Source organism: Eschrichtius robustus, chromosome 1 (genome assembly GCF_028021215.1).
Source record: "Eschrichtius robustus isolate mEscRob2 chromosome 1, mEscRob2.pri, whole genome shotgun sequence".
Classification (NCBI taxonomy): Eukaryota; Metazoa; Chordata; class Mammalia; order Artiodactyla; family Eschrichtiidae; genus Eschrichtius; species Eschrichtius robustus.
This window is the reverse complement of record NC_090824.1, coordinates 39,309,238-39,885,953: the sequence shown is the minus strand read 5'-3', so window position 1 is coordinate 39,885,953 and position 576,716 is coordinate 39,309,238. Positions and strand designations below refer to the sequence as shown.

Genomic DNA, 576,716 nt, shown 5'->3' with positions numbered 1-576,716 from the left:
TATATTAACGCATATTTGTGGAATCTAGAAAAAATGGTACAGATGAACCGGTTTGCAAGGCAGAAATAGAGACCCAGATGTAGAGAACAAACGTATGGATACCAAGGGGGTAAAGGGGAGGTGGGATGAATTGGGAGATTGGGATTAACATATATACGCTAATATGTATAAAACAGATAACTAATGAGAACCTGCTGTATAGTACAGGGAACTCTACTTCATTTCACTGTACGGTAGAAACTAACACAACATTGTAAAACAACTATACCCCAATTAAAAAAAAAAAAAGGTTGCCTTTGAGCACTTGTCCCATCTTCTCGCGCTCTGCTGGAGCTGGCTCGTACTGGCTCACGGGAACCAATCAAACACATCTCTTCCCAAGTCAGTGTCGAGTGAGCTCACAATGTCAGCTTAAAATTGGGCCTGGTGGGAATATTTACACCACGAAAACTGGTAAATGGTACAAATCAAGGTTCTGTTTTGTTTTGCAGCACTATTTTGACCACTTACCAGCACACCCCCCTGGTAAGAAATAACAAGAAAATCATGGTCTTCAGAACCAGGATGATTGGGTTCATTCTGGCTCTGCTCTACTTGTTGTCATTAGGGAGAAAGTACTAAAATTTCTGTGAACCTTAGTTTCCTTGTCTAAAATGGGTATAATAATGAAAATCAAGCTATTAAGTACCTCATAGGGTAGTATAAGGATCAAATGTGATAATGTCCACATATCCCTTACTAAACTAAACAACGCTCCTTCACCTCGGGGCACATACAGACAACAACCTCCAGAGACAGAAAAAGAACACCTCTGAATCATGACTCCTTCTTTTTTTAAAGTGTAAAACAGTCCCAGAAGTGTCCCAGCCTTACATCCTCATATCCCATCAGCCAGTTTACCATCACACATGACTATACCTAAAACCAATACTTGACAAGGGTAATAGAAGCCGAACTACAGCTCCTGAGTGTGCCCAGGAGTCCCAGGTGGGATTGGTGGGATTTTTAAAGCTCCCCACATGGTTTCAATGTGCAGTTAGAATACAAAACCAGTGGCTTAGAGGCTAAGTCTTGGACAAATTATGACTTAGCCACTGGGCCTAGAGAGGGATTCATTTCCTCCTGGAGGGCAAGAATGGAGGACACAATCGGGGTTCTAGGAGTGTGAAAGGGATAAAGGAGGCTGTGTATCAGGTAACCAGCAGTATTGGCCCCAGTCTGCATTCCCAGCTACTGGACCTTTCAGGGGCAAAGAGTTCAGTGGGGAAAACCAGAGGCATTAAGAAATGGTTGTTCTTAGAGTCAAGACACTCAACTGTTTGAAAAACAGAAATGAAGTCTTAGATTAAGATTTGAGAAAATAAGGTGTGGGAGGGAGAAGGTTAAGAAAGTGTCTGCAGTTTTGGTTCAAAATGGCATCAGAAGAGGCTCCTGAACTCCCCTCCTCCTATGGACACACCAAATTTATGGAACAAGTTCCTCTGAAAGAAATCCAAACCCTAGCCGAGTGACTTGTACACAATGGGCAAATGAGAAAAAAACCCACATCAAAACATATAGGAGAGGCTGAGGCAATCTCACCATAAACCCCACCCCCAGCTCAGTAACACACAACCAGGAGGGAACTCACAACTCTCAACTTCTCTCTGAGGAGTGAAGGGTTTAGTCTTCATATCTGGTGTAACAACTTTTAAGACTTCCACCTGAGAGATGAGGCCCCAAAATATCTAGCTCTGAAAGGCAATTGGGCTTGCGTCCATGAGACCCACAAGGCTATAACAAACTAAGAAACAGTTCTTAACTTATTCCCATGGATTCATCATGACTATGACCCCAGGCAGCAGAACTAAATGCCCAGGTTTTCTGGGAAAGAGGCCTATTTGCTTATCTTAAAAGCTATGGCCTGAGGGGTAGGCTTCTAAGGCATCTAAGGGTCAACTACAGTCATCTCCAGAGACTGGGGTGGCTGGCAGATGCCATTTTCACACTCTGCTTGTGTCTCACTCCAGGTCACAGGTATCTCACAGAAAGGAGCTTGTGCATACATCTGGCACCCCAGCATTACCAGCTGCCACCAAGGGGATGAAACCCTTGATAGCCTGACTCCGGTGACCAGCAGAGCTTATATTTGTGGGTTCAACAGCACTGTAACAGACGGAAAAACAGTTCTTAACTAGCTATCCACCCAAGGCACAGCACAGAGGCAACAGACTGAAATGCCCAGTCTTCCCATGAAAGAGGTCTATCTACATATCTTAAAAGCTGCAGCCTGAAGGTCGGGCTTCTAACTTAACACATCTCTAGGGGCTAACTGCTATCCTCTCCAGTGACCAGGGAGGCCAGTGGGTGCCATCTTTGCAGTCTCCCTCTGTCCCACGCCAGGTAACAAGTGTCTCTGATAACGAAGCTTGTGCATACATCTGGTACCCTGGGTTTTGTGGCTGCCACCCAAACGGTACATCCCTGAGAGTTTGGTGGCCAGTGGGGCTTGTGTTAAGAGGTTCAATGGGATGGTAGCCAAAAATAAACAGTTCTTAACTGGCTATCCCCCAGGGCTCAGTACAGAGGGAACAGTCAGAAATGTCCATATCCAGTATTCCCCCTGAAAGTGGCATATTTGCATATTTAAATGCTGCTTCCTGTGGGTTTGGTTTCCTATCAGCTTACATCTGGGGTTGACTGAGATCCCCCATTTGTGACACTGACAGGTCTTGGCACACCCCTCACCAATTGGGAGTCACCAAGATTAAAGATGGCTGCTTGGACAATCACAAATGTTTGAGAGACAACCAAGAGCTAGGGCAGGGTTGAACAGTAAGTTTCACCTCCTACACAAGGCCACTTCCAGACTGAGAGCTAGCTCTTTTATCTAATGCACAGAAACCAACACAGAGAGTCAAGAGAAATGAAAAACACAGGAATATGTTCAAAACAAAAGAACAAGATAAAAACCCAGAAAAAGACCTTAATGAAATGGAGATAAGTGATTTACCTGATAAGGAGTTAAAAATAATGGTAATAAAGATGCACACTAAGGTCAGGAGAACAATGTATGAACAAAGTGAGAATTTCAACAAAGAGAAAGTATAAGAAAATATAAGAAAGTACCAAACAGAATTTACAGAACTGAAGAATACAATAACTGAACTAAAAATTTCATGGTGGGAATCACAGCATTGGAACAGAATAAAGAAAAAAGAATGAAAAGAAATAAGGACAGCCTAAGAGACCTCTGGGACAACATTAAATGCAACAACATTTGCATTACAGGCATCCCAGAAGGAGAAGAGAGAGAGAAAGGACCTGAGAAAATATTTGAAGAGATAATAGCTGAAAACTTCCTTAATATGAGAAAGGAAGCAGTGACCCAAGTCCAGGAAGTGCAGAGAGTCCCAGGCAGGATAAACCGAAGGAGGAACATGCTGAGACACATAGTAATCAAATTGAAAAAATTAAAGACAAAGAGAAAATATTAAAAGCAACATGGGAAAAGCAAGAAATGACATACAAGGGAATTCCCAAAAGGTTATCAGCTGATTTTTCAGCAGAAATTCTACAGGCCGGAAGAAGTGGCATGACATATTTAAAGTGATGAAAGGGAAAAACCTACAACCAAGAATACTCTACCCAGCAAGGATGTCATTCAGATTTGACAAAGAAATCAAAAGCTTTACAGATAAGCAAAAGCTAAGAGAATTCAGCACCACCAGACCAACTTTGCAACAGATGCTAAAGGAACTTCTCTAGGCAGAAAAGGCCACAACTAGAAACAATAAAATTACAAATGGAAGAAATCACCAGTAAAGGCAAATACACAGTAAAGGTAGTAAATCATCCACACACAAATATGATATCAAAACTAGCAGTCGTGAGAAGAGGAGAGCACAAATGAAGGATATTGGAAATGTATTTGAAATGAAAAGACCAGCAACTTAAAACAATCTTGTTTATATATAGACTGCTATATCAAAACCTCATGGTGGGCTTCCCTGGTGGCGCAGTGGTTGAGAATCTGCCTGCCAATGTAGGGGACACGGGTTCGAGCCCTGGTCTGGGAGGATCCCACATGCCGCGGAGCAACTAGGCCCGTGAGCCACAACTACTGAGCCTGTGTGTCTGGAGCCTGTGCTCCGCAACAAGAGAGGCTGCGACAGTGAGAGGCCCGCGCACCGCGATGAAGAGTGGCCCCCACTTGCCACTACTAGAGAAAGCCCTCGCACAGAAATGAAGACCCAACACAGCCATAAATAAATAAATAATTTAAAAAAAAAAAAAAAAAAACCTCATGGTAACTGCAAAACAAAAATCTTCAACAGATACACACACAAAAAAAGAATAAAGAATCCAAACACAAGAGTAAAGTTAGTCATCAAATCACAAGAGAAGAGAACAAAAGAGGAAGGGACTAGACTTACAAGAAAAAATCCAAAACAATTAACAAAATGGCAATAAAACATACATATCAATAATTACCTTAAAAGTAAATGGATTAAATGCTCCAACCAAAAGACATAGACTGGCTGAATAGATATGAAAACAAGACCCATATATATGCTGTCTCTACAAGAGATGAACTTCAGGTCTAGGGACACATACAGACTGAAAGTGAGGGAATGGAAAAAGATATTCCATGCAAATGGAAATCAAAAGAAAGCTGGAGTAGCAATACTTGTATCAGACAAAACTGACTTTAAAATAAAGACTGTTAAGAGACAAAGAAAGACAATACATAATGATCAAGGGACAACTCCAAGAAGATATAACAATTTTAAATACATATGCACTCAACATAGGAACACCTCAATAAATAAGGCAAATGCTAAAATCCATGAAAGGAGAGATTGACAGTAACACAATAATAGTGGGGGACTTTAACACCCCACTTGCATCAATGGACAGATCATCCAGACAAAAAATCAATAGGGAAACACAGGCTTTAAATGACACATTAGATCAGGTGGATGTAATTTGTATTTATAGAGCATTCCATCCAAAAGCAGCAGAATACACTTGCTTCTTAAGTGCACATGGAACATTCCCCAGGATTGATCACATGCTGGGCCACAAAGCGAGCCTTGGTAAATTTAAGAAAGTCGAAATCGTATCAGGCATCTTTTCTGACCACAATGCTATGAGATTAGAAATCAACTACAAGAAAAAAACTATAAAAAACACAAACACGTGGAGGCTAAACAATATGCTACTGAACAACCAATGGGTCACTGAAGAAATCAAAGAGGAAATTAAAAAATACCTAGAGACAAATGAAAACAAAAGCACAACAATCCAAAACCTATGGGACACAGCAAAGGCAGTTCTAACAGGGAAGTTTATAGCAATAGAATCTTACCTCAGGAAACAAGAAAAATCTCAAATAAACAACCTAACCTTACATGTAAAGCAACTAGAGAAAGAAGAACAAACAAAACCCAAAGTTAGTAGAAGGAAAGAAATCATAAAGATTTCAGAGCAGAAATAAATGAAATAGAGATGAAGAAAACAATAAAAAAGGTCAATGAAACAAAAAGGTGATACTTTGAAAAGATAAACAAAATTGATAAACCTTTAGCCAGACTCATCAACAAAAAAAAGGAGAGGGCTCAAATCAATAAAATTAAAAATGAAAGAGGAGAAGTTACAACAGACACCACAGAAATACAAAGAATCATAAGAGACTGTTACAAGAAACTATATTCCAATAAAATGGGCACCCTAGAAGAAACAGACAAGTTCTTAGATACAATCTCCCAAAACTGAACCAGGAAGAAATAGAAAATATGAACAGACGAATCACAAGTACTGAAATTGAAACTGATTAAAAAACTCCCAAACAAAAGTTCAGGACGAGATGGCTTCACAGGTGAATTCTATCAAACATTTAGAGATGAGTTACCACCTATCCTTCTGAAACTCTTCCAAAAACTTGCAGAGAAAGAAACACTGCTAACCTCACTCTGTGAGGCCACCAACACCCTGATACCAAAACCAGACAAAGATACTACAAAAAAAGAAAATTACAGGCCAATATCACTGATGAACACAGATGCAAAAATTCTCAACAAAATACTAGCAAACTGAATCCAACAATGCATTAAAAGAGTCATACACAATGATCAAGTGGGATGTATTCCAGGGATGCAAAGATTTTTCAGTATATGCAAATCAGTCAGTGTGATACACCACATTAACAAACTGAAGAATAAAAACCATATGATCATCTCAGTAGATGCAGAAAAAGCTTTTGACAAAATTCAACACCTATTTATGATGAAAATGCTCCAGAAAGTGGGCACAGAGGGAACATACTTCAACATAATAAAGGCCATATATGACAAATCTATAGCCAACATCATACTCAATGGTGAAAAGCTGAAAACATTTCCTCTAAGATCAGGAAGAAGACAAGGATGTCCACTCTCGACACTTTCATGCAACATAGTTTTGGAAGTCCTAGCCACAGCAATCAGAGAAGAAAAAGAAATAAAACTGTCACTGCTTGCAGATGACATGATACTATACATAAAAAATCCTAGAGATGCTACTAGAGAGCTAATAGAGCTCATCAATGAATTTGGCAAAGTTGCAGGATACATAATTAATACACAGAAATCTCTTGCATTTCTATACACTAACAACAAAAGATCAGAAAGAGAAATTAAGGAAACAATCCCATTCACCACTGAAACAAAAAGAATAAAATACCTAGAGATAAACCTACCTAAGGAGGCAAAAGACCTGTACTCCAAAAACTATAAAACACTGGTGAAAGAAATTGAAGATGACACAGATGGAAAGATATACCATGTTCTTGGATTGCAATAATTAACACTGTCAAAATGACTATCCTACCCAAGACAATCTACAGATTCAATGCAATCCCTATCAAATTGCCAACTGCATTTTTCACAGAACTAGAACAAAAAATTTTTTTTAATTTGTATGGAGATACAAAAGACCCTGAATAGCCAAAGCAGTCCTGAGAAAGAAAAGCAGAGCTGGTGGAATCCGGTTCCCTGACTTCAGACTATACTACAAAGCTACAGTAATCAAAACAATATTGTACTGGCACAGAACCAGAAATATAGATCAATGGAACAGGCTAGAAATCCCAGAGATAAACCCACACACCTGTGGTCAGTTAATCTATGACAAAGGAGGCAAGACTATACAATGGAAAAAAGACAGTCTCTTCGATGACTGGTGCTGGGAAAACTGGACAGCTATTGTAAAAGAGTGAAATTAGAACATTCTCTCACACCATACACAAAAATAAACTCAAAATGGATTAAAGACCTAAATATAAGACTGGATACTATAAAACTCTTAGAGGAAAACATAGGCAGAACACTCTAACATAAATTGCAGCAATATCTTTTTCAAGCCATCTCCTACAGTAATGGAAATAAAAACAAAAAGAAACAAATGGGAACTAATTAAACTCAAAAGCTTTTGCACAGCAAAGGAAACCATAAACAAAATGAAAAGACAACCCACAGAATGGAAGAAAGTATTTGCAAACAATGTGATCGACAAGGGATTAATATCCAAAATTTACAAACAGCACATGAGCTCAATACTTAAAAAAACAAACAACCCAATCAAAAGATGGGTAGAAGACCTAAATAAACATTTCTCCAAAGAAGACATACAGATGGCCAAGACACACATGAAAATATGCTCAACACTGCTAATTATTAGAGAAATGCAAATCAAAACTATAATGAGGGGACTTCCCTGGTGGCGCAGTGGTTGGGGGTCTGCCTGCCAATGCAGGGGACGCGGGTTCGAGCCCTGGTCTGGGAGGATCCCACATGCCGCGGAGCGGCTGGGCCCGTGAGCCACAATTGCTGAGCCTGCGCGTCTGGAGCCTGTGCTCCGCAACAAGAGAGGCCGCGATAGTGAGAGGCCCGCGCACCGCGATGAAGAGTGGCCCCCGCTTGCCGCAACTGGAGAGAGCCCTCGCACAGAAACGAAGACCCAACACGGTCATGAATAGATAAATAAATAATAAATAAATAAATAACTTAAAAAAAAAAACAAAACTATAATGAGGTATCAGTTCACACCAGTCAGAATGGCCAGCATCAGAAAGTCTACAAACAAACAATAAATGCTGGAGAGGGTGTGGAGAAAAGGGAACCCTCCTACGCTGTTGGTGGGAATGTAAACTCCACAGCCACTGTGGAGAACAGTATGGAAGTTCCTTAAAAAATTAAAAATAGAGCTACCATATGATCCAGAAATCCCAGTCCTGGGCATATATCCAGAGAAAACCATGGTTCAAAAGGATACATGTACCCCAATGTTCATTGCAGCACTGTTTACAATTGCCAGGACATGTAAGCAACCTTAATGTCCATCAACAGAGGGATAAAGAAGATGTGGTACACATATACAATGGAATATTATTCAATAAAAAAGAATGAAATAATGCCATTTGCAGCATCATGAATGGACCTGGAGATTATCATACTAAGTGAAGTAAGTCAGACAGAGAAAGACAAATATCATATGATATTGCTTATATGTGGAATCTAAAAAAAAAGGATACAAATGAACTTATTTACAAAACAGAAACAGACTCACAGACTTAGAAAACAAACTTATGGTTACCAAACAGGAAAGGTGGGGGGAAGGGGTAAATTGGGAGTTTGGGACTGATATATACACATTACTATATTTAAAATAGGTAACCAACAAGGACCTACTGTATAGCACAGGGAACTCTGCTCAATATTCTGTAATAACCTAAATGTGAAAAGAATTTGAAAAGAATAGATATATGTAAATGTATAACTGAATCACTTTGCTGTACACCTGAAACTAACACAACATTGTAAATCAACTATAGTCCAATATAAAATTAAAAAATTTTAAAAAGAATTCCAAATAATGGTCATAAATATGCACACCAAGGTCAGGAGAACAATGCATGAACAAAGTGAGAACATCAACAAAGAGACAGAAAATATAAGAAAGTACCAAACAAAAATTACAGAGCTGAAGAATAAAATAACTGAACTAAAAAATTCAGTAGAACTGTTCAATAGCAGACTGTATGACAGGAAAAAAAGCATCAGCGTATCCAAAGACATGGCAGTGGAAATCACCCAATCAGAGGAGTTAAAAAAAAAAAGAAAGAAAGAAAGAGTGAAGAGAGTGAAGATAGCTTAAGGGACTTATTGCATATATCAAGTGAACCAGTAGGCATGTTATAGAGATCCCAGAAGGAAAAGAGAGAGAGAAAGGGTCAGAAAACTTATTTGAAGCAATAATGGCTAAAACAGAAGGAAACCTGGGGAAGGAAACAGACATCTGTATCCAGAAAGCCCAGAGAGTTCCAAATAAGATGAACCCAAAGAGATCTGCACCAAGATACACAATAAATTGCCAAAAGTTAGAGACAAGGAGAGAACAACTTATGTACAAGGGAACCCCCATAAGACTATGAGGAGATTTTTCAGCAGAAACTTCGAATACATGATGCCACTCTCTTCTGGCCTGCAAAGTGCTGGAAAAAAAAGAAAAAAAAAAAAGCTACTAACTAAGAATACTCTACCCAGCAAAACTGTCTATCAGAATTGAAGGAGAGATAAAGAATTCCCCAGACGAGCAAAAGCTGAAAGGTTTCATCACCAATACACCAGCCTTACAGAGATGTTAAACAGACTTCTTTAAGCTAACCAAAATTGTGTTAATTAGTAGCAGGAAAACATATGAAAGTATAAATCTCGTTGGTAAATGTAAACATATAGTTAAATTCAGAATACCCTAATGTTGTAATGTTGGTGGGTTAATCACTTGTAAATCTAGTATGAAAGTTAAAAGACAAAACAAGCAAAAATAACTATACAATAATGTGTTAAGGAATACACAAGATAAAAAGATGTAGGGGCTTCCCTGGTGGCGCAGTGGTTGAGAATCTGCCTGCCAATCCAGGGGACACGGGTTCGAGCCCTGGTCTGGGAGGATCCCACATGCCACGGAGCAACTAGGCCCGTGAGCCACAATTACTGAGCCTGCGCGTCTGGAGCCTGTGCTCCGCGACAAGAGAGGCCGCGATGGTGAGAGGCCCGCGCACCGCGATGAAGAGTGGCCCCCACTTGCCACAACTAGAGAAAGCCCTCGCACAGAAACGAAGACCCAACACAGCCAAAAATAAATAAATAAATAAATAAAATAAAAAATAAAAATAAAAGAATTCCTTTAAAAAAAAAAAAAAGATGTAAATTGTGATGTCAAAAACATGAAATGGATAGAGGGGGAGAGTAAAAATGTAGAGATTAAGAATGCACTTGAACTTATCAATATAAAATAGACAGTTACAAATATAAGATATTTTATATGAGCTCCATGGTTACCACAAGCAAAAACCTATAGTAGATACACAGAAGATAAAAGAATATAAGCATATCACTACAGAAAATCATGAAGTCACAAAGGAAGAGAGCAAGAGAAAAAAAGGAACAAAGGAAATACAAAATAGCCAGAAAACAATCAACAAAATGGCAATAAGTCCAGGCCCATTAATAATTACTTTAAATGTAAATGTATTACATTCACCAATCAAAACAGAGTGGCTTAATGGATTAATAATGTTAAAAAAAAAAGTCCCAACTATATGCTGTCTATAAGAGACTCACTTTGAAGGACACACACAGACAGAAAGTGATGGGGTGGAAAAAGATATTCCATGCAAATGGAAACCAAAAGAAAGCTGGGGTAACTACACTTACATAAACAAAATAGACTTTAAGACAAAAACTGTAATAAGAGGTAAATAAGATCATTATATAATGATAAAGGAGTTAATCCAACAAGAGGTTATAACATTTGTAAAGATTTATGCACCCAAATAGGAGCATCTAAATATATAAAGCAAATATTAACAGACCTAAAGGAAGAAATAGACGGCAATACAATAGTAGTAGGGAACTTCTATATCTCACTTTCATCAACGGATAATTCATCCAGACAGAGAATCAATATGGAAACATTGGCCTTAAATAACATGTTAGATCAGATGGAATTAACAGACATATATAGAACATTCCATTCAAAAGCAACAGAATAGAGGGGGGACCTTCAAGATGGCAGAGAAGTAAGAAGTGGAGATCACCTTCCTCCCCACAAATACATCAGAAATACATCTACATGTGGAACAACTCCTACAGAACACCTACTGAACGCTGGCAGAAGACTTCAGACTTCCCAAAAGGCAAGTAACTCCCCATGTATCTGGGTAGGGCAAAAGAAAAAAGAAAAAACAGAGACAAAAGAATAAGGAGGGGACCTGCACCTCTGGGAGGGAGCTGTGAAGGAGGAAAAGTTTCCACACACTAGGAAGCCCCTTCACTGGCAGAGACGGGAGAGGGCGGGCAGGAAGCTTCGGAGCCATGGAGGAGAGCGCAGCAACAGGGGTGCAGAGGGCAAAGCAGAGAGATTCCCGCACAGAGGATTGGTGTTGACCAGCACTCACCAGCCGAGAGGCTAGTCTGCTCACCCGCCGGGGTGAGTGAGGGCTGAGATCTGATGCTTGGGCTTTGGAGGTCAGATCCCAGGGAGAGGACTGGGGTTGGCTCCATGAACACAGCCCGAAGCGGGCTATTGCGCCACAGCTAGCCAGGAGGGAGTCCGGGAAAAAGCCTGGAACTGCCTAAGAGTCAAGAGACCATTGTTTCGGGGTGCACGAAGAGAGGGGATTGCTTCCCTGTCTGCTCACAGAAGGCAGAGCACTGCCTAAACGAGCTCCAGAGACAGGCGCAAGCCACGGCTACAGACCCCAGAGATGGGCATGAAACACTAATGCTGCTGCTGCAGCCACCAAGAATCCTGTGTGCAAGCACAGGTCACGATCCACACTGCCCCCCTGACCCAGGAGCTGTGCAGTCCGCCACTGCCAGGGTCCCGTGATTCAGGGACAACTTCCCAGGGGTAACACATGGCATGCCTCAGGCTGTTGCAACGTCATGCCGGCCTCTGCCCCTGCAGGCTTGACCTGCATTCCAATTATAACTACCTTACCCCTCCCTCCCCCCCGGCATGAGTGAGCCAGAGCCCCATAATCAGCCACTGCTTTAACCTCATCCTGTCTGGGCTGGAACAAAAGCCTGAGGGCAACCTACACACAGAGGTGGGCCGAAGCCAAAGCTGAACCCCAGGAGCTGTGTGAACAAAGAAGAGGAAGGGAAATTTCTCCAGGCAGCCTCAGGAACAGTGGATTAAATCCCCACAATCAACTTGAGGTACCCTGCATCTGTGGAATACCTGAATAGACAACAAATCAACCCAAAACTGAGGCAGCCCACTGCCTCAATTTTGGCAATAACTATAGCCTTGGGGTTTACTTTCTGTGACTGACTTGTTTCTGATTTTTATGTTTATCTTATAACAGTTTTTAGCGTGTGTTATCATTGGTGGATTTGTTTGTTGGTTTGGTTGCTCTCTTCTTTTTAAAAAATTTTTTTTATTTTAATAATTTAAAGAAAAATTTTAAATTTTGACAATTAAAAACATTTTTTATTTTAATATTTTTATTTTATTATTTTTTTCTTCTTATTATTTTTTTTCTTCCTTTTTTCCTCCCTCTTCTTCTGAGCCGTGTGGCTGAGAGGGTCTTGGTGCTCCGGCCTGATGTCAGGCCTGAGCCTCTGAGGTGGGAGAGCCAAGTTCAGGACATTGGACCACCAGAGACCTCCCAGCACCATGTAATATCAGTTGGCGAGAGCTCTCCAAGAGATCTCCATCTAAACACTAAGACCCAGCTCCACCCAACGGCCAGCAAGCTCCAGTGCTGGACGCCCCATGCCAAACAACTAGCAAGACAGGAACACAACCCCACCCATTAGCAGAGAGGCTGCCTAAAATCATACTAAGTTCACAGACACCCCAAAACACATGGCCGGATGTGGCCCTGCCCATCAGAAAGACAAGATCCAGCCCCACCCACCAGAATACAGGCACGAGTCCCTGCCACCAGGAAGCCTACACAAGGCACTGAACCAACCTTAGCCACTGGGGGCAGACACCAAAAACAACAGGAACTACGAACTTGCAGCCTGTGAAATGGAGACCCCAAACACAGTAAGTTAAGCAAAATGAGAAGACAGAGAAATACAGAGCAGATGAAGGAGCAAGGTAAAAACCCACCAGACCAAACAAATGAAGAGGAAATAGGCAGTCTACCTGAAAAAGAATTCAGAGTAATGATAGTAAAGATGATCCAAAATCTTGGAAATAGAATGGAGAAAATACAAGAAAAGTTTAATAAGGACCTAAAAGAACTAAAGAGCAAACAAATGATGATGAACAACACAATAAGTGAAAGTAAAAATTCTCTAGAAGGAATCAATAGCAGAGTAACTGAGGCAAAAGAACGCATAAGTGACCTGGAAGATAAAATAGTGGAAATAACTACCACAGAGAAGAATAAAGAAAAAAGAATGAAAAGAATTGAGGACAGTCTCAGAGACATCTGGGACAACATTAAACGCACCAACATTCAAATTATAGGGGTCCCAGAAGAAGAAGAGGAAAAGAAAGGGTCTGAGAAAATATTTGAAGAGATTATACTTGAAAACTTCCCTAGCATGGGAAGGGAAACAGTCAAGTCCAGGAAGCGCAGAGAGTCCCATGCAGGATAGATCCAAGGAGAAACATGCCAAGACACATATTAATCAAACTATCAAAAATTAAAAAGAAAGAAAAAATACTAAGAGCATCAAAGAAAAAGCACCAAATAACATACAAGGGAATCCCCATAAGGACAAGAGTTGATCTTTCAGCAGAAACTCTGCAAGCCAGAAGGGAATGGCAGGACATATTTAAAGTGAGGAAAGGGAAAAACCTACAACCAAGATTACTCTACCCAGCAAGGATGTCATTCAGATTCGATGGAGAAATTAAAACCTTTACAGACAAACAAAAGTTAAGAGAATTCAGCACCACCAAACCAGCTTGACAACAAATGCCAAAGTAACTTCTCTAGGCAGGAAACACAAGAGAAGGAAAAGACCTACAAAAACAAACCCAAAACAATTAAGAAAATGGTGATAGGAACATACATATCAATAATTACCTTAAGTATAAATGGATTAAATGTTCCAACCAAAAGACATAGACTGGCTGAATGGATACAAAAACAAGACCCATATATATGCTGTCTACAAGAGACCCACTTCAGACCTAGGGACACATACAGAGTGAAAGTGAGGGGATGGAAAAAGATATTCCATGCAAATGGAAAGCAAAAGAAAGCTGGAGTAGCAATTCTCATATCAGAAAAAATAGACTTTAAAATAAAGACTATTACAAGAGACAAAGAAGGACACTACACAATGGTCAAGGGATCAATCCAAGAAGATATAACAATTGTAAATATTTATGCACCCAACATAGGAGCACCTCAATATATAAGGCAAATGCTAACAGCCATAAAAGGGGAAATCGACAGTAAGACAATCATAGTAGGGGACTTTAACACCCCACTTTCACCAATGGACAGATCAACCAAAATGAAAATAAATAAGGAAACACAAGCTTTAAATGACACATTAAACAAGGTGGACTTAATTGATATTTATAGGACATTCCATCCAAAAACAACAGAATACACTTTCTTCTCAAGTGCCCATGGAACATTCTACAGGACAGATCATATCTTAGGTCACAAATCAAACTTCGGTAAATTTAAGAAAATTGAAATGGTATCAAGCATCTTTTCCAACCACAGTGCTATGAGACTAGATATCAATTACAGGGAAAAAACTGTAAAAATACAAATACATGGAGGCTAAACAATATGCTACTAAACAACAAAGAGATCACTGAAGAAATCAAAGAGGAAATCAAAAAACACCTAGAAACAAATAACAATGAAAACACGATGACCCAAAACCTATGGGTTGCAGCAAAAGCAGTTCTAAGAGGGAAGTTTACAGCAATAAGATCCTACCTCAAGAAACAAGAAAAATCTCAAATAAACAACCTAACCTTACACCTAAAGCAATTAGAGAAAGAAGAACAAAAAAACCCCAAAGTTAGCAGAAGGAAAGAAATCATAAAGATCAGGTCAGAAATAAATGAAAAAGAAATGAACGAAACAATAGCGAAGATCAATAAAACTAAAATCTGGTTCTTTGAGAAGATGAACAAAATTGATAAACCACTAGCCAGACTCATCAAGAAAAAAAGGGAGAAAACTCAAATCAATAGAATTAGAAATGAAAAAGGAGAAGTAACAACTGACACTGCAGAAATACAAAGAATCATGAGAGATTACTACAAGCAACTCTATGCCAATAAAATGGACAACCTGAAAGAAATGGACAAATTCTTAGAAAAGCACAATCTTCCTAGACTGAAACAGGAATAAATAGAAAATATAAACAGACCAATCACATGCACTGAAATTGAAACCGTGATTTAAAATCTTTCAACAAACAAAAGCCCAGGGCCAGAAGGCTTCACAGGCGAATTCTATTAAACATTTAAACAAGAGCTAACACCCATCCTTCTCAAACTCTTCCAAAAAATTGCAGGGGAAGGACCACTCCCAAACTCATTCTATGAGGCCACCATCACCCTGATACCAAAACCAGACAAAGGTGTCACAAAAAAAGAAAATTACAGGCCAATATCACTGATGAATGTAGATGCAAAAATCCTCAACAAAATACTAGCAAACAGAATCCAACAGCACATTAGAAGGATCATACACATGATCAACTGAGGTTTATCCCAGGAATGCAAGGATTCTTCAATATATGCAAATCAATCAATGTGATACACCATATTAACAAACTGAAGGATAAAACTATATGATCATGTCAATAGATGCAGAAAGAACTTTTGACAAAATTCAACACCCATTTATGATAAAAACTCTCCAGAAACTGGGCATAGAGGGAATCTACCTCAACATAATAAAAGCCATATATGACAAACCCATAGCCAACATTGTTCTCAATGGTGAAAAACTGAAACCATTTCCTCTAAGATCAGGAACAAGACAAGGGTGCCCACTCTTACCACTATTATTCAACATAGTTTTAGCCACAGCAATCAGAGAAGAAAAAGAAATAAAAGGAATCCAAATTGGAAAAGAAGAAGTAAAACTGTCACTGTTTGCAGATGACATACTATACATAGAAAATCCTAAAGATGCCATCAGAATACTACTAGAGCTAATCAATGAATTTGGTAAAGTAGCAGGATACAAAATTAATGCACAGAAATCTCTTGCATTCCTATACACTAATGATGAAAAATCTGAAAGAGAAATTAAGGAAACACTCCCATTTACCACTGCAACAAAAAGAATAAAATACCTAGGAATAAATCTACCTAAGGAACCAAAAGACCTGTGCTCCACAAACTATAAGACACTGATGAAAGAAATCAAAGATGACACAAACAGATGGAAAGATATAAGATGTTCTTGGATTGGAAGAATCAACATTGTGAAAATGACTATACTACCCAAAGCAATCCACAGATTCAATGCAATCTCTATCAAATTACCAATGGCATTTTTCACAGAACTAGAACAAAATTTTTTACAATTTGTATGGAAACACAAAAGACCCTGAATAGCTAAAGCAATCATGAGAAAGAAAAATGGAGCTGGAGGAATCAGGCTCCCTGACTTCAGACTATACTACAAAGCTACAGTAGTGAAGATAGTCTGGTACTGGCAGAAAAACAGAAACATAGATCAGTGGAACAGGATAGAAAGTCCAGAGATAAACCCATGCACCTATGGTCACCTTATCTTTGACAAAGGAGGCAAGAATATACAATGGAGAAAAGACAGCCTCTTCAATAAGTGGTGCTGGGAAAACTGGACAGCTATGTGTAAAAGAATGAAATTAGAACACTTCCTAACACCATACACAAAAATAAACTCAAAATGGACCAAAGACCTAAATGTAAGGCCAGACACTATAACACTCTTAGAGGAAAACATAGGCAGAACACTCTATGACATAAATCACAGCAAGAACTTTTCTGACCCACCTCCTAGAGTAATGGAAATAAAATAAAATTAAACAAATGGAACGTAACGAAACTTAAAAGCTTTTGCTCAGCAAAGGAAACCATAAACAAGATGAAAAGACAACCCTCAGAATGGGAGAAAATATTTGCAAATGAAGCAACTGACACAGGACTAATCTCCAAAAAATACAAGCAGCTCATACAGCTCAATGTTAAAAAAACAAACAACCCAATCCAAAAATGGGCAGAAGACCTAAATAGACATTTCTCCAAAGAAGACATACAGATTGCCAACAAACACATGAAAAGATGCTCAACATCACTAATCATTAGAGAAATGCAAATCAAAACTACAATGAGGTATCACCTCACACTAGTCAGAATGTTCATCATCAAAAAATCTACAAACAATAAATGTTGGAGAGGGTGTGGAGAAAAGGGAACCCTCTTGCACTGTTGGTGGGAATGTAAATTGATACAGCCACTGTGGAGAACAGTAAGGAGGTTCCTTAAACAACTAAAAACAGAACTACCATATGACCCAGCAATCCCACTACTGGGCATATACCCTGAGAAAAACCATAATTCAAAAATATACATGTACCGCAACGTTCACTGCAGCACTATTTACAATCGCCAGGACATGAAAACAACCTAAATGTCCATTGACAGATGAATGGATAAAGAAGATGTGGCACATATATACAATGGAATTGTTACTCAGCCATAAAAAGGAATGAAATTGAGTTATTTGTAATGAGGTGGATGGACCTAGAGTCTGTGATACAGAGTGAAGTAAGTCAGAAAAACAAATACTGTATGCTAACTCACATATATGGAATTTTTAAAAATGGTACTTGATGAACCTAGTGGCAGGGCAGGAATAAAGACACAGATGTACAGAACGGACTTGAGGACATGGGGTAGGGGATGGGAAAGCTGGGACAAAATGAGAGTGTAGCATTGACATATACACACTACAAATGTAAAAATGGATGGCTAGTGGGAAGCTGCTGAATAACACAGGGAGATCAGCTTGATACTTTGTGATGACCTAGAGGGGTGGGATAGGGAGGGTGGGAGGGAGGCTCAAGAGGGAGGGCATATGGAGATATATGTGTACATATAGCTGATTCACTTTGTTTGTTGTACAGCAGAAACTAACACAGCATTGTAAAGCAATTATACTGCAATAAATATATATTTTTTAAAAAGTGTAGTATTGGCACAAAAACAGACACATAGGTCAATGGACCATAACAGAGAGTGCATATATGGTCAGTTAATTTACTATAAAGGAGTCAAGAACATACAATAGAAAAAGGTCAGTCTCTTCAATAAATGGTGTTGGGAACCTGGACAGCCACATGCAAAAGAATGAAACTGGATCCCTATCTTCACCATACACAAAAATCAACTCAAAATGGATTAAAGACTTGAACATAAAACCTGAAACCACAGAACTCCTAGAAGGAGACAAAGGGGGCAAGCTCTTTTACATAAGTATTGGCAATAATTTGTTTTTATTTGACAACCAAAAACAAAGGCAATACAAGTGAAAACAAACAAGCGGGACTACATCAAACTAAAAGTTCTGTATAGCAAAGGAAATCATCAACAAAATGAAAAGGCAACCTGCAGAATGGGAGAACATATTTGCAAATCATATATCTGATAAGCAGTTAATATCCAAAATATAAAAGCTCATACAACTCCATAGCACACAAAAAAAGTCTGACTGAAAAATGGGCAGAGGATCTGAATAGACTTTTTCCCAAAGAATACATACAAATGGCCAACAAGTATATTAAAAAGTTGCTCAATATCCTTAATCAGGGAAATGCAAATCAAAACCACAGTGAGATACACCTCACACCCCTTACAATGGCTATTATCAAAAAGACAAGAGAATGTTGGCAAGGATGTGGAGAAAACACAGTCTCTTCAATAAGTGGTGCAGCTACATGTAAAAGAATGAAATTAGAACATTCTCTAATACCATGTACAAATATAAACCCAAAATGTACTAAAGACCTAAATATAAGACTGGATACTATAAAACTCCTAGAGCAAAACATAGGCAGAACATTCTTTTGACATGAATCGCAGCAATATCTTTTTGGATCTGTCTCCTAGAGTAATGGAAATAAAAACAAAAATTAAATTAAACTTAGAAGCTTTTGCACAGCAAAGGAAACCATAAACCAAATAAAAAGACAACCTACAGACTGGCAGAAAATATTTGCAAGTGATGCTACTGACAAGGGATTAATTTCCAAAATATACAGCTCATACTGTTTAATATCAAAAAAACCCAAACAACCCAATCAAAAAATGGGCAGAAGACCTAAATAGTCATTTCTCCAAAGAAGACATATAGATGGCCAATAGACACATGAAAAGATGCTCAATATGGCTAATTATTTGAGAAATGCAAATCAAAACTACAATGAGGTATCACCTCACACTACTCAGAACGGCCATCATTAAAAAGTCTACAAATAACAAATGCTGGAGAGGGTGTGGAGAAAAGGGAACACTCCTACACTATTGGTAGGAATGTAAATTGGTGCAGCCACTATGGAGAAATGTATGGAGGTTCCTTAAAACATCCAGCAATCCCACTCCTGGGTATATATATCCGGACAAAACTATAATTCAAAAAGCTATATGCACTCCTATGTTCATAGCAGCACTATTTACAACAGCCAAGACGTAGAAGCAACCTAAATGTCCATTGACAAATGAATAAAGAAGATGTGGTATATATATATATATATATATATATATATATATATATATATATATATATATATATACACACACACACACATATACACACAATGGAATATTACTCAGCCATAAAAAAGAATGAAATAATGCCATTCAGCAACATTGATGGGCCTAGAGATTACCACATTGAGTGAAGTAAGGCAGAGAAAGACAAATATCATATGATATCACTGATATGTGGAATCTAAAAAAATTATAGAAATGAACTTTACAAAACAGAAATACTCACAGACATAGAAAACAAACTTATGGTTACCAAAGGGGATAGCCCGGGGCAGGGCAGGAGATAAATTAGGTGTTTGGGATTAACATATACACACTACTATGTATAAAATAGGTAAACAACAAGGACCTACTATATAGCACAGGGAACTATACTCAATATCTTATAATAGCCTATAGTGGGAAAGAATCTCAAAAAGAATATGTATATATATTCACTTATATATACATTATGTAAGTGAATCACTTTGCTGCACAGCCGAAACTAACACATTGTATATTAACTATACTTCAATTAAAATAAGTGGTAAAAAAAACAACACAGTAAGATATCACCTCACACCCATTAGAGTGGCTATTATAAAAACAAGAGGAAACAAGTGTTGGCAAGGATGTGAAGAAAAGAGAACCTTTGTGCACTGTTGGTGGGAATGTAAATTGGTGCAGCCACTATGGAAACATTATGGAGATTCCTTAAAAAAATTTAAAAACAGAACTACCATATGTGATCCTGCAATTCCACTTCTGGGTATTTATCCAAAAGAAACAAAGTTACTATCTTGAAAAATATATACATCCCATGTTAATTCATTGCAGCATTATTACAATAGCCAAGACATGAATTTAACCTAATAGTCCACTGGTGGATGAATGGAGAAAGAAGATGTGGTATACACATATGAGGAGGCAATATTATTCAGTCATAAAAAGAAGGAAATTCTGCAATATGAAATAACATGGATGGACCTAGAGGATGTTATACAAAGTGAAATAAGTCAGACAGAGAAAGACAAATACTGTATGATCTCAAATATATGTGTAATCTTAAAAAAAAAAAACAACTCACAGATACAGGGAACAGATGGGGGAGTGGCAGTGGAATGGGTGAAGAGAGTGAAAACGTACAAACTTCCAGTTATAAGGTAAATAAATTCTGAGGATGTAATATACAGCATGGTGACTATAATAAACCATAGTGTATTGTATATTTAAAAGTTGCTAGGAGTAAATTATAAAAGTTCTCATCATAAGAAAAAAATTTTAACTATGTGAGGTGACAGATCTTAACTTATTGTGGTGATCACTTTACAATACACACGTGTGTCAAATCATTATGTTGTACACCTGAAACTAATACAATGTCATATGTCAATTATATCTCAATAATATATAGGAAAATGATCAATAGACAATAACCTTTTAAATTACCAAATACTTCTCAAATTAAAAATATTCTTTAAAAGAAAAAAAAGAAAAGAAAGCTTAGGCAACTTATCCTGAGAGGGTAAGACATGCTGCTCTGTTCATTCTGTTCGTCCTGTGTTACAGCACCAATTCAGTGAGGCGGGGTGGGAGGGGTAAGTTCCCCACAACCAGCAAGTCCCTGACTCCAGCTGTGTCTTATAATTCAACTCAATTCTGACACCTACCTGGAGATACTGGCAGACCCCTCAGGTTAAGTCCTACAATTCAGATGATCACCTGTGCTTCTGACCAACCAGTTATAGGTTATAGGAGGTTCCCGTAACCTCCTCCTGGGGTTCACTTAATTTGCTAACGCAGCTTACAGAACTCAGAGAAACATCTACTTACTAGATTACCGGTTTATTATAAAAGAATGTGACTCAGGAACAGCCAGCTGGAAGAGGTACATAGGGCAAGGTGTGGAGAAAGGGCACGGAGCTTCCATGCTTCTCAGAGCACACTACTCTGCCCAAATCTCTGGGTGTTCACCAACCTGGAAGCTCTCTGAACCCAGTCCTTTTGGGTTTTTATGGAGGCATTATTACATAAGCATGGTCGATTACATCACTGCCTTCGGTTACTGAACTTAATCTCCAGCCCCTCTCCTCTCAGTGCAGAGGGAGGGGTGCAGGGGGAGGGGTGGGACTGGAGTTCCAGCCCTCTAATCACATGATGGCTCCACTGGCAACCAACCCCATCCTTAGGTGCTTTCCAAATTTGCTTCATTAATATAACAAGGCATCTTTATCACTCTCATCATAGGAAATCCCAAGGGTCTTAGGAGCTCTGTGCCAGGAATAGGGTCCAAGACCAAATATATATTTCTTATTATAAATCACAATATCACAACCACATGTGCTTCTTGCAGACCAACATTGAGACAGAGCCACAGGCACAGCAGAATTTTCCGCTTGGTCTGTATCTTCTCAGAATGTTGGGGCCCTAATAAAGTTAATTCATGTATCAGGACCCCCCACATGGAGGCTGCCCCCGGGAGCCAGCCCACATCACAAATCTAAACCTAAGTGAGCCGGCACTTATGGGAAACACCTGTCAAGGAAACCGAACTACACCAATCATAATCCCCCAACTCAGCTGCAGCTAGCTCACCTGAGCCTAGAAAAATAGGATCCATTAGCCTTATAAGGAAGTCCCTGACCTCCTAGCCAACCATGCCTTGCTTCAGCGTTGCCTCTTCTAACGCGCTAAAGAACTCCCTCTTGCCCAAAATCCCTCAAGAGGAGCGCTTGAGGCACTGTCCTCCTTCAATCTATGGATGGTTTCCCCTTGAACAAAGCACAGCAAACATGTTACTAGATTGTTTTAGTTTTATCATTTGACAGGCCCCAAGTGTGATTCTAGGGACTGACTTTCTGAGGCTCAGCGCTGTCTCCTGGAATCCAAGGGGCTGCCAACAGTAACTGCTGAGTCTATACTATGGATCTTGAAGAATATGGACTTTGAGTCAGGAGACATGGATGAGAAACTTGACCCTGCGTTCTCCCTGGGCCAGTTGTTAAACTCTCCCAAACCTCGCTCCCTTCATTGATTAAGCAGCAACAATACCCACTTTATACGACTGTGAAGAGGATTTTAAAAAAGGACGACTTAAACTCTTACCTCTCCATACAAATTATAGTTACCTTTAGCATAACTGAGGAATTAGGTTTAAAAGCAGAGACCTTTAGGGGCTTCCCTGGTGGTGCAGTGGTTGAGAATCCGCCTGCCAACGCAGGGGACACGGGTTTGATCCCTGGTCTGGGAAGATCCCACATGCCGCGGAGCAACTAAGCCTGTGCGCGCCACAACTACTGACCCTGCGCTCTAGAGCCCGCAAGCCGCAACTACTGAGGCCCGCGCGGCTAGAGCCCGTGCTCCGCAACGAGAAGCCACCGCAATGAGAAGCCCTCGTGCCGCAACAAAGAGTAGCCCCCGCTCGCCACAACTAGAGAAAAGCCCGTGGGAAGCAATGAAGACCCAATGCAGCCAAAAATCAATCAATCAATTTATTAAAAAAAAAAAAAAAAGCAGAGACCTTTAGCTCAGTCAGCATTTCCCCATCTAAAGGCTCCATAAGCATCAGTTGAGGAGGAGGGAGAGGAGGGGGGAGGGGGGAGGGGGGAGGGAAGGAGGAAGAATCATGTTCCAGCTCATCCTAGAGGACGTATGGAGTTCAGTCACTGCTGCTAAGAGCAGGGCCTAGTTCTCAGCTCCATCTGTCTTATTCCCCAGACACCTCCACTCTCGTTAGCTCTCCACTTGCCGAGGAAGGGATAAGTGAAGTGGAACCAAGGAGCTTTATTCTTTGTTTCCCACTGCAATCTGTCTCAGAGGCAGAATGTGAGAAGCCCAGAATTTCTCCTCGCCCCTCTCTGCACCTCCCCAGCTGCACCCATAGGGATTTCATCCCAAGTGGAAGCCAGGACCCTCCAAAAGCAGGAGAGAGACTTGGATTCTCTTTTGTATCTCTTTTATGTGAGAAACAGACACCAGGGTCAAGCAGGGGCACTTCCCAACCAGTTCTTATTTCTGAGGAAAGGCCAAGACTGATCCAGCATGAGACACGGTAGCTTTCTATTCAGACAAGCTGGAGAGCTGGGCAGGACCAGACAGAGAATGGATCTTTGTGAAAGGCTAGGCAAAGCCAGCTCAAGGCCCTGCTCTTTTCTCAGCTGACAGTCCCATTTTGGGAATCAGGCCAGTCCTGCACTTCCTGGATGACCTGGAACCACACATGGACTTGCCACATGACTCCAGGGCCAGCCAGACAACGGCATGGCCCCGCTAAGAAAGTCCAGAGGCATGGGGATGATTGGACCAGGTCTCAAGAGGGATATTAAGGCATGTTGGAAACAGTGTGTCTGGAATCTTGTGTCCTTGACTGCTCATGAATGCGTGGTTTGGGTAGCTTTCTGGTCTGACTTACAGGAAGGTCTGATGGGGATAGAGCAGGAATGTTGTAACAGCTCTGGATCACCTTTGGAAAATATCGCTCATTTGCCAACCTGACACTGCAATTCCAGGAAGCAGCTGTTGGTGAATCAGCAGCCTCTTCTTTTCCTGTGGTTTCAGGAAGCTCATCCAGGGCCTCACCCACCTCCTGTCCAGGAAGAGAAATGCCCACCAGGCACACACGGGCTTTTCTGGAAGGGACTGAAAGGGGGGCTCCATGGCAGCCCCCCTAAAGCTGGAGGAACAGGGATGACATGAGGGACCTCACAGCCCCAGACCCTACCTGAGTCTTTTGAAAACATTCTCAGGCTTTTGCTATAGAAAATCTATTCCAGATTTCTGATTCTCTCTTCTGGAGTTCATCACAACACAGAAACTACGTAGAAGTCTCTGCATTCTGAGTGGCATGGTGTGCTTTGGCCTCAATGTGTTATCAGTCTCTTAACTACAGAGCCAGCCAGGGTCTGCGAAGCTCCCAGAAGCTTGTTGGTTGGTCCTCTGTGGGTCACTAAACAGCTGGACAGGGCTTAGGAAAAGAAGGGGGTGGCGCACAGCTCCCACCGTCATCACCCTGGGCCCTCTCGTGCCTCTACCCCAAGTGGAGGGTTCCTGCTGTCTTTGCATTGGCCAATCTCTGGCCTCCTCCTGAGGTTACTGCTAACCCTGGAACAGCTTTGGGCCACTGGACATAACATTTGTGCCTTATTTTTCCCACAGCCCAGTGGAGCTCGGCAAACAGTGAACAGATTTGGAGAGGAGGGGCGCTCCTGGGTTTTCACACCCACATGAGAACTAATTTTTTTTTTTCCTGTGTGTATATCTGGCTCTTCTCCATGCTATTACATTCAAACACAGGTTGAGACCTCAGTGACCCACATTCAGATCCAATGATTAAGAAAGCAAGTCCATGTTCACTGATGATTCAGAAGAACTTGAAAGATGAGCTGAGTCAATGTGGCTGTGGAGTTTACTTAATCCCTCCACCCATTTCCTTGCCAAGTGCGCACCTCCTTACCTTTCTCAGAGTCAGCAGCCTTGATCTTCCAGGGCTCATGTGAGCGCACCACGGAAGCCAGAGAGCGGTGGCTGAGTTGTCCGCAACCACCTTCCAGGACTCTTCATTCTCATGGCCTTTGGGACATGAGCCCTCGGGCTTCAGGGGAGGCAGGTAGCTGTGCAGCCTGTAGCTACCTGAACAGGGAAGCAGCCGTGAGGCATGTTGGGAGAGCAGCCAGCTCAGGGCTTTTTAGCTCCAGCTCTAGGGGATCTAATAATCTAAGTGGAGGCTTAGATTACCTCACCTGTGGGCCAGGTTCCCTCAGCAGTCAGGGGAGGGATTTAAAGGATACTGTGAAGACTTCTAGATAAGCCTGAAGTCAGGATGGGCGAGGAAGAGAAAAACAAACCTCCCAAAGACCATCCCCTGGAGCTCATTTCTTGCCCTAATAAACCATGCCACTCCTACTCCTTTCCTTCTTCCTACTTTCCTTTACTCAGCTTCCATTCTTTCTTTCTCTGCTGCTTTTTGGTCATATATAGGCTGGTCCAGTGGTTCTCATCAGCTACACCCGGACACTTGTTAGAAATGCAAATTCTCAGACCCCACCACAGGCCTACTGAATTAGAAACCCTGGGGGAGGGGCTGGCAATCTGTGTTTTAACCAGCCCTCCAGGGGATTCTAAGCTCTCTGATTTGAGAACCCTGCTCTAGTCTCTTCTTCCCCGGTTAGGCTGCAGTCTCCTGGAGGGTTCTGACCACACAGGGCTTAGCGTGGTCCTGGGAACCGGGGGCACAGCCCTGCACAGAACCTGTAGTAGGAAGTAGAAAGAAGATCAAGAAGGAAACCTGGAAATAATCAGAACCTGGGTTCTGATTGGGTGGCCCTGGCCAGGTCACTCACCTCTTGGACTCTTAGGTTCCTCTTCAGAAGTGTAGACAGGAAGAAGTTAGTCTCTGAGGTTGGGTTGTTCTCACGTCTGTAAGTCCTGGTCTGGCCAGCGCCTGCTTCATTATTCTTCTCTTTTCTGCTGACTCCCTGCCCAGCCCTCATGGCAATCCTGAGTTTTGTCTTGTCCTTGGTCAATTACTGTTTGTGAGAGAGACAGAGAAATCCAATCTAGAAATGAAATAGAAACACATGTAGGAGAGGCCATAGCCTCCAACAGAAATGGGGCCATGCTTTGACTGTGGGCTCCCAGAAGGGAGGGAGCTGGAGGGGTCCCCCCTGTTGGGAGCTCAGCTAAGAAAAAGCGAGCGGGCTATGCTGTCAGGGGTCCATGTAGCCAATTAAAGCAACAAGCTTTTAATCACTCACTGTGATGGCATAAATGAAAGTCTACAACTGGAGAAAGTACACATCCCCCTGTTCCATTTTCCCTCGTGGAACTACACACCGGCCCAAGGTCGGGTGGACCAGCGTAGACGTGGGGGTCATCTCTCTGTTGAGGGAGCCCCTGAGAAAAAGGCAGTTTTATGGATCCTGAAGTTGGGTGGGGGGAGGGGAAGGGCTAGGAGTGGAAAAGTAGTGAGTTAGAGGAGGGGAAGAGTCTTCACAGTTTCCTCCTCCTCCCCCCATAAGGGGGCCTCAGTAGAGACAGCACCCGAAGAGGACCTCTGCCCAAGGCCTCAGTCATAGAAACCTAGGAATGTAGGTGCTTCTGAGCTAGGAATGTAAATATGCGAAGGGCATGACCAGCGAGTGGGGCCTGAGTCCTTAACTGAACCTCTCGGGCTATGCACCAAAGCACAAGAAGCTGCCTGCAGGCCTGCCAGGCAAAGCCTTTGTAATTGCTGATGGTCAGGCCTGAAAAATCACACAAATTACCCACAGGTTTTTAACCAGGAGCCAGACTCCTCACCTCCTCCCAGGGAGACATTAAGCGGCCTCTGCTCCCACCTGCCTCTTCTGAGTCAACTCCTCCAGCTTTCAAGCAAGGATCAGGGCACATGGCTCTGCATAGAGATGCCATGACTTTCTCCAGGTGAAAATCACTTTTCACCCACTTTTCTAGGCTTGAACCTCTTGGTTTCTGTCATTTTAAATCACAGGTATCTCTGTGAAATAATTGAGAGAACTAAGTGCAAACTCTAATGAAAAGTTCACATTATTGACACAAATAAGACTCTAAGATGAATCCCAAAGCCACCAGAACTGTCTTCCTGAAAGATGTCTAGGGTGTGGGAAAAAGATGTTTCAAAGGAAAGAAATCATAAAGATCAGAGCAGAAATAAATGAAATAGAAACAAAGAAAACAATAGCAAACCTGGTTCTTTGAGAAGATAAACAAAATTGATAAACCCTTAGCAGACTCATCAAGAAAAGAAGGGAGAGGACACAAATCAATAAAATTAGAAATGAAAAAGGAGAAATCACAACTGACACCGCAGAAATACAAAGGATTATAAGAGACTACTACAAACAACTCTATGCCAATAAAATGGACAACCATGAAGAAACGGACAAATTCTTGGAAAGGTACAATTTTCCAAGACTGAACCAGGAAGAATTAGAAAATATAAACAGACCTATCACAAGTAATGAAATTGAAACTGTAATTAAAAATCTTCCAACAAACAAAAGTCCAGGACCAGATGGCTTCACAGGCGAATTCTATCAAACATTTAGAGAAGAGCTAAGACCAGTCCTCAAACTCCTCCAAAAAATTGCAGAGGGAGGAACACTCCCAAATTCATTCTATGAACCCACCATCACCCTGATTCCAAAGCCAGAAAAAGATACCACAAAAAAAGAAAATTATAGACCAATATCACTGATGAACACAGATGCAAAAATCCTGAACAAAATACTAGCAAACAGAATCCAACAACATATTAAAAGGAACATACACCATGATCAAGTGGGATTTATCCCAGGACGCAAGGATTCTTCAATATATGCAAATCAATCAATGTGATACACCATATTAACAAATGAAGGAATAAAAACCATATGATCATCTCAATAGATGCAGAAAAAGCTTTTGACAAAATTCAACACCCATTTCTGATAAAAACTCTCCAGAAAATGGGCATAGAGGGAACCTACCTCAACCTAATAAAGGCCATATACGACAAACCCACAGCCAACATCGTTCTCAATGGTGAAAAACTGAAAGCATTTCCACTAAGATCAGGAACAAGAAAAGGATGTCCACTCTCGCCACTCTTATTCAACAAAGTTTTGGAAGTCCTAGCCACAGCAATCAGAGAAGAAAAAGAAATAAAAGGAATACAAATTGGAAAAGAAGTAAAACTGTCACTGTTTGCCAATGACATGATACTATACATAGAAAATTCTAAAAATGCCACCAGAAAACTAGTAGAACTAATCAATGAATTCGGTAAGGTTGCAGGACACAAAATTAATGCACAGAAATCTCTGGCATTCCTATACACCACCAACAAAAAATCAGAAAGAGAAATTAAGGAAACACTCCCATTTACCACTGCAACAAAAAGAATAAAATACCTGGGAATAAACCTGCCTAAGGAGGTGAAAGACGTGTACTCAGAAAACTATAAAACAAGCACTGATGAAAGAAAGCAAAGATGACATAAACAGATGGAGAAATATACCATGTTCTTGGATTGGAAGAATCAATATTGTGAAAATGACTATACTACTCAAAGCAATCTACAGATTCAATGCAATCCCTATTAAACTACCAATGGCATTCTTCACAGAATTAGAAAAAAAAATTTTACAATTTGTATGGAAGCACAAAAGACCCCGAATAGCCAAAGCAATCTTGAGAAAGAGAAACAAAGTTGGAGGAATCAGGCTCCCCAACTTCAAACTATACTACAAAGCTACAGTAATCAAGACGGTATGGTACTGGCACAGAAACAGAAATATAGATCAATCGTACAGGATTGAATGCCCAGAGATAAACCCATGCACATATGGTCACCTTATCTTTGACAAAGGAGGCAAGAATATACAGTGGAGAAAAGACAGCCTCTTCAATAAGTGGTGCTGGGAAAACCGGACAGCTATATGTAAAAGAATGAAATTAGAACACTACCTAACACCATACACAAAAGTAAACCCCAATTGAATTAAAGACTGAAATGTAAGACCAGACACTATAAAACTTTTAGAGGAAAACATAGGAAAAACACTCTTTGACATAAACTGCAGCAAGATCTTTTTTGACCCACCTCCTAGAGAAATGGAAATAAAAACAAAAATAAATAAATGGGACTTAATTAAGCTTAAAAGCTTTTGCACAGCAAAGGAAACCATAAACAAGACAGAAAGACAACCCTCAGAATGGGAGAAAATATTTGCAAATGAAACAACAGACAAAGGATTAATCTCCAAAATATAAAAACAGCTCATGGAGCTCAATATCAAAAACACGAACAACCCAATTAAAAAATGGGTAGAAGACCTAAATAGACATTTCACCGAGGAAGACATACAGATGGCCAAGAGGCACGTGAAAAGATGCTCAACATCACTAATTACTAGAGAAATGCAAATCAAAACTACAATGAGGTATCACTTCTTGCCAGTCAGAATGGCCATTATCAAAAAAGCTAGAAACAATAAATGCTGGAAAGGGTGTGGAGAAAAGGGAACCCTCCTACACTGTTGGTGGGAATGTAAATTGATACAACTACTATGGAGAACAGTATGGAGGTTCCTTAAACAACTAAAAATAGAACTACCATATTACCCAGCAATCCCACTACTGGGCATATACCCCGAGAAAACCATAATTCAAAAAGAGACGTGTACCACAATGTTCACTGCAGCACTATTTACAATAGCCAGGACATGGAACCCACCTAAATGTCCATCGACAGGTGAATGGATAAAGAAGATGTGGCACATATATACAATGGAATGTTACTCAGCCATAAAAAAGAAACGAAATTGAGTTATTTGTAGTGAGGTGGATGGACCTAGAGTCTGTCATATAGAGTGAAGTAAGTCAGAAAGAGAAAAACAAATACCATATGCTAACACATACATATGGAATCTAAAAAAAAAAAAAAAAAAATGGTACTGATGAACCTAGTGGCAGGACAGGAATAAAGATATAGACATAGAGAATGGACTTGAGGACACGGGGGTGGGGAGGAAGCTGGGGCAAAGTGAGAGTAGCATGGACATATATACACTACCAAATGTAAAATAGTTAGCTAGTGGGAAGCAGCAGCATAGCACAGGGAGATCAGCTCGGTGCTCTTCGATGACCTAGAGGGGTGGGATCGTGAGGGTGGGAGGGAGGCTCAAGAGGGAGGGGATATGGGGATATATGTATGCATATGGCTGATTCACTTTGTTGTACAACACAAACTAATACAGTATTGTGAAGCAGTTATACTCCAATAAAGAGGTATTAAAAAAAAAAAAGTTTCAGAACAGACCCTACTAATGCTAAAGCTGACACGGAATCACTCACTTGTCCCAGCCTATACTATTTTCTATTATAGTTTATACTGATATGTCCTATCTTCCCTATTGGACTATGAGCTTCTTGAGGGCAAAGACTATGCCTTACATGCCTGTATATCACCCAAAATACCTTGCTCTCAAATACATGCTGTGTGGATAAATGGTTGGGATACAGAACTTCAAACAACAACAAAATGAGTTCTTCTCCTGTGGTCTGAAAATATCTAAGCCTTATATTTACTTTTATACACAATTATGTCCTATCTTCCCAAGTGGGTTGTACATATTTTCATGTTTGAGGCTTCTCAGTGCCTGGTCCATAATTAGCTCTCAACAAATAAATACTTAACTATTAGATGTCTCAGAACAGTCTTCACCAAGAGGCAAAAAGTAGAACTGGAAACTTAATCCTCTCAAACCCCATGAAGATCCATCCCCCAGGGTGTGAGATTCCAGGCATGATCAGACAGGATCACCCCTTCCTGGAATCCCTCCGAGGGCAGCCATAAGCATATGGGGGATATTTCTGGGAACAGTGAGTTAACAGCCTCCCTTTGCTTCAGCTTGCCCCAGTACTCAGACTTAATTGGTGGAGATTTATGGGTTTGTGTACAATGTACTTGATGTTTCTTTTTTATTAGTTATTAATCACAGACACCATTGGAAACTACCTGGTGCAATCATCCCTAGCTCTTGACCATGATAATCAAGGTGGTCCTGAAAAGGAGTCAACAAGCCAGAGAGCTAGTCTCCTGCTTTCTAATGGATGATTTATACAATTTAGGTCAAGAAGGAGGCACCATCCACTCTACGCAGGCATAGCCCAGCCCACCATCCCAATACATTCTACTCTACCTTTCCATTCATCCATCCCCGCTGTCCCTCCTGCTTCATTGAAGTCATGTGAGCAGGTTCCAGACTTACAGCCCAGTTAGACTGAGCTTTCCCTGTCTTCCTCTGATGATTTCTGACTGTCTTGTGGCCAACAGCCAGACTCTGGGTTTGTTCTCCCCATCAGCCATGCAGAGGAACGGCCACGGGAGAAATTCCAGTTCCGCATTCCTCTAAGGATCAGTGGTTCTGACTGCTTAGCAGTATTACCTGGGGGAGAGTTTCCAGAATATGGTTCCCTGGCACTTACCCCCAAAGATTCCAATTTAGTCAGTCCAGGTGATGTTCAATCAGCTGTATTTAAATGATTCTGATGCATGAGCAAATTTGGGAACCACTGGACAAATTCTAAGCTCTTTGAGATCAAGAAAGATGTAAATCTACCCTTCTGTATGCCCGCAATGACTAGCACAGCATCTGGCACAGAGCGACCACTTACATTCATTGAATCAATGAATGCTGAAAACATGGTGGTGGCTTGGAAGTAGAGTCAGCCTAGCATCTTACCTAAAGGCTAGGCAAAAGCCGGTGGGATGCAGGAGGCCAAACCAGTCAGAGTGGGGCTAGGGATAGGAAGAAAGCAGCAGGGCAGTGGTGGGCGTAAGCAGAAGAAAATGGGTAATTTGAGCCCCATGTGGGAGAACATGGCCCCTGCTCTGGAATATGCTACAATCTTTAAAGATGCTGCCGCCTCTATTCTGGAACTTACAGGAGTTCTGCCTCCCCTCCCACTTAAGAAAGCAAATCTGACGGATGACTTCCCTGGTTAAAACTCTCCAAAGCAAAATGAAACCACCGAAAAACCCTCCAAAGGCCTGTATTGTCAGGATAAATTCTACACTCTTTTCTCTGACTCAGAGTCCTTTCCTAGTTCCTGCCTCGCTCATCACACGGTACTGGCTCCCACCTCTTTACATATACAGCCACCCTTACAAGTCTCAAGTCGTACTCTCTGCCTGTTCTCTCTGCCTGCGATGCTCATTCCTGGTCCCGAGACCATCGGGACCGGGTTTTTTGTTTGTTTTTTTAATTTATTTTTTTAACTCTGTATTGGAGTATAATTGCTCTACAATGGTGTGTTAGTTTCTGCTTTATAACAAAGTGAATCAGATATACATATACATATATCCCCATATCTCCTCCCTCTTGCGTCTCCCTCCCACCCTCCCTATCCCACCCCTCTAGGTGGTCCCAAAGCGCCGAGCTGATCTCCCTGTGCTATGCGGCTGCTTCCCACTAGCTATCTATTTTGCATGGCATGGACTTATATACACTCTCAAATCACAGTTTTAAACATCACCTTCTCTTCCCCCAGGAGACTGCCAGCTCCCTGAGGGTCGAGGTTAGCCTCCTGTGTCCAAAGCCTAGCCAGCAGTTGTGCTAATATTTCAATGAAAGGAAACTGGGAAGGGAAACCGACAGCAGACACTCAGGATTGGCGTTTGCTTGTGTTGCTGTAAAACTGGATTCTGCAGACACAAACCAGCTCATTGATTTGGATCTAGAGAGGAACTGGGAGATGGGAGTTGTGTTGAGAAGGAGAAAAGCAAGGGCAGGTGGGAGGATCAAAAAATTAAAAATACAACCAGAGAGAAGGGAGCGTGCGCAATCCGACGCTGAGGTCAAAGGCCGTGGGAGACCATCTCCCGTGGACACACTTGGCCAACGCAGACTGCCAAGAAGCTCCACACTGAGAAAACCCCAGCGGCTGCACAGGCGTGACGCGGGGCTGCGGGTGGGCGGGGCGCGGGGCGGGGCTGCGCGCGGACAGGGTCTGGGCAGCGCGCGGGCGGTGCGGGCGCCGCTAGGCCGGCGCTGGAGGCAGCGGATTCGCCTGCTTGGCGCTCTGATGCCTTGATTTGGTCTGACAAGTGGAGGCTGCTGTGAGAAGCGGCCTGGATTTTTGACATTCAGCGAGCTAGAAATAACCAGCTGGGCTCCTGGCGCTGTGGTCACAAATGTCTTGCCCTTCCGAAACGACGGGCTGATTGAAGGGGCTTTTCCGCAGTGCAGATCTGTTCTCTGAGTCCGGATTCAGCTCCCAGCTCGGTTTAGGGGAGTCACTTGAATTGGCTGCCGCTCAGCCTTCCCTCTGTTGTTGATAGCTGACCCCCTTCCGCCTCTGCTGAAAATGATTCTGAGTGGCTGCCTTGTCCCTCCTAATCCCGTGGCCTGAACTTGATGTTCGCCGCTTCTAGAAGCCCAGCGCTCCACATATCCACTCTGGGAGGGACGAGAAGATGATCCTGATCGAAAAGGTGCTGATGAACGTTTTGTGAACCCTGAGAGAGTGTTGAAATCTAGGAGCTCTCGTCCTAGAAAAATTTACACACCGATCAAACATTGCTTATACCTGCAGGGAGTTAGTGGCGTAAATCACAGACCCCTGGTTTAACAGGCTAGTCCAACTCCTCCTCTTGCCGGTGAGGAGACTGGCCTGAAACAAGCCCTCAGGGTTTTCCCCCAACTCCCGATCCTCCTGCACCACGAGCACCGCTTTTTTCCTCCTTTCCTCCTTCAGCCGTCCTCCTCACCGACCCTCCACACTTGGGCACTCTCAAGAGGGAAACTGTCCCATAAATATTTATAAAATGCGTGGGATGTCCTGAAGTAGAGAAAGTGAAAAGTAACACCCCCAGGTCTGCAGAACTTCGCCTGATGCTTCTCTCGCAGCTTCCACTCATCCTTCCCGTGAGCCTGGGGAGGGGGTGCAGCTAGAGGGAGCTGAAGCTGCCGCAGCAAAGAAGTCCCCACCCCCTTCAGAATCAGCACCATCAACACTATCACATAAAACTTCCCGCTCCAGCACCAACCAGCAGCTGCCTGGTAGCAAGCAACAAGAGCCAAAGCAGCTTTGCACGGTGGCTTTCTTGCCCAGAAGTATCCGGTACAAATGGGCTTCTTGTACAACGGGGAACTCCTGGGAGTGCCCTTCTGAATGTACTGCAAGAAGCAGCTCTACCAATGGATGATTCAGGAGGCTATAATTGGCCTTCACTCCTACCGCATAGTTTCTATAAAATAACGTAGCCCAGCAGGGGGTAGGAAGGCAGTAAATAAAAACCTAAGCTCTTGCCACTCAAAGTGTGCATGGCACCAGTGGCATCGACGTCACCAGGAGCTTGGTAGAAATGCAGGCTCTGTCCCAGACCCACTAGGAGATCTGCGTTTTAAAGAGATTTTGAGGTGATCTGCATATGGGTTAAAGTTTGAGAGACCCCACCCAAAGTCGGCTGATAGTGGTCATTATTAGTCCCAGTCATCCCCTGCTCCCACGTGGGAAAACCACAAGAGGTAGATGAAATTCCTCCAAGCTCTGCTTGCAGATGATGGCCATGCTTACAAGGAGACCCAGTACCCACCTCTACCCCCTCCCTCAACCAGAGACCTCACCCACCTGTTGGCAGAGTCACCCACCTTGTTACTGCTATTCTATGATTTTATATTCTGGGTAAACAGAGAAGTCTTCTATCTGGAGATGAAAATGACAAGCGACTACCTCCTAAATAAAATCCAATTTAGCTTTAGCTTTGGCAGTAGCTCTAACCCCATTGCTGCTGGAACCAGTTCCAAGGTCTAACTACCAAATACTTCAGGGGAAATGGGAGGAAGGTAACTCTCTGCAATTGCCCATTTGTACCATCTAGCACTATTTTCACTTGCCTTTGAAAAGGAAGGTGCAGAAACCATGGGCAGTGAGGAAGACACAGACCGGTGACTTCCAGAGTGGGCCCGACAGGGGAAAATGGAAGAGAAATGCAGAAAATTGCTCAGGGGAAGACAGGCTTCAGTGACACCTGCTGAAACAGAAACCTGATCTCACAGGACATCCCTCTCTGTCTGTTCTCTACAAATATTAGGGGGCTTATGCGGTAAAAAAAAAAAAAAAAAAAAAAAAAAGAGATGTTTGGCCAGCTTATAGAAAATGTAATGTGGACACTTTGCTGTCCTGGCTTTTAAAGCGGTCAAAAGCAAACCAACTTCAAGGTGTCAGCCGCTCTGTTTGCAGCCTTAGAAAGACATCCTTGATCTTTTATTGTCCTGCCTTTGCTCAGAGCAGCAAACTCTCCCTGGGGAAATGGCTTACCTTAAAAGAGATGCTATTATAGCTGAAGATGTTTTAGCTTCACTTCCAATCTCTGATTCCTTGTGGAAAGTAATGGCTGCTGTGGTATGCCCTGTGCCTTTTATTCTTACATTTTTGCTTAGGTGAACAGTAGCTAAGTGGACACAGCTGCTTAAAATTCGGGACTTAAATGTTTCCATGGAGAATGATTCAGACAACAGGAGAGATAACCAACAGTAAGCAAAAGTGCACAGTCCAAGTTATAAAATTTAGAGGAGGTGGGGAGGCTGATTCAGCTGGTGGAACAAAGTGATTATTACTTGGGATCCTGGGTTAGTGAGAGAATCAGAGAGGAACTGCTTTACATGCCAACATCCAATTGAAAAGAAAAACAAAACTTCACCCCATCACATCGATGTTGGTCAGTTTATTATAGATGATACAAAGGGATTTATTTTTCCCAAAACAGTTGATTGGAGGCATCTCAAATCACAACTCGAACAGACTCTTAGCTCCAGGCAGCCTCGTAACTGTGGACCCAGCTTTTCACAGCTCAGTTCTCCCTGCCAATCCATTTTTTTTTCTTGAAAGCTCAAACTTACCTTCTCCAGGAAGACTTCCTGAATGATCTCAGCTCACAGGGATCTCATCCCTAATGTAGAGGACATTCACTGCCCAGGAGCAGAGTCTACCCCTTGTTTTTGTGTAACCTTGGAATTACGCTCTGTTCTTGTCTATGTAACTGATCTGTCAGTAGTAGCCTTCCATGTTCTTCATCTCCTATTGTCTCCCAAGCTCTTACTATACCCAGTCTGTGCTTGACCAATATCAGTTGCGTGTACGGAGATGGTAACCTCTAAGTGGCAGGTCCTTGGCCCATCCATCTGATAAGCCTCACCCAGGGCCTCATCGGCAGACTGAGAAAGGGTTAGGACTATTGACTCAGGGACATTCTTGGCTCTGTATGAATGCTTTGTTTTTAAAACAAGGGGTTTTGCCTCCAGTGCATTGAAGAGACATAACCCCCACTGTCAGCATATTTTTAAGTATCTGCTTGTGTTGGATCCCACTGTCAGGCCAGAGGCCCTACACACAGATCCCCTCACTCTGCCCTGTTGCCCCCATCCCCAGAGATGGGGCAGCAGGTGGAATATGTGTTCAAACCAGGTCTACCATCCAGGAAAGTGAGCAGGGTAGTTTGAGATTTCCTGTCTTCTCGAATTCCCCGTGTTCTGAACAGCCAAAACTAATGAAAAGAATGGATTTGTTTTATTCACAGGTGTTAACACTCCTCCAAAAGTATTTGTTTGGCTAGCTGGGGTGTTGGTGGCCATTGACCAAAAAGGTCTGCAGGTGTGGATCAGAGCAGAGCTCTGGATTTCTATAGGAATGTCACTGTCTTCTACTTCACATCACCTTCATCCTAATGAGATCACTGTATTGTGTGTCTGCTATGTTCAAGGCACTATGTAGGCATTAGAGATACAGTGGTGAATAGACACTGCTTAGAATCTAGTGGGAGAGACTGGAATCGATCCAATAAGTAAACAAGTAAGTATATAATTATCAACTGTGTATATAACTGTGTATATACTGTGTATACAACTGTGTATATAACTATCAACTATCAAAGGCCCTAAAGGGAAAGAATAGGATGCTCTGCAAGAACATACAAGCACTTTTATCTGATCTAATGGGGGTGGGAAGGGGAAGATTCAGGGAGGGCTTCTCAGAGGAAGTGACATTTGAGCGGAACATCGAAAGAGAAATAGTAGTTCAAAAGTAAAGAGGGGTAAGGGAGTGCTTGAGATTAGAGCCTGAGCATTGGAGGAACTGAAATAAAGTCCTTGTGTCTGGATTAAAGGGAATGAAGAAAGCAGGGATCAGGAGAGGGAGACAGGGACTGGGACAGGTGGGGATGTGTAAACAGTGTGGAGGAGACTGGCTTTTATTTTAGAACAATGGAAAGCCATTTCAAGCAGGCGATGAGAACATTAAATTTGTGCTTCCAGAAGATTGGTCTGGTGAGACAATGGTGAGCAAGAACGTCGTCACTCACATCTCTTCCAACCCTCCCATGAAGAGTCTAATGAACTGCCCAAGTCCTGCTTCTTAACCTCTAAGCCCAAGTGTGTGATGCCTCCCCAGGCCCACTGAGAAGCCTAGAGGGCTTGTTGAAAGGTGTGGGTGACCTGCTAAAACTCACTGCTAAGGCATTCCAATATGGGCTGCTTTATTTCCATGAGCCTTTGGCCTCCACTCCCAAGGAATGAATCCTTAACATTAGAACCCTTGGGTTCCCATGCCCAGGCAGGCTCACTTCTGTTGGATCACAGTAATCATGGCTTTGACTGTGAATTCCCAATCCCAAATTAAATGATTAGCCCAAGGTCAGTGGACTAGTCAGCTGCCACACCAAGGACAGCTTTCCAGTTCCCTACTCCCCAGGCAGATGTGCTCCTCGGGAGTATTGTTGGGGGCTTATAATATGGGTCACTTAGAAAGAGAAAGAAAGAGAAATGTGTGTTCCCCAGACATTTGTTCTTTGATGTTCATGTTTAGTCTTAGATTCTGAAGTTCCCAGGATCACCTTCTAGGGTGGTCAGAAATTCTCTTTGAGGGGAAAGTGATTCCTTATTTGAAAACCATGCCCATCCTTCGTGGATGATGCTAGCTTTCTTGCTGGCTGTCCCACCTTACCATTTCCTGAAGCTCCTGGTAAAGTTGAAACAGACATATGAACACCCCCTGGGTTGCCAGAAAGACATCTTAATCCTCAACAGGTTTTGAGGATCTGAAAAGTAGTTGCTTATTCACTAGATTTGCTTTACAAATTTTGCACTGTTGGCACGGTTGTGTCTGGGCCTTTCCCCAGCCTTCCGTGCAGATATGAACCCAGGGTGACTCATCCTTCTGCATTTTAAAGGAATTCCAGGAGAGCTCAGACAAGCCTCTGAAAATCCTGTGTTATTTCAGGACTTGTGAGCCTGGATGTTTCAAGCCCCTGAAATTAGAGATGACTCTTTTGGCCAGAGGTAGCATTCTACCTCCATCAGAAGAGGTGACAAGGCATGTGGGTTTTTTGGGGGGTTCCCCCCAGAAGAGAAGCAGCTTGAAACATTGGACCTACATGTCCAGCTTTGTCCTTGCAGCCAGAGCTCCCTCCCATCAACCCACTTCTCACTCCATGAGCTGATCTGTCCTGACAGCTGCCAAATTAGTCCCTCACTCCTGGGGCTTGCTTTGGCACCGCTACAGATCTTTCCTTTCAAAGTCCACCCTTCATTTCCTCACAGTTTCTTCAGCCTTACTTCAGGGGTGAATTAAATTGATCTAAAACTCTTCATAGGAAAAGGTAGTTTCAACCAGCTAATAGAGGTTCTGAAAGATATATAAATCTCCGGTGCCAGACCTTATCCACCAAATGCAAATCTACATCTGAATATAAATCATCTACAAACAATTCTGAAGAACACACAGGTCAGAGGGAATTCTATGATGTCTGCTATCATCTTTCTATTTTTTTTTCTTTCTGATTCATGCACCATTGGAATGTCTTCTCTGTTCTGTTCCTCCAAATTAGAACAGTCCCTCTGTTTGTGTCTGTGACATGTTTACTGAAGGGCAGAGTCTGAACCCAGTCTAGAAAGGCGTGTTCCTCCCTCAGTCACCGATCATCCCATCTGTCGCCAACCGATGGAGTGGCCTTGGGCGAACCACATGACCTCTTTCTCCTCTTTCCTTCATTGTAGAATAAGGAGAATGCTGCTCTTATGCTCTCATAGAGTTATTATGAAACATTTAATTTGTAGTATGTGGGTGAACCGTGACAAGTTTTAAAATAGTATATTAATATAACCATGCTATTATGTGAAGTAGTGTTTCCTTATCCTTTCTCCCTATTCCCCCTGGAAAAAAAAAAACCAAAAACAAAGAAACAAATTCCTTGCCAAACTATGTGATGGCATGCCTAATTTAAGTCCTGGCCAGAGTGGAAAAGGCTGGCACTGCTGTGGGATTCATCCATGGGTTCCCAAGAATGCACATACCCTGCATCTCTGCTTTGTTTGCTTTCTTGCTTTACTGTCTTTATGGCCTGGGCCTCATGCTGGGGTGGAGGAGAAGTCATACGAGTTCCTGGAGGCATAGTCTGTTGCATATTAATATAAATGCCTCAAAGACTTTTAGCCTGCCTGCCCATATTTGGAGGGCTTGAAGAAAATATTTTTGTGTGTGTGCTAACTCTGACAATGCCTTTCTCACACTGAAAATTACTGGGGGCAGAGACTGGTCTCTGCCATCCATTTTTCATGGTGCACTGACTTCTAGGCAATGAGTAAATGCTTCTGTGGGTGAAAGGGCTCTGGTCCCAGCGCTGTCACCTATTAGCTGTCGTGCCTGGGGTATGGCTTTCAATTTCTCTGGGGCTCATTTTCTTTTCTTTTTATTAATTAATTTATTTATTTTTGGCTGCGTTGGGTCTTCGTTGCTGTGCGCAGGCTTTCTCTAGTTGTGGCGATCAGGGGCTACTCTTTGTTGTGGTGCGCGGTCTCCTCACTGTGGTGGCTTCTCGTGTTGCGGAGCACGGGCTCTAGGCGCGAGGGTTTCGGTAGTTGTGGCGCACGGGCTTAGGTGCTCCGTGGCATGTGGGATCTTCCCGGACCAGGGCTCAAATCCGTGTCCCCTGCATTGGCAGGCGGATTCTTAACTATTGCGCCTCCAGGGAAGCCCTGGGCCTCATTTTCTTAAGCTGGAGGTTTTCAACTGGTGTTCAGTGAAACCCGTAGGTGGGGGAGGGGTAGAGACAGGCTCTATTATTATTATTCTTATTTTTTAGCATTTGGAGCATCTTTATAAACTTTTGGCTAATAGGAAAATGTGGAACACTGCCATCTTCTAGCACTAACTTTCTATGGCCTGAAAAATTCCACCAGAAAGCTCACTGATTGTTCCTATGAGATATTTATTTTCATCCAGTCATAATTTTCTTCTTTTTTTCTTCAAAGATAATAATTGTCAGGGAGCAGTGGTTAGACAAGGTCCTCACACTTATGTCTGGGAGATTAGGAATTCTCAGCTTAGCCCATCCAGTCTGGAAAGGTTTTCTGTAGTGAACGGCTGTTATAGGGGTGTGGTCAGGTGAAATAGGAACCAGGGCTGAAACCCCCATAGCATGGTCATCTTCCAAGACACGATGATACTTAGGCACAGCTTAGAAATCTGCAAGTTGTTCCTGACCCTCGACACTCGCCAGTAATGAAATGTGCACTTCTGGGACTGGTCCCATGTTCTGCCTTCTGAAGTAATTTTAATTAAAACAGACAGACTCTGACATAAAAGGAAAAGATAGAGAATTCGTAGAAAACCTAAACTGTGCTGTCTGTTAGAGGTGGCAGCATTTGCTAGTCTCCTTCCAGCTGTCGAGATGCGTGAGTGCCGTTGACCCAAAGGTTGCTATGACTTTGTCAGATAAAGCAGAGCCAAGACCATGAGTCCGATGGGCCAGAGAGAGTGGTGTCCCAAACAATGCCCCCAAAGTGAATCTGCTGCAAAATGAGTAATGTGCCCAAACCATCCAGATGGCCTACCCCATCAGATCCACCATAATCTATCGACTGAGAAAACAGTGACACCACGCATCTAGAACCTGCATTCTCCTCTTTCATCTCTGCCAAGTACTCTCCACCATGGGAGTACCCAAGGCCCTCAGTCTAGAACTTTCTCCTTGTTCACCAGAAAGTTTTATCTGGCGACAGAGAGACCTTGTGAACATGTAGGGGCTGGGAGACTTTCCCAAACCATCCTTAAAGCTCCTCTCAAAACCACGCGTTGACCCTCTCTTCCCTCTTCTCCTTCCTCCTCTGTCCACCCTCACGCTTACTCCTCGGGAGCCCCACCGTGTTTCACATATTCCTGCTCTCACCCTCCATCAGAAGACCTTTCTAAGAATGCTGAGCATCTGGAAACAATCTCTCAGCAATGTGTTGACACTTCAGCGCTCTTCTGAAGTTAAGAGGCAGATTTCTCAGGAAACATTTAAAAGGAGATTGGGTTCCACCGTTTTGAATTATGTGGAAAGAGGAACACAAAGTATTATAAAAGGCTGAGAGAAATCCTAGGGTCAAAACTTCTTAAATAGATCTGATGACCTAGTTGGAACATGGCACAAGTTGCCTTTCTGGCTCATTTATTTAAAACAATTGTGTGACATCACTGTTTAGTCACTAGTCTATGTTTACCCCCAAGGCAATTCCTGACGAATGGTGCCGCCAACCATGAGATGCTCTTTCATATACAACAGGCATCATGGTCTACTTTGCTCATGTGCAGAACACGCAGTTTTCTCACACAACAGGTTTTTTGTTTTATCCAATCAGTGAAACAGAGAACCCTCAGAAGGGAAATCATGTCTGGCAAATCACTATCCCTCTTAAAAGACACAGCTATTTAGATTTAAAGATAAAGTCTCCTTTAGCGTTAACTGCATCTTACAGGTTTTTTTCTTTTTTTAACTTTTTATTTTGAAATAATTTTCAAGCTTAAAAAAATTACAAAAATAGTGTTAAAAAAAAAAAAAAAAACTCCTGTATGCGCTTCACCCAGATTCACCATTTGTGGGATAACATTTTGTTATTTCTCTCTGGATATCACCACCACCATCATCATCATCATCATCATCTGATGCATTTGAGAATGTTTCATATGCCTGAATCCCTAAATATTTTAGTGCATATTTCTTAAGAACAAAGACGTTCATTCACAACGCAGTATAATTATCAAAATCAAGAAATTTAATACAGTAGTATTATCTAATCTATACACCTTATTCACATTTTTCCAGTTATTCCCAAAATATCCAAAACAGCACTTTTTTTTTTTTTGGACGAGCTCTCATGAGGTACTTTTGTTGTCATTGTGATGTGAGGTACTTTTGTTGTCATTTACTTCTAAAATATTTTATCATTTCAATTGTGAATTCCTCTTTAACCCGTGAGTTATTTATAAGATTGCTTTACTAGTTTCCGAACATATGTTATAGTTATTATTGTTTTAAACTTCTTTTCATTGTTGATTTCAAATTTAATTGCATTATTGTCAGAGAACATGGCCTCTATCATATCCCTTTACATTTGTTGAGACGTCCTTTGTGATTTTCATAGGAGGTAAGATTATGTAAATATGTGCTGTTGGGAATAAAGACATTTTCCTGCATATCTAGTAGATTTGTTGTTTAAACTTTTAAAATTCTTTCGAAGTTTTCATCTTACTTGATCTCAGTAATCTATACTATGATTGTTGACTTGTTGATTTCTGCTTATAATTCTTTCACTTAGGCTTTGTAGTTTTCAGAGATATGCTGTTAGGTACCTGCAGGTTCATGAATGCTACATTTTGGTGGATTGTCCCTTCTATGATCATGTAGTGTTTTTGTCTTAAATTCTATTTAGTCTGATATAATGTTGATGTACCAGGTTTCTTTTTATTATTATTATTACATGGTACAACTTTTTAATTCCTTTATAGTCACACTTTCTCTTTTAGTGTTGTTTTAATTATGTCTCCTATAGGAGGCATATAGCTGGATTTTTTTAAAAATCCACTGTGATAACCATGTTAGTAGATACATATTTTATTGCAATATATTTGAACTTCTGCCCTGTTATTTTGGGTTTTCTCCTTACCATAATTTTTTTAGCTTTGTGAATTTCTCCTTTTCTGTCTTCTACTCTACTAATAAGGTTTCCATATACTTAGAGTATTTTAATAAATACAAATTTATTTGTTGATTTTGGTGATTCCCTTTAATTTTTTAAACATACATATTTAACCCTAAACTTTTCTAACAAAGGCTAAAGTTATTCAGAATTTCTATCCTTCTCTTTACTACTGCAAAGCCCTCATAGATTGAGCATGGTATTCTTTTCCTTCTGTCTTAGTTTTGCAGTATAGAACTTGAATTTTACCCCTTTTAAATACCCCCCCCCCAAAAAAAGCTTAATATGCGTGCCCTTATGGTCAATAATTAATTGAACTTACTGATAAATGTAGTCAATTTCTATTTTACCCTGATTTCTTATATTTCATGACTTGGGCTGACTTTTCTTCGTGAATACCACCCTTTAATATTTCTTTTAGTGGGGTTTTTGACTCTGTTCTTGTTGATAAGAAATCTGTCAATGCAGTTGTCACTTCTTTCTAGATAAGATAATATATATTTCCTCTCTGGAAATTTCTGAGCTCTTCTCTTTAATGTTAGTGCTGTACAGTTTTATTTCAATCTGTCTGGTAGGCATGGGTTTTTTAGCTGTCCATCTTAAAGCACTCCTTTGATGTGAGGACTCTTCTCTATTTTCAATCTTGGAAAAGTCTCTACTATCTATCTCTTCAAATATTGCTTCCCTTATTGCCTTCTTCAGAACTTCTATTTACCATGTGTTGGAGCTATTCAAACTATGTTCCTTGTCCTTTTTTGTATTTTTTTTATCTTTATCTTTGGATATGTAGGGGTAGATTCCTCAGGGCTGTTTTCCAGTTCCATTAATTATCTATGTAATTGTGTTCAGTCTAGTGTTTATCCTATCTTTGAATTTTTAATTCAAATTATTATAATTTTTAGTTCCAAGATTTCAAATTGTTTATTTTCATATTCACATAATCTTATTTCATTTCTGCCTACTTGTGTTTCTCATCTTGCTCTTCAAAAAAAGAAGCCAGTCCATTTTATTGCTTTGAATACTCAAAAACATGCTTATTTTAAAAATATTTTTCAGACTATTCTATAAAATAATTTTATTTGGAGTAAGTAATTTGTTGACTGACTATTAACATTAGATTTTTGAGGTGGGATTTAGAATTTTGGTTTGCAAGCTTTCCAAATTTTATTTAAAGCAAGTTTTACTTTTTTTCTCTTTCCCACCTCCTTCCAATAGTAGTTTTGCAGTTGCCTCACCTGGGCCCGGAAGCAGATGGGGCCCCCGTCTTTTGGAGAGATTTGGACACATTAGATCTGGGCACTGAGCCAGCAGGTAGCTTTACTCCTTTTCCATTCATGAGACTGTGTCCAAGTCCTCTCATTCCCCCAGGCTCAGTCTTTGCCAAAAGCTATGATCCCGAATGATCAGATTCTAGTTAAATGATGAAGGTAAATCCAAAATTATTTCCTGGTACATTTGTTGAGAGAGATGAGAAAATGGTTGTATCAAGGTTTTGGGGCCTCAGGAACCAAAGGATGGAGTTACTATCACCTGAGATGGGGAAGATTGAGGGTTGGGCAGATATTGGGGCAGGGAAAATCAGGAGTTCATCTGAGTTTGAGATTTCTGTTAGACATCCAAATGGAGATATTAAGTAGGCTGTTAGATATCTGCGCCTGGAGTTTGGAGAGAGATCTGAGCTAGAGAGTTAAACTGGAAGGGGTCAGAATTTGGATGACATTTAAAGCCATGAGCCCTGATAAGATCACAAAGGAGTGAATATGGACAGAGAACAGGACCAAGGACTGAATCTAAACATCCTCCAATATTAAGAGTTTGGGAAGAAGAGAGAAACCTTTAGAAAGGAAACAGAAAAGTGGCCAGTGAAGTAGGAGGGAAACCAGTCTAAGGGGATCACCCCTACCAAAGTCTGCTTAGTAAAATAAGGACTGAGAACTGACCATTGGTTTTAGCAAAGTCAGTAGGGGAGGCGGGGTGGGGGGAGATGCCTGAGTGATAATACTTAGCAAGTATGTATAAGCCTCCTTTCATGAGCTGGCAAAAGTGAGGGCATTATCTACCCCCACCAACTCCTGGCTTCAAGCAGTAAACTGGCTTTTATTCCCTGCTTCAGGTGGAACTCTTTAATTCCCTTTACTCCGCAGACACAAAGCTCCCAGTGACCTCTCCCTGCTTTCATTCTGAGAGCAATGTAGATTTCTGGTTGCGAAGATGTTTATCCATGAACCAGCTTTACAGTTTTTATTTTCTGTTTCATCTCTTATTACTATGAGTTTAAAGCACCAAAATTGTATCAAAGCCTAAATTTGTAGAGCCATATTGATTGACTGGAAGCTCCTTACACTCTTCAAACATCTGAACATTTTGGATGGTGTGTTAGTTATTTCTATGGGACCAACCATCCCAAAACTTAATGGATTAAAACAGCAACTGTTTACTTAACTCATGATTCTGCAAATCAGCAATTTAGGGTGGATCAGCTGTACATTCTTCCAGTCTTTGTTTGGTTCTTTCATGCATCCGTGGTCAGCTACAGGTCAGCTAAGGAGCTCTGCACCTGAGGAAGTAACTGGTTGTCAGCTAACGCCAACAGGGCTGACAGGGTTGACTTGGCCATGTGGTCATTCACTATCTAGCAGGCTTGCTCAAGCTTGTTCGCTGGTAGCTGAGCAGAGTTCTAAGAGAGAGAATAGAAACTAACAAACCTCTTAAGGGCTAGGCTTAGGAAGGGCACAACATCACTTCTGCTGTGATTTATTGGTCAAAGCTGGTCACATGGTCAGCCCACACTTAAAGGGAGGGAAAACGGATTCCATCTCTTAATGGGAGGAGATGTTAAGCCACATTGCAAAGGAGCATGGATACAAGGAAGAGAAAGATTTTGGCCATTTTTGCAAACAATGTACTACCAATGGAGTATGAAAAGACTTAAATTATTGTGGGATTAATTTTGGTTAGATATAAGGAGAAAATACATCAACAGTAGAGCATACGAGTGATTTCTGAGGGTAGAGAAGGTAGTGGTAGAGGCTCTGCATCGGATTCAGGACAACCAGTTGAGTATTTGCCATAATCAAGGTTTGAGCTGGGAGCTATGGGAGAGTCACAGAGGAAGTGCTTCCTGCTTTTCAAGTAGTGATTACTTGAATAAGGAGTGCAGGGCAAACCTCCAGCTCTATAACAAGGCAGAATAGTAATAGATGACTGGACAAGGGAAATCTTTGGAATGAGGTAGACTTCAAGTGTAGGCTGAGAGCAGGAAGCTATGGAAAGATTAAAGACTCAAAAGAGACAAAGATTATAGGCAGTGGTTGCACTTTGGCCAGCACCCTTATTTAACTGGTAGAGGCCAAAAAGCTAAGAAATGCATCAATCCTCAGGAAACAAAGGAAAAAAGAAAAAGAATCCAAGTTCTCCCAACTAATTCTTTTTTTAAAGTTAAACCAGAAGGAATTTATTGCTTTTAATTTAAAGAATACTTGTATCAACAAGAATTCTGTACACCTCAGCAAAGATGGGTCCTAGCTTGTGGTAGCTCTGGCAGATTTTCAGGGTGTTAGCAAGACACCCCCTTCATACCATAGCCATCCGATTGTTCGTGTTCTCAGTGCCCAGGCCAAATGAGGCCAGGAAGAAAGCCCAATGGCTGGTGCTCAGAGGGCATTGACCTGTGGGTCCTTAGTCCCTGACTCCAGAAATCCCAAGAGTTTCTTTTTTGTGGAATTAGCTTGTTCTATAGAACTTAAGGCCACCACTGAAAATGTCCTTTGGCCACTTTTTCATCTGTCTACACCACCTAGTGATTTTTTTCAGGCTTTCAAAATTCAACTCAAATTTTGATTCCCAAAAGTTATTGGCTTTTCTGACTAATTCTTAGGTTGAAGGCAGGATGTGGGCTGGTCTTCAATGTGTCTTAAAGGGCCTGAGGACCACGGCCCACCAAGGGAGCCAGTTCTATCCAACCTGTTGCTCCTCACCAAGCTTTTGTTCTCTTTGGAAACCACTAGAACTCCACCCACTGGAGCAAAATGAATCTGGCACAGGTAAGCCAGGCATTCCCATAATGCTCAATGTTTTTACCAAGGGTGGAGACAGATGATGCAGAGATTAGTCAATCATCCAAATACTAGTGAACATTTTTGGAAATAAACGGGAAATATTTAACAACTGTGTTATTCATACTTTTATCCCTGAAATGAATTCAATCCAATGCTGCATTATGCGTATGGATTTTTGTTACATGATGGATTCTATTCTGAACTCAGGGAACAGTGAAGAGATGGAAACAAATATATTTGAGTGCTACCCTGCTCTAGACACTATGCTTTATTTTTGCTCATTCACCACATCTAATCAATTCCCCTGTCCTTTCAGTTCTGACTCTTTGCTATTTCTAGGATCCAATCCCTTCTCTGCATTCCCACTGCCACTACCTTAATTTATAACCTCATCATCTTCCAATTGGTTATTGTAAAAGCCCCTGTTATGGGCTGAATAGTGTCCTCCCCCCAGATTTATACATTGAAGTCTTAACACCCAGTACTGCAGAATGTGACTGTATTTGGAGATAGGGCCCTCAAAGGGGCAACTGAGGTAAAATGAGGTCATATCAGTGATCCCTAATCCAATATGACTGGTGTCCTTATAAGAAGAGGAGATGAGACTATGACATGCACAGAGAGAAGACCCCGTGAAGACAGAGGGAGATGACAGCTACCTACAAGCCAAGGAAAGAGGCTTCGGAAGAAACCAACCCTGCTGACACCTTGATCTCTAACTTCTAGCCTCCAGAACTGTGAGAAAATTAATTTCTGTTGTTTAAGCCACTCAGTCTGTGTTATTTTGTTATGGCAGCCCTAGCAAACCAATATAGCTTTCTGTCTGGGTTCCCTCTCAAGTCGACACTTCTAAAAGTGGAATTATCTATCTCAATCCCTAGCCTGTCACTTGCCTGCTAAAATCCTTCAGTAGCACCTCACCTCTCACTTAGTGTTTTCCACATTAAGTTTTCTGGAACAATAGTTCTATATTGTGTAAGTTGTGTAAGTTTGGGAACTCTGCAAGTCCCCAGCTTGAGGAGTCAGTGTACATTTGTATTGGGTTGGCCAAAAAGTTCATTCAGGTTTTTCCTTATGCGAACAAAACCCCGAACGAACTTTTTGGCCAACCCAATATGTTAAAGGCTCTGAGAAGTTTTATAGTCAAAAAACCTGGTTAACTTGGTTTAACCCAGTGTTTGCCAGATTTATTTGACTATGGAAATTTTTTTCTTGATATAATACCCATTATATCCACTGCAACTTGTGTTCTATAATACAAACTAGGAAATGCTGCCCTATACAATCAATACTTTGGCATGTCATGCAGAGTGAGAGCCACCAGATTTATTTATTATTATTTTTTAACATCTTTATTGGAGTATAATTGCTTTACAATGGTGTGTTAGTTTCTGCTGTATAACAAAGTGAATCAGCTATATATATACATATATCCCCATATCTCCTCCCCCTTGCATCTCCCTCCCACCCTCCCTATCCCACCCCTCTAGGTGGTCACAAAGCACGGAGCTGATGGGCCACCAGATTTACCAAACAAAAATACAGGATGCCTCGCTGAATTTGAATTTCAGATAAGTCTAAAAAATTATTTGTTGTTTACCTGAAATTCAAATTAACTGGGTGTCTTGTATTTTGTCTGGCAATCCTATACAGAACCCTTTGTGACCTATTATACAGTGCACAGACTGAACCAAAATGAATTTGATAAGAATTTTTTTCTCCAGTTAACATACTTGGAAAGGATGAAGCCAAGGTCGATTCTTGGCTTTCACTTGGACTCCTTCAATTTGCCACCAACCCTTGTTCCCTTAAACCAGTGTCTTTCCATCCTGGCTGCATATTAGAATCAGTTGAGGAGATTTTAAAAAATATCTACACCCCATCCCAAACCAAGTGGCTGAGAATTGGGGGGTTGCTGAGTGGGGAGTTTGAAAGGCAGGGCCAGGGGGAAAGTGAGGCAAATGGGGCCTCCAGGGAGCAAGATTTAAGGTGGCCCTCACTCTCAGGGCTGACCCTGTACCTGCACAACCCCTGCTGGCCTCACCCCAGTCAGACCCTGTTAAAAGAAGTGGGTGCAGGATTGTGGAGAAGAACTTGCAGGGGGGTTCTGAGCTGCCCTGAGGCCCATCTCCACATCGTGTTGCTTTACAAGGAAATGTCAACATTTTTGAGCAACTGGACATGAGCTCCAGCCCATAAGCATGAGTCAGGAGAGGCTTCACCAGGCCAGGTTTTCCTGAAATGTAAACTTGCAGCTGACTACAGTTTCCTCTAGAAGGCCACTCCTAAAAGTTACAAAATGCTTGGGTTCCTCATTCTTTTTCAGTCCAGGCTGGTGATGTTTGAGTAGCGGCTAGTCCCTGGCAACTGTTTCGTATTCAAGAATTGTTTTAACTTTCTGAAAATGTAATGAAAGTATACGCTTCACTTTTCTCTCCAAGGTTTTACAGATGCTCATCCCCACTCACTCTCCCTCCTCCTCCTCACTTTCTGCTTTTCTGTCAGTGATTTCACACCCCATCCCTGGCAGTCTGGTCACAAAGGCGCATCGTTAATCCTCACAGGAGGCAGCACTAGGACAGCTCTGGACCTGTCTCTTCCTCCACTGGCCTCTGAGTTCTGTGATGTCATGAGTGCTCTGCCCCTGCCTCATTGTTACTGGCTGATGGGCACATCCTTAACTGCTGATTCCCAGAGGCTCTGAAAGTTTTAAAACACCAGGGAAAGAATCTTTGTAATTTTCCAGTGCTGGGAAAAGATGGGAGTGGTTGATGAGAGCTCCCCACATAGCCAAAATTAACTTCTTTCTATTGTGATAAGTGAATGATTTTCAGGGATGTTCTTCTTATAATTGGATTCAAAACCTACCTCCTCAGAAGCAAATTTGGAAGAGAAAAATACAAGGGAAAGGGTCAGATAAGGCAAAGTTTGCGACAATTTTCTGGTAATATCAAGATCACGGAATCCTGTGGGTGTATCTCACTTGGCGTAATAGCCCTGTCCCTGTAAAGTTTCACATAAATGGAATTTTTTAAAAATTAAATCATTGTAAGTGCATAGGAAAGATTGCTAAATAAAGGAAGCCCGAAGGGCCATACTATATAAAGTGAATGATCTTTACATAATGCATATAATCCCTCCCACACATATACACTGATTTTTTTATAAGCTTGCAATTTCTCGCAAGCTGGATTTTCATGAGGTAGGGGTGCCTGTTACTTATAATGATGACTGGTCTGAGGTCACAGCTGTTCTCTGAAACAACTTTTCTTTTTTTTTTAAACTTTGGGTTTTTATTTATTTATGGCTGTGTTGGGTCTTCGTTTCTGTGAGAGGGCTTTCTCTAGTTGCGGCAAGTGGGGGCCACTCTTCATCGCGGTGCGCGGGCCTCTCATTATCGCGGCCTCCCTTGTTGCGGAGCACAGGCTCCAGACGCGCAGGCTCAGTAGTTGTGGCTCACGGGCCTAGTTGCTCCGCGGCATGTGGGATCTTCCCAGACCAGGGCTCGAACAGGTGTCCCCTGCATTGGCAGGCAGATTCTCAACCACTGCGCCACCAGGGAAGCCCGAAACAACTCTTCATTATGCTCTCTGAGGAGTATGAGCAGCTACCAGGGTTCTATGGGAAATTTTAGCTGAGAAAATCATTCCTGTGGGTAATCTAACTCAGAATCCTCCTGGCCTACCTCCAGACTGATGTGGACTCTGGGGTACCCAGAAAAATTGTCAATGATTGGACATTGGAAGAGTCGATGGGGGACATGCTGAGGCTAAATGTTGCCAAATGCAACAAGAACAGCAGTGTGGTGTAATGGATAGAATCATAAGCTCTGTGGCCAGACTGCTCTGCCTCTGCCCCTATCCTCTAGCTGGGTGACTGCCTGAACCTCAGTATCCTCCTCTGTAGAATGGGGCGATATCATAGTACCTACCTCAAGGTAGCACCTAGCAGACAGTAAGTGCTCATAAAGTATTAGCTATTTTTAAAGTGCCTGGTTTAGCTCTAGTCAGATAGGAGAGAAAAAAATCAAAAGACCAAAGATGCTTATGTCTACTGGGTGCTGGTCTATGCCAGGTAAGTGCTTTTATTTAATCTATATGTCTCTCACACATGAAGGCACTGTTATCCCTACTTCTCAATGGAAACTAAAGTTCAGAGAGGTTAAGCAATTTTCCTAATGTCACACAGCAGATAAGGGGCAAAGCAGATATCTGAGGCCAGTGTTATGTCTCTTTCCACTCTGTCTCAGGCCTGAGGAGACCAAAGCCTGAAAGTGACTTCAAAGATGATGGCTTAGGGCCTGGAGGGTTTTGAGATTTGAAAGTAAAACTGGTTCAGGAAGTTACATCAAGGAAAGAAGGAAGGGAAATTCTTTTATTTATTTCACAAAGATTTATGAGAATCTACAGTGTGCTGGCACTCCAGTTACAGAGGTGACTAAGGCCTCACCCCTGACCTTAATGCCCAGTGGGGGAGACAGTCAAAGTAAAACTACAATAAACACCAGCCAGTGTTAGGATTTAGGTGTGAAGAATGTGCTATTGGATCCCTAAGTGAAAAATGACCAACTTTATCTGAGGAAGGTTTCAAAGGGAGGTGACATTTGACGGCTTTACAATTATTATCTTATTCACTCCCCCTCGTACTTGGGCAGGTGGGCAATATTATTACCCTGGGGCAGGGACAGCTAGTTACCAGGATCTAAAGCCCCTTCGTACTTATGAAGAGAACCCTGACTGCCTTGGGTAGGCAATATGGCCAGCTCCAAGTCTACTTTTTCCAGACTCCTTTGCAGGCAGCTCTGGCCCATTAAATGGAAGCAGAGGTCATTGGGTTAGACCTCCAAAAAGGCTTCTTAAAAAGGGTAAAGGCTGCTTACATCGGCTTTTTCTTGCTCTTTTCCCCTGCTTCCTGCCTAGAGTACAGATTTGATGGCTAAGGCTCCAACACTAACTTGTGATCTTGAGAAAGGAAGCCTCAAGCTAAAGATGGCAGGGCAGGAGGACAGAAGGAGCCCAAGTCCCTGATGACCATGACTTGCTGTCCCAGCCTCAGACTGTCTCCATCCAGACTTGTTTGTTTAAAGGAAGGCAAAACAAACTTTTATCTTATTTAAGCCTGTGTTGTTTTTGGTCATTGTTACTAGCATCTGACCCAGTCCCGAACTGGCATGTGGCCCTGGGGCTATTAGGTGGTGGTGCTGGGATCTAAACTCAAGGCAGCCTGACTCTCCAACCCACATTCTTATCCACTGTTGGGGCAAGCCTGTGGGCCTGGGGCAACCCAATAGCCTAGAGAGTTTCCTTGAAATTTTAATCCCTTTTGTCAACTATTCGGCCCTGGCATCAAGCGCACAGCCTGGTACTGAGCAGCACTCAATAATGTATGTTGAATGAATACAGCAGATAACTGCCCCTCAACCATTTCCCCAAGAAAATGTTTTTCTGAGGGGTTGTAGAATGGTCCCTGCTTCTCCCAGGCCAGTGTCAGTATGAAGCTTGTGAGAAATCTGAAGTGCTTTGACATGTTAAAAGAAGGGAAATGATAAACTAGAAATGACAGATAATAAAAGCTTAAAGATATAGATAAGCCTAATTTAATTAAGTAGAATTCTTTTAATGGTGAAGCAAAATTGTATATTTTTTTGTAGGAAACACTAAAAATATAATTAAATGGGCTGAAAGCAAGAGTTGCTATCCCAAGTCCTTTTTTTAATTTATTTTTTACTGATTACAAAAATATCAAATATGACTTTATATAACTCCTTCTATGCATAAAAACACACTAAATATATATTTTATATATGAGCTTATGGTGTATATACTATTTTGCAACCTTCACTTTTTTCACTTAACATCATATTTTGGCCATTTCCCCATGTCTTGCCTTTAAATTAACTTGGCTCTGTTTAAAGCAGCAGAGTATCCTTTACCCCAATGCTCTCTTTTAAAAAAAAATGTGTTTGGATGTATCTCTGACCTTGCACTGTAAAGTGTCATCAGGTGTTTATAAGAGGTGGTTGATCAGAAGGGCATCAGAGAGTAACTCACCCCCAACTGGAGTCAGCTGGGCTCTGGAGTAGTCAGGCTGAAAAATGTCCGGTCCTAGAAAGAAAAATATTCTGGATCAATGTTTTGTGGGTAGAAACTGGTGAAGCTCAGAGTCACAGCAAACAACTTAGGCCTGTCTGGATGGTCGATAAGCTTCTAGGATCCCTGAGGAAAGCTCCCTCTGACCCCTTCCTGGCATCTGCAGGTCTGGGGATGGGATGGGGGAGACTGTCTAAGAAGCAGGTATCGTCTGCAACCCCACAGAGAATCGGTTCCTTGACTGGCCTTCTCCTGGAGCATTGAGAGACTGTGGGGCGCTGGTCACTTACCGTTTTGGACTCAGGTATTAGAGAGAAAATTGTCCAAAAAGGAAGCCAGCAGGTGTGGCCTCTACCCTGGGCGAGTTTAAGCTCTAGATGGGGAGATGAATGCTATGAATCTCACTCCCACCACCCCACCTAAATCAAACATATCCACTGTCCACATGACTATCCCAAACCCATCAATCAGCCCACCCAGCTACTGTAACCTGAGCTCGCTTGGTAATGTTGAGAGCAGCTGCTGTAAGCTTGGGTATCCAGCCGGGCTCAACCGAGAAGACTGGGGAAGAAGCGAGTTAATCATCAAGCAGGGCTTTAAAAGAGGAAAGGAGGCCCAGAAGTCAGAGCCCCTGGCGGCTCAGATGCACATACCCGTGGCAGAGGTGCAGGCTGATCAATAGAGAGGTGAAGGAGATCAATATGGAGATTAATTCAGGCAGGAAGGAGAGCTCAAGGTGGAAGCCTGGGGAATGGGCAGGGAAAAGAGTGGCGGTGTGAGAGACTTCTGAACCTCCGTTGAGGAGATTGACTTGGATAGATCAACAGGGAGCAGCTGTGCCTTGGGCAGAGGCATCCCTGAAGAAGGCCAGGCAGGCCACAGCTGCACCTGCTGGGCCCATTCACTCCCTACACCGGGAAGGGAGCAGCTCCATCAGGGACCTCACCAGCCCCTCTCTTGTGCAGGCTGGGTAAGAGGCGCCCACGCTGCAGCCAGTGTAATTATTTCACTGGCAGACTGGTTCAGGATGTTCTAGCTGTCCAGCTGGCCCGACTAGTACGTCTCGCTCCAAGATGGCAAGACAGCTGGGCCTGCCTTCCAGTCCTCAGTGTCAGTGCCCTCCAGGCAGAGGCCACCAGGATCACTGGGGTCGAACAATGCTCGGTCCACAGACTCGTTGCAGTGGGGGAGGGCACATGCCAGGGGAGCCATGGGGCATCTCAGTAAGAGGATATGACACAGACCTTACAGGAGCAACATGGATGCAACTAGAGATTATCACACTAAGTGAAGTAAGTCAGACAGAGAAAGACAGAGACCATATATCACTTATATGTGGAATCTAAAATATGACGCAAATGAACCCGTCTATGAAACAGACACAGAATCACGGACATAGAGAACAGACTGCTGGTTGCCAAGGGGGAAGGGGTTGGGGGAAAGATGGAGTGGGAGTTTGGGATTAGCAGATGTAAACTTTTATATAGAGAATGGATAAACAACAAGGTCCTACTGTATAGCACAGGGAACTATATTCAATATCCTCTGATAAACCATAATGGAAAAGAATATTTAAAAAAAGAATGTGTATGTATATGTATAACTGAATCACTTTGCTGTATAGCAGTAATTAACACAACATTGTAAATCAACTATACTTCAATAAAAAATATTGATTGGAAAAAAGGATTTAGGCTCGGGTTTGGTGATTTGGGGGAGGGTGCAAAGAAGGGAGACTTGCTCTGGAATGGGTGTTATCAAGAAGCAGGGGTAATTTTATGATGGGGTATCTTAATCATTCTTACCTAGAAGGCAAGGAGAAATGAGACAAGCCTCAGGCTATAAATAGTAAAGAAATAGCAGTCACTCATACTAGCCAGGAAAGGGGCATCTTTGGTCATTTTTGTGGTTTAGACAATGTTCTTATTTTTGTCTGGGTTCAGGCGTGATTATGAAGTAGTCCTATTTTTGTTTTGCTCCCTCGTGGTCACAGAGTGGCCTTGTCTGATGTCCTGTGGAAACATTTATGTTTAGTAGAACACCATGACCCCGCTGTGAGTGCCAGGCTGGGTCCTGGCTCTTGGGAGTTGCTTTCTCTTTCTCAATAAGAAACAAGGCCCGTGTCTAAAGGCAGCCAGGAACCCTGGCGAGAAAAGAATCTGAGGGCTCGCAATGCTCATGTCTAAGCAGAAGCTCCTCCTGCAGGGCTGGAGGAGAGGCCTGGGAAGCCAGATGCTCATGTTGTAGGGCTGCCCCTAGCCCATTCATTCAGCAGTCAACAAACATTTACTGAACAGCTAATATACTTGGGCACTTGAGACAGAGCTGTGAGCCAGAGAGTCCTCCTGGAGTGTCCACATTAGTGAGAGGCCCACACAATGTGAGTGAACAATAAAGAAGATAGTCTCAGGTAGTGACGGGTGTTATAAAGAAAGTAAAGGTAGTTGATGGAGTAGAGAATGACTGGGGGAGGGGGTACCATTTTGGAGAGGTGGTCAGTTACACCCTCTCCGAGGAGGTGATGAGAAGGTGCCATGTGAAATTCTGGGGTGAGAGTATTTTGAGCAGATCAAACAGGAAGTGCCAAGGCTTCTAGAAACAGGAAGAAGGTGCATGTCTCTGCAGTGTGGTGAGTGAGGGTGAGATGGGCCAAGACGACGTCAGAGAGGTAGGCTGGGTCAGGGAGTCTGGGTTTTGTTCCCCGTGTCCTGGAGGCGATTAGATGATCTCCTCTGAGACAGCAGAGGTGTGCAGCTTATTGACGTCTCTCTGCATACCAAGGTCTGTCTTACCTGCCGCAGCCCTTCCCTCTAGGCCTGGGGTTTAGGATACACCAGAAATAGCCTGATCTCTTCCTTACCTGCTAAGGCCAATCACTGTTTAGAAGCGTGTGTTAGTTTCCTATTGCTGCTGTACAAAAGCCACAACTTAGTAGCTTAAAACAGCACCTTTTTATTACAGTGGTGGAGGTCAGAAATCACAAATCAAGATGTCAGCAGGGCTGTGTTCCTTTTGAGGCAGAATCTGTTTCTTCTGGATGTATCTGTTTCTTTTAGAGGCCACCTGCATTCCTTGGCTTGTGGCCCCTTCCTCTATCTTCAAAGCTGACAGCATAGCACCTTCAAATCTCTCTCTCTGTGACCCCTACTTCTACCATCGCAGCTCATTCTCTGACTCTGTTTCTCCTCCTCTTATAAGGACCCTTGTGATTATATTGGGCCCAGCCAGATCATTCAGGATAATCTCCCTATCTCAAGGTGCTTTAGTTAATCACATCTGCAATTGAAAAATTATGTTTTGCTATGTAAGGTAACATACTCACAGGTGTGAGGGATTAGGATTTACACATCTTTGGGGAGCCATTCTGTCTATCACAGGTAGTCACCTAGAGAGCAGAGAATGAAATCTGGCCCAAGCCATTCTACTAGTTGGATGTGTCATTTAACTACCGTGGGTCTGTTTATTTGCTCTAAAAATAGGATGGGGCTTCCCTGGTGGCGCAGTGGTTGAGAATCTGCCTGCCAATGCAGGGGACACGGGTTCGAGCCCTGGTCTGGGAAGACCCCACATGCCGCGGAGCAACTAGGCCCGTGAGCCACAACTACTGAGCCTGCGCGTCTGGAGCCTGTGCTCCGCAACAAGAGAGGCCACGATAGTGAGAGGCCCGCGCACCGCGATGAAGAGTGGCCCCCGCTTGCTGCAACTAGAGAAAGCCCTCGCACAGAAACGAAGGCCCAACACAGCCAGAAATAAATAAAAAATAAATAAATAAATTAAAAAAAAAAAAATAGGATGAATACTTGCCGCATCTACCTCAAGAAGTTGTTGTGAGTATCACGTGAATTAAGGTAGCATATTCGGAAAAACAAGAAATGCCATAAAATATAAAGGGTAATTATGAAGCATTACCAAGCCTATGAAACATGGGTACAAAAGCAGTGTTATATATTAATATAAAACACCGGAATTAAAAGAGCTGGGTTTGAGTTCTGCTCTCCAAAATACTTGCTGTTACCTTGAACAAGTCACTTAATATCTTTGGGTTTTATTGTGTATAAAATTTGGAAAATGCTATCTTCTCATTAACATTATTGTAGAATTTACATTAAGTAACATTGGCAGTGGCTCTTCGTGAAATGCTACACAAATGTTGTTTGTTAAATATTGCACAGGCAGCCGCCCAAATACTTCCTCCTTGATGCACGATGAATCCAGGTAACAGGGATGTACCTGTCAGACCAATGCCAACAGGTTTTGAATCTCCACTGTATGAAGTGAAAGAGAAATGAATAGGAGGTCGTAAATAAGGGCCTCTCTCTTCCCTCTCCCCTCAGCTACTGAGGGGCCCAAAGGCAGCAGGAAGAAACTATGGCATCTAAAATGGTTATTCAGGAAAATGCAAAGTATGCCTATTGAGAATATAGAATCTTCCTGCAATGAACAGGTTTAGGTTGAGGCTGACTTTTTCTGGAAGAATCATCTCTGGTCATGTTTCAGACATTAAAATAAGTTACTCAAGAGCTGCCTTATTCATTCAGCACCTATTACCTAACCATGAGCATAGCACTTGGTTAGAAATGGGCATGAAATACATGCTTCCTGAGTGTGGGCTATAGACCCACAAATATTTATTCAGCACACCATTTCTGAGCACTGAACTATGCACAAAACACTTTTCCTTGGTGCTGGGGACAGAGTGGGAGGTAAAGACAGAAAACCTCCCTGCCCTCATGGAGCTTGTAAGTTGAGGAAATGAACATTAATCAAACACTTCCACAAACGAATGTAAAAGTACAACCAAAACTCTTCCAAGGCAAGGTTCATGGTGCCAGGGGAGCTTACCATGAGGGTCCTAACTTGGCCTCCAAAAGGTAACAGTTGAGCTGAGATCGGAAGGCTGAGCAAGTGTGTTTAGAGGAAAATGAAGGGAAGAGTTTCCCAGGCTGAGGGAACAGTGTGTACTAAGGCAAAGAGGACGCATGGGATGAGGAAGCATGAAGACCTAAGAGAAGGCCAGCGTGGCTGGACTCTGTGAGTGAAAGGTACAGTGGTCAGCATATAGACTAGAGAGCTGGGCAGGGTAGTTCCAGCCACAAGGGTCATTATGTGGGCACACACGGTGACTGACAAAGTCAGGACATAGTGTTTTACCAAGTTCCAGGTTTTGTTTTTATTTTAATGTTTCCAGGAGTATCCTATCATTGCATTTCCATAACCTGAAAAATCCTTTAAATATGTAATAATAAATTACATAATTCTCACTAGGATAAGAGAGGCATATTAAGTCACCTTGTGTAGGTACATGAAGGGTACCCTGCAAACTGGCTCCAAGACCGGATGCAAAGACCAGACCAGATACTATGGAAGCTCACTATTCACAACTCTTGTCTCACTCTTGTGCTTTCCCACGCATCTCACACAATGATCACTCTTGACTCCCACAAAAGCATTTTAACAGTGGAGAAGATGTCCAATGACTTGACTCACATCCCATAGGCACAGAGGGGACACTTGAACCCACATTCACTGCTTCTAGATTGACATGGTTTTTCCCACAGACCACCGCTAAGTCACCTACAAACTCTCTCTGACCTCCTTAATGTCATAGAACTCTAGAATTTTCCAAGTTGAAGTGAAACTTGACCATCAACCAACCTGTTGAATTCTCTCATTTGGAAATTGCAGGAAGTTTGAAAACTATGAGAAGGCATAATATTTCAGAAAAAGACTAAAAGTGGTATATTCCACTAAAGGAAGAGGGAAGTCATTACCTGGTTCTGTCTAGTGACTCACTGTTGGCTCCCTAGCACACACCATGCAACAGAAAGACTCTGCTCCCATCACTAGGTAGCTGTGACCTTAGAAGGCCCATCACTTTCCTCGAGTACCTTCTGTTTTCTCACTATAAACTAAAAACATAAAGTGACTACAGCTGATGATAACAAATCATCTTACATCATAACCCAGCACACACACACACACACACACACACACACACACACACAACTGAAACAAAAGTTCCAAGAATCTGTACTTAGCCTTACTATTGGGTTGGCCAAAAAAGTTCATTTGGGTTTTTCTGTAACATTGAAAGACCCGAACAAACTTTTTGGCCAACCCAATAGAACAATGTAAGCTTTTCTATTCTACTTTTTCAAGAAAAAGGTCTTTGCAATACCCTAAATTGATGTTACTACCCACTAGAGTTTGAAATCCTCAGGTTGACAAACTCTGGACTGGATACCCTCTGAGGCACCTTCCGGCCCTAGTTCCCTGACATTCCTCAGGGCTGCCCAGAGCCTCTGTGAGGTTTCTTCCTAGTAAGGTAAGTGGCTAGCTCTCCCCGGACCTGGCAGCTCCACTGGTGACTTGGAGTTCTTCGGCCTCACAAAGGAGCATTGGCCTTGTGGAATTTTATCCCTGCATGGATAAACAAAACACGGAACATGGCCTTCTGGTCCCAGACAGCTGCAATCTGGTGGAGAAAGATCTATATTCAAACTGCTGAGCTACAGAACTTGGCCAGTCTCTGCCATCTCCCAGCCCAGATGCCCACACACCACACACACCGCATACATACCACGCACCTTACTCATGCACATACACCCCACATGGTTGTCCACACACACTCACCATATACACCACACATGCACACAGACCCCACGCACACTTTACACATGTATGCATACCTTGTGTACACACACACACACACACACACTCACCATATACTGCATACATCCCACACAACACGCACGCGCACACACAGACCCCACACACACTGACATTTCAACAATGACACCACTGAAGCACTTTGTTTTTCCAAATGGTACTCTTTTTAAAAAATCAAATAATATTATATGGTATTTCAATTATAATTTCTTTCAACTTTAATTACATTTTCATTTTATGAGTGCTCATTTTTAATGTTCTATTGTTAATTTTTCTACTAGTTTGTAATCGCTTAACACTATATTAATGTTTATATCTTTAATAACTTACACATTTCCTTAATGTTTTGAAAGAGACTTATAAATGTGTGCTTTTGAAAAGTACTGAACAGGTTGTTTCACTGATGTTTTAAATTTTATGAATTCTGAATATTTTAAACTATAATAACAGTATCAATCCCAGTATTTCACCACGAAGTGAAGTAAATCGCGAAATCCTGGTATCACCATTTTGCCTTGGAATTGCCATCACCCACAAGGAGCTGGAGAGAGTACTGGTTCTCATGCCCCCACGACGATTCTGAAGCTGCTTTCAGTGCCTCGCCCAGTGCTTGGCATCTGGGAAGCTCTTAGGAAATGTCTGGTGAGAGAGTGGCTGAAAAGGAAAAAGCGGGAGAGGCAGGGGGAAGAGGAAAAGAGAAAAAGAAAAAAGAAGAGAGAGAAAGGTAAAGGAAGAAGGGGAGGGAATGAGCCATGAGTGGGGCAGATAAAGAGAGTGAATGAGACAGACAGAAAGGACAACTGTATATTGTGTCTGCCTTAGATGTCTTTCCTTAAGGAAAATGGAAATCAAAGACCATTTCCATGACGTATCTTGTTCAAAATATTATTGCTGGAACCCACCTGGTGAAGTGGCAATTTTGTAGGATATTCATGGAAAATTCAGCTTTCCATCTGCTAGAGGAAGCAAATCTTGCTGAGACATTTGACAGACACACAATTGTTTAGTCTTGGACATGCACTTTGCCATGGTAACAAAAGCCATGTCACGGAAATACATGCATCACCCATCTAAATTGTTTTCTTTTCATCTCTAAGGATCATAAGTGAATTTTGGAAGGAAGGATAGGGTTTTATTGTTTCTCCTAATGATAAAATTTTTTAAATGCTCATTATTTTTGAGTCATCAGATAAGTATAAACAAGAAAATAAAGATTACCTATTAGTCAAAATATCCAGAGATGACAGTTATTAACATTTGGTGTTCCAGATTTTATTTTTAATACAATATATATATATATATATATATATATATATATATATATATATATATATATATATATATATATATATGATCATATATATACTCCGTTACATAATCTTTTGTCTCACTTAACATGTTGAGGACATCTCTGTCCATTTTTTTTACATTATTACACAGCTTTCTGTTCCCCTATGGACAAATATTTAGGTTTGCCAATCTTTGGTTATTCTAAATGACACACTAAAAAACATTCTTATACAGGCATTTTTGTGCATTTATCCAGTTATTTCCTTAGGATATATTCTTAGATGTGAGCATTTAAATGTCAATATGCACATTTTAAAATGCTATATCAATTTGCCAAATTGCCCTCCAGAAAACTTTGAACCAATTTATATTCCCTTTAAAGTGTATGAAAGCACCGGTTATCTCACGCCCTCATCAACGCTAGTTATTATCGTTCTTTTCAAACTTTTCCAGTTTTATAGGTTAAAAGGTATTTTCATTTTTATTTTAATTGGCATTTCATTTATTACTAGTGAGGTAAAATAATTTTCACAGTTTTTTGGCTATTTGCATTTCTCCTTTTTTGTGTAACTTGCCTGACCATGTTTCAGCTGTATTTTCCTAATGCATTTTTTGTCTTTTCCTTAATTTCTGAGTTCTTCATAACTCAAAAATATTAACCCTTTCCTGCCATATATGTTGTGAATTCTTTTTACAGTTTTTCATAACTTTGAATATGTAATTAAGACATACAGAGGTTTTGTTTTGGTTTAAGGAACCAATATACCTATAATTCTCTTGTTGTTTCTTACTTTTGATTCATGGTTAGAAGAGTATCCCTCATTCCAAGATTATATATATATTTTTTAACCTGTGTTTTTTCTGTCCTCTTTTGTTTTTTACACTTATATTTTTAAGTCACCTGGAATTGATTTGATTTGTAGCATGAGGCAGGGATCTAAATTTTTTTCCTAACTTGCTAATGAGTTGTTTCATTAACACTCGGACTAAAGAGTCCATATTTTTCCTATTGATTTGAAATATCTTGTTTACCATACTCTAAATTCTTACAGACACCTGAGGTCTTCTGTTACTTGCTTTTTGTAGTCTTCTTAAGCCCTAAATCCATGTATGTTAAGTCTTTCAGAACTATCTATCATTTTAACTATCTAGATGGAAAGTTCTTATTCCATAGACTCCGTAAGGTGGTTGAATAATGGATGCTACTTTTAATAGAAAGAACAAGGTCTATTTCCGTCCTTAGGAGCTATGGGAAAGGAGAGAGTTTTCCTCCTGGGTCATAGAGTTTCAAAATGGAAAGACATAGACTGTCTGTTCCAAAGCCCTAATTTTACAGGTGAGTGCTAGAAATATTAATTGACTTGTTTATGGTTAACATAGCTAGCAGTGCCAAGCTGAGACTAGAACCAAGGCGTATTCCCCTAAAACCATGCTGGAGGAAGATGGATGGAGTGAGGGTCTATCAAGGACAGGAAAAGCAGAATCAATAAAAGGATGAGCCTTTCTTTTCTACATCTCCAGGAACTTGGAGGGAAATGGGAGGTTTCTGGAGCACCACCTTGAGAAGGGAGTTAAATGTATAGGAGCCCCTGCCGTTACCTGACTGAGTCCTTAGAAAATTCAGCATAAAAAGAGGACATCACAGACGCACCAGAGTGAGCACACAGGCACACATGCGCAGCCAATAGGAGCAGCTTACCCAGCTTTGAGCTTTCAAACAGAAGTTTCAGGCATTTCTCAAGAGTGCCACTCTCACCATGGTTGACTCTGTGAAGGTCATTTAGGTCAGACGCCAGCAAAAGCCAGCAGCGGAGAGGCAGGAAATGTATGGGGCTCTGTGAGCACAGCAAAGGAGAAAAGCTTTTTGTAGCCAAAGCATGGGAGGAAACACTGATAATGTGAGGAGGGCTGTGTGTATGTTGTGTTTTCTTTTCTCTGGCGAGAAAACTCTCAAACTGTGTTCTTTCTTTTATTTTATTATTGGAGCATAATTGAGTTACAATATTAGTTTCAGATGTACAACACAGTGATTTGATATTTTTACAGATTATATTCCATGTAAAGTTGTTATAAAATATTGGCTATATTCCCTGTGCTGTACATTACATCCTTGTAACTTATTTTATACTTAGCAGTTTAATCCCCTTCTGCTATCCTGCCCTTCCCCCACCTCTCTCCCCTCTGTAACCACTTAGTTTGTTGAACTGTGTTCTATAAAAGCCATCCAGGTCCCCTCCTACCTCCCATCTGGTGAAAATCCGTTCTCTAGCAAACCACCTTCTATCTGACATCAATGAAGTTTTAAAAATATGTTTAGTTAAAAAAAAAAAAAGTTTAGTTTTTTAAAGATGTTCTCTACTTTAATTTTTATTAGGAAAATATAGCCATATGATTTAAAATGCAAGAGGCACAAAAGGATATATAGTGAGAAATCTCCCTCCCACCCGTGGTCTTCAGCTACCCAGCTCCCTGTCTAGGGAAAACTAAGTTCTAGTTTCTTATAGACACTTCTGGAGTTGTTTTCAACATATTCAAATACATAAGTACACACATATATTATTCTGTGAGAATTTTTACACAGAGGGTAGCATCCTACACGTACTGTTTTGCACCTTGACAATTTTACTTAATACATCCTGGGGATGTTTGGTTCTGTACATAAAAAGCTACCTCATTCCTTGTCATAGCTGCATTTCATTACACTCTATTGCATAAATAGAAAGATATTTATTTTCCAGATTTTGCCATCACACACAATGCTGCAGTTAATATATTATTATTACTTTGTGTGTGTGTGTGTGTGTGTGTGTGTGTGTGTGTGGCTCTCTGGCTCTAGAGCACAGGCTCTACAGCTGTGGCCCGTGGGCCTAGCTGCTCTGAGGCATGTGGGACCCTCCCGGACCAGGGATCACACCCATGTCCCCTGCATTGAGGCAGACTCTCAACCACTGTGCCACCAGGGAAGTCCCTATTATTTTACACGTCAACAATTTATATCAAGAATAATGTCCTAGAAGGGGAAATATGAGATACAAGGAGATAAGCATTTGTAATTTTGACAAAAATTGCTAAATTTCCCCCTTTAGAGACTGTACCAATTTAAAGCCCTCTCAGTAGTGTTGAAAGTGCCTGTTTTCTCACATCTTTGCTATATATAGTGTGTTACCAACTTTAACCTTTGTTACTATGATAACTGAACACTGGTGTCTCAGTATAGCTTTAATTTGTATTTCTCTTATTATGAATGAGATTGAGACTCTTTTTATATATTGGAGGGCAATTTGTATTTCTGTCCTATAAACTGTTTATACCATTAGTCTTTTTTGTCTAGTATGTTACTGATCTTCTTATTTTTATTTATTTTTTTATTGATTTGTAAGAGCTTTTTATACAGTAGAGCAACTAGCAATTCACCTGTGATTTTATTTGCACGTATTTCCCCCAGTTTGTTGCTTGTCCTTTAACTAAACTATTGGCATTTAGAAATCCTTTTATTTTATGGGTTCTGTGTTTTCTGTCAGGCTTTCCCAGTCTAAGATTGTTAAAAAATACCTTATGGCTTCTTTTTACAAATTTATGGTTTATTTTTTACTTTTAAATACTTGATCTATCTGAAATTTATCCTGGTCTGACATTTTAGGTTTGGATACATTTTTTTCCCAGATGTCTAACCAGTTATTCCAACACTATTTATTAAATAATTTTTATTTTTTCTACTAATTTGAAATACTATCTTTATAATATCTGTATTTTCAAGGTATTCACATGTTATAATTCATCATAAAACTTTTCCCTTGTAACAACTCTCCTCAAAATCTTTATAAATCTTATAATGATTCCATATCAGTCTCTTACAATCACTGGAAAAATCACATTTTCATAAATTTCTTCCCTTTATTTTCTCTCTCTTTTTGCTTTAAAATATTACACTTTGTTATGATAAAAGTCCCCAGTGGACCAGGAATAGAGGAGAACTTCCCCAACTTGATAAAGAATATCTACAAAAACCTACAATTAACATCACACTTACGATGAAAAACTAAAAACTTTCCAACCAAGATCAGGAAAAAGTCAAGGATGTCCCCTCTCACCACTCCTTTTCAGCACCGTACTGGAAGTCCTAACTAATGCAGTAAGATGAGGAAAGGGAACAAAAGGTATCCAGACTGGGAAGGAAGAAATAAAATTGTCTTTGTTCACAGATGACATGAATATCTATGTAGAAAATCTGAAAGAATCAACAACCACAACAACAACGACAAAAAACCTCCTGGAACTAGTAAGTGATTATATAGCAAGGTTGCAGAATATAAGGTTAATATACAAAAGTCAATTGCCTTCCTTTATACCAACAATGAACAAGGGGAATTTGATATTTAAAACAGAATGCCACTTACATTAACACCTCCCAAAATTAAATATATAGGTATAAATCTAATATGTGCAAGAACTTTATGAGGAAAGCTACAAAACGCTGATGAATGAAATCAAAGAACTAAATAAATGGAGAGATATTCACAAATAGGAAGACTCAAATATTGTCAAGATGTCAGGTCTTCTCACTTGATCTGTAGATTCAACACAATTGCAATAAAAATCCCAGCAAGTTATTTTGTAGATATTGACAAACTGGAAAAGTTTATATGGAAAGGCAAAAGACTCAGAATAGCCAACACAATATTAAAGGAGAAGAACAAAATTAGAGGACTGGCACTACCTGACTTCAAGACTTACTGTAAAGCTATAGTAGTCAAAACAGTGTGGCACTGAGGAAAGAATAGACAGCCTAGAAATAGACCCACATAAATCTAGTCAACTGCTCTTTGACAAAGGCAATACAATGGAGCAAAAATATTCTTTTCAGTGATAGTGCTGGAACAACTGGACACCCACATACAAAAAAAAAAAAAAGATTCTGAACACAGATCTTATGCCCTTCACAAAAATTAATTCAAAACGTATCATAGACCTCAATGTAAAATGCAAAACTAGAAGATAACATAGGGGAAAACCTAGATGACCTTGAGTATGACAATGACTTTTTAGGTATAACGCCAAAGCCATAATCCATGAAAGGAATAATTGATAATTTAGACTTCACTAAAATTAAAAACTTCTGCAAAAGATGATGTCAAGAGAATGAGAAAACAAGCCACAGAGAGGAGAAAATATTTGCAAAAGACACATCTAATGAAGGACTGTTATTCAAAATATACAAAGAATAAAGAAACAATCTGATTTTTTTAAATGGGCTAAAGACCTTAACAGATTCCTCACCAAGGAAGATACACAGATAGCAAATAAGTATATGAAAAGGTACTCCACATCATATGTCATCAAAGAGATGCAAATTAAAACAATAATGAGATATCACTTCACTCCTATTAGAATAGCCAAAATTCAGAACACTGACAATACCAAATGCTGGCAAGGATGTGGAGCAACGGGAACTCTCATACATCGCTGGTGGGAATGCAAAATGGTACAGCCACTTTGGCAATCAGTTTGGTAGTTTCTTACAAAACTAAACATACTTTTACCATATGATCCAGCAATTTCTCACACTGGCATTTACCCAAAGGTGTTGAAAACTTACATCCACACAAACACCTGCACACAGATGTTTATAGCAGCTTTATTCATAATTGCCAAAACTTGGAAGCCACAAAGATGTCCTTTAGTAGGTGAATGGGTAAATAAACAATGGTACATCTAGACAATGAAATGTTATTCAATGCTAAGAAGAAATGAGCTGTCAAGCTGTGAAAAGACATGGAAGAATCTCAAGTAGTTATTACTAAGTGAAAGAAGCCAATTTGAAAAGGCTACATATTGTATGATCCCAGCTGTATGGCATTCTGGAAAAGCAAAACTATAGACATAGTAAAAATATCACTGTTTGCTGGGTGCTGTGGGGAGGGATGAATAGGAGAAGCACAGAGTACTTCCAGAGCAGTGTATGATACTATAATGGCAGATACATGTCATTATACATTTGTCCAAACCCATAGAATGTACACCAAGAATGAATTCTGATGTAAACTTTGGGTGATTATGATGTGTCAGTATAGGTTCATCAATTATAACAATGTACCACTCTGGTGGGGATGTTGATAATGGAAGAGGCTATGCATAGACAGCGACAGGAAGTGTATGGGAGATCTCTGTACCTTCTTCTCAACTTTGCTGTGAATCTGAAACTGCTCTAAAAAAAAACTGTCTTTATACCAAAAAAAAAAGTTATACTCTGCAGGCCAATTTCTCCTCTAAACTTCTCTCACATTTTTAGCATCAGCGTTTCTGCTTTCCCAGACAGATATTACCCCTACTTTTAGGATTATTTGTGCCTCTTCTTCCCTTTTAAGAAGAGATTGCAAATTGCTCCCCTTCTTCCCCACCCCCACCATAAATCCTTACTCTCATCCAGGTGGTTATAGGTGAGTGGCTATTAAGGTAAGACTGGAGTTTCAGAGACAAGGCAGGGCTCTTAGCATAGAATCAGGGGTTATCAACACAGAGGTGGCTGCTGAAGTCCAGAGAATGCTGATTTACAGGGAAGAGTATGTAGGTGAAGAAGAGTGATGGGTTGCAAACGTTTTATTACACAAAGAAAAGTGTGAAGGAGGAGCTAGAAGAGGAACTACAGGGGAAGCAATGGAAGAATAAAAGATGAAGAGTGCAGAGTCTGAGGAGGAGACAAATAATACAGAAAGATCAATGAGGTTAAGGATAAGGAAAAAACAAAAACAGTGGATTTGGTGACGGGAAGATCATTGCTGCTCTTTAGAGCAGGTCACTTCCCATATTCAAATCCATCCACCTTTTCCATCTCAATTACTTCCGCTTCTGGGTGGATAGAATTGTTGTCAGCAGAACAGCACTCCCAATAGAAGAATTAGAAAAGGCAAATAAATGAAATATAGAAATTATCTCTTTGAAGGAAGCTAAGAGCTGCTGAAGCAAGGAATACTGGAAAAGCTAAGGCACTGGAAAGGGAAAAATGAGAGGAAAGAGCTGCTTCTGCAACCATTTTTATACTCAGGGCTTTTGCAGGAGGCTGAGAATCCCAGGGCAGGATGTGGTGCAAAGTCTGGCAGAGGGCTGCAAAGGAGCGAGAGAAACCAGCAGAGTTTTGGTGAAAGACTTGGGAAGCCTTCAAGCATACAGCCTGTTTTCCTCTGAGAACTTTTGCCAAATACTGGGGCTGTTCAGAGAAGGGGTTTTAAAATGCAAGTGGAAAACCTGCCCCTGAAAAGCTGAGTGAAGTTTTTCAGCAGTCCTGTAAGACTAAGATCAGAGTTTAGTACCCACAGTGGGTGTGGGGACTTGCAGAACACAATAGGCTTTTTGTTGAAAGTCCAGGAAGTCAGAGATGAACCAGTGGAAGACGGAGACTTACCAGAGCTATAATTCAACCTTGACTCAACAAATCCCTAATTGGAATAATATGATCAGCTATCATTCCATCTGGACAGCATGGAGATGGTAAACCCTCTCTGAAAGAAGAGATCGTCTGAAGTCTCTATGACTTATTATACATAATGTCCTGCACTCAGTTCAAATGTACTAGGGCTACCAAAAGACAGGACCACATGACTGAAAACCCAAGGAAAAAGAGACAGTAGAAACAGACAGGTGATTCAGATGTTGAAGTTAGCCAACAAGCACTGACAACTCACTACTACTGGATTTTAAAAAGGGAAAGATGGACAACAGTGATGGAAACTTCCATAAGTTTTCTTTTGTCCTCCATTTCTAGAAGTCATCTTTTCCTCCTCCACATAATCCTGAAAGTTTACCTGTACTTCTTTTTGCACATACCACCTTATAAAATAGTATCTTATAAGTGGTTAAAGGCAAGAAGGTTTGAAGTCACATTGGGTTCAAATTTGGGATCAGCCACTTGTTAACAACATGCCCTTGGATAAGTTACTTATCTTAGTTAAGCCTCAATTTCCTTGTCTATAAAATGGAGTCAACAATAGTACTTTCCTTACAAGGTTGTCTTGAGGAATTCAAATATACTCACACTAACTCAGTTGCAGTGAAAATGTGTTTAATGTTCTAATTATGTGCTCTAGTTTTCCTCACAAACAGCTTCTGCTGAGCAGCGTAGAAACATCTTTAATTTTTGTCCAATCCATTCATTTTATATTGACCTAATACCTGGAATATTTCTTTAGAGATCTCAGTTCTTTTGGAATAAATGTTCGGCCTTTGTTTCTTTCCTCCAAGATGGTATCTGGGTACATGGGGAGAGGTCTATGGGTCAGGGACCTTGTAGCAGCAGAGGAGAGGCAAGGTCCTTAAACCCATCCAGTGTCTCCTGGATTCCTTTGATCTCTGCTGTGGAGTAGCTGGGCAAGTCTGCTAGCAGGCTGGTAAGCATTAATGTGCCCTTGGTCCTGTCTGGCTATTTGGGCTCAATGGGCTGGTGCCCACCATTGAACTTCAGAGCCCCAGCCACTTGCCTCAAGACTCCTCTCCTTTCACAGCAACCTTAGGCTTCTCCTAGGCCCCTAACCTTCTTAGCATCTATGTCTCCTCAATGGGATGTGAAAGAATGATTGCTGCTTCAGAATAGGTGCCCTCGTTATCTACGCCCTTAGCTCCTGTTCCTGTCCTTCATAGCACTTTACTAAATTGATAACTTTATATTTTGGTGGGAACATTCATTTCACATTTCCTCCCACACAACATTGCAACATTACAATTCCTGTCCAGTGTTGCTCATCATTGTATTTCCAGTGCCTACCATAATAGGTACTTGATCAAAACTGCTAAACCCATAAATGAGAAACTCCAACTTCAGGGCCCTAAGATGGAAGAACATGGATGATCTTGCCTCAAATCTTTTCCCATCCACACCACAAAGCTTTGTTAGTTTTCTACCCAATAGCCATTCCCCATGTGTTCTTTGCTATGAGAATATTAATTTTGTTTGGTTGGAAAATGCCCAGCCTGGGGATGAAATCATAAATTGATCTAAACTAAACATGGCAATCCCATTCCATTTTGTCAGCATGGATTGCCAAGTTGTTCTGGCTAATGAGCTAGAAAGAGATGTCTGGAGGCTTCTGGGAAAGATTTTTGTCCCTGATGGAAGGAAAGAAAAGTATGAGGAGAGAGCTCTCTTTAGCCTCCTCTACGCCCAACCCCTCACTTCTTAGATGTGGTAGGGTGAGGCTGTTATGTTTGGAACCACGGCAACTATCTTGCAACCATGAAGGAAAGGCCTGAAGAAATGCCAGAATGACCTCATTGAATTTCTGTACCAAGCCTGGAACTACCTCCAGATTTCTTGTTATACGAGATCATAAACACTTTCATTATTTAGGCGACTATTATTTGAATTTTGTATTGTAGGAGCCAAATTTTTTTTTTCTGAGACACTGTGGAACAAATCCAATTTCATGTCCATTTCATGACCTAGAGCTGGGTAAGCAGATCAGGGATCCTGTTTTTACCCCCATATAAGTTACAGTCTACCTCAGACATAAGCCTCATTGACGTCCTGGGCTACATGTCACATTTGGCTTTAGGTAATACCTCTAAATCCCTCTGAACAAAGAATTTCTAAATTGTCACACCTGGTGACCAGGTAGCTACACGTGAATGGAATGGGATAAGGAAGTAGAATTGAAGAGGCAGAGCACTGAAGGCTGAAGCCAGGAATGCAGAGAGAAACCAAGAAGCCGTAAAAACCAAAGAAGTTAAAAGATTGAGGTGAAGGAAAAGTACAATCAAATAGTCAGAAATAAGAATAACAGAGGAATTGGGAATGGAAAATTTTAATTTCTTAATTGACTAGGAAATCATCTAACAAAATTGCACAAGACCTTTTTTGTAGAAAATTTAAGTTCCAAGAATGGGCATAAACAAAGACCTGAAAAAATGGAGTGATACTTCAATTATATGGGATGATTTAATATTTTAGGAATACCACTTCTTCACAAATTAAACTACAAATCCAGTGTAATTTTAGTAAAATGTCCTCCCTACAACTGGGGGGACTTTGAAAAAACAGTTTTAAAATGTATGTAGAATAATAAACATTCACAAACAGCTAATTTTTAAAAATGAGCAAAAAGATGCCTTACTAGATATGAAGGCATATCACAAAGGCATGATTTTAAAAAGGAAAAAAGGCAAGTTAATTAGTGGAACAGAATAGAGAACCCAGAAATAGACCTAGCTATTGATGGGAACTTGGTGCATGATAAGAGGGGGCATCACGAATCACTGGGAAAGCAACAGATTATTTAATGTTGGGAAAGTTGAGTCCATTCAACACTACCTCAGACGATCTAAAAAGAAACCCCAAATGTATTATAGGTCTCAATGTTAAACGGAAAACTGTAGATATAGAAGAAAAATATGGGTGAATATCTCTGTGACTTTTAAGTAGAGACTTCTAACGTAAAGAAAACCTTAAAAGTACAAACCATAAGCAGAGAAAAATGGATAGATTTGTCTACAGAACAAAATTAAAGATTTATTCCAACAAAAATCACCCCAAAGTCAACAGGTATATAGTGGACTTGTTATTAACATCCTAACCCAAAGGATCCATATCTAGGAAATCCTACAGAACAGTAAGAAAAAGACAGGGAAAACACCAGAAGAAACTGGCAAAATAGATGAATAGGCAGTTCATAGGAGGGGAAACCTCTGAATGGCCAATAAGTTTAGAAAGAGATTCCCACCATCACTAGCCATCAGAAAAATGCAAATTAAAACCTCAATGAGAGGTCACTTCCCGGAAAGTTAGACACTATCAAGTACAGCCAAGGTGCACTGCTAGTGGAGTGTGAACTGGTGGAGCCATTCTGCAAAGCAGTCAGTCCCTAAAGGATTCAAAGATGCAGTCTCAGCCCTGAATATGTGCCCAGTACAACTTCAATGTGCAGGTCATAAGGACACACATTAAGGGTGTTCATCATGGCGCATGCACCTGTGTGTGTGTTAGCAAGGACTTGGAGGCAACCTGGTGTTTATTAATAAAGCAGTGACTTAGTTAAGCATAAACATAAACAGGATGGGCCACCAGGCTAGTGAGAGGTAGTAAAGGATATTTACACAGAGTAATAAGAATGGGTCACCAAAGCCTAACGATGAAGAAAATAGGTAGGAAGCAGAATGAGTTCCATAGCACAGAACCACATTTGTGAAGTAAGAACACACACACGCACACACAAAATGGGAACACATAGTATATTTTTAAGAATATATGTCTAACATGTGGAGGTGGATTGGAAGTATATATAGAAGTTCAGGTCAGTACCTATGTTGGTGAAGGGAATGAGGATGAGAAATGTTTATCTTGATTGTGGTGATAGTTTCACAAGTGTGTGTATATATATATATGTCAAAAATTATCAAATATATACTTTAAACATAAACAGTTTTTTGTATGTCAATTACACTTCAGTACAGAGTGTAAATAGATGATGACAGTGGTGTGTAAACTGATGAATGATTATTCTATTCTCCTGGAGTCCAAATAGACATGTATATAATGGAATATTACTCAGCCATAAAAAATGAAATAATGCCATTTGCAGCAACATGGATAGACCTAGAGATTATCATACTAAGTGAAGTTAATCAGAAAGAGAAAGACAAATACCATATGACATCACTTACATAGGGAGTCTAAAATATGACAAGAACTTATCCACGAAACAGAAACAGACTCACAGACATAGAGAACAGACTTGTAGTTGTCAAGGGGGAGGGGTGGGGGAAGGATGGAGTGGGAGTTTGAGGTTAGCAGATGCAAACTATTATACATAGAATGGATAAACAACAAGATCCTCCTGTATAGCACCAGGAATTATATTCAATATCCTATGATAAACCATAATGGAAAAGAATATGAAAAAGAATGTATATATATGTATAACTGAATCACTTTGCTGTTCAGCAGAAATTAACACAACATTGTAAGTCAACTACACTTCAATAAAATAAATTAAAAATTAATTAATATGGAATCTAAAAAAAAAAATGGTTCTGAAGAACCTAGGGGCAGGACGGGAATAAAGATGCAGATGTAGAGAATGGACTTGAGGACACGGGGAGAGGGAAGGGTAAGCTGGGATGAAGTGAGAGAGTGGCATGGACATATATACACTACCAAATGTAAAAGAGATAGCTGGTGGGAAGCAGCCGCATAGCACAGGGAGATCAGCTCGGTGCTTTGTGTCCACCTAGAGGGGTGGGATAGGGAGGGTGGGAGGGAGACGCAAGAGGGAGGGGATATGGGGATATATGTATACGTATAGCTGATTCACTTTGTTATACAGCAGAAACTAACACACCATTGTAAAGCAATTATACTCCAATAAAGATGTTAAAAATAATTAATTTTAAAAAACCAAAATAGAAATACATAGGGCCAGTGGCCAAAGAACTCCAGTGGTTCTCAAATTTTAAAGTGCATGAGAATCATCTGAAGTACCTGCTAAAAGGACAAATGTGTGGGCCCCGCACGCAGAGATTCTGAACCTGCATTTTAAATACACACCCTAGATGACCTTCCTGTCAGTGGACCATGGGTCATACTTGGAGACACCTTGAACTAGATAAAAATCAAGCTTCTGGGAGAGAGAAAGGAAATGAATGAGTGGGGACAACAGCAGTAGAACATCCGTCCAGCACCAGCAGCAAGGAAATGACACTCAAGCAGCTGGCCTCGTCACCATGGGCTGCTTTTCTTCCCCTGCCTCTTGTGCGAGCCAATCCCTGGGGGCTTAACCCCAAGGGACTGGTGATGGAGATTGACAACAGCCATCTGGGGAGTGCATCTGTGGATAGGAAGCCCCCAGAGACATCTTCTTTACAAGGGTTCTGGGAGTGTGGTGCCTCCCATGGTCCTGAGCTTGATGTGATCGCCCTAACTCCCAGTCGGCTTCCTGGGGTTGGGCTGCGTGTTGGGGGGAAGTGGGCTATGAAGAGAGTGAACATGACATATGTGGGACATTATCAGAAGCACATGCTGGAGTCTGACCCGATGAGAGAAGAATGGATGGAATCATCTCTCAGCAAATCTCCTGGTAGCCCCCCTCAGAGTGCAGATGGTCCAGGATTATAGCCATAAAATGCTGTCATCCCTCTAGTGCCTGCTTTGCCCTTGTCTCCTTTGGTCCCTGCTTCTCGTCTGTACATCAACAGCTGGACCGTTTTCTGGCGTCACGTGCACCACTTGGAGGAACTTTTTAACAACGATGGCTGTGATTGTAGGCAGACATGACTTAGTCTTAAGCTTGTCCTTAGGCATGTCTAATGGCATTCTCAACCCTGCCTCTCCAGGCAGAGAAGTCTACCTCTTTGTGAATGGAATAACAGCCACCCCAGTCAAGAATGGACTGGGCTCCCTTCTACGGTTATTTATCCAGGCACCGTTCCCCTAACGGCCCAGAACACCAACAGGAGCTTGGATTCACTGGCCCCTTCCTAATATGTAGAATGGCCTGGTTTCCTAAGGACAAGGAAGGTTTTTGAGATTTAGACAAACAGACCAAGCATATTTGTGGGTATCCAGGTAACAAACCCAGTTTGAAACTCCTTCTGACAGCATAATTCATAGCCCCAGACAGAAATGCTAATGTGAACACAGATGCTCCAAGGAACCAACTACAGTGGAAAAGATTAAGAGATGGTCCCAAATAGAATTCTCTCTAGAAATCATTTGATTCTCCAACAGGGCCTTTTTTCACAAATGTGAATATTTTCATGTAAAGAAAAAAAGAAAAGAGAAAGAAAAAGAATGGCAGAGAATTCAGAGACACAAATATGCCAGGCTTATTAATAATCAGTCAAGTTGTCTCTCTGTCCTTAGGAACTGCTTGAAGTCAGCTGTTTGATGCCGATTGTGTGTGATGTGTAAGCCAGGGTGTGCAAACCTGAGGGTCTCCACGTGTGTTTCTGGGACTGGGTCTCCGAGCTTGTTTGAATGAGATTCAGCGCAGCTGCAGCTCCCATGGTGCAGAGCAGCCCAGGCAGGCTGACAGAGCCATTCTTCTCTCTAAGTAATGTGTTTGCTTAAGCATGAACATTAGTGTCAGAAGCGCTTAGTGCAAAGCAACCTTTCAGGGGTGAAGCAGTCATTGCCAAGTCTAATTCGTTATGTCTGTTCGTCTGGGGTTAGGGGTAAGGTTAGGCAACTCTTGTATTTTCTAATGAAGTTGAAAAGATAAAAAAAGGAAAAGAACACTATAAAATCACCTTTGGGGGTGAGTCCAGCTGTGCAAATCCCACCATCTGGCACTGGGAATGCCTTCCTGAAGAACTGAACAATAGCTCTTGCTTTGTGGGCCAGCTCCTCTTGCCCTCATCAGCCCCGTCTTCTGAAATGAGCGAAATGAAAGTTATTTTACACCCGACCTTGCACAAAGCTAATGTGCCTAATTAGCGGAAGATCTGCTTCTAGGATAGGAATCTGATTTTAATCAGTAGAGTCCCATCTTTCAGAGATGAGGGCACATCTTGGGCAGACTGGGTGTTTTTTCTTGTCTTTCTCACAGTAGCAATGCATGTGAACTGAACTGTGGATCCCCTTGCCCTGTTGCCAGCAGGGCCAGAGTCATTCACTTCGGACGGAGGCAGCTGGCTAGCGCCGAGCTGGGGGCAGCTAACTGTGCCACACTGCCCGGGGCTCACAACCTGCTGGCTGGTTCATGCACACTGGGCTTCGGCTTAAGAAGGGCCTAGAGAGCTAAGACAGCCCTACGAAGCCATCTTGTTTTATCTTTGTCTTTGGGGTAGTTAATATATGGACCTGGTACAAACCAGGTCTCCTTCCTTCCGCTGTACCCACTGTTCCTCCCCAGAATCAGCATCTATTATCAGCTTCCTGTGTGGTGGTCCACTCAGTGGCGTACAATGGCAGGGTGATGGGAGAGAGAGGGTACAGGCAATTAGGGGGTACGCTGCTTCAGAGAATATAAAAACAATAATAAAACTGACAAGCCAGTCTGTTGCTTATTATCACCCATGCTGACAATCTAAACAGTGTCGGTAATAAAATACTCCTCCCTACAAGCTCTGAACAATTGTTTCTATTGTTGTGGCCCCTGACACAGGTGGACACAGCCACAGGTGTTCCTTTTGAAAGAATGTTTGTGACAGCTTAAAATCATCCAAGTTCCCTTCCGCACGTTTTGTGTCTCCGACTCCTGTGATACAACACATTCCTGAATTTAAACAGATTTGAAATAAGCAAAGATAGCACAGCGATTGTCTAGACAAAGAAACAGAAAATGTGTGATTTCAATTCTATTTGATCACGAGGAGTTTTCATTTGTGTTTGAAATTTAAGACAATGGAACAGATTGCAAACTACATGGTGTAATATTTTTGTTTATGTGCAAATTTCAGTTCATACCTGAAATATTTTACTGAATTCAAAGATCTCCAAGATTAAAGTTTATTCTTGATGAAAATTGTTAATTGTTTGAAAACTAAAGACCCTGAGAGAGAGTGTCTCCTTCAGTTGTGTGCCTCACCCTACTTCCGGCTGTGCCTAGTAAGCTATGGGGAAATCCAAAAACACACCTGCTTACACCCTGAGCTGCAGCATCTGGGGCCCTGACACCTAACCTAAGCTTGGCCTACCAGGTACAGCAGCATTCCACCTGGAATGTTGAATCTGGAGCAAGTAACTCAAAGATGGAAGGATAGTTTGGAATCCATCCTTGTAGAAGTGGTGATGGTGCCAGGAGTGGTATCCGGTGCCCAGCAGCAGAGATGTCTAACCAGACAGTGATTTTGTCTGTAAGTCTGGTCTTCTTATATACTTTGGTTTCTGCTTGTTTGTCAGCTGGGCTTGCAGTTGACTCTCTGAGCTCCCTGATATCCTTCTAGTGAATTCCTTCTCTGCTTAAGTTAACCAGAGTCAGTGTGTTATTTGCAGTCAAAAACTCTTACTGGTATTCCTAATTCAGAAGAATAAGTTGAGGATGAACTTTGAAGCCCAGGATAATTGTGTACAGCAGACAAAAAAGAGCCCTAAAAATGTAGAGCAGTGGCCTTACTAGAAATGTCAATGCATCAACTTGTCAAAGACCATAAATCACACCAACTGTCCCTAACTACCCTGGCCAGATCTTAGTAGATCCAGCAAGACAAAAACCAGAGGCTCTCTTTGATTAGAGAGATTTTCATAGAGCTTACTCCATTTAAAATAAATTAAGGCAAAAACCATTTAAAAGATAAGAGTTATGGTTAAGGCAAAAAATAAAGTAGAAATAATAGAGGAACAGAAGGTACCTTGTCAACAAAAGTCTGAAAGCAAAGTTAAAAATGTCTCATCCAACCATTTATTTTTGTTAATTGCTTGTTCTGCTCTGAATGCTCTTGGATCAAAGCAATGGAAATCTCCTCAGTAAGCTGCAGATAAATGTTAATTCCAAAACATACTACAGGAATGGGTGACATTCAGTATAAGAATCCATTTCAACATCTACTCATTTCCAATATTATTGATTCTCTTCTTATATCCATTGTAGTTGCAGCAAACACCTAGCTTCTGTATTAGATTCTATGACTTTGAGTAAGTTCTTAAAGATCTCTAGACTGAGGTTCCCTCCTTTTTCTATTGGGATGGCTATATCCTCTTGGGAAGATTGAGGAAGTTTAGGTAAAGCACCTAATACAGTGCCTGTCACATAGTACATTCCCTCAGCCTTCAGTAAGCACCTGCTAAGGACCAAGAACTATTTGAGGTATCAGAAAACTCCTCACGCTCCTATTGTATTTGCTGTCTTCCTTCTGCTACTTGCTAAGATGTGATGGTCTTTCTAAATACCAGGATGAATAGCCACAAGTACCGGGTTCCTCAGCCTATCTCTTATCTGCTCTTCCCTTGTGCAGGCATGCGCACGCGAGCACACGCACACACACACACACACACACACACTCACTCGCTCACCTCTAATTCAGGAACTCCGGTACAGCTTAGGAAAAGTCAGTTCCATCTGTCAGTCCCAGCAAACACCTCCTGCTTCTGCAAAGCGGCCTCCACCATTCTGACTCATCTAGATCTGTTCATTCATTGTATGTCCTCATGGCATCATGTGTGTTTCCTTCACTATGCTTACTACTAAATAATTATGTCTGTAATCACTATGCAATTCCTCCCTGATTTACTCCCAGACTCCATTGGGAAGAGGGTCCATCACTGTCTCTCTGACTTCTGTACCCATAGCTCTCAGTATAATGCCTGGTACCTGAAATACATTGCTTGAATAAATGGAAAACAGCTCTTGAAACCCCACATCTTTACAGAATCTTCTGGGATTCAGGCTCTCCATAGTCCCTCCTCTATGCAACTCTCTCTAAACCCTAAAAATGTCAACATTTGCCCCTATCGTTCCAGGGCAGTAAACATGTAGTTTACTGCATGTAGTTAATCAACTTAATTCAGGTTCCAACTTGAAGTCCATAAGGGATGGCCTAGATAAGTGGACTCAGACGAATATTTTGGCACTTCATTCAACAGACATTTGTTTAAATATTTGTTCAAATATCCTAGAGGGGATGCCAAGGACTTCATGGGGGCCCACTGACCACTGGAAAGAGCTCTGCCTCACCTTGCAGTTCAACTCTGGTCCCAAACTAACATACTGCAGCCCACAAAAAAATTCTTACAATTAAACAGAACCACCACTTTTAGAAGCCAGCTTAGAGACCATCAGCTTTTCTTTGATTATTCTCTTTGGAAGCCTCATTGCCGCAGCCCAAACAATTTACCAAATTGTTCCTTCTCATCACACACGGTAATCTCCCTGAGAGGGCTTCTGGTGAACACAATTTTTTCCATCTTATTACATTTCTAGAGATGCTTCAGGACCCATTTTAGACTGACACCTCATTACATGCCCATCTGGCTCACTCTTTAATTTGGCTCCTGGGTTCATTATACCAATTATTTGGGATTCATAATAAAGAATGTGTGTGTTAGTTAAATATGTTCATGCCACAGCCAGAAATCTCAATCCTGGGAAGACAAAAAGTACAAATAAGGGGGAAAAATCTGTATGCCTTAAGATGTTCTTTGCAGTGTCTTTTTTTGGGGGGAGGGGGCAGTGAGAGATTATTTGATCATTAAGGGTTCCCCCTGAGGGTGAGGGAATACATTTATAGCAAGGAATCGGCTATAACTGTGGGAGCTGGCTAGGCAAGTCTAAAATACATAGGGCAGGCTGTGAGTAAGGGCAGTCTATCAGGAAGGGCAGGCTGGAAACTCAGGCAGGAACCGAGGCTGCAGTTCAAGACAGAATTCCTTCTTCTTCACAGAAACCTCAGTTTTGATCTTAAGGCCTTTCAAATTATCTGATTGCATAAAATATACCCAGATTATTGAGGATAATCTCCTTTATATAAAGTTAACTGATGGTTAGGTGTTAAGCATGTCTACAAAATACTTTCACAGCAACACCTAGAATAACATTTGATTTAATAACTAGGTTTAACCTAACCAAGTTAATACATAAAACTGTTATTTTTCCTGTTATAAAAATAATTATAGAAAAATAGGCAGAACAAAAAAAAAATTGCCTAGAATTCTACATACAGACAACTACTGTTAACAATTTGCTGTGTTTTAATGAATGCCTTCTAGTCTTGTCTTTCTAGCAATCTATTCATTTATAACAGCAGGAAAAAATGGAAATAAATGAAATGCTTAACAATAAGGGAATAGTCATGGGAATTATAGTATATGCATATGAAGCAAAATTATGCAGTCTTTAAAAGTTATAGTTATGAAAACTGTATCAACCTGAAAAAATACTTCAGGTGAAAAAATCACAGTACAAAATTATATCCCCACCCTGATTGTGATTACAACTATGTAAAAATTGTGAAACATGGTAACTTGAACTAGAAGGAAACAAAAAATGATGCAGCAGGGAGGGAGGGATGAATTGGCAGAGCATAGAGGATTTTTAGGGAAGTGAAACTATTCTGTATGATACTATAATGGTAGATCTATATCATTATATATTTGTCAAAACCCATAGAATGTATAACACCAAGAGCAAACTATGTAAGGTAACATATGTAACTATATAATGTAAACTATGGACTTTGGGCAGTAATGATGTGTTAGTGTAGGTTTATTGATTGTAACAAATGAACCACTCTGGTGGTGGATGTTGATAACAGAGGAGGTTATGCATGTGTGGGGGGCAGGGAGCATATGAGAACTCTCTGTCCTTTCTGCTCAGTTTTACTGTGAACCTAAAACTGCTCTAAAAAATAAAGTCTATTACAAGAATAATAACACAGCAAACATCAGTGCCCACCCCAGATCCCTCCAGTACTTAACGATTTTATGTGCCCTGAATGAGCACCTCAGACTGCTGCCAGCACCCACGACTCCGCCTGGGGACTTTCTCTGTCCTCTACAGCCATTCTGCCCGAGCAAGGGGCAAAATTAAATTGCTGGAGAATTAATATCCTCCTGGGAGCAATCCTCAACCAACAACAAATGAAAGTGGCTGGGTATATACCTGGCCCCTCAGGAAGATATCCTGGAGGTGGGAGTTGCACCCTGGTTCGCAGAGCACCCCTGTCAGATGACAGGCCAGTGGCACCTGCTCTAATTCATGCTCTTTTGGCTTCCTTCCTTCCTGTCTCACTGTTCCACTTCACTGAGGTTTCTTCATCTCCTAAATTAACTACTTGCCTTGTCTTGGTTTGGTTCTGGGGCATACGTGTTCAACAGGGGTGATAGAGTTCCAAAGGGGTGAGACTTGGTTATCTGGGTGAAGATGTTAGTGTGCTGTGTGTGTATCTATCCTTTATACATAAAGTGTACATTATACCAAAAATGTACAGATATACACACGGTACACTAACAAATTTACAATATACCTCAGGTATTAAAAATTCTTGGGGGAGCCCAGAAATAAACCATGTACTTAAGGTCAATTAATCTACAACAAAGGGGCTTCCCTGGTGGCACAGTGGTTGAGAATCTGCCTGCCAATGCAGGGGACACGGGTTTGAGCCCTGGTCTGGGAGGATCCCACATGCCGCGGAGCAACTAGGCCCTTGAGCCACAATTACTGAGCCTGCACGTCTGGAGCCTGTGCTCCGCAACAAGAGAGGCCGGCGATAGTGAGAGGCCCGCGCACCACAATGAAGAGTGGCCCCCGCTTGCCACAACTAGAGAAAGCCCTCGCACAAAAACGAAGACCCAACACAGCCAAAAATAAATAAATAAAAATTTTTTTAAAAAATCTACAACAAAGGAGGCAAGAATATACAATGGAGAAAAGACAGTCTCTTCAATAAGTGGTGCTGGGAAACTGGACAGCTAAACGTAAAAGAATGGAATTAGAACATTCTCTAACACCATATACAAAAATAAACTCAAAATGGATTAAAGACCTACCTATAAGATCAAATACCATAAAACTCCTAGAGGAAAACATAGCAGAACACTCTGACATAAATTGTAGCAATATGTTTTGGGATCTATCTCCTAAAACAAAGGAAATAAAAGCAAAAATAAACAAATGAGACCTAATTAAACTTAAAAGGTTTTGCAAAGTAAAGGAAACCATTGACAAAACAAAAAGACAACATACTGAATGGGAGAAAGTATATGCAAGTGATATGACCGATAAGGGGTTAATAGCCAACATATATAAACAGCTCATAAAACTCAACATCAAAGAACAAACATTTAAAAATGCACCAAAGAACCGAATAGACATTTTTCCAAAGAGGAACTGCAGATGGGCAACAGGCACATGAAAAGATGCTCAACATCACTAATCATCAGGGAAATGCAAGTCAAAACCACAGTGAGATATCACCTCACACCTGTCAGAAAGGCTATTGTCCAAACACAAAAACCAAATGTTGGTGAGGATGTGGAAAAAAGGGAACCCTCGTACACTGTTGGTGGGAAGGTAATTTGGTGCAGCCACTGTGAAAAAAAGTATGGACATTTCTCTAAAAAACTAAAAATAGAACTACCATATGACCCAGTAATTCCACTCCTGGGTATATATCTGAAAAAAACAAAAACACTAATTCAAAAAGATACATGTACCCCAATGGTCATAGCAGCCTTATTTACAATTGACAAGATATGGGGGCAACCTAAGTATCCATCAACCGATGAATAGATAAAGATGTGGTATATATATGTACAATGGAATACTACTCAGCTATAAAAAAGAATGAAATGTTGCCATTTGCAGCATCATGGATGGACTTGGGGGGCATTATGGTAATTAGAATAAGTCAGACAGAGAAAGACAAATACCGTATGATATCACTTATTTGTGGAATCTAAAAAATACAACACACTAGTAAATATAACAAAAGAGAAACAGACTCACAGATGTAGAGAGCAAACTAGTGGTTACCAGTGGGGAGAGGGAAGGGGGGAGGGGCAATATAGAGGTAGAGGATTAAGTGGTACAAACTATTAGGTTTAAAATAAGCTTCAAGCAGCTGCATAGCACAGGGAGATCAGCTCGGTGCTTTGTGACCACCTAGAGGGGTGGGATAGGGAGGGTGGGAGGCAGACACAAGAGGGAGGGGATATGGGGATATATGTATACATATAGCTGATTCACTTTGTTATGCAGCAGAAACTAACACGACATTGTAAAGCAATTATACTCCAATAAAGATGTTATAAAAAAAAAAGAGGGCTTATACTATTTTCCCCCTAAAAAAATAAAATAAGCTTCAAGGATATATCATACAACACAGGGAATATAGTAAATATTTTATAGTAACTATAAATGGAGTATAACCTTTAAAAATTTTGAATCACTATATTGTACAAGTGTAATTTATATAATAGTATACATCAACTATACTTCAATAAAAATATATGTATTAAAAAATACAAAAAAATTCATGGGGAAGTGGGTGATTAGGAAAAAATGTCTCAAGAATTCCTCTGGGGGTTAATAAAAAAAATTTTTTTAAAAGCCTGAGGAACACTGTGAATGGGGGGAACCCAAGCTAAGACAAATGAAAACATTTCTTAGAATGATGGATCAAATATAAATTTTGACCTCTAATTCTTTTTTACTTCAAATAGTTATGTGATATGTACAATAATAATAATAAAATAATAGTTTAAAAAAACAGAAGAACACATGGGCCTGGCCTACAAGGGTCTGGCCTTCTGACCTGGAGATAAGCACCTACTGTCACATGACTGGTGAGCCCTGTTGACCTCAACCTTTTTGCTGCTACTTATAATTAGCTAACCACCTACTTCCTGTCCCCATCCCCACCCCCCATCATTTCATCTCCCTCTCCTGACATTCTGGGCAGAATCATTTTGGATTAAGAGCTAGAATCAGAGTTTCTTCCTTTTGTTTTTTTCCAGCAAGAAGAAAAAAAGGCTAAGCGTACATAGAAGCTCTGTCTTTCTGAGAGTTAACAGGGGTATGAAGAGTGTGAGAATGGAAAAAAGGGTCAGGAAACCCTACCTAGCAGGTGAGGAAGAAAGAGGCCCTGGTCATGCCCAGGCTGGAGGGAAACCATGGAGGATCTGCCTGAGTCCCCTGTACTTTCACGGCAAGGGCAGGAGATGAAGCAGGCACTGGGGAAGCTTGGAGGGCAGGCTGTGTCTAGTCTGGACTCCGGAGGGTAATGGCAGGCTCTGGGAGTGCTCAGTGTCATGTGTAGGAAGACTCTAGCTGCAGAAACCTGAATATTGTGAAGGGCTTGGGGAAGGCTGAGGAACCAATAACGTGGTTATAACCAGCCATGGGTATTTGGCAGCCAAAGCAAAGAGATCAAGTCAGTTCCACATCATTAATTACCAGCACAAGGCCCTACATTCTTGAAACTGGCCCAAGGAAGATTTTCTTTCATAGTATTTATAAAAATGCTAGTCAAAGTGCTCTATTGTCATATCTCATTTTAAAATAAGGCCAAAGATTGGTGAACATCATTGTGCCAACTTTGCTCCTGGGTAAGAAGGAGGCCCGGGGCTCTCACCCAGGCCAGACTGGGCTCCAGGAGCTCAGCTGGATCCAGGGAAGGCAGGGCTGGCTGCTGGAGGAGGGAGCTATTGCACAAAGGCATATTCTCACACGTCTGGAGCTGAAGTGGTAGCAAACTAGACAGACTCTCAAAGTCCCTTTCTTACCCCTCTGATTCAGTAGGCTTTATTATCTAATATAAGTGCCCAAGATACTTTCTCCTTGTAAACTAGCCCTTGGAGAAGCTTGTAAAGCTTTTGTGGCACACGAGGTAAAATTCCACTCTGTTCAAAGTGCAGCGTTTGTGGAGAGTAAGTCAGAGTGATTTCCAGCTTTTCCAGCAAATGCCCTTGGCTGTTAAATGATCTAAACTTCTGTTTCCCACCCAAAGATGAAACTGAGGAGCTCATCTGAAGACATAGTTTTAATAATAAAAATACCTCTCCTTTGCTGAGAGCTTACTAAGTGCCTCTTAACGTGGATTATTTTATTCCCACAACAACACTTTGAGGTTATTGTGAGGTTATTGGTACCTATTGTACAGATGGGAAAACTGATGATCAGGGAGGTCAAGCAATTTGCCCCAAGATCACATTGCTAGTAAATGGAGTAGTTATCTTAACTCTGTAACTACACTTCCTCTCAAAGAGAAAGAACACTAGCTTTATTAGAAGCATTACTTCCTGTGTGGTCAAAGGAAGACCTTTCACCACAGAGGTTACCTCAGCATGCACTTAAGATGGGAGTGTTCAGAAGATCAAAGAATGGCAGTAGACCGTTTAGTGTATTTACTCTGTGACTCTCCATAGTACCCTTTGGCTTAACAAAGGGCTCCCTAAGTACCTGAACTTCCTCTCAGGGAGGCCCAGCTGCTTGAAAAAAGTAGGTTGAACTCTGAGACTTTGCAACACACTGAAAAACATCCTTATGTTACCTTCCAGAGTGTGCCTTATAAAGGATTATAGTGTCATGAAAGGAGCTCCCTCCTCTTGACAAACACTTTTCAATGTACGCATCTTCGGGTATCCAATCTCAAAAGTCTCATCCACTTCTGCAACCTCAGGTCCCTGGATAACTTCAAACCCTCTTTCTCTACTTGTTTCCAAGATGGCCACCATCATGTCCTTCCCTCTCTTTGGGTTCATCCCATCCCCTCAGAGAGGTAGAGTCTATTCCTTCACTCTTAAATATAAGTGGGCCTTAATGACTTGCATGACCAATAGAAAGCAGTGGAAATGATGTTCTCTGACTTTCAAGTCTAGGTCAAAAGAAACCTTGCTGCTTCCATCTGCGTCTCTTGGAATAATCGCTCTTGAAAGGGAGTTATCATGTAATGAGTGTGATTATTCTGTGAGAAGCCCAACCCACACTGAGAGGCCCTGGAGGAGAGAAAGTTTCCAAGGAGCACCAGGCACCACACGTGTGGGTGAAACGGCCATCTTGGAAGTGGACCCTCCAGTCTCAGACACCGCCTAACTCAAAGCCAAACCATCCAGCCAAACCCTTCTTGAATTCTTGACCCACAAAATTATGGGGCCAAATAAAAAGTTATTTTAAACTGTTCAGTTCGGGGATAGTTTTTCATGTAACAACAGTTATACTGAAACCAGCATGTAAACATTCTCAAGTCTCTTGTAGCTTAAGAAACAACAATAACAAAACAAACAAACAAAAAACGCTACATCTTCTTTAACTACTCTAAATCTCTTCCCCTTTGTTCATGCCTAAATGTTGAGTGGTCTTCAACAGATTTCTCTACCTTCTCCTTTCCCACTCACTCCCCTGCCCACTTTTGTCAAGCTTCTCACCTCTTCTGAAATTGCAAACAATCCTCACAGCTTTCTTATTACCGACCCCCTTTTGTCATTATCGTACTTGGCTTCCCTGCAATCTCTGACATTTGTCTGCTTCCCCTTGGAAATGCCCCCATCCCCTGGGCTTCTTCTTTCTCAATGATCTGTCCTTCTCAGAATCATTCTTCTTCATCTGCTGGCATCTTAAAGGGGTTGGGTTCCCTAGGGTTCTGCGTTCAGCTCTCTTCTCATGATACACACTCTCTCTGATTGTCAGATGTGCCTTGCAGATGGTATTGTGTTTATTAAATCCGCCAGAGTGAATCAGAAAGTGAAATTTAAATTAAGTTTCAATATTTCGGAAACAACAATATTACAATAGCCAAGAGGTGGAAGCAACCCAAATGTCCATCAGCTGATGAATAGGTAAACAAAATGTGATATATAAATGTAATGGAATATTATTCAGCCTTTAAAAGGAAGGAAATCTCATCACATATTACAGCTTGAATGAGCCTTGAGGACATCATGCTAATTGAAATAAGCCAGTCACAAAAAAGACAAGTACAGTGTGATTTCCTTTCTATGAGGTATCTAAATTAGTGAAATTCATAGAAATAGAAAGTAGAATGATGGCTACCAGGGGCTGAGGTGAGGGGGGAGAAGGGGAATTATCATTTAATGAATATAGAATTTCAGTTTTGCAAGGTGGAAAAGTTCTGGAGACGTTTCACAACAACGTGGATATACTTCACACCACAGAACTGTACACTTAAAAATGGTTAAGATGGTAAATTTTTCACTGTGTGTTTTTTTCCACAATAAAAAAAAAATGCAAAACACAAGAGGGAGGGGAGGTGGGGGATGGATGGAGTGGGAGTTTGTGGTTAGCAGATGTAAACTAGTATATATAAAATGAATAAACAAGGTCCTACTGTATCACACAGGGAACTATATTCAATTTTAAAAAGTACATGAAGGGGTGAAAATCACAAAAAAAATGCAAAACAAAAAGATAACTCTTTAAGACAGTAACAAGTTGTATATCAATATTTTGAATAGTCTTTATTTTTCAAATGTCCATTAATACCCAGTTCTTCAAAAACAGGGATACAATTATGTCCCACTAAGGGATAGCCTTGGATAATCTTGTATGAGGCAGCATATTATGTAACCCTGGCATTTCCTCATTTGAAGAAGGTAACATCCTTGTTTAAATACTTCTTGGAGTTCATGGAATTACAGAGCTGGAAAAACTTAGAGATGAGGTAGTTCTATTTCATTGTGTCTCACAAAAGTCCATTGGAGTTGCAGGGTCCAAATGTTAGACCATGTGACTGAGGAGGATTGAGTCCTACTGATTTCCTTCCCGATCTATCCACCAGCTCTTCCTTTTTCCTGTACCACATTATCTTTACTGAAAGAATGGGTAGTGGAGGAAAGGAAGGAACAGAGGAAGGAAGACCCCTGAAAACAATAAGAGCAAACGATGTGTTGTTGCTTCTAGAGGGAGTTTTCTCTCAAAAACATAATCAGTTACCTTCTAAAAGATGATAGAATGGTGTATAGTTGTGAAATATTTACGCCCCCCCCGCCCCCCCCCCCCGCTGACATTATCTTGCACTTAGTTCATGGCACAATTTTTTGTGTTTCTACTTTTAAGAACAGGAAAACATGAAACAGAGGAGTGTTTCTGAAAAATCCTCATCAGTATTTAGAAGGTGACCAGACATTTAAAAGATCCAAAGTAGTTCTCACCAGAACCTTGATATCAATATCCTGGCACCTAGGTAATCAATAGAACAAAGCAAAATGTGATGAGTAAAGAAAGAGCTAAGAGCATTACACAAAGGCGGAAATATTTATCGGCTGTTCTATCCAAAAACTTTCTTAGGAACAGGAGCAGAGTACTGTAGGAAGGTATGGAATTTTACACAAAAAGTTTTAAGATTGCTGTTTTGGATCCCCTGTCTTTTAAGCAGCATGGGATTAAACCAGTATAACAAGGACATTGTGATGATCACAAACTGATGATCTCAGAATGTTAGTAGCTGCCCATAAGATGTGCTGCAAATAATGAAGATGATGAGGCAAAGTCAAGATTATGATCCAGGGGACCACATGGCTAGCTCTGGTTACCTCTACCTATCAAAACTACAAGATTGCTGCTAATCTCTTCCCTGGCTCTTGTTTGTGTTGAACTGAATGTATCCCTGGTTCAAGAGCATCGGTTTTTCTCTGCCTTGCAGACGAGGGGAAGCTGAGGCTGGATTTATACAATACACCACAGTCTTGATTGCTGAAAGGCAGAAAACAATGTACATAGACTCTTCCTGCCAACGCTGGGCTCACATTTCCTTTCTCATTTTTCTCATTAAGGTTAGGAATGAATCATTTGTACTTAGTTAAAGGAGAGAAGGATTCTTTGCCAATACATTCATGTAACTATCCCAAATCTGTTTGTGAAGGCTAAGACATCTGAGCTGTTCTCCCACCCACCTAGCCAAGCCCCTTTTTCTGCCTCACTTCCAGGAGCCCTATCATGGTGTGTGCACATCAAAGTCTGGAAATGATGAGTTACATTACCACCGTTTCTCAATTTTTCAAAGAAAAAATTTCTGAATGACTTCACAGTGGTTTGTCTCTTTTCACATGACTATGAACTATAATGCAATTTTGCACTCAATCTTTTTTAAAGCTATATATTTAATAATACCCATATTGGGCATCAACTATGTTTCAGGTACTGTACTAAATGCTTTATATACATTTTCCAATTTAATCTTCACGTTAAAGAAAATATTTTATAGATGAGAAAAACCAAAGCCAAAAGAGTTCAAGGAGCTGGTCCAAATCCACACAGCAAACAAAGAGTGGAATCAAGGGCTCAAAACTAAGTCTGTCTGATGCCAAACAGACAGATCTAGCTACACAGTTAGAATTGCTCTGTATAGATTTAAGGGAAATTATATACACATAGTGAATGTAGAATTTCTACTTAGACTTTAGCCAGTGTCTAATCTGACTGACACTGACAGATACAGATACCGACATGTATCCAATTTTTTTTACCATTTCTGCCAATGGAATCAGGTTACCAGTCCCTTCTATTATTTGCATTTAATCCTATGCATGTGTCACATGACTCCCTGTGATGGTTAATTTTAGGTGTCAACTTGGCTGGGCCACAATGCCCAGATATCCAACATTATTCTGGATGTTTCCATGAGGGTGTTTTTAGACGAGATTAACATTCAAATCAATGGACTTTGAGTAAAGCAGATTTCCCTCCATAATGTGAGTGGTCCTCAACCAATCAGCTGAAGGCTTGAATAAAACAATAGACTGACCTCTGAACAAGAGGAAATTCCACCAGCAGGCAGCTTTCAGACTTGGACTTCAGATTTTGGACCAGCAGCCTCCATAATTGCATGAGCCAATTTCTTGAAATAAATCTCTCTATATATATAGATGTACATTTTTATTGATTCTGTTTCTCTGGAGAACCCTGACTAATATACCCCCATATGCCATAAGTCATAATGTATATCTAAACAACCATAGGCCAATGTGAGAAATATTCTTAATATTGGAAATCCTCAAAACCAGTGGTTTAGAGCTGATTAAAAATACAAAGCCTGGGCCCCACCTAAGACTTACTGAATTAGACTCCCTAGGAATAGAACCCGAGCACGTCTATTTTTATTAAGCTCCACAGTGATTGTGACATCAATTTCTGGTTAAAATATAACTGCATTATATGAAACTAGAAACATGGGGTATTAGTCAGGGTAGACAAGGTTGTGCTGTGGTAACAAACAAACAACTCAGAAATCTCAGTGTTCATGCTACATGACCAGCGCTGGTTGGTGGAAGGGTCTTCTGTTCATGATAGCTGTCCTTCACTCTGTGTATCAGTCAGAGTTCTGTAGGAAACAGATGACATACTCAAATAATTAATTAAGGACAGCTTAATAAACAGACTATTTACAAAAGGTGAGGGATAAGGTTGAGGGAAATCAACAAAAGAAGGTACCAACCCTAGGGCCAATGACAGCAGCTCCCAAAACCTCAGGAGAGTAGGTGCTACCCAAGAGAAGCTGGAGATATTTAGTAGAGGAATGCAACCAGCCCGTGCAGACCTGGAAGGGAGGGAGTGAGAGAATAAATATCGCATCACCACTCTCCTTCTGCCCTCTGATGTCTGGCCAGTACCTCTCATTAGTCAAACCCAACCAGAAGACAGAGGACAGGGCGTCTGCTGCTATAGTCCCTAAAAGGCAGCCTCCCAGGGCACAGACTATCATGGATAGGGTGGAATCTGTAGAGGCAAGTATAAAATATCTAGCACACTCTGGAACCCAGGCTGGCGCCACCTTGAATATTGACAGTCAACATGGTAGAAGGGAAGAAAATGAGGAAAAAACCTAAACTGGCTTTTAAGCTTCAGCCCAGAAGTGCTCTGGCCACTTAGGCTTACATTTCATTGACCTATGCAAATCACATTGCCAAGCCTGACTTCAAAGGATGGGGCAGCAGTGGGGAGATATAATTCTCCAGGGAGGGGAAGTGAATTTTGGTGACAGTAAAACATGCAAGGCAGGTGAAGTGGATGTCTGAGAGTCAGGTGAGAGGAAGACTTGTTTTTTACTATATTTCTTTTCTTCTCTTTTGAATTTTGCAACCTATTAAATATATTGCCTACTCAAAACAATAAATAAGAGTTAAAATGATACACTTGAAACTGATATGTTGTATGTCAACATTATGTTTAAATTTTTAATTTTTAAAAATATTTTTTAATTTTTAAATTAAATTTTTAAAAAACTTTAATGAAACTACTGTGATAGGTCCCTATAGTCAACATTTGTCCATCTTTTTGGCTGCCCAGCATCTGAACCACTCACCTTACGAGGAAGAGTTAACCTCTCACTGTAGAAACTGAATACGCCAGACACTAGCTTTTCCTGCCTCCTTTGCTGCTAGGACATTGGCACATGATCAAGTTTCTGCCAATCAGATGCAGGTGCCCCAGACTTTAAATTGGAGACTAGAGATACGAGAAGGGACTGAACCAAATACCTCATGGTGACGGGTGGTAGCTGGAACGGCAGCTACATCCAATTTCCGGAGTCATCAGGGAAAGCAGTAACACCCAAGCTTTCAATTCTGGTGATTCAGGGAAAGCCATCAACAATGTCTCCCACCCAGCAGCAGCAGCAGGGTGTGCTCATAGAACTAGTTCCATGGCATGATTTTCAGCTTTTCTTTTGATGTGTATCCTCTAAACTTGATTCCTACTCCTTCTGGAGAGTTTAGGAGCTTTCCAATATCTTTTTACTATATTCTACTTTCCACTCAAATTAGCCAGAGTTTGATATCTGTTACTTGCAGCCAAAACCCTGACTGCTACAGTGCCTAGCTTCTGGCCTGTTATTGCAAGAAAGAATAATTATAAGAACTAGGTGAAGTCCTCTTTAACTTTCAGTTTAAAAAAAGAAATTCAAGGGACTGGATAAGTAAGTAAGTAAATAGTAACTTAACCTTCCTTTAGCAATTCTACGTGAATAAAGCTTTTCTGAGCTGGCTGCTTGTCATTGCCTAGAACAAGAGCTGCAGAGCAACGTGGGTTTTAAGCTACTTGAATCACCTGAGAATTAAAGTGAGCTTGACAACAATTTAGATTCTAAGATTTTCTTAGGATTTTGTCTTAATTAGATAAGATATTGGGAAAGAGAGGAGACACCAGGTAAAATAGAGTAAAAGCTGAACTGAAGTCAGGAGACCCAGATTCTAGTTTGGGGCTGTATCTGACAAAGATTACTAGATATCTGTTTTCTCATATTAATCAGATGATTGCTTAGATTCCTTCATCTCTGATACTTTATGCTTCTAAATTGTTAAAGCCCAGAGTGAATTCTGTTCCAAATTGGTTAATGCAGCTCAAAAAAGCGCCAGCCAGATAGAATCAGACTGAATTAGTCTGTATTTAACATCTCTGTACTTAAGATTCTTTCACTAAAACACATGTTTAGACATAGTGCCATGCAACCGGGAAAAGAGGTCATCTGTTATCTTTTGTGTACTTTGACCAGTAAATTTATCTACAAGACACAACTTTTCTCCTACTGCTTTATATTTTCTTAAGCTGAAAAGCTAAGACTCTAGTGACCAGAGCTGCATGAGACAACTCATCAACCGAGAAGATTGGCTCCTTATGTTTGTTTTATGTCTGCTGCTTTATTCATAATTGCAAAACATGGAAGCAACCAAGATGTCCTTCAGTAGGTGAATGGATAGATAAACTGTGGTATATCCAGATACTGGGATATTACTCAGCACTAGAAAGAATTGAGCTATCAAGCCATGAAGAGATATGGAGGAACCTATAATGCATATTACTAAGTGAAAGAAGCCAATCTAAAAAGGCTGCATATGATTGTATGATTTCAACTACATGGCATTCTAGGAAAGGCAAAAGTCTGGAGACAGTAAAAAAAATCAGTGGAGCCAGAAGGGCAGGATGAATACGGGGAGCACAGAGGATTTTCAGGGCAGAAATATTCTGTATGATACTATAACGATGGATACATGTCTTTATACGCTTGTCCAAATCCAAGGAACGCACAACACCAAGAATGAACCCTAGTGTAAAATATGGACTCTGAGTGATAATCTGTCAATGTAGGCTCATCAATTATAACAAATGTGCCACTCTTGTAGGGGATGTTGATAATAGGGAAGACTGTGTGTGTACAGGGGCAGGGAGTATATGTATGGGAAATCTCCGCATCTTCTGCTCAATATTGCTGTGAACCTAAAACTGCTATAAAAATAAAGCCATAAAAAACAAACAAAAGAGACCAAAAAAAGGGATTCACCAACCAAAAAAAATTAGCTGATTATGTATATGTTCTCAGGTTGATTGATATGAAGAAGAGACTACCTACTACTCTACTCAGTGATGGGCAGACAGAGGAAAAGATTCATTTTGAGGCTGATACAGACACACACAAACTATTCTTAAGTGCCAGAGGGAAAAAAAATGCAGTGCCTTGCATTAGTAGACAATCTATGCTTTTATTCAATAAGATGTATCACTCCACCCTCTGCCTTATCCTTATATTTTTAATGAAATATATAACCTCTCTATTAAAAATCCTGGAAAGAGTTCAAAATTGAATCTCCTCCTAGCTAATTTAAGTGCTTTGTAGCAACATTTTAATCACATTTTCCCCCCAATAGTACACAGCTGGGGAATAGTGTGGCTCTATTCAGAGCTAAGAACAACCTCTCTTTCTCGTTGCTGACTCAGATTTCCAAAAATTACAGTCTGTGGCTGAGCTTAGCAATGAGGAGAAATTTAAATTTGGAGAAATTTGGAGAAAACCATGTTCCTTGCCAAAGAGAGGTCCTTGTTCAAATGATGAATTGGGCAAAACTTATCTTCCATGTTCCAACTTCTTCTTTCTTGGTTTCTCCTTCCTTGAACCCTTAGATACTTTGTGCCATCTCTCCATTCATAAAGATATGTTTTCAGAAAGGATTGATAAACTTATTTACATTTAGTTGAAGAGTAGTCCACAGCCTACTTCCATATGCTGCTCAACCCATTGTAATCTGGCTCTGGTGCCAATCCCTAACCCAGCCCCCCACAGAAACTTCTCTTTCTGAGCCCACCAATAAGCTCCTAATTGCTGAATCCAGTGGATTCTCCTCAGTACTTTTCTTCCTAAACTCCTGTAGGAGAGAGACGATGAAAACTGTCATTTGCCCACCCTTCTCGCTAACAGAACGATTTTATTGGCCCAGCCCTCGGGGATGAGTCATGATTGATCTAACCAGTCACAGCAATTCCTTCCACTTTGTCAATGATTAATCTAGGAGTGGGAATGAGCCTTGGTCAATGAGACATAAGAAGTCTGATGTGTCCCCTGGGAAAGACTTTCCTCCTGGAAGAGAATGAGGTGCACAAAGAGAATGCTTTACTGTCCCCACTCCCCTTGCTTTCTGCTTGGGATGCTCTCAGTTGCTTGGAGTGTCCAGCCTATGACCCTTAGGGAGATATTTTTGACACACTGACAGTGGCAGAGCAGAAGGATGGAAAGTGGTCACAAAACCAGAGACCGCCCACCTCAGACTTCTGGATAAATCATTTGTAATAACATAACTCACTTTTATGCCGTTACTTGCAGCCAAATGGATCCTAATTAATACACCCTCTCTCTGTAGCATTTGATATTGTAGACCACTTTTCCCTTAAAAACTCTTCTCTCCATGACCCCAGTCAACTCTGGTTCTCATCTATGTACTCCTCTTTCTTCACACGTTCCTCAAATAGAGGTGCTTCCTCAACGATTAATCTTTAAACTTCTTCTGTGCTTACCCCACGTAGTCTTTTGAGGAGAGTCCTTCTGGACCCACTTCTTTTATTAACACCCATACTCTGACAAGTCCCTCAGACCCCAGTCCCAGGCTCGATCTCAAGACGTTTAAAACCAAATTCAACCAATTTCCTTTGCAGACAATCTCTTCCTCCTGTATTTCTCATCTCAGCTGATGCTACAGCCTCTTCCCAGTCACCCAAGACAATAACATGGGTATGATTCTAATCATGATTCTTTCTTCCTCAATTATTCATACTCTCTCTTAGTCTTCACCACAGCAAATGAGTTACAAAGTCATGTCCAATAACCTCCTAAATGCTTTTAGAATCCCTCCGTCCTCTCCACTCTCACTGCCACCTCATTAGCTCACATGTTCTCATCTCTCTCTAAAACCATTGCAAGGCCCTCTTAACTGACTCTTTCTCTAGTCTTGCCTCCTCCACTCAACCCTCTGCACTGTCTCAAGGATGATTTTTCTGTGGTTCAAATATTAAAGAGACACTCCTCCACTTAATCCCTCCTTGACTCCTTAGAATGGCATTAGAGGTCCTTCATCATTTGACCTCAGAGTACTCTCTAGTTTCATATCCTCCGGGTATGATCTGATGAAGGGCCCATTTTTTTCCTGCAAAATCTAATTTCTACCCTCACCTCTACTTTATCCACCTGATGCACTCTCATTTATCTTCAGTTCATGTCTTACTTCAGCTGTGAAGAGTCTTTCTTTATCTTCACCACCCTTCTTCCCTCTTCCATCCTCCACGAAAGTTAGATATTCCCCCATAGTATCTTGTGATACTTCTACCATCGCATCTGTCAACCAGTTCTGGAGTCATTGATGACTTTGCCTAATCTCCACTAGATTCTGAGCACCTTGAGAATAAGGACTGTCTTGTTCATGCTTTTACTCTAATGTCTAACTACTAACAGCAACAATAAGTAAGTGTTTAATGACAGAAGAATTCAATGAAAGAATGATGTTCTAATTCTCAGGGCATTTGCATTTTACAAAAAAAAAAGCAACAATAAACCACTAAGCCATAAAAAGGAATTTCTAATTATTTGATATACCGTCTGAGAGTCCAATGGTGAGGAATTTGCTTACACTGGTGAATCACATGGACAGCTATTAACCCACAGTAACATCCCTGTCTTGCCTGTCAGGTAAATTTCCTTCCAGAAAACATCAGAAATTTTGGCCTCTCAACAAGGCATTTCAAAGTCTATAGGTTGTACAAAATTAATTATAGCCTTTAGTGAACATACTATAATGTTTTTGATATGGTAGTGATTCCTTTAAGAACCTTGTGTAAAAAGTACAGCTCTTCTTCAAAGATGAATTCAGAAATTTTATGGACTGCATCTGCAATATGTATAGACAAGAGGGATAACTTTAATCATGCTGTACCCTTAAGATCCGGTTATAAGTAACTCCCCACAATTGTTAGACGCCGTGTACTCACTGTGTTTAACATAACGTGAGCAAATTGAGTCATTTCAAAGATATGGTTATCATAGATTGCAGTACAATTGTACTGGATCGTCTCCATTTCCCTGATTTAGATATATTCTCTACCCTCCTCTACCCTGCTTTGTGCCTCCAAGAGGCTGACCTCTGTGGACTGCATCTATTTGGCTCCTTGGCTGTCTGATTTCTGCTTGGTTGGGCTGATGACCATCCCCAGCAAAAGCTCAGAAGGAAGGAGAAAGAGACAGAGATTATTTCTACCCTGCCAGGTCATGGTTTGACAGTGACCGCATTCCTCAATCAAATGCCACAGGCCCTGTTGGGTGGACCTCTCCAGGCTCCTGTAACGTCCCCCTCCTCTTAGAGGACATAGAGATTGTAGCAGCACCCTGGTGTTTCTAGCACAGGAGGGTTTCACTATCCCCTGTTGGTTTCCCTCAACCCTGCCCTCACCCTTGTATATATTCCCTTCACTGAACTCTGTTCATCTGGTTTGAATGCCACCTGTCTGCCACTTGAACCCTGCCAAATCATATGATCAGGGTATTCAGGGGAGCAAGGAGGATTACTCTGTTTATACCATCATCCGTCTTTGTTGGCTCAAACCACACCCACCCGTGGGTACAAAAGAGTCCCAATAATAGCAATAAAACCATATTTTGGGGTGGTCAGCTGCAAAATTTTGGTTTGCTGTCTCTCTGTGTAGTTTCCACCATAGGAGGAACTACAATAATCCAGGAGGGAGGCACTCATCTGCGTTAGAGCTAGGACACTTGCTCCCATTAAGCTGGATAAAAGAACCACCCTTGGGAAGCTGCTAACCAATGAGGCACATTAAAACATCACAAGAAATATAACAGGACAAAGAAAACAATATTACTCAGAAATCCTTTCAAGAAGAATACTGTATGTGGTTGGTAGACATATTTCCATGAGTCGTTGGGGGGAGGAGGGAAAGTGGATGAGACACCCTTTCCTCCATGAGCCCTACTGCAGTAGTGACAGGTGGTCCAGCTTCTAAGGAGAGTGGGTCGGGTCGCTGTGTGACTGTAGGCCCGTTACTTAACTTTTCTATTCCATTTTCTCACGTGCAAAGTGAGGGTAATACCGGTACCTCTCTCAAAAGGTGGTTGTAAATTGCTTATTAGTTGCTAGAGTAATATTCTTGGAAAGATTTGTAGATGGCTCATTTTTATTTTTGCAGACAGTTTATAAATGTGCACATATTTGCTCATGATTCTGATTTTAATATTGTGTACATATAATATAGTCTTGTGAATTAAGTAGATGTTACCCAAAGAATATCATAACGTTTAGAGGCTCTGTCACTTGAATAAATATGAGCTCTCCTAATGTAGAAATTGCAGGAAATCTCGAGTCACAAAATGTATGTTCAGTCTCTATGCTACCTTGGCCAAGTCACTTAATGTTTCAGTCTCAAATTTTCTATCTGTAAAATGGGACTATTTATATTTGCATAACTTCTAGGATTCTGCAATGTGCAAATAAAATACCACCGATTATGGAGTTGTATGATAGAAGAGATTATCATTTTCTCCAGTATTCTCTCCAATTGAAATCTAACTTTCCAGGGTTTCTCCTAATCCTTCGGTGTTCTGTGAGAAAGACATTACTTGTGTTAGCCACAGGATGACAACTAAGCCATTCTAACCTGGTAGTAGGTAGTAGATGGGAGGAACCCTTCTGGGTTACTTTATTTACATTTCAATTAAAATCTCTGCAGACAAAACATCATAGAAATTACTATTCGAATGGTAGAAATTTCAGTTCCTATGTTGCAAACTCACTAAGATTTTTTAAGTAGAAAAGGTCTGTTACCCTCTTCAATCACATGTATCTGGTTACTTTTATGTGGAGCCAGTTCTGGGTGCTTAGTTAGGATCCGGAATGATCACGTGAGCTAACATTAGGGTTGACTGTCAGATAAACAACAAACAGCTTTTTAAATATAAGTATGTCCTATGTAATATTTGGGACATATTTGCAGCAAAAAGTTATTCATTGTTTACCTGAAAGCCAAATTTAACTAGATGCCCATGAAATATTGGAAACAAACATACACATTGTTTGTCTGAAGTTCAAATTTAACTGGGCATCTTCTATTTTACCTGGCAACCCCACCTACATGGTGCCTTAGTCAACAGTGCATTTACTGCTATTTATATTTAACTGCTATTAAACCTGTAAGGATAAGCACAAACTAAACAGTTACTCCAAGCAATATCCTGTTTGACCTAGCTGCAAGCTAAGAGCTATAAAAGATTTATTAAGGGAGTATCAGTTGTCAGATTTGTTGAACTCTTCTAATGAACTCCCCATATCCTTTTGACCTCACCTGTCTCCACAGTCTGTGGACACTGGTTCTGCTTCAGCCAATTCTGTGGTACCAACTCTGGGTGGGTTTCAATCAGTTTTGCACGGGAACAACCCCATGATGTCTTGCCTCATACCCGTAATACATGCATCTGACCTTCTGCCCTGGGGCCTTCATATTGCGCTGAAACGTGATACCGTGAGACCCACTTGCTACCTACATGTGGAGGAATATTTTCAGAAATGGGAGACAGGAGCTGGTGAATAGTTTTTTCTCTTCCTCCTCCAGCACTGGCTGTTCTGAGATGGAGCAGTTCATTTGAACTTTCATATGACAGTCCTTGGGGATTAAGGAATCAGTTGCATTTGATACCAAGTGGTGCCCAGATTTTGCCTTGGGACTTGCTTTCTGGAAAACCCAGGCTACGATATCATATTTCCAACATCTGGGAATGAAGCAGTCTGCGTTATAGAAAGAGTAAAGATTTGAAGTCAAGGGACTTGGGCTCTGGTCTAGTTTCTGCCATTTGCTAACTGAATGCCATGTAGAGACTATTGAACCTTTACAGCTTTCGGATTCTTCATCTGTAAAATGAGGATAAGAATTTGTACTTCAGAGTTCTGAAGATTCAATGAGATAATATACATAAAAAGCACATTAATAGCTATCACTGATCATTTTCTTTCTGTTAGGCACTGTGTTAAGTGATTTATATTCTTTTCACTAACCCTATGGGTTAGGTTCCATTGTCAACTCCACTTGACAAACCAAGGCACTGAAAGGTGAAGTTACTTGCTTAAGGTTATAAAACTAGTATGGGTGGAGCCAGAATCTGAAACCAGGCAGCCTGACTCCTAACCTATGCCCTTAACCATTGCATGATACACTTCATCCAGTGAACAAAGCAGTGCCTGGTACAATATCCATTCTCTCCCTCCTCCTTAGTAGCAGGCCCCTGCATTTATTTGGGGTAGCAATGTGTCCAATTAACTTACCAAAGATAAAGGCTTCCTTGCAATGAGATGTGATCATATGACTAAATTCTGACCAAGGTGTATAAGTGAAACTGTTATGTGGTACTTCTGAGGAGTTTCCTTAAAATGGAGGGAGGCAGGCCTTTCTCTTGTTCCTCCTTTCTTCTGACTGGAATGTAGACACAAAGGCTGGAGTGCAGGCAGCTATTATGGGCCATAAAATGACATCATAAGGATGAGAGAACAGCAAGATGTTGTGGAGCCACTACGTGAACCATAGGTAGCCTACCTCAGATCTTCTTTCAGGCTAAGAGAGAATTATCCTTCTACTTATTTTTATATTTGTGTGTGTCTGTGTTTTCTTTTATTATTGTTGTCTAGGTGGCCAAATTTGATCCTAAATGATACAGAAGTTGACAAAATTTTTGGCTGCCTGCCTATTTATTAATATTGTAAGCCATAAAATCAAACATATATTTAGTTATAGTTATTACATCTAATATTGATGAAGTGAATATCCTTAGGAACTGTAGTCCCTACCTAAGCATGACTTTTGTTGAAAGTAAGGAGGAAATGTGAGATACTTATTCCAAGAATCAAAATTAGTCAATATTGCTACACATATTGCAGAACAGCTGCTGTCATGTAAAAGTAAAATTCCATCTTTTCAGTCAAGGCTCATCTCTCCCCAGAATAATATGCTACTTACTTCGTGTAAATATACTCCTTTTTTCCATCAAGACATGGTTAAAGAAAGAATGTATTTATTTACCAAGGTGAACTCGGAAGTGTTGAGCAAAATCTATTCCATAATTATTTTTAAGGCCAATAACCAGGAAGACCATATTGGTAAAATATGAAATAAACACATTAGCAAAATGTGAAAATAAACACATTAACAAAGCAACCAGTATTTATTCCCAGCCATTGGCCAATTTGGCAAAACACTGGAAGTTAATTTTATTATCACCTCTAATAACTGTTGTGTCAGAGAAAACATGTGTGTATATTTTTTAACAAACTTGCTATTTATAATGATTCCCACTTATAATATCAGTTAGATTATTATATTTCAGCCTTATAAATGTTCTCAAAAACAAAACAAAAACCGTGTGACTCTTGGATAATGAGAATTTTTAAAAAGCCATCAAATAGAATTTATGAATGTAAATGCCTAATCTATTTCATATTTGTACCTTTTTCATTTTAATATGGTAAATACAAATTATCATACCTAAATGTATATGCCCAACTTTTAAAATAAGATAAATGAAAGTCACCAGGCACTTGAACTAAATGAATTGCTACAGCTGGGCAATAAATCTAATTTGGAGATTTTTAGCAGCTTTGACAAAAAGAGAAACATATTTGGCTATATTGTAACTTTGTCTAATAAAAGGAGGTAAACGAAAATTTTGTAAAATAAAACAATGTTTTTATGACATTTTATGAAATTATGAAAGTGTTCGAGAGAACTTTCGTGTATTGATTCTATATAAAGCCTTGAAGGTATAAAATTAAATTGTAACTCAGTGAAAACATTTTATGGAAAGATCGTGCGAAATTGTATAAGAAATTATTTTTTGATGATCTAATTCTGTAGTGCTACCCAAAACAGAAGTTTATACATGCTTACAAATGTAACATATTGTGAAACTTCCACAGTTCTGGATAATTAATTCCTTAAGCATCCCTTTCGTCTCTTTCTCTTCCATTCAAGAAAGAACATCTGGATGCAAATTCTGGGGACATTGCCATGGGTATAAACTTAATACTGTTTTAACTTAGAAAAGAAGATAAATAATTTGCAAAATTCAACTGTCTAACCGGTATTAATATCAACTTACTTACATGAGCTCTTTTCCAAAATGGTCCTTTTCCTTTCTTCCATTCCCATGATCCCTCTCAACTTAAGTATTGGATTGTTTAGATTCTATGTTTAGTTTTTAAGTGATGAACATGTACCAAATAGAATTATTTACTATCTATTAATTAGGTTCAAAATAAACTGACAATTTAATTTCTTAGTACAACATTTTCTCCTAAAAAGAAATAGAAAGCATGACCTTCAAGAAACTCCATACCTTGATTGTGTTCTTGTCTTTGAACTTTAACTGATCCACTAGTTACAGTAGAGTTGATAGCAGAAGCTTTGTAGAATCCTCTACTTGGATTTTGTGGGAGTTAAGACACAAAGAGTAGTCCAGCAACACCCCCCTTTTCCCCAAATTAGGAGGAGTGGAGAGAATAACTCAGGAAACACTACAATTTTGTAGTATCACAAACAAACAAACAAAAAAATCCTAAATCCATGGCTTTGCCACAATTTCTTCCTTTTGATATTTTCCCAGTGGTGTCAAATATGAAACAGCCTGAACTCATATTAAATTTGGGAGGATTAGCAGGGAGTAATGCCTTTTTCCTAAGTTGAAAGGTAAATGACAGAAATAAGATTCCTTTTATTACATATAAAGGGGTATAAAATTATATATAAATATAATTTTGTGTTTAAACATTAAATTTCATCTGTGTACAGCATGTTTTATTAAATAAGGTCCTTAAAAATAAGGTCCTGGGTTGTCTTCCAATGTATATAATTCTGAGAGTTTCCCAAAGGGCATGCAATGATGTGTAGATCCTTTGGCTGTGAAGCTGCTTTAGCGCAACAGAACTTAGGCAAGCTGGAAGAAGAACCAGGTAGCATCTCTGGACTATCTCTTTCAAATATCAGATGTCTGAAGGGAAACCTTGGAAAATGTCAAAGGGCATTTTCTGACATTGGAAAGCATGAGACACTATTTTTGACTGCAGGGAGATTTAGCCAGGCACTTGAGAAAGCTGGAATGAGGGAAGAAAAGTTGTCATTCAGAGATGGCCAGAGAGAAAGTCATTCCTCTTCAATGTTGGCCAAAGCTATGATGGTTCCCGGCAGTTAGGCTAATATTTTTCCAAAAGAAAACCTTTGAATCTATCCATGCATATAGACAGATATTTGGCTGACACTGCAGAGTTCTGTGCCAACATGGAAAATATGATTTTGAAGAGAAAAAAATATTAAAAATAGGTGTTAACAGTTGACTGCCTTGATCATGAAAAAACTTTATTAAGTCTGCTAAAAAATATGTAATTTTCCATAATATTTTTCATTGATAGGTTAGGCAGGATAGATTAGAAGAAAAATATACCAAAAATTAACATGATGAAATAAACTACCACCTAGTATTCAGCTTAGGGCCAGACCAAAGGAACTCAAGGGTTATTGATGGAAAGAAAGAACAAATGAATGAATAAATAATCTATCTGATGGGGTTGTTTCAATTAATTGAGGAAGGTTGTCTATCCATTGAGAAATTATACTTTTGGTATTCTTCAGCCATCTTGCTCTTTCTGGAAATTATTAGTTAATAGGTTCATTTGCTTGTATTTTGAAAAAAATAAAACCAAGTCCTGAGCAGAAACTTGTCTTCCTTTTTGCTCTGTCTGGAAGGCATAGGATCCTATTCTTTTGCATAACAGTAACACGTTATTTGAATATACATTGGAAAGGAGAGACAAACGACTTGGTATACAGCCCTATTTTCTACAGTTTAGGGCTGGAGTTCAATTAACACTAGACTTTAACAGTGGTGCCATGATACAGACATGGAAGAAGCGTTAATGGCCAGTGACCTGGAAACATTATGTAGCTTGGTCCACTGTTTACGGAGTGAGATAAATGAGAGAATTGATCTGCACTATAAAAGGACTTACATTACTCCTACTTATTTTTTATTTTTATTTTTTTAAACGAAGTAAAAGGGAACAGAGCAAAATCAGTGGTGGAATTGATACCATAAAATCTTTGTTCAAACTAGTGGCCTATAATTTGACAGATAAATGGTTCTCCTTTCCCTTCAAAGGAAACAGTAAACCCCCAATTATATAAAGAACCTCAACCCAAAGCTCTGTGTTTAAGATGAGTCCATCTTCTTGATTTCAGGAAGTGGAGGCTTAGAACCTTGACAAACTTCACTGACAAGGACCTAATTACATTGGCACCTATTCTTCAGGCTTCACTGGTTTCATGGATTAGCATAAAGTTTCCTCTTTACCACTTCTCTGGAATGGCCTCTTACATAGAGAGACAGTCTCAGATTTTGCCTGATGTTCTGGCCCAATTATTAACAGCACTTGTTTTCACTCTAAAAATGGCCCCAATTAGAACAATAAATTATATGGTAACCTCATGTCTTATCAACCTACTGTAGAAGTCAGTCTCTCAAGGGTTTTCCATGAACACTGAAGTCTGCCTCTATCCTGGCCATCCTAGATTTGAAGACATCCTGGGTACTACAGGTAATTAACTAAAGAGTAGCTGGGACAGGATACATCAACTCTCTGTGTGACTAGGTCAATTACATTTCCTGGCCTTAATTTCCTCATGTAAAATAATGGTGTTAAAGTAAATGATCTTTTTAGCAATAAATGTCACCTTGGCTGAAACCAACCGAGTTTTAGTCCTCTACTCTTTTCTCCAATTCACTCCTAGGACCTGGGCACACCAGATGGAAAAGTAAAGCATCCTGTCAACTCGAAGTCTCTGTTGAAGTCTAATAAACTCAACCGTTATGAAGTTGCTGTGGGTTATTTACCACCATTCTAAGATTCAAACAAACATATTCTGAGCTCCCAGAAACATTCAGACCAACTTGAGGGAGGCAGCGTTCCTAGACCACTGTGTACAGAAAACTCTGGCCTCCCATTTCATGTTGTCCTTAAAATATCATGCCTGAGAACAACGATGTTCTCTTTAACTGCCTGGAGGACTTGACTCTCGTTTCTGAGAAATACGGGTACATAGTAGACAAACGTCACCATTTATGATTCTATAGAAATAGGTAGGTGCGTACCTCAACCAACCCAACTTTCCATCATTTGCAAAGATTCGTTTTGCACTCTACCTCTTCCAAAAGGTATTTGAGTTTGCTTTCCTCTCCTCACTGATAACTACAATATTATTTGTTGTTTATTAATTTTCTTTATGATCCAATAATTTCTACTTAATTACTAAGGGCAACTGCCAGGTCGGAGGTGAAAAATAAAGTCAGTATCTTGGCAAGACAAAATCACACACAAGATGAAGTTTTGGGATGGGATATGAAGGAAGAATCAGGAAAAAACAGAAAAGGTTGCTCTATAGAGAAAATGGGACAGATGACAGAGACAAGAAACTACAAAAGTCAAGAAACAGAGTCTTTGTAGTTCTCAAAGGGGATGATTTGACCTTGTCATACATCCTTTGTTTTTCAGTTCTCCTGTATCCTTTCAATCAGGCCTCTTTTCATTTAAAGTCTGAGTGAGTCTCTGTTCCTCGAAACCAAATAATCCCTCGAGACCACAAAAATCCCCATTCATTAGACCTTTTAGTATAAGTCCAGTCTAGGTGAGTGTATCAGTAAGAGTCCCAGTAGCAAACAGATGGCACACTCAACTTGAAGATTTACAAAGGTACAGGGGATTAGTAGAGCCACAGGGGATAGTGCAGAAACCCAAGGTTAGTAACTGCACAGCATTTACCGTGCCTGTGCCTGAAAGCACAAAGGAAAGCAACAGTTACTGGAACTCAGAAGGAGAGAGTCATGCAGAGAAACACCTTGAGAGGAACAGTGACTTGGTCAAGGAACATAGCTAGCCTGAGGCAACCTCTCAGAAAGGGAATCAGGGCAAATGGATGCTGACCTCACTTTTCTGCCTCCAGATCCTGCTGGGGCTCCCTGTTGGCCAAGCTCCAGCTGAAGCCAGAGTGCAAGGAAACCTATCCCTGTTGTCCGCATAGCTCACCGTCCCAGGGTAGAGATGTCTGCTTCAGCTACATTTATCTGGATGAACTTCTGATTGCAACTTCCTAAGAAAGTAGTTAAACTTCCTGCTCTCACAGCTTTGCGGGAGAAAGCACAGTCTATCTGGAAGGTGAGATGCAGGTCCTACCTAGCCAAAATGCAAATACACCAGACCTCCCAGAGCAACCTTCTTGTCCCAGCAAGACAGGGGCAGCGCCCCACCCATCTGCAGTCTGCCTCCCGTGTGCGTGTGTCTGCCTGGGAGGAGAAGCCTTCCCAAGAAAGGGAGCTGTGGGCAGTAATGAGAAGTGGCAGCCGAGTGTGAAATCCTGCCACTGACCAGCGGCAACTGGAAACAAGGCTGAAAATAGCTCAGGCAGAATCCTAGCTTCAGGACAGGGATAGAAACAGGGCTTTTACCAAGCGATGTCCTTTTAAGCCATTTAGAGAACTCATGAAAATGGTATTGTTGTGTTATTTTTATTCCAAACATCCATTCCCAAAGGAACCCTGAGCCACAATGCCCTTCTGTGTCTCTGGGGAAAACAGGACTGTACTGGTAGGGTGGAGAAAGCTACGTGGGGGGACACAGCAGATGACAGTTTACAAGGACCAGGGTCCAGGGCAAATCTGCATGTGAAACATGAGACACGTAAGAGAAAATGCTGTCCCGCTCTCAAAACTCCTTCTGTTTCTTTTTGTGGAGTATAAAACTATCTCAATTTTATCACCAGGTCTTCGTAAAGTAGATCACCATGTTTTCAGTTCTCAAATTCATTCTATGATATCCAGTGTGGCTGCCTAAGGAATAAATGCATTTTGTTCACTATCTTTACCAACCTCTCACAACTGCCCCCTGAAAATAATGAAAAATTCCATTAAATATTGATATTTGTTCTATTTTCATCACAAAAGAAATATCACAAGCCTCAAACATGATCACCAATTCCAGAGTGTAAATTCTGAACCAAAATAATTCAATAGACTGGTTTTGAGTTTCTTCTGTGCGTTAGACACTCAGAATACTAAGATGAGTTTTAAATGGCTTGACCTTCAAGGAAATGGACACATAAACAATTATAGTATAGTATAATAAGTAAACTAAGACTTCGTATTTTATAAAAAGTGAGATCATTGCATAAGAGAGGGAATGATCAAAACTTACAAGGGCAAAGAGCCTTCGTGGATTAAATGTATGAATCTGGCTTTAAAAGATGAATAGAAAAAAAAAAAAGATGAATAGGAGTTAGGAGGTAGCTAAGTATGGAAGGGCATTCCAAGCAAAGGGAAGAGGTTGTGCAAAGGCTAAGAGGCCTGAACGAGCAAGGTGTGTCTCCAGCACTAGAAGCACGTTGGCACTGCTGAACCTAACCTGCTCAGGGGAGAAGCTGAGGACGACGGCAGAGAGACACCAGGCAGTCGGCAAAGTATGATCAGCAGGGGTGCATGTCAAGTAATCTAACGGCATGAGGCAGTTTGCAAATTGTTTCTTTTCTGTTTTTATTATGTTTAATAAATAAATCAGAGTGTCTATCCCTATAAAAGTTTCATCTCACTCAGTTCCATTCTGATCTGAATCCTTGAGGGGATGGAAAGTGGCACTAATTTCATCATGTTGTGAGTTGACCATCACCTATGTGCCCCCAGGGGACTGTGTCACTCAGGAGAACACTGTCTTTCCTAGAGTCATGACAAGGGAAGGAAGTGCTGCTTCCAGGCTGCACAGAGACAGCAAAGGGTTATTTAAAGCAGGGGTGTGAGATGGTCACATTTGCATTTAGCAAGATCCCCCTGACAGCATTGTGGAGAATTGGTTGTTTTGGATGGTGGGAGGCACAAAGTATTAGATTCCTAAGGCTGCTGTAACAAATACCACAAATAGTAAATTATTTTCTCAAAGTTCTGGAGGCTGGAAGTCCGAAATCAAGGTGTCAGCAGGGCTGCACTCCCTCTGGAGGCTGTCTGGGAGAATCCTTCTTGGCCTCTTGCAGCCTTCTGTGGCTGTTGGTAACCCTTGGCTTCCTTGGCTTGTGGCTATATGACTTCAATCTCTGCTTCCATCTTCACATCACCTTCTCCCCTCTCTGTCTTTTCCTCTTCTGTCTCTTCTAAGGATGCCTGTCATTGCATTTAGGCCCCACCTGGGGAATTCAGGCTGATCTCACCTTAAGATCCTTAAGTCAGTTATGTCTGCAAAAACTCTTTTTTCCAAATAAGATAACATTCACAGGTTCCAGGGATTTGGACATAGACATATCTTTGGGGGAGCCACCATTCAACCCACTACACAGAAGAATTCTATTTCTCAACCTATGATCAGCAGACAAGCTGCGTTAGGATCTCTGGGAATGCTGCCCTCTGTCTTTTGCACACTGCTGGACTGGAGAAGTGGGCCCAGTTAGGAGATGTCAGCAACCATAAGGATGACCTTGTGATATGGGTGTGGGAACTAGAATGAGCATGGTCAAGAGTGGACGGGAGGAGGATGAAGGTGAACATGAAGACTCCCAGGTGTCATCACGGGGTCCCTAAAAGATGGGAATACAGACAGAAAATGTAGAATCCCAGCAATCTCCAGGCTTCTAAGGACTAGTAAGATCATTTGTCCAGCCCTTACATGTGATTCAGAATTTCCCTTTTTGTTTCCTTTAACAAACAATCATGCAGCTTCTGTTTGAGCAATTTACTTTGCAATGTCTGATTTCATTGTTGACTGTTTCCTTCACTAGCTCATAAACTGAATGCGCGAAGAGGCCATGATTGTTGGGCTCACTGTTGTTTCCCCAGCACCTAATCGAGTGTCTGGCATATTGAAGATGCTCAATACATGTTTTTGAAGGGACAGATGAATGAATGAATAACTCCAGTGATGGGAAGATGTGGGGACTAACTAAGAATTAGCATGGGCAAGACTAATGAAGAGCTATGACAGTGGCTACTCTTCAATTTGGGGCAGCTGTACTTGTAAATTCCTCTGTATATAGTCACTTATTTTGTTCCCCAAATTGAGCCTAAGACTTCTTCTACATGAAGATTTCTTTCAAACACTTCGAAGAGAACTTTTGTGTCCCCTGAAACTCTCCTCGGCTAAATGTGTTCATCTTCTTTGGCCACACAGCCTGTTTTAGAACTCTACCACATTCTGGTTGTTCTCCTTTCATTTACTTGACTATTTATGAGTGTCCACCGAGCGCTCTGTACCAGGAATGTATAGTCAGTACGGAACACAGCAGTCGTGCACTCACATTCCAGTTCATAAGGGTCTCTCTGAAGTTATTAAAGATAGCCATCCCCAGAGCTAAGAGGAATAGATGCTGCTTCCTTTGCACTGGATATGTGCTTTTTACTACTGTATCTAAATAAGAGATTGTTATTTTCTTTCATTTACTTTTTTGCAGCACTAGACATGATGTTCCTTATTGTTCGTACAACCGTGGGCCATGAACTAAGTGATTTTTCTTTTTGGTATGAAGATGTCTTAGTCTGCAGGGATTCCTATAACAAAATACCATAGACTGAGTCACTTAAACAACAGCAATGTAGTTCTGTTAGTTTTGGATGCTGTGAAGTTTGTGATCAGCATGCCAGCACGGTTGGTTTCTGGTGAGGTTCCACTTCCTGATCTACCTTCTTGCCCCTTCCTTGCATGGCAGAGACAGAGATCATCCTTCTCACGTCTATTCTTATAATGGCACTAATCCCACTCACAAGGGCTCTAACCTCATGACTTAACTACCTCCTCAAGGCCCCACCACCAAATATCATCATATTGGAGATTAGGAGTTCAACATATGAATTTTGGGAAGATCCGAACATTCATTCATACATAGAATTTGAAGTACACTCAACATTCAACACTAGAGCCTTCACCTCTTACATACGGAATATATGATTACACTCTGTGTTATGGTAGTGCAATGAATGGGAATGAACTCCAGCAATCCAGAGGGGCTGGGTATTTTTTCAGTCATTTGTGAGAAACAGATGCTGTGTCAAGCCAGGGAGAAGAACCAGCTTCTTGGGGGCTCAGGTTACATCTTGTGTTCAGTGAAGCACATCAGAGTCATTTACACAGTGGAGCCAAAGTTGATTATTTTTTTTTCTTATTCTTCTATAGTTTTATGTGTTTTTTCTATTTTTATAATAATGAAATAAACCTGCAATAAAACAAAAAGAGTTCAACCAAACTAATGGAACATTTGTAATGAAAGAAAATTCCCATTACTTTGGTTGAATTCTTTTTATTTTATTGCAGGTTTATTTCTAATTTGTTCACTAATGAAGCTCCCAAGCTTCAGAAAGGATATTCTTCTTTAAGGGAACACAGATGTTTGACTTAAAACTCCCTATTTGTGACATTTCAATATTGGTATCCTCATTTTTTACTAATGAAATTGTAAGAAAACAAAATCTGCTTGTCCTACAGCAATTTGGCTGCAGTTCAAAAACTTTTTCATTAAAATGAAATAATATGTTCTGCAAATCTAATTGCAGGGAAATTAAACACACTTACCAAATAGTCATCCGTGATCCAAAATGAAGGAATAAACTATAGGAAAACACTGCCAGCAAATGGACAGTAGAAAGAGGTTCTAAGGAATGATCACCCACCTCTGCTGTGGTCATTTCTGGGTCCATTTTGATGTTTTTAAGTAAAAATTTTAAACCTTGTACCTCATTTTTTTGGTATGAAATGACACCTATATTTGATTCTCATTGTACTTTGAGTAGTTGAAGTGAATAAATGAAGATTATTGACATTTATAAGCCATTAAATTTGCCAGTTATAGCCAATATATCTGTTGGAGTTATAGCCAATAGACCATGGTTAGAAAGCAGGCAAGGATACCAAGAAAGATTTAGTGAAAGATTGGTATGGGCACATTAGGTGTGCACGGTAAAACTAGTCAAAACTTTTTGGTTGTTTTAATTTGCCTGAGTCTTCAACTGTGAATTAAAACATTTAGTCAGTCAAAGCACTTGGCTCTATAACGGTTTCAATTCCCCAAACACCATTGGATTGTCTGTTCCCCAGTGTCAAGTCCAATGCGAGGTACATAGTGAGTGCTGAAGATTTGTAGAATGAATAAACTAAGTGAACTAATGAACAAAAAATTCTACACTTCCTGCTTTTCCCGATAGGAGTATACAGGTCAGTAAACACTTCTAAGTTCGGACACCAATATTCCAGGGACAAACGTTTGGCCCACCCAACAGAAAGCTATCCTTCACATTATAATTATAAACAGAACACTGGATGATTTGATCATTATTCTCCCTTGTTAATGACACTATGATGTAATTAACATTTAGTTGAAATATTTATATCATTATAAAAATACCTGCATATTTAAATTTTTCTGTTGTGTGTAGAATGTGATTTTATTTATAAATGGTTTCCAAACTAAAGTGTGACACTGGTCAACTGGATAATTAAAGCATTTTTAACTGATATCAATCATTGCAAGTAATTTGGAAATTTGATGATACTCTTTGATAGTTCTAGTCACGTCCCACACATACATCTAGTCCAAGCCAAACAGATTGCAGCAAAGGTATGTTTGTGCGTGTGTGTGTGTGTGTGAAAGCACTTGTGGATTTTTTTGTGTTTGCTTATTTTGCTAACACAATATTAATCTCTGCCTGTCAGTCCTAGAGGAATTTGGTACATTCATTGTTTACATAAGCAAACAGATAATCATAGAAAGTCAACCTGGCCATATAGAAGAGACCCTGGTGTATCTTGAAATAACATTCTTCTTCAAATTTTCTCAGTAACTCCCATCACGCTCAGGGATTGCCAGGGTATGAGTAACCTTCTTAGCTCAGTTCTCACCATTGTGCAATGCATTTTAAAATACAGGAGCAAATAAATGATGTCACAGAGACAAAAACTCTGCAGGTAAAAACTAGCATAAAGCAGATAAGCATTCTCTGGCTGGGATACAGAGCTCTAAAACCTCTTGAAATAATTAAACCTTACTCTTAAAACACTATGTATCAGATGTGAACTGCCCAAACTTGTTTCTGAACAGATCTGTTTTATGTCCATAGAGGGTTTTTTTTTAAGACTTTTTTTTTTTGGTTTGTTCATAACGTTTTAATGCACTAATTCATGTTCATACAGTTTAATTCATGGATCATTAAACTACTTCAGTGCTTAGTACATTCATTGATCTGAGAGCTTATACCTTAAAATGTTCTTTTTCTTTCATTTAAAGATGAGAAATGACTATTTCTGCTGATGGCTATTGGATCATCCCATTTAACTAAAAACAGATCCCTTGCCTACCATGCATATACACAAAATTTACCAAGGGCTTTCCTAAATTGACTAGGTTAGATCAATGGCTTTGGTGTCAATGAGGTCCACATATTGGCTAGGTAGCAGGAAAATAAAGTTGGGGTGTTAACTCATCTCTAGTGGAAGAAGCATGGAAATAGGAATCAACAGATTTGCATCTAATCTTGGCTGAGCCTTCAAACAGCAGCATAACTTGGTCAAAGAAGGACACTGCTCTAAGCACTCATTAAATTCTCACAGCATGTTGAGGTAGGTTTAGATAAGCACTACTAGTATCCACTATTACAGGTGAAAGGATTTAGATACTTTCTCAGAGTCAGGTTGTAGGTTAGGGGCAGAGTCAGCATTCTCCCTTGAACAGGTTGGCTGCTATACTGATACTGTAATCATGTACATAAAGGGACTGTGAAAAATATAAAAAATTTTGACATAGGAGGGACGCGCAGTAACCATATTCATGTGCTGAAAATTGGAACGGGTATGGAAGGAATAGATAGCTGATGGTGATGGCTATGGATGATTTTAGGGGTAGTCACCACTTGATTTTGAGGAGTGGCACATGTTAGTTAAATAGGGCAGCTAAGCTAAACATAAACTTACCATATAACTCAACAATTGCACTCCTAGGTATTCACTCAACTGATCTGAGAATTTATGTCCAAGGAAAAACATGCGCAAGAATATTTATACTGACTTTATTTATAATTACCAAAAACTGGAAGCAAAAAAATGCCTTCCAATAGGTGAATGGATAAACAAACTGTGGTATGTCCATGAAATGCAATATTATTCAGAGATAGCATGAAATGAGCTATCAAGTCACGAATGCACGGATAAATTTTAAATGTATAGTGCTAAGTGAAAAGAGCCAGTCTGAAAAGGCTATACCCTATGTGATTCCAATTTTCTGACATTTTGGAAAAGGCAAAACTATAGAGATAGAAAAAAAGATCAGTGATTTCCAAGGGCTCAGGGAGAAGAGAGGAAGAGTTAAGTAGATTAAGCACAGGAGATTTCTTGAGGTGGTGAAACTATTCTGTATGATACTGTAATTATATATACGTGACACTATGCATATGTCAAAATCCAAAGATCTTCACAGCACAAAGCCTGAACCTTAATGTATGCAAACTTAAAAACTGATTTAGGAAGTTGAGGGATCCTGGGAAGGCATTCAGGAAGTGACAGAACAATCTAACTAGATTAAAAATATATGAAACACAAATGAAGCAACTGACAAAGGATTAATCTCCAAAATTTACAAGCAGCTCATGCAGCTCAATATCAAAAAAACAAACAACCCAATTAAAAAATGGGCAGAAGACCTATATAGACATTTCTCCAAAAAAGATATACAGATAGCCAACAAACACATGAAAGAATGCTCAACATCACTAATCATTAGAGAAATGCAAATCAAAACTACAATGAGGTATCACCTCACACCAGTCAGAATGGCCATCATCAAAAAATCTACAAACAGTAAATGCTGGAGAGGATGTGGAGAGAAGGGAACCCTCCTGCACTGTTGCTGGGAATGTAAATTGATACAGCCACTATGGAGAACAGTATGTTTTAAGGAACAGGTGTTCCTTAAAAAACTAAAAATAGAACTACCATATGACCCAGCAATCCCACTACTGGGCATATACCCTGAGAAAACCATAATTCAAAAAGAGTCATGTACCACAATGTTCATTGCAGCTCTATTTACAATAGCCAGGACATGGAAACAACCTAAGTGTCTATTGACAGATGAATGGATAAAGACGATGTGGCACATATATACAATGGAATATTACTCAGCAATAAAAAGAAATGAAATTGAGTTATTTGTAGTGAGGTGGGTGGACTTAGAGTCTGTCATACAGAGCGAAGTAAGTCAGAAAGAGAAAAACAAATACCATATGCTAACACATATCTATGGAATCTAAAAAAAAAAATGGTTATGAAGAACCTAGGGGCAGGAAAGGAATAAAGATGCAGATGTAGAGAATGGACTTGAGGACATGGGGTGGGGGAAGGGTAAGTTGGGACGAAGTGAGAGAGTGGCATGGACTTATATATACTACCAAATGTCAAACAGATAGCTAGTGGGAAGCAGCCGCATAGCACAGGGAGATCAGCTCGGTGCTTTGTGACCACCTAGAGGGGTGGGATAGGGAGGGTGGGAGCGAGGGAGACACAAGAGAGAGGAGATATGGGGATATATGTATATGTATAACTGATTCACTTTGTTAAAAAACAGAAACTAACACACCATTGTAAAGCAATTATACTCCAATAAAGGTGTTTTTAAAAAAAAATATGAAACAACTTCACTGAAGGAGATAGGGAGATAAGTGCTCACTTAAGTATTTTTGGAAATGGGTGGAGTCTGGAGACTAAAGGCAAAAGAAAATGTATATCAAACTGTACTCTAGTTGGATAAAGTTGTTTCCCATGGGGTTTCAGGTTAATAATCCTGATACTGTTATACATGTACACTGGAAATGGACAGTTAAGTAAATGGATGGTGGATAGCGGGAAAGCCAGATTTCTCACTGTTAGAGTGGGAATTCACAGATAAGCAATGAGTAGGCTAGAATGGCCAATGTGGTAATGGATTAGATTTGGCACTGTCAGTATGAACTCATGTTTACTTTAACATAGATCCATATGATTACACACAGAAATATTTATAAGTACGTGTATATACAGGGGTTAGTATACACAAGTATATGTCCTTGTTTTCAGCTGAGAGAGCCTAGAAGTAATGACATCCCAGTAGCAAGGAGCACTCCTAGTGCCCAGATCTTGGTTTCTAATACCATGCACCAAGAAAAGGAACCAGAGCTCTTTGGAGAAATGGCTGACTCTAGGACTAGGAAATACACAAGATGGTCCTGGAGCAACTTGTAGTTCCAGAAAGTTAGGAAGTATTAACACACACACCAACACACACACACACACACACATACACACACACAATGATAGGGAGATGTCAAAGGGATACAAGAGCCAACTGAAAGAGCTCCCAATGGCCAAACCTGGAATGATTTGAGCAATAAAATAAAAACATAGTCTTGGACTACAACCTAAAGTAAAAACACCTATGAGTCCACACTAATATAAATAAATAATTGAATAAATAAATAAATGAGGGCAAAGCGACAAATCTTCCATGCAGATGAATTGCAAATAATTTACGTAGATACCACACCCTCAAGGAGGTGGAACCTATCTCCCCACCCCTTTAGCGTTGGCTGTACATAATGACTTCCTTACAAAGAGTACAGTATGGAAGGGGCTTACAAACTAATCAAACAAACAAAGTGATCAAGGTCAAGATCAACAGTAATAGGTCATGTCGATAGAATGGACCCTTGCTACAATGTGATGAAAATGATTCATTATCTTTGCGGTCTTCCTCAAAAATCAATAACCCAGTCTAATCATTAGAAAAACATCAGATGAATCCAAATTAAGGCACATTCTACAAAATACAGGACCAGTACTCTTCAAGAACAAGTTAACTCTGAGAAATTGTCACAACCGAAAGAAACCTGACAAGACCCAACAAGTAAATGTAATGTGGTACCCTGGATGAGAATAGAATAAAGACATTATTCTATAGAAAATAGAATAGAAAAAAGACATTAGGTAAATACCAAGGAAATCTGAGTAAATTAAGGACTTTAGTTAATAATAATATATCTATATTGATCCATTAATTATAACAAATGTACCATAGTAAATAAGATGATAATAGTATGAGAAACTGGGTATGGAGTATATGAGAAATCTCTGTACTATCTTTGTGTTTTTTATGTAAATATAAAACTGCTCTAAAATATGCAGCATTTTTTTTAGAAGGGCAGACTTTGGTTTTACCTAGAAGACCACATTACTGAAAAATATTGCTTCTCACCAACTCCATAAATAATATTTCAATGTTGAGGATAAAAGGTGTAATCAGACACAATCCAGTAAAAAAAAAAAATCAATTTATCTCCTTGGATGTAATGATATTAGTCACAACTACTTCTTACAGATGGATGTAGATAATGGAAAGGGATTTTTTAAATGCAGAAGTATATTTAATTTATTAGCTAAATAAACAATAATTATTTTCAGGTAGCTGCAAAGGGCAAGGTACTACATCTAGTTGTGTAACTGGCTGTCCTCAGAATTGCTACCATTAGAAGTTCAGTGCCTGACTGGAGTATCCTTTTCCTAGAGATGGTTTATTAGATGATTTATTTTACAATAAAACCTAACACAGCCAGGGCATTACTGTTCCTCAGCCCCTCCAACAACCTGGTGAAATGCCTAGTCTGATGGAAGGATGCAGCAGAAGTTATGGAATGGAGTGTTTGAGCCTCTGTATTGTTCTTGGCCCTACAATACGGTCAGTGAAGAATCCTGAGTCTTCACCCTTTCCCAGCCCAGTAAAGCAAGATCAGATGGATAAGTGTGAGTTGGCGAGAAGGCATGTGCAGTTATCACTGTTTTACCCTACCTTTGCCTGGAGTAGGTCTGAGAGGAGGACAAGATAAGAGCAACAACTAACACATATTGGATATACATCCTGTGCGAGGCACGGTGCCAGGCACTTCACCGTTGATCAGTTCTCCCAACAACACTGTGGGCAGTAGAGTCTTATCCTTAAGGTTCTGAGGGGGCCCAGTAAATACCACCCCTCTTTACTACCTTAATTCTCAACAAATTGAGATATAAGACAAAGGAGTGAGATGGAGATAAAATCACTCCTATGACCAATAAAGTTTCTCTTACAGTGCTGGTGAGAGTGTAAATTGGTCCAACCATTATGGAAAATTAAAGCTGAACATATGTATACTTTATACCCTAGCAATTCCACTCGTAGAAATATAACCAATAAAATATGTACACACGTATTCACCAAACGACATATGCTAGAATGTACATAACGGCACCATTTGTAAAATTGGAAAATACCCAATTGCCCAGCAGTAGTAGAATAGATCACACAATGGATAATTATACGGCAATAAGAATGATTAAGCCATAATTACAGCCAAATACAAAAGAGTGTGAATGGTGTGGTTCAATTTATGGGAAGTAAAAAAGCAGGCAAAACAAGTCTGTGGTTTTAGAAGTCAGGATAGTTGTGACTCTTGAATGGGGTGGGGGCAGTGACTGGGAGGGAAGGCATGAGGCTTCCAGGGGACCGGCAAATGGTAATGGGCTGCTCAGTGTGGTTGGCTGTGATAATGATAGAGCTATACACTTAGGCAATATGTATTTTATCATGTACAATATGCTTTAATAAAACAGTTTTTCTAATCCTCTCTTGATCCCACCTCCCTATCCAGCTACCACTTCATTCCTCTCCTCTTTAAAGCAAAGCAAATGTTTTTGAAAGACTTGCCTTTCTTCAATGTCTCCATCCTCTCTTGGACCCGCTGCAACAAGGCTTTTGCCCTAGACTCTCTAGAGCTCCTCTTACGAAGATTAATGATGACTTGTAAATGGCTAAATCCATTGCCGACTTGCCTCATGTTACTAATCAGCAGCGTTCCGTACAAAAGATTACTCTCCATATTCACCTGGTTCTATACTCACTCTCACTCTCAAGGTAAACTCATCAAACCACATAGCTTTAAATACTATGTACATCTTTATGACTCCCAAATTTATATACCTTTCGCCCAAATCTCTCCTTGGCACACCCCACTTGTATATCTCACTGCTTACTCAACATCTCCATTTGGACGTCTAATAGGTGTCTTGAACTGAACTCCTGATATCCCCCAAATCTGCTCTGCCCACATTCTTCTCCTTTTCACTAAGCTTCTCGGCTCTACTCCATCCTTCTGATTACACAGCCCCCCAAATCTTGGAATGATCCTAGACTCTTCTCTTTTTCTTACACAATACACCTAATCCTTAAATCAGAACTGTTAGTTTTACCTTAAAAATACAGCCAGAATTTGCCCACTTCTTATCACTTCCGCTGCTGCCATCCTGGTTCATATCATCATTATTTCTTACTTCATTCTCTCTCAATAACCTCCTAAATTCTTCCCTTTTGCCCCCATCCCTTGCCTCTGCACTTACTGCCCTACAGTTGATTTCCTACACAAAGGATCCTGATAAATAATAATTCAAATCACGTCCTTTCTCAGCTCCAAACCCTCCTAATGATTTCCACCTCACTCAGAATAAAAGACAAATTCCAAAGTATGATCTACACAACTCTGTATAATCTGACCTCACATTCTCTCTCAAACCTCATCTCACACACCCCTCCCCTGGTGTACTCTGCTTCAGCCACCCTGGATTTTTTGTAGTTCTTTAGTCAGTCAGCTATTCCCCTGACTCTGGGCATTTGCACTAGCTGTTTCCTCTCTCTAGAATGCTCTTGCCCCAATGTACACATGATATGCATTTTTATTTTCTTCAGTTCTTTACTCCAATGTCATCTTTTTTAAAAGAGGACTTCTGTGCCATCCTGTCTAAAGCTCCATACACATCTCTTCTTATCCCTCTTCTCTGCATGATTTTTCTTCCTCCCTGGCCCTTATCACCCTCATATGTGTATGTTTGTTTGTCCATTTGTTTATGGATTGACTGATTGTCCTTCTCCCCCACTAGATTACAAGCTCTGTGAAGTCAGGCATTTTTATCTGTTTTGTCCCTTTGTGCTCCAAGGCCCAAGGCACAATTAGAATGCATCCATTCAATGACCAACTGCCTATGACACTGCAACTCTTACCATAAACTAAATCACTCTTCTGGTATAGCATTCCCTGAGAGACTGTTTTCTCCCACAGGAAAGATTTGTATATTTTTATGATTCAACCAAATTTACCACTAGTTTCTCTAGGACTATTGGTACCTCTTTCAGGATCTTGAGGAATTTGCTTCTGAGTCATGAACATGGGAAGCTGAGCCAGAGCGCAGTTCTTAACCTGATCCCACGGTCACGCGTGTCTGTTTGCTCACGGGATCTTCCTGCTTGTCCACGGGAAGGCTCCAGAGCTGGTTCTTCAGTGCGTCCTAGGATTGCAGCCTGACATGTCAAAGCCATGCGACTGCCATCTGTTCAGGTTACGTAACTTGAGATCTGGAACAATTTTCAACATAGGATTTGCTGCATTTCAGCAAATAGAATCATTTTCAGAAAGAAGATTAAGGTTTCTTTGCTGGGAAAAGGAGAAATTACCAGAAAAGCAATCATTTCACTGAGTATAAATAAACCTTGCTCCAAAATACAATAAATGAGGAAGACAAATTTGCTTCACTAATATTTTCTTGCTTTAAAAATAAACACAAGGCTATAGTTCAATTTAGTAAGTGCAAAATAAATTCTTAATGGGAAAATGGAATTATTAATTTAACAGATCTTAATTTTGTTTGGAGCGTTAGCCTGCCCGATAACGCTCTAAGCAGAATTGGGAGGTGGGGAAAGCATTAATTCCTGAGGGCTTGATAAGTTTATTGGCATAATAGAATATGGTCTTTCTTCCTGGGAGAGAAAGGTATCTCATCCACCATTAGTGGGACAGAAGCCCTGATTTGTTTTTCTAACATCACCCATGTGACCCACAGTCACTTTATATGACCAAAGGAGACCATTTATGAAAAGACTTCCTGGAGTTAAGGATTAAAACTGTAACTCTGTAGACTAGAATTTCTCTCACTAAATTTATTCACCTAAACAAGGCTTGATTGGGCACCCTCATTGTTACTGGCTCCCTACTTTAACGTGCTGAGGGTTTATGTTAAACAGCACTCATTTTTCCACATGGAACTAGCACTATTGTTTTGTGTGATTACAAAAACAGAGTTTTGTAATCACTGACTGGATTTACTGGAAATAAAATCAGTCAGCAAATTAAAGTATAACAAAGGAAGTGAAAATCACCATGACTTCCATAACCTGCATGTTAAGTGGTTAATATGTTCTGCAGATTCTGTATTTTTTACATATGCACATCTCTTTTTTTACAAAAATCAATCCTACCATGCATGCCAAACAATATTATTTAGCTAATAACATGAGGATAAATTACATTTTCGGGGTTGGTTATATATGAAAGAGAACCCAGCCATTCAGAGAGGAATAGAGTCAGAAAAGGAAGGATCAAGATAGACTGCAGTGAACGTTAACACAGAGCAACTGAATGACTGATTGACGGAATGAATGGATGGATGGAAGGGGAGCTACAAGCATGCCTCGGAGATATTGCAGGTTCAGTTCCAGCCCACTGCAATAAAGTGAATATCTTAATTAAGCAAGTCACAAGAATTTTTTGGTTTCCCAGTGTATATAAAAGTTATGTTTATACTGTATTGTAGTCTATTAAGTTTGCAATAACATTATATCTTTAAAAAATGTATATGCCTTAACTAAAAAATACTTTGTTGCTAAAAAAATACTAACCATCATCTGAGCCTTCTGCAAGTCCTAATCTTTTTGCTGGTGGAGGATCTTGCCTCCATGTTGACGGCTACCGACTGATCAGGGTGGTGGTTGCTGAAGGGTGGAGTGGCCGTGACAACTTCTTAAAATAAGACAGCAATGAGTTTGCCCCATCAATTGACTCTTCCTTTCACAAATGATTGCTCTGTAGCGTGCAGTGCTATTTGAGAGCATTTGAGAGTAGAACTTCTATTAAAACTGGAGTCAATCCTCTCAAACCCTGCCTCTGCTTTATCAACTAAGTTTATGTAATATTCTAAATCCTTTGTTGTCATTTCAACAATTAAGTTCACCATCTTGTATGGGCACAGTTTATGGTGCCCCAAAACAATTACAATAGTGACATCAAAGATTATTGGTCACAGATCACCATAACAAATATAATAATAATGAAAAAGTTTGGAATATTTTGAGAATTAACAAAATGTGACACAGAGACACTGAGCAAATGCTGTTAGAAAAATGGTGCCGAGAGACTTCTTGATGCAGGGCTGCCACAAACCTTCAGTTCGTAAGAAAATAAAAAAGGCAAGGGACTTCCCTCGTGACGCAGTGGTTAAGAACCCACCTGCCAGTGCGGGGGACATGGGTTTGAGCCCTGGTCCGGGAAAATCCCACAGGCCGTGGAGCAACTAAGCCCATGCATCACACCTACTGAGCCTGCACTCTAGAGCCCACGAGCCACAACTACTGAGCTCACGTGCTGCAACTACTGAAGCCCGCACACCTAGAGTCCATGCTCCGCAGCAAGAGAAGCCACCACAATGGGAAGCCCGCACACCACAATGAAGAGTAGCCCCCGCTCACTGCAACCAGAGAAAGCCCACACGCAGCAACGAAGACCCAATGTAGCAAAAACTAAAATTAATTAATTAACTTTTAGAAAAGAAAATAAAAAACGCAATATCTGTGATGCCCAATAAAGCAAAGTGCAATAAAATGAGATATGCCTGTATTTTACTGACTGGAGTCAGTCAAGGGAGACCTCTCTGATAAAGCGGATTTGAGTAGAAGCCAGTGAGAGAGAGAGAGAGAGAGAGAGCTCTGTAAGGTTCTGGGGGGAAATCCACCCAGCGGAAGGGACTAGCAAGTGTGAAGGTGCTGAGGCAGATGTGAACTCTGTGCATTGGCAGAACAGCTCAGAGGCCCCCAGAATCACGACGTGGGTTAATCCTGGGGGAGATGATGTTGCAGAAGCAGGTTTTTCCCTTTCCCAAGTTTCCTTCAATCTTTCTGATTACTGCAAGGAAAAGGTCTCAGTTTGATGCAAGTTCGTACTTAACACTCCTCTCATGCAAAATTTGTTGCTCTAACTTTTAACAAAAAGATGACAGATTAAGGGATCACAGCCTTCTGCTGTGACAATATTTAACTAAAATATAATAATAGTGTTGGTTTGTATTTTATTTACTTTTACATTTATTATCTATTATGGCAAGTGCCCTGGTTTCCCGTTTATAAGAGTGATAAAATTGTCTTTTTAAATAAACATATTTAAGTTTGCAATTAACTCAACTTCAAGAAAATATATGACATAAGATATGGACAAGGGGTATGTAGTCAGAAATGACAAAAATCGTAAACGTGACTGGCAAAGGACTGAAGTTTGGGAAACACGGTTCTAGTCTATCCCACCTGCACCTGAACTCCCTAAAGATGGATCCAAATCCGCTGAACTCTGCTTCTGCTAAGACGATTACGATGTAGTGAATCTAGGTATAAATTAATCCAGATGCTCCAGTCAGTGATACTCCCACCCCCGAGTTAAAATTGCGCTTTTTGAGAATTTTAATTCAAATATTCTCTTTGGAAGAAATATCAAGGTATCATGGCTAGTGCAAAAATTGGGCAGAGAGTTCTGAAAGTGATTTCCCATTTACATTACCTAGATGATTTTATTGACTGTTCTCCCTAGTTGTTTCTGGATTTATGTGCTAGTTTATTTTTAGATTGATACTAATTTTTTAAATTTTATTTATTTATTTTTTATTTATTTATTTTTGGCTGTGTTGAGTCTTTGTCACTGCACACGGGCTTTCTCTAGTTGCGGCGAGCGGGGGCTACTGTTCGTTGTGGTGGGCGGGCTCTAGGCGTGCAGGCTTCAGTAGTTGTGGCATGCAGGCTCAGTAGTTGTGGCATGCAGGCTCAGTAGTTGTGGCTCGTGGGCTCCAGAGTGCAGGCTCGGTAATTGTGGCACAAGGGCTTAGTTGTTCTGCAACATGTAGGATCTTCCCAGACCAGGGCTCGAACCCCTGTCCCCTGCATCGGCAGGCGGATTCTTAACCACTGTGTCACCAGGGAAGTCCTGATACTAATTTAGATGGAAGTTTTTCTAAAATGAAGTACTTTCACAAACAAAAAGATACTTTGGGGGAACTATGGTTTAGAAGGCTGTGTTCTACCTACTTAATGATGCAGTTTGAATGCCTCAGTACTGTATATTTGAATGTTTTTTTCTGAAATTCTTTCTAGTGAGATTTAAGCAAGGAGATGGGTGGGGGTTGCTTTGTACTCTTGGCACTCTCTGGAAGGAGAAAATAAAACGTGAACTGAACTGTTCCACGTAGAGGTCCAGGCTGATCACCAGTGAGTTAAATGGTACAACAGCATATCCATCTAAGTGTAAATATTTTGCTCCATTTTTTAGTGACTCTGGAAGACAAGAGTTGGGAAATGATGTACCCACTTTCACAGAGAAGAAAGCCCCACCTGCACCACATTTTAAATCATTAAAGAACTATTGATATAATCTAAATAATCAGAGGAGAAACTAGTCACTCATTTAAATTATCTGTAGGATTTTTGAAATCCATATGACAAAACACATATAGTAATAAAAAAGATTCCTCCCCCCAACCCTGAAAAAAGCCCTGGGCTAGAAACCAGAAGACTCTAGGTGCTAGTCTCAGCTCAGTCAACTATCCCAGTGTCTATGGACCTTGAAGAGCTCACTTGGTTTCTCTGGGCTCAGTTTTTTAACCCTGAAATGAGAGAAACAGATTAGATATATTCCCCTTAGGGTAAAAATGCAGTGCTTTTTACGATAACAACAACAAATAGTACCAGAGTGAATAAATTGTATGTCCTAAATAAGATATCTGGCTAAAAGAGTTTCTGAACGACCAAGCAATGAAATTACAGAAAATAACAAGTACAAAAAATATGCTTTTTTAAAAAGTATAATTGTTGGGAAGTACTAAATTACATTTGAACACGGAAAAGCCATGAAAGAACTCAAGCAGACAAAAAAAAAAAAACTATACAAGATAAGAAGCACACACAGTTGTGTTGTAGCCATAATACTGCCCAACTCATTGGACCAGAGAAGGAACAAATTTTTGCTATATATTTCCATTTCTAAAACACACACACCAGCTGGGTCATTGTGACATGGATATAAGGTCCGTTTACTCCTCAAGTGGAATCAATGCATAGCTGTCAGAAGGGAGTTGTAAAAGCTCCATTCTGCGCAGGTGGAAAGGGAGCAACAGCCAGGCTGGAACCATTAGAAAGTATTTTTAGGGCCACACATATCATTTCATAATAATGTGCATGTCATTGTCTGCTTGTATACTGTGTGGTCTGAGAACAACTTCCAAATTAAAATATAGTGATTGCTCCCATTAAGTTTTTCCTGGCAAATTTTTCTCTTTTCTACTCCTTTAGATGGGACCAGACATTGACTCAATACTCTGAAGCAGGTATATTCAACTGAGAGAGGAAAAAAAAACAAGCCACATATAAAACAAAACTGTTAAGGGCTACAAGGAGCCTTGGCCACGTTTGTGGAAGACTAAGATAATGCTAGCTAGTCTGTCCAGACGTCTGGGAATGGATTAGATTACTTTCTGGGGCTCCTTTTAGGATCAAGATGCCATAGAAAATTTCAGTAATTGACACATTTAGAGAGTGAAAAGACTGTGTTTACTTATTTTTAAATACTATATACCTTTGTACTTAGGTAAATATTTGTGAGTATATTTTACATTGGATTCCTTATAACTATTTTCAGAGACACAATTTACTTAGAAGTCAACTGGATAATATAGCAAACTGCCGTGGGTGGAGATAAAATGTCATAACTTACAGGAAGTAATTTATCTGCCTGGTGGGTTATCAGGATGATTAGACTTGTTACTCAAATTATTTCCTAACAACTTCAAAGGAAATGATGTTGAATTTGAAACCATCTAGCATTTGAAAGCCTGTGTGAGTTTCAACTCAGCTTCTCAAGGACTACATTTTCCAAGGGGTCAGAAATGGAGTTTCAGATATTATCTACCATAGTGGCTATACTCTGAGGCCTAAACATGTCACAGGATGAGCTGCTAGGAGAAAGAAGCAAATCTCTCTGCTACATGGTAGTGTGAATTTTTGCAGAGGACATTCCAAAACATCCATCAAGGTAACTGAAAAAAAAAGGACAGAAATATAAATGTAGAGTCTGATGGATACCTGAAGCTCAAGGGAGCAGATATTTGTCATTTGTGAGCAGAATTAAAAAATTCCAAGAAGCAAAAGCAAAAAAAAATTTACCAAGTGGCATCCTTCCTAAATCCAAAACTAGATGCTGCGTGAGTTGATATCATGCTGATTTTGAAGCTCTTGCACAAAACCAGCAAACAAAATTATACACCAGAATTGCTGGATCAGTTGCAGATATGTTTGTTTGTTTTTAATTGGAGTCCCTAACATCTCTGAGACACACAGCTGAGCCACAAAAAGTACAGTTGACCACATATGTTAGTTTTCTTCACTTTTAGAACTGGCCAATTTTAAAACTCTAGAGTGAAGAAACTGCATCATTGACATTAAAAATGTCTTTCTGACTTGTACTGTAGCAGTTAAACAATACACCATATTTTTAAAAAACATATAAAAATAAAACCAAAAAGTAAACAGAATTGTGGAATTCCCTGACATTGTGTTAAAGTATTTCAGCAGCAGCCTCTGTGTTAGACTGGAACACCAGAACTCCTTAAATGTGTATTGTATTTAACTTTTTCTCCAGGAGAATAAAGAAGTAGATTTTTTGCAGTAACTAAGTTGGCATTGCATTAATCAAACAAAAAAGCAAACAGGATGTCTGAACCACATGCATTAAAGATTTCAGAATGACACGGCAAGCAAATTATACATGCAGTGCTTATGCTTCCAGAAAACGCGGATGCTCAGAAAGAACTAAATTACATGTGGGTACTATGAAAAAATGATGAGGTGGGATGTAGCTGGTTGAGGGTGAGATTTGGAGCTTTTTTTCACTTAAAATACTTTGGGCTCATTCATGTGTGCAATGCCTCAACCCCTAATGGAACAAAGAAAAGCCACAAATATGAACAGAACAAAAGTTCTCTCCAAATGGAAGCTACAAATCAGAATCTTTGAGGAGGTTTGCCTCCACCCCCTCTGTAGAGATGGTTGGCACACACTTAGCTAGACACAAAGTAACGTGATAGAGAAATGTTGTGCTGAGTATCCACAGTGGTCTGTGCTGCCCTTGCTCTGCCCTACTCCGTGGTCGCTCAGTAACAGGACTGACTTGAGTGAACAGTTCTGCTAAATCAGTCTGGTTTGGTGCCCCCTGTGCTCCAAGGTCATGTGACTAGACATGTTCCGATACTCCAGAGGTGGGATGGTGTGACTAACCTTGCTGAGTCATGCTATACTTGTGGGGCAAGTAGCATCAGTGTTTTAATTAAAGTGCCCTTATGAGCATTGGGAAATAATGACCACCCTTTCCCTTTGCTTGGGGTGTGTCAGTGACACAGGACAGAGTTCCACACACGATGTAATTAATATGAGCCAGTCATGAGTAGATTTTTTTTTCCAGTTAAAAGAATGTAAACCTGACCACTTCTTACAGATGTGACAAAGGAAAAGGCATTTTCTCAATTTTTCTGTCCATGCAGATGCTCATACTGGGGGAGAATGAAGAGAAAGGCTATTTGTGGATCTATTCCCTCATTCCAACCCCTGGGTGTGGGAAAGGAGCAGAAATTTCTGTCTTTGAGAAGATTCTGCAGATGGCAGAATATAAAAAACTCCAATGATTTAGAATATCTTGTACAGACTTTTAGAGTTTGCCAAACACTTTCACGTAAATAATTTCATTTGTGTCTCACAGCTTCCCATGAGATGTCAGCATTGTTCTCTTTATATAAGTTGATTTTTTAAAACGTTGAATGCACTGTAATAAGTATACAAGTGATGTTCATACAGGTGCTTTTTCAATTTTCCCTACAAGCCTATGTAGAAAGTTTCACAATAGAGGCCATCCTCCAGCATCCACAGATACACACCCCACTCTACCCTAAAACATACTGTAGAATGATTTTCAGAGAAAGTGTTCACATCTTATTTTATTTTTTCTAAAACAGGAAGTATGCACCACAGTAGGAGAAAAGGGAAGCTAACCTTCCTCTTTCATTCTTTCTGGGGCTGTGAGGCAAAGCAGTGATGCAAAATATTTTAACACCAGTTAATCACCATAAGAGAAAACATAATTAAAAGTATCAGAGTTGAAACAAACAAGAGTCAAAGAAAGCTTTTTTTTTTTTAATGACAATCTTCAACTTGTTATGTGCATGTGGGTTAGTGAATTAAGTCAAATAGAATGAGAATTTTTAATTATTATTTATCTTTGTTTCAGAGTTTTTAAAATTTTTTATTGAAGTATAGTTGATTTACAATGTTGTGTTAATTTCTGTTGCACAGCAAAGTGATTGTTATACATATATATACATTCTTTTTTGCATTCTTTTCCATTATGGTTTATCATAGGATATTGAAAATAGTTTCTTGTGCTATACAGTAGAAACTTGTTGGTTATCCATTCTATATATAATAGTTTGCATCTCCTACTATGTTTAGTTTTTAAAAGGTTACTGCATATCTACTCTGATAACCAAATAAAGTTCCCCACAATTTTTTAGCAAATTGGCCCCCTTTTCATTCATTCAATAATACATGATTTTAGAGAAATGCAAATCAAAACTACAATGAGGTGTCACCTCACACCTATCAGAATGGCCATCATCAAAAAATCTACAAACAATAAATGCTGGAGAGGGTGTGGAGAAAAGGGAACCCTGTTGCACTGTTGGTGGGAATGTAAATTGATACAGCCACTATGGAGAACAGTATGGAGGTTCCTTAAAAAACTAAAATTAGAACTACCATACGACCCAGCAATCCCACTATTGGGCATATACCCTGAGAAAACCATAATTCAAAAAGAGTCATGCACCACAATGTTCATTGCAGCTCTATTTACAATAGCCAGGACATGGAAGCAACCTAAGTGTCCATCAACAGATGAATGGATAAAGAAGATGTGGCACATATATACAATGGAATATTACTCAGCCATAAAAAGAAAGGAAATTGAGTTATTTGTAGTGAGGTGGATGGACCTAGAGTCTGTCATACAGAGTGAAGTAAGTCAGAAAGAGAAAAACAAATACTGTATGCTAACACATATATATGGAATGTAAAAAAAAAAAAAATTGTTCTGAAGAACCTAGGGGCAGGACAGAAATAAAGACGCAGACGTAGAGAATGGACTTGAGGACACGGGATGGGAGGGAAGGGTAAGCTGGGACGAAGTGAGAGAGTGGCATGGACATATATACACTACCAAACGTAAAATAGATAGCTAGTGGGAAGCAGCTGCATAGCACAGGGAGATCAGCTCAGTGCTTTGTGACCACCTAGAGGGGTGGGATAGGGAGGGTGGGAGGGAGGGAGACGCAAGAGGGAGGAGATATGAGGATATATGTATATGTATAGCTGATTCACTTTGTTATAAAGCAGAAACTAACACACCATTGTAGAGCAATTATACTCCAATAAAGATGTTAAAAAAATAATAATAATATATGATTACTTGAATGGTGTAAATGCCACTGTCCTTTTTGCAATCATCACAAAACTTTTTTTAGCAGCCTTGATAATTATTTGATCCTTTCTACTTGTTCTAGTGGCATTCTTTCTTTCCCTTTGTCCATCTATCTCTCAATCTGTTTTCTGACTCTGTGTTTCTCTCTCTCTCTCTCCATACCTGTCATTTCACTCTCTTTTACTTTCTCCCCCCCCCCACACTATCCTCCTCTACCCCACTCCTGTTAACTGATGTCTTTTACATATCAAGAACAATATCAATTCATAAACACCTCCCTGCCCCCTCCCATGAGCCCCTTTTTCTTCCTACTCCATCTTTCTCACAATCAACCCCAAAATATCTTATTACAGGTGCTTGAAGATTCACCTTAAAAATCTGTTGCTGAGGGCTTCCCTGGTGGCGCAGTGGTTGAGAGTCTGCCTGCCAATGCAGGGGACACGGGTTCGAGCCCTGGTCTGGGAAGATCCCACATGCCGCAGAGCAACTGGGCCCGTGAGCCACAATTACTGAGCCTGTGCGTCTGGAGCCTGTGCTCTGCAACAGGAGAGGCCGCGACAGTGAGAGGCCCACGCACTGCGATGAAGAGTGGCCCCCGCTCGCCGCAACTGGAGAAAGCCCTCACACAGAAACGAAGAACCAACACAGCCAAAAATAAATAAATATATAAATAAATAAATTTATAAAAAAAAAAATCTGTTGCTGATGGCTCATCTTAGGTATGCAATAGTGAAAAATTGGAGGTTAGCCAACTATCTCTCGGGGGGCTATTGGTTAAGTAAATTATGGTGAATTTATGAAATGGAATACCATACAACCATCAAAAGTGCAACCAGATACTGGCATGGAAGATTGTTCACATATATTTGCAAGGAAAAAGTGGACTGCAGAGCAGTATGTATAATATGAAGACACTTTTAAATATACATAATCATGTCTTACTCTGTTCAGGCTGCTTTAACAGAATACCACAGACTGGGTGGCTTATAAACAACATTTATTTCTCACAAATCTGAAAGCTGGGAAATCCAAGATCAAGGTGCCGGCAGATTCGGTGTCTGGTGAGAGATGGCCTCCTGGTTCATAGATGGCTGTCTTCCTGCTGTGCCTTTACAAGGGAGAAAGAGCAAAGGAGCAATCTGGAGTCTCTTTTATAACAGCATAACTATCCTTAAGGACTCCACCTTCATGACCCAAAGGCCCCACTTCCAAATACCATCACATTGGGGATTAGGTTTCAACAAATGAATTCTGAAGGAAACAGTCTGTAGCAATTTGCATGGCAATAGTTTTAGAAGAATTTATTCCGAATTGTAAGGAGAGATAGCCCCTACGTAGTGAATTAGGCATGACTTAATTTCTTATTTTTTTCTTATTTTTATTTTTTATTTTTGTGATAAACCCATGTTGTTGTTTTTCTGCAAAATTAAAATGATTCTAAAATACAAGTTTCATACTCAAAGTACGAGATCAAGGACTCACTTTCTCTAGCTTCTCACTGCTGCTTCTGTTTTTGATGTAGAAAGCAGGAGGAAATATTTCTGATGGGTTCTCCGCCACCAGAAGACAGGGGACAAACTGAAGCTGTCACTGGCCTCATTCCTTTCCTCCCAACTACAGATCTCGCAGCATGCAAAGCCCCTGGAGCCCAGCGTGGTCCCTCCCCCTGGTGACAGAAGCAAAGCCCACGAACCATAGCTCTCAAAGACAGACTTGACTCTCCTCTGAATAAGAGAATCCTTGCTCTTAAAAGAAATTATCATATATAGGCATCAATAACTTTAAATGGGAACCTTCCTACTATGAAAACAATCTGTCTTTTTGAATTATGTACTGCTGCCAAAATTCCCTTTCTTTACTTGAAAATTTTACTAAACTCTGAGCGTTAGTGTTCCTTGATTTGACTAGTCTTGCCATTCAAGTGGCTGCTCTGATACCCTTATTCTCATGTTCTAAAATAATGAAACAAAAACTCTCAAAGGCCTCAAACAACTGATTTCCCCTTTGTGTGTGTGTGTGCTTGTGTGTGTAAGAAGATATAGTCGTAGAACCGGTAAATTGAACAATATGTGATTTAAATCAATGTAACTGGCTCTTATTTTACTGAATGATGACATGTCCTATCTTAATAGCATTTCTTTGCTCTTACTGTCAAAACCACTAATGCCATATCAACATTTACACTTTGTAATGCCCTGTTTGTAACTTCCGATATATTCAGCCACGGCTCAGAGTTGGTAATATGAACCCTGGCTGAGGTTACCTCTGCAGATCATTTTCTGGGAAACCAATTGTGTATCCAAGGTTTGAGGATTCAGAGAAATGTTTAATGCATTTAAACAAACCTGCTATCTTCAGTTTATTTAGCAATATGCTTTATACACACAGTTGTATGCACAACTGCAATGATTTCTAACTATTCTTATCTACTCAATAAATAACTTTAACAACTGGGGCAACTTATTGCTGTACATTCATTTGTATCATGACAATCCTGAGGGCAATAAAACTGCCTATGCTAACAATATTCAATGATTCAGATTTCTTATTAATTCAGATTGGGGCACTCCTCAGGTTGATTGGTTCAGTTTTACTGTAAAAATGGATCCACCAGTTAATATCACTCAACAATAGTGTGTAGGCATTATGCATTCATTTCTTCATTCAATAAACCTACATTACTGAGTGCCTATTCTTTACCAGGTATTGAGTTGGCCCTGGGAATATGGAGAAAAAAAGCTGGGCTTTCTACACTTAAGGGTCTCTCAGGCTGATGGAAGACACAGGCAGTTAAGGAGACAATTGCCCTCCAGGGAAGTAAGCGCTATGATAAAAACTCCAGTTTTCTGGGTTTTGGTGACTCTGGGCCCATATCTTTCTTCTACGGACTCAGCTGTTTTTTGCATATCTCCACTTGGATCTTCCTCAGATAAACAGAACCCATTCTGAGTACTTAAAATGGAGAGTTTAATGCTACATGGAAGTGAAAAGCTGAGAGGTCAAACAGGAGACTCTGAGGGAACCCTGAGTCTGGCAACAACAGGAAGCCACCGCCACCCTAGATTGGAGGGACAAAGGAGGCAATGTGTCACTAGAGCACAAGGTGTGGGGTTATTGGAGGAAAGTGGAACAAGACTGTCTGGAGGGATCTGGGGCCGCAGAGCAGACGCAGCCATGGCTAGAGAGACACGCCAGTGGTTGGAAAGGAAGAGAAACAATATCTATCCTGGCTTTTCCCCTCCTCTTGTTCTCTAATCCCTTGCCAGTGCCTCCCATGACCAAACCAAACCAGAAACCAGCTAACATGAGAGCCCAGGGATTGTTGCCAGCAAGTCAGCTCCTGGTGACACACCACAGAGCAGGGAAAGAAAGAGCAAGGAAAATGATCTGTGGGCAAACAGGCCCAGGACCAACGCATGCCTCCAACTCACTCCAACCTTCAAAATGAAAGTTTTCATTTCCCTCTCAGCCCAACCCTATCCCCAGAACCTCTTCATCCTCCTCTGTTTTCCTGCCTTCATGGCTGCCAATTATTGCCCAAGCCAACAATTTGGATATCATCCTCGATTGCTTTCTCATCCTCATTCTGACAATCAATCGCCAAGTCCGTTGATCTCTGTCCGCTTCATCTCTCAAAAGAGTCATTCTTCTCCATCCCAACTGCACATCCTTCTTTCAGGTCACCACCATCTAACATCAGTGACCACACCAGCCTCCTAACTGACCTCCTGCTGCTAGACTTGCCTTTTGCTCTCCTTCCATTTCATTTCACCCAGACTAATCTTTACAATATAAATCTGATTATGTCAACCTCTTGCTTAAACCCTTTCTTCTGTGGAGTCCCAAAGGGGTGTCCTCAGAATAAAATCTAAATTCCTTTTCATATGAGGTCCTTCTAATCTGGCCCCTTCTGTTTTCAGCCCCATGTGTTCATTCATTCATTCATTCACGCCTGCATGCATTCACTCAAGCAATAAATGTTCATTGAGTTGCCTGCTCTCTGTCAGGCACTGGGCCAAGCCCTGGGGACATTCCCTACAGTGAATGATCCAGGCTGTCACTAACCAGCACCCTGAAATCATGTTCCCTCTCTCCTTCCTCTTCCTCAGCCACTCCCTCCTTCACCCATTCTCTTTCCCTCATTCGTATTCTTCCTTCATATCTGAGATGAATCTTCCTCTAAGCAGCCAGCCCTCATTCTCCAAGTCCAACTTGTGTCCCTTCTAAGTATCCGCAGAGTGCCTTGTGCATACTTCTTTCATTAGCTAATCACACTTTATCATGATTGTCCCTTTACTGATCTAATTTCTCAAACTGCGCTAAATTCTTTGAGCACACGAGCTCTATTTTATTCACTGTTTTACTCCTATTGCCTAACACAGTGAACACTACATTGTAGGCCTTCGAATCTTTATTGAAAGAATCATCGAATTAACTAATAAGCACGAGGTGCTCTGGGAAGGTGCCCTGTAAGGGGGTGCCCCATAAGGGGATGATAGAATGGTAGGAAGGGAAGGCTGGGGAAGTTTTTCCAAAGAAGGTATTATCTAAACTGAATTTTGAAGGACAACTTGGAAAATTGTTGGAAGTTGGAAGGAAAACAAGTAGGTGAAAAAGTAAGGGAAAGTGTGAGAAAAGTTAACATGATATGAACACAGAGGCACACTCCAGAACTTCAGGTAGCTTTATATAGCCCAGTTCGTAAAGTTTGAGAGGAAAGATAGTGAAAGATGAGGCTAACAAGGATAATGAAAGACTTGCTAAAGCGTTAAGAGCTTAAACTGAAATTTCTGCAAGATGTTAAACAAGAAATGAGATGATCACACTTGCATTTAGAATGCACTGACAGCTATGTGGGGAGTGAATTGGAGAGAGCAAGGCTGGCTGCAGAAAGAGCAGTTGAGAAAAGAAATGGTTAGAGCTGGAACTTGGACAGAGTGAAGAGATATTAAAGCAATAGAATTAACAGGACTTGGCTTGATTGATAAGGAAAAAGGAAAAATAAAGGGTGAATCTAGAATGACGAGTTGAATTTCACCATGTTGGGGTTGAGATGCCTCTGGGCCATCGAGGTAGAAATGTCTATTTGGACCAGACAGGTCTGAACTCAGAAATGGTCTAAAGTGGACATATGAGATAGGAATGGCTGTGAGTGTGAGAAGGTAAGTGAGAAAAGGATTCGTATATGGGTGTTCACTGAACAATTCTTCCAACTTTTTCCAATTTGAAATTTTTCATTAAAAAGCATTGAGAAAAAATGAGAAGAGGCTGAAGGAAACAAAGAAAAATAGAATAGACCAGAATAAAAATGAAATAAATTAATTAAATAAAGAAGCTGCAACACAAGAGGCAGATGGCAAACCAGCAAAGGGTGGTATTCTAGAAATCAAGGGAAGTGTTTCAAGGAGGAAGTAACTAACAGTCAAATTCTGCAGATCAGTAAAGTGAGATAAGAATTCTAAATCATTTATTGAACTAAGCAATTTGAAACCTAGGGAAAGGCAGTTTCTTAGAGTGATGAGAGTAGAAGACAATGGGAATAAGCAGTGATCAGGAAGTAAAAAGGGGAGACAATGACTGTAAACTACTTTCTTTAGAAAATTTGGCTGTGAAGGGAAAGCAGTGTCAGGTGCCAGGTAGAGGGGACAATGGCAAGAGTCTTTTTTTTTTTTTTCAATTTTATTTATTTATTTATTTATATTTGGCTGTGTTGGGTCCTCGTTTCTGTGCGAGGGCTTTCTCTAGTTGCAGCGAGTGGGGGCCACTCCTCATCGCGGTGCGCGGGCCTCTCACTATCGCGGCTTCTCTTGTTGCGGAGCACAGGCTCCAGACGCGCAGGCTCAGTAGTTGTGGTTCACGGGCCCAGTTGCTCCGTGGCATGTGGGATCTTCCCAGACCAGGGCTGTAACCCGTGTCCCCTGCACTGGCAGGCAGACTCTCAACCACTGTGCCACCCGGGAAGCCCAAGAGTCTTTTTTTGAGATGGGAGGCATTTGACCTTGTTTGTACCATGAGGGGAAAGAGTCAGTACTCTGAGGAGAAAGAATCAGGGTGGAGGGTGAAGATACTGGGTCGGCCAAGAAGTTCATTCGGGTTTTTCTGTAACATCCTATGGAAAAACCTGAACGAAGTTTTTGACCAACCCAATACAAGTGAGAGAGGAGATAAAGGGTGTTCCAGATCCCTGAAGAAAGGACAGGTGATGAAATCCAAAAACAAGAGCAGAAATTAGCTGTTCACAGCAGGAGAGATAGCTCTTCCCAAAGACAAAGAGATAAGGATGGGAATAGATGCAGGTAATTGTGTCAAGGGGATGCAGGAATTTGAGTGAGTTCTTGTTCAACCACCTCTAGTTTCTCTGGACCCAACAATTTTGACCACCTGGTTGCAGCTGGGTATAACTGCTAGGGTTAATATGTTGGGCAACTTTTGGTTGCATGCCCAGATAGTTGTATGAGATTGGGTTTCCTGGAAACATACTTTGAAACCAAAAGTTGCATGCAGGAGGCTTACTGGGGAGACCTCTTAAGGAACTACACCTACAAAGAAGAGAGGAAAATAGAACTGGGGAGAGGAAGAAGCCAGTCCACAATGCATGTGCAACTGAGACTTTAGTTAATCCAGTAGTGAGCCCTGGAGCTGAGATGGCCTTTCAGAGTTGTCTCAAATTAAGGCAGTTGGGATGTGCCTTTGTGCCCATACATCAACCAAGCTTTGGCTACAGACCACTCCATAGGAAAGGATACAGCACGTGGCAAGGCTGTTCTCTGTGGCTGAGGGCAATGCCCTGGGAGAGACACAGCTGCAAGCTGTCAGTTGATATTCGCAGCAGTGTGGGTTGGATGAGCCAGCCCTGAAGAGGGGATCTGGGTGGAGCCCATGGAATCCATTAGAGCCCACCATCACACAGGGCAGTCCATTTGTTTCTTACAAGTTTGTTCCATCTCGGAGTAGCTTCTTCAGGAGTTTGGTTGGAAAACCTCATGTTTTCTGAGCAACTTAGAGAGGTTAGTGGGATGAAGTACAGCTCGCGAAGCTGCATTTGATCTTAGGGCCATAACTGATACTCATTATCCTCCTCCACTCTCCACCCTCATTTAGCACCTCTGTGATCCAGGCAGCCTGAGAAATCTGAGCCTGTACTCACCATTGCTCTCCTCAGGTGGTGGCTGCTGATGGTATCCATTTACTCTTAACAAGAGGGCACGAGAAAACCAAGAGAGGCTCCAGTGGATCACCTGCGTGCCAAACATCATCTTTCCTGCCCCTACTGTGGAGCAGTAACCCTGCCTCCTCCTGATGATTAGGGGCAATTACTCTTGCCAGGATGGTGATTCCTTTACTTGCCTGGATGGTGATTCCTTTTCTTGCCTGCTAGTCTTTTGGCACATGGAGCCCAAAGTGACCAAGTGAATGCTGAAGCTTAAAATGCAGTGGGACTCATTATGTCCTCTAATAACAGGGCCTCCAGGCCCACGGTGCCCAAAGCAGGGATGAGACATACAGATTTCTCAAATGGGTCTCTGAGATGATGATATAAAGGGACAGTTCCATTCCATTCCTTGGTTTCCAAACTTGCAGCTTACCTATTAGGAATACAGGAGTACCATATAATCTTTGTTATTTAGGATGTACACAACATCCTGGGAGATGGTGGCAACCTCACAGGGTAACATTTCCAAGATGGAGCCTCAGATGCATCTTTAAGAGGCTGTTTTACCGCTCTATCTGGCTGATGGCCTCTGCGGGATACAGCAAGAAAGGACCAATGGACCCCATGGCCATGTTCCACTGCTACACTCCTTTGCTGTAAAGTGGGTCCCTAGGTAAGTCATAATGGGCAGCACTAGCTGAATGGCTACTTGATGTCTCATGGTCATAAGCTCTGTCTCTTTTGTGACCCAATAGCCCACCAAGTAGTTTTTGAATGGTTTATAGTTCTTTGCAGCAGAAGGCATGGCCTTGTGCCAGAACACCAGAGGTATACATTATGATTTTCCTTTTGAGACTTCCCATGAACTACAAATGATCTCATTTCCCACCACAAATACCTCTAGTACATGCAGTTTGAACAAGGGCAAAAATTGATTATTGGATGGAAAAAACCTCTTAGACAATTGCAATGGTTGGTAGTTCTCCAAAGCTCAACTCTACCCGACCAAAATCATTATTCTTTAATGTTTCATTTCTCTATTGAATTTTCGTGAGCATCACAGGAACAGCATTGACATTGACTTCATGGAAATACACAAAAGGTATATGAGGTGAGTGCTACAAAACTATGGTGAACAATGGCTGTGATTGGCAGGTTTTCTCTTGATGGATTCTCTATCTTAAAGTCATATAGCGAGACTGGACTGCATGTTCCTATGGGTTGCATTGACTACCTTGTGGATGTTGTCTATGTTTGATCCTCAGTGTTTATGTGTGTGCCTTGGACTTTGAGAGTTAAGTAAAAATAGTTTACATTTTATTATTTAATTCTACAAAAGTCCTTCAACCCATCATTAATTATGTCAAGTGCTAAAAAGAAAAGATGGTCAGCAATATCTTACTGAATATCGGCCTATGGTTCTATTGAAAGCCAATTCAACTCAAGACAGTCTTTATGTCATATATTGTGATAGTTCTTTTGCAACTGAGGCTATGAAACCAATAAGACTTTTGGATCACTTGAAACGAAAACATCTTAATAAAGCAGGTAAGAATTTAGAATATTTCAAAATTTTGAAAGAGAATTTTGAGTTATGTAACATAATTTCTAGCTAAGAAGAACACACATTTGGTAATGATCATTTTGTAATGAGCACAGATGTGGCATCATAATGTTGTATAACTGAAACTTATATAATGCTATATACCAATTCCACCTCAATAAAAAAAATTAATATGTGAACTTTTGGTTGAACATGATACCTCGAAATTATAAATTTTTCTGTGCTACCTCTCAAAACTCAATTTTAAAATATAAAGAAAAAAAAAGAACACACAAATAACAGTGGAATCATTGGGTCTTATAAAGTTGCAGAAATCACTGAAAAATCTGGTAGTTCTCATACACTTATTGAGAGTATATGAATGTAGAGTCTGCAATTTCAATTGTGATGCAGCAAAATACAGTATTTAAAAAGAACTGCCATTGAGTAATGATTCAATTCAAAGATGTATCTATGAATTGTCTGTTAACATTGAAAAGCAATTAATTGGTACATTAAAAACAATAAAAATTTTGATTTAGGTTGATGAAACACAGTTACTGAAAATAAGACCCTTCTATTTGTTGTATCTATGATTATTTTAAATTGTAAGAAGTGATGTTTGTAAATTTTTTAGAAACTGACTATACTAGGGTATGTATTTTTGCTGCTCTAAAATTTTGATTTGATGAAACACCAATACCATAGGAGAATTCGGTGCCCAGTGTTTCTGATGGAGCAAATTGCAGGGTTGGAAGACACAAAGGTTTAGAGCCCACCTAAAGGAAGTACGTCCTGAAGTTCTCGCAATAAACTGCATTGTGCATTGACATCAACTAGTTGGAACAAATGTTAGTGAAGTTCTTTTTCTCACTATTATAATTCGAACCACCCATAATATCATAGCAAATATGATTACCTTTTCAGAAAATGTAATGTTGATAAGGAACAGTATGTGAGCCTTCTAGATGGCTTTCTGAAATAAACTAACAAGATTTGTACACCTTTTCTTATATAATTCATTTTTCAGAAAGCAAAGGAGACAAATTTAGCAAAGAAGATCAGCAAACACAAAAAACAGCGTATGTACTATGGTTTGAATTTTTCAGTAACTTTATGAAGTCTCATTTCAACTTCAAGTGAAATTGTGATAAATATGCAAATTTAGCAACCTTTACTGAAAAACTGGAAATATTTTATTTTTTAAAATTTTTTGCTGCACCATGTGGCTTGCGTGATCTTAGTTCTCCGACCAGGGATGGAACCTGTGTCCCACTGCAGTGGAAGTACAGAGCCCTAACCACTGGACCTCCAGGGAATTCCCAAAACCGGAAGTACTCTTAGTTGGTTGAATGAGGAAATGATTCCAAGGTATGCAGGAGTTGATTGAAATAGATGGATTACTCAGTGAGAATAAGCTTAGTGTTTTTCAGATAGTTTAAGAAGTCAAACTTCTTACCAGAAAGCAAGCTAGAGCAGCACAACTCAAGGGCCAAAATCCAGGGGGAAAAAAATCCATTGTTTTATAATCCCACATGACATTTTGTTAGTAAAATTCTCCACTTGTTTAGGTAGGAACTCCAATTCTCCAAAGTATTTCTGAGAATCCCAGAGGAATATCTCACATGCATTAACTAATTAGTTCAGGTCGTTCACTTTCCATACTATGGCTGTCCTCTGCCATGCTGGAGCTCTGCTGTGGTTAAATACCAGCTGGAGATCTGCTTAAATGCTGTTGCTTAAATCTGCCACATTGATGTTCTATACCAGATCCTTGCCAACACTCCAGCTACCAGTGCCCTCAACCCTTGCTGAGTGTGATAGTACAGCAACAGTGAGCTGCAAAGTGAGAGGGAAAACAATTTTCTCTCCTCTGTATTATGCTATTTGAGGGTCTCAAAGCAACATTCTTAAACTCTAATGTGTTTTCTAAAAATCTAGAAAAGCTCTCTTCAATCCCTTAGCTTATATTGCTAAATCCAACCCACACCAGACCTTTCTCCCTATAGGGTAAATTGTATTTGAGATTCAGGTGTCCCTTTATTGTAATTTGCTCCCATTGCTTCATAATCTATAGGTGCGTATATATGCCTGAAATCCAATATTAACACTCATCCAAATTATTTTTCCAAAAGGTTTATCAGCATCTGTTTAAATCAAATCAAAAAAAATAGACACAAATAGATGCAGGTAGAAAGGAAGTTGCCTATCTCTGCCCATAGCTATATTCGAATTTCAGTTTTGGCCCAGCTAGGATGCCCTATTACCTTCTCAAAGGAAATGTAAAAGATTTTTCTGGACAACGTTTTACATATATATGTGGAAAAAACTAAAACTAGGATTCAGGATATCTGGATTACAATCTTATCTCTGTCACTAATTTTCTTTGTGATCTCATGCCGTGAACCTATTTCTTAGTGAATTAAATTAGTTTCGTAAGGTGGCTTTGGCTATCAAATAGGATGATGGATGTGAAAGTGCTTTGAAAATATTAAATGTACTAGTGAAAGATGAAGTATTCTTATTATTATTAATTAAAATTTTGGTCTCTGACTTTAACTGTCCACCTACTAAGTTATGACATTCACTCTGTGTTTCTCAGTTTTATTCCTTTGAAGCTGTGAGATAAATTATTTTAGATGAGCTTTGTCATAAAATGTTAGAGCTGGAAGGAGGGACTTTGGAGATTCTATAGCTCAAATCCCTCATTTTTCAGATGAGGAAATTGAGTCCAAAGAAGGGCAGATTATCTAGATAGCAGATGAGGTAAAATGTCAGGCACCCAAGATACTGATGCATGTAGTACTGATTTCATCACATCAAAGAAGAGTGCTCTCCAGACATTATGTCTTCCTTTTCAGAAATTATTCAATGAACAGTTGTCCACCATGCTTATTGCCCAGACCTCCAAGTAAGATATATGATATTTATTCACACCACTCCTTATTCCCAGAGCTTTTACAGACTAGTGCTCATGGAGCCCAGTTTTTAGGAGGCCAACAAATTGGTATTTATTGACTTCCTTTTCTGTTCTGGGCACTAGTCAAGGCACTGAAGATTTAGCATTTAACAAGACAGTAAACCACTTCCAGAGATTATATTCCACTGAAATACTAGGCATAAAAACGATACATGTGTTAAAAGTAACCTGTTCTCTCAAGCTTGTAGGAGACACAGCTAATACTCTTTTTGGCAGTGTATTCCTTTAGCTGGAAGACTCCGTTGAAGCACTGCTTCTCCATATTGGATTAATACTCAAGTTTCAATCTTCCTAGAGGTAGTTTCCAAGTCCTTAAGACTGTTAAGAATATGTCTATGCCCATTTATGTTAAAAACCCTCCAGAAAGTAGGCATAGAGGGAACTTACCTCAACATAATAAAGGCCATATATGACAAACCCACAGCAAACATTGTTCTCAATGGTGAAAAACTGAAACCATTTCCTCTAAGATCAGGAAAAAGACAAGGTTGTCCACTCTTACCACTATTATTTGGCATAGTTTTGGAAGTTTTAGTCACAGCAATCAGAGAAGAAAAAGAAATAAAAGGAATCCAAATTGGAAAAGAAGAAGTAAAGCTGTCACTGTTTGCAGATGACATGATACTATACATAGAGAATCCTAAAAATGCTACCAGAAAACTACTAGAGCTAATCAATGATTTTGGTAAAGTAGCAGGATACAAAATTAATGCACAGAAATCTCTTGCATTCCTATAAACTAATGATGAAAAATCTGAAAGAGAAATTAAGGAAACACTCCCATTTGCCATTGCAACAAAAAGAATAAAATACCTAGGAATAAACCTACCTAAGGAGACAAAAGACCTGTATGCAGAAAACTATAAGACACTGATGAAAGAAATTAAAGATGATACAAACAGATGGAGAGATATACCATGTTCTTGGATGGGAAGAATCAACATTGTGAAAATGACTATACTACCCAAACCAATCTACAGTTTCAATGAAATCCCTATCAAACTACCAATGGCATTTTTCACAGAACTAGAACAAAAAATTTCACAATTTCTATGGAAACACAAAAGACCCCAAATAGACAAAGCAATCTTGAGAAAGGAAAATGGAGCTGGAGGAATCAGGCTCCTGGACTTCAGACTATACTACAAAGCTACAGTAATCAAGACAGTATGATACTGACACAAAAACAGAAATACAGATCAATGGAACAGGATAGAAAGCCCAGAGATAAACCCACACACATATGGTCACCTTATTTTTGATAAAGGAGGCAAGAATATACAATGGAGAAAAGACAACCTCTTCAATAAGTGGTGCTGGGAACACTGGACAGCTACATGTAAAAGAATGAAATTAGAACACTCCCTAACACCATACACAAAAATAAACTCAAAATGGATTAAAGACCTAAATGTAAGGCCAGACAGTATAAAACTCTTAGAGCAAAACATAGGCAGAACACTCTATGACATAAATCACAGCAAGATCCTTTTTGACCCACCTCCTAGAGAAATGGAAATAAAAACAAAAATAAACAAATGGGACCTAATGAAACTTAAAAGCTTTTGCACAGCAAAGGAAACCATAAACAAGACGAAAAGACAACGCTCAGAATGGGAGAAAATATTTGCAAATGAAGCAACTGACAAAGAATTAATCTCCAAAATATACAAAGAGCTCATGGAGCTCAATATCAAAAACACAAACAGCCCAATTAAAACATGGGCAGAAGACCTAAATAGACATTTCACCAAGGAAGACATACAGATAGCCAAGAGGCACATTAAAAGATGCTCAACATCACTAATTACTAGAGAAATGCAAATCAAAACTACAATGAGGTATCACCTCTTGCCAGTCAGAATGGCCATTATGAAAAAAGCTAGAAATAATAAATGCTGGAAAGGGTGTGGAGAAAAGGGAACCCTCCTACACTGTTGGTGGGAATGTAAATTGATACAGCCACTATGGAGAACAGTATGGAGGTTCCTTAAAAAACTAAAAATAGAACTACCATATTACCCAGCAATCCCACTACTGAGCATATACCCCAAGAAAACCGTAGTTCAAAAAGAGACATGTACCACAATGCTCATTGCAGCACTATTTACAATAGCCAGGACTTGGAACCCACCTAAATGTCCATCAACAGGTGAATGGATAAAGAAGATGTGGCACATATATACAATGGAATGTTACTCAGCCATAAAAAAGAAGCGAAATTGAGTTATTTGTTGTAGTGAGGTGGATGGACCTAGAGTCTGTCATACAGAGTGAAGTAAGTCAGAAAGAGAAAAACAAATACCATATGCTAACACATACATATGGAATCTAAAAAGAAAGAAAAATGGTACTGATGAACCTAGTGGCAGGACAGGAATAAAGACGTAGACATAGAGAATGGACTTGAGGACACGGCGGGGGGGGGAAGCTGGGGCAAAGTGAGAGTAGCATGGACTTATATACACTACCAAATGTAAAGTAGATAGCTAGTGGGAAGCAGCAGCATAGCACAGGGAGATCAGCTCGGTGCTTTTCGATGACCTAGAGGGGTGGGATAGTGAGGGTGGGAGGGAGGCTCAAGAGGGAGGGGATATGGGGATATACGTATGTATATAGCTGATTTACTTTGTCATACAGCAGAAACTAACACAACACTGTAAAGCAATTATACTCCAATAAAGATGTTAAAAAAAAAAAGAATATGTCTATGGAAGCCCACATGCAATATGAGAACCACCTTTATGTTTCACATCTACCTTGTATTGAATGAAACACATATTTTGCTTATACCCTTGGCATTCATCTCCTAAACATGCAGCAGCACTTGGTTGAGCAGAAGGAGAAAAGAGCCAGCTTTTAACATCTGTGTCTGGCCATTTTATTTTCCCTCCACATTTTGGAGCAGACAGAATTCATTCAGCTATTTTATCCTCTGGATTCTTCTCCTTTGTGCCAGCTGACCATTAGCTGCTATATATATTCTTCTGGTTGGAATAGTGAAAGCAGGGTGTGTAAAGCTCTGAGAAATGGAGCTGGGACCCAGAAGCCAATGGGCCATAGACAGAGCTGAGATGAACAACCAAAGGCTAGGGTGTAGACAACATTCTGGTGATCAACAATTTGATGGGTGAAATATAGCCTGGTGAGAATGCTACCAAGTAAAGGGTCAGAAGTTAGAAGAGTGGATCAGTGGACAGGTGGTGAGCCTCGTTATGACAGTATAAACTTTAATCAACTTTACTGAGATATAATTTACAAACAGTAATATAAATCCATTTTATGTGAGTTTGATGTGTTTTGAAATATGGATCTACTTGTGTATCCACCACGACACCAATATAATAGTTTTCAGTATGGACTCCTGTTTTCCCACCACATAATCTTCTCAGCTATGTCCTCCTGCAGGTCCTAGGATAGCCAAGCTCTGGGATTGTCTTTGCTCCAACAGAAAGTATCAAGGAAGTACCAGGTCAACAAGACCTTGAGATAAACTCTTGTCCCTGAAGCTAGTTGCCACAGATGTTACTAACAGGATTGGGAAAGGGTTTGGAGAACATCCATGAAGCAAGTATCATAGATGTTCTGCTGCTTGGTCACATGGGGAGTGTGGAGGGAACAATCAGGTCATGGATCCAGATGCTTATCTGTCCAAATACAAAAACTTTTAACAACTAATTGGATTGTTTTCCTGTTGTCCCTCACAATCCTAGAAGAGTGGACAGGAAACGAGAATGGAAGTGAGGGTCGGGGCTAGAAGGTGTTGGTTGAAATAATGAGAGACAATGTCTGTAATTCTCAAGACCACCCCAAACCTTGGCACATAGTACATGTTCAGTATCCTGAGCCCTGATAATAAGACAATGCTGTGAAGCTTTGTCTTCCTTGGTATTGCCTTGTAATTCACACTCACACAGGAGAGTAGCTAACCTGTCTTTGCAAGTCCATGCATTATATAAAAACCAATTTCTTGCAACTGCCTCTGCTTCTTCATAGGCAAGTTCTGACACACTTAACCAAAGAACCTTTATAAGTTTTCCAATATGAGAGCCAAACAGCTAATGTTTCTGCATTACCCACAAAAAATCAAAGGGAAAGCATCATCCACCCAAAGTTTGGAAAATATGAGTTGCCAGTGTCTTAGTACACATGGAAAGAAAACCAAGCTAGAATAAATATTAGTCAATGTAAGATCCTTCTTTTCTTTCTGCTTTAATTTTTCTGTCACAGTTTTTCAATTAAAAATGCCTATTCTATCTAAAAAAAAAGGTTCTGAAGAACCTAGGGGCAGGACAGGAATAAAGACGCAGACGTAGAGAATGGACTTGAGGACACGGGGAGGGGGAAGGGTAAGCTGGGACGAAATGAGAGAGTGGCGTGGACAAACATACGTTACCAAATGTAAAATAGGTAGCTAGTGGGAAGCAGCCGCATAGCTCAGGGAGATCAGCTAGGTGCTTTGTGACCACCTAGAGGGGTGGGATAGGGAGGGTGGGAGGGAGATGCAAGAGGGAGGAGATATGGGGATATATGTATATGTATAGCTGATTCACTTTGTTATACAGCAGAAACTAACCCACCATTGTAGAGCAATTATACTCCAATAAAGATGTTAAAAAAAAATGCCTATTCCAAAATAAATAAATAAATACGCCTATTTTTTAAAATCCCTGTATAAAAAAAGATACAACTTGTAGTGGAAATTATTATCTAGAAGAAAAATACCTTTTAAATGGCGTGTTCACTGGCATCTTTAATGTTCTGGTAGTGTTTTCCTCCTGATAGAAACCACAGTTGTTTTGGAGAAGATGACTATATTGCATAGTTTATAAAAGTAAGCACTTCTGTCATAAGACTTATTTTGGGATTCTCTCACCTACCTTCAGTCATCTGACTGCCTGAATTACTATATATAAAAAAAAAAAGTTTTCCTTGTAGCATTGAAACAGAGTTGGATGGAGTTGCACAGAAATTCTGGAACGTTACAGTCTAGCAGGAGCTATCGTTTAGCAGGGTTTTGGCAGAACTTCAGCAGACTGTATATAGAACTTGAAGATTTTCTCCTCTAGACATGTGTGAGCAAATCTGAATTTTGGCCCCAAATAAGGAATAATTATATAATATTAATTCATATCACAACTATAAATGCTCAAAATCTAGTAAGCGAATTCTTAAAACTCCTACTTTAGAATGCTTAGATTCATAGTGTACTTTTCACCCTTCATTTTCATAAAAATCAGATGGAGCTAAGCTGGTTTGAACCAGATTTTGAAATTGTTAGTTATTTACAACGAAGAGGTTTCATATCCTTGAAGCTGAAAAATAGAATGTATGATATGCAAAATCAGAGTAGTTGCTGTAGAGATAGTAAGGACAAAGGAAAGAAAGAATAATTTTTTAACTGGTTAGAATAGTGAGTATAGGTAGAAAGCAATTTTCTCTATTTGTAATTCATTTAAGGTTGATAGCTTTCACAAACAGAAATTGACATGGTAGGGTTTTCCCAAAGCAAACTATAATATAAAAGTTTGTCTTTCTAGCTGTTGAATGTTTCTGCTAACCTAGAGAAACCCAATTTTATTTGTAATCAAATGTAAAAGATCTTTTTCATAGATATTAACGTTACATTAGCTTTACTTTAAAATTCTTGTGATTTTGCATTCTGCTTCATTGTACATCTGTTTATTATAAATATTGAAATTATTAGATCTATACAAACGGATAAAAAATAACCTACAAACAATTTTGTCACATGAAGTAAATTGGACGGGTGGACAAAGTCTATACTAGTCTATCATTTGTACAAAAAGGAAAGGACACAAAACAGAATTTTTGGTATATGAATTGAATATCTCTGGGTAGAAAAAAATAATTGGTAACAGCAGTTCCCTCTACAGAGAAAGAAGAGGGAAGAGAAGTCAGAAGAACTTTTTTTATATTTGCTCATTTGCTGTATTTGATTTTTTTTCTAGCCAAATGCATAACATATCCACAAACACACACATAGTCATATTACTCAACTTTTCCTCATTCTAAAATTGACACTATGGTTTTGTCCTCCCCACCCCTGACTTCCACAGCTTTGAGCATTCTTTGCCACACGGGTATCACAGTTTGAATAGCATAAAGGAGTGGCATGGTTCCACTGATTCCTAGCTTTGTGACTTTGTATTTTTAGCTCTTTGACCATAAGCTTACTGAGCCATAATAGGACCACCACAATTTCTATCTCATAGGGCTGTCCTAGTGCTTAAATGAAAGAGCACACCTAAAAATCCTTAGCACAGTGCTTAGAATATGGCTGCTGTTCAAGAGATGATTGTTCTTGTCTACTGGTTAACACCCTACATTCTGGGGCTGCCAAGATGAAAGTTCCTGTCCATCAAAACCTCTCTACACTCTATAATGGCACACAAACCTGCATATTAAGCAAAAAGTATATGTCTGGCCCATAATAGAATGGCTACAATATATATTGAATCAATGAATGAAACAATGATATATTTTAACTATGCTAACATATTGGTGTGGTCTGGGATGGGGGCTAGGAAGTGGGCAAGACAGATTCTTAATAAACATCTTTCTTCGGTTTATTAAGGTACCAACTTATATACAGATGGAAAAAAAGTTGAAATCCTTTAAGTAGTTATTTGGATCAGGAGGTAGTAGTACCATTAATTTTCAAAGACAAGACTGTTCTTTTTTCTCTTATGTCTTTCCTTTCTAGAAATGAAAAACCTTATGAAGCTGTGGCTTTTCAGAATCTTTCAACTAACTTTGATGTTGGAAAAATATCCAGATATCACTTTCCTTTCTATTCAAAGGGATGCTTCATCAAGGTTCATTGCTACAAATTAAAGCCTTTTGCTTTGTTCAGGAATATATGAAAACTTGACTTTGGAAGAGTATTCCCTTTTTCTCTTATAATTAATAGACTATTTCTTATAGTAGTTTTAGGTTTACAGAAAAATTAGACAGAAAGTTCCCATATACTCCCTCTTCCTCCACCTACAAACCCACTTTCCTCTATTATTGACATCTTGTATTGGTGTGGTACATTTGTTATAACTGATGAACCAATATGGATACATTATTAACTAAAGTCCACAGTTTACATTAGGGTTCACACTTTGCGCTGTAGATTTCTATGGGTTTTGCCTAATGCATAATGTCATGTAACCACCATTAGAGTATCATACAAAATAGTTTCACTGCCCTAAAAATCCTCTGTGCTGCACCTATGCATCCCTCCTCTCCTCCCCCTAATCCCTGGAAGCCACTGATATTTTTTTCTGTCTCCATAGTTTTTCCTTTTCCAGAATGTCATATATCAATAGCTAGAATCATACAGAATGAAGCTGTTCCAGATTGGCTTCTTTCACTTAACAATATGCATTTAAGGTCTCCCTTAAACATGCATTTAATGTCTTTTGGTGGTTTGATAGCTCATTTCTTTTTAGCACTGAATAATATTCCATTGTCTGGATGTGGCCTAGTTTGTTTATCCATTCACTTATTGGCAAGTTTTAGTTGCTTCCAATTCTTGGCAATTTTGAATAAAGTTGTTATAAATATTCATGTGCAGGTTTTAGTGTGAACGTAAGTTTTCAACTCATTTGGGTAAATATCTAGGAGCATGATTGCTGGATTGTATGGTAAGACTATGTGTGCTTTGTAATAAACAAACTGTATTCCAGCATGGCTCTACCATTGTGCATTCCTACCTGCAATGAATGAGCGTTCCTAGTGCTCCATGCACTCAACAACATTTGGTGTTGTCAGTATTCTGGATCTTAGCCATTTTAAGTGTGCAGTGGTATGTCATTGCTATTTAATGTGAAATTGCCTAATGATATATGATGTTGAGCATCTTTTTATAGGCTTGTTTGCCATTTGTATATATTCTTCAGTGAAGTATCTGTTCAGAACTTTTATGCAGTTTTTAATTGAGTTATCTATTTTCTTATTGTTGATTTTTAAGAGTTCTTTGTATATTTTGGATAGAAGTCCTCTATGAGATAAGTGTTTTGCAGATATTTTCTCCTGGTATGTGGCTTGACTTTTCATTCTCCTAGCAGTGTCTTTTGCAGAGTAGAAGTTTTTAACTTAATCGAGTCCAATTTAGCTATTTTTCTTTCATGGATCACACTTTTGGTACTGAAACAAAGGTCACCTAGATTTTCTCCTATGTTATCATCAAGAAATTTTATAGTTTTCATATTACATCCAGGTCTAGGATCCATCTATTTTTTTTTTAATACTTATTTATTTATTTGGCTGCGGCAGGTCTTAGTTGCAGCATGTGGGATCTTCATGGTGGCACGCGGGTTCTTTTGTTGAGGCGTGCCAGCTTCTCTCTAGTTGTGGTGTGAGGGTTTCTCTCTCTCTAGTTGTGGCACATGGGCTCCAGAGCATGTGGGCTCTGTAGTTTGCGGCAGTTGGGCTTTCTCATTGAGGCGCATGAGCTCAGTAGTTGTGGCACGTGGGCGTAGTTGCCCTGCAGCATGTGGGATCTTAGTTTCCCGACCAGGGCTCAAACCTGCATCCCCTGCATTGTAAGGCGGATTCTTTACCACTGGACCACCAGGGAAGTCTCTCTAGGATCCATCTTGAGTTAATTTTTATGAAAGGTGTAATAAGGTTGGAGTCTAGATTCATTTTTTTGAATGTGGATGTCCAGTTATTCCAGCACCATTTGTTGAAATGGCTATTCTTTCTCCATTGGATTGCCTTTGCTCCTTTGTGAAAGATCATTTGGTTATTTTTGTGTGGGTTTATTTCTGAGGTCTCTGTTCTATTTGTCTTCTCTTTTGACAATACCACTCTGTCTGGATTACTGTAGCTCTGTAGTAAATCTTAAATTTTGGTAGTGTCAATCCTCCTACTTTGTTCTTCTTCAATATTGTGTTTGCTGTTCTGATCTTTTGCCTTCCCGTATAAACTTTAGAATCAGTCCGTTGATGTTGCAAAGTAACTTGCTGGGAGTTTGGATTGCATTGGGTCTATAGATCAATTGCAGGAAGAACTGACATCTTAACGGTATTGAGTTTTCCTATCCATGAACGTGAAATCTCTATTTATTTAGACCTTTGATCTCTTTCGTTAGAGTTTTATAGTTTTCCTCACATAGGTCTTGTACATATTAAGTTAGATTTGTACCTAAGTATTTCTTTTTCTTTCTTTCTTTTTTTTTTTTTTTTGGAGCTAATGTAAACAGTCTTGTGTCCCCACAGCCCCCCTGCCCCATTTTATTCAGATATAATTGACTTATAATATTATGTAAGTTTAAGGTGTACAATGTAATGATTTGATACATGTATATACTGCAAAATTCTTACAACAGTAAGGTTGGTTAACACATACTTTATGTCCCATAATTACCATTTTGTTGTTGTTATTCTTATGGTGAGAACATTAAAGCTCTACTCTCATAGCAACATTCAAGTATACAATACAGTATTATTAACTATAGTTCATAGTGTTGTGTGTTTTTAATTCAAATTCCAATTGCTCATTTCTTTATTTAGGAAAGCAATTGACTTTTGTATATTAACCTTATATCCCACAATCTTGCTATCTTTACTTATTCATTCTAGGACTTTTTCTGTTTGTGTTGTTGTTGATTCTGTGGAATTCTATTTATTGCCTTTGTTCTTTGTTTCTTTTTTGTCTTCTACTCTCTTTCTGCCTTCTTTGGTTTTAAAAAGAGGCTTTCCATATGATTCGTTCTATATGATTACATTTTCTCTCCTCTCTTGGCATATCAATTATACTTTTAAAAATTTTAGTTGTTGCTCTAGAGTTTGCAATATACTTTTATGACTAATCCAAGTCCCACTTTCAAATAACATTATACTGTTTCACCAGTAGTGCAAATGTCTTTTAATAGGGTTTTCCCAATTCTTCCCCCCATTCCTTTTAATAGTGCTGTCATTCATTTCACTTATCTATAAAGTATAATCATCAGCTATACTTTTACTATTATCTTTCTGAACAAACTATTATTTGCTGGATCAACCAAAAATAAGAAAATTTTTAAAAAATTTATTTTACCTTCATTTATTCGTTCCATAACACTCTTCTGGTTTTTATGCAAATTTGAGTTTCTAACCTATATTACTTTCTTTCTCTCTGAAAAACTTCTTTTAACATTTCTCGTAAGGCAGATTTACTGGCAACAAATTTTCTCAATTTTATTTCTTTCATTTTTTTTTTAATTAATTAATTTATTTATTTATCTTTGGCTGTGTTGGGTCTTCGTTTCTGTGCAAGGGCTTTCTCTAGTTGTGGCAAGCGGGGGCCACTCCTCATCACGGTGCGCAGGCCTCTCACTGTCACGGCCTCTCTTGTTGCGGAGCACAGGCTCCAGACGTGCAGGCTCAGTAGTTGTGGCTCACGGGCTTTGTTGCTCCGCGGCATGTGGGATCTTCCCAGACCAGGGCTCAATCCCGTGTCCCCTGCATTGGCAGGCAGACTCTCAACCGCTGCGCCACCAGGGAAGCCCTTCTCTTTCATTTTTGAAGGATAATTTCACTGGGTACAGAATTCTAGGTTGGTGGGTTTTTTCTTTCAACAGTTTAAATATTTCACCCATCTTTTCTTGCTTACATGGTCTCTGAAGAGAAATCCAATGTAATTCTTATCCTTCCTCCTCTATAGGTAAGGTATTTCCACTACAGCCCTCTGCCCCATGACTTCTTTCAAGATTTTCTCTTTGATTTTCTGCAGTTTGAACAGACTTTTTGATATTTTTCCTACTTGGTATTCCCTAAGCTTCCTGGATCTGTGGTTTAGTGTCTGTCATTAATTTTGGGGAACTTTCAGCCATTATTTCTTCAAATATTTCTTTGCTCCTCTCTCTCTCTTCCCTCTCCAGTATTCCCATTACAGTTAGATTACATCTTTTGTAATTGTCCCACAGATCTTGTTTTGTTCCATCTTTTTCATTAATTTGTTTTCTTTGCATTTCAGTTTTAGAAATTTGTATTGACATATCTTCAAGCTCATTCATTCTTTCCTCAGCTATGTCCAGTCTATTGATGAGCCCATCAAAAGCATCCTTTATTTCTGTTACATTGTTTTCAGTTTCTAGTATTTTCTTTTGATTCTTCCTTAGAGTTTCCATATCTCTGTTTACTTTACTCATCTGTTCTTTCATGTTGTTCTTTTTCCACTAGCACCCATAGCATATTAATCACAGTTATTTTAAATTCCTGGTCTGATAATTACAAAGTCTCTGCTATATCTGAGTCTGGTTCTAATGTTTGGTTTATCTCTTCAGATTATGTTTTTTGTCTCTTAGCATGTCTTATAATTTTGTTGTTGAAAACCAGACATGGTACATTAGGTAAAAGGAACTTAGGTAGATAGGCTTTTATGATGAAGCTTTATGTTTGTCTGGCGAGGAGATAGGCTATGCTACTTTTTGCTGTAGTTGTGGTGTCTGAAGCGAAAATTTTCTCTAGTGTCCTTGTTTTTGTTTCTCTTGTTGTTTTCGGATATCCATAGTGATTCTTTAAATAGGGTCTGAGGTTTGCAGTTCTTTTAGCTCTAATCCCCTGTTATTACCCAGGAGCCCTACTGATGTGGTGGTATGGTATGGTAAGGTGTGGGCGGAGGGAAAGCATTCTATAATCCTATGATTAGGGCTCAGCCTTTTAGTGAGCCTGAGTTGAGTATTTCCCTTCTCTCATGTTGAAGGCTAGAAGGGGCTGGAGTTTAGTGTTCCCCTTCCCTAAGGTAGGTTAGGCTCTGGTAAAATAGCTTCCCTTGAGGACAGATCTTATTAAGAACAGAGTGCTCTGAAAGTATTTCAAAAAGGTAATTTCTTCTCTACCTGTGCAAAAAGCAAGAGATTTTCCTCAGATCTTCACAGTGATTATCTGTTAGGCTCCTGGAGTTGAAACTCAAGAAAGGTGTGGGGCCCCTCTAAGGCTGAAACCCCTTTGTAGTTTTTAACTCTCAAGCTGGTCCACACAGAGCCTCCAGCAGTTCCTCACTTGCAGTTTAAAGTGTTCCTACTGATATTGGCTCCAACTGTGATGTTGACTTCAGCTTCTGGCTTCCGTTCCTGGTAAACTGTGATCCTCTGGTAAGCTATGATTCTCTATATCTCTCTATCCGTCTCTCCAGGTTTCAGGGCAGCAGTTTGCCCTGTGACCTCATTTCCCTGGTGGATCTAAGAAGAGTTGTTGGTTTTCAGTTTGTTAAGCTGTTTTTTCTTATTGCAAGGATGGGTGCTTCCAAGCTCTTTAAATGTTGGACCAGAAACTGAAAATCCTTTGGCATTCCTTTGTAAATTTATGCTTAAAATGTCTATCATAACTGAAAAGTGCTAGTGTCAAAATTTCAGTCTATTCTTATTCTCCAGAAATTCAGACAAATATACATATTTATTTTCTGTTTTGATCCTTGAAAGAAAAAAAAAAGACTTTTAATGTCTATTATCTGCTAAGCACTTCCTTCCAAATGATATGCTTTTTCGTTGTTCTTGTAATAGAATAGATCAAGGTGGAGGAGAGGAGGAGCACGAAGGATAATAATGAGTCAAGAATCACTTATTGACCACTAGGTCTTCTTATATAGTTTGATACATTCTAAATTACCTGAATCTGATGTGTTTCACTCTTTAAAAGGCTCAACGCTCTATGTTATTTAGTACTAATCTAGATTTCAAGTTTTACCCTGCCTCTTCCTGAGTCACTGCCTAACTAACTTACTACTATAAATATGGGTTAAGGGTCAATTGAGTCATTCGCAAGTAATCTTTCAGTCTACTTAGAGAGTTCTGCAAAGTGGCTTGGAATGAAATTTGGACACTTACAAAGATTAGAAAGTAATTAAGTAAGATTGTTCGTTAAGGTTTATTCACATTATAATAACTTAAATGCATTTATTAATGGGTGTTTATAAAGAGGATAATTTAAAATTTTACCCCATAGAAAGTTTTGCTTTTTAGAATTCTGTTATTTAACAGGATTGATTGAATTAGGGAACACTATTTAGCTACTTTGTAATTATGTGAAAACAAGTTGAATATTACCGCTTTCCATGTTCATATGTGTGAGTATACACATATATATGTATACATACACACATAAAATACCATATTTTATACATTTTTCTGAAAGGAAAATTGAACTTTGAGGCAAATGTAATGACTATTCAAAAATATCTTTTGCTGATTGGATTATCATTCTGCTTTAAACTTTTAAAAATGACTTAGATTTGGTATTACAAAAGGCTCACTTTTTGTTGTTGTTGTAATAAACACTATACGCGTTAGCTATAATCACTGGCCAGAGAGAATTTCTCACCAGCATAATGAGAGAGGAAATGATTGAAGATCTCTGCAATCATGCTCATATACAAGGGTGGGAACACTATGGGCACTTCCACAGTTGAAAACAGAGAATATATGTGAATTTATATTAATATAATTGGCATTCTTAGGAAGTTAAAACTGGCTGAACTGCGGTAGAAGCCCAAGTAATTATCACTAGCAGAGGCACAAGTTTGGGGGTAATAATAATGATAAGAATAATGAAAACAAGACCACCAACAATACTAATGGCTAACATTTATTGATAGTTTACTATGTGCCAGGTATTGTTCTAAGTACTTTACATGTATTATCTCATTTAATCATGCCCGGATTCTATGGCATAGACATAAATTAGTAAACTGAGGCACAGAGAGGTTAAATGACTTGTTAGAAAGTGTCAAAGCCTGTACTCAAGCTCACTCTTGACTCTGGCATCAGCGTTCTTAACACTGAGTTTTCAGAATTTTAAATTAAAAGGTTTGTAATTTACAGAATTATTCTTTCCACAATTAAAAAAAGAAAAACATGAATAATTATTTTTGGTCCTTTCCTCTTTTCAGGCATTTCCCATGTTACTTTTCAAGAAGACTTATCATTCAGTGTTGTAGATCTGGGGAAAAAAAGTAGCATTAAGATCAATCTTTAACCATATCTCTGGATCTGCTGACCAGTTAAGAAGAGGTGTTATGTGAATTGATTTTTGTTTTATCAGAGTTTAATGCTTATGCTACGTGGACCATTGTTTTTACATGACAATATAATTGAAATCTACTACAGATATCCACATTAATTTATAACCCAAAGCTAGATTGTAACAATATAACTACTAAGGCAAAGGTGAGAAGTAAAATAATCTAGTGCTAACTGGAGATATGTGTGCAGTGCTTCTTTGTTTGGCTCAAAACACGTTTCTTTTTCATTTAAAAGACTGACAGGCTTGAAACGTACGCTTCAAAAGCCAAAAAGTGATTAGGTCTTATCCAGGAGCTTGCAAAGTCATGCTAGCAAACAGGCAATAGTGGCTGCCACCATATCGAGTTGAGGTCCCCTGCTCAGGTCTCGGTGCGGGTTTTGGAGTCTCCTTCCTCTTTCCTGTCTACACAGTGAACTCAATTCAAGGTGGTAAGTCTCGAACTAAGGGTCGTCTTCCCCCTTTTCTAAATCCATCTAAGATTATTTTCCACTCTTTGAAAAGTAACAAGAAAATAAATGTCAACCTAAAACCATTTTTCCTACTCTTTTTTTCTGAAATTCGGGTTTATGCTCTTTTATTAAAGTCACTTATATCTATTTGTAATGCTTAAAATCATTTCAGATTTTAAGAGTTCCTGCTACCTTAACTACTTCCCTTGAGAGGTTTACAGCAAGAGGAGTTTATTTTATATTTTTATTCGTATTTACTCAGCAATCAAACTTCATCACTGAGAAACTTAGGGGACAAAGACAGTAGCCTAGTGTTCTATGGCAAAGGCTGCGGTCGGTGACATGGCCCATGGTTGGGTAACCTGGCAAGAAAGACCCCACCGTAACACAGCTGAGCAAAGGGACCAAGGGTTTGCTGCCACGAAGCGAAAAGTCTGCTTTTTTAAACTGAGACTTGGCAGAGCGCGCGGCAACCCTGCACAGCACAGCTGCCGGAGAAAAAGACAGCGGGAGACTTGCTGCCCCGAGAGCAGGAAGTGTGATGCAGGCTTGGGACCCAAAAACCGAAATCCCTTCTCAGCAGCGCCTCCCAAAGCCAGCCAGTGCTTTCCCTAGGAGAAGGCGCAGAGTCCCCAGACCCAGGCTGGCCGCACCCCATCTCCTTTCTCTTTCCTCCGCAGCGGCACACAGACGAGCACGTGAGCTCGGCAGCGCGTCCCAGCTGTGCCTCAGCTGACCGCCTCCTGATTGGCTGAGACAAACGTGGGCTGGGGTGGGGACTGGCCGCCTGCGTCGCTCGCCATTGGCTCTCAGGGAACCCGCCTCCCCCTCAGGTGAGGCGGGCTTGCGTGTGCGCGCCCTGTGCTCCGCGGGCGGGCGCGCCCCCGACACTCCCCCCCCCCCCCAACCCCCGAGCGATCGCGCGCCCCTCCCGCGCGCCTCCGCCTTTGCCCGCCCCCTGCCGCTGCCTCAGCTCCTCAGTGCACAGAGCCGCCTCGTCTGAGGGGACGCGAGGATCGCCCTCGCTGCCGCTTTCGCCAGTGCGTTGGGCCGGGCCCTGACAAGCTGCCCCAGGGGAGGCTCTTCGGAGCCGGACCTGGACCCCTGCGATAGCCGTCTGCTCTCCCGCCTCTGGTCTCACGAGGGGTTTCCCGCCTCGCACCCCCCACCTCTGGACTTGCCTTTCCTCCCCTCCCCGCGTGTGGAGGGAGCCAGCGCTTAGGCCGGAGCGAGCCTGGGGGCCGCGGGCAGTGAAGGCATCGCGGGGACCGATTCGCCATGGAGGGCGCCGGCGGCGCGAACGACAAGAAAAAGTAAGCCCACTCCCCCAGCCGGCCGCGTTCTCCGCCGGCCCTCCCGCCTGCCCGCCCGCCGCCGGGGGCTCGCGGGCCGGCCTCCGCGTTCCGGGGGGCCGCCTTTTTGTTTCTGCCTCTCTCCCCTCCCCTCTCTCTCCCCCAGCCTCGCCGGCCGGGCTCCCCCACTGTCCACGTCGCCATCTTGTCGTGGGGGGTGGGAGACGCGTCGAAAGTGCTTTCAGGGGCCGGGGGCTGGGGGCTGGGCCCTGCTCGCCCCCCTCTCCCGGCCGCCCGGGCCTCGCACCGCCCTTCTTACCCGCCTCAAACCCCCAGCCTGCCCCGTGCCCCACTCCGGGTGGACTTCCCCGAGCCTGAAAACCCCGGGAAGAGAAATGAGCCGCAGCTTGGTCGCCGCCGCTTGCACCCGAGCTTCCGCTCCTTCCCGCCCCCATCCTCTCAGGTTCCATTGAAAACTCGGCCCCGGGGCGGCCCCTGCACGCAGGTCCTGGCTTCCCTGTGGGCTCGGGGCCCTGGGTTTCCGACCCAGGGGCTCGCGTGGTTGGATGCGATCTTGCCCCGCGGTTGTCCGGCCAGGCGTGTGTCTTTGCCTTTGTGCATTAGGGATTTGCCGCGATGGCCTGGGATGCTAACTTTTTAGTTTGCACGTGCAGGTTTGGTTTGGTTTGGTTTTAATCGCCTTGAAAAACTTGCCTAGAGCGAGAGTCGGAGTAACGGGAATTTAGGGGAATGGCAACATTTTAATGAGAACATCAGAATTGGATACTTTCTATCACCTGTCAAGAGAGCCCAGACTTTATAAGCGAATTATATGCTTCATTCATTCTTGGAAATATTTTAGTGAAAACGTAGCGGCTGGCTAAATTCAGGCAAACACTTTTAATGAGATTGAAAGAAAAGTATATGATCAGAGCAAATGAAATGCAGCAGTAAAATGTTGCAAAGTTTTTGGACAGACCTGCCTCATTTTCCTGAAATTTAAGTATATTAAAATATACCCGAAGTAAATAATCATCCTGTTAGAACTTAATGCAAGTTTAAAAACACCTTGAATTTTGAGTCTTAAGTGGTACCTTATAGGATTAAGAATTGTGAGTCCAACCAGTGGAATTAAGTGACCCACCTCCACTCCCACCTTTTGGTCCACTCTGGTATTTTAACCTTTGAGGAAATTATTTTAAGGAATTGAAGATTTATGGTAAGAGTTCTGGTTAGTAGGCTGGCTTTACTGTTAAGTCCTCCCACTCGTCTGGGAGAGATTAACTGCCCTAATCAGTATCAGAAGAAGATAAACTTGTTTATGTTCTTGCTATTTTGTGGATTCCTTTTTGGTCTTTATCTAATGGAATGATAAGTTTGCAGTTTGTATACACCAGAGAAAGCACGTATAAAATTCAAAAAGTGAGTAAACAGGTCTAGATTTCCATTCCAAGGGTTGCCAGGAATTAATTGCAATTAATTTTGCAGAAGTGATTACAAGGTTTTTGATGAAATCATGAGGCTGTTATATTGTAAACCATTTGCACATCATCTCCATGTATTGCCAGTATTCTGTCCTTATATGCTGAATCATATTTAATATTGTGCATGAAGTTATGCACCAGTCACTCCCTTTTTGTATGCAATGTTCTACTTATTTCTCCTTTGCAGTTCATCAGTTGAGAGGCGCATAAGCAGCTTTAATATAAATGAATTAATTAGCTACTGTGCTTCACTCCCAAGTCTAAACTAGTTCTTAGATTTTCCTCAGTCACATTTGTTATTTTCAAAATATTCTCATTTGAAAATGTAGCAAACTTGGATCAGATTTAATGTTTCTTAATACAGAGGTTCTTATAACTGAAAAATTAAGTTAAACAATAAATGGTAGCTACTCAACAACTTTTAGATTTTGTTTGTTAAAGATGTCTGTTTTTTTATCCTTTTCTAACTAATAATTTTAAAACTTTTTGAAAAGATAACTGAAAGATTGAGGGGCAGAGATTTTTCTCCTTAGAATTTTTCCATTTTAAGTGAGCCTGTTGAGTGCAGGTGGGGAGACAAATTTGTCTTTTTTAAAGGAGGGTTAGGAAATTCAAAAGCTGAAGGACTGGAAAAAATCAGAACAGAGGTTGGGTATAGTTACAATAGATTTAACATAGGGAATTTCGTGTTGATTCCTTAGTAGTAGGGATTGGACTTAATTAATAGCACATTAATGTTGATTTTTAGATTTCAGTGGAATGTCAAGAGGCTCATTGTTCGCTTTCAGGTTTCAGGCCAGACTCCTTCAGTGTTTTCCAAAACATAGTTATTGGATCATTAAAGTAAAATCTCAGAGAATGGACTTTCCTTAATTTCCTTCTTTAACTTTGGTCATTAAAAATCAAGAAGCTCTCATTTACTAGTAAACTTTTTTCTTGTTACAATTTTACTTTGATTTCCTCTTGAAACTCTTGAAGAGGTTGCCTGGTGGTTAAGAGCATAGGATTTGAACGTGACACCTCTGAGTCTAGCCTTTTCACTTGTTAGCCTTGTGAGCTTGGGCAAGTTACTGAATGCTTGTACCTATTTCCTCCTTTTGAAATGATGATAATAATAGCAACCATCTTAGTGGTTATTATGAAGATTAAATGTGATAATGCCTAGTGCTTGGTTTAGGAGTCTTGGTGACATTATATACTTTAAAATAGGTGTTACCTGTTAAAGTTTTAGTCTAAACTTCCACAACACTTAAAAACTCTTTTTTGCAAGTCCTTCCAAATATTTCTTTGTGTTAGTTCCCCTTCTCCCCACTTTCTTTTCTATATCTCCTAAAAATGAAAAGACTATCATTGGATCCACAACTTTAAAGGGGATTCTTTTCAGTTAAAACAGTACATCCCTGGATTATGTTTGGCATCTAGCATCAATTATTCTTGAGCATCTGATTTACTGTCTACCTTAGGCCCCCTTTTTCACATTTCCTTACCCCCTTGTTTCCTCCCCAAACAGGCTACTAAAAATTTACTCTGGACTTTAGAGTCTAGAGTCATAAACACATATACTAGTCAGACAGTTCATTTTAGCAGGGTATGTGCAAGGCACTGCAGTCTTAGGAATGGCAGTAACTTAAAACATTTTTTTTTTTGTCTTGATGCCACAGTTTGGAGTAGACAATTTTATAAATATTAATCTTTGCTGAATATGATGACTTGATAAAATACTTGTGGAAAAACATATGAGCCTACATAGTAGAAAAACTGTCCTTTACTTATGAATTTCTCCAGAGGTAAGATCTTAGGCTTTTGTCTCAAGGCAAGGCTTCAAGCCTGTACTGTTTGTCTGATTTTTGTAGCTCGATTTGTATAAAATTTATATTAGTGCACTCTTCCATGTGTATGTGTTTACTGAATTATCATGTTGTTTTAGATTATGTGTGGTAGTTCATTCCTGCGGTCCACTGCAAAGCATTTTGTGCAGTTTAGATAACATTCAATCTTTCTACCTATTGACTTCTGTTGTCTTTGCAGCTCTAATGGTGTTTGGGCTCAAGGTAAAGATTTTGTGGTTACATTCTATTGTTTTATGTTAAGAATGGTGTATAGGAGGCTGAGGGGGATTAGTCTCTTGACTGATTTTTTTCGGAAGAACTCATAATAGTTTATTGTGTTTGGTGGTGAAATAAAAAACTTACCATGCATGGATGTTAAATATTTGGGTTAGATTACTGTGCTTATTTATAGACATGTCCTCTTAAAATATAATTTTTAAAAATTTACATATTTAAAATACTATATTCTTTTCTTGTCTGAGATTGTTAACATAGGTCTGTTTTTCAAGTAGGAGAAAATAATCTGACTTAAATATGTTGTTGGATTAGGTTTCTATTAAGATACTGATTTTAATTCATAAGAAGAATGCTCTCTTTTTTTCTTGTTTCTTCCTCTCTTTTTTTTTTTTTTAGCATTGGGACTAATTATCCAGTTGGTGGATTTTACCTGGCCTTCTGCTATTTGTGATGGATGTATGTATGTATGTATGATGTATGTGTTGTGTATGTTTTCTGCTTAACTAGAGGGTTAGAAAAAGAATTTGCAACTAAGATAAGCCAATTTTCTTGTTGCTCAGTATTTTCGGTGAAAGTATAGTGATAATTTTTAAGTCTACTACAGGCCTTGGAATTTTAAAGATAATTGTATCCATGTCTCTTGGTGCATCAAAAATTAACTATTTTGTATGTGCATTGATTTTTATATTAAAACTTGTATTTTCTTCAGTAAAAAGTAATAAACCCATATCTGTTTGCCAGACATGACCCTTTTAGGAAAATATAATGTATAAAATCTAAATCTATAAAAACAAACTTTAATGATTACCTCATGACTTTTTTTTCCTCCATAGCTTTTGAAGTGATTGTGGGGTTTTTTTAAGTTGTGGTTTTAAAAAACAACATAAAATTTCCCATCTTAACTATTAATAACTGTACAGTTCAAAAGTGTTAAGTATATTCACATTGTTGTGTAACCAATCTCCAGAGCTTTTTCACCTTGTAAATTTGAAACTCTGTAACTATTAAACAACTACCTCCAATTTACCGCTCTCCCTATCCCCAGGCAACCATCATTCTACTTTGTTTCTATGAGTTTGACTACTAAATACCTCATGTAAGTAGAATCGTACAATTTTTGTCTTTTTGTGACTGGTTTATTTCACTTAGTATAATGTCCTCAAGGTTCACCCATGTTGTAGCATATGTGAAAATTTTCTTCCTTTTTAAGGCTGAATAATGTATACTAGATTTTATCTATCCATTCATCTTTCGATGGACACTTAGGTTGTGTTGACAAAAATAATCAATAGACAATCTATAATAGAAATAGGAAAGGGTTTTCTTTGAACCAAACTGAGGACTATAGCCCGGAAGACAGCCTCCCAGATTACTCTGAGAAACTGCTCTGGAGAAGCATGGTTTTAGCATAGTTTTATGTCTTGTCGGAACAAAAAACATCATAAACAAGTCAGAGATACATTCCTTCAAGGTTTCAAAAAAAAGCAGATCAGCAAGTACACAGCGAGTATGGCCTTGGCACCTGGGATGGGAGTCTTATCATCGAAGGAGTACCAGCTTTGGCCTCCCAGAAAGGGAGGCATTTAATCTTTATTTTTAACATGGACATTCTTTACTTCTGGTCAGTGTGCCCTTTTCTGTAATAATTAAAGCAGATGTACAGTGTATATTTGGTAGGCCACAGTCTGTTCTAGTTAGCATAAAATTCAAGTTAACTTATGTATAAGCCAGAATGATTTCCCCACACCTCAACATGTGAACATTTCTTTTGTCAGTTGCTTCCACTTGTTGACTATTGTGAATAGTGATTCTATGAACATGGGTATGCAAATATCTCGTTGAGATCTTGCTTTCAGTTATTTTGGATGTATACCCAGAAATGGATTGCTGAATCATATGGTAACTTAATTTTTTAAGGAACTGCCCATACTGTTTTCCATAGTGGCTGCACCATTTTACATTTCCACCAACGGTGCACACGGGTTCCTATTTCTCCACATCCTTCCCAACACTTGTTATTTTCTGTTCTTATGGTAGTAGGCATCATAATAGATTTGTTGAAGTGGTTGTGTTTTTAAGGGTTTGTTTGTGAATAATTAACCAACTTAAAACTAACAGCAGAGAACAGTTGCCACTGGAAGCTTTATCAGAAGTGAGGTTAAGCAACTCTAAAATGAGAATTAAGTTTTTCTAGTGACTGAGAAAGATTTGATGTGCCAGTACTTCTTCAGAAAAATACTTACTGTTTAAAATGGTCTCTACCTGTTCTATTGTTGATAAAGTCCCATTTCATTAGTAACTTTGTTTTAAAGAACTTAAAACTATAATTGAAATGACTTATTTTTATTAAAAAAACTGTTCCCAAGATGTTATCTTTTAGTTGTTCTGGTGATCTCACTTGTTATTTATGAGTGTCTTCATTTAAAATTTTCACTTGGTTATAATATTAAATATAAAGATTATTTCCAAGTATGATTTTCAAAATTTATGGTTTTGTAAATGGGACAAAAATTAGTGATGGAACATAACTTACTGTAGTTCTTGTAGTTCTACCAGTTGTTTTGAAAGTCACAAAATATTTAAAGTGTCTACTAGCTAATATTGCAGTTTTCACTCATTAGTGACAGTTCCCTGTGCTTCTCCACTTTTCCTAATAGTTTATGAGAATTTCTTTTTCCAACTGAATAATAGTATGGTAAAAATAAACAGAAGGTTTAAAGGCAGAACGTTTAAGTCTTTGAGTTGGAATATATTTCTGTTCTTACATATAGATCTTTTCTCGTGAATTCAGATGCTAAGCAAATTTATTTAAAGTGACCCCTTCCCCTTTTTTCAGTTATAAAATTGAAACGTGTTTCAATGAGCAAGATCACAAATAGACTGAATTTGAAACTTGTGATGTAAAAGAGATTACTGGCATACAGTGACCTCTTAAGTATTTGAATGAATAAATGAACAATGAAAGGATAACTGAATGAACAAAGAAAGCAGAGGAAGGTTTTAAGATTTTTAAAAGGATTTTTTGGAAGTCATTATTGCTCTTCTATGTTGCACTTTTGATAGGAATTTTTCTTATGCTGGGGCATCTCTTGTGCTACTTTAGAAGTTTCTTGAATCTCAAATTTTAATTATTCATCACTTAAAAACATTTATAGTATCTATTAAAACCAGGTCAGAAAACACTTTTGTTAATAAATATAGCTAGGTAACATGTAGTGGCCTTGAAAAGATCTCAATACCCTATTTTAAGGTATGTTAAAGGTTAGTGCCTGCCAATTCTATGTATTTAGAACACCGAGTAAAAAGTTTACTAAGAGGCGTGTATGGCTGGGGAAAATCAGCTAGGCAAATGTGGAAAATATCTTTACCCCTGTTTCATCTTTAGCAAACATTTCTTAAATCTACTCTAAACTTCCAGAAAGTTTAGACCAGTTTATATTCTCTAGCAGTATTTGAGAGTGCCCTTTTCTTGTACTTTATCATCATTAAAGTTTGATTTTAATATGAAACACTGGCAGTTTGTAAGTGTATTAGGATTCTTTTTATTGCAAGTGATGAAACACAGCTCAAACTAGCTTGGGGGGTGTGGGCTGGGAGGCTATTACTAGCTCACACAATCTAGCTTTGGTTTAAGGGACAGTTAGACCCAGAGTCTTAAGTGATGTCCTTAAAGTGTAATCTCAGGCTTTCTCTTGAATATTACTTGGTTTATATTTTGCTTGATTTGCATGTTGGCCTCATTCTGCCATTGACAAGCTATTAATATGGTATGAATTATGGCCACTAAGCATTCCCATGTCTGCATCCATACAGTTTGTGATGATAAAAAAAAAGAAAAGAAACTCCCTCTGTCTTCTAGTATCCACATATCAATCAGTCTCTTGGATGAATGCCAGTTTCCCTGCTTGGACTATTCATTTTTAAATGTCAGCGGGGTTCCCTTATTACATGAGTCAAATGTCTTTTTGTAGATTATTTGATTGTCTTGATGTAGATTATTATTTATCTCCTTATACAGGACTCTTGATCAATGCTGGGCTATAGGTTTTTGTTGCAAATCACCAGAATTCATATTCTGCAGAGTTCTCTATCAAGCCTAGCTGGTCTACAACTGTTCTTGCTGTGCCTTTGGGAAAGCTTAAAATCTCTTCTCTGGACTAAGGCTTTCATTTCTTTAAGAAAGATGTAGTAATGAATGACTAATGGCTAAGAGGTTTGGCTCTAGAGGCTGGCTGCTTACTTTTCCACTTAAGCTGTGTAATCTTGCACAAGTTGCTTTACCTCTCTAGGTCTCACTTTGTTTATCCATAAATTAGGGTAAGAGTAATTGCCTTATAGTATTGTTGTGAGGACAAAAGAGATATTAACCCATGTGGAACACTCATAACAGTTCTTGACACAAAGTAAGGGCTTAATAAACTAGAAACCAATTATATCCATATTATTATTATATTTATTAAGTTGTTTTCAGAAGAGTTTCACTCCCTTGAAGTCTCATGGTATTATTTCGAATCCTTCAAACCTTCTTTAGGTCAATCTGACAAAGGCTGATGTCCTTTTGAGCCAAACCATCAGTGAACTTATAATAGTAGTAGAATAGTTGGTGCTGCTTTTCCTCTACATTGCTATTTTTCCATGAATGTCTGGCCTTTGAAAATTAAGTGAAGATACTTGTTTTTTTGTGTAGACAGGTTATTCTAAAATAATCATTTTCTACAGTGATAATAGTAAAGGAAGAAGAATATTCTCAAGGATATTTGTTTGGCTGTTACAGGATGGGAAATTAAGAAAGCCTACTTTTCCATGCTCTTTTGATGTCAAAACTTCATTAAATGTCTATTTAGTCTGTTTGCAGAGGAGAGTTGGAAATTGCCTACCTTTGCAGGTAACATAGCTAAAATGTTTAAATGAGTTATGTGTCAAATCAATAGAACCTTCATTGTGAGTGGAGGAAGGGATATTTTCTTGGATAATATGAAGTTGATTTATCTCAATGATTCAAAAATTTTTTTCAACCCTAGACCACTACTCTAGCACCTAACCACCATGGCCTGTAACATATTATTGCACATTCATTTATTCAGCAGATACTTGTGCATCTAATTTGTCAAGCAGAGCAGTGAATTGTTGATGGCTCAGGCCATAGTTGAACATTCAGTTTTTGGTGTTAATTGATTCATCCATTATGTGTTCCATCTTTTATTATTTAGTACAGTGTGATTTTAAGTTTGAGGTTCTTGCAAAATAATTGACTTCAGGATTGAAGTTTTTTTATTTATTTGTTTTATTATTTATTTTAATATCAACCATCACAGGAGTATCTTCTATAATTGTGTTTACAAATTTGCCAGTCTGCTGTGAGAATTTTCTTAGACACACACAAAAAGCATTCTCACGAAACAGTCTATTCATTTTTGCAGCTTTAAATGTTAGAAAGTTCTTTATGCCAGTATTTCTCAACCCTGACTAATGTTTAGATCTCTTCTGGAGCAAAGTAATCCTTGTGAACCTTTGAGATGTGCCCAGTGACGTCAATCTGTGTGTACCACGTTTAAAAATGTAACCCTGTTCCTTTTAGTGATCATTTGGTACCAATTTGATCATAAACAAATGCAACTTCAAACACAGAACGTTTCTAACAATGATAAGAGATCTATATAGAGATCTTCTAGATGATCCATAACATGCTTTTTTCCTTTTCTTTTTCTTACATTGCCACCAAAATGAGAATAGATTTAAAAATTCTTATAGCTTACCTTCAGCACTGCTTTAACTCTATTGAGCAAACCCTGCCATGTTGTAACTCCCACTTATTACTCTCTGGAATTGCATAAATTACGAAATCTGCCTTCTGTGTGACATCCGTTTCAAATATCTGAAGGTAGTTATCATGTCTCTTCCTTCTATTCCTAAGTAAAAACATCCTTAAATTTCTTTAATCTTTTAATTTAAATTTAAAACTTATGTTAAGCATCTGATATGTGGAAAGGCATCGGCCGTATTAAATACAGTGGCATCATTTCTAGGTGGAATCTGAGAGCTGCCACTTAATAATAGTATTACTTATCCTCTTTTTATAGACAAGAAACGGGATCAGAGGGTTAGTTGAAATTTTATTTGGTAACATTGGATAGGATGGATTGGTGTAGGTGGAAAATCAAGACATTTGCTTCAGAAGAGCTTCTCTTTTGTCATCGTTTCCAGAAACTTCATCATGGCCAGGGCTTAGAACTAAACAGGAAAAATCTTCAGGGTGTGATTTCTGTGTGTATACCTTCACTCCATGTGATTTTTTTCCTACTATATAAGAAAGAACTTGATTATTATAACTTACGTATCTTGTTATATTGAAGCAAATAATTAAGGATACATTTTTCTGAATATACACATGCACAAAGTTTAATGTCACTGACCTTGATTTCCAGTCTCAGTTCTACTACTATCGGAAAGCATATGATAAGGGAAACAGGCACTTACAAGCTGAGGGGGAGGTAATGCTAAGGGAGAAGAGTAGTAGAGTAGGTGACGTGATTTCAGGAAAGCCATTAACACACAGCTGTTACTCACGGACAGTGAGTCTCAATCCTGTGATGTTTGTGGCATTCATAAAGAGTTTAAAAGGTGATTTATAAAAAATTATTTCAGAGAATTGAAAAAACGTCGCACCATTATTTGGTCATCTTTAAAGCCTAATTATGCTCTGATCTTTTTGAGGAAAATTACTGGTTTTTACTAAGCACATACTTTATTACTGGCTTGTTACTGAGTGGTACCTCTAGCTTCTTATTCCCAGCAATTGTACTTCGTTCATAGTGTTGCCCAATCCACTCAGTTCAGTGTTCTGCCTGACAAACACAGTTATCATGGTATGTGTAGGTAGCTGCAGCTACAAATAAATTTTTCTCAGTTTTCAAATTTGCTGGCTAACCTGTTAAACTTCTGCTATAAGATCTGCTGATGGTTCTCAAACTTCTGTGGCTTAAGAATCACCTGGGTGTTTAATTAATATAAGGATTCCCAGGTACCCATCCACAGAGGTTCTGATTTGGTAAATTTAGGATGGGACTCAGGAATCTGTAAACTTTACAGGCACCTATATATGAAACACAAACCTTGAACAGCTAGGATTGCTCATCAGAATCATCTGAGAGATTCTTTTTTATTATTATTTTTTAATTGGACTTCGTCTATTTTTTTCTTCCAGTTTTCTTGAGATATAATTCATGTAAAGCACTGTGTAAGTTTAAGGTGGACAGCATAATGATTTGACTTATATACATCATGTAATGATTACCACAATAAGTTTATCGAACATCCATCATTTCACACACATACAAAATTTTTTAAAAAGAAAAAAAGTTTTTTCTTGTGATGAGAACTCTTAGGATTTACTCTCTTACAAACTTTCATATATAACATACAGCAGTGCCAATTTATTAATCATGTTGTACACAGAAGACTGTATTTTAAACTGACATGCCAAGCCTACAAGTTGAATTTCCAGGATTGGGATCTAGGTACAAACATCTGGGGGGAAAAGTTCTATTGGTGATTGTGATGCAGACCACAGGTCAACCATTGATTAATTTTGTGTAAGTCCATATGGTATTTTATAGTTACTGAGTTCTAAGTATGTGGCTATGTTAATGTCTTAGAGTCTGGATATATTGTCTCTGTTTGTAAAGCATTTGGGCAGATTTTTAAAGAGAAGGTATTTAGTAGACAATTTTTGAGTGTTGATGAACAATCTTTTACTTCTCTGGACATTTTTGAAGGACACATAATGAAGTATTTTCTTAGAGCAGAGGGGCTCAAGGTATTCTCCAGACCAGCATCTTTGGTATTATCTGCTAATTTATTAGCATTGCAGATTCTCAGGCCCCATCCAGCCCTTCAAATTGGAAACTCTGATTGTGAGGGAAGCTCAAGTTTGAGAACCTCCATCTTAGAGTAATAGCTTCACATTTTTAAAATTTATCTAGTACTTTATATATTGTAGGGGGATCAAAGATTTTTTGAGAGGCTTAATACCAATTCTGAACTGAGAGAGTTGATTTTTAAATCACTAGTTAAGGATAATCTAAAAACAAAAGCATATTCTTTTTCCAAACAGAACTTCAATACACAATCATTAAACAGATGTAAATCTATTAGCTAATTAATTTAATTAGTGCATAGATAGAACATTTACATACTAATGCTATCTCAGATGTGATACAGATTTCATTTTCAGAATGTACCCTCTAATTTAAAAGTGATTCTTTTTTCCCCCTATTTATTTTACTGCAACATTAGAAAATCGAGTGTTAAAACTAAGCATTTTTGTGAGGTTATTGGAAAGTGAATAATCCATCTTTCTCTAATTGTGGACATTTAAGAGATCTTAAGTTAGTAAGATAATTATCATCTAAACCAAGAAAATTTTAAGCTGCTTTCAAAAATAATACAAGTATATGTATTCTTAATATTTTTGGTTATAAACCATTTCACCTGTCTTTTGGAATTTCAAATTAATTACGAAATGGTGAATTTTCAAAATCTGAAAATTAGATTAGAATGAGAAACTGAAAATACTGAATTATATTGCTTACTCAGTTTTACTTTCCATTCCCTGGAAGAAATATGATTGCTCTTGCTTTATTCCAAAATGAAGAAAAAATTTAACCTGTTTTCAGTTAGTCTTTTTGGAAAACAAGTTTAAAAGATGACTACTTCTTTCAGATTTTTCTGACAAGTGCAGGTGCACTGATAGTGTCAGTGTTAGTTCAGTGGTGGATTTTCTTAAAGAACAAAATAATCTGTGATCCTGCCATCTTGAAACTGCTATTGTTAACATGTGTAAACTTTGCTAACACTTTATACATTGTATCTTTCTGGTTTTATCGGTGCATTTATAAGTTATACATTTATTTATATACATAAATATGCATTACATAGACACAGAAATGGATTAATACTCAAATTTTGTTGTAGAGCCTGCTGTTTTTGCATACTACTGTATTGTAACATCTTATATAAGCACAGATTAATTTTTGTAGACTTTGCCTTGTCTCCTAAAATTTTATGTTACTTGGTTTTGTGGGAAGATTATTTCTATGGCTAATGTTCTGTCAGTTAGGGATTGACCCTGGTAACGACTATTGAATAAAGACAAGAAACAAAGACATATTCGTCCCAGAATATAAGCTCCATGTGGGTAGGAACTTGGTCTGTTTTGTTTATTGTACTATGTCCCATGCTGAGAACAGCATCTGTCTCATAGGAGATGACCAAGAAACATTTGTGGAATAAATGAATACATTCTCTAACATGAGTATCCTAAAGGTTCATTTTTAAATTTATTGATTAGAGTTCAGAGACATTTTTCTGGAGAAATTAATTATAAATAATAGCTAGCTAACTGTCCTGAAAATTTAATTTGAAATGTCAAATTTTTGTTGATTTGTCCATTAAGAGGGATTTTTTTTTTTTTTTAATTTATTTATGGCTGTGTTGGGTCTTCGTTTCTGTGCGAGGGCCTTCTCCAGTTGCGGCAAGCGGGGGCCACTCCTCAGCGCGGTGCGCGGACCTCTCACTATCGCGGCCTCTCTTGTTGCGGAGCACAGGCTCCAGACGCGCAGGCCCAGCAATTGTGGCTCACGGGCCCAGTCGCTCGGCCGGCATGTGGGATCTTCCCAGACCAGGGCTCGAACCCGTGTGCCCTGCATTGGCAGGCAGATTCTCAACCACTGCGCCACCAGGGAAGCCCTTAAGAGGGATTTTTAAAAATTAAACATTATCTGAAGTATTCTGGTTTTGCAGCAATTACCAGATGGAAAATATAACAACAAATCCTATTTATGATGAGAATACTCCTAATAATAAATACAAAATACTTGTCTAAGGCTAACCCCCCCTTGGAAAAAAAGCCAATAAGATTAGAAATCAACTTACTGAAAACTTTTGTGTCTTATGATAATAATTACAACACTTTCTAGGAAAAGATTATAGAAAACAAAAGGAATCAACTGTCATGTTTCCAGCTGGGCTAGGAAGGCATAAATGTGATAAAGGTATTGATTTAATTGGTTAACAACATTAACTATAACTCATGCATTTTCCTGACACAGATTGCAGTGATAAGGGAAGTAATCTTAAACTTCAAGCTTCTTTTTAGCAGATAGGTATTCTAGTTTCTCAGCTCTCTCCCTATGCTCTAAATCTCTTCTCTGTCAAGATCACTTACTCTCCTTGGTGATGGTATCGGTGCTATTCACTGTTACACCGCTTGGTGAATTTTTTTTATTTTTAGCTTTTTTTTTTTTTTTCCATTCTAACATCGAGTATGGTTACTTATATTTGAAAGTGCATATCCAGATAATCACAGTAAATCCAAATAGTATGCCTTGTTCATAGTACTGACATCGTTACGCTGTTTAACTATGATTGTAATCTATAGGATCACAGGAATGCTGGTGAATCACAAATTCAGCGATACCAAAAAAGAATGTTGAAGGGGCAGTTAACCTTCCATGGACCGAAGTTAAAGTCAAATAGCAGATTTGGGCCAAATACTTAAAGCCACTTATGCACATGCCTACTAAGAACACAAAAATGAAAGAGGCAGTCTCCTGCCTCCAGGAAGCTTTAAGGACTGTAGAGGAACATAAATATAGCAAAATAACCAGAGTGGTCGGATCTAGGGGAGAGGAGCAGTTTTTGGAAGACAAAACGGAGACAAAGTGATGATGGAATTGAATCTTGAAAGTTTCTCACATAAATTTACCAAGTTACATATTGAGAAGGATACCCCAGCAGAGAGAGTGGAGTGAGTGAGCCATAAATGAATAAAATACTATGCTTTTGAGTAACTACAATGTGGCCGAAGAAATGTGGGAAATGATGAGGGTAAAGAGATGGGCAGGAAAATAGCTAAAGGAGGGTTTCATCTGAAAATAATTAGACTTTGTCCTGTGTACCTTTGGTGGGATTTTAAGCAGGACATAATATCGGAGTTCTCAGTTTGGAAGTATCATTGTGGTAGTAATTTGAGGGCGAAATTGAATGAAAATGACAGTGCAGATTAGTTCAGTCAGTGGTTCCTAAATCTGTGTATCATATACATTTTGGGAGTTTTAAAAAACCCAGATTTGGGGGCCCTACTTCAGATCTACTGAATCAGATTTACAAAGGTAAGGCCCAGAAGTCTGAAATATTGACTGTCCCCAAGTAATTACAATGCAGCTAGATCAGCATTTGGGAATATCGCATTAGGTAACTATTTCAGTAGACTAAGTGGGAGGCTGGCTATGCTCCATGAGGGCTGTTCTGCTTATCACTATATTCCTAGTACTTACACAGTGCATGGTACTTGATAAATGCTCAATAAATATTTATTGAATGAATAGTTCTTGAATGAAGATGGTTATTCTGAGGTTCAGGAAGGCCACTTCCCATCTAGTGTTTTGGTTCTCTAAAGAGTTATGATAATTAAATGAGCTAATACATGAAAGCATTATATTTATGTGAAAGCAATACACAGTGCCTAGCACATAGTAAGTGCTCAATAAATGTTAGAAAGGGGAAAATTCTCTTCATCTTTCCTCTCATGGTACTTTGTGTAAATAGGTATCTTGGCAATTGGTTTATGCCTGACCAGAGCTCCTGAAGTAAGTATGCAGATTGGTTTTACTTTGGGGATCTGGATGTTAAGCAAATAACAAAACGCCAACAACAGTGAGCTTAAGATGTTCAAATTAAGTACAGAGATGCTCCTCTGCACAAATTAAAAATAAAGTCTTGTGGGAGTATATGAGTTGATTGGATTACTGATTCTCTCCCCGTAGTGGCTGGCAGTACCCATTAAAGGGTGCTTTGCCTTGAACAGGTAGTCAGTGGGGCAGAAAGTATTGCCATTGTTAGATGCCTTTCAGTTAGAATTTTGGATTTATAAGCAGACTCCAGGAAAGAGCCTGGCCATGAGTTCCTCTGAATAGCTTAGGGTCAGGTCCTAAATTCCAAAGCCAACCCCTATACCTCTCTTTTATGTCTTTGGAGATGTAAAGTAGACCAATTTTGAACTTTATAATAATGGCCTGGACTTATAAATACTTATCTTGGTTATTAAAATGAGTTTCTGAGAGGCAGCATAGTCTAGTGTTAATAGCATGGTTTCTAGAGCCAGACTGCTTAAGTTTGAGTATAGGCTTACCATTTATTAACTGTGTAAACTTGGGTAAACTATTTATCCAGGTTCCATTATCTGTAACATGGTGATGATATAATGATTTAAATAAGTTAATAGGTGAAAAACGTTTAGAATACCACTGTGTACATAGTACGCACCATGTATAGATGTTTAGATTTAAAGCTGCAGGCCAAAATGCCAACTAAAGAATGAAAATTTCCTTGGAATTTCCTCTGACCTGAGGCATTAGGAAGTACAGGGCAGTTAAAACAATGAGATATACAAATTTCATCTCTCAGCTTGGCAAAAATTGAAACAATAAAAATGACCCATAATATATATTACCACAGAACACATGGGCAAATAAATACACATTCATGGGTTGGCAGAGACAAAAATGGAAACAGATCTTTTTGGAAAGGATAACTTAAATGCCACATCCTTTAGATAATGGAATTTCACTTCAGAATGTCTGTCTTATAGAAATACACAAGAAGTGCAAAACAACAACAACTTGTACCTTCAAGGCCAGAAAGAATTTTTAAAGCCGCAAATAATAGAGCTGAGAGATTGTTTTAAAATTATACCTTAACTTTATTAGAAATGTCTGATCATCTGTTAACATTTCGAATGATTATGATCTAACTTCAGTTCTAAAAGTCACCAATATTTACAATTAGGAATGCCGACAGGCTTTTCTTGTGCAATTAGTAGACAACACAGTTAGATGAATTAACATATATGCAATTATTTTGTGTTCTTATTAATCTGAAGAATAATAGGCTTTCTCTGTAAAATGGCTATTGCTTATTCATGAACTCTGTACACAAGAAGCTTAATAAGACAGCAGCTCTAAATGTATTTCCTATACAAAATCATATGAAGATATAACTACTAGCTTCTTGTCCAGTACTGTATGCTAAATAATAATGAAATAGTAAGTATGTGAAAACTATAGTACCACAAAGATTAAGCTATACTGCTAGTTTACTCAAACATTGATTCTAAAATGGTCATGGAAATGGGTAAGCAAACTATTCAAAAGACAATTTTTACTGTACTCTTGACTGATTTCTAGTGTGACTATCTTTACTTGATCTGTACTTAATAAAAACAACATAGATGGAATTGATAATTTAGAGAATAACAGTGCCCTTATTTGCATGCTAAAAATCTGCCTGTTCTGGTCTACAAAACTTTTATTGTGCCATCTAAATAGTAAGTAAATAAATAGTACTGGATTCATCTTTGTGGGACCTAGATTCCATGCTCTATCAGAAATAATTCGTGGTCAATAGTACTGTAATTCTGTGGGGTATGAACTGATAAAAAGAGCCTTCCTGTGAGTAGACAAGAAGCTGGGCAGTTCAGATGCTAAAATTATTAAGAATTTTGGAAGTTTTAGCTGAGAAATGTTTTAAGAGCTCCTGTAGTCACATGTGAAGAACATCAGATAAATTTCTTCATTAAATCTTTATTACAGGTCTCCTGATTGCTTTATGTCTAGATTGATTATGAATAGAAGACATACTGATTTTCATCACCTTCTTCATCTAATTTAGGTTTGTCAACTCTTGAGATATCATATTACTTGTTTTATTGAGGCTTCCTTTTTTTCCACAATCCTGGCTCATGCTCAAATTCTTTTTTTTTTTTTTAAACATCTTTATTGAAGTATAATTGCCTTACAATGGTGTATTAGCTTCTGCTTTATAACAAAGTTAATCAGTTATACATATACAATATGTTCCCATATCTCTCAAATTCTTATTCTCACAGTCTTCACTAGCTTAAATATATTATCCTTTAAATGTTCTATTCAAGCTCACATTTCTAATGGATTTGTCTTATAAAACTTGGTTGCCATATCTTGGACATTCATTATCTTCAAAGTTCTGAACAATACAACTATTCCTAAAGATACAGAGATAATCCATCAGCATGGTTAGCTTTATCAGATGCCCTTTAAAAGCATATAGCATGTAATATAAGGATTTAAGTTTTTCACCAGGTGTTTCAGTTGGGTAGTAATTTGTTGGTAGCTTAGATTTGGTTGAGTAATTAAAAGAAAGAGGGCTTAGTAAATCTGATGAAAGTTGCTGATTAAATTCTGATCACCTGGACTAATTGTGGCATTTGAACCAATATTCAGGTTTATCATGAGATCATTGATCATCACTGTTTTTTTGGTGATTTTACTTGAACCAGATAGATATCTGTTTCCCACTCCACTGCTGCCTCTTACCTGCCAATTCAAAAGGGAAAAGAAGTGAGAGAAACAGTATCTGAGATGCTAGGGCCAATGGGGACACGCTAGATGTCTCCCCCACCCCCAAGAACTTCAGTATATGTATAATTAGGTTTTTTAAACTTTTCTTATTGTACATTTTAAAGTTCAAATTTAATACATTTACGTAAAATCAATGAGAACAATGAAGTTCTAATGCAAATAAAAAATGAAGTTGTAGACTGAGGACACTTGCATTTTCATGTTACACTTATAGCATCGAATATATTTTTGTGTTTTTAAAAAATTCTACAGCATTGACAAAATCCTGATTCACATAGATCAGCAGTTATAAGTAGTAATAATTTTTAATAGCTCACCTTAAATCTCAAGATACTCAAGTTAAATTGATCTAGTTGTTTGAATTGAAATTTTTGTATCAAAGTTGACTAATAATAGCAAATGTTCACATTCCTTATTAAAGTATAAAAGTCAGATGAGCACACAAACTTGAGCAAGTGCTAAAACTATATCATCACTATTGTCACAACACCGCTGCTGGAATTTCACTTTGTAATTATACAGCATAACAGGAGCACACTCTGAGAATGAAGAGCCTTGCTTGTTTTTGAGAATGTTACTTCTATGATTGAACCTCATAACTTTGTAGATCATTGGAGGGAGGAGAGATTTAAGGTGGAGACAATCATGTACTTAATTCACAGAATATAAGGAAGATTAAGTGAAATAATGCTGGCAAGGTTCTTAGCACAGTGCTAAGTGCTCAATAAATGGTAATGGCTATTTTCAACATTTAATAAATAATTGATTTAATTGGATTAGGTTGAGGGTCATAGGAGAGCAGCTGAGTATTTGAGGTAGAAGCAGCATTCTCCATTAAGAAGATAAAGCCTTGTGGAAGAGCAGAGACTTAAGTAAAAAAAAAAAAATACCTGTGTTGAAATCCTGTCTGCTACAGCATGGCTATTTTTAACCTACTGAATCCCAGTTTCCTCATCCGTAAAATAGGGATAATATTTAACCTGTTTACAGGTTGTTATGAGAGAACTAGTACAGGATAGTGTTTGACACATAGTAGGTTTTAATAAACAATAGCTATTAAAGAAGAAGCTAAGGATAGAACCAGGTTAGCCTTGTTTACCTTCAGCTGAGTCAGGAGGAATAGGTAGTGCTATACAGTGAAGCAAAGGAAGATGGCTCTGCTTGGATGACTTATGAAAATCTTTCTGACTGATTTTATTCTTGGAAGAGTTCCCTAAAGATGTATGATTATATTGACACCCTTATTAGTTTTTATTAAACTGTTCTCTTAAATTCTTAGTATTATGCCACATCTTTTTTTTCTTCCATACGCCTGCATTTATTTGGCACCTTTTGTGCCAGTAATACTGAATAGATAAGGGGTTGCTAAAGGAGTAAGCAAGCTGAAAACAGTAGCTGATTATAGATGCTGATATAAATTCCTGTAGCTTATAGTCAGTATTGCTCATGTGGTAGCATAGAGGGTAAAAAGTCTCTAAGTTGAGCCTACTTTTGAATGGCTATGAAAGTGCAGCCTTAGATATACAGGCTACTTTTCAGATTTTGGCCAAATCAAAAACATCCTCTCCAATTTGACGTGCCAGGGAGGAAACACTTGCTTTGGACAGGTGTGAAGCTTCACCTTGGACTTCTTGTGAGAGTTCCTTTTGTCTTCAGTAATCCAAAAATTTGTATAGCTGTCTTTAAAAAAATACATTTATGTAGTAGGATAAATCTCTATATAATTTAACTACATGGCATCTTCTTATCCTTTCATGGTAAGCAGAAAAATGTAAAATGAGTTTTATTCAAGCAAACGCAAACTAACGTATTCTGTCTTTTTTCTCTTCTCCTCCTCCTCCTCCCCTTTTGTTAAATAGGATAAGTTCTGAACGTCGAAAAGAGAAGTCTAGAGATGCAGCCAGATCTCGACGAAGTAAAGAGTCTGAAGTTTTTTATGAGCTTGCTCATCAGTTGCCACTTCCCCATAACGTGAGCTCACATCTTGATAAGGCTTCTGTTATGAGGCTTACGATCAGCTATTTGCGTGTGAGGAAACTTCTGGATGCTGGTGAGTTGTTTTACAAGGACATGATAGGTCTAAAAATTAGAAATCAGAAGTAATTGGAAATTACTTTTAGAAGGTGGTCATACTCTCACTTCTTTTGTAACATGATATCCTTTTTATTACCTGCTTTTAAAGCTTCATTCAGGAATTTTAAGATATTGGCCTCCCTCCCCCTCTTTTTCTCTTGCTGCACTTACCTACCTACCTACCTGTATCTATCTTACTTTTAATGACATGACCCTTCTCTTTTCAGTGGTTTGCCTTGCTTCATTAGTTTAAATAATCATTAAAAGCCCCTGGCAGATATAATTTTAGTCTTCCTGTCCTCTGGCCTTGACTGTTTCGTGTTAAAAGAATGACAGGAGAAAAAATTTAAATATATAGAAAAAATATATGCTGCATGTATTAAATAAAGTATCTGGGGAAAACTTTATAAAAACATCTGAATATTACTATCATTTAAGTATAACTTTTTAACTAATTATTTTTTTCTTCTTGTGCTTTTTTTAGGTGATTTGGATATTGAAGATGAAATGAAGGCACAGATGAATTGCTTTTATTTGAAAGCCTTGGACGGTTTTGTTATGGTTCTCACAGATGATGGTGACATGATTTACATTTCTGATAATGTGAACAAATACATGGGATTAACTCAGGTAAAATACCCACATATTAAGAGCGCTTCTGTATGAGTTTATGATTTTATGTTATAGGTCTAATTTTTTTTTTTAATGTTTTTACAGTTTGAACTAACCGGACACAGTGTGTTTGATTTTACTCATCCGTGTGACCATGAGGAAATGAGAGAAATGCTTACACACAGAAATGGTGAGAAGAAAAGTTTATTGTTTGATTTATTGTGACAGGTGGTTTTACCTAATTGGATACTGTCACTAATTTAAAAATTTTGCTGTTGTAACCTAAGGCCAAACCTCATTTCATGCTTAATAAAATGTTACTCTAGTCTTTGTTAAGTCTATGTTATTCTATTTTTTAGGAATTTCATAAAAATACCTAAGTTTTTAAAAAAGCCCACCTAATCTGTAAATAATTATACAAATATAAGAATTGATAAAATGGGAAAATAAGTAAAAATCAGGACCAAGGAAGTTAATTTAGAATGTAACTTTAAGGCAAGGGGAAGTCATAATACAAATAATAGGATTTTAGACAGTTATTAAAGTTGAGGTGCCAGTTTGGGTTCAAGCTTCTAAATGCCCAAGAAAAAGAAAAAGTTCCCCCAATTTTAAAGAGCATAACTGCTGTCTGACCCCTCAGGTTGTTCGCAATAATTTGAGACTATGCAGTTCAGTTAGAAAGTATTACATTATGGATGCCTCCACATTAGCAGTAACAAAAAAGACCTGCTCAGACCTTTAAACTCAGGAATGAATTGTTAAAAATAATAAAATGTTCCAAGATTTGGGAGAAAAGTACCTTGTGAATTACAAAAACTGAATTAAAGTCTTTTCACACCTGTGCCTTCTTAAACAGAGTATATGGATCATAATTTGATCTTTCTTTCATGACTCAAAAGTTACCACACTGAAAATTTGTCATTTTGCTCTGTGGTTGTTCTTTGCAGCTCTCCCATTTAAGTGTAAGTTTGTTTGCTTCTACATTAAACAACCTCATTTATATTTCTTTGTTAATCATTTTTTATGGTTTTCTGTTTAATCTCACCTCATTTATACTAATAGTTAACCTTTATTGAGAGATTACTCTGTGCCAGGACACTGTTTTCTCAATTTTATGTGCTTTAACTCCTTTAAAAACCCTGCGATTTTCACTACTTCTATTTTACTGAGGAAACTGAGTTACAGAGTTATTGAATAACTGGCTGAAGATTACTTGGTTAATAAACAGCAGAGTAAGGGTTAAACTAAGGTAGACTGGCTCAAGTCCACACTCCTTAGTACTTTAGAGCTCTTTTCATGTTCACCAACTCTCACTACACTCTACTGCCATTTCTCACCTTGGAGCCCTCTTCTGTTATTTAATTTCACGCCGTGTTCTTACTGTGAACTTGGAAAGCAAATGAATACTTTTTAGAATTCTGTGTAAAGGAGGAGTAAATATACTCTAAGCAAGGACCTAAGTGGGCTGTTGATGAGTTTAATATAGTGTTTACACTTTGAGGTTTGTATTGGCAGCTCAGTGCTTCCCTTGGGCTAGACTATAAGTGCATGGATATATGGAAGTCTTGTTTTGATTTGGTAATGATGCTAATGCATTATTCTAAATCAGATATAGTCTACTTATTATAGCTTAAATGTATGTTTTTAACCAAATGTTTTTTTAAAGCACATGAACGTTCAAAGCACATGTGCTCTCTTATTATAATAAATTTGTGATTTAATTATGAACATTTAAAAAAATCGTCCCTAATGTTAATGAATTTTTGATATTTTGTTGGGAAAGAAAAATGCAGATTTTCACTTTTAGCAAAGTGGGGCTGCTGCAGTGCATCACATTTTGATGATACACTTAGAGCCTGAGGTATTGTTTATACAGCGTAGTCCTATTTCATTTAAATTCTAAAAATAAGATTTAGAGTTCATTAAATTATTATAAAATATTTATTTTTATAGGGCTAAAAACTTAGTTGTTTAAAAACTTTTTTTCATTAGGAAAATGCTAGTACTTTTCACTTACCGTAGTTTTTAAATTTATTAATATCTTTATGTCCCAGTTCAAAGGCTTTGGGTTCCCAAAGGTCAGTCCAATTCAAGTTTAGATTTTGAAGGACCGAAAATACCCCAGAGAATTTACATGTGGATCTCTGCTGCTACCACAACGCCCACCCCCCACACACACATCCCTAATACCATCACCAAGACCATTATGGTTCTTGTGGTGTCTTTTTAAAATCCACTTTCAAATGCTTCTAGGGAGGGCAAATTCAGTCCTATTTAAGTAAACCCAAATAACTTGTATCAGCAACCAAGACTGCCCCAACTTGCCTATATTCCATAATTGTGAGTATGAACTAGAACTCTTCTTTCTCAATAGTCCAGTATTTCTAGCTAAGCAGCCTAAATTTAAACGTATTATCTTGTTTCTTTTCCACATGTTACTTTTCTTTCAATACACTAGCGTTAAAATCTCCAGGTCTTTTTTAAAAAGTTCTCTTCTCCCTTATTTCCATTAATCTTTGAGTTTTTATAGATTCTACCTCTTCATTTGTCTTTTGTCACCCTTCTTTTCACTTCTACTGCCTGCTGCTCAGCCCCTCATTACCATCATTGTATTCTAATTCTAACACATCATATATATTACTGCTAGATTAATGTTCCTTAAGTTCCTATTGTGCTTCCCAACTCACAGTTTTTAGAAGCTGCATTTTGTATATTTAAGGCTGAACTCCTCATTGTGGCATCCATGGCCCTCTAGTTATAGCCCTAACCATCCCTTCTAAGTTTGTCTCATTACTCCTCTGCATGTACTTTATATTATAGTCAAACTGGACTATGCACTGTTCCCCAAATATGTGCTGTTTTTTCTCACCTCTCTGTTTTTCGTTCTCTTCCTTCTGCCTGGAATACTCTTCTTATTCATCTCTACTTACTGAAATTCTAATGTCTGTTTTTCTAAGAAGGACGTTTTGGTTTCCCCTTGACTATATTTCCCCTTGACTAGAAGTTATCTTCTAATCTCTCTCTGTACTCCTTTAAAGAGTTCTTGTAAGCCTTGGGTGCTTACTCTACATCGTATTGTTGTCATTGGCCTCACTACATACACTCAATTTTTAACTTATTCAGGACAGGCATTGTGTCTTGTTCATCTTTATATTGCCTGAAGTATCTAGTCCAGATCCTGAATAATGAATATTTTTGTATTTGTTGTGAATCAGACTGATCAACGAAGAGGAGAAATCAAGTTGCTGTTTGTTTAGTCACCTGAGTCTAATCTCATTTTTTTAGTTATCTGAGGCTTGGAATGGGAGTAAATAGACTTGAGTTTATTTAAATCTAACTTTGCTTTGAAAAGTCATTCAACATGGTTTTCTTTTTTTTTTTCCTAGTAACAAAGCAGAGATAATTTCCTGCTTGCTTTACAGGAAGATTTAAGAAAAATCAGATATATAAAAATGTTACTTGCTATTGAAAAGAAATTTTCTGTTTTAAAAGTTCTATAAATATACAGAATATTTATTATAAATTGAGCTAGCACATCTAGTAAAAGTTTGGAGGAGATTGCTGAAGTTCTTTTTTTGGGTGTGCTTTGTACACTGATAACACAGTTATAGGGCAAATTCATACCAAGTTTATATTTCTTTGTAATTTGACCAACCTTACTGGCTTGAATGTGAAATGATTAGGTGCTATCCCAAATATGGATTCTCATCCCACCAACTCAGGGAATCACTACTACTGTGAACCCATTACTTACTAGAAGTGTGTTAAATCCCTTGGGTGTGTTAGAATGCGCAAAGCAGTTGTGCTCATGTTGACACTTTCCATTGAATAGCACCTAGGTGCTGGGGACTGTGCTACTCTTACTGTAATAAATTTGTGTGTTTAATTCTGTTTTTTAACTTTATTTCATGTTTTCATTAGGCCTTGTGAAAAAGGGTAAAGAGCAAAATACACAGCGGAGCTTTTTTCTCAGAATGAAGTGTACCCTAACTAGCCGGGGTAGAACTATGAACATAAAGTCTGCAACATGGAAAGTAAGTAAAAATGATCTGTGAATGCACTTGATTTATAGATAAATTAATACATCTTGACATTTCTAGTATTAAGACAGCATTAGAGGACTTCCCTGATGGCGCAGTGGTTAAGAATCCGCCTGCCAATGCAGGGGACACAGGTTCGAGCCCTGGTCTGGGAAGATCCCACATGCCGCAGAGGAACTAAGCCCGTGTGCCACAACTACTGAGCCTGCGCTCTAGAGCCTGTGAGCCGCAACTACTGAGCCCATGTGCCACAACTACTGAAGCCCGCATGCCTAGAGCCCGAGCTCTGCAACAAGAGAAGCCACCGCAATGAGAAGCCTGCGCACCGCAACGAAGAGTAGCCCCCACTCGCCACAACTAGAGAAAGCCCATGCGCAGCAATGAAGACCCAGTGTGGCCAAAAATAAATAAATAAATAAATAAAATTAAGACAGTATTAGAACTATGAGGGAAAAACTTACTGTTCTTTGGCATTTATAGATTTAACATCCAAACAGTGTAGTAATTCACCAGTTTGAGGCATGAACTTAAGTTATGTGCATTGTGACACTACTGGCTTTGCCAACCACCCAGTGTTTGAATCTTGATAGAGATTAATTTTCTATTCATTGTTGTATCATTTCTTTGCTCAATGTTGAAACACAGTCATCAGATCAAGAAATAACCATCAAACAGTGACCAGATAAGTGAAAAATCAGCTCAGATTTGTATGAAGGCAAATTTTTTTAAAGAGTAATCTTATGGTGCCTGAGGAGTAGGTCATGGGTGGTGTTGTAGGGAAAACATTTATTGATTTTCAAAAATGTATTGTAGAAATTTACTAATGACAGTAAATTTTATCAAAGCTTACTTGCCATGTCAGACTCAACTGTCTCTGCATTTTGTTTTTTACTAGCATAAATTTTTTAAAAAACTGCTTTGTTTTTCTTCATACATAGGTACTTCACTGCACAGGCCATATTCATGTATATGATACCAACAGTAACCAATCTCAGTGTGGGTATAAGAAACCACCTATGACGTGCTTGGTGCTGATTTGTGAACCCATTCCTCATCCATCAAATATTGAAATTCCTTTAGACAGCAAGACTTTTCTCAGTCGTCACAGTCTGGATATGAAGTTTTCTTATTGTGATGAAAGGTAAATGAAATATAAAATATAACTTGAAATTTTTAATTAGTCCACAGAACTTTTTTTAACTATTAACTGTAATAAAGACTATGTATGCTTTCTTCCACTTAAGTTGAATACAACCATACATCCTAGAATTTAGTAAAATTAACTTTATAGATTAATTCAGCCACATTTATTGCACATTTACTATGTACCATACATACTTACTCTAGCAGGTGCTATCCAGAGATTATTAAGATGAGGTCTTTTTCCTTTAGGGGTTCTAATTTATTTAAAGAAAAAACAAATATATTTCAGAGACATACAGTGCATAATTTGAGGAAGGATCACTTCTGTCTGTGGATTAGAAAGGAAAGTCTTTGGTCATCTCCTCATCCTACATATTTTTCCTGAGCAGCTTCATCCTTGCCCGTGGTTTCTATTGCCGTTTCTCAAATTTCTATTCATAACTATTTCCATTTAATTGCCAATTTGATATTTTTATCTGGATATTCTTCTGTATTATAAACTAAATATTTCTTTACTTGACTGAAACACTCCTACCCCTAAACAACAACTTCAAAAACAGCTTTTCCTCTTTTAGTGCCTATCATGATTAATATACCACTGTAGACACATGACTCCAGCAAACATTGGGAAGTCGTCCTTAACTTTTCTTTTGCTTTCATTATCTACACTCAGTTGGTTCCTAAATCTTAATAGATTTACATCTATTTACATCTATCTACATATATCTCCTGATCCATTCCCTCCTTCCACTCTTGCTTTCCTGCCATTGAGTTCTTCAGCTTATTATTACCTTTGGCTTGAACTGTTGCCATAGTCTCCTAACTGCATCTCTGCCAACAGATTTGTGCCCTTTTAATCTCATTCAGGTTTCCAAGAAGTGGTCTTCCTAATGTGAAAATCATATCATGTCATGTGAAAATGCCTCAGTTGCTTCCCTTCATCTTCAGACACAAAAAAACTTTTGTTTATAAAAAATATTATAAGAGCAGGAGATTTTTATTTATCAAAAGAAGACATACACTTTGAAAAGCTGAGAGAAAAACAGACCTATGCAATAAATCTAAACTTCTTAGCATGGCAAGCAAAAATATTCGTGATCTGGCCCCTGCTGACTTCTCCAAATTAATCAGGAGGAGGGGAAGACCCCTTCTGATGTGGCCCCCAACACCCTACAGCCAGAGAACTCCACATGCTGTTTTCATTGTCATAGTGCAATGATGGTTTCCTCAACTCCAAACATGTACTTAGCTTCCAAGAGCCACCTACTGCATCTACTTGTAGAGCTTTCCTTGTTTCTTTAAAACACTACTGTTCCTTGTACGTATTCTGTCATAGCCTTTTTTCAGCTTTTGTAATTATTTGCTTGGTTGTCCCACTTTTTACTATAAGACTGTGTAACACAGTGGCTGAAGGCATAGGTTCTGTACCCAGACTACTAAATCCAGACTTTGTTGCCTATATCCAGATGACCTTAGACACATTACTACTTTTCTTTGAGCATCAGTTTGTTTAGAGTATAATACATGTATCTGTATTATCTTCAACTTGAACATTATGTGAGAAAACCGATTTGAAGCCCTTAGCTCTAACATGAAGTGGATAAGAAGCCCCAGCCCTACTGGACAAGAAAATGTGGCAGAGCACTCGCTTTGGAATCACATAATTCTTGATTCAGTCCTGGCTTGCAGTCCTGGTACTTATAGTGTGGCCTGGGTGTTAGAACTTAACTGTTCTAAATCTCGTGTTCCTTATCTGTTAAATAAGGGTCATGCTTCAAAAGGCTGTTGTAAGGAGTTTGTTGAGTGCCTAGTACGCATAGTGACCGCTTCACCACTGGGGTTAGCTTTAAGAAAAATGAAGACAAAGGAGCTAAGAAGTATTTTATGGTGTTTACTGCCTGTATTTATGTCAATGTATGATAGAACAGAGATGGCCCATCGTTTTTTTAGGAATTATTTTTTATTTTTTGAACTCAGTATGAAGTATAGGGGTGGGCTGGGGAGAAAGAAAAGTGATGGAGCTACAATGAGAAAACAAGAAAGGGAGTGACATTCCCCTTCTGGTTATATTAGAAAATTAGCAAAATGGTCGTGACAGAGGGGTAAAGGCAGCCTGCTTAGAGACCAACCAAGTAAGGTTTTGAGTCTGACCAGGAGATTGTTGTTTTATGGTTAGAGCTCTTTCTAGGAACTTCTCACAGCTATAACCCCTAAGAACCAAGATATAGAAAAAATTTTACTCAATTTTGAGAAAATCTAACATATCAAACTTCTTATATCCAAAATGTCCCACAAATAGCTATTATTTATTATACTAATTTCCACTTATAATCATTCAAACATTTGAGCATCTACTATGTTTGTGGCACGACAACTGGCACTAAAGTAGAAATGAAGTTTAATTCCCGCCCCATGATATTTAGAACGAATGACTCCTGTACTGCATAGTTGCTTTAGATTACAGGTTTCCTAGTCCATTAAAAACACTTCTTGATTAAACTTTCTGGATCACTCCTCCCCTTTTTGGTACAAAAAGCTATGTAATTCTCTAACGTTAAATTATCTTGACCTTTCTCCCTCAAATATGAATACAATTGACCTTCTAGGAAAATAATGCTGTTTATATTTTGATGTTTATATTTTAGTGATAGACGTACCTCAGCTCAGATTGAGAAGCACTGATTGACATCTGATTAAATCAGAGCTCCTTAACGTGATACACAAAAGCTCTCGTTAATCTGATCCTCCTGCCTACCTCTCCAGCCTCACCTCCCCACTTGCCCCTGCGAACCACATCAGAGTCTTTATTGCCTGTACAGTGTCAACCATTTTCTCATCTCTGGCTTTGCTTGTAGTGTACCTTCTTCCCGAAATGGTTTTGCTCTCTCTTTGACTCTCTTTTATATTCAACTCATAAGTCTCCTATAAGAAGCTGTCCCTCACCCCCACCATTCCTTATCATGGATAGGGCTGGTTCCTCTGATTCCTGCAAGATTCCTATCACTGCACTTGCCACATAATTTCATAAGTACTGTGGTAAGTGCACCAGAAAATTCACCATGCTTTGAGTTTCGCCTTTGCATTTTCACATCTAGAACAACGCCAGGCACATATGGGAATATAAAGGTTTAAATAATGAAAAAAATTTAATTCCATGAGAGTTTTATTCAAACATATAACCTATATGAGACCAATTAAAATCATTTTTAAAGCATAATTTAAAGAAATAGGATTTTTTTTTTTTAACACTAGTTTCCTTTGTAATGCTGCCACCTAGTGTAGATGTGTTTAGAGATATCCCTTAGTAAAGAATTCTGGATTTTGGCTTAGTTTCGTTTAGTTTTTGTTTTTATACAAATCAGCTATTTATCTGTTTATTTATTTTGGAATAAACTATGGCAGATCTTGCCTTAAGGTGTGACAACACAAAGAGTATTACTTTTATACATTTTTTAGGAGAAGGATATCTCCCCTGTGTGTTTTCTGGAGTTAGCTGGTTTTTTGGATACAGTGCATTATATAACTTTTGCTTGTGCCTCAGTTAGAAAGTCCTTTGAATTCTAAAGTCTGAGAAATCAAAGAACTTAACTCATGTTTTGCTCCCAGAAAAGGAGAGAATATTTCTGTTTAGCATGGTGCTAAGAAGACAGCTTTCTCTTTCTCATGAAATGGGCTCCATTTCAGACTGTGGTTAGAGAAAGTCATAAGATCTAGTCTCTGTTCTAAAGGAACTGCCAGGGAACCAGAATGGGTAAATGGATTATTTTCCAATTCATTTTCAGTTTGATATCACTGCTTCATCTGAAATGAATTCCTATAATTTTATGTAATTTCAAAAACTAAGTACAAGAGTATCTCCCCAAACCAACATAATATGAATTTATTTAGTTGCTATATTAAAATTTTGTAGTAGGTATTGAACCCCCAAAGTGTGAAGCCTTGCCTAGAGAACTGTTATAAAAAGAACCTGATTTTGTATACACACACACAAAAAGAATCTGGTTTTATGGTAGAATAATGTTATGGGTTTAGTCTATAATTTAAATTAAATGTCATTAACTACTTTTAAAGCTTTTATCATTTAATTTAGCAGTCCTTCATATCTATCTATTACATTAACTGTCTTATTACCAAAAGTGTGTACAATAAAATATGATAAAAATAGGTAACAAGGAGATAAAAGGGTTAAATAGCAGGATGAACCCTTAGGGCTTAAAGAAATGCATGGTGCTGCATTTAGTAACTGTAGAGTTACTAAAGGTGAGATATAAGTTTATCTAAACAAAGAAGAATGCTCTTTGTTTTTGAAAATTCAATTGTCCATAAGATTAAGGCATATCAGTTACTCTGGAGAAGCAAAATGTTCTTCATTAGTTAGTTTCTGTCATTTTTATTCTTACTTACATTTTTTATTTAACAGAATTACAGAGTTGATGGGATACGAGCCAGAAGAACTTTTGGGCCGCTCAATTTATGAATATTATCATGCTTTGGACTCTGATCATCTGACCAAAACTCATCATGATAGTAAGTATAGATATTCTAATTATTTAACTCTTGCAATTTCTGTTTGGTTATATATCTAACTTTTTGGTTAAAATTAACCAGTCTTCCTAGAGCACACATTTTAATAAACCTCTTCATAAGTGATCTGGGTCATTAAATCTTTGTTTTGTATTTATTATAACCAATACCAGTTAAAGCAGAATCATTTAATGATATATAAAACTACCCTGGCATTTTACAAAAACTAAAAAATATGTATCATAGAATATAGCATCATTTTCAGAATTCATACCTAAGTATTCAGAACAGTTAGCACAAAGAATGCACTGAGAAAATAACTGTTCAGTGAATCAATGAATGCGAATATGATCAACACCATGCACTAGTTAGTGGAAACAGGTACACTTGACGTAAGACATAATGCTCAGTTTTACTCATATGAGTGTTATTTGAGGATCCCATGATAAGTAAAACTTTGGAATTTCTCACTTGCCTGTTTAATCTGTACCTAAACATGACTTCCCAGTGTGATTGGGCAATGCCTGAACGTCACTGAGTTAGCATGATTAGCCTTGAACTGCAAAATGGGTAAGTCCACAGTCAGGGTCCCAATACTCATGATGATATCATCATTACTATTTATCTAGTACTTTCTCCCAAATCAATAATTAAGATTGCCTAAATTGCCAGTAGACTTCAGCATGATATCAACTGAGATTCAAATATGCTAGCACATCTATTTGAAGCATCTTTGGTTCTCTGGAAACCACAGCAGGAATTTAAGGAAATGATAGCAGTGCCACTTTGTTGAATGTTCTCTGTGGAGTCAGGGTTACTCATTCTGTTTTCTGATACTTTCAACATGTAAGTAGTTAAAGGAATTTTAGTCACTGCTGTCCCTCATTCCTGGCTTTCATCTTATTTAAAGTGAAGATTGGCAGGAAAGGAGTTTATTTGGGGTATTAGAAGAATGAAATAGGTACATTTTCAGCTATCCTGGGGTGTTTTCTCTGTCTCTCAATTTAAACAGTTAAAACTGATTCTATTAAAATAAACATTTCTCCTTTTTTCTAAAACAATGATCAACATTCAGTATCTATTCATTCGATTAAAAATTCAAAGTTATTTTCAAAGTTATTTCAAAGTTACATGACTCTTTTCCTTTTCACTCCTAGTGTTTACTAAAGGACAAGTCACCACAGGACAGTACAGGATGCTTGCCAAAAGAGGTGGCTATGTCTGGGTTGAAACTCAAGCAACTGTCATATATAACACTAAGAACTCTCAACCACAGTGCATTGTATGTGTAAATTATGTTGTGAGGTAAGCTTGGAAAATAAATATTTGGGGGGAGCAAGTAGTAAGTCTTTGAATACTCTCTTTTCTTTTATAGAAAGATTATAAATGTTCACTGAATTTTATTTTATTTTCACGTTTCTACCTAATTATGGTTTTCAGTACTCTGACCTGAGTTTCTAGGCCAGCTATTTTAGTGATTCCACTAATTACCATCAGTAGCTATTCATCCCCATCCTTTTTATTCCCATTTTTTAAAAGACCTTGAAAAAAATACCAGATCTCCTATGGATTAGTTTGTTCTAGTCATACAGCTATCAGCATAAACTATCTCAAGGCAGCTATGTTATTTTTATAAGAAGACTTCTGGCCCTGGATAGTTAGGTTTGTATCATACCTCTGTCCCTCATTAGCTCCATGACTTGGGGAAGTCTCCTCATTTCTCTGAATTTCATCCATTTAGGAATACTTGCCTCAAAAGGTTAAAATGAGGATTAAGTGAAATTCTATGTGAAATTACTGTAAAAGGCTGTATGTGTGACACATGGCTCGTGTGTATTCATGAACTCTTCTCTTAGTTGATTGGCTTGTGAATATTATGGATATCATAAACTAATCTTTCATTTGATCTATTTCAGTAAGCAAATGCCCACTTCTAGTCCATCTTCTACATTACCACCAGGCTGAGTTTTCTTGCATGGATATCTGATCATCTCATTTTCCTTAGAGTTGTGTTAAAGATCCCTTTATCACCCCCAAGATAAACCCTTGCCTACTTGCGTAGCATCATTTGTTATTATTTTCTGTACTCCCATGCTTTTGTAGATTTAGCCTTCTTTCTAAAATCTGTGGCCACCTCTCTTAGGAAGACTTTCATCATTTGGTTTTTATTTTTGCCACTTCTGACACCATCCTTTAATGTTTTAAAATTAGGCAAAAGAGTTCTTTTGTGACCTTCCCATTATATAAGAATCACCCACTTGGAATGTCCTTCTTTTCCCCTATCCCAGTCTGCCTAACAAATCCTACTTGAGTCCAGGTTTCAGCTTACTGGCCTCTGTGACACAAACCTTCTCCATTTTAGCAACTATCACTTTGTATTTCAGTTGTTTGCACACATACTTTCACAATGGGTTTTAAACTTCCTGAGGGCAAGGGTTAGACATTTTAAACTTTGTATCCTCAGTTCATTTCACATAGTAAACACTTAATGTTTGTTGATTAAAGGAGCAATAAAATTAAGCCAAACATGAAGATGGAGCTGTTGTTCATCATCTGTCTTCAACTCTATCCTGTAGGTGGTATCACCAGATCATTTTCTTACCACCAAGGAACAAACAGTGCCCCTCTTAGAAGGACCTTCGTCATTTATATATCTTTATATTCTAGGGCCATCCTTAGGTCATGTTTCATATATGAATGTCAAAGAGTTCTGTGCCAATATCCTTACATGTGGGCACAAAAGATCTGTTTATTGTCCTACATGTACTTGACTGTTACATTTCTTTGTCACCACCAGTCTTCTCACAGGAATAGCTGAAGTTTCTGAATTGAAATTAGTCAAATACTTGAATTATCTTGTATTGTGAATTTTAATAGGTCTTTATTTCATATTGGTATTTTAAACCCTGAATATGACCAGGTAGGCATGAGAGATGTTTTAGGTCATCTTAAAATGTTCCTTTCCATAAAACAGAATTTTGAATTTTTTTGAGAGACAAGGCCATTTCAGAGTCCTTCTCCCCCCCACATTGTGTCAAGTGCTCATTTAAGAATTACTAATCTCTCTTTTTTGACAGTGGTATTATTCAGCACGACTTGATTTTCTCCCTTCAACAAACAGAATGTGTCCTCAAACCAGTTGAATCTTCAGACATGAAAATGACTCAGCTATTCACCAAAGTTGAATCAGAAGATACAAGTAGTCTCTTTGATAAACTTAAGAAGGAACCTGATGCTTTAACTTTGCTGGCCCCAGCTGCTGGAGACACAATCATATCTTTAGATTTTGGCAGCAATGGTGGGTCTTTAGTTATTTTGTTAATTGCCTAAACTATGTTAATTGCCTAAACTTTAACATTTTTTGTTGGTAATCATTTGGACATTGTGGTCTTTGCCCCTGTAATTTCTCAGCATTCCTGCTTTTGCACATTGTTGGAAATTGTGCTTCAAAGTGTTTTTAAGGTATTTCTTCTTCCCACTTTTAATTGTTCACTTTTAATAAGCTCTGCTATTTCTACAGCCTACTGTCATATTTTTTCACAAGTTAGCAGTTATACTGCAGTAGGCATAAGTTGCATTAAAGGATAAATAAGTAGTCATACCAGAATATCAAACATTGAAAAAGAAAACTGTAATTTCAAACTAGGTTAAATTTTAATGAATAAAAGGTATGAAAACGTTGGAATTGAGGGGTTTTTATGCTATATAGATTATAGAAGTTGTCAGTAGTGGATTGGAAAGATAACTCAGACTTATGGTTATACCATAATATCTGCAGACTTTCGGATTAAGTAAAATTTGGTAACATTTTTGTTATTTGAGTGAACTAGATAAACCTTTTGTAAAAGGGGGCATACATTTCTGTATATGTTGAAATCTAGATAGTCTTTAAATTGACTAATTTTTTCCCCTACAGACACAGAAACTGATGACCAACAACTTGAGGAAGTTCCATTGTATAATGATGTAATGCTCCCCTCATCCAATGAGAAATTACAGAATATAAATTTGGCAATGTCTCCATTACCTGCCTCTGAAAGTCCAAAGCCACTTAGAAGTAGTGCTGACCCTGCACTCAATCAGGAAGTTGCATTAAAGTTAGAACCAAATCCAGAGTCACTGGAACTTTCTTTCACCATGCCCCAGATTCAAGATCAGCCAGCTAGTCCTTCTGATGGAAGCACCAGACAAAGTTCACCTGAGGTAGGTGTCATGATATAACAAGAAAAGGATAACTTACAGATTTTAATGTTTAGGGATATATATGTAAATTTGAACCACATGTCATAGTTTTGTTTCTATGAATTTTAGCACTTTTAAAATTACTACAAAAGCTATGCCTGACTTAGACCTCAGTCCATGTTTTAGGCTCAGAGACAGTCAGGAACATGGGAATGAGCTGCCTTAACATAAGGCAAAAGGTAAAACATATGTTGCTCCTCTGTGTATTTATATCAGTAGGACCAAAAATAGTCTTGAACTTAGACGTCCACTGAGAACAATACTGTGTGCCTATGATTGATCTAAGCCCATTCATATTACCCTTTGAGTTGGAGAATTATCCAGTGGCAAAGGGCTTATTATCAGCAAGGCTTAAAAGGGAAAGGACTCTAAGCTCTTTGCCCAATTTAGTACAATTTCCATCACTATTTTGACATTCTGGATAAGAGTAACATGAAAATACCAAGTCTTACCCAGAAAAAATACTTAGTAACTTTTTAATTCAAGTTCTGTCTTGATATTAGTTTTCCTATAAACAGAATAAAAATAGTCTTTAAGGGCTAGGCTGGGCCAAGACTGAAGGTATCATATAGGGCTCTATTTCTCAATGTAGAATGATTTGATTTCAGAGCTTCCTATGTCTAAAAACATGCTCATGAGTATGGCAGCTCAGATTTGAATATTACGACTTGATAAGTGAGGCTCAAATAAGCCTAAAAAAGTGGTATGTTATTTTACATTAAATATTTACTGACTCAAACTGGCAAGCTATAAGTAGGAGATTTGACATCTTATAGGCTTCTAGAGAATATATCCTATTCTCTGGTTGCTCAGTTTGCCTAGCACAAAAATGTTCGAGTCATTTTGTTTTTAATCCATAAAAAGTAAATCTAACAAAAATGTTAAGATGAGGGAAGCAAAAGTTTATGCTCAGAATACATAGCTAAAGTTTTTTGGTTAGAATTCTTGCTGAAAACTAAACTAGTACTGCATTCATTAAGGTGAATACAAGTAAAGAACTTAAGTCTCCAGCCCTATCCTCGCCTGCCCCCCAGAGTAGCTGTGAGATTTTTAGGTAGATCACCACAGCAGTATGGCCTCTCAGTACACAGCTAGATTGCAGTGAGTATATCATCTGGTTATTGGCCAGTTAGGTACCATATGGGAGTTGAATTATTAGGTGAGTTTTATTCTTTAGAATAAGCGGTTAAATGCATCTTTTAATCTTATAAATGCTGTTATATTACATACAGTTAGAAATGGATGTATTGACAGAATTGTAAGTGTAAGCTCAAAAATCTCATTTCTCACTAGTTAGATAAAATTTGATAGAAGAGACAGACTTTGTTGTGTATTCTCTGAGGTTAGGTTTGCACATTCTAACAACTAGCAAAACATTTATGTAAGCTTCTTCAGGGAAACGTAAATATATTAATTCTTTTTACAGCCTAACAGTCCCAGTGAATATTGTTTTGATGTGGATAGTGATATGGTCAATGAATTCAAGTTGGAATTGGTAGAGAAACTTTTTGCTGAAGACACGGAAGCAAAGAATCCATTTTCCACTCAGGTATATGAACTTGTTTATTATATATATTATTCAAAACTGGCTTTGGGTTTAACTTGTTTTTCTTTTATATGGTGTGGCCATTATAAAAACTCATGTATTTGTTGTTTTAAAGGACACTGATTTAGACTTGGAGATGTTAGCTCCTTATATCCCAATGGATGATGACTTCCAGTTACGTTCCTTCGACCAGCTGTCACCATTGGAAAGCAGTTCTACTACTCCTCAAAGTGCGAGCACAATTACAGTATTCCAGCCGACTCAAATGCAGGAACCTCCTATAACCACCAACACTACCACAGCCACCACTGATGAATTAAAAACAGTGACAAAAGATGGTATGGAAGACATTAAAATATTGATTGCATTTCCATCTCCTCCCCACGTACCTAAAGAAACTACTTGTGCCACAACATCACCATATAGTGACACTGGAAGTCGGACAGCCTCACCAAACAGAGCAGGAAAAGGAGTCATAGAACAGACAGAAAAATCTCATCCAAGAAGCCCTAATGTGTTATCTGTCGCTTTGAGTCAAAGGTATTTATATGTAACATTAAAGTTATAGTTTGTTATTTTTGAGGAAATATGTATGATGGTAAATTATTTCTAAATGTAGCAAACCTTCTGATATATATGCTTTAAGGAACATAAAATTGACGTACAAATTCTGAACTTAAAACAAGCACTCAAAAAACCATTTCTAAATTAGCTTGTGTATTACTTTATAGTCATATCACTTATCTAAATGTAGGAGTAGAAGGGTCTTCTAATACCTCTAAAAATAAAATCCAGCCAGTAAGTTCTGTAAATGTACAAAAATTGGCCCAGTTTCTTGTAATTGCTTAAATCAGACTCGTTGACTATCCTTACTTGCCTCCATAGCTTGGAGCTCTTTTTAAGCTTACCTGAAAAAAAGCCTTTCCAACTTAAGGGTATTTCCAGTTCTCCAATCCAAATTGAACTTGATGGTCTTCAGTCCTCAGTATTCAATATAGATATTTATAAGCATTTAAAATAAATTTATGTATAGTTATAATTGCTTTTATTTTTCCTTTTTATTTATAGAACACTACCTATATCATAGGTTAAATAGGTTTTTAAAAGCTATAACAGGAATCTAAGCATGTGTCATGGCATTGCTTCTATGGAGCTAGTTTGAGCAAACATATGGACACTATCCAAATTTTAAGTTATAATTTTTGTGTATAATTTGTAATAGGATTTGACACATTTAAAATTTGAGGCTGTAGTCAGAGGAGACAAGTCAGTGGAGCAGTGTGTGGAGGAGAGGAATGATTCCTCTACAGTGCCTAGACTGAGTCAGATAGCAATAGCAATAGGAAAAAGCACTGCCATAGCCAGAGCTTATGGCTTTTTTCTCCTGCCCTGCATCACTGCTTTGACCTAGAATGCTAGGAGAGGCCTTTTCCCAGAGCTAGGAAAAGATCTTAGGGCTTTAGATTAACAAGTATTTAACATTACTGTTTTACTATTATCACCAACCGACTTTAGAGCTCCTCTGAGCAGTGACAGTGCCTCGGACATTTCTGTGTTACTAATGCTTAACTCAGTACCTAACATGTAGCACTTGCTTCAATAAATGGTTATTGGATGGAGAGAAGAATGAACATAGCAATAGAATTGGCAGTGATCTGTAATTTTCAGTTACAGCTACAGAGAACCATGGGATATTTGGTTTTCTGAATAACTATGTACTTGTCAAAACCAAAGTCCAACAAACATCTAGTCACTTTAGCAATTTTTTTTACATTAGTTCCAATATAGTATGCACTAAACACTTTATGAACTTAACCTTTCAGAACTATATGGAGGCTTTTTCTTTACTACCTCTCTAGGTAATTTTCAAAATCAAAGTGCTACGGTAAACCAGACAATTTGCAGCTTTTAGAGCAAAGATTAAAAATAAACCATTAAAATACTACTACTAAGATGATATTTACATGATAGACTGAGTTACGCTTAATAAAGATAACATTTATATAAAAATTTTAAAATCTGCCTGTCTATATATTGACGGTTTCATAGAATTTTTTAAAAATACAAAACAAGACTGCATGTAGGAGAGCCGTTAGAGTAGTATATCCCTTACCCATATGCCATTCTCAACTAGATGGGACAGCAAGGAGCTATTGTGATTATGTTGGGGGTGGGTGGGCGGTTCTTGAAAAGGCGAAACAGATATAACGAAATCGATGTACTTGACACATAAAACAGTTCTTCACTATTTAGTATTAATTTTAGATGCAGATAGTTCAAGTTTGATAACCAGATCAATACTGAGGGCAAAATGGCTTAGTGGGAGGATCACTGGGAAGGAGACTGGGTATCAGGAGACCTGCAGTGTACTTCCATATCTGCAACTAATTAGCAACAGAGCAAGTTACCTAACAGGCCTCAGGTTTCTCATTTATAGAATGTGCATTATATTACCTGTATTATCTTGGGGATTGGAGTGAAGCTACAGTGAACTAATGAACATGCAATGTTTTATAAACTGAAAGCGTAAAACAAATGTGAAATTAATCTTTTATTACAGTAGTCCCAAGAATATCTGTGTATTAGGTGGGATGAAAGGCCAATATTTAACTCTTTGACGTCAATTTAGTTCTGTTCAGTTCTATTTTCTAAATAGGGAAATGCATATTTTAGGAAATTTTGTTTTAAAAAATGAACTTCGGCTTTCAAGGTAATAAACTTTAGTAATCAGGACGGTTCTCTTATGTATAACATTATATTCCTTAATGTTGGAAAATAGGCATTATATATTTCATTTTTAAAAAGCTAACTGGATATTTTTTAAATAAATAAAACAACCATATTTTTATTAAAAAATATTTTTCAGAACTACTGTTCCTGAGGAAGAACTAAGTCCAAAGATACTAGCTTTGCAGAATGCTCAGAGAAAGCGGAAGATAGAACATGATGGTTCACTTTTTCAAGCAGTAGGAATTGTAAGTGTGACAGTATGTTTGCTTTTCTATTCTACTTAATATGCTATTTCTAAGTTAGATATATAGGTAACTCCTTGTATCTCCCAAATACTAATGTTACATTTTCAGAAGTTATACATTGTTTTTTTTCACTTGTACACACTCTTTCTTAGAAATACAAACATTTAATGAATCCAGTCTTGGTGTAAAAATTCCAAACACTAGAGATGTATTTTGAGTAAGTATAGTTCTCCCCTCATTCCACACCCAGTATCACCACCAAGTCTCTTTCTCTTCCCTTTAGGTTACTTTCCCTTCTTACCCACAGAACAGTCAGTGCTGGTATAATCCATACTGATATTTTCAGACCAAATTAACTGGAAAGCATTTACACATGTAGCTGTCATAATGAGCGGCAAATGAATTCACCATAGTAGTATGAAGAAAAAGAATTTAAAATAACTTAGGGCAGTATTTAAGAATCTTGCCCACATATTGTTAGCAAACTTACACTGATTTCAAAGTTTTTGACTTAAAAAAAATTCAACATAGTAAAATTGAAATAACTTTACTATTTTTAGGGAACATTATTACAGCAACCAGATGATCGTGCAACTACTACATCACTTTCTTGGAAACGCGTAAAAGGATGCAAATCTAGTGAACAGAATGGAATGGAGCAAAAGACAATTATTTTAATACCCTCTGGTTAGTTTATTCTTTCTGCCCTTGAACATCACAAAGAGAATTAAAATATATGAAACTTTTATTTAGGAGCTGTACTCCAAGTGAGACTGATTTTCACTCCTTAGCAGGATTAAAAAGTAAGGTTGCATTTTATTTGATCAGTAATAGCTATTTCAAGATGGAACTATGAATTTTTAGTAGTTATCTTTGATCTGTGTCTGTGTGCTATCAATATTGAATAGAAGCTGAAACTTGCACATTTTAATGCCTTTTTCTAAATTGGTTTATCACGCCTTTGTGCCTTCAAGGTATCCTTTAAACATTTGTGACATAGCACCAGTAACACTTTTTTGCACTTTCTTGTTTACACGATTGTGGTTTTGCCTAATAGACTAAAACCCTTCTAGCGCTTATTTGCCTTATTTTCCCCAATACCTAGTGCATAGTGGCTGTTTAATAATATTCATGGATTAGATGAATAAATACTTAAGTGTCTCTCTGTTTTTCAGATTTAGCGTGTAGACTGCTGGGGCAATCAATGGATGAGAGTGGATTACCACAGCTGACCAGTTATGATTGTGAAGTTAATGCTCCTGTACAAGGCAGCAGAAACCTACTGCAGGGTGAAGAATTACTCAGAGCTTTGGATCAAGTTAACTGAGCTTTTTCATAATCTCATTCCTTTTTTTGGACACTGGTGGCTCATTACCTAAAGCAGTCTATTTATATTTTCTATATCTAATTTTAGAAGCCTGGCTACAAATACTGCACAAACTTGGTTAGTTCAATTTTGATCCCCTTTCTACTTAATTTACATTAATGCTCTTTTTTAGCATGTTCCTTAATGCCAGATCACACACAGCACATTTTCACGTTTTCTTTGGTATTTAAACCATTGCATTGCAGTAGCATCATTTTTAAAATGCACCTTTTTATTTATTTATTTTGGGCTAGGGAGTTTGTCCCTTATCGAATTATTTTTAATAAGATGCCAATGTAATTTTTTTTTTAAGAAGGCAAGTAACCTTTCATCATGATGAGTTTGAAAAATTTTTACTCAGTTTTTTCACATTTTACATAAACAGTAATGATTTGCCAGCAGTACATGGTAGCCACAATTGCACAATATATTTTCTTAAAAAAATACCAGCAGTTACTCATGCAATATATTCTGCATTTATAAAACTAGTTTTTAAGAAGAAATTTTTTTTGGCCTATGAAATTATTAAACCTGGAACATGACATTGTTAATCATATAATAATGATTCTTAAATGCTTGTATGGTTTATTATTTAAATGGGTAAAGCCATTTACATGATATAGAAAGATATGCATATATCTGGAAGGTATGTGGCATTTATTTGGATAAAATTCTCAATTCAGAGAAATGATCTGATGTTTCTGTAGTCACTTTGCCAGCTCAAAAGAAAACAATACCCTATCTGTAGTTGTGGAAGTTTATGCTAATATTGTGTAATTGATATTAAACCTAAATGTTCTGCCCACCCTGTTGGTATAAAGGTATTTTGAGCAGATTGTGAACAAGAAAAAAATCATGCTTTGTTAGCAAAATTGCCTAGTATGTTAATTTGCTCAAAATTTGATGTTTGGTTTTATGCACTTTGTCGCTATTAACATCATTCTGTTTTCATATAGATTTCAATAATTGAGTAATTTTAGAAAAGCATTATTTTAGAAATATATAGTTGTCACAGTAAACATCTTGTTTTTCTATGTGCATTGTACAAATTTTTCATTCCTTTTGCTCTTTGTGGTTGGATCTAACACTAACTGTATTGTTTTGTTACATCAAATAAACATCTTCTGTGGACCAGGCCCCCTTTGATCAGCTTTTATGTTAAAATAATATTTGCTTTAACACCTCCAACTCATAATATTGTTTACCAACAGTTTAAGTATTTTATGAATATTACATTACTCTTGTTTATTTCTACATTTATCTTATTGCCATCACCTTAAGTTATACTGTGTCCCTAAATGTAATGTTAAATAATAACAAACCATAACGTTCCACTGTAAAAAGTATGCTTTTAGAAAAGAAACTTGTCATTTATGAACCTTTAATTTATTAAAGTAAGAGAAAATTTTAATGTTCTAATATGAATGGGATGAATGAAGCAAATCCTGAACATTATAGTTACATAATGTTGTAAGGGCTAGAAAGTTCCTCTAAAGCAGCGGTCCCCAACCTTTTTGGCACCAGGGAACGGTTTCGTGGAAGACAGTTATTCCATGGATGGGGGGTGGGGGATGGTTTTGGATGATTCAAGCACATTACATTTATTTGCCCTTTATTTCTATTATTATTAAATTGTAATATATAATGAAATAATTATGCAACTCACCATAATGCTGACAAGAGGAGGAGCTCAGGCAGTAATGCGAGCGATGGGGAGCAGCTGTAAATACAGATGAAGCTTTGCTCGCTCACCTGCCGCTCACCTCCTGTTGTGGGCCCGGTTCCTAACAGGCCACGGACTGGTACCGGTTTGTGGCCCGGGGGTTGGGGACCCCTGCTCTAAAGATTTCCAATCTATTGTCACTCACAGATGAAGAAATTTAGACCTCAAATGATAAAGGATTTGTCCAAGCCTTAAAGGTAATAAATGGCAGACCAAAGATTTAAACTTAGGTCTTCTGACTCTAATATGAAACTAGAAAAACGTTGCTTTGTTTTTGTCTTAATGATACTGTATATTTTAAATTTTTTAAATAGCTTTATTTCTTTTCCTATATTTTTAAAATGAAATAGCATTATTTCTTTTATGATTGTAAAAGTAATACATTCCCACTTAAAATTTAAAAAATCAGACAGCACATAAAGATATAATAAGAAACAGTGAATCCCTGCTCCTAGAAGTAACAGCAAATTATTTTTATGGACAAATTACATAGGCAGTGCCAGAGCCTTAGGCCCTGTATCCTGGGGTTACAGGAACAAAATATCCTGGACAAAATTAAGCCACAGATCTCAGGAGGCTGTTTGTATCTTAGAATGAAGAAAATCTGATTACAATTACATGAAAATATGGGAACAAAAGTTTACAATATTAAGACTCAATCTAAGTTTTTAGGGGCATATGCATGTTTCACTGCAAATACTATGATCCAAAGTGCTTCTGCATTTAATTACAGATAGTACTAGAGGTGGTATTTTAGAATAAAGTAGTTGCTTAATATTCCCGGGTTGAAATTTAAAATTCTGCTCATTTTGTTAGCAAATTAACTTAAGCTGAAATCTAGAAGTTTATCGTTTTCAAATATTAATGGTCAGATCTGTAATGACCAAGAGTAGGAAGATGACTTGTGGAGCAATGATTTAGATGAGAAAGCCACTTTAAAGGATGGTAAAGCTGGGAGAAAACAAGTATCCACCCCTTGGTCATTCAGAAAATAAGCCCCCTGGAGCGCTTGAAGCTGTTTTAAATAGCAGAACCAGCCCTTCCTCCCAGCATTGTGCCAGCCTCTTTGAGACCGTAACAAATGTCTTTATAATGCGTTTAGCCAAGTATAGCTCTACACCAGCAGCTGCAGTCCTGTATTGTCTCCCTTCCTGATGAATGCCTATACTTCTTCCTCTGGTCGTGCTGTGAGTGAATGACCACAGTATTATTTTCACATCTGAAAAAAGTATGGCAAAGGAGTTTAGTGTATTTTGTTCATTTATTCTAAGCCTCACTATTAACTCTGGAACTGAAAAAGAGTTCCCCAGGGAGCCTACCTCTGCTAGGTACTTCTTTTAGATCAGGAGTTAAAATGAATCTAATGTCTTTAAGTGCTATATGCTAGACTTTGTGCTAAGCATTTTGCATGTTATCTCACAATCTTAAAAAAAAAAAAAAACACTATGAAATAGTACCTGTATCTCATTTTGTAGATGAGAAAACAATCTTGGAGAGATGGCCTATGATTCAGAGTGTCTGAGCTGGTGAGGTGCTAGCCAGTCCAGCAGAACCTTACCCCTTTTCCCATTAACTGTTTAAATGGCAAATAGAAAGAAACGGGGGTGTAGGGAACTGAGGGTGGGTGTCCCTTGACGGTAATGAAATCATAGAGGACACTGAGGGGATGTTGTATGAGAGGAATGGCAAGGCAAATGGAAATGAATAAAAGTGGTGTTCTGGTGCTATTTAGTGGGTTTTGAGTTTGAGCTAGAGATTTCGGTGTCTGGTTATGGAGACATTAACTCAGGTAAATGAGGTGGTATATGAAATGCACGTTGATAAACTATAAAAGGCCAGATGAATATATGGTATGGTTCTGTCAGCGCTGTTTAATAGCATGCTAGACACGTTTATTTTCTTTTAAGTTTGTATTAACCTCACAACTACCATTCTAAAGTTTGATTTCCCCCTACAACCTCTAAAATGCAAAAATGATAAAGTTACTGGCTTTGCAGAAACCTCAACATTCCAAAAGTTCAAATTTCCAATGTAGCAACGTCAAAAACAAGTTGCAAATAATACAAAATCTTTTTTTTTTTTTAACGGTGTTTGGTTAAATAAAACCTTTGCAAACACGTTGCTATGTGGAACCAACAAAAATGTTAAAAAAATTTTACTGGGGTGTTTTTTAAGTCTGCCACTAACCACTTTGCTCATATTTCCTCCTTTTAAATAGCGCTGAGCCTGTTGTCCCAGATCATTTTACAGAGAATTAGTTCAATCTGTAGGATGTGAAATGAAATAGTCTCCCTGTAAGACAAAAACTACACCTTACCTCTACCCTCCTATGAACACCTTCCGGAGCTTTGTTGTGTTCACATCTTTCAGAGGTTTGGACATAATTTTTATTCTTACCTGTAGTGGACGGTATTATCCAAGACGCTGCTCAGACACCCGATCTCCTTGTACTATTTAATTTCTTTTATTCCCTTGTCTTGGCTCCATTCCGGCACTGAGAGGGAAGACAGGTGCCTGAGAGCGGCAGTGATCAGACCCTCAGCGGGGAGAACAGCAAGGATGCGAAAGGGACCGGCTCCACTTCTGTCCCTGGCGCCCTGGTGCCTACATGATGACGATGTGAAATGTGAGCCGCCCGGAGAAACCTCTCCAAGAGCCGCCCGTCGCGCTGCAGGCCACGCCCCAGTACGTGCTGGGGCTCAGCACCGCAGCCCCGGCCCCGCCCGCGGCCCGGGACTGGGGCCCCGCGCGAGGCGGCAGGAGCGGCGCGTGTGGCTGCTGCGCCGGGCTCCCGCCTACGTGTGGGAGCGCATGTGGAGGCACCGCCCCGCCGGGCCTTAGGATGCGCGCGCGAGCGGACGGAAGGGCCGGCGGGGGCCCGTGGGCCCCGCGGGCCCCGCGCTGCCCTTTGTCTTCTGTGAGTTGCTCGCTTCGGCTGCCACCCCTTCCTGAAACTTGGCCGTTTTGGATGTTGGAGTTTGGGGGGCGGGGGGAGATTTGAGGGAAGGAGAAGTGAAGTGTTGCTGTAGGTAGAGCTGTCTTCCGAACTCCCAAGCAGATGCTTTGGAGTGTTAAGCTGTGCTCTGTGGAACAGAGAAATGCCGAGGGGTCGCCTAACAGATTGCGTAGCTATGCAACAGTTTAGAAAGATTAGTCCTATCTATTAATCTTATCAAAAACAGAGAAGCTGTGTGTTCATTTCAACATATTACCCCTAAGGCACTCAAAGGCTTCGTTTATTTTAAATAAAGCACTTTGAGATATGCTTAAGTAATTAAATGGAAACTTTAGCTGCCCCGGGTGGGTTTTTATTGTTGTTGGTCTGTTTTGTTTTGTTTTGCTTGTCGTGTTTTTTTAATTTATTGTGTGTCTGCACCCTGAGAATCCTTTGGGAGAAGATAATCTTTTTGGAAAGAAGGGAGGTGAGTTTGTGGAAAACAGAAAAGCTTGGGGTATTAAATTTAATCTGTAATTCGGTTACGATTGCGCAGTTTGTTGTAAAGTACGGAGCCAGGTATTGTTTAGAATAAGTAACCTCGCTTTTGTATATACACAGCTGACTACATTTTATATTTTATTTTAAATTGTTTTTTTCAGGAAAATTCATTGTTCATGTTTTCTCAAATAGAATTTCCTAAAAAGTAGGACATTAAAAATTCTCTTTTAATTTTAACATTTAAAACAAGTAGCCGAGGTGTTCTGAATATTTTCTTCCTGACAAAAACTGAACTGTAGCCTCAGTCACCGTGTTTGTGCTTAATTAGAGAGGTGTCATTTAGGGAGAATACTACAACTCTTTTGATCTTATGGATGCTTAATAAATCATTGTAAACTGGTGATTCTTCACGGAGGAGAGCAGGCCGGGGGATTGGAGGAGTGGGGTTCTTTAATGTTTGTCACAAAAGCATTTTTTAAAATTGAGAAACATCATATATAGCCTGACAAGTAGGCTAGGACGCTGTTAAGTCAAATATTTTTTAGAGATCTCTGAAATATTAAAACATTAAGAAACACTTTTATGTAGAGATCCTTTCCATGTATTTCTGGATAATATTACTGACTCTTTAAAACGGTTTTTTTTTTTTTAAATTATTTATTCATGGCTGTGTTGGGTCCCCGTCTCTGTGCGAGGGCCCTCTCCAGTTGCAGCAAGCGGGGGCCACTCTTCATCGCGGTGCGCGGGCCTCTCACTATCGCGGCCTCTCTTGTTGCGGAGCACGGGCTCCAGACGTGCAGGCTCAGTAATTGTGGCTCACGGGCCCAGCTGCTCCGCGGCATGTGGGATCTTCCCAGACCAGGGCTCGAACCCGTGTCCCCTGCATTGGCAGGCAGATTCTCAACCACTGCGCCACCAGGGAAGCCCTAAAACGGCTTTTTTTTTTTTTTTTTTTTTTTTTAATGGTTCCACACACGACTGCTTATGACATACTCTAATAGGAGTACTGGACAAGCTTTGGGGTAAGCCATTATAAGCTGTTGCCTAATTCTCCAGCCTACTGGTAGAGTATTTAAAGCAAAAACCTAACTGAAGTAAGCTACTAACATCGCAAATTAGAGAGGAGCCAGCACAGCCTGGGTAGGTGCTTTTCCTCTTTGTAGGCAAATTCAACTGCAAGTATTTGCCATCCCTGTGAACTTCACCTTTAGTCCTTCTGCTTTCTTACTTCTCTTTCTTTTTTTCAACCTTCTGTGGTCATTTATGCATGTCTTATCTCCCCTACCAAACTCTTAGTTCCTTCAGAGCGAGGTTCCCATCTGATTCATCTTTGATTGTTCCTAAAACCTTGCACTCTGCTTGCACAAGGACAACGCACATGATTGAAGGTAGGAGAGGATCTTGTGTGACAGAGACCAGAGAAGAAATGATCAGAGGAATGGAATGGGGAAAACAGGACCATTTTCTAGCTCTTCCAATTAAATCCATTTATTCAAAGAACAATTACTGAGGATTGACTGAGTCTAAGATGTTTGTGATGTTTTGAATGTTTGTGGTCCCTCAGAATTCATATGTAAAAATCTTACCTCCAAGATGATACAGTATTCGGAAGTGGGGACTTTGGGAGGTAATTAGGTCATGAGGGTGGAGCCTTCATGAATGGGATTTGTGCCCTTGTTGAAGAGGCTCCAGAGAGCTCCATCGCCCCTTTGGCCAAGTGAGTATACAATGAGAAGTTAGGAATCTGCAACCAGGAATAGGGCTCTCACCAGCTAGCACTAACCATGATAGTATTCTGGTCTTGGACTTCCAGACTCTAGAACCATGAGGAATAAACTACCCAGTTTATGGTGTTTTGTTTTATCAGCTTGAACAGACTAAGACAGGGTTATTCTGAGACCTGTAGGTGAAAGAAATATTCTAGAATGTGGTGCCTGCTATCAATGGGTTAATTCCCATTCTACGAGGTTCTAACACATTCAGCTATAATTGGGCAAACACAAGTGAAGTTTGTATTGGTCATTAAAGATGTTGTAAGTCATCATTACCTTACCTAGAGTTATTACCAAGGTAATAACTCATTATCATCATCATTACCTAGAGTTATCTCTAGCTTGATAATCCATGTCCAGGCTAGACTGCTCCCCACAGGCACGTCAAGTTTGGCCTCTCAAAAACTAACTCCTCGTATTACTCAGCCATAAAAAGAAACGAAATTGAGTTATTTGTAGTGAGGTGGATGGACCTAGAGTCTGTCATACAGAGTGAAGTAAGTCAGAAAGAGAAAAACAAATACGTATGCTAACACACATATATGGAATCTAAAAAAAAAAAAAAAAAGGTTCTGAAGAACCTAGGGGCAGGACAGGAATAAAGACACAGACGTAGAGAATGGACTTGACATGGGGAGGGGGAAGGGTAAGCTGGGACAAAGTGAGAGAGTGGCATTGATATATATACACTACCAAATGTAAAATAGATAGCTGGTGGGAAGCAGCCACATAGCACAGGGAGATCAGCTCGGTGCTTTGTGACCACCTAGAGGGGTGGGATAGGGAGGGTGGGAAGGAGACGCAAGAGGGAGGAGATGTGCGGATGTATGTATATGTATAGCTGATTCACTTTGTTATAAAGCAGAAACTAACAGACAACTGTAAAGCAATTATACTCCAATAAAGATGTTAAAAAATAAAATGATGAAAAAAAGTAAAATCCTAAAAGAAACAAAAACAAAAACTAACTCTTCATATGCCCTCCAAATGGCTCTTCCTCCTGCATCACCTGCTCAGTGAATGGCACCACCCAGTCTCCAAAATCAGAGCCCTAGACAAAACTTGTCACTTTTACCCTTATCCACCACATCCAGTCTGATGCTGTCCTTTTCTTAAATGTTCATTATGGAAACTTTTGAACATGTACAAAAGTAAAGAGAATAGTATAATGATGTCAAAGTGTCTCTGCAGGGCTTCCCTGGTGGCACAGTGGTTGAGAGTCTGCCTGCCAATGCAGGGGACACGGGTTCGAGCCCTGGTCTGGGAAGATCCCACATGCCGCGGAGCAGCTGGGCCCATGAGCCACAATTACTGAGCCTGCGAGTCTGGAGCCTGTGCTCCGCAACAAGAGAGGCCGCGATAGTGAGAGGCCCGCGCACCGCGATGAAGAGTGGCCCCCGCTTGCCACGACTAGAGAAAGCCCTCGCACAGAAACGAAGACCCAACACAGCCATAAATAAATAAATAAACAAATACTTAAAAAAAAAAAAAGTGTCTCTGCAGTTTGGGTTCTTGGGGAAGTAGACTCCAAGATGGAGATTGCAGGACATTTATCAGGGAGTGTTTTAAGGAAAAACACACGGACAGGAAAAAAGAGAAGTGGGCAGAGGGAGAAACTGAGTTGAGATGCAGTCCCAACAGAGGCTTTCAACAGCCACATGGGAGCTGTGGGATATCCTTGAGAGGGGTACCAAGTTACAAAGAGGGCTGAGGCCCCTACAGTGATCAGTCATTGAATGTGGGCTGCCCTCAGAAGAAATGACCTTTGATGAGGGCGCTTTTCTTCCGCTGAGACAATCCCCAAGGAGGACTGACAGCTGAGGACCACCTGCTGCCGCACTCCCAGCAGCCAGAAGGGTAAGTCATTCCTGAGACATCTGGGTGCCTTATCCAGCATCAGCCACAGTACCAGCTTCAAAAATCTCACCTCGTGGCTTTTTTCATCAGTACCTTTACGCATGCCTCCCTTCCCCACCCATTATTTTGAAGCAAATTCTAGACATCATGTAATTTCATTTGTAAATAATTCAGTATGTATCTCTAAAAATTATCTTCTTTTTTTGACATACCCGCAATACTATTATTACACCTAAAACTTTAACAGTAATGCTTTAGTGTTATCAAATCGTCAAAGTCAGTGACACACAATCTTTTTTTTTTTTTCTAGGTATTTAATTTACACCATTCTCTACATGTCCACTAATACAGCCTCATCCTTTCTTGCCTGGGTTTCCTATACCTCCCCTGTTATCTGCCCCATCCCTGCTGCACTGCACTGTTGCTAAACCAATCTTCCTAAAACAAAACTAGGGTTATGTTATTTCCATACTTAAAAATTGCAAATGTAAAATAGTAATTGTCCTTGAGGAGTGGAGTATCAGAAGACTTTTACTAATAATACATTTCTGTATCTTTATAATATTGTATAGGAAATATGATTACTCCTGTTAACAGAAAAAACATTTTTTAAAATATTCAGAGCTATTGATAGTCTTTAGCTGATAGTTCAAATGCTTTTTATATTTGGTGTTAAGTCCAAAACTGTGAGGATCTGATATATATATATACACACACACACACACACACACACACACACACACACACACACACACACACACACACAGAAACACCAGACCTCTAGACCACAGAACAGACCATTTATTATTCATAGAGCATGTTAATTATGGTTCCCTGGTGCCCCAATTCCCCACAGGCTACACAGTGAGGGCCAGATATTCACCTGTATGTGCAGCAGGGTTTGTACCACAAGAGAGGAACCCTCAAATTATGAGACTTGGAGCTTATATACAGCAGCTGGCACATCTGCCCATCTAAGGAATGTAAACAAATTTTTCTGTGGGGAGGGGAGAAAGGAGGGTCTCTGTCTTTTCTTTACAGCCTTGGAATGCAAGCAAATGCCTCCAGGGGAGATAAGTCTCTAAACCTCTTCAGAGTTTTCTGTCTTTAGGACTTATATTCAAGCATCTTCACTCCGAAGGCTCATAATGTACAAGAACACTAAGAATTTCGGGGGGGGGAGGGGAATCTCCCAGCACAAAGCATTCCAGACCTTGGGATCTCCTGCCTATTTTTCCAAATATTACAACTTATTTCTTTTGCATCCAGTGCTGCAGTGATAAAACTTCCTAACATTCTCTCTTCCTCTTTGCGCATTTGCACTTGCTTTTTTTCTGCATCAGCAGCACTCTTCCTATTTTCATCTTCATCTTCTTAATTCTTTCCCTGATTTTTCACAATTCAGCTCTACTTTAGAAAGCTTATCCTCTCAGGGACTGGATAGGAGTTTCTCCTAGGTGTTCCCATGTTGTGCTGTGCCCACCCCTTTCATATTTATCACACTAAAATTTTAATTATCTTCTTGAGGTGAGTTGTTCTACATTAGATGGTTGAAAACCTGAGTTGCCTTTAAATGCATCCCCAGGAAAATGGCAGTATGAGGAGCCCTATGGACTTACTACCCCGTGAAACAACTGTAACTGGTGAAAATTTTAGACAACAACAATTTAAAGTTTCTTGAAATTGTTTGAAGGGCATACAGCAGATGAAGAAACATTTATTCAAGAAAACCTACTAAATCTTGGTAGGAACAGCAAGAGTCAGTGGCACCTGAGCCATGACCTGCTGCCTCCCCCACCCTGCTCAGTATGACAAAAGCTCCACTCTGGGCGGGCATGGCCAAGAAGGTGGGGCTCACTCTTCCCCCAGATCTCAGTAAAAATGCTATGGACCTCCTTGGGAGAGCCAAGCTGCCAGCATTTCTCATCCTCCTTAGCTTCATGTTGCAAACGTTAAATTCCAGATAAGTATGTCCTACAGATTGGAGAGATTAGGAACTCCTTTCTTCCTTTCAGACACTACTTATAGGACAGAGGCCCTATCCCAGATTCAGGAGGCTATGAGTGCTGGGACCCCAGTCACCCTCGCTCCAGCTCACACAGCTCACATGGGGGTTCCATGCCAGGAGAGGCAGCTCGAGAGGCAGAAGCTAATGCCCCCTTCCAGAACCCTGCTTATAAAGCAGGGGTATCACTCTGAAAGACATGGCACACAGTCCCCATTCCCAGCTTGAGCATTGGCTCAGAGATTTTGCCCAAGGGGAGAGAAAAGTCCACTAGAACAGAGAACTCTGAAGTTCTCCCGAGAGGAACTGATTTTATTTGGAAGAGTGTGAGAAAATTCAAACTTCAAGGTGCTCTTGAAAACAATGCATATTTTGGTGGCAAGTAATTAAGAGGAGGCTGGTAGCTCCATGCAGCAAGAAACTAAACTGCAGACCAGCTAGTTTACCAGAGAGAGCCCGAGAAAGAGACAACTAAGAAGAGCCCTCTGGGATCAGAACAAACCTCAAGACTGCATTCAATGGCTATCTCTGCAAAGGAACCTAAATATAATTGGACTATGAAGCAGTTCATGCCCCCAGGACATTGTCAAAAGCAGTAGAACAATCGGCTGGCATTTAGTGGAGTCTACTAGCTGGGTGTGATACCAAAAGAGGCAGACAGCTTAACGGAAAGACCAGGGAAACAGACAGTCAAAGAGAGCCCTGCTAAAACCACTATCATCACACTGTGACTGTGTGCATAGGCTCAGGGAATTGATCCACATGCATGAAAAAGTATAAAACTTTACTGATGATGCTAAAGATTACTTAAATACTTATAGGATAGGGAGACTCAATATGATAAAAATGTTATCCTTCTCAAAGTGACATGGATTTAATGCAATTCAATCAAAATCCCAATGGTACTATTAGAGAAATTTGACAAGTTCAATTTAAAATTTATATGAAAAAGCAAAGGTCCAAGAACAGTCAAGATACTCTGGAAGAAATATAGCAGAGGGAGGAACACTCCCAAACTCATTCTACGAGGCTACCATCACCCTGATACCAAAACCAGACAAAGATGTCACAAAGAAAGGAAACTACAGGCCAATACCACTGCTGAACATAGATTCAAAAATCCTCAACAAAATACTAGCAAACAAAATCCAACAGCACATTAAAAGGATCATACACCATGATCAGGTGGGGTTTATGCCAGGAATGCAAGGATTCTTCAATATACACAAATCAATTAATGTGATAAACCATCTTAACAAATTGAGGGAGAAAAACCATATGATCATCTCAATAGATGCAGAAAAAGCTTTTGACAAAATTCAACACCCGTTTATGATAAAAAAACCTTCCAGAAAGTAGGCATAGAGGGAACTTACCTCAACATAATAAAGGCCATATATGACAAACCCACAGCCAACATCATTCTCAATGGTGAAAAACTGAAACCATTTCCTCTAAGATCAGGAAGAAGACAAGGCTGCCCACTCTCACCACTATTATTCAACATAGTTTTGGAAGTTTTAGCCACAGCAATCAGAGAAGAAAAAGAAATAAAAGGAATCCAAATCGGAAAAGAAGAAGTAAAGCTGTCACTGTTTGCAGATGACATGATACTATACACAGAGAATCCTAAACATGCTACCAGAAAAATTCTAGAGCTAATCAATGAATTTGGTAAAGTAGCAGGATACAAAATTAATGCACAGAAATCTCTTGCATTCCTATACACTACTGATGAAAAATCTGAAAGAGAAATTAAGGAAACACTCCCATTTACCACTGCAAGAAAAAGAATAAAATACCTAGGAATAAACCTACCTAAGGAGACAAAAGACCTGTATGCAGAAAACTATAAGACACTGATGAAAGAAATTAAAGATGATACAAACAGATGGAGAGATATACCATGTTCTTGGATTGGAAGAATCAACATTGTGAAAATGACTCTACTACCCAAAGCAATCTACAGATTCAATGCAATCCCTATCAAACTACCACTGGCATTTTTCACAGAACTAGAACAAAAAATTACACAAATTGTATGGAGACACAAAAGACCCCGAATAGACAAAGCAATCTTGAGAAAGAAAAACGGAGTTGGAGGAATCAGGCTCCAGGACTTCAGACTCTACTACAAAGCTACAGTAATCAAGACAGTATGGTACTGGCACAAAAACAGAAATATATATCAATGGAACTGTATAGAAAGCCCAGAGATAAACCCACGCACATGTGGTCACCTTATTTTTGATAAAGGAGGCAAGAATATACAATGGAGAAAAGACAACCTCGTCAATAAGTGGTGCTGGGAAAACTGGACAGCTACATGTAAAAGAATGACATTAGAACACTCCCTAACACCATACACAAAAATAAACTCAAAATGGATTAAAGACCTAAATGTAAGGCCAGACACTATAAAACTCTTAGACAAAAACATAGGCAGAACACTCTAGGACATAAATCACGGCAAGATCCTTTTTGACCCACCTCCTAGAGAAATGGAAATAAAAACAAAAATAAACAAATGGGACCTAATGAAACTTCAAAGCTTTTGCACAGCAAAGGAAACCATAAACAAGACAAAAAGACAACCCTCAGAATGGGAGAAAATATTTGCAAACGAAGCAAGGGACAAAGGATTAATCTCTGAAATTTACATGCAGCTCAATATCAAAAAAACAAACAACCCAATCCAAAAATGGGCAGAAGACCTAAACAGACATTTCTCCAGAGAAGATATACAGATTACCAACAAACACATGAAAGGATGCTCAACATCACTAATCATTAGAGAAATGCAAATCAAAACTACAATGAGGTATCACCTCATACCAGTCAGAATGGCCATCATCAAAAAAATCTACAAACAATAAATGCTGGAGAGGGTGTGGAGAAAAGGGAATCCTCTCGCACTGTTGGTGGGAATGTAAATTGATACAGCCACTATGGAGAACAGTATGGAGGTTCCTTAAAAAACTAAAAATACAACTACCATACAACCCAGCAATCCTACTACTGGGCATATACCCTGAGAAAACCATAATTCAAAAAGAGTCAAGTACCACAATGTTCATTGCAGCTGTATTTACAATAGCCAGGACATGGAAGCAACCTAAGTGTCCATCGACAGATGAATGGATAAAGAAGATGTGGCACATGTATACAATGGAATATTACGCAGCCATAAAAAGAAACGAAATTGAGTTATTTGCAGTGAGGTGGGTGGACCTAGAGTCTGTCTTACAGAGTGAAGTAAGTCAGAAAGTGAAAAGCAAGTACTGTATGCTAATACATATATATGGAATCTAAAAAAAAAAAAAAAAGGTTCTGAAGAACCTAGGGGCAGGACAGGAATAAAGACGCAGATGTAGAGAATCGACTTGAGGACATGGGGAGGGGAAGGGTAAGCTGGGACGAAGTGAGGAAGTGGCAGGGACATATATACACTACCAATTGTAAAATAGGTAGCTAGCAGGAAGCAGCTGCATAGCACAAGGAGATCGGCTCGGTGCTTTTTGACCACCTAGAGGGGGATAGGGAGGATGGGAGGAAGACGCAAGAGGGAGGAGATATGGGAATATATGTATACATATAGCTGATTCACTTTGTTATACAGCAGAAACTAACACAACATTCTAAAGCAATTATACTCCAATAAAGATGTTAAAAGAAAAGAAAAGCATACAAAAAAGAAAAGATACTCCTGAAGAAGAATAAGATGAAAGGATTTTCCATCCTAGATAAGATTTTGGAAAAGAAAAAAAAAAAGCTGTAGTGATTAGGGTATGGTATTAGTGTATCAAAATCTAAATTGACCTTTGGAAGTAAATAGTAACCCCAGAAACAGTCTGCAGTTCAATTTAATTTGGTGTCATTTATTTTATCTGGCAATCCTACACATCAGAGGAGACAGGTACAAAAGTGTTCATAGTAATATTGTTTATAACAGCAATATCTGGAACCCACCTAAATTTGCATTGAGGAAATAATGGATAAACTGTTTATTCACACAATGGAATATTAGGCAGCAGTGAAAATAAATGAATTAAAGCTACAAGAAATAACAAATGAATCTTAGAAACATTATTAAACTTAAAAAGCAATTCAAAGACTATATGTTAGAAATTGCAATACCATTTTAGTAAAGTTCAAAATCAACCACAACTAAACAATATATTGTTTAGAGATCCGTACACGTGTGATAAAATATTTACAAGAGAATGAGAAACAAAATAAGGTGGTCATTACCAAACTAATGGCAGAGGCAGGAGAATAGGTTAGAGGAGGAATTCAGAGATTGATGTGATGGGTGTTGGTCATGTTCTGGTTCCTATACAGGTAGAAGGTACATACGTGTTCGTATTCCTGCTATGCTTTTTACTCAGACATGTTACGTAAGTTTTCCTGTAACGCATATTACATTAAAAAAATTTTTTAAAAAGATCAATATCAGGAAAGTTAAGTGAGTTGAACCTCATCTACAGACAGAAAGCCCTTGTGCTTTTTGGATATCTCTCCTAAAGAATAAGAATAGCATGACATGCAATCAGAGAAATAGTGAAAGGTACAAAATACTACTTGATAGCTAGCTCCTGAGAGAAGCTAGGAGATGGTGTGTACACACAAGACCAATTCAACCAAATAATCAAGTAAGTATATATAAAGCCGATACAGTACTTTCTGCTAAGTACTGTGCTAGATTGTGGTGGTGCTGGGGAGATGTTTACAAGAGCTACTCAAGAGAGGCTGCAGAAGACTGTTAGCGCTACAAAGAGAGAGCCACACATTAAGCACCGTATTATGTGGGTACAGACTGTAAGAGAATTAGTCCAGTCTGCTTCTCAGTAAACCTTCTTTAGATCCTCTTTCCCCGCGAGGGTGGTTTGAGGTTAGGAATTTTTCCTCCTTAGCTGTAAAACTTGACTTCTGTCACTCTAGGATCACTTTAAAGGAGAGGGACAGTAAGGGTAATATCGATTTGTATAAGCTAGCCTCATGTTGACCTAAAATCCTTCTTGGGCTCACAGGCCACTTGAGATGTAAACTTCTTTACTGAAATTAAACACGTCCACCTTACTCCTCTAAGACAGCTGAGCTGCTAAAAGCAAATGCGACGACGCAGGCGCAGTAAACATCGCGCTGTCGTGGGCGGACCCGGCTGGAGGTGGAGCTGCCGGGACCGGATGTAACGTCACGGGGCCGGATATCACGGAGCGTGTGTGCGTCCTGTCGTAAGGGGCGGGGCTCAGAGCCTGGTTTCCTCGGCTACCATCGGCTGCTGGACCGCGCGTGGCGTGCCAGCTTTGCAGCTATGGGGGCTCCTGCAGGTTTGCAGGCAGACTGTGAGGCGCTGCTCAGCCGCTTCCAGGAGATGGACAGCGTGCGCTTCGAGGACTTCACCGACCTCTGGAGGAGTATGAAGTTCGGGACCATCTTCTGGTGGGTGTTTCTTGTCCGCTACCCGCCTGCCTCCCCGCTCAGAGGCGGCGTGACGAGTTTCTTCCTTCCCCTTCGTTTCGCCGCACCTGGGAAGGGCTGAGAAAAGTGGCAGTCTCTGAGCACTACCTCCATCTCCCCTGAGCTCTCACCTGTACTTGGCCGCGCGCGCTTCCCCTGGGCGATTTCGTTGGCTTGGGTTCCTTCCATTTGCGGCCTCCTCCCTAATACGTATAGCTCTACTTGGCCGCCCTTCTAAACTCTTCTACCTCCACTGCTTCACCCGGACCTAGGTCACCATCCTTTGCCCTCCTCTAGTCTCGTTTTCTTAGAACTCCATGTTTAAAAACAAACACACAAGCAAAGACAAAACCCTGCATGATTGAATTCATTTTTCACACAACCGCCGAAGTTCTAAAGTGCAAATTTGCTCACGTCACATCCTTGCTTCCCACCCTTAAGTGGTTTCCATTGCCTTTGGGGTGCAGCTCAAATTCCCTAACATGGCTGACAAGACCTTTCGTGACTGGCCTCTGCCCATCGCTGCACCTTCATCTACCAGTCACTCCACGCACTCGCTTTCTTGCTGCAGCGTCTGCACGCGGCCCTCTACAGGCGTTTCCTCAGCGTAGACCTCTACCCGCAGCTCCTTTTGCCGAACTACCTTATTCTTCACTCAGGTTTAAGCTCACATGACAGTTCCTCAGGGAAGGCTTCCTTTGCCCTTCTAGACTAAATAAGGTGTTCATGCTCTCTTTCTCCTGTAGCACTTTGTGCTTATTTTATCTCTTGACTTAACCACATTTTATTATACGTGTGTAGTTCAGAAGGCAGTATAGTGTAGTGGTTAAGAGCATAGATTATGGAGTCCAACTGCCTGAATTTGATCAGAGTCTACTAACTGTGATTATATGGTAAGTGCACTCTAAGTGCTCAATAAATATTCACTGTTATTATTTTTAAATTTACCTTCCACTGGATTGAGCTCTGTGAGAACAGTGACTGGATGAATCTGGTATTCCATTAGCGTAACGCTTACAATATTGAAAAGGCTAAATAATTGACTGAATGAATGAGTCCTTGTGATTAAAACTCTATGTTTTGCTGAATAAAATGTAAACGTTCTCTCTTTTCTCTTAGTTGATGTAAAATAACTACCTGTGTAGTTTGTACGTTGTAGGGGATGGAGAATGGAGAACCGTTTGTTGTACAGTTAATGAAAGGAGAGGAACTAATTTTTTTAATGGTAGTAAATGTAATGCATTTATAGCTGTATTTAATCCGTAGAACAACTCTGAGATCAGTAATTATCCTTGTTTTATAGATGAGGAAATTGAGGTTTAAGAAGGTTAAGTAATTTCTCCATGATCACGCAACTAGGTGGTAGAGTAGATATTGAAACCAGTATGTCTTACTGTTTCTGAAACCCATGATCTTTCACTGAATCCCTCTTGGGAAAAGTGGTAGTTTAGAAAATATTTTCTGGGGTTACCCCAATTCTTTCTTTCTTTTTTTTTTTTTTTTTAAATAAATTTATTTATTTATTTATTTTTGGCTGCGTTGGGTCTTCATTACTATGTGCGGGCTTTAGTTGCGGTGAGCGGGGGCTAATCTTTGTTGTGGTGCGCGGTCTTCTCATTGCGTTGGCTTCTCTTGTTGCGGAGCACGGGCTCTAGGTGCGGGGGCTTCAGTAGTTGTGGCACGTGGGCTCAGTAGTTGTGGCTCGTGGGCTCTAGAGCACAGGCTCAGTAGTTGTGGTGCACGGGCTTAGTTGCTCCACGGCATGTGGGATCTTCCCAGACCAGGGATCGAACCCGTGTCCCCTGCATTGGCAGGTGGATTCTTAACCACTATGCCACCAGGGAAGCCCCCTACCATTGTTATTTTATATATTAAATATTTTAAATTATTAACCGGTGATAATTTATAATCCCACTCCTTTTGCTCCCAATTCAGCAATAAATTTGATGCTTTAGGAAGATGCATCATGTTTACCTAGTGTCTCAGTGTAAGAAGCACAGCAGAAAATTAGGTCTTCGTGCTTAAATCATGAAAGGATCAGATGTGGAATGCCCATCCACTTTCTAGCAGCTGCTATTTAAACAAGTATATACCTCTTCTGTTATTTTTTTTCACAGCCATAATATATTTTCTCTTTGTTTTCTAGTGGTAGAATGAGAAATTTAGAAAAGAACACGTTTACAAAGGAAGCTTTGGCTTTGGCTTGGCGATACTTTTTACCTCCATACACCTTCCAAATCAGAGTTTGTGCTTTGTATCTGCTATATGGATTATATAACACCCAGCTGTGTCAACCAAAACAAAAGGTAATATTCGGTGAGTTGTTTTCTTCCAGCAGAAATATGAAACAGGTACAATATTTTCACAACCAACTGATTTAAATAGAAATGCCAGTGCTTCAAAATTATAATACATTTGTGAAAAAAGATTTACATTTACTAACAACTTTTTTATTCCTCTTGTTTGCAGATTAGAGTTGCCGTGAAGGATTGGGATGAAATTTTAAAGTTTCAGCAAGATTTGATAAATGCACAACATTTTGATGCAGCTTATATTTTTAGGAAGCTACGACTAGACAGAGCATTTCACTTTACAGCAATGCCTACATTGGTATGTTATCTAAAATAGATTGTTTCTCAAAATGAGAAATTATGCTTTATTGTCCGTAAAGTACCTAAGTCTCCAGAAAGTGGAAAGACTGTTATATAGTTTCCATTACTCGAAGAAAGGCTTCTTAAAATAGGAAACAGTGTTGGGGATTCCTGGCAGTCCATTGGTTAGGACCCCGCACTCTCACTGCCGAGGGCTCGAGTTCAATCCCTGGTCGGTGAACTAAAATCCCACAAGTTGCGTTATTTCAAAAGTCTAACAGTCTTTGAAATATGGATTATTTAATAAATATATACTTAGAGCTGCTTTTTTTTTCATCCATGTTTACTGATAGACAGTTTTTGCTGCTGGCTTACTTATTTCAGTACTTAAAATATATCTTTTAAAAGACATCTGTTTTAAAGACATTCATTATTATTTAGCTGTCATACAGAATGAAGAAAAAAAATCAACGAGCTGAAGTTACTGAAGACTTTAAGGACCCAAATGATCATGTAATGAAACTTATCACTTCTGATGTATTAGAGGTAAATTTGTTCTTATGTTCTTGAATTTTTTTAAAAAATTGTTTTATTAACTACATATTGAGGTTATACCTTCATCTACTGGATACTGAAAATTTTTCTAATGCTTTTAACCAATCATAGAATGCTATTACCTTCTCTAAAGTGTCAGGAATATTACATCCTAAATATATCAGAATTTCTGGAATAAATCTTGAAACACAGTGAGAAACAGAAAGATGTAGAAGACTTGTCTTGGACTAAGGATATTTAGATTCAAATACTGAAACCACCATTTGTATTTGACTTTAGATAGGTCATAAAGCAAGAATTTAGTGACATTATTTTTTTAACAATATGTGTTCATTTCCTAAGTTCCTTTTTACAATGCTTGTGTAAAACACCACCACTGAAAACAGTGAAGCTATTTTGATGGAACGAAAATTTGAAGTCAAGAATAATGGATAAGGGGTACAGTCGTAAAACAGCTTTTCCATCTGATATATTTTGGTATTTCATTTGAGTTGTGCAATGTTGAGAAAAATCTTCTTTTGCATTGATAAGTAGTGATACAGAGTTTTACTTGAGTGGAAATGTTGCCCTGAGGTTAAAACAAAACCTCACTAAAGGGCTGCAGCCTTCTAATCAGTGATCCATTCTGTCTTCAAAAGAACGGATTCATACGTACACAGAGAGTGCACAGAGTGAGCATGAGCAGGTGGGGGCCTTAGTCATGTGTTTTTCATTTCTTTGAGCCTTAGTTTCCCCCTCTTTAATATTAGGATTGCAACCCTTATTTCATCCAGTTGTAAGAATCGAGACCAACCTGTACCTGAAGAGTGCTGAGTGTGGCCTATAGCACATAGTAGACTCTTCTTAGTAAATGTTACTGCTTTTCCCCCGAACCCTGTTCAGTCTTTTCCTATATCAGGAATGAAAGAGGGATCAGATCTTTGATTTGCTCAAATGTTTCTCTGTGTTCTGGGTGCTGCCATGTTCTAATAACTTTAGCCGTTAGGTTGCATCTATGATTTTCTAATTCAGATAGCAAATTGATTTTTGAAAGTGCTCTGGGTCTGCTCTGTATACTGACTTTATTTTTGAGCAAGAATTGCTAATCTGGGGTCCATGGATGGCCTTGAAAGTTTCATGGATCCCTTTCCCCCCTAAATTGTATTGAAAATTATTATACATATGGACGCTTGGTTAGGGTGAGGTACTCTATCCTCAGATTCACAAAGGTATTCATGTCCCCCAAAATGTTAAGAATTACTCAGTTAGAGGGAAATTGTTTGCTAAATATCTAAAGACTTGGTATAGTGCAGGAGCTCTACAAGATGTTTTGTGTATATTATTTTACTCCTTAACAACATCCCTGCAAATTAGGTGTTTTAAACAATTTAAAATTTTTTGTTAATTTTTTTTAAAGTAGGTGTTTTTATCCCTGATTTAAAGTTGAGGAAACTGAGGCACAGAGACATTAAGTTAGGAAGTGATGGAGCTAAGGTTCTGTATGGCTGCAGTGCCTATTTGTTGGATAGCAAAGGCCTTGTCTGAGCTGGGACTGGGCTTGGAAATATATCATTTGCAGACATCTCATGAAGTATAACAAGAATTAGGATCTTTGCCCTCTAGCAATTGAGCAAGAAAGAGGTGGGAGAAGATTATGTAGAAAAATAAATGTGAGAAAAGAACTTTGTATAATAGAGGGAATTTGTATTTTGTCTTTTTGGCAGAGGGGAATCATTTAGAAGTTTTAGAGATTGGAGAGGCTTAGAGTGTATATTTAGGTTTGGGGTAAGGAGCCAGTTAGAAGGAGGGTTTGTGTAGAAGCGAAGCAGCACAGTCCCTGCTGTGAGGTGGTGGGTCTGTGACCAAGGCCTGGTGGAGAGATTAGCCTCGAGCAGGAGAAGGCACTTCTTCCTTTGAAACCTTGGGAAGGAGGTGAAAATGGATTCCTATAATTGGTTGTGAAGAAGAGAAGCAGAAGGCAAACAGACCCGATAGCCTGAACTTTAAGAGGCCTCCTGCCAGAACCAAGAGTTGAGAAAGTTTGGAATAGCCGTCGCGGAGAGTGAAAGATGTTGGGATACCAGAAAGGATTTGCCAAGAAGTACTGATGTGAATTATAAAGAGAGAGGCAGAGAATGTTCTATAACAGTAAGATGTTGTTCTTATCAGTATTCTCCAAATGAAAAAAAGATGATTTGAACCCAGTTGGTTGTAATTTTTGATTGTTGACTAATTTAGTGGTAGAATGTTCATTTTTTTCAACATACATTGCTAAGCTTTTTTTTTTTTTCATTTTAAGCTCTTTTACTACAATGTGTTGAATTAAAGATTCCTCTGTTAAATAAATTGTATATGTCAGCAAGCAGGTATGGGAGATTTTAGAGAACAGAGCTGGGGTGATGCACAAAGCCATATTCTTTTAGGGTGATTTGAGAGGAGGGTCAGAAGGGCCAGGCTATGAAATGCCTATTCCTAGAAGCTTCTAGGAATGGAGTAGTCTGTGTGAAGTCATCCTGACTTTTTCTGGCATCTTTATCTTTGGTAGCCTTTTCCTTCAATACCTGTGTTGGCTTTATTTGTCCTGTCCTAGCATAGCCATGACCCATTTTCACTGATAATCCCTAAATTTAATACTTTTCTATTTTCCTTCTACTGCCTACAAATGCTGTTAAGTCTTCATGTCAGCATACTTGAATTCTGGTCATGATTCTGCCACTCATTAGTTCTCTTTTGTGGTTAAGGAGGTATAATAAAATGAGAGAATAGGATATTGAATCAAATTATCTGATTTTTTTTAAAAATTGAGGTATAATTGATATAACATTATATTAGTTTCAGGTGTATAACATAATGATTTGATATTTGTATATATTGCCAAATGATGACCACAGTAAATCTAGTTAACATCCGTCACCATACATAATTACAATTTTTTTGAGGCATCTGCCTTCTAATTCCAACTCTGCTACTTAAATATGACCTTTAGCAAATCATTTCACTTTTGAATCTGTTTCTTCATTTATATTTACAATTATAATAATGGCATTACATGTTGAGTATTCACCATGTGCCAGGAACTATGCTGAATGTTTTTTGTATGTTATCTCACCAATCATCATAATAACCCTGCAGAGGAGATAGTATTTTCCCAGTTTTAAAAACAAGGAAACTGAGGGACTTCCGTGGCAGTCCAGTGGTTAAGACTCTGCACTTCCACTGCATGGGGTGTGAGTTCGATCCCTGGTCGGGGAACTAGGATCCCACATGCTGCGTGGCATGGCCAAAAGAATAAATAAAAAAAGTAAAAATAAAAACAAGGAAACTGATGATCAGGAAGTTGAATAATTTGCATAAAGTAAGACACAGACACTGGATTTGAATGTCCAGGTGTGTAAAGCTCCAAAGACCATACACTGTCTTTTATTTCTTAATCCTTTGATTTTGTATAGTGGTTTACATCATACAGAATACTTCCACTTGTATAAGCTCACTTAATACTTTTGTAGTGCATTAGGCGTCTTTACTTCATTTTGTACAAATGTGGAACGTGATTCTTAGACGGAGGGATTTGCTAAGGGTCACAATCTAGCAAGTGACGGAATTCAGACTCAAAACCAGGTCCAGCTAGTGGTCTTTGGCCTGTATTGTAGTGCATGTAAAATAATGGGAATATAGCACATTGTACCGTGTAAAAAGTTAGGGGCTTCCCATGTCTGGACACTCTTCCCCCTTGAAGATCCTGCATATGTGAGCACTCACCACTCCTGAGCAGTTTTGAATTCCTTGAACAGATATCGATCGAGTCCGTCAAAATCTCCTAGAAATGCATTGAGTAGCCTATCTTGGGGATGACTCAGAGGTTGTAGTGACCATCTGTGATGAATAGTTCTCTGCTGGTCTCTGAGCCAAGTCCCAGTGCTGGTTTTATGTGATTCTTAAGTCCGCCTGCCGTATTTATGCTCCCTTTCTCTTTACCCTGTATACCTGCCCATTTGTCTGGAGTTTTCTGGGGGAGGAAGGTCTAATAAATGATGCCTTAAGTGTCATAAATCACTATTTCATTTAATCTTGAATCTTATCACTGAGGTAATGAGGAAGCTTATGGGGACAGGCACAGAGCTTTGAGATTTGTGAACGTCAGCCCATCTCTGTGGAGGATTGGGAGAGAGTCGTTAGATAGGAATTTCCGGCCGAGCATAAAGAACTGTGTAAATATCCTTCATGTGACAATATGAAATCAAAATGTGATATTAGTTATCAGGAGTAATACTTAAAGGTATGCTATACTATAAATAATTTTTGTTACATCCAGGAATGCAATCTTATGTTAACTAATCTCTCCCCATCGTTTCTGCATACAGTGTGTATTACCTAATGTTTGTTAAGTTGAACTCAATGATTCCATACTTCTGGAAAGCAGACTCTTCATTAATACTGTTGTACTAGTTTGCATAATTATATCATTTTCAATGTACTGTAGTATGTTATTCCTTCTCAACTCTGTCACTTTGGAAGGTGATTTTATTTTGTTCTGATTTTGCCTTTAAGTTTCTCCTTGAAAATTGAATTAAAGGACTCATCGTTTCACTTTTAGGAAATGCTGAATGTTCATGACCATTATCAGAGAATGAAACATATAATTTCAGCTGATAGATCCAATCCAGACAAAGCCCTCAGCTTGATAAAGGATGATTTTTTTGACAATATCAAGAACATAGTTTTGGAGCATCAGCAATGGCACAAAGACAGAAAGGTTTGTAACTGTTTGATATGTCACCTCTGCATTTGCATCATATGTGACTGGCTAGACATGGGTGAGGATGTTGAGAGGCAGCCTTGCTTAGTGGCTACCTCCTGTGAAGCTAAGATCTGGAGTGCTTTACTTTTTTAGTATCAGCTTTGTCAGTTATTAGCCATGTGATCTTATTTAATCTTACAAATGGATTTTATATGTAATTATATAGCATATTATTAAATAATTATAATTAATACTTGTAATATATAATATATATTATGTAATATATAATATATTATATAATATATTATATAATATATTGCTAAATAATATCCATTATACACACACACACACGTACGCTATGTAGTATACATAATTATAGAGGAATAAATAGTCTTGGTGTACCATGGGTTTATTACAATCTTCATAATTTAGCATTCTCCAGAGGTTACACATTGGCAGTCTTTGGGCCAAATCCTGCACATACTTTTTTTTTTTCTTTGCATAGCATTGTTCCTAATATTTAGAAAATTTGAATTAATTACCAACATTTAAATATTTGTGGACTTAACTTAAAATTCCAGACTTCCAACTTCTGTTAAAAGTGAGAGGTTTGGTAACACTGGTCCTACTTTGCTGCATGGCAGTGGACAGCTAGACTTGAGTGATGGCTTCTCCCATTGTGACAGAGCATGTGCTTTCTGTTTCTCACGTGCTCTACCTGCCTTCCTTTATCCATTTACAAATCGCATCAACACAAGTCTTCCATGTAGTTTTCTGATCCAAATACTGATGCTAGAACTGCCCATATTTCGTATTAGCCTTTTCAGCTAGAGAAACTTTTTTACTCCGGAAACCTGAAGACCAGCCTTGCTAAATTTACTTTTGAAACCACTACTCCATCTAATTTTACTAAATACTTCTAGGAAAAAATAAGTAATTTCTGATTACTTACTATGTGTTTGATAATGTGTTAGTGTTTTCACAAATGCTAGATAGGCATTATTATCTTATATAGCATTTTTCAGAGAGATTTGTTGCTACTTTTTGGATTATATAAAGGGAGATGGCTCAAAACTCAATTTTAGAAAAGATAAACAAAGAAAGTGATGAGGAGATAACAGACTTGGGAAGAAGGAAATAATTTGCTTCCTCTACGGACATTTATTTTAATGAGAGCACATTTTAGAATGTTTGAATACTTTAAGTGCTACAAATGGGTTGCACAAATGACCTAGGCACTTAACATAAACGTCTATTGTAGCACTGTCTTTTAACAACTCTCTTTAATGAGCATTACTAAGACCTTTGAAAACCTGAAGGAAAGGAGAATAAACCAGTTTTCTCACTACCACATAAAGTGCATGTCATCTTTCATTAGTTAGGAGGATTTAGGTATTTTCTTGATGAATTTTGTAACTCTTCTTTAACCTAACCATGATCTTAATGTCAGGTGGTGAACCATGTTTTGATACTGTGAAATATTCTTTTAGTTTTTTAGTAATTAAAGTAAATGATTTGCATTGTTCTGAAATTGACTTTCAGTTAATTTTTAGTTGGTTTGAATTGTAAATGTGTAAATATAACTTGTTTGATCTTTCAGAATCTATCCTTAAAATCGACAGCTAAAGATGGAGAAGAAAAGAGTGAAGGAAATTCACAACAATCAGAGGTCAGAAAAATTCACTATATGATTGCTTATGGGGCAATAGTTTGGTTAGCTTCTTTTCATTTTATGTGTGGCTGTGATTCTGTATATTAACCGTAATGTCCCATGGTCAGTATTCTAATACATATCTCAGAAAATTCTGTAACATGGGTTCTATGAAGGGCTAGCCTGTTCTCTGCTGGAAACCTTGTGAAAGACCACATCAGTTATAGATTGGGAGTGGGATGTTCACAGTTTTCAGCAGGGAGAGGGAAGGATGGTGGTGGAAGGTGTCCTCAGTCCTGACAGGGGCAGAGTAAGGCTTTTGTAATACTATGTCTTTTCAGCCTTTCAGCCAGTGCGGAGCACAAGCTACTATTTACTGCTTTCTGTCTCCAGAGTTTTCATCCATCTTAGTGGATGAGGCAAGGAGCCATCTTTGGGCATAGGAAGATGAGGAGGGAATGGCCTGGTCACCAGGAATTTCATTCATATCCTCCTTAAATCCTGAATGAAAACAATCCACAGCCATGGGGATGTTTTCATGGCACCTGTTAGAAAGTAGTGCATGTTTATATGCCTTTACTTAATATATGTCCAATAAATATTTGTTCCTTTTACCCTACCTTCTGTCTCAAATCTTATTTCTGATAAAAAAATACTTGGGAATTCATAATTTCGCTCAATGTTTGTGTGTTTTAACTTTTTCCCTTTCCTGTTTATTTTTACTTCCAGAGAAGTGAAAGGGCAGAATCATTAGCGAAAATAAAATCAAAGGCCTTTTCAGTTTTTGTTCAGGTAAGTTATTTCTTAAATAAGGTAATTTAGAAATTTATGTGATGCTTTTTTAGTCACATTTTAATTTTTTCATCAAAGTAACACTTGTGCATAGTTTTAACTGATAATACTGTAAAGTTTATATAATCCAGCAGTCTCCTGCTCTACCACTTCCTGCCCTTGTACTTCTGATCTCAAGAGGCAACCATTTTCACCTTTTTCTCTTTTATTTCTTCTGGTATTTACCTGGAATTTTGATGCCATTGTTCTTTACTGTCTTCCAGCTTCTAGTATTCCTGATCATGGAAGGTTTTAGGATTTTCTCTTTATCCCTGGAGCTCTGGAGTTTCATGATAATGTACCTTGGTGTAGGTCTCTTTTCCATCATTGTCCTTGGCTCACATGGTGGACATCCTTTTGATCCGATAGCCTTCAGTTCTGGGGGATTTTTGTATTGTTTCTTTGATCGAATTCTTTGCTGCATTTTTGCTCTTTTTATTTTCGTATTTTTCTTTTCTGTTTTTATCTATTTTCAGAGAGATTTCTTAAACTTTATCTTCTGAACCATTATATTGAATTTTTATTATTTCTGCTGACATTTTTTGATTACTAAGATTTTTTTTCTTGTTCTCTGAATCTTTTCTTACTTAAAAAATGTATTCCTTATCTTTTTGTTTTTCTGGATGCAATATGCTTATCTGCTTGAGGATGTTAATTAGTTTTTTGAAGTTTCCTCCTTTTTCCCCAGAGTTTTTATTTTTGTTTATTCCGTTCTCTGTCATTCATTTTGTTGGCTTTTTTCAAACGTTTGAAGATCCTCAGATCATTAAGAGTGGTCATGTGGAGATAACAGCTTTTTAGCCTCCATGCTTTTCTTGGATGTAGTCATTTTTTACCAGAGAGCAGGCTTCCATTCCCTTGCCTGGGGGAGGAAAGTGGTAAATAAGCCCAGCTGCCAATGTTTTGGGTGCCTACAGAGACTCTGCCAGCAGGCTCACTGTTCCTTCTGGAGGCTTCACTCAACCCGCCTATTTCTAGTAAGAGGCTTTATCCCCTTCCTTAGCTATACTGGTTTCCTCAAGCCTTCAGCTTCTCTGATTTAGCCTCTCCAGAGAGCAAACCTCCTGTTTTCTACAGGAAGAGGTCAGTTGTTCAGCTTTGAGGCTGCTAAATGGGATACTATTCCCTATGTAGATTTTTCATATATCTACCCATTTTTTTAGTCCCACTTCTGATGACCCCAAATTCCTGATCCATTTGGACCAGCTTTCCTTGTAGTAACTTCCTCAATACAGGCAATTAGGTTTCAGCTTTCTTCATTCTAAGTCAGCCATCACTTTTACACTTCAAAATTTTGTTGTTTTGTTTACAGCTTCATTGTTCCCTATTATCTCCATTTTGTGAGTTTATTCATTTTTATTCCTTTCCTCTCATTTTAGTGGGGTTTCAGGAAGGAGCACCAATAAACTCATATTTTTTCTGTTTTTTTTTTTTTTTTTATGAATCTAAAAATGACTTTATTCTGTGGGAAACTACTATCATTCTCTGGTTGTAGAAATAAAAAAGGAATAAATGAAAAAATTAGAAGTGACTATAGATTAGTTAAGTGTTATATATTTGCGGTACTACAGTAAATTGAGTACAAAATATTGTTGAATGAAAGCATCAAGGACAATAAATTAATTATTCCAAATTCTTTTAAACCAGAACTATTTCCATATTATATAGGCTAATTGTTGTTTAATGTATTTCTTAAGACATTATGAAATACTTTAAAAAATTATTAAACAATTAAATTATAATCCCCATAAATTGTTATAAGAGGGTGTTATTGCATAGTTGTAGTTTTTTTAATTATTGAGGTATAATTAACATACAGTGCATGGTAGCTTTTAAACTGTTGTTAATACCTGCACCACATATATGACATTCACTGAAAACTCCTGTAGTCAGGGCTCTGCTTAAGCAAATAAGGGAATTTATTGACTGATGTAACTAAAAAGTCCTTGGACTATCCCTCCGTTTCTCACCTCTTATGTTGCTTTCATCGCCTTCAAGTGCAATTCATGACAGCTCCAGCCTTGCATAGTCCCAGCTTTAGGTTCAGTGGAAAGAGAGAATTTTCCTTTCTAATAGTTAAACAAAATTCTAAAATTGAGTTATATCAGCTATGACACAGATCACACACCCACCCCTGAACAAATCATGGTGGCCCTGGGAATGTGAAACTCATTTTGACTAGATCGGGGCCACATGGCCATACGTAGAGCCAGGCATAAAGTAGTTCCACTTGAAATACATGATGCTAACTAAGGAAAATAAAACGTTAGAAGAAGAGGAGAATAGGTTATCAGGCGGTAAAATGGCAGTACTTGTCCTTTACACCTCCATTTCCCAGCCATGCAACTGCAACAGTTTAACCCAACGAGGATATTTTAACCCCGTTTGAGCAGATGAGGATGACAGCTGCAGGGAACTCTTCCTGTTGTAAAGCTAAAAGAGTATATACAGGTAACAGGTATTAACCAAGCGAGTATCATGGTAAAGTACTTTATGACAAGTATTTCTGTGAATCTTTCCTCATCTTTGATTGTCTGTTTTGTTGTTCCCTAAATCACCTGTCAGTTGGGTTCATTTTGCGATTCATTGTAATTAATTGGATTTGCATCTATTTAGGCATCCAAGTCAAGAAGGCATCGTCAGGTCAAACTTGATTCGTCTGACTCTGATTCTGCATCTAGTCAAGGACAAACCAAAGCAACTAGGAAAAGAAGAAACAAAGAGACATTGAAACCAGCCGGAAGGAAGATGTCTTCCAGAAACAGAGGTAACTTTTTGAGACTTAAAAAGGGAAAACAGGTCTTATTTACAACCTCCTCTCACCATGTTGTCTTTATTAAAAAGGATTACTTGTTTAAAAACCTTGTGAGATTTAATATTAAAAATAAATTATCTTAGATTCTTGGAATCTTACTATTGAAAGGGACTCTAGGAGTCATCAAATTCATCATTTCATAGATGATAAAATTTAGGCCCATACAGATTAAATAAGTTGTTCAAAGTGATATAGTTAGATAGTTATAGAATCAATCCAGAATTATCCAGAGCATACTTTATTAGTAATTTTTGTGTGTGAATCAAACTTATGTGTAGAATAAGGCATGATAAGTAATACATTATGTAAACCGTATTTTCCATTCGCTTCACTAGCTAAGCTGTACCTGCTTTTCTCTTGAAATAGTTTATCTATAAAATTACCTTTGGTATTTGGTTTTTAAAAAAAATGACTATATACTCAAAAAGTTTAATTTTTAAGCATTGCACAAATAGTATATGTTCACCATACATAAAGTTGGAATCTGATTAGCAGGCTCAGGGGGAAAAAAAGGAGCATTAGAAACATAGTGAATATTTAGTGCCTAATATAAGAAACACAGAGCCACTGTAGCAGTATATGAAGATATGTTATAGCCTTGTAACATATTTTTTTCCTATATTGAGGCAGCGGAGGGAGAATTAAAGTTAAGTACCTTTAATACAGTCCAGATATGATCAGTTCCATAACTTAACGCTTGAAGTGCATTGAGAATTCAGAGGAGGAGATACCACATTTGTTAAGGATAATCAAGAAATACTTCAGAAGGAGAATGTTTTTAGTTTTCTTTACAGAGCTAGCAGATATTGTGAAGAGAACTGTTAGACTAATCTCACTTATAAGTATTAATGAAAAAATTCTAAGTTTTATGTATCAAAAGAATCTCAGATACAAAACAACTTGACTGCGTACATTCATTCTGAGATGCAGGGATGGTGCAGTTAGGAATCTATCAATATAATTTGCCATATAAATAGGTTAAAGGGGAAAATGTGAATTCATTTTAATAGTTACCCAAGAACACATTTGATAAAATCCAGCATCCATTCTTGATTTTAAAAAATATCCTCCAGATGTAGGGAGTCAGCAAACTTTCTGTAAAGGGCCAGATAGTAAATGTTTTAGGTCCAAGTGGAACCTTCATACATTTCTGGTGGGAATACAGAAAGGTATAGTCACTCTGGAAAACTGGCAGTTTCTAATAAAGTTAAACATATACTTACCAAATAACACAGCAGTCCTACTCCTTGGTATTTACTCAAGAGAGATGAAAACTTATATTCACACAAAAATTTCTATGCAAAAGTTTATAGCAGTTTTATTCATAATTGTGAAAAATTGCAATCAGCCTAAATATCTTCAGCTGGTCATTGTATAACAAACCATGGTATAACCATCAGTGCAATACTACTCAGGAATAAGGCACTACTGATACATTAAATAACGTGGATGAATCTCAGTGCACTGTGCTAAGTGACAGAAATGAGACACAAAAAAGGCTATATACGATATGATTCCATTTATAAGACATTCTGGAAAAGGTGAATCTACAGAGACATAAAAAAGATCATTGGTTGCTAGGAACTGGGGGCGGAGGGAGGTGTTGACTGCAAAAGGGCACAAGGGAAATTTTTGGTGTGATGGAATTGTTCTATATTCAATATTTTGATTACAGTGGTGCTTGCACAACTATGCATTTATCCAAACTCCTAGCTCTGTACTGCATTAAAAATGGTAGTTATATATTAATTCATCCAAAACCAAACCAAAACAGAGGACATGAGGAAAAGATTGATTAGTTTGATTATACTTAAAAAAGTAACTTCTGGGTAGATTAGAATGTTTTTTCTAAGGTATCAAAGATACTTAGGTTTAGAAACCTGCACAAGCATTTCTTATTAATTATCAACCTTATTTCTTACAAGTGCAGCTGAGAGGTAAGTTGGTCAAGCTGCTTTCTTAAATGTCCGGAAAACAGTTTTTTTTATGCAGTTGGAAAGGAGGAGCCAAATGCAAGCTAGGAAAGAACTTAAATGAAAGTTCCTTTTCATCTGAAATGTTTGACACATGTAACTTATGAAATATCACTTCTTTCACTAGCCATAATTTTTTACTTAATGTAGTTACCGAAAACATTTTCATAAACTCTGAAATTAACTTTTAAGGATGGCTGAGGTTTGTTATTGAATTTACCTAGGTGTATTAGGGAGGGTTTAACCCATGAGAAAGAAAGTACACTAAAATATGATCTGAATTAGATCCTTAATTGTAACTCAACTATTCCAGCTAACCAGCTTTGTAGCTCCTCTGAAGCAGAGGTAATTTGTTTTTCTGCACCTTAATAAAGATTCAAGTGCTTACTAAAAAGTTTCTCTTTAATTAAAAGTTCATTTCCTCAAAGTAGAAAAGTATTTTTGATTTCATAGTTTTTTCAAAAATAGGTGTCTTATATTCCATAAAATGCAAAAGATCTTGTAAAACCATTTGCAGCACATAAGATAATGCTAAACTTTTTAATTTTAGGAGAGCTGTTATAAATTAACAAGAAAAGGACCACCACCCTTTAGAAAAATGGGCTTAGGACATGAACAGGCAATTCATGAACAAAATGTGGTTACCATGCATATGAAGAGATATTTAATTTCATTAATAATGAAAGAAATGTAAATTAAAACATGATTTTCATGTAATTTGTTATATTGGCAAAGATTAAAGATAACTGGAATACCCATTGATAGTGAAAGTGTGAGGAGGTAAAATCTGAATTTAAGTGGGAGAGTGAATTAGCACATCCTTTTTAGAGAGCAATTTGAATCATCTGTCAGTTGATTTTAATCAGTTTTAAATGTACATGCCTTCTAACTTAGCAATTCAGTTTCTAGGAATTTATCCTTTACAAGTGACAAAAACACACAGGACATTCATTGCAGGATTATTGACAAAGACTGTTAACAACTCAAATGTTTAACATTGAAAAAATGTTTAACGTTGAAAAATCCATATAAAGGAATATTTTACAGTTATTAAAAAGCTGGAGAAAGTTCTATATATACTGATATGAAAATATGTCCAAAATATGTTGATACATTGCTTAGTGAAAATGTTTTTTTAAAGAAGAGTATGATTCATTTGTTAATAAATATATATGTAGATGCAAAACTACTATAATATAAAATAGATAAACCACAAGGTCCTGCTGTATAGCACAGGGAAATATATTCAGTATCTTGTAGTAAACTGTAACGGAAAAGAATCTGAAAAAGAACAATATGTGTGTATATATATGTATATGTATATATGTGTGTATGTATATATGTGTGAGTGTGTGTGTGTGTATATATATATATATATAAATAAACTGAATCACTTTGCTGTACACCATAACACTGTAAATCAACTATACTTCAATTAAAAAAATGTAGACAGAAGTACAATATATATCATTGAAGAAATCTAGAAGCATATAACAATGATTAATTCTCAGGGATGGGAAATTTCTAAGTCCATAAATTTCTGTGTTTGACTTTTATGTGATAACCATATGTTTTATAATCAGGAAAAATCCAAAGATTAGGGCTTCCCTGGCGGCGCAGTGGTTGAGAATCTGCCTGCCAATGCAGGGAACACGGGTTCGAGCCCTGGTCTGGGAAGATCCCACATGCCGCGGAGCAACTAGGCCCGTGAGCCACAACTACTGAGCCTGCGCGTCTGGAGCCTGTGCTCCGCAACAAGAGAGGCCGCGATAATGAGAGGCCCGCGCACCGCGATGAAGAGTGGCCCCCGCTTGCCGCAACTGGAGAAAGCCCTGGCACAGCAACGGAGACCCAACACAGTCATAAAAATAAATAAATAAATAAATAAAATTAAAAAAAAAAAAATCCAAAGATTAAAAAACAAACAAATGTCACAATAATTCCTTAGACTAAGGCAAGTAGAGGGATTGGCATGAAAAGAGGCAAGGTAGTTGGAAGTATAGCGTGTGAGGGGCCCGTTTTGCCTAGAGCGTAAAGGATGTGTTGAAGAGTTACTGTCAACGTGGAAAGATATGTTGAGGATTATATTGTGACCAGGCCTCAAATGTGGAACCAAGAAGTTTGGACTTCATTCAGTAGGCAGAGGGGAGTCATGTGAGACTTCTGAGCAAGCAAATGGTATGACCAGTTTTCTTTGAAGAAAATCAATCTGGGAGTAGTATGGAAGGTAGGTGGGAACAAACTGAAAATAGTAACACTAAATAAAAGGCTGTTAAGGAGTAATGGGGATCTGGCTAGGTGGCTGTAGGAATTAGACAAGCAGATTAACAGGAAAGCCAATGGATATCTACAGGTAACCAAATATTTAGGCTGGTGGAGAGGGATGAGACAAGGATGCTTAATGCCTAAGCAACTGGGGGATGTTGTGACATTAACAGAATAAGGATCACAGAATGAAGATTTCATTTGGGGGAAGAATTTGCCCCAATCTGCCTTTTTAGGCTCAATTTCTGTAACAGCTGTCTAGCACATAAATAGGTGCTCAAGTATATTGATAGGATTTACCCAAGTTTGTATTATTTAAGCTTCAGCTATACCTGTTCACCATTCCTAGAACATAACATGCATGCTTCTGGAAGAACATCAGTAATAGTAACGGTGATACATGATGGTGAAGATGATAACAACTATTATTTATGTAACGCTTATTATCTGCCAAACTCTTTTCACACGTCCAAGGTCACCTAACTAATAAATAGAGCTGAGACTTGAATGGCAGTCTGTTTGAATCCAAGTCTGAATCTTTAACTGCCATATTTGCTGTCTCTCAGGTAATTGGAAATGTGGATCTGGAGCTCCAGTTAGACACTCACTGAAGTAATTGTTGTATTCTAGCTGCATGTCCTATAATTGTATGTATTGAGGTTGAGCAATTGTCTATTACTTATCGTTGCATTCCACATGATTAGCTTCTAGCAGAGTAAAACTATCGACCTGACAGCCTCTGAGGAATTAGTTGTGTGGATAACTGAAGTTAATCATTTAAATGTCAAAATTTACTTTTTAAACGGTTAATTATTCTGGTTGATAGCTTTCTAAAACATACTACATTCTTCTCTGTATGTTTCTTGTTTTCTACAATGTGCATTTATTATTTTTTACATGTATTTTATGCTCTCCTATTTTCTAGAACAATATATCCTGAACATAATTTAGTTTTCTCTTTATGATTCAAGGTTATCATCATTAGCATGTTATTTTACTGGGTTTTGTAATATAATGATGCTATCAAATAGCTTAAGTGTGTGGGGCAGTTGACCTTTATACTTACGGCTTTGTGCTGCAGGACTTTGTCAGTTCTTATGTTTTTCTGTCACATTTGTTGTGGTAGGTGTCTTCATTCTGTTCTCAGTATGCAGGCTTGTAGCAATTTTTTTCCCTTTTTGCTGCTTCTTAACTGTACTGGTTTTAAGAAATGGGTTTGCCATTATGCCTACATAAATAAATGTAATTTATTTTTGCTGCTTCTTAACTGTACTGGTTTTAAGAAACAGGTTTGCCATTATTCATACATAAATAAATGTAATTAGGTTCTGGATAAAGGCCTGAGGAACATATCTGTGAAGTTCATGAGCCTTTATTTAATATGTGGACTTTGAGATAAACATCCTGAAGTTGTGTGTTCACTTCTTGGTTCCTGGCTGCATGATAAGTGGGTGAAGCATTGTATTTTGTTTTTCAGAGGTTTTAGAGAACATTGATTTTCTTTTTTAAACTTACTCATTTAATGTAGAAATATATCTCAAAATGTAGTTAATCATCATGTGACTAGATGAAGGTTTTTTTTTCACAGTGACAGTTTTTAACTCAGAAATCCTTCCCTTGACATTGTTGGATAGATTCTGTTAGGTTGTAAATGTGGATTTTAAAAAATCATTAATAGTTGATATGGATGGCCATGGTACAAGATTATAAAGAACAATATTAGTAATTTGAGGTAGATTGTACTGATTATAATCTTGTGAACAACTGAAAAATTTTATAGGTTCAAAATCCACCCCCCTCCATTGCCAAAAATGTGATTAGATATGGAAATAGATTTCCTAAAAGATTATCTATCATCTTAAAAATCATGTAAAAAAATTATTGTATCTAATACTTAGGACTTCCAAGTAAAGGTAAAATTCTATTTTAATAACTTAATGGGAAATTGGTATTATTTTATTAAGTTTGAATTGCATTTAAAATGGAAGCATATTGCTACAGTTTACTCAACTGCGTCTAGAGCAATCTATTCATTCCATAAAATCTGCATCCCATTAAGATCCCAGAATACATGTGTTCAGAGCAGAAAGCTTAAACTCATCTTCATTTAATTTCTTGTCTCCTGTGCTGGCAGGTACTTATTAACATATATACTCTGTGAAATACTGTGTTATAAGATAGTTGAATCCATATGTGATGATTTATAGTTTATTGAGGCTCTAGTATATGGCAGGCACTTTTCTAAGTACTGGGGATACATCAACCTAAACAAACCAGAGTCTATCCTTGTGAAGCTTACATTTACTATGTATTATATATTAAGATATGAGGTGGTGTAAGTGTTGTGGAGAAGCATAAGGAACAAAGAGTGACTGTGGGGGGAGGTTGCTACTGGGACAAGGAAGTTATGTGCTCAGTGAGACCTGATAGGACAACGGGGTTTGATAATTTGATTAGGATATTTCTTCAAGCAACAGAAAGTTGATGTAGAAAACCTCCAATGTTTTGGAAAATGGAAAGTTACTGGCAAATTATGACTAAGAGAAATATATCTTGTAGAGCATATGTGGTGATACAAGAAAGTGTGTCTGCATTCAAAAACAAGGCTATTACATGGCCTCTTCAAGATCAGGAGGCTGTACATATGTGAAAAAGTACAAATTAAGAACCTGTGTTCATAGACAGTCTGAACTGTGTTTCTGAAGTTTGTGCACATTTTCCTTCACTGTAATGTGATTTTACAGCTGTTTGTTAAAATAGTGAATAATTTAATGATCCTAAAAGTAACAGGTTTTGTGTGTGTGTGTGTGTGTGTGCACTTGTGTATGTGAGAATTGCCTTATTTTCAGGTTGTTTTATTTAATGATGGTTCCTTGGACAGCATTCTGGTGTTCAGCAACCAATATGGAATATTTGTCATTAAATCCATATCAGTCTTTAAAAAAAAAACCCAAGGCTATTAACTTTAGAATTACATTGGTGATTAATTAATAAAATTGAAGTAATACACATGATTATTCCCTGATGTCTGCAGATATAACCTGTGCTGTGTGTGATAAAGATTGAATAATATATCTGTGTTTGGTTAATTTTGTTTCTTCCCTTTTCCTCTATTTTCTTTACTTTAATGGAAGGATTAGAGACTGTTTTCAAAACATAGGTATAAATATATTATAAATTTATTAACACTTTTAAAAAAGATAGGTAGTTTTATATGCATATTTCTGTTTATTTACCATTACAATTTTAGCTTTTAGTTTAAATATCTAATTTTTGTTATTATAATAATGTCATTATTTGTATAAAATTTTTTCTCAAAGATTACCATTCTTTGTTTTCATATAAAATCATTTTTTCAACTATTTCCAGGTGACATGCAAAATGTACATAAGGAAGATAAATCTTTAAGTCTGAGTATGCCTGTAATTACAGAAGAGGAAGAGGAGAATGAAAGCTTTAGTGAAACAGGTACAGATGAAATTTTATCAAACTACTTGCAGAGCATCAAGGTTTAGAACCCTTGAAGAGCATGACGGTTGGCTGTGTGTTCCTGTGATGCTTTAACTTTGGTACATTGGAGAATTTTAGCGTTAATCAGACCGTTAATCATGACACTTAAAAGTAAGTGATAATACAGTAAATGAATGGATATGGAGAGGCAGGGGTCAGTCCAGGTGAGAGGTGAAGGATAGGGAAAATATCGTTATTAGTAAGTGAATATCCATAATCGTGATGGTGTCTGAAGTGTATTTCTAACAAAGGGCAAAGGTCACAAAATGTGAATTTCTGTATATAACTTTTTAAAGATTTTATTGTTAAAAAATACTTACTTTCAAATTCTAGTAAATGTAAAATTTTCACCTATGAGATGATTGTAACTAAGTGGTAAATTGCACAACATGAATTAAAATAGCTATATCTTTTTGCATTGCTGTGATCTTAATTTGCAGTATTTGTTAAACAATAGTTTAAATAATTATTATCTCTAGTAATAATTACAGTAATGTACAGAATAAGTTATACATAGCAGACTAGGCTTGATAATTGGTAATCCATCAATGATAATGAACATAATGTATATTAAGAATCTGCCTAATTACTTTTTTTTCATTTTGGTGCTATATTCATTCAGCAAGCATTTATTGAGTGCCTATTTTGTTTCAAGTGCTTAGGTAGGTATGGGAATATAAAGATATATAGTAGAAGAGTTTAAGAACCATTTTATTTTGATCAGTGAGTGTAGATCTGAGCACAGTGAGTGGCTCATAGTGGACCTAAGTAACTACTGTTTAATGAATCAGATCAGTCTGTGCCCCAGAGGACCTTACAGTTTAGTGTGCAGAAAAACAACACAGTACCTTATAGTAAAGAGAAACAGGGTGCTATGGAAACATATAGAAGACAAAGACAATTAAAAGAGAGTATTTGTTCCTTCAGAAATCTGAGTTGCTTCTGTGATTTGCTTATGTCGGCATAAAACGGTCCTTTATATTCTTGTGAGTTTCAGACTGTAGTTGCTTTCTAGTTTTGTCTGGTAGCTTTTATTGTGAGTAAACAATCAAACACATGTATACCTTTATGGCTGCCTGGCCAGTCCCATTCTAAAATCTATCAGCTTGTGAGTTTTAAAAATTTGGTTTTTATTAAATCATAATTACATAAGCACATAATTTAACAATTAACTGTTTTATAATACTCATTATAAGAAACCACAGACTTCTGACTCTGACTCCCATTTTTTATTCCCTAGAGACGACTCTTTCATAATTATTTTGGTATTGATCTCCATGTTTTTAAATAACATGTTTATATTGTCACTTATTCATGTTTCAGTTCTATGAATTATCTATTGAGGGAGGCAAGGATTTAGTTCTCCTTAATATATTCTTTTTTTTCTTATTTGAAGTATAGTTCACCTACATCACTATGTTAGTTCCAGGTGCACAACTTAGTGATACGATATTTCTATACATTACAAAAAGATCACCATGACAGGTCTAGTTATATCTGTCACCATACAAAGATGTTACAATATAATAATTTTATGTATTCTTTACCTCTCAATCCAAACACATGATACTTCCTATCACCCACCCTCTCAATATGGTTATTATTTTAGTTATGTAAGTATTCAGCATTTTACAAAACATTATTAGCAGCAGGGCCATGTGATATATACTATGATTCTCCCTTAATCGGAACACTTATTGTTTGCCTTAAAGAGTTAATAATTTTTTTGCCTTATTAATTTGTTTCTTTATGTATTTATCACTAATTTACCCCCAAACTCTTCCTCAGTGTATAAATCTCCCCTTGAAACACTCGAGCACATTAGGCATTTTATCAGTGTCATCTTAAAAGAAGTCTCCTCCAGGACTCTGACCTGCTTTACTCTGGACATCATTCTCTTGGCCTGCTGCCGCTTCTTTCCAGGAATCTATTTTCTTTTTCTTCTTGATTTTTTCTTTGTCTTTTCTCATTCCTTTTCCTGTCACTCTCCTTTCAGTTTTCATTGGTGGGGAATATTCCTTTCTTTTACGTCTTCCATAATTTTCATGTTTTTGTGTCTTCTGTTATTTGCTTTGTTTTTAATGATCAGTAACTTTTAGGTTCATAGCTGTTTCTAGATGGACACTTACTTGAGTGTTGGTTATGGCATCTGCCATGGTAGCCAAAAAGATGTATGGTACTGCTATTTTGGGTTACATTTTCAGGTTTAATTGGAAAGCAATTAAAATCTTAGGCACTTTCTCTTAGCACTGGCCCAGATACCTTTCAGATCTGGCATACTGGGCCCATGCTAACTATAGGGAGGGCATACCCATATGAAACAACCTCAGAGTAGCTTATTATCAAGTAGCATTTAGGATGATTAGGATCTCCAGTAGTAAGTTTACAACTGCAGTATCATTTTGAAGGATAAAAGTCATGTATATGTCAGGTGTAAGATTTCTTGTATCTTTGCTGTGAAGGCATTCTTACTATTATGCCAACCTATATAGTTTAATTGTGTGTTATCAATTAAGTATTATATTCTTTAGACCTGACAGGCTTCTTAATTTTTTGTCTTTAGAGTTCACTGCACCCAAGAGGAGAAGAAAACACAGAACAAAGAGCCTGGTGTAGAGTACTTAATTTTGAGCTTTCTGACAGAAGAAAAGATTCATATTTTGTGTATTGAACAGGAAGACTGCCAATATTAAAAATAATTCTTCTGGGAAGCTGTAGGTATTTCTTTGAAATGTCAATACTTTAATATAGTTCTAGAATAAAAGTACAAAAAAATTAGAGTATTATTCTAAAATTTAATTTTAACATCTTTTGTGAAATATGCATAAATGATAAAATTTGGATTTAGAATGTAATAGAAATAATTCTGTTATTTGCAGATTATTGCTATTTCCTACAACTTTTTTGTGCTATTATACTATCTTAGTACAGTTCTGGAAGTGTTAACTATTCTATTTAAAATCTTTTTTCTTGAAATATTAATGTTTATTATATGTAAATGGCTAATTATATCTAGTTTGGTAATGTTTGTTTATGATGTATATTAACTATTTTATATATTACGTTGTTAAGTGCAATAAAGTTTTTGCCTTGTTTGCTTTATTTTTTTAATATTTGAAACTTATATGGTCAGTAACTTATGTGATTGATAACTTAGGAAGCTCAGTTTCTACTTCTGTAATCAATTAAGTATTCTTTTGTGCTTGTTTTAAAGCTCTCTTTGGCCTAACATGTCTGTATGTATACATGTATGTTTGTGTAGGTATAGATATATGTATGTATTTGTCCATTTATACATACAATATGATTACTCAATACATTGTTTAGGTACAACATTTAAATACTGATTATTTCTAATAAAACCTTTAAGAGTAGTAATATAAATTTCAGAATGTGTCTGGTACAGAAAGTTGGTACTTAAAGAAAAAAATTCTATAGCTTCATGACTGTGCCTCTCTGTTAATTTCTCATTTGAGAGATTTAAACGGAGATTGCTTTAGCCATGGTGTTTGAATTGCTGCCGATAGCAGACCATCTCACATCATGTGGCTGGCTCAGCCTGTCTTAAAATTGATTAAACTCCATGTTGTTTTCCAGTGTGGTATATTCAGGAATTCTACAAATACCCCATGAGTGAAAACGTGTGTAATCTTTTAAAATCAAAATACTAACACTAGCCCAGACAAAACTTTCACTTATTAGAATCTGTGCTGTCACATTAGCCGTGAAACAAAATTGTTTCCCTTGACTGTTTCCCTTGTTTTCCTTGACTTCAGATGTTTCTGGTAACAGATAGGGCAGTTTTCATGATGTGGATATTGGGCAGATCTTCTGGGGTTTAAATATTCTAACATTGGGGTTTAAATATTCTAAAGTTGGGATCCATTATTGGCCACTTGCATACCAGGTTATTTGCTAGGATTTGTATAAACATTAAAGTTTACAGACATTGTACAACTAACACAGTGAGTTGCCCTCTTATTTTTTCACAACAGTACTTTTAAAAGGTATCATTTCACTTGTACAGTGAAGAAACTGTACCTCCGGATGGTAAGTTCCTTGTCCACATTCACAGAGTTAGTAATGCATCTGGGGTACAGATACAGGGCTCTGGCCTATAATTACAGAGTCGTTTTTTGTAAGCCAACAGAGATGGAAATCCAGACTGGCTGCAAGAAGTAAAACCCCACTTCAAAATGGCTTAAACAGTAAGGAAAGTTTATTTGAAACCAGTTGAGCCTCAGATGCGGGGCAGTCTGGGTTACGTAGTACATCAGTTCCATGATGCCTTCATTTACCCAGGTGTGGGTCTTTAGGGAAGGCTTTATATCAGTGTGGAGAACTGTTTACTTGCCAAGTTCTCAGACTCTTGCCTAGGACCAACCTTGCAAAGAAAGCCTTTTTAGGACAGCAGTCTCAGGCCTGCTCTGTTAACTTCTGCACAGTTTCGTTTCATTTTTCACTATTTCAAACAATGCTGCATTGATCTTGTCTCACTCAGGTTGGTATTTCTGTTGAATAAACCTAATCTACACATAAATTTGTTAAACGCTGTGTATATATAAAATTTTGTTAATTACTGCCAAATTGAACTCCAAAAAGCCTGCCAATTTACATTCCTACTAACAGTATTTTGCAAGGGACCCTCCATTACACTGGTTATCAGTCTTTGTAATTGTTGACAGTTGAATACAGCCAGAATCTTAAGAGCAGAAAATGTAGAAAGATAGACAAAAAGTAACAAAATTGAATTAAGCTGATGTGACTTGCTATATGGTTACATCTGACAATGTAGTGCTTTAGCTGATAGCAAATTTTTCATGAATACATTTTGAAGATAGGGTGTGAAGCACTTGATAGATTTGCTTTAGATGTGAAATTGAAGCTTACTGGGCAGAGTTAAAATAGAAAATATTTGTGTTTAACAGTGGGTTTTCAGAATTAAAATATGGTGGCCAAATACTGGTTACCTATTAAAGTAAGCTATTTGTATTGTCAGCTTGATTATAATAAAATGGCACCCAGTTGTAAATACATGATTTTAATATTAAATATTTACGAAATTAATGTTTTGTGGGAGAAGAGGGGTTGTGGCAGTGTTCATAAACACAAGCTACATTTTAAAACCATACCACTTTACTTTCAGAAATCTTAATGTATGAAAGTATTGTTCAGAGTAGAAAACTGTCATTATAGTAGTTTTAGTGTTAGATACCAGGTTTACTTGGGGTATCTAAAAAAAAAACAATAAATAAAAGAAGTGTAACCATAAAGAAAATGGAGCTTGTATGGATGCTTATTAGGGGAATATTTTTCACCTGGAAACTAAAATAATTTATTATAGTTTATTTCTTCAGAAGAAAACTACCCTGGAAATGTGCACTTCTCTATAAGAAACCATAGCACCGTTGTCTTTGTTTTCTGGTACTGTTAAGAGTTTACGTGGTTGTAAGCTCATCTAAGATCCCATCTGGGTTTATAACCCCTTTCTCTTAATGCCTCAAAGGTTTCCTAACTGTGAGTGGATGTATTAAATGTGAGGAAACATTCCCAGTCTCCTTAACAGCCTGTTAAAGTGCTTGTTCCCTGAAACAGATACAGTTGTACCATCTGCAAATTATTTTGTACTGCCAGAGGAGGTACTGAACCAACTTTTAGGCAAAGACTTTTGTCTTCTACAGGGATTTCCAGACAGTGATATGATACGGAAATGCATTAAAAAACTTTATCCAAATGGTTTGAATACTTGTAGCTTTCTGACCTAGAAGCTAGAAAGTAAAAAATTTCTATCCTAGTTCTGTCACTGATTCATTGTGTATCCTTGAGAAATTCATCTCTTTTTGTCTAAATCCTTTTGTCAGCTGTAAATTCAAGATAATACAGAACCATTTACTGACTTTTCAAAAATATTAAGAACTGCATATTGCTTTAAAAATGCAAAGATATGAATGCTAAACTTCAAAATAATTACAGCTGGAAAGTGTAAGCTTTTAAAAAGTACTTGGATGTCAAGGAAACGAAAGTGATTATTAGTGGTTAATGTGCTTTTGAGGTGATTTTCTTGAGTAATAATTGAAAGCTTGTGTTTATACAGATCCTCAGACTGATGGGAGACAAAGCTCTCATGGTTCAATTGACAGCGTCTGTTTTTTATCAAGTTGAATTAGGTACACTATATAGCCTCTTCTAATAACCTATTTCAGTTATGACAAGAAGATTCACACATGTATATATGGAAAAAAATATAATTGAGGTATCTTTAAAAATGAACTCTATGGGCTGAAAATTACTCTTGCTTTGAGATAAAGAACCTAGGAAAATAAAGAGTTATTAATGCCTTCCCAACCTACACTTGATTCTTGAATTAAATTACAGTTTGAGGAATGCTTACTTTTTAAAATGGCATTGAGAAGACTCTGTGGGTGCTTAACTTCTCACATTTTCATTTATCTTTTGAACAACTATGTAGTAATTTTCATTGCACATTTAAAAAATTTCCTGAATTAAAGTAAATGCCAAAGTCTCAGGCTGTATAACCCCCTTTTATGTGGTGTTTCTTATGCTTGAATTATTTGGTTTAATATGCTGTATACGGTGGGTCTGGATTTTTTAAGAACAGTCTGGACAGGCTCCTATTTAGCTGCAAGGAACAAAGGCACATTCACGTTATCTTAAATGCTGGAGGCTTATTTTAAGAATACAGAGGACAGGAAGGCGACCGCCTCATCGGAGACATGGCTGGTAAAATGGCGCTTTGTCTTGTAGTGGGCACAGCAGCTCTGATAGCTGTGGACGTCCACTGCTCTGTAGTCGTCATGTGCCTACTCTTACTCATGTTTCCCAGCTTCTCCTTGCACATAAAAAAGTGCTTTTCTTACAAGCACTTCAATATGAGGCTTTAAAAAGTCTTATTTAAGATAAATGACAACAAAAAAGCTTTCATATAATTATCTACAGGTTGATTTCAGGTACCTTATCACCATAGTACTTAATGAATTGGGCTATGTTAGCTTAAGTTAACTATTTTCAGTTAACCCACATAATTTGCTGAACTTCATATAGTGTAAATGATTTAACTGAAATGAATTTTGCTATAGTCTCAAATTTGTTAACTCTTCTGCCTTTGTTAAATGTTTTAAATAGTTGATTATCTCATAGTTTCCTAGTCTCTTGCAGCGTAACTGATACATTGTCTATATTACTATACTTGGTTAACTGAAGGTATTCTCTCTGTAAACTTCACCTAGCTGCCTATAAAATTTTCTCAGCAGAAACTAATGGTATTACATTTAAAAATGAAATACCTTGTCCTTTAGAAGCCATATGTCTAGAAAGTCATTCTGTGTATAAAGATTAATCAACCAATCAAGAGACATAGCTTGTTTTCTTTAGTGTTACCATTGACACCCGACAAAATATTGAATTACCGAGTTTTAGGCTCCGGGAGGTAATGCCCCGGAAGGCGGGGAACGCGGAAGAGGCCGAGGCCGGCGCGGAGGAGGCGGACGCGGAGGAGGCGGACGCGGAGGCGTCCGGCCCGGAAGAGTCCCACCAGGAGGAGCCCGGCTCCCAGCAGGAGATGGAGGCAGGGCGGCCGCGGCGGATGCTGCGCTCAGTGAACACGCGCGAGCCGTCCCAGGTCATCTTCTGCAACCGCAGCCCGCGCGTGGTGCTGCCCGTGTGGCTCAACTTCGACGGCGAGCTGCAGCCCTACCCGAGGCTGCCCGCCGGCACGGGCCGCCGCATCCATAGCTGCCGGGGTCATCTTTGGCTCTTCCGAGATGCTGGGACATCTGATGGGCTTCTAGTTAACCAAACCGAGCTGTTTGTGCCGTCTCTCAATGTTGATGGACAGCCTATTTTTGCAAACATCACACTGCCAGTGTACACCCTGAAAGAGCAGTGCCTCCAGGTTGTGCGAAGCCTAGTCAAGCCTGAGGATTACAGGAGACTGGACATCGTGAGATCCCTCTACGAAGATTTGGAAGACCACCCAAATGTGTGGAAGGACCTGGAGCGGTTGCCCCAGGAGCATATTGAAAATCAGTGGATGGCAGAGGAGACTGAAGATTTTAATTGAAATGTACACTCCTGGGTCTCAGCTTTTGACAGTCCTGACAAGTCTCGATCTAGATCTAGGGCTGGTCACTTTTTCTCGGCTTCAAAGTGTCTCATTCTTTGAGTAAAAATGCTCCATTGCTTAAAAGAAAGTTAACTGACCTCACTACTGGGCACTGTGATGTTTAAGGGCAAATATCACAAAATGTAATTTAATGCCTGTCCCTTCTAGAAGTATTTATCAAGGGAAAGGAGTTGCATTTTTGTCTCCTAGCGAGTCAGGAAAGTTTCTGTGTAAGGACTTTTGTGTAAGTAATTCAGTGAGAATTGTAGCTTATTCTTGAGTTGTAGGAAAGCAGTGGCGTCTGCTTTTCATTCCTGTATCATGGTTGGTGATGTGCCCGTGTCCCGCTCTGAGAGAGACCAAGGTGTCCTTGGGGCAGGGGCATAGCCGTCGGCTCTTTGAGACTCCAGTGCCTCGCACGTTATGAGCCTTCCCTCAGTGTTTGTTGAATGAACAAACCAGTGCCTACTTTGGTAGAAAGTGTTAGAGGTTTTCACCCTTTTTTTTGAGGGCGGGTGGTAGTGGGGACCTTAAAGTATATACAGTAAATGAATGTTTTCAAGGGCATCCATTTTATAGAAAGCAGTTTTTATAATTTTCTAAATCGTGGCTTTTCTCCGTCCACTGTTGTCGCAGGGCTGTTTTATTTCTAAGCCAGGATTAGCTTTCTACAGTTCTTATTGATGATAGCTTTTTTGAAACTTGCTATCTGCACAGAAGATAGGAGAAAATAGCCCTCCCCTTGTCATATTATTAAAGAGCTACTCCTGTACTATAAATAGGTTTTTGCCAAATGTGGGTACTTATGTTCCTTTTTGTAAATCCATGACATTTTCGTTCGATTCAGCAGTTTTTCATCAGGCAGGATCTGGTGACACTTTGCACCTGGCTGGAGGAGAGGACAAAGCCCTCCAGCCTCTCGGAAGTTACTGCTAACACACCGTGGATTCAGAGGGTAGCCTGGAATGTTTTCTAATTTTATACATGTACAGATCCTTTCCTATAGGCTGGACTTAAATTCATTAACTCAAATTCAATACTTCTATCAGGCATCCTTTTTTGGTAGCTAATCGTTAAAAAAAACAAAAAACAAAACTCCCCAGTAGAGAAAGTGTTGGAAGAGACAAAAATAAAGGAAGAGAAAAGATCCAATTAGGTACACTACTTAAATACAACCACTAACTTAACATTTTGAACTTTTAGCCTTTTTTTGGCTTGGTTTTACGTAGTTGAGATCATACTGAGTATACAGTTTTGTATTCTACTTTCTCATTTAACTTTATAACTTAAATATTTTTCCATGGTATTATAAGCTCTTCATAGACATGACTGCAGCCTTCCTTTTATAAATAATGTTGGCATATTTCTTGGCATCTTTATTAGGTCCTTTGAGCACAATTCCTGTGCTCTGATATCAGAGTGAAGTGAATGAATCAAACGCCTTACAGTTTTCCCACCTAATCTTATTCTCCTCTTTCAACATTCAACAAGTGGGCTTTTTTTTTTTTTTCTTTCTTTAGCCTGTTGTGGTACTCATTCAGTGACACATCTATAATTTTTTATCTAATTTTTTTGTCAAATTGTTGGGTAGGGAAGAAGAAATGCTGGTATAGAAGGCAGCCATATGATTTCAAAAGTGGGATAGGATGGAAGATTTAAGGAAGCCTTCTGGTGCTCGATTAGTTCAGTGTTGGTTTTATTATTTTTTAAACCTGTCTTTGTGTCAAAATGAGATTTCATGTTCCTGTCAAAACTTGCAATTTGAATACTGTGTTTTTTTGTGTTGTCCAAGGAAGACTGAAAACCTATAGCATGTATGTACTCATTTGAAATCTTATGAATGTATTAAATGTATTGCTTTTAAGAGACTGTGATCTTATCTATTTTGAGTTTAAAAAAAAAAGCTTTTTTGGATACATTAAATGGCGCTAAGTAAAGGAAAAAAAAAGTGAATTACCAACAAAATTACCCATATACATACTATACCAGTAAATAACTCTATTAGCTTTCTTTCTGAAAATCCCTTATATTTACAAGTATAATTCATTCACAAAACTGCACTCCACATAATTGGGACTTAATGCTTCAGCGAGGAAAATGAAAAATGTAGCCTGTCTCCTCAGGGCTGTATAGTCAGATATCTCTTTGTCCTTTGGTGGATTTACATACTTTCTGACATCAAGTTTTGATCAAATGAGGAGAGTATCTCTAGCGATTTGTACAGTCTGGGTGATTACATGAAATGAAACCAGTGAGGCGTGGCCTTCCAGGCAGGCCTCTTTAGGCTGGAATTCTTGGTGCCAAGGGGAGCTAAGTCCTAGCCAGGCCATGGCTCCATCCACTGAGTTTTAAATTTTCACTTTGTTTTTTCATTTCTGAGAGTTTTATTTATATCTGCCTAGATATATGTGATATATTCTCATTCTTTGATCAGTTTTTTAAGTTTGTCATTTATTTCATGAGATACTTCAAACATAATTATTTTACATTCTGTACTTGATAATTTCAATATCTGAAATTCAACAAATCAGTCTATTATTTGTTGTTTCTGCTAACTCTCTCTCATGGTGGTTCTATCCTTGCTGTATTTGGTAATTTTCATTTGGAGCTCATATTTTTCTTGAACCTAACACGTGGAAGCTGGTGGGCCTAATTTGGGATGCTTCCCTTTAAAGAGGACTTAACGTTTGCTGTTTTTTGCTGGCTTTTAGGGTTTGTGCTTTGGGAGAAACAACAGCTACAATGAAGGAACATAAATAGTACCAGAGATGCAGTTTCAAAGAATGACAGTAAAGGTTAGCTGGGAGTAGGTATTTGACAGTTCTTATTTAATACCGTTTATCAGAGTTGCAAACTAGAATGTACCAGCCATTAGCATCAAAAGCTTTAAAGTTGTTGTGACCCTCTTATACATGATTCTTGTAGCTTCAGTTTCCTTTCTCCTGCAAGAGGTGACAAAACATGGGACTCTAGAATGTGTGAGGAAGTGCAGACATTAGGTATAAGGAAAAACATCTGCATGCTGTCTGTCCAGGGCTTCTTCCTATTCTGCAAGGGCTGGTGAGTCTTGGGTATGTTTATCTTTATTCTCACATTTGTGTTTTTGAGAAAAGTGAATGATCAATAAATGATTTAAGTTTTATAGTTTTAAAAAACGTCAGGAACACTACTGTGAGCCAGGAATAGTAATATTCTGGTACCTCTAAAATCCTTGGAGTCTCAAGTTTGGGCTCAAAGTTTGGGTTCTTGATTGCAAGAGTTAGCAGTTCAATTCTGCTTCACTGGTCTCCATCCCACTTGCTTACGACTTACTGCCACTGCTCTAATTTTAGCCCATTGTTTTCATCTTCCCCTTGGAAATTTTCCTTACTTTTTAGTGAGCACAGGAATGCATGAATAATTATTTTTATAATAATTTATTCGGGAAGAGTGAGAATAGCCTTTGAAAGTATCTGATCTGTCATACTGCCAGAAGTGGGAGTCCCAGGAGTTATTAATTTATCATCACTTCAGAGAAGAGGAAACAAAGACACAAAGATGTTAAGTAACTTGCCCAAGATCACAGAGCTGCTGAGTGATAAAGCCATTGTTGGAACCCATGTGGTCTGGCTCCAGAACCTACACTTTAACCATCACATTCGAGTCTGAATCTCAGGGGAGATTGCACACATATTACAAAGAATTGGTTGTTGAGACCATGAGAGATGATGGGATACCAAGGGAGTGTGGAGGATAGAGCAATGAACTGAGGGTGGAGCGCCCATATATAAGGAAAATTTGAGGGGAAGAGGACCTTGGAGAAGAACTATTGATAACGATATGAAATGCAGGAGGAAGTGTAAGAAAACAAAGTGTCACACAAGTTGAGGGAATAGAATTTCAAGGAGGGAGTGGAAAGTTAGTCGTCATATGCAGCAGTATGATACGATAAAGACCAAAAATTATCCTTTTGAGCTTGGCAATTAGAAAGTCACTGCCTTTATTGAGGGTGCTATAGACTGAATGTTGAATGTTTCTGTCCCCACAAAATTCATGTTAAAACTTAATCCCCAACGTGATGGTATTTGGAGGTGGGTGGGGCCTTTGGGAGGTGATTAGGTCATGAGAGTGGAGCTCTCATGAATGAGATGAGTGCTGTTATAAAAGAGGCCCCAGTGAGTTCTTATTCCCTTTCCTCTCTGTGAGGACACATGTGAGAAGATGGCCCTCTGTGAACCAGGAAGCAAGTTCTCATCAGACACTGAATGTGCCATTGCCTTAATCTTGGAACCACCAGGGGTTCTTAATCTTACTCTCTGTCTATTACCATCATCCATATTATATCTGAATGTTCTGAAGTATTTGAGTTCAGATGCTTAGGACAGATAAAGAGTCCAAATGAAAATCAAAGGCAAGTTTTACATAAAACAAACAAAAACTCCTCTCTCCTCTTGTCAGATAAATTGCTCAGAAGCTCACAGGCTACATGCACAAATCATAGTTAAAGTAATTTTTCTATTTTAACCTACTTTTACAAAGAGACAAAGCAATAGCTTTTTCAACCAAAAATAGTCTCTGCCATGACGCAGACCCACAGAAAGTCGCTGCAGCCCTTCCCCGCTCCCTGCCCTCAGGCTTGTTTATAGCCAGAGTGCTGATAAAGTCAACAGGATGTGGTCACAGGTCAAGGTTCAGAGGGCCTATATGGTGATTTCCATGCTGCGTGTGTAAGAGGTATTTGTCCTTTCTTATCCTGGAAATGAACTCAAGCAACATGGATGGTGGCATTTGAGTCACAATTATGGCAAAGTCAGAAAAGCCCTGCAGCAATCATACTTCAGTAATCACCTTAGCTAAAGCATTTTATGAACACATGGTTGGTCCAGTCTTTTCCTTGTCCCGACTCCCTTTATGGATACACAGCGCCAAGAACAAACGTTTTCCCAGGCCATTCGAGCCTGTCCGCCTACTTAGGTCTTCAGGGGCTCCAGGCCCTGGGCCTCTGCATTCTCCCAGTCCCTCCTCACTTTCTCTCCAGTGGCTCCTTCTTCTCCCCTTGGAAGTGTGTTGGAATCCTAGCTTGATATGGACTTAGGTAGTTTTCACTCCTAATATGTAACTTTATTTACCATGTCTCTTTTTTAAAAAATTTATTTATTTTTGGCTGTGTTGGGTCTTTGTTGCTGCACACAGGCTTTCTCTAGTTGCGGCGAGCAGGGGACACTCTTTGTTGCGGTGCGCGAGCTTCTCATTGCAGTGGCCTCTCTTGTTGCGGAGCACGGGCTCTAGGTGCGCGGGTTTCAGTAGTTGTGGCACGAGGGCTCAGTAGTTGTGGCTCGTAGACCTTGGCATCTGTGGCCTTAGTTTGTGTAGAGAACTCAAATGGGCCAAAACCTTGGCTTTTGAATTTCAAAAGCTAAGGTCCACATACAAGACACAGATTTGCAAGGAAACAGGATGTTTTAACAGTCATTTTTCCAGCCTCTTATTAGGATACAGATTTCTTCGGCCATGGAGAGAGGAAGGGTCATCAAGGAGAGAACTGAGGAGAGATTCTTAACAGCCCTTCCCTACTCCCTTCTTCCTTGTTGACAGAACCTGCCTCATGTCAGAGAAGCTGAAAATAACAGACATTTGCTTTCCCAGCCTCCACTGCAGCTAGAGTTGATGGAGGGAGCTTTTTACAAAGATTGCCTTCCCTGACTGCAGAGAGAGATGAGAAGGAATGCTCTCCCCCTCCTTCTGGAAAGTTGTCCTGTGAGGACATGAGGTTTCATCTTACTGTGATCATGAGGGGGGACTGCTGCCAACAGACTCAGGATGGCCGAGGAGGAAGAGGGAAGGAGTCTGACTTTCCACTGACACTGTTGAGATGCCAAACTAACCATGGGACCACCCACCTTTGGATTCCTCATTATAGGAGACAATACAACGTTTTTACTGTTTAAGCCACCCTTATGCATTGTATGTAGTTGAAAACATCCCGTACTCATTCCTTTTACTTTCTTAGAGAAAAGTCTTATTGCTAATGACTGGTGGGGGATGGTAGAACTTACAGATAGATTGGGGCAATTGAGACTTAGGGGGACCTTTGTCTAACACCATATTAAACACGTCTTGTTTGTTGGCAAACCATGCAGAGTTCCTCTTCATCACTACAGTAAAAGAATGATAAGAAAAAAGTGATTGTGTGTGTGTGGCTTGTTAGAAAAGGCCTGAGACTCCTTCTCAGGTTTCCCTGTTTCCCCAGAATGGCATGGGCACGTCATCCTTCTTCCCCTCAAAAGCAATGGGAAGGTCAAGGAGAAAAAGTCAGACCCGGAGAGGCTTTGGGTGTGGGTAAGAGGACAGAGCAATGGATGCCGCACTCGTGGACAGACAACAGGGGGCCATTCCTGACGGAGGAGGTCTGATGAGCTCTGAAATTCAGACAAGTGGTCCCTCACAGGGAGGAGACGGTGCCCGAGGGCCAAATACCTCTTCACATTCCTGATGCTTTATAACCCTTTCCTCCAAAAGTTTCCACAACTGCAAGAAAAAGTGGGGAGGGAAATCTCTGAATTGCCTCTGAATTGATGGAGTTTATCGAGAACTGACTCAAATCAAGGTTCCTAACAATAGGTGGAATTCGGACTTGGGCCAGAAAGTTAACTTAGTTGTAGAAAAGTGAATTTTTTTCTTTTACATATTTGAATATAAGGGCAGAAGTATCTTTCCTTCTGAACAATCCTCTATCTTAAAAAACAAAACAAAAAACCAATCTCACCTCAAGCCTGTTCTCCTCTGAAGCTCTCCATTCCTCATTCCCTGTACTGCCAAACTTTTGGAGAGAATTATCTATACCAGGGCCTCTACCTCTTTGAGGTCTACTTATTCCTTAACCCTCCTCATCTGACATCTGGCTCCAGGCAAATAAACTTGCTTTCGAACTGGTCATTCAGAAAACAATTATTGAACTTATACGTTGAGTTATGATTTTTCCTCTTTCTGACTTACACAGGTAGGCTCAATTAATGAATAAAGAACCTCACCAATGTTCTACTGACCCTTCAAATGACTTCAAACCCAAATCACCATCTTCCCCCTCAAATCAGCTTAACCTCCTGGTTTGTGAGCCTCCAACAAGGTCAAAACTCCAGGGTCATATTTAATCCTCTTTCCCCCCCCTGTTCTCCATCTAACCCATTTCAAGTCTTTCTGCTTTGGGGCCTACCACAGAGGGTTGGTGTGAAAGCCAAATGAGTCAGATCTCTGAGGTTAATTATTAGTGTGCTTCAGAATCACCTGTGTTAAACACAAAAAGATCAAAAACAAACAACAAAAAAATGACGCCCTCAGTCCCACTTCAGATGTACTGGCTCTGGATATGGGGCCCAATCAGAATATCCATGTCTCCCTCATCTGTGCTCTGTGGACGGATCAGAAAGGAGTCCTGGCTTGTTCCCTGGTTGCTTTCTGTGTCTGCCCAGCCAAATGGGAGCTGCTTCTGCCCCTGCCTTACTTCAGTGTCTTCTCAGTGTCTAGCCCAGGGCTGGGATGATCCCTACTGGGATCCCCACTGATTGGGTGGAAGGTGCTTCCCCAAATGCATCAAACAGATGTATCTGTAAGAAGTAAATAGCCCCCATATGCTTCAGGACACATGTTTGAGTCATTTGATTGTTTACATCAGGGACATGGGGGGGTCTCATCAGGGGGTCTCACTCCCCCTGATATACCAAGAGCCCATAAGAAATTGGTTTCTGGACTTCAGGAACATTCATACATCTCTCACAGATGGCTTCAGCTTGGAGCCCTCCTGAATCACGAAGGGCCTGGGAGGCACAAAACTCATTCATTGGCTCCCTCATTCAGTCTGATTCAGGGTACTCAAGGATCCACTCACAGTCAGCTGGTAGGGCTGGGTTGGGCCGGTGGTCATCTGCTAATCAGTTGCTCATCCAGGTGGCATCCAGTTAGCTGGCCATTTATTCAATCCTCCATTTATTCACGCAGGCCTCCGTTCACCCACCCACCCAACAGATATTTACTGAGAGCCTACTATGTGCCAGACGCTGATTTCACACTGGAGACAAAACAGATGGTAACACGAGAAGCACGGGACCCTTGCAACCTACCAGGGTGGTGTTGGGCGGGTTTCCCAGGAGTTCTCGGGCCAGGAGATTAGCGTCCTGCACCTGGCTGAGTGTCGCTTCCCACTCTCAACTCTCTTTTCCTGCTTTGCTCCTTGCAGTGGTTGGAGGTGCCAAGCCTCAAGCAGGAAGGTCGAGGCAAGGATAAGGTGGACACTGGAAAAGGTGAGACGGAAACGAGAACGTAGCGGGGAACGTGGTGGCAAAGGAGCGCGGCCAGGAGCGTTCTTCCAAGTGGCTGCGTTCATTGTGTTAGGGGGAGGGTCGGGGAAGGAGGACACACGCTTCGAGGCGGGGAGGGGTGAGTCAGCCGCCGGGCTCCGGGGCTCGGCCGGCTCTGCCCGCGGGCCTGGGCTCTTGGGGCTGCGGGGCGGCGCGGCGGGGGCGCGCGGCGGGAGGGGCTGTGCGCGGCGCGGCCCCCGAGCGCGCGGGGCCTGGCGAGGAGCGCGCCGGCCCGGCTCGGCGCCGGTACTCAAGGCGCCGGCGGCCGCCCCGCAGCCCCGGGCCGGACCATGGCGACCGACAGTAAGTGCGCTCGGGCGGCGGAGGCCGCGGGTGGGAGGCCGCGGGGCCCGGGGGTGGGAAGTCCTCCTGTTTCCGACGCCCGCCTTTGTGCAGGGCTCGCGGGAGCCGCGGCCGGGTGCCCTCTCGCCCCTCAGCCCGTCACCCTCTGCGGCCGGGCAGGACTGGAGAGGCGCAGGCGGCCCTGGCAGCCCGTCCCGGAGGGATGTGACAGAAGGGCGTGCGGCGGATGCCCAGGTGGAGGGGACGCTCGATGCCGCGGGGCAGCGGGCCTTGCCAACGCAGCCCTTTGGGGGGTGTCCCCGGGCTAGAGCCGACCTTTGGGGAGCCCTGCCACCCAGGCGCCGCGAGCTCTTGGCGCTGAATTCAAGGTTCGCCCCGAGTTCTGGGCTGGGTTTGCGTGCTCTCCTTCTGGGCATAAGGGTGGCCTGACCGATCGGCTGCCCAGTGGCCCCAGCGGCCAGAGACCGTACCTGGTCACCATGGACAGTGAACGAGGTGAGCGCGTGGACGTGTCAGGTTAAAACTACTGAACGGAAGTGTTGGAAGGCGCTGGGTTGGCCTGCTTTTGGCATCTTGGCACCACTGCTTTATTGCTCAGTGCTTTTGGAAATGGAATCACATCTATGAAAGCTGGTTAAGTTAGCTGTGTCGGAAGCTGGGTGCGTGTTGGTGGAACCTCAAAGGGAGGTCCGAGTAAAACCACTGGTCACACCTGCCGCGTACCTAGCACGCAGGAGGTGTTGTGTCTGAGCCCTTAGTACAGACCTGGCACATGTTAGGGGCTTAAATGAATGAATGAATGAATGGTGTACTGGCTGGAGAGGCCCTTTGGTACGCATCTTTGAAAGGTGAGAAGGGACAAAGATGGGAAGATGGGGGGGGTCAGCATTTCTGCAATAGTTTATTATTATTTTTCTTTTAAACAAACTATTATCCCAGCCAAGAACACAGCTTTGCTATAGTGCAGAGAACATGGGTTTCTGTAGCCAAACAGACCTGTATTTGAAACCTCTGAAATTCACTTCCATGGGACCATGGAAGGTTCCAAATGACCTCAGTTTCTTTATCTTTAAAGTCAGGACAAATCTGTCACATGTCCTGCACGGTGATGAGCACATGGTAGGCTCTTAGTACAGGGTGGTTGCCCTGTTTCTTCACTATCAGTTTATATGTGTGGAGATACCAACATGCTCTCCCCGTTTTTAAATGAAAAAATCTAGATCAGGTGTTTATAATAAAATTGGCTCATCTGGGCCAAGCCTCTCTTTTTCTCTGCTCATTTATAAAAAGTGTAGTTTAGCTCACTATTTTTTTTTTTTTTTTTTTGGTCTAGGAAAAGAAATTATGGATTTAGCCTTTTATTAACAAAGTAATACTCAAAAAAGAGGAAGATAATTAGATTTGGCCTTATTCTTGTATTTCTTAAAAACAAAGGCAAAGGGGCCTGAAGTATCTATAGGCAATTTTTTGCATCCCACAAATGCTGTGGGACAGTGTACCATTATTCATTTTCTTATATTTAGGGTAAAGGTGATACATTTGGTATCCTAGAAAAAAAATTGGCTGTGCTCTGCCCAATTTATTTAGAGAAATATTTCTTCGACTTCCTTACAAGCTATATTCAACTCCACTGAAGAATCAAACTTTAGCCCATTTGTTTTGTTTATGGAAAAAATTGTAATGATATTCAACCAGCTTAGCTCTTGAGCATTTTTTTAGGTGCAATCTTAATTAGGTTCATTCTCAGCTGGCATGGAGCTGAAACTATGAAAGGTTTCCAGAGGTAGAGGATAATTAGTTTGTATTTGTTCTCATTCAGAAGTAGAGTGAGAGACTTACTATGTGTCCCTACTAGGGAAATGAAAAGAAGGGAAGTATTCTCAGCCAGTGTCTTGAAAAATTCTCTCCAAATCTTGACCATATCTACAGCTTACAGTCCTACAATTCTCTTACAGTTAGCATAAAGGTGATCTCAGCTTGGTTGCTTATTAGAATTACTCCAAGAGCTTTCAAAAATACTTTGACATCATTATTTTTTTAAGTAATACATCTCAGATTTTAATCTGTATCAGAATCACCTGGAGGGCTTGTTAAACCAGATTGCTGGCCCTCCCAGAGTCTGTGATTCAGAAAGTCTGGGTTGTAGTCCGAGAATTTTATGTTTCTATCAAGTTCCAGGTGAAGCAGCCGTGCTCCCTGTCCTTCTCTCATCTGTAAGTGTGGGAATGACAGGTGAGAGGCAGGTAGGAGCACAGAATGACAGTCCCTTCTTCAGTCCTGTCACTGTGTGGCGGGTACATGGCCCCATGAACATAAATCAAACCTGGGCACTGTCACCTTAGGGCTATAGATGACTGCTTTCTCTATTTTTGTCCCCCAAGAAATTTCCCCTTGAGAGAAAAATTAGTTCCAAAGCTGAGCAAAACCTGAATCCTCTCCAGTCATTTCTGGAAGGAATCCAGAAGGACCTCCTTTACGAATGTGGTATGTAAATGTGTATAAAATAGAGATATTTAAAAAATATTTGCCTGGCAACTTATAATGTTCACCAAAAAGAATGTAACAAATAGAACGAAAATGTCCTTGTGTTCGGACAGTGTGCTGTCTGAGGGCAGATTCCAGAGGAAGAATGGAGAATCTGAGAGCCTCACCTTGGTTTTCAGAGAGTTATGGTGAAGTGATAAGGATCTTTGAGAACTTCAAACTAAATTCCCCTTGGGCTATGCATGTTTTTATTTGTATAACTCAGGTTTATAAGATCTTTAAAAGGTTGAAACAGTTGGGAGGAATTGTAATAGAAAAAAGGTGAGACTAGTAGAGAAAAAAACCCCAAAACCCTGTTAATATGAGCAGCCTGGTTATTATATAAAGTGGTGGTACATAGGTATTTGGCCTATGTTTCTTGAGTTTCTCAGTAATAAGTATTGAAATGGAGCAGGGCCCTATGGTCCTTGCCCCCCATGTCCTCCACCTGCCTTTTGTCTGTGGGAAAACTTTAGCCGTAAAATAAGTTTAATCAGAGAAGTGAGAAAATGCAGAAACAAAGGAAAACAGTCCAACAAGAGTAAATAATAATAGTTTAGTCATTTAGCATAGTTAAGTACCTTTAGTTCCTCCTCAAGGGCTATAGATAATATTCTGAGCCCTATCCTGTGAGCTGTCTTGTGGATACTAAAACCTCCACCAGGTGGAAGAAGTTAACTACATGATGACCAGGCTGTAGCCGTGACATAAGCTGCCACAATTCCAAGAATTGGCCTCAAGGAAGTGGGAACAAACTGACCCTGGAACTGAAGATTAATCGTATTTAAAACAATCAAGATGATGCTGGTCAGACCACCACATGCCCAATTTCAAGATGACTGGCAGAGCTGACTGTACTGTTTCTGCACGTAGCCCCCTCCCTTCACCTATGAAAGCTCTTGCCCACTGATTGTCGGGTGGGAGGCGGGCTTTGGACAGAAGTCTGCCTCCCCCTGCCCCTCCCCGCCCGACCCCCCCAGTTTGTCAGCATCCAAAATAAAGCAAACTTTCCTTTCCACCAACCTTGCCTCTTTATTGGCTTTTGAGTGGCAAGCTGCCGGACCCCACTTTCGGTTACAGTGTTGCAGATAGTTTTGTGTTTCCAGATCATAGTGAAGTATTTTTCTCTTTTTCTTCCATTTATGTCGTTCGTTCCATTACTAATACTTCCCCTGATGAGTCTTTATTGTTAAAGTCACTGTAGTCTGTTTATAAGCATAATTTCTCAGGAACTGCCAGGCATGTTTGGGCAATGTTGGAAATATGTAATTGTATTATGCCCTGGAACTCTCGGGGCATTCTTGGGTGGATGGGTCTTTGGGGCTGTTGTGGATGAATATTTGGCTTCATCAGGGAAATATCTAGTCCCCATCTGGTTGCTCCTGGTTTACTGGTTGGTAGTATGTCATTTTGGCCGGGTCCATCCACAAGTTGCTACCCCACAGGACATTCCTCCCTCCGCTTACTGGTCGACAACCTGGAATTTCCTTCTTCCCAGTCCTACTTATCCCAGCAGCAATTTCCACTCTGCTTAGTCCTGGAGGACAGAAGGAAGAGAAAGCAGGGGAGGGAAAAATCAAATTTAGGCTCTAAGCAGGTAAAGGTTAGGGATCTCTGCTAAACAGTTACACTTGAGATGTTCAGGACTTAGGATGTTGAGGATTTAAGGAAAATTGCTTGACTTTGAGTGAAAAAGTACTCAAATTCTTGAGTAAACTTGTTTGTAAGCTTTTAATATTTATTATGATTGGAAATGATGCCAACTAAAAAATATAGACAAAAAGAGTTAGAAAATGACTACTTTGCAACCATCATAGTAACACTTGATTCATATAGTAATCATCCATGGATGCTAAAGTATTTTGTGGAAACTTGAAGGCCAGAATATTTACAGTTTTGGAGAATTTCCCCACAGATTTCTTATTAATTGCAAAGGGGAAAAGGGTAATGTTACAGTGCAGAAACGTGGGGTTCACTACCTTAACCAAACCATCAAAGTTATCATCACTAGTAATGGGGCAAACTGGTATCCTGTGGCTTCCTGATCTGAAGCCCTGAGAAGGATACAACGACACTTATGCCAAAAACACATAACCTGGTTCTAATCAGGAGGAAATATCAGACAAGCCCACATTTGGAGACGTTCCACAAAAGTCAGTGTCATGAAAGATGCCTGAGGCACTGTTCCAGATTGAAGGAGACTAAAGAGATAAGTAAATGCAATAGATGGTTTTGGATCTGACCCAAATCAGGAAAAAATGCTACAAAGGACAAATTGTAATAATTGGGGAAATTTGAATATGGATTGTATGTTGGATAATAGCCTTGTATTAGTGTTAGATTCCCTAAATAGGATGTTTTTACTGCAGTTTGGAAGGGACTGTCTTCCTTAGGGGAAACTGGAGTCCTTAGGGGTAAGGGGACATGATGTCTGCAACTAAATCTCAAATGGTTTAGGAGAAAAATGTTTGTGTATATGTGTGCATATTTATGTATATGTGTGTTATACAAGAAAGAAGGAGATAAAATATGCCAAATCTTAACATTTGGTGAATCTAGGAGTTCTTTGTACTATTCTTGCAACTCGTCCGTAAATTTGAAAAACAAAACAAAGCATATGGTTCCATGTAAATTTTAGGATTATTTATTCTAGTTCTATGAAAAATGTCATGGGTAATTTGATAGGGATCACATTAAATCTGTAGATTGCTTTGGGTAGTATGGCCATTTTAACAATATTAATTCTTCCAATCCAAGAGCATGGGATATCTTTCCATTTCTTTGAATCATCTTCAGTTTCCATTATTAATGTTTTATAGTTCTCAGCATATAAGTCTTTGCCTCCTTGGTCCGGTTTATTCCTAAGTATTTTTCTTTTTTTTTAGTGAGATTTTTAAAAGGTATTGTTTTTTTTTTACATTCCCTTTCTGATACATATGTATAACTGAATCACTTTGCTGTATAGCAGAAATTAACAAAACATTGTAAATCAACTATACTTCAATTAAAAAAAAACCCATAAATGACAGCACTGGGATGCTGATCTGTAATTCTAGGCATTGTGGTCTAACACTATTTAGTTTACTTTTTGAAAGAAAAAGTGAGATGATAATTTTATGGAAAATTTCATGTACATATGAAAGAAGAGAGAATAGTGTAACGAACCCCATGTACTCAGGTAACCCAGCTTTAAAATCATCAGCATTTTGCATTTACATACCCGCTCTCCCCCTCCCCCGTTTTTAGGTGCTATTTTGAAAGCAATTCCAAGACATCATGTTATTTTAACCACTGATGTTCAGTGTGCTTCTGTGTACATCTTTTTTTCTCCCATAACCCTCATGCTGCTATTGCACTTAAGAAAAGTAACAATTCTGTAATACAAGATGATAGCATTTAGAACTTGTTAGTGTTGCAGGATAGTAACCAGAGTTCTGAGAAACGCACTGATTTGACAAATATGGGTTGTGCACTTGTTCTAAGTTTGAAAAGCTGGCGAAGCCTGGGTAATTATAAATGGTGTAGAAGAAAGAGTCTGAGAAGCTGCTTGTTTTTGTTTTGTTTTCCAAACTCCTCCTTCTGTTTTTAAACCAAGAATTAAATTCCTGAAGAAAACATAAAGATGGGTAAGGAGACAGTATTCTGGACCAATTTATTCATTTGATGTTATCCTAATGAAACTTTCTGAAAGTTAGAATGACTAATTTCATACTATTTGAGTAGAATTCCCTAAGTTTTAATTTCAGCGTGGCATCTTTGATTTGGTAAGTCCAGTGGAGCTTTTTTCTTTTACTGAGCTGACTTTCTAGTGTTTTGTAACAGAAATGGGCCAGATCTCTTGGGAGGAGTAAACCTCCTGAGTGTGGGCAGATGTGTATGACATTTATTCTCTTAGGTCACTAGGATATCATTTAGTAATTAATTACTATTATTTAGCATTATGGATTGATTTAAAACATGCCCATTATGCCATTTGACAATGATTATCTGTATGTTAAAATGATGGTAAAATGATTGACAGCTCTTTCTAATAAATTAGGGAGGTATCTGAAGCACATATTGCAAACAAAATTCTTATGTGCAGTTATCAACCTTGCATTAAGGGACTATGCACAACTGATTTTAGGCAGTTTAAATTTATGCATAGATACTATCCCTTTACATTAGATTTTCTTATTACCAGAGTATAATATTTTTGAGAGTTCTAATTTTAGGAATGCACTAAGTCACATTTTATAGTTTGACTTACAATGGAGCAAAGGTTAAGAGACATATAATGTTTTTATCCACCCTATGTGAAAATTTCCCTGGCTTATATACTAGTATATTTATATACTACTTTAATCATAATCTGTTACCAATCAAAATTAGATTTTCAATTGAGTTAGCTCAATAGAAATTTCACAAGATTGATGAATTCTCTGTGGGATGGTCGAAGAAAGCACAGGCCTAGTTTCAGAGATGCCCACGTTTTGAACTCTGGCCTTGCCGCTTACTGGCTGGGTAACCTCAGGGAAGTTGTTTAACTTCCTGGAGGCTTTGCCTTTTTCCACCCTGAGGAGTTGCAAGAATTAACTGAGATCATGCACACAGTAGCCATTAAATAATTGTCTGTCTCCTCGCTCCCTACAACATCCTTCCCACAGTATGTGCCTTATGTTACAAGAGAGGTCCGACCTTCAGAAATGGGGTCCCTAGTCATTGATTCCATTTTTCCTTGTGAAGAATATAAAATGAAGACCAAATGATCTGTTTAGAAATGTAAGACTGCAGGGAAGAGACTCCAGGAGAAATCACCGGAAGGTGCAGAACTCAGATTTTACGTAGCAGTATTAATTGTGATGTGTTCTTTTCCAATGCTCATTGTTTTGTGCAGGTGTGGTGCAGCATGTGAGTACGTGGGCTTGTGGTGCATATGTGTACCTACAGCCTTTAACAACCTGGGAGGTTTCAGTGCTGGGCTCTTAGAGGGGCTCCAACAACTACCTCTTTTACTGAAGATCCAGGAGCATTCTGGGATCCTCTCTGCTGATTGGCTCTCGGGGATCTCTCTGGGTTTGTGGCCTGCCTCTTGTGTGGCCATGACTGATGGGCAGCTGTAGCACTGGGTGGAGGTTGCTTTAGGGTGTGTCCTCACAGCTGGCTCTGAAGTCTTATAAAAGCTTGTCCAATGATGATGATAAGCCTGAGGATATTGCTGGTGGTCCCATTACTGAGCTCTAAAAAGGCTTAATCTTCTAGTAATGTCCATATATAATGACCTCATCTGCCTGCTGTCTCTGCTGGTCCTGACCTTGGCCATCCAGGTTCTGAGAGTAGCCTTTCTCTGTTTCACTCCTGCCCTGGGAGGCCCTCTCACTGCCCATCTTGTTAGTCCCTGTTTCTCTTGCTTCCCAGCTCATTCTGTAATCTCTGTACCTGCCGATCGTTTTGTTTGTTTGTTTGTTTATTTGTTTTCCTTTGGTTTCACTATTCCTTTGAGTTTTGGCTGAGACACACTGACTTTGTCAATCTCAGGTTTGTAGAGTCCCCAGAAGCTAGGCTGCCTTCAACCAGCCCGCCCCTGCTTCTCTACAGGGAGGAGGTGGAAGACAACCCTTCACCCCTCAGCCCCTACCATCCTTTCCTTAGACTTTTTAGAGGTGCATTGCAATGTTTTCCCTAATGGGTCTATTTGCATAAAATCAATTGTTAGATTTTAGGGGTGATAATTACCGTCATAATTATAGCTATACGTATTATTTTTCTTTGTGCTCTCCCTGTATTTGTTATCTATTGCTGAATAACAAATTACAACAAACTTAGTGGATTAAAACAACACACATTTGTCAGCTCTCTAGGTTAGGAGTCTGGGCAGGGCTTCTGGAAATCAGGAGTCTGCAAGGCTGCAACTAAGCTGTCAGCCAGGGCTGGGTTCTCATCTGAAGGCCTGAGGCTTGACTGGGGAAGGATCACCTTCCAAGCTCACATAGTGTTGGCAAGACTCAGGCCCTGAAAAGACTTGGACTTGTGGGCTGATGGACTGAGGGCCTCAATCTCTTGCTGGCTCTTGGCTGGAGGTCATCCTTAGATGTGAGCCTCCCCAGTATGGCCACTTACTTCATCAAAGCGAAGAAGGGACACAGTCTTCTGCCAAGACAGGTATTAAAATCTTTGTCATGTTCCATTGGTTAGAAGCAACTTATAGATTCTGGCTGAACTCAAAATGAAGGGATTAAACAAGGGCATGACTACTAGGAGATGGGGACATTTGGAGACCATCTTAGGTTCTGTCTGCCATACTCCCATGATACTTTTGTATCTACATCTTCAATTGTATTTTTGTTTGGAGTATCACATTTCTCTTTTAAACTTTAGATAACATAGGGATGGTAAAGTCTGAAATGATAATTGCCTTTCTCAGAAAAGAAATTGATCTCCTCCCTCCTACCAGAGAGCTGATGTGCTGTAGGAAGGATGGTGGTGGAAGGGGGGCAGGGAAGGTAATGTTTGGCCTTTGAACTGTTACTGGGAAAGTCATGACTGAATGAGATCCTGCTGCAGGGAGCTTGAAGAAGCAGAAGACTGCATGCCTTGTGAATTCATTTTATGAAAGCTGTTACAAAATTATAAAAATGAAAACACTCAAATTCTTTTTGGAAAAGTTTAAAAGTAAAGGAGGTCAGGACGAAGCTGTGAAATTTGAGTTGAGAGTTGGTGAACGACACAGTAAGAACAATAAGGGGGATGAGAATTGTGTCAAAGAGAAGCTGTTCTCTCTCAGGGGCAAATGGATTTTATGAAGGCTCCTTGCTAGCATGTGCGGCATCACATGGGGATAGGAGACTATTTAAAGTTTAAGCCTCTATATGCTTGTACTGTATACTCTTACAAGTGGTTTTATCCATTTCAAATCATTTTTTTTTTTGGACTTAGTAAGAGGGTGACAGATACCTGGAAACTAGACATTTCCTTACTGCCTGATAGTATTGTTCTGTGCAATGACCAACTACTGTTTGAATTCTTCCTTTAAAATTATTGACCCTTAGTTAGTTAGAGCTTAGAAAATGAAACTATTCGGAAAAGGTTTGCCTAATGGAAAGTATTGATTTTGATTTCATGTCCTTTTCTTGAAACTCGGAGCACTTTCAGTTTTGGTTGCTACTTATCACCTGAAAGCTATTCTATAGTAAAAGAGCTGTAACCAGAGTCATTAGCGCCTTGTAATTGAGATAAGACTATCCTAGTCTTTAGAAATTGAGTTAGCTCCCTGAGACAAGCATTTCTGTTTTTATCTGATAAAATCACTGTTTATAAAATGAATAGAAAGGGAGAGTCTGAAATTAATTTCTTAAAAAGGTGCCTCTCCCCCATTGTGGTCCAAATCACATGCTATTTTGTCTTTGACGTCTTTATCAACTCTCCCAAACAGAATCCGTCATTCATTTCACCTGTACCTCTTCAGTTATATTTTTCTATTTTAACCTCTGTCTATTCTATATGCCCCTTGAGGAAAAGATCTACTTTTAGGTATATTTTCTCAACTTTGTCATTCTATTGAATAAGCATGGTGGCCTGCATAGAGTAACCGTTCAAATGTTTGCTAAATTCAGTCTGTTTTTTACTGTGAGCCTCCTCTTTCCTGGATCCCATCCTTTACACAGTTCTCACAGTGTGGACCTGGGAACCCAGGGTGGTCAAGGTCCCCAAGACTTTTAGAGGGTCAGCAAGGTCAAAACTACTTTTGTAACATGAACAATGTTTTCATGTTTCAGTGACCCTTGAACAACGTTTTCTGTCTCTTACTCTGTCCATGCATGCATGTAGGCCCAGCTTTTATCATCTTGTGAGTTTGGGAGGTGAAGATGTCCAGTGGTCTTTCCCTTCATTATTTGGGCTCTTCCAAAGACCCTGTTTTCAGTACAGAACTTCATCCTTACCACCAGAGATGACTGGTTCATTGCACCCAGAGCCTTTCTGCTTGGCCATTAGATACTAGAAGTGTAGTGGTATCTCCTTGTTTTAATTCACATTCCTGATGAGATGTGGAGCATCTTTTAATATGCTTATTTGACATCTGAATATAGTTTTTGGTGAGGTGTTTGTTAAGGTCGTGATCCATTGTTTTAATTGAGTGGTTTGTTTCCTTATTGTTGAGTTATATAGTTCTTTGTATATTTTGGATAACTGTCCTTTATCAGCTGTATCTTTTGCAAATATTTTCTCCTAGTCTATGGCTTGTCTTCTAATTCTCTTGACATTGTCTTTCACAGAGCAGAAGTTATTAATTTTAATGAAGTCCAGTTTATCAATTCTTCATGGATCCTGCCTTTTGTGTTGTATCTAAAAAGGCATCACCATACCCAAGGTCATTTAGGTTTTCTCCTATGTTATCTTCTAGGAGCTTGATACTTTTGTGTTTTACGTTTAGGTCTTTAATCCATTTTGAATTAATTTTTGTGGAGAGTGTCAGGTCTGTGTCTAGATTAATTTTTTTGCAAGTGATGTCCAGTTGTTCCGTACCATTTGTTGAAGAGACTGTTTTCGCTCCATTGTATTGCCTTTGAGCCTTTGTCAAAGATCAGTTGACTGTATTTATGGGATTCTATTTCTGGGCTATTTTGTTCCATTAATCTGTTTATTCTTTCTCCAATACTACACTGTCTTGATCACTGTAACTACTAGTTAATCTTGTATTCGGGTAACTTCAGTCTTCCAACTTTGTTCTCCTCCTTCAATATTGTGTTGGCTGTTTTGGGTCTTTTGCCTCAATGTACAAACTTTAGAATCAGTTTGTTGATATCCACAATATAACTTGCTGGGATTTTTATTGGGATTGCTTTGCATGTATAGATCAATTTGGGAAGACCTGACATCTTGAAAATATTGAGTCTTCCTATCCATGAACATAGTGTATCTCTCCATTTATTTAGTTCTTCTTTGATTTCCTTTATCAGAGTTTTATAGTTTTCCTCATATAGATCTTGTAATATTTTGTTAGATTTATACTGAAGTAATTTTTTTTTTTTTTGGTGATTTGTTTTTATTTATCTTGTTCAAGACATTTTCAATATTAATTCTCAGCTCCCTAATTCTGGAAAGTTCTTAGTCATTATCTCTTTGAGCGTTACCTCTCCCCCTATTTCCCCTGCCCCCAGTTCTTTCCTTCTTAAACGTTATTAGACTGACATATGTTGCAGCTTCTCTTTCTGTGTTTTATATTTATTAACCACTCGTTCAGTGATACTCATTCTTTCTCTTTTCTTTCCTCCCTTCCCCCATCTCATAATTTCTTCAGATTTGTTTTCCACTTCAGCAGTTCTCTTTTAACTTAGATCTAGTCTGCTGTTTAACCTACTGATCATTTTTCATTCCAGTGATAAGTTTTTATTTAAAAAATTGTTTGATTACTTAAAAAAATCTGTTCTTTTCCTATAGTATCTTATTTCTTCATTATGGTTTCTAAATTATTTAAAAACATGATTCTTTTCTAGTCTATTGTTTTTACTTCTTGGTGTGACAACTTTGGGGTCTGCTACTCACTCTTATGGTGATTTGTTTCCTTATGTGGTCTGTGATATTTAATTTTGGTAGTTTATTGTTAGAGTTTTCTGTAAGCCCTGAGCTGTGGAAGAGTTGCTAAGGGTAAAGATTTTAATGTTGTCTTTGCTGGATCCCTAGGGATCTTAGTGGTCTTGGATCACTTTATATATTAACTATTCATTTGCATTCTTAAACTATGCATGGAGAAAAAACTTAGACCCCCTCATCTTGTGTGAGCTTAGAATTTCCATTTTTTACAGGTGATTTTTTTTTTTTTAACTCAAGGTCTGGGATACTCAGCAATGTCTTTGCTCTTTCTTGGGCTAGTGAGCAGGCTCTGAATAGTCTTAATTTTTGCTTTCAAGAGTGTTCTTCATGGTGGTCTGGGCTTCATTTTGGCAGGGAGTTCTGGATGGAGCTTTAGTGCCTGTTATTCATCCTCGTGTAGGCCCATCACACCTAAATCTGAGACTAAAACCCCAGTGGATTTCTGAGGCTTTGGCTTTGCTTTTCTTTGATTTTGAAATCTGGGGTATATTTGTCTTTTGGAGCTCATGTATGTAATTAGATTTAGTTCATTGGTTATATTTAATCTGGAGCTCCCATGTGTCTGTGGTGGGAAGGGCACATCCATATCAGCTCTGTATATACCACATGGCCTGAATTAACATTTGATGTAGATCACCATCCATATATCCAGTTACATTGGTATATAAATACTACTGGTGCTCTGCTTTTTTTTCTCTTTTGGAATTATTTATTAAGCACATTGCTGTATTTCAATTACCCATTATTTGAAAAAGGTGTATGGTGTTTCCTGTATTAACATATGATGGCACGTAGCCTAGTATCCCTACAAAACTGGACGTGTGTCTGGTAATATCTTTCTGTTTTCAAAGAACTTGTTCTAGTTTCATTAAGGCCTTAAAGAAACATACATTTTATAAATCCTGATTTTTATCTGCATTAAGCATATGAAGATACTGAGAGTAAGAGAAATTATTGTATTATTTGCTATGACGAAAGATTTCCAATGAAGGAGGCAGTGTGTTGATTTATATTTATGGATGCTAAAAATCAGTTAATAGACTGGCACTTTGAGTAGCAGAAAACATAGTACAGTAATGTGTACTGTACTAACGTGCCTTTTCACTAAGTAGTATATTGTGAATGTTGTCTCATGGATGGTGATTATTTTATGATTTATTTTGTCAATCACCTTTTCATGGAGAAGCGAAAGATTAGAAAAATACTGCCATGAATATAGTTGAATTTATCTTTTTATACTGTCTTATTATTTACTTCTAGATGTGGAACTGCTGAGTCAAAGAGTATACTCATTTTTTTTTTCATTCAACAAACATTTATTCAGTGCCTACTATGTGCCAGACACTGTGCTAGTTGCTTGGGATATATCAGTGAACAAAACAGACAAAGGTCTCTGAGGTGAAGGAGCTTACAAGGGATAATATACTCATTTGATATTTTGATGTTGCCAAATTTCCCTTTGGGGAGATTGCACCAATTTGCACTCTCACCAGCAGTGCATTGATAACAAAATCTAACAAAACTTCTACAAAAATAAATTGCAGATGGTAGATAACCTAACAAAAATATTCTCTACCTGGCTCACTTATCATATGCCCCAGCTTAGTGAGACATGTGTCCTACCTGTCTCAGCTTATCATATGCCCCAGCTTAGTGAGACCTACTTTTTGTAAGATAAGGGATTTAACTCTACAGTGTAGGGCAGCTTACAGAATTATGTGAGGGTGCTGGGGAAACCAGCTTGTTAGCTGCTCAGTCACAGGTAACACACATCTCCATTTATTTATGTCTGTCCTAATTTCTTTCTTTAGGATCTTCTAAATTTCTTTGAATAAATTTTCTTGTTGCCTCAAATTAATATCCAGTTAAGTGCTTATATTCTCTCATGAGTTCAGAGCAATTTTCCAGTTGCCGTCTATGGATTTTCCCATGTCCCCTGCAGAAGGTGTGCTGACCCACATTGATGGGAGTGAGGGAAGTGGTTTGAAGACCATGGGCTCATGTCATCGAAAGGCTAGGGTCCCATCACGAGGCAACTGAGCCTGCCTTTGCTGAAATGTTTTACATTGAGCTTGTCTTTCCTTTCTTCCTCTTGGGAGGTTTGATCAGGGCCTTGAGATTAAGGGGGCTTCAAATGAGCCCTCGGCTCGGTGGTAACTTTGTGCTAGTGAGTGGGTGATCACTAGCACACTAGCGGGTGTGCTAGTGTGCTAGTGATCAATACCTTGGTCACAGGTATTGATCCTCCACTGGCGTGGGAGGTCGATCCTTGTGCTGGGGACTCAATATCTGAACGCGCTCAGGCCTCACAAAGGCTCGTGGAGGGCCTGCCTCTATAAAACGGGGATATTAATAATATGAGGATAAATTCCTAAGCAGAAAAGTCCCCTAGGAACAGGCTTTCCAACTGTCCTATGTTAATTGTCTCCTGGATTGTCTAACACACCCTAGGTTCCAGCACTGTGAAATGCTGACAATAGGCTTCTGGTGTACAGGGCTACTCTGCCATCTTGTGGCCATTTTCGAGAACTGCACTTCCCTAGACGTCCGCTTCCTTCCTAGATCCTAGTATCTTGCAAAACTGGAATTGGTCATCCTGGATTGTTTCTGCCTTTGGCTTTGCGAACCGATATGATTTGAAGAGGTATGTCACAGCACGTACCAAAAGAAGACTTTTTAATAGTTTTAAACAGATGTATATGTGCAAGCAATATCATTTCTGTGTAATAGCATCTTGGCATATTAGATAATGTGTGTTCAAAGTAAGAATGGGCCAATGTTCTGTCCCAAAGCTGTTTCAAGGATGCTCTGAGGGATCCTGTGATTTTCCTGGGGATTTGAATGAGCATTGTGTAGTCGGTATTAATTTTAGATCGCAGTATTACTTTAGGTCACATTGCTTTATTTCTCTAAATTACATTGAATCAGTGGCCCATGGGAGGGAAAATTCAATCTCAATCATTACTGAAGTAACTTTGCCCACTCCAAGGGAGCATATAAGAGTCCCAGACTAGCAGGGCCACAAATTTTGGGTGGGGCTCAGTCTGCTGTCCACAGTTGGCTCCATGAAGATAGTTGCACAGTTTGACATGCTGCAGCTGAAGACTGGAACAGCAGTTAGGCCGAGTCAGCTGACCCTCCCAGCTTTCGCACCACTGACCACTCTGGGAGACAGTGAATAGTGTCCATCCACTGTAGGCTTTCTGGGGTAGCTTCCCCACTCACCCACCCATCCAAGCACAGTGGAAACAGGGTCTCGGTTACTGACAGAGTACAATCCCTCAGACTCATTCCTTTCCTGGTCTTGAGGAATATCCATGTCCTATACCCTTTGGCATTGGCTTCCTTCCACAAACCACTGGATGGGAACTTTCTAGGATACCTTGCAACTTCTATTTATGACCCTGCAATATAAAAAAACCATGACATTCTCCGGTGACTCTGGCCAGGGAGACCAGAACTCCAAACCTACAGTTGTCTACCTTCTTGGGAGGGAAAGGAAAAATGCTGACAGCAATAGCAGCCGGAAGAAAGCACAAATGAACACCTCAGTAAATCATCCTGTGTTTGGCTGTGTTTCACTTGAGTCAGCACTCACCGCTGAAAAGGTGTTTGTTTATTGAATTTCTACTGTAGGCCAAGCACTTACTGGGTTCTCTCAATATGGAGGTGACCTCATGGTTATTACATAATGGAAATGGGTACTAAGTGCTAGGAGAGGGGCACATTCAGAGTTGTGTGGAGGTGCTGGAAGATAATGATGATAATGACTCCACTTGATGGGGCAGGAAGAGTTATCGACCGGAGATGACATTTGAGCTGGGCCTGGAAATATGAGAAAGCATCTGCATGGTGGGAAAGAGGTGAGGCACAATACGTCCAAGACGGCGGGGCTGCAAGAGCACGGGTCTGGAGCACCGGGGGTGCAGGGGTGATGGGGGATGCGCATGTGGGAATTATTTGGGGGAGTGCGTACAGGTGAGCTGGATTGGAGCCTCATCCCGGAGCACCTCATTTACTGTACCAGGAAAGATTTAATTTACCTTTTAGGCCAGCAAGTCACAGTCCTCTGGCTGTTGCATTAGATTCCTATGCGCTTACTTAGGGAAACGAGCCAGTGCCTCAGGGCTAACTGTACTTCTGCCTTCTTCTCTCCTGTTCAGAGAAACTGTAATTAACCTGGGAGGGAGCCCTGTGAAATGTAGACAAGGGAGAGAGAGGAAGGGGAGGGGGGCGGGGGAGGGAGAGATGAGTTAGCAGTTGTTGGATGAAGCCAAGCAGGAGGTGTTCAGGGGCTGAGCTCAGGCAGTGTGTGCGGAGCATACAGATGTAAGAGACAATTTGGAGATAGAATCCATGGCTTAGAGATCTTAGATATAGAGGGTAAAGGAGAAATAAAAGATTATAGAGTTTTCAAGATTAGGCAGCTGGTTCAATGAAACTCCCACTGTTTAAAACAGAAGGTAAGAGAAAAAGCGTATTTGGAGGCCAAGACGATGAGTTGTTTGGGGACACATTTAAGATGCATGTGGGACTTCTGCAATAAAATGGAGTACATGAGAATTGAAAAAGAGAAAAAAGTCTAGGGGACTTCCCTGGTGGGGCAGTGGTTAAGAATCCAACTGCCAATGCAGGGGACACGGGTTGGATCCCTGGTCTGGGAAGATCCCACATGCGGTGAAGCAACTAAGCCCGTGCGCCACAACTACTGAGCCTGCACTGTAGAGTCTGCAAGCCACAACTGCTGAGCCCACGTGCCACAACTACTGAAACCCACGCGCCTAGACCCCGTGCTCTGCAACAAGAGAAGCCACTGCAATGAGCAGCCCACGCACTGCAACGAAGAGTAGCCCCTGCTCGCCACAACTGGAGAAAGCCCGCACGCAGCAATGAAGACCCAATGCAGGCAAAAAGAAAAAAGAAAAATAATAAAAAAAAAAAAAAAGAAAAAAAATCTAGGTCATAGTTTTGGAAATTTTAAAAGTTTAGAAGTAAAATTCTTTCTGTTCACAAATTATATAATCTTATATGTAGAGAGACCCCCTAAAGATTCCACAAAAAAATTGATGTATAAACATTTTCAGCAAAGTAGCAGGATACAAAGGCAACACAAAAATCAGTTGCGTTTCTGTAAACTAACAATGAACAATCCAAGAGGAAAATTAAGAAAACAATTTTATTATAATAGAATGAAAAGAATAAAATACCTGAGAATTAACTTAATCAAAGAGGTAAAACTACAATACATTGCTGAAAAATATTAAAGAAGATATTCATGGAGAGGTTCATGCATTAGAAGCCTTAATATTGTTAAGATGTCAATACTACAGATTTAAAAAAATCTCAATGATGTTTTTTTGCATAAGTAAAAAGACGTACCCTAAAATTCATGTGGAATCTCAAGGGACCCCAGATAGCCAAAACAGTCTTGAAAAGGAAGAACAAACCTGGAGCATTCACACTTCCTGATTTTATATTATAACTTGCTGCAAAATTACAGTAATCAAAGCAGTATTCTGTAGTAACCTAACTGGGAAAAGAATTTGAAAGAGAATAGATACATGTATATGTATAGCTGAATCACTTTGCTGTACACCTGAAACTAATACAATATTGTTAATCAACTATACTTCAATATAAAATAAAAATTAAAAAAAAGGATGCATGTGGGACTTCTGGATAGAGAAGCAAGACAGGCTATTGGAAATAGGAGTCTAGAGCTCGAGAGAGAGTTGGTGGTTTTAGATTTGGGAGACATTGGTGAATAGGCTTAAGAGAAGCCACAACAGTGAATAATAGATCGCTCAGGGAGAGTGAGTGGAGTGAGAAAAAGCTGGACGGCCGAAGCTGGAGGGGTACAGCTGTTGATGAGGGTGGATAACTAGAGCATCCCAAGTGAGAGCAGGAAAGGGGAGCCAGAGTTAGGAGCAAAGCCCAGGGAGAGTGTGGTCACAGAGGTAAAGGAGGACACTTCTCATGTCATAAAGCCAAGAGATCCAACAGGATAAGGAGTGAGCACCGTCTTCCAACGGCCGTGACAAGGTGGCTGGTGACTTGCGAGGTGGTTTAGCCACGTGGGGTGAAGGCAGCTGAAGCAGCTGGATCGGAGGAATTACGGTGTAAAGGGAGGTGAAGAGGTAGGGCTAGTGAATATGGGCTGTTCTGTTGAGGAGTTTGTAGGAGAAGGTAAGGAGATGAGAGGGCAGCTTAGAATTCCATTAGAAGATTTGAGAGGAGACTTGAGTATACTGAAAGGCTTGGGGGAGGGTGGGAAGCCAATGGAGGGGGGAGAGATTGAAGATGTGACACACAAGGGATAATTTATGGGCTGTCACCCAGGCGAGAGGGAGGCAGTGGGATTAGGTTAGGCCAGTGGTTCTCTGTCGTTAGGAACCAGTTTTGGGGACTAGGGACCAAACTGGCTTGAGAATGCACTGAAATGGGATAGAAATCCCCTGGGATCTCCCTGGGCTAAATGATAGCCAGTGTAGGAAATAACCAAAGGTCCCCTAGGCTTATCTCGAGATGGTGGTGTGGGCTCCCAGAACTATCTGGGATCGTTTTGGAGGGACCCACATGTAATTCAGGTTAAAAAATATCTCAGAGCATCCACTCTTAGTAGTCATTGTGTTGGGACACACTTATAGCTACGTCCCAGGTTTTTGTTTCCTGTAACAGAATGCTTGGCAGCTCCCCAGCTAACCCTGTTTGGTTTTCGGAAAACGGAATGACTTCACCTTGTGTCATTGCCTTTGGATTCAATAACATGTAATTAGAAGCAGTGGGGCGTTCCCAGATTAGCAGTTTTTATTTAAAAGTCTTTTGGAATATCTGAGTCTTATTAATTTGAAATTATTTAATTTGTAAAAAATTAGTTAATTTATTTTTGGCTGCGTTGGGTCTTCGTTGCTTCGCGCGGGCTTTCTCTAGCTGCGGTGAGCGGGCTTCTCATTGCGGTGGCTTCTCTTGTTGCGGAGCACGGGCTCTAGGCGCGCAGGCTTCAGGAGTTGTGGCACGTGGGCTCAGTACTTGTGGCCCGCGGGCTCTAGAGCGCAGGCTCAGTAGTTGTGGCGCACGGGCTTAGTTGCTCCGTGGCATGTGGTATCTTCCCGGACCAGGGCTCAAACCTGTGTCCCCTGCATTGGCAGGCGGATACTTAACCACTGCGCCACCAGGGAAGTCCGAAATTCTTTAATTTTAACTGATCAGTTTTAAAAAGAAAAACATTTTTTTCCTGATTTTATTATATCTACCCAGTAACTAGATTGTAAACATTTTGAAGAAAGGGATTCTCGTCTGTTTATCCCTTTGGTGTTCTCTACGTCAGATGCATTTGACAAAAATTGATTGCTTTGGTTGGAATGAGACATGCCTCTCCTTCTTCTGTTCACCATCGTATGTGTTGGTGATAATTAGTGAAACTGAATGTTCTTTTCATTACTCTGGCAGCCGACATTATGTTTTCTTTTTGGCTCTCTGGCAGGGCTAAGGGGCTGAACTGGCTGTTGTGAAAATGACAGTTGCTCTGAAGGATTATGTAAAAATGCAAGACATCTTTTTTTACTTGAAAGAAAGTTAACTAGAATTTTTTTTTTTTCTTGAGTCATGTTGACACCATAAACACAGAGTTTTATTGCCTGTTGACTTACTGACGACTTAAAGTGTGGAGTTTGACTTTTCATTGTTCTTCACTTGTCCCAAACAAACACAGTTTTAAAGGCAGAAGAATTGAAATCATTTTGGACCCTCGGGATACTGGGCCCTTTACAGGCTATCTCTGTTGGGATATTTATTCAGGGTCGGGTTTCAATCCACAATGGAAAGCCTACATTTTGCATATTAGGAAACTCAAGCATAGAGAACAAAAGAGTTATTTCGGAATTTACCTAAAGTTTATCAAAACTGTTGCTTTTTCTTTTTTTTTTTTTTCCACTTGCACAGCCATGGCATATGCAGCGAACACCTCCCTGCTCACACCTCCCTTGTATATAGAAAGGACTTTGGGATCTTACTTCTGTTTGTCTCATAGTAGTGAAAATTCTAGCATCTTCTTAAGTTAAAGACTTTTTCTTGGATTTTTCTCACATCACACTTGCTTTTATAGGAAACAGAGGAGGCTAGGTTAGCTGAATTGTGAGTGCTTGATTGAATAAATATTCTCCTTCTGAAAGGACCTGGATAAATTTATTGATAGCTTGGTGTCCAGAAGCCTTTTCTCTTTTTATACTTCATTAATTACACATCACAAATGAAGTACTTGAAGCTCAGAGGTGACGCAGGTAGAGGGAATGTGTGCGCTGCCAGACTCTGTTCAGTGCTCTCTGAATCCAAGTTCGTTTCCTAAGTATAGTTAAAGGAACAAGCCTATCTTCTGCCCATTGGTAGATTAATTAAGCTATAATTTTGGATGGAACTACAGATGTATATAGTAGGATGATTATTAAGAAATTCAAAACTATTCTGCAAAATAGTTTACCATGAGAGTAGAGTGGTAATTATGTTGTTATTTATTTATCAATTATAATATCCAGGCAAGGTTTTTATACTTCTTAGTGTGTTTGGAACAGAATCCAGCAGATCCCATGAAAGGGGATCCAGTCCTTTTGCAATAAATGTGAGTGGTTTGAAGAAGTCTAAAAAGGACACAGCTGGCAAAAAAAACGCTCATAACTAACACATCAAATCAACACATGAATTTTCATATCTTCCCACTCAAATGTTATCCCTAAAGTCCTCAAAGGATTTGAAAAGGAAGAGCCAGGAATGTGCCTGGTGTAGGTGAGAATGGCAGGGAGGCCAGTGTACCTGGAACAGGGTGAGAGAAGGGGAGCAGGAAGAGGTGAAGTGAGGGAGGTGCTGCAGGGTCAGGTGGGGTAGTCCTGAGACCTGGTGTGAAGACTGCATTTTGCTTTGTGTGGGATTTGAAGCTGCGAAGGATTTTGATGACACCCGCAATGTGATCTAACATACATTTTAACAGTATTATTCTGGCTGCTTTTTTGAGAATTGATGAAAGGTGGGTAAAGGGTGACCCCAGTTAAGTAGAATGTTGGCCACAAATGATGGTAGCTTGATTCAGCAGAGTAGCAGTGGAAGCGGTGAGAGCTAGTCAGAATTTGGAGAGACGCACACACACTCACTCATCTCCAGTATGACATAGGTACTCTTCTGAGGATAGAACTGACAGAATTCACTCATTGCATGGAGTATGAGAGAGAGATATCAAGGGTCATTGGAAGGATTTTGGCCTGAGCACCGGAAGGAAGGAGTTGCCATGAACTTTGAGAGAAGGCAGTGGAAGGAATAGGTTTGGGCAGGTGAGGGTTGGCACTGGAGTGGGCATCAGGAGTCTAGTGTTGGGAGCATCAAGTCTGAGACGTCTTTTAAACATCCTAGTAAAGATATTGAGTAGGTAGTTGGATGCCTGAGTTTGCAGTTCGAGGGAAGGATCTGGTCTCAATATAGAAATTTGAGAGTCTTCAGCATTTGGGTGATACTTAAAGCCAAGATACTGGCTCACATCCCCCAAGGAGTAAGCATAGGCATGGGAGAGAAGTGGCGAAGGACTCAGGGGGTCAGGGAGGGCTAGCAGAGTCTTACAGGGAGCAAGCAGTGAGGTGGGAGGAAAAACAGGAGAGCTCATGTCCTAGAAGCCAAGTGAGAATCTGTTCAAGGGAGAGAGAATGATCAACCATGTCAAATGTGGTTGGTAAGTTAGATAAGGTTTGCCTTAGCGTCAGTTCCTTTAAAAGCAGGGTCTGTGAACAAGGTCTTTGGTACAGGTATTTATTTGGAGGTGATCCAAGGAACAGGAATGAGAGGTGAGATTGTGGAAGAAAGCCATTAAAGGGTGTGTGATTGAGGTTGCTGCTCTAGATTATAGGGTCAGCTCCACTGAGACATCTGAGAAGGAGCCAGAGTGCCCCCAGACTTGTCTGTACAAATGATGGGAAGCTGGGACATTTATCCAGTCCCCCATTGGTTGAGGGTTTTCCTGGGAGTGTTGACTCCCCTCTGCTTCCATGCTTTGCAGGCTGCTGTGGGAGAAGGCCTTGAGGCAGAAAAGCAGAGAGGTGAGGTGGGTGCTTGATGAGGAAGGCTGTGAGTGAGCATGGGACTTTCTGCTACAGCTGCGGCTGAGATCACAGGTGGGCCCTGGGAACGAGATGTGGACCATCACATGTGTTTGCTTCAAAGGCTGACAGTTGACTGTTGGATTTTACCTAGTGGATGTCTTTGACCTTGAGAAAGCAGTTGAATGGAGCGGTGGGGCAAGCCTGATCGGCGTAGGTTGAGGAGAGGGGAAGAGAGACTGGAGAAAGTATAACAGCACCGAAGGAAAGTGGAATCCAGAGGCAGCAGGGAAGTGGGATAAAGGGAGGCTAATTTTTTTTTAAGATGGGAGAAACAACAGCGTTTAGATGGATGAGAGTGATCCAGTGGAAAGGGAAGAATCTTGGATGCGAGAGAAAGAAGAGTGTTCTTGAGCGGATGAGAAGGGTGCGGCCCAGTGCATAAATGGAGGATTTGGCCTCAGATGGGAACGTGGATCGCTCATCTGTAAACAGTTCATCTGTAGTAAAGGGAGAGAGAGAGTGTATGGGAAGCCTGGCCCCTTCTGATCGTCTTCATTCCCTCCCTGAGAAGGAGGAAACAAGGTCATCACTGAGAGAGAAGAAGGGGTGGGCGTGCTGGTGGTTTGAGGAGACCACAAGGTGTGGGAGGGTCATCTGGGATTGCAGGGCACAGGTGCACCTTTGAAGACACCAGCACAGAAAGTGAGAGTCAGCATTTAGAAACAGCTATAGCAGTTGGCATTGCTGTAACGCTTTTATCGTATTTTACAAGAATGTTGGTCTATAATGGGTTGGAAATAAGAACATCTGGTCCTTCACAACAGATAGTTTGAGAGGCACTGGGCTGGGAGAGAAGGGACCAGGGATACAGCCTGATGGCTGCACAGCACTGAGGGGCCCAGAGTACAGTGTGAGGCCACTCAGCTCGCCCACTGGTTTCCTCCTGCCTCGTTCATCTGTGGGGCAGAGTTGGATTTTATGGAGGGTGGTTTTGCTAAGTGGGTCTGATGCAGTGGGAAGATGCAGTGAGTGTAGGGAGTGTCCAGTGAGATGTGTGGTGACCGACCATGGTGTTGGGAGCTGGGGAAAGAAGGCAGCAAATCTTGAAGAGGGTGAGAGATTCTGAGAAGGTAGTGGGATTGAGGGAATGCCAGTTGTGGAAGAATCAGATGGTGAGATTGGGAGTTCTAAGAGGAGTGAACTAGAAATAAGGGAGATGGTGATCAGAGAGCAGGATTCTTGACAACACTGCTCACAATAATAAACACTGGGAAAGAAACCAAATGAGTTATTTTACACGAATACAATGGATAATTTTGAAGCCACTGGAAGTCATGTGGTTGTCCTGTTTCTTTGTGGACACAGGATATGTTGAGTGAAAAAAAAAGAGGTGGGTTACAAAACAATTGACAAAGTTAAGTTGCAAAATTTACAACGATCATTTTTATGGTAAAAATATAAACATTTTAGTACACAGAAGTCTTAACCATGGAGGTGTCTGGATGGCTGAATCACAGGTGCTTTTTACCTTCTGTTTAATGATATTCGATCATACGTTATTGCTATATTCTTATAGCTTTATTGACATACAATTTACATGAAATAAAACTCACCAGTTTTAGGTGCAGCACTCTGTAAGTTTTGAAAACTGTGGACAATTTTGTAACCGCCATCACATTCGTAATATAGAACATTTTCCTCACCCCCAGATTTTGCTTGTGCCCCTCTGGAGACCCTGGCAACTGTGATTTGTTTTCCATCTCTATAGTTTTGCCTTTTCTAAAATTTCAGGTAGATGGAATCAACACAAGTTCATTGTCAGATATGTTTTACAAATATTTTCTTGTAGTCTGTCGCTTGCCTTTTCATTTTCCTAACAGTGTATTTTGAAGAGCAAGTTTTAAATTTTGCTAAAATCTAATTTTCCTTTAAACAAATTTTATGTTTTGTGCTTACTGTATTCTACTTAAGAAATCTTTGCCTAAAACAAAGCCTCAAGTAATTTTTCCAATGTTTTTTTTTCTAGATGTTTTATAGTTTTAGATATTACATTTAGGTCTAATGATCCATTTTATATTTTTGTTCAAGTTGTTAACAAAGGGTCAAGGTTCATTCTTTTTTTTTGCACATGGACATCTAATTGTTTTAGCACCACTTGTTGAAAAAGATTATCCTTTCCCCATTGAATTGCTTTGACACTTTTATTGGAAATGAATTGACCATATATGTGTGGGATTATTTCTGGAGTGTCTGTTCTCTTTCATTGGTCTATATGTCTGTCTTTACACCAGATACTTATTGTACATTATATACAGTATGCTGTATATTATGTATTATACAAAAAAGAAAAATAAGTGTTGTGATAAGGTAGTGTAAGTCCTTCCAATTTGTTCTCCTTTTTTTTTTTTTTTTTTCAACGCTTTAGGTTTGGGGTAATTGAAGTCATTTGTATTTCCATATCAATTTTAGAATCAGTGTGTCAATTTCTATGAATAAATTCTCCTGGATTTTCTTTTTATATTGTATATTGCAGTATGGGGAGAAAAAGACAAGACATACAGATTGAAAAGGAAGAAGTAAAACTCTATTTATTTGCAGTTTTTGTTCTCATGGTGATTCATTTCCTCATGTGGTTGGTGAGAATTTTGCTAGTTCATCTTCATTTGAGGGTTACCCCTGTACTCAATACCTAGAAGATCTATATGCCCTGAGCTGTCAATTGTAATCTACATTAAAGTTACTAGAACTATTAAGTGGGGCTAGCAGTTTCACAGGTTGCAAGGTAAAATATACAAAAAAAAAAAACCACTTCACAATCTTTTTCTTTATTCTAGCAATTAACTTAAAACACAGTGCTATTTACAATTAAGAAACAATACTATGTACACGGGCATAAAAAATGTGAAGTACTTAGGCAACAATGTAACTAAAGATGATACTGTTGAAGAGAAAGGCATTGCTCCCAGTCTTAGGGGGAAAACATCTAGTCTTTTATCATTAAGTCTGGTGTTACCTGTAGATTTTTTTGTAGTTGCCCTTTGTCAGGTTGAGGCAATTGCCTTCTATTCTTAGTTTGCTGAGCACTTTGATCAAGAATGGATGTGGAAGGGAGATCGGCTCTGTGCTTTGTGTCCACCTAGAGGGGTGGGATAGGGAGGGTGGGAGGGAGACGCAAGAGGGAGGAGATATGGGGATGTATGTATATGTATAGCTGATTCACTTTGTTATACAGCAGAAACTAACACACCATTGTAAAGCAATTATACTCCAATAAAGATGTTAAAAAAAAAAAGGAATGGATTTGGAAGTTTGTCAACTGCTTTTTCTGCATCTATTGAGGAGATCATATGATTTTTCTTCCTTGGTCTGTTAGTATGTTGAATTGCATTGATTTTGAATGTTGACCCATTCTTGCATTCCTGGGATAAAGACCACTTGGACTTATGTATTATCCTTTTTTAATGTATTGTTGGATTTCTTTGGGTAAAAATTTGAGAAATTTTATGTCTGTGTTCTTCATGAAAAATACTGGTCTAAGTTGTCTTAATGTTTTTGCCCAGTCTTTTTATCAAGATAATTCTGGCCTCATAAAATAGGTTGGGAGATGTTTCTTTATCTTCCATTTTCTTGAAGTGTTTGTGCAAAACTGATATTCTTCTTTTAATGTTTAGTACAATTTCCTGGTGAAGCTATCCAGTCCTGGAGGTTTTTTTTTTTTAAACTACAAATTCAATTTCTTTAATATATATGAGGGCATTTTGGGTTATTTGTTTCTTTTTTTTCTTTTTCTTTTTTTGCATACAAAAAGCTGTAGATATTTTTCCTTATGTGGTAAGAACACTTAACATAAGTTTTACCCTCTTAGCAAAATTGTAAGTACACAGTACCGTATTATTAATCAGATGCCCTATGTTGCACAGTAAATCTCCAGAACTTATTTATTTTGCGTAACTAAAACTTTGTACCCTGTGACCAACATCTCCCCATTTCCCTCTCCCCCAGCCCTTGGCAACCACCATCCATTCTCTGTGTTTGACTATTTTAGATTCCACATGTAAGTGAGATCGTGTAGTATCTGTCTTTTTGTGACTGGCTTATTTCACTTAGCATAATGTTCTCCAGGTCCATCTATGTAGTTGCAAACGGCAGGATTTCTTTCTTTTTTAAGTCTGAATAGTAATCAATTGTATATATGTATATGCCACATTTTCTTTATCCGTTCATCCATTGATGGACATTGTTCCATCATATCTTGTCTATTGCCGTATCTTGTTTATTGTGAATAATGCTGCAGTGAACATGGGAATGCAGATACCTCTTTGAGATCTAGAGTTCAATTCCTTTGGATATATACCCAGAAGTGGGGTTGGTAGATAAAATGATAATTGTAATTTTAAGTTTTTGAGGAACCTCCATATTGTGTTCAATAGTGGCTGCACCAGTTTACATTCCACCAACAGTGTACAAGGGTTCCCTTTTCTCCACATCCTCACCAATACTTGTCCTTTTTTAATGATCCTAGCCATCCTAGCAGGTGTGAGGTGATTTGTATTCTCCTGATGATTAGTGGTGTTGAGCACCTTTTCATATACCTTTGGGCCATTTGTATGTCTTCTTTGGAATAATGTCTATCTAGGCCCTTAGCCTATATTTAATCAGGTTATTTGCTTTTTGCTATTGAGCTGTATGAGTTCCTTATATATTTGGATATTAATCTGATATGTGGTTTACAGTATTTTCTCCTTTTTCTTAGGTTGCCTTTTCATTTTGTTAATTGCTTCCTTTGCTGTGCAAAAGTGTTTTAGTTTGTTGCTTGTGCTTTTGGTGCCATATCCAAGAAATCTTTGCCCAGTCCAATGTCTAGAAGCTTCTTCCCTATATTTTCTCCCAAGAGTTTTATTGTTTCAAGCTTTGTGTTTAAGTCTTTAATCATTTTGGTTTGTTTTTTGTATATGGTGTGAAATAAGGGTCCAATTTCATTCTTTTGCTTGTGGATATCCAGTTTTCCCTGTACCATTTATTGAAGAGACTGTCTTTTCCCCATTGTGTATTCTTGGCACCCTTGTTGAAGATCAGTTGACAGTATTATACGCATGGGTTCATTTCTGGCTCTCTATTCTGTTCCATTGGCCTATGTGTTTGTTTTTATGCCAGTACCATAATGTTTTGATTACTGTAGCTTTGTAATATATTTTGAAATCAGAGAGTGTGATATCTCCAGGTTTGTTCTTCTTACTCAAGACTGTTTTGGCTATTCAGGGTCTTTTGTGGTCCAAATGAGTTTTAGGATTGCTTTTTCTATTTCTGTAAAAAATGCCATTGGTATATTTATAGAGATTGCCTTGAATCTGTAGATTGCTTTGGGAAAGATGGACATTTAAACAATATTAATTCTTCCAATCCATGAACACAGGATGTCCTTCAGTTTGTCTTCTAAACTTCTATAGTTTCTTTTACTTTGTTGAACTTCTCATTTATCCATATATTGTTTTCCTGATTTCATTTAGTTATCTGTGTTCTGTTGTAGTTCATTGAGCTTTAAGATGATTATTTTGAATTCTTTATCAAGCAGTTTATGGATCTCCATTTCTTTAGGGTCAATTACTAGAGCTTTACTAGTTTCCTTTAGTGGTATCATGTTTGCCTGATCTTTCATGATCCTTGTAGCGCTGCCTTGGTGTCTGTGCATTTGAAGGAGCAGTCACCTCTTCCAGTTTTTACAGATTGGTTTCAGCTGGTAACTATATCCTGCTGGGTCCCCAGGCTGAGGGAGCTGCCTCTGGGACCACAGTTGAGTGGGACTGAATCTCAGTCAAGAGGCTGGCTTGGTGGGCCAGCACCCTGGGGCACAGGCAAGCATGGCTCCTTCTGGGTGCCCAGGTGTCCAGGACTGCTTCTGAGACCATGGTTGAGTGAGGTTAGAGCTGGGTCATGGGGTTGCTTCCACATCTGCAGTGGGTCCAGTCAGTAGACCCGTTCCTAGGATTGTGGGCACGTGGGGCTAGTGGTAGGATTACGGATGAGCTGGGCTGGAGCTGAGTCCACAGGGAGGTGAGGCTACTTCTAGGTCTGCAGCCAGGTCCAAGGTTGGCACGCCTGCCTTCTACAAAGAGGGCAAAGGGAGCAGAGAATCCCCTTGTAACACAGGAAGGATTAATATTCATAATAGAAGTGATAAAATGTCCCTAATTTTTCCTATTTTTTTTCCTATTTTTGAGTCTTAATCCCAGCTGTCCATCATAATATAAAAAAGGTAGAATTTCATATTAGGAGAGTTAAAAGATGATGTTCCTAGCTACCCTGTGGTTCTCTAGGAAATTATTGGCTGACTACATTGTTTCTCAATGTGCGAAAAAAGGTTGTGGCCCCTCTTAATTTTCTTATGTATTGTGAAATTTTGGACATGTTTAATGGGGAGTTTTCAGTGTTACAAGAAAGTAGAATACGGCCTGCCTTCAGAAATGATATTGATTTATGATGAGAAAAATATGACGACCAATTTTCGGGGTAAAAGCTGCTGAAGTGATATCTGAGCTCTATAGAGGATGGTGGATATGAACTCTAAATGCACAACACTTTGCAAGACGATTTGGTTGATATTGAAAAGAAACAGGCCTTCCGCTTTTAAAGACACTGCTGTTTAAAACTCCATCAAGTGCATGAGGGAAAGTGAGACAATACATACAAAATATATTTTTACATCAGGGTGAGGTACAGAGAATATTTCTTCTTTGTGTCCCTACACCTCTGTTACTACAGGGTTACTGTGCTTCAAAGATAAGCGTTTAGAATTTTAATTTACATTTGAAAAAAATTAAAGGCCACCCAAGTGAGAATCTTAGAAACTATAAAACAGTAGAGGTCCCTAATACCATTTAATCTGGAGGATCCAAACAGAAAGCCTAAGTGGCTTTTGTATTAAATAGGCTAGTTTTATAGAATTCAACATTTTGAGAACCAGTGAGGCAAGATCTAATGTGTTTCATATATTACAACACTTTGCACATGGGAAGTTTTCATTTGGTGTGAATTGCGTGCCAAATGATGGAGTGTATTGCCACTTTAAGTCTAATTAGTCTAGATATAAAATTAAAAAGAGAGGTAAAGGAGATGAGCTCTAGAAAATGAAGAGAGAACACATTGAATTTTTTGGGGGGCCTGGGACGGTTTCATTTTGGGGACTTAGGAAGAGTGCCCGGATCCCTGACAGCCTTGCTATACCCAGTGCAGTTGTAGACTAGCAGCTGTGGATGGGCTTCACTGGGAGCTTGGGAGGGCTGTGGAATCTCAGGCCTACTGAATGTGTCTGCATTTTCACGCAGTCCCCAAGAGGTTCATAAGCACGGTCAAGTTTAAGAGGCGCTGCTCAAAAATGATGAGGTCTGCCAGTGCATCATCACTTTATGCATTAAAGTGTATCTTCTTCCTATGACTTATGTCTTCCTGCTTTCAGTTACATTCCTAGCTGAAAGTGAGGAATCGGGATTCTCAGGGGTTAGAGAAATGTCTGTGAATTAGGTGTACAGAAAATAAAGAGACTCAGGAATTGGGAAAGAGCTGGACAATTTTGAAGGGTAACAACTCCAAGCATATTATTGGTATTCACATGGTTAAAACCACTGAAAAAATACTTTTTGACTTAAGGTTCTTGGTGGTAACAAACAGTGCTGGTTGATTTAAGCAGCAAATGAATTGTTTGAAAGTGTGTTGCCTGATTCACAGGGTCTCTGGGTGGGCTGGGGAGTCAGGGACGGAACCTGAGTCAGCCCTCAGGGCTGGTCTGGTGGACACTCCTCTTACTGCACAGCATTGGAGGATGCAACTTGCACCCCGATGCCATTGGTACCAAACACTGCATGGCCACACCAGCCCTGCTGCTGCAGTGACTCTATGTTCCTTGTAGCACCTCTGTGCCCAGAGGCAGCTCTGAGTGAGCTCTGTACTCTTGGGTGGGTTCGTCCGAGTGGTGGTGCCCACATCATGTGTCTTTGTCCCAGTTGCAAGGAAGCTGGGAAAGCAAGTCTTTGGCATGTTCGCTGTTATTGTGGGAGGTGAGCACTGCTCCTTAGGCTGGGAATTCTCCATCCATAGGCAGAGGGTTGGGATGCAGGTGGACAAAAAGCACGACAAATGTTGGATAGAGTTGCCTGGGTGTGTGAGTGCGTGTGTGCACACATGCGTGTGTGAACGAGTGTGTGTGTTCAGTTTACTAGAGACATTTATTTCAGTAGGACACCTTTTTGACTTTATGATGATGGTTGATCGTAGGGAAATAGAATTGATTTTGCAGGATTTTGCTTTTTTGTTAAAAGGACTGACACACGTTTCAAAAGTACATTCTTTTAGGTCACATTTAACCGGGAGAAAACTTGATGTTTCTGTGAGATTAAAAAACTTCCTAGCACTCACTTTGAAATAGGGAGTTCGTTGCATTCATTTTCTAAATGAGAATCACATTTAGTGAAACCCTGACCCACATAATCAAGATAACGAGGGATTTTTAATTTGCCCGGATGACTCAGTTTTGGAGTACACATTTTGACTTGTGTTCTGCTGGGAGGTTGAGAAATTATCACTTGCTTGGTGTACATGAGACACAAAGCAGAAACAAAATCAGCATGCACTGTGTCATATTTGTACTGAGATAACACAGGGGAACAGCTGTGACTCTTTCAAATGACTCCATTTGTTTGATAATTGCTGGGTAAAAATAGTGCCACTGTTGGCTATTTCAGGATGACAGATGGCGTTCTAGATTGTGTTCCTTTCCTCATACCCAAAAAGAACAGGGCTGGGTCTTTCTGAGAATTTTGCCTGTGTACGAGATAGCATCAGGGAAGGGGCAGGGCACCATTTCAAGCTTCTGTTCTGCAGGTAAGTGGGAAGTAGGGGGTGTGATGTAAGGGAAACAGGGAATGGGAATTTTTCCAGCCTGAGCAATGATGGGAAATAAAGGCTTCTGTCTGTTGCTTAGGAACAGATATATCTTGTGCCTTTGCTACAGCTGGAGGAACCAGGTAATTTACTTTCAGAGCTCACCTATCTCCTATTCAAACAGAGCTGAAGTGAGCCTTCTTTTCATCTTGGCTTTGCAGGGTGGCGGGTCATTAGACCCCCCCCCCCCCCCCCCCCCCCCCCCCGCCGGCAGCAAACTTCTCTGCCATTCCTAATGCATTGTCTCAAAACTGTGCCAATCAAAAGTTTATTAACTGGGGGTAAAAACAATAGATTTTCTTCAGGAGCTAGCCTTTGGGTATTTTTCTCAACCAGAAAGCAAATGGAGCCCCATGTGAGTGGGGCGTAGGACTGTCCTTCATCTGAACGGCAATGTGATGTTTGATATCTTGTTGGCATCCTCACCTGCACCTCAGGGAGGGAAGGTTGTCACACAGACACTCCCACGTTTAGGTCTGAAGTCAAGGAGGGAGGCAGGAACACTGATCTGATCTTTTGTGAAGTCTGAGGGCCCCACTTTCTGGTACTAAGAAGGCAGGGCAAAGATTGGCAACCTTACCTGTGTACATGAATCTCTTTTGAAGCTTTACAAAATGTATGTTCCTGAGACTTAACTCCCCCAAATTCGGATTCATTGAGTCTTTGATACAGCCCGGGCCGGTATAAAATTTTCCCAGGTATTTACAACTTAAAACTCAGTCCCGTTTCTCCTTGCTCAGCCCCTGCTGAAGAGCGTTGGATGCCCAGAACCAGGCCGGGGACATGTCCCCTGGGCATGGAGTTCTTGGGCTTCCTCAGATTTGCTTGCTTGCCCTGTGTCTTCCCTAGGAAGCTCTGTGGACTCAGGGTCACATGATTTGTTCAAGGATGAATTCCTTGGTCTTCATAGTTTAAGTGGGAAGAGTTACTCTCAAAGGAGCACACAGAAGGAGAATTGAGGCTTTTAGTTGGGTAGAAACATAGTGGAAATATCTAGAAGGTGACTAGGCTATAGGAAACTGATTAGAAGAGCCCTAATCCCCAGGTGTTTCTGACCTGGAAGAGTGGTAAGAGTAGAACCTTCTAGGCACATAGGCACACATCATAAATATATCAGGCCTGAGAAAGGCCCTGGAGGGTGTGAACACCTCTTAATTCTATGCACCCTTCTCTAGGGGATCAAGGAAAATTGAATAGCTTGATTAAGAGCATTATTGTTGTAGCAGCAAATAATTTTAAAAGGGAACGAGATTTAGTTCCCATTTTCCTCTTTTTGTCTTCAAAAGAAGGAAGTCAGTGATTATTGTTACACTGAAAATGAAATTATATAATCTTTAAAATATCCTCAGTATAATAATAAAAGAAGTGTTGACCATTTCTCCTAGAAAGCCACAAGCCGAAGGCAGTTATTACTTGGCTCTTCTTTGCTCAGTTATGTAAATGGCCATCTGTGGAAACACCAGAGTTTATCCAGAAATCTCATCTTAAAGAGAGCTATCACATGCAGGAAAGGAAGCTCCGTGGGCAGCTCTAATTTGCATGATTCCCGAATGCAGGCATGTGACTAAAGCATAATGGGTCTGATTCTCAGGAGCACCTGGCCATGAAATCGATCTCAGTGCTTCACGGTCACACTGGAGACAGACTCGCATCTTTTACACTGGCTTGCCAAAGCCTAAGGATTGCGGATTTGAGAAAGAAGAAAAGGAAAGCATTTCAACCAGATTCACAGTGAAACCTGGGTTTTGAAGTAATATGGATTTTTGATTCTTTTTTGTTTTGGCCCCCTGCCCCACTTACTCCCTTCATTGTTAGTGCAGAATCCAGAAATGAACTGAAACTCTCCCTCTTCTGATGATGTGGGCTAGGAACAGCCCAAGAGGACATTAGAGAGATTTTAGCCAGCCTGCCTTGGGAGATGCAGAGCTGCTGAATGGGAGGGGCTTGGACTGCAGTCCAGGAGCTGTAGAGGGTTTCTCTAGAAGCTGTGTGTATCTAGCAAGCACACTTACTTTATAATGCTTACTTAGGATGATGAGAGTGCTGGCTCGCAACCCCCAGACCATCCCTGCAGACTTGGGCCCCTCTCCCCGACCATCTCCTGCTATTACTTCGGTTTCTTTGTGTGAGTCCATTTTTCCCAACAGGCCCATAGGACCGATGAGGAAGGCCTGTAAGGAGGAGGTCAGCCACGCCCCACCTCAGACCACCACCAGAATAGCTACCAGTGTTCACACATAGCAAATACTTAGTAACTTTATTATTAATCATTTTCCTAGTTGGCTCCCATAATGATGTAAAAATAAAAATAAAAGTGTGCCTTTTCTTGGCTCTCCTACTTGACCTCCAAGTTAATAAAATGAGTGGTAGAGAGATTGCAACTGCCAAGAAGTAAAGATTCCCTTTGATTAATGTGCCAGGGACGCTTGTCATACCTTTGCCACTGGGCTCATGGTAAATAATGAGAGTTCAGTATGTGTTCTCCCTTACCGCCTTTGGCAGGTCACTTCACCTCTCTGGACCTCAGTACTAACATTTTATGATCCATGATTTTGTGACTCAAATAATAGTATTTCCAGATCCCCCATTCCCATGGTTCCTTGACCATTATTATCACCAAGAAATGGCAGTATCACTTAAAACACCTTGGTTTTAAGGAACCTGCTCTCTGACACCCATCCCATCCTCCCAGCTCACCTTCTTTAGTCCTATCACCCGGCAGACTTCTAATCCATTGCCCGACTGCATTTCCATTGTCTACCATCCCCCTTTTTATATATATATATTTTTTTTCTTTTACCTAGTTTACATTACACAATTTGTCATTTTTGTTAGTTAAGCAGCTACACGTTGCAGGAGGAAAATGCACTGTTGTGCTCTTTTATTTATAAACATGTGGCATAAATCTAAAATTAACCCTTGACACTGCTTGGCAATCCTATTCCACCTACTTAGTATATTCGTTCTACTCTCTGGAACACTTAGACTGTCTTCTCTCACTCCCAACTCTGAGGCTTCTTTCCCATTTACCTTCAACTGATGACCTTGCCTCAGAATTTATTGAGGAAATAAAAGTAAAAGGCAGGCCAAATACCCATCGTCAAATCTAACAACCCTCTTATATCTTGATCCATTCTCTATTTCCCACTTGTATCTGCAGATGAAGTGTCTTTGTTCCCATGAAAGGCTGTTTCTACTTGTTCTCTTCCAACTGTGTCATAGATGTACTGAGTCTGCACCCTCACTTGTCCAGTTCAGTAATGGTTTATGTTTGTTGGCCTGACATAATTATGAATCAGTAGTTCCCCGTATAGTGTTCCAGTTTGGATGATAAATTATATGGGCCCCTCAGTTATATAACAGAGTTCCATACGTGGGGTGATCTGTTCAGATCAGCTCTGTGCTGCTCTCATACTGTCCTAGTTACTTTACAGGTAGTTACCTAGCTTTATAATAAGTCCCAACACATGGTGGGGCAAGTCCTCCCTTCCTTTCTTTGCTGGAAGTGTATTGGCTCTTTTTGGCCCTTTACTATTTCATCTGCATTTTAGAATCAGTTTATAAAGTTCCACAAAATCCTGTTGGGGTTTTGACTGGAGCTTCATTGAGTGTCTAGATCAGTTTGGGGGAGAACTGACATCATTACAAAATCAAATCTTCCTATTCATCAACAAATGTAGTGCTCTGTTTGTTTTTTCCTGAATACCTTTCAGTAAAATGTCACAAGTTTCCGTATCCAGGTTGAATGTATATCTTGTCAATTTCTTAGTAGGTATTTTATAGTTTTTGTTTCTATTGTAAATGTTGTACTTAAAAAATTATTTCTTCTATTTTTTTGTTGTGGTACGGTTGACTTGTATATTCTCATATGCAGCTGCTTTGCTAAAATTACTTTTTATTTATAATAGTTTATAAATTTGTCAGGGTTTTCTATACAGACAATCATATCACTTGCAAAAAAACGATGGTTTTTGTTTTCTCCTTTCCAGTACTTCCACTTATAAAAACCTTTTACTGACATACAGTATACACACAGGAAAGAGCACACATAAGCTTACCTCTTGAAACATTTTCACAAAACGTACACACTTATTTAACTAGTACCTAAATCAGGAAACAGAACATTATTTGTACCTTGGAAGTCCCCCCACCCACCAGTGCGCCCTTCTATCACAACCTCCCCAAAGAATAACTGTTGTGCTTTTAATATTTTTTCTGGTTTTCTTGACTTGGCTCATGCAGTGTATCACTTTCCCCTTTTCTGCTGGACTGTTGCCTAACATACACGCATGGCTTTACAATCATCCATCTTAAATAACTCTTCCTTAACCAATGTCCCTTTCTAGTCACTACTCCATTTTGCTACTCCCCTTCTCAGAGAAACTTTTTGAACAAATGTTCTATAGTCACTGTCTCTGTTTCCTTACTTTGCAGGTTTCTTTTCAACTCACTTGATTCTGGCTTCCGTCTTTGGAATTCTACTGAAATAGCTCTTGTCAAGATTACTGTGACCTTCATGTTATGAAATCCAATAGAGAGCTCTGTCAGTGTCCTTTTCCATCTCTTAGCATCATTTGATATGATTGGCCCTTGCCTGTCTTGAAATACTTCCTTTCATGGCTTCCATTTATTCACTTAAGTGATTGCTTGTTTACAGCCCTTCTCTCCACCAAGACTCCAAGTTCCACAGGGCAGGGGTGATGTCTAACTTTTTCACTGCTCCATCCCCAGCATCTAGTCCGGTGTCTGATGGATAGTAGATTGTTGCCTGGGCTTAGAGATTACCGTGCATATCCAATCAATTTTGTCTCATGTCTACTTGGATGTCTTGCAGGTACCTCAAATTCAACAGGTCCAAAATATGTTTATCATATCACAAACTCTTCACTCAACTAGTGTTCCCTCTTTATCAGTACACATCACTACCACCCATTGAATCAGAAACCTTAACTAGTTCCTCTTCTCATCTCCACATGCGACCCATCTCTAATACCTGACCGTACCACTGCCTAAGTACCTTTTCCAAATCTGTCTACTTCCCTTTATTTCCATCTTCATCCTTCCGGATGCTACCATGTTGAATTACTGCAACAGCTTCTGAACTGTTTTTGTTCTAAACTGTTCTGAACTCTGGTATTGCGTCCCTCCAATTGGTTCTCTACATGGCAGCCAAAGTGGTCCTTTTAAAAATACAAGTCTAGTTAAATCACCTTCACATAGCAGACATTGTGTCATATTCTGTCCTCTGAAATACAGAAATAAAATTTACATGGGGTAAACAAAACAGTGCAGGACTGCACTTATCAAGTCATTTGTACTTAATTTCAGTATCAATATTTTTCCAAATCTTGAAAGCATCCTCTGAATTTTTGTACAACTTTTTTATCTTCTACAACTATTGATCCATCAGGTGCTTTTCTATTTCTGCACCTACCTTTTCTTAGAATTGAGTTTTATAGGCTCTTTTTCAGTAACAGAGGGCAGATTTCATTCCTCATTAGAAGGAAATGTATAAGCAAAACTAGTTATCTGGGCTTGAGGCACTACCTGGCGATTCGTTTGTCAACAACAGTCTTCTAAAAACATTAAAAGAGACCTTTACCACCTCCCTACATTAATATTAAGGATTCTTAGCGATCCAAAGTCAATTTATTATTGCTTTCCTTACTTAGTTAGACATAGATTTTCAACTAGTTAATGAAGTGCATTTTGTAATTACTAAAGGGCTCTGTTGCTTCGATGATAACTAGATACCTGCAACGAAAACCAAAACATAAGTTTAAAGTGATATTAAACAGCTTCTCTTCTCCATCAGTTGGTGTCTAAGTAGCTGCTTGCAGAAAAGCACAACCAATCAAAGGACAAAGTTGAAAAGTCATTTGTTTTTGATGATGTGCACGGTTTTAAAATTTGAGAGCGACATGGCCGTGACTACTTTCCTGTTTCCAGTATTAGCAAGAGTAGCAGAATGACATTAATATGTGGGTTCATTATGCCTAAGAAGTTGGTTCTTTTTTTCCCCAGAACATATTTGCTTTTCTGGAGTGCAAAAAGATTTGCTCATTCATTGTCAAGATCTGTTATGTGGATTGAGGGATGATGCCACTCTTCCCACTGCTGGTAGGGACAGAAAGTCAATAAATGTGATTGGCAGCTTTGTGCAACATTGAAAAGGCTCCAGTAGATTTCTCACATGGGACCCACTAAAAACCAGAGGACTCCAGGAAATAAAGTCAAACCGTCCTCTTTTGACATAAGGCCATAAACATAATGGAATGATTTCTCCCATGAAAGATTTGAGCAAAATAATATCTACTGATTTCTTTGGTTGAGTCACACCCAGCTTTCTTTTCTTCTTAGGTCCTGTTGTTTCAGGCAGTAGCGCTAGCAATGAGTTATCTGTCTAATATTGTGTAACAAAGTACCTTATTTTAAATGGGCACAGGGAGGTAGCGGAGTAGAATGCTTTAGATCTTGGGCTCTTGAACCAGAGATCTGAATTCAAATCTTGACTCAGCTGGTTGTGTGACTTTCGGTGAGTAACTTAATCTTTGCCTCAGTTTCTTTATCTATAAAATGGGGGAAGATAAGAGTACCTCCCACAGAGCATTTTTGTGATAATTAAATTTATTTATGTAACATGTGTGGCAGATAGTGATGACCATTACTAATGTCACTGTTATGATTGAGGTTGCAAGGAAGTGGCCAAAAGTTCTTTTCTGGTCTTTCAGGGGTCACCGAAGGTAGATTCAACCTGGCATTCACATCTGTGGATGGATGAATCCTTGCACATATAGCCAGGTTAATCTTTATAAATGGTCATTCGAGCCTTGGCAAAGCAAGATATTTGGAAATAAAAAAATGGAATCCATGTTTTATGTTGTCTTAATAGAAAGACAGATCTTATTTCTGCCTATTTTTTCCTAAAAAGCTACAACGATGGGGATAAAGCTGATAGCTCTCTCTATAATGCCACATCTTATAATCTACTTTCACATTTGAGTTTTTGCTGGTGTTGGTACAAGGCATAGAATCATATTCACACTAGGAGGTCCAGGGAGAGGTTCTGGTAGTCCCTGCAGAGAAACAGGGGTTTGCAGCCCCCAGGGTCATATAACTCAGGATAGCCATTGGGGAATGACTGTAACCTTTGACAAGTGGAGAAAGATGGGGAAGAGGTAGGATATTGCTCTACCTTGGGCTAGGAGGAGCCCGGGCAAGCTTCCCTCTCCTCCTCCCACCTTTAGTTTCAGTTGTTACAGGACTGGGTGGGTACCTTTGGTGGAAGTGTGGAGGGTAGTTGGGGTCGGGGGGCCGCGGCTGTGAGCAGTTTGGGTTGGGTTGCTGCCCTGGATAGAAGGGGGGGTGAGAGCAGGTCTTGGAGCTGTGGGTGCCGAGCAGGCACCGGGGAATGAGAGAGAAGGTGCTTTGGGTTTCCTTTCAAGTTGCTCATCTCATTTCGCAGGTTAGTAAGAGGGATGAGGAGTCAGGTTCACTGCCCTGTCCAAAGTGGAGGGGCTCCCTTTGTCCCTGGAGCTCCTGAGCGTGGAGGTCCAGATAAAGGAAGGAGTGGGGTGGTTTTAAATTGAATCAAGAGTGTTTTCATCATGATAACTTCTTCCCCACCCTGCAAAACCAAAAACAAACAAACAAAACTTAATTGTAGGAAATACAATTTACATTTCTTTTTAGAAAAAAACTGAGCTCTTTGTCTACAGTGTCCTTTTATCTGGATCCAGAATTTTACAGAGCCTTGAAATTCATTGCTACATGAAAAACTGAGGCCACTGTTGACAGGAATTGCCTATGTTAGTAAACTAGTCCTAAGAGTATCCTCTGGGATTGTACTGAACAGTCTCCTGGCTGCGGTTCTGTGCGTGAATGGTGGAAGCCTGGCGGTGGGGGGGTGGAGGGTGGCTGATGCATGAGGACAGTTAGCTTGGCTGGGTTGATTTTTCTCTTTGAAAAAGACCCGTGCCCAAATGTCACATATATCATTTTGCTTGACCTTTCTTGAATGACTATGAAATATGCTGGGAAAATAAGTAAGTCCCTGGTGTGCAGGGCTCCCTGCTGGCCACTGTCCTTCAGGTGCTGTCACTGAGAGAGCAGGTGATGTTTGCCCCCAGTTTGTAAAATGGCTCCCTTGGCTTTGGCTAACATGCTTTCCTTCTTTTGCCTTTTGAAATTCCACACATCATGTCTTTCTTTTTCAGTCTCTAGAGAATGCCAGAGTGTTTTATTCCCTGATGAGCATTTGCGAACTAGACCCTTGGAATTTATCTTCTACCCTTTCCTTCTAGGCTATGTGCCCCTGTGGACACACACAGAATCTCTTTCTCTGTCTCTGTGTCTGTCTCTCTTGCATTTGTTCTTTGGGGCAAGCACATTTTCACCGTTTTTTTTTTTTTTTTTTTTGCCCTGGTGAATTTGAGCATTTCAAATTTCTGCTCTTGAGATTGTGACGTTAGGGACATTCAGAATAATGAATCTCGGCTCACTGTTGACTCATGTTGGGTGATTTGAGCTGCAGCACCTAGAGCCGGCAGCCTGTGGGATCAAGTTCATGGGCCTTAGTAGCAACCATTACAGTGCTGAGAGTAGACGTGGGATTGGAGGGGCTGACACCCGGGACCCTTACAGAATTCTAAATGATTATGTAAAAGATGGAAACAATGCAAGTTGCAGCAGGAAAAGGTGGTAAACACAGAACAACTTATTAGAATAGGGAACAAGAAGGGAGAGAGAGAGAAAAGAATCCAATCAGATAATGTAATAGAATGTGAGGCTAGGAGAGGACTGAAGAACTCATCTGGGAAAGACTAAAAGGATAAATTGATAGAGATACATTGAATATTGAAAATTCTTATTTTGGTAGAAGATAGTTTTTGTCGATTCTCTTACATAACGATGTGTCCATGTTTTGATACTTACAGGTTGCCTTCATCTATTTTTAAGGTTGTTCTGGAGAATATAAAAAATAATCCCTCTAGAATGTGGCAGGACTCCAATTAAAACGGATAAAATGCAAAAGAAAATTTGACTCATAAACAGAGAAGTCCAGGGATGAGGCTGACTAGGTATGGCTGGACCCAGGGCCCAGCCTGGACCCCAATAAGGATCTCTCTTCCTTCCCTCTTTCCATTCCTCCCTCCCTCTCCCCCTTTCTCTTTCCTTCTGCATTTCTGCTCCTTCTCCTTAGCTCCCATCCCCCAACCATTAATCCTCTCCTCTTTCTCCCTTTCTCTCTTCCTCCTCTGTCTTTCCCTTGGACTTTTTTCTTCCCCACCCTCCCCCCAAATCTCCCCCCTGCTCCCCTCCCCCCTCTGCCCGCCAATTTCTCCCTCTGATCCCACAGTCTGTGTACCTCCCAAGCCCTCCCCCTCTGCTCCTACTCGCCGTCCCCCTGTCCTTCATACCTCACACCCCTTCCTTTCTTCTCCCCGCTCTGTTCCCTTTTGCCCCCCACCCCCCTTTGCCTCTTCCCCCTCTCTACTCCCCTTTCTCCTTACTCTCTGCCCCTCTCATAGTGTGTTGCCCCACATGCTAACTTTGTTCTAGGGCAAGCTCTCTTCTACAGGGACCTCCCAGCACCTCCAGGCTTATATTATCCAGCTTAGCCTTCCGGATAGAAAAAGTTTCTCTTTCACAGTAAATTTCACAAACAGTCCCAAGATTGCCTCTTATTTGGCTGATGTGGGGACTGGAATATGCTGCCAGGCCTTAGAGCTGGGGAGAGGTGCTGGTGTCCCTTTCTGAACCCTGTGGACTGAAGTTCAGGAAAAATCTAGGTACTAGAGGAGGGGAATTGGGACTGGATTCAGAAGAAAGAAGAAACGGTATTGCATCCTGGGCAGGCAAAAAAATAAAGTGCCATTACTATTGGCCAGTCTACCGACTAGTGGTCTGCTGACTACTTTTCTACAAGAAACTATCATTAATAATAATCAAAATTTAGAAAGCTGTAACAAGTGACTCCCAAATATCAATAGGATACAAAATAAAGATTTGTTTCTCACTTTGCCACAGCCCAGTGCAGGTGGGGCAACCTTCATAAGGCTTCCCTCAAAGTGACGATGCAGGGATGGAGGCTTTCTCATCATGTGGTGCTGCTATATTGGAGTCCTTCACTTCCAGCTGCCTGAATGGGAGGGAAAGAGTGTGAAACGCACAGGGTTTTATGGCCACTCTCAGATAGTGTACAGGATTTCTGCCCACATCTCATTGGCCGGAATCCAATCCCTTGTTCTCACTCTAACTGAAAGGGTGCTAGGAATTTAGTGTTCTTTTGAAATGAACAGGGCTTGAGGACCTTAGGGCTACAGTCAGCTTGTTTGGATATGTGATTAGATGGCGAGTCGTCAGAACTGAACCAGTATAAAGGTAATGCTGGACATTTATGAGATATATGTATACGCTCTCCTCTGAAACGCTTCCGTCCTTTCTTTGGATCTACACCTTGTCCTAAAATTCTGCTTTTCCATGAAGCCTTCCAATTTAGCACTGTACTTAAGAGCTTGCACTTTGGAACCAAACGGCATGAGTTAAATCCCAGCATCCCATTTTCTAGGGGTAATCTTGAACAAATTAGCCTCCCTAAGCCTTTGTTTCCTCTTTCATATACAGGCATACCTCGGAGATATTGCGGGCTCGGTTCTAGACCACCGCAATAAAGCCAATATTGTGATAAGGTGAGCCACAAGAAGTTTTTCATTTCCCCGTGCATATAAAAGTTTGCTTACACTCTGCTGTAATCTATTAAGTGTACAACAGCATTATGTCTAAAAACACAATGTATATACCTTAATTAAAAATTACTTTATTACTAAAAAGGCTAATCATTATTTGAGACTTAAGTGAGTCATAATCTTTTTACAATAGTAACATCAAAGATCACTGATCACCAATCACCATAACAAATATAATACTAATGAAAAAGTTTGAAATATTGTGAGAATCGCCAAAATGTGACACAGAGACACGAAGTGAACAAATGCTTTTGGACAAACCGTGCTGACAGTCTTGCCTGACACAGAGTTTCCACAAACCTTCAATCTGTAAAAACTGCAGCTTTTGCGAAGTGCAGTAAAGCAAAGGACGGTGAAATGAGATATGCCTATTTTGTGCAAGAAAATATCATTAATAATAATCCAAATTTAAAAAGCGTTCACCTGATACTAATAGGAAGCTGTATGTCAGTTGTATCTAAAAAAAAAAAAAAAAAAAAAAGGCATTCAGATCACCTTGGTGGTCGCGACGTTTTCTTTCTCTAGCTATGATTTTACTTCGCAACTCAGTGGAGCTCAGCAAGTGGGTGGTGCCTGCAGGAGGGGGGCTGCTCGGCAAGCTCCAATTCTCCGCTCGCAAGGATCTTACAGTTTCAGAGCTAAAGGACACTTCAGGGGTCACCCATTCCTCCTCATTTTACAGAAGAGGAGACTGAGGCCCAGAGAGTAGCGTTGACCGCGCGCAGTCACGCAGCGGGCTGGTGGCAGAGCTGGAGGTGGCCCCCGCATCTCCTGACAGCACCTCTCGGCTTGAGGCTCCCCTCTCCAGTGTGGCTTTTCCCTCTTTCTAGTCCTGACCCTTCAACGAGCCCGAAATGAAGGCTCTGTGGTCCTGCTCCACGGCTCAAAGGAAAACCTGCTCACTTCATTACGTCGTGGGTCCCCCTCCCAGTTAAGATATTCTTCTGCGCTCTGACCCTAGAGACCGTCCTATCTACAAAACAGTGGTTGAAAACCTGTCGGATTTACAGAGATGTTGCTGCAGCTCAATGAGGGGTGATAAAGACCGAGGTACTTGCTGTAGAATAATCCCCCTGCCAAGAAGATGACTGAACTCCCACACAGAAGGTGAACAGATGGTAGATTCATTGAAATTCATAGGCTGTGAGGTGGGATAATTTAACTGATGGCTGGGCACCCTCATTTCAGCTTGAAGGAGGCTCGCGGGAGAACGAGCGTGCCGCTAGGTGGCATGATCAGCCAGGGTCCGTGTTGTCTGCTCTCGGAAAGGGAGGCCAGGTTGCACACACGCCCAAGAATCCCTTCAGTTCGTTTCCTAATTGGGACTACAAACCTTCCCTGTGGCTGAGTAGGAAACCACCATTTTTAAAAGGCTTAAAATCACTTTAAGTTTAAAGTATAAATATATCACTAAGGACTTTTGCATGGAGAGAAGGCAATCACACGACAGGGTATTAAATCACTAAAGAGATGAGGCCATGGCTGAGAGCGGGGGCAGTGTCTGCATCAGGAGTAGCTGTGGGCTCCAGTCATCTTTCGATCATTGGCCCATCTGGGCTTAAAGATATGTTCTTCCTGCCAATTCCTTCCCTCCTCAGCCTTGCCCGCTGCTTGCAGAATAGCAGGAAAAACTCGCTCTAGAAACTTCATTTTGGAAGTTGATACCACTAATAACATTATTTCGGAGGAAGAATAAAGGAATCCGTTGGGAACTGGTGTGAAGGGATAGAGGAAATTATAAGAGAGAAAAGGTGAGTTGATAACAAGTTAGCCTGTATTGGTTACCTGTCATTATCTCTGTTCTCTTACTGATTGATTTTTTTTAAAATAAATAAATTTATTTATTTATTTATTTATTTATTTATTTATTTATTGGCTGTGTTGGGTCTCCATGGCTGCACGCGGGCTTTCTCTAGTTGCGGCGAGTGGGGGCTTCTCTTTGTTGTGGTGCGTGGGCTTCTCAATGTGGTGCCTTCTCTTGTCACGGAGCACGGGCTCTAGGCATGCAGGCTTCAGTAGTTGTGGCGCGCGGGCTCAGTAGTTGTGGCACACGGGCTTAGTTGCTCCATGGCATGTGGGATCTTCCCGGACCAGGGATAGAACCCGTGTCCCCTGCATTGGCAGGCGGATTCTTAACCACTGTGCCACCAGGGAAGCCCTGACTGATTTTTTTTAAAGGTTCCTCCCCTAACTTTGGTTTCTAAATCCAGAGCTTTGTCCGTGATTTTGGGATACCCACATCCTTCTGATTTTATGTGGGAACCACTTCCTGTTTATAATAGAGTTCCTAAGTGAACCCATTCATCCACTGAACAAATATTCATCGAGTCTTTCTTTGTTCAAGTTTTTATCTTTTTCTTGTGTCTCAGTTTTTTTCATCTGTAAAATGGGGATAAATACCTATCTCGTAGGATTGTTGTAAGGATTAAATGAGCACTTTTAAGTAAAATACTTAAAACAAGTCTTGGCAAATAGAAAGCACTCAAATGTTAGCCACTGTTTAGTATCACCACCACTGCCTACTACTGTTATTACTGCTGCTACCACTATGTTACTACTGCTGTTACCATGACTATAACTGCTACTACTGTATATTACTGTTATCACTGTTATTATTACCACTGTACTACTACTACTACCGTTACCTACTGCTGTATTATTTCTACTTTTAATTTAGATTTTTGAGCCGGTATTTCTCCTAATTGCAGAAAATATCTAATCATGTCAATTTAAGGTGAATTTATTCTCTTCTGGATTTTAGGTAAATAGTTATTTGGAAAACTCCCCTTCCCACCAGCTTTCTTTTCCTCAGAGGGTGAGCTAACCATCAGTGGGGGCAGGGCCATGTGGTCCATAATTATCCTACATCTGCATGGGACTACCTTGTCTTTGCTGTATTTTGTTCTTTGGCCTCTGTCTTCACACATCTCTGAGGTCTGGGCTGACCTCTTATGAGCCATTTTTGGGCCTGGTGGGGGTGGGATTGACAGACACCAGTGAGAAATTTTGAGATGTTGTCTGGCCATATGCTTTGTGAGGCTGAGCTCAGGATTCTTGCCCCAGCACTTTTGGAGACCAAACTGGACAAGAGGACTTCTTGCAAAGCCAATAGGCTCCCTGGGCTATACTTCAGGAAATGAGGCACAAGCCTCCTTGTCCTGGGCTCCCCAAACTTAAGGGATGTTCTGTAATTTCCTGCTTTATCTCTGTATTCCTACCCCCTGCCTCCCCCAGTACAAATATAGCACCCTTCAAATTTTATTCTTTTTGTCTTTCCCAATTCCTCAAATCAAAACTCATCATTCATGGAGGAAATCTGAGTGTGGAGCAGGGAAGTGCTTTTTTGAAAAATTTTATATTTGTGGGAAGGCTATTGGGAAGAGTATAGGTTCTTGAGCAATGCCTCTGAAATCATAGCATGGAGGTGTCCAGTGAGGGGTCAAGTACATTGTCAACCATGAGCAACATGTGCCGTAACAGTTGTTCTGGAACAAAATTCCTGGATATGGACAACTCACTAATTCAAACTGAAAATAGGTGGTAGTGGTAAGGCTAGAATGGACAAATGAAAATTCTGGACTATAGACTAAACACAAAGAAATACAATTTCTTTGACTGAATACATGCCTATTCAACATAGGCCAATAAAATACTGCCAATAACGGACACTGTCACACTTTCAAAGGATAAATAAGAATGAGTTTCCAGTATAGACTTTGAAAGTAGTTTGTTTTATGAAGTTTATGGGAATCTTATAATTTTGCATTATTTCTAAAGAAATATGTAAACTCTAGCCCCTCCTCCTGTATCATATACTCAAAAAAGAGATGGATTAGTAAAGTTTCCTGTATTACTTGGGACCAGAATTGTTTGTTAGAATTGAGATTTATCCTATTAGATTATGATGATCTAAGTCAGAGGGTAACAAAGTACACCCTGTGGGCCAAACCCAGTCCGCTGCCTGCTTTGTATGACTGGAGAGCATAAGAATAGTTTTTACGGTTTCAAACAGTTAGAAAAAAAATCAAGAGAAAAATAATATTTCACGATATGTGAGCATTCCAGAAATTCAAATTTCGGTGTCTATAAATAAAGTTTTATTGGCACACAGCCATGCTCATTCAATTACGTATTGTCACACTGCATTTGCAGAATCGAGTAGTTCCAACAGAGACCGGATTGCCTGCAAAGCCAAAAATACTTAGTATTTGACCCTTTACGGGGAAGAGTTTGCTGGCCTCTGGTCTAAGATGTGGATGAACATGAAGAGAAGTTCAGGGAGAGCATTCTGTTTAGAATCTTATTTATACTGTCTACATGTAAGAGCAATCAGCCCCATTGCGAAGGCGTCGATCCTTAGGAGAGCAGGCGGGAGAAGTTGTGCTTTCATCACGCTGTTTGTGTCAGTTCCACCCCTCATCCGTGATTCTTAAAACCTGCTGTTATTTTATGCCACCTGCATAACCTGATTTGCATCTTAAATGAATATCCAGCTACCACTTGGACTTTTCTCAGAATAAGGAGAATGGCTTTTATGAAGCCATCTGTAGATGAAAAATAGAGAGCAGCCAACAGTCCTGGAATATGTGATTGAGGGAGCTAGCACACAGCACAAGAGTCAGTCGGCTGATTGGCTCCCCAAGTCGAGAAGCTACTAAAGAGATGTCAGTATTGACAAGATAAGGGAGGCAGGTGTGAGCTGTCTGGAAGAGAATGGGAAAATAAAAGCCATTTGAAACCCATGGGCACACTTGGATAAGAGACTGGGCCAGAGCTAGGCTTCTCATCCTGAATCCCCTGTGCCCTGGAGCTCTGGGGTCTTCTGTCCTCCTAGAGCCTGGCAGGCTTTCTTAACAGTCATGGGACTCGACCTCTCATGGGGCTGCACCTGCTGCCCTGGGGGCTCTTCCAGGAGATACCCAAATCGGAGAGGGTTTCAACATCTACACTCAAGTCCCATTTTTATGGTGCATTCGTTTTAATGATGTCACACGTTAATGATTGGATTAAGCTTCTTTTTTTCTTCCTTGCCCTAAACATTCCCAGCCACCATTTACCCCAGAGAAACTGTCAGAAGTAAATTGCAGAAAATGTAGCAATTCTTAGCTTCTAAATGTAAAATAGAAGCGTGAAACAAGGATTGAGGAAGTCAGTGTGATGAGTCAGAACCATCCTAATTGAGTTTCTCCCTGACATTCTCCCTCTCTCATCCCCTCCCAGTGTTTCTCCTTGAGTAGAAAAAGACCTTTTGACCAGGAAAAGAGAGAGGGGAGCGGCAGAGAAGAAGCAAGGAAGACCTCTTTTCCTCTCCTGCCTTTCTCTCTTTACCTCCTCTCTGTGCTCTCTCCCCCTGTACCCTGTCTTTTCTCTTCCTTTCCTGTCTCTCCCCTCCCTTCCCCCTCCTTCCCTCCCCTCTCTTCCTCCTTCTTTCCCCTCTCCCTTCCCTCCCTTCTCCCCCTCCCCCTCATTCCCTCCCACCTCTCTTCCTCTCTCCTGTCCGCCCCTTACCACTCTGTGTTTGTGCCCTGTTCTTCTCGCTCCCCACCTCAAACTGAGTTAATTCTTGCCTGACATCATAGGGGAGATTCGGGGAAGTGGCTGATCTCATGGAGGAATTCCGGGTGTCCTCATGGTACTATTGTACAGTAGGACCAGTTGCTAGGCGTGCCTAGGCTGGAGAAGGCCTTGGAGATCTCTGCAGATGCTCAGCAGTACTGCAGGGCATCCGAAAGTTCCTATGGCACAGACACCAAGTGAGAGTGTATGCCAGAGGCCTGAAAGCATCTTGCAGACAGCACAGAGGGATGTGCTTTGGTAAGACAGGACATGGGTAGACCCATGGTGTGCCAACATCTCAGTGGATCATTAGCTCCAGAGAGCTATTCTAGATAGCACTGCTCATTGCCTGTGTCGAGGACTGGATGAGATGAGTTCTATCCTGAGAAGGAGGCTGTAAGCCCCTGTTCTCACAACCACTAAGCTGGCGCTGGCTGGAACTAAGGGATAACTTCAGAGAGGAGAGGGACCAAGAGAACATTTTCTATTTAACTGAGTTTTATTTTTCATATAGGGCAGAATAGGGGCCCCATATCAGAAATTAAAATGAGTTATAGGAAATTAAGTTATATTTCTTACACACCAGAATTGGTGATTATAAAATTTGTACCAGATATAGTCACATTTATTAAATACTATGTGCCAGGTAATCTATGAAATGATTTTCATGCATTTTTTCCTTTAATGCTTTTAATGATTTTGTGAGGCGTGTATTACTAATCCCATTCTACAAAGGCAACTAAGGCTTTCAAGAGTGCATTTGTTAGCCTGAGGTCACATAGTCAGAAGGGAAGGAGCTAGGATTTGGGTCAGGCAGTAATGACTCTGGAGTTCCACCCTCTCCACATACCCTAATAGCTGAGGGTCAGATGGGATCCTATGATAGGACACTGAAATCTACTTTGCACAAAGCTGTTAGTGAAGCAAACTTCTCCTTTGACAAGGAAACCTTTCTGGGCCTTTTTTCATGTGCCAGGTGCTCAGCTAGGCATGGGATACAAAATGAATAACATTCACTTCCCTCCAGGGATGGAACAATCTGCCTACATTTGGTTCTAACACATGGAAAGGACTCCGTATGGACTGGTTGAGTGAATAAATTTGAAAGGTACAAAGCATCAGTAAGGGAAAGAATGTCAAATCTCAGATGTAGTAACAAGAATATTGCAACCATGCCCATAGAAAGAGAACTTGAAAGAATCAGAACACTGATTCTGGTGGACATAGATGTGATTTTAGAATGGGCTCTGCCTTAGGCCTCCAACAGGAGGGCCTGTTGGTTAGAAATCTAATCCTCGCTGAACAAAGCCCTGGGGAACAATTGGGCTCAGAGCAAAGAGATGGGCTGATCTGATCTGAGAAGATTCCTTTATTCTTAACATCAGTGAGGTGCTGATGAGGGAAATCAATCAGTGGGTCTCCTAGGGTGGAAGTGCGTTCAGAAGGGAGAACTTGTTTTTGGAAACAGCACCCCTTTCTTGGTGTCCACAAAACTAAAAAAGAGATTAATGAACTGATTGATGTAGGTAGGAAATCTAGGTCATATTATAACTTCTGATGTCACATATCACACACTCTGTTTCTCTAAGGGAAAGAATAAAGCCGGTTCCAACATCCTACCTTCGGCAGACACAGGTAGTGATTTTTGGTTGTCAGGTAGTGGGCGGCATCCTCCAACTTTCTGCTATTTTCTTGTTGATACCTCTATTCTGAAAGCAAATGATCAGGAAGGCCCGTTTGTTGAAGTTGCATTAGGGTATTGGGGATCTTTGATGGTTAGCCATAGACACTGGCTCTGGTTAATACAAGTCAAAAGGGAATTAACAGAAACAATGTCGAGAGTTCACAGGGTAGAAGCAGCGGCTCAGAAAGGGCAGGAACCAGGTAGCTCTGAAGGTCTCGAGGCAGGAATCGCTCCACAGCGCCACCGCTGGAGTCTGTGAACCCCAGCCTTATTCGGTCTTTTCTTCACTCCCCTCCCAGTTCGATCCCAGAGAGGCAGGGTCTTTCTGGCCCGGCCTGGACTTGGTACCCACCTCCTGGTCAGAGGAAGGCAAAGCCTCTTGATTTAATCCCAAAGAGTAATCCAATGGAGAAGTGGTAATTCCCCAAGGAAATAGGAGGAAGGTTACCATAAGAAGGTGGAGCGGGGGACTTCCCTGGTGGTCCAGTGGTTAAGACTCTGCGCTCCCAGTGCTGGGGACCCAAGTTCAATCCCTGGTCAGGGAGCTAGATCCCGCATGCTGCAATTAAGAGCCCGCATGCTGAACCGAAGATCCCGTGTGCCGCAGCTAAGACCCAGAGCAGCCAAACAAACAAATAAATAAATAAATATTAAAAAAAAAAAAAAAAAAAAGAAGGTGGAGTGAGTGCCAGGCAGCCCCTGGAGCACCTTAGTTGGAAGGTTCAGCTTCCCGAAACTCTGTTGACCTTGGCGTAAGTTCCGAGACGTGGTCTTGAAAGGCTTTTGTGATCTTGCTCTCCTTCTGTCTCTGGACGTGCCTGTGAGAGCAGTTCCCTGGGAAACTGCCACCTTCCCGCACCTTCAGTCTACCCCCATCTAACTTTCTGTTTCCGAGCTGGGTGTCTTTGCTCCATCTACTCTAATATCAGCTTCTCTTCACCAGGAACTAATCTCTTCCTTTTTTTTTTTTTTTTTTTAAAAGGAATTCCTTTATTTTTATTTATTTATTTATTTATTTATTTATTTATTTATTTATTTTTGGCTGTGTTGGGTCTTCGTTTCTGTGCGAGGGCTTTCTCTAGTTGTGGCAAGTGGGGGCCACTCTTCATCGCGGTGCGCGGGCCTCTCATTATCGAAGCCTCTCTTGTTGTGGAGCACAGGCTCCAGACGCGCAGGCTCGGTAGTTGTGGCTCACGGGCCTAGTTGCTCTGCGGCATGTGGGATCTTCCCAGACCAGGGCTCGAACCCGTGTCCCCTGCATTGGCAGGCAGATTCTCAACCACTGCTCCACCAGGGAAGCCCAAATCTCTTCCTTTTTTGTGCTCTCACAAAACTTTTTGTTTTTGGAGATGTTCTTATAATCCTCATTTTCCTGGCCCAAGAACTCCCCAGTACATGTCGCTGCTGCTATGGCAAATGTGGACAAAGCACTTAATATGTCCTCGGCCTTTCCTAAGCACTGTCTGTATAAAAAGCCATAACATCCTTCCCATCACCTTATGCTGCTAGTGTCTTCATTTTACAAGCAAGGACAGTGCAAGGGAAGTTAAAGAACTTGTCCAAGGTCAAATAGCTGGGACAGAATTTTAACTCTGCATTGTAGCAGAAGAGTCTGTGCCCTTAACTAGTCTTGCTTTTTTTTTTTTTTTTTTTCATGCCTCCTACTCCCTCCACACCCATCAGACATCTGTTCTATGTCTTAATAATTCTGCTTTTCCCCCTCTGTTCCCACTGCCTTGATACCAGCCCCTATTCTCCGAGTCCCCTCATTAGCATAAACTCAGGTATGGTTGAAAGGGGCTTATTATGAATAACAAAAGACATTCTCCTCATTCCAGGCACTCAGGAAATTTCCAAGGGCTTTAGAAGCTCTGTGCCAGGAACTGGAACAAAGACCAAATATGTGTTTCTTATAATATCACAATATCACACCTGCTTAAGTTGACTCCTTCATGATCTGTTTGAGTAACGTGTTACCTGGTCCTCATTCCTCAAGTATATTCAGCACCCTGTTGCCAAAGATATCTCACCAAAAATTAAACTTGATCCTATTGTTCATCTGCTTATAATTAAAGTTTTCCTATTACCTACGGTGCCAACATAATTTGGGTCTAACTTTACTTTCCAGTGGCATCGTCTACCATTTACACTCTTGCCTGTAGTCCTCTACCTCCATGCATCCTCTATATATGGCTTAGGAGAGGGCCTTGGTGTCTTGACTTCTCCCACCTGTCTGGCCAGTCCTGTTTCTATTCTAAGGCACTGTGCAAATAGCATCCCCTGTGGGAAGCCTTCCTCACCCATCACAGGTACAGTCAAGTTACTTCCTCCTCTGTTTCTGTCATAGTCTGTTCTTAGCTATAACACTTACCTGGTGGATTAGTTTCCTAGGGCTGCCGTAACAAAGAACCACACACTGGATGGCTTAGAACAACAGAAATATATTGTCTCATGGTTCTGGAGGCTACAAGTCTGAAATAAGGTGTCACGGAGCCATGCTTTCTCTCTGAAACCTAGCTTCTGGTGGTTTGCTGGCAGTTTTTGGCGTTCCTTGGCTTGTGGTTGCATAACTCCAATCTCTGCCTTTGTAGTCACAGGGCATTCTCCCTGTCTCTGTCTTCACGTGGCTGTTTTCCTATAAGGACACCAATCATATTGAATTAAGAGTCTACTCTACTCCAGTATGACCACATCTTAACTATGTACGGTTGCAATAACCCTAATTCCAAATAAAGTCACATTTTGAGGAACTGGAGTTTAGGATGCCAGCATGTCTTTTTGGGGGTGGGACCACAATTAAACCCTTAACACCTGTCTATACTGTAACCTTTTGTGAATATGTGGTCTTCCCCACTAGACTGGATCACACCTTATTCGTCTTTGTGCCACGTGCTCTGTCCCATAGTGGGCCCTCATAAAATGTTCTGTATATGTTTATCTCCCTTCATGAGGTAGTAAGTTGTGTGAAGGAAAGAGAGGAGTTGTGCTGTTTTCATTAGGTTATGAATGAAGCAGAGGTGGATTCGGATTTCTTCTTGCTATCTCATAAATCCTACGAGAGCAGTGACTCTGCCTGTTTGGTGACTAACATATCCTTAGTGCTCAGAACATGCCTGACTCAGAGTAGGTGATAAGTAAATATTTACTAAATATTCATACATTTTTAGTTGGATGGAAACTATTGAATGAGTGGATTAAGATGATAGGAAATAAATTATAGATAATTTTAGAAACACTTTGCTGGTCTTTGCCCTGGCCAGGTCTTTGCTGTAGTTGTTTCGATGAATTCATAAGCTTTAGCAAGTAAAACTGACTCTTGCCAGCTGCTAGCCAGAGGGTAGGAGGCTGGTATAAAGGTAACCATTGCTGGGGTGCTAAAGGCATTAGAATTTGTTTTTTGTTTGTTTGTTTGTTTGTCTGTAGATCAGCAACCTCCTGAAGTCTTGGTGGGTTCCTTCATGTCCTTCAAGGGTGCCAGCCCGGCAAGGAGGGAAGTTTTGCCAATAACTCCTGAGAAAAATTGACTCTGATTTTCAGTCTATTCCTGCAAACTCCCAATCACAGGAGACTGGAACACAATTTTGATCCTGTGTGCTGCCCAAACTGGATGTTTAGCTCAATCCCGGTTCATTAGCTGGCATTAACTGATAGTTGTTTGGTCCCACTGGAACCGCCCATCCCTGGCTTCTGTCAGCGTTTCCCAGGGAGTTTTGTACCATGGATGCTCCCATTTATGCCACGTTTGGGTCCTGATTTAGGACTATCAGCTCTGAGGAGGGCAACATTTGCCTTGTTTCCTTCACTTCCCTGTGGACTCCTTTCCTTAGATGTGTGCTCAGCTGCCCCACACCACAGCAAGTCACAAAGGGCAGGGTGCAGCTTCTTTCTAGGGCTCCCTTGGGAGCAGCCCAGTATGATGGGAAAAGCAAATCTGGGATTCCCTGTGCCCTGGAGACAACGTAGAGTCAGTTTTTGAGTTTCCATGATGTTATAAGGTCTGTGTTTGTTAATAATTGCTTCATGTTTAGGTCAAACTATTACAAAGAGTCTTGAGTGCTGGCTTTTTCTGGTTTGAGTCTTGAAAGTTTAGTATGTAGAGCTACTTTTTATCTCTGGATGAAGAATATAAACCTCTGCCTTGCCTCTTTTCAGAGGTGCATGTTTGGAGCATGTCTCTGTCACTAAAACATACTCTTTCCATCTGCTGTGTGACCAGCTGGACAGCATGAGCCACAGTGTAATGGTCTGAGATAAAGAGAAGCTACCAGAGAAAGGAAATCTGTGTGACTTTGAGTGTCGGGGCATGAGCGGGTGGAATGCTCACTGACATACTGCCCTCTTCTCCCTGGGCCTCTGAAGGCCGGTCGACTGAAGCTTGGCCCACTTTTGTCACATGTATTATATTTATAAATTTTTCCCTTTGTCTTTTCTTTCCTATATCTCATTACTATAATTAGTAGCGCCTAATCATAATTGAATTTGCGGGACCACTGGGAGGTTAGAAACATAGCAATTATTGAAAGAGGGAGATCATTAAAACTCACTTAGGGAAGATGAAGGAATAATCATGAACAGATTTTCTTAGGTAGCCTAAGGTTTGTAAGACCATCTAATTGCTTCTATTATAGTTGGGGTCAAAATAGAGTATCATGCATTTACTTATCACCCACTTTGAAAACCTCTCCCTTACATTTCTTCCTTGTTTCTTCAACAATCTACCAGCACCAATTTATACCCTAGGGCCATTACAAATGAGAGAAACCCAATACTCTTCTCATGTGCCTGAAATCCCATCCAAATCATCCATCTTGATTTCTGCTAACAAATCTTCTTTGGGAAGCTTTCAGTTTGTTATCAAGTATTAACACATTTGTGTCAATGAGTTTTGTGAGTATGGATGTTAACCATCTTGCGAAGATTCATGCTTTCACTTTGTAGTGTAGTGTTGTTGCTGGAAAGTGGCCGTCTAGGCAGGAACTACATTTCCCAGCCCTTTTTGCATCTATCTGGGGCCATATGACTGAGTTCTGGCCAGCAGAATGTGAATGGAAGTGATGTTAGCTGCTAGCCTGTGACAACCTTCTGTGTAATTATTTACTTGTCCTCTTCTTATACCTGCTAGCAGATTGTCCATGCCCCGGGTCTCCTTGGAGGTCAAGAGTTGATGACAGCAGGGTCTTCATCAGTCTAGGCCACTGAATGACTATGTGGAACATCTCCCCTCTACCCATACCTCCTGCTGCTATTAAAATTCTACTGTGTTAAGCCACTGAGAATTGGAGTTTATTACCTCATCTAGTGCTACCCTAACAAAGTGGTAAAATGTTTTATTAAAAATATGTTTTGAGAGAGAATTTTAGACAGCTAATTCCTCAGGGTAGAGGAGGAAGGGGTTATGGCTAAGGGTAAAGGTAGAAAGGATCTAGAACAGCAAGCAGTGGGCCCCAAAATAAATTTTCTTACCTAATCCTTCTTGTGAAGACTGTGTACTGCTTGTAGCATATTGGTTAAAAGGGATTTTTCACTGAGTTAACATCTAAGATTTTTTCTCCTACTCTTCAGCTTTCTTAAGCATAATGTTTTCCTTCTCTTATTTTCATAATCTGCAGTGACTATTTGTAAATCCTCTCCTATAGTCTTAAGCAGTAGAGCATAATTGTTTTAGTTTCCCCTCACTACTGGCTCCCATGTCAAAATTTCAAACTTATACAAATAAGCAGTTACATTAAGTAGCTCAGGATATATTGTTCATCTGTCTGTCCATCCATCCATGCATCCATCCATCCATCCATCACTTATACTCACCATCTATTATGTAGCAGGAGCTCTGTGAGCCTCTGAGGACACAGTGATAAATGAGACACACATCACCTGGTCTTACAGCGCTCACATTCTAAAAGTTAGAAATCATTTTAGAAGTGAATTAGTATTTTAATTGCCTATCATCTACACCCTGTGCAAGAAGTTGCGGTAGGCATCAGTACATAGAATTTCTGCTCTAAAAGCCTGTTTGAAGCAAAGGTGGGCCCGACTACCCCTTTGCTCTTAAAACTAACGGAACTGTGTTAAGGGTGAGGAGAGCTGAACACAGTGGCTCAGTTCCCTCAATGGCCACTTGGCTCGTGGGAACTTGAATGGCTTTTAAGTACTGACCATTTTATTCTTGGTTATAGCTGACAATACTGAGTATTTTCAGTAAAACACGTTATGAGGTCTGTGTTTGTTAATAATTGCTTCACGTTTAGGTCAAACTATCATGAAGAGTCTTGAGTGCTGGCTTTTTCTGGTTTGTGTTTCCTGAGTGAGATCTGTACATTAACTAGAGATCACGTTCTCATGAGTGATTATTACCAATGAAAATTTGTTTATAAATGACATCTGCATTAGTTATCTTTTGGCATGTAGCAAATTACCCCACAAGTTGGCAGCTTAAAACAACAAACATTATTTCATAGCTGGTGATGTCGGGGACCTGGGAGTGACTTGGCTGTGTGGTGCTTGCTCGGGCTGTCTCCTGGGGCTGCAGTTAGAAAGTCGGCAGGGGCCTGTCAGGGGCTAGAAGATGCGCTTCCACGAAGGCTCACTCGCAGCTCCTCCCCTCTCCTTAGGGCTGCTCGTGACCTGGCTCCTCCCTCTCCCCACAGTGTGCTCTCCAAAAGAGAGAGCAAGGCCACAGTATCCTTTAGGACCTGGCCTCAGAAGTGACATACCGTCCCTTTTCCCATATTCCGTCGGTCACACAGATGACCCTGCCCAGTGTGGGAGAGACTGCAGAAGGGCCTGAATACCAGGAGGCAGAGGTCGTTGGGTGCCATCTTGAAGGTTGGCCAGCTACATAATATCCTTTCTCCATAACGCTTTTTTCACTCTTAGAAATACCACTTTAATCACGTGAGCATATGACTATGTTCCTACAAAGAGATTCAGGCCATGTTAGGGCTTTTAGGGCCACATCCAAAGGACACAGAATATGAGAGACTCCTGTAGTCTTAGGTGGAGCTGTGTGGGTAACCATACAGTTTTGATTTTGTAGCCTCTTTTTTCAAATACATTGCAACTTTAAAACCTTGTTGACCACGTAATGCGGGTTCCCTTGTTTCACAATCCCCATGTGAGAAAGGTGGTGGGACACCCCTGTAGGACAAGACCAGCTTTTGGTCTTGAAAGGCTACTCCTTACATGCCTTTCCTTCCTTCCCAGTTTCTCCCCCAGCATACCGATGGCAGATTTGATTTGCGTGTCCCAGGTTTAGCTGTTTAGTGAAGTCGTAAATCAAATCCTTTAATTTGAAACGTTTAAAGACAACGAAACCAAGCCAAGGAGAGGCAAGCATATGACATGGGCTAAACCAGTGACTCGCTGGATCCTGCCACTTGTTAGAAGTGCGATTCTCAGCATGGCCCAGACCTATTGCATTAGGGTCTTCTGAGGAAGAGGCCTATGATTTTTAAAAATAAAAGCACTTCAGGTAATTTTTAGGTCCTGTAAGACAGCGGTCCCCAACCTTTTTGGCATCAGGGACCCGTTTTGTGGAAGACAGTCTTTCCACGGACCGGGGTGGAGACGGTTCAGGTGGTAATGCTAGTGACGGGGAGCTGCAGATGAAGCTTTGCTGGCTCGCTGGCCGTTCACCTCCTGCTGTGCGGCCCGGTTCCTAACAGTACCGGCCCGCTGCCCGGGGGTTCGGGACCCCTGCTATAAGATTAAAAAAACACCGTGTTAGATCACAGTGGGCCCAGTCAAGTGCACATCAGACTTCTTGGAGTTCGAATATAAGTTGCAATTTGGAATAAAATACAGAAAGAGAACAATTTTAATAGGCGGACAGTTTGGCTTCCAAATTTCAATGAACATTTACTCTAAACTGAGCAGGGACGGGTGATGCTCTCTTGGTAGGTAGCCTGGGCTCCATAGTGCCTTCTGGGCTGTGAGCCTCTCTCCCTGATTGAAAATCTAGTGCTTAGAGACACAGGAGTTTTTAAATGTAAGTGTTCCCGAAATTCAAGCCAGCTTGGTGTTCAGCTAAGACGTAGCAATCCATTTCAAACACTGAAATCAAAATGAGCCATATTGGATATTTTTGAGAGTACGTTCAGAGTAATACAAGGAATTTTCAAGGTAATCTGGACTGTACGCAATTATTACTTCATATTGCTAACTTTAAAATCCCGCAAGAGAGAATACTGCATTTTTTCATGGTGTATATGGATTATTTGTTTAGTTTCCTGTGACCACCATAATACCACAGCCTTAGTGGCTTACAACAACAGAAATTTATTCTCTCACAGTTATGGAGGCCAGAAGTCCAAAACTGAGGTGTTGACAGGGCTGTGATCCCTCTGAAAGTTCTAGGGGAGAATCTTTCCTAGCCCCTTCCAGCTTTGGATGGCTCCCGGTGTTCTTTGGCTTGTGGCTGTATGACTTCAATCTCTATCTTTACGTGGCCTTCCTTTCTTCTTGTGTCTCTCCTCTGGGTCCCTTGGAAGGACACTTGTCATTAGATTTAGGGCTCACCTGGAGAATCCAGGATGATCTTATTTTGAGATCCTCACTTTAATTATATCTGCAAAGACTTTTTTTTTTTTTTTTAAGTAAGGTCATATTCACAGGTCCTGGGGGTTAGGATATGGACATATCTTTTGGGGCGCCACCATTCAACTGCTATACTACTCTACTGTAAAAATGAAAGCAAACTGTATAATATAAAGTTGTAACGTCTGGAGTTAACTATCAACTTTTTTTTTTTTTTTTTTTACTGACTATTTGTGGAGCCTTTAATCAAGAATGGCTAAGGCAGGATTTAGCCATGTCCTTGGCCTTGTCCGTACTTAGGTCTCTTTTACTTCTAAGCTGCCTCTGCACCATTCTCTGATGTGCCTTGTCCATTTCCACACTCCATGCTGAACACTGGTTTTGTTTCTTTCTGACACAGTGATTTTTATACAATTAGTCTTCAGGTTCTGTTTGTTTTCATTTAAAGTTCAGTCTTAAAGAACAGGAAATTTCTGCCCCAAATATGACAACTGTATTTCCGTTATGATATCTATTTCTTTTTTTTTTAATTAATTAATTAATTAATTTATTTATTTATAGCTGTGTTGGGTCTTTGTTTCTATGCGAGGGCTTTTCTCTAGTTGCGGCAAGCGGGGGCCACTCTTCATGGCGGTGCGCGGGCCTCTCTTGCTGTGGAGCACAGGCTCCAGACGTGCAGGCTCAGTAGTTGTGGCTCACGGGCCCAGTTGCTCCGCGGCATGTGGGATCTTCCCAGACCAGGGCTCGAACCCGTGTCCCCGGCATTGGCAGGCAGATTCTCAACCACTGCGCCACCAGGGAAGCCCATGATATCTATTTCTGTTCCTCCTTGTTATCCTGTATATCCATATAAATACAGGCACTCCAATTCTATATTATTTTTTTCCAGTATGATACCATATTATCTTAACACTTTCTATAAAATGTCCACTGTCTTTAAGTATGTTCTGAAACTTGAAGTTAGCTTTGGTGAGATGAGGTAGTAAACCCCCATGTGGAGTATTAGATAGCTTTCCACCACTTTTCAGAAGCTGTTTTCCTGTGTCTGTTTTCTGTATTTCATTGTCATATGTTACCCTGAGCTGCTGCTTGTCCTTTGGCAACAACATGCTGTTTCACTGGAATTTTGTTATTGACTAGTTTCTTGCCTGTTTACTAACTATGCAGGCAGCACGTTTAATTGACCTATCTGAACTTTTCTGAATAAAATTTGTAAGGTATTCCCTTAGACAGATTTCCTTTGTCCTGTTGGACAGACATTTCACAGGAATTCCCACTGGGTAACTAGATGCCCCTGAAATGGATGCAGAGGTTGGATTTTGAAGGACTGGCCACACACTAGAACCTAACCAGGTTTGAAGAGCTGCTCTCAGAACCAGACATTTGCCAGAATGGTTCAAGGCCATTACCTTTAATCCAGACTCAAGCCCCATAAATGTACCTTTAAGTACATTAGGTCTAGAAGTCAAGATTTGAGGGGCACTCACATTGTTATAATTCTAGGTTGTTCACACCAGAGTTGGAAAATCAGGTGCTCTCTCAAGCCCATCCTCATTCAGTCAAATGATTGCTGTTTTCACTTGAAACATCTACAGAAGGAGATGCCAGTGGATTTGCAACCTTGAAATGAAAGAGCCACAGCAAATGAACAAGAGACTCAGAGGAGATGTGTCCTATGTGTTTAAGAAAAAGAGGAAAGCAGAGCAGCTTAAAACATTGAAAGCATTAAAATCAATATTTAAGAGGTTCATTTAACCATAGCAAAGCACCTTAGCAACAGACTTTTTTTTAAAATAGTGATTTGCAAAGGAAGTGGGCCTCTCTAAGCTAGGATTGGCCACTCAGTGCAGTGAACCCATGAAAAAGAACTCGATATTCCATTGAACTGGAAGCAAGTTACGTTGCCAGGGAAACCAGCCATTCTGTGCTTCTCAGGTGAAAGGATGTTTGATCTTTAAAACAACAGAAACAGGGGTTTACATGAGGAATATTATCTGCATTGCCCAAAAAGTGCAGTTAGGGGGAAACAAGTGTATTATTGCTGCAATTTACCAAATGATTGTAGAGGCAGGAAATTGTTGGGAAGACATTTGGTACATAGCTTATGAGGGATGCTGGCAAAAATTCAAGTGCAAATTTATTAATGTCATGTATATTTTCAGTATAGTGATGGGAGTGGCATGTCTTCAGGCTTTAATGGTATTTTATAACTAATTTTGAGCAAGCAGTTAATATTTGGTATTACTTCTCTAGGTACATCCTGGGAAACTGAGGATTTATCAGACTTACCTCTAACTTGAACACGTTTCTCTAAGCACTGAGAAACATAGAATTAAGCATAAAAAAAGAGAAATGTGTGGGCTTCTTTAAAATTGGAGGATTGGATAGGATTAGTAAACTCATTTTGTTTTTGACATCTGAATACTGTTGTCGTACTGACAGCATCACACACAGGTGTGATGTTGCGTGTAATTTTGACCGGTGAGTCACTTGTTGGGTATGATTTCAAAAGAGTCAGCTTGTATTACCCTGTGTTTGGGGAGCTCTGTTAATTATTGAATTAAGACAAGGTTTATGGCCTTTATATTTGCTGTCTAGCAAAGAGTGTTGAATAATGAACTACATTTTTAATCAAAGATTTCCTTTTACTCGAATCCTTTATTTCCCAGTAGGCCTAACCTGATTTATTATGCTGGGTTCTCTGGGAGGAGCCTCTGTAACCTTGGCTTTCTTCTGAGGAAAGATGAACATTGACTTGGAGGAGCAGCAAGGAAAAGAACAGTGTAGAATCTGAGAAGTACTTGAGTTTCGGGTGATGCATCCGTTTATCCATCTCTTCATCTCTCCGTCAGATACTCTATTCTCCGAAATACAAAGCACTAAAGGAGTTACAGAGACCTAGTCCTCATCACTGTAATTTCTTGGTAGGGAGGGACAGATAGAAATAGGATAAACTGAAGCTACAATAGAGCTCTGGGAACAGTGCCTGGGATGTGATAGGCACTCAAGAAATATTTGTCAAATGACTGGAGTTATAAAGTGCAGTAGAAGCATGAAGTAGTGAGTGATGAATTCTATTGGGGAATCTGGAGTCTTGGTCCTGCCTCATTCCATCCAGATCTTGGCTCAAATGTGACATCCTTTCAAAATATTCTCCCACTCCCCACCCCTACCCTGTAAACGGCGCAAATCTATCTCCTTACCTCACTATATTTTTCTTCTTAGTACTTGTCACTATCTTAAAATATAATAAATATTTGTTTACTAGTTTGTCTGTTTCTACCACTAGACAGTGATCTCATGAGTGTAGGGATTTTGCCTGGCTTGCTGCAGTATCCCCAGAGCCTTAGTGCTCAGCATATGGTATATGCTCACCAAATATTTGTTGAAAGGATGAGGGAATGAATGAATGATGGGTTCTGGGAATGGGTTTCATGGTTTGTAACCATGAAAGCATGAGGACTTACTTTACACTTTAGATTGCAAAGACTAAGTCTATGGCCTTGAAGAGATTGGTGGGATGGCCCCCAAATTTTTTTTTAAAATTATTTCTTCTTAAACCTTTTAAGGTTGCCCTTAAAAACAAAAAAGTTATATAATACATTAAGAGTAGGGTGGCATGGAGTGCTGATGTATACTGTTAGGTAATACACAATTATTGCCATTTCTGTGTTTTGAAATTAAATAATTTCCTGTTGATAGAAATTAAAGAAAATATACCCTTCTGTTATGATTATGGACACTGGACTTAAACCCACTGGACTGTGGGTTTAGCTTCAACTGAAAATGATAGAGAAGAAAATAAGATCATCCTTCTTTCTGTGGCATGGCATTTTTTTTTTTTCTTTTTGGCTGATGAAAACTTGGAGACAGTAAAGCTAAAGGAAAGACCTTACATCTGTGTGTGTTGAAAATACACCAGGCAAATGGCTCTTCTTCGGGGGACGAGGCCACAACTTGGCTTTGCTCAACACAACAGCCTTGGCTACAGACTTTATTTGCAGTGTCAAGGAAAAGGAGCCATACAGAATTGGAGAAGCTCCAGATTTACTGGTACATCTAATACTTTGAAGCAGGTTTTGGAGAAGTCAGTTAGGTCACATCTCTTTAGCATGCAAATGGGTGATATTACTGGGATGTTTCATGATAACCTCACCTGTTTTTCTTATTTGGGGAGTCCTTCATGGAAATTTTAAAAGTTGTTGACATCTTTGAAATGATATAGGGAGTTATAATTTGTTCAGTCTGGGAGAGCATTAATCTCTCTGTAGTAATTTTTTATATCACTTCAGGGTCGGAGAAGCCTCAGGACTTCTGAAGCCTAGGTCCAAGGAAAGTTTCTTAGCCAGGCAACCCTCCAACTGGAAGGAAAATCTTGGCCTCTGTAGCCAGATGAAGCACAGATGAAACACGTCTGTTCTTGCTGTTTTGGTGAAGCAAGAGCTCCACATGTTATGTTGTTGCTGAATCATGCTTTTTTTTTTTTTTTTTTTTTTTTTTTTTAATGTTTGCTAGGTATCCACTTTTTCGCCAGGAGTTTTTTTTTTTTAAACTTTGGGTTTATTTATTTATTTATTTATCCATGGCTGTGTTGGGTCTTCGTTTCTGTGCAAGGGCTTTCTCTAGTTGCGGCGAGCGGGGGCCACTCTTCATCGCGGTGCGCGGGCCTCTCACTATCGCGGCCTCTCTCGTTGCGGAGCACAGGCTCCAGACGCGCAGGCTCAGCAATTGTGGCTCACGGGCCTAGCTGCTCAGCGGCATGTGGGATCTTCCCAGACCAGGGCTCGAACCCGTGTCCCCGGCATTGGCAGGCAGATTCTCAACCACTGCGCCACCAGGGAAGCCCTGAATCATGCTTTCTGTATGAAGGAATCCTGTTCAGTCCCTACATGCTATTTTAGTATACTCTTAGGACTCTCCATTTTTATTTTCAGTCTTGACTTGAAATCCAAACTCATTTGTCCAAGTGACTGGGTGTCCGGTAGGCATCTATCTCTGACTGAACATGTCTAAGACAGACTTTTGATTCCTCCCCACCACCTATTCCTCCTAAAGCATCCCCCAGTTGTGTGAAGTGGTGCCATCTGTTTGCTGAGGCCAAAACCTTGCAATTATCCTTGACTGTTCCATTCTCTTCACACCCTATGTCCAATCTGTCAGCCACACCTGTTGGCTTGACTCTACCTTCAAAAATATATCACCCTCCACCGCGGTTCGCTTAGGTACAGGCCACCACTATCCATCTCCAACTGCTGAAGCAGGCTCCCAACTCATCTCCCTTCTTTCTCCCTTGTTCCTTCTAGCCTGTTCTCCAGACTGCAGCAAAATGAGCCTCTTGAGCTCTAAATCAGGCCTTGTTACATTCAAAACCCTCTACTGGCTTTCATTCATGTCTAAAATCAGATCCAAATTCTCACCATGGCCCAGAGAGTCATAGATGATCTGGCCCAACCTCATTTCTTCCCACTCTTCTCCTTGCTAAGAGCTCCTCATCACTTAGTCTAGAAGAAAAACCTCTTTACTTCTGTCACTTTCTGTGCCTTCACCTGCTTAGTTTTTCTTCATACATTTGTGGTTTTGGGGAGATGTTAAATAATACCCCTCTTTTCCTGTCATGTTCTAAATTTTATAAATAGGATGTCAAGGACAGTCAGATGGTGAACAGAATGTCAGCCTTTTTCATGATAAATCTGATGGATGAACATGACTTTAGATGTTTAGTCAAGAGAGATGCAGCAGTGAAGAGAATAGAGACCCTTTTCTCATGGAACTTATATTCTAAGATGATAGATTTTTTTTAATGCGTATATATATGTGTATATGTATGTATTATATGTTTATATATATAAGATACATAGCCATGGAATGAGATCACACTATGATATTCCCTATTGCCAGAAATTCTTTGAGCTTCTAAACATCAAATTTTTGAAGCACCTGATTGAACCATAGGCACACATTTGAACTATTTTGAGAGAAATAAAAAACCCACGTGGAACCATTTGGCAGGGAGAAGCTAGTTCTTTATTGGCTTCCTTTTCGAATATGTGTGTATACATATACACACACACATATATATTTATATATATGAATTAGGCATATGTTTTATTTCCTAACTTGCCATGATAGATGATGGTTTTGATGAGACTGCCACTATAAAGGAAGCAGTTATCTATATTAATTCCATGGCTGGAAAAATTTCTCCTGTGTGCTGGAGTCTAGTGTGACTGTACCTTGTCATTTGATCTTTCTGTGGGCAGAAATCTGCAGGCCTCTCTCTGGAAACATTGCAGAATTTGTTTGAAGGTTGCTTCTACTTGGAAGACCTTTGTATTAAAGCATGGATTATTAATCCTCTCCCTGCTGACATCAGTGCATCAATGATACAGTCTTTGCCAAAGATGATCTCATGGATTTGAGGAGAAAGGAAATGGTACAGCTTGAATTCAACCCAAATCTTGGAGCATTCTTGTGTTCCTTGATACGAGCCTGTCTGTCTGTCAAGGTGAAAGATGGGGGCTTTGATTCTTGACTGCTATGTGTCTTTACAAGTCATTTCCCTCAGGGCGAGTTGCTGTCAAAATGAAAAGTTGCTTAAATATTAAAGATGACTTGCATTCTATTTCAGAACCATCTCATGCTTTCAACTTCGTATTTAAGTCAAAAACCTTCAAGCTTTTGTTGAAATTTACCTTTGAGCAGATTTTCTGTGGGGAGGGGAAATTTGGATTTATTTCCATCATTGTTCAGGAAATACCCATTAATTTTTGCGTGAAAAATGAGCGAGAAACATAACCCTTCGTAAGGCTGCTTGTGTGAAGGAAATAAATTTCCAGTCCACAACTGCCTTGTATGCCAAATGTTGTGTGTTTGTGTGTGTTTTTGCTCCTTTTCCTCCATGCAGAGCTTATATTAGATTCTCAGAGGGGTTTGTGATCCTAAAAGTGAAGGTCACTGTCCTAGAGCGTTCCATCCTTGCATGGATGTCTACTGTATCAATTACACAGCATTCATTTCCCTCTACTGGTAATTGTACCTGATGTCTTTGACTATGCTTAGCACATTGTATGGGAGGCCTGTGACCCAGCTCTAATTAAGTCAATGAATGTATCCATCCTCTGGGCCACAGGGACAAGAACATGACCCTAATGGTCCAATCACAGCCAGTTCCAAGAGTTTTTTTGGCGATATTGAGGAAGAATGCAATCTTCTACTGGACTTGGAGCTATAATGATAGAAACCTGGAAGTGCTGCAGCCACCTTAAGGGGAACCCTTCCCAACCTGAAAGTGAAGCCGGCACAACTGACAGCAGAGCCAGGAGGTCAGGAAGAACTGCTTCCTGATACTGTCTGATCGTGTCAGATTTTAATTTATGTGTAACAACCTGTTCTTTTGCTTAAAGCTACTTGAGTTGGCTTTTTTGTCACTTGCAAAGAAGAATCAGGACTACTACATAGCAAGTCTTTCCTAATTATAAACAAATATAGAACTATACATCGTAAGCAATAATAAAGTAGGGAACTTTTTAGTTTTAGTAAACAAACTTTTGGCACTGAGGGATTTTCTGACTGATATATAAATCATAAGTCACTATTAATATTATCGACAAAGGTAGAGTTTCTTGTTCTGCCTTAAGCACACTTTTGTCTCTGTATTAGGCAGTGTCATGCTGGTAAGACAGGTCTGGGAGATCTGAGTAGTCAATCAGATGGGGAAGATACAGCAGCCATCCAGAACAATCATGGGAGTAGGAACCATATACTGTAGCAGGGCTAACCTAAAGGTAACTGGTGGTGATGTCCAAGAACATCTGGATGAAAAGAGGATGAAGAGGGGGGAACACAGAAGATGCGGGGTAAAGGAAAAACCAAACCAAATGTCCAGTGATAAGGAGATGGAGTAAATAAATTATGCTATACTCTTATATTGAAATATCTAGTAGCCTTTAAGAATTGTATTTTAAATGTTTGTTTATATTCATGGAAAGATTCATAATATATTGCCTGGCAAGAAAAGCATGACATTTTAGAAGAGTTTGGTCCCTTTTTTTCTCCCAAATACATGAATATGTATAAATATTAATAAAAATTCTCAGAGATACCTCTGAAAATGCAAAAAATGATTATCTCAGGGGGTAGGATTAGAATGATTTACCTTTTTAAAAATTTTGCTTGTCTGTGTTCTAATTTTTCTAATATGAATATGAATTTCTTGTGTAAAAAAACAGAAGCAGAAGGTAGCTCCTGAGAGAGAAAATTATTAGTATTGCAAGCATGCAGGCAAGGCATTTCTAGGTGTCAGAGAAATGTAAAGGAGAGGATCAAGAGTTATAAAAACATTTTCCTAACTTTTAGAAATAATAAAAAACCAAACTCAACATTTGGGGAGGAGGCATAGAAGAAAATGCAGATCCTGGTGTGCAGTCTTAAAGATTCATCATGACAGTGGGTGACCACTATTTTAACCTTCCCTTGGCAGTAGTTTCCAATTCAGCTTATTACATAGGTTTTTCTTCAAGGGGGATATATCTTAACTTTGCTGAAATACACGTTTTCTTGTTCTGTGAAGAGACCTCCCTGTCCATTTAATAGAAATATGTCGATAATCAAAAGAACAGGTAAACAGTGGATGCTCAGAGAAGCACCACTTTCTTTCCTACCCTGTTTCCATTTTCCTAAGACAGACCTTCATCATCTCTCCTCTGCACTAATGCAACAGCCTCCTTGTTGTTTTTTCTCATTCCAGTCTTTTAAAAATAAGTTACAGGTGTACAATGTAGTGATTCACAATTTTTAAAGGTTATAACCCATTTAAAGTTATAAAATACTGACTCTATTCTCGGTGCTGTACAATATATCCTTGTAGCTTATTGATTTTATATGTAGTAGTTTGTACCTCTTAATATCCTACCCCTATCTTGCTCCTCCCTGCTTCCCTTTCCCCACTGGTAACCACTAGTTTGTTCTCTATATCTGTGAGTCTCTTTCTTTTTTGTTATATTCACTTGTTTGTTGTAATTTTTAGATTCCACATGTAAATGATATCATACAGTATTTGTCTGACTTGTTTCACTTAGCATAATACCCTCCAAGTCCATCCATGTTGTTGCAAATGGCAAAATTTCATTCTTTTTTCTTTTTTAATGTATAAGTAGTATTCCACTATGTATATATATACACCACATCTTCTTTTTCCATTCATCTGTTGGTGGACACTTAGGTTGCTTTCATATCTTAGCAATGATTTCATTTATTTCGGATATATACCCAGGAGCAGAATTGCTGGGTCATATGGTAGTTCTATTTTCAGTTTTCTGAGAAACCTCCATGCTGTTTTCCACAGTAGCTGCACCAATTTACATTCCCACCAACAGTGTACGAGGGTTCCCTTTTCTCCACATCCTCGCCAACATTTGTTCTTTGTGTTCCTTTTGATGATAGCCATTCTGACAGGTGTGAGGTGATATCTCATTGTGGTTTTAATTTGCATTTCTCTGATGATTAACAACTTTAAGCATCTTTTCATGTGCCTATTGGCCATCTGTGTGTCTTCTTTGCAAAAATGTCTATTCAGGTCTTCTGCCCATTTTTTATAGGGTTGTTTGATGTTGAGTTATTTGAGCTGTTTATATATTTTGGCAATTAACCCCTTATCAGTCACGTCATTTGAAATATTTTCTCCCATTCAGCAGGTTGTCTTTTTTCTTTGTTGATGGTTTCCTTTGGTGTGCAAAAGCTTTTAAGTTTAATTGGTCCCATTTGTTTATTTTTGCTTTTATTTCTTTTGCTTTAGGAGACAGATCCAGAAAATATTGCTGTGATTTATGTCAAAAAGTGTTCTGCCTGTGTTTTATTCTAGGAGTTTTATGATTTCCAATCTTACAATTAGGTCATTAATCCATTTTGAATTTATTTTTGTGTATGGTGTTAGAAGATGTTCTAATTTCATGCTTTCAGATGTAGCTGTCCAGTTTTCCCAGTACCACTTACTGAAGAGACTGTCTTTTCTCCATTGTATATTCTTGCCTCCTTTGTCATAGACTAATTGACCATAAGTGTGTGGGTTTATTTTTGTGCTCTCTATTCTGTTCCATTATCCATGTGTCTCTTTTTGTGCCACTACCATACTGTTTTGATGACTGTAGCTTTGTAGGATAGTCTGAAGTCAGGGAGCATGATTCCTCTAGCTCTGTTCTTCTTTTTCAATATTGTTTTGGCTATTCGGGGTCTTTTGTGTTTCCATACAAATTTTAAAATTATTTGTTCTAGTTCTGTGAAAAAATCCTTTGGTATTTTGTTAGGGATTGCATTGAATCTGTAGATTGCCTTGGGTAATATGGTCATTTTAACTATATTCTTCCAATCCATGAACATGGTATATCTTCCCAACTGTTTGTGTCATCTTTAATTTCTTTCATCAGTGTCTTATAGTTTTCTGAGTACAGGTCTTTCACCTTCTTAGGTAGGTTTATTCCTAGGTATTTTATTCTTTTTGATGCAGTGGTAAATGGGATTGTTTCCTTAATTTCCCTTTCTGATAGTTCATTCTTAGTGTATAGAAATGCAGCACATTTCTGTATGTTAATGTATCCTGCAATTTAATGAATCTTGAATTCATTGATGAGCTCTACTGGTTTTCTGGTGATGTCTTTAGGATTTTCTATGTACAGTATCATGTCATCTGCAAACAGTGACTGTTTTACTTCTTCCTTTCCAATTTGGATTCCTTTTATTTCTTGTCTGATCTGATTCCAATCTTTTTACTTCTCAAGGACATTGTATTAGTTCTTCTCACTTTTGTAAAAAATTACCACAAACTTGGTGGCTTAAATGTACACAGATTTTTATTATCCTTCAGTACTGTGGTTCAGAAGTCTGAAATGTATCTCACTGAGTTTCTTTCTGGAGGCTTTAGGGGAGAATTTCCTTGCCCTTTGCAGCCTTTAGAGGCAGCCCACATTCCTTGGCTCATGGTCCACTTCCTCCATCGTCAAGCCAACAACAGACAGTTGAGTTCTTCTCAGGCTACCATTTCTGTGGTTCTCTCTTCTGATTCCCTCTTCTACTTTTAAGGACCCGTGTGATTACATTAAACCCATCTAGATAATCCAGGATAATCTCTGTTTTAAGGTCATCTGATTAGCAACCTTAATTCCACCTGCAACCTTGATGCCCCTTTGCCACAAAACCTAACATATTCACAGGTTCCAGGGATGAGGACATAGACATCTTTGGGGGGCATTATTCTGCCTCCCAGAGATGTCATCCACATAGCTATGAGAATAAGTCTTCTAGTATGCACACCTGGCTAGAACTCTGTCCTGATTAAAACTCCTTCGAGCCTCTTAATCATCCAAAGACGTACAGGGTCTGGCTTTACTTTTATCTCAGTTTTTATCTTCCCCTTGACTCTCAGTTTATGCTCAGATAGTACTAAACTTACAGTAATTTCTCCCCCCGCCTTGCAGACACACATTGCTGTTTCATACCCCTGTGCCTTTGCTGATGCTGATCCCTCCCTTTATTCATTTGGTTCCCATACATTGGATTTTCCTCCTATCTCCCTACTTTCCTTTGCTGGCTCCCCTTCCCCTCCTGAATTCTAAAAGTTTGAGCTATTCAGAACTTGTTCATAACCTTCATCTCTGTCCTCTCTCTCTCCTTAGATGACCTCATCCATTCTCATGACTTCAAATACCGGATGATTCTCAAATTTATACCTCCAGCACCAGATCTGTCCCTCGACTTGCATATATAATTGCCAACTAGAAACCTTTACTTGTGTGTCCCATAGGCATTGTAGACGTTTGACATTCAAGACAGACTTCCTCTTGATTCCCCACCACCCCCAAATTGTTGAATCATTCACTTATTTGTTGAATGAATGTTCATTGTTCTATTTAGCAGTACAACCAGGAACTTTTATTGACTGATTACTGCAGGTGCCAGAAAAACTTAGAAGAACATCCTCACAAAATAGTACTATTCTTATTTCCATTTTTACAGATGAAGAAATTGAAGCCCCAGCTAAGTTATCTGCCTCATTTACAGAGCAGGGACTGACAGAGCTAGGATTTGAACCTCTACAGTCTGCAGACTTTCTGCTATCAATGACTAGGTTAGACAGCTAACCAGTCTCAGGCTTGTTTCCAGTAAACTCTCCTCAGACCTCCAGGCTGACTTAGGAGCACCTTCTCTGGGTTCCCTCAGCCCTCTGTGCTCACTTCCAGCTTGGTAGTTAACACGTGATAGCTAAATCTGTGTTTTTTGTCTCCCTCTGGAGAATACACATGAACTTATTCATCTTTGTTCCCTCAGCATCCATCACAGAGCCAGGCACAGTAAGCATTTGAAAACTTGTTGTTGGACCAAACAGATGCTCCTGTTTCGCTTTATTCTTATTGCATAACTCATGTTCCTGTAGCAGTGGGCTCTCTTAGCATCTTCTCCTGCACAAGGTGTCACTTTGCCCTTTGATCAGGCCTAACATCATCGCTCTTTATTGCAAAGGTCACTAGCAACGTCCTCTTTCTGACAGCACCTGAAATTCTCCTCTGAGAAGCCATCTGTAATTAATCATAAGAAGTGAGGGGAACCATTTTCCTAGCTCCATACTTGCTAACAGGAAACTTCTGTGTCGATTGTATGCATAACCTTTGCTCTGTAGGCAGTGTCAATATTTAATTTCGTGTCTGCCCTGTTTGTATATTCATTTTCAGTTCTCTCCTTAGCTGTCTGTGTTCCATATTGAGCAGTGTCACCTTAGGTTGTGAGCTGCTTCTCTGAGCCCTGGCAGCTTTGTTGATTAGAATAAGGGGCTCAGAGCCATAGAAGAAGCATTTTGCTTGGCCTCTTCTGTTTTAACATTGTCTAACTCAAACCAGCTACTCTGCAAGTTATTAGTTACATGGGGACTCAGCAGGGGAGAGATAACAGTATCTCACCTGTGGGGCGACAACCTCAAAGCACATGTCCTATTGGTAGTGAGATGAAAGAGTTGGTAATAGTAGAGTAGTTATGAGAAAGGACTTTGGAAGAGACAGGCCTGGTTTCAGGTCTTAGCTTCAATAAAATACTAGCTGCTTTACCCCTTTGCTTCCCTCCATCGTCGCTCAGTTGTGATCCAGCAGCCCCCCCTCCCCACTGCCTCCACACCTCTCAGTGACCCCGACTGTCTCCTGACTTAGCCAAGTTCAACCTCATCCCTCCCAGCAGCTCCCCTCCCATCCCCCAGGGAACTGAAGATTGTCCTGGCTGAGACCTGAGACCTACATGAGTGGAGGGAGGAGTGATCTATGTCTCTTCCCCCAGCAGCTCAGACCAGTCCCAGCCCCCCATTCCCCTTTCCCTCTGAGGGAGTTGGGGAATTCCTGCCAAGCACCTTGAATGGGAAGGGCCTCAAAGTGGGCAGGGCCAGGGTCCAGCAGGGGTGGAGGGTTCCTGCTCTGCCCCTGCCCATCCCCACCCCATCTTGCCCTTCCATCCTCTCATCTATCCCCCCCGCTGGAGATGAAGATCTCTTATTTTCTATTATTTATAACCTCAGACTTGGGCCGCCTGTTCTTTCTTCCCCATTAACTTGAATGACCTGTGTGAGAGACACAGACAGATGCCCCACAAGGACGGTTGGACAAGGACTTCTACTTTTTATTACATAAAAATATTTTTAAAAATTAAAAATAAAATTTTAAACTAAAAAATAAAAGCCCCATTGGGTTTAAAGCTATCCCAGGGTTCTTATATCTAAAATGAGAGTATCTAGTACATATTGAATCATCAATGCACAGTCTCAAAAGAAAGGGCACACTTAGGGCCTTTCCTGGTACCATGTGTAAAGAAGTAAAGAAATGCTTTATAAATTCTTATTGGTGGTGATGAAACTAATGTTAGAAAAAGGTGGACTGGTTATTTGTACACCATTCTTTCTGGTCATTCTGGCATGCTGGAAGAGAATGGTCCTTGTGAATTTTTAATTATGTAGAAAGTTATTAGGATAACAAGGGAATATTCCAAGTAGTTGGTCCACAAATTATGGGAACTATGGTACCAAACTCATTCATAGTCAGTATATTGATCAAATCAAACAGCTATCTCTTTACCTTTTTCTTTTTAAAAACTGTCACGTGGCTTGAATTGTATTGATCTTTACCTTTTTCTTTTTAAAAGTGCCACATGGTAAGTTGTATCGATTTCTACTGCTCTGGTTGATTACACAGAGTCAAGCAACCATTCCAGGGACCCAAAATCTCTCTTCCCCAAATCTCTTACTTCCTGACCTCACCACTAGATGCCAGTCTTCTTTTGTGTTTTGGCCAATGAGTGAGGGTAACACTTTGGGTTAATTGTTGTGCAGTTGTCTCCCTCTAGGCATCCCAGTAAGATCAGGAGGAAAACATTATTTACAGCCTCTGAACCCACTAATGCAGTTATTGGGACACAGTGCAGTTAATGCCTGTGCCAAACAAATGGAAAAGAATTTTCAGCTTAAGTATTTAACTGTCACAACTTAATTATCTAGTATTTGGTATGTTTTCTAAAGTTCTTGAAAGTCATGCTATCACTTCTTTATAAGGATTCAAAATTGACACCTTACTAATAGAAATTTGACCTTCCTTCCAAACCATGTTGACAAAAATGATTATAAGACTACATTCTTCATTAAGACTACAATTAATATATTTCAGAACTGCTGTCAGTCCTTTTGTTTGGAGAAATGAATAGTTTCTCTTAAAAGTTAAATTTCACTCAAGCAAAGTTAATACATAGACAGTGCTATCTATGAAACACCACTGTCCATGCTGGGTCAGGATGGATTTATTTTGACATAAAAGATGAAGTGGTGATTCTTGCATATTAGACAGTTCCTTTGAATGGCTTTTTTGATGACCTTAGTTATACCTGTCACTGTGCTAGGGCCATGGAGAGACTCATGGGGGTGGGGTGAAACTGTAGAGCAAGACTTGAAAACTATGTTGCAGTTTAACCTAAGAGTAAAGGTATTAGTTGCTGTAGCAGGAGCAGCAATTTGGTGTGTCAACGACTAGTATGTGATGCATTCAGAACTAGTATGTGATGCATTCAGAACTGGGCCGTATTTCCTTTTTAGTATAAAATCACGTACTTTAATTAAACCTTGGTTTGGGTATTAAGCCTCAAAATTCTATGTAAAACCTTCTGTGACGATCTAGTTAGTGCCCTTGTCTATGTCTTGCACCAAGAGGTGCTGCTTGCTTCTCACGCCCCCATGCTTTCTTTTTCATGTATGGGATTCTCTTGCTTATGAGGGGCCGAGCAGATACAGCCTTCAGTTTCTTATTGTGTAAAATGGTGATGATAATACCTACCTAATAGAAGTAGTGTATGGATTAAATAAGTTTGCTGTCTCCTAAATTCAGCTACAAGTGAAAGAAACCCCCAAATTAGTGTCTTAAACAAGTTAGAAGTTTATTTCTCCTTCGCCTGAGCCAAGTCCACAGGTAGTTTAGTTAAGGGTCATTGTCCTGGCTTCTGCATCGTTAAGGATTCCGGCTCCTTCTGTCTTGTTACATCACCATCCTCAATACAATCTCAAAGTTGCCTGTAACATTTGCACCTGCATCTCCTTGGCCAGCCCGCCCTTCATCGTATGGCCTCATCAGGTTGTTGAGGGTGCTGAGACATGCCATCTTTGTTCTGGGGTGGCCAATTGTTTGCTTAATGATTGGTGGTTCTACTCCTAAGGAAGAAGGAGAGAATAGATATTGGGGGCAGCTAGCAGTCTCTGGCCTGGCAGCCTAGGATTGTGTCTGGCCTAAGATATTCTTCAATTGCTCGTTCCCTTCCCCTCCTTCCCCCTTTTTCCTTCTCTCAGCTTTTCACACCTGGGATGAGTCTTCATGTTTAGGTTGGGAAGTGTTAAGCCTGAGAAGAAAGCTTTTTTGGCAGTAAGGGAGGAATTCCTGTGGCCAGTTTCCGCTAATTTGTGATTGTGGAAGAAAATCTTGGCATAGATTAGTATCAAATCATGTGTTGTGCAAAGAGTGTTCTCTGTGGACACAAACTGATGTATTAGCATTTGTATTTAAGTACCTAATTATATTCTCAGCATTTAAAAATGTGGAAAACAAACACTGTCCGAAATTACTTCAGAAACTATTTAGTACTGTGTAGACCCATTGTAATTAATAGATGAAAAAGAAGGGATTCTTCTCCAGGATTTTTAAGGTGTGTAATTACAGTTTTCCTGTGCACATATATTATGTATTCTCTTCTTAGGAAAATTTCAAGGTTAGGCTTTGATGTGGCTGTCTTTCATGATTTTGCTTTATTTTCTTCTAACGTTCTGTGATGCAATTTTTTTAAAATAAATTTATTTATTTGTATTTATTTATTTATTAGTTTTGGCTGTGTTGGGTCTTCGTTGCTATGTGTGGGCTTTCTCTAGTTGCAGCGAGCGGGGGCTACTCTTCGTTGCGGTGCGTGGACTTCTCACTGTGGTGGCTTCTCTTGTTGCAGAGCACGGGCTCTAGAGCACACGGGCTTCAGTAGATGCGGCACGTGGGCTCAGTAGTTGTGGCTCGTGGGTTCTAGAGCGCAGGCTCAGTAGTTGTGGCGCACGGGCTTAGTTGCTCCGCGGCATGTGGGATCTTCCCGGACCAGGGCTCAAACCTGTGTCCCCTGCATTGGCAGATGGATTCTTAACCACTGCGCCACCAGGGAAGCTCTGTGATGCAATTATTATGTCTCTCTCTCTTCACTTGAAGTGAATGAGTCAGAATTTCTCATCCTGAAGGTGAAGTCCCAGAAGAATTATCCGAAAGCTCTATGAGGCCTACACATGAACTTGTGATTTTTCCTCTGTTCTTGTGAATAGTTCATAAGAATGGAAAATCAGAGGGCAACTTAGACATTCTACAACCAGAATCATAGTTCAGATTGTATAAGGCTCCGTGGAAACTCTGTGAGAGCAGGGACTTTTTCTGCCTCCATCATGGCTGTATCTCTAGGATGTGCTTGGTACGTGGAAGGCTATCAATAAAAATATATTGTCTAAATGAACCAATTGAATAAATGAATTGCCAACAATGGTGAGTGATGTGACTTAGCAGCACATGTGTAAAAGACACAGGGGTTTTAATCTACTTAGAACTTAACAGGAGTCAAGTTGGGACTTCCAAAAAATTAATGAGACATTAGCTGCTAGAAGGAATTTATTTTGGAGGTAAAATGAGGTTGAGGTTGATTCTGCCCAAATTAATGCACAGAACCAAAGTAGAGTATGTGCTCGGCCTGGTTGAGTATCATGGGAAGCACATTATTTAGTTCTTAGTACCACCCCTATGAAGGACATAGACACACAGGCATCAGAGTATAACTTAATTATGAGTCTCATATTGGAGTGGACTTCAGAGGCTGTTTATTCCCATTTCCTTCCTGATTCTTGGATCTTCTCAGCAACACCCCTAAGAAGTGAGGGTTCAGACTCTGTACATTCCCACAGTGATGGGCAACTCAATTTAGTTTGAGACATAACCATTCCATTTACCAGAACACTCTGCTTCTATGCTTTGGGAAAAGATGAGTGTGACCAGGAGAAAAAATGAGTGTAAAAATAATGTCTAATCAGGGTCAGTTGGAAGGAGAGCACTTTCTATTGTTTTGAAGAGCTATAATGTGAGAGAGGAATTGTTTTTCGTGTTGGCTTGATGGGAGAATTGGACTGAGGCATGGGCCAGATATCACCTCTGAAGCAGAAATTCTTAACCTGAAGTTTGAGGATCTCAAAGTGCTTTTGGGGTGGATTTTAAGGGAACATCAATACATTCTATGAATGTATTTACAAGACTTTGTTTGTACATTTGTTTTTTTTTTTTCTGGGAGAGGATTCAAAGCTTTCATCAGTTTCAAAGGGAGTTCTTAGTTCCAGAGATATGAAGGTCTTCTATAACTCTTGAGTTCCTATGCTTTTTTAAAATAAGTATGCACGAAAATAAAACACCAGTTCTCTTTCTTTTATACCTAGGGGAAGTAGACTAGACATTCTATAACAATTTCTCAGCTGTAACTATGTGACTCCTCTTGTATGAAGCAGGAGTATTTTAAAATCTGTTACAACTCAGCAGCAATGGTCTTTCATGCCATGAAACTTCACATTTTTAGTTTTCAAAGAGTAACAGCTTAGCTATTGTCCCTGGCTTCACAGTTTTACCTGTGATCTTCTGTGACCCTCCCGATTTTAAATTCCAGGAAGTGTGGCTTCATCTCAGCCTGAAGCTCTATAGTGCTATGCAGCAAAGAAATAAGTGATTAATGCTTGGGAAATACTGTATTTTTATTCCAGGTTACAGTATTCATGGCAGACAAGGCATTTTGCTCCATCAGAATCCCAGCTGTGATCTTGTGCTTGCTTTTCATTGTAGGTACAAATAAGAGAAACAAAGAACTTTTATGATGAACCAAAATATTTGTGACCAGAGTCCGAGTTTAGTCAGGGCAGCAAATTACATCTGTTCCCCAAAGGCAATAATTACTTACAGTTTGATAGCAAATGAAAAATAATTTGTAGCACATTTATCAGGAAGATAATTCTGCCCATAGATAACTAATAATGCCACTGAACAGGTGGTTATATATTTGCCAAAAAAATTAAGTTATTAAGGCAGAAGGTTCTAATAGCTACTGTGGTGAGTCAGACCAGTTCCTCTGCCTCCTGTTTAACAAACATTCCTTAGATGAGTCTCACACTTAAGTAAGCAGCTAGCTTTCCTTTACCCCTTTTGGATGGGAACTGCAATCTACTGGAGAGCATATTATTAACTCTAAGGAGGGTGAAAAGTCATTATGACTTAGAGTTAGAGAAAAATTAATAATCTAGAATTTGGAGAAGAAGCAGAAGTGGAGGTGCTTCAATGGTGAAAAACTGAAACCATTTCCACTAAGATCAGGAACAAGACAAGGTTGCCCACTCTCACCACTATTATTCAACATAGTTTTGGAAGTGTTAGCCACAGCAATCAGAGAAGAAAAAGAAATAAAAGGAATCCAAATCGGAAAAGAAGAAGTAAAGCTGTCACTGTTTGCAGATGACATGATACTATACATAGAGAATCCTAAAGATGCTACCAGAAAACTACTAGAGCTAATCAATGAATTTGGTAAAGTAGCAGGATACAAAATTCATGCACAGAAATCTCTTGCATCCCTATACACTAATGATGAAAAATCTGAAAGTGAAATTAAGAAAACACTCCCGTTTACCATTGCAACAAAAAGAATAAAATATCTAGGAATAAACCTACCTAAGGAGACAAAAGACCTGTATGCAGAAAATTATAAGACACTGATGAAAGAAATCAAAGATGATACAAATAAATGGAGAGATATACCATGTTCTTGGATTGGAAGAATCAACATTGTGAAAAGGACTCTACTACCCAAAGCAATCTACAGATTCAATGCAATCCCTATCAAACTACCACTGGCATCTTTCACAGAACTAGAACAAAAAATTTCACAATTTGTATGGAAACAGAAAAGACCCCGAATAGCCAAAGCAATCTTGAGAACGAAAAATGGAGCTGGAGGAATCAGGCTCCCTGACTTCAGACTATATTACAAAGCTACAGTAATCAAGACAGTTTGGTACTGGCACAAAAACAGAAATATAGATCAATGGAACAAGATAGAAAGCCCAGAGATAAACCCACACACATATGGTCACCTTATCTTTGATAAAGGAGGCAAGCATATACAGTGGAGAAAAGACAGCCTCTTCAATAAGTGGTGCTGGGAAAACTGGACAGGTACATGTAAAAGTATGAAATTAGAACACTCCCTGACACCATACACAAAAATAAACTCAGAATGGATTAAAGACCTAAGTGTAAGGCCAGACACTATCAAACTCTTAGAGGAAAACATAGGCGGAACACTATATGACAAATCACAGCAAGATCCTTTTTGACTCAGCTCCTAGAGAAATGGAAATAAAAACAAAAATAAACAAATGGGACCTAATGAAACTTAAAAGCTTTTGCACAGCAAAGGAAACCATAAACAAGACCAAAAGACAACCCTCAGAATGGGAGAAAATATTTGCACAGGAAGCAACTGACAAAGGATTAATCTCCAAAATTTACAAGCAGCTCATGCAGCTCAATAACAAAAAAACAAACAACCCAATCCAAAAATGGGCAGAAGACCTAAATAGACATTTCTCCAAAGAAGATATACAGATTGCCAACAGACACATGAAAGAATGCTCAACATCATTAATCATTAGAGAAATGCAAATCAAAACTACAATGAGGTATCATCTCACACGGGTCAGAATGGCCATCATCAAAAAATGTAGAAACAGTAAATGCTGGAGAGGGTGTGGAGAAAAGGGAACCCTCTTGCACTGTTGGTGGGAATGTAAATTGATACAGCCACTATGGAGAACAGTATGGAGGTTCCTGAAAAAACTAAAAATAGAACTACCATACGACCCAGCAATCCCACTACTGGGCATATACCCTGAGAAAACCATAATTCAAAAAGAGTCATGTACCACAATATTCACTGCAGCTCTATTTACAATAGCCAGGACGTGGAAGCAACCTAAGTGTCCATCGACAGATGAATGGATAAAGAAGATGTGGCACATATATACAATGGAATATTACTCAGCCATAAAAAGAAATGAAATGGATGTATTTGTAGTGAGGTGGATGGAGTTAGAGTCTGTCATACAGAGTGAAGTAAGTCAGAAGAGAAAAACAAATACAGTATGCTAACACATATATATGGAATCTAAGGAAAAAAAAAAAAGTTCATGAAGAACCTAGTGGCAAGACGGGAATAAAGACACAGACCTACTAGAGAATGGACTTGAGGATATGGGGAGGGGGAGGGGTGAGATGTGACAGGGTGAGAGAGTGTCATGGACATATATACACTACCAAATGTAAAATAGATAGCTAGTGGGAAGCAGCCGCATAGCACAGGGAGATCAGCTCGGTGCTTTGTGACCACCTAGAGGGGTGGGATAGGGAGGGTGGGAGGGAGGGAGACGCAAGAGGGAAGAGATATGGGAACATATGTATATGTATAACTGATTCCCTTTGTTATAAATCAGAAACTAACACACCATTGTAAGGCAATTATACTCCAATAAAGATGTTTAAAAAAAAGAAGAAAAAAAGAAGTGGAGGTGCTTTTTCAGGAAATATTTAGGTAACCACAAAGCAATCATTGAATCAACTTTCTCGAGGAAATACCATGATTTAATTTGCTTTGCAGTCGTGAATGTCCCACAGAGCCAGGTACATTGGTTTTGAACATTTCTGGGGCTCACTTTGGTGTTCTGAGGGAAGGGCACAGTTTTTGAAAACAGTGTAAGAACTACAATAGGTGCAAATTTGATATTTAACCTATTAAAACTTTGTTTTATTTGAAATTAATTAGAGCATCTTTTAGTGCTGGGATTTTAAGCCCCTTATGGATCTGTGTCTTATGAGTTCATCTGACCATGACTGGAAATGGAGGGAGTTGAAAGTTGGAGGTGGACAGATGTTGGAGGTGGTACAGGTGCCTGGAAATGGGGGGAGGTATGTCGACCAGAGCTTCGATGGAGCTGCTTTGTTTTTTCCTCCCATCACCAGAGATAGGAACGGACATTTAGGGCCCTAAGGGAGGTAGGTGATAGAAAGCTGTTCTCTGAGTAGCAATTGGCAGGAAGAAAGGACATAACCAAAGTTTGCTCTCCTATGCTTGTGTCCATTTTTAAACTAGTTTTGACCTTGGCACAGAGCTTTGAGCTGAGCGAGACTGGGTATAGCTTCCCCATCTGTTTGTCTAAATACCTAGGTAGGAGGGGATGTATAGGAGGATCTGTAGTCCTCAGAAATCCCGTGGCAGCACGGTCTGACGTTTGTGGACCCCTGATTCCTTTACATCTAGGTGAGAAGACCAGTCTGCTGGGGATTGTCAGGAGCAGGTGGTGGCGATTACATTCTGTTCTCATTCACAAAGCTCGTGTCTCTGCTACAAGATTGGCTGACGTCTGTAGATACTGGCTACTTCTCTCTTCAAAGGCACACTGGAGGCATCTGGTTATTTTTTTAAATAACCTGGGTTAAGAACTGAGTATTGCTTCCTTCGGGGGCTAGAGCATGGTACACAGCGTGTTATCCGGAACATGATAATGAGGATAAGTACATAAATAAGGGTAAAAGTGCATCCCAAAGCACTGGCTCTTGCAGAAGGAAAGGTGATTTAATAGATGTAAGGCTGACACTTCCTGTGCACAGTCATCGGTGACAACCTGTGAGTGTGAGAAATTCGATCTGTACCCTGGAGCAAGCACATTGCTAAACATCTAATGCAAAATCCTCAGGCTAAACGAATTTTTGCTCCTTTGCCTCTTCAGTGTTGGCTGAGTTCTGCTTTTCCATGCATTCTGAGGCCCAAAGGAACAGTAGTCCGGGGACTTCTGGAAGGAGACTTCTGGTTATTATTTATGTAGTCATTTCTTCCAGTTCTGCTCTGCGCATCTCTGTAGGAACTGATGGAGCAGATTCTGTGAAGTTTGCTCGTCAAGCCTCCCCTCTAACCTCTCAGGTTTGGCAGACTAGAAAAACACTGCTGGGCTCGCTGGAGGTTTGGGTGGTAGGCATGAAATGAAGAAAGAAAATTCTAGGCATGTATAATTTCACACAGAGAGACGGACAGGGGCGGATAAAGGATGTACGTTGTACGTAGGGGAGAATGTGTACTGGGCAGGTAAGGAAGAGAGATTTGGAAAGGGTCTGGTGAGGAATAGCAGCCTGGGAGTTTGGAGTCAGCATCCTGGATTGATGCTGCCATTGGTAACGTGGCCTTGGGCATGTCACTAACTCTCTTTGTTACACAGCAGCCTCATATTGAAGAGGAGGTTACATTCACTAGATTATCTTTTAGGACCCTTCTGGATCTCACTACTACCTTCATCCCTCTTTCTGAACTTAAAATGCTTCAGGGGAGAATATTTGCTTCAGCAGTAATTGGGCAGAAACCAAACTGATACAACCAATAACACTTTTTTCCTTTTGCCTTTGGTCCCTGAACTTACAGTTGAAGGCACGGCTAAAAGATCCTGGGTTTGTGTTACTATTTCATTGCTAGAGCATTTGTGTCTCTGGAGGATACGTGCTGTGAGAAGCTTGAATGTGACTTTCGGTGATCAAATTGGGTTTTCTTATTTTGTCTCCATGAGTGCTTCTAAAAAGTACCCTAGCAAAGGAGTTCCCCAAATTAACTCTAAGAGGGACTTAAAACTTCTGATGGCTTAAATATGTTTTAAAATGTTGTTCACTTGCTTTTTTTAAACTGAAAAAGTAGTTAAGACTATTGGAAGTACACTGTCGCCTCTATATAACACAGCTCACCAGACTGAATTATATATAAGGCAGTTGTGGGGTACAGTTAACTTAGAGAAGTACTTTTGAACTTCTGGAAACACAAAACACTTTTTTTCTTATGGCTTTAATTGAGTGAGGAAGGGGCCAGCTTGGTTAATCCACCTTGAGAATAATCCTTCCTACGCCATGTTCTGCTCACGTCTTACCTAGGCCTTCTCAACCTGTGGATGAGGAGTACAAAATGAGGATATCTGTAAAAAAAAAAAAAAAAAAAAAAAAAAAAGCCTTTTCTGTTCTTTCCATATGATTCAAGACAGCTTGGTGCGCTCATCTCCTCTGCTTCCCCCAGGAGCTTTATGCCTGTCTGACTCTTCTTTTTCTCCAGTCCAGACGTCCCCAAGTGCTACAGGACACGTACACCCAGACGTGCCATGGGCATCTCAAGTTCTCCATGTATACCATGTCATTCTCTTTCTCCCCAAGCTGGTCCCCTGCATGTGTTTCCTGTCTCTGTGAGTGGTACCACCTGGCACCTAGGCTCCAACTCATTCCCCACATCTGTCCAGCCACCAAATTCTAGAGGTCTCAACCTGATGTCTGATGGAGGTGCCTTCTTCACCCCATTCCCCTGGTTGTTGCCATCCTTCAGAGTCTCCTTTGCATCACTGTAATGATTTTCTAACTGGTTCTAGTAGGCAGAATGATGACCTCCAAAGATGTTCATATCCTAATCCCCAGAAGCCATAAATGTGTTAGCTTACATGACAAAGGATAATTAAGGTTGCAGATGGATTAAGGTTGCTAATTAACTGACCTTAAAATAGGGAGAGTATCCTGGATTATCCAGCTGGAACCAATACAATTGCAAAAGTCCGTGCAAGTGGAAGAAGGAAGCAGAAGTGGAGGTCAGAGTGATGTGATGGGAGAAGGATTCCACCAGCTGTTGCTGACTTTTAAAATGGAAGAAAAGGCCATGGACCCAGAAATTTGAGCTACTTCTAGAAAAAGGAAAAGGCAAGGGAATGGATTCTTTGCTAAAGCCTCCAGAAAGGAATGCAGCTCTGCTGACACCTTGATCTCAGTCCATTGAGACCCATTTTGGACTTTGAACCTACAGAACTGTAAGATAATAAATTTGTGTGCTTTTTTTTTTTTTAAAACATCTTTATTGGAGTATAATTGCTTTACAATGGTGTGTTAGTTTCTGCTTTATAACAAAGTGAATCAGTTATACATATACATATGTTCCCATATCCCTTCCCTCTTGCGTCTCCCTCCCTCCCACCCTCCCTATCCCACCCCTCTAGGTGGTCACAAAGCACCGAGCTGATCTCCCTGTGCTATGCGGCTGCTTCCCACTAGCTATCTATTTTACATTTGGTAGTGTATATATGTCCATGACACTCTCTCACCCTGTCACATCTCACCCCTCCCCCTCCCCATACCCTCAAGTCCATTCTCTAGTAGGTCTGTGTCTTTATTCCCGTCTTGCCACTAGGTTCTTCATGACCTTTTTTTTTTTTTTTCCCTTAGATTCCATATATATGTGTTGGCATACTGTATTTGTTTTTCTCTTTCTGACTTACTTCACTCTGTATGACAGACTCTAACTCCATCCACCTCGTTACAAATACCTCCATATCATTTCTTTTCATGGCTGAGTAATATTCCATTGTATATATGTGCCACATCTTCTTTATCCATTCATCTGTCGATGGACACTTAGGTTGCTTCCATGTCCTGGCTATTGTAAATAGAGCTGCAGTGAACATTTTGGTACATGACTCTTTTTGAATTATGGTTTTCTCAGGGTATATGCCCAGTAGTGGGATTGCTGGGTCGTATGGTAGTTCTATTTTTAGTTTTTTCAGGAACCTCCATACTGTTCTCCATAGTGGCTGTATCAATTTACATTCCCACCAACAGTGCAAGAGGGTTCCCTTTTCTCCACACCCTCTCCAGCATTTACTGTTTGTAGATTTTTTGATGATGGCCATTCTGACCGGTGTGAGATGATACCTCATTGTAGTTTTGATTTGCATTTCTCTAATGATTAATGATGTTGAGCATTCTTTCATGTGTCTGTTGGCAATCTGTATATCTTCTTTGGAGAAATGTCTATTTAGGTCTTCTGCCCATTTTTGGATTGGGTTGTTTGTTTTTTTGTTATTGAGCTGCATGAGCTGCTTGTAAATCTTGGAGATTAATCCTTTGTCAGTTGCTTCCTTTGCAAATATTTTCTCCCATTCTGAGGGTTGTCTTTTGGTCTTGTTTATGGTTTCCTTTGCTGTGCAAAAGCTTTTAAGTTTCATTAGGTCCCATTTGTTTATTTGTGTTTTTATTTCCATTTCTCTAGGGGCTGGGTCAAAAAGGATCTTGCTGCGATTTATGTCATAGAGTGTTCTGCCTATGTTTTCCTCTAAGAGTTTGATAGTGTCTGGCCTTACACTTAGGTCTTTAATCCATTTTGAGTTTATTTTTGTGTATGGTGTCAGGGAGTGTCCTAATTTCATACTTTTACATGTACCTGTCCAATTTTCCCAGCACCACTTACTGAAGAGGCTGTCTTTTCTCCACTGTATATGCTTGCCTCCTTTATCAAAGATAAGGTGACCATATGTGTGTGGGTTTATCTCTGGGCTTTCTATCCTGTTCCATTGATCTATATTTCTGTTTTTGTGCCGGTACCAAACTGTCTTGATTACTGTAGCTTTGTAGTATAGTCTGAAGTCAGGGAGCCTGATTCCTCCAGCTCCATTTTTCGTTCTCAAGATTGCTTTGGCTATTCGGGGTCTTTTGTGTCTCCAAACAAATTGTGAAATTATTTGTTCTAGTTCTGTGAAAGATGCCAGTGGTAGTTTGATAGGGATTGCATTGAATCTGTAGATTGCTTTGGGTAGTAGAGTCCTTTTCACAATGTTGATTCTTCCAATCCAAGAACATGGTATATCGCTCCATCTATTTGTATCATCTTTAATTTCTTTCATCAGTGTCCTATAATTTTCTGCATACAGGTCTTTTGTCTCCTTAGGTAGGTTTATTCCTAGATATTTTATTCTTTTTGTTGCAATGGTAAACGGGAGTGTTTTCTTAATTTCACTTTCAGATTTTTCATCATTAGTGTATAGGGATGCAAGAGATTTCTGTGCATTGATTTTGTATCCTGCTACTTTACCAAATTCATTGATTAGCTCTAGTAGTTTTCTGGTAGCATCTTCAGGATCCTCTACGTATAGTATCATGCCATCTGCAAATAGTGACAGCTTTACTTCTTCTTTTCCGATTTGGATTCCTTTTATTTCTTTGTCTTCTCTGATTGCTGTGGCTAACACTTGCAAAACTATGTTGAATAATAGTGGTGAGAGTGGGCAACCTTGTCTTGTTCCTGATCTTAGTGGAAATGGTTTCAGTTTTTCACCATTGAGGACAATGTTGGCTGTGGGTTTGTCATATATGGCCTTTATTATGTTGAGGAAAGTTCCCTCTATGCCTACTTTCTGCAGGGCTTTTATCATAAATGGGTGTTGAATTTTGTCGAAAGCTTTCTCTGCATCTATTGACATGATCATATGGTTTTTCTCCTTCAATTTGTTAATATGGTGTATCACGTTGATTGATTTGCGTATATTGCAGAATCCTTGCATTCCTGGGATAAACCCCACTTGATCATGGTGTATGATCCTTTTAATGTGCTGTTGGATTCTGTTTGCTAGTATTTTGTTGAGGATTTTTGCTTCTATGTTCATCAGTGATATTGGCCTGTAGTTTTCTTTCTTTGTGACATCTTTGTCTGGTTTTGGTATCAGGGTGATGGTGGCCTCGTAGAATGAGTTTGGGGGTGTTCCTCCCTCTGCAATATTTTGGAAGAGTTTGAGAAGGATAGGTGTTAGCTCTTCTCTAAATGTTTGATAGAATTCGCCTGTGAAGCCATCTGGTCCTGGGCTTTTGTTTGTTGGAAGGTTTTTAATCACAGTTTCAATTTCAGTGCTTGTGATTGGTCTGTTCAGATTTTCTATTTCTTCCTGGTTCAGTCTCGGCAGGTTGTGCATTTCTAAGAATCTGTCCATTTCTTCCAGGTTGTCCATTTTATTGGCATAGAGTTGCTTGTAGTAATCTCTCATGATCCTTTGTATTTCTGCAGTGTCATTGGTTACTTCTCCTTTTTCATTTCTAATTCTGTTGATTTGAGTCTTCTCCCTTTTTCTCTTGATGAGTCTGGTTAATGGTTTATCAATTTTGTTTATCTTCTCGAAGAACCAGCTTTTAGTTTCATTGATTTTTGCTATTGTTTCCTTCATTTCTTTTTCATTTATTTCTGATCTGATCTTTATGATTTCTTTCCTTCGGCTAGCTTTGGGGTTTTTTTGCTCTTCTTTCTCTAATTGCTTTAGGTGCAAGGTTAGGTTGTTTATTCGAGATGTTTCCTGTTTCTTGATGTAGGCTTGTATTGCTATAAACTTCCCTCTTAGCACTGCTTTTGCTGCATCCCATAGGTTTTGGGTCGTCGTGTCTCCACTGTCATTTGTTTCTAGGTATTTTTTGATTTCCCCTTTGATCTCTTCAGTGATCACTTCGTTATTAAGTAGTGTATTGTGTAGCCTCCATGTGTTTGTATTTTTTACAGATCTTTTCCTGTAATTGATATCTAGTCTCATAGCGTTGTGGTCGGAAAAGATACTTGATACGATTTCAATTTTCTTAAATTTACCAAGGCTTGATTTGTGACGCAAGATATGATCTATCCTGGAGAATGTTCCATGAGCACTTGAGAAAAATGTGTATTCTGTTGTTTTTGGGTGGAATGTCCTATAAATATCAATTAAGTCCATCTTGTTTAATGTATCGTTTAAAGCTTCTGTTGCCTTATTTATTTTCATTTTGGATGATCTGTCCATTGGTGTAAATGAGGTGTTAAAGTCCCCCACTGTTACTGTGTTACAGTCGATTTCCTCTTTTATAGCTGTTAGCAGTTGCCTTATGTATTGAGGTGCTCCTATGTTGGGTGCATAAATATTTACAATTGTTATAGCTTCCTCTTGGATCGATCCCTTGATCATTATATAGTGTCCTTCTTTGTCTCTTGTAATAGTCTTTATTTTAAAGGCTAATTTTGTCTGATATGGGAATTGCTACTCCAGCTTTCTTTTGATTTCCATTTGCATGGAATATCTTTTTCCATCCCCTCACTTTCAGTCTGTATGTGTCTCTAGGTCTGAAGTGGGTCTCTTGTAGACAGCGTATATATGGGTCTTGTTTTTGTATCCATTCAGCCAGCCTGTGTCTTTTGGTGGGAGCATTTAATCCATTTACATTTAAGGTAATTATTGATATGTATGTTCCTATTCCAATTTTCTTAAATATTTTGGGTTTGTTATTGTAGGTGTTTTCCTTCTCTTGTGTTTCTTGCCTAGAGAAGTTCCTTTAGCATTTGTTGTAAAGCTGGTTTGGTGGTGCTGAACTCTCTCAGCTTTTGCTTGTCTGTAAAGGTTTTAATTTCTCCATCACATCTGAATGAGATCCTTGCTGGGTAGAGTAACCTTGGTTGTAGGTTTTTCTCCTTCATCACTTTAAGTATATCCTGCCACTCCCTTCTGGCTTGCAGAGTTTCTGCTGAAAGATCAGCTGTTAACCTTATGGGGATCCCTTTGTGTGTTATTTGTGGTTTTTCCCTTGCTGCTTTTAATATGTTTTCTTTATATTTAATTTTTGATAGTTTGATTAATATGTGTCTTGGCGTGTTTCTCCTTGGATTTCTCCTGTATGGGACTCTCTGTGCTTCCAGGACTTGATTAACTATTTCCTTTCCCATATTAGGGACGTTTTCAACTATAATCTCTTCAAATATTTTCTCAGTCCCTTTCTTTTTCTCTTCTTCTTCTGGGACCCCTATAATTTGAATGTTGGTGCGTTTAATGTTGTCCCAGAGGTCTCTGAGACTGTCCTCAGTTCTTTTCATTCTTTTTTCTTTATTCTGCTCTGCAGTAGTTATTTCCAGTATTTTATCTTCCAGGTCACTTATCCGTTCTTCTGCCTCAGTTATTCTGCTATTGATCCCGTCTAGAGTATTTTTAATTTCATTTATTGTATTTTTCATCATTGCTTGGTTCCTCTTTAGTTCTTCTGCATCCTTGTTAAATGTTTCTTGCATTTTGTCTATTCTATTTCCAAGATTTTGGATCATCTTTACTATCATTATTCTGAATTCTTTTTCAGGTAGACTGCCTATTTCCTCTTCATTTGTTAGGTCTGGTGTGTTTTGACCCTGCTCCTTCACCTGCTGTGTGTTTTTCTGTCTTCTCATTTTGCTTATCTTACTGTGTTTGGGGTCTCCTTTTCACAGGCTGCAGGTTCGTAGTTCCCGTTGTTTTTGGTATCTGTCCCCAGTGGCTAAGGTTGGTTCAGTGGGTTGTGTAGGCTTCCTGGTGGAGGGGACTAGTGCCTGTGTTCTGGTGGATGAGGTTGGATCTTGTCTTTCTGGTGGGCACGTCCACATCTGGTGGTGTGTTTTGGGGTGTCTGTGGCCTTATGATTTTAGGCAGCCTCTCTGCTAATGGATGGGGCTGTGTTCCTGTCTTGCTAGTTGTTTGGCATAGGGTGTCCAGCACTGTAGCTTGCTGGTCGTTGAATGAAGCTGGGTCTTGATGTTGAGATGGAGATCTCTGAGAGATTTTCGCCGTTTGGAATTACGTGGAGCTGGGAGGTCTCTTGTGGACCAGTGTCCTGAAGTTGGCTCTCCCACCTCAGAGGCACAGCCCTGATGCCTGGCTGGAGCACCAAGAACCCTTCATCCACACTCAGAATAAAAGGGAGAAAAAAATAGAAAGAAAGAAAGAAAAAGGATAAAATAAAATAAAACTATTATAATAAAAAATAAGAAAAAAAATTAAGAATAAATTTATTAAGAAAAAATTTTTTTTTAATTTTTAAAAATAGATTTATTAATTTCTTATAATAGAAAATAAGAAAAAATTTAAAAATTTATTAAGAAAAAATTTTTAATTTTTAAAAATAAAAAATATGAAAAAACTTATTAAAAAATTTTTTTTAATTTCTAAAAATAGAAAATAAGGAAAAAATTATTAAGAGAACATTTATTAGGAAAAAAAATTTTTTTAAGTAAAAAAAGAAAAAAAAAAAACAAAAACGGACGGACCTAACCCTAGGACTAATGGTGAAAGCAAAGCTATACAGACAAAATTTCACCCAGAAGCATACACATATACACTCACAAAAAAAGGAAAAGGGGAAAAATTAATATATCCTGCTCCCAAAGTCCACCTCCTGAATTTGGGATGATTCGTTGTCTATTCAGGTATTCAACAGATGCAGGCACATCAAGTTCTTTGTGGAGCTTTAATCCGCTGCTTCTGAGGCTGCTGGGCGAGATTTCCCTTTCTCTTCTTTGTTCATACAGCTCCCAGGGTTCAGCTTTGGATTTGGACCGGCCTCTGCATGTAGGTCGCCTGAGGGCGTCTGTTCCCCGCCCAGACAGAACGGGGTTAAAGGAGCAGCTGCTTCGGGGGCTCTGGCTTACTCAGGACGGTGGGAGGGAGGGGTACGGATGTGGGGCGAGCCTGCGGCGGCAGAGGCCTGCGTGACGTTGCAGCAGCCTGAGGCGCGCCGTGCGTTCTCCCGGGGAAGTTGTCCCCGGGTCACGGGAGCCTGGCCGTTCACGGGAGCCTGGCCGTGGCAGGCTGCACCGGCTCCCGAGAGGGGCGGTGTGGAGAGTGACCTGTGCTTGCACACAGGCTTCTTGGTGGCGTCAGCAGCAGTCTTAGCGTCTCCTGCCCGTCTCTGGGGTCCGCGCTGATAACCGCGGCTCGCGCCCGTCTCTGGGGTCCGCGCTGATAGCCACGGCTTGCGCCTGCCTCTGGGGTCCGCGCTGATAGCCGCGGCTCGCGCCGGTCTCTGGAGTTCGTTTAGGCGGCGCTCTGAATCCCCTCTACTTGCGCGCCCCGAAACAAAGAGGCAAGAAAAAGTCTCTTGCCTCTTCGGCAGCTGCAGACTTTTTCCCAGACTCCCTCCCGGCTAGCACCGAAGCCCGAGCCTCAGCTCCCAGCCCCCGCCCGCCCCGGTGGCTGAGCATACAAGCCCCTCGGGCTGGTGAGTGCTACTCGGCACCGAGCCTCCGTGCGGGAGTCTCTCCGCTTTGCCCTCCGCACCCCTGTGGCTGCGCTCTCCTCCGTGGCTCCGAAGCTTCCCCCCTCTGCCACCCGCAGTCTCTGCCCACGAAGGGGCTTCCTAGTGTGTGGAAACCTTTCCTCCTTCATGGCTCCCTCCCACTGGTGCAGGTCCCGTCCCTATTCTTTTGTCTCTGTTATTTCTTTTTTCTTTTGCCCTACCCAAGTACGTGGGGATTTTCTTGCCTTTTGGGAGGTCTGACGTCTCCTGCCAGCGTTCAGTGGGTGTTCTGTAGGAGCAGTTCCACGTGTAGATGTATTTCTACTGTATCTGTGGGAAGGAAGGTGATCTCCGCATCTTACTCTTCCGCCATCTTGCCCAGACCCCCTGTGTGCTTTTAAGTCACTAAGTTTCTGATAATTTGTTGCAGCAGCAATAAAAAAGTAATGTACTGGCCTTTCTACCTCTGGTGTGCCACCATCCCAATCCACATGCAGACCTCATGTTATTTCCTTGTTCTTAAAACCTTTTGGTGGGTCCCCAACCCTTACATTGTCTTTTTCTACGCAGCACCTCAGTACTTTATACATAGGGGCCAATTAATAACTGTTGAATGAATAAAGAAAAGAGCCCATTTTCCAGTACCTTGGTCCAATTCATGATGTTTAGTTTGAGGAGAGAAATTAAAAATCAGTTGGTTACATTATATTTTATATATCCCTTTCTGGGAACAGGATGGAGTCAAAATATATTCTGTCCTTTCTTCTTCTTCTTCCTTTCTTTTTTTAGCTTCTATTGTTTTAAAATTATATAATAGCATTTTTTGTAGCCAATGTGATAAATGAAAAAAAAAAAACTCACAATGAAGCCACTCAGAGATGACCATTGCTATTATTTTGATGTGTAGTTTCCTAGTTGCTTATTGTTAAAATATTAGTTATCAAAATGGTATGTGAAAGATGATCCTTTAAAAAATATATATATATTAATTTTTACTTAGTATAATGTGAACGTTTTTCTATAGCCCTTTTAATGGCTGCACAGAATTCCTCTGGGTGGCTGTACTAAAATTTATTTTGAACTCCTTTCTCATGTTATTAAACTCTTATATTGTTCCCAATTTTTCTCTATTATGAAGAACACTGCAATTAATATCTTTGCAGTATCTTTGTGCGTGTCTCTGGGTACTTCCTTAGAATAAATTCTTTAAGTGTACTAGCTGGGTCGAAGTCTCTGGAATTTTTATGGTGTTTGGTATATATCACAAAAGTGCCCTCCAGGAAAACTGTGCCACTTTGCACGCCCACCAGCAGCGTCCTTTCATGCAGCTGACCTTCATGCTCTTGCCATCTTTTGAATACATGGGAGGACTAGAGAGCATGACATCAAAGATGTCAAGAGGGTAATTTTACATTGGAAGTGGGCACAGCTTTCACCAGTTGAACACAGGCAGCACCATGGTCAGCAACTAGCACACCCAACTCCGTTATAACTGAGACATACTCCTTTCATCCCTCCAAAGAATTGGTACCATTATTACTCAGAAAAGTCTGGGGGTTGGCTTCCTCTTCCCACCACACCAAATACCAGAAACCAAGCACAGAATCATAGCCCCCTCCAGTTTTTACAGGCTTCTGATCTCTGTCAGGAATCTGTAAAGGAAACTTGCTATAGGGTCACACAGACCCTCTTAGCCCCCTGATCTCTGCCTTACCCCCATCTTTACTCCAGACCTTATTTACTCATGAAGTTGAGCTACTCATGACTCATGTAAGTAGCTGCTGCATGTTATGTAATGTAGACGCCTCCTTAGGTTGTGGGGTGTGAGTCCCATAAATGTCTGCTGAGTGGACCAGCCTGACACCTCCGCTCACTCAGCGTCACCAGCAAAAAAGCCTAGTGCTAGACTTTCTAGCCCGGATCAGCTTTGATATGGTTGGTAGTTAGCCTTGGCTGTGGCTGCTTTAGAAATATTGATCTGGCATGTACAGAAGCATTAATAAAATGTCAGGTTTGTTAGTTATTCTCTTGTTTTTGGTGGAAGAGTTTTTCCCTTGTGAGTTTGGAAAAGCCAGGCTAGTTGCCATAGCAACACAAAAGCTTTCAGGCACTTGTTTGTTTGTTCTATTCCTTTGTCGGCTTATGGAGTGGTCTGTGGAGCCTCATGAAAGAAGATGTGCTGCCTAGTGTTTGACAGTTAAATCACTGTGCTGCCTGTCAGAGAGGAGAGCTGGGGGAAGGTGAGGGGACAGCCGCAAAGCCCTTTTCTCATTGTCTGCTTTCACCAAGATTCTGGCTTTGGAGAGGAGGTACCTGAATCTGGAGCAAGAGCTATCACTCAGTGTCTCTAAAATGACAAAAGAAAACCACTGACAGTCGGAACCACCACACCTGTCTTTTTCATCCTGTTTTCCTACCCCTCCACCACCATCCCTCCACGTAGGAATATAGAGTGCAGTTATGTTATTTTCTCTTGAAAGTCCAACGGTGCAAGAGCTGTTCTGGTCCATCTGTGGACTCTGAAACAAAAGAGGTGCTGGGAAAAACAAAATTAGCCTTTTCAGAGTGGGCGGTCCCACCATTCCCTTCCTTGCCTGTGCTCTGAGGAGAGCGTGCACTGGGGGTGTTGTCCTTCCCCAGCTAATGCAGTGGGTTGTGTGCAGTGACCGCGTAGTTCCTCAGACCCCGGGGGCCTTGTGCCTCTTCAGTACGGGTGGGCTTCTGTGGACAGTGAGGCTTAGGTTATCCGGCACATCTAGGATTATCGGAAGCAATCCTACAAAATAAAATTTATAAAATAAATTTATTTTCTAGTTAAGGAAAAAATAAATTTTGATATAAAAATATAAATTAAGGAGAAAAATAAAAAGATCACCTGTATTTCATTGCCCTATACCCCCAATCAACATTTTGGTACAAATTTTATATGTGTATGTATGTGCAGACACACACACATGCATACGTATACGTTTATTTTTATATGTGTTTGTGTATACATATATACATGCGTATCTATACAGACATTCATATAAGTGCATTGCTATTGTTTCTGTAGAAATATGGAATTTTGTTGCCTAAATTTTTCATTCAACTATGTATCATGAGATATTTCCATGCCTGTAACTTTAATGATTGTGTAATCTTTTTAATCATATAGATATAGTATGGTTTGATTCAACCCTTTGACATTTAGATTATTTTTGAGTTTCTATTTTTTTTAACAATTCTGGAATTACATTCTCATGCACCTGGATGTAAATGGCTTAAAGAAAGTATGCAGCGAATCAGCAAGTGCTTATTAAATGTTAGTCATCTAAGTTTTCTTTTTTTTTTTTTTTAAAACTGGTAAATCAGCCTGAGGAAAACTCTCTAATGACTGAAAACATAGCGTGCTTTGTGAATGTTGACATCCTAAAGCTGCCATGTTAGCTCCAGAATTGAGGCATGGTCATGCAAAGGAAACTTCATGAAGACAAAGTATGGTTTGAGACTACACTGCTGGGTAAAATGTGCTTCAGGAGCCATTAAACTGCATCACATGTAATGCCAAGGAGATGACCAAGTTCTTTTCCTGTGTGGAGACTTTATTGTGATGACACGTGATGCAGCACAGTGGACAGAGCCTGGCCTGGGACTGAGGCCAGCTCAGTTCTCCTGGTTCTGCCAGTAACTAGCTTGTAGAACCTTGCACAAGTCCTTGGGTTCCTTACTTGTAAAGTGATAGAATTGTTCTAGTTGACCTCTGAGGTTCCTTTCAGATCTAAAACTCAGTGGTTTGAAGCTGACTCTGCTCTGTTTAATTCGTTTGTATTGACGTGGGCAAAAAACAGCATGGACTTCTCATATACCTCCAAGAGTTTAAAACTTTGTGGCCTGAGGAAATTACTGCAGTTTTGTTGTAATGGACTCGATACTGTTTAGAGAAAGAATATTTTTGCTCGCCCAGCGTCCATTTCTTTTTTTGTTGTTTTTAACATCTTTATTGGAGTATAATTGCTTTACAATGGTGTCTTAGTTTCTGCTTTATAATAAAGTGAATCAGTTATACATATACATATGTTCCCATATCCCTTCCCTCTTGCATCTCCCTCCCTCCCACCATCCCTATCCCACCCCTCTAAGTGTTCATAAAGCACAGAGCTGATCTCCCTGTGCTATGCGGTTGCTTCCCACTAGCTATCTATTTTACATTTGGTAGTGCATATATGTCCATGCCACTCTCTCACTTTGTCACATCTTACCCTTCCCCCTCCCCATATCCTCAAGTCCATTCTCTAGTAGGTCTGTGTCTTTATTCCCGTCTTGCCACAAGGTTCTTCATGACCTTTTTTTTTTTTTTTCCCCTTAGATTCCATATATATGTGTTAGCATACGGTACTTGCTTTTCTCTTTCTGACTTACTTCACTCTGTATGACAGACTCTAACTCCATCCACCTCACTACAAATAACTCCATTTCGTTTCTCTTTATGGCTGAGTAATTCTCCATTGTATATATGTGCCACATCTTCTTTATCCATTCATCCGATGATGGACACTTAGGTTGCTTCCACGTCCTGGCTATTGTAAACAGAGCTGCAGTGAACATTTTGGTACATGACTCTTTTTGAATTATGGTTTTCTCAGGGTATATGCCCAGTAGTGGGATTGCTGGGTCGTATGGTAGTTCTATTTTTAGTTTTTTCAGGAACCTCCATACTGTTCTCCATAGTGGCTGTATCAATTTACATTCCCACCAACAGTGCAAGAGTGTTCCCTTTTCTCCACACCCTCTCCAGCATTTACTGTTTGTAGATTTTTTGATGATGGCCATTCTGACCCGTGTGAGATGATACCTCATTGTAGTTTTGATTTGCATTTCTCTAATGATTAATGATGTTGAGCATTCTTTCATGTGTCTGTTGGCAATCTGTATATCTTCTTTGGAGAAATGTCTATTTAGGTCTTCTGCCCATTTTTGGATTGGGTTGTTTGTTTTTTTGTTATTGAGCTGCATGAGCTGCTTGTAAATCTTGGAGATTAATCCTTTGTCAGTTGCTTCCTTTGCAAATATTTTCTCCCATTCTGAGGGTTGTCTTTTGGTCTTGTTTATGGTTTCCTTTGCTGTGCAAAAGCTTTTAAGTTTCATTAGGTCCCATTTGTTTATTTGTGTTTTTATTTCCATTTCTCTAGGGGCTGGGTCAAAAAGGATCTTGCTGCGATTTATGTCATAGAGTGTTCTGCCTATGTTTTCCTCTAAGAGTTTGATAGTGTCTGGCCTTACACTTAGGTCTTTAATCCATTTTGAGTTTATTTTTGTGTATGGTGTCAGGGAGTGTTCTAATTTCATACTTTTACATGTACCTGTCCAATTTTCCCAGCACCACTTACTGAAGAGGCTGTCTTTTCTCCACTGTATATGCTTGCCTCCTTTATCAAAGATAAGGTGACCATATGTGCGTGGGTTTATCTCTGGGCTTTCTATCCTGTTCCATTGATCTATGTTTCTGTTTTTGTGCCAGTACCAAACTGTCTTGATTACTGTAGCTTTGTAGTATAGTCTGAAGTCAGGGAGCCTGATTCCTCCAGCTCCATTTTTCGTTCTCAAGATTGCTTTGGCTATTCGGGGTCTTCAGCGTCCATTTCTTCTTCCCTCCTAATTTTGCCTGGGGGAGCCACCACTCCCCACGGTGGGCAGTTGGGGTGGTACTGTCAATCAGGCGGTCCCGCCCCTCCAGTCAGGGGGTCTGCATGTCCCTTCAGCTGAGACTCACCACCCTGCAATAATCAAATCTGATTCATGTTGATAGTACTCCCATTCATTCCCCCCATCCAGATGACCAAACTGCCCTCATTCGGGCTCTTTTCTAGTCTTGCTTGTTCTTTTTTTCTGTCTAATCTGTGAAATCTGCATATCTTTTCATCAAATTCTGGGTTTACTGTTTTAGCCAGAGTTGGATTCTGCCATCTGCTACAGAAAAACGCTAACCCTCATTGTTGGTGCTGGCCTAGTCCTGGTTCTCCAGCTGACCAGGGCTTTGTGACCAACAGGCAGGTCACTCCATCTCTCTAAGCCTATGTGTCCTGATCTATATCAGTGAGCTTATCCCACTGTGCCCCCAGGGGAAACCTTCTGGATCAACAAAATTAGCATCCTCAATTCATTGCCCCAAGACAGAGTGGTCCTTGTCCATTTCTAGGCCTCTGGTCCTGTAATCCAGTCCCCTCCCCAAGACTGCCTCCTAGTCAAATGCTACTCCAAGTTCCCTCTTACATGACTCCCTTCCAACCCACTTGGAAGGTGAACTCTACAGCATTTCCACACCACTTACCGGGTATTAAACATTTAATACCCGGCAAACTAGGCAGCTTTTAAAAAAAATCTTTTTTTAAAAAACTTAAAAAAGGTTTTTTTTAAATTATTTATTATTTTTTTGGCTGCACGGCATGTGGGATCTTAGTTCCTTGACCAGGGATTGATCCCGCGCCCCCTGCATTGGAAGTACAGAGTCTTAACCACTGGACCGCCAGGGAAGTCCCCTAGGCAGCTTTTTATAGCTAGTTTTTCTGCATTGTGAAGACCTTGAAGGTAAACGTCTAATATTCCTGTACCCCGCCCCACCCTCAGTCTCATACAACATCTGTCATGGAGTTTGGCAACAGCAACATTCCCTAAACTCCAGGGAAGGGGGTAAGGGGGAAAACATGTGAAGAGAGAGCCTGTGAGAGTCTCTGCCCTATTTCAGCATCTCATTTCATATAAGTTTCTTTGTCCTTAGACAATTAATTGAGAATTTAAACTTATAGCCTAGATGTGTGTGATCTCTTCCCTTAAAGTTTCCTCTCTGAAACACTGTGTGTGTGTGTATGTATGTGGGCAGGGAGAGTTCAGAAGAGGCATCAGGTGAAAGAGTGGGTACTCCTCACTGGACCACCAACTCCTTGAAGGCAGGACACTTGTGTGCAATATTTCCCTCCCTACTTCCTGTGCAAGTGGGTATCCTTTAATATATGTTGGATGGATGCATGGATGAGTGAATGGATTCTAAACAATCATGTTACTCTCTGGGACTTCACACTGCCACAGCAGGGAGAAGTTCCCATTCTTCTTCTTTCCTCCAGTTCTCTGACCCAACAAATGCCAAAAACACATCATATCTGGGGAATCTGTTACCTCATATGGACCCTCATGTCTGCCTTAGAAACAACAATGTCAACAATTCTGCTCTCACTGGAAACCATCTCAATATCCTCCCAGGACTGCAGGGAAAGGAGTGGGGAGGGCTTCCTGCCCATCTGAAGTCCATGTGTACCAAGACAATTACCTTGACTGGCTCGAGGTCGTCAGAGAGTTTGTTAGCAAATGCTTTAGTGATTTTCACCAAAAGAGCAGAGAGAGGTGACACGTAGGTGGTAGCTGACAACTGTTAAATAAAATTTAAAAGCTACGTTAAATCTTAAGCTCTTATGTAGAGTATCTTACTTTCAAGGGACTTGCCTTCATGATGGGCAAGGTAAGGAAGTTAGTCTTCTGCTAAAGCAAACGATCACCTTGAGTTTTCTAGAGCTTACTAAATCACTTAGCTCTGAAAACATTTTAACATTTTAAATTGCTAGGTATGGTTGCTATTAACAGTGTGCTTGCTCCAGAGATTATGAATAATAACCAACTTTGAAAATCATGATGGAGTACCATTTCAAAGTAAAATCAGTTTAAAGCAAATGCAAGCTTTGAAGCTCTTGCAAATGGAATCACAGAGACCTCACTACCCACTGGGAAGTCCCTTCCTGACCACCACTGAGGTGCATGATAACAGCGTTCCTGGCACAATCCTTTCTGTGGCTTTGTTGTCTATAAGACAAGTCCTCGGTTACACTGGACAGCTGCTGGGGAGGCTTTTTTAGTTCCTCTAAATTCACCAATGAGAACGGTTTGTTCGGATTTAACAAAACAAGGATGCGCAGGTACACCTTGTGACATGAGGTAAAGGGATACTATTTTTAAAAAACCTGAAAACAGGCTGAATTGTTACAAGGAAGGGAACATGCCAGGCCCAGCAGCCCCAGGGTGATGAAAAGATGCCAATGACAGTGCCCAGGAATGTGACTCCCTCCCGGAGGGAGGGCGTGCCTCAACCAGCATCCTGTACCACTCTCCTCTGCCTCCAGAACAGCTGAGAACACAGCTGTAAGAGCAGACAGGACCAGAGAAGGAGAGGGGGTGGAGCAAGGAGCAGAGGGGAGGGCCAAAGGAGTGTGGGAAAAGAAAAGAGAAAAATGATAGGGAAAGAGAGAAAGGAAAGGGAGAAGATGGAGGTGTAGCAACATCAGTGTTTCCTTAAATGCAAACTGTCTTGTGAATTTCAGGGGCAACATGTGGGGACCCCAACCTGTCTCACGCCTGGTCAAAATGCCTAGGATATCTTTGATATTGCCACTGGAAGTTCAGTAAATGCATCATTTGCCTTGTGGAGCTGGGAGTCGGGCACCTTCAGTTGATAGTACAATGCTCTGTCCCACCCATCCCCCAACAGCCAGAACAAATTTAGAATGATCTACTTTCAACTTTTTCATTTATACTAAACCATAGTTACCAGTGCTCTTCTCTTTGCTGGGAAATTGTAGCAGAAAATAGTGACTCCTTATGCATTACTATGGAAACCCTAAAACTTCCTCTAGAAACCATCAAAAAAAGGCAGCACATAACCCTCCTCTAACTTTCAATCACGATTCTCTCCAAGGAAGAAAACTGAAAATTAGATGGATTCATTCCGAGTTCCCTTTTCCAATCAAACAGATGGGATTTAGATAAGCTCTTAAAGCAAATTGTGATTCATATAATAATCTGTAAACTTACCTCAGATCTCAAAGGCTTTTTCTAAAGAAGATTCTGATAATTAAAATGTTCCCATACAACTCAAATTCCATTAAATCAATATAGTTAAGTAAAGACTCTCTCAGCTAGAATATTTCCAAGCCCTGGTCAAAGGACCAGAGTATTTGTGCCCTTTGCTCAGTTTATTAAAACCCTGATGATCATGAAAAGTGTAGTACTAAAAATCCCAATGACATTGATTTTCCTATGTCCTTGTTGAGTGGTTTTAAAAAGTCATTCAAAAGAATTTGTATTTAGAAAACACCTCCTGTGTGCCTGCCACAATGCAAAGAAAGATCAAAAACAAACTAAACACAATTATTATCAGAAACATCTTTCTAAGTCTGTTGATTTAGGGTCCATAGGTGACTTATCCAGAAGAAGGTCCTAAATTTACAGGCCAAGCACTTTTCCAATGAAATGTGATGTGGAGGAGAAACTAGCATTCATCATGCTCTTAGCATGTGCCAATTCTGCGCTTAGTTCCCCCCAAACAACCTTGCTTAATTGGTTTTATTACCCTCCTTGGGGAGATTGCTAGGGGTTAGACCCTTTATAGCCTTATGAGGCAAATAAAGGAATTTGGGCTGTATCTTATAGCTAATGAGAAACCATTACCACCAGTTGAGGGAGAGTAAAACAGTCCTCGGTGAAGATGAATTTGGTGGAGTGCTAAGGAGGATGAATTTAGGGGACTGAGAGCATAGAAACCAAGAATCTACAGAGACTTTGTTGTCATTCAGAATGGGTACAAAAAGGACATGAACTGAGGGGTTGTGGTGCTTGGAAAATTAGCTGCAGAAGTCTAGAGGGACCTTAATCGTTTTCTCCTTTGTCCTCATGAGGTACATAATCCCCGCTAAGAAGTGATTTTTGGTCTCTTTTAGGGGCAGGAAACATACGTACTTATTCAGTAAGACAGCTAATCATTCTCTGGTGTACACTTGTAGTTCAAGGGAAGGCACCTGTATTAATCCGTTCGGGCTGCCATAACAAATACCACAAACTGGGTGGCTTAAACAACAGAGGTGTATTTTCTCATAGTTCTGGAGGCTGGATGTCCAAGACCAAGGCGTCGGCAGGGTTGATTTCATTCTGAGGCCTCTCTTCTTGGCTTCCGGTTGGCCGTATTCCCCCTTTGCCTTCACGTGGTCTTTTCTTTGTGCCCACCCTTGCCTGTGTCTACATTTCTCCGCTTATAAAGGCAACAGTCCTATCTGATTAGGGCCCACCCGAAAGACTAATCACCTCTTTAAAGACCTAACCTCCAAATACAGTCACATTCTGAGGTACCAGGGGTTAGGACTCAACGTATGAATTTGTGGAGGGACGCAGCTGAGCCCCTAACAGCACCCGAGGAGGAAGAGGGAGAGCAGCAGCATATCCCTGAGCCCCTGCCCCAGGCCCGCTGTTCTCTATCCCCGTGGTTAAACGGGCCATCCCCAAACAGAAAGTTCCCGGGGCTAGCTTTCTATCATTCTTTTCTAGGACGATTTAGGCTGATGTCATCTTTGGGGGATTTTCAATTCCCAATTTTAGGATTAGCAGTCTTTCTCCTTTTTTTTTTTTTTTTTCTTTTAACTTCTCCAGCAATGCTAGTTTCTTACCAATTTTTTCTGCTGTCATCTGTTTATATGCATGATAATTTTTATCATGATGGGAGGGTATCTTTGAAAATGAACAGAATATGTAGAATAAAGAGGTGCAGTAAGTTAACAGCTACCTAGTTTTCATTATTGTCCTCCTTACGGGGTTGGCACTGATTTTTTTTTTTTTTTTTTTAACCTCTATTTCTCAGCCTCTGAGGGGCATCCTCTTTATTTCTCGTGTTCTCTGTTTCCATCAGCTGGCTCAGGCTGAGGCCCCAGGTCATCATGTCCTCACTTCTAAATTCTTGTTCCACTCTGGACTTCAGGCTAGAACTGCTTTCCTCACAGTCGCCTGAGCCCCTACTGACAGTGTCTATTGGAGACTAGCCTCAAAAAAGCCCTGGTGAGGCAGGATACCAGAGTGATTAAAACTGTACTTTCCCTAGATGGATGGATCCCATTACCCAGGCTGCAAATGTGCCTCTTTCCCCACAGTAACAGCAAGTTCTCATCTTTCTGCCTCAATGAACTGTGGGGCAGGCCCTTAATTTCCAGTTTGTGGACAATCAACAATGATTTATCTTAAAGATGGTATCTAAAGACAAGTCAACAAGCGTTTCAGAAAATATCTGGAGCCAGATGAAATTCACCCAAAGGCAGAAGAGGTTCTTTGCCTTTGCCAGGCAAGGCTTCTTCAGCCATATATACAAAAATATTACTTATCAGTCAAGCTTATTTGTTTATCAGTATTTAAAGACGTTCATAAAATTGGCAGATTAGACTACCTTCCTGCAGTTTGACAAGGTATATTATATAAATTACAAGTTTCTGATATTGGTCTTGTTTTTATTTTAGACCTATTAATAAGATAAGGCATTGCTTACAAACGTGGATTATGGGACGTTTTAAAATTAAGTTGTTGGACAAATGCTGGAGAGGGTGTGGAGAAAAGGGAACCCTCTTGCACTGTTGGTGGGAATGTAAATTGATACAGCCACTATGGAGAACAGTATGGAGGTTCCTTAAAAAACTAAAAATAGAATTACCATATGACCCAGCAATCCCACTAGTGGGCATATACCCAGAGAAAACCATAATTCAAAAAGACACATGCACCCCAATGTTCATTGCAGCTCTGTTTACAATAGCCAGGTCATGGAAGCAACCTAAGTGCCCATCGACAGACAAATGGATAAAGAAGATGTGGCACATATATACAATGGAATATTACTCAGCCATAAAAAGGAACGAAATTGGGTCATTTGTAGAGATGTGGATGGACCTAGAGACTGTCATACAGAGTGAAGTAAGTCAGAAAGAGAAAAATATCATATATTAACGCATATGTGTGGAATCTAGAAAAATGGTACAGGTGAACCGGTTTGCAAGGCAGAAATAGAGACACAGATGTAGAGAACACATGTATGGACACCAAGGGGGGAAAGTGGGGGTGGTGCTGGTGGTGGTGGGATGAATTGGGAGATTGGGGTTGACATGTATACACTAATATGTATAAAATAGATAGCTAATAAGAACCTGCTGTATAAAAAAATAAAATTAAATTTTAAAAATTAAAAAAAAAATTGTTGGAATGCTTCTTGCTAAGTCAATCAACCTTTTTAAACATTTTCCTTATTTTACAACAACTGATCCTTAAATCCCCTTCTTCAAGTCTTGTTTTGTGTGGAATAAATTTTCATCTATGAAGCCTTCCTTGAAAATCTTTATTAAACTTCGTAGAGTTAGGAATCAAGTCCAGTCATGAGTGGGTGCTCAATAAACAGTTGAATTATTGAAGGAATAATCTCAGTTGGTTTTCCATGTGGAAAAACAGGCTCTATTCAGTCTTTTTTCTCTGCAGTGGAGATATCAATGATGTTATCAAAATGGGACTCCACCAGGTTTAAATAATGAAAGTTTAGCTGGAAGAGATGTTAGATAAGCCGAGAGAGAAATTTCTTCTGTTTTTCTACTCACAGTGGGATTCTGAAACGATCTCTGCAGGAGTTTAGATGGTTGTGATCTTATCAAAGATATGTACAGAATATTTTTGGTTTTGAATTGATATTTTAATGAATGCTTTCAAAACTTGGGATGGGAGTTGAAAGGAGAAAAAATAGGAGAGAATGTTTTGAGATGTTTAAATTCATTCTGAAAAGTTTTAGTTTGATTTGCTCACGTTCTAGGATGTTGTGGCCCTAAAATTTTTCTTAGGTACTTGCATAGTGCGTGTAGTTTCTGCTCCTTAGGTCTGTACCAAATGTAAACTGGTTTAGAAACAGAACATTCTCCGGTAATGTTTTCTGTTGATGGGTCCTGCATATTACTGTTTGGACATCCTATAGAGCTGATAGAAATGGCAATTTTGCATGAAAAATTACAAAGGCATTGAAAGACATTTTTTTCCAAAGGCTTTATTTCTATTCTCTTTTCAAAGACAAAAGCTGCTTAGGGCTAGGTTATATTCTATGGGACAGAGAAGGGCAACCAGTAAAATTGTGGAGTCACAACCCTGTGTTGGGGATAGTTGAAGAAACTACAGTTCTTTAGGTGAGAGAAAAAATCGGGGAGCCATAATTGTTGTCTTCAGCTATTGGCAGGGTTGAGACTGGCTTCCTCTGTGAAGCAGAATGTATACCCAGAAGATAGGGACCAGGAAGGAATGGGTTGCTTGGCAGAATGGTGAGCTCCCCGGCCTCTAGAAGTGTTCACGTAGTTGCTGATGGCTGTCAATCAGGATAGGATATACTAGATTGCTTCATTTAGCGAGATGTCGGAAGTTCTTGGTGAAGAGAAGAACTCTATTCCAAAGATGCTGTGCTTCTGTGAGAGGATTTCAGGGAGAAGCAGCAGAGAGTGGTGAAAGCAGCGTTGTCAGAATGCATGGAGAAACCTGGGCCCTGGTCTCAGCTCTGCCACCATAATGGTGGGTATTTGGGGTAGGTCTCTTGGCCTCTTTGGCTTTCAGTCTTTATTTTTGTAAAGAGGGTTGAATCAATGTCCTCCAGGGTTCCTTCTAAATTAACAGTTTTAAGATAATAGTTTTCCCAGCCCACACTTTTGATAGTTGACTGAAGACCCTGAAACCTTAATGGACCTAAACCATAAGGCAGGAACAGCAGAACCATATGCTTGTTGAAGACAACAAGGGCACATCGTACATGGGATTCGTTTTTGTAAGGAGCCTTCCTGAGACTTCTGTCATTCCATACTCTAATTCAGTGATGGTTTATATGCAATAACTCCATCAGTAAACTCATTTAAAATAAAATATCATCTTGGAGGCTATGATTTTAATTTTATGAAACTAACATGCATTATGGATCTATTATGAGCAAGGCATCAGGACTATAAGGATGAGTAAGAACACACCATCTCTGGTTTCAGTAAATTTACAGTCTAGTGGGGATTACCGCCGGATTAAACTAACAGTAATGCAATGTCCCAAGTTAAGTGTAAAGATACAAGCACTGTGCAAATGGCATGGTCATATACGCCGCTTGGTGGGACAGGGATAAGCTTTGTACAGGAGTTGGCTTTTCATGGGTTCTTAGAGGATGAGGAGGACTTCGCCTGTTGGAAAAGGTCACCCCAGCGAGAGGGATTCCTATGAGGAAGTACACAGAGGTTTGAAAGTCCATGGCATGTTTCGGAAACAGTAAGTATCTGGTAAAGCTAAGCACAGAGGACCTGGGAGGTATGCTTGGTGATCAGAGGTGAAAAGGTGGTTTGGGCTGGTTTGGAAAGGGTCTCAAATGTTACGGTACTAGTTTGAGCTTTCACCTTTAGGCAGTGGAGAATCCTAGAAGCTTATGCATGACTTTGGGTCTATGGTTATATGGCTAATCTAATTAGGGGGGGTGGGATGGCTTGGAGTCGTGGGGGATCTGGCAGTATCCAACATAAGTGTGTGTGTGGGGATAGTCAACGTTCAACCATGTTCCTAAAATGATCTCTATCTGAACCTCGCTATCCTCTAAGTTCATTAAAGTAGCTTAGCCCAGGTAATTCCTCTCCACCAGAGACCCAGATCATATTTTAAAGAAATTAAACAGTTGAAAACTTGAACTAGACTTTAAAAAAAATCTAAAATAGAAGTAATAGGGAAAGGAGATGGAAGACAACATCAGTTTCGAGGCTTGTGTAGCAACCTGGTCTCTGAATGGTAGGGTCTGACTAAAGCACTGCACTAGGGATGGAATGGCGGAGATTTGGAGGTTTCAGAGGACTTTGGAAGAGGATAATGAGTTTGAGTCCTAGGCTTGATAATCTTGGGAATGCCTGCAGGACGTCCTGGTAGAGACACGTTTCCGATGAGAGTTTCGGCTTGTAGACACACGTACTTGGTAGCGCTCAGTGATGGCTGAAGCCATGAGAATACATTAAAAATCTGAAGGAATTCTTTTTAAAGTGGGAATGGGACACAAACACACAATCTTTAAGAATATAAAAACTCTGAGAGGTGAGCAGAGAAGAGGAGCTTTGAGAGGGTGGTTGGAGTATAGGAAGAGAACCCTAAATAAGATTCTGGCGATGTTTTAGGCATATAGAAAGAAAAGTTGAAGAAGAATGGTGTGTGATATGGGTTCTGGCTGTGTCCAGAGGGTTAGGTGTTCTGATTTCATTTTATTTTTATTTACTTATTTTTAAAATAAATTTATTTATTTATTTTTGGCTGTGTTGGGTCTCCATTGCTGCACGTGGGCTTTCTCTAGTTGCGGCGAGTGGGGGCCACTCTTCATTGCAGTGCGCGGGCTTCTCATTGCGGTGGTTTCTCTTGTTGTGGAGCATGGGCTCCAGGCGCGTGGGCCTCAGTAGTTGTGGCTTGTGGGCTCAACAGCCGTGGCTCATGGGCTCCAGAGCGCAGGCTCAGCAGCTGTGGCCCACGGCCTTAGTTGCTCTGCGGTGTGTGGGATCCTCCCAGACCAGGGCTCGAACCTGTGTCCCCTGCATTGGCAGGCGGATTCCCAACCACTGCACCACCAGGGAAGTCCCACGTGTTCTGATTTTAAATGGTTATTCTGGGGTCTGAATGAGAGAGTCCTTGAAAGAAGATTGTTGAATCATGTACCCCGTAGATGGGTGGAAAGGGGCCTCAAGAAGACCCAGTTTTTCTTGCCTTTTATTCATTGCTTACCAGGCAACCTTGGGAACTGTAATTTCATCTTAAATGGAGCCATCCCCAGGTATGAGGTTGGTTGTAATTCTCTGGATACAAGATTGTTTCTAGTTCCTGGACCAGGAATAACCATTACAATATAAAAGTTGGTGTCCTGATTTATCACGTATATTATTGTTGTAAAAGCACATAGACGTCATGCAGTCAAGATACAGCCCTGCCCTCAGGACCACACATCACCCTGGGTTGTAGAGTTAAGTAGTACGGTGCTGGACCTGCACTTTCTAACTCAAGGCCAAGTGCTCTTTTTGCATCTCCTCTGCCTCTCTGCCTTTCAGCTTCTGGCTGGTTTAATTAGACTGAACTAGTCCTCAAGAGTCTCAGCATCTCTAAGTAAACTTTGAATATCATATTCTTAAACTTAAAAGCCCTGAAATAGTATTAGGACTGTGGTGGCCTCACCAGGATGCACCAGTAAGTGAGGCTCAGCTTGAAGCCGTCATCCTACCTCTGACGTGTTTTACAGCATTCAGACGATCCTGTTGAACCCAGGAAGGAAATTTAGTTCCCTGTGACGCTCATCTGGTGAGAGTAGCTCTGAACCCTGAAATGATCCACCTGAAGGAGGCACAGGTGTCTCAAGAGCACAGATTTCTGGTAAAAGTGATCAGCACATAGCATGCTGTAAAATCAGAGCTTTGTTCCACCAGGCTTTGCAACAGGGTGCCCACAAAGCATGTGAATGAAAACACCACGTTCTGTGCCTCAAAGTCCCACTCTAATAGTTCTTGTTTGCTTTGCTAATTAAGAGACTTTCACAACTCCCTCTTGACCTAAATGCGTAAAATGTTGCATGTTGTTTTGGCTCTTCTAAATAGCTTTTGTTTGGCACATTTTGAATTTATAAGGTCAAATGTAATTAGCTCCAGATATCCAGGTCTCCATTAGGAACGATTTCAAGGAGCAGTACATCTCAAAACCAACTTAAAAGTCTCCAATCTCTTTGCAGCTTTCAAAAACGTTTAAATCTCTAAATTGGCCTTGATTCTGGACAAATAAATGGGGAGAAGTTTGAGGGAGTTATTGGGCCGAGTCAGGTACTTGTGCTAAAGGCTGGGAGGTTAAAAAAAAACCTTTTAGATGGACCTGTCATAGCTGTGTTTTAAGATCAATATTCACGCCTGCCGTATGGAGCCAGACCACTGGTTGTCATGGCTGCAACAGTTTGGCCCTGTGTAATCTTCCCTTAATGTGTGGTGCTAATCAACAAGTGGATGCCTAGTGCAGATGGCCTCCTAGCCCCAGTGCACAGCCCCTCTGGTTATGGGTGCTGTACAGCAGAGTGATGTGGGCATGTAAGTGGGCGGAAACTTTCTAATGTGTCACAATAATAACAATGCAGAATCCTACTGCTGTTCAGTTTCCCCTAGAACTTAAGCCAACGCAGCAGCCTACTTGGTTCCCAGTCCTATGTGAATGCTAGACAATTAGCAGCTGATAATGAAGGATGCCATGGGAACCAGTGGGAAAATAACAGCTTACTCCAAAGGTATAATGAAATGAAATTAGCACAGACAGTAAAACAGACAATTTATGGTGGTTTTTTTTTTTTTTTTTTTTTTTTTTTTTTTTTGTAATTAAAAAGAACCAGTAAATACTTCTAGTAGAGAAATCTGAGAATCGATTAGAATCCCATCTGTTTTGGAAGGGAATTTTATTCAGAAATTAATTCCCGGGGCGGCTTCTTAACTTCTACTAAGGAACTAGAATAAGTAAAAGATGCCTATTTTATTTGAATACAATGATAATTTTGTTCAATTGTTGTTACCTAAATGGTTGTCCTGTGGTCTGAACTTTAGAAAGGGACACAAAGATAGATAATAGATTTTACCGTTAGGGCTATCTATACATTATGCTCTTAACTGAAATGTCAGTAGATTTTGAGTGTTCCCAACAAATTCTTGGTAACAGGGTGAACTTGTATCTCTGTGGATGCATAACTTTCTGAACACAAGAAAATACTTATAGTGTCTAAGAAATTGGAGATTTAAATGTTCCTTAAATCTTCCTGTTTCTAGATGTCCCATATGCTGCTTAGTCCTTGAGCACAAAGATCTACATACTACATTTTAGGGTCAAAATGTAAATTCGAAGAGTCTTTATAATAATCTTTTAAAGATATTTAATTGTTTTAGACTGCAGGAAAAAACTTTTTTTGAGGATTTTGGATTAGTGAAAAACAGTTCTGTGAAAATTTCATTGTCACTGTGTGGGCAGTTCTGTGAGTTGAAAAATAAATAAGTTATAAACAAATCAAAATTATATTTCACTCCAGATGCTCTCCAAGTGCATTTGTTGTGGAGAGTTGAAGAAATTTGGATATCTTTCTACTGAGACATTTTGTCTGTCTGAAGCAGACTTGTCTCTCAGTTTCTCTCATAAAAATATTCTTTTTACTTGAAAGGTAAATTGCCACATTGATTCAACAACCATTCCACCGAAATCTTATAAGTGTATATACTCCCTGATGTTTCTGCATGGCATGCTTTTATTGGGCATATGTTCATAATTTGATCATATAGTTAAGTTCAGTGATGTTCAAGTTATAATGAATGATATTCATGCTAACTGATTAATTTTTTGGCAAATGACATAGAAATTATACAAGGCCCATATATCGCTCATTTAAATTCAGCAACAGAAACATGCCATTAAAAATCCAACAATCCGGGACTACCCTGGTGGCGCAGAGGTTAAGAATCCGCCTGCCAACGCAGGGGACACGGGTTCGAGCCCTGGTCCGGGAAGATCCCACATGCCGCAGAGCAACTAAGCCCGTGTGCCACAACTACTGATCCTGTGCTCTAGAGCCTGCGAGCCACAACTATTGAGCCCACTTACCTAGAGCCCGTGCTCCACAACAAGAGAAGCCATCGCAATGAGAAGCCCACGCATCGCAACGAAGAGTAGCCCCTGCTCGCTGCAACTAGAGAAAGCCTGTGCGCAGCAAAGAAGACCCAACATGGCCAAAAATAAATAAATAATGAATTAAAAAAAAAAAAATCCAACAATCCAAAAATGTTGACTGTTGCCTTATAAACCATCAATGCCACGTCATTCCTTTTGCTTCTTTTTCTATCCTCTTCCCCATCTGGGAAGACGTAGGAAAATGGAGAGGTTGGGAATGGTGGAGAAGAGCTGAAGTGTTCAGGAAACTCAGACAAGTGAACAAAGACTCAGAGATTCCCTCCATTGACCTACTGGTGCATTTCAGACATTTTCATCATTAAATGCTGCTTCTGAGCTCACCATCTGAGTATGAAGGAAAAGGAGAGCAAGCTTGCTGACAATTCTTGGCTTCTAGAAATGTGTGAGTGTGTGCATGCATGTGTGTGTTCATGTTCGTGCTAAGGGAGGATATATATACACTTTAAACATGTAAAGCAGACAAGTTAGGTTACTTAATTCTCAGGAGAAGATGGACATATTTCAACACACATATATTACTGTATTAAAGATAGCATCCCATGTATACCCCGAAATGCTGTGTTCTCAAGTGTTTGCAGAATGATTGGTTGCTAGTGACTCCATATGTTGCTATGTTTTATTTTGGAACATGTTAAAATCTCATTTAGGTTTCATTAAGCCAATTTTTTTTCCTATTTTTTGAAAGGTCTACTTTTTCCTTCCAAAGAATTTATTTGAATATGTAGTTAACATATCCTTGTTAGCTATTACCAGGAAGAAAATTTAAGTAGCACTACCCATTTTCATATATATATATATATGTATATATATGTGTATATATATATATGTATATATATATGTATATATATATAATATTTTATATTTTGAAGTCCTAGAAATATTTAGAGAAATGGTTGACTATCCATGTTGGCTGTTGAGGTTATAATGCCTAACTAGCCCTAAATTTAGTACACTGGCAAAATAATATGCTGCTAAGTGTTTAAGGCTTTGTTCTTTTATTTATTTTTTGGTTCCAGAAGCATCACTGTAGGAAAAAAGGGAAATTAAAATCCTCAGTTTAATTTGTTCTGTACTAATTTTTAAAATGACATGTAATTTTGTAGTTGGTTGTAAAAACACAGATAATGGTGTAAATGAGTCTAATTGTTTGTACAGTTATTTTGAATTTGTGCACTGAAGTAGCTCTATATGGAGTTGGCACATTGGTGTTCAACTCTTAAAAGTTTCTCAGTTCTTACCTTCTGTTCTTTTTGCAAAGAAAGTCTGAACATAAACTGTAGGTCAAGGGCCTCAACTCTTATTGTGCCACCTTTGCCTTTGAAAACATCTCCTTGTTTTGCAAAAGCTGCTGATATCTAATGCTATAGCTTTTACATCACCTCCTTGCCCTGGGACCAAAGGAGTCTGGGCTTGGGTCAACCTGAGTGGTGGATGCCCATGCTGCACTCAGGTCAACTCTGCTCTGACCTTCCTGGGAGGCTCCTTGGGTCCTCAGGTTGATGGATCCCTGGAGGAGGATGTAGACATGCCCAGGCAATCCTAAATTCTTTTTTAAAATGTATTTTTACTGAGATACAATTGACATATTATGTTGTGCTAATTTAAGGTGTACAATGTGTTGATTTGATAATTTATATATTGTAATGTGATTACCATCGTAGCATTAGCTAACACCTTCGTCTTGTCACATAATTGATTTTAAAAAAAAAATTTGTTTATTTATTTTTGGCTGCGTTGGGTCTTCGTTGCTGCGCGCGGACTTTTCTCTAGTTGCGGCGAGCAGGGGCTACTTACTCTTCATTGTGGTGCGCGGGCTTCTCATTGCGGTGGTTTCTCTTGCGGAGCATGGGCTCTAGGTGCGTGGGCTTCAGTAGTTGTGGCATGTGGGCTCAGTAGTTGTGGCTTGTGGGTTCTAGATCGCAGGCTCAGTAGTTGTGGCGCATGGCCTTAGTTGCTCCGTGGCATGTGGGATCTTCCCGGACCAGGGATCGAACCCATGTCCCCTGCACTGGCAGGTGGATTCTTAACCACTGCGCCACCAGGGAAATCCACATAATTGATTTTTTGTCACATGATTCACGTCACATAATTTGTTTTTGTGTGGTGGGAACAATTAAGATCTAGTCTGTTAGCAGCTTTGAGGTTTGTAATACAGTACTGCTGTCTGTAGCCACTGTGCTTGAGCCTTAGATCAACCCTGGAATTTTAAGGTGAACAAGCTTAGGCTTAAGTCAGGGACTTGTGCTGCATGACCACGCTTGAGAACCTCATAGAAACAATTACAAAGGCATGCTGCTCTTTAAAGGGACGAATGAAATTGAAACTGTGTCATGGAAAACAGGACTCTCAGGTTGATGGCTACTCAAGTGTGGTAGAGGTATATAGGTGAGTAGAGTTTTAGATTTACTTCAGGCTTTCCTCATATTTTTAATGAGATTCCTCACAATCCTCAGAGTGGTGTCAAGAAAGTTCCTGAGAAATTATAACTTTACTCTTTAATGATTTCTATTGTCATTGCTCAGTTAATTCTGATTTCCCCTCCTTATCATTTTGTTAAGTATAGTTTCGGCTTCCTCTTATCTTATTTCTAGTACTCGTGAGTCAGATGGCTACAATTGGCTAGGCTTTTTTTTAACCTCTTCAACAACCGTGGAATGAAATTTACAAACATCTAATGACTGTGACATGCAGAGGCCTCTCTGTTTATGTCATTGCATGCTCTTGAGCCATTGCTCGCGAACCAACAGATGGCGCTCTCCAGTGGAACGTGAGAGGTATATTTAACTTTGAAGAAGTTTGAAAACTTCAATATGAACTATGTGACCAAACTTCACAGCCATCTGATTTCCAATTTAGTAATTACTGGAATAATTAGATGAGTTACTCTGCAGATGGCAGTGAAGTTTCTCGACATATGTGCCCTTGTCATCTATAGCAGATGATGCAAGTAATGCTTGTTCTTCACCATAGCATTTGTATATATGGGATGCAAGATGACTTTAAGCTTCCCTGCCAAAGTCTCTAATTTTATTTAGACTCAAATGTAGCAGCCTCAAACCCTCCTTGGCTTTGACTGATAGTACCGTTGGCTTGCTGTGTTCAGTGTTACACATAGATGCTAGAGCTGTGCTGATGACAAGTCTCATAATCTACAATATTTAAACTTTATTTTTAATTCTAAATATTGAGTAATAAAATTACAGAATATTTAAACATGAAGAAAATCACTTCCAAACCAAATCTAAGAAAACTATTATAATTTGTCTCATATTTCTTTCCAGTCTTTACTAAAAGCTGTTTGGGATTTAAGCATCTTTTTGAGATGAAATTTATATTCCATAAAATTCACACCTCTTAAAGTGTACAAATCACTGGTTTTTATTATATTCACAAAATTGCACAAGCATCATCACCATCTCATTCCAGAATAATTTTATTCCCTCAAAAAAACCCAAGAAACACCCATACCCATTTGCAGTCACTCCTCATCCCCCCGCCCATCCCCCAGCTTCTGGGAACAATTAATATACCTTCTGTCTCTGTGGATTTGCCTATTGGACATTTCATATAAGTGGGATCACACAATATGTGGCCTTTTGTGTCTGACTTTTTTCACTTAGCATGATGTTTTTAAGTTTCATCCGTATTACAGCATGTGTCAGTACTTCATTTTTCATTCTGTGGAGTAATATTCCATTGTATGGATATACCACATTCTGTTTATCTATTTATCAGTTGATGGACATTTGGGCTATTTCTACTTTTTGGCTATTATGAATAATGTTCTGAACATTCATGCACAGGTTTTTGTGTGAATGTATATTTTCAGTTCTCTTGGATATATACTTAGACATGGAATTGCTAGGTCATGTTTGTAATTTTAAACCATTTTTAAAGAGGACAGTTTGTGTGCAACCCTGGTTAAGCAATTCTTACAAATCTGGGGTTACTGCCAACTTCTAAGTCATTTCTATGATACTCTACTCACGTAGAAAGTACATACGCTAACCTATAGTTTAACGTACCATTTGGCTAGCAGCCTCTCATGCACCTCTTCAGACTTCCAGCTAAGTACCCATAAATACATAGAAAAAGATGAAATTAGAATTGATACATTCTGAGAGGAACATGAACTCTAATGAAATAACCACACTTGCTGAACTAAGTCTTCTCTCAGCTTTAGCTACATTTGTACTTATTCCTAGTGTTCTCCACCATCCAACTTAAAAGACATTATCTTCCCCCACTGTCTGCCACTGACTCAGATATTCAGTTTACAGTTGTGACAATGGGTGTAGTAGTTAACAACACACTTTCACCTATTTAGTTGAGTGAAAAGTGTAGGCCATATTTAAGAAGATCTGCTAGAATGCAGAAGAAAAAAACCTAAAAATTGGTAACTGAAGAAATAGTACCCCAGTTTAAGACAGAAACAAGAACAGTTGGCACAGTAGAAATTACTGAAGACATAATCAAAGAAAATTGTTCCAAGCTTTAAAAAAGCCATGGATATGTTGGTGAAAAAACTAGGTTCCAGGAAAAAAATTAACAAAAGATCCCAAAAAACGGCACATTCTGTCAATTTTTTTGTGTTAAAAGGAAAAATTCTAGACCAAAAAATTCTGTTGCCCATACAATAACAAAAAGTAAACTTCAGCATCACACTCATTCATGAAACATTAAAGATTAAAAGGTAATGGAGTGATGTCTAGGCAATTTTGAGGAGAAAAAAATATTGGTACCTACCTAGGACTTTTATACCCACCCATAGTTTAGTCACTGCTACAAGAATTATTACTAACAAAAATATTTTCATCTACAGAAAGCAGAGTTATTTTGAACAACACAAGGGCTTCCCCCCATTCTTTCTTGCGTCTTTGGAGATTATATTGAATCTCTTTATATTGTCTTCAATCTGGAATCTGTGAATGTTTTTATATTAAATGCATTAATATCAGCATGTAAGATAGTATCTCAATTATGGTAAAAATAGTTAAGAAAAAAATTGTAAGAGAAAACAGTGATAGGTGGTGAGATTCAACATGATCTTTTTTTTAAAAAACATTTTCCAGTATTTTCAAAATATTTTACTACATGCATGAATTATTTATTTTTTCTTTAAGTCTCTAAAAATAATAGAAATTTTTTATTTAATAAAAATATTTTATAAGTCAATAAAGGTAAAATCAATACAGACAGTTTAGTATTTGCCCAACAGTCAAAATGACTGGAAGAAAGTACCCAAAGTCTTAAGTGGTTGTCTTCATCATTTCTATATTTTGCAGATTTTATGTAATAAGCCTCATGTTGCTTTATAATGGAAAAATATAGCTTATTCAAAAATCAAGATTTAGTTTCCTTAATGAATGGCATTATTAGGTGCAAATGTTTCTGCTTATGGATGATAGATGAACCCTTTTTTTTACCTAAGCCCAGATCTTACGTAAATCACATCCTGTATTGTTAGTGTTACTGACCCGCTTGAGGTATATATTTTCTTTCCAGAAGTTTTCATTTATCAACATGTTGTAGCATAGAAGAGTCCAACATTTATTCAAGCATCAAATATGTGTTGAGTGCCTATCCTATGCTAGCTGCTGAGAGTACAGTGGGTGACTGAGGCAAAGTCCATGTTCATATGAAGTTGAAAATTTAACATTTGAAAACTCTTGAAAAAGCTATTGAGGTCTCAGTGGATGGGAACACATAGTAGAAGCATCCATCCTGGTCAAGAGGAACAAGAAAGGCTTTCAGAGCAAGTATAGTATCAGAGTTAGACAGTAGAGGGTGAGCAGTTGTCCCATGGGTTTGAAATAGCTTCTCCAAAGGTCTGGAGGTAAGCTGTGTTTGGGGAACCCGAAATAGATGAATATACTGGCAACAAAGAGTTTGATGCTGGGGAGTGATGAGTGATAAAGGCTGGAATCAGCAGCTAGGTCATAAAAGGCCTTGTAAACCAAGTTAAGGAATTCAAGTTTTGCCCTATGGGTAATGGGAAGCCATTGGAGGGTAAATTAGTTTCCTAGGGTTACCATGACAAATTACCACACACTTGACAGCTTAAGACAACAAATTTATTCTCTCACAGTTTTGGAGACCAGAAGTCCAAAATCAAGGTGTTGGCAGGGTTGGTTCCTCTATATTCTCTGAGGGAGAATCTCTTCCAGGGCCTTCTCCTGGCTCCTGGTGGCTGCTGGAAACCCTTGGCATTCCTCAGTTGGTGGCTTCACAACTCCAGTCTGTGCTCCCGTCTTCACATGGTTTCCTTCTCTCTGTGTCTTCTCCTTTTCAGTGTCTTTTAGGGATACTTTTCATTGAATTTAGGGCCCACCCTAACCCTGGAAAATTTCATCTGAAGATCCTATCCTAATTACATTGCAAAGACCTTTAAATGAGGTCACATTCTGAGATTCAGGGTGGATATCTCTTTTGGGGGCTGTAATTCAACCCACTGCAGAGGGCTTTAGGAGGGCAGTTGAACAAATCAGACTTAATTTCAGAAGGATTGCTCTGGCTACTTTGTGGAGAAAGGATTTGAGGGGGTAAGGCTGGGCACCTGGAGATCAGTGGGAATCTGTAAAGGAATCTCAAAGCTAGAGGCTTTGGAGACAAGAAAGTGGAGGTAAGTATAGGGTACTCTGAAGATGGTTGGTTGTGAAGGGGGAAAGAGAAGGCTATGGATGAAGAGAACATATGGTGGTGAGGAGGGTCTTTTAAAGGATGGGAGATACTTAGTGCATTTTTCATGCAGGTGAGCATGATGTTGTATCTACTAAGGGAAGTAGCTGAAAATACAAGAATGAGGGGGGAGGTAGAGATAATTTTTTTTGGCCGCCCTGCACAGCTTGCGGGATCTTAGTTCCCCGATCAGAGATGGAACCCGTGCCCGCTGCAGTGGAAGGGTGGAGTCCTAACCACTGGACCACCAGGGAATTCCTGAGATAATTTTTTTTTTTAATTGACGTATAGTTGATTTACAATGTTGTGTTAGTTTCTGGTGTACAGCAAAGTGATCCAGTTATACATATATATATACATATTCTTTTTCATATTCTCTTCCATTATGGTTTATTACAGTCTATTGAATATAGTTCTCTGTGCTATACACTTGTGCTAGAACTTGTTGTTTATCTATTTTATATGTAGTAGTTTGTATCTGCTAATCTTACACTCCTACTTTACCCCTTCCCCATCCTTCTGAGATAATTGTTTTGATGAAAGGGAGGCAGTGGGTGCTGGAGCACAGCCTGTGTACAAAGCAGCACATCCATCTCATATTTGACTACTCCGGGGTATTTTAAAAGCTCTGTAAAGATGATAATGGTGATATTGAGGAAGATGGTTATTCCTGTTTTAGAACGCTGTATGTGCTAGGTACCACACAGCTTATTTTCCCTGTGTTAGCTCATTTCGTCTTTAATGTAGTTATATTGATTATATCCTTTTATTGCTTAGGAAACTGAAAAACAGAGAGGTTAAATAATTTGCCCAAGGCCACAAGGATAGTAAGTGGTAGAATGTGATTTCCTCCCGGGCTGTGTGACTGTTGAATCCATACCAGTAAACATTGCTACCTGTGCTGCCTCTGGTGGCCGAGGGAATAATCAATCTGCATACATTTTTTTCACAATATATGTTGACTTCGATAAGCAGGTGCTTATTATCATTTTGCAGATTACAAAGCTATTATCTTGCCTGCTATTTTGTGTTTGTTTGTTCTTTCCCTGGCTTGCCACCAGATTAATTCAGTGAGGCAATGCCATTTATTTTCTTTATCTTTTCATAGGGTTGGGACTGGTTTGATTCATCCTTTCTCTGTTTATCTGGATGGTAGGATGAGGTGAATATTATCCCTTCATATTATTAATTCACATATTAAACCTGCCCAAGGATTAAAGCTCCTCTTAGGAGACTCATTTTCATAAGCTTTTGCATATACCCAACTGCCTTGAATAACTCTTACTGACACTTGCTTTGTGATTGATTCCTTTACACAACTTGATATTTTGATTTGTTTATGGAATATTGTCTAAACTCAAATGTCATTTCCTTGGAGGAATCTTCCCTCAGCCCGGAACGAGCTCTGGCCTATGTGTTATATGTACCTCATAGCTGAACGCAATGGCTGGGACTCTGTAAAGCATACTGGGTAACACTTAACCAGGGTCCTTTAAAACTCAGGATTTTTTTTGATGAGGGGAGAATGGAGGAAGATGGAAATTCATCTTCCAAAATTCCAAAAAATTAGCAGTCAGAATATAATTCTAATTTATTACATGGATGGCACAAATTAGGAATTTTCTTGTCACCACGGATAATCATCATCGTCATGTATTGCTTAGATGAATTTGCAAAACTGTATCCAGGAAATGACTTTCCTCCAATTGCTCATATTGATAGATGTATGTCTGAAACTTTGTCTCGGGTGATTATTTTTTAAGCTTTAGGCAGCTGTATTTTTAAAACACTTGCTTTTATAACAGTGGTTAACCATTTCCAGCTCAACCCATTTGACTGATATCTCTCTATTAGCTTGCATGCTTGAAGTTGAATATTAGGCCGAGGATAGGGGCCAGAGGAATTATATCCCAGGTAGAAGAAGCCACGTGTGCAAAGGTATGGAGGTCTGTCATCTAGGAACCAGCCTAGCAAGATGTACCTGGCAATAGTCCTTTTCCTTTCCCCTGTACACAGTTCTGGGGATGCCAGCAGGTCAGGACTTGTAGAGTATCTGCCACTCTAGTTAATAAATGTAAAGATTCCAAATAACTTTGATCAGTCGTTAGAACTAAAAGTTGGTTCACTTGGTGATATATTTTCCTTTGTGTTCTCTTGCCAGTCCCTCCTGAAGCCATCAGCTTCTTGTCTGCAGTTGGGGTCTTTCTTGTTCTTCTGGTTGTCCTCTTCCTCTTCATCAACAAGAAGCTGTGTTTCGAAACCCCAGGAGGCCTTCCATGCCTGGACCAACAAGGGAAGAGAAAGCACTCTAAAGACAAGACTGGGATCCATGAAGGGCTGGGTAAGCCTCATGCTTCACAGTCTCCTGAGCTTGGCATCTTGCTGTGGTTTGGGTCAGGGAAAGAATGTCACTGTTATTTCAGGATGGACCCCATTAAGAAATCACACATGAGCTGTTTAGCAGCTGCTGTGGTGGACATGATGAATGGGCTTTACTGAAGAATACATTAGCTTTAGGAAAGTAATGCTCTCTTCAGGGTCCAAAGAGCAGATGGGAAAAGGCTGACCACCACGTCCCATCTTCTTAGCTTTTTAGATGTCTGTGTTGAGTTTCCCTCTGACTAATGCTTGAAGGAAAAAACTGGATTTTTATTGACAAGAGCCTTGATGTGTTTTGGTCTCATTATGTTGGAACAGTGTTGACATTTCACTTCAGTTAGCTGTTTTTGAGATTTTCAGTGCTCAGGGCCACTCCCCACCTCATATGGCAACAGTCACTTTTCCAACAGGAGGTTTTTACTCTTTAAGTTCACTGAATCTACTACATCAGTTACTAACTTCTTTCAGTTTGATGGGGGAAAATAACATACTAAAAGAAATAATTGGCTTCCTGCTCTTAAAGGACGTATTCTATTTTCAATTGCTAAAGGGTAGAACTTTGTGATACAGGATGTTATCACAGAGTAATGATTATCATCACACAGAAGCTGGACATTTAAAGACAGAGCTCTTATCTTACAGGTAACAACTTTGGTTTTTTTTTTTTAATCAGTCTGAGTCTTACCCTCCTTTCCCATTCCCCATGTGTGGGGCATGACGGAACTGGTGGAGGGACAGTCTTAACATTACTTTTCTGAGCCGGGGCAAGGCCTTGAGGAAAACACCCCTTAGTCATCCCACCTCCTGAGCATATTCTGGGTGAGCCAGCCTGGACCAAGGAGAATGTTTGGCTTATTGATATGGCACCTTATGTAGCCATCTTTTAACTTTTTTGCTTGTATATAAGGAAAGGCACAATTTTGGAATAAATGTGTTTTAATTATCTATTGCTTTAACAAATTACCCCACACCAAATATTTATTATCTCACAGTTTCCGAAGTTCATGAATATGGGACTAGCTTAGTTGGGTGGTTACAGATCAGGGTTTTTCATGAGGCTGCAATGTCAGCTGCAGTCATCTGAAGGCTTGACTGGGGCTGATTGACTCACTTCCAGGATGGCAGAAGGCTTTAGTTCCTGTGTGAACCCTCTGCAGAGCTGCTTGAATGTATTTATCACATGGCAGCTGGCTTCCCCCAGAATGAATGATCTAAGAGAGGAGAGCAAGAGGAAGCCACAGTTTTTTTTTTTTAATGACCTAGTCTACATACAGTGTCACTTTCCACCACATTCTAGTCATTTACTAAGTACAGCCTATGTTCAAGGGAAGGGGGATTAGGTTCCACTTTTTAAGGGAACAGATCAAAGACTGTGTGATGTATTTTAAAATCACCATAGGAGAGAATAATGGGAGGGGTGTAAATTGCTGTTCTGGCAGTTGATTTGGCATTGCTACCGTTGCAGTGGCCTTATTTTTTGAACTCCACTTGGGACATATGGCTCACCTTCTGAAAATAAAATGGAATTTGTTATGTGAAATCTGGGACTTACTAATGGTTTAGCCACTACTGTCTCAGCTGGGACATAGGTGAGCAGGATGCATAGACTTCTGTTTGGTCATGGGGTGATACGAAGGTAGGGTTCATAGTGATTCTACTTTTCTCCTTTCCGCAGCTGACTGTCACTTGTTGTGTGACCAAGGCAAATTATGGAACCGTTCTAAATGTGTTTCCTTATCTGTACATTGGGGTTATCAATACATCCCTTACAGGGTTGATCTAGATTAAATGAATTAATTTTGTAAAGGTACCAGCATGGTGCCTATGCTAAAAGTCCTAATAGAACTTTAACCATAGCTGTGTAGTATTAACAAAATTCCAGTCACAATAGTGGCTTTAGGAATGACATCACACATGAACACATTGTATTCATTACTTAAATTGGGAGATTTAAGTTGGTGGTTTTCTCCTTTTCAAACTATAATGGGTACAAAGAACTAAGGTTAGAGCTATTTAAGATATTTTTCTTTTTGTCTTGTTTGACATGTTATCTGAGTAATTTAGAGACAGTTATGAATTATACTTGCAAATAAGTTGAGGTTTGAAGATAATGTTGAAACGATAACAATAAAACATGGGCCAGAAGCTGTTAGCTCAAGAAACACTGAAATCCATGTCTCAAACTTAGAGTGGGATCATATGAAGGAGGTTTAAAAATAGTTTAATCAGAAGAATCTACAAATTATAACGTCTAAGAAGCAAACACCTTCATTTTGACATTTCTCCTTTAGAAGTTTAATTATCATTGATCAAGAGTCTTTGAAAAATGTGCTTTTAGCCCAGATTTTATCTAACTTTTGATGTTTGCCTTAATTATCATCCTCAGAGCCCTGACTTCTCAGTGAAGTTGGGATGTTCTTCACATATTTTGACAAATGTAGAGAAGGGAGGAAGGCAGCCTGGTGTGGTGGAAAGAAGCACAGTGAAGACAGCCAGAGCTTAGTTTTGCCACTAATTGGCTGTGATATTTTGGGAAGCTCACCTCACCTCTCTGGGTCTTAAGTCCTCACTTGCAAATTGATAAGTCTGAACTAGGTTCTTCTCCCAATTGCTATTGTGCAATCCTGTTTGATCCTTAGGGTTACCGTAGCAATTTCTTCTCTGGGTCTCAGTCTGTGAATGAAAGAGGCCTAATGAAAATGATTAAAAGCAACTAGACCATCCTACTCTGAGACTGAGCCATATGAAATTGCCATTTGAATAGATCAAAAAATGGCTGAATATCAGCAACCTAATCATTATAATCTAATATACATGTGAGGTTCTGAGGAATAAAATAATTCTTTTCTTTTGTGTGGTAATATCAGAGAGGCAGGCGTGACAGTTTATTTTCTGAACCCACTGTGCCAAATAATTTACCTCACAAAAATACCTTGCCTTTTCGGCTATTTTTTCAAAGTTCAAAGAATTTACACATATCATTTTATCTAGGTGTAGGTTAAGGGGAGAAAGAAACTGAAACAGTTTCTTCCTAATAACATAGGCAATAATAATAATTAGATAATGATAATTAGTGGCTATCATTTATTTAGGATTTACTGTGGCCATACAGCTGCTAAGTCTGTTACATGGATTATTTGACTTCTTAATGCAAGGTACTTTTGTTGTTTGTTGGTAGTGATTGCTTTGGGGGAAGGGTGGATATGACTTGCCACAAAGAAGCCATTGTTCAGCGTTGAGATAAGTAATTGATTAAGAATAAAAATCCTATGGTGAAATCATAGTTTTTAAAGAAGCTTAGCTTTGAAAGAGGGAGAAGAATTTTGTTTTTTGTTTTTTTTTCCCCCTCAAAAGCTTTCTTTATGTATCAAAGGCAACATTTAGAAGTTGGAGCAAAGAGCTTCATTTTCAAAGGCACAGGGTAGAAAGGATGGAAGATGTGACAGGAGGGTGTTTCCTCCCAGGCAGGGAGGGGAAGAAGAAAGGCTTTCCACCACTGGAAAGGGCAGTCCATGGCTTGGAAGGACCACAGGGAAAGAGATTTGGAGGGCTAGAGAGTTGCCTGGACCCTGAGAAGGGTGGCAGATGTGGGGTGGGGTCGCAGTGGTTGTGGTAAGAAGATCTGAGTCCAACATGGCCTGAGGAAGAGGTGGAAAGCAGAGTGCCACGTGCATCCCCTTCCAGAGGGTGGCAGGAGACGGCCTCATACGTGTCTCGTGTGGGCCTACTGTGGCTGCAGGGGTAGGACACGCTAGTGGGAATGAGAGGAGTGAGATCTGGAAAAGACTCCCTGAGCAGTTCTTTAGGTGAGCAGCTCATGTCACACAAGGGTTTAGAAGTTTCTGCATGACCCTGTGGGGAGAAGACAGCAGAGGAATAAGAGCACTGCCAGGGAACACTCCTGCCAGGGAGTTGTCACACCTTGGGGTAGGGTGGGCCTGTAACAGAGGTTGGGGAGCACGCCACCCGAGGCCTGCTCTTGGGTTAGTGCTCTGCTGTTGCCTTCTTGAAATTCTTAATGGTTTTTGAGCAAGGGTCCTTCCATTTTCATTTTGCACTGGGTCTTCAAATTATGTACTTGTCTTGCCTGGAAGGATCACCAGAGGTACTGCAGGTCTGGACCCTTCCCGAGGAAGGCTGTAGAGGCAGAGGCTGACTCCTCTGGAGGTCAGGGAGGCAGCAGGGAGGAACGGCACACCACGGTAAGTATGCTTACAGCCATGCCCATTGCTCTCTGATGAGCAGGAGTGTGGGGTGGGAGTGCAAATCCCCCAAACTGATTACTTATCCCAAGTGAAACTGACCAGATGACTTTGAGGGGGCAAGCTGAAGTTTAGTTTCTCAACACAGAGCATGGGAGGGGGTGTGCTGGCAGAGAGAGACAAGAGCACAGTGAGACAGCGTGGCGACAGCTTTTGTACATTTAGGAAGAGCTGGTGCTCAGCCAGGGCTCAGCAGTCAGCTGTGTCAGCTGGAGCTCGGGAGTGAGATGGTCCACCTGTGACAATTTCTCCCCACCAGTTGGTTAAAAGGCCCAGCTGACTGGTTCCTCCTCAAGACCACTCCCACCTCTTCACCTACAACTGAATGTTTAGCTTCTGGTCCAGCTGGGGCTCTGACCTGCCCCAATTCCTTCTGCTTGGGCCATGATGGCTGCTGTTGTCAGATACTTTTTATTTCAGTTCTGCATTTAGGTCAGAATATGTTCAAGTACAACCTTCCTACTACACAATTCAGTAGGCAGATACTATTATCATCTCCATGTTAAAGATGAGGCAACTGAGTCTTCGAGAGATGAATTTTTTCCCCAAACTATTAAGCTGCAAAGCTGAGACTCGTATCCCAAAACTGCCTAATGTCAGAGGCCAAGGTCTTAACTGTACTACTTTTCTGCCCACCTGATCTTCTCCACTCAAGTCACTATTTCATGCTTTTGAACTTCTGGGATGGGAGAAAATCAGGGGAAAGGAGGGTTTGGGGGATGGTTCGGTTTCCTGTGGCTGCCATACAAATTACCACAAACTTCGTGTCTTAAAAGAACATAAATTGATTTTCCACACAGTTCTGGAGACCAGAAGTCTGAAATCAAGATGTCAGCGGGTCCACACGCTCTCCCAGCTTCAGGAGGCTGCCGACCATCCTCGGCATTCTTGGGCTTGTGGCTGAATCACTTCAACCTCTGCCTCCATCTTCACATTGCTGCCCTCCTGTCTGTGTCTGTCCTCTCTCTGCCTCTTGTCATTGGATTTAGGTCTCCCCCTGATAATCCAGGAAGATCTTCTTAAGATCCTTAATCACATCTGCAAATACCCTTCCACCATTCACAGGTTCCAGGGATTAGGACATGGACATACCTTTTTGGGGACCACCATTCAGCCCATTATAGAGGGAGAGGAGGTGGAAACATCACCTGGGAGTGATGTTCAGTCACTCCGAATTAGGAGAGTTGATGAAGAATTGGATACGAGATTCTTCTTTCTCCATTTTCCTTGAACAGGGGTATTTCACACTCCCCGTCTGGGGTTAGAATGATTCTTTCAAAGAGAGATGACAAAAGCTTGTCAGATATTTATGCTATAGACTGTAATCAGCAGTCAGAGTGCTTTCCAAACGTGAGCCCCGTTGAACTACACTGGATCTCAATCTTGGGAAGCTTTTAAAAAGTACCAGTGCTCAATCCCACTGCAACGAATTATGTCAGAATAGGTAGTGACAGTGGTAAGGCAAACTGTATAGTTTCTAAAAGAATACCAGGTGATTTAAAGGTGTGGCCAGGGTGGAGTGCCACTGATGGAAGGGGTGGGTTCATCGCTAACTTTCCCTTTCAGGTCAGAGAGGGTGGCGCTTGAACAGTGTTAACGCTGGCCCAATCCACCTTTGTTTCTGCCCACAAAGAATCCATCCAGTGGTTCCCCACCTATTTCCCTCCCTGACTGGTTCATTTCAGTTCTACCTTGGTCAGCAGGCAAGCTTTTTCCTTCATGATGCTTTCCCTCCCTACCACCCCATATACACCATGGCGCTATTAGCAGATTACGTTTGCACAGGGATTTAAATAAGGAAAAGTTATTTAGGAAAAGTGTCTACTTTATAAGATTATTCAAAGTTGTCAAATTACAACCATCTCTAATTTATATTCAAGATTCTGAGTTTTACAAATTTTTAGTGAATTGGACCAAAACAGAAGAATTTGCTGCCCCATCTTTGTAACTTCCAGGGTTTTCTGAATAATTGTGACTATATTCCAGTTTCCTTTTATGCCCAAATAAGAAAGAGCAATGACAAATTTTACAAAATGGTATGAATCAGGATCTGAAACAGATGTAAATATATATATATATACAGTACTGGATAGCAGATATGGTTGCTTTTATTATTATTATTACTATTATTATTATTTTTGGCTCCTTAAGATTGAGAAGGACATTTAGCCATGTACCCATCCTACAGTTGTAAATAACCAGTGTCACCTTCTTTATACTTCATGTTTAGTATGATTGATGAATTAAATATAGGCTGAAAAAGGTGTCTTAAAGGATAATGTAAAAGCAATACAATTCATTTTTTCTAGGAGGTTTTGGTTGCTGTCTTTAATGTTGTATTTTCTGAACCTAGAGTCTAGTCTTCTTCACCTGCAGGTCTGTGTGGTGGTTTTGCGCTTGGACTGCTCAGATGAATTTTAAATGAACCAAATATTTTAGAATTAAAAAAAGGCTATTCCCCTAGCCCCCTTTTTTTTTCTGATAGGATGATTAAAACCTGTAAATGCCACTGAAATGCTTTTGATACGATTTGTAAACTTTTGGATTGTAAAATAATTTGTTTTAGAGTTATGAATTAACTATCTTTAGAAAGTTGAAATCTTCAGCCCCTCCCACCATCCCCCCTCATTGTACTTTTTTTGTCCTGAAATAGTGGAATAAATGGAATAAATCCCACTCTTTACTTCTTGTCACCCTTCCCCAATGAGGCTTAAGCAAAACAAGACCCAACTTGGAGGGTGATACCTAGAGTGGGAAATCTACTTATTAACAATTTAAATTGAAGGTATCTTCTCTTCTGATTTTAATGCTTTCATTTGCATTATGTATTTCTCTAAGTATGTGTTATATTAGGTTGAACTCTTTGAAATTACTGTTTCTGTAGGTTGGAAGTTTCATATGGTTCAACCTAATACATGAGATGAAAAGCTGTAAGGAGCTGTAGGAGTTTGAACATCAGGATAAGCCTTGATATATCTCATTGTGGTGTCTAGTTACTTGTTTTGGTGACTTGATTAAGACACAGATAATTGAGAATACTCTCAATGAACCTGTCAAAGTATGACTGATTGAACCCTGTTTGATGGGTACAAATTCCAAAGAACACAGTTGAAAATGACTGGTTTGAGAATATTCATTCATCCATTCAGTATCATTTATTAGGAATCTATGTTATGCTACCCAGTGTGCTAAGTCCTGGAAATAAAATGATGAAAAAGAGAGATGTAGTCCCTACTGTCTCGGAAATTCCACTTTTGGATATGACAGAAAAACAAACAAAACTGAAAGTAAAGTGGCAAAAAAATTATAGATTGTTATAAATGCTATAAGGGCCTAAAATGAAGACTAACTGACAGGATGGAGAGATTGACCTTAGATAGGGTTGAACACATCTTGCTCATTGCTGGGTAGAGAGAGATACACACACAAATACATTGTACTGGTTCTGTTTTTTTATGTCTTTTAGGAATAAGCTTATTATATTATGGAGGCTGGCAAGTCCCAAATCTGCAGGGTGGGCTGATAGGCTAGAGACCCAGGAAAAAGCTAATGTTGCCGTTGAAGTCTGAAGGTCGTCTACTGGCAGGTTTCCTTCTTGCTCAGGGCAGGTCACTCTCTGTTAAGGTCTTCAACTGATTGGATTTGGCCCACCCACATTATGGAAGGAAATCTGCTTTACACAAAGTCCACTGTTTTAATTGTTAAGCTCATCCATAAAAAAACACCCTCACAGAGATATCCAGAGTAATGTTTGGGCACTGTGGCCCAGCCAAGTTGACACATAAAATTAACCATCACAGGAGCTTACTTAACATCTTTGTTTGAATTCTTGTTTCCTTCCGTGTATTATGGTAGGGAGGCTGGGAAGAGATCTTCATTTTTAAAAAATCACCTTTTTATTATGGAAAATTTCAAACTTACAGGAAAATAGAGAGAGAATGGTATAATGAACCCCATGTGCCCATCACCCAGCTTCAACAATTATTAACAAGGACAATTTGTTTCTAAATTATACCCTATTGTCTCCATTTCCTTGCTCAAGAGGGAATGGATCTGTCTCTTTAAGTTTACCATCCTTTACTGTTTGTTTTCTTGCAACTTAGATGATGGGTTATCTTCCACTGCTCAAGAATTCGACCCAGCAAATGAACATGTTACACAGCTAGCTGATTGCTGGAGATGGGAGACATTAGATTGAAGGTTGGGGAGATACTAAAAGTCCTTCGATGGATCTGGGCACATTTACAGTCGGAATATGAGCAGCTCTATTTTCTGAGCTATTTACATGAGGGTGCCTAGTGAGTTACCTTAGAAACAGATTCTTCTTGTAGCATTTGAGCTTCTTCTGTGATGCTAGGATATTAATAAAAACAAATCCGAAGCTCTCTCTACAGTACAAATTGCTGCAGAGAAAATTCCCTTAATGATTTTTCACCTTCCCAATGACTCTATAACATATGGGGGTGTGTGTGTGTGTATTTATGTGTGTGTGTGTGTGTGTATATATATATATATATATATATATATATAACATAGATAGTGTGGAGTCAATTTTTGGCAGAAACTCTGAGCCTTTTGTATTTGGAATCGCCATAGTATGGAATCTTATGACTGAGTTCTGGGTAGACCTCAGTAAACCTTGATAGTCTATGTAGAAGCACCCACTAAGTGTTGATTGCTTGGTGGATTGAAATTCTTTCTTCACTCCTTCAGCATGGGTCCCCAGGATGATCTGAGGGGGTGTTAATCACACGTCCTTTTGCTGGAGCTGGTGAAACTATCTCATCAACTTTATGGGTAGCTTTGAGGGATTTTGATGTATTGGAGATGAGCATGTCATTTTCACTTATGGATGAGGAAATTACTTGTAAGTTCAAAGCTCGTACGTTGGTCTGCACGTGCTAAAGAATGGTATCATAACAACAGTTGATCTCCCTGTGCTATCTTCCAGAGATACATAGTGCTATGAGTTAGATTTATCAGAGGATACTGGGTTTTTGTGCTTCTCTTGTCAGCGAGGTTCATTATCCTTTAAAGAGACACATGCCTTAAATTAAAAAAAAAAAATGAGCTGATGAGTGGGCAGCAAAGAAAAGGATTGTTGTTTGTGTACGATAGTAACACAGGTCACTGTTTCTGCATTGAAGTGGGTGTCTATGAGTACGTGCTTAACTATTTGAGTAATCAGTTCTAAACTAGTTATTGGAGTAACAGGTTTAAAAATCTCATTTTTCTTAGTCTGACAGATTAAGGTAAAAGAAAGGGCATGTCTATGGTTATACAGTTCCATTAAAATGTCTGTATTCCTCTAAAACTCAAAGGAGCAAATACCTTATTCACAAAATCTCTCATAATAATTGCAAGCTTATATTATCGAGGCTTTATGATTGAGGTTTAATGATAAGGTGACAGGTACTATTTGAAATGTGTGAATTTAGGAATTCCAAAAACATTTTGAATCTTATTTTCTTAGTTTCTATACTCTGGATTCTCAAAACAGTTCTTAATACTTAGGAAAAATTAATGTCAGTTTTATAGAATGAAATTGCCATCTGCTTAAAAACTGCTTTTCTTTTTTGCTTTTCTCTAGTGAGCATTGACCACAGAGTGGTAGTTTATAGTTGTCATTCCATAAAGGTGTGGGCCACTTGATGAGAGAGAGGGTGATGGAGAAAACCTTACCGTTAGGGCATTAACTCTTTGAATGTTTCTTTTTAAATTATCTTGAAGCAAAATACAAATCATGGCATTATAAGGCACATTATGGAAAGTATCATGAAGCTCTCAGTGTCTTACTGGGACTCTTAAGCAGAAAGCTTCTTTTGTTGTTGTTGTTGTTAAGTTGGTCTTTGATCTTCCCAAATCTCTCCATCACTCTTCTGCCCCTTAACAAGTAATGCTTATTAAAGATGTACTTCGTAGCTCATCATTCTATGTTGGAAAGATGTCAGAGTCCTTTCAAATTTTTGTTTTTCCCATGGGTAGGCTTTATAGTCAAAGACCTAACTGGTATTAGTTTTAAAACATTTTAGGGCAAGAGTTCCATTTAGAATCCCCCCGCCCCCAAATCTGAAACTAACCCCAAATGTGTATTTTGTTTGGGATTATTTAGAAATGGGACACCAGTGTGAAACGTCATTTTCTATATCAGTTGGAGGATTTTCCTTTCCATTAGCTGCTCTATTGCAGGACTCATATTTATACTAGTATGCTTTTTGGAATGAAATGTTAGTATTTTGCTACTAGAAAGTAGTATCCCATTCATTATGGGTGATGGTAGTAAATCCTAGTTGAACTGAGCCGTGCTAACAGAAGACCGCAGAGGTATTTGTTATTCCTCAGCAAGCAAACTTTCACATCTTTTAGTGAGAAATTGGAAGGATTAAAAAAGAAAGAGAAGAAAAAAGGAAAAGACAGGCATTTTTGGCTTAACATAGAAATATAGCTAGTATTTTGGTTTAACTGAATAGATACAGTCTGTATAACTATATATAATGTTATAAAATAGGTCACATATGTATGTAGAATTAGTTAAGAATGTTTGAATCCATTATCATGCTTAGAAAACAGTGTTCCCATTTCTTATGTGAAGTTCCCTGCCAGTGGTAAGGGAAATGTAAAAGGAATGTTTGCAAGTGTTCTTTGATTGGGGCCACTTTGGGCAGACCTGAGACCTCATGCACCACCCCCACCTAACCTGCTTATGTTTGCAGCCAAAAGATGCCATTAAGGCTGCTGCTTTTGATGGGATCCCAGGGGGATCTGATTATTAATGTTTGCCAGACACAGAAGTATTGACATTCTCATGTTATCAGCATTACTATTCTAAAAGCCCAGTCATCAAGGACCCCAGGAGACCTTGTTTTGATAACCACTGACGAAGGAGATAAAATGTGTAGCAGTTGTCGTTTTAGTAATGAACAATATTACTGCCTGCTTAGTTTGTAGCTTGTGTAAACAAATGAAAGGAAAACATAAGGAAAAATATTGAACATTTGTTAGCATTGATCTAGGTTGAGAGTTCCAACTTAAGAATATTGATGTGTTCATTCATAGACAGAAGGGGGCCAATACAAATAAGAACGTGAGGCCATGTCCCAGGACCTAGCAGAAACATGTGCAATGGATTAATCATTTGTGCTGGAATGGTTTTCTGGCTATAAATGAAAATCTCATTAGATGAAAGATTCCTATTTCCCTCATCACAAACATAGTGGGAACCAGATGAAAACTTGCAGATAGCATTCTAAATCAGCATCCTGGGGAGCTCCCCTTTGCCACCCTCCTTTCGACCCTCCTAACTGTTGGTGGCAGGGTATCTTTCAGAGACAGACTGATCTCACCAATCTGTGCTCTTTATAGAAATGACAGTGGGGATAAAGGGGCCCTTTTGAGATTCTGAAAAAGATAGGAACATCGTCTCCAGGAAAAAGCTTATTCATCGAACATTTTGCAAATAGTTTGAAACTTATAAAAACCATTCCTGGATTTTATAGGATTAAGCAAACTTAATTAGTGGAGGCCAACCAAATTCAGTTCAGTTTAATTCAGTAAATACTTCTTGAGTGCCTTCTACAGTATATGCTTGATGTGGTTGCTAGAGTCTTGAATTTGTGATGTCTGTGTCATAGTTATGTTTGAAGCAAAATGAATTTCATGTGTGTTGGATGCCAACAGTAGTACAAAGTCGAAAGGAGGGTGGCAAAGGAGAGCTCCCCAGGATGCTGATTTAGAATGTTATCTGCAAGGAATACTGACAACTTTCCAAGTGCAATGCTATCATTTTGCACGTGAGGAAATGGGAGTCTAGGGAATTAAACATCTTTCCCAAGATCATAGATAGTTGCAGAAGTGGAACTGGCTGATGGTGTCTCATAGCTATTTTAGTGTTATTTCCACTGTCTCTCATAATCTTTTTCTTCATTGTATGATTCCAGTTATATGGAATGCCCAGGAAAGACAAATGATAAAGACAAAGTGGATTTGTGGTTGCCTGGGGCTGGAGGTGGGAATGGGGATTAACTGTGTATGGTCATTAGAGATCTTACTGGGGTAATGAAAATGTTCTGACACTGGGTTATAATGATGGTTACACAGTTTGATAAATTTACTAAAAATTTTGAACTGTTTATGATTAGAATGGGTATGTTCAGAAAAGGTGAATTTTATGACCTGTAAATCATACCTCAGTAAAACCTTGCTGTTCGATGTGTGTCAGTGGGCCAGCGGCATGAGGATTACCTGGGACGTGATTAGAAAAGAAAACCGTTCGGCCCTTCTCCTAACCCCTTAATGAAAAAAATAAGAAGAGCTGTAAGGTAAATTGTCCCCTGAAATATTTTGATGATGAGGGTGACGATGATGGTGATTTTGTTTAGCCAGTTTACTTTTAACTTTTACTTTAATAGAAAATACAGAAGTAAGCTTTACCCTAGCTCCTGTCAAAGCTTTTATAAATGTCAAATTTATGATGTCTGAATTCATATAATTTAACTGTATTCTCATTCTGATGGAGAATACTGGGTAGTTTTTTCTTGAGATGTAAAAGTTTGCATATTGTTATAAAAATAAGTGCTTTCATAGGTTTGAATTTGGGAAAAGGTATTCAGGTTTTAATGGAAAATTTAGTTTTTAAAATGTTAAATCATTAAAAATGGTAAACACAAACCCTGTAAAAATATGCAAAATGCCTTAAAATGTTAAATGAAAGAAGTAGGGTATAATACTGTCTTGTGTGTGTGTATTTAGATATTCGAAACTATTGATTCGAAACTACCTATTCTATGGTAGTCAATTGACTGGTTGCTGACAACAGGGTAAAGAAGAAATGAACACACAACCTGATTTCATGTAGCTTCTAGTTTAATGAGGAAGACAGCTGTTAAAAGAAATAATTACATAAGTTATTAATAAGCTACAATTACAATGTGTTAATAAGAAGAAGGAAGAAGTACTAGAAGAGAATCCAGACATAAAATTGAGTCTGGATTATGGGGGTTGGTTGTCAAGCAAAGCATTCTGAAAAGCAAAATGTAAGCTAAGTCCTGAAAGGAGATGAATGGGCTTTAGGGGAGAGGGGAGGGAAGCCTAGAGGGAGGAGAGCTTTCTCAGCCAGTGGGAGGAGCCTGGTGAAGTAAGATGCTGAAAGGAGGTGGTGAGATGCTAAAAAATAGCAAATAGAGAGTGGTTACAGACAAGAAGTCAAACCATGCATAGCCTTCTAAGTCCTGTGGGGGCTGTGGAGGTGGGGGCAGGTAGGAGAGAATGCAAGGAGTCACTTAAGAGGCTGTTGAAGTGGTTCAGCTGGGAAGTAATGGTGACTTGGATTTGGGTATTACCTGTGCAGGTGGGAGAAGGCAGGTAGATTCACGAGATGAAAGAATGGGTAGGCCTTGGTGATGAAGTCTAGATGAAAAATAGGAGAAAAGAGAACTGTTAGGTTCCTATGTAATATGATTACCATTCTATGTAAATTACAAAGAAAAATTACAGAAGAAATATGCAAAAATAATGAGAGTTGGGTTAAGGTGGAGGGTTTATACATTATCTTCCCCTCTTTTTTAAAACAAATTTTCATAAAGCTTATATTACTTCTATAATTAATGAAAAAATTTAACAAACACTAAATGATTGCTGATATTTACAGTATTGCTTAATTTATCTCTAGAGGGCTGCAATTACCTCAGTTCCATAATTTTCCCTTATCTTTGAGCCTAGTGCATTTTCAAGAGATACGAATGATGTTTCTATCTCTTGGGACAAAAATCAACAATCTGATAAATCTCATAGTCTGAGAGTAATTCCTGTTAATTGTGCCTGCATTTTGCCTTTCTCAATTTCATTACGTTACCTTCTAATTACATTCCTTTGTACTGTGTATGTTATTTGAGATTTCAGAATCTCCTTTCTTTGGGGCCAGTTGATCTGTGCCAGTGGCTTTGGAACACAGGTACACTCTTGTTGGGAGTTAATTGTGATCACATTAGCTAGGATAATGCAAAATGAGATTCTTCCTCATTATGGTTGGGTCTTTAAAAAGGTAAATATTAATCAAATATAATTCATTCTTAAATTCTCAATAAAAATATTATATGTGTGTCTGAAAATGGGTTTCTGGGCAAGAGCAGTGACAATCTATTAAGAAAATTGTATTATTAAAGCCACATTAAATAGTCCCTCTGGAAATGCTGACGAACTTATGTGTCTATATAACCACTGAGTATTTGTGAAGCATGTTTACATCTCTGCCTTGTATATAATAGATACTCTAAAATACTCAATGGGCTTATGAAATTTGGAGAATATTTATTATTTTTTTTATAAAGGCATTTCTCTTTTTAAAAAATTTATTTATTTTATTTATTTATTTTTGGCTGTGTTGGGTCTTCGTTGCTGTGCGCAGGCTTTCTCTAGTTGTGGGGAGCGGGGGCTGCTCTTCGTTGCGGTGCGTGGGCTTCTCATTGCGGTGGCTTCTCTTGTTGCGGAGCACAGGCTCTAGGTGCGTGGGCTTCAGTAGTTGCAGCACCTGAGCTCAATAGTTGTGGCTCGCGGGCTCTAGAGCACAGGCTCAGTAGTTGTGGCACATGGGCTTAATTGCTCCGCGGCATGTGGGATCTTCCCAGACCAGGGCTTGAACCCGTGTGCCCTGCATTGGCAGGCGGATTCTCAACCACTGCACCACCAGGGAAGTCCCTGGAGAATATTTAAAAGATGTTATTGTTACAGTGGCAAAAACCTTGAGCAATTAAAAATTCTTGTTGGGTCAACCCAAGTCTTTTTGAGATCATCATGCTCATATACAAAGCTTTCTGTTGCATGGAGTTTGAAAAATAGATTTTAAAATGTCTTTCGGCGACTTCCCTGGTGGCGCAGTGGTTAAGAATCTGCCTGCCAATGCAGGGAACACGGGTTCGAGCCCTGGTCTGGGAAGATTCCACATGCCGCAGAGCAGCTAAGTGTGTGTGCCACAACTACTGAGCCTGCGCTCTAGAGCCCACAAGCCACAACTACTGAAGCCCGTGTGCCTAGAGCCCATGCTCTCCAACAGGAGAAGCCACCGCAATGAGAAGCCCATGCACCGCAACAAAGAGTAGCCCCCATTCACTGCAACTAAAGAAAGCCCATGCGCAGCAACGAAGACCCAACACAGCCATTAAAAAAAAAAAAAAAAAAAAAAGTTAAAAGAAGTCTTCCTTGACTTAGGTGGTAGTTTAGCATTTTTTTTACTTTATTACACTTACTTTGGAAAAGTGTAATTTTTTTTACTTTCTCATGCTTATTTTGGAATATTGCAAAAGTTTTTATTTTTAGAAGAGTTTCATTAGTGGAATAGGTAGCCAAGGTGGAGTGGAAACAGGATGAGAATAGACCCTGGAGTCCTGCAAACCTGGATTTGAACACCATATTGACTGCTTATTAGGAAAATACGTTACATTTTAAAAATTTTATTTTATTGAAGTATAGTTGATTTACAATGTTGTGTTAGTTTCTGGTGTATAGCAAAGTGATTCAGTCAGTCATACATATGCATACATTCTTTTTCATATTCTTTTTTTTTAACATCTTTATTGGAGTATAATTGCTTTACAATGGTGTGTTAGTTTCTGCTGTATAACAAAGTGAATCAGCTATACATATACACATATCCCCATATCCCCTCCCTCTTGCGTCTCCCTCCCACCCTCCCTATCTGACTCCTCTAGGTGGACACAAAGCACCGAGCTGATCTCCCTGTGCTTTGCGGCTGCCATTATGGTTTATTACAGGATATTGAATATATCCTGTGCTATATAGGATCTCCCTGTGCTATACAGTAGGATCTTGTTGTTTATCCATTCTATATATAATAGTTTGCATCTACTAACCCCAAACTCCAATCCTTCCCTCCCCCAGCCTCCATCCCCTTGGCAACCACAAGTCTGTCTCTATGTCTGCGAGTCTGTTTCTGTTTCATAGGTAAGTTCATTTGTGTCATATTTTAGATTCCACATGTGAGTGATATCATATGGTATTTGTCTTTCTCTTCTGACTTACTTAGTATGATAATGTCTAGCTCCATCCATGTTGCTGCAAGTGGCATTATTTCATTATTTTTTAATGGCTGAGTAGTATTCATTGTATATATGTACCACATCTTCTTTATCCATTCATCTGTCAATGGACATTTAGGTTGTTTCTGTGGACATTTAGGTTGTTTCCATGTCTTGGCTATTGTAAATAGTGCTTCTATGATCATAGGGGTGCCATATGTTTTATTTCTAGTGTCTTCACTGTCTTGTTGGCATTTTGTGAGGATGTGGAATAGCAGTTGAAGCAAGAATTTGGAATTCAACAAAGGAGAGTTGGAATATCAGCCCCACTCTTTATTATAGGTATGACCACTGGGGCAAGTCACTTACTCTTTCTGAGCCTCAGTTTTTTCAACTGTGAAATAGGAAGGCTAATATTCTTCACAATGAGTTTTTAATTCATATAAGTTGTCAAAAAGCATTGCATGCTGTGAAGTGTTTGGCAAATGTTAGTTATAATTATAGTATCTTTTTTCTGAGGTCTTACCACATCAGGGAAATGATTGTAAGTTTAATATACTTTTACCTTTTAAAATGTCACAAATTTGAGTTTAGTAATGAATAAATGATATTGAGCGCCTGTTATGTACTGGGCTCTGTTCCAAGTGCTTTAGAAACATTGTGCAATCTAATTTCCATAGTGAATTGCAAGGCAGGGGGTAGTGTTCTCCATGTTACAGATCAAGACATTTAGGTGCACCCAGGTAACCTGATTGGCCCCGTGCTGTGCCATAATTGAGGGAAGATCCAACACTAAGCCTTGTTTTGTGTGATTCCAAAGCCATTGCTAATTTTTTTCACACTGACTCATTTTTTCTCAGTGTCTACTGACCAAAGTATATTTCAATTAGAGGGCAGTTTCGTATTTTGCTTTATGCTAATTGCCCTCCTGAAGCCCAGTGGTGAAGGGTCTATTGGATTGCCCATTCCTCAGCATTGACAATATGGCTGTATTATATCCATATTGCTAACATCAAGAGTCTTCGCTAGTCCATTTTTATATTTGTTAAGATTCCAGCATTTAGAACACATTTTGGACAAATGCTACAAAAGATATTTCATCTCAATGGCACATTTTCCTACGCACATAACAAATTTGCTCTTAACAGAAAACACCTGTAGACTCTTTGGAATCATGTTAAAGATGGCTTGCAGCCCATTTTATAGTTCTTATTTTGACTCCATGTATTATTCATCTTTCTAAGCCTTCTTGTTCATGCTAGGTAATGCAAAATGCCTTTCTCCTAAAGGCGTGATAATTGTCATAAAAATTATAGGCTTAATTAGCTTCATCACTACTCCAGGGAACCCTAATAAATAACCCACATCTAATAGATGACACAAGGAAGTTAACTAATGGCTGCGAGAAGGCACTTTACATAAGCCCAGTATTCTTGACTTTTACTTATGATTGCCCTACAGTTCTTGGTAGAGAATAAGAAGAGTAGATTTTCCAAAGTGATTTCTTCTTTGAAAAATGCTAAACATTAACACACTTCAGTAGATGAACTTGTATAAGATTTTGATTTGGGGTTTGGTTACCTGGGGGCCATATCATTGGAGAGATTTTCTTTTCTCTCAGAATGTATCTGACTCTCTCCAGGAGCTGATAATCCTCTAAAAACCACACATGCTTACAGGCTTCCACTTGAGATTTCACCAAAATAACATAGATTTTTAAGGCATAGCTCCTAGAAGCTGGTTTCCTTCTTAGGTCATCACTCTCTTCTTCCAGCCAAGCATCTGTCATCAGATAGGAAGTGAGTTCAGAAAACTACCTAACAACCTTTAAAAGACCGCGAGCACTATTATTCTGGGGATGGCACACTTCTTTTCTGTTCACAATTACCCTTGGTCAGGATGATCAAAATATGTGAGAAAGCACATGGCTCAGGAATTTGATAGTTTTTCCCCATGCATAAGCAAAACTCTTTAATGTTTACTGTTTAGTCATTTCCTGTGTTTGAAATGACCTTAATTGAACACTTTTATAATTAAAATGTAATTCTAATTAAAACGAAATTTAAAGAAATATAGCCCCTAGGAATTTATCGGTGGCTCTCCTTTCATCTTTATTTATCAGTTGTTAACTAATTCTTTATTAGATTGCTAGTTTATTCTGAGTATTTTTTTTTTTTTTTTAATTATTTTATTTTATTTTATTTATTTATTTTTTATGGCTGTGTTGGGTCTTCGTTTATGTGTGAGGGCTTTCTCTAGTTGTGGCAAGCGGGGGCCACTCTTCATCACGGTGCGCGGGCCTCTCACTATCGCGGCCTCTCTTGTTGCGGAGCACAGGCTCCAGATGCGCAGGCTCAGTAGCTGTGGCTCACGGGCCCAGCTGCTCCGCGGCATGTGGGATCTTCCCAGACCAGGCCTCGAACCCGTATCCCCTGCATTGGCAGGCGGATTCTCAACCACTGCGCCACCAGGGAAGCCCTATTCTGAGTATTTTGAGAGGCCCTGGTCATGTTTGTGGTAGGAGCTTGTATGTTAAACACACATATACACATATTTTTTGTTGTTTTGTTTTATACTTCTCATACTAATGAAAATTCATCAACTATTTTAATTCAAATAATGAGCCCTCTCAGCTACCACAGACTGTATATGTATTTTCTTTTCTAATCCAGGGACCTAGACCATCTTTTCTTCTTTCTTTCTCATGTGGTTTTATTTTATTTTTTATTAAAAAAATTTTATTAGAGCACCAGAATCAACTTAGTTTTGGGGGCTTTCTTACCACTTAGAAAACAGGATACCAGGTGTATAACTGGTATTACACTTGGCATGTTCCAGCAATTAAGTTGAAATTTACCTATGCAGCAAAGGTATCTCCATGGTTACTCTGCCAGCTCTTAGCCCTTTCGGCTTCAGACTGCTTTAATATAAAATGAAAGTTCTCTAGTGTTGCTAACTTGGTAATTTTTCAGATTCTAGTTGTAGGTGCCCTTTTGTCTTACTATTTTGGAATATAACAACTGGACAACCTTTCATATATAGACTGAGATTTGGTTTCTTTCCAATCACTCTGAGATCATCTGACAATGGTTATTGACAAAAGTAAAGAACCAGTCCCTGAAAAGGTGACTTACTGCTGAATACTACATCCAGCCTCAGTATTAAAATGCTTTTTGCCCCACACTGGTAAATTCTTGGGTTTTAAAGTGGAAAGGAACTGTTAGAGGTCATCTACTTTACAGATGAAGAAAAACAAAGGAATTAGGGCTACTTAGCTTTAAAATTTTTCATTAGTAATTTTCATTCATTCATTCAACAAACTTTTACAGTGTCCCTACCCTGTGTGGGTTCTGGAGCTATAAAGTATAAACACAGTCCCAGCACTTATGGTCTCAGAGTCCATTGGAAGAGAAAGATTGACCAATAATTATCACAACAAGTAAAACCTTATATCATAAAGGCACATTCAAAGCACTCTGAGGCCACAGCTTTGATTATAGATAAAGAGTTGACATAATAGTTTCATTTTAAAGAATAAGTAAGTATTTACCAGGCAGGGTAGGAAGAGAAGGCACCTTGGACAGAGCAAACAGAGGTCAGAAAAGAGCACAGTCACTTTGGAAAATGCTTAGTGTGTTAGTGTTATGGGTAAATAGGACTTCAGAGTGAGGAGTGGTGAGGAACGGCTGAGTTCCCACTGTGGGGCCGTATTAGTGGGCACAGCTCACACACAGCTGGACATTCAGTTAGGACAAAAGGTAGGGCCCTGTGAGTTGTGCAAATATTGAAATAGTTGCAAGCTGGTTGATAAATAGCCATTGATCTGAGACCCCTCCCACTGTCCTGTTTCACCTCCCAGACCTCCTCACAGCTAGTACTTCAGCAATTAAAAGAGTTGACACCCAGCTGGAGGCCTTTAGGGACCCCCCACCCCACCCCCAGCAGTAAGGGCAGTAAGACAATGCTGATTGTTAATTTTTTTGAGCATCTCTCCTCTTGTTTGCCATGGTAAAGAATGTAAACTTTATCCTACAGGGTAGAACTTGAAAACTAAATGCCTCCAGGGGTCAGGCAGGCTACACAGAAATGAGTGAAGCAAGTGGGTATAAACAGCAGGAAGAGGTGAGGACTGTAGTGAATTGGAGGCATTCAAATTAATTTTTAAAAAATTCTGTGTGAACAAATATGAATTAACATTTGCTATTGCTCAAATTTTGCAGTAGAAGAAATAGGAAGCCACAGTAGGTTTTTTTTTTTTTTTTTGTGGTTTGTTTTTCAACTAGGGGAGTGATGCAAGATTTATTTTGAAAAATATTGCCATGAGGGTTTGATGGACAGAGATTTCAGAAGACATGGAGACATAAGACCGAAAGCATGGGTTGTTACTAGTTCCAAGATTGGATAAGAAAATGCTGGTGTAGATTCAAAGATTTTGGGTCGTATATGAAAAAAAGTTTTCTCTGTATAAAAGAACAATAAAAAAGATTATTGGATTATTAAGAAAAATGTCATTTCTATCTTAAAAAGTTTCTTGTACCTAAGGCACAGTGATACAGTGTTTTTTCAGGGAACTTTCTAGGTCTGGGATGCCCCAAAGCATATTAATTTAAGCAAAATATTTGTGGAGGAAAAGCAAACAAACAAAAAAAACCCTGTGGGTGGTGAAATGGGGTGGAACAAATGCTGAAAGAACTCTTCAGTGTAACCAAGCAGGGGATTTGTATGGTAACATTAAGATGTTTTCAACAGTTCTGAGTAGGTTTTGTTAATCAGTTTAACACATTTGAGTACATACTATATGCTAGACACTGTTTTTGCACAATTTTAAATAGGATTTGTTAATTCATTTATTGAGAATTTACTATGTGCTCGGCATACTTGCAGGCACTGGGAATAAACTAGAGAACAAAACACACTATCCCTGCCTTCATGGAATTTCCATTCTAGGGGAGGAGACAGGCAGTAAACCCGATGCAATATCAGGTTTGGTGAGCAAACCTAGAGGATAGATTGAGGCCGGGGAAGATTAGAGACTGAAACCAATTAGGTATGTAATTTCTGAGGAAATTCGAGTGTGGGGAAAGGTGATAACTCTACAAAACGTAATGGAAGTGAGTCTTCATAGACCTCAAATTAGCAGAACTTGGGATGGAAGGAATGGAAAGGGGGAGGGTTGAATGGAGAAATTCACAACCACTAAAATGTGAGTCTGGAGTGTTGAACATTTGTTGTAGCAAAAATGATGTGCTAGGTTTTGATGAGCTGAAGTTGAGATTTTGGTGAGTTGTCTCAGCGTAGCTATTTCCTTAGATTAGCATTTCTCAAACGTTGGTGGTTATCAGAATCACCTGGGGAACCTGAGAAAAATGCAAAGGTCCAGAGCCTTTTCCTTCAACTAGCCTGGGCCTCTGTGTTTTTTATTAGCTCACCAGGTGATTCTGATACAGCAGAGTTTGAGAACCACTGGCTTAGATAACCAGACACAAGTCTGGAAAGAGGGATTGAGTTAAGGGCTGGAGATGTATATTTTAGAGTTTTTAAAAAGTGTTAATTGAGACTTATGGATGGGTCAACTCTCCCAGCTGTTGAGTATAAAGGGGGAAGAGGAGAAACTGTAGGACAATTGAGTGATTGCATATATGTAGTTGGTGTTTAGACAAGGAAGAGCCAGAAAGACAGACACATGAATTATTCAGCGTCAGGAAAGTGCAGAGAGCTCAGTTTCCCTTTAACTGGAATGTGGGCTCCATGGGGATAGAAACCTCAGGGTTACCTTACACCTGGCATTGTGCCCAGCACTTAATAGGCGCTTAATCAGTATTTGTTTATTGAATGAATCAATGTATGGCTAGCACAGAATCTAAAGAGAAGTTTTTCGGAGGCTGTAGGCAATCATGTCACATGTAGTAGCCTGAGGTCAAGATGGCTGAAATTTACAGGATTGCTGATAGATTTGGTCAGAAGGAAGCTATTACTATAAAAGAGATGGGGTGATTAAGTGCAAGCAGGAATTTAGGCTCTGCTGTCATGTATAACATTCATCCTGAGCTGTGGATGAGCAGTGTAAAGGCAATAAGATAAGTATGTACACACATAACGCACATAACATATGATTATGTATACACAGGTATATGTGTACATGTTTATATCTGTGTGCATACATGCATATCTGTGAAAGTATAGATCTTTAGCCCTAGAGTGTTCATCGTGCCCTGTTGCTCTGTCGACGTCCTGTAGCTGTCTCCTTCAGGTTATGAATCTCGTGGGAAGGAGTGTCTCCCAGGAGTCTCGCAGGCTGTAGAGGGCTGTCTTTGGGCAGTTGGAACACAGACAAAAGCAACAAAATGCTCTGGACATGTCTCCAATAAGCTGTGTAATCCACTTGCCACCCTCAGTCTTTCAGAGGTTGGTTGTTTCCCAAGAATAGGTATAATTTCTAGAAATTGCATAAAAATATAAAATCCTGCTCTAAGATTTGTTAAAAGCTTTTTAATTCCAGGCACACATTTCCTTTGAAAGGATAAATCTTTGTGTCATGAAGCAGAGATGCTTATTAGCCTGCTGTCTGTGATCTGCGGATTCATAGATGAAGCATCCAACCTTTCTTGGATTTTGAAATGTCATGTCCGACTGCCTCTTAATGAAGATTCATTTATCCCTTTTCACACTGTTAAGTACGGTCTATGGGGATAGACTTCTCTCAGTCCACAGGAATAGAGCCTATTAGTGCTAATGGAAGTTCTGCACATGTCTGCAGAGGTGAACAGGCATTGAAATAATTTATTGATACCTTTAGACTTTTACAGTCGCTTTTATTTAGCTGCCTTAAGGATTTCAATGATGACCCCTTTTTGTCCCCAAATACTGTTTGACATTGATTGTAGGAATCTGGTGATGGGCCTGAGGTTGTAACTTTAACAGGTGTAAGTATTTCTTTCCTCTGTTTCAGCTGAGAAGTTTTGAGAGTGAAATATTCACAGCCATTGAGAGACCTCCAATTTAATTTCTCATCATGCTTGTTCTATAGTTCACATTAAGTCCAGAGTATTGAAGGAACAGAACAAGTGGACTTGTAGACATCAGATAGCTGGCCATGCTGTTGACCATGGCATCTCAGGATGCTCAGAACCTCTTCCAGCCTCTCTCTTCCTGGATATCTCGGGTTTATGAAGCTCTCCAGCAAGCAGGAGATACGTTATCTGCTTTGCTGGTTAACTTCAACAAACAAGACTCTAAATTGAGTGACAAGCTAGACCAGGACTTAGATGATATTCAGATTCAGGAAACTTACTTTGAAGATGAAGAACAAAGCAATTGGAGTCAAGAGGACATAAATTCCTTGTTTCTTGAAGTGGATCATTTCTCCTGTTGTAATAGTGATTTGCAGGACTCTGCCCAAAGTTCAAGCCCCAGACTTAGCCAGCATGCAAAGGACTCCTGTTCCATAGTGACCCAGTGGCCCAATCAGACCCTTGATGACCAAAAGCCACCACATGTGCTTTCTTCTATTGCCAAGGAAGAACATCACCTTGAAAAGCAAAGGAGTGGCCTTCAACAGGGCTTTGACAGCCACCTTTCTGGTATTTTAGAAAACGTTAATGGAAAAATGCTAGGTAAGCTAGCCAGTAATCATTTTCTATGGGTTTGTCCAAAGGACATTTCTACTCATTTTATTTTTATTTGTTTTAGTTATCATTTGAATTTTATTTTTATCTCTTATACCTTTCCACATACTGGCTTCTTAATGAGAGTTGTAATCCTTAGGAATATTTTCAATATATAAAACTTTGGAAGATCCACATTGGTGGGCTCCATATTCCAAAACAATAGTTCTGAGCAAGTGAAATGGTGCAAACGAGTCTATGGGTTCTGTTTGAGAAGCCCCTCGTGCATATGTCATACTGCTTAAAACATCTTTTAAAATATTCTCTTTTTTTTAAACTAGGTTAGGAATCTCTAGATGTTACTATATTATTCAGTGTGAAATCCTGTGCAAAAAGCCATACTTGTTGCAAAATTTTTAGTTGATAACACTCCAAGAACACTTCTCACAGTGTTGTACTGAGACGTGATGTGAGATGACAGTAGATAGGAAATCTTTGAAATAAGAATAGCTCGCTTTTCTTCTAGCCTTGAATGGAAAGGACACATTTAAAACAAACTGCCTATAGAGCTTCATCCTGTCAGAACTGAGCATATAATGGGCCTTCAATAAATGCATAATGAATATGGTGAAAATGTAATTAACTCTATAAAAGTAGCTGTAGTATGTTCTGGCATAAATTTCTCACGCTTCTGTTACTCTAAGCCTGAAGTAAGGACATTCCATTTTATTGAGAGACAGAGAGATACCTGATAGGCAGAGAAAGGTGTTGGGTGTGTATATAGGATGTGTGTTTGTAATGCACACATAGCTCATGCAGGTTTTCAGATCTTTTAATGTAAAAGGTGAACTCATTAATTCTCTTCTTGTCGGAGGGAGCAGACTTTTTCGGAATACTTTCTTAGTGTCTTCATCCATTTTCAGTGACCCCTCTTAGCTTTATCTTTTTAGAGGAATGTTTTATCCAGGTACATACAGTCTTAGTAAATGAAGAAATATAATTTCATATTCTTTTTATAATGCTTTCTTTAAAAAAATTTTTTTTATTGGGGTATAGTTGTTTTACAATGTTGTGTTAGTTTCTACTGTACAGCGAAGTGGAGTTCCCTGTGCTATACAGCAGGTCCTCATTAGTTATCCATTTTATATATGCTATTGTTTATATGTCAATCCCAATCTCCCAATTCATCCCACTCCCCCTTCCCCCCCTTGGTGTCCACATGTCCGCTCTCTACATCTGTGTCTCTATTTCTGCCCTGCAAACCGGTTTATCTGTACCATTTTTCTAGATTCCACATATATGTATAATGCTTTCTTGATACTCTTACTCAAATTAAAGTATTAAATGCTAGAATGAATTGGTGAACCAAGGTAGCCTAATATTCTTTCTGAATCTGATAAACTATATATAAATGCAATTGCAAGCCTTTTAAAATTATCTATAGAGATAATCCTAGAAATGTCTGGACTACTAATAGGATTTCTTAGATTTGACTTGGAATTTCTATTCCTATTTTAGAAAATTCTTGCTAAAGTTGAACTATATTTAAAATTATTAACATGACTTTGGCTCAATAGATGCTTAACACTGGCTTCTGTTAATTTTTGTAATCGTTGTAATAATCTAATGGCAATTAAACAATTGTGTTCATTTGTTCATTCGGGAAATGTTGATTCACTAGACTGTAGCCTTCTGGAAGCCAGCAGCCGTGTCACAGATTCATTTCTGTATCCTTACTATCAAACACAATGTTAGGTATATAATAGGACATCAAATAATAATTAATGATGGAACAACAAGGAAAGCTAACAGCTCTACGAGGTAAATACTACTATTATTCTCACTTCACAGTTGAGAAAATTGATGATTAGAATTTGGGACTCTACCCAAGACTGACATTTAGAAAGGGGCAGAGCTCAGGTAGTCTGATTCTAGAGTTTACACATATAACTCTCCCACCCCCACCCTTTTTAAAGTTATAATTTACATATAGTAAAATTCATCCTTCTGTAGTGCACAGTTCTGTGAGTTTTGACAGACACACATGGTCTTCTAACCACCACGACCATCCAGGTATGAAATAGTTCTATCACTCAAGTCCCTCTGGGGCCAGTCCTTTTCCCTACCTCCAGCTCCTGGAAATTGCTGATATGTTTTCTCTTTCTCTTGTTCGCCTTTTCCAGCATGTCATATAAATGGAATCATGCAGTTTGTAGCCTTTTGAGGCTGGCTATTTTCATAATGCACTTATTGTAACACCCTTGAGATTTATCTGTGTTGTCATGTGTTCCAATGGTTTGCTTTTTTTTTTTATTGCTAAATAGTATTCCATTGCAGGAAGGCCCCAATTTGTTGATCCATTCAGCAGTTGAGGGATATTTGGGTTGTTTCCAGTTTTTAGCAATATGAATAAGGCGACTATAAACATTTGCAAAATAGGTTTTCGTGTGAGTATGTTTGCAATTAGGTGAATACCTATGAGTGGGATTGCCGGGTCATATGGAAAGTATATGTTTAACTTTATAAAAAAAAAATCCACTGTTTTCCAGAGTACAATTTTGCATTCTCAGAAGTTATGTATGAGATTTCCAGTCACTCATATCCTCACCAACACTTTGTGGTATTATTCTTATTATTTTTTAGCCACTGTCATAGGTGAGTGGTGATAACTCATGTAGGGAGATAATTCTCCATTGGTGTCTTGCATGTCCTATGAGCAGGGCAGAGCCACAAACAGCCTTTTGTTTTGGATTATCTTTTCAAGGGTGTTTGTATGACAGCCTTGGAAGATAGTGTGTCCCTCCAGGGCACATGGGATATTTGTGTGCTGTCCAATCTAATAAAGTTAATGTCTCTCTTCAGGGCAAAGCTTAGGCAAATTTGCTTGCAAATGATAGAGGTTTTCCAAGCTTGGTGTTCCCTGGCGACATAAACCCATTGCATGCACGGAATCTATCTGGGCCTGCCTCTGCATTACCCCCATGGTACTTGGAAGTACTGTGAGTAATAAATTGTCCTTTGTCTCTAACCCAGGAATCTTGCATCTTTGCCAACATCTATAAAACAGTAGCAGGCAAACTTGTTAGATGCAAGTAGGATAAAATCGTAGACCCTTCATAGGTTTTAACATCCCATTTGGCTTTAATTTGCATATCCTTAATAACTAGTGACACTGAGCATATTTTCATGTAGTTGTAATCTGTATGACTTCTTTGTAGGGTCTTCAAATCTTTTGCCCACTTTCACTGAATTGTTTGTTTTCTTATTTTTGAGATTTGGGAACTATGTTTATATTCTGAATATGAGGAATGTACTTTAAAAATATTTTCTCCCAGTTTTGTGGCTTGAATTTTCATTCTCTTAACAATGTCCCTCAAAGAACAGAGATTCTTAATTAAATGAAATCCACCTTATCAAGTATTTCTTTTATGAATTGTGCTTTTGGTATCATATCTAAGAAATCTTTCTATAACCCAGGGTCAGAAAGATTTTTTTTCCTGTGTTTTATTCTAGAAATCTTAAAGTTACGGATTTTGCATTTAGAGCTATGATCTATTTTGAGGTATTTTTTATATGATGCAAGGTGTGGATTAAGCCCTCCCCTCACCATGTAGGTGACTAATAATTCCTATACCATTTGTTGAAATGACTATTCTTTCTCCATTGTTTGCTCTGATATCTTTGTCAGAAATCTATTATCTATATAAGTGTGGGTCTATTTCTGGACTCTACATATTTTCCCATTAATCTACATTTGTATTCTTTCTCTAATAACACACTGTCTTGATTACTATAGCATTACGGTCTTGAAATCAGGTGAGCCCTCAATTTTATATTTTAAAAATTGTTTTGACCATTCTAGTTGTTTCCATATAGTTTTTAGATTAGGCTTATTGATTTTTACAAAAAAATTTGTTGAGAATTTCATTGGAATTTTGTTGAATCCATAGATCAGTTTGGAGAGAATGACATGCTAATAATAGTGTGTCTTTACGCAAGAGGGAAGAGATATGGGGACATATGTTTATGTATAACTGATTCACTTTGTTATAAAGCAGAAACTAACACACCATTTTGAAGCAATTATACTCCAATAAGGATGTTAAAAAAAAATAGTGTGTCTTTAAATCTACGAACATGGTATACCACTTCATTTATTTAGTTCTTAATTTTTTTCACCTGTTTTGTAGTTTCCAGCATACAGGTCTCATACATATTTTGTTAGATTTATACCTAAGTATTTCCCTTTTCTTGGATATAATTGTAAATCGTATACCTATAACTTTAAATTTCCAGTTGCTACTTGCTAGTATATAGAAATGCCATTGATGTTTGTATATAATCTTGTATTTTGCAACCTCCCTAAACTCAGTGATGAGTTCTAATTGCTTTTTTTTTTTTAACTTATTTATGTATTTATTTATTTTTGGCTGCATTCGGTCTTTGTTGCTGTGCGTGGGCTTTCTCTAGTTGCAGTGAGTGGGGGCTACTCTTCGTTGTGGTGCGCGGGCCTCTCATTGCGGTGGCCTCTCCCGTTTCAGGGTGTGGGCTTCAGTAGTTGTGGCTCAAGGGCTTGGTAGTTATGGCTCGCAGGCTCTAGAGTGCAGTCTCAGTAGTTGTGGCTCACGGGCTTAGTTCTTCCACGGCATGTGGGATCTTCCCGGACTAGGTCTTGAACCCGTGTCCCCTGCATTGGCAGGCGGACTCTCAACCACTGCGCCACCAGGGAAGCCCCACCTCTAATTGCTTTTTTATAGCTATTTTGGGATTTTCTACATAGATAATAATATAATCACACAAATGACAGTTTTATTTATTCCGTTTCAATACCCATGTCTATTATTTCTTTTTCTTGACTGATTACAGTATATTATCATGTTGAATAAGAATGGTGAAAGTGGGTATATTTGCCTTGATCCTGGACTTAGTGGAAAATCTTTGTCTTTCACTGTTACTTAGTAGTTAGATGTAGCTTTCTGTAGATGCTCTTTATTATATAGAAGAAGTTTCTTTCTATTCCAATTTGTTGAGAGTTTTTAATCAAAAAGGATGTTGAGTTCTGTCAAGTGCAGTTTTGCATCTGTTGAGCTGATCATATGATTTTTTTCTTTAATCTGTTGAAATGAATTATACTGATTAATTTTTGAGTGTTGAACCTGTCTTGCATACCTGGGTAAAATCTGCTTGGTCGTGATGTACTATTCTTTTCATATATTGCTGGATTTGATTTGCTAATATTTTGTTGAGGAATTTTTATCAATTTACATTAGGGATATTAGTCTATAGTTTTCTTTTCTCGCAATATCTTTGTCTAGTTTTGGTATCTGGGTAATGCTGGACTCATAACAAGAGTTGTGAAATGTTTCTCCTTTTTATAGTCTGGACAAATTTGTGTTAAATCAGTATTTATTTCTTAAATATTTGCTAGAATTTTCCATTGAAGTCAGCTGAGTTTGGAATTTTTTTGTTGTTGTTGGAAGATTTTGAAATAAAAATTCAGTTTCTTTAGTGTGTATAGGATTATTCAAGATGTCTGTCTTTCTTGAGTGACTTTTGGCAGTTTGTGTTTCTCAAGGATTGTTGTTTTTCATTTCATCTATGTTGTTAAATTTATGGACATAGTATTTTCTTGTTATCCTTTTAGTGTTTGTAGGATATATAGTAGTCTCCATTGTTTCCTGATATTGGTAATTTTTATCTTCATTTTTTGCAGGGGTGTGGGGTCCGTCTGAGTAGAGGACTATCTATATATCTATATATTTTTCGAAGAACTAGTTTTTGGTTTCATAAATTTTTCCCTATTGTTTTTCTGTTCCTAATTTTCTTGAATTCTGTTATTTATTATTTTCTTCCTTCTGCTTGCTTTGGGTATAATTTGTTCTTTTTTCTAATATAATCATTTAATGGATGCATTTTTCTAAGTGCTGCTTTGTCTACATCGAAAAATATTAATATGTTGTTTTTATTTTCATTATATTAAAATATTTCCTAATTTCCCTTTGACTTCCTTTTTGATGCATTGTTTATTTAAAAGTGTGTAGGTTAGGTTCCAAATGTTGGGAATATTCTAGATAACTTTCTGTTACCAATTTCTGGTTTAATTCAGTTGTGGTCTGAGGACATACTTTGTATTACTTTAGTTTAAAAATATTAAAGTTTGTTTTACAATCCTGAACATGTTCTAACTTGTTGAATGTTTCATGTGTACTTAAAAAGACTGTGCATTTTGCTGTTATTGGATACAGTGTTCTATAAATTACTTCAAGTTGTTTGAGGCTGTTTTTAAGATTTTCTGTATACTTATTTTTATACTGATTTTGTCTACTTATTTTGTTCTGTTGGTTACTCTACTTGTGGATTTGGCTATTTTTCTCTTTTCTGTTCTTTCAGTTTTTGCTTCATGTAGTTTGAAGCTCTGTTGTTAAATACATACACATTTTAGAAATATATTTCTTCTTGATGAATTGACCTCTTGGTCATTATATAATGTACCTTTTTGTATCCCTGGTAGTTATTTCTTGACCTAAAGTCTACTTTGATATTAATATGGCTACTCCAACTTTCTTTTGATTAGTGTTGGCATGACATGTTCTTTTCTACTCTTTAACTTTAAATCTATCTTTATCTTTAGAGTGGGATTCTTGTACGTGGCATATAATCGGGTCCTGCTTTTTTATCCAAATTGACAGTCATTTACTTTTAATTGGTATGTTTAAACTGTTTGTATTTAATGTAATTATTGATAATGAATTAAAATCTGTCATTTTGTTAGATTTTTTTCCTATTTGTTTCATCTATTCTTTGTTTCTTTTATCCTATTTTTTTCTGCATTCTTTTGGATTGAATATTTTTGTGATTCCATTTCATCTCCACTATGGGCTCATTATTTTTATCTCTTTTAAAAAAAGTTTAATGATCATCCTAAGATTTTACAACATATATCTTTAGTTAATCACGTCTATCTTGAAATAATATTGTACTGCTTCAGGTATAGTTAGATGATGTTACAACAGGGTACTCCCAATTCTTCCTTCCCATCCTTTATTTTTTTGTTGTTACATATTTTACTTTTACATATTCAATAAATACTCAATACGCTGATATTTGATATTTGCTTTAGTTGGTTGGTTATCTCCTAGAGTGATTAAAATAAGAAAAGAATTCTATATTTACATCATTTATGTCATTTGAAGCACTCTTTAACTTTTCTTGTTCATATATGCAGCTAATGAATTATCTTAGTTATTGTTTGTCTGAAAAATATTTCTTATTTAGTTTTGAAATAAATTTTAGATACGTATAGAGTTCTGAGTTGACAGTTATTTTTCTTTTAGCACTTTAAGGTTTCCATTTCACTGTCTTGTGGTTTGTATAGTTTTCCTATGAGAAGCATGTTTTCATTCTTACGTTTGTTCCTCTGCATATAATGTGTCTTTTTTTCTCACTGGATGCCTTAAAGATTTTGTCTTTATCTTTGGTTTTCAGCAGCATATATCTAGGGGTGTGTGTGTGTGTGTGTGTGTGTGTGTACGTTTATATTTGTACTGCATATGTGTATGTGTGTGTTCTGGTATTCATTTTTATTGGTGTTCTCTGTCCTTCTTGTGTCTGTGATTTAGTGAGTTTCATTACTTTTGGAAAATTCTTTGCCATCATCTCTTCAAATATTTCTTCTAATCCATTCTCTCTTGCTCCTTCTTCTAGTATTCCAATTATACAAATACTAGCCCATTTGATATCATCCCGCAGCTCTTGAATGTTCTTTTTCTTTCCTTCATTCTTTTTTTTTCTCTTTGTATTTCAGTTTGGGTAGTAGTATCTAATGACATAGTCTTCAAGTTGACTAATATTTTCTTTGGTTGTATGAAGTCTGGTGATTAGTCCATCAAAAGTATTCTTCATCTCTGTTACCTTGTTTTTCATTTCTAGCATTTTGATTTGGTTAAAAATTTATTTCAGTTTCTCTGCTGAAATTCTTCATCAATTCATGCATGTTTCTCCCTTTTTCCACTATTAATATGTTTTTAGCATATTAATCATAGTACTTTTAAATTCCTTGTGTGATAGTTCTACCACTTGAGTCATATCTGAGTTTGGCTTTCTTGATTGCTTTGTGTCTTGACAGTGTATTTGTCCTTTCTGCTTTTTTGCTTTTCTTGTATTTTAGACTGAAAATTGAACATCATATGTAGGGGAAGTAAATAGTATGTCTGCCTGGAAGTAGGTGAGCCTTTTCTAGTGCTGGGCCTTTAGTGTGAAGGGGTTGAGTCAGTTTAGTCAGAATATGAGCTGGGTTTCGGTTTTGGTGTTGTTATTGTTATCTCCTTGTAGTATAGCCTTCAAAACCCTCTATTATTACATTGTGTTTAGGGTAGGGGCTTGTTTGCTACAGAGCTTTGTCAAAATCTGCTCCATCTTCAGCTTCAAGTCTCTTCTCGTTGCCTGTACCTCAGAGAGGGTCTCTGTTTTCAGGCTGTTGGCCCTTTCCCAGAAGGAGCCTGATGTTATTCATTACTTGGTGTTTGCTCATATGGTGTTTTTGTGTTGGAAGTTTCTGTTTTCTGCTGTTCTGGAGCAGCCTCTGTCTTAGGCAGGTGATATGTTCCTGTGTCTTGGGTTAGGGCCTTCTTGGTAATCTTGCCCCTCCCTCAGAGGTAGGGGATTTCCACTGGTCTGACTCCGGGACTTCTTTCTACCTCTTCCCCAGTGGTGGTAGTTTTTATTCTGTTCTGTTCACTCACCTTAATGTGTCTCTACCTATGGTCTGAGGATGATGGGATTTGCTGCCCTTTCCCAAGTGGCTTGTGGCTTTTATCCCATAGTGGAGAGATGAGAGAGGAATCCTGGTGAGACTTCTGATTTTGTCTATAGCAGCTGCTCTTCCCCCTACTCTAGGACTGTACCATGAGAGAACCTTTCTCCACTCCTGCCCTGCCCCGCTCCACTCTGTCTTTCTTGTGCGTACCAGGTGAGTTCTGTGGGGCCAGGCTTCTAAGTGGGTTTCGATTTCCCTGGGGTTTGTGGCTCCCATGGGTTCTCTACTCTTGTACTAGTACACACTTGGTCTTTAGAAGTTCTTTGAAAATATTAGCTTAATTTTTCTTGCCAGCTTGTATGAATCCAGCATCTGCCCCTGGCAAGCAAACGCTTCTGTCCTTTCTCCCATGGAAAGAAGTTTTCTTTTTGTAACTTTTGGATTAGTTGGTTGCTTTATGATCTCAGCTCTCTGATGAGATTTAAAATGTGTAATTTGACATATTATGCAGATTTAATTTTTATTTAAAGAGCGAGAGCATTATTTCCAATTTTTCTACATCCTAAGTGGAAGCTGGAACATAGAGCTTTGCACACTTAACACTAAACTCTAAAATTGGACATTCTCATTAATTTGGGTGGCATGTTTGGGCTTGGAGATAAATGTACAGATAAAATATTGGTCTTAAGGAGTTTTCTAATGCCTAAGAGATAGTTACATGTAAGTAGTCCCATTTTTAAAAGTTTGTGGAAAATTAGAACAGTTATCTACGTGGTAACTTTTGAGGTGGTTTTGCCAGTGGTGATCAGAGAAGGTTCCACAGAGCAGATGATATAGGACTACAAACCCTAAGAATGAATTATAATTTAAGAGGTGAGTGGAGAGAGAAAGGCATTCCATTTGAAGGAATGGCATGAACACAGACACGTGGACAAGACTGACATTTTCAGGGATGGGGCTAGTAGCATAGGCTGCAATTGGGAAGGTCTTTGTTTTTTGTGTTAAGGATTAGGTTTTGTCTCCTAAGCAGCTGGGAATCTCAAAGAGCTCTTAATCAAGTGTGATACCAACAGAACTCCATTTTACAAGGATAACTGTGGCATCAGTTTGCAGGCTACGCTGGAGGAAAGGATATATGTTAGGGAGCTATTGTAGTAGCTGGTAAGAAGAAACAGTGTGTAAGCCGATACGAACACATAAAGAGAAATAGTTGTCCTTATTTTGACATAACTCCCCCTAAAAGGCCTCTCAACTAAAGAGAGTCTTTGACAGGGCTCTGGCGGGGCAGTGGGGTACCACCTTATCATTGCTAGGTGGAGGCAGAAGTCCAGGTTTCCCTCTTGGCCTCCTTAACCCTTGAAGGAGTGCTCCTCACTAATGCTGGGTTGGATGGCAGGTCCATCTCTCCATGTGGTCTCCATTGACATGGAGGTGAAGGTAGCCACACTGATGGTGAAAATCCTGAGTCTCCACTAGACTTCCTCTGACACCACCCAAGTAGAGTGGGGCAGGGGTGCCTCATTACTTCAGGTGGGGTGCAGGTTCCCCATGTGCCCTTCACTGATACTGCGGGGGTACAGGATGCTCATTACTGGCCATCAAGGATGAAAGTTCTGGATTCCTACTCAGCCTTCTCTGGCATCCCCTAGTGGGGATATTGGGGTCCCTCGTTAAAGCTTGGTGAGGATGGAAGTCTAGGCTGTCTCTCTGGCCTTTGCTGGCATGAGTGAGGGTGGGGGACACAGTTTTTTCTGTGCTATTTGGCTGGATTTAGACACTTATTGTCTAAAACTTTTCTGTTTGGGTCGTCTGTCCATTTCCTGGCCCTTTGCACAGAGAGAACAGGCATTTCTTGAGTTTTTTGGTCTGTGCTCATTGGCGTTTCTGGGTTGCCAGCTTCCTCAGCTTCAAGTCTGAGATATATGAGGCAAAAGAACCCAGAAAACTCACCTCCATGTTCTTCCTTGAGTCTCATGGTCACTAGCTGGTCTGCCTTCTTCTCAGCATCTTTCAGTCTTCTCATCTTTGTTTTATATACAATGTCTAGAGTTTTGAGTTGTACTTGGGGCGAAGAATAGGAAAAAGTATATCTGTTCTGTCTTCCTTGGAAGTGAAATTCTTCAAATTAGTCCTTAATAGCATTATGACTTTAAATCCCTCCCACTTCTCTCCATTTCACAGTGAAAATAAGAGGAATAGAAAAATGATAAAGGGTGGCATGTATGTATAGGTAGTATGGGGAGAAACATTCCTCTGTAAAGAGATGTCTTGTATGATGTCCTTCCTCAGTTAACCAAATATTTATTGAATGCCTACCATGTACAAAGCATTGGGGGGAATGGACAAATCTACACAAGCATAAGCCGTGGACCTCTCCTTCAGATTATTGAAATGCTTATACCATTTGTTTAACATGTTCCAGAAGACGCAAAAATGCTTTTAATTCCCTGGCTCTTTGGTGGAAGTGGGAGTTGGGAATGCAGCAGAGACCTAGAATGAGACAGCCCCGTTAGCCCAAATCACTCATGACTTTATAGATGGAGGAGCTTTACTGAGTTGTCTCTAGAGAACTTCCCTCTTTCTCCCTCTCCCTGATGAGATGGAGTCCACTGATTTACTTCAGATGCCTTATAGACAATGAACAAAAGCTCTTATTCCTCTCTTTCGTCAAAATATTTAAATGCCCTAAGGACCCTCTGAAACTAGAATATGGGAATGGACTCTCAGCTGCAAGAATATTAAAACCCTTGTTTTTTGGGGGGGTTTTACCTGCTGATTATTACTCTTAAATTATCCTCACTTGCTCATTTTTTCCTTTATACTGGAGATCATGTCAGCCTCAGTGCATGGGCTGCTTTGCAGTCTATTAGAGAGATGTATTTGGAGATACACTAAGAAAAGGCAGCATTTTAATCAGTGATTTATATGCACTTTTTAAAAAGCCTTGTCAAGCCTGCTTTTCCCATTTAACCTTGAATTCTTTTCATAACGTTGTATCTTGATTTTATGCTCCTTAATGTGCCATATTTTTCTCCACAATAGATTTTAAGATAAATTGGCCCAAAACAAGAGGGATGCTGAATGCTTTTTGTAACCATGGAAACATTTCTGGGCACTTACTGGGGACCTGGTTGCCAATAGTAATGTAACAGAGAAAATAGATACACTTCATTTAGCAGTTGCCTATGATTAAGAGGCAGATAGAGTCCTTTTAGTGCCATCTCAAGATAGGCTTTTTGGTTTAAAGACCCAAATCCCAAACAGCAACTAACTTCTCAGTCGAGGAGCAATTATGACACCTTTAATATGTGATGGGAAGGAGTTCTATTGCATTTTAAAATCATCTTTGTTTTCAGTTTTTCACCTCATACTTTTTTGAGGCTGTTTTTCAACCACATATATTTGTTTCCAAGAAATATGCTCACTGTTTCCTGAAATAGCCTGCTAATGGAATTAATGTGTTCTGAGTACATTGGCATGTAGAACTTTAGAAACACTCTTTGACTAGATGGAGTGTACTTAAAAAATAGAACAGCAGGCTTTGAAATCATGGTGATATAATTTGACTTTTCAATCAGATTATTCGACAAGGCTAATGAAACATGGGAAAATCCTGTCCCAACCAGTTCTTAGTTACTGGTTGGTCTCAAGCTTTTATGGGTTGAAGGTATTTTGTTCTGTCGATGTTTTGGGGATTGCTTGTGGCAATTGAGAGTAGATGGTATCAGGCAAGAGCATGCAGTTGATTTATAAATTACACAGACTTCATTTCTTTTCTATAGGATGTGTTACTGAACGTGAGGTGCTGCATCCTGCCTTTCCTTTAACTGCAATACTGGAACTTTGCTTTTTCATTGCCCAAGTGATTTCTTGAAAGTAAACCCATCCCTAGTTAAATTTATCTTCATTTGTTAGTACTTCATTTGATAGCATTTGCCACCATGTCATTGGTTATCCAGAATTGTCCATGAAAAAGTTTGAGTATTCTGCAAAAGCTTCAGAATTTGTTTTCTAAATGCTTTATGAAGTTGATTTTCTTGCTATGTTGACTTGCATGTTTTAGAAAAGGTGGGTATTAATGAACATGCCAGGAGCTGATGTCCAGTTTTCAGAGCCTTGATATTTAAGGCAAGGAGGTTGTTATTGCCATTGTTACTTGTTTTGCAACTTTGTGTCATTTTAAAAGGAAATTTCAGACATGTAACACAATTTTATATGGACAGAAGTTAGAACACGTAACTTATATAAATGGTCAAACAGAGATTCAATTTTTGCCTTAATTTCTGGATATTTTAACACACGGTAGGACATTTTTAAGGACAGGTTTAAAATGAGAAAGCCCGTTTTCTATTTTCCTCTTCTTACCACCATTAGGAATGGATTAGAGGTAAATTATGCTACAAATAAGCTTAAATTCCATGTTCACAATTCCCAAGGAACCAGAAAATTTTCCTTAATAATGGAATTACTTGATAGTAAAAGCTCAGGAGTCTTCCTTGCCCTGAGGCACACACCATAATTGAGGCAGGTGTATTATTTTTTGCAATTATCTAGCTCAACAGGGAAGAAGCCAGAGCCAGGTAGGAACTACAGCTTAATAAGAACTTTTTTCACTTATGTACCTTGTTTCTTCTTGCTGAGGGAGATTCTTACCTGTATTGTTCGTGTGTTGCTTATCTTTTAAAATAACATGGAGCATTTATCCTCTTCTCTTCTTCCCCTCTTATCTTTTCCTTTGTTTGGTAAGTCCCCTTTCTCCCTCCCTGGTACTCTTTTCCAGTGTCCACCCTTGTGGAGAGTGTTTCTGAAAAGGAGCCTTGCAATGGAAAGAGTTGATGAGGTGTGATTATAAGTTCCTCTTCCCTTTGAGCTCTTGATAATTATACTAAGGGGTGGTCTAGGCCATTGCTAATGGAGCTTTTAGTGCCCTTCACATTTCCTAGTTTTTAAATTTATGAGACATTTCAAAAACATAGAAAAATATAGCATCATACAGCAAACACCCACCACTTAACTTTGCCAAGTCTTAACATTTTGCCATATTTAATTCAGATTTATTTTAAAGAAGCCATCCAGGATGGAGGTCATTGGAGTCCCCTGAGGACCCCTCTTTGTTTCTTCCCCTTCTCTCCCTACTAGGAGTAAAACAAACCTAAATTTGGGCATTATGATTCCTATTGTGTTTTTATTCTTTTGCTGCAGGTATTTGTAAATTATGTGCCACATAATTTTGCATGTTTTAAAGCTTTATATAAATGATATAATATTGAACGTATTTTATTCTGCAACTTGTTTTTGCTTCCACTCAATGTTACACTTTTACATTGTTCGGATACATGTCCATATGGTTTATATTAACTGCTATATAGTAATCCACTGTATTAATTAACATTCCATTTAATTGATTCATTCTTCTGTTGATCTAATTTATCCATTCATATGAGCATCTAATTTATTTCCCAATTTTCACTACCGTAACAGATAATTCTGCAATGTAAGTATATCTCTGAGCACGTACACTAGAGTGTATTTAGATGGGATATATGAAAGAGATAGTCCTATTTTGAGCCCCTTTTGTAAACAGGGTAATTTCTTCCCTCGTTGAGGTCCCTTGAATTGATACTCTTGCTCTAGTGCCACTTTTTCTTGCGGTGGTTCAAACTGGTTCCTTTTCCCTATAACGAACAAACATAACCAATAGTGTGTGTAAGGCATTAAAGGAATCTACAAGTTGTCTGTGTTTTCCGTAACAAGTTTAAATAATGAGTGAGAACATGGGGCAGTGATACCAAATTTTAAGGGGTGTTACAGGCTTCTTTGAAACTTTAATGAAAGTTATGAACCTACTTACGCAGGAAGATACATACATAACATATCAAACTTTTTTAGCAATGAAATTTCATGGGTTTCTGCACCACCCAAAGTTCATCTATGGTACTCTGGCTTAAAGTTGACAAGGTTTACAAAAAAGAGCTAGTGATAATACAGTCAGAAGTCAAGCATTGTACCATTTCATTTGAAGTTTGGCTTTTTTCTTATGAAAATAAAATTGGAGAAATGCATTAGGATATGTGCTGGTTTTTAAACTATTGTCTCTCAGGTCAAGTCCATTCTTCCATATCCTGCTTTGGATGTTGGGGCTGGAATTTTGCAAACTCCAGTTTGCCTTTGCTTGAGGGTATTCTCTGGTCTATGTCAAGAGGAGCCGTAGAGGGATAGCGGAAGATGGGAGGTAAGGAGAAAGGGCTTACTTTTTCCTGTCTTTGCTCACTGTTCCTGTTGTTGGCATCTCAGCACTGCCCTTCACAGTGCTGTCAGCAGTGTGGGTTCTAGTCCCCAGCTTCTTTGAACATTCCAGATCCAGGCTCGTTGTACTCCACTCAGAGGTGACAGCACTGACCAGCCAGTTTCCCCTCCTTAGACGTCTGAGCTGCATATCCATAGCACCTCACCTCTGAGCTCCTAGTTTATAATAACCTTGACCTCTTCCCTTTGCTTCCCCAGCCAGAAGGGTGGTAGCTGCTTCCTGCAGTTACAATCTCTGGGCTATTTCTGTTCCTCCTTCTATTTATCCAATACCCAATACCTGTGGCACCAATTCTCTATATTAAATTCCCTCTGTTGAAATACCTATTGTGGGTTTTGTTTTCTGACTGGACCTTGACCAGTGTAGTAATTAAAGCGTTGTTCAAGCAGTTGTGTAGATTTTGAAATAGTCTCTGTTAATTGTGCAAGAGCTACAATTTGCAGGTGAACTGGGACTTTCTGGAGATGATAGGTAACTGGCACAATGGACATCTAAGTCTTACCCATTCTGATGTTCACCAGGTAAACAAATTAATATAACATAGGTGATAGATGCCATGTAGAAAAATAAAACAGGATAAGGGGATAAAAATTAATTGGGTGAGTGCTATTTTATATAGGGTTGTCCTTCCTGTACTTTATATAGAATGACCTGTCTGGGAAGACAACAGTTATGTAGCGATCTGAAGGAAAGAGCATTCCTAGTAGAGCGAACAGTAAACGCACAAGCCATGGGGTAGGATGAGGACTGTGTTTGGTGGATTGATTGTAAAATGTGGTTTTGCTGAAGCTTATCAGCATCTGGTCATCGGTAATACTGTCTAGTTATTACTCTGGAGTTTCTGTTGTTCTTGAGATTTTTCTGATGTTTCATAAATCTTTTGCTTAAGGATGTCAGGTACAGGATTATCACAGGAGACTCTCTTGTTCACGACACGGATGGACTTCAAGAACTTTTATATCATTTCAAAAATCAGTTCCTTTGGGGGAAAAGAAACCATTATGAAGTTGGAACTTCAAGCATTATCTTCTTAAGCTGTGATATCAAAGTCTATTTCAAAACTAAAATAAGAACTTCAAGTTTTTCTGGGACTGCCTAGTTTTTATCCTGTTTTGATCCTGCAAAAAGCAGCCACTGCTTGTATGGAAAGTTTGAAAATTGCTCTCCTGCATTTAGACCTATAATGACAAGCAGTTACTTTCATTTGAGTCTGTGCTAGATCAGTTTTACTCGTGATACTTCCCTTTGCAAGGTTGGACTTCTTAGCTGTAAAATGGCATTGAGGCAATATTGTTTATGTACCAGAAACCATGCTATTTATACAACTGAACTAAACTCAAATTATATGGAGAATTTCTCAATTCCTTATAAGCAAAGAAGAAGAGTGGTTGAGCTCAAGTAATTGACAAATGGGGGGGTAAATCTCGTTCCATGAGAAGGTATATCCAGGAGTTCAAATGTTGTCTTTGGAATTTGGTTTCTCTCTCTCCCTCAGTCTCTTATTTCTGCATCCATCTGAGCTGGTTCCATTCTCTGGGTCCATGTGTAGTGAGATGGTCTCCAGAAGCTCCAGATTTACATCCTCTTAGGTTATAATCTAGTGGAGAAAGAAATGCCACTTTCTGGCAACTTAAAAAAAAAAATCCTGGGGTTAGCACTCATTGGCTTGATTCTCTCTGCTTGGCTTGAATTATGTGGCAAACCTTAGCAATCCCTGAGATCAGGGAAATGTGGAGCTCTGATTGGCCAGGCCTAAGTCACATGTCATTCCTGGGGTTGGTGGAGAGAGATCTTTACCAGAAACGTGGTGTGAGCATAGAGAACAGGTGGCTTACCAGAAAAAAATCAGGATTCCAGAAGTTGAAAGAATAGATAATCCGGTGGCAACGAAACAAAAGCTCTACTGGAGGAGCCTTTCATGGGTGTCCCCACTGCCTTTACATTGTGCACTGATCAGAAGCCTGTTCCAAGGATGGACCTGGACCCCTTGTGTCACCACATATGGCATATTGTCATCACAGGTGCCACGAACACCTGCTTCTCAGTGCCTACGAATGCACGTCTCTTACAAGTCAGAAAAAGCAATGTTTCATTTGATAATTTTGATTTAGATCATGGCTACTCCCTGGATATTAGAAAATCTCTCTAACTCACCCTTTTAGATTGGTTTAACTGCACAATTAACTGAATGGTGTCTGAATTAGTTATCTATTGCCGCATAACAAATTACCACAAACTTAGTGGCTTAAAATGATATGTATTTATTATTCAGTTTATTTGGGTTAGGAATCCAGAAATGAGTTAGCTGGGTCCTCTGCTCAGGGTCTCACAGAGCTGCAGTCAAAGGATCAGCTGGGCTGCCTTCTCATGTGGACATTCCAAGCCTTCTCATATCATGGGCAGAATTGATTTCCTTGTAGAAGTAGGACTAAGGGCCCCCGCTTCATGCTGGCTGTTGATTGGAGGCTGCCCTTCACTCCTGGAGGCTGCCTGTAGTCCCTAGAGGCTGCCCACAGTTCCTTGTCACGTGGGCAACGTGGTTGCGTACTACATCAAGCTAGCGAGGAGAGGCCACTGGCAAAAGGAATCTTATATTACATAATGAAATCATGGGCATGACATTCCATCACTTCTGTCATACTCTGCTAGTTAGAAGAATATCACAAGTCCCGCCCACACTGAAGGGGAGGAGATCACACAAAGGTATGGACACTAGGCGGGAGGGATGGGGGTAAGGATGACCACCTTAGAGTCTGCCCACCGTAGGATCCTAGACTGGCTATTTAAATAAAGTAGAGAAATTGCACAAAAGGTAGAAGCTTCTTAAATACCTTCATGTGAGTTATTTATTCTTACAGATTTTTTTAAATGAGAAAATTGTATTTCTGTCTTAACAGGCAACTACTCCTTTCTCTTGGCTGCTCTGTGAATGATTCATGCAGGAATTGTTCATAAAAAGATTTTGGTTAGAAGCTAAATCTATAGACCTGAATCAGTTTGCAGATGGTAGAGTATCAAGGGAATGCAGACTTCACAGGAAAACTCACCACTGGCATGTGCTATCTCACTGCAAGTGCCCAAGAGACCTTGCCAAGAGTCCTTACTGATTTTGTAGAGCACTCCAGGTGAAGAACTTCTTGATTGTTAATATCAATAATAATGAATATAACACGCATAGGCATTCAACAAAGTGTAACCTTACCTTTGTGTTAAATATTTTAATTACATTATATTATTTAATGATCATAATTTTGTGAGGTGTGTCCACGAGTAGGTGGGTGGGTTATTATTCCTATTTTTAAAGAAAAGACAAATGTTCTGGGGAGGTTCAGTAACTCTTTCCATGTCTCTAGCTGGTAAAGTAGCTGGGATTCCAAACCACATGCGTCTGACTCAAAACATCAAGGTGGGGGGCTTCCCTGGTGGCACAGTGGTTAAGAAACCTCCTGCCAATGCAGGGAACACGGGTTCGAGCCCTGGTCCAGGAAGATCCCACATGCTGCGGAGCAGCTAAGCCCGTGCGCCACAACTACTGAGCCTGCGCTCTAGAGCCCGCGAGCCACAACTACTGAAGCCCGCGTGCCTAGAGCCCGTGCTCCGCAACAAGAGAAGCCACTGCAGTTAGAAACCCGTGCACCGCAAGGAAGAGTAACCCCCGCTCACCACAACTAGAGAAAGCCCGTGCGCAACAACAAAGACCCAACGCAGCCAAAAATAAATAAATAATATAAATAAATTTATTTAAAAAAAACCACAGCAACGTGCTTCTCCGTGTAGCCGCTGTCCCAACGTGGACTGAAGTGCTCCCACTTCCATCCCACACCTCTGTACCTCTGCTACAAGAAGTCCAGTTCAACAGCAGTTGCTAGCAACAAATTACTGGGCATTACAGCTTCTGACGGTGGATTTAAACCTTCCTAAGTCTAGTTTAAGGGATTAATGGGAAAATAGGCTGCATTTGCAGTCTCCATTTCCCTAGCTCCTACTTGCTTCTTTCCTCACTATTGTTTGGCCTCTAGTCTTCTACTCTAATGAACATGCACTGAATTATATGACTAGTTCCCCCTCGCCCATTTTACTTATTTGAGAGTGACAGTGTTGAATATTCCTCCCTTGAAACTCATTACTCACCTGGGTTCTGGACTCCACTTGTTCCTGGTTTTCTCCTTGCCACGTCTTTTTCATTCACCTTCCTCTGCCAATTCCTTAAACATTGGTTTCCCTCTTACACACTCTTCCATGACTTCTGCTAAATATCTGCATCTCTAGTTTGGACCTCTCTCCTGAGCTCTGGGCTCATATATCCGAGTTGCCTTCACTTGGGTGGTATCACACATCTCAAATTCAACATGTTTAAAAACACAATCATCTTTTATTCTTATTTATGGAAAGCTAGTCATCAAAGTGAGAGATTAGTCTTTCTCAGTTCCTTATCCCTCACAGCAATCCTAACCTGCCTCTGTTTTTTCAGTATGTACCATATTATATTGATTCTGTCTCTGCAATTTCTCTTGTATCAGTACAACTTCTCTCTGTCCCCTCTACCTTAACTCATATATATATATATATATATATATATATATATATATATATATATATATATATATATATATATATATATATCCTCTTCTGCTGGTCTATTTCAATAATGTCTTAACTTGTTTCTCTATTTCTATATTCTTTCCATCTCTTATCCATTCTCTAGGGTCCCCTCAGAGGGTGTATTCTAAACTCTGCATCAGATTTCATACCTTCTCATACAAAAAGGCTTCCAGGATGACTTCTTTCCTTTGAAAGATTCATAGCCTTCAAGGATTTGGACCACTGTCTTCCAGTGTCTGGCAATACCGAGCTCATTCACACCTAAACATTTGGTTTCCTCTCCCTGCTCTTGTGCCTGCCTAGTGAAAACTGCTCATCTTTCAAGAGTCATGTCAAGCACCGTTATCTCTAGGAAGCTCTCTTAGTCCACTGAGGCTGCTGTAACGAAAATACTATAGACTGAGTGACTTAAACATCACTGATGCCGAGGAGCCTGAACCAAGATGGCAGAGTAGAAGGACGTGCTCTCGCTCCCTCTTGTGAGAACACCAGAATCACAACTAGCTGCTGGACAATCATCGACAGGAAGACACTGGAACTCACCAAAAAAACACCCCACATCCAAAGACAAAGGAGAAGCCACAATGAGATGGTAGGAGGGGTGCAATCACAGCAAAATCTAATCTCATAACTGCTGGGTGGGTGACTCACAGACTGGAAAACACTTATACCACAGAAGTCCACCCACTGGAGTTAAGGTTCTGAGCCCCACGTCACGCTCCCCAACGTGGGGGTCTGGCAACGGGAGGAGGAATTCCTAGAGAATCAGACTGTGAAGGCTAGCGGGATTTAACTGTAGGACTCTGACAACTGGGGGAAACAGAGACTCCACTCTTCGAGGGCACACACAAAGTAGTGTGCGCATCAGGACCCAGGGGAAGGAGCAGTGACCTCAGGGGAGACTGAACCAGACCTACCTGCTAGTGCTGGATGGTCTCCTGCAGAGGTGGAGGGTGGCTGTGGCTCCCGTGGGGACAAGGACACTGACAGCAGAAGTTCTGAAAAGTACTCCTTGGCTTGAGCACTCCCAGAGTCCGCCATTAGCCCCACCAAAGAGCCGGGTAAGCTCTAGTGTTGGGTTACCTCAGGCCAAACAACCAACAGGGAGGAAACCCAGCCCCACCCATCAGCAGACAAGCAGATTAAAGTTTTACTGAGATCTGCCCACCAGAGCAACAGCCAGCTCTACCCACCACCAGTCCCTCCCATCAGGAAACTTGCTCAAGCCTCTTAGATAGCCTCATCCACCAGAGGGCAGACAGCAGAAGCAAGAAGACCCACAATCCTGCAGCCTGAGGAACAAAAACCACATGCACAGAAAGATACACAAGATGAAAAGGCAGAGGGCTATGTACCAGATGAAGGAACAAGATAAAACCCCAGAAAAACAACTAAATGAAGTGGAGATAGGCAACCTTCCAGAAAAAGAATTCAGAATAATGATAGTGGAGATGATCCAGGACCTCGGAAAAAGAATGGAGGCAAAGATCGAGAAGATGAAAGAAATGTGTAACAAAGCCCTAGAAGAATTAAAGAACAAACAGAGATAAACAGTACAATAACTGAAATGAAAACTACACCAGAAGGAATCAATAGCAGAATAACTGAGGCAGAAGAACGGATAAGTGACCTGGAAGACAGAATGGTGGAATTCACTGCTGCAGAACAGACTAAAGAAAAAAGAATGAAAAGAAATGAAGACAGCCTAAGAGACCTCTGGGACAACATTAAACGCAACAACATTTGCATTATAGGGGTCCCAGAAGGAGAAGAGAGAGAGAAAGGACCAGAGAAAATATTTGCAGAGATTATAGTTGAAAACTTCCCTAACATGGGAAAGGCAACAGCCACCCAAGTCCAGGAAGTGCAGCGAGTCCCATACAGGATAAACCCAAGGAGAAACACGCCGAGACACATAGTAATCAAATTGGCAAAAATTAAAGACAAAGAAAAATTAGTGAAAGCAGCAAGGGAATAACACCAAATAACATACAAGGGAACTCCCATAAGGTTAACAGCTGATTTCTCAGCAGAAACTCTACAAGCCAGAAGGGAGTATCATGATATACTTAAAGTGATGAAAGGGAAGAACGTATGACCAAGATTACTATACTCGGCAAGGATCTCATTCAGATTCGATGGAGAAATCAAAAGCTTTACAGACAAGCAAAAGCTAAGAGAATTCAGCACCACCAAACCAGCTCTACAACAAATGCTAAAGGAACTTCTCTAAGTGGGAAACGCAAGAGAAGAAAAGGACCTACAAAAACAAACCCAAAACAATTAAGAAAATGGTCATAGGAACATACATATCGATAATTACCTTAAACGTGAGTGGATTAAATGCTCCAACCAAAAGACACAGGCTTGCTGAATGGATACACAAACAAGACCCATATATATGCTGTCTACAAGAGACCCACTTCAGACCTAGGGACACATACAGACAAAGTGAGGGGATGGAAAAAGATATTCCATGCAAATGGAAATCAAAAGAAAGCTGGAGTAGCAATACTCATATCAGATAAAATAGACTTTAAAATAAAGAATATTATAAGAGACAAGGAAGGACACTACATAATGATCAAGGGATCAATCCAAGAAGAAGATATAACAATTATAAATATATATGCACCCAACATAGGAGCACCTCAACACATAAGGCAACTGCTAACAGCTATAAAAGAGGAAATCGACTGTAACACAATAATAGTGGAGGACTTTAACACCTCATTTACACCAATGGACAGATCATCCAAAATGAAAATAAATAAGGAAACAGAAGCTTTAAATGACACAATAGACCACATAGATTTAATTGATATTTATCGGTCATTCCATCCAAAAACAGCAGATTACACTTTCTTCTCAAGTGTGTACGGAACATTCTCCAGGATAGATGACATCTTGGGCTCAAATCAAGCCTCAGTAAATTTAAGAAAATTGAATTCATATCAAGCATCTCTTCTGACCACAACGCTATGAGATTAGAAATGAATTACAGGGAAAAAAACGTAAAAAACACAAACACATGGAGGCTAAACACTACGTTACTAAATAACCAAGAGATCACTGAAGAAATCAAAGAGGAAATCCAAAAATACCTAGAGACAAATGACAATGAAAACAAGACAATCCAAAACCTATGGGATGCAGCAAAAGCAGTTCTAAGAGGGAAGTTTATAGCTATACAAGCCTACCTCAAGAAACAAGAAAAATCTCAAGTAAACAATCTAACCTTACACCTAAAGGAACTAGAGAAAGAAGAACAAACAAAACCCAAAATTAGCAGAAGGAAAGAAATCATAAAGATCAGAGCAGAAATAAATGAAATAGAAACGAAGAAAACAATAAGAAAGATCAATAAAACTAAAAACTGGTTCTTTGAGAAGATCAACAATATTGATAAACCATTAGCCAGACTCATAAAGAAAAGAGGGAGAGGACTGAAATCAATAAAATTAGAAATGAAAACAGAGAAGTTAAAACAGACACCGCAGAAATACAAAGCATCCTAAGAGACTACTACAAGCAACTCTATGCCAATAAAATGGACAACCTGGAAGAAATGGACAAATTCTTAGAAAGGTATAAGCTTCCAAGACTGAACCAGGAAGAAACAGAAAATATGAACAGACCAATCACAAGTAATGAAATTGAAACTGATTAAAAATCTTCCAACAAACAAAAGTCCAGGACCAGATGGCTTCTCAGGTGAATTCTATCAAACATTTAGGAGAAGAGCTAAAACCCATCCTTCTCAAACTCTTCCAAAAAATTGCAGAGGAAGGAACACTGCCAAACTCATTCTACGAGGCCACCATCACCCTGATACCAAAACCAGACAAAGATACTACAAAAAAAGAAAATTACAGACCAATATCACTGATGAATATAGATGCAAAAATCCTCAACAAAATACTAGCAAACAGAATCCAACAACACATTGAAAGGATCATACACCATGATCAAGTGGGATTTATCCCAGGGATGCAAGGATTCCTCAATATACACAAATCAATCGGTGTGATACACCATATTAACAAATTGAAGAATAAAAACCATATGATCATCTCAATAGATGCAGAAAAAGCTTTTGACAAAATTCAACACCCATTTATGATAAAAACTCTCCAGAAAGTGCGCATAGATGGAACCTACCTCCACATAATAAAGGCCATATATGACAAACCCACAGCAAACATCATTCTCAATGGTAAAAAACTGAAAGCATTTCCTCTAAGATCAGGAATGAGACAAGGCTGTCCGCTCTCACCGCTATTATTCAACATAGTTTTGGAAGTCCTAGCCACAGCAATCAGAGAAGAAAAAGAAATAAAATGAATACAAATTGGAAAAGAAGAAGTAAAACTGTCACTGTTTGCAGATGACATGATACTATACATAGAGAATCCTAAAAATGCCACCAGAAAACTACTAGAGCTAATCAATGAATTTGGTAAAGTTGCAGGATACAAAATTAATGCACAGAAATCTCTTGCATTCCTATACACTAATGATGAACAATCTGAAAGAGAAATTATGAAAACACTCCCATTTACCATTGCAACAAAAAGAATAAAATACCTAGGAATAAACCTGCCTAGGGAGACAAAAGACCTGTATGCAGAAAAGTATGAGACACTGATGAAAGAAATTAAAGATGATACCAACAGATGGAGAGATATACCATGTTCTTGGATTGGAAGAATCAATATTGTGAAAATGACTCTACTACCCAAAGCAATCTACAGATTCAATGCAATCCCTATCAAATTCCCAATGGCATTTTTTACAGAACTAGAACAAAAAGTCTTAAAATTTGTATGGAGACACAAAAGACCCCGAATAACCAAAGCAGTCTTGAGTGAAAAAAACGGAGCTGGAGGAATCAGACTCCCTGACTTCAGACTATACTACAAAGCTACAGTAATCAAGACAATATGGTACTGGTACAAAAAGAGAAACATAGATCAATGGAACAAGATAGAAAGCCCAGAGGTAAACCCACACACCTATGGTCAACTAATCTATGACAAAAGGAGTCAAGGATATACAATGGAGAAAAGACAGTCTCTTCAATAAGTGGTGCTGGGAAAACTGGACAGCTACATGTAAAAGAATGAAATTAGAACACTCCCTAACACCATACACAAAAATAAACTGGATTAGAGACCTAAATGACTGGACACTGTAAAACTCTTAGAGGAAAACATAGGAAGAACACTCTTTGACATAAATCACAGCAAGATCTTTTTTGATCCACCTCCTAGAGTAATGGAAATAAAAACAAAAATAAACAAATGGGACCTAATGAAACTTCAAAGCTTTTGCACAGCAAAGGAAACCATAAACAAGACCAAAAGACAACCCTCAGAATGGGAGAAAATATTTGCAAAGAAATCAACGGACAAAGGATTGATCTCCAAAATATATAAACAGCTCATTCAGCTCAATATTAAAGAAACAAACACCCCAATCCAAAAATGGGCAGAAGGCCTAAATAGACATTTCTCCAAAGAAGACATACAGATGGCCAAGAAGCACATGCAAAGCTGCTCAACATCACTAATTATTAGAGAAATGCAAATCAAAACTACCATGAGGTATCACTGCACACCAGTTAGAATGGCCACCATCAGAAAATCTATAAACAGCAAATGCTGGAGAGGATTTGGAGAAAAGGGAACCCTCTTGCACTGTTGGTGGGAATGTAAATTGATACAGCCACTATGGAGAACAGTATGGAGGTTCCTTAAAAAACTAAAAATAGAATTACCATATGATCCAGCAATCCCATTATTGGGCATATACCCAGAGAAAATCATAATTCAAAAAGACACAAGCACCCCAATGTTCATTGCAGCTCTATTTACAATAGCCAGGTCATGGAAGCAACCTAATGCCCATCAACAGATGAATGGATAAAGAAGTGGTGGTACCTATATACAATGGAATATTACTCAGCCATAAAAAGGAATGAAATTGGGTCATTGGTTGAGACGTGGATGGATCTAGAGACTGTCATACAGAGTGAAGTAAGTCAGAAAGAGAAAAACAAATACCGTATATTAACGCATATATGTGGAACCTAGAAAAATGGTACAGATGAACTGGTTTGCAGGGCAGAAATTGAGACACAGATGTAGAGAACAAACGTATGGACACCAAGGGGGGGAAGCCGTGGGGTGGTGGTGGTGGTGGTGTGATGAATTGGGCGATTGGGATTGACGTGTGTACACTGATGTGTATAAAATTGATGACTAATAAGAACCAGCTGTATAAGAAAAGAAAATAAAATTCAAAAATTAAAAAACAAGAAACCCCCCCCAAATAACCAAAAAAACCCCACACATTGTTTTGTAATAAATCTCATAAGATTATTGTTTATTAAAAAAAAAAATTACTGATTTCTCACAGTTCTAGATACTGGGGAATCCATGTTTCTAGCACCAGCAGATTCTCTATCTCCGTGAACTCATTTCCTGGTTCATAGACAGCTGTCTTCTTGTTTTGTCCTCATATGTTGGAAAAGGGGAAGAGAGCTTTTGGAGGTCTCTTTTATAAAGGCAGGAATCCCATTCTGAGCTCTCTACCCCATGAACTAATCACCTCCCAAAGGCCCTACCACCTAATACCATCACATTGAGGGGTTGGGATTTCACCATAGGAATTTTGGGGAGACACAAGGATTCAGTTCATAGCAGTTCATAGTATTCTGTCATATTCCCCACACTGCCCCTCCCTACCCCCACCCCCATGCCCCTGGCCTTCTTCGGCAGTTAGCTGCTTCCTCTTCTGTGTTCCAATAGCATATCACATTTCCCCGTAATATAGGTTTTGTATTGTATATAACTTTAAAAAAATTGTACCCACCCACGTCTGTAGGCTCCTTGATGGCAGGGGTTTGTGCTTTTATCTTTACAGTCCTAGGATTTAGTACAGCATCCGTTTCATGAATGAAAAAAATGACTGACTTAATGGATGAATATAAACCTTATCTCAGCTGGCACCATCATATCTCATTACCTTCAAGAAAATGAACAGCCTGTAAATATCCTACAAGTAACTGCAGATTACAGACTGTTGGAAGAATCTAGTCAATGACACTCTCCAGGTTTCTTAACACTTTTGACACTGTGTTGGAAGACACAGGCAGAAAGTATGTTAAGACTTGCTTTGACCTTCTCCATCCAGCATTAATGAGGACTTAAAGTGAAAATGAGCTGTGAATGTTACTGTGTCAGCCTTCACTTGTAGTTGTTTGTTCTTTCTCTGAGATATAAGGCAAGACACATGAGTCCTGCCTCTGCAATTGATGTAGGGAGCTCCGGGTGCACAGGTGAGGCTACCGTGACATCACCATGCAGAGCAGCTGTGGTTGGGACCATCTCAGACAACTTGGCAGGGGTAAAACCATTACAATGTAGAGCCAATTGATATGCTCTGGCATCATCTCCTGAATATGCACCAGGGACAAAAGATCAAGGGAGCAATAACTCTTCTTTGGCACTCCAGCTTTAGCAATGAAGTCATGATATTTCAGTTCTCAGTGGCACAGCTCCAAGTCATTTTCATAAGAGGTGTCTCCTTGTCAGAAGATGCTTAGCTAAGATGGGCAAGATGTTCTAGGTACTAGAGAGGTACTACCATTCAGTGTTAGTGCAGAAGAATATTTATTTTGCTGGTGATCAACGGAGTCTTTGAAATATTTCAAGTGTATTTTTGGTTTAGAGTTACAGCATTGATTATAATGGAATGCTTGTTAAACTATAAGAATTTGACCCCGAAATATGTTTTGTTTTGTTTTTTTTTTTTGCATTGGGTCTTTGTTGCTGCGCATGAGCTTTCTCTAGTTGCGGTGAACGGGGACTACTCTTTGTTGCGGTGAGCGGGCTTCTCATTGCAGTGGCTTCTCTTGTTGAGGAGCATGGGCTCTAGGCATGAGGGCTTCAGTAGTTGTGGCTCGTGGGCTCTAGAGCACAGGCTGTGTAGTTGTGGCGCATAGGCTTAGTTGCTCCGCGGCATGTGGGATCTTCCCGGACCAGGGCTCGAACCCGTGTCCCCTGCATTGGCAGGCAGATTCTTAACCACTGCACCACCAGGGAAGCCCCCCCAAATATGTTTTTGAAACTGTTATGATTTTATCTACATTAACTTTGTATCATTATTTGTGATGTACGTGTTTGATCTCCCCTGCTAGACTATCAACTCCTTAGGACAGGTACCACATGTTAATCATCCCTGTATCCCTTCACCACTGTCTGTAGCACTGTGACTAGCATATGCTAGATTCATAATAAATATTTCATAAATTAAGTTGGTGGGAACGTTAAACTTTGCTCAGGTTCTGGCACAGCTCTGTCAGGCAAAATCGAAGACCCTAGGGAACATGTCAGAAGAATTCTTGGTGGCTTAGTCTTTCGGCCTGCCTTGTTATTCAGGAAGTTTTGAAATGTGGGGATTTTTAAGAAGGAAATTTGTGGAAAACTAATATTTATCAAATACTTGTTTTATTAATAATTTTTGAAAGATCAAATTGTTGGTGTAGGAATATGAATGCTTCCTCCTACTTGATTGGCCAGTTTCTCTTGGTTTCCTTTACTTGATCTTCAGCATCTCCCTGAGCTCCAAATGTTAGGATCCAGGGTTGGACTTGCCTCTCTCCCTTATCTCATCACATCTCAAGGTTTTAGATAATATTCATATGCTAATGAGTCTACAGGCTACTCTTGATGTGTCCAAGTGCTTGCTTGCTACTCTACTTGGATGTTTAATGGAAACCTCATGTCTAGTCTGTCCAAATCGGAATTTCTGATCTCTGCTCAAAACCTTGCACTTCCCACAGTCTTGCCTAGCTCTAAATAGCAATTTCATCCTTCCAGTTTCTCAGCCAAAAATCTTGGAGTCGTCATTCACACCTCTCTCTTTTTTTCCCTGCGTATAATCCATCAGCAAATCCTGTTGGCTCTACTATATAAAAATATATCTAGAATTAGGCTGTTTCTTCCTACCGTCACTGCTACCATCGTGCTTTAAGCAACCATCATCTTGCCCCTGTGTTATTGAATTTACCCCCTGATTTCTCTGTATCCACTTTTCCTCTCATGTGGTCTGTTTTCAACACAGCACTGTGTTCCTTTTAAAACTCAAGATAGAGCGTGTCATTCCTTTGTTGTCAGTAGCTTCCATCGCATTTAGAGTAAAAGCCAGAGCCCTTTCAGTGGCTATAAGGTCTTTAGTAATCTAGCTCCATGCCGTTGCTCTGACCTCATTCCACTCTTTTCCCCCTGTTCGCTTTAGCAACTCTGGCCCCCTTAGCTCTTCTAAAACACCAGCTGTGCTGCTGCTTCGGGGCTTTTGCTTGAACTGTTTCCTCTGCCTGGAATGCCCATCCTCCAGACATCTCCAGCGTTGCTCCCTCACGTCTATACTCAAATGGCCCTTATCAGAGGCCTCCCCGATCACACAAATTTAAGCTGTACCCGTCCATTTCTATGCCATTTTTTACTCTAGAGAACTTTTCACTATTTGACCTGTTTTACCTGTCTGTCTCCGTGAGGGCAGGAGACATTTCCATCCACTTCTTTCATGAGTGTATCCCCCGCGTCTAGAAGTGCTTGCCTTATGGTGGTAAGAAATAAATATTTGTTGAATAAATTAATGAATACTTTTTTTTTTTTGTATTTGGTATATCCTGTTTTCAAATAGTTTATTCTGACAGTGTTCACAAAGTAAGTGGCTGAATTTGCCATGAGATGCTTTTAGATTTGTAATAAGAGGAACGATAAGCTATTGAAATGTAAGAACTGTAGCTTTTCTTCACTTTTCACAATATATTAGAAACAAGAAGGCTAAAACGTTAATAGAAGAAATAACACTGTAGTAATACAAAAGACTTTCGAGGCTTAGATTTCAACAGATGATGAAGCAGAATTAGAATGTGCTTATTTCTTAAAAGAACTTGGAGAGAACACACAAATGAAGAAGAAAGTACACAAATGAAGATATTTTATGCCTTTTTTTCCTTGTGGAACGAATTAGTTCCATGTTCTGAATTATCATGGTGAACCATGTGTGTGAAGACTCTGGTCTTTAGAGCCACCTGGGTTCATATGTCAACACTGCTACTTTCTCATGTAAGCATGGGCAAATTACATAACCTAAAGAGGCCTCTCTTTCCTCATCTATAGCATGTGGATAACAATATCTAGTTAAATGTGAGAACCTACACAAAACATGTTAAGCATGTAACAGATGTATTATTTTTTTCTTAGCTATCCCTACTCTTTTTTTGGTCTTTATGGTCTTTTGCAAATTGAAGATTGGCCTAGATTTGGAGGAGATGCTCCAGGCTTCCAGGTGTTTCTTCATGTGATACCTTTGCAAACACAGGGAATTGTTTTTGCTGTGTGATTAGGCAGCAGCTGGGGTAGAGCTGAAGTCGTGGGAAAATTCTCCAGTTCCCTTCTGGGAGGAGAGTGCCCAGTGGATGGGCCACCAGCCTTCTTTCCCAGGACCCCTGATAAAGATGAGTTGCCCTCTGCATCCTTTAAAAATGCTGATCCAACACCCTAGTCTAAATGGTGACCTGATCATAATCCCACCAGAGACTATTATTGCAGTGTTTGAAACCTCGGAAATGGGCCACAGTGGGAATTAGTGAAGGGAATTCTTTTTTCAATAAAGAAATCCTTTCACTTCCCGCCCCCCTCCCCCAAGCTTATTAGTTAGAGATACACTTGGATTAGGGAAGGCAGTTGATTTTTATCTGGGTTATTTCATAAATCATATTTAACAATTCATGAAGAAATTGGCCTGACAATCTTGGGGTTTTGTTGAATTCTGAAAGTTTATTTTGTGATTCTTTATTTTAGTGGGTTGTAAAGAACTTTAGAGATTTTAAAACCTTTAAGACTGTCACTAATTTCATTTTAAAGAAGTTTTTTCCTCCCTCTATAGGAGGTAGGTAAAAGTAAATTAACATATGATCTCACTCAAGTTTGCCACAGGTTTATATAATTTTTTTCTTTATATCCCTATCACCTTATTTCTTTTTGCGGAGAGTAGCTACAAACCTAGCACCTCTCTCTTAAAACAAATAAACAACAAAGAAAAAAAACAAAAAAACTTTATTCTTTTACGAATCTTTGGAAAGTTACTAAGTTTACCTATAAATTTGCCAAGGAAATGTTGAATTGAATTTGGAGGGTTCAACTCCAAATTTTCCATATTTTCCTAGGGAAGCGGTGGGCAGGAGCTAATGAAGATTTCCCTTCATCTCCCAAAAAGCCTCCAAGTTTTCACTTCCTCCTCCACAATTGTTTTCACCAACCAGCATTCCTGATTCTCAGCAGAAACTGCGGACCCGGCCCTCACCTTTGGTGGGCTCTGTCCACCCTGGTCGCGTCTTTGTTCAAGTGAAACTTAGCTAAAATTCCCATTGGGTACCAGGAACCTCGCAGGATCAAACTGGACATCACTGAGTGAGCTGGGAATTTGGTCCTGACAGGCTTAGCGGTGAGCATGGCCAGCGCGCTGATCTGGGAGTCAGAGCTCCCTAGCGCTGGTGCGCGCCGCTTGCGCCCCTTGGCGGTGACCGCCAGCAAGGAAATTCACACGCACGCGACCAGCGTGGGTCTTTGTTGGAAACTTGAGTCCTGAGTTCTGAGGGTGCAGGCGGTTTGAGAAAAAGAAAAGTTGTGAGGGTTCACACTCGTGAGAGGCGACATTTTATTCTTTGTTGGAGTGTGAACTATTTGTGATTTTAAAAAATGTGTGTATTGACGTTCAGTGTAGGTGCCCTTCTCGTGGTTTTATTCATTGTTGGGGATTTTCTTCCTAATCCATCCCTACTTAAGAACTCTTCTTGTATAGCTAGTAAGCTTTTGTCGTGTTTTGCAAATATTTTTCCAAATACACTTTGATCTAGTGTCAGTTGGTCATTTTTGGGGAGGTGATTGATCCGTTGTTGTTGTTTTTGGTTCAGAATCACTCCAGGAGACGAGAATAAAACCTCAAATCAATTTTATATAAAGTCCCATTTTCTGAGATATCAGTATGAAGCCGCAAGATGCCGTGGAATGAGCAAGAGAAACCTAGATTTGAGCTCTGGTCTAACCATTTATTTCCTGTGTGAGCCTCGGGCAAGTTACTTGGAGTCCCTGGGCCTCAGTTTTCCCATCTATGTTATCTCTTAATTGTGAATGTTTAGTGTGTGCTATGTGCAAAGTGTTTATGGTAGTGCCTGGCCTGTAGTAAATTCTTCATGAACATTAACCATGCGAATTTCTGTCAGTTGAACATTCAGCTACATTTTCTTTTAGCTTTTTTGCCCATGGGGACAACAGGGGTGGGAAGGGGGTGGTTTTACGATGAACATTTTCACCCCTTAGGAGTTCATTCTGGATATGGTGTAAGGTGAAATTCTAAATTGGAGTTTTTCTGATGGGTCATATTTTTCAAAGTACCATTTTTTTGAACAATTTCTTCCTTCCCCATTGATTTTTGTAAAGCTGTAAAGCTTCATTTATCATTTATCGCGTTCTGTTCTCTGCCTCCAGGATGCCTTCTCTAGTCAATTGGCTGTTGGTCAATTCTTGTTCTAGTACTTAGGGTTTTTTTTTTCTTTTTATTTACTCTTTTACTGAAGTATTACTTATATCCAATGAAGTGCAGAGTCTTAACTGTGCGGCTTGAAGAATGTTTATCTTTCTACTCTTGTAATTACCACCCACATCAAGTTAGAAACCTCAGGCCACCCCCCCTCATGCCTGCTCTGTAAGATAACCACTGTTCTCACTTCTATCACCATAGATTAAGGACATTTCTTTCTATTCCTAGTTTGTTTAGGAATAGAATGGGGAGATACATTTTATTATACGCTTATTCTGCATCTATTGGAGTAACCATAAGATTTTTTCCCTTCTTTATTCTGTTACTGGGTAGATTATATTGGTTGATTTTCAAATGTTAAACCAACTTTGCATTTTCAGAGTAAATCCCACCTGGTTATGACATGTTATTCTTCTTATATATCAAGGGATTTGAATTTCCAATATCTTGGTTATGGTTTCTTATATCTTGTTCACGAATGATATTGGCCTGTCATTGTCTTTTCTTGTAATGTCCTTTTCAGGTTTTAGTACCAAGGCTATGGTTGCCCCATCACAATGTATGAACAATGTTTACTTCTTTTTCTGCTCTCTTACTATGTAAGTTTGATATTTTTTCTTCTTTTAAAGTTAGCAGATTTCACTAGTGAAGCCATTTGGGATTGGCGTTTTCTTGGTGAAAACAAATCAAATAATTGATTAAATTTATTTAATACACAGTGGACCTTTCAGATTTTCTTCATCTGTTGGGTCTTTTCTAATACATAACTTTTTTCTAAAGTATACATGTAAAGTTATGTTTCCTTAAAAACACTGCTTTAGCTGCCACCCACAAGTTTAATATGTTATATTTTCATTGTAAGTAAGCTCAACATATTTTCTAATTTTTTCCAGGTGTTTTTCTGGTTATCTTTCTTTTATTGATTTCTAGTTTAACTGCCCTGTAGTCAGAGAATATACCATGATTTCAATTCTTTGAATTTTGAAATTCGTGATGCTTTCATTATGGCACAGCATATAGATAATTTTTGATAAATATCCCATGTAAACTTGAAAAGAATGCGTATCATGAAGGTGTGTGTTATATACATTCTCTATATTATGGTAATTTGGCTAATCATTTCAATTTTTATGTAATCTGATTTCTTTTTTTTTACATCAGTTTTGGAGAGAGGAGTGTTAAAACCTTGAAATATGACAAATTGTTCTTTTTTTCTTTATATAACTTGAAGTTATATTATTTAGGGTTGTTATGTCTTCCTATTAAACTGACCATTTTACCATTATGAAGCATCCTTTCTTATTTTGAATAATACTTCCTGCCTTAAAGTTTATTCTGATATTATATAACTGTACCATATTACTTTTGGTTACTGTTTGCATGTTAGATCTTTTTCCTTTCCAGTTGTATCAAATTTAAAGTGGTCTCTTATAAATAGTTACACAGTTGACCCTTGAACAACAGGGTGTTAGGGGCACCAACCCTCCGGGTAGTCTAGTATCTGCGTATATTTTATACTCAGCCATATCTGCAGTTCCGCATCCAGAAGATTTCCTTGGATTGTGTAGCACTGTAGTATTTACTTTTGAAAAATATCCATGTATAAGGGAACCCATGCAGTTCAAACCCGTGTTGTTCAAGGGTCAACTGTAGTTGGATTTTTTTTTTTTTTACTTTTATCTAGTGTAACAGTATTTATATTTTAAGTGGATTATTCCATCAATTTACATTTAATATAGTTACTGACATAATTGGGTTTAAGGTATCTTACTGTTTATTTTCTATACTCATCCTGTCTGCTCTTTGTTCCATTATTTTCTTTCTTGCCTTTTGGATTAACCAAATATTTGTATTATTTTATTTTTTTCTTAAATTTTTAGTTATGTATTCTTTTATTCTTTAGGTGGTTACTCTAGAAATTATAATATTCATTATTGACTTTTTAAAGTCTACTCTAAATTAGTATTTTTATCAGATACTTCCTGAGCAATGCAAAAACTTTATAACATTCTAATTTTATATACCTACCTCTATACTTTTGTATTTCTGTGGTCATATCTTTTATTTACACAAATATCTTAAATCCCCAGGGAGTTGTAATTAATTTTTGTTTTTTATTAAGGTATAATTTAAATATTTTACCACTTCCTGGGTAGTGTGAGGACCTTACAACAGTATATTCCTAATTCTTACCTCGATCCTTTGTTGTCATACATATACTTTAACTTATGCTCTAAATTCCCAGTATATTGCTATTATTTTTGCTTTAGACAATTATCTTTCAGAAAGATTAGAAATAAGGAGAAAATAATTTAAAAATTTACCTTCATTTACGTCATTTCTAGCACTCTTCATTTTGTTATGTAGTTTCAAGTTTCTGTCTGTATTATGGTACTTCACTCTGAAGAACTAGGTCTTGTAGTATAGGTGTGCTGCAAATAAATGATAAAGAATCTGCCGTAATTCTTACCTCTGTTCCCTCATATGTAATGTGTCCTTTCTTTCCCCTGGCTGCTTCAAGGTTTTTTTTTAAACATTGTTTTTCAGCAGTCTGAATATGGTGTGTGTGTGTGTTTAACTTATTTGGATTTGTGTTTTTTAATCTTCTTAAATCAATGGTTTGATGTTTATTAATTTGGGGGGGATTCTTGGCTGTTATCTCTTTAAACATTCTTTTCCTCTGTTCTCTCTCTTCTCCTAGTAGGATTCCAATATCTCATATGTTATACTTTTAGATACTGACCACAGTTCTTGGATGTTCTGTTCTTTTTTATATTTGTGTTTCAGTTGGGATAATTACTGTTGACTTATTTTTAAGTTTATAATTTTTTTCCCTTTCTATGTTAAGTCTAATGTGATTCCATTAAAGGGATTCTGCATCTCTTACAGTGCTTTTCTTTTCTAACATTTCCATCTGGATCTTTTTTTTTTTTTTTTAACAGTTTCCATCTCTGAAAGGCTTCATCCGATAGTGCATGTTATCTACCTTTTCTGTTAGTCTTTAACATATTCCTCATTGTTGTTTTAATTCTCCTCTCTCATAGTTCTAGCATCTGTGTCACATCTGAGTCTGGTTCTCTGGATTGCTTCGTCTCAATGGTGTCTTGTTTTTCCTTGCTTTTTTTTTGTGTCTCATAATTTGTTTCTGAAATCTAGACATCTTGTGTAAGGTATATAGATGGAGAACTGAGGTGAATAGCATTTATGATTGGAAATATGCATACCTTATCTTTTACTACACCTTTAATATGAGGAGTTGAGTCAAAATAGCCAAGATTTGAGCTGGGTTTAGGTTTAGTTATTGTTATTGTTACCTTCTATGCACCATAGACTTCAAATTCTTCTAGTGTTACCTTGGTGTTTAGGGTAGGGGCAGGTTTACCAGAGAGTTTTTTCTTAATGTTTGCTCCACCCTTAGGTTTAAGTGTTCCTTTTGGCCTCCACATCACAGAAGGTCTGTCTCCACGTTCTTGACACACCCCCAGCAGGAGATTGCTGTTTCTCGTTATGATACTTGCTAGGCTGGTGGGCAGAGTGGGATGGTGTTCTCTGTTATCTGATACAGATTGGTCTCTGGGGAGTGGTATGTCCCTGAGTCTTGTGGCTGTGGCATTCTTGGTAATCCTATCTCTTGGCCAGAGGTACAGGACAGCTAATGATCTGGATCCAGGATGTGTTTCTGCCACTCTCTGCTGGTAGAATTAGAGAGTTTTTTCCATTCCTTTTCTCTAGCTGCAGAGGTGTTCACCTGTGCCCTAAAACCAACAGAATTTTCTGTCTTTAGCAGGTTATGTCTCCTATGCCCTGGGAGAGAGAGGGGAGAAGAATCTGTGTGGACCATTTTCCACAGTGGCTGCTGTTTCCTTTCAACAAGACTGAACCAAGAGGGAGGCTTTCTTTTGTCTTTCACTCCAGTTTTTCTTATTAGTACCCAATGAAGATGGTTGAGGAGAGTCTGCGAGTGGGTATAAATTTCTACTGTGTCCACAGCTCCTAGAGGTTTTTTGTTCATGCTAGCTCATACTTGGATTTCAGCAGTTTGTTAAAAGTTTTAGCTAAATTATTCATAATGGCTTGACTTGGGTCCAGTGTCTGTCTCAGGTAAGCAGGTTTTAGTCTCTTGTATCTTTTTGGAGGCTCCTGTCTTTCCTTAGATTTGTCAGTTACTTGGTTGCCCTGAAAGATAAGCTCTCTCTAATGGGTTCAAGAAAAGTTGTAATATTGCAATTTTTTTTTTTGTAGGGGTGGGAGGTAATCTATTGTGGGAAGCATACTATAGTTATTGTTGAAGAGTTCAAATTATATTGATGCATTCCTTTGTTTTTCATCCCTTCTACATTTCCATAATTCTACATTGGATAATTTCCCTTTAGTTTTAAGAATTCCATTTAGTATTCTTGTAGCGCCAGTTTGCTGCTTATGAATTTCTCAGTATTTACGTGTTTGAAATGTATTTTTCTTTATTTTTGAAGTTAATTTTTACTGGATATAAAATTCTAAATTGGTAGTTATTTTTATTTCAGTATTTTAAATATATTATTCCATTCTCTTCAAGTTTCATCTTTTTTTTTTTCTGTTGAGTATTTAGACGTCAATCTTATTGTTGCTCCTTTGAAGCTAATGTGCTTTGCTCTGACTGCTTTTATGAGTTTGTCTTATTTATTTGCAGTTTACCATGATGTGTTTAGTGGTAGTTTGCTTTTTATTTATTTTCATAGGGCTTCTTGAATATGTAGTTTGATGTCTTCCATCCTTTTGGGAGGATTTTGGCCATTATTTCTTCAGATACTGCTTCTGCCACTTTCTTTTTCTTCTAAAATTTCAGTTACACACACACACACACACACATATGTATTTCATAAGTTTTGGGCTCTTTTTCCATATTTGTAATCTATTTTTCCATGTGCTTCAACATGGGTATTTTCAGATCACTCTTCTTCCACTTTGCTTTGTCTAATCTGCTATTGAGCTCATCAACTGAATTCCAGACGTTACGGATCAAAAATTGTAGAGGATCTGGATGATTTTGTTTTCTTCCAAAAGAGCCTAATTTTTCTGCTGGCAGGCAGCTGGAGTAGCAGTACCAGGATCACTGGGATACTTTTAAGGATTTATTTTTGGGCTTTTGGAGGCAGGCTTATTTTATTCTTAACTTTACTCCCTGAGATTTCTCTCATTCCGAACATGTAGTGCCTCTGAGGTCTCCCCTGAAAGAGTGTTTATCAAGTCTCTTCTACGTTCATGGAATTTGACCTCCAACCTCTGTCTCTCTCAAAACATGAAATTGGGGCTTCCCTGGTGGTGCAGTGGTTGAGAGTCTGCCTGCCAATGCAGGGGACGCGGGTTCGAGCCCTGGTCTGGGAAGATCCCACATGCCACAGAGCGGCTGGGCCCGTGAGCCACAATTACTGAGCCTGCGCGTCTGGAGCCTGTGCTCCGCAACAAGAGAGGCCGCGACAGTGAGAGGCCCGCGCACCGCGTTGAAGAGTGGACCCCGCTCGCCGCAACTAGAGAAAGCCCTCGCACAGAAATGAAGACCCAACACAGCCATAAATAAAAAATAAATAAATAAATAAATAAATAAAATTTAAAAAAAAACAACATGAAATTGATAAATCTATGTTTACCTTTTTAGCCTCTGAGCTGTTAGCTTTTTAAAGTTCATGTACAGTTTAGGAATTGGCCAACAACTTGAGGGGAATTTTTACTCAGATTTTTCTGAGGCTACTTCCTCCCTGGGATTTTACCTCAGAGCCTCAGGTGCTTTTGGCTGCTCTAAACTCTGATCTTTTTCTAGTTCCCCATCCTGGGATTTTGAAAACTGCCCTCAGGGAGATAGTAGAGGCGAGTGTGTAGTTCACCTTCAGTGCTTCCTATTTCTCAAGATCATAGACCCTAAGCACTGCCTGTGTTGGTTGTTCCTGAATAGGTTCAACATTTATTCAAACAGTTGTTTTAAATTTATTTTTGTTCAGCTTTTATAAATGGTTTTGTCTGATGGTTATTCTTTATCAGAATATTACTCCATCCTTAGATTTTTAATTGTATTGTTTTGCTACCTCATAAAGCATGTTTCAACTATCCTGTTTTCAACCAAATGTTGGTATGAATTTTCAAACGTGTTAATCTTGTCTGTTTGATTCTAAAGTTCATATGGGAAAAATTTTATCAAATTCTAATAAAAATCTTATTGTGTTAGTTCTGTATAAAAATCAGAGGAAGAAATGATATCTTTATAACATGCCTTTCCATTTATGATTGTGGAATGTTTTCCCATTATTTCCTGATGCCCTTTAATAAATATCAGTAAAGTAGCTCAAATATGAACAATAATTTTATGGTCAATAATATAAACACCGACTTAAGATTTAACAAAAAATATTGTATATAATATTTGGACAAAAGAGGAAGAGGATGGGAGTAGTAGTGTAAAATAGCCAAATCTTCACCTACTATGACAGTAATTCTGTAGACAGTCTAAACTTGATAAGTCAAAAATAGCCGTGTAAATATACTTTTAAAAATGGAAGTAAATTCCAGAAGAATGAATTCAAAGAGTTTAAAATATTTGTCTCTGAGGAGAAGAATAGAGAGGTGGGACCAAGGACTGCTATTTTTCATTATTATTCATTACTACTCTTTGATTTAAGAAAAGTGATGCATATGTATTATCCTTAGAGTAAAACTTACATAAAATGAGGTGGCTTGTTATTTATTAGACTTTATTTTTTAGACCAGTTTTAAGTTCACAGTAAAGTTGAGCACCAAGTACAGAGTTCCCTTATACCCCTTGCTCTCCCCGCCATGAATGGCCTGCTCCACTGTCAACATTCCCCCGCCCCCCGCCCAGAGTGGTACATTTGTTATAATTGATGAACCTACACTGACACGTTATTATCACCCAAAGTCGTGGTTTACATTAGGGTTCACTTTTGGTGTTAATACAGTCCATGGGTTTTGACAAACATGTACATAACCATGTGTATCTGTCATTATAGTAGCTTATAGAATAGTTTCACTGCCCTAAAAATCCTCTGTGCTCTGCCTATTCATCCCTCTCTCCTCCTATAAACCCTGGCAACAACTGGTCATTTTACTTTCCCCATCGTTTTGCCTTTGTAGACTGCCATAAACTTGGAATCATACATCATGTAGCTTTTTCATATTGGCTTCTTTCGCTAATGCTGTGCATTTAAGTTTTCCCCAGGTCTTTTCATGGCTTGATAGCTCATTTTTGGTGCTGTATAATAGTCCATTGTCTGGATGTAACACAAATTATTTATCCATTCACTTACCAAAGGACATATGTTTGCTTCCAAGTTGTTGCAATTATGAATAAAGCTGCTATAAATAATCAGTGCAGGTTTTTGTGTGAGCCTCAGTTTTCAAAAACTTTTGGTAAATACCAAGGAGCATGATTACTGGATCACATGGTAATAGTATGTTTAGTTTTGTTAGAAACTTCCAAATTGTCTTCTCTTTGTCCCTGTCCTTTTGTTTAATTAGAGAACTTCCCCTCTTCTTTAACCTTACGTAGTGGGAGAGGAGGAGTCTCCCCTGACTCATGTTTTTCCCATAATAAAGTATATTCCAAACTCTATTAACCTATTCTTTTTTCTTTCTTTCACTAGTTTATAAGCTTTATGGAGGCATGCATCCTATCAGTCTTGTTTACTACTGTAGTACTAGAACCAGTACAACAGCCTGGCATGTAAGTAGGTGCTCAGATAAAACTTGCTGAATAAATGAATAATATGTTTTCCTTCTAATAATGTATTAGGTTTTCCTTCAGGACCAAGTATATGATCTATTATAAGCGCTTTATTGACAGATGAAAATAAGATGTCTTCTCTGCTTTTAAGGGGGCAATACTTGTAATGTATTAATTATATTCATATTTTCAACTACTTTTTGTTTACTTGATCTGTCAGAGATTGAAAAATATTTCTTTACGTATATGTTAAAATATTTTTTACACATTTGGATGCTGTGTTCTTCACAGAATTGTTCATGATAGTGATGTCTTCATCGTGAAGTTTCTCTTTTATCATTTCAAAACTAATTTTCTCTGTCTACTTAATGCTCTTTGCCTTAAACTCATCTTTTCCTGAAATTAACCTGTAAGTTGTTTTATCAAAAAATCTGTGGAAAAAATGAGGAGAAGTTCCCTGAGAGCATGTTGAGGGTTTTACCTTTTCTGTTTCCTTCCCTAACATCTGTGACTTTATCCATAAGATTCAGGATCTGGTTTCATATCCCAGTTCAGCCTTGGCCATTTTGCATCTCTGATAGCAGTACTTTCCAGAATGAATGTAGACTTAATGGTATATGGGACCAGGAAAGAGAAATGGCTCTAGCACCTCAAAGGCAGAGCCCAAGAAAGGGGGGCTGTGGTCTGAACTGGAGAGATACCTTGTTTATGGGTTGGTGGCCCTAGACCTGGGTTTCTCTAAGGGTGTGGCAGGAATGGATATAAGAGCTTTTACATCCAGAGGCTGTTCTGATTGGTTGGTGCCGACGTCTCATTGGCTGTTAAAAATGTTTAATATCATCCTCCTGTCATTACGTTATTCTGCATTTTAGATTGAAGTATGAGTTTGCCAGCTGTTGTATTTCTATCCAGCCTTATGTGCATGGCAGTAATACCCAGAGGTGACATTTCACTGATCACTATCCTTTGGTTCCCTCAGTGTCCTGACATTGCATGTTTGATGTTATGTTAGGAGTCTCACTCTCCTTAACCTTCCCACTAAATCAGGCTTGGGTACCTGATTGAAAACACAACTCAGAAGTCTCAAAACAGCCATGTTTAACATGAGTCTTCTGTTCCTTCTGTTGTCTTCCCCAAACTGCTTGAGGAGAGCCTTTTTATTTCAGAGGGAATTTTGTACTTTGTGCAGTCAGTGCATCTCTGAAAAGTTGCTGATTTTTATTGCAGAGCTTTGGACTGCTGGGGGTTGTGTCAAACGTGGGATATGATTCCTTAGGAAAGAGAAGCCTCTGAGTTTTATACACCCAAAAGAGTTGTTATCCTTATCCTCTGTGTCCCTGAAGGTTTTGATGTTCCACCTGAGCAACTCTGTACTCAGTGGCCATGACTGTGCTGTTCCTGGCCTGGCTGGGCTTTGGCTGACAGAATTTGCTCAACTGGGCTGTGTCACTACACAGTTCCCTGAATAGTCACTTATGTTCGGCCACTGCCTTTAGTTGGTTCTCTTGCAACTGTTCGATCTGAGCCTCAAATAAGTGGGTTGTGCTTACTGGGTTATATTGAAAAGTGTAGTGGTAGTGATGGTGATGGTTATTATAACTGGTGTCATTTCTTGAAAGCTGACTATGTGCCAAGCAGTTCTAACTGCTTTATATGCACAATCCTAAGTGCTTTATATGTACAGGCATATAAGTACTATATTGACTCCATCTTACAAAAGAGGAAACTGAGGCACAGAGGACATACTAGTATGTGGCAGAGCAGGATTTGAACACAGGCAGTCTGGCTCTTGACCACAATGTTATTCTGCCTCTAAAAATAATTAACCCATAGCATCCTTCTGTTTGCTTAAACTTTAAGGTAAGTTGCAGAATATTTTATATGAATTTTCATGTTAATTATAGTTGTCAAAATAGAATTAAGAATTATATGAAAGGACTGATTAAGGAGAACAGGTTTTCTGGTTGAATGGGAAAAGTCACCAAAGTGTAAACATCTGAAAGGCTAAAGTCTTATGTTATTATTATAACCAGGGTTGATATATATTTTAGTAAAGTACGTACACAATAATTTTGGAATGGGCTTAGAAGACAATATAAAAAGGGAACTTGAAAATTAATTTATAAATGCAAACTTGAAAGTACTAAGAATATAGACAGTACCATGAAGTGTAATCAAGAAAAAGAAGTAGGAGAAGCTTAGTGGAATTTATTAAGTATAATAAAAAACAAATATAGAACATTTCAGTATTCTGGGAGCTATTTCTTTAAAGCAAAAGTAGCTATGTCTATTCCCCAGAGGAAAATTCATTCAGGGGCCAGCGTTTAATGCAGTGTGTGATGCTTTGCACAATTACCTTTCATCCGAGTGGTTCCCGAAGGTCCAGCCTAAACATCACAATTAGGAATGAAGCAGCCCTTTTGGAGAAACGTCTTGGGTGAATGTGAGGTAAAAGGAGATATAAAGAGCATCTATCACCTTCCCCCAGGTTGGCTGCGGCCACACTTCACACTGGGAACAGACATCAGGCTTTTCTGCTGCACCTGTGCAGATAAGAAGCGATGGCCACCGGTGGTTTGATCTTGAGTGTGAAGCTTCTTGCTGCTGGTATGGAGATCATGTGGGACTCTAAAAATGATATGTTACACTTCCTTTTGGAAATTCTATTCCCAGAATAGCATAGTTCTTTGAAATCCTCATTTAAATACACTTCATGATTCGTGGAAGGTGAGAATGCTCACACCTGCTTTGCAAATTGATAAACTATGCCCTAAATTCATAACAGGTGGTTTGCTTGAAGTCAGGTAGTGAGTCAGCAGTGGGACTACCAACAGAATCCAGTTTTTCTGTCACCTGCGGACTCTCTGGAGGAGGTCTCCCAGCTCCCTTTTAATGTTAGGTAATTGGGAAAAGAAAGTCTCAGTAGTAGGGAGAGTTTGCCGGTTTTATCAGTTTGAGGGCATTGCCTTTCTGTGCGTGTATGTGTGTGTACACATTGGAGTATTTGTGTGTGTTTCTGTGTTTTCCTATGTTTTCTGAAACATTTTTGCCAAGTGGTATCTTCTTCCCACTTCCCAGATGGTAGTTCTGATTTTTTTTTTGTTTGTTTTGGAAATTGCTCACAAATCAGGAGGCTTCATTTGCCAGTTGACAGATTTTAACAGCAGCTGGTAGGTGACCACCCTCCACCACCCGTTCCTCCCACCCTCTTCCTCGGCTGGGCATCAACAGATAGTGCCGAAAAACTAGGGGATGCTTAGCTCTGTGAGGGAGGTTTGGATAGCAGGGAAGTCTGACCATTATTGAAAAGATTCAATACAAAACCAAATTGAAATGTGTCTTTCTGCTTAGATGAAAGCCGTGTTTGCAAGTCTTTCTCTGACTCCTTTTTTTCATCAGTTCCTTTTCAGTAGAATGGTACCTTTGTCCAGTTTTATTGTGCTGCTAGGGGGAGAAGAGTTAGTCTTAAAAGTGTTATAAACAGAACTTGCTGAATGGAATATTGAAAATTCAACCAAAAAGTGAATGAATCCCTTGTGTGGAAATCATTTTGAAATGTCTGAATGGCCAGTTGTACTGAGACAAGTGTGGCCTTGATTTACCTTAATTGGTTGGAAAATACAAGATCCGTGGAGGCCATCCCCACACCAGTCCAAATCCCATCTAGTTTTGTGCTGTAAATTTTATTACTCTCACTTTCTCTTTCACACAGAGTTGATGAACTACCTGTTTCACTCCCTTGCCAGGAGTGGAATGTAGCTTTCATCAGTTTGCAGCATAGTTATAGAGGTTTTCATTTGCTATTTGTTAATCAGATCCAAAGGTGGTTTTAACCTTTCTCTCAACGAAAAGAGTGTGTTATCATTAGCTGAGGCCAACCATAGATGAAATAAAATGGATTTCCAGACAGTGGCCTTTTGTATTCATAAAATGAAAAGCTGCAAAGAAAGAAAATCAAGGTCATGACTTATCTGTTGCAACTGTTTATTAATAAACATCAGAGATGTTTATTAATAAACAAATGCATCATTTAATTTCAAGTTGAAGAACATGTACTTTGGAACCAAACTCTCTGTGATTAAAGCCTAGGTGACTTTGGGCATGTTAACTTACATCCTCTGTGCCTCAGTTTCCTTATCTATAAAATGGGGAGAAATAGTAGTATCTGTCTCATAGCATTGTTGTGAGGATTATGTGAGATACTGAAAAGCACACAAGCTGCACAGAATAGATTTTCTTTTAACAACATGTTAAAAGATAAAAGGTCACAATGTGCAAATAACTACAGACCTGTCGATATTAAACATAACCACGTCCTCAAAACTGACTCCTGTTTGGTTGAGTTCAGAGAAGACTTACAATCTGGGTTTCTAGTGAGCTAAACTGAATTAATTTGCAGGTCTATTCCCATTTAGCACAAACACTATAGTTAGAAAAACACCTTGAAGCTGTTCAGAAATGGAGATGATGTTCACAGTATATTTCAAAGGTGGAAAAAAATAGTTCAACCTTATTTGAAAAGCAAATAGTTACTAATCTTTGTGAGCAGCTAGTTGAACTGTGGGACATCTTTTCAGTTCTACTAATCGGGAAAACAAGAAAGGCAAATGTGAGCCTGGAAGTGAGATAAATGATGGTGTTTTAGGGCTAAAAGTAATTTAGAAATCAGAAGAGTCCCCTTATGTTACAGTCCAGGAAACAGAGACCTGGGGGATATGGTGGACTTGCTCTAAATCACATGAATAGGTGGTGATGGGGGACATGCATCATGACTCATGCAGTGACTTGATATCTAACTCACCTCCCTGGGTAAATTAGGAAATCTGGATCAAGTGGTGACGCTAACTCAGTGACCCTTGACACCAAGGAACCAGGCCCTGTACTGAAGATAAGGGTGGGTGGTGTCTCTGTGTGTCAGAGTTTGGCCAAAGAGGAAGGCTTTAGCTTTATCTGGTACTGAAAGGCTGTTGGGACATGAGAAAGGGCCTGACCAGGAAAGATGGACTTTATAATCTGAACCCTAAAAGCAAGAAGCTGAAGATACTAAAATCCTAAAAAATGCAGCAGCACAGTTTTCAAACTATAAAATTGGAAGGGCATTTAATGGAGTGCAGAATAGCAGGTGAATTACCTTGACAGTGGCTAGAGAGATTAGGAGGGAATTCACTGGCTTAGATGAACAAAACGGGAATGATGAGATAGATGACCCAGTAAGTTGAAGGAAAGGTAAGCATGGGAAGTGGAAGGAAAGTCAAGTTATAAAAGAAAGATGGTAGAAGCCTAAAAATAGAGAAGGTGAATGTTGACATTATTGTCAGCAACTGAATATCTTAATAAAATTTAAAATTTCATGGAAATGCAAGATTCTATTAAGATAATTTTTATCATTTTCTTCACTATGGAAAAACCACTTAATATTTCTGGGTTTTAATTTCTTTCCCTGGACGATAAGAATTAAAACAGCATATCAGCCTTAAAGTCTGTTACTTTATGACATTTAGAAGGAAGGATCATTTACTTAAAAATTTCTCCAAATAGTGACAATTTCAATTCTATTATTTTGTAGTATCCATTAGCTTAGGATGCTTTTGTTTACCTAATATACAACGCATTCTTATGTGAGTTTATAAATATATTATTTATTTGAGTTTATAAAAATGGATCCACATAGGGTAATGATACTGAATAATGACAATGATCTTTTAGCTCTAAATGCCTGGTTAGTTTTGAGAACAGAAGTCTCAAAAATCTGATTAAACATAACATTGGTAGATTGGGTAGCTTCTGAACTTAGTAAAAAAGTCATTAAGGTAAATGTAACAAAATTTTAAAAAACTAATTGAGGAGGGGTTAAAGTAGGAGTGGTTAGTGGTTATTTTCAGGAATAGAGTATTTTGGTAAACAGAATTTTTTTCCAGCCCATTTACCTAATGAAAGTGGCATTACAATGTATGAAAGAAATTTTTACCCTTAATTATTTTTAGTGTACCTGTCGGATTTGGTTTATTTTTAATTCTGTGGTTTTAGAAATACACAAACTATTGAATGTACAGCTAATTATCAGATAATAAGTTACAATATCAGCAACCTTTAAAAGACATTTCGTGAAATTTAAAGTATCTCTGATGTTAACATAATAAACTTAAGGAAAATATATTTCTCTGTAAATATTTCAGAAAATATAATATCTCAGAAAAAACACAGAGGAAGCTAAATTTTTAATTTGATTTTAAAATATTAAGACAGAAGTACATCTCAAAAAGCATAGGACAATTGAAAGTGAGTGCTATAGACATTTAAAATCAAGGATAAAAATGTATCTTTATATTTTGTTAGTAATGAAATAAGCTTAATTTTTTCCCCCTGCAGCTCAAATGTGGAAATTAAATGTTGCACCTTATGACAAATCAATGCACTAAGTATAAACTCTGGTTATCAAACCTGGGATATCTCTCCTCTCCTACCTCAAGGCATAAAGCATAGAAACTAGTAGTTTTTATTTTCAAAATGGGGACACATATTCTGGAAGGAACTTAACAATCATAGATAAACTGAATCATTTGACAAGAAGAAGTTCACAAGCCAGTATGAAGAAACGGAGAGGGTATGAGATGATGAGCAAGGCGGAGAGGAGAAGGTTAGTACCCTGCAGGAAAATGAAAGATGTAGAGATATATTGATTTATGAATTATAGCTAACATCCAATTAAAAAACAAAACCTCCTTACAGCATACACAAAGATTAACTCAAAATGGGCCCTAGGTGTTAACTGTGAGAGCCAAAGCTATAAAACTTTTAGAAACAAACCCAGGGGTACATCTTTATGACCTTGGTTTGGCCAAAACCTTATTAACAGGTGACCAAAAAACCCACAAAAACCTACATAAATTAGACTTTGTAAAAATTAAAAGACTTTCGTGCTGCAAATGGTACCATCAACAAAGTGAAGAGACAACCTAAAGAATAGGAAACAGTACTTGCAAATAATGTATCTAATAAGGGACTTGTATCCAGAATATATAAAGAACTCTTCCAACTCAATAATAAAAAGGCAATTAGAAAATGGGCAAAGGACTTGAATAGACATTTCTCCAAAGAAGATATACAAATGGCCAATAAACACATGATAAGATGCTCAACATCATTAGCCATCAGGGAAATGCAAATTAAAACCATAATAAGGTAGCACCTCACATCCACTAGGATGGCTATAATAAAAAAAGACAGGTAATAACACGTGTTAGTGAGGATGTGGAGAAATTGGGGGAAGATGTTCTAAAATTGTGGTGATGGCTGCATAGCTCTGTAAACCATTGAATCACACCCTTAAAATCGGTGAATTATATGTCATGTGAATTATATCTCTACAAAGCTGTTTAAGAAAACCCTCAAAACCCTCCCCCACCCGAAATAAAAACTGTCCTACATAGTCATCTTCCAGAAAGTGACAAAAGCTTTACTGTTGAGGATCGACTTGACTGAACATTATACCTGCAGACCACAGTTTTCTTAGTTTGTCTTTCGGCTTTTTTGGCTATGACAGATGCAGTGTCTCTGAAGTGACCTTAAGTGTTTGCATATGCCTGTCTGTATTCCTGGTACATTAGGTGGGTAATTTTTGAGTATGGAGAGTCAAATGCTGCCCCTAGGGTGTTGTGAGGGTCAGATTCTCACATGCAGGTTATTTAACATGTTGCTGCAAACGTTAGCCCCCTTAAATCCAACTTGCATCATGATCACTTTTAGTGTATGTTCTAGAACCCAGCATGAAGTAGTTCCAAGGGCACAGAGCCCAATTGTTTAGGATCTTATTTTAAAAATATGAATTGTTTCTATTTATGCTATATACGGCTTTGATTTTTACCTTGTCCTAATTATTTGGTCAATGATTCTGTTCATCTCTTTATTGTATTGTAATAGCTCTTAAAACATTGAATCCATTTAGTTAAGAGAAAAAAATGAAGGTAAAGAAAAGAAGGATAGAACACAGGAAGAAAATAATGAGGGAAAATATTTGTAAGTAATTTTATTAAAGAGACAAGTAGATATCCACTTACGGGTTTAGCAAAAAGAAATTAAAGTAGATTAATAGAAGCTAAGTTTGATAAACAGTGTTTCACTGTTGTACACTCAGCCCCTGCTTACCAACAGGTTCTCTTCCAAGGGTTTCTTCGTAAGCTATTTGGAACGTGAAAGGCTTTTTCCTATTAAGAGTTGGGGCTGATGTCCAGACCACAAAAGCCCATTTAATCTGTGTGTATCAGAAATACAAGATGACGGGTTGTATGGTTGCTAATGAAATATCTAACTGATCCATTTAACACATTTGTGTTAAACACCCATTCTGTGCCTGATTATGGTGATAGGTGCTTTTCTGTGTTTGATGCTTTGAGGGGTCCATCTCTTTCCACTATAGTTGGATGTGGCTAATTAATTACTGCTTTCGTTTAATAAATATGTTCGAGCAGCTGCTGTGGGCTGGTCACTTCTCTGGCTTGGCTCTGAGGATGCAGACAGAGGGACTCTGCTCCCACTTTCAAGGAGCTGCCTGTCTAGAGGGGGTGCATACAAGTAAACGGAGAGTTTTAAATTGCTTTGGTAAGTGCTCCCACAGGGGTAAGCACGGACAGAAGGGGGAGCAAGAATAAGGGAAAGGAACCCAAGCTCAGGTTTGTGTTTTGGGAGGGGGAGCGGGGAACAGATCCTGAAAAAGGTGAAGAATGAGGTTAAAATTAGGAGTTTGGGATTAACATATACACACTACTATATATAAAATAGATAACCAACAAGGACCTACTGTATAGCACAGGGAACTCTACTCAATATTTTGTAATAACCTATAAGAGAAAAGAATATGAAAAAGAGAACTATAATTATAACTATATATATATATATATATATATATATATATATATATATATATATATACTGAATCACTTTGCTGTACACCTGAAACTAACACAACATTGTAAATCAACTGTACTTCAATAAAAAAGTATGAGAATGGGAGTCAGGGGAGCAGAGGTCATTCTGGGCACAGAGACATGAGGGTGGGAATAAAGGAAAAAGGTGGCAGCACGTAGGTTGGGAGTAGATGGCCGCAGGATGGGCATGGTGGGGCTCTAGAGAGATCCGGGCTAGAGGCAGGTGTTGAATGCATGAGAGAAGAGATCAGGAGAGGATGGAGGAGCTGCTTTGCTGGTCGCCCTTCTGGACTTGGCAGTTGAAACTGTGGGTAGTTTGAGATTTTAGCAGGTCCAGCATATGGACCGAGCAAAGTGCTCAGGGTAGAACCCTAAGGAGCACTGGTGCCAGGAGATGAGCAGGGAGGACAGAGGGAAACCTGAGGCTGCCTTGCTGTGGAAGATCAGGGGAGGAACGTCCTCAGTGTCATATTTCATGAGCGGATCAGTAAGTAGCACTCAAAAGCAGCATCCTCCGAGTGCAGCATCAAGGGACACGTCATTGCATTTAGACGCCTTTGCCTCTGAGCTGCAAGAGCGGTCTCAGGTGCCCTGAGAAGCCTGGTCCCCAAATTAAGTGACTTTCAGGAGCGTGGGCTTTTTGCCCCTTCAACTTAATTATGGCAGGAGCCCTGTTTACAAGGTCCTTTTAGTTTTCTCGTGTTTACCTTGTATTTTTATAATTTCTTCACCTACTCTGTGCTATCTCCAACCCCTAGAATTAAGTTTTATTCTGCAAATGGACTTCTTTAATATCTTCAAACGAAAATTTTTAGAATATTCGAGATTCCTACATCTTAAAAAATATTTCTTAATAAATCTTGTGGGGAAAAGGTTTGCATACCTTGATTAAACACCAACATATGGTTTGGGATGTCTCTTCTAGAAATCAGACACATAAAATTAACTTTTAAATTGATATTTGCAATGTTATTCTTGATACAAAGGTACAAACCCTTATCCGGAATTCCAAAATCCAAGACATTGAAAACTGGAATTTTTTCAAAAGGTCAGGGACGACTTGAACTGAGATGAGGTTATTTAGAGCCTTTACTTATCTCTGTTAGAGTAAACATTTGCATGTTTTAATTATTAGTGTGTCTTATTACAAGGTGCTGCCCCAGACCCCAGTGGGGTGTTAAATAAATTATGGTATGTGCACCATTTTTTCCTTTTTAAAATCCAAGAGAACCTGAATTCTGAAACATATCTAGCATCCAGCATTCCAGCAGCAGACTTGACAGTCTTTGAAGTTACTTGACCCATCTAGGCTATTTCTTCTTTCTTAAATGAGCCCACTTTTCCTGCCTGCTTCATGGCCCTTCACAGGCTTTTGGTATAATGCAAGAGAGAGTTGGTGGCATTATAATTGCCAGGCTGGGTCCATTTTTGCTCATCGATTGTGCCTGACTTCGGGCCTTGGACCCGGCATCTCAAAGGGTCAAAGCTGTTTATTAAGCAGATGGGCTTTTAAGTAAGTGAATTTCCTAACATTGTCTTCCCTTTTCCTCTCCTGATTCCAGGCTTGGCTATAGCTCTGCTCTGCAGTCTCTAAACAGGATGTAACGAGAGTCTTTACTGGGCACAAGTTTGGCCATCAGCTCCATCCTGTAGGCCATTCTGATCAGTGGATTTTGCTGTTTAAAGTGCATTTACAGATTCTGAGCCTTATCGGGAAAGAGTGCCACGAGCAGTTAGTATCCTCTGCTTTGGGTATAGGAGGGAAGAGTTGTAGTGGCACGTGTGCAATACCAGCTACTGTGGATGAGCAGAAACTCTTTGGGTCCCACTTTGATCTTGCTGTCCATTGTCATTTGAGGCCCAGCCTGTTGTCTTTCATGGTTCCCTGACACCTGGGGAATGAAACACCTGTTATTTGTGTTTACCAAGTAGAATAGTGTGATGGAAGGAATATGGACTTTGGAGTCAGACAGAGCCTACATGTTACTTAATTTTTTGTGGACCTCAGTAACTTCACCTGTCGCGTGAGGATATGATAGCTACCTCTGAGGATAAGTTTTAAATGGGATATTATATATAACGAGTACATTGTAATGTTTAGTAAATGTTGCCTAGAGTCCTTTGCCTACAAATGATTGCTTTTGTCCCTCACAACAACTTTAAAAGGGAAGGCAGGGATCATTATTTTCATATGTATATGAAGAACTGAAGGCTCAGAAAAGTCAACTAACAAATGGCAAGTCACACAGCTAACAGGTGGGCAGAATCAAGGCTAAAACTTGGGTCTTTTGATTCTAAATTCTTTGCCTTTTACTTCTCTTCATCTGTGAAGGGCAATATTTCTGAACATAAAGGGAAATTTGGATACAATTGAGTTCCATTCAGCCAGTGCTTTCAGTATGCTGACAGTGTCAAGGGTACTGTGCTCCGTCTTGGGACTGTAAAGGCCTAGGGCAGACTCTGCTTCCAGGGAATAATGGTATTTCAGGGACAAGACATTGCAGCTCTATTTACAATAGCCAGGACATGGAAGCAACCTAAGTGTCCATCATCGGATGAATGGATAAAGAAGATGTGGCACATATATACAATGGAATATTACTCAGCCATAAAAAGAAATGAAATGGAGGTATTTGTAATGAGGTGGACGGAGTTAGAGTCTGTCATACAGAGTGAAGTAAGTCAGAAAGAGAAAAACAAATACAGTATGCTAACATATATATATATGGAATCTAAGGAAAAAAAAAAAAAAAGGTCATGAAGAACCTAGTGGCAAGACGGGAATAAAGACACAGACCTACTAGAGAATGGACTTGAGGGTATGGGGAGGGGGAGGGGTGAGATGTGACAGGGTGAGAGAGTGTCATGGACATATATACACTACCAAATGTAAAATAGATAGCTAGCGGGAAGCAGCCGCATAGCACAGGGAGATCAGCTCGGTGCTTTGTGACCACCTAGAGGGGTGGGATAGGGAGGGTGGGAGGGAGGGAGATGCAAGAGGGAAGAGATATGGGAACATATGTATATGTATAACTGATTCCCTTTGTTATACAGCAGAAACTAACACACCATTGTAAAGCAATTATACTCCAATAAAGATGTTTAAAAAAAAAAAAAAGACATGGGCAGCTTTGTCAATATGAATGAAATGCTGTGGAATCAGAGAGCAGACATGGTATTTGGGCGCACAGTATTCTTATACAATCATAAATTTGTTTTAAACTGAGAGGACCCTGAAAGATCAGCTTTCTCATATTAGTTGTGCTGTGTATGTGTTTGGGTTCAGGGGATACACTAGCTATGTGGGAGGAATCAAGGATATAATTCAGTTGGGGAAGTAAGACATAAGTGAAATAAAATGTTAATAAATATTTAAATAGCTAGTCAAGCTAGAAGACATATCACAAAGCAGTACATACTTATTTTCTTAATGAATTATGCAGACAGCATTTATTGTAGGAATTTAGAGAAGAGGGCAAAATAAAGTTTCTTGCCCAAGATTTTATAATAATGTGTTGACAGAGACAGATCTAGAATGGAGATCATTTTACTCTCACCTGTAATACTCTTTGCACTTTACTACACCAGTCAGTATCCTTCTGGGTGCAAGTGGCAGAAATTCAATCAAAAGGGGCTTAAGTGTGTGTGTACATGTACACACACACACTAGAGTTTTTTAGCTCACAGAAGTGAAAAGCCCAGTGGGTTGTGCTTTGATACAGGAATGATTGGCTCCACTTCGCAGAGGGTCTTAGTATCAGGAATCCATAATTCTTGGTTCTGCTTTTTTCTGTGTTGATTTCTTTCTCAGGCAGGCTGTCCCCCAGGAGACAGCAGATACAGGCTTATATCCTACTACCTTATCAGCCCCAGCTTCAGGCGTAGGGGTGCTTTTTCAATATTTCCAGCAAAGTTCTGAGGCTGACTGTTGTTTCCCATATCTGAGGTTTTTGCCTACCCTAAAATGAAGGAATGTGGAGTCAGTCAGCTTCCCCCAAACCTCATGGATTGAGATTTGGAGAGGCATGGTTTCCTAAAAGAAAATCAGATGTTATAACCAAAAGAGAGAGAAAGATTCTGGAAGGTCAAAATTAACATCTGTGTACTGCAACACATGTGTAAAACCTGGGACATTTTAAAAAAAATTTAATAAGATCCTAAGTCTTTATGTATTTACCCACATAGTGATTTCAGGGGTTCTTCATTTCTTTGTGTAGATGCAGATTTATATCTGGTATCATTTTTCTTCTGTTTGAAGGACTTTTAACATTTTTTGTTTTGTCAGTCATGAATTCTTTCTGAAAGTCTTTATTTTGCTTTTGATTTTGAAAGATATTTTCTCTAGGTATAGAATAATATCAGCTTTTCTTTTCTTTCAGCACTTTAAAAATATTTTTTCACTGTGAGATTTCACAATGAGAAATCGCCTGCCATCCTTGTCTACATTCCTCTGTTCATAGTGTCTTTTTTCCCTCTACTTAAAAAACATTTAGTAGACTACTTTTCCAGAGAAGTTTTAGGTTTACAGAAAAATTGGGCAAAAAGTATGGAGAGTTCACATATAATCTCCCCCTGCCCTCTTTTTTCTATTATTCATCTTAGATTGGTGTGGTATATTTGTTCTAATTGATGAAGCAATATTGATACATTATTGTTAACTAGTTTATAGTTTACATTAGGGTTCACTCCGTTGTTTTGTTCCTGACCATCTCTAACTGGTTTTCAGCAATTTGATTATGATGTGCCTTGGTGTAGTTTCACCATATTTCTTGGACTTAGGATGTTTTGAGCTTCTTGAATTGGTGGGTTTGTAACTTGCATCAAATATGGAAAAGTTTGGCCATGATTTCTTCACATATTTTTTCTGCTCCCCTCCCTCCGTCAGGGTCTTTAATTACATGTATTTTATGCTGCTTCAAATGGTCCCACTGGTCACTGGTGCTTTGTTCGTGTTTTTACAGTGATTATACTTCTCTGTGTTTCATTTTGAATTGGTTTCTACTGCTGTTTTCAAGCTCTCTACTCTTCTGCATTGTCCAATTGTGTGATTAATCCCAATCAGTGTTATTTTTTTCATCTTAGTGTAGTTTTCAGCTCTAAAAATTTTATTTGACTCTTTCTCTACTTACTGCGTTTCTTCAAGCTTCTTGAATATATAGCATACAGTGATATTTACTTTTTTAATTTCTTGTCTACAAACTCTATTATCTGTGTCATTTCTTACTCCATTTCAATTGATGGACGTTTTCCCTCATTATGCATGATATTTTCCTGCTTCTTGCATGCCTAGAAATTTTTGATTGGATGTTATACATCATGAATTTTACCTTGTTGCATGTTGGATATAGAAATATTCTTTAGCTCTGCTCTGAGTTGTGGTTAAATAATTCGGAAACAGTTTGATCCTTTCTGGTCTTGGTTTCAAGCCTTTTTAGGTAGGACCAAAATAATGTTTTATCGAGGTTTAATTTTTCTTCCCCACTGAGGCAAAACCCTTCATAGTAGTTTACTCAATGCCACATCAATTATGAGGTTTTCTACTCTAGCTAGTTGGACCAGACAATGTTCTTGGCTCTGTGTGAGTTCAAGGGACTGTTACTTCATCATTTTCAGGGGTTCTTTCCATGGCTGCAGGTAGTTTCCTCACGTGCATGCACTTATCAGTATTCAGCTGAAAACTCAAATACAGCAGATTTATAGAGTTCTCTCTGTTTTTAGCTCTCCTCTTTAATACTGTTTTGTGAGCTCTCACAGCTTTGGCCTCCCTGGCCTCCTAGCTTTATCACCTCAAATCAGGGAGAACACCAACCTCGCCTGGGTTCCCCTTCCCTGCACAATGGCTTCAAAACTTTCTCCAGGTAGTCAGCTTAGACAGTCATAGGACTGACTTGCTTGTTTCTCATCTCTTAGGGATTGCTGTTTTTTGTTGCCTAATGTTTAATATCTTCAGAGCCATTGTTTATGTCCAGGTTTTTAGTTGTTTCATGTATGAGTGCAGATTTAGTATTTGTTTTGTCACCTTGATCAGAGGCAGAAATCCCCTTAATGAACTCTTAATAATTTAAAACTGACCTTGGATTTTTTTTTAACATAGTGTGATCTTTTGGAATTTTATTTCTTGCTTTCCAAGTCTTGTAGAGTCTCTAAGGAATGTTAAAGTTTACCTTCGAGTGTGATGAATGGTAGATTATCTTTTTTCAGGTTGAGAAAGTTTCCTTCTATTCCTAGTTTTCTAAGCGTATTTTATCATAAATGGGTGCTGAAGTTTATTTAATGATTTTATACATCTATTGAGATGATTATATGTTTTTCATCTGTAACCTATTAATGTGGTTATTTACACTTAAGATACTTTCCTAGTATTTAAACATCTTTGCATGTATGCTGTGAATTCTTATTTTTGATGTATTTGTTTTTAATACATTTAAATTCTGTTTGCTGCTGTTTAGGATATTTGTAACTAGGATCATCAGAGATTGATCTTCTATATAAATTACCTTCTTTAAGTTCATAAAATGATATGGGAAGTTTTTCCTTCTAGAACAGCTTATATAAAAGAGCAAGTTACCTGTCCTTTGAAGGTTAGAAAAAGTCATATAAAACCATCTGGATGTGATATGTCCCTTTTGAATTTTGTTCTACGTTGTATTTTTTAACTGGTTACTGGCCTATATGTTTTCTATTTTCTCTTTTAAAAAAATTGTTTAAACCTTTTTTTTTCTCTTGTGATTTTTAAATTTCCACTCTGTCTGTAGTTATATTTGTATGAATCAACCTTGTCAATGGTTTATCTTTAAAAGATAGTTTTTATCTTCTCTATTTTTAATATTTTCTTTATATTGATATTTTTTATTAATATTTACTTTTATCTTTTCCATTTCTTCCTTGTATTTTGCTTTGTTAAACAGTTGATCGATAACATCTTGAATTGACCATCTATCATATTAATTTTTTCATCTTTTTCTTGATTCCTAATACATACTCTAAATTAATCCATAAATTTTCTTTAAGTACCACTTTAACTACAGCCCACAAGTGTATGATATGTAATGTGTTCATTATTTTTCAGTTATTAATATTTTATTAATCCAATTAGGGTTTCTTTTTCTGACCCATCAATTATTTAAAACTGTGGTTTCTGGTTTCCAAAAGCATTTTTATAATTTCTTAAAAGTCTTGTTTTATTTCAAACTGTACTGAAATTAAAATGTGGTCTAACTGTATTTTTGAAGCTTCCTTTGTGACCTGATACATGGCTGATTTTTATAACTCTTCCACATATGCTTAAAATTACTGTGTATTCTTAGATTGTTTTGCATCCCACCTTGTGCTACTTTAATCCCTCTTGTGTATTATCTTCTGTGTGTTTGCGGGTGAGCTCGTCTTCAGAAGGGGTGTTTTTGTACATGGTGATGGGTATAATCCCGTATACCTTGGATTATAGAAGTGTTCCTATAGAACAATTTTATACTTACTTCTGTTAGGTCTCCTGGATTTCATAGGTGCTTGATCATTTTTCTTATTAATTTCTTGCCTTCAGATGTCTGCCCTGTGTTGATATTATATTTCTGTGAAGACTTGATGTTTTTATTTCTCACAGGATAATTTTTTTCCATTCACAGCCCCAAACAAATAGCAAGCTTCCTTCCCACTTCTCTAAGTACAAACTACTAGATGGAATTTTACTAGTCCCCTTTTCAAAGAAAGGACAGGATTTCAAAAAGAGTAGTAGTCTTATGCTAGGGTACTGAATCCAGCCTTGTATGAACCCAAGGCTATTCGTATCTGAGATACTAGCCTATGGGACCTGCAAACAAGTTAACTACCACTCTGGGCTAATACCAGATGTCTTTCTAATTTTATCAGCATTTCTGTTAGTTTGTAGTAGGAGGGGTTCTATATGGTCTCAGGCTTCTGTATAGCAGGAACCAAAAGCTGGTCTAATTTTTTTTTTTTTAATTTATTTTAGTTTTGGCTGCATTGGGTCTTCATTGCTGTGTGTGGGCTTCTCATTGCGGTGGCTTGTCTTGTTGCAGAGTGCGGGCTCTAGGCGTGCGGGCTTCAGTAGTTCTGGCTCATGGGCTCAGTAGTTGTGGCTCGCGGGCTCTGAGCACAGGCTCAGCAGTTGTGGCACACGGGCTTAGTTGCTCTGCGGCATACGGGATCTTCCCGGACCAGGGATCGAACCCATGTCCCCTGAATTGGCAGGCAGATTCCCAACCACTGTGCCACCAGGGAAGCCCTGGTCTAATTTTTATAGATGAATAAACTGAAGTTTATTGATGACCCAAGTTTACTCAATTGGAAAGTGTCAGAGCTGGGATTAAAACCTGTATGTGATTTACTTCTTTTTTAAAAAATTTATTTAATTAATTAATTTATTTTTGGCTGCGTTGGGTCTTCGTTGCTGTGTGCGAGCTTTCTGCAGTTGCAGCGAGCAGGGGCTACTCTTCGTTACAGTGCGCGGGCTTCTCATTGCGGTGGCTTCTCTTGTTGTGGAGCACGGGCTCTAGGTGTGTGGGCTTCAGTAGTTGTGGCTCATGGGCTCACTAGTTGTGGCTCATGGGCTCTAGAGCACAGGCTCAGTAGTTGTGGTGCACAGGCTTAGCTGCTCCGCGGCATGTGGGATCTTTGTGGACCAGGGCTCGAACCCATGTTCCCTGCATTGGCAGGCAGATTCTTAACCACTGTGCCACCAGGGAAGCCCTTGATTTGCTTCCTATTGATATTCTTCCTCCTTTGCATTTGGCTTTTTTATGGTATTTGTGATAGTTAATTTTATGTGTCAACTTGACTGGGCCACGGAAGTGCCAAGATAAATTTGGTCAGATATTCTGGGTGTGTCTGGGTGGATGTTTGTGGATGAGGTTAACATTTGAGTTGTTCAACAGAGTAAAGCAGATTGCCCTCCCTAATGTGGGTGGGCCTCACCCAATCAACCGAAGACCTGAATGGAACAAAAAAGCTGAGCAAGAGGGAACTCTGCCTGCTTGACTCCTTGAGCTGGAACATTGATCTTCTCCTGCCCTTGGGCTGGAACTTACACCATTGGCTCTCCTGGTTCTCAGGCCTGCATTCAGGCTGGAACAACACACTGGCTCTCCTGGGTCTCCAGCTTGCCAGCTGGAGATTTTTGGACTTCTCAGCTTCTATAATCTCATGGGAGCCAATTATATCTATATATATATATATTTTTTTTTTTCTCCTATTGGTTCTGTTACTCTAGAGAACTCTGACTAATACACTATTATACTAATTTTAAATTTATATTTTTATTAATTATTGAAGCATTTGTTTTATTTCTAATAGTATGTTAGACTAAGGGGACAGACTAGAGAAGAATGAGTTAAGACTGCACATTCTTTGAAGATGTTAGAGAAGTCACAGCTGCATAAACCCATTTAGAAAATGTAAGTAAGAAAAATAATAGAAGGTAAACTGCATGGCAGTTAAGAATATGGATGGAACAAAGGACATTATTATACCCAGGGCAACATTTCTAATTCAGTAGTGCCAGGCTTGTTCAGTTGGTTCAATGCCTAAAATTGAGGTGTTTTTTGTGGCACCCCATGAAATTTTAATGTATTTATTTTCATCAGGAATCAGGAATCATTTTACCAGTGAAAAATATAGCTAGATTGTATAAGCCATATAATAGTCATAGCCATGAGTATGCATGTCCATGACAAAACAAGCTGAGGAATGAAGCATGATTAGCAATGCCCATATTTCTTTGTTAATATTCATTTGTGTTATTGCCTGCTTGTGCTTGCAGCATATATGTGATAACAGGCATCCAAAGCATAGAAACTGTATGGGAAAAATGGAACATTTAGAAAATTTCCCATTAATTTTTCTGCAAATGGAGAAAAGTTATTTATTACCTGATTTTCAGGGACATTATTGGGAGCTACTTTTCTGATATATGCATACCACCACTGAATAGCTGATGTACAAATTGTGTGAGTTTTTTTTGAATATGGATTTATGCTTTTATTATTTTTTTTCTGAAAAAGCTGTTACTTAGCTAAGTGAATATTTTCAGTCTATTTCTTTTCAGTTGTCATGATATATTTGGATATATTTACTGTGAATTTGGTGCTGAAGAAACTTTGAAACTGTTGTATGGAAATTATCTCTGTAGCTTGACTGGGCTACAGTTGAGTTTTATCTCAAGATAAAACAACTTTGGAAATTGCCTTGAGGATGATTTGCAGCATGGAGTTGGAAGATGAGGGAATAAACGGAACAACTAGAAATCCAGAAACTCACAACACCTGCAGATCACAAGATCTGTTCACTGCCTTTCTCAGCCTTGGTTACATATCCCAGTCCCTTCATTTTAGTATCCATGGCAATGGGATTTTTTTTTTGTCTTCCTAATCAGAACATTTGTAAATTAAAATGTTGATTCACATTTGCTTGTAAGGATTCATTGGGGTGATAGAGAACTATTGGAGGTTGGAGAAAAGAAAGAAAGAACAAGCATTCTGGTTTTATGTTTTCTGTACATGTGCAGAAATTTAATTATCCGGTCACCTCATTCTCAGCAGAGTAAATTATGGTCTTGGTCATTAATTTGTATGTAAATGCCACTGTTGTAGGAAAACAACACAACACTTGAGTCCTATCAAGAGATGCCCTTGGAGGAACCCTCTTGCACTGTTGGTGGGAATGTAAATTGATACAGCCACTATGGAGAACAGTATGGAGGTTCCTTAAAAAACTAAAAATAGAACTACCATATGACCCAGCAATCCCACTACTGGACATATACCTTGAGAAAACCATAATTCAAAAAGAGACATGTACCACAATGTTCATTGCAGCTCTATTTACAATAGCCAGGACATGGAAGCAGCCTAAGTGTCCATTGACAGATGAATGGATAAAGAAGATATGGCACATATATACAATGGAATATTACTCAGCCATAAAAAGAAATGAAACTGAGTTATTTGTAATGAGGTAGACGGACCTAGAGACTGTCATACAGAGTGAAGTAAGTCAGAAAGAGAAAAACAAATATTGCATGCTAACACATATATATGGAATCTAAAAAAAAAGAAAAAAGGCTCTGAAGAACCTAGGGGCAGGACAGGAATAAAGATGCAGATGTAGAGAATGGACTTGAAGACACGGGGAGTGGGAAGGGTAAGCTGGAACAAAGTGAGAGAGTGGCATGGACATATAAACACTACCAAATGTAAAATAGATAGCTAGTGGGAAGCAGCCGCATAGCACAGGGAGATCAGCTCGGTGCTTTGTGACCACCTAGAGGGGTGGGATAGGGAGGGTGGGAGGGAGGGAGATGCAAGAGGGAAGAGATATGGGAACATATGTATATGTATAACTGATTCCCTTTGTTATAAAGCAGAAACTAACACACCATTGTAGAGCAATTATACTCTAATAAAGATGTTAAAAAAAAAAAAGGAGATGCCCTTGTAGGAGGCATATAAATTAGCAGAGCTTAAAATAGTCAGGTAAGTAAATGGTTTAGTACTGCTCTTGTTCAGGTGAGCCTTGTTGGAGTGATCAAACAGCTTAGAGTAATTGTCAAAGCCAAGTGTTCAGAAAACATTTGTATTTGAGAGAGTCCACATAGTGAGAAATGAAGGCCCAATGAGTACAGACACAGGTCTTGCTCAGAATGCTACGTGTAGTGAAGGCTTTTTTGTGATCTCCGTAGTCAGACCTAATCACCGTACCCCTCAATGCTTTCATGATGCCTCTTTTCGTATCCTGGATGAGTTTGGCCTGGTAGGGAAGAGAAATAAGCTTCAAAGTGGCTAAAGTAGCCCTTGTTATAGGACTGTTCACTTTGGTGATTAGCTATACAAATTTCTGTCCAGAGATGCCAGGAAAATTTGGGGCTGATTTAGCAAACACTTAGCTCATGGAGATAAAAATGGTGGGCTGAGTGTGGCAGCAGGGGAGTCCAGGCGGTGTCAGTACTGTCTGTCTTCAGGGCTATTTAGGTTTAACTTCAGTTTGTGGCTGTTGGCTGTTGGGAATAGGGTATAGTAACTAGAGGCACAGAGGTGTCAGACCAGAGCTAAATTGTGGGTGACATTTCAAGGTTTATCTTTTTTTTTTTAACATCTTTATTGGAGTATAATTGCTTTACAATGGTGTGTTAGTTTCTGCTTTATAACAAAATGAATCAGCTATACATATACATATATCCCCATATCTCCTCACTCTTGCATCTCCCTCCCACCATCCCTATCCCACCCCTTTAGATAGTCAAAAAGCACCGAGCTGATCTCCCTGTGCTATGCAGCTGTTTCCCACTAGCTATCTGTTTTACATTTGGTAGTGTATATATGTCCATGCCACTCTCTCACTTCATCCCAGCTTACCCTTCCCCCTCCCTGTGTCCTCAAGTCCGTTCTCTACATCTGTGTCTTTATTCCTAACCTGCCCCTAGCTTCTTCAGAACCTTTTTTTGTTTTTTAGATTCCATATATATGTGTTAGCATACAGTATTTATTTTTCTCTTTCTCACTTACTTCACTCTGTATGACAGACTCTAGGTCCATCCACCTCACTACAAATAACTCAATTTCATTTCTTTTTATGGCTGAGTAATATTCCATTGTATATATGTGCCACATCTTCTTTATCCGTTCATCCGATGATGGACACTTAGGTTGCTTCCTTGTCCTGGCTACTGTAAATAGAGCTGCAGTGAACGTTGCGGTACATGTATCTTTTTGAATTATGGTTTTCTCAGGGTATATGTCCAGTAGTGGGATTGCTGGGTCATATGGTAGTTCTATTTTTAGCTTTTTAAGGAACCTCCATAGTGTTCTCCATAGTGGCTGTATCAATTTACATTCCCACCAACAGTGCAAGAGGGCTCCGTTTTCTCCACACCCTCTCCAGAATTTATTGTTTGTAGATTTTTTGATGGTGGCCATTCTCACTGGTGTGAGGTGATAATCTCATTGTAGTTTTGATTTGCATTTCTCTAATGATTAGTGATGTTGAGCATCCTTTCATGTGTTTGTTGGCAATCTGTATATCTTCCTTGGAGAAATGTCTATTTAGGTCTTCTGCCTATTTTTGTATTGGGTTGTTTCTTATTTTGATATTGAGCTGCATGAGCTGCTTGTAAATTTTGGAGATTAATCCTTTGTCAGTTGCTTCATTTGCAAATATTTTCTCCCATTATGAGGGTTGTCTTTTCGTCTTGTTTATGGTTTCCTTTGCTGTGCAAAAGCTTCTAAGTTCATTAGGTCCCATTTGTTTATTTTTGTTTTTATTTCCATTTCTCTAGGAGGTGGATCAAAAAGGATCTTGCTGTAATTGATGTCAGAGAGTGTTCTGCCTATGTTTTCCTCTAAAAGTTTTATAGAGTCTGACCTTACATTTAGGTCTTTAATCCATTTTGAGTTTATTTTTGTGTATGGTGTTAGAGAGAGTTCTAATTTCATTCTTTTACATGTAGCTGTCCAGTTTTCCCAGCACCACTTATCGAAGAGGCTGTCTTTCTCCACTGTGTGTTCTTGCCTCCTTTATCAAAGATAAGGTGACCATATGTGCGTGGGTTTATCTCTGGGCTTTCTATCCTGTTCCATTGATCTATATTTCTGTTTCTGTGCCAGTACCATACTGTCTGTATTACTGTAGCTTTGTAGTATAGTCTGAAGTCTGGGAGCCTGATTCCTCCAGCTCTGTTTTTTTCCCTCAAGACTGCTTTGGCTATTCAGGGTCTTTTGTGTCTCCATACAAATTTTAGGACTTTTTGTTCTAGTTCCGTCAAAAATGCCATTGGTAATTTGATAGGGATTGCATTGAATCTGTAGATTGCTTTGGGTAGTATAGTCATTTTCACAATGTTTATTCTTCCAATCCAAGAACATGGTGTATCTCTCCATCTGTTTGTATCGTCTTTAATTTCTTGCATCAGTGTCTTATTGTTTTCTGCATACAGGTCTTTTGTCTCCATAGGTGGGTTTATTCCTAGGTATTTTATTCTTTCTGTTGCAATGGTAAATGGGAGTGTTTCCTTAATTTCTCTTTCAGATTTTTCATCATTAGTTTATAGGAATGCAAGAGATTTCTGTGCATGAATTTTGTATCCTGCTACTTTACCAAATTCATTGATTAGCTCTAGTAGTTTTCTGGTAGCATCTTTAGGATCCTCTATGTATAGTATCATGTCATCTGCAAACAGTGACGGCTTTACTTCTTCTTTTCCGATTTGGATTCCTTTTATTTCTTTGTCTTCTCTGATTGCTGTGGCTAACACTTCCAAAACTATGTTGAATAATAGTGGTGAGAGTGGGCAACCTTGTCTTGTTCCTGATCTTAGTGGAAATGGTTTCAGTTTTTCACCATTGAGGACAATGTTGGCTGTGGGTTTGTCATATATGGCCTTTATTATGTTGAGGAAAGTTCCCTCTATGCCTACTTTCTGGAGGGTTTTTATCATAAATGGGTGTCGAATTTTGTTGAAAGCTTTTTCTGCATCTATTGAGATGATCATATGGTTTTTCTCCTTCAGTTTGTTAATATGGTGTATCACATTGATTGATTTGTGCATATTGTAGAATCCTTGCATTCCTGGGATAAACCCCACTTGATCATGGTGTATGATTCTTTTAATGTGCTGTTGGATTCTGTTTGCTAGTATTTTGTTGAGGATATTTGCATCTATGTTCATCAGTGATATTGGCCTGTAGTTTTCTTTCTTTGTGGCATCTTTGTCTGGTTTTGGTATCAGGGTGATGGTGGCCTCGTATAATGAGTCTGGAAGTGTTCCTCCCTCTGCTATATTTTGGAAGAGTTTGAGAAAGATAGGTGTTAGCTCTTCTCTAAATGTTTGATAGAATTCGCCTGTGAAGCCATCTGGTCCTGGGCTTTTGTTTGTTGGAAGATTTTTAATCACAGTCTCAATTTCATTACTTGTGTTTGGTCTGTTTATATTTTCTATTTCTTCCTGGTTCAGTCTTGGAAGGTTGTGCTTTTTTAAGAATTTGTCTATTTCTTCCAGGTTGTCCATTTTATTGGCATAGAGTTGCTTGTAGTAATCTCTCATGATCCTTTGTATTTCTGCAGGGTCAATTGTTACTTCTCCTTTTTCATTTCTAATTCTATTGATTTGAGTCTTCTCCCTTTTTTTCTTGATGAGTCTGGGTAATGGTTTATCAATTTTGTTTATCTTCTCAAAGAACCAGCTTTTAGTTTTATTGATCTTTGCTATTTTTTCCTTCATTTCTTTTTCATTTATTTCTGATTTCATCTTTATGATTTCTTTCCTTCTGCTAACTTCGGAGTTTTTTGTTCTTCTTTCTCTAATTGCTTTAGGTGTAAGGTTAGGTTGTTTATTTGAGATGTTTCTTGTTTCTTGAGATAGGATTGTATTGCTATAAACTTCCCTCTTAGAACTGCTTTTGCTGCATCCCATAGGTTTTGGGTCATCATGTTTTCATTGTCATTTGTTTCTAGATATTTTTTGATTTCCTCTTTGATTTCTTCAGTGATCTCTTGGTTATTAAGTGGTGTATTATTTAGCCTCCATGTGTTTGTATTTTTTATAGATTTTTTCCTGTTATTGATATCTAGTCTCATAGCATTGTGGTTGGAAAAGATACCTGATATGACTTCAGTTTTCTTAAATTTACCAGCCCAAGATATGATCTATCCTGGAGGATGTTCCATGAGCACTTGAGAAGAAAGTGTGTTCTGTTGTTTTTGGATGGAATGTCCTATAAATATCAATTAAGTCCATCTTATTTAATGTGTCATTTAAAACTTGTGTTTCCTTATTTATTTTCATTTTGGGTGATCTGTCCATTGGTGAAAGTGGGGTGTTAAAATCCCCTACTATGATTGTGTTACTGTCGGTTTCCCCTTTTACGGCTGTTAGCATTTGCCTTATGAATTGAGGTGCTCCTGTGTTGGGTGCATAAATATTTACAATTGTTATATCTTCTTCTTGGATTGATCCCTTGATCATTATGTAGTGTCCTTCTTTGTCTCTTGTAACATTCTTTATTTTAAAGTCTACTTTGTCTGATATGAGAATTGCTACTCCAGCTTTCTTTTGATTTCCATTTGCATGGAATATCTTTTTCCATCCCCTCACTTTCAATCTGTATGTGTCCCTAGGTCTGAAGTGGGTCTCTTGTAGCCAGCATATATACGGGTCTTGTTTTTGTATCCATTCAGCCAGTCTATGTCTTTTGGTGGGAGCATTTAATCCATTTACATTTAAGGTAATTATCGATATGTATGTTCCTATTACCATTTTCTTAATTGTTTTGGTTTTGTTATTGTACGTCTTTTCCTTCTCTTGTGTTTCCTGCCTAGAGAAGTTCCTTTAGCATTTGTTGTAACGCTGGTGTGGTGGTGCTGAATTCTCTTAGCTTTTACTTGTCTGTAAGGGTTTTAATTTCTCCGTCGAATCTGAATGAGATCTTTGCTAGGTAGAGTAATCTTGGTTGTAGGTTTTTCCCTTTCATCACTTTAAATATTCCTGCCACTCCCTTCTGTCTTGCAGAGTTTCTGCTGAAAGATCGGCTGTTAACCTTACACAGATTCCCTTGTATGTTATTTGTTGTTTTTCCCTTGCTGCTTTTAATATTTTTTCTTTGTATTTAATTTTTGATAGTTTGATTAATATGTGTCTTGGCGTGTTTCTCCTTGGATTTATCCTGTATGGGACCCTCTGTGCTTCCTGGACTTGATTGACTATTTCCTTTCCCATATTAGGGGAGTTTTCAACTATAATCTCTTCAAATATTTTCTGTCCCTTTCTTTTTCTCTTCTTCTTCTGAGACCCCTATAATTAGAATGTTGTTGCGTTTAATGTTGTCCCAGAAGTCCTTAAGACTGTCCTCAATCCTTTTCATTCTTTTTTCTTTCTTCTACTCTGTGGTAGTTATTTCCACTATTTTATCTTCTAGGTCACTTATCCGTTCTTCTGCCTCAGTTATTCTGCTATTGATTCCTTGTAGAGAATTTTTTATTTCATTTATTGTGTTGTTCATCAGTGTTTGTTTGCTCTTTAGTTCTGCTAGGTCCTTGTTAAACGTTTCTTTTATTTTCTCCGTTCTATTTCCAAGGTTTTGGATCATCTTTCCTATCATTACTCTGAATTCTTTTTCAGGTAGACTACCTATTTCCTCTTCATTTGTTTGGTCTGGTGGGTTTTTACCTTGCTCTTTCATCTGCTGTGTGTTTCTCTATCTTCTCATTTTGCTTAACTTACGTGTTTTGGGTCTCCTTTTCACAGGCTGCAGGTTCGTAGTTCCTGTTGTTTTTGGTGTCTGCCCCCATTGGTAAGGTTGGTCCAGTGGGTTGTGCAGGCTTCCTGGTGGAGGGAACTAGTGCCTGTGTTCTGGTGGTTGAGGCTGGATCTTGTCTTGCTGGTGGGCAGGATCATGTCCGGTGGTGTGTTTTGGGGTTCTGTGACCTTATTATGATTTTAGGCAGCCTCTCTGCTAATGCGTTGGGTTGTGTTCCTGTCTTGCTAGTTGTTTGGCATAGGGTGTCCAGCACTGTAGCTTGCTGGTTTTTGAGGGGAGCTGGGTCTTAGCATTGAGATGAAGATCTCTGGGAGAGCCTTTGCCATTTGATATTACGTGGAGCTGGGAGGTCTCTTGTGGACCAATGTCCTGAACTTGGCTCTCCCACCTCAGAGGCACAGGCCTGATACCCGGCCGGAGCACCAAGACCCTGTCAGCCACATGGCATTATATTGTTTCTCTGTCTTTTATCTCTTGCCTCTCTGAGCCACAACATTCTGTGGAATCCAGAATTATATTATCACAACCGAACTTCCCTTTGTTCAAGTGGAACGCATTGCAGTTCTCAGATGCCCCTTTTCCTTCGCTCTTTACTGTCAGGGTGATGTACTGGAAGTCTTTATTTCTTTCAGCTTGGGCCTTTCGGTGCCTCATTCTCCTTCCAGCCTGTTCTCATGCCTTTCTTTCTCATCACCTGCTGAGGCCTTTTTCTTTTCCTTTGTGCTTAGCCTAGTGTTACTTGCTCAAGGGTACTGAGTGCAGAGGCCTGGCACCAGGCACTTCAGAACAGAGTTCCTGGTGCCTGGATACAAGTCTTTTATCTGACATGTGTGTAAAAAGTTGCCCTCAGTCTATGTCTTGCCTTTTCATTTCTTAATATCTTCAACGAGGAAAAGTTTTAAATTTTGATGTCTAATTCAGCAGCTTTTTTTCTTTTATGGTTCATGCTCTTATATATCTTAAGGTTGCAAAAATTTCTCCTATGTTTTTTCCCCAGGAGTTTTATAAAGTTTTACAATTTGATCTATGATTAATTTTTACACCCACACACATAGCGTGAGGTAAGGGTTGATGTTCCATATTAATATCAATTTTGCTCAAGCATTCTTTTTTGAAAAGACTTTAATTTCCCCGTTGAATTGCTTTGCCACCTTTGTATTAAAAATGGACCATATTTATGTGGTGCTATTTCTGGACTCACTTCTATTCTACTGATTTATTAGTTTACCTTTTTGCCAAGAGCAAATTGCCCTGATTAGCGTATCTGTATCAAAAGTCTTGAGAGCAGGTGAGTTGGTACTCCCACTTTGTTCTTTTTAAAAATTATTTTGAATATTCTTTTTTAAAAATAAATTTATTTATTCATTTATTTATTTTTGGCTGCATTGGGTCTTCATTGCTGCACGTGGGCTCCTTCTAGTTGCGGTGAGTGGGGGCCACTCCTTGCCACGGTGCACAGGCTTCTCGTTGTGGTGGCTTCTCTTGTTGCAGAGCATGGGCTCCAGGTGCATGGGCTTCAGTAGTTGTGGCACACAGGCTTCAGTAGTTGTGGCTCGTGGGCTCCGGAGCGCAGGCCCAGCAGTTTTGGCGTGCAGGCTTAGCTGCTCCGCAGCACGCGGGATCCTCCCGGAACAGGGCTTGAACCCATGTCCCCTGCATTGACAGTCAGATTCCCAACCACTGCACCACCAGGGAAGTCCCTATTTTGAATACTATAAGTCCTTTATTTCCTTATACAGTTTGGAGTCTGATTGTCAAATTTTACAAAATATCTGCTTGGATATTGATTTAGATTGCATTAAAACAATGGACTAATTTGGGGAAATTAATATCTTAACAATACTGAGACTTCTCTATTTTTTCTCAGAAATACTGCTTTTAGTGTGGTAGGTTTGAATGCCTCTTGTTAAACTAACTCTCAAGTATTAATGTATTTTCATCTTTTGCGAACAGAATTAAAATTTAAAAACTTTTCAATTTGTCATCAGAATATAGAAGTGTAATTGATTTTTATATAATGACTTTGCTAAATTCATTAAGTAGTCTCATCATTGATGTTAGCTATAGAGTTTTAGTAGCTTCCCCCTTTTTTCAGATTGTTGAATATCCCTAGTAAGCTGAGATTTTTTTGTTTTATTTTAATCAGAAATTGATGTTGGATATTGTTAACTTTTTATGTGCCTGTTGAGATGATTTTTTTTTATTGTGTTAGTTTGATGAATTATATCAATTGATTTTAGTATTTTAAACCGACTTTGCATTTCTAGGATAAAGCTTATGTGGCCATACTGTATGATCCTTTTAATACATTACTGGATTTCATTTGTTAATGTTTTGCTAAGGATTTTTTGTAACTATGATATATGGGATATAGGTATATAATTTTCTATTTTTGTGATGTCATTGTCAAGTTTTTTTATTAGGATTATGCTGGCCTCATAAAATGGGTTGAGAAATGTTCTCTCTTCCTCTACTTTCTGTAAGAGTTATGTAGATATTGGTATTATTTGACATTCATAGAACTCTGTACCCCAAGACTGCAGAATGCTCTTTCTTTTCAAGTCCACATTATCACAGTGAACTATATGTTGAGTTATAATACAAATCTATATACTTACTGATTTTTTCTTAGTTGCTCTATCAACTAACTGCAGAGAAGAGGGTGTTAAAATCTTCAGCTTTACTTTGAATTTGTCTGTTTCTCCTTTAAGTTCCATTAGTTTTTCCATCACGTATTTTGAAGCCCTGCTAATAGGTTCATACACACTTATAATTTTTATGTCTTGATGAGTTGATCATTTTATCATTATAAAATATCCTTCATCTCTGGTAAAACTCTTGTCTTGAAGTCTACTTTGGTATTAATACAACTGCATCAGCTTCTTTATGCTTACAGTTTGCCTAACTTATCTTTTTAATCCTTTTACTTTTAACCTGTCTGTGTATTTATATTTAAAGTGTGTCTCTTATGGTCATCACATAATTGGGTCTTGCTTGTTTATTCAGTTTGACAATCTTTACTTTCAAATGTGATATTTCATTTGCATTTAATGTCTGGAAATTATTGGCTTTAAGTATGTCATTTTGCTATCTGTTTTCTATTGATATTTGTTGCCTCTGATTTTCATCTTTTGTTGCTCTTACTGCTTTACTTTTGTGTTAATCACCTATTATTTTACTATTCAATTTAAATTCCTCTATTAAATTTTTAGCTCTACGTATTTGTATTTTCTTTTTTCATGGCTCTTCTAGGAATTACGTATACATGCTTAGTTTATCATAGTCCACTTTGAGTTAGTATCGTACCACTTCACATCTACTCTTTGCTTTATGTCACAGCATTTACACCACTTTGCAACAGTATAAATCACTTACTTCCCCTCTCCTTTGTGTTATTCATAACTCATGTTTTACTTTTCCACACTTTATCAATCCCCTGCCCCCATGCAATAGTATATATATACTTTCTTCAGTTATCTTTCAGAAGAAGTAAAAGAAGAAAACATCAAATATTTTTTGTACTCACATATTTACCTTTGCTATTATTGCTTTTCATTCCTTCCCTCAGATCTGAGATTCAGTTTGTTGCCAGTTCCCTTTCATTTGAAGAACTTCCTTTAACATTTCTTGAAATGCAGGTCTGATGAATTCTCTTTTCATTTATATAAAATTGTGGTTATTTTACATTCCTTTTTGAAGGATGATTTCTCTGGATATAGAATTCAGCGTTGACAGTTTTTTTTTTTTTTTCTTTCAGTACTTAAACATGTCATTCTATTGTGTTCTGGCTTCCAATGTCTCTGAGAGAAGACAGTTTTCTTTGTATTATTATTTTCCTGTATGCAATGCATTTTTCCTTCTCTTCTTACTTTCAGGTATTTTGTTTAGTCTTTGATTTCCAGCTAGCTGACGGTGATGTGCCTAGTTGTGGAACTTTTGAACTAGATTACTAAAATGTTTGAATCTGTATGTTGATTTTTCACCAAATTTGGGAGATTCTCAGCCATTATTTTTCAAATATTTTTCTTCCACATGAACTTAGCTCAAACACTTGGCTAAAACCTGAACTATGAAAGCATGGAGGAGAGTCCTTTTGTTTTGTTCTTTCCTCCTTGGACTCCAGTTACACATATTTCAGACAACCTGATGTGTTATCCTTGTTCACTGAGGTTTTGTTTATTTTCTTTCCAAAGGTTTTATGTTCTTCAGATTGATTACTTTTTACTGAGCTCCTTCGAAGTTCATGGCCATCTCCAATCTGCTAAAAAAACCAATTGGCTGAATTTTTTAACTTCGAAGATTTTATTGTCAATTCTAAGTTTATTTAGTTTTTTAAATATTATTTTCATTTCTCTACTGAGATTATCCTTATTTATATTTATTATGATCACCTTTTCCTTTGATTATTTGAACTTATTTATAATAGGTACTTTAAAGATGTTGTCTTCTGCATCCAACATCTGAGTCATCGTGGGGCTAGTTTCAATTGAATGCTTCTTTTCCTTGATGATTCACATTTTTCTTGTTTCTTTGAATGTCTAGTGACTTTTGATTGTGCACTGGACATTATGGATGAAATGTTGCAAAGGTAATGGATTCTTTCATCTTCCTATAAAGAATATTGCTTGTTGTTTTAGCCCACAGTGAAATTACTAGTTGATTCCTTCGACTATATTGGTTTTATAGTTTGTTATGCTGGGCTTATTTCAGTTTTACTCTTAGTCTTATTTCTAATGTTGGCCTTTCTAAAGTTTTAATGGAAAACCTGGGGTGTCTTCCAAGCCCCTCTACCTTGGGCAGATTCAATCTCCTAACTCAGTCTCTACTGAGGTAGGCTTAAACCAAAATGTCTAATCAAATTTTTAGCCCTCTAGCTGCTACTTTTTCTAGGTTTCTTGGACTCTTCCCCCATGCTTTCATAGTTCAGGTTTTAGCCAAGTGTTTGAGCTAAGTTCATATGCAGATTTTGGGGCTCCCTCTCTGTGGTTTCCTCTTTTCTGGGGTTTCCTTCTCCATTTCCAGCTGCTCTGATTGCCTTGAATTCTGTCCTCTGACACCTCGAGTCAATAAGGCTTGTGATTTCTGCCTGAGTCCTTGATGCCCTGTGCCTCATAGACTTAGGAATACTTTCAGCAGAAAAGTAGTATAACCATGGATCTCATCCAGTGAAATTTCCTTCTTTAAAAAAATTAGATCCCCTCCAGTTTCTGCCTGCTCCTGCTCACTCTCTATGCCTTCAAATAGTTGGTTTAAATTTTTTTCATGAATTCATAATTGTTATTAGGTTAGTTCAAATCTCTTACTCTGCTGTTATCATGATTGGAATCCTCAATATTGTAACTTACTTTTCCCTAGTGTAGTGATCTTTATGTTACGAATTCTAGTAAAATATTTTCTATTTGACTAACTCATATTTAACTATTACAAGTGCTGTCTCTTTGTTCATATATGAAATAGAGTTGTCAAAACATCTCATACAAAGTGTAAGGTGACAAAACAAGTGTGCATCGGAGAACCAGATTGTAATCCTTCCTCTGCCACTAACTAGCTACTTGACACATAGGTATGTGCCTTAAGTAGTCTCAGCCTTAGTTTCTATTCTGTAGAATGAGGGAGTTGGGTTATATCAATGTTTTTCAAACTTAAAAAAAAAAGTCAGGACTCTTATTTTTTTCCCAACAGAATCTTATAAAAATATAAACTGTCTTAAAGCAAAACAGCCCTGATTGTACAGGGTGTATAGCTCAACCTGCTCAGTGCAACTACCCACATCTCCACTTTTACTGTGGGTGGCATTGAAGCTCCTTTGTGGAAACCCAGACCTCCACAAAGCATAGTCTGAAAAAAATCAAGGCTGATCATTTATGAAAATCTTTTCCTATCCTGCCTGAGTCCAAGAATGGCTGGATTATGCATCTAAAAATGTGACCATTTTTTTTTAGGATCTGACAGGGGCAGTTGTCAACCTTTGACCCTCCCTTCTGCTTTTTCACTTCAACCAACTTTTTTTTTTTTTTTTTTACATCTTTATTGGAGTGTAATTGCTTTACAATGGTGTGTTAGTTCCTGCTGTATAACAAAGTGAATCAGCTATATATATACATATATCCCCATATCTCCTCCCTCTTGCGTCTCCCTCCCACCCTCCCTATCCCACCCTAACCAACTTCTCGTTCTTATTTCTATCCTTATCCAACCACCCTAGGCAGACATTTGCCGTGGGTATTTGAGAAATCTGGTATATTAGGGATTCCTGCAATTGTAGCTAAGAGTGGCACCCAGGTACCGTACCACCGAGCACAACCCACCCCCGCCTGTCTCTACAACCCATCTATAAGATATGAGCAGTACTTCCCTCCACCTAATTGCTCCTGTGTGGGTGGGAAGGAATTAATAAGCTTGGATCTTCACTGATCATGTATAAAGTCTTTCTCCGTCTGTAAAATAGCAGCAGTCAGGCTTAAGAAATCCTCTCTTTGCATCACCAGTTGGTGGTTTTGTTGCCTTAAAAGAAGCAACAAAATGAGCAGGTGTTGAGCACTGCCCACATCCAGACAGCATTGCCAACTCTTACAGAGCGCTCCACCTCTAGGCTTGGAAAAAAGTATAGTGAGGGAAGGAAGGTGATACAACCCACATTTTCAACTTAATTTTCTCCTATTCCAGCCCTTGTTTCTTTCATCCTTTCCCTACAGCAGCTCTAATGATGAGTTTTCAAGTCAGACCCTGCAAGAACAGGCATTCTTCCCTTTGCGTGTAAATGCGAGGCTTCCTAGAAGGGTTTCCACATAGGGCACTGCCATGATGAGGAGTAATAATAATCGTTAACATTTTTAGCATATCATATGTCAGGCATATGCTAAGTACCTTTACGTGGTTTATCCCATTTAGTCCTCTCAACAACTTTAAGAAATAAGGAATATCAAAATAAGGACCCTGAAGTTCAGAAAGATTAAGGAACTTGCTTAGATCTCAGACCAGCAAATGGAACATCCCAGATTCAAACTGAGGTAGCTTGACTCCAGATTCTGCACTCATTTTTTTTTTTTTTATTAATTAATTTATTTATGGCTGTGTTGGGTCTTCGTTTCTGTGCGAGGGCTTTCTCTAGTTGCGGCAAGTGCGGGCCACTCTTCATCGCGGTGCGCGGGCCTCTCACTATCGTGGCCTCTCTTGTCGTGGAGCACAGGCTCCAGACGCGCAGGCTCAGTAGTTGTGGCTCATGGGCCTAGTCGCTCCGTGGCATGTGGGATCTTCCCAGACCAGGGCTCGAACCCGTGTCCCCTGTATTGGCAGGCAGATTCTCAACCACGGCGCCACCAGGGAAGGCCCAGATTCTGCACTCTTAACCACCCTAGCCTTCACTGATGTTAGACTGACAGGCAGTTTCTGTGGCACTGGGGCCCCGCCTTCCTGTCTCTTAATTGTGGAAGATGAAGATGGCATTTCCTCTGCCCCTCTTTACCAGAAAAAAAAAATTCACTAAAAATCAGAGGGAAGCATATTCCGATGGCACTGCTGTAGAGACTCGATATTGTTGGGTCTACAGATAACTCTCCTTTTCTGTCAAAGTCATGAACTTCCTGCCAGTGCAAGAAGCCCACAGTGGCAACTCAGTAGTGTGTGAACAGAGGGATGGAGCTGGGTGGCCATGCATCAGAAAGATTGCAGGTGGTAGATACTGAGGGTGTGTCTAAGATCTCCTGGATTCTGTGACTGAGTGAAATGGACAATCTCAACTTCAAGATGTATTCACATCCATGGCATTTGTGCAACTTTTTCTCTGTTGTTTTAGCAAGCTAATTAGATAAAGAGGTGAAGATTTTATTACAAATTTCCATCATGCTCTTTCCCAAGTGCATATCTTGAAAGGGGTTTGAACTTGGTATTTATACAGTGTTTCAGAAAGTAACTATCATATGTAAAGTAACTATCTTATGTCTGAAATAAGTGCTACAACTTAGATGAGACTTTGTGATTTTCAAAGATTTATGTTGAATGAAATCCAGATCAGCTATTTAGTTGTTGACACAGACTCTTACAAGGCAAGTAGCAGCTGGGATCTTTCAAAAAGGTAAGAGTCAAAATTTAAATTTGAGAAAATAACCGACCAGTGAGAGAGCTTGGAAAATAATGTGGTGAAACCATTGGCCTGGAAACCTGGAGACCTCCGTTTGGTCCTGGCTTGGTATAACCATGGGCAAATCAGTTTGCCTCTTTGGGCTTTGGTTTCTTTTCGTGAAAATGAGGGAACAGATAGATGCTCATGAAAATCCTTTCTAGCCCAACTTATGTGATTTTATCGTCTTAGTGACCAAACACATTTGTATAGATTTTAACCTGGATTTTTTTCCTTGAAGAAGCAGATGGTAGAGGGAGCATAATGTAGTCATTAATAATATTGACTTTGGAGCAAGACCACCTGGGTTTGAATCTTGGTTCCACTATTTATTAACTGTTATGACTGTGGCAAATTACTAACCTCATGGTGCCTCGGTTTCCCCATCCACAGAATGGGGGTAATAAAGTATTGACTTCACTGGGTTATTGTAAGGAGTAAATAAGTTATCATATGTAAGATTCTAGAACAGTGCCTGGAACATGATAAATGCTTTATATGGGATTGCTTTTATTGTTATAATAGCACCACTATTGATTTCTGTTGCTGCTCAGTGGTTTTTAGGAGAGATGTAGGTTTCCTTTTCATTGTTCTTTTTTTTTTTTCACACACACACACTGTATTTTATTTTTACAAGATATAAATAGACTGACACCAAGCATTGTACATGGTAGGTTTCCTTTTTAAACAGAGAATTCCCTGAGATTCTTGGGGACTGAGGCTTAGCATAGCATGTGCAGTTGCATTTATAATCCCACGAGGAGCAATGGGCCAGTTATACTGCAGCCTGAGCGTGTTCACTCTCACATGGACTGATTCATCTTCCCACTGCTCTTCTCTTCTCACAAAGGAAGCAACCTCCTGGCAGATTTCAGGGTGGAAATGGCAGAACGCTCTCTCACCTCACTCTGAAAAGTAAGCTAGATATGGCTCTAGTGTCCTGATACAATGATGTTTGATGATACGTGCAGTGACTAAGAACAGAGGTTCTGTGTTCAAGTCCCAGCTTTGTTACTTTGCTAACTTTGTTGCCTAGGGCAAGTCACTATCCTCTCTATGCCTCCGTTTCCTGTCTCTAAAATGGGAATAATAATAATCATCCCTACTTCATGGTGTTGCTGTGATGATTAAATGGGATAGTATATGCAAAGTCCCTAGAAGGTGCCTGGCATATAGTATATGTTTAGTAAATGGGAAGCATTATAATTACTGTTATGATTCTTATATCGAGTGAGGAGAATCTGTGCTCTGTGGATGATCAGTGACTCACTGAAAATAAATCAAGGACCACATACTGGTAAATTAATGAATTCTAGTTCCTGATTTTATACATGAGGAAATACCCATGGACTAACTCACTTAATTTAAAATTGATGACTTTTGACTATTTACATTTTTAAAAACTGGCCTAGTAATACAAATGGAATGGAATATCAGAGTTGGAAAAAGTGCCAATGGATGTCTAATCCAGCCACTTCACCAATGCATGTATCTCCCTGACTACCTCTCAGGTGCTTAGCTGGTCCTATACTCTAAAGGTGGAGAGAGTTTAGTTTTGGTCCTGTTCGTCGCTGGGTATCTTCCATACGTGATGGTCCATCCCATGCCAGAGCCTATGGCCAGCATGCTGAGACGCGAGGAGACTGTCCATTGTAATGGTGTTCTGTTGAGACGGCAATGGAATCTTTTCTAACACTTAGCTTTTCAGGTCCTACCGTGGGGCTGGTCACAGCCAACAATAGAACTGAGTGAGCTGAAAACAATATTATGCTCTTATGTTCATGGATCAGCTGCTCCATAAAAGAGAGAAACAGATGGAATGTTGGTGCCTGTCAGGTAGAAAGTTTGGAGTCGGAGAATTTAGATCTAGAAAAGACCTGGGAAATTATCCAGACGTTAAAAGTGAAGATATTTCTTCCGCAAATGAAGAAACAGGGTCAGAGAGGTTAAGAGACTTGGCCACATAGACTCAGCTAGCTGATGTGAGCACAGAGAATAAGAGTTCTTTCTGCCATCTCTCTCCCATTCTCTAGCAGAGTGATTAGAAACATGGTCTCTAGAGACAGGCTGACTTGATTCAAATCTTGATTCTTCCCCTTCCTGGCAGTACGATCTTCAGCCAGCTGTAGACTTTTCTCTGCCTCAATTTTCGTACTTGGAAAATGGGAACAGTAATAGGGGTTTTGTGTGAGATATGTATAAGGCGCTTAGGACAGCCCCTGGCACATGAAAAGCATTCAGTCCATTATAATTACTAATTTCCAAAGAGCCTCAGGAAAATCAACTCTTAAGCCAGAGAATAAATGTTTGGGCCAGGCTGGTGTTTAAAGTATTTTCTCTCACTTAAAATATTGCTTTTTAATTTCTTCTTAGCCTCTGATTCAGAAGTGATCTTCAGGACCCATCTGTGAATTAACAGCCATATCCTTCCCAGGAACCACTGTGTGACTTTTGGATGGAAAGAGGGAATCTTTAAAAAATAATTCCCCATTATTTATCGTTTCCAAATCGCATTCAGCAAATGTTTACAGAGTAGCCTGCCACGCACCTGGCACAGAGATAGTGCCTGGAGGGATGCAAAGGTGGGCAGTCTGATGTGCCCCTTACCTTCAGGGTGTGTACAGGTTAGGTGGAATGGTCGGCAGTTAAATAGGTAATTCTGCCACAGAGCTGGAGGGAGCACTGACAGGGCAGGACAGAGAGTGATTTTACAGCATGTGGAAGGAGCCTTAAATCCCTAAACTTGATTTAAGGGGTCAACGAAGGACTCTCTGGAAGAAATGATGTCTATGCTGAGACCTGAATGGTGAGCTAGATTCTTGACTAGTCTAGACGGGGCTGGAAAAGCATATTCCAGGCACAGGAAACCACGTGTGAGTGTTGCTGGGGTTGGGGGGGTGGGGTGCAGCGCTCAGGGTTTTGGGAGAAAGTACTGGCTATTCACCAATCTATTCAACATTTAACAAGTGTTTATTAAGTACTTACTGTGCAGCAGGCATTGTTTTACATACTACAGAGACATCAGTTAACAAAACAGGTGATGTCTTTATTTTCATGGAAGTTGTGGGGGAGAAGAAAGAAAGAAAGAAAGGTGGTAAGTACTGGGAACAGAGCTGCTTAAGGTAGGAGGATGATCAGAGAAGTGTTTAGGATGAAGTGACAGTCAAGCTGAGACCTCAGTGGTGAGAGGGGCCAGCCAGGTAAACACCTGCGGGAGGGAGGGTTTCGGGTGGAAGGAACAACACAGGCAAGGGCACAAATGATCATGATCACGGCCTGCTGGAGAAACAAAGAGGACAGAGCAGTGTGCTGGGGTGGGAAAAGTGGTACGAATAATTTAAAGGGTGTTTGGGTTGAGTCATTGGTGCTGAGAAAGGCATTTCTAGCATAAACTAGTTATGTATTAATTTTTTAAACCCATACAATGTGGTGTCACTTGTCAAAACTGGAAGTTTTGGGAAGATCTCAGTTGCTAATATCTCTTCTCTGAAGTGGGGCTTGGCTCTGTATGTTTTAAATAACTGAGATGAGGCGAAGAGAGTATTTTCCGTCATCATTGACTAGAACTACACATAAGGCGCATGTGCAGATTGCTGTCCTGTTCACAGTCATGAGCACATGCCAGCAACATAACAAATCAGCAGGATGCCCAGCTCAACAAGAGGGCTCATTATGTTAGTTAGGGGTGTCCCAGTGGTTTCTCTTGGTTCTAGCCGTGTACTTCTAATTACCCTCCTGAGCTTGCTTTTCCTGTTTCATTCCTGTGGACTCACATTTGTGTTTCAAAAGTGCTTTGAATTCTCTCTACCCAGGTTCAGTCTGCTTTGATCCAGACCGATTGGCCATGTTCTTCTATTTCTCCGGATTATCTATCTCTGTTTTCTCATGGGCCCCGTAGGAGACTCATTGCTCTTGTTTGCTTCCAGTTAACAACTTTGGAGATGATGAGGAGCTGCCCACATCTTCTGACAGCGATGAGGAGGTTATCAAACAGTTTGAGATTTCTGTGTCCCGGTCCCAGAGTTATCGCTCAGGAGCATCTCAGAGAGGAAAGCAGACAGGACTGGAGCGTAAACCAAAACCCAGCCGCTGGCTTTCCACCCACGAAGAGGCCAGCACAGAAGTGTCTGCCTGCGCAGGTATTCTTTGCATCAAACCTTTCCTTTATCTAGACCAGGGATGTCTAATGGTAAGAATGTTTTTGAGTCACTGCACTTGCATCTAAGAGTCCAGAGAGGAAAAAGAAAAATAGGGCAGGACCCGGAGGCTGGGACAGGGCAGAAGGGCTGCTTCAAACCTCACAAGCAGCCTCATGCAGAGAGAAAGGATCAGAAGTGCCAAAGTCTTGACCCCCACTTGTGGGATCTCTTCCTTTCTCGTAGGTTACTGCTTTGTACATTTTGAACACTAATGACTATAACGGTATTCACCAAGCTTTATAAAATCTTGTTCCCTTCTGACGAGGACAGAAATCTTACATAGCTGTCTGCTGACATTGCACTTCTGTGCCTTTCCTCCCATTTGGAAACGTAGAGTCTATTTTCCATATATCTATGTAACCTCAGATTTTTGAAGCCTTACTTTCAATAGTTTGTAATATTAAAACAGTAGGTGTGTATTATCTTCCAAATAAAAATATGTGTTATAATAATATTAAATAACCTTTTTCAAGCAACACATGGGGTGGGATAGGGAGGGTGGGAGGGAGGGAGACGCAAGAGGGAAGAGATATGGGAACATATGTATATGTATAACTGATTCACTTTGTTAGAAAGCAGAAACTAACACACCACTGTAAAGCAATTATACGCCAATAAAGATGTTAAAAATAATAAATAAATATTAAAAAAAAAAAACAACACAACACATGCCCGGCACACCCTCCCTCATTCCCTGTAGTTTCTGGACCCCAGCCCGTGTGAGAATTCATGGGTCAGAGCAGGTTTTACGCCAGCCTCCATCTTCATAGTAAGTTTACCTTTCACAAAGGGAGAGGAGGCCACTCAGAGGTAGGGTGAGCACAGCCTGTGACTGCGGGTAGCCCTTGTCAAGGGTCCTTCTCCCTCCCCACCGTGCACACGGAAGAACCTAGGAAAAGAACAGTATGCTATTTCTTAGTGCTTTCCCCAGCGAAGGTCAGGCATCTCTCCAACTCCTTTATGTCCAGAACCCTGAACAGGCACAGGACATTGGAACAGGGAAGGGTCTGTGAAGTGTATTTGGTAAAAAGCCAGAGAAAATGTCATACTGTCCACTGTAGTGACCTGGTCTAAATGACCTGGGTTCTCTAATCTTCTCCTTCTTTCCATTGGGCCTGTGGTCCATCCAACCAATGGGGGCATAGTTGATCTTCCTTGTTTTTCAACACTTAGTAGTAGAAAGACAAAAAGGAGAGCGCAGAATTGAGAGGAGATAACAGAGAAGAAATTTCTGATTTGGTGATGTGGATGAGGCAGGCAGAAAAAGAACAAAGGGGAAAAAAAGGAAAATTAACAAAAAGGACCCTATTTTTCAGCAGGAATATAATAATTTGCTGACCATCATGTGATTTTACTTATTGGCATGGGCGACGTAACTTTTTATTGCTCTTCTTTTTAGCCCCAGGTAAGCCAGGAGATAAACTCCCGATGTAACCAAAGCATAGTAGCAGTAGCTAATGGCCCTCTGTCATCTCCTCACCCCCTCTCCTGTTTTCTCTTTCTCTGCTGTTACACCACAGCATTCCTCTCTCTCCACTGAGAGGGCAAATGTTAGCTAATGAAAGTTAATAGCAGTTGATCCCCTACGAGTAGCTTGTTTAATTCTAAAGCTAATGGCCCCATTTCCCAGAAGCCCAAGTGTCTAGATTTTGATTTATACAGATGGCTGCTGTTCTGAGAGTTCTGACAAACACTCTAGCCCTCACCCTTCCTGGAATTAACAACAACTTTTGTCATTACTGGTGCAGTTCTGAATTTTTTGACAGATGGTGATAGAAAGGCTAAATTTTTCTCTATCGGACGGAGGAAAAAGTCCACTACATTAAATGAATTACCTGTAGATTTTGAAGAAAATCATCAGGATTTTCATAGGAATGATTAACTGTGTGCTAAATTTTAGGTTATCAAATGCCATGGAAATGTTAATGTAATTTTTATTGCATGATTTTTTTTTCAGTGTCCTTTTTTTTTTTTGCTCATCTTTAGATCAATGAATTTGCATCAGCAGTAAAGAATAAGGAAAAGATTAAGCATGAACCCCAGAGAGGATTTGTTTTCTGGTGCCTATTCTCTATCTATTTAGCTATTTTTCCCTCTACCTTAAACACAATTTTCTAAGATCAAATTTAATTGTAGACAATTCTTTCACTTAAAAAATGCATTCAAAATGTTGGACCAGTGAAATTCAAGGTCCAAACCCATGTAAAAAATCTTCATATTCCAGGCAACTTCTCTCCTGTCTCACATATCTGATTTAGTGTTATTGTGCATTAATTGTCCCTGTATTCCTGATCATGTCAAAGAGGGTTTGAGCCAAGTGATCTGAATCAGAAGTTGTGCATGAGGTCTTTACGCATGAAAGGTGGGCTGCAGAATAGTAGCCCACTTATTGGGCTTTTTGTTTGTTTGTTTGGAGCAAAGCCTTATTTTTGCTTGTGAAATATTTAGTTCTTAGGGTGTTTCATAGAAGCTAGTCATTACCTTCCTGGTGTCATTTAAAACAGGTCAATTATCCGCAGAGTCTGAGCTCACTTTTGTTTAGGATGGTGTATCAAGCAAGATTTTATGGTGTATCAAGCAAGATTGTATCAATCAGATATGAAGGGGATTTCAGGGTGAGACATATATATATATATTTCAAGAGATTTATTGCAAAGAAGTGACTTATGCGATTGTAGGGGCTGTGTAGGCCACTGGAATACACAGCTCTGAAATCCACAGGACAGGCTGCTGGGAAGGATAGGCTGAAACTCTCAGGAAGGAGCTGAAGCTTCAGTCCATAGATGAAATTGCTTCTCCTCCAGGGATGCCTCAGTTCTCCTCTTAAGGCCTTTCAATGGACTGATTATGTAGTATAATCCCCTCTACTGAAAGTCAGTTGCTTAAGGGCTTTAATTACACCTACAACATGCCTTCACAGTAACTCCTAAATTACTGTTTGATTGAATAATTGAGGCCTATAGCCAAGTTGACACATAAAACTGACCATCACAGATGGTTAGCTAAAGTATTGATATATGGGTGACGGAGGGAGGGGTCTGGGAGTAGAAAGAAAGTAATTGGATAATAGGTTTACACTCCATCAAAATGGGATATGAACTAAAAAAGTTCCTCTGCTAAAATAAATATGGTTGATGTGACATAATTATGCCCTATAATTTCTAAGAAGCCAGGATACATTTCTCGACAACAGGCAATTACTTTTCCATATGTGTTTAAGGTGACATAACCTTCTTTAACTTAAAGCACAGGAAGACTGCTTTATGTAACAGTGAATCACCTTTCCCCTTCCCCCTCCTTGCAACTTGACTTGTCCCCTAGATTTGCCTTTCTAATTCATTCCTTGCTTGTCTGTCAAGGAAAATGGTTTGTTACATTAATATAGTTCTTATGTTTTTCAGTTATGAATAGCTTTTCAAGGCTTTAATGTAGCTTTTGAAAATTCCATTATTACTGATCTAAGTATTATCACCGTAGGAGTTGAAGTCATGAGACAAATTTTATGGGGATAATTTCTTGGTAAAGTTAGATTTTGTGCTGAGATCCTGCTGGGTGCTACACACGTTGATGGATGACCCACTGTTTAATAGGACATTTTAGTGTTCGTGTATGTGAGGAATGGATGGGCTAATTAGAGCCTGAGAAGAAAATTCTGCTTTGTGTTATGGGGTTTTTGCATATGGAATATCCCTTGTTCTGTCATTTTCTGTGGCCTTTTTTAAGGGTGTTTGCCAAATAATGGAAAATGTGAATGTAAAGATGTTAGGTGCCCTATGACAGAGCTTCCAAGAGGCCTGAAGTGAATTATTAAGAATAACAGGGCAGATGGGGAACATCTCAGTGGCTTGCCATGGTTGGGCAAAATCCCAAATCAGGAGTCTGAAGTTGTGCCCTGAAAACCAAGTCTTCCCAAAGATGTTTTTATATGGTCTGCATAGGGTGATAGCGTATTTTTAAATTTGGATGTTAATTGTAGGTGGGTCATATATTGTCTGCTAAACCGCTGTCACCACCACTCCATATTGCTGCACACCTGGCTGTTTCAAATATTTTTTATCTGCCTAGCCTTTAAAGTTATTTGAGATTTAGTAAAACCCACTGGTGGATAAAGACTATGCAGTATATAGATGTGGCTTAGCGCCTTCAAGGACGTTATGTTTTAGCTCAGATTTTAAGACCAACTATGGGAGCAATTGCTATCATACAGTGTGTCAATAAGAGCTGAATTTACCGTATATACTTTGTCATCCTCACTAATCCTGTCTATATCTCTAATTTTCTATCATCCTGGGATGGGGCCCACTGGAGAAGAGTAGAGGCCCAAGAGATAAGACATCCTTGGCTACTTTCTGGATGTGGAAGCAAGTTAGGGTGAAAGCTGTTGCTTAGGGAGACCCTGTCAGTGTTTCCTTATTATCTGAGGGTAACCTGGACACTGAGGAAGAGGAAGGGGATGAACAGAGAGAGAATAGGATGACACGAAGCCTGAGAAAGACACTGAGCCTGAAGGAGTCAGGGAAGATTCAGGAGTTGTCGGGGCTTTGGATGGATAGGAAGGAAAGGGCAGGAGGGAGGGCTTGAGGACCGCTGTGAACCAAAATACACAACTAACATTTTCATGGACCTGTGAGACCACAGGTGTCTGTGAGTTGGGAGGTGGTAGCAAATGGGATTTGCTGGGTTGGTTGAGGCCAGGCAGGTAAACAAGGCTAATATTTATGGGAGGGCTGGTGGTTGCCAGGCAGATATTATTTCATGTGTCCACAATGACTCTCTGATGGCTTTTATCATCATTTTATAGATAAGAAAACAAAGGTTAAGGCAGTTCCAATGTTGTTCAAGTTCTTAATGCAGAGCTAGGATTTAAACTCAGATCATATGAATCCAAGTCCAGTGTTCTTTCCATGGATTAAGTAGAGAACTTTTTGCTTGAGAGAACCACTGAAGCCTTTTGAGCAGAGGGTGATATGGTGAACGTGGAAGACAGACGGAAGAATGGTAAAGCCAGGAAAACATATGATCTCTATAGCTGATTACTATTCTTGCTTTCTAGATTCATCCCAAAGGTCTTGTGGTCATTGGCTCCAACCAAATGCTAATGTGTTTATTTTATCCACATAATACTCATCCTTTATACTCATATTATTGTAAAGCATTAAACCTTCTTGTACCCTACATAATGGACTAATGGGTTTCGATTTTATGGACCAAATTTATCTACCATATAGATGAAAGTATGTTTCTGCAGATGTTGTTTAGTGAGTTTGTTTTTGCCGACTTGATTGGTGTAGTTGCTACCGCTCATTTTCTCTAGATAAAAAGGTGAAACATGATAATATATTTGAAAGAGTTTCCTTTTTTCAAATTTAGGTTTGGATGGAGCCAGCCAACTGACTTATTCTGAGAATCTGCCTTATGGTGAAGATGACCCCATCTCTGCCCTCTCACAGTCCCCTTGTGAGGTGGGGGACACCAGGCACCATGGCACATCTCGCCAAGAGACCATCGCGGTCCATAGCCTCAGCCGACATTGCACACAGGGCAGCTTGGAGATGGAGACAGCTTTTAATAACCGGAGATTTGAAGATTCCTATGCCGCTGGCAGCTCCTCCGTCTGGAGTCCAGAGGCAAGTTGTTTGTTTTCCATTTTTTTCTTGCTTGAGTATTGTGTGCTCTCTGGTTGGTCGTTCTCCTTCCCCTCCCCTCTCCCTTCTCCCTTTTCCTTCCTTCCCCTTCTTTCTCGCCTCCTCCATCCCTCAAGAAAAAATTTCTCCAAGAAGGAAGCATTGCTTTGAAGAACAAACACCTTAAGAGCCTTTAATGGAAATATATTTTTTGTTCAGATGACCAAGGCCCAACCCTTATGTGTGCCAATAAAAGAATCATATATAAGTGGAATCTATCAAAATGGAAAAATAAAAAGAAGCATGGTGGCAGAATGAAACCAGCAACAATCAGGCTTCTTTTTTTATATAATGGGTTTTTAGTTCTTTAGGGAGACTGGATTATTTCCTTCATGGTTTCAATTAAATGGAGTTTATTTTTATTTACACCAAATCTTGAGTTATGATTCTTTGAATGTGAGAATTATTTGAAAATGAAACTAAAATACAATGCCCCTGCAAATGAAATTATACAAGATATTATGAGGAAGACCTTGCAGTATGAGCATATTTGTTAGCTCTGAACTGAATTGAAGATCTAGGCGGTGGCATTAGTCTATCATGACCCTCTGGCCATTGACTTTGCTTTTTGGATAAATCTCTGATAAAAGATGCGTCGTCTAAATTTCTTTTAAATTGAAACTTACTCCGGAATATGCCTAAACATCCAGAAATATGACTGGAGGTGATGATGATAGAAACTACCATTTTTGAGCAATTACTATGTGTCAGGCACCGTGATAAGAATTTACAAACATTGTTTTATCTTACAGGCACTTATGGTTATTCTTTATTAGCTAGACCCCTCTGATTATGATTGTATGACATTAAGAGATATTAAATAATGGTGTCTAATACCTACTTTGAAATTAATTTTGATGAAATAAGTCATGTAACTATATGGAACTTTAATTTGTGCGAATAGAGGAAGGAGAAGGGTGGATGGATTTTGTTAGCATCAGTCTGACTGAGAAAATAAACAGGATGAATCTCTTATTAGGACCTGGACTGTCATAAACACCAAATGCTCAAATGCTTCTCCAAATCAGGGAGAAGAAAAATAATCACAGATAGTTATGTTTCAAAGCCTGACTGCTAAGGCACTGGGACATGTAGAGAGAGCCTAAGGAGATGGCACAGGTGCATGTGCGCCTGGGTGTCGTGTTACTGCTGAGGACCGGAGACGGCGACACAGATACGTGGTTTGTGGCCGGTTAAAAGCAAACCTTCATACAGAGACCCTCAAAGCTATCAACCTTATACGTTTTGTAAAAAAATTGTGCTTCCCTACCAGTTTACTGCCAAGAGTCATATCACATCCCACACACTAACATTTAATGTTTAAAAATACTATTCTTTTTGGCTCTCTCTCCACAAAAACAAAACAGAACTGTTTACCTGCCTATTGACAGTCTCTCCCCTTGATAACTGTACCATTAGCCTTGGAATTGCTTTCTCCAGGTAACCTCCCATTTGCCTGCCTCGTGGAGCTTTAGTAGAAGATTTGGTGTTGAGGGCACTAAATGTTCTCAGACTCCAAAAATACCCAGACATCTCTGTGTGCTCCATTCAACCTCCTATCTATTTTGAGACAAAAACTGTAATTTGGTGCTCCTACAGTAGAACCTCAGATGCAGCTCGGAAGCAGTTCCCGTAAATGCCTGCTTTGCAGGCTTAGCTCGCCTTTTAAGAATTGATTTATTTGCCTCTTAGCTGTATTAAGAAGCCTGTCTTCCCCTGTGTATCTGGCATTGGGAACACACTGTGGGTCTGTTTACTTTGGGCCACACAGATGACATCAACACTATCTTGCTAAAACAGAAAGCCTTTCAGTTTGATAGAAAATCTTTATATCTTCATGGGTTTTGACAATGTGGCACAAGTATTCCCATCTTAAAGAAAAACCCAGGATACGAGAGCTAAAGGAATCATTTATTTTGCCTCAGAAGGGAACTGGTCATGCAGTGTGACTACCTGTTAGGCTGATGGGTTTGCAAGCACTGCTCTTCTCTGCTGGAGAAGGCTGTCGACTTTTTCCTGCAGACCTAAGGCTTGGCAGGGAAGACGATGGGAGGGTGGCTGGTGATTTTGAGTGCACAGAGAGGCAGCTGTCCCACTTTTCATCTCCGCTTTCCACTGATTAACTGATTGGCCTTGAGAAGTTAATTAAAATCTGCCAAATGGGGATAAAAATGAAGAGATTTTTGCCTTGCAGGAAGGTCAGATGGATTAGTGGTATTAACAGTACCCACAGGAGGAGCGCCTTTAGTTGCCTGGTGATAGGTAGAGTGTGTTGAAATAATTAATTGCTATAAAAATATCAGCCTTCACAAATCTTGGTCTCAGATCAGCCCAGGAAGGGACCACAAAGCCCAGTTTTCATGGACCACAACTTGGATTGTCCCCATCCAGAGCCTGGCCATTGCCTGGAGCTGTGTCTGATTCAAGTTTCGTAGGACAGTTATTTCAGACCCTTTCCGCAGGACTTCACCACAAACCTGCAGGTGGAGTGAGCATTTATCTGAACAGAGAGCCTGATAGATAAGTGGGAAGATGCTCATTAACTAGGATATTTTAACCTTGGCGTTGAAGTTGATGACAAAACTAGGGACTGTTAATATCAAGAGCAGGGGCCTAAAAGGATATGAAATTCAAAGTAGTGTGTGTTTCCAACTCCCATCTCTCATCTTATTCATCTCACACACTTACTATACTCACATCTTCACATCACACACACACACATCTTACTCTCACATCTTCATCTCACACACTTACTATACTTATAAATAGCTAGGGTGAAAGATTTGTGGGGGAAGAAGGTAGACATCATGGTTCCCCGTAAGTCTTGGGACTTTGAGCATTAATACTGACAAATCCTGGGTAATTCTGGCTGGGCATATGATATTGGGGGCAAGGAGTTAAGTTATTTAGCCATTCTAAGCCTTAGTTTCCTCTCCCATAGAAGGAAGATATTGAAATACCTACCTCATTAGGTTAAGATGAATGTCTAAAACGATAATGTTTCTTAGCTGGATTTCCCAAAAGCAGAGCCTACTTTGTTAGGACATGCAATTCCAGGCGACAAGAGTGAGGGACAAGGAGAGTGAGGCAGGGAAGGGAGAGCCAGTATGAGAATGTGTAATGAAGTCGGCTACCACTAATTGTGACTCATGGCTTGCTCTTGTGGAACCATACCCTAAGAAGCTGTGTAAACTAGTCTCAGGACATCTGTCCAAGGGGAGAAAAATTTATTGCATGGGGCATTAACACCACCCACCCTGCCCCCCAACTCTGGACTTCATATACATGAGTGCCAAGCAGGATTCTGTAAATTTCCAAGCCTTGACATCAAAGGAGAGACCTGTGGTGGGAGCTGAGAGTTACCTTGCATGGGAGGGAGGCAAGACTTTGTTGGATTGTGCCAGGCAGAAGCCACTTAGGGCCCAGACAGCCTGTAGGGGAAAATGGAACAGGAGGGGAGGCCAAGAAGTTCTGAAGTGCGTAAGAGTGGGCTTTTACTGTTCATAAAGGTTTTAGTGTGGTACCTGGCATAAGGGAGGGCTTAGTGGATGTTAGCTGCTATTACTTATGGTCCAGCAAGCAATATAGAGATGACCAAAGGTAGGCTAAAATAGATGGGAGTTTTAATGGAAGACTGTGACTTGATTTTTGAGTTGGCCTAACTCCTTGGAGACTTGCTTCTAATATTATATCTACACTAGTCAGTTGTATTCAGAAGTCTCTATAGCAACCACTTTTATCGCTTGAAACTAGGTACCTCTGAATAGAAACACTCACACATGAATGCATGCTCAGAGGAAAGGATGTAAAAAGCTTCCCTTATTTTGTAAGAAGCCTAAATTTTCTTGGTAGACTAACGTGAATCTTAAGAGAGAGGGCAATTATTAGATGTCTACTATGTGTCAAGTCCTTTAATTTTCACAACAACCTTATAAAGTAGGTATCATCCCCCTTTTGCTGTTGAGGAAAACAGAAAGTGAGAAGGATTAAATAATTTGCCCAGTGTCCTAAAGGTTGTAAGTGATAGACCTGGGATTCCTAAGCATGTCTCATTCCAGAACCTCGCACTTTCACCTAGATCTGTGGGAAAGTTTCATTGATGAACATGCATTTTTGAAGTGTATCATTATATTTATAAAAATAAAGAGTTCTTTGAATTAGCAAAGTTGGTGTTCAATTACATAAAGAAGAACTGCTTCTGATTTACAGTAAGAATCAAACCAAAGTTTAGTTATGAGTAAGAGGCATGCCTTCAGAAGAAAAAATCAAATTATGTTGACATTAGTAATAGTTTGTTAGAGGGTGGTTCATTATAGTAAAGTAAATGTAGTTCAGCTCAGTTTTCTTAGGGAGGTCATTGGATCTGACTGGCTGAGGTGAACTTCTGTCTAAAAGTGTATTTCATAATGAGGGGCCGTGTTTGAAAATAAGTAGCATAAGTCCAGTGATGGGAATAGATATCTATGGAGGCTGGTCTGAGCCGGGTATTTTCCCACATCTATTAAAACCTCACAACAACACTCTATCAAGCAGGTACCTTGACGCTCATTTTTCAGCTGGAGTACAGAGAGACTGGCCTGTTTGGCCATGGCCAAAAAGCTAGTCAATGGTAGAGTTATGATTTCAACCCAGGTGTTCTGCCTCCAGGGTTTAGGATACCTTCCTAAACACTTGCTACTTGCTAAGAGTGATTTGAGTCCAGCTGAGACATCCTTGTGGCCTGAGAAATGCAGAATCTCAGGCCTGACCCCAGTCCTACTGAATCAGAATTCCCAGATGATTCAAGTCCACTCGAATGTTTGAGAAGCTCTGCCCTGAACATTTTCTGCCACGTAGATTGAAAATCTGCTGAAGGATCACCTGTCTGTGACCCCCATTAGGATCCTTATCTGCAGGAGGTCCTGGCTCAGAGAGCACAGGCCCAGGCTGAACCATTTCTCCTGGGGACTTGAGGAAGTTACCTTTTGGCAGTTGCATAATTGACTAGTTTTAGACTTAGTATCTCAGTTGGTTTCAATGATAGTGGCCAGTTGTGCTTTTTTGAGAGGCAGTGTAGAGGAAAGCACTTTGCAAAATATAAAAGCTTTGTTCATTCATTCCAAAAGCATTCATGAAGGCTTACCATGTGCCCAGTGCTGCACCCTCAAAGAATTCACAGTCCAGTGGAGAGAGAGACCAGGAAACAGACCTTTCTAATGTGTAGGGATATATGGTAACAGTCCAAAAGAATGAGGTTCTGAAGGAGCACAGAGGGGCACCATCTTTCCAAGATGTATTAGGCATTGTTCCATTCCTAATCTTTCCCTCTGTCTGCAACAGGAACAGGACGGAACCAATTTTCAAGTGCCACCTGGGGTCCCGGAGCCCATCTCAAAATGTGGTGGCCTGGATGTCATCTTTGAATATAGAGCTGCCAGCCAGAAGCTCACAGTGACCATTGTAAGAGCACAGGGCCTCCCGGATAAGGACCGAAGTGGCATCAGCTCCTGGCAAGTGCATGTCGTGCTGCTGCCCAGTAAGAAACAGAGGGGCAGGACGAACATACAGAGAGGGCCCAACCCCGTCTTCAAGGAGAAAGTCACCTTCGCCAAGCTGGAGCCCAGAGATGTGCCTGCTTGTGCTGTCCGCTTCCGCCTGTACGCCACCCGCAAGATGACCTGGGAGAGAATGATGGGCGAGAGGCTCTTCTATCTCAGCCACCTGCACCAAGAAGGGGAAATGAAAGTGACTCTGGTTCTGGAGCCAAGAAGTAATATCAGTGTGAGTATGTTAAATGGTGCTGCTAATGATGCGCTACGTTTGAGGATCTGGAATTGTCAGCCCTTGATTTAGTACACTCAGCCCGTGAATTCAAACACCTTAATTTAATTTTCCATTTGGCTCTCCTCATCCTTCTGAGACATGATTTGCACTTCACGGTACAATGGGTTTTCTTTTTTGTGTGTGTGCCCATAGCCGCTATAACCTGATGGATGTGTTCCCTGTGTTCCATTTTGGGAAATGACAGCAGCATTGTGAAGGAGAGAACGGGGAAACTGGGAGAGGTTTTTTGGACTTCTCGTTAGTTGATAAGTGGTCCTACCACCCATCCCCCTGCCCTGACCCCAGCATGCATCATGATGTATCTGAGATGATGGGACTTTCAAGGTGAGGTCCTTAACAGGTATGCCTGTCTAGGCTGCATAGGAAGCCCTGAACTCCAGCCACTTCTAAGACCTTCCATTTATATGACTGGGCTTCTCCCACATGCCCCGTCCTCTGTGTCCCTCAGGTTTCAAAATAATACAGCACAGCTTTTATGTCTACAAGATGGGTAACCCTCTCTTCCCGTGGGTTATATGTCATCCAGTGTGAGGATCTCCTTTTAAAAAGCACATAAAAGATCGGGTAACTATCTTGGGCTGTTGGACAAATCAGTCATCCATTCCAAAATGTTTGCTGAGTACCAATTATATGTCAGGTGCCGTATAGGTAGAGGGGGTGCAGGAAAGAACAAAACAGGTGATGCCCTCACGGAGCATACAATCTGGTGGAGGAGGGCGGCAAAAGACAAACTGGGGTAGGCAAAGAGAGAGAGGCAGAGGCTGCTGCTGCTTTAGAAGGTCAGAGAAAGTATCTTTCAGGTGGTGATACAAGAGAACTCAAGGAATCGAGGGAGCCAGACTGGGTGCCATGTGGAGGACAAGGACTCCAGACAGAGGGGCTGGCATACTCAGACATCAGGCGGTGGGAAGGAGCGTGACTTGTCTGAGGAAGGGGAAAGGAGCCAGAAAGTCCAGAGTGTGCTGATGGGACATCCAGCCACTTACATTTTTAATAGATGTCTCAAAACTCATATCTCCAGACTCGAAATCCTGATTTTTGCCTCACTAAATCTATTTTACCTGCAGTCTTCCCATCTCGGTTAAAGGCAATCTCATGCATTTAATTGCTCAGGTCAAAAATCTTAAAAGTCACTTGTGACTTCTCTCCATTCCACCTGAAATCCTACTGGCTCTATCTTGAAAATCTAACCAGAGCCTGACTCTCGACTGGATTACTGAAATGGCCTCCTAGTCATCTCCCTGCTTCCACCTTTGCCCTCTATAGACTATTCCCAACACGGGGGCCAGAAGGAGCCTTTTAAAACATAAGCCAGATCATGTCTCATCTCTGTTCAAATCCCTCTTTTTTCTTAAGCTCTGAGTAGAGTGTTTCTGAAATCCTGGGAAACAGAAGCCACAGGAGGTCAGAGGAATCCTGCACCATAAAGCATAGGGATAGCTATTATTACACCCCTGTTTCTCTGTGCCGGGCCCTGGGCCCTGTGCTGGGGGCACAGAGTTGAGTGGGGGAAATGAGCCAGTGTGAAAGAACCTTGAAGGTAAAAATTCTCCCATTCACCAGTTATTTGTTGAGCATGATTATGAGCTACACACTGGGCTATGCCCTGTGGACTGAGGGATTTTTACGGTTGAGAATTTTTTTTTTTTGGATTTGTTTGTCATTTTGCTATTTTTAAAGTATTTTATAGATTTCCCTCAATTATTTATTTATTTTTGGCTGCATTGGGTCTTCGTTGCTGCGCGCGGGCCTTCTCCAGTTGCGGCGAGCGGGGGCTGCCCTTCGCTGTGGTGCGCAGGCCTCTCATTGCGGTGACCTCTCCCATTGCAGAGCATGGGCTCCAGGCGCGTGGACCTCGGCAGTCGTGGCACGTGGGCTCAGCAGCTGCGGCTCGCGGGCCCAGAGCGCAGGCTCAGCAGTTGTGACTCACGGGCCCAGTTGCTCCGTGGCATGTGGGATCCTCCCGGACCAGGGCTCAAACCCACGTCCCCTGCATTGGCAGGAGGGCCCTCAAGCACTGCGCCACCAGGGAAGTCCCTAAGGTTGAGAATTTGATGCGAGAGGCAAGCTGTGCAGTGACAGGTGCCACAGTGGACACTTCTGCACAAGCCCAGGTGAGGGGGTGGCCCTCACCCCAAACTGGGCAAATATTTCATTGTTGGGTTATCACCATCCAGACAGCAAGGGCTATAAGGCATCTATCAAAACCACCTAGCCCTGTAGTTTACAAATTGTGTTCCATGAAAGCCTCCATGGGCTCTACAGGGATGTCCATGGCTTGGTAAACAGGGTAGTTTCCTAAGATGTGAAGAATATTTAATTTCTTTCAATGCATTTATTTATTGGGGTTCCTGATAAGAAGTTTTAGGAAATGATTGCAGATGTTGAGAAGAAAGGTTGGAGCAGTTGTGGGTCTGGGAGGCTGGCTGGCCTGCCCCTCAGGGTCCACTCCCACTCATGCTCCTTGAGCGAGAGTCAACGTCCTGATCTACTTTGCTTTCCTCCTCCCAATGTGTCTGGTGCATAGAGGTGGGTACTTTAGAGAAGCGCATGAATGAATACATGACACAAAGTGTGGGCTCCCCTGGGCTCCCCTGGTACCTGCAAGGTCTCTAAGGTGCACAGGCCATGTGTCAGCTTCCTCACTAAACAGTTGTAAAAGTGTTCACATTCAATATAATTCATCTCCTTAGGAAGAAAAAATGTAGCATCTGCCATAGTCCTGACAACCTGAAAAAGCAGAACCAGGGGCCAAATGTTCTATGGGGTGGTAGACGGCCAGTGGTCATTTCTTTTCTGGTGAAGACAAAATGCCTCCTGTATTGCTACATTCCTCAAGAGGCTGCAGAGAATAGAAGCAGAAGTCATGCCTGGAGTGGACAGGTTCCATAGAACTCATGCCTGGAGTGGACAGGTTCCATAGAACTCATGCCTGGAGTGGACGGGTTCCATATGGGTCTAATATAGACTCATAGAAATTTGGGTCTATATTAAGTGTCCTGTTAGCTCTCCATGTATCTTCCAGGGTTTGATTTACACTAGTAATAACATCTTTGTCCATTTTGTCTTTAGAGAGGAAAGAGTGGATGGAGACAGCTCTTGAAACAAATATGTCTGCTAATAATGCAGGGGATCCCATCCAAAATTGTGCTCCCCAGGCCCTATTATCATTCATACCGAGTGCGCCATTAGTAATCTTTGGCAGCAGTGGAGACTGGGCCACAGTTTCACCAAACATAATATCGGCTTTCTGTAAGGGAGAGGAGTGCAGTGGGGCCAATGGATCCTTTGTTGTTCTTCTCCTCCAGAGTGGAGAGTCTCCTCTCAGCCCATCTACAGTTTCTCACAGTGACAGTGCTTCATCCACGCAGTCGCTGTCGCATGGAGGGGCGCCAGAGCTGTTGGTGGGGCTGTCATACAATGCCACAACGGGGCGATTGTCTGTGGAGATGATCAAAGGCAGCCATTTCCGAAACCTCGCGGTTAACAGAGTGCCTGGTAAGTTCATGCCTGTACCCCCAGCTCTGGTCCTCCCAGAGGCAGGAAGAAGGCTGTGTCTGCTTTCATCTCAATTCTCTAACTTTTACAATAAAAATGATCTTGTTGTGACTTAGACACGTTTTTACCAAGTGATACCTCTGGATTTTTCAAATGCCTTTCTGTTTAATTAGATTGAAGCCTTCTTCGATATCTGGATGCATCTTGATACAAAATAGGCTGGCTTCTACGTGTAGATCGTTAAAGGAGAAAAAGAATGATGTCTTTTCAGCAACATAACACGTATGAACAATTCAAATCTGCTAATAGGTCCCAGGTCCTCAAATACGTTTAAAGAGACAGAGCTCAGTCTTTGGAGCCAGGCAGTTCTGGGATCTAATTCCAGCTCTACTCATTTACCTGCTAGCTTTGCTCTGATCCTATACAATTTACCTCTCTTTTCTGAATCTCAGCAGACTCATCTGGAACAAAGGAATATTAATAGTACCTTTCTCATGGGTGGTTTTGGGGTTTAAATAAAATGATTTATGTAGAACATTCAGTGCCTGACACATAGTGAGCGTTCAAGAAATGTGAGTGGTTATGTGGTTGATGGTGGAGGAGGTGGAGCAGGAAGATGTGGGGCAATCCAGGCCTGACTCACCAGGGCAGCTTCTGAGGTCACACCTGGAAAGAGCAGCTCAAGACATACTCCCACAGCTGCTGTCCAGGGCTCAGGAAGCCAGAATAAAGATGCTGCAGCTGCTGCTGCCAAATTGCCTCTCAATACCCAAGAAGCTGGAGATTGAACCTTGGAATAATGCTGCTAAAAAATCAGCTCATCTTTAATGATCTTGCTTATCAGCAGAAACAGCTTAAGAAAGGGTGGGAAGATGGTTTCTGCCTCACTTCTGCCTTCTGGCTCTCATGCAACCATATCTAATTTGAGGAATCTAATTTATATCTAGAATTCTAGCTGCAAGAGAGTCTGGAAAATGCTGTTGAAATTCCAGCCCTTTGAGTCCAAGAAGGTAAAATAGAAGTGGGTAGAGTGGAGTGTAAGTGAGGGTGTCCACCACAGGCAGCCAAAACTTACTGAAATAAGGACGAAGTCAGTAACAACATGATAGGCTGCAAGAGGCAATGGACTCCAGCCTCACATGTCAGCATCAGATGAAGAGCCAGCTGAGCTGGTAGAAAAAGGTCAGCTCCTACAACCAAATCTGGGCTCTCACTCCTTTTAGTCTTTAACTGTGCTGCCGCCCACAATGTCTCTGTTCAATAGTATCTTGTTAGTCAGTCTGTGTTAAAGGCATTAGAGCAAGTTAGTAAGGAAAGCCCAGCACTCTGGAGAACAGAAGAGACCAGAGGCATAGGCCATATTCTGTATCGATGCTCAGAACCAGGTAAGAGCTATTTAAAATCCATAATAGGTGTTGATTATTAATTGTATGGCTAGACTCTTTTTTCCAGATACAGCTTTAAAAAAAAAAAAAAAAAAAACTCTGGATTTACTAAAGATCTGGATTTACTGCTTTCCCTGCAGAGCCTTTTCTGATCTCTTTCCCTGTCTTCCTGAGATTTGGTGAGATCTGAAAATTTTTCAGGGAAGAACATGGTGCAGCTGCAGAGAATGATGCGGAGGTGGATCACACAATCATGGCCTATTCCAGTCCATGCTGGGAGGCTTTAATTTGCATGCTGGGTCGTCCCAGGCAATACAGGGGAGAAGGACAGCATGGTGGCTAAGAAAGCATCAACTGGAGTGTGCCAATCTAAGGTCTTTGTCACTTACTAAGTGTGAGTTACTAAACTTTTTCGACTCTCAGTTTCCTCATCTGTAAAATGGGATCATAATAATATATACTTTCTAGGTAGGGATACTACATATAAAGCTGTGATGTTGAGAATGGTGCTCGTGAAACTTCATGCATTTCTATATAAAAGAAAATATGCCAAAGAGGAAACGCTTATAACATATTTAAAACTGAGTAGGAAAAAAGGCAAGTCCTCATTTTGAAACTGATTTCATTCCAGAAGTTTAAGTCAGTTTGGCATTTACATGATTTTTCATAGAATAGTGCTACAGTTTAACTGACAAATGTAACTGACATGCTGTATCTTTGCGACCAAAGTAATAGAAGACAGTGTTGCTGTGATGCTATTAATTAAAGCAGAAACCCAATAGTGAAGACAAAAGTTTTTTGTTTACATAGAATGCTGGTACTTGAGGAAAAGCCAGTTTAATTAGGAGGGGTTGAGAAAGTAGAAGGTTCTTTTGTGGAGATTCTGAAAGGGACCTCTTGGTACTTTCAAGGGCTTGAGATGTTGACGACATTGGTCCTTCATTATGTCTCACTTCCTTACACCACTAGCAGGACTTTGGCAGTCATCAGGAAGGCTTCGGATACAATTTTAGTTCCCATATGGAAGAGAATGAGAGAGAGAAAGGATGAGGGAACAATAGTTTTATGAGGTAACTGAGCAGCATTGGAAGAAAGAGGGTGTGAAGGGGAGAGGATGCAAGCTGGAAGATGAATAGGCCTGGAGTGGGGAGTGGAGGAGGGAGACGGTGAAGTGCACTCATCTCCCTGGTGAAGGTGGAAGGAGGGCAGGCGGAGCCTCAGAGCCCTGTGTCAGAGTGCACCCCAAGGGAGCTGCCTGCCAGGGGAAAGTCACCGGTAGAAACGTGTGTGAGGGTCACAAATCCTGTGCTTGAGACCCTCAGCTCAGAGGCGGTGACCTCCTCTGCAGAAAGGGGCCATCAATCTTGCCTTGCAGGCTGGCTATGGTAATGTGAAGAATGGTTCTTAGGGAAGCCCAAAGGAAAAGAGGTTGAGCCTGTGGAGTGGGGACTTCTCCTCTCTAGAATATTGAAGGTGCTCAATCTTGATGGAAAGAGACAAAGGCTGGGATTTAGAAGCGAGAATCTTTTGCATCAAAATATATCATGAACCAAAAGATAACTGTGAACTTGCCAACTTGATCCAGCTAGATGACTATTCTGGTATTTTAAACTTTTCTTCCTAAGCAAGATAGAGGAGAGGTGGACAAATAACAGATGGAGTTCCTCGTCTCTTTTAGGGTCTTAGAAGAAATAAACCAATGAGATGTAAGCTCCCCTCCCGAGATTTCTGAGGCAAATCCTTGCGGGAGAAGTCTCAGTGAAAGGCAGGTTTTGCTCCGATGGGCAGGAGCTGGTGGGAGCATTCCTAGAGATGAGTCTCTACCACACCTTGCCCCGCCCCCCCCCGCCCCCCACCCCAGAATGGTTAAAACTAAAAAGACAGATTCCCTCAAGTATTGGTGAGGTTGTGGAGAATACATTATTAGGGGTTGTGTAAAATGGAATAACAGCTTTGGGAAGAGGCTTGGTAGTTTCTTATATAGGTAAACATGCACTGAAAATCCAGCAGTTCCATTCTTAGGCATTTACCCATAAGTTTAAAAAAAAAAAAAACAGGAACAGGAATGTTTGTAGCAGCTTTACTCATAATATGGAAAAATTGCAAAGAGCCCTTATGTCCTCATGAATGAATAAACAAATTAAGATATATTTCCACAGTGGAATAATATTCAGCAATATAAAAGGAACGAAATTAACGGAGGCATTCAACAACATGGAGGAATCTCAAAATCACACTGAGTACCTACTGTACGATTCCATTTATATGAAGTTCTAAAACAGGCAAAACTTATTTACATATAGTGAAGAAAAGCAGAAGAGGAGTGGTTGCTTCAGGATTGGTATTGGTATCAAGATGGACTGGGCATGAACATGAGGGAATATTCTGGGGTGATGGACATATTCTATATTTTGATAGGGGTGTGGGTTAAATGGATGTTTGCATTTGTTAAAACTTACTGAATTGTACTAGGCTTTGTGCATTTCACTGCATGTAAATTTTACCTTATAATAGAAAAGAGCCATAAATTATTGAACTCTAGTTAATGAAACACATGCTGAAATGTTTAGGGGTAAAGAACAATGATGGCTACAGCTGTGATGGATTGATGGATAGATAGATGCATAGATATGTGAAAAAGCAAACGCTGTTAGCTCAGGCTACCATGACAGAAATACCATAGGTTGGGTGGCTTAGACAACAGAAATTTACTTCTCACAGTTCTGGAGGCTGGGAAGTTCAAGATTAAGGTTATCAGCTGATTTGGTTCCTGATGAGAACCCTCTTCCTGGTTTGTAGACGGACATCTTCTTGCTGTATCTTCACATGGCGGAGACAGAAAACATATCTCTCATGTCTCTTCTTATAAGGGCACTAATCCCATTCATGAGGGCTCCACCCTCATGATCTAATTATCTCCCAAAGATCCCACATTCAAATAGCATCACATCGGGGATTAGGGCTTCAACATATGAATTTTGGGAGGATACATACATTCAGTCCATAGCATAAATGGAGAAAAATATAACAATTGAAGAATCTAGATGATGGGTATATGGGTATCCACTGTATAATTATTTTGAATTTTCAGCATATTTGAAAATCTGTTATAAAATATTGTGCATGAAAATCTGGTCTGGTCTGGAATAGTTCAGCTGGGCCAGGTAGATAAAAATAAAACAAGAGTCTAGCCATTGATAGGGGCTACTGTGGTGGGCATTACATTTTTTTTTTTAAATTATGACATCTCAAGTTCCGACCTTATTCCCTTGACTCAGATTTGGATGGAATAGACAGGGTACCAAGCAAATGAACCTGCGGGCATCTTCTGTAGCATCCTCCATAAACCACATCCATCCCAAGACAAAGTATGTGGTTGGGCATTTCTTTATTTCTAACTTTAACCTTTTCTCTATTCATCAGACAGATAGATAGATAGAAAGGTAGGTAGGTTTTTATACCTCCCTCCCTCCCTCCCTTTCTTCCTTCCTTCATTCCTTTCATTCTGGTGAAAATGCCCGTATTATAAAAATTTAAATATGTATATATATATTTCAAATCCTAGGAGGGCTAGGGAAGATAAAATAGGCTATTTGAAAATTACTGAAACTATTCCATAGAACCTATTCAGAAACAATATATAAGCAAGTTAACAAAATGAACTAATCTTAGCTCAAGTCACGTAACAGTGTGCCAAGAGCCATTCCAGGCACTTTCAAGGTAAAATCTCACTTAGTACATGTGGTCAGTGTTGTCATTATTGCTGTTAAGATGGTACAGGCTAGTCTACAAATCCGATGGCAAGGGATAGTCTCCACATCTGTACATGGCAGATGGCCCAGGTGAAAAAGCCTCTTATTGTGCCTGCTAGACATCTGAAATCCTGGTAGACTTTTTTTTTTTTTTTCTTTCATTTATTTGTGATCTGATCTTTATGATTTCTTTTTTATTTTTTTTAATTTTTTTTATTTTTTAACATCTTTATTAGAGTATAATTGCTTTATAATGGTGTATCAGTTTCTGCTTTATAACAAAGTGAATCAGTTATACATATACATATGTCCCCATATCTCTTCCCTCTTGCATCTCCCTACCTCCCACCCTCCCTATCCCACCCTCCCTATCCCACCCCTCTATGTGGTCACAAAGCATCGAGCTGATCCCCCTGTGCTATGCAGCTGCTTCCCACTAGCTATCTATTTTACATTTGGTAGTATATATATGTCCATGCCACTCTCTCACTTTGTCCCAGCTTACTCTTCCCCCTCCCCGTATCCTCAAGTCCATTCTCTAGTAGGTCTGCATCTTTATTCCCATCTTACCCCTAGGTTCTTCTGACCATTTTCTTTTTCTTTTTTTTCTTTTTTAGATTCCATATATATATGTGTTAGCATACGGTATTTGTTTTTCTCTTTCTGAGTTACTTCACTCTGTATGACAGTCTCTAGGGCCATCCACCTCACTACAAATAACTCAGTTTAGTTCCTTTTTATGGCTGAGTAATATTCCATTGCTGATACACATTTACAGAAGCTTTTGAAAAAGTTACCATTGAGAATTAGAAACATTTGATTATCTTTTGAATTTGGCTTCATGGGAAAGCAATTCACTAACAATTTAGCAGCTCTGTTCTGTTCTTTTCCTGGGCTTGCCACCCAGTTACTGTGTGGCCTCGACATTTGATTTAACCTCTCTGAATTTAATTTCTTTCCCTATTAAATAAGGTTAACTAGTTAATATTACTGATACAAGTCTACGTTTTTTAAAAAAAATGTTATCTCTTCTGTTGGCAGATTCTCTTTCTCCGTCCTTCTACAATGCATTACTGCACTGTGTATATATACACCCATATAATGGTCCTTGTCAAAAACTATCATTAAGATGTCCCCTCCAGTTAAGTTAAAAACAACAAGTTCCCCAGCCTCTCAGCATGTGCATGATTAGCCACATGTGATAATTACATCCCAAATGATAATACTTACAGCAGCAGCATATTAACCTTGTTAGGTACTCACAATAGCAGAGACTAGAGGAAGGAAAAACAAAAAAGCAAATCAAGCTGGCTCGGGTTTAGTGTGAAGAACAAGTGGGATGCAGGGGGTTACACTCTACAGATGAAAGGCAGGGAAAAAAGGACTACATGGAAATGAACAGATATAGGACATACCACCTTCTTTTAAAGCTAAGTATAGCGAGTACTTACTAATAGCCATTATGTGCTTAGAATTAAGGCCAATTCATATGAAGATTTGTATGTGGCAATAACTTATTGATTGCATATGGGATATTCCTATACTTACATCATCTCATTAATTCTCACAACAATATCAAAGTTAGAAAATCTGAAAAGCAACAGGGGAGAAAATACAGTTACCATGGTATGTGAGTTATATCTCAATAATGCTGCTTTTAAAAAAAAACACAGCTTTCTGCAGAAGAATGACAGTCAGACGGAGGACAGGCTTATTCACAGCAACGATAGAAGGCTGAGGACAGGCTTATTCACAGCAACAATAGAAGGCTGAGGACAAGGGGAGAATATCATCAAAGAGAAAAAAATACTCTCAACTTACTATTCTTTTCGAGTGAAGGAAGAATAAAGATCTTTTTCACAAAGTTTGAAAGGGTTTATCAGTGGAAGAGCTACTAACTGATGTTATTTCAGGGAGAAGGAAATCGAACTTAGAAGGAAGTAGTGAAGTGCAAGAAAGGAAAATGAACAACAAGAACAAAACAGATCAACATGTAGGTAAAGGTAAGCATGTATAAATTGTGTAAAGCAGAAACAGCAATAGAAGGAAACATGCCTAATGTTGGGACTACAACAAAAACGTAGAAATGAAATTCCAGGCAGGAATAACATGAAGGATGCGAAGGGGAGATGGAAATCAGAGAATTCTAAGGTACTTATGTTGCTTAAAAAGAGGGTAGAGGTATTGATTCATTTTAGACATTAAGTCAAGTGTACATGTTAACACTTCCAACTTTCAAACCAGTAGAGAGGCTAAATTAGAATAAAGAAAATTCAGTTAATCCAATAGAAAGCAGAAAGAGATATTTAAAAGCCTAGAAAATGCAGAATAGATAGCACAAACCAAAACAATAAAAATAAATCAAAACATATCAGTGATCATAATAAATGTAAAGGGACTAAGACTGCTATGTAAAAGGTAGATATAACATTAGATTAATATTTCTCTTCCTCCCAATCTCTCCCTGTCCCCCTCCTCACATACTCTCACATATACTGCAGTTTATATTGGGCCCACATAGCCTCACAATGTATAAGAAAAAGAAATACTAATTACCAACAAATTGGGCTTAGTTCAGGAATGCAAGAATGACTTAATATTAGGAAAATCTAGTGCAGTTCATATACCAATTGATTTATGAGAAAACCTGATCATGTCAATAGTTGCAAAAGAAGCTCTTGATAAAATGCACTATCCATTATTGATAAAAATAACTCAAAGCAGAAGAATAATAGAAGGTGTATGCGTATAGGCTAGGCTATGATGCAATGACAAATTCTGCAAAGTTCGTGGCTTAACAGCAAAGGTTTCTTTCTCCCTTGCATCACAGTCCAAAGTAAAACAGGTGACTCTCCTCTAAGCTGTGACTAAGGCATACAGTTTCTTTCCATTTAATGAGGTGATAATATTATATTCAAAATGTGACCTGCTTTGTTGTCATGGAAGGGGAAGAGACGGGGGAGTGGTTGCCTATAGCTGTGATTGAAGGTGATATTTACCACTTCTCATATTCTGTTATTCAGACCTCAGTCACATGGCTCAGTCAATTAAAATCTGGTGTGAAGCCTACATCCTTAATTTGATACTTGACCTGAGTCACTATCACATTATTCCCCTAAGAAGGTTTACTGGGCCTTTGTTGTTTGAAGCCTTTTAAAATCCGTCTCTTACTGTTTGGAGGTCTGGAAGCAAGGAACTTTTCCAACCACAGAAAGGTCTGAATTTCAGGATTCTCTTTTTCCTTGCACATTGGTCAGTTCTTTCCCAAGCTTACTTTTCATCCTCACCCCCCAAATAAAGCCAGTAGTACGAATACACACTTCTAACATTCTGTTTTTCAGTCTGTTTCCTTAGTTCTATAAACATTAGGCATATGCTCTTCCTTCCAAGTTATAGCAGATGGTGGCTTTACTATCACATAATATTGATTATGGATCTCCATTGTTCTAGCCTCTGATATTAGTTTCTTCATCACCTGGCACCCAACTTCTAGGCCAGTGGTCATTCTTGTGTTTTTATTTTGGTAGCATTCCAGTTCAGATTACCAGTTACTATATCAGTCAGATTTTGTCAGGAAAATACAAAATAGGTATTTTGAGTCAGAAGTTGTTTCTTATGGGTATTAAGCATGGGAAGGCTTGTGATAAAGGCCAGGAAATCCAGAAGTATAGGCATCACAGGAAAGATGCCAGTATGATCTGAGCTGTGTACATATGAAAGGGATGATTCTCATAAGGATGTTTGAACACCATGGGTGAGAACCCTAATTTGCCATCTGCTTGCTAATGCCTGTACACATGCCTGCAACTGGGACTAGAGGGCTGTGGCACCCCTTTCCTTCTACTTACCAGTCTCATACAAGTCGCTTTCATTAGTGGATTTTAACTGGGATCTTACTGCAAGAGATTCAGGGGAATGTAATTTTATGTTTGGTAAGGGAAAGAGCTAAGAAAGGTAGAAATGGTATTAAATATCAACAACTAGTTTGTGGTATGGAAGGGAACTTGCTTAACCTTGATAGTGGGTGTTTTAAGAAAATAGACACTAGCCATCATTCTTAATCCTGAAATCCCCTCAAAGTCAAGAACGAAGTAAGGCTTCCCACTGGCATCACTCTCACTCAACATTAGACTGGAAACTCAAGGCAATTCAGTAGAATAAGAAAAAGAAATAAAAATTTAAAGCTTGAGAGGAGGAAACAAAACTGCCATTATTTGTAGAAAATATGATTGTCTACATTAAAAATACAAGAAAACCTACAAATTTAAACTAATAACATTTTTTAAAAATACAAACTTGTTTTCTGATACATCAATGACAGTTAGAAAGTGGAGTTTTAACACATGGCTATTTACAAAAGTAACAGTACCTATGGTACCAAAGGATAACATTAATAAAAGATGAGTAAGAAAATTATTTTAAAAATCACAACACTGTTTGAAAGACACAAAAGAAAACTAAATAGTTAGATAAACCATGTTCATTGTTTAGAATAATCAATATTGTGAAAATAACAGCTTTCCCCAGGTTAATCTATATACCCAGTACGATTCCAATCAAAATCCTCACAGATTTTTTTTTTTGGCGTATTTTTCTTTTTAAAAAAAAAGCTTGACAAACTGATTCTCAAATTCATATGCAAGAGCCAGTTAAACGAAGCAAGAGCTTAAAATAACTAAAATAGCTTTTAAAAAGATGATAGAAGGATTCTGAACAGATCAAAATATATTCTAAAATGATAATAAGTATTATCAAGTTAGGGGAAGGACACTAAAGCTGGACACGATATCTGATCGACATTATATTACAAATCAGCTGGGAGATAATGGGCTATTAAATGAATAATGCTTCCCATATAGGAAAAAATAATTAGATCCCTACTTTATACCACACACAAAGATCAGTTTAAGGTGGATTAAAGATCAGATGTGGAAAACAAACTCTTAAGACTCATAGGAGAAATGTGGAAGACTGTTGGGTTTGGGTAGGATTTCTTAAACAATTTTTTAAAATATGTCAACTGAAAAAGAAAACATTGATAAATCTGACTCCACAAAAATTTAAAGCATTTATACTACAAAAGTTACTACACAGAGGAAAAGGATAAGTTACAGGCAGGGAGAAGATATTAGCAATAAAAATAACAAGATTTTGTCTCTAGAATTTGTAAAGAGCCAATAATCTACTCCTAGGTATGTATTAGAGAAATTCTCAAATATTGGTACAATGTAAAATATAGAAAAATGTTCACTGAAATCTTTTCACTTCTTGGTTATTATAAGCAATTAAAATGTCCATTAATTAAGATTATGAATAAATAAATTGTGGTTTATTAATATACTGGAACACTCTACAGCACTTGAATCACAGGTGTATATATAATATAGGTAATATAAAAAATTTAATGCTGAATGCAAAAAAGGCAAGTTTTGGGAGGACATACAGTAAAATGTTAAATACTTTTTAAATGTGCAGAATACTGTTAAGTATATTTTGGATATCTTTATTTACAGCTATTTATATAGTGAAAGGCTAAAAACATACATGAAGATGATGAGCTACAAATCCAGGAGAGGAATTACCTTTAGTGATAGAGGAAACCAAACAGGATCTAGGAGGGATACTCAAGGATCTTCAATTATAACACTTTATTTCCTAAAAATCAAACAAAAAGCAAAAAGGTCCATAGTAAATACGACAAATGCTAAATATCACAAGTCTGCATACTTGGATATGTGTACTATTATTCTCTCTTATGTATATTGAAAATATTTTATAATTATGAATACATTAGAAGCTAAGGGGAGGTTAAATGACCAAATTCTTTCCCTTACCCAGAGAATCGTGGTGCCTCACTCCCACCCCTCCCCAAGGCTGAGTCTATTACAATTGGTAGACCGTCATGCTGCCCACTGGCAGGTGTCTTGTATGAGCTATTTAACTAACTATTGTGGTTAGTTAAATAGTTAGGTATTATATTGTTTCTTTGGAAAAATGACTTCTGAGTCCCAAATGACATACTTTTGTGCCATGATATATTGGAGATATTTTACTGTCATAATTTTTTTGGTGCATGTGCTATCTTCCTTTATGGAGAAAGAGACAAGTGACCCATAGAGCAGTTGGCAGGCTGGGTCAGAAGAACAGCATCCAGAACTATCTAGGGATTGTGACCCATTCAGCCTGTTGATGATGGTTTTGACACCAAGAGGCGTCTGAATCATCAGCAGAAGATAAAATACTGCTTGGTGGGAGGAGGAAGCAAGATAGTAGAGTAGAAGGACGTGCTCTCACTCCCTCTTGCAAGAACACCAGAATCACAACTAGCTGCTGGACAATCATCGACAGGAAGACACTGGAACTCACCAAGAAAGATACCCCACATCCAAAGACAATGGAGAAGCCACAATGAGATGGTAGGAGGGGCGCAATCACAGTAAAATCAAATCCCATAACTGGTGTGTGGGTGACTCACAGACTGGAGAACATTTATACCATAGAAGTCCATCCACTGGAGTGAGGGTTCTGAACCCCACGTCAGGCTTCCCAACCTGGGGGTCCGGCAACGGGAGGAGGAATTCCTAGAGAATCAGACTTTGAAGCCTAGTGGGAATTGATTGCAGAACTTTGACAGGACTGGGAGAAACAGAGACTCCACTCTTCGAGGGCACACACAAAGTAGTGTGTGCATCAGGACCCAGGGGAAGGAGCACTGACCCCAGGGGAGACTGAACCAGACTTACCTGCTAGTGTTGGAGGGTCTCCTGCACAGGTCGGCGGCGGGGGGGGGGGGGGGGGGGAGCGGGTGGCTGTGGCTCACTGTGGGGACAAGGACACTGGCAGCAGAAGTTCTGGGAAGTACTCCTTGGTGTGAGCCCTCCTAGAGTCTGTCATTAGGCCCACCAAAGAGCCCAGGTAGGCTCCAGTGTTGGGTTGCCTCAGGCTAAACAACCAACAGGGAGGGAACCCAGCCCCACCCATCAACAGTCAATTGGATTAAAGTTTTACTGAGCTCTGCCCACCAGAGCAACAGTCAGCTCTACCCACCACCAGTCCCTCCCATCAAGCCTCTTAGATAGCATCATCCACCAGAGGGCAGACAGCAGAAACAAGAAGAACTACAGTCCTGCAGCCTGTGGAACAAAAACCACATTCACAGAAAGATAGACAAGATGAAAAGGCAGAGGGCTATGCACCAGATGAAGGAACAAACTAAAACCCCAGAAAAACAACTAAATGAAGTGGAGATAGGCAACCTTCCAGAAAAAGAATACAGAATAATGATAGTGAAGATGATCCAGGACCTCAGAAAAAGAATGGAGGCAAAGATCGAGAAGATGCAAGAAATGTTTAACAAAGACCTAGAAGAATTAAAGAACAAACAAACAGAGATGAACAATACAATAACTGAAACGAAAACTACACTAGAAGGAATCAGTAGCAGAATAATTGAGGCAGAAGAACAGATAAGTGACCTGGAAGACAGAATGGTGGAATTCACTGCTGCGGAACAGACTAAAGAAAAAAGAATGAAAAGAACTGAAGACAGCCTAAGAGACCTCTGGGACAACATTAAACGCAACAACATTTGCATAATAGGGGTCCCAGAAGGAGAAGAGAGAGAGAAAGGACCAGAGAAAATATTTGAAGAGATTATAGTCAAAAACTTCCCTAACATGGGAAAGGAAAGAGCCACCCAAGTCCAGGAAGCACAGAGAGTCCCATACAGGATAAACCCAAGAAGAAACACGCCGAGACACATAGTAATCAAATTGGCAAAAACTAAGGAAAAAGAAAAATTACTGAAAGCAGCAAGGGAAAAACGACAAATAACATACAAGGAAACTCCCATAAGGTTAACAGCTGATTTCTCAGCAGAAACTCTACAAGCCAGAAGGGAGTATCATGATATACTTAAAGTGACGAAAGGGAAGAACCTACAACCAAGATTACTCTACCCAGCAAGGATCTCATTCAGATTCGACAGAGAAATCAAAAGCTTTACAGACAAGCAAAAGCTACGAGAATTCAGCACCACCAAACCAGCTCTACAACAAATGCTAAGGGAACTTCTCTAAGTGGGAAACACAAGAGAAGAAAAGGACCTACAAAAACAAACCCAAAACAATTAAGAAAATGGTCATAGGAACATACATATCGATAATTACCTTAAACGTGAGTGGATTAAATGCTCCAACCAAAAGACACAGGCTTGCTGAATGGATACAAAAACAAGACCCATATATATGCTGTCTACAAGAGACCCACTTCAGACCTAGGGACACATACAGACAAAGTGAGGGGATGGAAAAAGATATTCCATGCAAATGGAAATCAAAAGAAAGCTGGAGTAGCAATATTCATATCAGATAAAATCGACTTTAAAATAAAGAATGTTACAAGAGACAAGGAAGGACACTACATAATGATCAAGGGATCAATCCAAGAAGAAGATATAACAATTATAAATATATATGCACCCAACATAGGAGCACCTCAACACATAAGGCAACTGCTAACAGCTATAAAAGAGGAAATCGACAGTAACACAATAATAGTGGCAGACTTTAACACCTCACTTACACCAATGGACAGATCATCCAAAATGAAAATAAATAAGGAAACAGAAGCTTTAAATGACACAAAAGAACAGATAGATTTAATTGATATTTATAGGACATTCCATCCAAAAACAGCAGATTAAACTTTCTTCTCAAGTGTGCATGGAACATTCTCCAGGACAGATGACATCTTGGGTCACAAATCAAGCCTCAGTAAATTTAAGAAAATTGAAATCATATCAAGCATCTTTTCTGACCACAACGCTATGAGATTAGAAATGAATTACAGGGAAAAAAACGTAAAAAACACAAACACATGGAGGCTACACAATACGTTACTAAATAACTAAGAGATCAGTGAAGAAATCAAAGAGGAAACCAAAAAATACCTAGAGACAAATGACAATGAAAGCACAATGCTCCAAAACCTATGGGATGCAGCAAAAGCAGTTCTAAGAGGAAAGTTTATAGCTATACAAGCCTACCTCAAGAAACAAGAAAAATCTCAAATAAACAATCTAACCTTACACCTAAAGGAACTAGAGAAAGAAGAACAAACAAAACCCCAAATTAGCAGAAGGAAAGAAATCATAAAGATCAGAGCAGAAATAAATGAAATAGAAACAAAGAAAACAATAGCAAAGATCAATAAAACAAAAAACTGGTTCTTTGAGAAGATAAACAAAATTGATAAACCATTAGCCAGACTGATCAAGAAAAAGAGGGAGAGGACTCAAATCAATAAAATTAGAAATGAAAAAGGAGAAGTTACAACAGACACCGCAGTAATACAAAGCATCCTAAGACACTACTACAAGCAACTCTATGCCAATAAAATGGACAACCTGGAAGAAATGGACAAATTCTTAGAAAGGTATAGCCTTCCAAGACTGAACCAGGAAGAAACAGAAAATATGAACAGACTAAACACAAGTAATGAAATTGAAACTGTGATTAAAAATCTTCCAACAAACAGAAGTCCAGGACCAGATGGCTTCACAGGTGAATTATGTCAAACATTTAGAGAAGAGCTAACACCCATCCTTCTCAAACTCTTCCAAAAAATTGCAGGGGAAGGACCACTCCCAAACTCATTCTATGAGGCCACCATCACCCTGATACCAAAACCAGACAAAGATACTACCAAAAAAGAAAATTACAGACCAATATCACTGATGAATATAGATGCAAAAATCCTCAACAAAATACTAGCAAACAGAATCCAACAACACATTAAAAGGATCATATACCACGATCAAGTGGGATTTATCCCAGGGATTCTTCAATATATGCAAATCAATCAATGTGATAGAGCATATTAACAAATAGAAGAGTAAAAGCCATATGATTATCTCAATGGATACAGAAAAAGCTTTTGACAAAGTTCAACACCCATTCTTGTTAAAAATTCTCCAGAAAGTGGGCATAGAGGGAACCTACCTCAACATAATAAAGGCCATATACGATAAACCCACTGCAAACATCATTCTCAATGATGAAAAACTGAAAGCATTTCCTCTAAGGTCAGGAACGAGACAAGGATGTCCACTCTCACCACTATTATTCAACATAGTTTTGGAAGTCCTAGCTACGGCAGTCAGAGAAGAAAAAGAAATAAAAGGAATACAAATTGGAAAAGAAGAAGTAAAACTGTCACTGTTTGCAGACGACATGATACTATACATAGAGAATCCTAAAAATGCCACCAGAAAACTACTAGAGCTAATCAATGAATTTGGTAAAGTTGCAGGATACAAAATTAATGCACAGAAATCTCCTGCATTCCTATACAGTAATGATGAAAAATCTGAAAGAGAAATTAAGGAAACACTCCCATTTACCATTGCAACAAAAAGAATAAAATACCTAGGAATAAACCTACCTAGAGAGACAAAAGAGCTGTATGCAGAAAACTATAAGACACTGATGAAAGAAATTAAAGATGATACCAACAGATGGAGAGATATATCATATTCTTAGATTGGAAGAATCAGTATTGTGAAAATGACTATACTACCCAAAGCAATCTACAGATTCAATGCAATCCCTATCAAATTCCCAATGGCATATTTTACAGAACTAGAACAAAAAGTCTTAAAATTTGTATGGAGACACAAAAGACCCCGAATAGCCAAAGCAGTCTTGAGGGAAAAAAACGGAGCTGGAGGAATCAGACTCCCTGACTTCAGACTCTACTACAAAGCTACAGTAATCAAGACAGTATGGTACTGGCACAAAAACAGAAACATAGATCAATGGATCAAGATAGAAAGCCCAGAGATAAACCCACACACCTATGGTCCACTAATCTATGACAAAGGAGGCAAAGATATACAATGGAGAAAAGACAGTCTCTTCAATAAGTGGTGCTGGGAAAACTGGACAGCTCCATGTAAAAGAATGAAATTAGAACACTCCCTAACACCATACACAAAAATAAACTCAAACTGGATTCGAGACCTAAATGTAAGACTGGACACTGTAAAACTCTTAGAGGAAAACATAGGAAGAACACTCTTTGACATAAATCAGAGCAGTATCTATTTTGATCCACCTCCTAGAGTAATGGAAATAAAAACAAAAATAAACAAATGGGATTTAATGAAACTTAAAAGCTTTTGCACAGTGAAGGAAACCATAAACAAGACGAAAAGACAACCCTCAGAATGAGAGAAAATATTTGCAAATGAATCAATGGACATAGGATTAATCTCCAAAATATATAAACAGCTCATGCAGCTCAATATTAAAAAAGCAAACAACCCAATCCAAAAATGGGCAGAAGACCTAAATAGACATTTCTCCAAAGAAGACATACAGATGGCCAAGAAGCACATGAAAAGCTGCTCAACATCACTAATTACTAGAGAAATGCAAATCAAAACTACAATGAGGTATCACCTGACACCAGTTAGAATGGGCTTCATCAGAAAAGCTACAAACAACAAATGCTGGAGAGGGTTTGGAGAAAAGGGAACCCTCTTGCGCTGTTGGTGGGAATGTAAATTGATACAGCCACTATGGAGAACAGTATGGAGGTTCCTTAAAAAACTAAAAATAGAGTTACCATATGACCCAGCAATCCCACTACTGGGCATATAGCCAGAGAAAACCATATTTCAAAAAGACACATGCACCCCAATGTTCATTGCAGCACTATTTACAATAGCCAGGTCATGGAAGCAACCTAAATGCCCATTGACAGATGAATGGATAAAGTAGTTGTGGTACATATATACAATAGAATATTACTCAGCCATAAAATGGAACGAAATTGAGTCATTTGATGAGACATGGATGGATGTAGAGACTGTCATACAGAGTGAAGTAAGTTAGAAAGAGAAAAACAAATATCGTTTTATTTTATTAACACATATATGTGGAACCTAGAAAAATGGTACAGATGAACCGGTTTGCCGGGCAGAAGTTGAGACACAGATGTAGAGAACAAACATTTGGACACCAAGGGGGGAAAACCACGGTGGGGTGGGGATGGTGGTGTGCTGAATTGGGCGATTGGGATTGACATATATACACTGATGTGTATAAAATTGATGACTAATAAGAACCTGCAGTATAAAAAAACAAACAAACAAACAAAAAACACAACTAATACTAAACTTTCTTCGGGTTATTTGTATGGAAATATGTTAATATAAATGTTTCAGACATTACATGAAATTTCTGAAAATCTTATATGTTCTGGTATAATGTTATAAGTCATAATTCTAGTTAATACTTTAAAATGTATATCTCAGAAATAACTAAATTTCCTTGTCAATTGCATTATTATGAACTTTCATCAAATCTTTAACCGTGGTCATTTTTAAGTCTTTTGTCATTTACGGACAGTTCTGGGTGTACTCTGATGCTTTTGCAAAACTGTTCCTATAAAAGGGTTTCATCTTCAAGGAATTCATGGAAAAGACTCTGACAAGTACAGGTTTCTGGTAACTGACTCTACTGCTGAACTGAATGAATAAGCATTTTCAGAACTCTAATGGAAAACTGATGAATTCATAAAAGTGCTAACAAAAAATCAAGATGAAAAAAAAATTAATTACATGGGACTGAGTGAACTGATGAGGATGATTATAATTTTTGTGACTTTCTGTTTGAATAAAAAAAAATACTGCTTGGTGGTGCTCTGCAGCAAGTATTATCAATTCCAAAAATTAAAACAGAGCTCACTTAAGTTGCACATTTACTTGACTCTTTTTCTTCCATTCTGACTGGTGCTCATCAGATTAAGTCATTGAACCCCAAAAGACCCCAGCCTTACTCCCCAACTATTCCTCACAAGTGGAATTTTCTGGGCACAGCCCTGGGTCACTAAGAAGTAAGCACATTATTACAGCCAATAAAAGGTTCCCTTTTGACCTGGAATGATGAACAACATTTCTCTTCGTCTGGTCAGGTGTCCTCAGACTGGATTGTTTATAAAATTATTATTTCCCCCTATTGTCATACACGTACAATTCAGCTTCATTTATGGTGGTTTGGGAGTAAGTAGCCTTTCTCATAATTAGAAAATGATCTTCTGACAGGATAAAGCTGGAAATTGCTCTCTTTGTGAAATGAGCAGGTCTTTGTCTGCAAGATTGATTCAATTTTCACTGCCATAACTGGTAGCAGAATTGCCAGACCAGTTTGGTGACTGGATTGAACTTTTCCTACAGGAATTGTTTAGCTGTACAGCTGCGGAAACACAAGTTCACTCCCCCATTGTTGGTTTTCTGACAGCTTTTTCCGTAGAGCAGTTTGAAGAGTGGAGAGCCCTGTTTTTGAGACAGAGAAGTGTTTTTCACACCTGAAGTGTAATTTCACACCTTGTGTTTCTCAGCAGATAACTGCATAAAATAACATATCAAACCAGAATAGAAAAAGATCAACAAAGAAAGAAAACTGCAGGTTGTAATTTGTTTCCTATCTTACAATGCTCTTGTAGAGAACAGTAAATTACAGAGCTCTGGGTTTACACTTTAAAAAGTTTGACTGGTTGTTAGGTGGGAAAGTGAGCAGTAAACACTAATCAGCATTTAGCCTGCATTGAACAGAATGTACAGAATGATACAATTTGGGAAACACTGGAACTTGTAGATTTTTTTTTTAAAGGATAGGACACATAAATTAGTGGTAAAAACTGTAGTTAAAGAGTAAGTCAAGAAATTGATAAATTAATTGATTTTAATAAAAATAGAATTTTCTTAGGATATAATTTTCTTTGTAATTATCCATTCAGGAATTTTAGTAAAAGTAATAGACTATGTTAGTACTTACTTTCTATAAATGACTAAACCTATGATGCTAGTCACCATCTCATGGCATTCTAGTGCAGGGGTTATAAAATGAGGGGTTTAGCTCCATTTTGCAAGTTTGAAAACTTAAGTCCAAAAGAAAAAAGAAAGTTGAGCCTCCTGGCTGGTCATAGACATTCATTACAAAATATTTAGTATTTATTGAGTGTCTACCACATGTTAGGCATTACCCCAGGCACGGGGGTACAGTGGTAAACAGGGCAGTCTCTCTTTCTCCCATCTGGGAACTGACAGTTTTGCAGACAAGTAAGCAGGCAATGGAAATACTGGGTAATAAGTGCTGAGAGAGGCTAAAACTAGATTTCGATGGAGCCCACAGATGGTCAGCATGGGGGCAAGTGGTCAGCAAAGATTCCAGGATAAAGTGACATCCAGACTAAACTAATGAATAGAAGTCATGTGAAGGTAGATATCATTCGGGATATCAGGGCATGTATAGCTTATGCAGAAGTGAAAGGGAAAGACAGCAGAGTGGGTTGGAGGGATAAGGTATTCAGTGTAGTGGGGATGCAGTGTATAAAGGCAACGGTGATGCCTAATGAAACTGGAAGATAAAAGTGTCAGGGTATGTGGTCTATACCGAGAAATTTAGCTTTTATCCTGAGACTAGTGGGATGTATTGAAGGTTTAGTCTTTGTTTATTGGGGAGAATGACACAACCAGATCTGCATTTTACAAAGACCCCTCTGACAATCCAGTGACTGGAGATCAGTGAAGAAACATGCAGTAATGCAAGTGGGAAATGCTGGTGACCTGAGCTGATGGTGTACACTGAGAGTTCAGTGGCATTGGGATGCAAGGAAGTGGGTGGGTTTGGGAGCTATTGAGGGGGTAGAATCAACAGAACTTGGTGGTTGATTGACTGGACTAGGGGTAAGGAAGCCAGTCTAGTCAAAAATGCCATCCTGAGTTCTGACTTGTGTACTTGAGCAGATGATACTGCCATTCACAGGGCTGGAGAATACTAAAACAGCAAGTTTTTAAGAGTTGGAGACATGATGAGTGTGAGATGGGATTTCCACAAGAAGAAGTATGGTATTCAGTTGGATCTGGAGCTTGGGAGGGAAGTCTAGGCCAGAGATACAGATCTGGTTGTTGTCACTGAGTGGATAACATGGTCCAAAGAATATGTAGAGAATGAGAAGAGAAGAGACTCTTTAGGCATAAACAGCCTTTTGACAATGAAAAGAAAGACACATAGAGCAAAATGTATATTTATAGTTACATAAATGTGGATGAAGAACTGTGCATGTCCACAAATACCATTGCACACGTGCCTGTGCATGTACATACCCTTGCACATACAGGGCTTCTAATGAACATCAGCAAGGTGCCCCGTGGTGGGCCGCGTGAAACATTAAGCATAAAGGTAATAATCCCTTTCCTGAAGAGCTCATGTAAGGTGTGTTAGTCCTACAGCAAGTTCCGGGCCTAAAGATGCTGTTCAGTATGTTAAAAAGGAAAAATGTACAGCCCATGTAGATATTGCAATTAAACTAGCAAAACGGAAGGCACTGATGTTTTCTCATTTCCATTGTTTCCTCAGATACATATGGAAAGCTCTTTCTTCTCAGTTCCGTGGGTCAAGAGATGTCCCGCTGCAAGACATCCATCCGACGTGGTCAGCCCAATCCTGTCTATAAGGAGACCTTTGTTTTCCAGGTGGCCCTCTTTCAGCTCTCTGACGTTACGTTGATGATTTCTGTGTATAACAGGCGTACCATGAAGCGTAAAGAGATGATTGGTTGGATTGCTCTGGGTCAAAACAGTAGCGGAGAGGAGGAACAAGACCATTGGGAGGAAATGAAGGAGACCAAAGGGCAGCAGGTCTGCAGGTGGCACACTTTACTCGAATCCTAGGTTTGCCAAGAGGTGTTTGTGGGCTATACCTACCCTGGTGACCCGTGTTTTGAGTACTGATACCAACTCAGTGCTTGCTGGCAGGCTTTTTTTAAAGACAGGCTTTAAGTAGGGATTGGATTCTACTAGACCCTAGGACATTCTGGGGGTGGAAGGATCTTTGGGTTTCTCAAAGGTTTGATTTGGATTTAAATACTGTAATTTTTTTAAAAAGCCCATATGCACTGTCGAGTATACTTTATTGGAAATGTTATTGTAGTTGAGATGAATGATGTTGAGTTAATTTCTGTTAATAGGTTATTAAATTTTGGTTCAGGCTATGGAATGAAGCTTCTCTGGCTGTCTCTGCTCCCTTAGATTGCAAGGGAGATGTGAAAAGTTACTGTTTGTAACCACTTTAGTGTAGGAATCAGAATTTTCTTAGTATGGGGCAAAATACTCCAAAATACAGAAATGAATCTGACGCCGAGGCTCATAGAAGAATGTAACTGTCATCCATAATCCCCTATTTCATGTTTTTCTCTTTATAAAAAAAACCCTTCATTTATTTGCCTAACAAATAAATGTTAAAAACTTACACTTATAAAGCAAATTTGTATGAATTAAATACCTCTTTGTTTATCTCACTTATATATTGTGGTTTCCTATGAGATTTGGTTAGGTGACCCATTCTGAAACTAAAAAAGAATTCAAAAACTACTGTTGTAAGACAACTTGTCTCCTTTTGAGTATGTAAGACTTCAAAATTAAAACTTTCAAGGTTTTTATGCTGTTTTTCTCACCTAATAAATTCTTACAGAATGAGAAGAAAACCGAACAACCTATTAAGTCGTGGAGGTATTGATTTTTCTGAATCTAGTGTTCTCCTTCTAGATTATGCTTTTTCTATATTCAGTACAATATACTCACTCATACATATATTTTGATTCTGTATTTGCATGTAAACCATACTTTTTTAATGCCATATTTTCCATCATCAGAGCATAGTAAATTGTATCCAATGGATCTTTAATAAATGTTGATTTGATTGACTCTTAGAAATGAACATGTTATAACACCTGTGAATGAAGAATATTTTCAGTTTGTAAGCAATGACACTAATTCTTCTTTGAGCATTTGAAGTGCCTATAATTGTCATTTTTTAGTGGTATTTGCAGCAACATATATTAGTCACTACTTGCATTTTGGGCACGTGCCATTTAGAACACTGATCATGTATGGTTATGAGCATGAAATTTTACTTCTGACTGACTTTTACATTTTTGTGCAGTGCATGTTTATTTTCTTAGATCTGAGCCCTTAATTTCAATTACTTTAAATTGGCAGTAATAAGAAAAGGGAAGGAATGTGTGTGCATGTAACACTGAGCCCCATGTGCAGCTCTTCTGAGCAATTGCTGTCACTTATTTTTAGCTTTTATGTTTCAGTGTTGACTTTTTGCTGTCTGTGGGAAGAGTGATAGCTAGAGATGGATGTATACAGTTAAAAACACATAACTCCTCCTCAGCTCTACATTTTGACAGATTGTAAACGTAGGCTGTAACACTTGAAGCACATATTTATTCCTTACAGCATGTAACGGTTATCCTGACAAGCCCAGACTAAGACACAGGATAACTCAACTCTGATTTGAAGCTTTTGAAAGAAGTGATTATATATGGAAGAATCAGAATTAGAAAAATAAATGAATATCTTAATTTCTTTTCAGGTCATGGGAGTTTCGGATATAATGCTGCTCAGTTATTAGGAATAAGTAGTAAAACCATGCTCCTTTGGGGTTTTCCCCTGCCTTGGTTTAGAAGACCTCAAAGAGCTTTTCCAACATCATATCCATTAACTGCTGAGTGGTCTTTGCGGTGCGGCTGTGTCATCGAGTAGAACTGAGTGCAATTGATTAAGTAGCAGCACAAAGAATTGGCTTTTCACATCCCTTACTCTCTTTATGCGCTTGTGCTTAAAGGGAAGCAGAGCAGCCTTGTTATGCTTTCCTTTATGCAGTGACATAAAAGCAGCATTCACTTTAAAATTTACATTTGAAAAAATCTGCATCTATTGTACAGACAGGCCTGGATTTTTTCTCCTCATATTTTCCTGCTCTATGTTTTGCTGCATCCCTTGTCTCATAGTGCCCAATAATCATCTATACTTCATTTACTGCTGCCTTGACTCACCATTTCTAAGGTTTTCTGCTGGTGTAGTGAAAATATCCTTGTGTGTTTGATCTGCTTTCTAATAGTCTGCTTATGATACAGTTTACAGAAATTTTAAGGGAAGAATGCCTGAAAAGCATTTTTCATTTGTATAATTTTACTATGTTGGTGCTATTTACCATGTAGGATGCATGTACATCTTGAATATCTAGCAACATTCACCCTAAAGCTGATTGTATAAATATAAAATGCTAATGACAAGATACATCAAAATATGAGGTGAATTTTTTTACATAGACTTGAGATTCTGGTTTAGTAAAATCTTTTCATTTTGTGCACTTAAATTTCCTTATTTTCTTGGCAAAGTCTAGACACAGTGCACTTAACATGTTTTTCACTTGAGCTTTTATATCTGCATTTGCTTTTCAAAGGAGTTATGAAAGATAATTAGTTGGTTCTGCCGTGTTAAAGCTGCTTTTGCCTAATTTATCTAGCTAATAATTAATATCTCATAGTGACATACGAAATTGAAGAAGCACTAATATTTGTTGCTTGAGTAGTTCTTTCCATGAGATTTTTCCTGAAGAGAATGCTTTTAAAATACTATTGTGGAGGGTAAACGATGCACTAGGTTTATGGAAAAGCTGGTTTTACAGCGTGCCTTCTTTCAGGGAATGAGTTTACACTGAATCGAGAAGTGCCCGTTTCCCCAAACACGGTGGTGACTTGCGTTCTCTGCGCCCCTCTGACTATTGTTGAATTTTTAAATGGGCCATTCACCAGGCAGCCGAGCACCTGCTCTCACTTCTCTCCTTCACTGGCTCCCAGTGTGATGTACAGTTGTTTTGGAACCTCCTTTTGCTCCTGTTGCATAACTGTGAGGGGGGAGGTCTTGCCTTTCTTAACAGAAAAAGAGCTTGTAATGCCTTTGGAAGTAATAGACCTGGAATTCCACCTGTGCAAAGTTTGAGAAAGAATCCCCGCCATGATGGGAAGAGAAAAAGAGAGCATTGTACTGCATTGTCGCTCACTTTAGGCACCGTTCACTCTGCAACTCCTTCCATGACAGTGATGTATTGACCTCAAACGTTGGTATTCTCCATAGTGCTAGGTGCTACAGCGAGCCTGAAACACAGCCTCTGCCTTTGCAACATGTAGCACCCGCAATATTTTATAAATTGTTAACAAGTCTCGGTCAGTCACTGTGTTTTACATTCTGGCTGTACCACATGGTCTTAGCTGACAACCAAAACTCTTTTCTTTTCAAGTAATGCATTGTTTAAGTTGGAACTCCCATCAGATTAAGTGAAAATGCTTCTCTGATAGCCATTGAATTGATTAAATTCATGGTTCAGTGTGGACCATGGAACTGGGGGTTTCTCAAAAGCCTGGCTATCCTTTTGCAGCAGAGGGCTTAGTACATGAAGATCAAAAAAGTGAGTAGGAAAGGATTATTCGTAGATGACATAAAACCAAATGCAGGCATATCCTTTAATGGTGAAGAAACAGGACTAGAATTTACATGTGGTCCCTCCTCTTACCTTTGAGTAAACTGTGACTAAAGAGCATTCCATTCTATTTGATCCACAATGAAAGCAAATGATAGATAATCCTGAAATGGCAGAAGTATTTTTTACTGTATTAAAAATCATTGGTGTGTTCCCAAGAGAAAAGTTAGGCAAAACTATAAAACAAACAAATTATATAGCATGAGTATGGAAGAGTTAAAGAATAAATAAATATGCTAGATACTGCCAGCATCTGTTGCATATATGCAAGAAGAGTAAACGAATGTAAACCAAAAGCCATTTTAGATTAAGTATCATTTTTCACAACTTGTGGAATTCCGGAAAATACTTTAAGATGAGGAGAATGAAATTGGTCTAACGCAACTGAGAGAAGTTGGCACAGGCTGTGGTCTTAGCCTGGGTTTGGATGAACCCTGCCTACTGTGTGGCCTTAAGAAAATTACTTAGCCAGCCTGTGACCCTGTTTATTCAACTGGAAAATGGAAATAATTCCTACCTCATAAGGTCTTGTTTTTTTTTTTTTTTCAATAATGAAATAACAGCATAGAGATGGGCATATGGTAACCATTCAGTGTTGCCCTCTCACAATCATGCTTAAAAAAAACGCATTTAAGATTTGTTTCTCTTTCTAGTGAAAGTAATAGTAATGCTAGAGAAAAACTAATAACAATTTTCAGATACTTTAAAAAGGGTAGGCACATGAAGCTAGTCTGGAAGGCAGCTATGCTCACCGCTATACCACTGACACTACATGAAGCTAGTCTGAATTTGGGGCAACCTCAACGGGGATAAGCCTGGTGTATGGAGGAAACTGAGTCTTAATAAACCCCCAGTGAGGTTTAATGACCAAATCTTTTATCCACCCTGGTGCTTTTGTGCACATCTTGGTAAATCACACTCAAGGCGTCTCCTCACACCCAGCACTTCTCTACTGTTCATATGTGGACAGAGCACCTTGTTCCCATCAAAAGAGTTGGTAAAGATGGCAACTTGAGTACCTATTTCAACTTCGATCTGAAAAGTAAAATAAATAATGTGGCACTATACTGACACTCTTTTCAAAACGGGCAACATTCTTTTTTTGGGCTTATGTTATATATCCATGTTATATCCTTATAGGTAAAAAATTTTAAAGATCTAATAATGCAGCTATTCAAACTTACCTGACTGTTCAACTGGGAAGTAATAGGACCAATTATTTATCTGTTTCCCTTCAGAAGTCATAATTCAAAGGAATTCTATCAGGGTTGATACTCTTTTTTAGAATGGTTTTTGAGAGTGACTTGTTGATGTAATAGAAAATGTGTTCATTTGTGTTCAAATGTGTGTTCAGGTGTCCTCTGGTGTTCAAACCTTAAGTAAAGAGAGTTTCCTGAGAACTTAGAAGAGCCTTTGTGGACATTTGATCTGAAGAAGTGGTCAGCAGCAAACCTCCTCATGTTGGGCATAACCAGGTGCCATGAACCAGTCACGCATACTGGTGGTTTTAAACTGAGCAGGGTTCTGGGATGGGGAAGTGTGAGGCCACATTCCCAAAGTTGCCAAATTGCCAAAGTGTTGACTCAAGTCCTACGATTCTCAGTTAAGGAGAAACATGAAGAAATTGGAGAAGGATCGCTTAGGGATTTTAGTTGGGAATAATTTAGTACGTAGGGAAGTTAAAGGGGTTGGATAGGTATTGAGAAAGCTGAGGAGTGATTTCTAGGAACAGTTATCCAGAATGTAAAGAGCTCTTACCGAGAGGATGACTCACACCCTGTCTTCTCAACATGTGGACAGGGTCAGAGCTTCCACCTAAAGCAAGTCAAGAGAGTTTAACTGAGATATAAGGAGAATGATATGAAGAGGGTCTTGCGCTAATTCACAATGTATTCTTTGGATTGCCTTGTCTCTTTGGGATAGCACAGGACTTAAAATCTGTTTGGAGTGCGGTGACTACACTTTGAAGCAATGTCACAATAAAAACAGCAATGCTTACCAACATACAATTGTTCAATTAGTTTAATCATGTACCATGAAAAGTCAAGTTTCTTGTTTTGAGTTATTGGAAACAGGTGAAATGTATTGATTCAATGTATTGGAAAAATCCTCTAGGAAGCCCGGGACTTGGAGTAGGCCTTGGTCACATTGCAGGGGACTCACCAAGGGAGATCACAGAATCATCACCTTTGGAAGTCTTTTAAAATAGAAACATCTGCATGAGCTGTGGGTTCCGACTAAAGGGGAACAGCAGGGCACCCAGGAAGACAGCCTTTCTAAAGTTCCTTCTGAGCCTAATATTTTTATATGTAACCTCCAAACAGGATCAACAATAACAGTACTCCAGGCCTGCCCTCTTCCCCTTTGGACATTTTTCCACATTGATTTTTCTCTGCATCATAGAAGGCTTTTTCCAGGGAGTGCCTGCTCAGACTTTGTTTAGGTGACTTTGGGGATGCCTGCAGGCTCCAGGTGAGTTTCCTTTCCTATGGTACTTTGTTTTTGTTTCCCTCACGTCACAAAGCAGTATCCTAGACACACGGACAATAATCAGCTATATTTATAGCCACTGTGAGACCTGTAAAACAGCTTGAACCTTAACAGAACAAATTCAGAGGCAGGCATGGAGGCCTAGGGATACTCATAGAATAAAACAGTGCTACCTGCTCTCCATAGCTCACTAAGGCTGCCTTCGGGTGTCTCCGTGGGGGTTTTATGCCTTCAAACGACGGTGTTATCAACTGCACTTTAAAGATGGTGAGAAGGCCCTCTTCCCATTGGTATCACCATACTTATGCAGTAGTTTTGTTTACTTCATTTTCCCCTTAAAGTATCTACTTGCTCTGCTTTATTGTTTTAGTTTATATAAAATTTATTCATTCAAAAGATATTAAATATGTTATATCCCAGACTCTGGGCTAGGGGCTGGAGAATAGCAGGTGAGGAAAACAGCTTGAGCCGAACAATCATTTTTGTTTCTAAATATTTATTTATTTAATATATTTGTTTTTAGAATTGAATATTGAATGCTCTTTGCAAGGCAGTAAGTTAGACCCTGGAACGCTAGGTCTATACAAACAAATGTGACACAGTTCTTATGAGCTCAGTGATTTAATAGTTGAAAGGCACGGCTACCTTGTACTTTTTGAAAAAGTGAACTGGACAGAGGCTACCAGATAAAGGGGTGACGCTGTGAACAAAGATACCTGCTTGGTCTTCTGCTTCTTTTGATTAAAATTTGTCTTAGATTTTATACACTAAGCACATTTGGGGCATCCTATGAAATGGGTAAATGTCAACATTGGGGGTGTCCCTATCTTGGCAGATGGACCAATAATTATTTTCTAGTCTCAAAGAATTTAAAATCAGTGTGAATCTAACTCTTAATGCTTTCAATTTTATAACAGAAGGCAAAACTAGGAATTTTTCCAGTGGATTTATTGCTTGTAATTCTTAATGTCATAAAAATTTATCTCAAATATATACTAAACATGTCTCAATCCATGTAAGTTAAGTCAGAATGTTTGGTGGCCTACATCATCAAAAAATCTACAAACAATAAATGCTGGAGAGGGTGTGGCGAAAAGGGAACCCTCTTGCACTGTTGGTGGGAATGTAAATTGATACAGCCACTATGGAGAACAGTATGGAGGTTCCTTAAAAAACTAAAAATAGGACTACCATACAACCCAGCAATCCCACTACTGGGCATATACCCTGAGAAAACCATAATTCAAAAAGAGTCATGTGCCCCAATGTTCACTGCAGCTCTATTTACAATAGCCAGGACATGGAAGCAACCTAAGTGTCCATCGACAGATGAATGGATAAAGAAGATATGGCACATATATACAATGGAATATTACTCAGCCATAAAAAGAAAAGAAATTGAGTTATTTGTAGTGAGGTGGATGGACCTAGAGTCTGTCATACAGAGTGAAGTAAGTCGGAAAGAGTAAAACAAATATGCTAACACATATATATGGAATCTAAAAAAAAAAAAAAAAGGTTCTGAAGAACCTAGGGGCAGGACAGGAATAAAGACGCAGACGTAGAGAACGGACTTGAGGACATGGGAAGGGGGAAGGGGGGAAGGGTAAGCTGGGATGAAGTGAGAGAGTGGCATGGACTTATATATACTACCAAATGTAAAATAGAGAGCTAGTGGGAAGCAGCTGCATAGCACAGGGAGATCAGCTCGGTGCTTTGTGACCACCTAGAGGGGTGGGATAGGGAGGGTGGGAGGGAGACTCAAGAGGGAGGAGATATGAGGATATATTTATATGTATAGCTGATTCACTTTGTTATAAAGCAGGAACTAACACACCATTGTAAAGCAATTATACCCCAATAAAGATGTTAAAAAAAAAAAAAAGAATGTTTGGTGGCCTAAAAATTCTTACTGAAGACAATTTTTTAGTGTTGCCCAATTGATGGTCCGTAATAAAATCCATAACAAAAAGTTCACATCTCTAATTTGCTAGAGACCTTGTTGTTTGGGAGAAGATATCAGAAGGCTGCCAATGAAAACTCTGATTGGTGAGGAACATGTACACTAAAAGAACATTTCCATGTAAGTTATTCCATATAATATATTCACTTTCTAGGGCTGTGTGTCTCTCAAGAGTCTTTCAAGTTCTTTAGAGTTGGCACCTTCAGCAAGGCTTACTAATTTTGCCACATTTCCTTGTGGACCATGATAATGTTTATTAATTTACAACTATCCCCAAATATAATGCAGTCTTTTGTTATGCCACCATACTAATGCAGCTACAAATTAAACTTTAGTGTTATGAAACACAAAGTCTTTTCCAGAATTTTTAATTTAATTTTATTGAAGATTCTATTATTTTAAGTTTGTGAATAAGAAGTTAGTATTTGCATACTTTATTGTGACTGAGAAATTTCTGTAAAAATATCTGTTGGAATAAGATTTGACCTCTATTTTTGGGGAAAAAAACATGGTCCTTGTGATCTATTTACTTTTAAAAAAAATTTATAAACAAGTTTTTTAGCGATTTTAAGTTCACAGCTGAATTGAGCAGAAAGTGCAAGTAACTCCCTTCCCCCACACTTACACCTCCCCCCCCCCACCCCACCCCGATGATCCCGCCCCACTATCAACATCCCGCCCCAGGGTAGGTATATTCGGTACTATTGATGAACCTGCTGTGACACATTCTTGCCATCCAAAGTCCGTAGTTTACATTAGGGTTTACTCCTAGGTGTTTCACTACCCTAAAAATCTTTTGTGTTTTGCTTATTCGTCCCTCTCTGCTAACTCTTGGCAACTGGTGATCTTTTTACTGTCTCCATAGTTTTGCCTTTTCCAGAATGTCATATGGTTCGAATCATACAGTGTGTGGTCTTTTCAGACTGGTTTCTTTCATTAGTAATATGCATTATAGATTCCTCTGTGTCTTTTCAAGTCTTGACAGCTCGTTGCTTTTTAACTCTGAGTAATAATATACCATTGTCTGGATGTACCGGTTTGTTTGTTATCTGTTTAATTTTATTTGCAGTTTTAATTACTATTTTGTTAATGTGCCTGATCTCAAGAAAAATAGATGGATTAATTCATATGATTCATCAAATAAAATGTAGCAACCTCCAATCTGGAATCAATTTTACCTACATGATATTGAGCTTATTTTTCATTTGAGGAGAAGATTCATGAAAATAATCACGTAATTTTATCATTTATGTTAACATATCTAAGCCCTTTCCCCCGTCCTTTAGAATCTAGGCAGGGAAAGTTTCGAAGACTCGGGGGACGTGATCCCCAAATTTAGATACTCTGTGGCGTTTTTGTTGTTGAGCAGTGATTTAAATATACATTGATAAAAAGTGCTAATTACATTATTACTGATTCATGACAGAAAACCACCTTCTGTTACTAGTTTATATGACTTTACATTTACCACTGCTGCCAAGAGAAAGGAAGCTTTGTGATTGTGCCCTGTCATAGTCAATTGTACAAATTAGCCAAAGGTGGTTTGTAAGCATCTGGATCATACAGGAGCTCTGAATTCTGAATGGAAGGATGAGCCCTGATAATGCATAGGCTGACTGAGCAAGTGGTGGGTGATGGAGCGATAACACCGATAATCACACTGGGCGAAGGGGGAGGCTTGACTGATGATCAATATCTGGTGAACATTTTGACATTATTTATATGTGTACTGATTACCCTTTGCTTTGTAGCTGCAGCAACTTGTGGAACTGGGCATTACTGATTATTGCAGGGATGAAGGTGTGGTTGTAGAAAGAATACTGGATTAGATGAAAATTAATGAGGCCTCTGGTACCAAATCTTCCCCTAATGAGCTCTAAGATGAATGTCAGGTCACAAGTTCTCTAAGCCTTCGTTTTTGCATCTGTCACATGGGAAGGGTAATACTCATTTTACTTATTTTTGCCAGGTTGTTGTAAGAAAAAGTTTCATTCATCCCTTCATTAATATAACAAACACTCTGGGTCCCCACTGTGTACCAGGGCCATAGGCCTGACTAAGTAACAGATGAAAAAATACTTTGCAGAGTTAAGAGTTTCTGAAGACTGTGAGATGTTTCATTATTTTTATTTTAAGGTAAATAAATTCTTACTTATATCCTAGTAATTGACACTTTTAGGTCTCTGCCAGTCATTGAGCTATATATTCATAGAATGTCAGTAATTTGACTAAAAGTTAAAGTGGGAATGGTCTTTAGCCATTCCGCCTCTGAGGAGATGAAAATAAAGTATTATCTTCTAACTCTTTTGCTCAGACACCCTGACCACAGAACAAATTACAAATCCATCTTTTCAGTAGGCTTGCCAATCTTGGAGTTGAACACAGACCTTTTTTAAAGAACATTTTAACTTCAAGCACAAGGAAAGTATTAAATTGAATAGCATTTTTTTTTTACAAAATGGGATTTTAAATACAGTCTTTGGAAAGATGCTTCCCCCACCAAAAAAAGGTCCTTCAATCTACATTATTATTTTTCTTTTGAAGACTCAGTCTCCTCCACCTCTCCGCTCTCAAGTGACTATCCTCACCCACATAATCATTTTCTTCCTAAATAGCATTTATTATCTCCCAGAAAAAAGTAAAGATTAAAAGAAATATTTTCAAGGTACATCCAAGATTTCATAGCAATATTTTATATTCACAGTGCAAGATAAATCTGACTCTTGATTTTTTTTTTTTTTTTTGGTCTTCATATGGCATCTGAAACAGTTGTTCACATTCACACATTTATGTTTTACCATATGCATACTGTGTGCAACTCTGTTGTTTTAAAATATTTTATTGGTTTTCCTTTATATCTCAACTTTTGATGGGTGTCCTTGAGGAACTTGCATGAAAAAAATATAAATGTGAATGATTCATTCATTTTGAACATATTTAACTATTTTGGGGAGACTGTGCTCCCCTGCATGGAGCATACTGTCCTTATCAGGGAGTGCACTTTGTATTTCTGTTCTATCCACAGCTGGATGCTGGCGATGTATTAATATTGTAAACCTGCACCTTTTCTTTCCCTTGTTTACTTTAGTGAGTTATTTATATGTCCTAGACTGCCCTGACTTTTTGGTGATTGTGAAGGCTGGTCATTAGTTTTATGGATTTCACTTACAGGGATAGTTTAGTGTGACATGGTTTAATATAAAAGCTGGTCTTCCTTTAGATTTCTGTCACAAGCAGGCGTTCCTGGGCAAATTCATCATGCAGGGGCCAGACTTGCTGGTTTTAAGGTAGGAGCTGTCCAAACCTCTCCCATTGCTTCAAGGGCCTTTTCAGACTCAGCTGCTGTCAGATTTTTTCAAATTTTCTAGCAGAGAGTCAATCTCTGGGTGGCCCAGAGGTTTAAGAGAAAAACGAAAAGTACTTTTTTCTTCCAAAGGGTTTAACTCTCTTTTAGAAACTTCTGAAAATCTTCAGAGCATTCCAAATAGGTGTCCTCGTGTTTCTCACAGTATGACTTATTGACTTATGGTGTCTCCTATTTAAGGAGCATGAATGTATCTCTAGCTGTTACCAGAACAAACAGCTATAGAATGTAATGACCCACCCCATTTCTAAAATTACTAAATTCTATCAGTGAATAGTGTATAGAAAACAGTTCGGAATTTTTTAAACTGGTCAACTTAAAAACTAGAATACCTTTCTATTTTTGTAATGTTCAAGATTTCAACAACAATGGTTTTAACGTATTACTCTTGCACTGTTATGTCTTGTGTTTTAACTGGGCAAGCTAGTGAAATATTCAATGTCGATACTCAATTCAATGTTAATACTCTTGTGTTAGAAACGCCCTTTGAAAATACGTTAGAAAATACAAAATTGTTTACCTGTGATAAAGAATAAGTTTGTGATTGGAAGAATTATACTGTTTTTCTTGTACAAATAATCCTTAAAGCAGCTGTTCAGTCTCACAATGATGTTGGAGGCATATTTTATGCAGCCTAAAAACTATTTCTGTATTAGATATTTAAATGCATGAGGATAAGTTCTAATTGCTTTTTGTTTAAAACAGAAACATAGAAGAAGCGTTAGCCCCAGTTTGTACAAAATGTCTGCTGCAACTGAACTCACGTTAGTTCAAAACTGAAAATCATTCCAATTTTGTAAAACTGCTGCTACTGGTTTTATCAATAAAGTCTAAGCAGATGGCTTATATGTATACATGTGAAATTTTTGTATGTCAAAAAAGATACAGTTTTGCAGCATCAACATGCAAATTTTATGGGCCTGAGTGATATTACTTATTTCATTATATACAAAAACCATTAACTCTCAAACCATACCAACTGCAGACATAGATATATTAGAACTATAAGTATTACATTTATGACCCATATAATTTATTTTGGTTTTAGGGTGCTGTAGGCTTTTATGTGGAACACAGGTACAAATCAATGTATATCAACTCAAAAGCTAGCTTAAAGTGTTGAATTAAAATTAAGAATATTGAGTAAAATTGGGTCATTTGTTGAGACGTGAATGGACCTAGAGACTGTCATACAGAGTGAAGTAAGTCAGAAAGAGAAAAACAAATATCATATATTAACGCATGCATGTGGAACCTAGAAAAATGGTACAGATGAACCGGTTTGCAGGGCAGAAGTTGAGACACAGATGTAGAGAACAAACGTATAGACACCAAGGGGGGAAAGCCATGGGGGGTGGTGGGGATGGTGGTGTGATGAATTGGGCGATTGGGATTGACATGTATACACTGATGTGTATAAAATGGATGACTAATAAGAACCTGCTGTATAAAAAAAAAAAAGAATATTGGGTAAGTAAGGAGCTCTATAAATGTAAAGATCACCTGAAATAACTTAATTTCATCTGAGGAGGATTCTGAGAAGGCAAAACGTAGGCATTCCTGTACAAATGTGTGGGTAATTACTCATCCAAGAGGCTCTCATCCAGAGGTCTCTCCCTGCTACGTATAGACGGTTCTGATAAGTTTACAAGGCTCCGATGCGGCAAGCTAGAAGTAGAGGGAGCAGAGCTATTATGAACAGCCACCTCCACAGCAGTAAAAACACAACTAGTATCCCCAAAACAAAAAAAAGAAAATGGAGAAAAAAAAAAACTATAGATGTTTCAGGGAAAATTTATTTTTACCATTTTGCACACTGTATTAGTTGAGGGAATTAATGCTACATGTTATAACAAGCCTAAATGTCAGTGAGTTAGTATAAGAAAGGTCTATTTTCACTAAGATGTTCTTCCCCATGCAACTTGTTTCTTAGCATCTCAGGAACTGAAGCCCATCTCAGAATCCTTAGGGCCTCTAAAGGAATATTTAGTTGGTCATACAAATAGAGGGGGAAGAAAAGGCATGAGAATCGAATCTCTTTAAGGAGCCAGGCTAAGAGGTGGCAACCTCTCCTTCTGTGTGTCCATTGGCCAGAACTAGTCACTTGGTTCCACTTACGTTTAAGAAGGCTGGGAATTGTTGTTTATTTGTGCATATGGAAAAATGAATCACTTTAGTGAGAATCTTCTAGGCAGAATTTGGCACACATTGTTTTTCTTCTCTGTAAAAAAATTATCTCAAATGTTGTGATAGTGGTGATTATTTAAGGAAAGCTTGCTAATTGCAAGCTCATTTCTTATGTTGCTGAAGTTCTTCCTAACCTGTGGTGACACTAGAACATTACACGCTGATTAAGAATTCTACTTGTTCACCCTAGTCATCTTAAAGCATCTTAACACTGTTTAGAGTGGTGGTGGGGTGTTGCAAATAAAGATCATTTGAGGTCACATTTCTAAAGCCACAGGGCAGACTTTGAGCACTCAGACTGAGTACAGTTGAGCATTTCTACATGTGTCTGTGTACTACATATTGATACATATGTGATATTTTTAAAAAACCAGAGAAAATATATAAAATTGTGAGCAAAATCAGAAAATTGCCGAGGGAACAGATTTTTAAAGTAAATCATCTGCAGAACGAAAAACTTGACAAATTTGATTGCTGTCTTCTGACATTCCTTCAACAGAGACTTAAACATCCTTAAATGTTAAAATAATTGAGACAGCCATCTATGACTGTGATTCTTAAAGTCTTTTGTAGCAATTAAAAAATCGTAATCATCTTGAATAACACTTTATTGATGAATCAAATCACATTATATGTCTTGTAAACCTCATAGTCTCTTTACAGTTTCTCTAGGGTTTCTCCAGGGAGATTCAGAGACATGGCTCAAGAGGACTTGGGTGACAATTCAGAGCTCCGATGAATTTTAATGTGCATTCTACTACATAATACAACATCTCATCCTTTTCAGCAAACAGATAAGGAGTAGGAGACAGGATTAGCATTACTTCTGTGGTTGTCTCAAGGAGGGACAAGATTCAATGGTGAAAAGATTAGAATTTAGATGAATTCTAAGGTGGTTAGTACGGTATTTTAATATTTAATTTTTAAATCCAAAATTGTTTAGCGAAGGGTTTGCTCTAATCACCAGAAGAACTGAAGAATTTATAAAATTATATCTGCAGACACAGTGGGTCCAGTAACGATTAAACTCTTATATCCTTGTTCTATTTCTGGCTTTGCCACCAAGCAATTCTGCAATCTTGAGATTACCTTGACCTTTTCCTTCATGTCTTCAAAAATCTGTTATTTTTCTTGAGGTGGTCCCTCAAGATGAAGAGGGAATTTGGCAATTATTTGGTTAGTTATATTGACAGCAGAAAAGGCAATTTCCTGGTCTATTCTAATAAGGTATACTAAAAGTGCTGTTTGTTTTGGTCAAGTTACTTCTAACTTGTGATGATGGAGGCTACGTTTTACCTGAGGTAGAGGAGAATTTTAAGGAAAGATGAAACAGTTCAGCTCAGAGGACTCACACCTACTCTGGAGGACACAGAAAGAAGAGAATTAGGAAAATAGATAAAGGACTTTTAGGTTATTTTCCAATGCTATTAAAATCCAGATAGTGACTTTTTTTTTTTTTTTTTTGGTAGAAATCAGTCAATGTTTGTTTTTTTTTCCAACCAAACTCAACCAGAGTGTTCTTTTTTTTCATTTTTATTTTATATTGGAGTATAGTTGATTTACAATGTTATGTTAGTTTCAGGTGTACAGATAGTGACCTTTATAAAATGGTTTGAGAAGGAAAAGAAGTTACTATATCAATGCAATGTCTCACTAAGGGCAGGAAACAGTTTTCTATGTGAAAGGCTTTTTTCCTCTCCTTCACTTAACAAAAAGTACAGCAACTAGTGGCCGCCCTCATGGCTTATGTAAGCTCACTGATAGCTACATAGCTAAGGTGAAAACAGAAGCCTTGAACCAGGCAGGGTGGCTGCATCCACTTACAGGTGCTTGTGATTCCCTTTGATGTACCAGGCACTGTGTGCTAGGAGCTGGGGGTACAGTGTTAAGGTGGAACAAGCTGAAAACCTGGCATGATGACTGTTGTGAAGTGGGATCAGTAGGATGATTTGGGAATGTAATCAGGGGGCTAATCTAGTTGGTGGGAGGCTCCGAGGGAAAGCCACCATGAGGAAGTGGTAGTTCTGCTGAGACTTGAAGGCTGAGTAGGAGTAAGCCAGGTGAAAGGGAGGCACATTAAGGAAGGAGAAACAACATGTGCAAAATACCTGAGACAAATGAGAACCTTCCGTATTCAAGGAAACTGAAAAAAGGATTGTGAACAGCAAAGGAGAGCGCCTCCTGAGATGGGCCAGCCAAGAAGGCAAGGCTGACCGAGATATCAGCTCCTTTCTTCCTTGACAGTGAAAAAGAAAGAGGTAGCAGTGGTGCAATTCTGGCTGTGGCTATTGCCCGGATTTGAGGTGTGCTGGTCTCAAAGCCCCCTTTCATACCTTATAGCTGAAATGTGATCATCAGATCTTCAACCCACTTATTACTTCTTCCAGACAGCTAGATGTTAGGTTACCAGCTTTTTTCTCCAGCTTTACTGAGGTATAACAGACAAAACTGTAGGGTATTGAAAGCATACAACATAATGATTTGATATACATTGTGAATGGATGTCTAAAACTGAGTTTATTATTAACACAAGGTTAATAATAAATACAAAGTTATCAGCTTTTACATCTTAGGGCTAACAAACTCTTAACTCTACGTTTTGTCATAGGTGTTGAGTTGGTACTGGGTGCCTGAGGGGGCAGGGGCCCCTGAGATTTGTAGGGCCACTTTCTGTAGCCCCTTCAACCTTGCAGAATGTCTGCTATTACAGGAGTCAGCATGACACTGTACAGCAGCTCTGCCCTGGCTCCAAAGACTGCAGCTTTTCTTTTTGGTTGATTCCCAGTGCTGCCCTCTTCCTTCCAGGCCCTGGCCTGACGCTATAGGGAAGTTGTGTATCTCTTTCTTCACTGAGATTCCCTTTCTGAGAATAGCACTGGGCAAAATTTCTCTGCTACGTTTCTCATCTTCCCTTCTTTAATATCGTTCACTGGCTACCCAAATTTGCCCACTTTGACATTCTCAACATCCTCCTTCACCCAAGAACAATAACTCCATTGAACAACAACGAGAAGAAACAATGATAAAAAATAAAAACATAGCCTGAGTGATCCACTACAGAGACAATACGAGCCTTTGGATGAATTTATACTAAAGTGTAAATGACTGAAACATGCATACCTTCTCCAGTCTCCCTTGTGAAAAGTACGTTCTCTTGCATATTTTTATTTTAAAGAAGTTTGCCTATTAGCCTGAGGTTTTAATTAGCCACTGAATCAAAATGAAGTCTTTCTAACTGCATAAGGTATTTTAGACCACAGGATCATTTTTTTCTGAAACCTTTGGCACCAGCAGGCAGCCACGGACAGTGCCAAAAGGAATTAGACTCTGGACTGATTTTCATGTATTATTTTTTCCCTCTTCAAAATCTATCAACTGTTCGAACCTGCATACACAAACAGGAACACTGGGGAGAAGAGTCCCAGAGGGTGGAAGATCCCCTACTCCTCATCCCACGTGCCTCACCTCATGTCACACACCCCTCTCTCTCTCCCCTTGCTGGGGACCTGCCCCAAGGCCATCCCAGCTGGTCTCAAGGCACTGACCGAGTCCTGCTTCGCAGCCGCTGGAAGTGCCAACCCACTCGCGTCCCCAAACCCGATCCTTCCACGGGACACCCAGCTAGGGTCTACAGCGAGTGACCCTGCCGTGGGAGGCGCGGCCCCCATCACCTGCCCAAGCCGGCGGAGCAGGGCCTGAAGCCCCGCGCGCTCAGCCAACCGCGGCTCCCCAGGCCGCTCTCCAGGACCCAGCTCCGGCGAGCACAGGACCCCCTGTTTGGGGTTATTTGTTAGCCTCCCTCCTGGTTCCTGCTCTCAAATCTTCCTCCCAGCAGCCGCCGCCAGCGCACCCGAACCGCAGGAAAGTTGCTCTCTAGCTGTGGAGGGGAGTCATCGCCTCCTAGCAACGCTCCTAGCAACCGGTAACATCTGCTCCCTCTGGTCCAATGCGAGCCGAGAACAGCTGCGCGCCCGCCTCGCGTTGCGAACCCTGAGCGAGAGGAGCTTCAGAGACTGGAGGGACGGACCTGCAGGAGCCAGGGCAGCCCGCCGAGCTGCAGTTGCCGTGCTGCCACTGTCGCGCCGCCGCCGCCGTCGCTGTTGCCGTCAGCGCCCGTCTGAAGAGTGACAGCGCCGCAAAACGGGAGGGAGCACCGGATCCGGCGCCTTTATGAAACAGGTGCGTGCACCTGTCTCCTGGTGAGTGGACCCAGATCGCAAGGTAAGTCTGGACTCATCCAGCCAGGTGCCCTCCTCTGAGACTCAGAAAAGACTCTTTCATTGAGAGTGTGGATAGGGACGTATTCTGGGATCCTACCCCGCCCCCAGCCATTGAAAAGTGGCTAGCTGGTGGTCCCAAATAACATGATTTGATTTTTTTTTTTAATCTTGGGGTTGTTCTTGCAGATTCTCCTGCCCGTCGCTGTTAGGTTTGTGCTCGGAAGTTTTCAGTCCTCCCTGTTGTCCCTTTGACTTCGCTGACTGCGTGCAGCTAGGAGGGCTGGAAGCAGTGAGCTCCCATAGAAAACCTATGGTTAAGGCGAAAAGGATAGTGTAGTCTCGACTAATTGAATCAACACGTACGGAGAGCAACATTCTTTTTAGGTCCTGCTCTGGAAAGGGTCCATTTGGCCGGGAGCAGCCAGTTCACTGTTACTCAATCTCCTGAAAAGTAACCATAGTAACTCACCTCTCTTTTGATGGGATCCTCCTCATTGGCTGCCTGTCTTCCTTTGGAAAGCTCATCTCTCTAAATATAGAAGATGATGAGATCTGTAAGCATACATCCATGTTAAAAAAAAAAAAAAGGTGCAGTTAAATATGGCCCTTTAAAGAAAAACTGTCTTCAAAGAAAAAGTACTATTTGGCTATTTCAAATCTTGTGAGAAATAGTGTGTCTTCCAGTGAACGATTGAGTTAGTCTGTTTTGAGTTAACTGCTGAATTGTTATGTTAGAGAGAATATTTCTTGAAATTATACAAAATCTGGCATTTAAAAACAAGTATATCTGACTCTGATTTAAAAAAAAAAAATCAACCTACTGATAATGTCCCCCAAATAATCTCCTAGTAAATAGTTGGTGAGATCTGTGATTCACTTATTTCCACATTTCTTAGGATAGTTAAGATTCCTCATGTTCACAATTAAATCTGGAGAACACTGAAGTAATTGTGTATGTTTGAAGGTTTATCTCTCTGGTTCAGATCAACTCCACCTCAAACATCTTAGTGTCCTCCTACTGCATGCCTTCTCCTGACTTGGTAACCAGTTCAAGTCAGTGCAGTTCTGACTCTTCCAATGTTATTTGTGTCTTGCTCCTTGTTTCAAAATCTCAGGTAGCCATTCATGAGCCCGAGGCTTTGAGAAATGCTCGCTGTGCAAAGGGGAACTCTCACCAGATTTTCTGAAGCTGTCCTAGAGATACACTTTTCAGATTGATTCAGCATTACCAGGTAATCACTAGCTTAAAAGAAATTACTGTTTAAATATGTATCCAGAGAAATAAATGCTAATGTAGCATTACCGTAACTTACAAGATCAATATAAGGGGTTGTTTATATAGATGGTTGCTGGGTAGAAGTCAATAGAGGTTCTCTGTAGAAAGGACATTTGTGGGCTGGCAGATTTTCCTCTCTAAGACCCATGTGAATAGGGTGAGGTCAAATTAGGTAGCTTGGCTTGGGGAACATACAAAGCAGAAACCCTGTGAGCACATTGGTGCATGTCCGAAATGAAGGCAATGAAGAGAGCTCTCTCTGCAAAAAGAGAGTGTGGTGATTTTTAAAATTTAATTTGCATTAAGGTCATGGTGATAGAAACCCATGAATGTTAAGCATTTTAAACTTCATTTTCAGAATATAATACAGTCTTATTTTTTATGTATAAAAATTTTAATGAGGGTTCAGCCCTCCAGCATTGTGTAACTTTCACATGTACTGGGCTATCCATATGCAGTTCCTAGAGGTAGACAACCTAGTGAATTACAATCAAATTCATGAAAGTATACCATGCCACATTTCTTCCCTTTCCTTACTTCCCTTTGTAAAAATAAATAATTGAACAATATTATTCAGAAACCTATTTGAAAATTTACTCTGTTGTGGTTGTATAGTTTTTAGGGATATCATGAGATTTTAAAAGTACGGGTCTATGTAGTCACTTAGTAAAATATCTGCAGTTTAATAAATTTAAGCATTAAAGATGATTGTTTGAGCCATCAAAAATGTTGGTTTCATTAGCCTTTAGCACCACCCACCCTTTTCCCTTCCTCCATTATAATTACTACATTTTATGGTGAGATACAAATCCAAAGAGACCAGTAAGATTTACTGTCATCTGTCATGAGATGCATATAAATTTCTAGTCATGCTATCAATCTGAGGAAAGTTTGAGTAAAGCAACCACAAGTATTTGCTCATGTATATGCATTAGCCTTGTACATTAGTAATTTATACACATCCTATCTCTATGTAATATGCATAGAAGTTTAAAATCATTCAGTGCCCTTTAATATATGTGTATGAGTCTGCCCTTTCATTGAGATCACTGTCACAATCAAAAGGTCAAGTGAAAGGGGCTCTTAAATTTTAATTTTGATTCTATCATGAATGTATAATGTGCAGAATTTTTACTGTGCAATTTTAATGTCCATATCTGTTTAAAGTCATTCATCAGAAAATATTATCATGGTCCTTCGTTTAAATAAATAAAAATAAATCAAATAAATCACTATAGTGTAAACATTCAATTCTAGAGACATTGGTAGATCCTAAGTTAGAGCATGAAAAATATTCCACCAATCTGTAATGAAGGATCTAGTCACTCTTGTCAATGGGAACGCCAGCTGTACTTGTACATACCATGGATTATAAAAAGGGGTGTACTTAGGGCTGTAAGACTTAGGTAAGGCTGAGTTTAAGCAAGTTAAAACTGAAATCAAGTCTAATTTCAGTTTTTCATCAAATACTATATCTGGAAGCTTTTAGGTGTTTATGAACATTCCATGTTCAGTTTTATGTCGTGTTACTTTCATGGGATTTAGAAGATGCTTTGAGACATGGAGAAATGTTGAAAGGTTTGATTAAGATGCTGGGGCCCTTACCTCTACATCTGGGCTGTCCACTGAGAACTCATGCCAGCTGGCTTTAGCTGTCAAAACACCAACATCCTAACAATAGCTCTAAAGCCAAGGCACAACCAGTTCAGATTGTTGTGTCTGTAAAAGGAATATGTTTCAGAAACCCAGAAAAAGCTGAAATAAAATAATGATTTCAGAAGCAGGGGGGCAAATTGACTCTAACTGTGCAGTACTAAAACCGAGGAAGAAGTACACCTTTAGATGTTGGGAGGAAGTAATCCTTGTCGACCCTCCCCACCCTCCATCTTATTTTTAATAAGGTCTGTCTAAATAGTCTTGGTACATTGCTTTAATGTTTCCCCTTTTTAACCTAACCAATTATTTTTTAATTTTTCCTGATTAAATCTAACAGGCTAAAAACAGAGTCATCTAGTTTGCTGCAATAATTCTCAGTGGGGTGGTAGGAGGGTATTAAAAAGTACTAAGGGTTTGCTAGTGTTATGCTCATATTGTAATATAAGTATATTTAGAAAAAATTTAAACCTTTTCTCATAAATTATAGAAAGTAAAATGCAACAAAAAAATCTTCTTGGTAGGTAGAGATACAAGAGTCTTCTAAATATCAGTGATGATCAGAAGGGGTGAGGTTTGAAGCTGGGAAAACCCCTCTGCAGGGGTGTATCAGAGTTTGTGTTATTTTTAAAATGCTTATTAAAAGGGGGCGTTTGGTAATACGTCAAGAAAAATTGGGGATATTGCAAAGGGAACCAGGACTCAGGAGCCTGGAGTCTCAGTTCTGTCTCCATGTGCTACCTGTTTTATTGCTTTATGGCTCAGTTTCTCCATGTCTAATATGGGGGATAAGACCATCTACTAAGTGGCATGCTTGAGTTGAACACAATATAATAATTTAATGAAGCACCTGTCACTCTTTAGAATAAAGGTGCCCTGTGAATGAAGAACATTTCATCACTAGAGCAACTCCAGGTGGCGACACAAAGCAGGCACCATATGAGTGAGGGCAGAGAATTAACCAACTCCAGAGCAAATTCTCATACAGTCGGTCCTCGATTTTCACGGATGTGGAACCCACGGATATGGAGAGTCGACTGTACTACACCAGTTTACATAAGAGACTTGAGCATCTGCAGATTTGGGTATCCGTGGGGGCCCTGGAACCAATGCCCTGATACTGAGGGATGACTGTGTATTATTAGTGAGTAAAGTTAATGGTTAGTTCTGTTTTATGTTTTTCCTTAACACTTCTGGGATATCTGGCTAAGTGTTTTTAGTGATATACCCAAACTTGATGTTAGTATCAAAGTGGAAGACAATGAGGGTGATACAGAGGGGGTACTTTTCAAAACACCACTGCTGTGCACATGTCAGGGGTTAAAAACCCTTCTCTCTGAGCAACAGACTGGGGTACCTAAGGAAGTTAGAGCATCTCCCTAGACATAAGATATTTCTTGGAACCTCCATCTGTCAGTGTTATTGCTTTGCCAGTTTTCTTTCTGATTCATTCCCACTTTCCAAGGTAAAAGGGAGAGTGAAAGGGAACCTCATCCTCCAAAACAAGGGATGCACTTCTGAGGGGTGGTAAATCACAAAGTTTCCCCAAGGAACCTGTTGCACTTGGTCTCTCTCATTAATAGGGCCAGCTCATGGCAGAAGTTAGGTAGGCTTCAGTGCAGCATCTAAGGTAACTTCATGATAACATGGCTGGTCATATCCCATTTAATGATGTTGTCTTTGGTTCAGAGACCATCACCAATGGAACAAGGTAGGCGTGTGGAACTGGTGGTCTTTTATTTAATATTCCACATCTGTGCTTGGGGCTATCCTCAATGCTTCTGGTTTCTTGAAAAACATTTCTAACTCTCTGGCTGTCAGTACCCCTGGAAGTTCCTAAGAAAGTTTTCCAGGAGCTGCAACTTGTCGGTAATTCTAAACTGCCAGTAGAGTCAATCATGTGCTTAGGGTGGATGGTAAATCTGAAGGGACAGATTGCTCCATTGATTCAGAGCTAAAAACTGGCACTGAGTTGTGCTCCTCTAGAGCATATTATCCAGAAGGGTGCCAGGCAAGAGGTTACGAGGGAGAAGACTGATGGCATATTGCTAAACATCAGCAAAGCTAAAGGTCTATAGAAGGTGCAGCATTACAGCTTTGAATGTTGCACCTGCCTGCCTTCCTGAATACACTCACGGATGTTTCATGCACCCTCTGCTTAACAAGAGAGGACAGATGTCCTCCATACAACATAGTGCTGCTGAGTAGCATATTTATATACATATATATATATATATGACCTCAAAAATGAGGCCACTACAATCATAATACCTAATATTTAGTGAGCAGAAAATATGTGGGTATATGACAGGCATGAAGTCAGTGCTTTTTAATCATCTCATTTAATCCACACATAACTCAATGAGTTTGATATTTGGCCTCACTTAATCGATGAGGAAACTCAGGCTCTTTGAGATTAAATGCTTTGTCCAAAGTCACTAAGAAAATAAAATGAGGCACTGGGATTGGAACCAGTGCTGTAGGATAGCCCCAGGAGGTCGTGCTGAAGTGTTTGAAGCCATGCAGTAAGATTGCAGAATGTAACTAACAGTGACAGGTAAAGTAGCTCTTTGAACAAAAGTGCCCCTGGCCCTTAAGGAAGGATTTCGGTAGCTTTGCCACCAGCAAAGCATTATTTAGATAGGTAGGGATATGTGCTTTTAAAGGCTCATGCCAGGCTAACACTATACAAAGAGAAATCACTGAGAGACTGGAAGCTGAGACACGTGGTTCGTCCACATCACGGGTCAGTTGTTGATCTGAGACTAGAAGCACCTTATTTTCCCCATTGATCAATCTCTTCCTTTGTCTTTGGCTACAGATGCACACGGCCAATAGGATGGCCTGAAATCTGTTTTTGCAGAGTGTTGATTAAAGCGTTGTGAGGCAGAAAACGAAAACCTTACCAAAATTAAGATACATTAAACTCATTGCTTCCTTACCATCTCTCAGGCTTTTCACAGTCTTGGAAAAAGAATGGTTTACTATGACAGGAGTTGTTCTTTTATGATCGTCTGTACTCTCAAAGTGTTTGTAAATTAATTTGCTGATGATCTTTCTTTAATGTGCTGCCTGTGGGCCGTGCACCAGATGAAATCACTTTTGTACAATAATAGGATTTCAGTTGTCTGGAGGCAGAAGCAGAAGAATAAGGAAGAGCCTTTGAGCAATCATTTGTAATTACATTTTAAACGTTTATTTAAAGAAATATGTATAAATTGTACTGTCAGAACTCTAATGACAGGGATGGTCATTGTGTTCTGTGACTCTTAACTTGCTGTTTATTGAAGTTTTAGACTAGGAAATACATTGAAGCATTGAGGCTGGCACAGATATTTTATGTGCCCAGAGTTTAGAGCATTAAAAACAATTTGAATATTCAAGCCAGCATTAGCTATTTTACTTTTAGAGATAAATTTAGGCTCAACCTCATTCAGTTTTATAATTTATATACTGTTCTCAGCGCTCAGGACACGGACTATGAAGACATAAGATCATTTTACTTTTTCTTGTCTGTTTCATCAGCTTTATTTGAATAACAGCCTGGGTTTGAGTTGGGCTTTTTCATTATGGGAGAATTATATAAATAGATTTACATATGTTTATTGGATCATACAGGCAAACATTGGGAACTTCAGACTAACTTTAATTAATTCTCTAAATGACTATCTGGAAATTTTTAAACACAGTGACATTTCCTTCACTCAAAATGTATGACCAATGACAATATATCCAGAAACATTTTTTTGGAGCTTTTATAGTACTTGTGCTATTTTCAACTTGACCATTTGAAATATTCTTTTGCAGTCTTTTAACTCTCTAATTATAATCGAATATCTGTGGGAGGCAGAGTGGTGGAAAGAATCTTAGGGCCAGAGCTAGGAGGCCAGGCTGGGATTTGCTTCTGGGATAGATCTGTGCTTATTGGCACTAATAAGAGCTAGGATTTGATTGAGTGCTTACTATATGCTGGGCATAATGCCAGTCACTTTCCGCGAATTATTTCAGTGATCCTTTGAGACAGTATTATTTCTATCCCCACTTTACAAATGAAATATGTGAAGAGTTTATGTAATTTTCTCAAAGTCACACAACTAAGTGGTAGAGCTGGACCACTTGCATCTGACTTCAAAACCCAAACTCTTAGCCACACACCAAATTGGAAATCATTGAACACTTCTGGGCCCCAGTTTCCTCATCTGTAAATCTTGTAGGCTGAACCACGTGATCAATAAATAGTTTCCAGCTCTGAATTTTTTGAGTTCTCATCCAGCCAGGAAAATAGATGTAGGAACTTATGTTTGCTGTATATTTTAGCCTCAAAGTGGCTAAAAGCATCCTCCAAAATTTGATGCTGAAAACATTGCGAATAGCTAAACAGCATGCAAGCAAGTAATTGTCAAACAGACAGCAGCTGTGAAAACTTTTCAGCATTTCAACAACCCATGGGGGTGTTTTTTAAGAGCAATAAACTAAGCGGCTAAGCGTGTTGCCCATGGAGCTGAGACACAAATCTAGACCCCTGAGAAATTACTGTTTCCAGGGTCTAATACATTCTCTATCTTAGGATAACTGCCTGAATACAGCAGACAGAATCTTTATGAACCTCGGAGCCATTGGTATAATTTTTTGGTCTTGATGTTAAATAAAAAATATTTTACTAGATCATCCCTTGATTTATTTGATATTTGGTTCTACAAGCTGCCACCTGCCCTCCCTTGTGTCATTCATTAAAAGGTTTTTAATTGGTCATAAATGCTGTAGACATTGCATTACTTTATAAAATAAAATGAATATATATATACACCTCCAAATGTATTTATGAATATATATACACATATATATTTCCAAATCTTTCCTCATACTTTCCTGCACTACAGTAATTCACTGAGCCTTGTTAAAAAAAAAAAATCAGTGACCTGTCCAGCTATAATGCTAATAGCCGTCAGTCATTGATACTTCTTAATGTGAACCCAGGAATTTATGTTGAAAAGTGACTTGATTCTTTCTTCACTATTAGTTAAAGTGGAGTCTGGCTTTGCTCATAAAGCTAAAACATCTAAGCCAATGTAGCCAATGTCACAATAACAATAGCAACAATGACAAAAATCCATCAAGCCGATTGCTTGGCATTCTCATGATTAAGCAATCAGTTGATTGGCTGAATGTTCTGTTTTTCAAATTGCTGTTGTAGTGCTTCTACTACATTTGCCTAATGCTATGACACAGAGACTCTCAAAATGCGGTCCCCAGACCTGCCTCATCAGCATCACCTGGAAATTTGTGAGAAATAGAAATTCTCTGCTCCTAGCCCAGATCTACTGAATTAAAAACTCTGGGGGTGAGACAAATAGCAATTTGTGTTTTTAGGAGAGATGATTCTAATGTTCACTAACTTTTGAGAACCATGGTGGCATCAACTAGTTAAGCAGTTTAAAAAGAAATCAGTAACAATAATTAATTGTCATCACAGAACAACCCAAAGCTTCACCTATTTGATTCAATCCTTTAAAAATACACCTAAGAAAATGTTTACTAAAAAACAACCCCTGAGAAAACTGGGTTCAGTGATGCTTCCTTTGTTTTCATTATAAACAATTTTGTTTTCCTTTTTTCTAACTTCTGAAATCTGTGAAAACTCCATATATATTGAGATATGCTTACTGAATTCAGAAATTGTATACTGACTTTGTTCCAATTGTGAATGATTATTACACATTCGTCTCTTTTTAGGTCAGACACACCAGTGGTTTAAAATTCTTATTTCTCTTACAAAAAACATGCCAACTCTAATTTAAGGCTCTCTTGGGTTTATAATCCACAGTGGTGCCAGTGAAAAATTGGAAAGCTTTAGGTGTGATTTTTTGTAGCTTTTCCTACTTGTTAAGGAAAACCACCCAGCTACAAAAAGCTGCAGGAAATGTTATACAGATGCCACCAAATGGAGGAAAAACTTAGAAGAGGCATGTTCTTAAAGAGCACATTTTTAATATTTAATATTTAAAACATTTAAGATATTAGAGGAAAACATCAAATGTCTTGACCATGAATTTATTTAACCAACACGTTAACAAACTACTCATTTGGTGAATCAGATGGTGTCAACACCTAAAAATATTCAAGGGTGTGTTTAAGGGTAAAATTGTTGATGCTTAAGTATAAACTTTTTCTCTGATCTGGTCCACTGAGGTTGAATGAGTACTGAACGGGACTCAATTTGTAGTATTCTAAATTCATTCAAGGCTTTCACTAGGAAGCGCCTTATGTATCTTCAGCTTTCAAGGCTGTACTTGCCTCTTTTCCGTGATATCAGCACCACCTAGCGTACATACTAAAAACTCCCTTTAAACCAAACCATCTCTTTCTGAAAATCTGCCTTCAGAACACTGTCCTTTCTTAAACAAGTCAGAATTCTCAACAATAGTATGTTAAAGGAGAGAACAAAATTTTCAATTTCAGAAATTTTACCAAGGTCAAGTTTTCAAGTCAGTGTGCTATTTAAACTTTTTATTTACTTATGATTTACCTCTGTTAAGCCAGGTGTTATGAGGATGGTTATACCATGACCATATCATAGGGTTTGTCTATAGACAGGCAGTTATTTCTTTAAAGTGTAATGGGGTCACCAACCATTTTACACAAATTTGGTTAACCTAGCAACATTAAATTCCTTCTGTAAATGAGGCAGTTTTACTAAAAGAATGATGAAAGATAACATCTCTTTCCATTGCATTTTGTGCATCAACTTCAAATGTGGGTATGTTTTGCCATTAAATGGCATGAAATTAAATAGAGGATTGGTAAGTATGTACTTTATTTCGGAGGGGCTGCATAAGGAAATAAATACAATTCTCCAACCTAGAACATCTAATTTGGGTCTGAATAGTGGCATGTGCCTGCAAACGGGCTTCTCAGCCACAGGACAATTGCCACTGACTGCTTCACTGCGTTGCTTAGTAAATGAAGAGAGAATATTCATTTCTGGAGTCACCAGTTTCTTTTCACAAGTAGAACTTATGCTATAAAATACTCTTTTGCTACAGTAATATCTGACTTTTCTCCAATTATTTTATTTTCTATAGCTTATCCAACAAAAGTATTAACACATACGTTAACAACGTCGAAAGTAGCCTACTTTAAGAGAAAATATGCAGAAGAAGAAGATTTACATCAAGATTACCATGGGTATTTTCCAAAAGTAAGGGTTTATTTATTATTTTTTGAAAAAGTTTTAAGAGTCTTGTCGATAGCAAAGGCTCTTGTTCTCATTTTTCTAAAATGTAGATTGAATGATGTATTTGCTTTCCAGCACCTGATACTGCCTGAGGACAGGACTTGCATTCTCAAACTTTCTCTAGAGAAGCTCAGATTTCTTGAAGACCCAGAAACCTACTTAAGAAGGTCTGTGTTAATTAACAATTTGCTGAGGAAGATCCATCTAGAGACGGAGAAAGAGAGCTATGAATACTTTAAAGAAGCTCCCTGTTACAAGACTACTTATTCTGATACAAGAAAACGGCTGAAGTTTATGGTACAGGAATGCTGTTCTCAGTCTCTCTATTATGAAGAGCTGCATTCGTATCATATTGTGCCTTATGCTTCGGAGAATGCCATTTATGGAATGGGCTACACTAGCAGCCACTTGGAGCAAAATTCTCAGTTGCTTATTTATAAAATGAATTAAAGTTAACTGTTAAAGTCCATTGATACCTTGTTTCTAAATGCCTGAACTGTTTATAGTGAAGATGTTAACATAAGGCACTAATTATCAGTGCCCTTGAGATCAAAGATGAGATGCATGCTGAACTGATTGGAGAGAACCCTGGTTATTATTCAGCAGTCCTTACTATCATCCAGCCAAATTGAAAATATGTCCACATATTATAAAGCGGAGAATAAGTGCTTTAGAAGCAAAGTTTTTTTTTTTTTAAGATAATGTGTGTAGGAAGGAACCTATATTAAGTTCTTACACAGATTTAAACATTTCAAGCCCCCTATTTCCAAATTCTACCACTCTTAGTGGAAAGTAACAAAAAGTAACAGATTCAGATTAAACAAATAATGTCTTGTCCCTGAGGATTAAGGGTGGAACGAATTTAATTTTCTGTAAATGATGAGAGGAAGGGTAGATCCTTTCTGAAATGCTTTGGCTTGTCAAGCATTGTGCCAAATAATTGACACCATTCTCCTTTTACCATTAGTGGCAATTCAAGATGTAGCAAACCTACTGCAATTTAACTGCTGAATGTAACAACCAGAACACTCCACATCGATCCATTTTACATTATTATTTATTTATTTTTTTGGCTTCATAGAGTTTTCTCTTTCAAAGTGAAATTTAATAAAATAGCCTTGCAGATGGGCTTTTATCTAAGTTCTAGGGGTCAGTTAAAATTTGTGGTGGGCTTTTAGTTGAGTTTAAATTTATTTATGATGTCATTTTTATAGGCTGTGAAGCTCAGGAAAAGGGTAGGCAGGTAATATTTGATTTTAATAGGCAGGTAATTTAAAAAATCTTATCTGCAAAAACTGGTGAGAACAACAAAAATTCTACATGATGTTTTCTCTTCATCTAAGAGTTCATTTAAGGCTGTCTGGATGAAACTTTGCACTGATTTTTGTATAATAGTCGACCATTCACTATTTGACAAAATGTTTCAGAATGCCTTTGTGGTGAAGTTTAGATAAGTTCCTATATTTTGCAATTTGAAAGATAATTATTTAACAAGTTTCATAGATTCCTGAAATTGTTTGAAATGGTTCGTGATGTTCTTTGAGGTTTGAGTGAGATGTCTGATTTCAGTGTCCAGACTTACGTTCCATGGCACACATCATTTAAAGAATTGTCATTAACTGATAAAACAGATTGGAAAACTAGGTGCCAAAGCTATATTCAAGAAAATACCAAAGACCCAAAGGTGAGTGTTAGAGAGACTATGATAACGAAGATAAGAATCTAAAATAAGGATTGTACAGGACATAGAAGAACAGTGTTAAAGAGATTTGGAACGATTTGCTTACTAGTGTGCTTTCCGAGCACTTTATACATACATAATAATGATAGTCAAGGGCACCGCTTGGGCCTTCAGTGATCATATGTTTTTGCAAATCTAAATATGGTGACTTGTCAACATTGTATCTTCCCTCATTGAATGCCATCTTGTAAACAAGAAGGCCTTTATCTCTTAAAGAGAATTTTGTTTTTAGTTTTGATTCACTACTTGCTCCCTCTAATGAATCATCGGGGTGCTCAACATGGATGCTTTCGGTATAAAGAATATTGGTGCCCTAATTAGCATGCATTATTAAAGACCACATAGATATATAATTGATAAAATATTGGGTTTCTATTTAATTGCTCAATCAGAATTAGGAAAAAATGCTTTAAACAAATTGGACAATTATAATTGAGGGTAATTTTTTTTTATAAATTTATTTATTTATTTTTATTTTTGGCTGCGTTGAGTCTGTGTTGGTGCATGCGGGCTTTCTCTAGTTGCGGGGCGCAGGGACTATTCTTCGTTGCGGTGCGCAGGCTTCTCATTGCGGTGGCTTCTCTTGTTGCGGAGCACGGGCTCTAGATATGCAGGCTTCAGTAGCTGTGGCACATGGGCTCAGTAGTTGTGGCTCACGGGCTGTAGAGCGCAGGCTCAGTAGCTGTGGCACACGGGCTTAGTTGCTCCGCGGCACGTGGGATCTTCCTGCACCAGGGCTCGAACCCGTGTCGCCTGTATTGGCAGGCGGATTCTTAACCACTGTGCCACCAGTGAAGTGGGGGCTAACTTTTAAGGCAATTTAGTGTGAAAGGTGAGATAGCTTTGCTGTACAAATATAAATATTTAAAAATTAATTTAAGGGCAAAATTTGTCACCTAAGTTCAAAAACTTTATTTCACTGCTTATACCACACCTTATTTCTCAGAATGTGTTTATTAAAATGTAGATTTCTTAAACAATGGGAATATTAATTGAATATACTCCAAATTTGATAGGATAATTATTATGTACTTTGAAAGACAGAACTAGCTCTCTAATAGTTTAAAACTTTTTACCAAAAGGAACATTTGGCTTGGTTTAGGACAGTGTCTATGAGAAAAACATGCCAGTGCTAATAGGTATGACTTACAAATATACCACATATTGAAATTGTTTGAGGACAGAAATGTGTATACTTTGGGATAGAAAAGAGAGGGAGAGAAAAAGTTTCCAAGAAAGTGTAAAATTGTAATATTTACTGTATGTTAGAAATGTTAAAGCAGGAACTCTTGGACAATGAACCCATAACAGACATAAAGTCTGTTTTATTTGGTGACATCATTAACTGAACTCTCTGAATCTTACATTCATATGTAGAGAAGGAACTGTCTTAGAAACCAGTGGTATTTGTGAATATGCTTTTTTTTTTTTAAGAAATATGTGTTGATTTCAAAACAGGTTATTTAAAAAATATCTTTTAGAACATTTAATTTCTTTTCCAATAAACAATTCACAGACAAGGAGTTGACTAAAGTCATCTTGACTTATTAAAAAAATACTAATTTGTATTTAAACTGTGTTAACTTGTCTGAGTTAACCAATAAGATTACTGTCATTTTACCATGGCAACCTGATATATAGGGAGACCCTATTCAGACCTGCTCTGCTGACTCCATCCTGCATGATCTATTATGGGAGATGCAAAGGTAAGAGAACAGTGACACCTTTTTTAGAACCTGGACATCCTTTCTTTGGTGACAAGAGCCATGCTTAATGTAAGAAAGATAGAATAGGAAATCTGAGTGCCTTTGGTAATGTTGATCAATCTTCTGGGTGCCCAGACAGCCTAAAGACCTGATAAAGAATAAGAAAATGAAACAGAGAGGGAAAATGAAGGTAAAAGGAAGAAAAAAGGAGGGGATAGGGAAATAAGGAAAAGAATTAGTAAGTGAAAGCAAAAGTTGTTTCCTGTCGGGGGTGGGTGGTTGCTTGCTGTACTCAATTGTTCTTTCCTGTGTCTGCTGTAGATCCCAAATCCAAATTTCCACAATGTATTGATGTTTTCTTACATTCACCAATGATGCATAAGACTAGATTCTCTTCAGCATATGTATTATTTGAAATGTGGTACTACTGTGAAATATCCCTGAAATGGAACTTCTTGGGTAGAGGAGAAAAGAAAAAAATAGAAATTAAGTTGTAAGAAAAACTAAATGGTGAGCCTGTGTACATGTGGTTAAGCTCAAACACATGATCAGATTTCAGTGTACATCCCAAGATTTAATATCCCCAATGTTTATTGAGCAACTGCTATGAGCCGGGCACTGTGCCAGGGTTGGGGATACATAGGTGAATGATGCACAGTTCTTTTGTCCAAGCAGTTCATTGATGAGGGAGGAACTCGGAGATGTTTGGTTTTGTTTTAAAATGTAAGAATTCTTTACTGGGAGTAGCACCTGAATTTCTCTTTTCCAAACTGTGTGATGGTTATCAGATGTGTATCTCCAAAGGTGTTTGCAGCTAAGAAGATGCACAGGGGAAGGGAATGTCTACTGACCTAGATTTTAGAGCAGAAGGAGAGTACATTCTGCTTTGCAGTGTATTTTATACTTGGAAGCATGATGGAAAACCAGCGCTGCAGAAGGGAAGTGTCACTGGCCTTAGCTTCACCTGGGGCATAAGAGGAGGTAGGGAGACAAGTGCAAGTACAGAACAGTTTCTCCTCCCCGACCTCTCTAGCTATGAGGTTCTTTTACAGGGCAAATCAGGTTAATATTAATGTCAAGGAGATCCTTGAAGGAGAAGCAAGATCAGGAGATCACAGCCTGAGAGTTGTATATAGTGTGCTCAAGGTTAGAAGGGCGGCTTTCTTTAATTTGCCTTGTGTCGCTGAATTGCTAAAATGAGCCTCTATATTTCTTAACGTCAGCTACTGGAGCTGTGCTCCTTCTCTCCCACTGGCTTCCTCTCTGAATCACAGCCCCTGTCTTTGCACTTTGCTGAAAGTGGAGGTTATGGTTCTAATTCTTTACTGCCTCTCCTTTCTTCCGTCATTGATACTGATTTGCCCAAAAATATTGTACCTGGAAAAAAGCAACAATTTGCAGTACTGGTTGAACTCCCTTGGGAAAGGTTTCCAGAGTGTATCAAACTAGAATTCATCACAGTTTCTTGATACAATTCTTTTAAAAACTACTCTACATAGTCATTAAATAATTGTCTACTAAGGTAATCTTTATGTTTCTAGAGTTCAGTGAAAGGTTATCAGTTCTACATGTTTTGCTAAAGAAAATACCTTAGGTTGGAAACAATGGAAGATCATGTGTAATTAATTCAAGCAGTTCATGAGTAGTTATATCATATTTGAAACTTAAATTTATGTTCTTTTTTCCCATTCTCAAACTTCATTACTATACATCAGCAATGTGACATGTCTCAGAATTTTTATTTCCTTATTAAATGGATCATTTCTGAAAGTTGTTGTTACATTCATGGTTGAACCCTTTGGATGATATTTCCCTATTAAAGTTTCTAACTTTCCACAAGGATTATTCTATAGTTGGGTGGATAAAGAACATTCCTCTACATTAGCACTTCTTAAACCTTCTTTTGCATATAAGTCACTGGATATCAAGTTAGAATACAAACCCTTTTTAGTAGTTCTGGGGTGGGGTCTGAGAGTCTGCATTTCTCAAGTTTCCTAGGTGATAGGGGTGCTGCTCTTCTACTGGTTCAAAGCATATGCATTCATGTCTGTTTTCCATAGCAATTTTTTTCTTTCAAGAAATGAAAAGCAAAAAGTAAGTATCATAAGCTGGTTTTCCAAATTGGTCACAAATATTACAATATTTTATAAAGTAAAATATCTGGAAAATGATTTATAAACTTTATCTACATCAATGCAGAAAGGGATCAAGGATGTAGTCATGTACCATTCTTAATCAGTCAGGGAGTGACACGTGGTAAATTTCTTCTCCTGATTTTTTCCCCCTTGATTATACCCAGATAAGGGAGCTTCATTTGGTAACATTAAAGATGAAATTTTGTTCACAGTTAACATGAATTTGGCAATTTCTTGCTTGACTAAATCTGAGAGAGTCTTATAAAAACCTTCTATATTAAATTCAGACCTATGGGTGTCTGCATGGGCTGAAGAATTTGGTAAACTTGAGCTGAAAAATGGTACTTAGAATTTCGTCTTCTTGCCTGAACTCTTTCTTGAGCTTTATTCCATGAGAGATCCTTCCCTTGCTATGGACTTTCTGTTTCTCTTTAGTTGTCGGTGTCTGAATGAGGGGTGGAGGATTGGTGTAAATGAGGAAGCCACATAAATTGTCTAATTTGAGCATGCCAAGTGATTTTTGTCAGGCTCTCCTTTGGTCATAAGTTATTGGTATAGCTATTGTGAAATATAGTGCCATAAATTTGTCACAAACCATTAACGAAAGGAGAAAAGCAGGAATTTAGTTTTGTGGGAACGCACCCAAATACCAAGCAGATGGTGTTCTACAACATTTATTTGGGAAAATGTATATCTGTTACGTAATCTAAAATGTGTCTTTTTCACATTTAAAAATATTTGGGTCATGATTTAGAGTTTTTATTGGATTGTTTTTTAAGCTGAGAGGAAGAAGAAAGGTCACTGTATTTTAAAACACATTTGACATGTTACTAATAAAATTTTATTTCTGGTGAAATATAGGTGCCTTTATTAAGTAGGGGCGGGGGGATCCTGAACTTTGGCATTTGCTTTATGTCCCTCACTTCCAGAGGTCTCATTTTAAAGGCGTACGGTTTTATTTCTTTCAATAGTTTATTTTCAACACAAATTTTGCTGAAGTATTTAGAAGACATTTCCAATCTCTAGGTGAATTTTTTTTTTCACTAAAATTGACCCTGAAATGTTTTTGAGGTAGCATGAGTCATGAGAACACTTGACAGAACTCACTCAATTTAGGTCTTGTTCAAATATAAGATCATAAATCTCAGAGTCAAAGATAATTTGTCTACCCATAGAACAGCAGATGTACTCAATGGTCCTCCATAGATTTGTTAGGCAAAGGGCAGGTGGCTCACACCAGGAAGATAGATTCCTTCTCTTTCTATTAGGAAATGGTGTTTATTATCAATTTTGCAAGCCAGTGATTATGAAACCCCCTATAATCCATTGACTTATGAGGGACATCAATACCCAAGTATAAGGTATTTCCAAATAAACAACATTTTTCTGTGTCTATCCAGCAAGACAAAATCTTGATTAATTTTACAGTTACTTGAGCGATCCAGGGACAAGTAACCCATATAAATTACAGAGACTTTCATGTATGTGTTAGTGGAAACTTAAACACATAGGGATGAACACACCTAAGATGGTAAAATAAAGAGCCAATTGGTCTCTGGAAGTAAAACAAAAAACAAAAAACAACCTTATATGTTATATAAGTGCCTTGGACACTGCCTAGTATGTATTTTGTGGTAATAAATCTTGTTGTCCAAGTGACTCTTAGTTTTTCTTTTTGTAAATAAATGCATTTTTTCCATTTGTGCTCTACTTTTGAGCCCAAAAGCAGGTGTTTATGATTTTCTTTCCTATTCGAAGGTTTAAGGAACACACACACACACACACATGCACACACACACCAAGAAATCACAGGTTACAGGGGGATAGGCTTTTTTTTTTTAAATTAATTAATTAATTTGGCTGTGTTGGGTCTTCGTTTCTGTGTGAGGGCTTTTCTCCAGTTGCGGCGAGCGGGGGCCACTCTTCATAGCGGTGCGCGGGCCTCTCACTGTCGTGGCCTCTCTTGTTGCGGTGCACAGGCTCCAGACGCGCAGGCTCGGTAGTTGTGGCTCACGGGCCCAGTTGCTCCGCGGCATGTGGGATCCTCCCAGACCAGGGCTCGAACCCGTGTCCCCTGCATTGGCAGACAGATTCTCAACCACTGCGCCACCAGGGAAACCCCGGGATAAGCTTTTTAAAATCTATTTTTATTAGAAGTAAAAGAAGGGTGGATACGCTAGGGTACTTCTCTCCAGAAGACTGGAATCTACATAAGAATTTGAAGCCACGTTGTGAAACATAAATACAGTAGTGTTGTTGAGTTGATAGTAGTAAAGACAACCAAGTTTTAACCTTGAAAAAAGACCCACCACACACACACACACACACACACACACACACAAAAGGATTTGATGATCATTTTTTCCTTGTTCCCATTTCCCCGACATTACTTCCCCACCTCATTCCACCCCAGCACTGGCCAGGCCCTCTATTTGTGACCTGATTGCTATCAGTGAAATTAATTAATAGTCATGACAAGTTCTACCAGGACAGGTCTTTATAAAGCCTTGGTTAAATCATCACAGTCACTCCTTCATACTGCAGCAGTGTCCTTAAAATTGTTTGATATGAGTCTGCTGAATTAAATATGTTCCACAGTGTGAGGGCCACCCTCAAACATTCACTGCTCTGGAAGGTATTTTTGCTGGATTTTATTTATCATGGATTTTATAATTAGAAATGTTTTTAAACAGTGCTGTGTAAACACAAGTTATGTTGAATTACCATTACTCCTCTCAAGATAAAAGAAGATATATCAAATAAACTATTAGTTCATATGTACAAGTAGAATATAGCTTCACTTTGACTGATTATGATCACAGCATTTCTATAGTTTATGAGGGAGCCAAACACAGAAGTTTTATCAGTATGTCTCATACTCATTTTTTTAAAATCAATCTGTGATGCAAACTAGGTCACCATTTTTTAATTATCAAATTAAAACGACTTCACCCTCACTTGACCTCATTGGCAGGAAGTCCAGTCTTTCTTCTGGGAAAGCCTTTTCCAAGGTGTTTCAGAGAGCCATTTCCATGGGTCACTAGCCAGCTTCAGCCCAAAATGAGAACGGCGGACCCCTTAAGGCAGATCATCTTGCCATCAGAGGCAGCAGTGGCTCAAGTGTCAATCTTGAGGTGTCACCATGGAAACTGGTACCAGCCAGGGCTAGGCCTTACTGCTTGTGATTACTGTGAATAGGGAAATGTCTCCTTACAATGGAACCTTATCCTGATTGCCCTATTTTTTTAAAAACACACGTAGGCTAAACTCCTCCTCATGTCAAACTCTCCAAGGAAACTTTCACTGTTGATATTAAATAATCAGGAGACCTAAATAAACCAGCGACTGTTGTCTCTATTTAGCTTTCAAAATAAGCCAACTCTAAAAACTCTTCACTCTGCTATAGTTGATAGGCCATTAGGAACTGGGAAAAGTCTCCAACACTAAGTAGTTCATTGTCTCTGGTTTGCATTACTTCCACTTTCCTGGATCCCTGCATAAGTGAATGGAATTCAATCGATGCAGTCAGCACAGAGAGAGCTTTCTGCCTGGGCATAAGAAGCAGGCACATGTGGGAGGCAGAACCACAGAAACAACCTGGACCACGGGTACAAATGCACCAGGGACTTAAATACCTACTTCCATATTTAGAGGAAAAGGGCCCTGGGCATGGGTCCAAGACTTAGAGTTGTTGTTTTCCCTTCTTTGAATTTGCTTTGCGGGTATGAGACAGATGGCTGAACTGATTGCTACTCTCACTTCTATACTTCACAATTAATTTATTTTCACGGGTTGGGTTTCATCTAAAGAAACTCAGAGATTTCTTTGCATACTACTGGCCCACTGCTTTATAAACTTGAGTCCTATTACTCTGGAACAAAGACCCAGTAATGGTCCATAAGAGTTTGACATTACCTGTGAGAATGCAGGTGATATCCTCAGCCATAATCAAAATTGCAGTATTGGAAAAATGCTCTCAGACATGGTGAAGAAGCTTACATTTTATATCTGAATTATAGCATGACAACACTTCAGTAATGGTTCCAGCCCTTTCTCTAATATCCAGTACTTATCAAGACAACTCCACCTATAACACACATCCTCAAAAGAAAGTTTGTAGGCTAAGTGTTGACTTTAAATCTTGACTTCCCAGTTAAAATTTACTGGAAAAACTTATCACATTGCATATTTTGCCTTTTGGGTATTTCTTGTTGCCTGAAAAATGAAAAGTTATTCTTAGAAAGTTGCTTTCGTTGCTGGTACCTTCAAAGTGGTCTGGAACTCTGACTGGGGCTGGGTCTGCCACAGTCCATGCCCTGACCCATGCATATCTTCTTCTTGGATCAATCCCTTGATCATTAGGTAATATCCTTCTTTGTCTCTTGTTATAGTCTTTTTCCTGGAAATACTGCTGGCTCACTGGTGGGTGGAGCCAGGTCCCAGGGTTTCTGGCTGCAGGGGCCTGGAAGTCCCAGAGTTGGTGTGTGGGTTGGCTGGTGGGTCCCCCTCAGGACCTCAGGGGGCTCCTGAGGCTGGTACCTGCCCGCTGGAGGGCAGAGTTGTGTACTGGAGGCTCTGGCTGCAGGGTCCTGGGGGTCCTGGGGCTAGTGCCTGTGTACTGGTGTGTGGGGCCAGATCGTGGGCCCTCTGGTGGACAGGGCTATGTCCTGGGGTGGCTGTGAGATCAGGAGGTCTTAAGGCAGCCTACCTGCTGGTGGGTGGGGCTGCGACTCTGCCTGGCTAGTTGCTTGGCCTGAGGCATCAGTACTGGTGCTGACAAGCTGGTTGGTGATGCCAGGTCCCTGTGCTAATGAGCTAGAGGGAATATTACAAAATGGCATTTGCCAGAACCGGTGTTCATGTGGTAGAATGAGCTCCCCAAAATGATTGCTATCAGTGTCTTATGTCGCCAGGGTGAGCTCCAGTTGCTTCTTGCATCTCCAGGATACTCTCCAAGATTAGCAGGTAGGTTTGACCTAGATTCCTTTCAAATTACTACCTCTGCCCTTGGTCCCAGAGTCTGTGAGATTTTGAGTGCTCCCTTTAAGAATGGAATCTCTATTTCCCACAGCCCTCTGGGTCTCCTGAAAGTAAGCCTCACTGGCCCTCAAAGCCAAATGTTCTGGGGCTCGTCTTCTTGGTATAGGACCCCCAAACCAGGGAGTCCAGAGTATGGCTCAGACCCATTGCTCCTTGTGGAAAACCTCTGCAGTTGTTACTATTCTTCTGTTTGTTGATCATGCACCTGGGGATATGGGTCTTGACTATACCACAACTCTGTCCCTCCTATCTGTCTCACTGTGGTTCCTTCTTTATGTCTTTAATTGTAGAAGGTCTTTCCTGCTACATTCTGGTCTTTTTGATCAATAGTTGCTCTGTAAATAGTTGTAATTTTGGTTTGCCCGTGAGAGGAGTTAAGCTCAGGGTCTTCCTACTCAGCCATCTTGGCCAAGCTCTTCATTTAGAATTGAAGGAGAGATAAAGTACTTCTTAGACAAGCAAAAAAATAAACAAGTCCATCAATGCTAAACCTACCCTCAAAGAAATGTTAAATGATCTTCTCTAAGTAGAAAAGAAAAGGCTACAAGAAGAAGTAAGAATCCATAGGAAAGGAAAAATCCCACTAGTAAAGGCAAATATATAGTAAAGACTGTGGCTCAACCACTTAAATAAGCTAGTGCAAAGATTAAAAGACAAAAAAATTGTAAAATCAACTATAACTATAATAAACAGTGAAGGGATAAACATGAAGAGGTAAAACATGACATCAAAAACACAAAACATGGGATAAGGGAGTAAACAAATGTAGATCTTTTAGAATGTGTTTGAACTTAAATGATTTTTAGTTCAAAACAAGAATATATAGTTATAGGTCAACGTATATGGGCCCCATGGTAATCACAAATCAAAAACCTACAATAGATACACAAAAACTAGAGAAAAAGGAACACGAGCATACCACTAAAGAAAATCATCAAACAACAAGGGAAGAAACTGAAAGAAGAAGAAAAAAACAGAGAAGAACTACAAAAACAACCAGAAAACAAGTAACAAAATGGCACGAAGTATCAATACATAGCTATCAATAATCACTTTAAATATCAATGAACGAAATGCTCTAGTCAAAAGATACAGGGTGATTGGATTAAAAAAGAGACCTAGCTATATGGTGCTTACAAGACACTTCAATCTAAAAACATACACACTGAAAGTGAGGAGATGGAAAAAGATATTTTATGCAAGTGGAAATGACAAGAAAGCTGAGAGGTAGCGATACTCATTCAGATAAAGTAGTCTTTAAAACAAAGTCTATAACAAAAGACAGAGAAGGGCATTATATAGTGATAAAGGGATAAATACAAGAAAAGGATATAACACTTGTTAACATATATGTACCTAATATAGGAGTATCTAAATATATAAAGCAAATTTTAATGGACATAAAGGGAGAAATTGACATTTAATATAATTATGAGAGATATTAACACCCCACTTACATCAATGGACAGATCATCCAGACAGAAAATCAGTATGGAAACAGCGGTCTTAAGTAACACATTAGACCAGTTGAACTTAATAGATATCGACAGGATATTCCATCCAAATACAGCAGACACACATTCTTCTCAAGTGCACATGGAATGTTCTCCAGAATAGATTACATGCTAGGCCCCAAAACAAGTCTCAACAAATTTAAGAGGATAGAAATTATACCAGCCATTTTTTCCAAATGCAACAATATGAAACTAGTAATCAATTGCAGGAAGAACAATGGGAAAAACACAAACACATGGAGACTAAACAACATACTATTAAAAAACCAATGAGTCGGTGAAGAAATAAAAGAGGAAATCAGAAAATACCATGAGACAAATGAAAATAAAAACACAGTTTTCCAAAATCTATGGGATGCAACAAAAGCAGTTCAAAGAAGGAAGTTTATAGCAATACAGTTCTACCTCAAGAAACAAGAAAAATCTCAAATAAACAACCTAACCTACCATCTAAAGATATCAGAAAAAGAAGAACAAACAAAGCCCAAAGTCAGCAGAAGGAAGGAAATAATAAAGATCAGAGAGAAAATAAATAAAATAGAGACCAAAGAAATAACAGTAAAAAGACCAATAAAACAAAGAGCTGTTTTTTTCAAAAGATAAACAAAAATTTTAACCAGGCTCAACAAGAAAAAAAGAGAGAGGATCCAATGAACTAAATAAGAAATGAAAGAGGAGAAATAACAATCAATATCACAAAGATTTAAAAAATCATAAGAGAATGTTACAGTTTTATGCCAACAGATTGGACAACCTAGAAGAAATGGATAAATTTCTAGAAAGATGCAATCTTCCAAGACTCAAGCAGGAAGAACTAGACAAACTGAACAGACCAATCACTAGTAGTGAAATTGAATTTGTAAAAAGCAAAACAAAAACAAAAACAAAAACAACTTCCAGCAAAGAAAAATCCACGACCAGATGGATTAACAGGAAAATTCTTCCAAACATATAAAGAAGAGCTAATATCTATCCTTCTCAAACTGTCCTTCCAAAATTGAAGAGAAGGGAACACTAGCAGATTCATCCTACAAGGGCACCATTACCCTGATTCCCATACCAGACAAAGATTTCATAAAAAAAGAAAATTATAAGCCAATATCTCTGATGAACATAGATGCAAAAATCCAAAATAAAATACTAGCAAACCGAATCCAACAATACGTTAAGAGGGTCATACACCATTACCAAGTGGGATTTATTCCACGGATACAAGAACGGTTCAATATCCACAAATCATTCAATGTGATATACCACATTAACAAAAGGAAGGAGAAAAATCACATGATCATTTCAATAGATGCAGAAAACCATTTGACAAAATTCAAGATCCATTCATGGTAAAAACTCTCATCAAACTTGGTATAGAGGGAACATATCTCAAAATAATAAAGGTCATTTATAACAAACCTGCTAACATCATACTCAACAATGAAAAGCTGAAAACTCTTCCTCTAAAATCAGGAACAAGATAAGAATGCTCATTCTTGACAGTTCTGCTTAACATACTATTGGAAGTCCTAGCCACAGTAATCAGACAAGAAAAAAAAAAAAAAGAAAGGCATCCGAATTGGAAGGGAAGTATTAAAACTGTCACTATTTGCAGATGACCTGATACTAAATATAGAAAACCCTAAATTCTCCACCAAAAAACGATTAGAACTAAAAAATAATTCAATAAAGTTGCAGGATACAAGATTAATACACAGAAATCTGATGCTTTTCTGTACACTAATAATGAACTATCAGAAAGAGAATTCAAGGAAACAATCCCATTTACAATTGCATCGAATAGAATAAAATACCTAGGAATAAATTTAACCAAGTGGGTGAAAGACTTGTACCCTGAAACCTGTAAGACATTCATGAAGGAAATTGAATAGGATACAAATAAATGGAAAGATATCCCATGTTCATGGATTGGAAGAATTAATAGTGTTAAAGTGTCTATACTTCTTACCTAAAAATCTTCTTAACAATCTTCTATTTCGTGGGAAAAATGTTTTAACCTTAATAAGAACTAACATTGGGGCTCTACTTTATATCTTACTGTTGTAAGATATACGTTTACTTTCCTTTTCAATTTAATGGCACATTTGTAATTGTCCATGAGATTCAGCGAAGTTCCAATAGTAATATTTAATATTTTAAAGCAAGCCTCTTTCTCAGTGATTCTCATATAGATCCAATATCTGCTTTAGATTGATGATGCTTTCAAGTAATATATTGCTTAAAAAACAGATTTAAATGTACGTGTTTTAAAAAGTACTGAGCTTGCTTTGGGAAGCAATTTTTTTTTTTTCACCCACTGTAAACAAAGCAGCAGTTACAAATGAACTCTGTCGTCCTTGTCCCTTATCACTGTCTAACTGTTTGAGAAATAAATATATCACATTTTATTACATGAAAAAAAAAGCCTATACTACTTAAAGCAATCTGCAAATTTTATGCGATTCCTATCAAAACATCCATGACATTTTTCACAGATCTAGAAGAAATAATCATAAAATTTGTATGGAATCACAGAAGACCCTGAATAGCCAAAGCAATCTTGAGAAAGAAGAACAGAGCTGGAGGTATCATGGTCCCTCACTTCAGACTATATACAAAGGCTACAGTCATCAAAATTGTATGGTACCGGCACAGAAACAGGCACATAGATCAATGGAGCAGAATAGAGAGCCTAGAAATAAACCCATGCACTTATGGTCAATCAATCTATGATAAAGGAGACAAGAATAATCAATGGGGAAAAGACAGTCTCTTCAATAAGTGTTGCTGGGTAAACTGAACAGCTACATGTAAAAGAATGAAATTAGAAAATTTTCTCACACTGTATACAAAAATAAACTCAAAATGGACTAAGGACCTAAATGTAAGACTGGAAACCATAAAACTCCTAGAAGAAAACTTAGGCAAAACACTCTGACATAAATTGTAGCAATAGTTTTTTTAGGATCTGTCTCCTAAGGCAAAGGAAACAAAAGTAAAATTAAACAAATGGGACCTAATAAAACTTAAAAGCTTTTTCACAGCAAAGGAAACCATTGACAAAATAATGTAAAGACAACCTACTGAATGGGAGAAAATACTTGCGAGTGAAATGACTGATAAGGGGTTAATATCCACACTATATAAACAGCTCATACAACTCAATATCAAAAAACAAACAACCTGATTTAAAAATGGGCAGAAGACCAGAATAGACATTTTTTTCCAAGGAAGATATACAGATAGCCAACAGGCAAATGAAAAGGTGCTCATTAGTAGAGAAATGCAAATCAAAACCACAACGAGATATCACCTCACACTCGTCAGAATGGCTATCATCAAAAAGGCCACAAATAACCAATGTTGGTGAGTATATGGAGAAAGGGGAACCCTTGGAGACTGTTGTGGGAATGTAAATTGATGCAGCCACTATAGAAAACAGTATGGAGTTTCCATACTGTTTTCTATAGAAAACTAAAAATAGAACTACCATATGATCCAGCAATTCCACTCTTGGGCATATGTCTGAAGAAAACAAAAACACAAATTCAAAAAAATACATGCACCCCAATATTCATAGCAGCATTATTTACAACAGCTAAGATATGGATGCAACCTTAGTGTCCATCAACACATGAATGGATGAAGAAGTGGTGAATAAATAAATATATATATATATATATATATACACACACATATATATATATATATACCACTTCTTGTATACACACACACACACACACACACACATATATATACGTATATATACATATATATACATATATATGTATATATATATGTATATACACACATACAATAGAATACTACTCAGCCATAAAAAAGAACAAAATTTTGCCATTTGCAACAATATAGATGGACCTAGAGGGTATCAGTCTTAGGGAAATAAGTCAGACAAGAAAGATAAATATTGTATGTAATCACTTATATGTGGAATTTAAAAAATAAAACAAATGAATGAATATAACAAAGTAGAAAGAGACTCACAGGTATAGAGATCAAACTATTAGTTACCAACAGAGAGTGGGAGGAAGTATGAGGCAAGATAAGGGTATGGTATTAAGAGGTACAAGCTACTATGTATAAAATAAATAAACTACTACAAAGATGTAATGTACAGCACAGGGCATATCACCAATAATTTATAATAAGTTTAAATGGAATATAATCTCTAAAAATCAGTATTGAATCACTATGGTGTACACCTGAAACTAATATAATAGTGTAAATCAACTATAGTTCAATAAAATACTTTGTTTCCTACACTTTTGCTTACTCCCACCATGGATCTCAGAGATTTGCTTCTTTTAGCTGTCTATTTATAGGTTCATGGAAACAGTTGAGTGCTGCCTGGGATGGTGGGAATTTAAAGATACTATCCTGGTCCACAGGCTACACTGTAGAAAGGATAAGAAAAACTGGTTCTAGTTACTTTCACTGTAAGTTTCTTTGCCATAGACATCTTTGCTGCAGCATTTTTGCAACATAAATTTTCTCTGCATAAGTAACTGTCCATAAGGCAATTTTGCCATACAAGACAAAATAATTGGTTAGAAGTTTGTTTTGACATAAACAAAATCATGATAGATGACGATGATTTGCCCAGGAGTTGGTTTCTTATTTTGAAACACACTACATTGGAGGAGAAAGAGGCTGATGCTGGGGGCCTCGAAGGCTCAGAGTTGAACATATAGTTCCCATTGAACTATGGAATTTCTGTCAATGGACATGTTACAATATATTAAGAACAAACAAGAGTGTAGAAGACTTTCACAATGCCGTCCAAAATTTAGTTTACAAATATGCATCATAGTATTTGGAAATTGATACCTCTCTTAATGAAGGAAGAAATTTTAGCAAAAAAGAAAAAATGTGATACCAACAAGGAGACAAATCAATAATCCAAGTAAATAAATAAATACATAAATACAAAAATATTAAAAATGAATAAATAAAAGTATAAAATACTATGAAAGAAAGACTTGGAAGACAAGTGTTTGGGTAAAACCCACAAAATAGAATCAGTTATTTATATGGTATTGCCATGAGTTTACAGACATTTTAAACATATTCCAATATTTTGTATTTCTCAGTAAGGTATTTTTAATTTTGTTATTCACTTCTCATTTTTCATTACATCATTTTTAATGTTGCTCTTTTATTTTATTTTTTATCTTTTATGACAAAATTACCTTAGAACCAATCAGTCGTGCAGAGAAAATATTTGTGATAAAAGTGCTTGTGGCAAAGATGTCTATGGCAGAGATTCTTAAGGCAAAAATACCAGACACAGAGACAAATATAATAAGATTCTAAATTGAAATAGATTTGTGGAGGGCAGAGAGCAGAAGCAAGAATGACAATCCTGCAGCCTGTGGAACAAAAACCACATTCACAGAAAGATAGAAAAAATGAAAAGGCAGAGGCCTATGTACCAGATGAAGGAACAAGATAAAACCCCAGAAAAACAACTAAATGAAGTGGAGATAGACAACCTTCCAGAAAAAGAATTCAGAATAATGATAGTGAAGATGATCCAGGACCTTGGGAAAAAAATGGAGGCAAAAATCGAGAAGATGCAAGAAATGTTTAACAAAGACCTAGAAGAATTAAAGAACAAACAAACAGAAATGAACAATACAATAACTGAATGAAAAATATGCTAGATGGAATCAATAGCAGGATAACTGAGGCAGAAGAACTGATAAGTGACCTGGAAGAAACAATGGTGGAATTCACTGCTGTGGAACAGAATAAAGAAAAAAGAATGAAAAGAAATGAAGACAGCCTAAGAGACCTCTGGGACAACATTAAACATACCAACATTTGCATTATAGGGGTCCCAGAAGGAGAAGAGAGAAAGGACCCGAGAAAATATTTGAAGAGATTATAGTTGAAAACTTCTCTAACGTGGGAAAGGAAATAACCACCAAAGTCCAGGAAGTTCAGAGAGTCACAGGCAGGATAAACCCAAGGAGAAACACACCAAGACACATAGTAATCAAACTGACAAAAATTAAAGGCAAAGAAAAATTATTAAAAGCAACAAGGGAAAAATGACAAATAACATACAAGGGAACTCCCATAAGGTTAACAGCTGATTTCTCAGCAGGAACTCTACAAGCCAGAAGGGAGTGGCATGATATATTTAAAGTGATGAAAGGGAAGAACCTACAACCAAGATTACCCTACCCGGCAAGGATCTCATTCAGATTAGACAGAGAAATCAAAAGCTTTACAGACAAGCAAAAGCTAAGAGAATTCAGCACGACCAAACCAGCTCTACAACAAATGCTAAAGGAACTTCTTTAAGTGGGAAACACAAGAGAAGAAAAGGACCTACAAAAACAAACCTGAAAACAATTAAGAAAATGGTAATAAGAACATACATATCGATAATTACCTTAAATGTGAATGGATTAAATGCTCCAACCAAAAGACACAGACTTGCTAAATGGATACAAAAACAAGACCCATATATATGCTGTCCACAAGAGACCCACTTCAGACCTAGGGACACATACAGACTGAAAGTGAGGGGATGGAAAAAGATATTCCATGCAAATGGAAATCAAAAGAAAGCTGGAGTAGCAATACTCATATCAGATAAAATAGAATTTAAAATAATGTTACAAGAGACAAGAAGGACAGTACATAATGATCAAGGGATCAATCCAAGAAGAAGATATAACAATTATAAATATATATGCACCCAATGTAGTAACACCACAATACATAAGGCAAATGCTAACAGTATAAAAGAGGAAATCGACAGTGACACAGTAATATTGGGGGACTTTAACACCACACTTATACCAATGGACAGATCATCCAGACAGAAAATTAATAAAGAAAAACACACTTTAAATGACATAATAGACCAAATAGATTTAATTGATATTTATAGGACACTCCATCCAAAACCAGCAGATTACATTTTCTTCTCAAGTGCAGATGGAACATTCTCCAGGATAGATCACATCTTGGGTCACAAATCAAGCCTCAGTAAATTTAAGAAAATTGAAATCATATCAAGCATCTTTTCTGACCACAACGCTATGAGATTAGAAATCAATTACAGGGGAAAATACATAAAAAGCACATACACATGGAGTCTAAACAATACATTACTAAATAACCAAGAGATCACTGAAGACATCAAAGAGGAAATAAAAAAATACCTAGAGACAAATGGCAACGAAAATACAAGGATCCAAAACCTATGTGATGCAGCAAAAGCAGTTCTAAGAGGGAAGTTTACAGCAATACAATCCTACCTCAAGAAACAAGAAAAATCTCAAATAAACAATCTAACCTTACACCTAAAGGAACTAGAGAAAGAAGAACAAACAAAACCCAAAGTTAGTAGAAGGAAAGAAATCATAAATATCAGAGCAGAAATAAATGAAATAGAAACAAACAAAATAATAGCAAAGATCAATAAAACTAAAAGCTCATTCTTTGAGAAGATAAACAAAATTGATAAACCTTTAGCCAGACTCATTAAGAAAAAGAGGGAGAGGACTCAAATCAATAAAATTGGAAATGAAAAAGGAGAAGTTATAAGGGACACTGCAGAAATACAAAGCATCTTAAGAGACTACTACAAGCAACTCTATGTCAATAAAATGGACAACCTGGAAGAAATGGACAAATTCTTAGAAAGGTATAAACTTCCAAGATTAAACCAGGAAGAAATAGAAAATATGAACAGACCAATCACAAGTAATGGAATTGAAAGTGTGACTAAAAATCTTCCAACAAACAGAAGTCCAGGACCAGACGGCTTCACAGGTGAATTCTATCAAACATTTAGAGAAGAGCTAACACCCATATTCTCAAACTCTTCCAAAAAATTGCAGAGGAAGGAACACTCCCAAGCTCATTTTATGAGGCCACCATCACCCTGATACCAAAAGCAGACAAAGATACTACAGAAAAAGAAAATTACAGACCAATATCACTGATGAATATAGATGCAAAAATCCTCAACAAAATACTAGCAAACAGAATCCAACAACACATGTAAAGGATCATGCACCATGTTCAAGTGGGATTTATCACAGGGATGCAAGGATTCTTCAACATACGCAAATCAGTCAATGTGATACACCATATTAACAAACTGAAGAATAAAAACCATATGATCATCTCAATAGATGCAGAAAAAGCTTTTGACAAAATTCAACACCTGTTTATGATAAAAACTCTCCAGAAAGTGGGCACAGAGGGAAACTACCTCAACATAATAAAGGCCATATATGACAAACCCACAACAAACATCATTTTCAATGGTGAAAAACTGAAAGCAATTCCTCTAAGATCAGGAACAAGACAAGGATGTCCATTCTTGCCACTATTATTCAACATAGTTTTGGAAATCCTAGCCATGGCAATCAGAGAAGAAAAAGAAATAAAAGGAATACAAACTGGAAAAGAAGAAATAAAACTGTCACTGTTTCCAGATGACATGATTCTATATATAGATAATCCTAAAGATGCCACCAGGAAACTACTAGAGCTAATCAATGAATCTGGTAAAGTTGCAGGATACAGAATTAATGCACAGAAATCTCTTGCATTCCTATACACTAACAACGAAATATCAGAAAGAGAAATTAAGGAAACAATCCCATGCACCATTGCAACAAAAAGAATAAAATACCTAAGAATAAACCTACCTAAGGAGGTAAAATACCTGTACTCAGAAAACTATAAGACACAATGAAAGAAATCAAAGAGGACGCAAACAGATGGAGAGATATACCATGTTCTAAGATTGGAAGAATCAATATTGTGAAAATAACTATACTACCCAAAGCAATCTACAGATTCAATGCAATCACTGTCAAATTACCAATGGCATTTTTACAGAACTAGAACGAAAAATCTTAAAATTTGTATGGAGACACAAAAGACCCCAAATAGCCAAAGCAATCTGGAGGGAAAAAAACAGAGCTGGAGGAATCAGACTTCCTGACTTCAGACTATACTACAAAGCTACAGTAATCAAGACAATATGGTCCTGGCACAAAAACAGAAATATAGATCAATGGAACAGGATAGAAAGCCCAGAGATAAACCCACGCACCTATGGTCAACTAATCTATGACAAAGGAGGCAAGGGTATACAATGGAGAAAAGACAGTCTCTTCAATAAGTGGTGCTGGGAAAACTGGACAGTTACATGTAAAAGAATGAAATTAGAACACTCCCTAACACCATACACAATAATAAACTCAAAATAGATTAAAGACCTAAAGGTAAGACTGGACACTATAAAACTCTTAGAGAAAAATATAGGAAGAACACTCTTGGACATAAATCACAGGAAGATCTTTTTTTTTTTTTTTTTTAAAGTGGGATGAATATCAGGAGTCCCACTTTTTTTTTTTAAAATTAATTAATTTATTTATGGCTGTGTTGGGTCTTCGTTTCTGTGCGAGGGCTTTCTCCAGCTGTGGCGAGCGGGGGGCCACTCTTCATCGCGGTGCGCGGGCCTCTCACTGTCGCGGCCTCTCTTGTTGCGGAGCACAGGCTCCAGACACGCAGGCTCAGTAATTGTGGCTCACGGGCCCAGCTGCTCTGCGGCATGTGGGATCATCCCAGACCAGGGCTCGAACCCGTGTCCCCTGCATTAGCAGGCAGATTCTCAACCACTGCGCCACCAGGGAAGCCCAGGAAGATCTTTTATGACCCACCTCCTATAGTAATGGAAATAAAAACAAAAATAAAGAAATGGGACCTAATGAAACTTAAAAGCTTTTGCACAGCAAAGGAAACTATAAACAAGATGAAAAGCCAACCCTCAGAATGGGAGAAGATATTTTCAAATGAGTCAATGGAGAAAGGATTAATCTCCAAAATATATAAACTGCTCATGCAGCTCAATATTAAAAAATCAAACAACCCAATCCAAAAATGGGCAGAACACCTAAATAGATATTTCTCCAAAGAAGATATACAGACTGCTAACAAACACATGAAAAGATGCTCAACATCACTAATTGTTCGAGAAATGCAAATCAAAACCACAACGAGGTATCACCTCACACCAGTTAGAATGGGCGTCATCAGAAAATCCACAAACAACAAATGCTGGAGAGGGTGTGGAGAAAAGGGAACCCTCTTGCACTGTTGGTAGGAATGTAAATTGATACAGCCACTATGGAGAATAGTATGGAGATTCCTTAAAAAACTAAAAATAGAATTACCATACGGCCCAGCAATCCCACTACTGGGCATATACCCAGAGAAAACCGTAATTCAAAAAGACACATGCACCCCAATGTTCATTGCAGCACTATTTACAATAGCCAGGTCATGGAAGCAACCTAAATGCCCATCAACAGACGAATGGATAAAGAAGATGTGGCACATATATATAATGGAATATTACTCAGCCATAAAAAGGAACGAAATTGGGTCATTTGTTTAGTCACGGATGGACCTAGAAACTGTCATACAGAGTGAAGTAAGTAAGAAAGAGAAAAATATCATATATTAACGCATATATGTGGAATGTAGAAAAATGATACAGATGAACCAGTTTGCAAGGGAGAAATAGAGACACAGATGTAGGGAACAAATGTATGGACACCAAGGGGGGAAAGCAGGGGGCAGGGATGGTGGTGGTGGGATGAACTGGGAGATTGGGATTGACATATATACACTAATATGTATAAAGTAGATAACTAATAAGAACCTGCTGTATAAAAAATATATATATATAATTAAAAAAAATAGATTTGCTTAAATTGCGTGAGAAATACAGGACTGTGCTATGAAAGGATGAAGAGATTCTATCTAGTTAGGAAGAACAGTCAAGAGTTAATGAAGAAGTAGCGTTCCACAACGACTTTGAAGAAAGGGTAATATTTTCATAGGCAGAAAGGGGGGTCAGTGAGCAAAGGGAGAGTTGGGAATGTAGGAGTAAGTGAGGAACAACCTGTAGTCTGGATTCTGAAGGACAGAGTTTTGGAGGGGAACCATGAAAAAGGAGGCTATGAGATGATTAGGGGACATCTTGTAAAGGGTGTTGAACACCAGGGTGAGGTATTTGAATGCCATTTGGTAGGTAATTGGGAGCCATTGATGGTTTCTTGGTAGCACACTGGGAAGGTTAGCCTCACAGTAGTGTATCTGATGGATTAGAACAAGAAAACACAATGGATCTGGGACCTGTGTGGTATTTAAGGTGCTTAGTAGACAAGGAAATAATGTGGTGAATGGAAATGGCAAGATAGTTATAAGAGACATTGCAGAGACATGGCAAATGTTTGGATATGGAGTGTGAGAGAGAAAGAGTGAAAGGTAACTCTAAGGTCTAGACCTGCATTATCCAATACAGTAGCCACGGGCCACATGTAGCTATTAAGCACTTGAACCGTGGCTGGTCTAAATTGAGGTGTACTGTAAGTGTAAAATATACTGGATTTCTAAGACGTTTTCATCAAAGAATGCAAATATCATTAATTTTTATATTGCTTACCTGTTAAATGATAATATTTTTAATGTATTGGGTTATACATGATATTTAAAAAGTAATTTAACATATTTCTTTAAAAATTTAAAAAATGGCTACTAGAAAACTTTGTTACATGTATGGCTCACTTATATTTCTATTAGCAGTGTTGTTTAGACTCTAAAGAACGAGGACAATTGTGGACCATTAATGGGCATAGAAAGGAGGAGCAGGAACTAGTTGAGGGAGAGAAATCACCAACTCAGATTTTAACACTTTAGCTTAGAGTGAAATATCAAAGTGAACCGTGAACCAGCTGAAAACATAAATCTGGAGTTAAGAGAGGGCTGAATGGGAGAAGCAGTAATAAAGACAGTTGCTAAATCTTCCAGAACTACTGATAATGACTCAAAAATATTTTATGACAAATATTTGTATGACAAATCGTTTTGCTGGCATACCTCTTAAGAATCCATATCAAATATATGGATCCCTTTGATCTTCTATATGGGCCTTTATCCTTACAAACTTCTCTTTAGTTTCAAATACCCATAGATGCAATTGACTAATGAGGTGCTGGAGACTTGGGATGGAGTGGGAGGCAAGGGTGCAGGCTGCTGCCACATCTGTGACCAGATTAATTTGTTTGGTAATCTGCGTATTAACACTAAGAAAACCCTCCACATATGTTTTGGGAGGAAACAAAGAAGCTCTTCATGATCTTATAATCTGACTGGTGGATATAAAACACCACTAGACTGTGAGATTTTTCTCCTTTGATTTCAGTATCTTGAGCTATACCCAGCAATTTAAACTGTTCCACATATTTTTGACCCAATGGTTTTTCTTTCGTTAAAGTATCTTGGATTACTCCAACTGCATGTACTCTCTTTTTTCGAGATTCTCTCCCTCTCTTTCAACTTTAAATCATTGTCTGCCTTGTACTGAATTTTTAATTACATCTCTCTCTTTTCCCCTAGACTATATGGTCCCTGAGTACAGACATCACATATTTATCTTCCCTGAAGTGCTCAATTTGCTTTCATTCAGCAAGTGCTGTGCTGAATGAATAAAAATTAAGATAGCTACCATTTGTTGAGCATTTACTGATTCCAGACACTGAACTAAGTGCTTTGTACATATTTATACTTCTTACCAACCATATAGGTTACATTTTATTATTTCCCAATTTTATAGATGAGGAAACGGAGGCGCAGAGGGTTGAAGAATCTTATCCAGTGCTATCTAGCTGATCAGTGGTGGAGCCAAAGTTGGAATCCCTGTGGTCTCACTCCAGAGACTTCAATGTGAGAGACAGTAGTTGTATGGTAGATATGGTAGTTCTTAGGAAAATAATTTTCAGAGCCAGACAGACCCAATTTCAAGTCTTAGTTCCACTACCTAAAACTGTAGGACTTTCTGGAGTTCCTCTGTAAGCTTCTTTAAACTTTGGTTTTCTTATCTCTAAAGTAGGAGAAATGATTTCACTTACCTCTGAGGTTTATTATGTAAATCACATGAGTTAATGCATGTGCAACATTTATTACCATGCCCAACTTAAGCTCTATACTCAAAAAGTTTTAGCCATGTAAAATAAATAACAATGCAAGAAAAATGCCAATCCATTAATGCAATTAAGTAAATTTCTGTTACTAATTCAGAAATAATAATAAATCTTTAGTTTTCCAGTTATCCTGGGTTCCCCTCCAAAAGGGCCTGGGATAACATGGTTCCCCAAAAATAATTCTGACACTTCTCAGGAAAGTTCTCGAAGCATGAGGTATTTTTCTCTATAAAATATGTTTTGTTTTACTCCAATGTGTATGTATTAATTATCTCTGCATGGGGGGCTTCAAAATAAGAGGAGGCCTTCTTTCCTGCCAAACACATGCTGGAGAAACCTAGGGTATATATACCCATACACACCACAGATGAAATGAGGGCAACTGATGCCAGGGACAAAGAGTAAAGCATGACTACAACATTCCCCATTGGGTATTTTCCAGGCCATGTTCTTCTGAGCTAAGTGATGTCCACAACCACAAAACCACAACTACAGGCTTCCCAAGCACAAAGCCTTCTCCCAACAAAGAGCTCTAATCAGCCAGAGAATCTGACTCAATACTTGTGGTCAGAAGCCTGAGTAACAGCCCTTCCCCAAGCAAACACACTCACGAGCCAGATGGCTATTGGTCTGATTCACAGCAACGTGGTATGGCGACCAATGATGTGTCCAATTTTTAATTCCCACTCCCATAGTTCATCTTGAGAGGAGATAAACACAGGTAGGTAAATTGGCAGAGAATTGGAACTTCAAAGCTGTTTGTTTAAAAGTACATAATTGAGAGGTTACAGTTTGGACTAGTAGAAGAGTTTTTTCTCTAGCCTTATTTTACTATGCAGTTAACATTATTATTAACAAGTGCTAGAGAATTTAAGGGTTTATCTTCTATATTAAGCATGATTTGTGTAATCAGTGATTTTTGCCTGTCTCCTTCTCTATACTTTGAGGTCCCCCGGCAGACAGAGTGTCTTTTGCTCTGATAGTGAAAGTAGGTCCCTGGAGCAAAACACACAATTCCTATTCACTAGATGTTTACAATCCAGGAGAATCAATATTGCAAATGAAAACCTAACAAACAAATGAAACTACCAAGTAAAAGATGTGCTAAATAAATGTGGATGCTAAAGTAGAACACGATGACAAATGGATGTGCTGCTAGGGAAGGTGCTTTCAGGGCAAGGTAAACAGATCTAATTCCTAATCTCTGTAGGCATCATCATGGAGAACAGCTGGTGGCACTGTGGTCAAACAGAATATCTTCAAACAGGCAAATAAAAGCACGCCAAAATTAAATGAGTAAAGGAGGTAAGTGTATTATATATTAATTTTTGAATACATTGCAAAAGATCATATTAATAGATGGAAAGATAAGGATTAAGACTATGCTTTTTGGACATATATACACTACCAAATGTAAAATAGATAGCTAGTGGGAAGCAGCCGCATAGCACAGGGAGATCAGCTCGGTGTTTTGTGACCACCTAGAGGGGTGGGATAGGGAGGGTGGGAGGGAGACGCAAGAGGGAGGAGATATGGGGATATATGTATATGTATAGCTGATTCACTTCATTATACAGTAGAAACTAACACACAATTGTAAAGCAATTATAGTCCAATAAAGATGTTAAAAAAAAAAAGAAAAAAAGACTATGATTTATCCAGAGCCTAGAAAGGCTTCAGAAATAAAAGACGGGGTTTTAGGTGCAGGCCATTAAAAGTTTTAGGTGCTTCCTTGGAAGCAGCAAATTATTGGTTCCTCAACCTTACATTGAAAGTCAGTCGTAAGTAAATATACAATTTGGGGCTCTTAATTTCAAACCCAGGGCTCAGCTCACTGCCCTTACAGGTAGACTCTGACATTGTACACTTGGCTATTGAGGCTAGAGTTTAGCATATTTAGAAAACCAATATATTGGTAAGGATTCCTTTTGTCTCATGGGATGGAAACCCAACTAGTTGAGGCCAGAGGGGAAAAGCATCAGCCAGGACTAATTCTGGGTATTTAAAGAGACATTTGGATTCAGAGAACTCCTCTCTCCAATGCCTCATTTTGGCAACTAAAGATTATTGTTTGTACTTGCACTCTTTTAAAAAGTTTGCTCTGAAAGTCAATGTTGGATAATTCCTTTGTTGTTCTTGGATGTGTCTATCTGTCTTCTGAAGCACTGGATGCCTCAGCTTCAGTGTGTGGTGCAAGAATTTCTGAAGATGAAAACTACATCTGGTAATATTTCAGAACTATTATCTTATTACACTGATTGGTGAAGACTTGGGTTTCTGCTGATATTTGTAAGCCCAGGTGAAACAGGAATGTTCTACTAGCAGTGATTAATATTATTCATGAAATATGAGTAGTGTCAGTAACTTCAACATAAATTAATTGTATTTAAGTGTGTTTAAAACACTAAATCTCATTTCATCCTCTTCTACCTGATACCAGCTGAGGTTGAATGTATCTGTATTTTCCCTTTGGGTACATCAAGCAATTGTCAACTTCAGGAGTTTTTAGATAATGGGTCATCTCAACAATTTCTTAACAGATTTACACAAGCCTATATGAATAATAAAACTGAATTTCAAGGAAACAGTGTGGGGATAAAAACTTCAGGGTTGAAGTGTACATGTCCAGAATTCCTTGACTTAGTTCCTACTTTCCACTACAATGTCCACTCTAAAGGCACCCTCTCCCTATAATCCCCTCAACCTTGTCATATACACCAAGACCAAGAACTCAAAATACCTTTAAAACTAAACTGCAGCTTATCTGCTTCCAGCTTCTGGTCATATTTTCTATTGTTTAAGACAAATGGAGCTGAAATGATTGTTGACATCTATTTTGCCACCTGAAACTCCATGAAACCATCATCATCCCTCTCTCACTGTTGTCTTCTGACTGGAACTTTATTCTCCTATCTGAGTACTGTTCCTCTCCCCTCCTATTTCCACCTGCCTCATTAGTACTTGTTTATATACATTAATTTGGGCACTGAAACTTCCACAAAACCACGGGACAAAGAAAATGGGCATTTGGGTGGAGAGGTAGCAAAGAGTTTTGCTTTGTATTATTGGAGATATAGTTCCAAAATATTAAAAGGCTGTTGGTGTGGGCAAAAACAAGAATAGCCCTAATTCTCCAATGTTCACAATATCAGAGAGTCAAATGGCAGGAATAGGGAGTGATTAACTATTTCACTGAAATCCAGCAAAGCCATAATAGAGGACTATCTCCAAGCCCTGAAGATTGAGCTAGATGCTGTGTATATCACTATGCCGTCCAATTGCAATGCACTGTACTAAAACTAAGCCACAATCTCTGTGTGTTGGCAAACATTGAGTCTAGGCTGTTTTTTCCTTATTCCATGAGGAGTAAACTGAAAAACAAGAACAGACTTCAACAACAGCTGGCGTGTTGCTCAACATGTAAAACTATTTCAGAATAAAAGAAATATTACATAAGTTTTATAACTCAGAGAAATAGAAATCTCTTTAAATGAGTAATCCCTGGAATAAGAAAAACATTTAGAAAAAATTAGTGTCCACAGTAACATATGTAACGATGTGGCATCTATAAAACAGGGAGAGAAAGCTATAAAAAGACAACAAGTTGCAAAGAAAAGATGATCAGATGAACTATAGTTAAAAGTAAAGATGGAGTTGAGTGGGGTCAGAAAAGATTACATAGTAATTAAAAACACGAAGTATATTAAAATCAATATTGAAAACATAGCAGAATGTCAATATAAAATTAATAATGGGAATAGTAATATGAAGGCAAATTTAATGATTTCTCCCATAATGCAGAGGCAACAGTTAAACAGTTGTAATATTATGAAAAAGTGCATTTATAGAGGACATACAACAGAGGGAAAAACTTTAAAACGCAGATATTTATGGGGAATAAACAATTGATACAGAAGTGACATTAAAAGATATCACTGAAGAAGATACTTATCATACAGATTAAAAGGGCTCACTATGTTTGAGGAAAGGTTGACAAAATGCCAGATCATGGAAATATGTTTCAATTACAGAGACAAATAAAAATATAAAAGGAATCAGAAATTAAGTACAAGCACATACGAAGGACTACAAATAGCAAAATATAGTGCCAGAAAATAATAGAGCAAGAAGAATTTTTAAATCAATTTGAAATGTGAGGTTGATGGTCAAGTAATAAAGAGGCATAAATATATTATTCTTAGGTGTGCATAGTCTTAGAAAATGCCACCCAATTATCTTTTGTATCAGTTAGGGATTGCTGTTCAATAAATCATCCTAAAATTTAGTTCCCTAAATCCTCAAATGTTAATTTTTCCTTATAACTCTACCACTTAGCTGGGCAGTTCTGTGGAGTTGGGCTTGTCTTAGCTGATTGGTTAGGCTTGCTCATGCATCTGCAGTAAGCTAATGCATTGGCTGAGGGCTAGCATGGCTAGCTGGCTGACAATTGTCTGGCTGTCAGGTAAGACAATTGTGGTGAGGGAGCCACATATATTTCATCATTCAGCAGGCTACCCTGGCTTATTCAGCTGGTGGTTTTAGGGTTCCAGTGGTGGAAGTACACAAGATCTTCTGAGGCCTAGGCTCAGACTGACACAACATCACTTGCACCATACAGATTTGGTCAGAGCAAGTCACAAGGCCACAAGAGTAGGAAGATAGACTCTACCTCTTAATGGGAAGACCTGTAAAATTGCAGGAGACTTGGACACAGGGAGGGTGTGAAAAATTGAGGGCATTTTTGCAATCAATTCAACATATTCTTAACAAAAAATTACTTGAAGAAATGCTGATACACACTTAAGAAATCAAGAATGGAGAAAGTGGTATAAAAACTGTCAGTGAACATTGAAATCCATTAAATACAAAAGTAAGAATAAATGAATGTCAGAAATATGGCTATGAAACTGGATAAGATAGAAAAATCATTCTTAAGGAGAAAGTATATACTGTTAAAGACTCAAGCTCTATATTATTCTTTAAAAATTGTTTTAGAAACATAATTTTCATGGATCACTGTGGATAGGTAACAGAAATAAGACTCATTCAAGACAATGGAGTATAAAAGCTAAGGGGAGACACATGTCATGTGAAAAATGACATGTATTTGGGAAACACAAGCCAAGGATAGTGAGATTAAGGAAAAAAGTGAAGTGAAGCAAGGAAAGAGGCAAAATGAAGCAGTGGTTAATAGCTTCACAAAGAGTAAGAGGAGACTTGGCATGGAACAGCAGCATTTACTTGTATGCCGGTATTGGCTGAAAGGTCAGAAAAGAGGAGCTGCACTTTGGATAGTCCACGGAGGGGAGAAGGGAGAGAAAAATTTATCTGCTCAGCTCCCTCCCATTCCCTGTTTCCCATTGGCCAAGGCTCATCTGTGCGTCACTATCCTGTAGGTAAATACTTGGGAATCTAAGTTACCATACCTGTGACATGTCATTTCATCTGAGTCCAGAAATAGAGAGACCATATGGCATGGATAAGCTCAGGAAGGCAGGCAGCACCATTGGAAGAAACGAAACAAAGGAATCTGAAGAGTGCCTACAAGGTTTTCAGCCCATTCATGCAGTGAGGGTTAGTGTCACGTGGGCACTCAATACTGAGGTTTCAATTGAACTCATAGATAACCGTCTGATTCACTGCAATGGCAGAATCAGAGTGCTGTAGGGTGGTGATAATGATGGAGTGATAGGGCTTGACTACTTCTACGGGAACCTGAGGGACTAGGGAACAGAGAATTCCTACTACGACTTCTTATCATTATGGATATCATCACTAATATCAGAATGAGACCTATTCATCAAACTGGAAAACCAAGAAGCTTGCAGACCTGTACTCTGGTAGGAGTTATTGAATCCTATCAAAAATGGCATCAGTGATTTTATTGCCAGGAGTATAGTGTCCACAGGCCTAGTTTCTGCTATGTCTTCCTTGCCAGTGATGAGAAGCTACAGATGGAAGGGCTTCTGCGGCCCCTCTGTTTCCACCAATAACCATGAGGCTTTGCGGCTGCAATCTTGTGTTGTCGGGCAATATTTTCCTGACAGGACCACCCTTTCCTGGTTCTTAACATAATGCAGGTATAGATATTAAAGTATAAATCCATAAGCATGTATCAAATCCAATTATTTCTCTGGGCCATATAGCCATATATGGCTATAGCCTATATAGCCTATATAGCCATATAGCCTACTCAATAAAGTAGTTTCTTTATTTCTGGCACTGGAAGATTTCCTCTTCTGCTTTTAAGCTAAGCTATGCAGAAAACGAAAAAAAAAAAAAAAAAAGCTGGCGATTCTAATTGTTGAGAGTCAGGTGTGTAGTAGTGGCAAGTTTTCCTTCATCTGCTTACTCTGTAATCTTCACCAGAAGTCCGCCAAGGCATTCTGTCCTATCATTTGAAATACAACTTTTACCTTGAGTTAAATTCCCATGTATATGAGGGTCTGTTCTTGAAATCTCTGCTCTGTTCCACTGATATGCTTCCCCTTTCTTGTGCCATCGCTCCGCCATTTTATGATAGCTTTGATGAAAATTTTGATATCCTGTAGGGTAAGTCACCACTTACGGTTGTTTTTCACATTAAAAAAAGTTGTAAGCGTTCTTGCTCATAAAGTTGGGAATCAGCTGTCAAGTTCAGTGATCAATGTAGACTAATTGGAGCGAAGTTATATTTTTACAACAGTAAATCTGTCCGTACAGGGACACTGTTGGGGGAGGTCATCTAGAGCAGGAGTCCCGAGGTACCATTCCGCGGCCTATTAGGAACCCAGCCGCACAGCAGGAGGTGAGCGGTGGGCGACTGAGCAAAGCTTCATCTGCCACTCCCCATCGCTCGAGTTACTGCCTGAACCATCCCCACCCCTCCCCCTCATCCGTGGAAAAATTGTCCTCCACGAAACCGTCCCTGGTGCCAAAAAGGCTGGGGACCGCTGATCTAGAGGACGTGGGCGCCACTTGACCAGTGAGCTGCACTTGGGCAATCATAGGCTCCTTACCCTCTCCCCTGTCCTTGGAAGGTACATTCTGCCCACCATTCCCACACTAGGAGCTGTTCCAAGGATACAGCCTTGAGACAGTAAAGTGTTGTGGAGACCATCTGGTCTGAATATGTGACTGAACCCAGTTAAGGCCTCTGTATAAACTCAAGATTCTGGCAGGTGGGTGTGGAGATCTACTCATCTGTGGCCACCTAGGACAAGCCTCACATGTAAATAATTTCCCCTGCTTCTTAAACCAGCCACCTGCCAATCCAGAAGGGTCTCCCCTTGCCCTCCATGTATGGGGGCCAATTGTGAACCGACAGATACACTATGTCTTTCTGTTTATTCAAGTTTTCTTTTATATCCTCCAGTGGGGTTTTTTTTTTTTAACTGAAGTATAGTTGATTTACAGTGTTGTGTTATCCAGTGGGGTTTTACAGTTCATTACCCAAGGTTTTGCACATCCATGTTAGTTTTATTCCTAATTAGTTCATGGGCTTTGTTGCTATAGAGAATTGGATCTTTTTTGAAAGTTAAATTTGTTCAGCTATCATTGTTGGGTTATAGGAAATCTGTTGATTTTTTTGTTGTTGTTGATCTTATCTGGCCACTTTACTGACTCTAATAGTTTTCTACTTTATTTACCTCACTTACCTAGGTAAAAGACTATCTTTGAATATGGTAGTTTCAGCACTTTTTTTCTGGTCATTTTAAGTTTTAATTACAGATTTTTTCTTGGACCTGCTATGTAGTGTTGACTAATAATAGTTCTAATGGGCTTCCTTGTCTTGTTCCTTGTAGAGACACTTTTAATATTACACAACTAAGTCTACAATTTCCTTTAGTTTTCTTGTTAAATTAAGTTAGTTTTCTTCAGTTTGCTTTTCATTAGGAAGTGTGTAAAATTTTATTGAAATTATTTCTGGTATCTGTTGACAAGATGCTTTGATTGGTTTCACCTTTCTATTTAATAGATTTCCTAATGCTGAACAATTCTTAACATTTGTAAGATAAATGCTAATCAGTTGTAAAGTCCTATTCTTTTAACTCTCTTTTGAATTTGATTTGTTGAGGTCTTGTTTAGGAATTTTGTTTCTCTGTTTATAGTGAAATGGTTCTTTTTTCTTCTGTTTTGGTATCAGGATTATGGTGACTTCGGAATATTACCCTGAAGAAGGTAAAAGCAAAGGAAACACACTCCACTTAGGCAGTACACATTATAAAATAAGGAAGACAACATAAAATCTGAAAGCATGGTACTTTATGGCTGAATTAACCAATATGAACTTGACATAATAAAAGCAAATGATTGTATTAGAGGAAAAAGTACAGATTATTTTAAAATAAAGAGGGCAATATATATAACATATATAAAGTTATGAATAAGTAAATTCAAGAGTTAGTTCTCAGAAAAACAAAACCAGAAAATAGAGACATCACTGCCAGTTGGATTAAGAAAAATAGACAAAATGTCAGAAGTAAAAAGAGTGCTATAACACTATAAATGGGCAACTTTAAAAATTATGAGGTATGTACAGCTTTCTAATTAAACTGGATAATTTTCGGAAAAATTGCAAATAACCCAAACTGAATAACATGGAATTGATAAGTTGAAGATATAAATATCTAAGAAAAAAATTTTTTAAATTATCAAACAAGTGACAACAGCAAAAAAGCTGTGGGTTTAGATGTTCTTACCAACTTGAATTATTCCAAGCTTTGAAGACACATATCAACTGTTATACAATGTAGAAAAAAATGAAAAGCTCTTCAATTCACTTTTTAAAAAAACTTTCATTGAAATATAGTTGATTTATAATGTTGTGTTATTTTTAGGTATACAGCAAAGCAATTCAGATATATATATATATATATATATATATATATATATATATATATATATATATATATATATATATATATTTTAAGATTCTTTTCCATTATAGGTTATTACAAGATATTGAGTATAGTTCCTTGTGCTATACAATTCACTTTTAAACCTAGGAAAACCCTAACAAATCCAGTAAAATATAACACAGAGAAGAAAAACAGAACAAACTCACTTTGTTTGTTCTAAACACAAAATTCAGCAGTATATTAGGAGAATAATTTACCAAGACCAAATTAGTTTTATTTTGGGGATATATGGACGATTTGATTAAAAAACTAGTCATAAAGCATATTATATTAATAAAGGAAGACAATGGAATATTTCAAGTTTCTGATAAAAATGAACCTCTGAATAAATTAGAAGTGTAAGAACTTTTTAAAAGATGATAATGAATATCATTCTATCAAAAATCTACGTCTTGTACTTAATGAAATCCCAGAAGCACTTTCATTAGAATCAGAAGTGAGCTAAGAATGTCTACTATTGGCCACTTCTATTTAATGTTGCCCTAATGTTCTAGGTATGGGTACAGGAAAAAACAGACATTATTATTTTTAGATGGTATTTTTTTCTACAGACACAAGATAAAAAGCCATTATCAGTAAAGAAAACATTAAGTAAGTGACTGTTAAAAAATAGCTTTCCGATTAACTAGTAACTATCAGCTAGAAAAAAAAAACAATGTAATAAAACTACCATTCAGAATAGCAATAAAAGCACAAATATCTAAGATAATAATAATTAGTTATTGAGTGTATCCTATGTAATGGAGTTACCATAATATTAAAAGGATATGTGAGAGAGGTGAACCGTGTTTTTGAATGGGAGTTCCTGAAAGCCATAAACATATCAATTTTTCTCAAATTAATTTATGTTTAATAAAATTTAATAAAAAATGACTTTTTTGTTTTATATTTTCAAAAACAAACTTCTAATCAGACTCATAGAAAAATTTTTTTTCATTCACATTTGCCAGATTATTGGAGGCTCTGAGTACACTGAACTTAATAACAATGACTACTGCCTATCTTGTAAGCCCATCATACTGGAGACACTGTAGAACCTCTTCTTTTTGCTGTTTATTTCCACAGAGAAGATTAGCTTATACTCTTAAGAGCAGAGTATCTTAAGCATGAATAGAGACAAAATAGCCCCCATATCCAATCAATAGCTTGGACTTCAGAAAACCAGCTTAATTTAATTATAGTTAATTCTTTTAAAATTGAGGCATACTTGACACCTTATATTATATTAACCTTATACTATTATTATAACATTATATTCATTTCAGGTGTACAATGTAATGATTCAATTTTTGTATATATATGTGAAATGATCACCACATTTCTAACTAGACTAAACTAGTTAGCACCCATCACCACACATAGTTACAAAATTTTTTTTCAATTTTAATAAAATCCAGTTTATTAACTTTTGAATTTATGAATCAGCTTTTAGTGTCTTATATAGGAAGCATCTGCCCAATCCCCAAATTCTCATTCTATTTTTTCATCTAGGAGATTTATTGTTTTTAGTATTATATTTATATCTATAATTCATTTTAAGTTAATTTTTATATAGTGTGAGGTATGGATCAAAGTTCTTTTTCTTTTCTGTGTATGGATACCAATGTTTCCAGCACCATTGGTTGCAAAGACTATCCTTTTCACTGAATAAACTTTTTACCGTTGTCAAAATTCAGTTGCTTATATAGGTATGGATCTAACTCTGGACTCTCTCCTATTCCAATTATATATTTATCTACATTTACAAAAGTGACACACTGTTGTATAGCTTTATAAAAAGTCTTGAAATTTGGTAATATTTGTCATTTAACTTTTTTTTTTTCTTTCCTGAAGTTGTTTGGTAATTCTAGGCCCTTTGCATTCTCATATATCAACTGCTATGAAAGATCCTGCCAAAATTTTGATTGGGATTTTGTTGAGTCCATTGATCAATGTAGACCTAATTGATAATCTTAATGATATTGAATATATTAATCCATATACACACAATGTGCATTTCTCCACTCATCTTGTGATGAGAACTTTTAAGATCTACTCTTTTAGCAACTTTCAAATATGCAATATAGTATTATTAATTATCGTCACCATGCTGTACATTATTTCCCATGACTTAGCCATTTTATAACTGGAAATTTGTATGTTTTGATCCCCTTCACTCATTTCATCCACCCTCCACACCCTACCTCTGGCAACTATCAATCAGTTCTCTGTATCAATGAGCTCTTTGTTTTTTTTTTTTTTTTTCCTTTTTTAGATTCCACATATAAGTGAGATCATATGGTATTTGTCTTTGTCTGACTTATTTCACTTAGCATAATGCTTTTAAGGTCCATTCATGTTGCCACAAATGGAAATATTTCCATTTGCTGACTAATATTCCATATATATATATATATATATATATATATACCACATTTTAAAATCCATTCATCCATTGATGGACACTTAGGTTGCTACTATGTCTTGGTTATTATAAATAATGCTACAATGAACATGGAGGTGCATATGTCTTGTTGTATCAGTGTTTTCATTTTCTTCTGTGACTTCTATTTGCAGCTTTCTTACATCTTAAAAATCTCTTTGTAGAAGTTCTCACTGTGTTCATCCATTCTTCTTCCGAGCTTGGGGAATAGCTTTATGACCATTACTTTGAACTCTTCTTCAGGTAGATTACTTATCTCTGTTTCATTAAAGTTTTTTTTCCTGAGGTTTTATCTTGTTCCTTCACTTGGAACATATTCCTCTGTTTCTTCATTTTGCTTGACTCTCTGGGTTGGTTTCTATAAGTTAGATAAAACAGCTACCTCTCCCAGTTTTGAAAGAGTGGTCTTGTGTAGGAGACGAACTTTATTGTTCAACCCTGCCCTAGCTATTTGTTGTCTCTCAAACCTTTGTGATTGTCCAAGCAGCCTATTTTATTTTTAAAAGCTCCTAGTAGCTGAGGGTGTGCCAAGACATGTCATTGTCCCAAAGGAGAGAATCTTATTTAGCATCTAGATTCAGGCTGACTGGAATCCAGACCTTCAGGCAGCAACTTTCAAAGTATGCAAATATATATGGTCAAATATATGCAATCCTATAGGATCACAAGCATAAACCCTCCCTACTAGCCACCAATGTCAAGTGATCCAGAGGCATCCCCTGGGTGGCAGTCAAAAATTTAGAGCTCCAGATGGGTGTATAAACTCCAGTCTGGGAGGTACTGGTGCTCTGAAGGGCAGCAGATGGAGAGTGCAAAGATAGTGTCCATTCTCTGTGATCTGTGGAAACGATTATAGTCAGTCCTTAGATGTGTATTTAATTAGAAGCCTGCCTCTCAGGCTGCAGCTCTAATAGGCCTCTCTCAAAAGAAGACTGAGCTCCTGGGTCTGCTGCCTCTTGCTGGCCCCGGGGGTGGTAACTGATTGAGAACTCTTTCTTTATTGGTTATAATTGTGTGGGGCCCGCGAGCGTAAGCCCCACTGGCCAACAGAGCCAGGAGATGTAGAGGCACCCAATGGCAGCAGCAAAAATTGGGGCACCAGATGTAAAAACTGGGGCACCAGATGTGTGTAGAAGCTCCCCTCTAGGAGATGCTGGCACCCTGGAGTGTGGCAGGGGGAAAGCACAAAGATGGTGCCCACCAGCTGGAGGGGGCAGAGACAGAGGAAGAGTGTAGAGATGGTGCCCACTGGGAAAGAAAAAAGAAAACGAAAAAAGAAAGATAAAGAAAAAAAAAGAAAGATGATGCCCACTGGCTGGAGGGCAGTAGAGTACAAAGATGGTGCCCTCCAGTCTCCGTCCCCAGAGAGCACCCCAGCAGGCCCCCAGGTATGCATCAAATGGGATGCCTGCCCCTTGGGCTGAGGCTCCAAGACAAGAAAATGAGCCTCTCTTACAAAAGTCTGGGCGCCCTTCCATTGGTTGCTTCCATGCTGGGCCCTAGGGCAGGTGTGTCTGAGCATGTAAGCCTTTCAATAGCCATTTCTCAGATTGCTACAGCCTTGTGGGTGTCGTAGATGTGAGCACCATTGGTTTTCAAAGCTAGATGTTTTGGGGGTACAGATCTTAAAAGTTGGGGTGACTGATGTGGGGTTCAAACCCTTGAATCCTCAGAGGGAGGCCCTGGGTTTTGAGGACCCTCCCAACTGTGGGTCTCTGCACCAGGGGTGAGGTTTCTGGTGAGACTGTGTTCTAGACTCTCCTATCTGTTTGATGTGGGCCTTCTATCATTCACCTGAGGAGATGCATAGGAGCCACTCAGCCAGTTTTTAGGTTTTTTGTTTTTGTTTTCCAGAAAAAGTTGTTCCATATGTAGCTGTAGATTTGGATTGTTTGTGGGAGGAGGTGAGTTCAAGATCTTACACTGCCATCTTGAACAGGAACCCAAACCCTACTTAAAAAAAAACTTTTAGCAATACGATTCTAACATCTTTCTTTTTTTTTTTTTTTGTGGTTTTGTTTGTTTGTTTGTAATTTATTTATTTATTTATTTATTTCTGGCGTGTTGGGTCTTCGTTTCTCTGCGAGGGCTTTCTCCAGTTGTGGCAAGCGGGGGCCAATCTTCATCGCGGTGCGCGGGTCTCTCACTGTCGCGGGCTCTCCTGTTGCGGAGCGCGGGCTCCGGAGGCGCAGGCTCAGTAGTTATGGCACACAGGCTTAGTTGCTCCACGGCATGTGGGATCTTCCCAGACCAGGGCTCGAACCCGTGTCCCCTGCATTGGCAGGCAGATTCTCAACCACTGCGCCACCAGGGAAGCTCCAACTAACATCTTTCTTTTTTTTTTTTTTTAAATTAATTAATTACTTTATTTATTTATGGCTGTGTTGGGTCTTCGTTTCTGTGCGAGGGCTTTCTCCAGTTGCGGCAAGCGGGGGCCACTCTTCATCGCGGTGCGCGGGCCTCTCACTGTCGCGGCCTCTCTTGTTGCGGAGCACAGGCTCCAGACGCGCCGGCTCAGTAATTGCGGCTCACGGGCCCAGTTGCTCCGTGGCATGTGGGATCTTCCCAGACCAGGGCTCAAACCCGTGTCCCCTGCATTGGCAGGCAGATTCTCAACCACTGCGCCACCAGGGAAGCCCTAACATCTTTCTTAATGAACAAAAATATGGGGATGGATAATCAAAGTTTGAAGAGGGAACATGGAGAAAATACTTGCTGAGCCAGACAGTGAATATTATTATAAAGCCATAATAATTAAAAATAGGAGGCTACAGGTGCCGAGTGATGATATCTAACGTACAACTCTAAGTAATCCAATATATTTGTTTTTTATCTATTACATATATTGTTTATATAGTATATATATGGTATTATATACATATATGTACACACACACAAATAATAAAGGTGGTTTCACAAATGAAGTGTTACTCAGTAAATCATATTAAGGGCATAGCACAGTATACAATAAGTGGTAGCTGAAAGCAAAAAAAAAGGAAAGACAAAGGCGGAGGCAATGATGAGACGTGTCACCGCAGGGAAGGGCATGCCCTTTCGGAAAGACCCAGACCAGGAAGGTGAGTCCAGAGTCTGAGGTGTTAGCACAGGTGCAAGCGTTGAGAGTTACCCAGTTCTAAGCAGAAGGGTTGCTCCATAGGCAGGGAGAGGAGGTATCAGAATTCAGAACCGCAGCCCGGGGCTTGGAAATAATAAGTGGTAGACAATCTAGTCAGAGCAGAAACTGAGGCATAGAAGGGGGGTTGGTATTAGGGATTAGAATTTGTCTCTTCATTGCTCATTAATACATTCATCAGTATAGTCTCAAAAACCTCTGGCTTAAATCTCTGCTCTGCTATTTACTAATGATAAAATGCGGAAGTCACTCAAGCACCTTGAGCTTCAGTTTCCTTATGTGTGAGGTGAAAATGATTATATATGTTTGTGTGTGTGTATATATATATATATATATATATTTTCCCTTAGAAAATGCCTGGCGAATAGCGAGTTCTATATAAATATTAGTTAATAATGTTCATCATCATCATTGTTGTTAACTATTATTAAGCCCCTTTTATGGGGCAGGTATGGAAGTGATGGATATGTAGTCCTCAAGGGTCTCACAATCTAGTGTGAGAAGATAGATGCTTTCAATTCCACATAAAGAAAGCTATGGTGTTAGCATTCTGTGTGAGCCCAGTGACTACTGTTTTGGAGGCGACCTGTGAGCTGGGTCTTGTGGTATGACCTGAAGACAAAAGTGCTGGGAGATGGGGGAAGGAGATAATTTCAACAAGAGAGGGCATTGCGTATACACAGTGGTTGTCAAAGAGCACAGTGAGTTCAAGAACAGGGAAAAGTTCATTGTCGCAAGGAGCCATAGAAAATAAACTTGGACAGATTTCTTTGAGGTGCTTAAAGACGAAGGATAGGAGTTTATGTTTGATGTGACAGATGACAGAGAGTCACTGTAACTTCTGAAGCAAGGGGCGAGCAAGATGACAATGATTTGTAAAGGATGCTTAGTCTGACAGTAGTGTGCAATGTGCACTGAGCTGAAGAAAAGCGATGGTAAGGGGAACCACCAGGGCACTGCTTAGCAATCCCAGAGTCAAGTCAAGTGCTGAAGAGAGCAAGAGGCACGAGGGAGGAGCCTTTGCAGAGGAAGCAGCTGTTGGAGAAGCAACAGATTGATTGGATTTGAACAAGAGAAATAATCTAGAATAGTTCCAAAATTGCTAGGAGATCAGAAGAAGGGTAGATTTTTATTAAGTGAATTGGAGGTGTTTGGGAAGGAAAGTTGAGCCAAGGGTAGGGTTCTCCAAATCATACAGATGGAAAATGGAGGAGATGCGGTTTTTCAAAATGCAGAGAAGTTTCCATTACCCGGAAGAAATGAGGCTGGGAAGGCAAAAGTAATAGGGTGAGTTTTGAAGAAGAGCTCCTGCTGTGCTTGGACCACATATAGGAACTTGATTGAAAGAGAAACTCCGGAGATATGGGGATATATGTATATGAATAGCTGATTCACTTTGTTATAAAGCAGAATCTAACACACCATTGTAAAGCAATTATACTCCAATAAAAATGTACAAAAAACCGAAAGGTTCACAGGAGATCCAAAAAAAAAAAAAAAAAAAAAAAAGAAAGAGAGACTCCATCAAAATACAAAATTAGCTATAAATAAGAAAGAAAATGCATTGTCTCTATTAGATGATGGCCATCTGGATCTGTGGGCTCAGCTGAAGGATCTTCTCCTGCTTAGCTCTTCAGGTCCCAGGTGAGAGGCAGGGGGCTGATTTAGTGAGAGACCCTAACTTTTGAGGAAGAGCAAGTGGTCGTGAGGGCAAATAGTTCCTGACACAAATCACAGGTTATCAGCTGGAATGAATGCTCCCTCTAGCCAAGCACTCCCACCCCTGCCTTTGTAAGCATCCCTGACTTTGCTACCTGCTGTCTCCCCATCCTCCACCTCGTGAATGGGGTAGAATCCTCTAGGGTTTCTTCCAGCCCTAGGACACCTTGAGTCCATGAGTTTGACATGAGAGAGGAGATACCGAAGTAGAAATACCTTGTAGATCAGTGGAAAAATTCTAAACGTCTTCAAAGGTGTTGTATTCTGCGGCATAAAAGGCCAGATCTGAGAGCCTGTGAATCTCCGCACCACTGAGATCCCAGCAGCCCTGGGGCCCTTCAGGTTGGCTTAATGAATAGACTTAATGAATAGACTCCATGCTCTCTGGGTTTTGTGGTAACTGGCTATGCGTGGCGTGTGAGAAATAAAAGAACCGCACAGCCAAAGGAGGCTGTATGTGCTTTGCAATGGCGCCTCTCAACGTCAGTGTCACCGCACTGATCTTCAGATGTAGACTTTTGGGGATTGTACTCAGGCAGCTATGGGAGATTTTTAAGCTTTTAAGACATTTTCCGTGTGATGTTTTAAAAACCAGTTATAGTAGAAGCCAATGCTATTTTTGCCCTCCATCAAATGAAAACTATTATGTGTGTGTGAAATGTACTCTCAACTTGATTGTTCCCTCCCACTTTCCAGGGTGTAACAGAACACCTTCCAAAGTGACATAAGGAAATGTCTTTCACTAATGGCTCCTTGTACATCAGGGAACTGAATTGCCTGTCTCTTGTTTTCTTCTCTTAACAGCCAACTGCCTAGTTTTTAATTAATGTAGGGACCAGATAGTTGGGCTGTATGCCAGGTGAATTATTTTTTCACATCCTGGAAGAAAGAAAATGTATTTTTAATTAAGATTATTGTAACTTCTGCCTGAATGTAAGTAATGGACTTTCTTGGCCACACATATCGATAATGCACACTTCAAAGAAGCGAAGAAATGAGGATATAAACTACAAACTATTTTTTAAGCACTAAGCAGTGCACATGATCACACTGTTGACAGAAGTTGTGTCGATTATCAACATCTACTCAGCTCACAAGCGGGCAGCCCAGCCCGGACTGGTATTGCTGTCAGCTGTTTAGTACTGAGATATCAGGGCTCCTGCCATCAATAAAACCACCCAAGGGAGCTGACCACATTGATTTTCATATAGATCATTCCCTTCCTCCTTCTCTGTCCTTCTCCTTCTCTTTCTCTTTCCGTCCCTCCCAAGGGTAGGATAACACTGGACATACCGTTTTTATTTTTAAACCTTACTTTTACACATACACACACACTTGCATATCCATACATTGTATTTTAGAAAAATGTTTTAAAGTCATTCAATATTTTTCCATAATACTATTTTTAGTGATTCTAAAGTGTTCCACAATTTGAAAAAAACCTCTATTGTTGGACATTGCTATTCTTTCAGTTCTTTTGGTGTCAAAAATATCTCTCTGATAAGAAATGTATAAATCTTTGCATGTAACCATTGATTAATTTTTAAGATCATTTCCACAAACTTTAGAATTTACAGGCCTGTAAGGTCTCTAATGATTTCTGGTAGTTTTCTGACCTCAGCTTGTGAATAAGTTCCTTTGAATAAATTCCTGAAAGGAGGCATTTCCACCTTAAAGGGGACCCAAGAGACAAGGCTTTTCACGTTACTCCATATGGCCACTTTGCTCTTTGCAGGGTTAGGTATTGTGATTCTAGGATTCTGTGGTCAGATTCTCGTTTGGGTGACATGCTGCAGTGTATGCTCTTCTCCTGTAGATGGCAATGTTTCATCATGTTAAAATCCTGCTCTGTCACTACACAGAAGGGATAAGGACAGTTTTCGCAATTGTATAGGGATCTGCTAAAACAGAAGAGAGACAACAGTGGGGAAGTGGTCACATAAACTTTGTCTCTAAAGCATTTATTTAAGGCCAAGACTCCACAAATTCTATCTTGGCATTAGCTCTTTGTGACATGCCTTTGGGGAAGGGGGTAAATATTTACACGGGTACAGTGAGCATGCAGATCCTGCAGCTTGAAAAGATGGAAATACGCTCCCATCCACAAAGTTGTTTTAATATGTAACCCTACCACATTTCCTCTCTATTCTCAGGGCAATCTGGCAGTGCACCATCTTGCTTTTCCTCCTTATGCCCAACTACAGCTCTCCAGGGCATCTTCTATCGCCGGGTTCTTCCTGATCTGCAGGTATGAGAATCTTCACTTCTCTGAAGACAGGATTGGTGGTGTGCCCTGTGAATCACTCACCTGCTTCTCTCTTTGTGGTAGCCTCTCTCCTACATGGACAGAGCAGAAATTGAATTTTAATATGAAAATTTCTGGGTGGATGGCCACCTTTCAGGATAGCCTGAGACGTCTTTAATCCTTTAGATAGGAGAAATGAGTAAGAACCTTGTCACTCTTTGGGGACAATCACTCTGAGACAATCAACTAGTAAATTACTGTGCATCTTTCAAGACTCCACTCAACTCAAATATCTCATCCTCTACACAGCTTCTCTCGGTCCCTCTAGATCCAGAGATAGTTAGCTACCTCCTTTGTGCTCCCAAACACATTCATGCATTCTTCCTTCAAAAATATTTAGTGAGTGTTAACTACTTTTGGGGTTC

At 39.3% G+C, this 576,716-nt stretch overlaps 3 protein-coding genes and 1 pseudogene across 9 annotated transcripts; all 4 read left to right on the top strand.

The window, feature by feature from the left end:
- Positions 1-154,892: 154,892 nt before the first annotated feature.
- Positions 154,893-196,787, top strand: HIF1A (hypoxia inducible factor 1 subunit alpha). Of its 2 annotated transcripts, XM_068544418.1 has the most exons (16): positions 154,893-155,247; positions 172,426-172,504; positions 175,092-175,282; positions 175,790-175,935; positions 176,023-176,107; positions 179,839-179,951; positions 180,896-181,098; positions 185,521-185,627; positions 186,782-186,929; positions 188,702-188,922; positions 189,541-189,827; positions 191,293-191,415; positions 191,528-191,952; positions 194,279-194,387; positions 194,948-195,074; positions 195,563-196,787. In XM_068544418.1, the coding sequence occupies exons 3-16, from the start codon at positions 175,234-175,236 to the stop codon at positions 195,712-195,714; spliced, it is 2,295 nt and encodes a 764-aa protein (XP_068400519.1). In that variant the 5' UTR covers positions 154,893-155,247; positions 172,426-172,504; positions 175,092-175,233; the 3' UTR covers positions 195,715-196,787. The 2 variants fall into 2 exon arrangements, with proteins under 2 accessions (XP_068400519.1, XP_068400509.1); XM_068544408.1 differs by lacking the exon at positions 172,426-172,504.
- Positions 196,788-204,150: 7,363 nt separating this feature from the next.
- On the top strand, positions 204,151-235,673 carry SNAPC1 (small nuclear RNA activating complex polypeptide 1). Its single transcript, XM_068544383.1, has 11 exons — positions 204,151-204,541; positions 211,636-211,988; positions 214,153-214,312; positions 214,476-214,616; positions 215,039-215,143; positions 219,726-219,884; positions 221,470-221,538; positions 222,250-222,312; positions 224,968-225,118; positions 232,774-232,872; positions 235,478-235,673. The coding sequence occupies exons 2-11, from the start codon at positions 211,861-211,863 to the stop codon at positions 235,528-235,530; spliced, it is 1,128 nt and encodes a 375-aa protein (XP_068400484.1). The 5' UTR covers positions 204,151-204,541; positions 211,636-211,860; the 3' UTR covers positions 235,531-235,673.
- Positions 235,674-240,364: 4,691 nt separating this feature from the next.
- LOC137750102 (von Hippel-Lindau disease tumor suppressor pseudogene) lies at positions 240,365-240,994 on the top strand (annotated as a pseudogene).
- An 8,590-nt stretch (positions 240,995-249,584) lies between these two features.
- SYT16 (synaptotagmin 16) lies at positions 249,585-505,558 on the top strand. 6 transcript variants are annotated; one of them, XM_068524143.1, is made up of 8 exons: positions 249,585-249,672; positions 366,165-366,344; positions 468,501-468,713; positions 474,144-474,400; positions 479,777-480,217; positions 483,589-483,778; positions 490,829-490,918; positions 504,341-505,554. In XM_068524143.1, exons 1-8 carry the CDS (start codon positions 249,660-249,662, stop codon positions 504,652-504,654), a joined length of 1,698 nt encoding a protein of 565 aa, XP_068380244.1. In that variant the 5' UTR covers positions 249,585-249,659; the 3' UTR covers positions 504,655-505,554. The 6 variants fall into 6 exon arrangements, with proteins under 6 accessions (XP_068380244.1, XP_068380180.1, XP_068380381.1 ...); XM_068524079.1 differs by lacking the exon at positions 249,585-249,672 and adding an exon at positions 250,112-250,167; XM_068524280.1 differs by lacking the exons at positions 249,585-249,672; positions 468,501-468,713 and adding an exon at positions 250,112-250,167 and having other exon boundaries at positions 504,341-505,556.
- The last annotated feature ends 71,158 nt before the right edge of the window (positions 505,559-576,716 follow it).

What these genes read in the sequence shown, in the direction of transcription:
- HIF1A (XM_068544408.1), top strand. Translation starts at nt 155,213, where the DNA reads ATGGAGGGCGCCGGCGGCGCGAACGACAAGAAAAA. An exon ending in GGCGCGAACGACAAGAAAAA is followed by an intron (nt 155,248 to 175,091) that starts GTAAGCCCACTC and finishes TTTGTTAAATAG; the next exon opens with GATAAGTTCTGAACGTCGAA. An exon ending in GAGGAAACTTCTGGATGCTG is followed by an intron (nt 175,283 to 175,789) that starts GTGAGTTGTTTT and finishes TGCTTTTTTTAG; the next exon opens with GTGATTTGGATATTGAAGAT.
- SNAPC1 (XM_068544383.1), top strand. Translation starts at nt 211,861, where the DNA reads ATGGGGGCTCCTGCAGGTTTGCAGGCAGACTGTGAGGCGCTGCTCAGC. An exon ending in TGTGTCAACCAAAACAAAAG is followed by an intron (nt 214,313 to 214,475) that starts GTAATATTCGGT and finishes TCTTGTTTGCAG; the next exon opens with ATTAGAGTTGCCGTGAAGGA. An exon ending in GAAATTCACAACAATCAGAG is followed by an intron (nt 221,539 to 222,249) that starts GTCAGAAAAATT and finishes TTTTACTTCCAG; the next exon opens with AGAAGTGAAAGGGCAGAATC.
- SYT16 (XM_068524010.1), top strand. Translation starts at nt 389,767, where the DNA reads ATGCTGTTGACCATGGCATCTCAGGATGCTCAGAACCTCTTCCAGCCT. An exon ending in CCTCCGTCTGGAGTCCAGAG is followed by an intron (nt 474,401 to 479,776) that starts GCAAGTTGTTTG and finishes TGTCTGCAACAG; the next exon opens with GAACAGGACGGAACCAATTT. An exon ending in AGCCAAGAAGTAATATCAGT is followed by an intron (nt 480,218 to 483,588) that starts GTGAGTATGTTA and finishes CTTCTCCTCCAG; the next exon opens with AGTGGAGAGTCTCCTCTCAG.